The following is a 538688-nucleotide window of genomic DNA, read 5'->3' as shown; positions in this document are numbered from 1 at the left end:
TCTCCTTTCATTTTTGAATTCAGCAACTCCAAAATACCTTAAATGCATTCAAATATCCTCAACAACCACATTCTTATTTTGTTATATGACGATGATATGGAAAACATTTCTGACTAATCTTGTCTCAGAATTTATACTGCATCTTCTCTTCTTTACAGTCTAACACAGTGGTTCCCAAATGTTTTGAATCATGGCGCCCTAGAGTGGCAAAACAATTTTCATGGCCCCCCTAGGTTTAAAGTGGGTGCCGGATGACCTCCCGACAGTTGGAATTCTGACGGTCAGTATACCTACACCAGAATTCCAACTGTTAAATGTCCTACAGTCAGGATGCCCACTTACGGGGACTATTCTCCCTCGTGGGGGTCCATGACCCCCATAGAGGGAAAATAGAACCTCAGCGAGCAACCAAGGCTGCAGCGCAGTGAGCGCTGCCTGCCCGCAAGGGGATTCTATTTGCTCACCCCCCTGTCGGAGCACCGGCAGTCACGATTCCGATGTTGATATACTGACCATCGGAATCCTGACTGTCGGCCCGCTATACCACATTCGCCAAAGTTTACGAGTGAGAAATTCTAGGGAAAAAATCTGCGCATTAGTGCCCTCTAGTGCTCAGACTCTTTAGCTCTGTGCAGCTGCCGGCATAGGGGAGGGGGCAGTGTATATTATAATATTGTGACACAAAGGTATATGTGATATTTGTGAGGAATGTACAGACCTTAATGAGTACAAATCTAATGTTGTACACCACAATCTGGCTATCAGAGGGGCATATTCATACAGTACTGGTATGGTTGAAGCCCGATGCTCCGTATACTTCCTCATGTCCCTGCGATTCAGAGAAGCATCCGCTGGTATATGTGCTGCTTGGAAGGCTGCACGCACTGTTCTTTTTCAGTGTGACCTTTTAATTTCAAAAGAACCCAACGCGTTTCCCCTAGTAATGAGCCAACTTCCTCAGATTGTGGGTGTCGGAATCTCTACGATGTCTGCAAGTTGCAGGCGATAACATTCAGTTTATGCAAATGAGAAAACCAAGTAATAACAAAAGTTTAAAAATGCCTACTCAGAAATACATGGAAATGATTACAGCTGAGGATGGAGGATGGGGTAAAATCAAAAACAATTAAGATTATACACAATTAGTTAAGATTATACACAATTACAGGAGGACTATACAAAAGACTGAGGGATAAAAGAAAAGAGAATGTAGAAGGTTTCCATTCATAACCATAATAATTCAATATTACTGTATTTGACGTTAATTAGAAGGTAATGGCCAGATGCAGTAATAAAGAGCAAAACAAAAAACATGTTTTGAGATAAAGTGATCTACAGATGGAGTGCCACTCATTCTTGCGGGTCCAGAACCCATCATCAGATGGAAGGGGGTGCGCATGAGACGCTCGCATGTCCCTTACCGTCTGAGCCCTCCGCCGCCTCCCGTCGCCTCCTTGCAACTCCCCATCGCTCCCCTGTAGCTCGCCGCACCCCCTAACCCTGCCTGAATCGGAGACGGGCAGGAAAAGCGCTACCCGCCACCTTGTTGATGGGGATACATATGCGTGTGAGACACTCACACGTCCATGTCAGATGGAGCACCTCTCAGCCAGCTCTCGCCAGCGCAGAGAATCTGGCGATTCCCAGCGCAGAATGGGAGGTGCTCCACCTGTATTTCCGCATACGCACAGGGCGATAGCATGCTTAGCGATCTGTGCCAAGCGATCTAGCCCTGCCAATGTGCCTAGATACTTAGTGCATGCACCAAATATCTGATGGTAACACGCAAGGCCGCGCTTCGCCATCCCTATGGGGCATACACAAGGGCGATGTGTGTGTAATATCTAAGCAATCTAGAGAGTCCGCGTGTGTATTTGACTTATATACTGAGCCTCGGAAAGAGATAAAGTGGATGGAACCAATCAGCTCATGACTGCCATGTTTCAGGCTGTGGCAGTCATTTATCAATGAATGATAAAACTCATAGCATATGATAAATGTTGCTCTTAACCGATGTGAGTTTGAATAAAGACAGTTGGGCTTTATAACTAGTTGATAAATGGGCTCCAAAAGTTTGAAAAATGCAACATTATACTATGGACCTTATTCACGTCCATACACTGGCATGCAAATTTGAATGCGAGCATGATGTTTTTGAAATGCGCATTTCTGCCCATGTGCATGCGCCGATTGAATGCGTCCACGGCAAACAGATTGCTTGGAGAAGGGGGGTGTGGGGCGGCAGGCCGGGGAACTCGCCCAAGGAAACTCCCCCTGTTTCATTGGCGTTCCCATGAAAACTCTGTGCGTTCCCCTGGAAATCGATGTGGGCAGGTAGCTGAAATCACTGGATGTCAGCTGCCCGCCCACTTCCTTCAGAATGCCCACACTCATCTAAGGTTGCTCTGAGCAACCTTAGATGTCCGTGTGCTTTCCACATGATTCGATGGTCGGCCGACCATCGAATGATATGGGTGTTTCCCTACAGGCTGCAAATGGACATTTGTGTCAAACATCCATTTGCAGCTGGTGTTGCGAATGGGTGGCGGACTTGCGATTCAACCATAATAACCCCCTATATGTAGATAGCTCCGACAAGCATTACAGAGCCAAGGTACAATGTTGATTATGTATGATTATGTTCTGTATATATTTATTGAGGCTGTGGTTTATGCATCACATGTTTTGTTTCAAACACTGGGCGCCAGGCATCATCTTTCCCCCCAACAAAATTAATTGTTGCACACGGTTGTTAAAGTATAAAGACCGCAATTGAATAGCTTGTTCAGGTTTACATGCTTTAGTTTTCAGTACTGATCATAAAAGCGCATATTTATGGCCCAAACAGATGAGCAGTGTAGAAAATCATTAGTGCATGTGAGGTTCTCTCTTTAAAAAGTTTTGTTAAAAAAAACAAAAAAAAAAACATTTTTCCTTATATTGTTTGTTATTCCTGAGTTTTCGTTTTGGCTCCCAATGATTTGTTTCCAGTATTGAGGCAGAGCAATTTGAAGTATGCTTTAATCAATTCATTTTAATAGACTACTCGGTACGCTTAGTAAATCAAGTTTGGCAATCATATAGTACTAACAAGAACCACATGTTACAAGTATAGTTCACTTGTAATATTAATTTGTGAACTATAGGGAGCTTTCCAGATATTTTACTATTTTTATGAAAAAATGCTGCAAACTATTATATTTAGACTTATATAATACTTAACCATGCAAACTAAGCTCATAGCTATATTAACCCCATTCCTGCGGTCTGCTTAAGCCCAGATTTCTGTGTCTAGATAATATTGGAAATTATTATGTTAATAATAATAATAATAATAATAATAATAATAATAGTGATGATTATTATTATAAATACTAGTATTAGTATTAGTATTAGTACTAGTACTAGTACTAGTATTAGTATCGTTAATAATAATAATTTATTTTTACATAGGGTAGAATTTCTCATTCTATTATTTATCTATTTATTAAATGTTCTGTATACATTTGTTGTAGTCATCCTCAAAGTGTTTCACAAGTATCTTTTAGTAATTATTGTATATTATTTTATTAGCGGAAGGCTATTCAGCTGGAGATTAAAAAATGTACCCTAGAGTGCTTGCATATGTGAATTATTGTATAGTCTCTGTACAGTGCATCTTAATGCTGCTTTCCCACTACCAAACCTGCTTTGACCCGTTTTTTTAAACGGTTCTTTAAACGGGTCAAAGCAGGTTTAACCCCTTTCCCACTGCATGTAGTAAACGGTATATTTCTGGTTAATTACCGTTTTTGTACCTTTCACATGAACCCCTTGTGAAAGCTACAAAACGGTAATTAACTAGTAATATACCCCCCTTCCCCTGGTACCTGCCCTGTGCCCACCCTCCCCTGATACTTACCTGCGTGGGGGATCCGGGCAGCAGGGTTCACGCACTGCTGGGGAGGCATCAGGTCTGGCATGGGCACAGTACTTCGGGTCCCTCTGGATGCTGGTCAGTGGGGACGCTGCGGGGTCCATCCCACATGGGCACGGTGCTGTGGGTGCTGGTGGTGCAGCAGGGTCCATTCGGGGTCCATACGGCGTCGGGGCAGTCCCTGCAGCTGATGGGAACTAATAGTTCCCACTATGCGCATGTCTACTGAGCGCCCTGCATATCAATGAGCCGCTCATTACATATGTGCATATGTAATGAGCGGCTCATTGATATGCACGGTGCTCATTAGATATGCGCATAGTGGGACCCGAAGTACTGTGCCTATGCCGGACCCGATGCCTCCCCAGCAGTGCGTGAACCCCGCTGCCCGGATCCCCCACGCAGGTAAGTATCAGGGGAGGGTGGGCACAGGACAGGTACCAGAGGAGGGGGAAGTAGTGTGGTATTTTAAATACCGTTTAAGAGGCATTCCCACTGCCTTAAAAACTGTATTTAAACGTGTAGGACTCTGCTTTTTAAACGGGTTGAAATACCGGTTAACTTTAACCGGTATTTCAACTCTGGCGCTTTCCCACTGCAGCCTTAAACGGTAAATTGTGGGGGAAAAACGGCAATTTACCGTTTAAGAGCTGTAGTGGGAAAGGGTTAATTAGTGGTGATATATAAATTAACAATAAAATAATACAATTTTAGTACCTTAAATGATTAAAAATACCGCTATTTATTGTATACAGTATATTAATCTGTTATGAGTTGTGTTGTATTCCAGAACAATTAAAGTGACTAGTTAGCTTGTTAATATAAATAATTAGACAGAAGATAATAAGAAAGACAAAATATATATCAAACAAGCAATATAGTAATAAGTAATAAGAAAGACAAAATATACTGTATATCAAACAAGCAATACAGTAATAATGACAACAATGGTGGGTATCCTACGAGCCACGTTCATTTTTTTTGACGAACAAAATGCGAGGATATCAAGACTTTAGCCCAATGGTCAAAATTGGGTTATCCAATTAAAGCCGCCCTCTCCAACAGCCTGGGCACAAACCGGACAATAAGAAATGCAAGCATGAACGTATATGTGCTCATGTAGAAGGCTTATGCCTGTATTGTTTGTAAAACATTTCTAGAAAAGTAAAGTATAAACTGCGAATAGTGGGATCGCATTCAGGACAGCAGGGCGGAGAGGGGCGTGGGGCAGCCCATTACCATATGGGAAGGCCAGCATTTCATGAGCCTTCCCATGGTAATGAGGCCATGACCCAGATGTCAGCTGCCCGCCCATTTCCTCCCGAGGCTGCACGCAGTGGCGGAACTACCGTGGGTGCAGGGAGTGCAGCTGCTATGGGGCCCGGCGGGTGGGGGGGCCCGGGCCCCATAGACAGCAAGCAAGCACTCCCTGCACCGTCAGTGCACTGACCGCCAATATAATACTATCGCCGGCGCCGTCCGCCATTTTAGCCCCACTGTGAGGTGCTCTGGGCTGGCCGGGGGAGAAGTCAGGCAGGGGTGGACGCAGACGAAGTACCCTTTGACCCGCGAGATGAAGCGTCATCATCTCGCGGGTTTTCTGCTGCAGCAGCAGCTGATGCTGCTGCTGGTTATAGCCCCGTGCCCGGCCGCTTGTACTGTGCTGATGAGGGAGAGAGACTCGCGAGATGATGACGTCATCATCTCGCGAGTTTGTGCACGCTGTGCTGCTGCTGCTGCATACTCTGCAAGCCTGGCCGCGCGTATAGGGGAAAGACGCGCGAGATGATGACGTCATCATCATCTCGCGAATCCGGAAGGGTGGACCCTCACCCTCACGTGCCTGCTGAGTGCTGCCTGGACCCACGTGCAAGGAGGACGCTGGCACAAAGGGATCCAGATTCATCATCCGGATCCGGCTGCAGTTGGGAGTGAAAAAGCATCTATTATTTCTGGTGAGCTGGCTGGCATTCATTTTATCATTTATTGCTGCATTTTTCTGCCTACGTGGGTCGCATAATGTGTAATGGTGGACTCTGAGGTGGGTCGCATTATGTGACCCACCTCAGTGCCCACCATTACACATTATGCGACTTGCATAATGTGTAATGGTGGGCACTGAGGTGGGTTGCATAATGTGTAATGGTGGGCACTGAGGTAGGTCGCATTATGTGACCCACCTCAGTGCCCACCATTACACATTATGCGACTTGCATAATGTGTAATGGTGGGCACTGAGGTGGGTTGCATAATGTGTAATGGTGGGCACTGAGGTAGGTCGCATTATGTGACCCACCTCCGTGCCCACCATTACACATTATGCGACTTGCATGATGTGTAATGGTGGGCACTGTGGTGGGCCGCATAATGTGTAATGGGCACTGCGTTATGTTATGGGCATTACTGTGTTTTGCATAATGAGTAATGGCGGGCATTGAGGTGGGTCGCATAATGTGTAGTGGTGGGCACTGAAATGGGTCACATAATGTGTAATGGTGGGCACTTAGATGGGTCGCATAATGTGTAATGGTTACTGCGTTGTGTTGCGTAATGGGCATTACGGTGTGTTGCATAATGTGTAATGGGCGTTGCGGTGTGTCGCATAATGTGTAATGGCGGGCATTGCTATGTGTGACAATTTGTGTGAGGGCCATTACCCCTTGAAACAAAGCACACTTTTTTTTTTTTAAATATCTATTGAAGGGGCACACTGGTACTCTTTGCACATTCTTTTTGAGATTTACAATGTTCAGGAGTGTATACAGTATTTATAGAAAATATTTGTCCATTTACATTGTCCCTGCCCCAGTAGAGTTTACAATCTGTGTAATTCAGCATGAAATTGAGCAATTATTCATAATACATTCATAGATAAAATTCTTATATGAAAGTGAACTATTTCAATGTGCTTTTCTCAGATTCATCAATTGTGAATTTCAAGACTCATTTATTGAAAGAAGAAACAGGCTGTAAGTAAAGAACATTTATAATTATCTTTTTTGAAATGTCACAGCGTGTTTTATAACTATTGAACTCCCAATAATCCATTTCTCAGGATAAATAGGACTGTGGTTGAATTTGGGTTACAGATTTCTTAAATATTCGTATTTATTGCTTTATGTCTGCTAAAATTAAGCTTGCAAGCAGGGCCCTCCTACCTCTGTCTTTGTTCCTACCCACTTTGTTTTATGACTGTTATTTCCAATTGTAAAGCGCTACAGAATATGTTGCGCTATACTAGGGCTTGACAAACTCCAGGCGCCAGATCCCTGCGGCGACCAGATTTTTTTGGAGAGGAAGCAGAATCTAGTCGTTGCCTGATGCGCTTGCTGTAAGAGCCAGACAGAGTTCATCAATCCAGCCGGTGGCTGTATGAGTCTGCAGGTCTGCTGCCAATCTGGAGCCACAGCTCCTGATTGTCAGACCGTGAGTTACGCATGTCTCAGGATCTGGCGCTAGTTTTCAAATTGCCACGGCGGACCTGTCCTGCTCTTAGCCAGGTGGATTTATGATCTCTCTGCTCTGCATTTACTGTTGTCCCCCCATGGCAGCATGTTAAAGCACTGGCAATGCTTAGTTACCCCTGGCACAGCATGTTAAACCCCTGGCAATGAACATTTACCCCTGGCACAGCATGTTTAACCCCTGGCAATGAACATTTACCCCTGGCACAGCATGTTTACCCCCTGGCAATGAACATTTACCCCTGGCACAGCATGTTAACCCCCTGGCAATGAACATTTACCCCTGGCACAGCATGTTAACCCCCTGGCAATGAACATTTACCCCTGGCACAGCATGTTAACCCCCTGGCAATGAACATTTACCCCTGGCACAGCATGTTAACCCCCTGGCAATGAACATTTACCCCTGGCACAGCATGTTAACCCCCTGGCAATGAACATTTACCCCTGGCACAGCATGTTAACCCCCTGGCAATGAACATTTACCCCTGGCACAGCATGTTAACCCCCTGGCACTGAACATTTACCCCTGGCACAGCATGTTAACCCCCTGGCAAAGAGCATGCAACCCTGGCATCAAGCATGAAACTTATAGCAATGAGCACGTAGGTAAGCTGAACATATAAGACATAATATGTAATGGGCATCACGGTTTGTGTTATTATATGTAATGGGCATTATGGCATGTCGTATAATATATGTAATGGGTGTGTGAAGGTAATAGGCATTACTGTGAACATTTTTTAGATAGATACAAATATATATGTATATGTATATATGTATATGCGTACTCTTCTTTTTTCACTTTTCTGTAGAAAACATTTTCATAATGTCAAATTACCAACATCAGAGTGGTGCACAGAAACGTAAAAAGAAAAGGGAAGACAGTTTAAGAATCCAAAAAATTCCTAAAATAAGCACTTTTTTTTCATCTGCTAAAGATACAGTTGAAAAGTCTCAAGTAATTTCTGCTGAGGTTATTTCAGATACTGTTAGCCCCACTGATCCTGAATACCCTCATTCCAGCCAGTCTCCTATGCATGTTCATGACGTATCAAAAGCAGGAGTCAGTGGATGTAGTAGTGTTGCAGAGCTTGTGGAAAGTGAATATAGCACATCCGGACTATCTGAATTAGTGTTCACTGGGGAACAAGCGGCACACTCAACTCCAGAACCAGTGTTCACTGGGGAACAAGCTGGACACCCAACTTCAGAACCAGTGTTCACTGGGGAACAAGCTGGACACCCAACTTCAGAACCAGTGTTCACTGGGGAACAAGCTGAAAAGTCAACTCCTGATGGAATAGATTGTAATACTGTTGCTGAACGTTTTATAACTGATAGGGCTAATTACCCTGTTACAATCATGGACCCCAGTGTTAAGCATTTTATAATTGCCAATGGTCCTTGCAGACCGCCTGGTCCATTTCCAAGAGACAGGCAAAATAGGAGATGCTTCTCGGCACACTTTTATGAAAGAGTCACTAAAACTGGACTTAAACTTCCAGTTACTTGGCTGTGCTACTCCCCAAAATTAAATGCAGTATACTGTGAGCCATGCTGGTTGTTTGGGGATCGTAAAAAGCAAGGTTTTGAACCTGCTTGGGCCAGAGGAATTCGCAAATGGCGCAGCCTGTCCTCAAAAATTCAGGCTCATGAAAACTCAAAAGCTCACATTGACGCCTGCATGGTCTATGACCAATGGAGGAAGAAGGGGACGCTTGATGAAACATCTGAGAATCAAATACGACAAGAACAAAGTTTTTGGCGGAAGGTTCTTCACAGGATTATTAATGTGACCCTAACTATGGCAATGGCTAATTTAGCTTTTAGGGGTCACCGGGAGCAATTAGGCTCCATAAATAATGGTAATTTCCTTTCCATTATAGAGTTGCTTGCGGATTATGATCCTATTCTAAAGGAGCTACTACAGTTACCCCATGGCTCTGTGAAATACCTAAGCCCAAAAATTCAAAACGAAATTATAGCCATCTTGTCAAAGAAGGTACAGAAAGAAATTGTGACCGAAATAAAACAGGCCCAGTTTTATTCGATAATCATGGATACAACTCAGGACATAGCTAAAGTTGACCAGTTGAGCCAGATTATCAGATATGTTTCTATTGACAGAGATGCAAGCCTGAGAGCAACTTCTGTTAACATCAATGAAGTGTTTTTGGGTTTCCATGCTATAAAAGATCAGAGTGCTGCAGGTCTGGAAAAAGAAATAATCGCTTGCATAGAAACCAAGGGACTATCATTAGATAGATGTCGAGGTCAGGGGTATGATGGGGCAGCTACAATGAGTGGCATCTATTCTGGCGTTCAGGCACGAATTTTACAGAAAGAAGAATGTGCCCAGTATGTTCATTGTGCCTCACACAACCTTAATTTGGTTCTACAAGATTCAGTTGCTGGAATCAAAGAAGTAGCAAATTTTTTTGATGTGGTTCAACACGTGTATACCTTCTTTGGGGAAAGCATACAGAGATGGGAAATTTTGTCTACATTTTCTAGTGAATCCTCGCTCTCATTAAAAAAGCTATGTCCTACCCGTTGGTCATCGCGTTATGACTCTCTTCTTGCTTTGCGGTTCCGGTTTGTAGACATCTTGCAAGCATTGTCCAAAATTATTCTACTATCCAAGAAAACAAAGGAAAGAGATGATGCCACAAGTATTAAAAAGAAAATGGAGTCTTTCCAGTTTGTATTTCTGATTGTCCTGCAGACAACAATTTTGAACAGTGTGAATTCAGTATCAAAAATGATTCAGGCCAAAGACATGGATTTGTCCAAAGCATCCCAGCTAATTAAGAATGCTGCGGAGTCACTTTCCACTTTCCGAAGCAATTTTGATATTGCTAAGCAAACCTCAGTCGCTCTTGCAGAAAAGTGGAGGATTCCCACACACTTTGAAAGCAAAAGAGTTGTCAGTGTTAAGCGTCACTTTGATGAGTTGTGTGTGGATGAGAGATTGGCAGATCCTGAGCAGCACTTCAAAGTTACAGTTTTTTATCGTTGTTTAGACATAATAACACAACAGCTCTCAAGCCGATTTCGTGGTCTAAACCTGGTTGTCCAAAACTTTGAAATCATTCAGCCTGCAACACTAGCTTTGACATCAGATGATGACCTATTCAATGCCGCATCAGCTCTTCAATTGAAATACCACAATGATCTATCACCTGACTTTCCTGGTCAGCTCCTTAGCTTCAGATCTGCACTTCAGGAGGACATTTATACATGTTGCTCTGTGAAAGACCTTGCGCATCTCCTGTTGGTTGAAAATGGCGCTCTTTCTTCTACACTACCAGATGTGTGCATAGCATTGCTGCTTTTCCTAACCCTTCCGGTGACCGTAGCAAGTGCAGAAAGATCATTTTCTAAGCTAAAATTCATCAAAAGTTACTTGCGGAGCAGCATGTCAGAAGAAAGACTTTCTGGGCTTGCAGTACTAAGCATTGAAAATGAAAGGGCTAGAAAACTAAACCTGGAAGACATTGTGACACGTTTTGCTGAAGTAAAAGCACGTCGACGTATTTTCTGAGTAATGCTCTTGTATGTGAGTAAAAAGTTAATTGGGAGTTGGAAAGTTTTTTTTCTACAGTTGGGAAAGTTTTACTAACATGTTTCCAGTTGAACTATTCTGACAGTTTTAAGTTAAACTAACACAGTTTTTCAAAAAACAAAGTTAATATACTGGTTTTCATGTACAGTGTGGTCCCATGAATGTGAAACACCCTTATAAAGAGAAAATTAGTAAGGACATATTAATATAGCATCTACACACATATTACAGTTGTTGGCGGAAAAGACTTTAGTGTATTTAACCAGTATGGAGGCCATCTTGAAATAAGCCATTTTGGATGCAACTGTAATCTTTTAATTGGGAAGGTAATCCTGTTATATATATATATATATATATATATATATATATATATATATATATATATATATATATATATAGAGAGTTTTCTTTTTGCAGGTATTTACTTTATTAACAATGCCATTAAAACAAATTAATTTCCTTTTTGTAAGGGTGTTTCCACACTTATGTACCACTCTGTATTTATATTACTTTTACCCCAGGCCTGTTTATAGCTGCTACTGGTAAACAAGTTCCTCCTCTTAAATTTATAGTGAATCATATGTTCGCCAATATTATTAACAGTAATTAGTCTCTGACGTTCTTGGTGGTGCCTTTCTATAAACAAGAGAAAACACAATTATATACGTTTGTGCAGAGGCAGCTGTACACAGGAATGGGGGAAAAGGAAAGCTAAATCTAAGTGCATTTCTAATTGTCATTCTCTTGTTTAGATTACTCCAAGTTCCAGTTTGATGCCAGTGTTTTGTTAATCAGTAAGTATACATTATATTCAACTTCCTTTGAGCTCTTATTCTATTTTAAAGGAAATGTATAATGCTTAGTGTTCATTCTAGCACCCGCTATCTTTGAAAATCCTTGCAGTTCCTCTTTCCTGCCTGGGATGTCGCTGTCTGCTGTGGTGTTACTAGCACAAGTTTGGTTTGCTTATCAGTGCTGATATGCAGACCACACTGCTAGAAACACCACAGCAGACGACACCCCAGGCAGGGAAGAGGAACTGCATGGATTTTCAAAGATAGCGGGTGCTAGAATGAACACAAATGTTTACCATTAAAATAAGTGAAAAGACCAAAATTAATTTGATTGCTTTTCTTTTTTTTTTTTACAGGTTCATTATTATATATTTATGTTACAAGTTTAAAGTGAAGTAATTCTCTGGGAATAAGGATATATATCTGCTCCTGGTTTCAAGTAAGTTTTTAAAAACTGGCATTTTAATGTGTAAGAAGGAATGCATGAACAAAATGCTATAGTGCTTAATTGTGTTTTTTTTTTATTTTATCGCGTTTAGGTTTTCTGTATGAGAGTGAAGTTTCATTACCTTCTATCAAAGCTTTTGGAGTGTTGGGAAATTGCTGATCTCGTAATAGTTTTAGGTGAGTTCCAAATGCCTATATTTTTTTTTATATAGTGCTACGCAGGGCTATTTTTGTGCAGGCTCCAGCAGGAACTGACCCTTATTCTAGTTCACTGTTTCAGACAAAATATTTCTTAGATGGACAAAACCATGTGCACTGCAGGTGAGGCAGGTGTTACTTGTCCAGAGATAATTAGATTTGGGTAGGGTTTTACACCTGCCTCACCTGCAGTGCAAAAGGTTTTGTCCATCTAAGAAATATTTTGTCAGAGTGAACTAGAATAAGGGCCACAGTTCCTGCTGGAGCCTGCACAAAAATAGCCCTGGTGCTACATATACAAAAACATGAAATAAGGTAATTTACTAATGGTTTATTTATGTTTTGCAGAATCTGAATCGGATTCTTCAGTACATCCAACATCTGCATTCTCAAATGTTTTATTTAAATTGTAGTAATTAAATCATTTTCAAAATAAAAAAAAAAATATTATTACGTTGGCTAATGTCATTGAAACATTTTTTTCATATAATATGATGGTAATAACTGACACTGGTAAAGACCCGCGGAGGGGGGCCCCATTATAAATTTTGCTATGGGGCCCACACAGTTCTAGTTACGCCTCTGGCTGCACGCATATGTAAGGTTGCCTCAAAGCAACCTTACGTATGCGTGTGCCTTCCACATCATTCGATGGTCACCAACCATCGAATTATGTGGTTGTTCCCCGCAGCGTGCGAATGGATGTTTATGTTAAATATATAATAATATAGTGCAATGTCAGTCATAACTTCCAATGGAACAGCACCCCTAGTGGCTACAGTAGGTAGTACACTTCTCTGGGTTGTTAACCCTGAAATTTCATAAAACAACATCTGTTTATTTTCCATGTATCTTTATATCTTTTTTTATATATATATCCACATTTACATTAGCATCTGGATACAGTAAAATGCTTATAATGAACTATTGGCAAGTTTTCTAAAGTGACTTGAAATTACAGGGATTATATATTTTGGTTCCTCTTCTTTCCTGAGTATATAGATGAGAAGCTTTTGCTGAAGCCAAAAACAGCTAGAACAAAGATACAACCATATAGGCCAACATCAGAGAAAACAAAGCAACGGCTATAAAAATGTAAATGCCCCCCCCCCCCCACCTCCCCCGCCCCTAAAATCCACTCATAACTAGCCACAGAAATAACAAAATAAATTGCAATGTGCAATAAACAATTGTATATAAAATAAGTACATTCAAGGAACATTTATTCGAGGAACATTTAATCCAAAACGCATTCAGTTGAGCTATTGAGGTGAAATACTTTGATCGGGGGCGTAACTAGATATTCGTAGGCCCCATAGCAAACGTTTTTAAGAGCCCCCTAATGGTGATACATGTATGTAAAACATATTACTTAGACAGTAAAGATGGGCCCCCTTCAGCTCTGAGCCCCATAGCAGCTGCACCCCTTGCACCTATGGTACTTACGCCCTTGACTTTGAGCAACGTTATCCTGCAGCTCTTATAATTTCCAAATCCATTACCCATAGCTGCTACTTCTCCAACATCTTTAGGATGGGATGAGCTCAGGATCCTGGAAGTCAGAATAGAGACAGTGGGATCCCAATAGTAACTGCTGCTATTAGGGTTAGACACAAGGGGTGACATTCTATGGAATGAGAGAAAAGCGCATATATTTTTCGCACACCACATCGCCGCTCTTCGCACTTTCCGAAATCGCATTTTTTTGGCATAATTCGCATATTTAATGGGATGCGCATTAGAGGATAAAAAGTGCGATGTAGTGCGATTTGCGGCGAATTGATGCGAAATTATGTCACTAAAAAGTGCGATTTCTTCCGCCGGTCATGTGCGCATTTTAGACCAACCGGAGTGCGATTTACAAGACTGTCTCCACATGACAAATAACCCCCTAACCTATTGGCCCACCTAGGTCCCCTCCATTCTGCATCACACCCCCTATATAAAGGGGCATTGGCGCCATTTCACTCTTTGATAGGAAGTAAGGAGCATGGAGAGGAGCAGTGGCAGTGTGAGCAGAGGAAGAGGTGTTGGTGGCAGAGTGAGGAGTGGCATAGGGGCCAGTGGCAGAGGGAGCAGTGGCAGTGTGACCAGAGGAAGAGGGGCCAGTGGCAGAGGGAGCAGTGGCAGCAGCCAGGCAAGAGGAGCCAGTGGGAGAGGCAGCAGAGGACTGGTGAGATCGACCTCCATTACAGGGAGTGGCAGCAGTGTGGCAGCCACCATGGCCACTGCAAGGGCAGCCCCAGACCAGGCCCTGGTGGACCAGGCCCAGCAGGAGGAGGTGGAGGATCCGCTGGCATCCCCATCCTGTAGCCAGGACCTTGCCCATACCCCACAGCAGCTGCAGGAGGGCCACATGTCCGAGATGGAGGAAGATGGAGGTGAAGAGGAGGAAGAGGAGGAAGACACTGGCATGGAGGAGGATTTTGACATGCATGTGGAAGATATAGAGGATGAGGAGGAGGGTGAGGCTGGCCACACCAAAAGTGGGAGAAAGGTCCGATTCAGCTATGAGGAGAATATGGCGCTTGTCTGGGCCATCATACCCCTGTATGACCGCTTACTGGGGAAAAACCAGCACAAGACCACCTCACATCGTAAACGTGGTATGTGGAAGGACATCACCCAGGCGGTCAACGCTGTCAGTCACCGCAAGAGGCTAAGCAAAAACGTTAAAAAGCGGTTTAACGACATCAAGCGGCAGCTGAAAAGGAAATGGCCATGGAAATGGAGGAGGCCACCAAGACTGGCGGAGGAAGCCCCACCACAATAACCTACACATCATATGAGGTGAAGCTCCAAAGGCTTGATAATTGACAAAGACACAAAAACAAACTACATGAAACATGAATCAGTGGAATCAATTGAGTCCCTCCAGCGATATGTCGCTGGTGTTACTCCACAGATGTGGGTCAATTAAGGAATGTATATGTCCACTAATGTGGGTCAATTTGGTACACTGATTTTCATAAAAGAAACGCTGGTAGCGAAATGGATTGGTTTATCAAAGTAGGTTACATCCAATAAATTGTATAGTGTGTATGTGTATGGTTCTCAGATGAGATAACACTTTGCTCTAACGGCATCAATTTTTTGTAGCAGGCACAGAGCTCCAAATACTTGTAGACAGACAGGCAATGCAGTGGTAGCCACGTAGAGGAGTGATGATATAAATTATTTTTGATTATAGATGGGTATAAATGAGAAACTCCACGGGAATGCACTCAAATACTGCTGCTGTATCAACCGACTAGTCATAGTCCTAAGTCGACACAGTGAGTGATTTGTGTAGTCAGTCCGTTTGCAGGGAGTTTAATTGTGGGCTATAGAGAATTAGCATCTGCTGTCTCTTCCCCAATAAAAAGGTGCCCTGTTGACACTGTCAGTGCAGGGTCCAGCCGAAATTTAATGGGTGGAGATGAGAGTGCTTGTTGACTTCTATCCCATCAAAGCCAAAGGGACCAATGTGGAATCATTCTACAAAACCACGTTGGAAGACTTTAAGAATCTTTGTCTTTCTAACGATGAGGAAAAAAAGAAAATCCCAAATGGCCCGCATATGCGTTCCACCTGCGCAATTTATTGTTTATATATAGATTTTTTAACACTCGTTTCTTCCTTCTCCGTATGTATTTAACAACATACTAACCACATTACCCAGGCAGAGTCAAATAGAGTTAGGTAAATGTTTACATATGTCCCCATAATGAACTTAAGATCGGACATATGACCTTTTGACCCGGAAACATTAAAATATGTCTTATTGTCTTTTCTTTTAAATTTCTGTATTTGCCATGTATATATTAATGAAATGAGAACACTATATAGTATATACATACTTACCTGTCTCCTGTTCAACACAAATAATAAAATTGTGAATTTTAGAGTTAATTACACTAATTGAATGCCAATTGGCCACCAACCACTGGGGGTATTTATACCACTACCTACCACACCAGAAGGCACCTTTGAAAAAGCCACAAGCTAGTGGCGAAACGCGTCAGGAACAGCCCCTCACCTCTGTGATATTGGATCGCTTTGAATACCATCTTCTGCCATTTGGGAACCTACCTTACTTCCCTCTGGGACCATCCAGGATACAGAACTCCAGGTGAACTCTGCCATTCCCAGCCACCTGTGTATATTCCCCAACAGGACCAACAATTGGGTCCCAAAATCTTCATCATTCACCAAAGTGACCGGGGTGAACAGCCATCCATACCTCCAGGTGAGCCAACAACATCATAGTCACCTGTCTGAGGTCCAGGATCCCCATATAAATGTCACATTTGGAGAACTAACACTCGCCTTCCCCACTTGTGTACTGCTACAACGGTGACTTCCCCCCAAAAAAGTCACACACAGGGGACTCTCATTGCATGAGTACAGAGTGCCTTACAATCTCCCAGAATACCCTTCTAAAGGCCCAGGATAAAGGGACCAATCCGGAATCCCCTTCACTGACCCCTCCAGCGGCAATAAGCAAGATCTCTGCGACATAGTGAGGACCAGTGAACCGGTACCCCACCTACTTCCATCTAGTCCCATTTGGCAGACCATTTATTGGAAAGTGCACTTACCAATTGGACAGACAAAATTGGACATTAGCCCAGGTCCATTCTTCGATCCAACCACAGAGTGAGATCAATTTTACTTATTTTTACCTATTTTTAATATAATTTCATTGTATATTCATGTTGTGTATTGTGTATTAAATGCCATTTTAATTGATTTATAAAGGTATTTTACCATCAATCATAATTGGGTTCATTGTAACTACAGCGCTGCTTCTTTGTATATATTGCCTGCCTACCCAATTGACAGGGATCGACTACCCCTGTACCCCAGCAGCTGCTTGGCAAAGCCACCTCATACACCAAGCGCCCACTCTTTGCTCTCTAGGAGAGCAATATTGTGTTTTTAAGGTATTGGTGGAAGATGCTGTTGTCTCAAATCTGGCCCGTCCGAGGTTGTGGAACTACATATTTCAGGAAGCTGTGGCAGTCATGTTTTGAGCTGTCATGCTTACAGTGTGTCAGGGCATGCTGGGTCATGTAGTTCCACAACAACAGGTGAGCCATAGTTTATTGCACAAAAATCACATACATGTTGTGAATATACTTACAAGGTTTTTTACAGCAAGGGATAGGTCTGCACCACCAACTGTACCCTTGGACTGTGTCTATTGGGCTAAATGTGGGGGCAAAAAGATGTTAGTGATAAATGTAATGTAGGTGAGTTCACTTCCAGCAAAGGTACATGTAGGAATAGAGGGTACATGTGCTTACCAGAAAAGTAGTGCCTGATGATGTCTGTATGCACCAGATTCCCCCTCTGCGTACCCCTCACTACACGAGGTGTGGTAGGTTGGGCTTCCTGCACGACTGCTGCATGATCCTCCTCCACATAGGCTGGTTGGTATAGGGCTATGTTGTGTAACATGCAGCAAGCCTGGACGATCATCACTACTTTTGCAGGGTGGTAAAGCAGCAAACCAGATAACCAACACTCCAAACGTACGCTCCACCACATTGCGAGTTGCAATATGGGCTTCATTATACCGGTGCTGTGGAGGGCCATCGGGGGTGCGCAAAGGTGTCATGAGCCAGGAAAGACACCCATATCCTGAGTCACCTAAACCAAAGAAAGGAAGTTATTGCCTTATATGGTAAGTTATGTGCAGTGGGCAAATAGTATTTACTTGGACAAGAGTAGTAGGCTGGTGAAAATTGAAACACACACACACACATTTCAGCAGGTACAAACACGAATAGAGAGGGTAATATGTAAAAATGTACTTACCAAGTAGCCAGCCCTCTGGCATTTGTTGTTGGGTAAATCGGTTCCAGAGGCCGGAGTGTCTCAGAATATAGGCGTCATGGCAGTTCCCAGGGAAGCCTGCAACCACACTTAGGATTTTCAGATGAGCATCACATACAACCTGCACGTTCAGGGAGTGCCGCCCACGCCTATTGACATAGACGTGGCCCCGCACGTGCGGTGCCCTAATCCCAATGTGTGTGCAGTCTATAGCTCCCAGCATGTGAGGGAATGCTGAGAGTCTATAGAAAGCAACCTTGTGGTCCTGCCACTCTGACTCTGAACTGGGGAATCTGATGTATGTCCGCCACAACTTCTTAAAAGCAAGTAACACTTGAGTCAAATGCTTTGAGAAAGTGGATTGTGATACCCCCAAGGACCATGAGGTCACGGACTGAGTGGAGCCAGTGGCCAAATAGTAGAGGGTACACATTAATTTCTGCAGCCCAGACACTGCATAGTTGCCCCCCCCCAAAAGGGTCCAAATAATCTCTCACCTGCTCATATAAGTTCAACAAGTTATTGCGGTTTAGCCTAAACATCCCCACAACCTGTTGATCCGAGAGGGAGTCCAGGTACAGCCTAGCACGATACATATGTGGGGTACGCACTATTTGGGGTGGTACCTGGTTCTGGTGCGCAGCTTCCTCCCTCCTGCCCAGCTCCTCCAAATGGGCCAAAACCAAAATGAGCAACTCAAATCCACTCTGCACAATCTCCATGTCTCAAACCCTCACAGGTGTCCTTAATGATGTGGGGGTATATGTAGGGTGTTTGTGAGTGAAATTAAGGACACCTGTGATGACATTAACCATGTGTGCACTTGACCAAATTGAGTTCTGGACCAACAGAACCTGGTCTGAAAAAATGGCGATTATTAGACACCTTAAAAGTGCGATTTGCGAAATCCCATTCCATTAAATAAGCGAATTGTATACTTTTCTATTGGAAAACATTTGGATGCGATAAAAGTGCGAATTTTTACAGCACTTTCAGTACGCATGACTTATCGCAAAAAATATGCGATCTAGGGACCTTTTCGCATCACATTAAATATGCGAATTCACGTAAAAATGCGAATTAGCCGTTTTTTGGAGTAAAAATCGCCAAAAAACACAACTCTCATTCCATAGAATGTCACCCTAGGGGTAGGGGTAGGGTAGGATACAGGGGGTGGGGTTACGGATAGGCTGCAAGGTGGGAGGAGCAGTTATGGTTAGTCTTATAGGAGGGGACACACAGGTGAAGGATTGGATGGTATCATGTGGTGCATAGGAATAGATGATTGACCAGAAGATTTAAGTTTAAAGCGAGCAGGTTTAATGAAAGAACTCATATATAAATGACATGGACTAGAATCAAATACTTCTTTGATGAGCAGTCATAGAAATCAAAAATAACAAGGAACAAACTGAGAAGCAAGTCTTTGCATAAATATTGGAATTGGTATTTGAAGATTGGTTGGAAGAATGGTTGGGCGATTGGTTGGACGATTGGTTGATCGATTGGTTGGTCGATTGGTTGATCGATTGGTATAAGATTGGTTGGACGATTGGTTGGTCGATTGGACGATTGGATCCGGATCAGGAAGTGGAACCGGAGGGTACTGTGAAGGTCCAGTGGCTCCCGGGGAATGGAGGTGGATCAACGGACCGGACTACCAGGAAGAGGCTGCGATGAGGTTAGAGGCCAGCAGGGACTACTGACCGACAGGACACAGGGCCTTATTCTAGTTCACTCTTTCTGACAAAATCCTTCTTAGATGGACAAAACCAGATGTTACTTGTGCAGAGAGAATTAGATTTGGGTGGGGTTTTACTTCAAAGTGAGATCTATATTGCAGTGTAAAAATAAATCAGCCAGTATTTACCCTCCACAGAAACAAAATAACTCACCCTAATTCTCTCTGCACATTTATCATCTGCCCCACTGCAGTGCACATGGTTTTGTCCATCTACGAAGGATTTTGTCAGAAAGAGTGAACTAGAATAAGGCCCACAGTGAGCATAGGCACTATCAGGAGTCAGGATCTTCCCAGGGATGTTTACAGCCCAAGAGACTTTTTGCACTGACTCAGGATGGCCGAGGCAGATCCCCTTTATAGCAAGGAGGTTGCTGCCATTGGCCACCTGGACAGAGGAGGAAGGAAAGACCCAGACCTGGCCAATCACTGTTTTGCCCTTTTCCAAGATGGCGGGGCCTACCAACACACAGCCAGACTGCCGTGCCTCCAACTAGCCCCTCAGAGCCAGCATCCTGAACCGCCATGACCTGCTGCTGCCAGACCGCCCCGGGAACCCCACCGGACACATGCCAGCTGGCGGTGGACACGAATGAGTGAGTACTGTGCCCGCTCTGTGCCCGCCGTGTGGCCACACAGCAGCATGTGACAAGACTGTCCCAACCCCAACTGTGAGTTGGGGTTAGGGATAAAATACTTACCTGGATCAATTGGAATTTTCACTGTTTGGATCTCACCGTCAAAATTCTGTCATGATTTCTGTAGCAACCCTTTTGGACAGTGTCCACATCTGCATGTAATTTAAAATCTGAATTTCCAATCCTGTCATACATTTCACCAACCAAGCCTGCCAAGCTGCCAGTCACTCTATGGGTGGTATTCAATCTGAGCCGATATCTCCCACAGGGGGAAAGATTGGCACTCACTTATTCAATGCTGCCACTTCCGATAGAGATGTGCAGGTCCCAATTTACCCGTATTTACCCGGATCTCAAAACGGGATCTTATTGGCTATATGCTGTCACATGTTTTTGCTCTAAAACATGTAACAGCTGGATAGCCAATAAGATCCCGTTTTTAGATCCAGGTAAATACAGGTAAATCCGGACCTGCAAATCTCTGATTTCCAACAGCATTGAAGATTGTCAGTTTCGTCTTTCTTTAAAGACAGAACTGTTTTGTCGGAAAAGGCCATGGATTATCGAATCTACGGTTGTTTTCCGACAATCTGTGGCCGTTTTTGCCGATCCACGGACTTTCCGACACATGACAGTCGGAACATTGAATTCCGACTGTCCCGTTAGTGTCAGAAGCCCGTGAAAAATGCGTGGATTCCGACTGTAATATATATTACTTTTAATTTAAATATTAATAAGGCAAGAAAATTCAAAGGACACATGGCTTGATGATCATGATATACAATTTGTTTTACATAATAAATGTTAATGAAATACAGAACTATAAATTTAGTTCTTTAAAGCCTTTGAGTGCCAAGTGTATTTGTCAAAATTGTTGTGAAAATTGGCAAACATTTTTATTCATCGTAATGACCTATAATGTCTGTGTTATACCCCTTTCAGACAGAAAAATCCCAAAAACCCAGGTATTTCCGGATAAAAAAACCCGGGTACAACTAGGCAGCAAGGGGCTGACCCCCTTTCACACAGGAGCAAAAACCCAGGTATTTCCCGTGTCGACCCCTTTCACACAGAAACCGGATTTATCCTGCAAAACTCTGTGTGTCATAAGAATAGGACAGTTTAAAAGGCACACGGAGATGAGGTCATCAAAAGTGGGTGGTGACTGCTCACTGCATTGCATTAACCATGGCATGACACAAGGATATGATGTAAACAAGTTTTATTGCTTTTATATACTGGAAGGTACATGTTACCTCACATGGCTGTCAGTATATTTGCAATGTTTGAGTACACTGTGGCATCTTTGACTGTCCCAGTCATCTGTTTGCCGATATCCTCCTCCCCTCTCACTGCCAGTAGCTCTCACCTCTTGCTTCTACCAGTGGGCCATGCTATCCTTTTTTCAGCTCCCTAATGACCTCAGAGGCCAGCTCCATTGCCATGCCCTCCCAGCCAATCAGAGAAGCCTATCCTCACAACCAATCAGCCAGCACCCCACCAGGAGAGCCAATCAGTGCCTAACAATGTGTAATAATCCCAAAAACCCGGGTCGTTTCCTTTCAGACAGCCGGCGACCCGGGTTTATGGAATACAGACCCGGGAAAAACCCAGGTAAATACCTGGGTCGAAGTCCCGGAACTTTAGACCCGTGTTGACCCTTTCAGACAGAAGAAAAACCCGGGTCGACACGGCAAGGGCAGGGAAATTCCCGGGTCTTTTTTTCTGTCTGAAAGGGGTATTACCTTACTATGGGCCATCACTAATTAGAGAATTTTCAGTGGACTGCGAGGAGAAAGCCGCCACCCAAGCACAAAGAGAAAACGCCCCTTGATAAATTGCAAGAAAATTGCAAATGGATCTCTAATCGCAATCTATTCACAAATCCATACAAATCCAGAACATCGAAGAAACTTTGCCTTCTTTATAAAGGTAAGTATGCCTGAGGCTTTCACTAATCTGCCACTAAAAATTGGTCAGCGTTGATATTGCAGACCGGTCTCAAAAATGTCTGGTCACACCTGCGTTTTTCGACACACCTAAAAACCTACAGGTTTCACCCTCAAACGTCAGCTTTCTGTCCGTCAACCTCCGGGCGCATAACGTTTCTGATCTCACCACGTAGAGGTGTATCCCGGCACATAATGGGCATGGGGAGAAGGCCCAGTGCCTTCCCATGGATGGAGTTGGATGACAACTTCAGAGAGGGATTGAAAATGGTCTGGGATGCCTAAATAAGTGTTTGGGTTCCTGGCGTGACTTCATGTTGGTTCGAGCCATGGAAAAAATTGACCAAGGGAGCTTGTTCTGGCCCTTTCAGTGGGCAGTTTTAGATTAAAACTTCACAGAGCGGTGGGAATTGGTTTGGGAAGCAAAACCTAAACTAAATCAATCCCTGGGAAGAGTGTCCTGAGTTGCTAAAAGAACGGCAGCAGCAGGAGCAGCTGAGACTCGGCGTTATATGATCTTCCGTTAGTCGTGATTCCAATGGTCATTAGAAGACGTCAGAATCCCAACTGCTGGGAGATCTGCTGACTGCTGGAGCTCGGTGGCTGGCTGCGCTTGCCAAAGGTTCTATTCTCCCTCCAAGCCCCTGTAAATCAGACTTTTAACAGTGGGGATTCCAACGTCGGTCTACTGACCGTCGGAATTCCGACTATAGGGAGGCTATCCCGCGCCCCTGAAACTCCTATACCAAAAATTTACAAAATGCTACAGATACAGAAATACACCAAAGGCTCCCAAAAACACTGAAAAAAAAACCATTGCTGCTCAGAGAAAGTCTGGGGAATATGGCTACAGGCGAAACCCATCCAGGCAATGAAATCACTGGCTTGTTGTATTTTGACATGAGCTTTTTTTAATCCCTGCTGCACTTGTTACAGGTTTAAACAAATCTGGAGAAATCAGTAACTACAGTTGGTATTCCAAAACCAAGAAGGAGATACAAGAGGCACAGACACCGTAAAGGGAAGAGAGTAACTGTCACAAGTCTGATCTTTTTAGTGAAGCATCACTTGCTATTTGTTGGGTACTACTATATAAACAGATGTCACTGCTGTACAAAGTCACATGGTCATCACCGTAGCATGTCATCATCACACAGTCAGCATCAGAGCGTTGATATGGTACAGCCTGCCGACAGGCACTAGGTCAACATGCAGAAATGCAGTGGTTGCTGATAGCTAGGGTTAGCTACCGCTTGAGAGGTTTGGACTGCACGGGTAGTATAAGGTTATGAGATAAGGTAATGTTGTGTACACACAGTGCAATTTTGGCTATTTATTCCTTTATTCCTTAAGATTTTGTCTATACCAATGTGCGGTCCTACGCGGTCGGTATCGCAAATAGGAATAGACTATTTCTATTATAAGATATATAGTTAGGAGGGCCATGCTATATATGCCCCCGTTATCTGATATTAACTATTTGGGATACGGTCGATAGGTCGACAGTGTCTAGGTTGACAGTCAATTGGTGGACCACTTTTGATCAACAGTTCAACAGGCAAAAAGGTTGATACAAGCAAAATGTCAACTTATCAATGGTCGACATGGGGAAAGTTTTACAATTTTTTTTCATGATTTTTTTTTTAAACCGACTTGTTCTTACTTCACCATCCAAGTAGGCAAAGAGGGAAAATGTATGGACTACATCATTTTATTTGTTCTGCATATCTGATCTGGAGATGGTTAGCTTCAGAAAAGTATTCAATAAGGGGAATATAGTATAAACTGTATAACATTAACTGTTAATGTAACATATGTTTTGTCATATGACCAGATATCGGTGGCGTGCGGTGGGGTGAGGCACATCCTTTCCTGTCATACTAACGTATACGCTGGAGTTTTGAGTTTATAAAGTATGCCAAAAATACAAAGAATCTACAAAAGAAATCTTATTTTCATTATTCTAATAATTTTTTATAGTCAAAACTCTGGAGTAAAAAGTTTATGGCAGGTGAGGCAGTGCCTCACCTGGCTATCTTTTCTGCACCTCTCTTATCAAAACTCAGCGAATCTCCAGCAGTATATACTGCTGCACATGTGTATAATGCCAGCTCATGGCTCATAAATTGTGTGCAAATCTGACTCTGGTACTTGCCAGGGCCACCTCATCCATTTACCTCACCGAACGTCCCTGCCAGATATCTGTATAAAGTGCAGTCGCATGCTATTCATGATATATTCTTTAAGAAAGGTGTGGTATGACGTACAACAGTCGGGATTCCTGACCGCCGGTACTCCGACAGGAGTGGGAGTGCAAAGAAGCCCTTTGCTGGCTTGGTGACTCACTGAGCTCGCTATACCTTCTACTCTCCCTGTATGGGGTTCATGAAAGTCCACGAGGGAGAATAGCCCCTGTCAGTCCGGATCCCAACTGTCTGGCATTTGAACAGTTGGGATTCTGATGTCGATATACTGACCGTTAGGATACTGAATGTCGGCACCTCATGCGGCACCCATTTACGAAATACATGGTCAATGAACCCATTTACTTTATGTCGCTCCCTGGAAGTGGCCTTAGTGGCCTTAGTGGACTAAGTGGACTTAGTTAGAGAACACATATATATTTCAGAACTCATCCACAGAATCAATATCGTTGGCTTTTAAATAACTGATTTAAACTTCCAGGGGGAGTAAAGGTGCCCCCTTGGGAGCAGGAGCCCTGCGGCAGACGACTCCATTGCCTCCCAGAGCACTGCCTCTGCTCCTTGGTATAATTTATTTGGAATAAGGACATCCTGAGCCTCAGTATCCAGCGCAAGCACAGACTGCCTGAAACTACAAATCACACTTCATAATTATTCCCCTAAACACTACTAAGTAATTAGCTATTTTTTTTCTCTTGCTGAGTTTAAAATTTGCGATTGAAAAAAAGGAAAAATCCCGAGCACAATGTAATCAGATCCAAATGTTTCAGCAAAGATAATTAAACACAATATTATATGGAAAATTGCCTTCAGCTCTTCTACATTAAAATTCTTTCCCAGTTTTTAACTCATGAATGTTTATTTCCCCCCTTTGCACATTCGCTGCAAGTTCCAGAGCCGGAGATGGTATTAGTGGATGTCAAATAGTTAACAGTCCACATAGTATTAGGACATAAATACATGATGTCATATGACAAATACACAAATACATTAAGAAAATGTAGTTAATGCAGAGCCAACTAGGGCATCGTTGGGAAATCAATAACGAGGTAACATAAGTACGTGACGCTGAGAATATATGTTATTTGCAAGGAGAGTTTATTTTTGCTTCATTTCTGCATGCATGTTTAGTAAAAAGCCTGTTATCGGATATCTGGGGCAGCTAGTGGTTGTAGTTTGCTCTGCCGAAGTAACATGAAAAGCCAGCCGCAAACATCAACAGAAGAGCTCTGATGGCCAAGTTCCGTGGCGCCTAACCCATTGGTGGCAGTAGGTTTCAGATTTGCTCCTACTCCCAACTGCAGGACTTTTATTGTGCTGCATCCATTCTGTGGAATGCTCTCCCATGCACAATAAGACTCTCCTCCAGTCTCCAAACCTACAAGCGTTCCCTGAAAACTCACCTCTTCAGGCAAGCTTACCAAATTCCAGAACTGCCCACATAACTTTCATATACCGTTCCTATCTAATCACATCCCCACTGTACACTCCACACATATCCACTCTCTTTCTTTTTCACATTTTCCATCCTCCTGACCCCTGGCCAAACTGCTGGGTCACCTTATCATACAGCACACCAGGAACCTTTGCATTCTGGTGGAACTAATGCCTATTTCCCTATCGATTGTAAGCTTGCGAGCAGGGCCCTCATACCGTTGACTGTCTGTAAATTCCCAGTTTGTTGTCTAATTGTCTCCTATTGTAAAGCGCAATGGAATATTCTGCGCTATATAAGAAACTGTTAATAAATAATAAATAAGTAAATGATTGCCAGTCCGGGTTATTTTGGTGTAGAGTAATTCAGAATGCATAGATTACTATGAGAAGCTTATCATTTCTTTTTCTATATTGCTCAAACATAAAATAAAAGGTTCGGTATACAGCACTGAAAGAGGGGAGCACTGCACCCTATGCGGTCCCCACTATAAACCTGTGATGTCATGATGTAGCACATAGTGGGGTGGGAAGTCTGGTAAGTAGAGCACTGCCCGCAGTTCCCTAAGGATCAGCACCCTGCAAGCCTTGTTCAATAGCACCACTCACCTGCACCAATGTTATGACATCATTCTTAGCAGCATTTTATTGTATTATATAGATTGTTCTTAGCAGTACCGTTTTTATACTGTTTTAGTTTTCGGGATGTCCTCACTTTTTCTTCTATACATTTACCGTGCCCTTTTCCTGTCTTCTATACTGTTTTACAAGTTAAGATGTGGCTTAAATTGTGATGTAGTTATTAGATTATTTACAGTTGAAGATGTATTGAACCCATGTGTGGCATAAAAGCAGCGCTGTGCCGCTGTCACTTAATTGGAGAGAGAGATAAAGTACTAACAGCTTATGTCATTTCACAGTCTGTATCTGAAAAATGACAGGAGTTGATTGGTTGAAATTTTATTTCTCCCTAGGTAATCTGTCTTATTTATTTATTTATTTATAGGTTTGATACATCTTCTCCTCAGTGCTTTCATCATAAAGACATATGTATTGATTATGTATGGGAAATAACAAAAGTGTTTGGAGACTAGGGGCCTGATTCAAGTTCGCCCTGGGGACCGAATGTGTGGCTCTTTGCCAATGCGCGTGTTTGCACATGTGCAGGGCTGCTGCAACTTTGATATATTCGTATGGGTAGGGGAGGAAGGGGGTGGACGGGGGTAGACATCAGACACAAGTCCTCATGAAAATGCTGGGCATTTCCCTGAGAATGCTGGTCGGCCAATACCTGTTGGAAGCGGGTGGCTGACATCACATGACGTCAGCTCCCGCCCACTCTTCGGCAGAATAAGAAGGAAATGAAAGTCAGACTGACTTTATTTCCAAAGGGGAGAGTTTTCTCTTCCCTTCGGCCGTATGCAGGAGGGGTTGCATCAGTAAGCAGCTCGTTAAGCAGCCGTGCTGTGTGTGCTGTGCTGGAACTCTGGAAGTGTCATCAATGACACTGGCCATAAGGTACAGTTTTTTCATACCAATTGTCATTAAATGCCAACATGTTTACATAAAGCTCTATGTACTAAGTCATAGAGAGAGATAAAGTGGACAGAAATAAATGGGGCTTATTTATCAACAAGTGACAAAACTGTATAAAAATCATTGTGTATGAAAAATTAACCAGCCTATCAGCTTCTAACTGTCTTGTGTAGGAAAATGACAGACTGAAGCTGATTGGCTGTGGCACCATTTATCACAAACTTTAAATATTTACAAAGAGTTTTTATCATTCAAAATGAGTTTTCATTTTGCAGCTTTGAGAGTCCACCAAATGCCGCCCCTTATTTTGCATAAACATCCATTTACAGCTTGGATGCGGCATAGGCAAAGTGGCTCAAATGATGGCAACAACAGCAACAATATATAATATGGTTATTAAAGCTGCCGCTACATCATCCCCAACTGTGTCTATGTCGACTGTGTTGACATTCAGGTAAAAAAAACAGTGAAAAACCCGATGTCAACCTGTCGACCTAGACACTGTCGAAGTAATGACCTGTCGAACTAACGACCTGTCGAACTAATGACCTTTCGACCTAGATGAAGTAGACCAGGCATGTCCAACGTTGGCCCTCCAGATGTTGTGAAACTACACATCCCAGCATGCTTTGCCACAGTTTTGCTATTAGAGAATGCTAAAACTATTGCAAAGCATGCTGGGATGTGTAGTTTCACAACATCTGGAGGGCCAACGTTGGACATGCCTGCTTGTAGACCAAATGACTGCATCCCGTTGCAAAGTGCAAGCAATCACAAGCCATTGCTGACTTTGATCGCAGGAAGACCTTATGCATGTGCACAGCATACCGTGCGCACGCGCGGTCTTACAATCATCGGCAGCGGTGCAAAACCGCAATCAGGCCCTATGTCTCCATGCCCCCGTGTAACCCATTTACACTTTTATTTAAATATACAATAAAAATATATTGGGGGGGGGGGGGGGGGGACCTGAAGATTTGTTGTCAAATACAAATGCTGTAAATTAAACTATGACCAATTTTATAAATGCAGTATTGTTTCAGCTCACAAGATATAAGGGGGGGGGGGGGGGTTGTATCAATCCTTGGACAGAGATAAAGTGAAGTTATTTAACGCAACCAATCATCTAAATGCCATTGATCTTTATAATGACAGTTGGAAGCTGGTTGGTTGCATGGAGAACAATTCTGTTATACTTTCTCTAACTCCCACCATATGATAAAATGGATTATGGACAATAGCGGTACTTTTATTAAACATATGCTGGAAAAATACTTTGGCAAAAGCCGCTACAGGGGGTGGTAACAGACTCGCGAGCTGTACGGGCAATGTAATAATTGCCAATAAACGCTGTAGAAGAAGTGTTTTGGAAGCACAGAAAATCTTGTTCGATTTTGATAATTGCAAAAGAAAGTATAATTATATGTTTTGTGTATTTAATTCATTGGAAAAAAAACCCAAAAGGCTATTTTAGGTTATTTCCATGAGTGTTATTTGGAATGATCTCTGCATGTTCATTCCAGTGTTAATATGTACTTGCAGATTGCTTTCATGTTTTTAATGTATTTTGTAATCTGTATTTATGAACGTATTGACTATTGTTGTCATTTTTCTAATACAGTGAATGTACATTTTATTTTCGTGTAAAGGATCTTAGGTTACTTGTTAGTAAAATAACCTCTGTGCTGTCCAAACAATTACGCACAGATGTATTTTGCATGAATTAACTGTAAACATACCAGCGCCACTCAGAGGCTCCTTACAGCATTTTCCTGGGGTGATTCAGATTGGTTTGCAAAAACAAATTCCTTCTTTAATGGGTGAATTCATGTACAATGCAGGTGGGGCTGATGTAACATGTTAGATTTGGGGGGAATTCTTTTATTTCTGTGCAGGGTAAATACTGGAAGCTTTATTTTTTCACTGCAATATAGATATCAGTTTTAACACACGCCAACCAAATCTAACTCTCTCTGCACATGTTACATCAGCCCCACCTGCAGTGCATATGGCTGAGAATAAAAGACAGAGGCCCTTATTCTGATTGACGCGGACTTTACCGCATACTTTCGGATCGCGTGTTTACGGCGTCTGCGCATGCGTGGAGAACGCAACGCGCATGTGCCACGCTTTGACTCGGTACCAGTTCGGCCAGATCCCGTCCAGAACTGTTCACCGCTATCATTCGGGAAATAGGGGCGTATTATGGGCGTCATGCGGAATGACACATGGGCGTAGTTTCAAAGTGGGCAAAACGGGGCGGAAACATGGGCGGACACGGGGGAGTACACTTATGTTGGGGGGCGTACATTCGGAAACCACTCCGAATGCACGCGATCAAAAAGGGCAGAAATGTGCGGTGTCCACAAGTGTACTATTGCTTTGCGGACACCACTCGTTCATGCGCTAGGCGAACGTACGCCTAATGACTACAACCATTAACACCTGAACCCAATAGAATCTACTCCTTTACTCATTACTCACTAATAGGACGCTTGTCAGTGCTTTAATTGAAACCATTGCTGCTTCAAGGAAACCTTACTAGTCCCCCACATATGCTGTACTTGTCAGACACTTTAAAACTGCTAACAATGGACATGACAGAATATTAATACTAGCAATACACATGTGTATTCGACATGTTCCAAATAAGCAGTTTTTTATGAGGATAGGTAATTGAATAAGTGGGTCATGTGATGTATAGCAGAAGATACTTCATAGTGGGTTGTTTGGCGTAAATACTCCGCTTACGTGCGGTAGCACCGCTTGGCTCCCGTTCGGATGCGGTATTCCCGAGCATACTCTGTAATACTCTGTAATACCGTGCCGAATCGGAGTGTTTCTCCCGCACACGCATGGTTTGTATGTCGTCCGTAAACACGCCCTGTTCTTAAAGAGTGAGTCCGTCCGAATGCGGAGGACACGTGGGCGTTTCTACGGACGATGGCCGCACGCGGCAAAACACCGTGGCGTGCGGACCGCACCGTAAGAATGCGGGAATATCTGCACCGATCAGAATAAGGGCCAGATTGTGGTTGCAGCCATGCGAATATGGGGGAAATCCATTCGCAATCACTCACTATCGAATGGTTCCCCCCCACCCCATTGACTTTTATTTCCATCGCTGTTCACTGAAGACGGGGCTTGAGCTGACATCATCAGTCACCTGCCCCAAGCAGGCATTTTCACACCTGTGTTACCATGGGAACACCCAGCATTTTTTGGGGGGACACCCATAAAACATTGGGCGTTTCCCTGAGGACTGCTTGCAAGGTCAGATGGTTTAAGTAGTAATTGTCTTTCGCACTGACAATGGATTCCTGTTAGGAAAAGTACAGCAGGTGTTTTTAGCTAGACCACTGTTTATAATTTAGTGGGCGGGGCCAGCCATAGCCAGGTTAAGGGGGACACACAGGGGATACTGTACCCTGGGCCCCCCTCTGTCAGGGGCCACTTGGACAGAGCGCAGTGGCATCACTAGTTCTCCTGATTCCTGTCCCAGTGTATAAGTAGTACAGAGGCTGTTATGCTAGGGATGCAGCCACCACTTCCAGTGGCTGCATCCCTAGCATAACAGTGGCTCGTGGACATTTAATAGTGCCCCCTTCTTCCCCAATTAGGGGATGCAGAGATGGCCATAGTAAGGAGAAGAAGAGGCGGTGCTCGTGAGGGCACGTCTGAGGAAGAGGTGAAGGGAGCGCAGTGTTGTAGGAGTCAGAGGGAGCATTGGGAGGGTGTTGAGAGAGGCAGCTGATATAGCCATGTGTGGCATAAAAGCAGCGCTGTGCCGCTGTCACTTAAGCTTCATGGGGCACCGGGGGTCCTGATTAGGAGGCTGACTGAGACAGTGACCCTTCCCAGAGGGTGCTGCCCAGCTCCAAGGAGGAGCCAGATCAAAGCTGTCTCCAATGGAGTCCATCCGCCACTGTGCCTGAACTAGAGCAGAGACTGCAGACAATGGTTTAGGAATTGCTCATGGGTGTGTGAGTGGGTAGTGAATAGCAAACCATTCACAATTCACTTGCAGATTTACACGGGCAGTTTTTTCTTTGTGCCTGGGCGGCGGCTATCTACTTACAGTCAATTGCATCTTTGCAGATTAATGACGAGGGGCGGGATTCTCTAAAATCCGCAGCCCTCTTCGCCCGGCATCGCATTTCTAATGACCGCATATTCTCTAAAATATGTTTTCATTAACGCAAGGGACAGCTCTTGCGGTAAGAGCTGTCCCTTGCGATGCGGCGCCGTTGCTGGACTTCCGGGTCTATGACCCGGGAGTCCGTCTGCGCATGCGCAGACTGACGCGCCGGCCGCAGGGCATGCTGGGAGGGATCCGTGACGGATCCCTCACACACCGCTGCGGTAAGAAGCCCATAGGCTTCTGTGGCGATTCCCTCCGCAGCGGTGACACTGCGAAGGGGGGTTAGAGAATACAGAAATGCGGTAAAAACCCCGATAACGGGGTTTTTACCGCATTTCTGTGATAGAGAATCTCGCCTGAGGTCTGAATCAGGCCCCATTTATTATATTATTAGATGTTTCTATATACATATACAGGTTGAGTACCCCTTATCCGAAATGCTCGGGACCACAAGCATTTTGGTTAAGGGATTTTTTCGAATTTTGGAATAGATTTTTTTTTTCATACCTACCTGATACCCTGGGGGTGCCCCAATGGTCCCACTGTGTCCAGGTGTCCCCCCTGTGTCCACGGCTGCCTTTAGGATCCTCTTCAGCGGCATCTCCGGTCCCATGGGGTGCACTGCTTGAGTGCGTGGGCTCGCGTAATTTCACCCCTGGGACTGGAGATGTCACTGAAGAGGATCCCGGAGCACTTTGGGGGATGAGGTAAGTATGAAAAAAGTAAACAAACAAAAACAAAAAACCTGAAATATTATGAAAAAAACTCAGTTTTCGGACTATTTAGATTTTTGGAAAACACGGATAAGGGAGACCCGACCTGTGTTTGCTTGAGCAACATGTTTCGGTTTTTTTTAATTTACTACAAGAACCAAATCATTTCCCATGTTTCCTGTTTACTATACGCTCAGTGATCAGGAAGACAATTAAGGCTTTTGGCTTTTCCATAATTGGATAAATTATATTTGTTAGCCCCCATGTGCCAGCAAATTGTATTTGATGAAGACATGGAAAGAAATGGCGAATGATGTCCAGTATTGTAATTAACGAACCTAGAACTCAGCTGATACAGGAACGTAGAACTCAGCTGATACAGGAACGTAGAACTCAGCTGATACAGGAACCTAGAACTCAGCTGATACAGGAACCTAGAACTCAGCTGATACAGGAACCTAGAACTCAGCTGATACAGGAACGTAGAACTCAGCTGATACAGGAACCTAGAACTCAGCTGATACAGGAACCTAGAACTCAGCTGATACAGGAACGTAGAACTCAGCTGATACAGGAACGTAGAACTCAGCTGATACAGGAACGTATAACTCAGCTGATACAGGAACCTAGAACTCAGCTGATACAGGAACATAGAACTCAGCTGATACAGGAACGTAGAACTCAGTAATGGGGATCTGAATTTCTCTCACGCTCTCAACTTCAACATGTGCTATAAATTAGGAATTATAAATGAGGAAAACATGGAATAAAGACGTCAAATTTGAATGAACATTTATGGGCACAGAACTGAAGTTTTTATAGAGTTATGGAATTATAGTTGTGGTATTCTTTGTAGCCTGTAACACTCTGTCCTTATTCCCAGTCATAGATTCAGAACACGTCTAAGGAGTCCCCATTGGGTACATGTCACCTGACATTTCCTTGGGGCACAAAGTGCCTGATTCAGATCTGTTTGCTAGGCTGAGTATACTTGCAGCATAGCGAACGTGTCAGCACCGCTTGCCGAACGCCAGTCCCCCCCCCCCTTCGCAGCTCAGGCTGCCTGCATCCCGAGGGAATGTACGAGAACACATCCCGTCGCATGCGGCTGAAAGGGGAGAAAAATCATTTGATGTTTGGCAACCATCTCCCCTTCGGCCATAAATGTCGGTCTGAACTTATTTCCACAGGAGATGGCCAAAAAGGGGGCGGGTGATGACATCATGTGATGTCAGCCGCCCTTCCCGAGCAGGCATCGACCCAACTGCCTTCCCAGCGGGATGCCCAGTATTTTCATGGGGATGCCCATAAGAAGCTGGGTGTTACCCTGCTGCCGACCCCTGCCTGTGCAAACGCCTCGGCACAGAGGGTGTGCCCATGCGCGTATTCTTGCATGCGCAGACCCCACCATCGGAAATGGGGCCAAATTTGGCCATATCTTATTGTGCCCGAATTAGGCCCAAAGTTGCTTTATCTTATCACTTTGAACCCAAATCCTATACATTTGTGGAGTCTGTGCCCCAATAAAAGTTTAGGGAATGTCTTTATATGTGGAAAGAAAAACAAATGCATACTAAGGAAGGGCCAGATGCACTAAGCTTCAAAAGTGATAAAATGGAGAGTGATAAACGGCCAGCCAATCAGCTCCTGCCTGAGTTTCTTAAGATGGTAGACTCAGAGGTATAAATGTCATAAATGAGAAATACAGGAGTACATGGCGTAAAACTGATTTAATACATCCACAGGTAAGTACAATACATCCACACACAAATAAAAGATTTACATCCAACAATACAATAGTAGGGAACCCAGAACAGTAGATAAGTGGGTGGCAATTACCGGCCGATGGAAAGAACTGGCCACAGACATTTCTTAATGGGTGTTATATTCATAATCACCAACCAGCATCCTGAGAAGGGTTGGCATCATTTGGTCTACAGCATGATGGTCGACAGTCGTTAGCTCGACACCATTAGGTCGACATGGGAAATGGTTGACATGGGTCTAGGTTGACATGGGAAAAGGTCAACATGTTTCAAGGTCGAATGGTCATTAGTTCGACAGGTCATTAGTTTGACAGGTCGTTAGTTCGACAGTAAAATACACAATTTTACACCAATTGCGCTAGATGGTTCTAAGCAGCCCACACTTTACAGAGATGGTTTGACTATCCTTCTCAAATAACATATACACCAAAAAATTATAAAATGTCACTGGCGCTCAGAACTGGTTACTTCAACATAATCCAAACACTTCCACTGTAGGAAATAGAGATTGGGACAACCACAAATACATGTAGCTGCCCCTTTAAGAAGCGCAGACCTACTCAGCAAATGAATCACACATTATGATCATAATATGATTATATTTATTAAAAAGAAAGTGGGGAAAAAATTCGTATGAAGCTTCAAATTTTTAAAGTGCACTGAATTACAACAATAATCATAGACAAACAAGACTTACAACACTTAACACAGAGTTCATATAAACTGCTTGCGGCTTTTTGTATGGCTAGCTATATACATAAGAGGCTTTGAATATTTTACAAGTTCCTCCAGAGGCAGTCAAGGGTGTTATAGTTACCAGTTCCGCACTGTTATAAGGTCTGAATGGCTGTACAGATGTTGTATACTGTTCATAGTTGCCTACCCTCCTGCATTCTGCAGGAGACTCCCTGAAATAGCAGCAATCTCCCTCTCTCCCTCATTAGTCTAGCAATCTCCCTCATTTCACCTAGCCCACATTACACTGTCACATTTTTGGGATAAAAAAGGAATTAGAGACAGATATTTACACTGAATCATCAGCGCCATTTCCCAGTAACTCTTACTAACTGCTTTGGGGCTCATCTAAATTTGGATATAAGTAATTTTACAAGATTCCTCTCAAATGCAGCAGTACACACTCACGCTTCTAGGTGCCACGTTCACAATCTCTTTTCACAATCTCTCCTTATATTGAACTAGACACACCCTTTGGGTGGAGCTTGACACGCCCCCTCAATGGGGCGCTGTGCAAAATTCTCCTGCTAACTATAATCTCCCTGAAATTAGTTTTAAAAAGTAGGCAAGTATGATACTGTCAGTCTCTCCACTCCTTTTTACCAGAAATGTACTCCGGACAATTATGCAGGATAGATGCTGCTGTAGTGGGCAGACCTCAGAACGTGTACATCTGACAGCTTGTATGGGACTGTATATCCGCGGGATCAGGTGGAACAAGGCATGAAATACAGGCTGAAAAAACAGTGAAAAACCCCATGTCGACCCTTTGACTGTCGACCTAGACACTGTCGAACTAACGACCTGTCGAACTAATGACCTGTCGAACTAATGACCGTTTGACCTAGAACCATGTCGACCTTTCCCCATGTCGACCTTTTCCCATGTCGACCTAATGGTGTCGACCTAATGACTGTGGACCATCATGCTGTAGACCAAATGATTGCATCCCCCTGAGACAGTGCCCTGGTAGAAAGTACAGTAACAGATGTCTCCCACGTGTCCACTGGAGAGTCTGGGGTAGGCCGATGTGTTTCAACTTTTCCTGGGTATATACAGGGGTGAATTTAGGGGTCAGGCCGCCCCTAGTCACAACATTCCACCCCCCCACCCCCATCATATATGTTATTTCTAAAAGGTGAATTTTTTTGCAACAATCCCTTTTTCTCCCTTCATACTTACTTACTACTTGTTAATTTATAATTGCACGTTGTATTGTTTGTTTACAAATCGATGTTAATTACTGTGTTGGGCCGTCACATACCTCCCGGCTGGAATTATGCATATCCCAATGTACTACATATCATGAGGAAATGATAGAACCATAATCATCCTCATCATATATATATATTATTTCTAGAAGGTGATATTTGGTGACGATCCCTTTTTCTCCATTCATACTTAACCAAAATCAATAAATGAGATACCATTTTAAAGATTATTCTCTGCTTCTGACGAACTGTTAATTTCAAATTGCACATTGTATTGTTTCTTTAAAAATCGAAGTTAACAATTGACTTTTGTCCCTAGAGATATTTCTCTGGATGCATTGATACGGCACGGCTAAGATAATCAGTTTTGCTTGGCTAAACAAAAAATGGCTACAAATGAACCAGTTCTTCTTTCATCCTACTACAAACCACCAACCTCCCTATAAAATGAATCCTATATTAATCGCATGTCATATTTTTGCACGGGCCACATAGTTTTAACATATTCCTTATATTCATTGTTCATTTAACATATTAATTCAGAAGCATATTTATATATAGTGTCCATTTGTGTGTTTCTGAAACACTGCCATCTGTTGGCAGTAGGTGAAACTGGTGAAACTACATCTCTCTCTCACACAAGCACAAACACAGAGGCAATCACAAGGTAGTAGACTAGCTTCCAAAGCATTTGCTTTGAGCGGGCTTACTAGTATATAAATATATATATATATATATATATATATATATATATAATCATACTTCAGTTAAGCTAGCGGCAGCCACCACAGCACAGTAGTATGCACCTCAATTATAATTTTTTATTCTGTAGTGGAGTGGACCCGGCCCGGGGGAGGGAGGGCGTGCCTGGAGGAACAACACACACTGGTCTTGGGCTCTCGGCAATGGGCTCAGCTGACCCCACCCCTGCACACACATTGACACAGCAGCCAATAAGCTATTTATATTCTAATGGGTGCCGGGTCGCAGCTGAGCTGAGCCAGTGAGCCGAGCAGCGCAAGCGGGCCTTCGGAGCAGGACGCGGGACCACAATCAGTCATCTGCAGCATGGCCGAGCGGGCAGCTGTGAGTGTCAAGTGCTGCCTCCCCCGACATGAATCATGGTTTTTTGACCATTCGATTGAATAACAGATATATCATGGTTGGGTCAACGTGTGTGCATACCTCCCAACTGTTCCGAATTTCACGTCAGGGCCAAGCAGTGTCCAAGCAGTGACTGGCCAAAATGGGGGTGTAGCTTTGTGGGAACTCTGTGAGCACATGGCACACCCCCTAGATTCCCCCAAATGTAGACCCGTGCCTGAGGTGCGTGCAAATGTACCTCTTCAGCCATCTCCAAAGTTGGGAAGTATTGGTGTGTATTTGCTAGATGTCTGTGTAAGACATCGTTCAGCTAATATATTGGAGCATTGTGTTGTGTGTACACTTGATGCAGGGGGCTGACATCACAGCAGATGGGCAGGATGGGCAAATTCAAAAGCTTAACCTGCTGCATGACAGTGACTGACATATCAGTGAGTATGTATCTGTCAGGTGTGTACCAGCCTAGTCTATAGGGTGTTGAAATATCGAAACTACTGCCTGACTGAAAGCAAATAACTGGCAGTTAGTTACACATACAAAGGGAGAAGTCTCTTGGCACAGTTACTGAAGTAATAGTTCCAAGAAGCTTTGTCTGCACAAATAATTGCACAATCTCTGTACAAAATCAATAAACTATTTGGACTCAAACACTATTTGTAGCTTCATCAGAGTAAACTAATCGCCAAATTCAACACTACAATAAAATGTAAGCTGATTTTGATCAATTTAATGCTGTACATCATACTAATCCATGTATAATCCCATTACCAACTCCATTTATTTTTAAATTGTAGTTTTCAATCTGACCACCAGATGTCACCCACGCATAAGCAGAAATGCTTTGTATTTCATCTGCAAGAGATCATTAAAGGGTCTATTTTTTAGCTAGAATAATGTGAAAAAGAGTGTTTTCACACCCGTTTTGCATTATTTTAGTATCTGAATGCATTGGGGCAGTGTTTTGTACAAACTGCTGTAAATCATACCTGCCTACATTTCTAATCTCCTCTCTGGAACATTTACAAAACGCTGCAATTCGCAAGTCTGTAAAGAGGGGACAGGGCTAATGCAATTTGCATAATTTTAGCCCCGCCCCTCCCTGGAGGCCCACAAAATCTGTAATTTGTCATTGGGGGAAGGGGGGTTCGGGGGCTACAGGGAGCATATGGGAGACTTGCCCTGGCCATTCTGAAAGGGTAGACAAGTATGCTCTGAATCCTTTTGTTTGCATTTTTTAATAAGCAGATCTTATTTCCCAAACTTATAATAGGAAATGCGATTTGGTTGAATTTATAAAAAAAAAAACCACAGTGAGCCCTGCGATAACAACGCCGGCTTCAGCTGGCAAATCACAGGGCTCACATGCAAATCCTGGCTTCTGCAGAGCTATCTCTGCCCCTTTGACCCCTTTCCCCCTGACATTGGGAAGGCTGGTGCTGGCAGTAGCAGCGATGTTGACAGCACAGCACAGCATAGGTTTACATTTTATGAAAAATAACCTGACAGTGCTGCGGAGACCCATCGTAGGGACAGAGCTTTATACATTTATACATAAACATAAGGGAAGGTAGGGAAAAAGGGGAAAGGGAAGGAAGCGCACAGGATAGAGAAGTATATGGTTAATAGTATGTTGGATTCACAATAATAAGGATTGTTATGAGGATTTCCTCATTACTAGGTAATTAGTGTGGAGGTGCACCCATGAGAGTTATACCCCTTTTACACCGCCGCAAAACCCCGGGTCTTTGGCGGGTCAGACCCGGGTCAGCGGCGGTATAAATGGGACACGCTGTGTCCCTTTACGCGGGACTTCAACACAGGTCCTGACCTGGGTAGAACACTGCCAGGACCTGGGTAGAGGGCGGTGTAAATGGGTACGCCGGGTCATCCGACCCAGCTCCCATTTACATCAATGGGGGACGTGCAACCTGCAGACTGCCGCCTCCACAGGTTGGACGGGGGGGCAAAGACAGCCTGCACTGCTGTCGGCTATACTCTGCAGACAGCAGCAGCGGCAGCAGAGGAGGTGAATAGATGCCTGTGTGCGGCATCCATTCGCCTCCCGAACAACGGCTGGGGGGGGGGGTGCACGGGGGCTGGGGGCAGCCCAGCAGCTTACCTTGGCGAACGGAGTTTCCGGTGTGGATCACCGCAGTCCCGGCGCTTGGGGGTGATGTCATCTCCAAGCGCCGCCTCCGTCTACACTGCGGGTGTGCACCGCAGTGTAAACAGTGTAAATCCCGAAAACGACCCAGCTTGGATCCTTCTTACAAATGCCGGGTAGGATCTGGGATTTTTGGTGTAAAAAGGGTATAAATAGTATATTGGAAAGGGTGTTGGGGCACTCTAAATCGTATTAGTAATTTTTTTAAATTTTTTCAATGTTGGTATAAGTTCTAGTGTGTTCCATTATAGACATGCAGAGACCCCAATTTTGATTATTTAATGAAGGGATGTGTTCCCTCCATGAGTTAAATTAATACTTAACTTTTAATAATTTATTTAAAAGATGAGGTTTCGCACACATTAGTACAAAGAATACATAAATATAAAAAAAATATATATCATGACACACAAATGAATAGATATATGCTGATATTATTTGGCTAATTCAGCAAGTGTTGAAGTCAGACAGTAATGTACATACATTATTCAGTCACTTACAGTGTCATTATTTCTGCAACATTGTTTAAAGTATTCAAAGAGTTCTTTCAGACTGTAAAGATTGTATCAATGTTGCCTTTATGTGAATACAATATTATGTATTACCTTTAAGGAAACATTGAAAGTTACTGCCAGTCACAAAGGCAGTCCCATTGGGAGGTGTTACCTCCCTCCAGGACGGCTTTATGCGGGCTGCCGTGCAAAAACGGCAGATGCGCATGCACAGTACCTATATCGGTACTGTGCACGCGCTGGTCCCGGTGCCTGTAACTTACATTGTACAGGCGCCGGGACCAAGATTGTTTCTATGGGCTGCTGCCCAATCAGCCCATAGAAGTTGGCTGTATGCACGGTACACGTGTGTACTGCGCATGTGCCAGTCCCTGCCTGTGCCTGTGTGCTGTGATGATTGACAGGCGCCGGGACTGGGACGGGAGAAGGCAGCAGCGCCGGCGACAGGGAGAGGGGGGTGCCTGATTCGCGGCACCCCCGCTGCGGCCAGAAGCAGCCCCCCTCCCCCAATAAGGTACGAGCCACCGCTGGTAGCAACACAGGCACCATGTTTTAGTAGGATTCACCGCTGACGTCAGATACATGCCCTCTAAATAGCCATGACATGCCTGCATTTTTACAACCACTCCCACACAGAAACAGAACATCGGTAGCAGGTCACATACCAGGTTAAGCAGCTCAGATCACCGCAATCAAACAGCATGAATACTAGGTGTACCTAGTACACTCTCTCCTTACTCCCAGATCTCTGTTGGTGAAGACAACGCTATGCCACCCCCCTACGCGTTTCGTAACAAGGACTTTATCAGATGCTTTTAAATCAGTAAAAGTAAACTGGTGGTAATTGTTTCATTGGTTATTTAATGCACACCCAAATTCAGCAAACCATGTCCCCAACATTTCCACACCCATTTTTTCATTGCATTTGCTGGTAGAAACGTCTGACCACATGCTTGCTTGAGTCTGCACCCCCCCCCCCCCCCCCAGTATGAAAATTTTCATCCAGTTCCTGGTATCCAACATTTCCTTTTTCTATGCATCAAAATTAAAGTTTCCATCCTCGGTCCGCATTTACCCCCAACAGTTCACCTTTTTCCTGTTTACCTGGCAGGTGCACAGATGTACTCATTAGTACATTTAATTAATTCACTTGAAATTCTGTGCGGAGATCTGGAAAATGTGAACTGTTGGGGGTACTTGAGGACCAAGTACTGAGGTGAAATCCTGCACGGCCAGGGAGCCGTGCCGCACACATTAGTTGTGAATGGACACTATTCGCCGCCCGGCAGGAGCCGGAACGTGTGAAATAGCCCTTAGGGAATAGAATTTTGTCTAAAAGCTAAAATTACCTGTATGTTATTAGTCTAATAATTTGGGGATTTGTAGTTCGATCCTGTGTTCAATTTTCAATTGGAATGTTAGAAAATAGAATGTTAGTTTATATAAAAGATATTGTGCCAATATTACATTTTAAGTTGGATTTGACTTTATATTGAATTTTACATTTAATTTCATCTTTAGCAAATCTCTAAATGCAAAATTTAATGCACAGCCACCCCACACCTGAATATTAGTACATATACACTGTCACAGGTAAGGTTAGTAGTGGACCTGGAAGAGACTGGAGTATGAAGCCCTTACTTGAAGTTCATACGACAAATGTAGCAGGTCTAATAAAGGTTTATTCATACAAAAATATAAGCATGACAAAATAATCAGATTTGGCACTAGTTGGAAACAGACCAATACCATAGTATTTAGAATGTTCTGCGCTGCAAGGTGTGCTGGGAGAATGAGAAAAAATCTAAGATACAGCGTTATGGTTTTTTTCTGAAAAGAATTTATTACGATATATATCTGAATATATATTTAATGAATACAAATATCACACATTGTACATATGAGAATTTTCATGGAATTAACTTGTATAGAAATGTTTTTTAAAAAGATCATTGATAAAACATGATGATAGATATGAATATTCCAGCTAACATTCAATATTGTGGAAGATTAGTTTTGTGTCCAAATCAACACCGGTGGGTATATATTTACCATACAATATTGATATCCTTGTTTGGAGAAGAATTTGCAGAGTCCCTGAGATTACCCAGTGATGGATTCCCAAAACGTCACACAATGGTGGAATAATGCAGTTCTTAAGGTATGGCAATACCTGGCTTGGTGGCTGCAGAGTATAACTCAATGTAGGGAAAAGTGGCGATGTAAACTGGTCCGGATGGAGTCTGGTAAGGAATTCCAAGGATTTTTAGCTGGAGGAGGTGTGAGATGGAATACTCTCCAATATCAAGCTGGAACAGGAATGCTATGGCTCAACGCGTTTCGGCGTGTTCACATGCCTTCATCAGGAGCTCCTGTAGTATGCTATTGATCTGTTGGTATCACATTTTTGAGTAAGAACACCTGCCACACATCCAGCTGATTCCATACCATACAATTTGAATGGTTTCCCATAATCTGGCATTCCCAGTGCTGGAGCCCTTGTTAGGCTTGCCTTTAGCTCCTCCAAAGCCAGCTGGGATCCTCAGTATGCGAGACCCGGTCTGGCTTAGTAGAGGAGACCATTTTTTGCAGTGGTAATGCCAAAATTGAGAAACCAGGGATCCAGTTACGACAGTATAGGAAGGTACGGATTTGCTGCTGGGTCTGTAGCAGTAACATGTTTTGAATCACTTGGATTATGTCATCAGTGAGGTGTCTCAACCCTTGGGTAAGACAGTGTCCCAGATACTTAACCCTGGTTTGGCATAGCTGCAGTTTGTCCTTCGATATCTTATGTCCTGTCTCTGAGAGATACATCAGCAGTTGTCTAGTGTCAGCTACTGATGACAGTAGTGAGTCAGAACATAATAATAAATCATCTACATATTGTATCAATATTGAGCCACTCTTGGGCTGAAAGGACTGTAAGCAATCATGCAAGACCTGGGAGAAGATGCTAGGACTGTCTATGAATCCCTGGGGGAGGCGGGCCCAGGTGTACTGTACTCCTCAGTGTGTAAAAGCAAAAAGGTATTGGCTGTCAGTGTGTAACAGGACAGAAAAGAACGCAGAGCAGAGGTCAATGACAGTGAAATGGGTACAGTAAGGTGGAATTTGCTTCAGGATGACAGCTGGGTTTGGCACTATGGGGAATTGGCTCTCAACTACTTTGTTTAACCCTCTTAAATCCTGCACTAATCTGTAGCCCCTCCCCCCCCTGTTTTTTACAGGGAAGATGGGACTATTGGCCATGCTAGAGGTCCGAACCAGGATTTCCTGTTGTAACAATCGCTTTATCACTGGGTACACTCCCAGCTCAACCTCAGGTTTTAAAGGGTATTGTGGTATTTTGGGCACTATCCTGCCAGCTTTTAAACAGATTTCTACTGGAGCTATGTTTGCCATTAATCCAGTGTCCTGCCCATCTTTAGTCCAAAGGGAACTCAGTATTTGAGCTGTAATTTCAGCTACCTTAGATGGGCTACAATCTATAACAGTAGAGTGCAGCATTAAACTTTGAGGGGTATCCAGCAAATCTTGCACCTTTTGTGCAAAATTCCCCGGAGTATCTACGAATACACCTTCTGGGGTACAGTAAGTGACACAGCCCATTTTACAGAAGTCTTCTTCAACCTCAAATCAAAACTAAGGATAATGACAAAATGAAATGGGCATTCATAACACAATATAATTCTCAACACCAAGCAATCGAGAAGGCATTCAGGAACAACTGGTCCATACTGAAACAAGATCCAGTTTTAGGGAAATATCTACCAGAGAAACCAGTTCGTGTATATCGAAAATCCAACAATATAAAGAATAAGCAGGTACGAAGTCTCTGCCCGACAGATGCCACTCGACAGAGTTATAACCAATCGATAGGCTTCTACAGGTGTGGACTGTGTCTAGGATGTCGGAACATTACTAGTCAAAATCAATCAAAATTTGAGTCAATTGAGATTAATGGACAAAATGCTAAGATAAAAGAGTTCATTACTTGTAATACTGCCAATGTAGTCTATGCCATAAAATGCTCTTGTAACAAATTCTATATTGGAAGTACATCCAGACCCCTAAAAACAAGGATTGGAGAGCATTTGAGAAATATAAGAAGTGGGTTTAGAGACGCATTCCCTTTCAAAAAAGATCATCGATGCTCTACTAACGGGATAACAGGCTTTTGGGGTATTAAACTTCAGAAAGAAATAAGAACTTGTCAAAATTACTAGCTTAAACAGAAATGAAGCTGATTTATAATTTTAAGACAATAGCTCCTATAGGATTGAATCAAGATTTTGAGCTGAAGTGGTTCCTATAATTTTTATATAAAGACTTGCTTTAAAAAAAAAAAATCTCATTATATTCACCATCATTTCAAAGTCACTTTTAAAAAATAGAATTAATTTCCCTCTTTTTTATCGTGTTATATTTTAAATTTTATTAATCATGTATGTTGCTAAACTACAGTCAAAAATGTTGCTGCTAGACAGAAACTTTAATATTTTCAGGACAAGTAAACATCAATAATTATCCGGGAATCAGAACATACAGAAGAACTAAATCTTTGGGAACCATTACATAGTACAGCTTTCCGGGGACAATTGAGAAGTTGGACCCGAAACATGAAATGACTATACAGGAAGTCATCAGAGGAGATGGAACGCAAGTGCGCGGCAGATCGGAGACCGAAACCGTGTACGGAAGATGTTGCCGGAAGCTGTAATACCGGAAGTGACAGCCAGAAGACGCAGCTGGAAGCCACGTGGTCAGAGTGACAGCCGGAAGATGCAGCTGGAAACCACGTGGTCGGAATGGCCTCACAGCGGTGAATTAGTGGCAATATGTATAACACATAACACGCGGCTGAAGGACTGTGATCCAACATATAGTATTCAGCATTAGGATATGGTGGGAATAACCAAACACCCGCCCCAATGACTGTCAATTAGATAGCTATTTAAACCCGGATGACAAAGAGAGAGGATGCACCTTGATAAAGATCCATTGGGGATCGAAACGCGTCGGTGGAGACTCTCTCTGTTTAGATATACCCGTGGAGATCAACTACTGATAGGACGGAAAAACCTGGACTTAAAGTGGACGGTAAAAATGGGGCCCCATTTACCTCGTCCACATATATAACAGCTAAAGTCTCCTGGCTATACCGGTCCTATACAGTTAAGTGGCTCCAGTGTGGTCTTTTCTTCTTTTTTAACACTTACTGTATAAATAAAGGATACTTGTTTTAATTACTACAGTATCCATAGTGTATTATTCCTCTTCATCTTTTATGGGATAACGCCCTACTATTCCTGGGAGGAAGAAACGTGAGGAGAAAGACCCACCCTACAGGTGATCATAATTACAATCCTGAGTGAGTAATTTGTTTAGGGGGATTTACCCCATCGTATATACATCAACTACGGTTCCAGATACACCCTATATGGAGTGATATGTGCTGTTGAAGTAGAGATCCTGTGAGTGTCTCTTAAAGGGGGACAACCCCCAGATTAAAGAGAATCTTGAGGACCTAACACATTAACAGGGGAGTATTAGCCTCTCTTTATTTAAGTGCCCATATTTTATATATTGAGATTATTTTTTTATTTTACACGGTCCATCTAAGGGTGTCCAGGTGGTCCCCTTTATCTCAATATAAATACAGGCAGCTTTACTTGCACAGACAAGTTTAGTCCCATCCCTTTCACTACATTCCCCTAAGGTGTGTGTTGTCCTTGGGGTCAGGGTGGCGCCACATAGTGATCCTTATCAGCGTATCACATGCTGCACTGATACCCTTATGGCGGTATCCTTTGCAGTACTAAGTACTTAAACACACTCAAATGTACCAGGTATTATTCCTGTAAACCCTTCCACCTATTGCGAATAAATTACACAAGACTTGGCTTAAGTACGGAGTAAGGATACAAAGTCCTTCACCGTATGTATTCAGTCCCTAATGGACAAAGGGGTAACAGAATATGAAACAACAACACCATATACAAAATCACTGTACAATACTTTAACAATAACTAAAGAAAAGGGGTAAAAACAGACATAAGCATAATCCGCCACAGTACAACTACATCAATACAAAAGTACAGTTACCGTCTCTCAACATGCGGGCACAACTCGGTCCGAGTATCTGTATTCAGTCCTGAGCACAGTCCAAATAGACCGTCTCTAGCCCGTGCGCAGAAATTTATAGGGTCCAGACAATAAGGTACAGTAAAGTTCTTCATTGGCCAAAAGGTCAGGTTTCGCTTCTCCTGATTGGTGTCCACAGCTTTGTCATCATATGTCCAGGGGTCATGCTGTGCAGCCAGTTTCAGCTGGATCTTTCAGTTAGCCCTTCCTCATGGCAATGTATAACATAAGATATATATTTTGTTCAGAACTTCTGACTGGTAAATGCTGCGCACAAACACCGGAGAACTGTGAGTGAGAGACTGAACACATAGATACTAAAAATGTTGATGGGAGATCGTGTATTACCATTAATACTAATATGTGAAGCTATATTATACCATATAACTATATTTTATTACTTGTAAGTGTGGAGTATGGGTCTATGTGTATTAGTATGGCTGCGTTCAGGGTTCGCACAATTATTCCTACTTGCTCTCTATGAACTATTTACGTAACTATGCAAACCAAAATGGCGTCCATACCATGCTAGTGCGGCGTGGATGCAACACGACTTCGACACCTTACATTTGAACTTGCCTCCTAGTTTATTTAAACTAGTCAGTGACATTATACATATGTATGATCTACATGCCAGGCTTTGCTGCTAATATTGGGCCTTATTCTAGTTCACTCTTTCTGAAAAAATCCTTCTTAGTGGGACAAAACCATGTGCACTACAGGGGGGCAGATGTAAATGCGCAGAGAGAATAAGATTTGGGTGAGTTATTTTGTTTCTGTGCAGGGAAAATACTGGCTGCTTTATTTCTACACTGCAATATAGATCTCACTTTAAGTAAAACCCCACCCAAATCTAATTCTCTCTGCACAAGTAACATCTGCCCCACCTGCAGTGCACATGGTTTTGTCCATCTAAGAAGGATTTTGTCAGAAAGAGTGAACTAGAATAAGGCCCATTGTCACTTGCTTTTATCTGCTATTCTGTGTTCTGACAGTGTAATATTCTCCAATGCAGGTTACGGCCGGTAATGGCAAGAGGGAGAGGGAGAGGGCCCCCATGTCTAAAGTGACCCGGCTTAATTCGGCCCTGCCCGCAAGGTCTGATGAAGAATGGAGCTGAACAGGGGTGAGAGGGAACGGGGTGGAACTGAGTTCCACCACCTCTAATGGTGAGGTGGAACAGTTTAACCTCCACATTGGCCCTGCACAGTAATTCTCACATAAAAGCATTGTAGTTTGCAGGGGGATACCAAAAACCCTACCACTGGCCCTGTCTCTGCCTAATGGGGGTAGGGGAGGTGGTAATTAGGTGGCATAGAGAAATGAGTTCCCCCACCACTTTAAGCCCTGGAGCTGAATTATTTGACATGCGCCCCTGTGCACAGCACAGACAAGTGAGTGGCCGCTGCTGAAACACGCTTTGTGACATACCCACTAGAAACATATAATGTCATGACACTCATAATGATACTGGCAAATATTTCCTACAGCAAACAGTTCTAATTAGCAGAAAACACTGCTTGTCTGACTCAGCTACCATCCAATTCAAAATACGTCTCAGATTTTATTACGTTTAATTTGCTCCTCAAACAACGAAGAGACAATTGTGCTTCCTTTTTATTTACAGCAGGAGACACTGCGAAATAAATCAAGTGTTGTACACACAGGGCTTTTGATGGTATTGACCCTCCTTGTTCCTATGGCAATCTGGCCTGAGAAGAAGATTTGTTTCGCCTTAAGCCTCTCTAAGTAGTGTAATCTTGAAAAATACTTATAAAATGAGCATGCCTAGTGTCATTTGTCACTGTATTCATAAATACGGCACAGGCAAATGGCAATGGAGATATTTGTTGATTTTAGATGATATACCCCATAATTATTGTTTGTATAAAGGTAAGATTATTTGCTTTTGTATTTATCCTGACTAGAAAGCATAAAGGCTTTGAAACGTTGATCATCTTAGCGAGTCCTAGTGTTCTTTTCAAGTCGCCTCAGAGTGTCGCCATCATTGCAGCTTATATTTCCTACCGACAAGTGAGGTAAAGGAGGGCACCTTCCCCTCAGTGTGTATCCCTGTGACTGGGCCGTCATCAGCCAATCAGAGCTCTCAGGCCGGCAGCCAATCAGGAGCTGGCCCACGAGCTTTGATTTGTTGATGCTCTCCTGTCCTCAGAAGAAGGGTAGCAGCAGCAGCCACAGCGGATGGGGACATCAGAGCAACAAAGGTGAGTGCTGGCACTATTGGGGGCATACCTGGCATTATTGGGGTCATACCTGGCACTACTGGGGGAATATCTGACACTACTGGGGACATACCTGGCACTACTAGGGGCATACCTGGCACAGTGGGGGGCATATCTGGCACTGTGGGGGGCATACCTGTTTCTGGCACTGTGGCGGCATACCTGGCACTGTTGGAGCATATGTGTATCTGGCACTATTTGGACATATGTATATCTGGCACTGCACTATTGGGGGCATATGTATATCACAACCCCATTTTCATTGGCCGCAACCCATGTGGCTACACAAATTTTTTGGAGCATGCCTGTGGCACCACAATTGGGCAGGCATTGTTTATCTGGTACTGCTGGGGAGGTCATGTCCCTTTGCCTCTACCTCCAGTGTTGGGAGGTATGTATGTGGCATATTGTACATTGCAGTGTGTGGAATATTGTGTCGGGCATTGCGGTATGTGGCATAATGTGTAAGGGACATTACAGTGTGTGGCATAATCTGTAAAGGGCATTATTTGTTTATTAGGCAGACTTCTTTTAAAAAAAAAAATTGTAGCACGTCGGGTGGTTTATTTTGCCGCGAGTAGCTCACGCCCCAAAAAGGGTTGGAGACCAATGTACTAGAACCTAACGGGAGGTCACATATAACACCATAACTAATCAATGACTAAAAGTGAACATTATCTAAAGCAAAATAGCATTTCAGTTACCAGCCCATCAAAATGATGGAAAAATATAACAGTAATATCAGCGTAGGCTGCTGTGCATTCCCGAATAGATCAACACTTAAATGAGGCACCATCTGACAAGCAAAACACTTGAATTCCCCCAATAGAGGTGCGGATTAGCGTTTGCCTTTTATTATATCGGATATGAAAAACATGCCATTTATAAATAACTGTTCAATTTTGTTGAGTAAATAATTGCATACTCAAAAGGCCAAGAATAAATCTACATAAATCATCACTACGAAGAGTGGACACAAGAGTCTGGCAATAGAAAATAAAGATATCTTGACTTTAGAATATGTTTTGAATGTGCCATTCATCTGCTTACCCAATTTGGGGGGGGGGGGGGGAGGCGATGTACTGAAAAATACCTACAATATGAGAAGGGCAGTGGCATAACTAAAATGTTTGCGCCACTAAAACATGTGTGGCCCCCCCCGTACCCCCTCTTACCCCCTCACCGCTGCATCTGCCGCCATTGGCCCTCGTGTCTGCGTGGTCCGGTCCTGGTGCGTCTCCTGTAACTGTTACATTTAAAATACCCCTCACAAAATGGCGGATAGTTATTTAGGATGCAAGAGGAGGCTACGGCCTCCTCCAGCATCCTTAATAACAGTCTGCTGTGAGGGGACGGCCATTTTGTGAGGGGTATTTATGGCGGCGGCCCCATAAGCAGCAATAGCTTCTGCAGACCCCGCGTGCCCAAACTTACCCAGCACCTCCCGAGCGATAGTTACGCCACTGGAGAAGGGGGAGCATGTAGTTACATCCCCTCTGTGAAACCTTGATTGCATCATGTGGTCCAGGTTTATCGGGGAAATTAGTCTTCCCTCCACATTCACTGTATACCTTGTACTATGCTTAGCAACAGTATTGCCATTGATAGCTGGGACTTTCTTTATCTTATGTATGGAATATTTAGTTCTGGAACATCGCTAATTTGTAAGGTCATTTCCCAGTCCTATCTATGGCACTGCATGCCAGGAAACACTATCTGTAGTCACTTCATTTAGAATTTAGCAATTGAGCAATAGCTGAGTTCCTCTGTGAATATCTAAATTACTAGGGATTTGTTCCAAGTTCACTATGGATTCAACCGACAAAGCAGCTGATTAAGTTGGGACAATTCTTTTTTGAAACTAGCAGTAAATTAGAAATTGGATGAATGAGCTGAAATGAATTAATTAAATCAAATCACTTATCTCTAAAATGCATTTTAAATAACCTAACATACTATTGTCACCCATAGATTTGCGAAAAATACTTTTTTAAAAAGTGTAATTATCATTTACCATTTCCTTGGTATCAAATCAGGATAGGATTCCAAGGAAAGGTCTCTACAAAAGATCGCCCCAACTGGAGAGCTAGCCAAGGTGCTAATCATGCTCTATGTCACTTAGGTCTCCTTCCATGGGTACCACTTCTTCTGTGACCTTGAGACCGCATAAGACAGTTGGCAGTTAATGGTGATTTAACAACATCCCAATTGATATAAAAGAAATAGACACGCTGATGTCACAGTAGCGAACAACTAAAAACTATTCATGTATAAACCTACTATACGAATATATAAATATTTATGTGCCTATTTATTTTGATGTTCTCGGTTTCTTACATTCTAACAATAGTTATCTATATATATTAATAGCAGTAGCATAACTTTTTTGAGTAACATATTTCTATGATGCCATTGTCTGAGCAAGAAAAATGTTTTTCTTAGTAAATGGTGATTTTTTGAATTATCTAGCAAAATGTCTGCCTGCCATTGAATGACTCACCATTGTGCTCTGGAAAATGTGAGAGTTCATTTATTAAGGTGGTCGATCCGCTGTATGAACATTTTCCAGCAGAATTGGCCCAAGATTAAGAATAATTAATTATATAATTTTAAAAAATGGCGATGTGTTTCCCCCCCTATGAGCATAACAGGCTCTGGGCTCTTTAAGCCGGTGCTAGTTACAGTAATACAGGGGAGAAATTACCTGGGGTCCCCCTGTATTTCCAAAACCAGAATTGGGTTCTTGGCCTGGTAACAAAATACAGTGGGCAGAAAAAAATAGAGGTCCCCCATACTTTACCAGCACCTGGCTCCAACAACCTTCAGGGTAATGCTGCAGTCAGGAGAGACTTATATACAAGCTCCCAAGGCTCTGGCAGTACTCTGTGGCTGGTCAGCCCGGGCCAGGTCCTTGGGAGAGTGGGGATCCCCCAATAAAAGGGTCACCCCCCCAGGCCACCCATGGCAGGGCCGAAGCCTTGGGCTATCCTTGATAGCACTAAAAGTGTGAAAAAAAGAAAAATAAAGAATTGGGATGTGCTACAAGTACCAGCAAACTTCCCCGCGTGGCAGCGGGAAGGTGGCGGGGCGGAATTTACTGCGCAAGAGTCCATTTTTTAAGTTTGATTTTTAATCAAAAAATACAATGTGCAATTGTAAATTAACAATTTGTCAGAAGCGGAGAACTTAATCTTTAAAATGGTACCTCGTTTATCGATTTTGGTTAAGTATGAAAGGGGAAAAAAGAGATCGTCACCAAAAACCACCTTCTAGAAATAATATATATGATTACAAAAGTAAATGATAAAAGCAGTATAATAATCATTGTAGTATATTAATATAAATGTGCTAGAGATATCCCACACTAAGAACAGCCACTGTAAAAAAAAAAAAAATGAAATAAAGGTATCATGTTCTACAGATGCCACTAACCTATTGGCTAATGGATATGAGTGCACCCCATGCAAACGGACTTCTTTAGTTCCCTTCTTTAGTTTAATGTACAACCTGCAAGTACAGTAGATTCGCTACCATCAAAAACTTTTGTGACACAGAGATGGTTTTCTTAGCCCATTCAGACGACGTAATTGGATGAAGAGGGTAAAGTAACATAAGCAGGAATATGACATTAAAATGGTGCATTAAAGGTTAATGGAACATGTGAGAAGCATATAGACCCGATGAACCTCTTTGCTCCACTCAGAAAGATGCTGAAACACATATGAAATGCACAAGATGCAAGTGAGTCATCCTGTCTTGAGGCTTTGGCTATGCGCAGGTTGACGGACAGAAAGCATTAAGCTAATGGCAGGTGGTTGAGGGGAGAAGCTCTATCTGAAGTATTTTGGTCATGCTTTACAGCAGACAGACCTTATCAACATTATATATTCCAGTGTACCAGGAAACAAACAAGCACAATCCCTACCATTGCCAGAGACTTTATCTTTTACTTTTCATACAGTGTGTGTGTGTGTGTGTGTGTGTGTGTGTATATATATATATATATATATATATATATATATATATATATATATAACAACTCCAATGAAATAAGGCACTCAGGAAACAACGAAGTCAACTGAATCAAAACAGCGTGTATTGTTAAGCTTTCGGGGTTTGACCCCCTTCCTCAGAACACGACTACAGCACAGAAACACAGTACAAAACTGACATAAATACCTTGGTTCAGCAGATCTCCCGCCCCGAGGCGTCCATTCCCCAGGTGCACGCTGCAGAAGCCGGGACTCAGGCTGATGACGTCATGTATCCAGATCCAGGAAGCGGAGACGTTGCTAAGCAATGCCAGCCGCTTGCGTTGCACTCTAGACTCCATTCCTCACAGCCGGTACTCAGGCCACTGCTGCCGCCCTGACGAACGCCCACCTGGGGGGAGACATATTAAACAAAGCATAATAAAAACGTATTACAGTGGTAGTAGTCATATACATATTACAATACAATGAAATATAATCTAATATAATCACAGAAACGGGACACACAGAACAAACATACAAATAACACATAGCAGAGAAATAGAATCAAGTTAGCGCATTCCAACTGATCTTATCGTTCAGCCCCTTAGGGGCGATGGTATTTAATCAAAAGATCCAGCGAGACTCGGTGATTAACAGGCGTTTTGCCCTATCACCGCCACGCATGGAATCCTTGATGTGATCAATCATAAAATATTTTAAAGAAGAGAGCGGATGCCCCATAGCTTTAAAATGGCGTGCCACAGGCTGATCCACCGACCTGCCAGACTGGGCAAGATCGATGGCCGACCTGTGTAACGCCATTCTAGTACGGAAGGACTGAGTGGTCTGGCCCACATAATACAGGCCACACGGGCACACTAGAACATACACAACGTACTCTGTTCTACAGGTGAGCACATGACGGATCTCGAACTGTTTATCAGTATGGGGATGCTTAAAGTTTTTACATGGCATCAAATACTTGCAAGTAGTGCAATTGTAGCAGCTATAACAGCCCGGGGGTTTGGTGTAGACATTAGGGGGCCTAGGTATATTAAAACCCGTAATGTCAGTGCGCACCAACCTGTTGCGTAGATTGCGACCTCTTTTAAAGGCTGCTAGCGGACGAATGGTTTTAAACCCAGGGAGATCGGGATCATGTTTAACCATAGGCCACAAGGCCTTAGATGCATATTGCAGTATGGGACTTGCCACTGAATACGTGCTGGTCCAAGGCAGTACATTACCAGCATCAGGTTTCCTGGGTTTCAACAGATCTGCACGCGGGATTGACATCACCTGCAATTTCTGCTGGCTCAAAGTAACAGGATCATAACCTCTATTAATAAATTTACCAATGAGGTGATCTAATCTATTAGACAACAAAGATGGATCACTGATGAGCCTCGCCAACCTCATCATCTGGGAGCGGGGCAATCCCCTTTTGAGGGCAGGGGGATGATGGCTCGATGCCAACAGAAAGGTATTTCTACCCACATCCTTATAATACACATCAGTGGTAATTTTGTTGTCAATTAATGAGACTGCTACATCTAGAAATTGAGCACAGCTGTCATTACACGAAAATGTAAACTTAATTGCTGATTCACTGGAGTTAACCTCAGCAACAAGTGACTCAAACAGCTCCCGTCCACCCGTCCACAGGACAAAGATGTCATCTATGTAACGGGTGTACAGGAGCAAGTGTTTGTTCACCTCAGGTCTAAGCAAAAACAAACGATCTTCTTCACGGAACATATAGATGTTAGCATACGAGGGTGCCACCGCCGATCCCATGGCACACCCCCGCAGCTGTAGGTAGTAACTACCATCGAACAAGAAGAAGTTCCTCTCTAGAGTAAGTTGCAATAGCCTGAGAAACAACTGGTGGTCAAAGATCGCGGTATCCAGCTGTTGATTCAGGAAAAGTTGTACTGCTTCCAGACCCCCGACATGGGGTATGGATGTATACAGGGAAGATACATCTAAGCAACACATCAAGGTGCCAGGTGGAACTTCAGAAATGTCCAGTAACAGATTTAAAAAGCTTGTAGAACGATGGTTTGGAGCCTAATAATGGTTGGAGAATATAATCAAGAAGCTGCGATACTGGCTGATAGAGGGAATTTCGAGCAGCAATAATAGGACGGCCCAGTGGATTCCTGGCATCCTTATGTAATTTGGGCAATGTATACAGCACAGGAACCACCGGGGACGCCGTCAAGATCCGATCACGGACTTTAGCAGGTAATAGACCCTCAGATACTGCCGTGGCGAGAATGGTAGAGAGTTCTTTCTGGTATTTTTGGGTAGGATTCCCAGGGAGCTTCCGGTATACAGCAGAATCTGCTAATTGTGAGTAGATTTCTTTCCGATAATCTTCGATATTCTGTATCACGATGGCCCCGCCTTTGTCGGCGGGCCGAATGGTGATGTCCTCATAACTGCACAGCTGTTTGAGGGCCGAAGACTCATCTACAGACAGATTCTTGGTTACCTTACCCGGAGCCGCCACAAAACGATGTATGGAATCATCCAATAATCTTCCAAACGTTTTTATTGACGAGTTGGTCGATATTGGGTCAAATTTCGATCCAGAGTTGTTACGTAGAAACTCATCAAAAACACCAGTAGAAATTTGTGGGGGTTTGGACTGAAAGAACTCTTTTAATCGTAATTTCCTCATCAACTTGTGATGATCACAGCGCCAGTCAAATTCATCCAAAAAGTTAGTTGGTACAAAAGAGAGTCCCATAGAGATCACAGATATTTCAGTAGGTGATAGGGTACGGTTAGATAGGTTAAATATCAGGGTTTCTTGTTCAACACCTGGCGAGGCGGATTTCTTCTTACCTCGCCGATTTTGGCCGCCCCTGCGGGTGGCCTGCCTCTTGGACGCCGACTTTGTCCGATTATTTCCGCGCACATAAAATCCCTAGGGGGTTCCGAATTAGGAATATCACCACTATTGGCCGGCACAACCCGGATTTCGTCCGCAAGTGGGTCGGGATCCTGAATAGAGCCTCCCTGGACCTAATGGTTCTAGTGATCGAGGAATCAGGGCGGGAACTCCAGATTTCCAAGTCTAAAATTGCTGCGTTTCAGACAAGTCATCATGACATCCTGACTAATCCTAATAATGCAGCGAGCTTGAGTAAATTGGAGGAGCAATGTGATAACTACAGGAGAGAGTTACTCAAATTTAAGAGAAATAAGCGGCACACAGTTGATGCCGACTATGATGAAAACAAGGTGTACGGATGGTTAACAGGTGAGCAACAACCTACTCGCTCCGATGGTGGCTACCGTCGACGCAAACCCTGGCAACAAAAATACCGGAACCGGCAGGCCAATATGAATACGGCCAGCGACAGTGAATTCGCGATATCGGAATCCGATGATGCCTCAGATCAACAAAGTGGCCCTTTAGGCCAGGAGGCAGCTTCAAGCCGGCGTCCAAGAGGCAGGCCACCCGCAGGGGCGGCCAAAACCGGCGAGGTAAGAAGAAATCCACCTCGCCAGGTGTTGAACAAGAAACCCTGATATTTAACCTATCTAACCGTACCCTATCACCTACTGAAATATCTGTGATCTCTATGGGACTCTCTTTTGTACCAACTAACTTTTTGGATGAATTTGACTGGCGCTGTGATCATCACAAGTTGATGAGGAAATTACGATTAAAAGAGTTCTTTCAGTCCAAACCCCCACAAATTTCTACTGGTGTTTTTGATGAGTTTCTACGTAACAACTCTGGATCGAAATTTGACCCAATATCGACCAACTCGTCAATAAAAACGTTTGGAAGATTATTGGATGATTCCATACATCGTTTTGTGGCGGCTCCGGGTAAGGTAACCAAGAATCTGTCTGTAGATGAGTCTTCGGCCCTCAAACAGCTGTGCAGTTATGAGGACATCACCATTCGGCCCGCCGACAAAGGCGGGGCCATCGTGATACAGAATATCGAAGATTATCGGAAAGAAATCTACTCACAATTAGCAGATTCTGCTGTATACCGGAAGCTCCCTGGGAATCCTACCCAAAAATACCAGAAAGAACTCTCTACCATTCTCGCCACGGCAGTATCTGAGGGTCTATTACCTGCTAAAGTCCGTGATCGGATCTTGACGGCGTCCCCGGTGGTTCCTGTGCTGTATACATTGCCCAAATTACATAAGGATGCCAGGAATCCACCGGGCCGTCCTATTATTGCTGCTCGAAATTCCCTCTATCAGCCAGTATCGCAGCTTCTTGATTATATTCTCCAACCATTATTAGGCTCCAAACCATCGTTCTACAAGCTTTTTAAATCTGTTACTGGACATTTCTGAAGTTCCACCTGGCACCTTGATGTGTTGCTTAGATGTATCTTCCCTGTATACATCCATACCCCATGTCGGGGGTCTGGAAGCAGTACAACTTTTCCTGAATCAACAGCTGGATACCGCGATCTTTGACCACCAGTTGTTTCTCAGGCTATTGCAACTTACTCTAGAGAGGAACTTCTTCTTGTTCGATGGTAGTTACTACCTACAGCTGCGGGGGTGTGCCATGGGATCGGCGGTGGCACCCTCGTATGCTAACATCTATATGTTCCGTGAAGAAGATCGTTTGTTTTTGCTTAGACCTGAGGTGAACAAACACTTGCTCCTGTACACCCGTTACATAGATGACATCTTTGTCCTGTGGACGGGTGGACGGGAGCTGTTTGAGTCACTTGTTGCTGAGGTTAACTCCAGTGAATCAGCAATTAAGTTTACATTTTCGTGTAATGACAGCTGTGCTCAATTTCTAGATGTAGCAGTCTCATTAATTGACAACAAAATTACCACTGATGTGTATTATAAGGATGTGGGTAGAAATACCTTTCTGTTGGCATCGAGCCATCATCCCCCTGCCCTCAAAAGGGGATTGCCCCGCTCCCAGATGATGAGGTTGGCGAGGCTCATCAGTGATCCATCTTTGTTGTCTAATAGATTAGATCACTTCATTGGTAAATTTATTAATAGAGGTTATGATCCTGTTACTTTGAGCCAGCAGAAATTGCAGGTGATGTCAATCCCGCGTGCAGATCTGTTGAAACCCAGGAAACCTGATGCTGGTAATGTACTGCCTTGGACCAGCACGTATTCAGTGGCAAGTCCCATACTGCAATATGCATCTAAGGCCTTGTGGCCTATGGTTAAACATGATCCCGATCTCCCTGGGTTTAAAACCATTCGCCCGCTAGCAGCCTTTAAAAGAGGTCGCAATCTACGCGACAGGTTGGTGCGCACTGACATTACGGGTTTTAATATACCTAGGCCCCCTAATGTCTACACCAAACCCCCGGGCTGTTATAGCTGCTACAATTGCACTACTTGCAAGTATTTGATGCCATGTAAAAACTTTAAGCATCCCCATACTGATAAACAGTTCGAGATCCGCCATGTGCTCACCTGTAGAACAGAGTACGTTGTGTATGTTCTAGTGTGCCCGTGTGGCCTGTATTATGTGGGCCAGACCACTCAGTCCTTCCGTACTAGAATGGCGTTACACAAGTCGGCCATCGATCTTGCCCAGTCTGGCAGGTCGGAGGATCAGCCTGTGGCACGCCATTTTAAAGCTATGGGGCATCCGCTCTCTTCTTTAAAATATTTTATGATTGATCACATCAAGGATTCCATGCGTGGCGGTGATAGGGCAAAACGCCTGTTAATCACCGAGTCTCGCTGGATCTTTTGATTGAATACCATCGCCCCTAAGGGGCTGAACGATAAGATCAGTTGGAATGCGCTAACTTGATTCTATTTCTCTGCTATGTTTTATTTGTATGTTTGTTCTGTGTGTCCCGTTTCTGTGATTATATTAGATTATATTTCATTGTATTGTAATATGTATATGACTACTACCACTGTAATACGTTTTTATTATGCTTTGTTTAATATGTCTCCCCCCAGGTGGGCGTTCGTCAGGGCGGCAGCAGTGGCCTGAGTACCGGCTGTGAGGAATGGAGTCTAGAGTGCAACGCAAGCGGCTGGCGTTGCTTAGCAACGTCTCCGCTTCCTGGATCTGGATACATGATGTCATCAGCCTGAGTCCCGGCTTCTGCAGCGTGCACCTGGGGAATGGACGCCACGGGGCGGGAGATCTGCTGAACCAAGGTATTTATGTCAGTTTTGTACTGTGTTTCTGTGCTGTAGTCGTGTTCTGAGGAAGGGGGTCAAACCCCGAAAGCTTAACAATACACGCTGTTTTGATTCAGTTGACTTCGTTGTTTCCTGAGTGCCTTATTTCATTGGAGTTGTTACATGAAGATTTGTTTATGGCACCGGGGGCAAGCTATGATCACAGTAACAGAGGTTAATTAAAAATGTGATCATAGCTTTCTCATGCACTAATTCAGGTGCTGTGTTTGGGATTGTCTCACCTTATAAAAGCCATGTTACTTGGCAGTTGAGCATTAACCCAGAGAAAAAACACATGTTCATTTTAGCTATGATGTGTAAGCAGGTGCCAGGTTCCCAAGAAAACCAGTTAGTGTAGGACTTGCAGTGAAATGGGGTCCCTTGGCGATGGGCTGCAAGCTTAAATGCATTGATCAATTCATGAACTAAAACCCCATTATTTATTTATTGATTATTTGAATGTTAAGGTGAGTTAGTTTGTTGTAGTGAGTGCTGGGCCCCCTGTGTTTGTATTTACTAGTGTGTGGTCACAGGCCACCGCACCCCACCCTGGGATGTGGGTGCTGTTTGCACCCCATTCCTAGGATTGGCGAGTGTGTTGGTACTTCTGTATCTATATATTTGGGTTGATTTTTAATTAACCTCTGTTACTGTGATCATAGCTTTCTCATGCACCCTTGATAAGCTCATTTACCTGAAACCTGTGACAGCTGCCCCTTTAATACTAATTCAGGTGCTGTGTTTGGGATTGTCTCACCTTATAAAAGCCATGTTACTTGGCAGTTGAGCATTAACCCAGAGAAAAAACACATGTTCATTTTAGCTATGATGTGTAAGCAGGTGCCAGGTTCCCAAGAAAACCAGTTAGTGTAGGACTTGCAGTGAAATGGGGTCCCTTGGCGATGGGCTGCAAGCTTAAATGCATTGATAAATTCATGAACTAAAACCCCATTATTTATTTATTGATTATTTGAATGTTAAGGTGAGTTAGTTTGTTGTAGTGAGTGCTGGGCCCCCTGTGTTTGTATTTACTAGTGTGTGGTCACAGGCCACCGCACCCCACCCTGGGATGTGGGTGCTGTTTGCACCCCATTCCTAGGATTGGCGAGTGTGTTGGTACTTCTGTATCTATATATTTGGGTTGATTTTTAATTAACCTCTGTTACTGTGATCATAGCTTTCTCATGCACCCTTGATAAGCTCATTTACCTGAAACCTGTGACAGCTGCCCCTTTAATACTAATTCAGGTGCTGTGTTTGGGATTGTCTCACCTTATAAAAGCCATGTTACTTGGCAGTTGAGCATTAACCCAGAGAAAAAACACATGTTCATTTTAGCTATGATGTGTAAGCAGGTGCCAGGTTCCCAAGAAAACCAGTTAGTGTAGGACTTGCAGTGAAATGGGGTCCCTTGGCGATGGGCTGCAAGCTTAAATGCATTGATCAATTCATGAACTAAAAACCCCATTATTTATTTATTGATTATTTGAATGTTAAGGTGAGTTAGTTTGTTGTAGTGAGTGCTGGGCCCCCTGTGTTTATATATATATATATATATATATATATATATATATATATATATATATATATATTATATAATTATTTAAAATTGGAACACATTTCACAATTATTATCTCAATTGGTAGGTAATGTCTCACATTAATTATGGTCTATATATGAAAGTAATTAGCCTTCAGTGTTATTTATATGGCTCTCACTGGACAATGATTCCTCTGTTAGGATTATACCAACATAGAGACCTAAAACCTTCGACCAAAAAAACTAAGGATAATTATAACTTTCATCTTATAAAAAATCTGTTGAGAGGTATGTACCCTAATTTGAGAAGTTAATTCTTCTTTATGAACAAATAGAAATATAATGATATCATATATATATATAAAGAATTTTGTTCCCCCAATTCTGCCTATCCTCTAAGTTTCTAAAAAAAAAAATCAGAAAACATCTTTTTCAGAAAAAATCATCTAAAAATTATTTTATAGTAAATTAATTTTTTCTGTTTTTTCAATGTCTTCTCCTTTCTTCTACTTCCTTCTGTTCCTCCAACCGTAATTTGTCATTTGATTATATATGAATGATATTATTGTATTATTATGGCACTTATTGTTATATTCTACAGTTATAGATCAATTATCGCCCCTGATAAAGTTTCTTGATGAAATGAAACGTGTTGTCTTTGCTACATTTGTGATTGCAAACAACTGTTAAACATTGTGAATTACTCCAGCCACAAGGAGCCGTGTAAAGAAATTGTTTTTTTTAGAGCCGCTCTCTTATGAAAGCGGCTCTATCTCTAGTGCCCAATACATAGAATGCCCAGAGTGGTGCCCGATACACATATTGCCCAGAATAGTGCCCAATACATGCTGTATGACCCCCTTCTTTTATTAAATGTGCAGCCTGCCTCTCCCCTAGTAGTAGTTATCTCCTCTCCTGCAACCAGCGCCTCCTCCCTGCAGCCAGCTCCTCCTCCCGGCAGCCAGCTCCTCCTCCCTGCAGCCAGCCAGCTCCTTCTTCCATGATCTTCCAAGTGTCTGTAGCAGCAGCTTCCGGCTTTGCGATTCTGCCTATTCAGAGCCGCCAATACACTGCATGGGTGGCACGCTGAGCCCGCTGCCTGTCAAATATTTTGACAGGAGCAGGCTGCGGCAACAATCAGCAGTGGTGTCAGAGAGGGCTAGGGTAGTGACTCTCAGGGCCGGTGCCAACCTGCTTTGCATGCTGTGCTGAGCGGGTAGCACCGGCCCTGTGTATGTGGGGCTGTCTGTGTGCGGGCATGCTTATGCAGGTGACAATTGTCACAAATAATGAAGGAGCATTAGCAAGTTAAAATCCCAGTATGGGTAGGATTTTAATTTGCTAATTCACTTTCATTATTTGTGTTTGAATTTTCAGTAATAATAATAAAGTGTTTGCTTACAATTAAAAAAAAAAGTTTTCAATTCATTTTACCAATATACCCTATTTGCGACATAATTATACCAACATGTATTATAAAACAAAAATAATTTATAGTTATGGTATTTACCAATAACAAAATTTTTTAAACCTTTAATCAATTTCATTTAATAATGTTTCTTTTTTTCAGTACAAAACAAAGATGGGAAAAATATAAACCATGTATACAAATACAATTCTATAATACAATATAATTGAATGGACATCACATTTTAGAATTATTACTGTTAAAATACTTCATAGTTCATATATTAGCCTGGAGCACGTGAGACATTTTTGGATGATGGTAAATTGTCGACAGTGCTTAATTGTTAGCATAAATGATGGGAACTACAAACGCTGTCTTCGTATATGAAGAAGAGATAGTACGTAGCTTACATTTGAGCCCATTACGGTACCTTGACATCAGATTTCAGATTTACTTCAAATATCTCAGGGAAGATTGCAGAAAAGTTTGAGAACGATATCCAACAACGTTGTTCCAATGATCAGACAATAGGTCCTCTGGTATACACCTAAATATCTTATCAAGGCTTTTTATATATATAGCTACAAAGAGGATATTTACTGACAATATTGCTGTCTGTGATCCCTAATACAGGCATTATTGTATTAGTGTTAGGAAGAAAACTTGATGCAAGATATAAATGAATAACAGAACAGGTGTAGTACTGTCACTACAGACATAGGGGGTGCAGTCCCATACACGTTATCTTGAAACAGTTGGTGTTGGGGTCACAACAGATATTTGATCAAGTGCGTCACAGTCATCAGTGAAGAAGACCAAGTCCTGCAGAATAGCAGACAAAAGAAAAAAGGCACATAGAACATTACATTTGTACATTTGCACTGTACGATTACATAATGCATATTTAATAAAAGACATGGAACCAGATGTATCAAGCTTCACAAAGTGACCAAACGGAGAATGATAAACAACCAGCCATTCAGCTCCTAACTGTCACGTTACAGACTGGGTTTGAAAATGACAGGTGGGAGCTGATTGGCTGGCAGTTATCACTCTCCACTTTATCACTTTTTGAAGCTGGATACATCTGACCAATGGAGAGGATTATAAGAGATTGAGAATTTTTGCTGAGTTTAAAATGACTGCAATTCTTTGGCTTTTTGCACTTGTTTACTATTTTAAACAATTTTTCAATCGTATCTCTTAGAACTTTACAATTTAGAGCATAATAACTGTGGCGACTTATCTGTAACATTGGTAACATTGAATAAGTTGGGACAACGACTTTGGCCTATTTCTAGTGTCCATTGGTCTATTTGCCTTCTATTACATATGGACCATGAATGGCAACTCATTGGAAAATCAGTGGAACTGTGACAGTTTTACAACATTGTATGCTAACAAGTCACAAATACTGTGTGGCCAGAATATAAGTGGCAGATACACTATATAGGTTCTAGAATGGTCACTATAATGTATTTTTTAGCCTACACATAAGTGTTTACAAGGGTTAAAGTGAGGGGAACGGGGTGGAACTGAGGGGCAAATTTATTAAGCTCGGTGATGTGATAAATTGTCTGTTTTTATCACCGGCCAATCAACTCTTAACTGTGAAGTAACAGGCTAGGTTTGAAAAAGGACAGGTATGAGCTGATTGGCCGGTGATAAAAACCAGTCACTTTATCACTTCACCGAGCTTAATAAATCTGCCCCTCAGTTCCACCACCTCTAATGGTGAGGTGGAACATTTTAACCTCCACATTGGCCCTGCACAGTAATTCTCACAAAAAAGCATTCTAGATTGCAGGGGGATGCCAAAAGCCCTACCACTGGCCCTGTCTCTGCCTAATGGGGGGAGGGGAAGGGGGTAATTAGGTGGCATAGAGAAATGAGTCCCCCCACCACTGCATGACCACTTTAAGCCCTGGGTGTTTATTTACTAAGATAGGAGTTCTAGTTAAGATGGGATGTTGTCCATAGCAATCACTTTCTACTTTTTTAGCACCTTCTAGAAGATAATACAGAGTAGCGCCTCTCTGCCAGCCCACAGAACTGCCAGATTCCCCGAGCTGGCGAACGGTGGCGGAGAGGCGCTGCATCTGACAGGGATGCGCGAGCGTCTCACATGCACATGCGTCCCCTTCACACGGCAGCGGGTGGCAGAATCCCTGCCTGTCTCCGCTCCAGGGAGATGGGCAGGGTAAGGGCGTGCGGGCAGCGGCGGGGAGTCGGCGGAGGGCTACGTCAGAAAGGGGAGCGCGTGGCCCCTTCTGGCAGATGGCGAGCAGCGGCGCTTGGCGATAGAATCGCCAGGAGCAGCTCCAATGAGAGCTGCTCCAGCTGTAGATGATTCTGATTGGTTGCCCATCGCAACATCCCCACTGAAATAGAACTCCCATATTAGTAAATAATTCCCATAATGTTATTTCAGTCTTCACACTATTTACATCGGAAACGGAGTCACGTGAATGCTTTTAGCCAAGTGTCCAAGGTTATAGGGACATGCAAAATTATGTTTCCTGTGTTGTTTGTATTCCTTTATGCTCCAAACTATCCAGCATGGTCTGACAATCACGTCCATGGTAGCCTTAATATTTCTTAGCAGTCTGTCAAAGTCGCTTTACCAAACGGAACAACTTTGCTAACTTCAAGCTCTTTCTTTCTAAAGAATGAAACTACGGTACGCACCCTCTTGCAGACTGAATTCATGATGTTATATAAACTTCTCACTTTCTTCTTTAATGCTGTCACCCTTGGCAACCTTCCACAGTGTGGGGCTGAGATAAACTCACGAAACCTTGTCATGACGCAGGAATTCTGAAACACAGCAATCCACGGCATTACTTGGACAATGCTCTCACCACTTTCTATTGAGAATTAAGTGCTAAATATATAGATTTTTTATGAATTTAAATAACATTGTCAAAATGAAATGACTGCTGTAAGTACATTGAACAAACAAAGGATTAATAGCCTTGGACTTTACTTGCACTGATGGGAAGTGGGTGCCAGGGACAGGTACAGGGTTAAACTGATAAATTAACAAAAAGCTATTGTGGAACTACAAGTCCAAGAAAGCACTGGAAGCCAAGACATGGCCAGTTTTAATGTCAACCACATTGATTTATCACCTTATATATCATGGAGGTCATCAAGCAGTACAGTCAGGTAGTGTGAGTAGCAGCAGGAACAGGCTGATTACATCACTGTATGGGTCAGTGCAGTGGCGTGAGTTTGTCCCAGTTGCCCTGGAGGCAAGATACATATTGGTGTCCCCTGCCCCCCTATACACACACCACCTTATATACAGGGCAGTACACATGGTGTAATGGTTAGCATTACTGCCTCAAAGCACTGAGATCATGGCTTTCATTCCCACCATGGCTCTAACTGTGCAGAGTTTGTATACTCTCCCCATGTTGTGTGGGTTTCCTCTGGGTACTCTGGTTTCCTCCCACAATCCAAAAATATACTGGTAGGCTAATTGGCTCCAAACCAATTAAACCTAGAATGTCTGTGTGTACGTGTACATGTGGTAGGGAATATAGATTGTAAGCTCCACTGGGGCAGGGACTGATGTGAATACTCAAATATTCTCTGTAAAGTGCTGGAGAATATGTGTGCGCTAAATAGGAAACTGTTAATAAATAAATATAAATGTATGCATGTGTGTGTGTATACTGTATATATAGTAAAATCCAGAAAATATTTCTATAACTCTTGTTACATCGCCCCATATTTCTTTACATTATTGTCTATTTTAAACAAACACATTGCTTAGCAGGATTAGAACCTGTGACCTGTCTCATTGGTGGCAGACACCTTACAGATAGAGCTAACTTCATTTAGCTAAACTGTGCATGCTTCCTATGCAGGAGCAGATAGCTCAATCAGTAAAGTATCTGCTTCTATTCTGCCACAGATGCATGTTAAGGTAGTAATTGAAGATAGTGAACTCGCTATGCTCATTCCCTTAGCAACACCAGTTGCATTTAAAGATCCAGGGCCTTATTCTGATCGGTGCGGACTTTTCCGCATTTTTTCGGATGGCGTTTTTTAGCCGTCTGCGCATGCGTGGAGAACGCTACGCGCATGTGCCACGCATGGTCTCCGTACTTGTTCTCACTAATCCCGTACAGAAGTGTGCACCGCATACATTCGGGCAATAGGGGTGTGTTATGGGCGTCATGCGGAATGACACAGGGGCGTAGTTTCAAAGTGGGCTAAACTGGGCGGAAACATGGGCGGACACGGGGGAGTACACATATATTGGTAGGCGTGCATTCGGACAGCACGCCGAATGCACGCGAACAAAAAGGGAAGAAATGTGCGGTGTCCAAAAGGTTACTTTTGCTTTGCGGACACCACTCGGTCATGCGCTATGCAATCGGAACGCCTAATCAGGACGGACGCACCTCAACCAATGTCACCTGAACCCAATACAATCACATACTTTACCCATGACTTGTTAATTACACGCTTCTCACTGCTACAATTGGAAGCATTGCAGCTTAAAGGGAACATTACATGCTGCACTTGTCACACACTTTTACACTGCAAATAATGCACACAACTTAATAATATTAATACTAATACACATGCCACTTCTGCATGTCTAAATTAATACAGACATTTGTGGGGCCAAAATAACATTTATTAAACAAACTTTGGCAAAAATTTAAAATACATAACAAAACAAATGGTACCATACCAGGACAAAAATTACATAATAAAGAATAAATAGCCACAGCAGAATCATTGGGAACACATCAGGTGGCTTCACAGCAAAAGTACAGCACCAACACTTCAAGTACAGCACACTGAAACAGGGCAACAGAGGAACCAAACATGACATTTGAACCGCGGGCAAAAGTGGTGACCCTGGGCACGGATTTGGACACAGGATGCTGAAACACACAGCTCAATGGAAGATTTGGGAAGACATAACGGAGGAGATTAATGGGGACACAAGTTCATTTGCGAGCACGTTTGCCCCTGGCAGGCTCCTTGCCACGTGCAGCAGCTCTTCGACCTCGTCCACGGCCAGAGTCCGATGGTGGCTCATGTGGAGCACGTGCTGGTGAGGGGGTGGATCTTCTTCCCCCTCTGGCAGCAGGGAGTGATGAGGTTGGTAATGCACCCGAAGCGGGTGACATTAGGGCCCTATTGCTGTTAACTAGCTCCACCATAAGTTCATTATGGCGGAGGAGGAGGTCGTTTTGCCGCAGGGCTTGATCAGCCAGCACCTGCAGGCTACCAGCAATAGCTTGGTGGCTGCCAGCCATAGCTTGCTGGCTGGCACTCATAGCCTGCAGGCTCTCAGCAATAATCTGCTGGCTGGTGGTCAAACCCTGCAGCACCTCCTCGGCTCTACGCACCCGCTCGAATGCCGACTCTCCCTGCTGCACAATACTATCCAGCACACGGCCCCACATGGACAATTCAGCCGCGGACAATCGCGGCGGCTGCTGCACGGGCCTGCTACTGGGGCCAGGTGGCACAGACTCCACAACCTCCTCAAGAGAATCTTGACCAAGCGGTGGCGATGCTGTTGAACAAGAAAATTCAAATTACCACACATTCCATGCAACATTTAAAACATCTACTTATGGCCTGGCAAATAATTACCTTCAAGAGTAGAAGCCATCACTTCCGCTGGGGACTCGCTGTCTATAGTGCTCACCCCCCGGACCTCCTCCACTGCAATACAGCACTGGGCCATCTCTTCCAGGGGGTGAGCTCCAGCTTGGATGGCATGGGGCCAGCCCCAGAGGTCTGGCTGTGTTGCCACCGCTCGGTCAATTTCTTCTTGAGGTTGCCTTTGAAGTCGTGCCACCTGCAATCAAAGTGTACATATTAATACATGTAACTCCTCATGTTTGCTGTATCACCCATTGCAATATGATACATAATACAACATGTGCCTACTGACACCAACCTTACATTATATTCATTTTTCATACCAACCCTTAGCAGATACAAAAACATTCACCCTCCAATAACTATCAATTAAATGTCATGGCCAACATGTCTGTGCCTCCAAGCAACGTGAACACCCATTGGCCAACTAGATCTAATATTGAATGTAAACATTACTGGACTTGTACTACTCTAATGTAACACACATGTACTTGCCTCTTCTTAACATGCTCTGCCTGTCGAACTTGTGGAGCCACTGCATTAATCTCCGCCGTTATCTCCTCCCAGATCTTCCATCTCCTTGTGTGTGTCAACTTCACCGCTGGACACTCAATTAAATCACGTGCCCGGGTCACCAGGATGTCAAGCTCCCGCGGTTCAAATGCCATGTTTCGTGTTGTGGGTTCCCGTGTTGCCCCACTGCGGCCACGGGCACTGGCACGGGCACTGCCACTGCCACGGCCACCGGTTGCTGTACCTGAAGTGCTGGGCTGGCTACTCTGTTGGGAAGCCACCTGCTGGGTTCCCAATGATTCTGCTGAGGATGGCCCAGCTGCTGATTGGCCTGATGTTGATGGGCCAGCTCGGTCCTCTGGGTTGAGGGGTACATAGGTGGTGTTGGCCTCCATGCGGGACAACAGATTCTGCACCACCTGCTCTTCCTCTGAGTCTGAGCCTGGCATGTTTGCAACAAGTGTTTGCCTTTCTAGGACCACTTTAAATACTATTTCTGTAATTGGCGTTAATCAGCTGCAAGCTGCGTTCCGTACGGCCGCGTTCCGTACGCCAGCGTCAACCGTGCGGCGCATACGGCCCGCCCCTTGGTGTGGAGAAATATTTCCAGAAAACCTGGCAAACTCAGTAAGTCTGATTTATTTGCTAAATGCAGATTCCAACACCAATGACCAAATACAACTGAGGTCAGACATGACATGTATATTTGAATGTACTTCTGTACTGTGCACTTGTTTGCTATGTAGTACAACTGACACTACCCATTCCATATGTCAATCCAGTCCACCACTTAGCCACAAGTAATCAGTGCTAGCATCCAAATCACATGTGAAAGCACTCCACATTCAGGTTAGATGCTAGCTACTTTTCATTCCACCTCTGTAGTATGGCCCAGTAGAAGGTAAGTGTACACATGGCTGCATGGGCTCATTTTGGGAAAAGGTCTGCCTTCATTATACATTAGCTGTTTGGTACCTTGTTGAGTTAGGTTTAAGTGTCTAGAGATGCACACTATTTCACCTGTTGCTTATACCCATGTTTGTTGAATGTTATAGATTAGATATAATATGTTTCCATCTTATTTTACACTGTTTAGGATGGGTGTGCGATGCAATCGGTTAGCCGTCTGTTCGGGCGCAAACACGCTGTTAGTGTAAAAATGAACAATAAAGTTAATACCAAATATCACTCTGATCAACCAATGACAGCACATGATTGTTAAATTTGTGCCACTCCTAAAATGGCGGCTTATGGCAGAGCAGCACCCTTCTCTGCAGCCGAACTGAGGACACTGGTCTCCGTTATGGAGACCAGGCTGGGCCGTGCTGGCCCGTTTATTACAAATAGGCAGAAACGTTCTGCCTATGCGGTGGCCCGCCGGCGGATATACGCCCGCACCCATGTGCGGCGGACCATCGCACAGCTTGAGCGGCGGTGGTCCGACCTCCGGCGTAGGGAGCCAGAGAGGCTTCAAAGCATAAGGGCCAGCATTGCTAGATGTGAGTATTTCAACAGTAAATGTGGATTTGTACCTGATTGCTTACCTGACATTATTTAATCCACTAAGGTCAGCAGCCTGATCATGAGTTCAACATGCCATACAATATATGAGTGCTACTTCCTGATTGACACCCTGTAATGGTCATAAAATATGTTATTGGGGAGGATTAATGCTTGTGATGCTTACAATGGCCCAAATGTCACAGCATACCTGCCATGTTACAGGCTGTGTTTTGTAAAGGCCACTAAGGAGCTGTTTGCCTGTACAATTATCTGTACTTATAACCTTAGCATTTGTAGCTTCATAAGGCTTAATACAAATGACCCCTAACTGGCACTTTTTTGTTTTTTCACAAACACAGCACGGGAACGAGCAAGACTGGCCCGAGATAACTCAGAGGCTTCCCAGGCCCAGGAGGAGGCGGAGGAAGTAATGGCCGAGGAGGTTGCCATAGAAGAAGGGGTCGCGGAGGAAGTGGAGGAAGAGGAAAGGGAGGAAGTGGAGGAAGAGGAAAGAGAGGAAGAGGAAAGGGAGGAAGTGGAGGAGGAGGAGGAGTGGGCAGCGGAGGTGGTGGCAATGGAGGCCGAGGTGGCTGAAGAGGCGGAGGTGCCACATGACGAGGCCACAGAAGAAGAGGAGGCCTGTGAGGTGGTGCAGGCACCCCAAATTGGTATGTATAGATAAAGTTTCATTATTCCTTTTGTCATCTTCTATTTGCTAGGTAGCACTGGTGATTCAATTATTTTTTTCTATACTATAAAGTGATAAAACAAACTGGGTAGCAACAGACACACTTAGGGGTTAGATAGGGTGGGCAAACCATCCCTTTCATCCTGGACACATATTAATGACACAGGTTGTGCGGATGGCTGTCAGGTCGATTTTAAGTGCCACTGAACCTGTGTAGTTAATCTGTATCCTGGAAGAAAGCCTCATATAGGTGAGTAGAGTTTACTGGTGATTGATCTTTGTAAACTAGATTCAGTATGGCATAAATGGAGTATGGACAGGCGTGGCTTAGACTGGAGTAACAAGTGGTCAGTGCCCCTGGGCCCTCCTCTAGCTAACCACACCCTGCGGTCTGCATGTATGTTTTGCACCATAATTTTGTGTTGATTTGTTCTTAGTAATGCTTTTGAGCATGGGAGTGGGTTATTGCTACAGCTTCCCCTAACTGGCATTATGACAATGATTTCTGGAGCAGACCATCAGCAGCCAAGCCATGCTTGATTGCACAAATGTACTGAGCATTCCTGAGAGTTGTGTAACTCCCCTGCCAGGCTCCATCATATAACAGACACTGAACTTTGTTTGCCGAATTGTGATTGGTGCAGCGCGTGACATGCTTCTCACAGCTTTGTCATGGGTGGGTTTGGATTGAGAAGTAGCAGTATGACTGTGAGGTGTTTGACAGAGTACAGGGTAGAGGGCCAAAATCAGGCTTTCCATGTAGTATGTATGCATGTATGTATAGGTGTATGTCTCATATATATAGTTATATATGTGTATATATAGATATATATATATAAATATATATATATATCTATATATATATATACACACACACCTGTCACAATGCATGTTTCAAATGTTGGTTTGACTATGTTAAATGTATGCATGAATATCATTAGTCATTTTTCATTTTGAATTTCCTCCACAGATGAGCCTGCCCAAGCAGAGGAGGGTCGCCGTGGGGCCCTTCTAAGAATGAGATCCTACATGCGGCTGATTTTGGCCGAAATGGACCGGCTCATAGATGGGCCAAATTAATTTTTTTCACATTTATTTTTTGTTATTTGTATTAATAAATAGTTATTTAAAGTTCAAAGTTGTCCGTGTTTTTTTCTAACATGCAAAAGTATATGTGTAACTTGTTTAAAATCTTTTAAATAAGCTAAATGTAAATAGTGCACATAGATGTATGTTAGGGTCACATGCTGTAAGGGTTAATGTGTGTCATGAATGTAGTAGGAATGTGGGTCAGTATAGATGAGCATTTAATTGATTGAAATTGCTAACAATCCCTTTTTCAGGAGGTTGCCTAATAGCCTAAGTGGGTCATGTGATCGCTGTGTGTACTCAGTACAAAAGTGTTGGATTGTGCGTAAATACTCCGCATCGGGGCGTACGGACAGCTTTCCGTACGTTCTCACGCAGTAAGACCGTGCTTGTGCGGGAAGACCGTGCAAGAATCTGTACGTTTCCCCCGCACGTGCACGGTTTGTATGTCGTCCGTACACACGCCCTGTTCTTACAGAGTGAGTCCGTCCGAATGTGGAGGACACATGGGCGTTTCTACGGACGATGCCCGCACGCTGCCGCACAGCGATGCGTGCGGCCCGCACCGTAAGAATTCGGGAATATCCGCACCGATCAGAATAAGGCCCCCAGTGAGGAAGATACAATGGAAATACCTTGAGATGATGCACAGATATACCTTGGGAGATGACACATAGGCCAGTATTCAATGCTCCCAATTCACCGGGGGGGGGGGGGGTTTCGGCGAATTGGGCTGTTTTCACTCCTTGAAGTGAATCTTTTTCACTGAAAATCTGATTCTCTATATTCAATGTTCACTGTTCGCCGAAAGCAAACAGTGAATGCCGGCCAGTTCTCCATTTCATGCTCGCTAGAATTCGCTGGTGTATTTCAATGGGGTTTTCACTGGGATTCACAGAGAGTGCATTCGAATTGCTTTCTCCTTGATTTTTGCCACGATTCACCGTTTTGCATTCAACACCTTTTTAAGTTGAACAGTAAAGTGATCTTTTAAAATAAAGGTTGTTGTTTTTTTTGGTGTCAAAAAAATCTGAATTTTTTTTTCTGTGAAGGGGTATGCTACTTTTATTCATGTGCTTGAAGCACATGAATGAATATATATATATATATATATATATATATATATATATTTCTCTGTATAACTGGAGCAGGTGTCAATGGAATATGGCATTGCTTGTCCTTTTATACTGAAGATCTCAAAGAATTTAGGTTTTGCAAGAAATCTGTTGCTCTGTTTGTCTATAATGGTGTACATTCTGGTGGCTTTCTCAGATTGCCCTTCTGGGTAGACCTTGACCAGACAAACCTTGGAACAGCATTTGGGATTGCTCTCCTTCCCGCATACTTCCATGCACGATGAGGAAACTGTGGTTGTAGTTCAATTTTGGGCTTGTAGCTCCCGCCATGTTTTGCAATGGGGTTAGGCGCTTTTGAAAGATTTGAGTTCTCCGGAGGTAGAGTAGGATGTATGGCTGTAACGTGTCTGTCGCTATTGCATTCATGGCACTTGATGATAGCTTTACAGTATTTTGCAATGTGGTCTGAAGAGGCACAACACTTGTAACACACTCCAAGCTCCCTTATAGTATCTCTGCGCTCTTGCAAAGTCTTAGCCCTAAGCCCACGACATTCCTTTAGAGGATGAGGCCTTTTGTGGATAGGGCACATACAACTGGAGTCCCTTTCTTTAAGAGCAGGAGCATCTTGCTCGGTGGTGGAGGGCACAGTAAGTGGGACATTAGTCTTTCTGACAGATACTGTTCTCCTTAAGTCTCTATGTTTGGCAGCAGTGTTATCATACCTTGAGGATCATGATGAAGCTGCTGGAATAGGTTCAGTGAAGTCGAAGCTTGGATCATTCTTCTTCTGAGCTTGGTCACTGATAAATCTGGAAAAGTAAGAGAAAGGGGGAAAGGACACTTTGTGTTCCCTTTTGTATCTGGAACCCTGGTCTGCCCATTTTTCCTGCATGCCGTAAGGTAGTTTGGATACCACTGTATTCACGCCATGAGCAGTGTCAAGGTAACTCAGTCCTGTCAGACAAGGATCTAACTTAGCTAGCTCTAATTCTTTTAATAGGTCACATAGATCCTGGAGCTTGCGGCTGTCTTTGCTAGTTATCTTTGGGAAGGCTTGAAGTCTTTTGAATAAGGCACTTTCTATAGCTACAGAACTGCCATAATTATGTTCAAGTCTTTCCCATGCTGCAGCAAGACCTTCCTCTGAGTGGCCGGTATGAACCGCTCTTAATGTCTTGATGCGTTCTGCAGATTCTGGGCCTAACCAGTTGACAAGCAGGTCAAGTTCTTCCTTGGTGGTGAAGTTAAGATCATGGATTACAGCTTCAAAGGTCGATTTCCAGGCTCTATAGTTCTCAGCATAGTCATCAAACTTTGAGAGACTGGTGTTTATAAGCTCCTTGCGTATCATATATCTGGCAAGGTCAGACATGTCTGTTCTCCAATTCCTTGTGGCTGGATAAACTTGTGGTGTCGCTAAACGATGTAACATAGGAATTCAGGTGTGGTGTAGTCACTGGAGAATCTGCTAACTTGTACTTATAAATTACCTTGTCATTGGTAGGTGGCAGCACTTGTTGCTGTGTGGGTATGTCTGTGTTGTAGATTAGGGGTGGCATCGGTATGCGCAACTTAAAAGCTTCTGTTTTGAGAGCTGAATCTTCATGGTAAGCAGGCGGTATAGGTGGTAGTTGCTTTAGCACATAATCAGCAGTGCGGTCTGCTGGGTTTTCCACTTTTCCTGGGATCAGTATCTTGGCCTAATGCTTGTTCCAGGACTTTCAGTTTGGCTAAGGCAGCTGCTTCTTCCTTTTCCATTTGGAGGATATTTGCCTCAGCCGTCATCCGTGCCATTTTTTTCTTACCTCTGCTTCCTTCTTAGCAAAGGAACTTCTTACACAAGCTTCTTCTGCATCTGCACGGATTTCTGGAATGAGACAATCTGGCAGATGAGGATGTAAGTTTGGTTGAAGTCGATCGATGTGACCTAACTTCTTGTAAGTGTGCGATGTGGAATTCTGCTTTATTTTTGGCATCTTGAACTAAAGCATTATTTCCTTGGAGTAGAATCTCTATCTCAGCTAGCTCTGCTGAGGCTTCATCAAAACCAGAATTATCCAGGAATGTGATGTATTTTGTAGACAGTCTCTGGTAGCGATCATAGGCGGTAGATAAGCGATTCAAAACCATGGTTAACTCTGCTGCATCATTGTTAAAGTGTGGGAGAGCTGCTGTGTGGTGTTCCGCTCTTTCCCATAAGTCATCTAAATTCCTCTCTGGTTGTCTCAAAATTCTCTCTCATCTTTTGTGTCGGTTTGGACGCACATGGACGCACGTTTAGGGCGTACATCTTGTTCTTCAGTAAGCTTGAACTCTGCTTCCTGTACATCTGAGTTATCAGAGGCATGATGGACTTGCTTTTGTCCAGCCACAGAGGAATAAACAGAACCTTTTGTGGACATGTTACAACTTGCTCAGAACTGTCTCTTGAAGCTAGAACTGTGCTTTAACTTATAGGTGGAGAGCTGAGTTAGAAAGCACGTGTGGCCATTTGTTCTCATAAGATGGTGGCCAGCTCTAAACTTGCTTGCAGACTATTTGTATACATGCAGATGCCATAGACTTCGGTTTGCTTTGACTATTCTGCCACAGATGCACGTGAAGGTAATCTCTGATAGTTGTGAGTGGCAACGCTTATGCAAACAGTGGAAGATAGTGAACTCACTATGCTCATTCCCTTAGCAACATCAGTTGCATGTAAAGATCCAGTGAGGAAGATACAATGGAAATGCTTCAGGTAATTTATTGCTGTACCTTGAGATGATGCACAGATATACCTTGGGAGATGACATATAGAGGTCAAAGCAAAGTCCTTTCTGCAGCTCAGGGGAACATGTCTGCCCCAGAGAGGCACAGAAACTGGAAGTGAGCTCACAGAAGAGGAGGAGTCACATGACACATACATGGTAATTATTACATCCATAGATAAACTCACAGAAGTTAATATAACAGTGGCCAGTAGATGGTAGCAAAGGATAACAAATACAGAAGAACAATAAATCATGTAACATACAAAATGGTGGATTCAACTTGAGAACCCTAACTAGGGCAGCACAGCTTCTAATGGAGCCAGTCATTCTGGGTGTGACACTTGCAAAATTTATGTTTAGAATAAAGAGTGTGTGACGTTTATTGTCCTGCAAGGAGGGGGAGTCAGCAGTAGTGATATAGACAGATTTCAATTAACTCGCAGGGGAGGAGAGGTGCCCCCTTGGGAGCAGGAGCCCAGTGGCAGATTACTCCATTTCCTCCCAGAGTGACGCCTCTGGTCAGTGGTAAGATCTCATTGGAATCTTTGTGTTCAGCTTTGGAAGTCTTATCTTCAATAATACATTGTTACAATCAGGGCCAGATTTAAGGGCCAAATGGAAGTGGTACTGAAAATGTTTATAGGGCCTATAAGGAAAATGGAACATACTTGCCTACTTTAACCCATTGAGTGCCAATGTTGCAGTGCGCAATCCTTTAAAATATGTAATAAAAATGCCAGCACCACTCACAGCGACTGTTCTTTTAGAATAAATACATACAAATACAGCCGAGTCAATTAATTGAAGTTTAGTTAAATATTGCTCCCAAAAAAAGAGCAGTTGCTGTGAGCAGCGCTGGCATTTTTAATGGATATTTTGAGGTTCTCTCACAACAGCGTTAGCTCTCAAAGGGTTAATAAAAAGGGTTTGCTTGACAATTTTCACACCTAATTTGAAAAATTTATTTGGTATTCAAAGGGTTAAGTCTTTCCTCTCCAGGAGAAGCCAAGAGAGAAGACTCTCTGTTGTATTTTGGGGGGGCGGGGCCGGAGCGTGATGTAATCAAGCCCCGCCCCCATCACAGTAAATACAGCAATTCCTGGCATAATAAATAATGTATTGAATTCACTACTGTGCATCAAACGGTCCATCATAATGGAACAGGTATGCAATATTTTGCTTTCATCCATATAACCTACTATTCTAATGTGGTAATCAGACCAATTTAGTACATTGAGTTAATCCAATGATAAGACAAAGTACACAATATACAGCCACAGGTTAGAAAATACATAATTGTCGAAAGGTAAAAGGTAGACAGTAAGGTCAATAGGTTTTTTTTTTTCTTTTTTTGGTTTTCAGTTTGTATGTTACATCACATGTGAGCACAATCAGTGGAAATGTGTACCCATGCAAAATCAAGTAAAAGTTTGGAAAACCCCCCAAAAAACTCATGTTGACCATTTTTGTGTACTGTTGTTATGTCGACCTTTTGTACCTATTAACATTAAGCCACTGTCGACTTTTCCTCTATTGACCTATTGTACTTGTCGATCTAATGCATATGCAACCATATGGCTTCATCCAGATACAGGTTATTAGGGGAAACTGTGTGTTGTAAATAGGGGAGGGGCTGCAGCTCAGTTCAAAATTTTAATGGAGAGCCACACCCACTGCCACCAACTGCCATTCCAAACTGACTCATTGGCAGTGGGTGCGGCTCCCCTATTTGAATTTTGGATTGTGCTGCAGCCCCTCCTCTGGAGCCACCACTGGTTGTAAACAATAATGAGGAACTTTATATTATCCCCTTACCGACACAGCATGTTTTTGCCTTCCTGACAGAGGCCTTTTTTTCAAATCTGACATGTATCACTTAAGTGGTGATAACTTTTTTTTGCTTTTACTTATCCCAGTGATTTTGAGATTGTTTTCTCGTGACACATTGTACTTTAAATTAGTGGTAAATTTTGGTCGATACAGTTTTTTTTTGTGTGAAAAATAACAAAATGTCGTAAAAAAATTGAACATTTTGCTATTTGCAAAATGTAAAATTTTCTGCTTGTGAGACAAATAATCATACCACTCAAAATAGTTATTAACTAACAAAGACCATATCTAAACTTTATTATTACATCATTATTTCAACTTTCTTTTATTTTTTTTGGACACTAGGGGGCAGCAGAGTCTAAATTTTACACATCACACAGTAAACGCTGCTTTTGGCTGTTCACGTTTGAACAGCCAATCGCAGCGATCGCCCATGGCGGGGGGCATCGCTGCCCCCCCTGGGCAATGAGGGAAGATGTCTGCTGTCAGGGACAGCAGACATCGTCCCTCTGTCACCGCGTCTCTAGACGCGGTGACACTTTGAAGTCATGACGTACATTTACGTCATGTGTCGGGAAGTACATCCCGACCATGACGTAAATGTACGTCAAATGTCAGGAAGGGGTTAAATTATTCTGCAAATATAGCCCTGATAGCAAAACAAAGTTTTTAGCAAATGGACAAAACCATGCTGCACTGTGGGGGGGAAGATGTAACATGTGCAGAGAGAGTAAAGGTGCGTACACACGGGACAATATGATCGCTGGCAATATATTGCTAGCAATATATTGCTCAGCAATCATATTGCCCCGTGTCCCATTTTCATCTGCGACCGGAGATGGTCGCAGATGAAAATTTAAACACTGCTGGGTGAAGAGGCAGGGGATGTCGCTGGTCGGAGGAGCATGTTCCTCCGACCAGCGACCATTCAGGGGCTGAAAACGGGAGCGCGCACCCGGCGATTTATCGCTGGTGCACACTACAATCACTGGCAATATGGTCGCTCAGCGACCATATTCCCAGCGATTTCCGCCCCTATCGCCCCCGTGTGTACACAGCATTAGATTTATGGGGACTTATTTTGTTTCTGTGCAGGGTAAATACTTGCTGCTAAATTTTTAAACTGACATTTAGATTTCAGTTTGAACACCCAGGGCCGGTGCAAGGCACCGGAGCGCCCCAGGCGAGTCGGGGTGGGGGCGCCCCGGTGCCGGGCGGGGGGGGGGGGTCGGGGGTCTGGGGGGGTCTTGGTTGGTACCTGCGTAAAAAAAACTTCTGTCCCCGGCGTCCCTGCTGAGTGCTGGTGTAGGGGTGTCCGTGCCGCCGGGGGAGCCTGCGGCGCTGTTATCGTGTATACGCTTGTCGCGCCCGGCGGGGTCCCTACAGTGCATAGAAAATAACTAGCGCTATGCGCGCGGCGTTATTTTCTATGCTCTGTAGGGACCCCGCCGGGCGCGACAAGCGTATACACGATAACAGCGCCGCAGGCTCCCCCGGCGGCACGGACACCCCTACACCAGCACTCAGCAGGGACGCCGGGGACAGAAGTTTTTTTTACGCAGGTACCACAGTGCAGGGGGTGAGGGGCGAACTGCCGCCCTCCAGGTGCCGGCGCCCTAGGCAAATGCCTAGAGCTGCCTAGTGGTGGCGCCGGCCCTGTGAACACCACATTCTAACTATCTCTGCACATGTTACATCTGCCACACCTGCAGTGCAACATGGTTTTGTCTATTTGCTAAAACAAAAAAAGTGCTTTGCAATCAAGTCTGAATCACCCGTCACCCCCATAGTCACAGAAATCCTATGTGACTTCTGAAGTGCTTATAGGGGCTGCTTCAGAAATGGGAGTAAAGCAAAACAGGGGGAAAAAAAGTAACTTTATACCTTGGCAAAAAAAAACATGCTGCACTGCAGGGTTCAGATGCAACATGTGGATAGAGAATTTTATTGCATACAGTACCTCCCAACATGACCCTCTCCAGGAGGGAGACTGGACTTCCCTCTTGCCATCACCTGTTTTGAACAGGTTATTAAGCAATAAGAAAGGTTTCTCAAGATAGGTAATTAAGAGGGAAGTCTAGGAATAGAGTATTCTGTCCCTCCTGGAGAGGGTCATGTTGGAAGGTATGGAATTAGATTTGGGTGGGGTGTGTCCAAACTCAAATCTGAGTTGCAGTTAACAAATAAAGCTGTCAGCATTTGTGGGGTACTCGCAAAAGCAGCCAAAATGAACACTTTATGCAGCCAGTATATATATGCATATCCTCCAACATGACCTATTGCATTCGGTACACCATGCTCTGCTCCTGGACTTCCCTCTTAATATATGAGTGCCAATTACCTAGTTCCACACAAGTGCTGGCAATCATACATTAAGAGGGAAGTCCAGGAGCAGAGCATTGTGTACCGAATGCAATAGGTCATGTTGGAGGGTATGTATATGGTACATGCCAAAAACATTAATATATTTGCACCCATTGCAGAACAAGTTAGTTTGATGCAGATGCAAATGCATTTTTTTTTTTGCTATGCTGCCAACTCTGAGAGCCAGCCAGCCATAGTAATTTAGTAAAAACTGCTAAATTCACAGAAAAATCAGAAAATTATAATACTTACATGTATGTCCAGGTAAAGTGCGGGAAGAGAGTCCATGCACGGCCCCTGTTTTAAAAATCAAGACAGGTAAGTTGTTATAGTGACAAGGTGGTTGCAATGCTCTCCTATCTGCCTTGTGTCTTCCAGGTACTTACTGCTGGCACAATCCTCTGCAGCGCTTGAAAAGACTCCGTGATTTCCTTGCTCAAAGACACCACTCTAGAATAGCACGTCGGGGGAGCGGAGTTTGTGGCAAGGAAGAATATATTAAGTGCTAAGAAAGTCAGCAAAAGCTTCATTACTGTTCTCAGTTTGTCAGCGAATAGCTGCTAATAGTTCTTTCTGTGGTTGGTAAATCAATGGACACATAACCGGGCAGTCAACACCAATTTATACAAACGGCCGGATCCAGGGGGGAAAAGCTCCAGGCTCTGAGCCAACAGGGGGGGAGATGAATGTTTATGTTTCCAGCAACGTCAGAAACAAGAGTTTCACGGCCTTAACAAAATAATAAAAAAAAAGGTAGAGAGAGGATGAAAACCAAAACACAGATGGGGAAAATGATTTCTGCTGAAAGAAAAGAAATACATTATATTTATTTCCCATCGTAGTTACTGCGCTTTATTGAGCTTGTCAGTTTCATGAACTGTTTTCCTATTCAGTAACAATAAAAAAATTCACTGCTTAAAAATGAAAAATATTGGTTATGAATCCTAAATATACAAATGGAAACATCCCTGTGTCTTTTTTATTATTGTATTGTTAAACCAGTGTATTCCAGTCACAGTAAGCATACTACCCATGTGTACCGATTTTTTCAGGACAATCCAAGTTTTTTTGGGACTAACTTGCTGTTCCACCCGCGGGCAGCAGTGTAACCCGTTGGGGGGTAGTTGTGGGACTACATGCACACAGCATCTATTTAATGGGAGAGAGGGGCAGGAGGGCAGGCCAGCACCTAACAGAGAGTTGGGCATGCCCCCATACTGCCAAAAATTGGGACATGGCTCGCAATGGTGGTATTCACATGAAACCACACCCCTTTACCATTAAACCATGCCCCCTGTCCAGCAGCTCGACGAAACATCCCTTTTTCCAAGGAGGAAATGTTGGGAGGTATGCAATAAGTGGTGTGTTGTCATCATAACATCAGTATTCCCAATGTCGATACCAGGATATTGAAATGGTCTGAATGTCACAAAATGAAGAGACAGACAGCACAGTCCCACAGATAACAATCTGGAGCATGTGCACAAATTAAGCTGGACAGCTTCTAGGGACTGCATCCACTGCAGCCCCCAGATGCCGGTTAGGGCAGCTGTAAAAGCAGGGGAGTGTTTTCAATACGTTGATCCCAATGATAGGCAGCCTCTGTGGGTGGATCTTTTACAATGTGCAACCCAGTTATGAATACACCTGTATACCAACTATGGGGGGTATTCAATGCTGTCTGGATATTTTGGGTAGCTGAAAAATCCAGACATGCCTATTCAATGTGGCGGTTTTCGACTATTTTTTGGGCCGTTTTCTTTCTGACAAAAACATGTGGATCTGCGAGTTTTTCCCGATCCTTGTGTTTTCCAACAGTGACCATTTTTTTTCAACAGTTGAAAAATTGACACTAAGATTAAATTGGTCGAATGTAAATTCAACTGAGAATTGTTGAAAAATGCAGATATCTCTGACTGTCAGAAATATTGGCATAGCTTAAATATCTCCTCTAAGAGATCTGTAAAACTGAACTGTTAGAGGTCCTTGCATACTGCAATTGGAAAGCACTGGGGGTGGCCATGGTACAAATGGTGCTCCCTTAACCCTTTTAGTGCCAAGTGAATTTTGGCAAAATAGGTGTCAAAATTGGCAAGCAAACATTTTTGCTCATAATAACGACCTGTAAAGTTTACCTTATATAGGAAATATAATTTTTTTATACACAACATTTTGTATTTGAATTTATATAACAAATGTGAGCGACGCTGGTAATTTTTAGCGGATATTTGGCACACTTCTCCCAGAGCTGTTGGCACTCAAAGGGTTAAGTTAACTAGAAGCCAAAATGGATTACAAGTTTATATTCTTTTTTTTTGTTTAAAAAATAAAATCTGGTTTGTCATTCAGTAAATGTCTATAAATAGGAAACCTACCTCATAATTACTAAAAAAAAAAACATCAATATAATCTGCTGGGGTTTATTTGGAAACCAGTGTCGTTACTAGAACTTTTGTACCTTCCTGCCCAAAAAATTTCTGGCGCCTACCTTCCATATATTTAATATAATTTTTGTACCTAAATGTTTGTTGCTAGGGGTTTTCTGCTCATTGCCAGGTGTTACATACTTGTTTCTAGGGCTTTCATGCTCATTGCCAGGGGCTACATTCTTGTAACCAGGTGTTTAATGCTAATTTCTTGGGGTTTCTTTTTATTGCCAGTGGTTTTTGTTTGCTACCAGTGGGTTACATGCCCATTGCCAGGGGGTTACATGCTCATTGTCAGGGACAATATATATATTATCCAGGGGCAATATATATATACACTGGTTAAGGATATAGGCTACCTGCTAGGACCTCTAGCATCTATCCATTTGTCCAGTAGGACTTCTAGCATCTATTTCCTCCAAGGTGGCAGCCATTTTTTGGAGGGACATTTTCAGCAGATTTCAAACAGATGGCCAGACCCATTGGAATCTGCAGAGACCATGCACCTCCACATCACCATTACCACAACGCTGTTACCATTCAGATGGACTATGATTCAGAATTGGAACCTGTGCCAAGCTCAACAGTAGCGGAGCAAGGCACCTTGCCCAAAGCATGCTAAGCATTTACACTCATTTGGCTTGTCTGTGGTTAAACATATGAAGTTGGCAGAGGTAACCTAGATTGTAACCTTCTTCATAGTCTAAATTGCTATATAAGAGAATCCCTACTTTTTCTATATCTTAAGCTGATAAATTTAGAATATAAACAGCCTGACAGAGAATAGAACTCTGGGGTGAGATGTCTCTTAATAGTGGGAGCCCGAACCTCACAATTGCCCAACTCCAACCTACTTGTCCAGATCTCTCCATATTTTTTGAGAATCACCTCTGAATAAAGAAGATTGTTCTTTTGCTTTGTTAGTCTGTGATGTCAATGTGGAGGTCAAAAGGAACAAAGCTTAGAATTCCTAGAAGAGCCTCAGAAATTCTGTTTTCAATCTCAGGACCAAACAAAAGTTTTCCAACCCAATGGCAGCTGTACAAAGATGTATTTGTTTCTTTATCTGCATTCCAAGATATCTGCCATAATTCATGATGTGCCACAACAGCGAGCCATGAAATAATTGAATTTAATCTGCTCCTATTTTGATCTGTTCTAGAATCTAAAGGTGTCCACACACTACAGCATTTTTTGGGGCCAATTTGCTGACATTACTACAAATTATTCGCAATCACACTCTGGTGGATCTTTAGGTGCATCTTCTGATCTTCCCTGCCACTTGGGTATTTAGCACTTTGGCAGTCGGGTATTTGGGATTTGGGGCGCTCGGGCGTGTTCGGGCATTTGGGTGCTCAGGTATTTGGGCGCTCAGGTGTGTTCAGGCACTCAGGTATTCAGGCGAGTTAGAGATTTTGGGAGCCAGGGTATTTCGGTGCTCAGGTGTTCAGGTGCTCTTGTGTTTGGGGGTGCCTGGGTATTCAGGCGCACAGTTGCTCCAGCATTTGCAGTTGGGTGCTTGGGCGCATTCAGGCGATCGTTTGTGTTACAGTGCATGGGTGCTGAGATATTTGGGCACATTCGGGCGCTCGGATATTTGGAAGTTGGGCTGCTCAGGCGCACTTGGGTGCATTCGGGTAATCGGGCATGCTCAGGCACTCAGGTGTTCATGTACACTCGGACGCATGGGTATCCAAACGCATAGGTATTTGGAAGCTGGGCAGAGCGTTGGAAACCCGGCTGTTTCTCTTACAGTAGGTCCATCCATCCACGACTCTGCCGTGCGGCCATTTAAAATGACGCGCCGGGTCCGTACAAGTTATAAATATAATTCATTAAAAATGATAGTTTTGCACCTGGACTCACCACCCACAAGTTCCGCCACTTTAGCAAATTCATGATAATACGTATCAAACCCTCCACCCCCACTACATGGTTGGCGCTTCAGCTGCCCCGGAATGTACTACTTATCGCATTTTCTAATAAGTAGAAACTTTTAAGCACAATCTGAGCATGCACTGTACCAAACACATGCATCTTTGCATATCTCTGGGAAATTTTCAGTTGCATGAGCATGGGATGTTAATTTACCGGAAGGTGCGTACACATCTGCAATCCCCAAAGCCACAGCGGAGACCCAGCGGCGTGCAGGCATGGACAAGTGCATACACCGTTGCTGATACCGGCGGGCAACGATGGCGGGAGGGGAGAGCATTCTGCATGGTCATCATTAACAATCCGTCCCGCCCTCTGTGCATGCACAAACGACAAAGGGGGCCGTTAACGACCTGCGTGAGTGCACATCGGCCATCATGTATGGTTCCGGGATAGAGGATCGACCATATTTAGGTCGACAATACCATGGTCCACCACTAATGGTCAACGGCGTCTACTTAGACAACTAAACTTGGTCTATAGATAGATAGTGACGCTAAATCGATGCAACAAGGATTAATGGAAACATGGTCCACAATAGCAAGGTTGACATGATTTTTTTGTGTTGTTTTGCTATTGAATATATGGTTTGCTGCGCTTTATGTCCACTTGGATAATAAAGTAGGAACCAAGTGGCCTGGCACCGAAAAAACACGATGAAACTTGTGTCGGCCTTGCTACTATTTACCGCAGCACTGTCTATCTAGATGCCGTTGACCTCTAGGGGTCAACCATGGTATTGTCAACCTAAACAAGGCCGAGCCGCTGTTCGGACACGGTCATGTACAATACAACGTAGACACTAGGCAATAAAATGAGCAATATCTCCCAGAAGGGCTAAAATGAGAGATATTGCTCATTGTATCGCCCCGTGTGTATGCACCTTTACTGCAGATTTTAAGATTAATGTGCGCCACCTTCTGAGTTTGGAGGCCATCACTGGTGCAGCGCATGCGTATCAGCATCCTGTTTGTGAGCTGCGGATACATTTCAGTATTCCCATGCTCATTTGGAATGTTTTACAAAGAAAATACACTATTCATTATCAAGGAAGAAAAACATACACAGATCAAAATGTATTCCTGTCTGCCATGCATGAAAGCCTGCATTATACTGTGAGAAAAATCTCTGAGAGCCATCATTTTCTGTTGGACCCGTTGCACAGAAACAGAGATGCATTCTTTTAATGTGAAAGGACATTCTGTCTGGAAAGAAATTCCACGCAGACATCTGAAAGCATAGAATCCAGCGCACGCTCGTATTCTCCCCTCAGTAATACAGTAATTATCGTCCTCTCAGACATCGGATCACCGAGCAAAAAGTACAAAAACATACATTAGTATAATAAATAACGCCTACCGAAATCAGGTCAGGACTGCTTTTGGCAACTGCTTAAAGTACCCTTCTGTTTTCTTCTGTGTTGACAAGTCTAAAAATAAAATAAATGCGCCAAGCTGGAAAAACAAGGACTTATAAATGGGTCTTTCTAAAAGAAATGGAGGGAGCATTCATTTTACTTTTCCAAAAACACATATTTTTTAGGTAGAGATGTTTGGGCGAAAGGCCGGGATACAAATCTCAGCAATGTAAGAGTATGACGTGACAGATTTAAGGCAACAGATTTATCAGGAAATTGGATTTTATAGAATGACCTACAATTATTGGGTCAAAATTTTGGAACAGAAAATGTCACTGTCATTCACTGAATGCCGATTCCCACGGGAAAATATCAATCTAATTAATATTTTTTTATATTAATGATAACGGCCTACTTGTTTCACCAGTTAGTTGCAAGTGCCAGGGTCATGGTGATGTGATTTGCTTTTTGTCAGTAAAGCCACACCCCATGCTTTGCAGTGCTGTGATTTGCAGCATCAAAGTGGGTGACCGTGTAGGACATAAGCGCACTTCACCTACTATAGTAGAGGGCCGGCGGCAGAGGGGGTCAAAGGGTTCACCCATACCGGGCCCTGGCCATGGGAGGGTCCTCAAGGTTCTCTGGAATTCTGGGACTGCAAGCATGACTGCGGCAGTGCATTGTCTAGCAATGGTTTAGAAAGGCAGCCTCCTGCCCGACTTCTGTACCTGGAAGGGCCTTGGTACTTCTCCAGCTCCCCACCCTACTGAGTTTAGTGATATCCTGTAATAAAAAAAAAAAACAACAACAACATTCAATATGCAATGTAACAAAAAATATGCTGCATAAGGATGGCGGGGTTAAAGGGGTCCCCAAAATATCTATTACCGTCCCTGAGTAGAGCGAAAGGAAGTATAGACCAGGCGTAGGGTATGTGTGAGGGTATATTAATGTAGGTAGTACAGGCTGGAGTAGGATAGGTGTGATGAGATACTAATGTAGGTAGTATAGGTGGGAGGAGATACTAATGTAGATAGTATAGATGGGAGGAGGGTCGGTGTGAGGGTATATTGATGTATGTAGTATTGGTGGGAATAGGCTGTGAAGATACAATACATTAATGTAGGTAGTGTAGGTGAGGGGAGGGAGGCATGAGGGTACATTATGTAGGTAGTATAGCTGGAAGTAGATTAGGTGTGAGGATACATGAATGTAGGTAGTATAGGTGGGAGGAGGGTAGGCATGATAGTACATTAATGTAAAAAGTATAAGAGGGAGGAAGGTAGGTGTGAGGGTACAATAATGTAGGTAGTATAGGTGGGAAGAGGGTAGGTATGATAGAACATTAATGTAGGTAGTAATAGGTGGGAGGAGCATAGCCATGATGGTACATTAATGTAGGTAGTATAGGTGGGAGTAGGGTAGGTATGAAGGTACGTTACTGTAGCTACTATAGGTTGGAGGGGGGTAGGTGTGATACTACATTAATATAGGTAACATACAGTAGGTGGGAGGAGGATAGCCATGTTGGTACGTTAATATAGGTAGTATTGGTGGGTAGAGCATTTGAGTGCTCCTCAACAGTGACATATTGGGTACACACTAGATGATGAGCCCGATATGTCAGTCCGATCTGCTGGAATGGACGCCATCTTGTCTGGTGTGCGCCCAGCTTTACAGCACAACATAACGGAACGCAGTTACATTGCAGGACTAATTTTGACAATAGTACATAAGCGTAATGCATTGTAACTAATGGCTGTAGGGGCCAGTAATTGTTGATACTGCCTTTTTTAATTAAAATAAAGGAAATATTATTATTATTTTTTTTAATTGGAGGCAAATTGTATAATGTTATCACTGAGTTTAGTTTTTTTGCATTTGTGACCTATTCAGTCTAGAATTTCAATGTCTCTGATACGGTGCTCGCCTTTGATTACATGTAGGTTTTCCAGATTCACAGGGGTTTATTTACTAAGATGGGAGTTCTACTGAAGATAAGAAGTGTTGCTATGGGCAACCATCAGAAATATCTTATTTATTTAGCATCTTCTAGAAGATAATAGATAGAATCTGATTGGCCGGCCATAGCAACATCCCATCTTCATTAGAACTCCCATCTTAGTAAATAAACCCCTCAGCTGAGCTACAGCTGCACCACAGGTCACCATACATTTTTTGATCTACAAGTCCAAACACCATGAACTATTCAAGACTGCCGCAATTATCACTTCCACCACCAGAGGGCAGTATTCCTTAAGATTTCTCTAGTTCATTTTACGTCCAGAGAATGAATTAAATGTTCACTACAATTTAGACAGCATTGCACATCAGTAATGTTGCGTCTCTGATATTGTTTAACTTAGCATTCATGTGCATCATACACGTAACGTTATGCTTTCTAGCAATATCTTTTCTTTTCCATTTAATTTAAAATAATTGAAACTCACATGGGCCAGCATTGAAATATAATTATTTAGGATTTATTAACATTACCTTATATATCGCACACATAGTCTGCAATAATTATTGTTATTGACCATTTTAAATTATGGACCAGCCGAGTATTTATCCAGGACACATTTGTGTATATTAAACTACAATCACAGCAACTGCTTATGCAATAAAACACATTGTCAGGTGTGCATTTTACCATCTGTGCCAGTGATGTGATTGGGTATAGGGCAGATGAGACAATGAGCAAGGTGCATGATACCCAGAGAGATATCAATCAAGCTCTTTATCTGGCAGTTACATGCAACGCACTGAGCAGCTACCTCAAGCTGTTAATATGTTAATACACTCTCTCTAAGATCACAACAGCTGTCCCCTCCTCTCTCTCTCTCTCTCTCTCTCCCTCACCATCTCTCTCTCCCTCTCTCTCCTCTCACCCTGTGCACTGATATGCTATGAGCGCCACATTAATAAGTAGCAGAAGCTATTGCAGTGTGTCATGGGAGAGATGGATCAGCTGCATTGTGTCGTCTGGCTTCAAGCACAACAGAGGATTCCCCTGCCCTAACAGGAGTCTTCTACACCCACCCAGCTGCTGGTTGTAAGACATCCCTGCTCTGAGCGTGAAGAAGAGAACATTACAGGCATGGAAGACAACCTGAACAGTTCATATATTTGATATATATATTTCTTATTCTTCGTTTGTGACCTGGAACCAGGGGTATGAGGGACAAGAAGAAGGGAGACCTGCCTTTGGAGTTGCTTGGGTCTTGTGGTGCAAGATTCTCATTAGTCCTAAAGTGCAATGTGTCTGTGTTGTAAATTGGATTGCCTCTCTCTTACCTGAGATGCTACGTTCACACAGCGGCTATTTCTGTTGGGGATGCTGATAACCTGGTGGATTATTATGGGAGCCAACCACTCGCACAAAACTCCAGTGTTTGATGAGAATGAAGAAGGTAAGGAGCTGTCCGTGGTACCTAGTGCTGAACGGACAGCAGCAATCACGTACGCTCTGCTGGCTGTGTGGTCCCCTTATCTTGTGCATACTTTAATTAACTTTAATACTACTTATCAGGAGACTTGCTGATACTTTCATTCTACCTAATATTGTCCTATCAGGTCACTTAGTATTAATGTGTACTGTGAAGTTCTGTTTGTTTCTGAAGTCCAGACTCTAAACCGAGTTCCTATTTATCACAAAATGAGTTTATATAATGTAAGAATCCATATCAATATTCCTTTATTTTAACTCATTTTGATTTCGTATTAACGCATGTGCCCAGATGGTATGGTAATTATGAATTTGGTGCTTTTAATGCTAAATTAAGACATTCAATGATCTACTATAGATAAGTATCTGAAATTAACATAGTTGACTTGTTTATTTAATGAATTGACTGATTGAATAAATGAATGGATGTAATTAAACCATATAGTCTATGTAACCCTACTAGTATTTCTGAAAGATTATTGTAGTAGGATAGGAATCACATAAGTGTAGAATGTGTAGAGATATATTATGAAGTGATTTCTCTGCATCTCAATCCCAAGGGATTATGGCAAAGGTCAGACAGACATCATACCATCATAGATAAGTGTCTTTAATTAACATAATCTGATTTTAAACTCTAGAAACTCTGTTTCATTCTTCCCTATATAACTTTAAAAGCTATTTTCTTTAGTAAACAAGTTACAGTATATATGCTATCGTCAAAGTTTCATTATTATTATCATTTATTTATATGGTGCCATAAAGGTTCCGCAGCGCCTAACAATACACAAATGAGCAAAAACAGATAACGAATTACAGTACAAGACAATTTAGTACAAATACATGGTAAATATGGATAGTTGCATCAGGGGACTGGACACTGAAGTAATTATAAGGGTGGCAGAGATGTATATATTCTAAGAAAAGTACATGAGGAGAGAGGGCCCTGCCCGTGAGAGCTTACATTCTAAAGGGGAGGGATAGTCAGACTGGGGTGACACAGAAGGGGTAGCAGTGAGCATAAACAGAAGGTTAGGATGAGAGATGGTCGGGTTTTATGTAGGAGGGTGGGAAGATGACAGCTTAGTCTTTGATATTGTAAGTCTAAAAATGTGCTGGGTCATCCAAGAGTAGACAGCAGAGGACAGTTGGAGCTACAAGTGAGGATAGAGGGAGAGAGATCAGGAAAGGAGCAGTAGATTTCAGTATTATCAGCATAGAGATGATATTGGACATCAAGTGAGCAGATGAGCTCACCCAGAGAGGACATGTAGAGATAGAGAAGAAGAGGACCAAGAACAGAATCATGGGGGGCACCTACTGTCAGTGGAAGAGCAGGAGAGGTGGAGTCATTAGAGGTACAGCTGGGCATTTTCAAAACTGACAGTGCAAATACAAGCCTTAACAGTGATAGTCTAAGTTTTTTGCAGATGTCAACATGGTGATATTACGTCTGAATATCCAGATTAAGCAGCCAGAGGTAGTAGGTGGAGTATAAAGTCAACTCACTCAGAGTAGTCCTTTGGTTTTCAGAGTTGTTGTTGTTTTCTGTCCTTCTTCTTCACTTTGGTAGAACACCGGTATAACGCTGCAGTTATGTTTAAGTTATGCTGCACTTTAAAATGACTATGCTCAAAGCCTATACAGCCCACAGCCTATGTAATGATCTTTAAATGCAGAAACAATGCATGTGCTCTCCTTAATTGGATTCTACCCACCTACTCCCCATCCCCCCTACTACAATGATTAGTAATAAAAGGGGCTTACATAAGCACACATGCATTCCATGCATTGTAGTTTAGAAGAAGAGAAGTCTCAATGCAATGCAACATTTCATTTTTTAATCTTTGCCTGATGACGATTAAAAATCGAATTGTTGCATTGAGACTTCTCTGGAGTTCTTCTAAACTACAAAAGACCCGACTGCTGCTGCTACTGCTGATTATTGGCAGTGTGTGTATATATATATATATATATATATATATATATATATATATATATATATATATATATATATATATATATATCAATACACACATATATATATATATATATATATATATATATATATATAAAACAAATATAGGTGCGCTGACACTATTAAGTCCGTTCAGTCCAAGGAAACAAGTTCTTTGGATGTATAATCCACACCAGTCCAAATGAATTTTACTAGGTGCAGCTCCCCTCTGAATGTCCCGATTCCCACGGGACTCCAAACGTAATTTATATAAATTTATATATAAATACACAAACATATATATGTAACCCTACTTCTCTTTCTGAAAGTTTATTGTAGCAAGATAGGAAATACATACACATGGAGCAGCTCCCCCCCCCCACCCTGTGCGCCAGCCACACCTTCCGACAGAAGTGGGCACACACGAGACACTCTGTCAGAGCCCTCCGACGCTCTCTGCCGGCTCCCCGCAGATCCCCACAGCCCCCACTCCCTGCCAATCTCTCTGAAGCGGGCAGGGATGCCGCTCCCTGCCACCTTGCTGACGGGGACGTGTGGGCGTGTGAGCCACTCGCGCGTCCCCCTCAGATGGATCTCTTGTCCACCAGCCTGCGCCAGCTCAGGACATCTGGCGATCCTGCAGGCTGGCTGACAGGCGCTCTATCTGTAAGTTTAGAACGTGTAGAAATATATTATAAAGTGATTTCTCTGCATCACAATCCCCGGGGATTATGGCAAAGGTCAGCCAGGCATCATAATACGGATTACCTGTATCACTGAATGACTGAAACAGCTTATTACTGCAGAATACACGTTCTACAGTAGGTCAAGTCTACACATTAATAAGTGGAGCCTGTGAAATATAATTGAAAGTCTTCTGTATATTATGTTCTCATCAGTGTAGGAAATGTCACCATGGTGCAAAGGGACCTTTACAAAGTGTGAGCACCCAGTAACCTTTTTATTAACCAGTTGTTGCAGACTGATGACAGTATTATATTTTGCATAGTGCTGTAGTGAATGCAGTAAAAAACTATTGTCACCAGTGGTTGGACGGAAGGCTATAGAGGAGAGCAATACTATCTGTCCGGACACAAATACTGATACAGATACATTAGGTGGCAGATACATAAGGTGGCACCTCCAAAGGCTACGAGCATACTTGGCAATTCCAGCATGGTCATCTGTGGGGAGAATACAAAAATGTGACTTTCTTAACTGTCATTTTACAGGCTGTGTTTGAACACAATGAAAGGAGCTAATTGGTTGGTACTCTATCACCATGGAGGGTGGGGGGGATTTAATGTGGCATTCCGACTGTTGGATCACGGGCTGTTTTCTGTTAGTTCGCCTGTAACTTGACAGACGGAATTCCATGTTCTGCCTGTCGAGTGTCGAAAAGTGGGCATGTCGGTAAAAACGGCCGTGGATCACTGGCGTAACTATAAGGCCGCAGCCCCCGCGGTGGCGGGGAGGCGCCGGGGGTCTGCGGGCGCTATTTTTTCTCTGCCAGCTCCCCACTGCTTGTGGGTGCAGCGGGGAGCTGGCAGAGGGGTCCGTGCGGCGCGGAGGTACCTGTATTCAGGGAGAGCCTGGAGGTCCCTGTGCCGCTGAGTATGATGTTGCCGCCGCCGGGGTCCCTGCAGTGAAGTGGAAATAACGCGCTATCTCCGCCGGAGATAGCGCGTTATTTCCACTTCACTGCAGGGACCCCGGCAACATCACACTCAGCGCCGCAGGCGCAGGGACCTTCAGGCTCTCCCTGAATACAGGTACCTCCGCGCCGCACGGACCCCTCTGCCAGCTCCCCAGGGGGGTCTTTTAACGGGGGGCAGCGGCTAAATTGTCCGGGGGGGGGGGGGGGCGGCGAAATTGTCCCGGCGGGGGGGAGCAAAATTTTTCGTTACGCCACTGCCGTGGATTGTTGAGTAACGGCCGTTAATTTGACAATCTACAGCCGTTTGAGACAAAACAGATTCAACTTATTGTTAAAATCCACCTTCAATGCTGTCGGAAATGGCAGCATTGAACAAGCGGCTGCCGCTATTTCCCCTGTCAGAAATAGCGCCCCGGCATTGAATACAAGCTCTACAAGCTATGATAAATCTCCCCCATACTATGATTGCTAAAAATGAGCTTTGATTTGGTGCTGGCCTTACTATACATTTTATAGCATAACGCATAAAGAGGGATGATTGCTAATTACTATTATCTTATAACAACAATTATATTATAACAACAATAACTGAAGTTAATCTACAGAAAACTGATCTAGACTTTACATTTCTTATGGGTGTATTGTTATTATTATTTGTTGTGCATGATGGTAGCCACATCTGGCGCCATTGCTGTTGCTATCTATGGAGACTTTTCCCAGTGTTTCAAGTTTGACTTCAATGGAGTTATGAAAGAGGGTTCTAGTGAAGTTGTCTACACTTTATATATACTGTAACACCCTACAAATTGCCTTTGTGCCGCTTCCTCACTAAAGTCAGTAATTTCTAATGAATTGTTGGTTCGACCCACAACATGGCCCATTTATCAAAGCATGTGTAGGTAACTGGTGTCATTTAAAACAGGGATTACTCCTGGTTTATGCTTCCTGGTCTGTGCACGCTTCCACTGGAGACTCTGCTGTTACTGTGCGAGAGTGGGGTACATAAAGAAGTGTGCCGTCATATATCCGTAAGAACATCTGCCAGAGATATTAAACCTCGCAGGAGAATATAGCACATGAGTAAAAGCTTGGAGCTATCCAGCTAGGAAGTAGTCTCAGCGACATATTGGCAAATCCTATCTATCCTGCAAATGCTGAGAGCAGTTCTGCTGGGAGTGCAGTTAATTATGCTGGTTGGAAGCAAAGCTGGAGCACTGTGTAGGGGAAGATTACTTTGTTGTTTGCTTGATCTCTGACCATATCGCTACTCTAGTCTATGGATGGCAAGCTGGGATCCATAAAGTCTGAGCAAATAGGAGCATAGAGGGAAGATAATAAGCGCTCCCAGGAAATAACACACTTTCAGTGAGCGGTACAGTGGGCTGGAGAACAAAATACTCCTTACGCACATTTGAGTCTCATCTTATGTCGCATTTGTTCTGTAACAGTTTTACATTGTATTAGTTTTTCATATATATATATATTTACGAGTACATAATTAATGTGCTCCGGCTGGAAACTGTGCCTAGCTAGCACTCACCTAATTAAACATGGAGGTCAACGTCTGATTGTGAGATTAAAAATACTCTGCATACACCTGTTAATATGGGAACTCTTCCAAATGCCGACTCTCAGGGCCAGATGTCTCAAGCTTCAAAAAGTGATAAAATTGAGAGTGGGAAATAACAAGCCAATCAGCTGTTACCTGCCATGTTACAGGCTGGGTTTGGGAAATGACAGGTAGGAGCCAATTGGCCGGTTATTTTTCACTCTCACTTTTTGAAACATGATACATCTGGCCCTCAATCCTTTATAATAATATCCCATCCTGCAGTTCTGCAATATAAAATGTCTACTGTTAGCCTTCATCTTCTACATATGCTCTAATCTACCCTTATCTACTCCTGTTATTTGCTCTTACCGAAATGTATTTGTCTTGCAGTAATCACCATGTCGATTTATGAACCAGTATATTCTAAGTTAAAACAGGTGCAACTGAGCATTACACTACAAAAGGTAGAGTTAGCCAGGGTCTAAACCATTGATATTTAGAGCCCAATGGCAGGTGTTTTTGATTGAAACCACCTTTGATTGCTTTGAGACACTGGAGGTGTCAGAGGTGGACAGAGGAGATAAGTCAGGCACAAATGCCTGAAGTTCTTCCATTGTGCATGCATCTAGGAAGATTGGCACATGTATTCTGATGGTCATCATCAATGGAAAGACTGCAGCACAGTTCAAAATTCAATTAGGGGAGCCACACCTACTGCCACCAACTGCCATTCCAAACTGACTTGCTGGCAGTTGCTGTTTCTTCCTGTCACACTAGCAGTGGCACCAGCTGGAGTGTAACGGAGGCTAGGTGCCTTGATGTAAGGTTTTTGCATAAACGATAGAAGGGAGTGATGCAATTGGATAAAAGAAAACCAGTTGTAATAAAGATACTGTAATACATGAGATGAATAGTGGCACAAAGGTAATACTGAAGATATGCGATAACCAAAGTCAATGATATATAAAAGTTATTGTAAAGTTCGTAGTGGGTGGAGCACGAGGTTGATATCTGAAGATGGCTTGAAGTGTAGATTGGATAATAAACGTAAACTTGAATAATCGAACTGAAGAATATACTTGGAAAGATGATTGGATTGATGATTGAAGAATTGAATGAAAGATTGGATGATTGGACGATTGGATGATTGGAATCCGGAAGGAATAATAGCAGGCCTGAATGGCTGTGACCAGGAGGGTTGCAGGTGAAGTGACCGTCAGGAGAGGAAAAGGGTGATCCCCTTTGGGGGGGCTAACCTTGTCCGGACCGTAGAGGCGGCATCAGGGTCCTACAGGTGGATGGTCGAGTACAGCAGGCCAGCAGAAGGATACCTCTTGGAGATACCTGGCAGGCAGCAGCGCTGTCAGCAGGAGGGAGTCAGATGTCTAGGGAAGGACATCATTGTACTGACTGACTCCTAGACCTAGTCAGTCAGTATTTATCAGGAGGGCTGCACTGCAATTGGTTAGAGCTGATTGGCAGTGCAGTCCCATTGGAGAAACCAGATCCCCGCCGCCTAGGGGCGGCGACAGTTCCCAGCCTGCAGAAAGCATGTGCATCAAACTCCAGGCTATGTGTCCAGCAAGGCCCAAACAGGCACAGAGCATCATGGAGCCTCAGAGGTAACCATAGTATGGGAGGCATGGGTAGCAGGCATGGTGGTCGTGACACTTCCCTATTTTGAACTGTGCTGCAGCCTCACCTTTGGAGCTGCCACTGGTCATCACTGTTGGACGCAGATTGGAATTGCATGGAGAATCAAAGAATTCTTAAAGGCTTTCATTGGGGTGACAGGGGGAACGCCATAGGGTTGTTCAGAAGTTCATTGTGCGGTCATTCTCTGCCCTATGTTGTGCCTCAGATTAGATCTGCAGCTGGTGGACATCTCAGTAGACAGCCCATCTGCTGCACGCACCTGTCAATTGTCCCCAAGCATTTGTTTTAGTACATGATTCTGGCAGCGTTTGTGTTCCTTTGCACATGTTATAACCACGTCTCCACTTTCACATGAGCACATCTTAAGCCATCTATGGCAGTGACTCTCACAGTTCACGTTTTCCAGGTCACCCGACAGGTGCACTCATTACTGCCTGACACATTTTAAATGATCTACAGGTTGAGCTAATTATTTCACTTGATTCTGTAAGGAGACCTGCAAAACATGTAGTGTGTGGGGTCCTGAGGACCAACTTTGAGTAACTGATCTATAGTTATCCACCAATGTTAGCTGGTTGAAGACTATTGACAGTGGACACTTCAATGGATATCATTAAACAATGGAAAAATGTCTTTTGTACTCCATTTTCCTATCATTATAAATATCACTTTCACTAACACAAAAAAGAAGAGTAAGGGAGATATTTAAGTCATGTTCCCTAGACATAGAAACATAGAAACATAGAATTTGATGGCAGATAAGAACCACTTGGCCCATCTAGTCTGCCCCTTAAATATAGACATACCGTACAAGCCATTCAAGTGGTTTATTTGTATGTAGGGGGCGCTTATGCCCCAGTCCGACATTGTACAGTGGCAAAAGTGTGAACACTCTTTTTCCCTGGGAGAATAGGCGCCGATTTAGTGGGAACTCCCGGACCTGAGCACCCACTGTAAATGTTAAGCGCCCATCAGGCCCGTCAACACGTCAGACTGCAGACAAGAGTACAGCGCAAGTCCGGAGGGAGCAAGGCGGACAGACGGAAGGGATCGCATGCTGTACAGTCTGTACATGGCAGAGCGCGGTGGGATGTCGGGAGGGAGGGAGCTGACGTCACACCGTGGGCAGAAGTACAGGGCGGAGTGCGGCGGGAGATAAATCACTATATATGCATTCACTATATCAGCAGTGTCTCACAGCCGTGATTGTGCATTTGGTCTGTGATGTACGGTGTAGTCACGTGAGTATTAATACTAAATCCTTTTGGTGGCATTGATTACTTTCAATGCATTTAATGGTGTGTATCGTTACATTGTGCTGTTTTTGTAAAAAGGGGGACACTGCTGCTGTAATGTGTAAAAAAGGGGGACTCTGCTGCCGTAATTTGAATATTGGAGACAACTGTGCTGCGTAATATAAGTTGGTATTATTTTGTGGTCATGCCCCTTCCCCATGAAGCCACTCCACTATATTTTTGGCTTGAGCACCCACCAGCAAAAGCATAAATCGGCACCTATGCCCGGGAGCCATTGACCAGGACGAAAGCCTAATTACGAGGACTGTAAGGCTTTGTTACTGGGAGTGCAGCAAGCTGTACCAACATAGATATAAGACGTTGTAGTCTAATCATAGAGTAGTTTATAACTATGTAAACAAGACCTGAGGAAACTGGACTGACATCTGTCACTCAGAGTCTGGGACCAATGACTACTGTTGGTAACTTGAAATAGAAATCAGTTGCTTGGGACTAATAATAGTCTTTGGTGATTTAGGAGATAGAATTGAATCATGGGGCATGTGTAAGTGTGAATTACTGGTGGAATCAGAAAAGGCGTGGCCCTATGTCTGGTGGAGGGGACCAGGACAGTTCAAGAGACTAGAGAATATAATTACCATTCCGGTCACAATGGTGATGTGACACCTGAAAATATACACTGAATCCTGAAACAACAAATGTATAGCAGCCCATACAACGCTGAGTGCAGGAAGAGCAAGACCCTTAACAGTGACAGTTGTAGGCATTATACAAAGGTGCGGCAGTATGTACAGTATGATCAGAGATGTGCGGACAAGGGGCCCGATTCAGACAAGTCGCTGGTGCCCAGCGATCATGTAAACGTCAACCTGCACATGCTAAATCCTGCCCATGTGCCCATAGGGGGACTCATCATCGAATGGTTTTCCCCTCTGTTCACAGCAAGACTTACACGGCGCTGCGATGGCTGTGGGGAGAAGGAGGCCACTGCTGATGTCACCAGCCCCTCCCCCCCCCAATGGCCAGGCAAAAACTACGTTTTCCAAGGCACTTCCAGAAAATGCCGGCGTTCTGCCCCCAAATGCCCAGCACCTGTCAATCAACTTGCAAACAGCCATCGCTGGCTGTGATCGCAATGACATCTTGTGTATGGACACTGCAGACCATGCTCATGTGTGGTCATTCTATAATCATTCAGGCTGTGAATTCGCAGCCCAGTGTGTGGGTCCGAATCAGGCCCATGGTCACCGTAAATATTTTATTCGGCACTGCTTCTATAGTCAACGATATCAGCAGGACTGGGAAATGATTGATCTGCGGGCCAATCACTGAACGATATCTTTATCACCGTTAACGGGACTTCCACCGAACATGTAGTCACTGACGATACTATCAGATTGGACGGTATGTTCAGATGATCATGGTTATTGTAAATGCTCCAAGGAACAATATACATTAACGATATAGTGGGGACACACTGAACAATGGCACTGATTCTGGTTGACTCCCAAAAGCAAATTCTCTATTTAATGGACAAAACCATGTGCACTGCAGGTGGGGCAGATGTAACATGTGCAGAGACCTGGGGCCACACAGAGTGATTATTGGATACTAGTAAGCCCGATCGAAGCAAATGAAAACTAGGAGGTAGCTAATGTGAGAGAAAGAGATGCAGTTTCACTTGCTGCCAACAGATGGCAGTGTTTGCTGTATGGCAGGGTCACCCAGAGCATGCCCAGCAGAAAAGGGAAACCGAAAATGTATTGTGATTTTTTTTTTAGCAATGGAGGACATGGCGTAACTCTCAGGACCTTTGTGCCCAATTTCAGCCGCAGTCTCTATTGTTAAACAATGTGGATAGAATAAAACATATACTTTTTATACACAGAAAATTGTATTTCTGTTTATCATTAGCCTAGTTCTGAGTCAGTAGCTATTCAGGCAGACAAAATACATTTTATGTGAATAAAAAAGTAATGGCCAACAACTGAAAAACATTATTGATTATGCACCCTGTGTTGTCTCGAAACATCACATAGCCTTAATTGAATAGTGCTGTATGCACTGAATAGCCATTGTATAAGGCATGTATCATGTTTAGTTATTATCAGCATGGAGGAAAAGAAAACACATATTTTCCATTAGAACTTGGAGACACAGACATATTAAAATTAATGACACTACCCACTTCATGAAGTGCGTGGAGGTACTGTTCCATTGTGTATACTATAAAGCAGGGTTTCACACTGAGTTGTTTAATTACTGCAATGTTCTAGATGTGCTTTATCTTCAGCGTGTATTCGGGAAGAATACAAATAGTTCTGGCTGGCGGAGTTCAAATAAACAAATGAATCAAACTAAGCTTTTGTGAATGATTGTTTGATAATGACCAAAATTATTTGTCAAAAAGCAATTTTAGGTTCTTACATAGGAGCCTATACTTGTATTAAAATTACATTAGTTCCAATCAGTGGAAACAAATATAACATCCAGAGCAGGTCCCTAACTAGCCACCTACCTTTCCCAACCACAGCAGGGCAGGAGCTGCTTCAGCAGCCAGACCACATCTCCAACTATCCACCTTCCCTACCCAACCACAGCAGAGCAGAAGCTGCTGTAGCAGCCAGAGTAAGTCTCCAACTATCCACCCTCCCTTCCCAGCCACAGCAGGACAGGAGCTGTTGCAGCAGCCAGAGCAGGTCTCTAATTATACACAGGGCCGTTTCTACAGGCGGACAAGCCGTGCAGCAGCCCGGGGCGCCGCACGGCTTGTCCACCTGTTACACAGCCGGGGCGCCCGGCTGTGTTGGGGAAGAACAGTCTGTATCAGTGACGCTGTCCCGTGCGGCGCGCACCCACCCCTCATCAGCGGCAAGGTTCACCAATCAGGAAGCCAGTTCCTGATGATCATCACTACACTACCTCTCATCTAACTGATGCTGCCAGGGCTAGACGTCACATTCCAGCTAGTGACTAGCCCCGGCGCGAAAGTCGCTATCCCTGTGCTGCTGGTGTTTGGGAGTCTGAGCTGCATGCAAAAGACCATCTCCGGGAGCCAGGCTGCCGCTGCTGTGACTCACTCAGAGGAACAGTCGGAGAGGAGCCTGTCAACCAGAGATGGTCTTTTGCACACAGCTCGGTCTCCCACATAGTGACAGCATTAATGGCCAGCGGCACAACATGAGAGGAGCAGTTGGAGACCCGGCACTGATGAGGTGGACCTCCCCATATGCTGGAGGTACTGTACATAATTATATCTGCCCTGCTCTCTGTCTCCTTTCCTCCCTCCCCAGACCCTTTCTCACTCCTCCCTCCACCTTCTCTCTTTTTCTCCCCCACCTCACCATGTATCTTCTCTCTGACTGTCTCTCTCCTGCTCCCTTCCCACCTGCCTCTCACCTCACCTTTTTCTATCTCCATCGATCTTTCTCTCCTGCTCTTCCCCTCCACACACACTTCCATCCCCTTCCCCTGCGTCTAATCACTCTCTTTCTCCTGTCTGAGGGGTATTGTAGTGACGATTGGGAAGGGGGGGGGGGGGGCAGTTAAGATTTTGCTATGGGGCCCAGAAGTTGCTAGTTACGCCCCTGGATAGTGAGTTGTGCTGCTGGCACTTTGGGGGAATGTGTGGCACTGTGGGGGCATATTTGGCACTGTGGGGGCATATCTGTGGCACTGGGGGCATATTTGGCACTGTGGGGGCATATATATGTGGCATTGTGGGGGCATATCTGGCACTGTATGGGCATATGTGTGTCACTATGGGGGCATATGTGTGTCACTGGGGGCATATGTGTGTCACTGTGGGGGCATATCTGGCACTGGGGACATATCTGTGGCACTGTGGGGGCATAGCTGTCACTGTGGGGGCATATGTGTGGCACTGTGGTGGCACTATGGGGGCATATATATATGTGGCACTGTGGGGGCATATATATGTGGCACTGTGGGGGCATATATATGTGGCACTGTGGGGGCATAGCTGTCACTGTGGGGGCATATATGTGTGGCACTGTGGGGGCATATGTGTGGCACTGTGGGGGCATATTAGTAAACGGCATGAGTTGTGCGGCAGCGGCGTGTGGGGCATAATGTGTAATAGGCATTACGGTGTGTAGAGTATTGTGTAATTGTCATCACGGTGTGCGACATAATGTGTAATTGTCATCACGGTGTGCGACATAATGTGTAATTATAATCACGGTGTGCGACAATGTGTAATTGTCATCACTGTGTGCGGCATCATGTGTAATTGGCATCACGGATAAATAGTGTATAATGATTTAAGTAGCCTGTCATTGTTTGGCCTTGATCTGTGAGGCGTACTAGGTCACTGTGTGGCCTTTATATTTTTATGTCACTGTGTGGCCTTCAGCCGGCCAACTAAAGTGCGGGAGGACAATGACAATTCCTGCGGTAACCAATGTCTGGACATGCAGGTTGCAAAGGTGAGATGTAAGGTAATTGTTTTCCTGCTAGACCACGCCCTTGTATTAAGCCACACCCCTTCTAAAAATAAACCACGCCCCTATTTCGGCGCACGCGCCTCTGGCGCGTGCAATTTATTCTATGTCATGTTAACTTTTTTTTTTTGGGGGGGGGGGGGGCGCAATTTTATTCCTTTGCCCTGGGAGCTAAATTGTCTAGAAACGGCCCTGATTATACATATTCCCTTCCCAACCACAGCAGGGCAGGAGCTGCTGCAGCAGCCAGACCACATCTCCAACTATCCACCTACCCTTGCCAACCACAGCAGGGTTGAAGCTGCGGCAGCAGCCAGAGTAAGTCTCCAACTATCCACCTTCCCTACCCAACCACAGCAGAGCAGAAGCTGCTGTAGCAGCAGGAGTAAGTCTCCAACTATCCACCTACCCTTCCCAACCAGAGCAGGGCAGTTACTGCTGCAGTAGGTACAGAAGATCCCGAAAACCCACAATAAATAAGCAAACAATCAAGAGAAAAATAACTGACTGGGGGTCGATCTCACATGGATTTCACAGTGATATCTACTTTGTTGGTTTCACAGACCACTCTGCCGAAGATTTGGTTATTAATTTAAGTTTGTCAAATGTTTTGTAAAGTGAATATGTTTTTCATTTAATGGACCCTTATAGGCCTTTGAGGGTCCACTTAAGGGAGTTTGTTTATTGTGTTGTATTCTGAAAGTCATAAGCTTTCCAATGACATATCACAATGCATGAAAACAACAGAAATAGCATGGACCATTAAGATATCACCCTTAAGGGCGTGTCCAATTAAAACCCATCTTTGAACTTAGATCGTCCCTTAAGATGATAAGGTAGTGTACAAAGTTTGAAGACGATTAGTTAAAGCATTCAAGAGTTATCGTGGAACTTCCATAAACAAACTAGGGATGAGCGCGTTCCGATCCTAGAGATCCAAACGCACCCAAACTCCGGCGCCATCTTCATACCACATGTGAAATTCAGACAGCACAGATGTGAAACTGAAATCGAAATTGCAGTGTAAAAATAATGCAGCCAGTATTTACCCTGCACAGAAACAAAATAACTCACACAAATCTAACTCTCACTATACATGTTACATTTTGCCCATTTTGAGAATGAGAAATTTGTACTGCGATCAGATCTGAGTAAGGGTCTATGTCCTCTTGGATGGTAAAATATTAAAAGCACCTTTTTTCAAAAAAAGAAAAAAAAGGATTACTTATCCCTGATCGCTGTGGCGCAATTAAGCATCGCCCTGTGATTACTCTGCAGTGAGATAGCCGCTGGCCAGTCTGAGTGACATCCCGCTCCGTGCAAGCCTGCGAATGGCCTGCGCAAATATAACAGTCCTCCAATCAGCCGCAAATCTATCTGCAACTCACTCTCAAATGATTTCCCCACTCTGCGCAGTCTGAACGTAGCCCTGAACCTACTCAGCTGCTGATGTCACAAACACTCCCTTCAAATGCCACCTGCATTTCTCCTGACCCTCCCAAAAAATGATCGTGTGACACCAATAAACGCAGACGACGAGCCGTACACAGTCATTCGATAATCGCCCATGCTGCAAATTCGCAGCCCTTCGATCAGGTCTGAATAACCCCCAGAATCTGTTTCCCCTGTCTGCAGTGTAGAACCTTCGTTTTTCCCCGTAAAAAGAAGCCTGATCATATTCCTAGTAATTACATCTTCCATCTACAGTATGCTTTATATCTAATCCCTTCTGTGGCTGAAAATGATAGCAATTTCCTCTCTCACTGCTGTCCCTGGCTGGTAGCAGGATTTACATTCTGAGTGCTGCTGCATGTGCAGCCTGACAGCCCCAGCCAGCGCTGATCTCAAGCACATGCCAAGCTGATTTGTCAAACTGCTTGCTTAGCTCAGCTAAAGGTTTGCCTCCAGCAATTCCTTTGATACTACATCCTTTGTTTATATACAGTCAGCGTACAGTCTAAACTTAATCGGCAATGTTGCACCATCTCCCCAAGGCCCAGCTCTCCCTATTGATTTTCTTTGTCTGCCAGGGGTGAAACTGAAGGTACCAGCCTGCTCTAATCTACTAAGCACTGAAGGCTGCTCAGGTAGTCCACGTGTTCATCAACGTCAGTCTTCCAAGGTCACCGCAGACCCTACAAGAACATTTTATGGAATAACTTGTGATCTGTTGCTGACAGGTAAAATAATTGAAAGAGAACATGATACTGGTTTGAATAAATTTTTGGGGAAAGGGGTAGTTCTCATTGTATTAGTCCTGGAATAATAATAATATATAAAGTTAGGTTCCATATTAATAAGTTTCCATCTAGTGTAGATATACCATTATTGTCCTTCTGTATTGAACAACCACAAGTGGCCAGGTATTGTCCACCTCCAGAAGCCCCATTTCCCTGACAGCTCGGAACAATTGATAGGCACCATTAGGAAACGACCTTACTGGGAGGTGAAAGTTATTGGATCACAGTTGCTGGATTTAGAACATCCAACAGGTAACAACCAGGGTCAGTAACCAGACAAGTCAGATGTATTACACAAAAGAATGATGGGGATCAAGTCTCTGGAATTGAAGAACTGGAGCTCAATAAAAGGGATATGGTCGAATGGTCGAACTAAGGATGGTCGACATAGGGTGTTTCACTGTTTTTCGAGCTGACATGTGCCGGGAGGCAGTATTTCATGCCCTACTATCCACTAGGGCGGGGTGGGAGAATAAAATAGTGTGCCGAACGTAGGGAGGCACCGATCCCGAAGCAATATTCCAGGCTTCCACTGCTCCACAGTTCCAAACCAAGTCAGACTAAGGATGACCTCATTTCCACCGGATCTCCCCAAGTTGTAATTGGGTCCTGAGTTGGATGACCCAGGTTATTCGTTCTCACTGCTGCTCCCCGAGGCCCTTCCTGTGTAATACCTCGCTCGGTACCCAGGAAGGATGGAAGAAAGAATGATGATAGTTGACACTCCTTTTTAGCAGCAATTGCGATCATTGGCCTCAGCCAAGCGTGGTTAGAAGTGCACAGGTGGGAACCTGAATGGCGACAGAAGAATGTGGCTCCTTGATTGGTGAGCACTCCAATATTGCCTTATCTGGATGCGCCCACAGGATGGTCACTGCTATATGCAAATATGTACAGGTACCAGAAGGAAAAACAATCTAATTGTAATGTGTTCCCCACACTCAGCACTTGGCGGCTTCCTCAGAGAATGTCAGAGTGAATGCAGCAGTTGTTTTTATGTTTATTTTTTATGTGGTCTAAGTACCCACATCCCACTGCAGTTTGAATAGGAAACCCTATCTTGTTATCACTTGTTTGGTTTGACATACTGTGGACTTCTAGCGCATTGCCACCACCCGTTTTTCTCTCTTCTGTTTTGTGATAAGTAGCCACCAAAGCAGGCAGGTGTCGACTGATGATGTGTGAGGGGCAGCAGAAGATGGCTGCCAGACAGCAACATCTGGCTGAAAAACATCAAGCTCAGATGTAGATGCTTAATGAGGAATTGAAGGAGCTGAGAAAAGGTGGGCAGGATCGGGAGAGGCTACCGAATCTCACCCCAGCTGACGACATACAGGCATTCCTTTGTACGTTTCAGCTCATGGCCATGCATTTGGGATGGCTTTCGGAGGAATGGTCTGACAGGCTAGCTCCCTGTTTAACAGGGGAGGCACATAGAGCCTATGTGGGGGATAGCCTGCTGATCTTCGGCCATATGACTGTGGCTGAGGCACACTTCAACCCTGGCCTTTAAAATGTTTGGAGTGACGGTCCCCAGCAAAGCCCAACTGGGCAACTTGGCGTTGATACGAGTGTGTAAAAGGCAGCCAGCATTAATGTACCATTATAATAGTTGTTTGCTTTTTCATGATAAATTTAATTTAGATAAAAAATAACGGACGAATTATAACAAATTAAAACATATACCAATAAAAAAACATGACTGGTGACTGGAGGGCTCTGAGCCTCCCAGTATTCAGCTGGCCAAACCAGCCCAGCTGGCAAGGGACTGGTTGGATCTTGGCCGCACTGGACCAGGCTGTGTGGGTAGGCCCTTCAGGCTGACCCCTAAACATTTGAGGAGCACGCAGTGGTGATCGAGCGGCACCTGAACCTAGTAAAATTGAGTGGGGCCATGTCAGGATTTGTGCAAGTACCAAAGACCAGAACTCAGGTCCCAGTGGTTAAGCCAAAGCCAAAGCCTCCTACGGTGTGCTTTGAATGTGGCGAGCCTGGTCATGTGCAGCAAGACTGGCCAAAACAGGGATAGATTGATGGATTGCAGTGCTGGAAAAGCGGTTCGGATGATGGTCGGCATGGCTGCAGGTGTATCCCAAGCAGAGTCCACCCCTGTTTTAAATGCTGGTGCAGTTGGAAGGCAGGGAGATCTGGGCACTGATATGGGCAGTGAGCTCACCATTGTCGCTGCCTACATGGTTCATCCAGGAGCGTTGTGTATCCATGGTGATGTTGAGGAGTGCCCACGTGTATACTTACCTCTGACTATACAAGGCTGGCCATTAAAGGTGGTAGCTGTGGTGACATCCCATTGCTGCATGAGCTGGTTACATGGCATGACACTGGCAAACAATCAGCCGCTGAGGCGTCTCAGGGGCCAGAGACTACCAAGGCTTGGCATCCTGGAGAGCTACTGAAGCTACTGAACCACCCCAGGAGAATGAGTCGGAGGCCCAATAGAGCCCTGTTGGTGAGAGAATATCATTGCAGGACTTTGGGCAAGATCAATGCTATGACAGCAATCTGGTACACGCTTTTTAGACTCTAAAAGTGGTTAATGGTAGGGTGATTGCTGTTTTACTATCTAGATGGTGTGCCATATTTTGTATTGAGAAATGATTTGCTATATCATGTTGCTACTTTACAGGGGAAGAGTAGTTCAGTTGTCTGTTCCCCGAAAACGTATTTGTGGGGTGGCCATTTATTGGAGGAGAAAACACTCCAACGTATATAGTTATGGTTCTTTTGGCAAGACATCTATTCCTCAGTCAAGAGGAATGCCAGAGGACTGCCGCACGGCCAGAGTGTAGGGCTCCACTGGTACCCCTCCCTATCATTTCCGTGCCTTTTGAATGGATTGGTATGGATTTGATAGGGCCAGTGGAAAAATTTCCTCTAGGGCACCAATATATAATAGTGGTAGTGGAGTATGCCACCAGATACCCAGAGGCTATACCCATGCATAATATGAAATATGGCACTATTGTTAGATAACTACTAACCCTGTATACCCACCGGGGAATACCGAAGAAGGTCTTAATGAACCAAGGTACCACTTTTGTTTCTAAGCTTATGAAGGACTTATTTCCAGTTGTTAAAGGAAGACAGAATTACCACCGCCGTGTAGCACCCACAAACAGATGGCCTGGTAGAAAGGTTTAATCAAACCCTTAAACAAATGATAAAGAGGGCAGTTTCTCAAGAAAAACAAGACTGGGATTTGTTCCTACCTTATATAATGTTTGCGGTCAGAGAGATACCCCAATCCTCTACAGGGTTTAGTCCCTTTGAGCTACTCTATGGGAGTCAGCCCAGAGGAATACTGGATCTATTAAAAGAAGGGTGGGAAGAACAACCTTGTCAGGATCCTAACATAGTTTAATTTGTGTTCCAATTGCATGGCTGTTTAAGGCAGATTACACACTCCTGAACGAACACTTGGAAAGTGCTCAACAACGTCAGAAGTTATGATGTCACCGCAGTCAATCGGTCCTTTAAACTGGAAAAAGAGGTGCTAGTGCTTGTTCCCACTACAGAGAATAAGATGTATACTCAATGGCGAGGCCCTTATGAGATCACAGAAGCAGTGGGAAGGTTTGACAGGATGGTAGAAGAAGGGAGGTCCAAATCTACTATGTAAACCTGTTTAAACCTTGGAATGAAAGTGCCAGTCAGCCCTCATTGGTAGCAAAAAAGTTTTCAGAATGCCAGGTACCCATTAAAGTCACAGTTAGGAGGTTATTCTGATTGACTCGCAAGGCTACGAATTTCATAACGTTGCAAGTCCACCAGACCCGGCCACACGGCCGCATGCATGGCCGCCCGCCCCCCTACCTCGCACACCGCGATCTCCCTGCATGGCCGGAAATGGATGTTTTGTTATGTGCGAGCGCCCGGCAAATAATCTATTCGCCATAGCCGCTTGCACACAGCGGCTGCACATGCATTGACTGTCACAAAAAATCAGATTACAGACTGATTAAATTGGAGTCACCCCCTTATTCCTGGACAGAAACAGGAAGTGGTGGATTTGGTGGGACAGTAACAAGATGTGTTTTCTGTCATTCCGGGAAAGACACAGATCATCCAGCATGATCTTGTGACTCCACCCGGGATGGTCATTAAACATAGACCGTATTGCATACCCGGAGCAAAGTGGGCAGCGCTAAAGCAAGAGGTGGTAGAGATGTTATGCCTAGGGGTTATAGAGGGGTAAACCAGTGAGTGGAATAATCCCATTGTCCTAGTACCTAAGCCTTCGGGTGCTTAAGGATTCTGCAATGACTTCCGTAAATTGAATCAAGTTTCTCACTTTGATTCGTACCCGATGCCCTGGGTTGATCATTTGGTAGAAAATGTAGCCAATAGTCAGCATCTTACCACTCTTGAGATGACAAAAGCATATTGACAGATTCCATTAACAGAAGCTGCTAAGGCAAAAACATCCTTCTCTACCCCAGCGGGCTTATTACAGTATAAAGTGCTCCCATTTGATTTACATGGTGCCCCAGCAACCTTCCAGAGCGCTATGAATGAGTTGCTGTGGCCCCACAGGGAATATGCGGCTGCATATTTAGATGACATTGTTAATTTCAGCTCTGACTGGGAGTCACACCTACCAAAGGTAGAAGCTGTCTTCCAGTCTCTACGGGCACAAAGGTTTACCACCAACCCTGAGAAATGTGCCATTGGTATGGTGAAAGCCAAGTATTTGGGGTACATTGGGGGCAAAGGACGGGTTAAACCTCAGCCTTGTAAGGTAGAAGCAGTGCTCACGTGTAAATACAAATGTAAGTCACAAGTTAGGACATTTTTCAGTCTGGTGGAATGTTATTGAAGGTTCATTCAAGATTTTGCCACTAGAGCGGCAGCGATCCTGCTGTATATACATCCACTCCAGAGATAGTGCCTTTAAAATCCAGTGATACTGCCATTAATTCCAAACCCGTGATACTGTTTTATAATTCCTGTCCAGTGATACTGCCGTTAAAGTCCAGTGATACTGCTGTTAAAGTCCAGTCCAGTGATACTGCTGTATAATTTCAGTCCAGTTAAACTGCTGCATAAGTCCAGTCTAGTGGTACTGCTGCATACGTCCAGTAAAGTGGTACTGCCATTAAGTCCATTGGTGCTGCCATTAAAGTCCAGTGATACTGCTGCATAAATCCAGTCCAGTGGTACTACCATTAAAATTCATTGGTACTGCCATTAAAGTCCAGTCCAGTGATACTGCTATATAATTCCAGTCCAGTGATACTGCTGCATAACTCCAGTCTAGTGATGCTGCCACATAAGTCCAGTCCAGTGGTACTGTCATTAAAGTCCTTTGTTCTGACGTTACAGTCTAAGTCCAGCTGCATAAGTCCAGACCAGTGATACTGCTGTATAATTCCAGTCCAGTGATATTACTACATAAATTCAGTCCAGTGGTACTGCCAATAAAGTGTTAAGTGCTAAGTGTTAAGTGTTTAATTCCAATCCAGAGATGCTGATGTCTAATTCCAGTCCAGCGGTACTGCTGTTAAAGTCCAGTGATACTGCTGTATTATTCCAGTGGTGCTGCCATGTGTTGTATATAATTCCAGGGGTGCTGCCATATGTCATGTATAATTACAGGGGTGCCCCATGTGAGCTGTATAATTCCAGGGGTGCTGTCATGTGTTGTATATAATTCCAAGGGTGCTGCGATATGTTGTGTATAATTCCAGGGGTCCTGCCATGTGTGCTGTAACATGTCAGGGGTGCCACCATCTGTGCCGAAAAATTCCAGGGGTGAGCCAAGTCTTCTGTATAATTCCTTGGGTGAGCCAAGTCTTCTGTATAATTCATGGGGTGCTGCTAAGTCCAGAGGTTATGCTGTGTACCATATCATGCCTGGGGTGATGCTAGGTGTGCCGTATCAGTCCAGGGGTGATGCTATGTGTGCCGTATCAGTCCAGGGGTGATGCTAAGTGTGCCGTATCAGTCCAGGGGTGATGCTAAGTGTGCCGTATCAGTCCAGTGTTTGTGCCACCCACTTGTGTCGCTTAGCATAGTCATCTACATCGTGCAACCTTTTGGCCTAAAAACAACATTGGGGGAAATTTACTAAGATGGGAATAAGACTTCAGATGTGATGTTGCTATGGGCAACCAATTGGAAGCTTCTTCTTATCAGCAACCTCACATGTGGCGCCAAATGTAATAGGGTGAGAGTTTCAGAAAGTGAGAGATTTTGGGAGAGTTTTCCCCTTTTTTTTAAAGCAGCAATCAATTGCACTGCAAAACCAGGTTGATTTTGCCATGTAATTGATTGCTGCTTTAAAAAACATGGAATAGACTGGAAATGAGTGGAAATTAATGTTATTGAGGTTAATAATAGCGTAGTAGCAAAATAAAATAAATAATTCTTTGATTTTAGCGGTTTTTATGTTTAAAAAAATAATAATAATAATAATAATAATAATTACAGATCCAAAACACGAAACACAAAATACGATGCATGGAAGGGTGGTGTTTTGGAACAGATCCAGACCCAAAACATGGCCGGAGATACAGACCCAAAACACGAAACATGAAAAGTGCCCGATGCTCACATATACACAGATACAAGCAATGAAATATATATATAGAAAACATAAGCAATGGTTATGATAATACAAGCAGTAAAATAAACCTACTGTAAAGCACTTGACAAATCCATGAAATTTAGAATGTTGTTTTGTTTTATGAAGGATGGTTTGTTTTTCACATTTATTTCTCATGAAAATAATACAGTGCGATAATATCATCAAACATGAGACTACAAATGTGGTTATTGCTAAGAATTGCATTTAACTGCTTCACATTTCCACTAAAAAATGTATCAGATTAAATATCTATTTCTTTCCGTATTTTCAGAAAACGCTGCACCTGTTGTCGATGTATTTTCGTAACTGAATATCTTATCTTGTTCATTTCTCTTTCAGTTAATTTTGACCACTTTCAAATTCTACGCGCTATTGGAAAAGGGAGTTTCGGAAAGGTAAGACAGTTTCTTTTAGAGGTAATCTATTACGGCAAATGATGTATTTCTCCATCACCTCTTCTCGCTGTCAATATATATCCAGCAAATTCAGAGAGGGTAGACCAGCCACAGGCCAAACAGGTGTGATTAATATTTAGAAGAACAATTCTTGCATTGACGCAGTCAGGAGGGAAACAAAAAGGTCATGAAATTTATTCCGCCAAAATAAAAGATAGGAATCCTCAGTGCAATAATGCAGAAAAGAATAAAGAGAAAATACAGTGTATATCGTTCTTGAAAAGACCGGCCAATTACAGCAGATGAATTATAAATGGTACTCGCTAATAAAAGTGTCAAAATCGCTGCTGTTGTTCCCAGGTCTGTTCCTTAAATAAATTATGCAGATCAAATATAAAACCAAACAAAAAAAAATGTTTCAATTGCAACGGACTGATTCAGGTTTGCTCAATAAGCGGGAAACATTGCAGCTTACCGAGCACCTGAGATGCCGCTTCGCCGAATACCTGACCTCCCCACCCACTGCCGATTCCCCTTGGTACCATGCAACTGGATGTATAATGAAAACACCCCCCCTTGCATGCCTCAGCTGAAGGAGAAATCATTCTAAGGTCACTAACCATCGAATGATGTCTCCTGCCTTCGCAAATAAACGTCAGTCTCAACTGGGATGAAGACGGGGCGGGCTGTGACATCAGCCACTCGCCCCCCGGCAGGCATCGGACCCATGGAAACACACAGTATTTTCACGTGGTCACACCTTAAATGCTGGGCGTTCCCATGGGCGATCCCCGCCCTGCCGCCGTCCACCCCCGTCCCTCCCGCTGCGAACAGCCCGGCGAGTGTGTACCTCACTGTGGCCTTTCACTGACGGGGTTTGCACATGTGCAGTAATGCGCATGCTAACTACTCCTCAAATCTGACCTCTAGAGGCCACTCAAATTCTCCTTTGCGTGCTAAAAGATGTCATGACAGAAAGTGAAAGCAATTTTTGCAGGGACACTGATCTGTTTCAAGAGAGAGGGTGCTGTGAAGACAGAGGGGGTAGGAGCAGATAGGGACTGGAAGTGGGTGGAGAATTTGTAGGCTAAAAACTGTCACAGCTCAAAGTAAAAGTAAAAAGTGTCTCACAGCTCTACTCACAGCTCTTAACTACTAGTACCATATAAAAAGAGAAAAAAATATATAGTGCAGCTTTAAATAGTATTGTTATTTTTGAATTTCAGTGTTAAACAAGTAAGCGGCCTCTAAATCTTATTGGTAAAGATGCTTTCAGCTTGGTGAACCTTTGTTCACTGCCAAAATTAAATCCTCAGTTATTTCCAGGCAAAGTCACATTTGTTTTTCCATACATCCGTACTATAAGAAAATCTTAATTATTTCAAAAAATGCCCAACATTAATGTGAAACACTTACATTTGGTGCAATTACAATACAAAGTAGTGTGGCAGGGACAGCATATTTCCACATGAACATAATGTGGAGGATCTGGTCCAGGTTTTAGAGCAGCGGCAGGAAAACTGATGTGATCAGGGTTGGGCTGATTAGCAGCACCTGTGCTCTCCTGTTAGAAGTGTTTCCAGGGCAGGAGGTCACTGCTCCGGATGTTGGAACAGCTACCCAGGTGATAGGTCGTGAATGTGGGCTATGGTAGGGACCTCTGGAACATACTGAGCAGTTTTTACTATGCTGTGACATCTCTATGCTGCAATGCTGTTACCATCCTTGCCTATGCTGTTTACCTGGTATGCTGTTTACCTGCTACAAAATAAAGACCAAGACTTCATCTTATCCAGTGTAGCAAATTCACAATACATTATAGGGGTATATGCATACCTCCCAACATGACCCATTCCAGGAGGGACAAGATGCTCTGTTCCTGGGCTTCCATGCTGGTGACAGTTGCCGGGCTGCAGCAAATTCAGATAGGGGAGCCTCACCAACTGCCGCCCCATGCACTACAGTCCAGGACTCACTGGCAGGTGTGGCTCCCCTATTTGAAATTTGGACAGTGGTGCAGTCCCACCTCTGCAACTGTCAGTGGCCAGGAAGTCCAGAAGCAGAGCATTTTGTCCCTCCTGGAATGGGTCACGTTGGGAGGTATGCATAAACACTAAAGCTGGGTACACACTGAACAGCAATTTGAAAAGATTTTGCTGATTCTGATGGGTCGGAATGATAAAAATCTAAATGTCGTCCAGTGTGTATGCACAATTTCGCTAATGATGCTCATTCCAGCGCGTCACCAGTGACATCCCCCGTCGTCTGTATATGCAGGATCAGAGGATACAGCTAGAGAGAGACAACAACAGAATTTTAGCATGGCCTCACCTACCCCCCACCCCCAATCACTCATCGAGGCAGTTAGGAGCTGTTTGGCTGATGCATTTTTTCTCCATCCACATTATCTCTTTCCAAGGCTTAATACATCGACCCTAAAATCTTAATTCTACCAGTAGTTTTCAAATAGTGCTTAAATCATGTTAATTGAATAACGTTTATTACGTTAGTCCTACTGTACTGTCTTTAACCACATTTAATGCATTTCACGAGCCACTGCTCGCTTCGTCAGAAAAGTGGTGGTTTGGATAGCTGGAGGGTATTTTAAGCCCTTGTGTTGATTATCTGACCTTTACCCAGATGGAAAGGTAAACTGGAATGAAAACACTTTTAAAAATCACAGTGGATGAATCTATATAAATCAGAGAAGACCTGGTAATTCCTATTTCGGGATTACTCTGCGTCACACTTCATAATTTCAAAGGTCAGATAGACAGAGAAAAATGCTTTAACATATACAACCCGAGTTGTTAATGAAAGTAACAATTCTTTCAAGGGTAAGAATATTAATCATTTCAAATTGTTCGAAAATCAGTTAAATGAAACTAATTATATGCTGGTGCAACATGGGAGACTGTGTTTTTAGCAAATAACATTTCCCAAGGGTAATAAACATGAATAGATAGCAGATTAAATATACTGATAAAAAAATCTAGTGGGTTATAAGAATAAAGAGCAGTTTAATGCGGGGTACACACCAGGACGACCTGCTCACGATGCACATCGCGAGTGGGTCGTCAGTGTTTCTTCCGACCTGCTCACGATGACGCGGGGGGCACAACTCGCTCACGATGTGCACCGTGAGCGGGTCCGATCTGATGGCGACCCGCACCCGGGAGTATGGTTGTTTCCAGATCCTACCTGCTGCAGGTAGGATCTGAATAACGACCGACCGACCCACGGGACCGCGCATTGGATCGGTATAGGTCCACACCAGGACAGAAAAGGCCCAATCACCACACAATCTACATCCAATCGGTCGGAATTGGATATAGATTGATGGGGTCGGACCCTTGTCGTCCTGGTGTGTACCCAGCATAAGAGTCATTAAGCCTGAGATCATGTTCTCTACTCTAGTACAATTTGCAGCAATCTATCAAGTAAAGATTACAGTAGAGTAACCAAGGCATTTGTACTCTAAGCAGTTTAAAAATAAATCCTGCACCCAAGGATTAGTAAGGGCCTTTCTTTTGCCCATACTACCAAACTTGACCTCTGTAATGCCTATGAACAAGATCTTCCTTAAAGGGGACACAGTCACAGCAAACTATGAAAATGTAACTTCCAAAATTAAAGACATTTCTAATAAGGTGATTCAAACTGACATAAAAACAAAGTCAATGAAATTAAATCTGTCCTACAGATGAAGCATTGATTCTATTGCCATCCGCCACCATTTGCCAGCCTGCAGTAGGGGGCTTTCCCACCTCTTAATCGTGTGATCTGGAGTGCGCTGATATATATTCGACACCGGTGGCCGCTGAGACCCGGCAGACTGCCGGCATCGGCTGGCAGGGAGGTAGGGTCGGCGCTGGGTGGGGGCGCGACGGAGGCCATGCTGCGTTGAATAGCATGGTCCGCCTTTCAATCTAGCAGAAATAAACTTGCCTGCACAGCCTATTTCTGCTTTCGATTACAATGCCACAGGGCTGTGCTTCGGGATCAAATCTAGATTGAATGCTGCTTAATTCTGAGCGATTCTGACTAACTTTCTATGAAATTTTGACTATATTGTCAAAATCGAATAGAAAGTTAATCAGAATCTCACAGTGTGTACACAGCAATAGACTACAGTACATAGGGTTTTATGTACTTAGCCTTGGCGAGAGATACAATTGCCAAAGATATGGTACCAGCCAATCAGCTACTAACTGCCATTTTTCAAACATGTCCCGTAGCATGGCTGTTAGGAGATGATTGAATGGTACTTTATCTCTGTGCACTATACTGCTCTCCAAGGCTTAGCACATAGATTTCTGTATCCGATACTTTCTGTAAGGTCGAACCCTTTCATCAAAAATCCAACTTAAATGAAAGACTTACAAAATGTCCTAAACAAATTAGCCCATATATTGGGTATGAGTTTTTAAGTTATGTAAGATTTTTTTTCCTTTACAAAAATTGGTCAGCAACCTTTTAATGTAAGTGAAATGACTTAAGTAATCCAAATATAAATAGAAATAGAGATCTGGTTGGGTATCAATATACATCCCTTATTCATTGGCAAATTATATTCAGGGAAAAATGATATTTTGAATGTTGATGAGTTTTCACATGACGTAAGTCATCTTTCTATGAGAAATATTGATACTTAGAAACATAGAAACATAGAATTTGACGGCAGATAAGAACCACTTGGCCCATCTAGTCTGCTCCTTTTTTAAACATGTTACCTCAAACCATATTTGATCCTTATTTTTTTGTAAGGATATCAATATGCCTATCCCAAGCATGTTTAAATTGTACTACTGTATTTGCCTCTACCACCTCTGATGGGAGGCTATTCCACTTATCTACTACTCTTTCTGTGAAGTAATTCTTCCTCAAATTTCCCCTGAATCTTCCTCCCTCTAGTTTCAGTGCATGTCCTCGTGTTCTGCTGCTCCTCTTCCTGTGAAGAATGTCTCCCACCTGTACCTTGCTAAAACCCTTGATATATTTCTATCATGTCCCCCCTTTCCCTTCTCTGCTCTAAAGTATACATATTAAGATCTTTTAGTCTTTCCTGGTACATTTTGTGATGTAGGCCATGCACCATTTTAGTTGCCCTTCTTTGTACAGTCTCTAATGTATTTATATCCTTCTGGAGATATGGCCTCCAGAACTGAACACAATACTCTAGATGAGGTCGTACCAATGACCTATACAGTGGCATTATTACTTCTTTCTTTCTACTGCTGATACCTCTCCCTATGCAACCAAGCATCTGACTTTCCTTCTTCATTGCTTTGTTACATTGCCTACCTGCCTTTAAGTCCCCTGAAATAGTGACACCTAGATCCCTCTCTTCCTCAGTAGTTTCCATTATAGTGCCATTTATACTATATTGAGTCTTTGGATTTTTGCAACCCAAGTGCATGATTTTGCATTTTTTGGCATTAAACTGTAGTTGCCATGCTCTTGACCTTTCCTCTAATCTACCTAGATCATCAATCATTTGTTTTACCCCTCCTGGTGTGTCTACCCTGTTGCATACCTTTGTATCATCTGCAAAAAGGCACATTTTACCCTCAATTCCATTTGCAATATCACCAATAAAGATATTAAAAAGCACCGGTCCAAGTACAGATCCCTGGGGTACTCCACTTGTAACCTTTCCCTCCTTTGACTGTACTCCGTTTACTACAACTCTCTGTTTTCTGTCCTGCAACCATGCTCTTATCCATTCAACTATCTTAGAATCCAATCCCAAGCTTTCAAGTTTATTTAACAGTCTGCGATGTGGGACACTGTCAAAAGCCTTACTAAAGTCTAGATAAGCTACATCTACAGCCCCACCTTGATCTATTACTTTAGTCACCCAGTCAAAAAAGTCAATAAGATTTGTTTGACATGATCTTCCCCCAGTAAACCCATGCTGTTTTGGATCCTGTAAATTGCTGGTTTTGAGATATTCTACAACTCTTTCTTTTAAGAGTGTTTCCATCAATTTCCCTACTACTGATGTAAGGCTCACTGGTCGATAGTTGCTTACCTCTTCTTTGCTTCCACTTTTGTGCAGTGGGACTACATTCGCTGTTTTCCAGTCCTCTGGGATTACTCCAGTAGCTAGTGACTGGTTGAATAATTCTGTTATTGGTTTTACCAGCTCCCCTTTGAGCTCTTTTAGTATCCTTGGATGTATCCCATCTGGCCCCATTGATTTATTCACTTTCAGTTTTGAGAGTTCTGTGAGGACTTTCTCCTCTGTAAATGTACTTGTCTCTCCCTCAGTTTTCTGACTATACTTGCAACTTAATTGTGGTCCCTTTCCCTCTCTTTCAGCAGTAAATACTGAGCAGAAATAATTATTAATATTATCTGCTATTACATTGTCCCCCTCAAGAAAACTTCCACTCTCTGTCTTTAGTCTTATTATTCCACTTTTTGTTTTTCTCCTTTCACTTATACACCTAAAAAAAGTTTCCCCCCCCTTTACCCACTGATTGGGCCATTTTCTCTTCAGCCTGTGCTTTTGCACATCTGATTACCTTCTTAGCCTCCTTCTGTCTAACAAGATACACCTCTTTGTCCTCATTCTTCTGCGTCTGCTTAAATTTCTTAAAGGCCAACTTTTTTGCTTTCACAATACTTGCTACTTCTTTTGCAAACCACAATGGCTTCCTTTTCTTGTGTTTTTCCTAACTCTTTTGACACAAAGTTCTGTTGCTTTTAGAATTGCACTTTTTAATTTTTCCCACTTATCCTGCACTCCTTCCAAGTTCCTCCACTTTGCCAAAGAATCCCTTACAGAGTTTCCCATCTCTACAAAATCAGCCTTCCTAAAATCTAACACCTTTGTTTTTGTGTGCGATGAGTCAGTCTCTGTCTTTATTTTGAACCATACTTCTTGATGGTCACTGGATCCCAGGTTTTCACCCACATTAATGTCAGATATTCTGTCACCATTTGTAAGTATTAAGTCTAGTATTGCGTCCTTACGAGTGGGCTCCCTCACCAATTGCTGGAGGGATGCTCCTTGCAAGGAATTCAGCATGTCCCTACTTCTGGTGGAACTTGCAACAGGCAGCTCCCAGTTTACATCAGGTAGATTAAAGTCTCCCATGATTATCACCTCTCCTTTTAAAGCCATTTTATTGATGTCCTGCAATAGGCTCTTGTCAAGTTCCTCTTCCTGACCTGGTGGTCTGTAGATCACCCTATACGAAAAATCGCCTTCTCCCCTGTTTCTATGGTCACCCAAAGGGCCTCAGTTTTTTCTTCAATACTTTGTATTAAGGTAGTCTTTATACTTTTTTTTCACATATATTGCAACCCCTCCTCCAATTCTTCCCATTCTGTCCTTCCTAAATAAAGTATATCCTGGTATAGCTATGTCCCAGTCATGATTTTCATTGCACTATGTCTCTGTAATAGCCACAATATCCAGTTCATCCCTTGTCATTATTGCAATTAATTCTGGGATTTTATTTCCTAAGCTTCTAGCATTTGCACACATAGCTCTTAAAGTTGTGTTTGTGCTTCTCCTGCTGCTAGCTATGTTCATCTTTCTGCCTATATCTATTCGGTTTTGATTGGCATTATCTTTTGTTGCAGTGGATAGGCTTCCTGTTCCATTTTCCTGCTGAGACAATACCTCTAGGTTGGGGGGAGCAGATTTCTTCATTTGGTTCACTGCCCCCCTCTGCTAGTTTAAATAGTTGCTTATGAAGCTTCCAAACTTCTCACTTAATATTCTTGTTCCCTTTGAAGATGGGTGCAGGCCATCACTTTTATATAAGGCTCTGTCTTGCCAGGTAGCTTGACTTTGACCTAAATATCCAAATCTCTCCTCATTGCACCAATTCCTTAGCCAAACATTGAAGTTTCTGATTCTCAGAGTTCTATCTTCCCCTTGGTGTACTGGCAATACTTCTGAAAAAGTTACAGTGGTTGCCACCTGTTTTAGAGCAGTTCCTAACTTTCTAAATTCATCTTTTATGGCCATGACTTCAGCATTAACCAGGTCATTTGTGCCTAGGTGGACGATGACATCCACCTCCCCATCTTTTCTTGCTGCCTTTACAATTCTTAGCATGCATTCTTTATCTCTTGGAGCTGTGGCTCCAGGTAAGCACCTTACTTGTTTCTCTACTTGAGTAGCATTTCCCAGATTAACTCCTCTAATGATGGAATCTCCCAAAAGAAGTGCAGTCCTTTTTGGAGGTGAAATTTTCCTGGTCCTACAGTTTGTAGAGGTAGAAGTCCTCATATCTTCCTGTTCTTTATTGCCTATGTTGGTCATACATTCCAACCCTGCAAGAGCAGCATATGAGTTGCAAGAGCAGCATATGTAATATCTGGGCTCCCGTTTTTCTTATGAGACCGCGTCCCGTCGCGGGGCTCGCTGCGCTCGCCACGCTTCGGGCACGGTGGCTCTACTATAAAAAATCAACTCCATGCGTAGTTGGATAGTAGGGGTATGAAAAAATGGGGTGCATTTAACATGGGAGCCCAGATAATACATAAGTACCGAAATATTATGTACAAATTCAAGGAAAAACCATGGGAACCAATTTTATTAATGACAACAAACCCTTCACTGTACATTGAAGAAGACATATTTGTCAATGTGCTTTTTATATGGAAGGATAACTTTAACTCAAAAATACTTGAGAACTGGAGATTTGAGAACAGGTTTGCTGTTTCTGGTTCACTTTACAATATACGGACTACACCTACATATTCCCTTTAATCCCGTCGGACATAACCGATTAAAAGGATGGTTCGGAATCAGTACCCCTGATAAAGTCGTTTTATGACGAAACACGTTAGGTATTTTCCATCTTGAAAGAACTGATCAATGGACATTGTGTCTGATGTATATTTGTCGTCTATGTTTTAATACATTTTAAAAAAATCAATCCACTAAAAAATTGTCTATAAAATGATGGCTACTTCTGAGCGTGCTCTTCATCTATTTCCATTTCTATATTTTGATATATCAAGAATTCTAGCAATTTTAAGTTTTCATCTACAAACAAGCCTTGAAAAGATGATATTTTTACCATCAAAATAGACATTGTGGAAACTCAATACTATGGTACATTATAAAAAGATTCACAACTACTAAATTGCCTTAGATTTATTCAGATTCTGCTATCTGTGATTTTAAAAGTGTTATATTTTAATTGAACTTCCAACCAGGGTAAAGGTCAACCACAAAATCAAGTGAAGTTCTTTAATTATGCTGCAGTGAAAATTTTATAAAGTGGACAGTGACTTGCAAAACATGGTTACATGTTTTAAAAGGAGGATACATCGATTAATTGAAAACTACAGGCTGAAATAGGATTCCATTGTCTGTTTTGATTTGTGATTGTACCCAATTTAAATGTTTTACAATAATGTTGGCAATATTAATACATTTTAAGACTTTTCTTTATAAATTTGTTTTAGAAAGCTGAAAATTGTATTTGTAGTTTTTCCATTTAGGTGGAACTGTTGTTATGGAATGAGGGCTGCAAGGGCCCAGAAATACATTGTTCAAGCTTTATAAAAGCTTTGTTCTCACCTTATGTAGATGAGTACATTAATTACCATTTGATAAGACCCAGTTCTATTAGAATCTGCATTCAATTATTTTGTTTTGTTTTTAAGTCATCAGAGTTTAATTGAGAAATAGAAAAGAGATAATGTTTTTTTTTGTTGTTGTTTACCTATTCTTCAAAGAATATCCTTTATCCATTTTTGGTTTCTCAGGAGGTCGTTAGTGGAGGATCTGTACTGGTAAATTTTCTTCTTAGATTTCGGCAAAAGATTTTCTATCACTGCAATAAGAAAAATGGTTCTACAGCAGAATAATAATAGATAAGCCCATTGGTTATAAAACCTTTAGTAATGAACATCATTTATCATCTACAGTATTTAAACAGCATCACCTTCAGGAAATATACAGACATTATACCTTACTTTCCTGTTCTGGTTCATTGCATCCAAGAGTTCCCTTATCTTGTTGTTTAGTTAATGCAACGCTGTTAACTAATCAATTTAAAAGAGATAATGGGGACTTATGGTGCTTATATAGATTGAAACCAGCAACTTTACTAAGCATGAACGGCAACAGACAAACACTACAGTATGTATCCTGGATATTGAATCCGGTCTGAAAAATATAGATAGCATTTAACATCCGAAGAATTACAGGTGTTGTACTCTGTAGAAGCAAAGCTTTGTTTTAACTTTGCACCAATATATGTGTTAAAATATATTTTTGTTGGTATAAGTAGCCGATTTTACTTTAATTGTTCTTTGCTTTCAGTTTTGTTTTTGTGTTTTTGTTTTTTTACTGGAAAGATTCATGTTGATTTGCAGATTGTAAATTTAAATATTTAAAATATTAAACCTTAGCGATGGTATTCCTAGACGGCCCGTGTGAAAATTTTGCTTGTGAATGGGACAAAAGTAAATTTTTAACCTCGATTTTTTTTAAAAAAACAATACATGTGCAATTCTAAATTAACAATTGGTATGAAGTAGGGAGAAAAAGGGTTTGTCACCAAAAATCTCCTTCTAGAAATAATGTATATGATAAGTGGTTATTACTAAAGTATAAATGAGTGATAGTAATTCTGTAGTCACTAGGTATTATAATGTTTTAAAGTGTTTTCACTGGAGCAAATAGCTCCATGTGTACAGTGTCTGACTGCAATGTGAAAGGTCATGGGTTTAAGTCTACCTGCCCAGCAATGCAACTGACACTAACAGGGGTACTTGCAGCCTACTGACAAAATGCTTCTTTCACCATTGAGAACATTGGCAGGCTGTGGGCCCAGTACATTAGCACCAGTCATTCCACACTGGTGATGGCAGCATTACTGCCTTTGGGAGATGCAGTTAACATCCTGGCTGTCGGGATCCTGGCAGTCAGAATACCATAGCCAGAGGTGGGGGAGGGAGTTTAGGCTGCAGGAAGGAGGGGCTAGGCACTTAGAAGTTGGAGTTAGGGTTAGGCTACGAGGCAGGGTTAGGTTTAATGTGTGTGGGGGGTGGGAGTTTAACCACAAACAGGGAGGGTGAGAGTTGGACTGTGGGGGTTAGGATAGAGCTGTAGCAAGGAAGGGTTATGGTTAGGCTGCGGGTTCAGGGGAAGGTCAACATACTTACTGGACCCCTGTTGGGATTCCCTTCATTGGGATGCCAGCATCTGTATTCTAACCACCAACAGCTGTATGTGTTCTGGGTAACTGATTGAAATGGAGTAACCCCATCTGATTCTCTTCACCTGTTCTTCATTTTTAACTATCTTCCGAACCCTCCATTATTCTACTTCCTTATTCTTCTCTGCTTCAGGCACTGACACTGCATCTTTACACAGCAATGCATACTCTCTTTACTTCTTTAGCTTTTTAAATGCCATTGTGTGGAGATGTAATTACAGATCTCCATGCCCTGGGACAAAGTCTCCCACTTACCCCTCTGTCTATTCGTCTGAAAATCCAGACGACAGTCTGTAAAACTATACTAGTAATGTCTGACACATGAAAGCAGAGGAACAGCATGCTGATTGCAGACAGTTATATATTGATTAGACTGGCGATGACAAACGCAATAAGTGCTGTCCTAGGAGGACTGCCAGATCCAAGCCACAGGAGAGATGGGGACAGTACTAATTGCAGAGCAGTGGGAAGTCAAAGAGGAAAATCAAACAAGAAAATGTGTCATATGCATACTGTGAAGCATTTACGTATCACATTTTCCAGAGGGAAATCCCAGGTGACATTAAACAATAGAATGAATTGTTATTTATTAATGAAACAGGTAACATGTGGACACATAGGGCAACACGTTCAGTTGGAATTTCAGGTAGTATGGGTATAGCCACATAAGGGCTTATGTAGAGGTTCACGTATGCTGATTTTTAGATATTCTAAGCAATCATGATATTTAAGTGGTGTGGATATATATATATATATATATATATATATATATATATATATATATATATACAGTACACAGTGTACATACAATATACAGTACTTAGCTAACAATGCAATGAGAATATATTTGAAAGGTGGATCTTGATTGACCTATATATTTTGGCCAACCTAAAGCAATTCTCCTAACGTAAAACATTTCTTTTTTGAATATTCCCCTCTTAATAGATCTTAAAATGTAATAACTTTTTTATTTGTTGCAAGTATTAAATCAAGAGAAATTCAACTTTGACAGGCTAGGGTAAAAGCTTATAGACACGGGGAGATTTTCCCATATCCTACACGCTGAGTGAGGCAGGCTAGGGGAATCGCCCTTGAGCTTCCCTGTGGCGAGATTGCCCATACATACATACATACATACATACATAGTGATGTGTGTATGGTGATCTGTGCTAACTCAGGGTAAGATGTGTGAAGCAGTGAAAAGGGAGAAGTGATAAAGTGTCTAGTACTTTATCAGCTCATGATTAGCATGCCAGAACATGCAAAAGGCCATCAAAGTTTCTTAAAATGCCCCTTGGATTAATCTGTGCCACCAATTATCATATATTTACATGGTGCAATGACTTGTACTGTAAACACTGGGGGCAGATGTATTAAGTCAGGGGAAGTGATAAAAGGCCCTGTAATAACAAACCAGCCAGTCATCCACTAACTGCCAAGGTACATGCTGGGTTTGAAAAATAACAGTTATGAGCTGATTGGCTGGTGTGTTATCACCAACCACTTTATCACTTCCCCAGGCTTGATACATTTGTCCCAATGTTAGTGAAATATATTATTCTAGCAAATTCTGAATGTTAATTACAGCAAACCTATTAATTAGAAATGAGTTCCAGTTCTACCACTAGGTTGGCTGTTACTACCGTGTTTCCCCGATAATAAGACACTGTTTTATTTGTTTTGGAACACAAAACACGATAGGGATTATAGTCGGGGTAGGGCTTATTTTAATTAACATTGACAGCATGCCCCTCAGTTCTGTTTTTATTAACATCATCCCCCTCAGTCCTGTCCCTCACCTTATACTTTTAGCACAACTGCCACTTTCCTTTTCCTTCCGCGTTTTTCAGCCTTCCCGCCGTCGTCACTCAGTCACTCCGCTCCCGCCTGTGTACCGTACAGACGCCGCTCAGTCTTGGATGGTGCGCGGTGAAGTCACATGTGCAATTGCCTCCGTGGGACCGCTGAGGCTTCGGCGGCACCAAGGTTGCTACTGTAGCAGCAGCATCCATTTCATGCAGGGGGGAGGGGGGGGAGCTGGAAGCATTGCAAGTTAGTGCAGGGACTGGGGGAAATGGAGACTTAGCTAGGGCTTATTTTCAGGGTAGGGCTTATTATAGGGGAAACACGGTAGTTATGTAGTAGCTGTTTGTTTGTTTGCTGTCTGGCTTTATTACCCTCAGATTTACCAATTATTCGGCCTGAGAATAGATCTGAGATTAAGGGGGACATTTACCAAAATGGATTCGTAGAAAAAAGGTGTATTCGTAGGCAGAAATAAACCTTTTTTTTACGAATTTGTATTTTCGGGATTTACAATCCCAAAAATACAACAATTCGTAGTCCTAAAGATGGAACATTCGTATTTGTATTTACAAATACGAATGTCTACACCATCGATAGGATACGACAGAAATCACCATTCAAAAGAATGGTGGTTTCTGATTTACTAAGCAGCCGTACTGATAATACGGCTGATTAGTGGTGTAAAACACCCACGCAAATACGACAGGAAAATAGAACACCATTTTCCTGTCGTATTTGCTTTAAGCCTGCACAGATCAGTCAGATCCGTGCAGGCTTCGGTGTAAAAAAATAGAAAAAAAATTAAATATAAAAAAAAAACGGCGTGGGGTCCCCCCCACAGCCGTAACCAGCACCAGGCTGACGGAGCCTGGAGCCGGTAATTAAAAATCAGGGAACCCGACAAATAGGGGTTCCCCGATTTTTAACAACCAGCCCCAGGCTCCTGCTCTGGGGCTGGTTCCCAAAATACGGGGGACAAAATGAGTAGGGGTCCCCCGTATTTTAAGAACCAGCCCCAGGCAAAACAAGCCAGCAGGGTAATGCCACAGCCGGGGGGGGGAGACTTTTTATGCAAGTCCCCCCGGCCAAAGCATTCATCCCTACCGACCAGTCAGCCTGGCCAGGGGCCCTGGGGGAGTGGGGACCCCCCAATGAAGGGGTCCCCCCCTCCAGGACTTACCTGACCAGGCTGAAGCCTGGTGCTGTCCTCGATGCCCCTGGGCGGTGGGCATCGAGCTGATTATCGTGTAAAAAAAAAGATGAACCTATTGTTTTTTACTGTGGCACTACAAGTGCCAGCAAGCCTCCCCAGCAAGCTGGGACTTGGAGAACCACAAGTCCCAGCCTGCTGGGCATTAAAGGGCCCGCTGGCACTTGTAGTTCCACAGTTAAAAAAATAGTGCACAAAACACACTGACACACTTTTAAAATAAAATTTTATTACATACAAAGCCCACACATACTAATACTTACCTATCTTCTTTCCGTAGGTATCCCTGGTCCTGTGTCGTCGTCTTCTGGTCCTGTGTCATCTTCTTCCTCCATGTCGACCGTCGCTGTCGCCGTCCGGATCCGACGAAATCCATTTGGGAAGCTGTGGAAGGAAACCATACTCACCTGTCCCAGTGCGACGTAGTCCAGGTAAGTGTCTTGGCAAAAAAACAAACCGAACACCCTGAAACCAAGCGGACACGGAGACGCACAGTGTTTACATCGTGCGGCTCCGCCTCCCGAATGCCGCTATTGGCCGCCTTGCGGCCTAGCGGCCAATCAGGAGCCGCTAGGCCACAAGGCGGCCAATAGCGGCATTCGGGAGGCGGAGCCGCACGATGTAAACAAACACCGTGCGTCTCCGTGTCCGCTTGGTTTCAGGGTGTTCGGTTTGTTTTTTTGCCAAGACACTTACCTGGACTACGTCGCACTGGGACAGGTGAGTATGGTTTCCTTCCACAGCTTCCCAAATGGATTTCGTCGGATCCGGACGGCGACAGCGACGGTCGACATGGAGGAAGAAGACGATACAGGACCAGAAGACGACGACACAGGACCAGGGATACCTACGGAAAGAAGATAGGTAAGTATTAGTATGTGTGGGCTTTGTATGTAATAAACTTTTATTTTAAAAGTGTGTCAGTGTGTTTTGTGCACTATTGTGGAACTACAAGTACCTACAACTGTGGAACTACAAGTGCCAGCGGGCCCTTTAATGCCCAGCAGGCTGGGACTTGTGGTTCTCCAAGTCCCAGCTTGCTGGGGAGGCTTGCTGGCACTTGTAGTGCCACAGTAAAAAACAATAGGTTCATCTTTTTTTTTACACGATAATCAGCTCGATGCCCACCGCCCAGGGGCATCGAGGACAGCACCAGGCTTCAGCCTGGTCAGGTAAGTCGTGGAGGGGGGGGACCCCTTCATTGGGGGGGTCCCCACTCCCCCAGGGCCCCTGGCCAGGCTGACTGGTCGGTAGGGATGAATGCTTTGGCCGGGGGGACTTGCATAAAAAGTCTCCCCCCGGCTGTGGCATTACCCTGCTGGCTGGTTTTGCCTGGGGCTGGTTCTTAAAATAGGGGGGACCCCTACTCATTTTGTCCCCCGTATTTTGGGAACCAGCCCCAGAGCAGGAGCCTGGGGCTGGTTGTTAAAAATCAGGGAACCCCTATTTGTCGGGTTCCCTGATTTTTAATTACCGGCCCCGGCTCCTTCAGCCTGGTGCTGGTTACGGCTGTGGGGGGGACCCCACGCTGTTTTTTTTTTTAAATTTATTTATTTTTTCTATTTTTTTTACACCTTGCAGCCTGCACGGATCTGACTGATCCGTGCAGACTGCTAGAAATAATTCGTATTAGCAGCCGTATATACGGCCGCTAATACAAATCATTACACCATCGGAGGGTTACAAAGCAGTCGTATCTGACTGCTTTGTAACTGATCCTCCGGAACATGACTTTGCATACGACTTAAACAGTCGTATGCAGTCGTAGGGAAAATACCAATACGAAAAACTAGGTTTTTCATATTGGTAAATTTCCCCTAAATGAATTTGTCATGATTAATTACCCTGCACATGTGAAGCTCACAGACTCTTCATCTTCCAGGTGTGCATTGTACAGAAGCGGGACTCCAAGAAGATGTACGCCATGAAATACATGAACAAGCAGAAGTGCGTGGAAAGAGACGAGGTGCGGAATGTCTTCAGAGAACTACAGATCATGCAGTGCCTTGAACATCCCTTTCTAGTAAATCTGTGGTAGGTTATCAGCTGCTCCTCTTCAGGTTTCATTTGTATTGCTAAAAGGGTTTATGGGGTCTGTATGTGAAGCAGTGAAAACAGTGGAGAGTTGCCCATGTCAACCAATCAGCTGCTACGTATGATTATGAAGAATGCACTTGATAAATGTTACCTCCAAGCTGATTGGTCCACTTCTCCAACCCTTTTCACTGCTTTAAGAATAGACTTCTGTATGTGGTTGGGATGAAAAAAAAAAACAGTGAAGGCAACTATATGGTTGTACAGCGCTGCAATAAATGTTACTTCAATGATGGTTGGTTGCTATGGGCAACTTCTCTGCTGGTTAACTACTCCAATCTTCACACTGCTTAATACATGTCCTTCATGGTAACCAGAAAGATCACAGACCCATGTCACCACTAATGGTTGACATTGACTAGGTTGAAACCTTGAAGTGGTCGAACTACCCAAAGTCAATCTTGACAAAAGGTTGACACCAGCTTATGGACAACATAGACATAGACATTGTTTCTCATTGTTTTTGTTCTACCTTTTTCATGTTGACCATGTCTATGTCGACCATAAGCTTGTGTCGACCTCTTGTCAAAGTCGACTTGGCTATATCAACCATTTCAAGGTATCAACCATTTATACCGTACCCATGAGGAGACCTGTAGGAGGTCATTATGGGTCATTCAGAGTATAGTCATTGCATTGTCTAAAAGTTATTATCTGTAAGTCAGTTCAAGGTTATGGCGCTGTTCTGCCTTGTATCCCTAAGGAACAGTGGAGTGGATGGTTATATACTGGGAGGTGGAAATGGTCAGTATTGTTTGCGGATAGGGGGCATGGATCCAATGGTGCATAACCTCCTAAATTCAGCCCATTTCAGGCAATATTTACCCCACATCCACCACATGCTGTACCTGAGCATTAACCACACTGCTGCTGGTAGGCAGTGGCGACAAAAGGGAGGGGGGGTGTCATGCGCTAATTGCCTGGGCTTTTTGGAGATGCACACCTGAGGCCCCAGTCCATGCCTCCCCCTCCCCCACTTCCTACCTGTCAGCCGGCAGCAACCTGGTATGGACCTACCATTGCTGTCTGTCAGGGGCTTGGGTGTCCCCATGCTGCAGCCCCCTGTTTGCCCACTACCCGCCCCCTCTGTAAGATGCCTTGGTGACTGTAATAGTTCATAGCTGATTGGTTGGTGGATATCACCAGCCACTTTATCACCACCAAGTTAAATTAATCTGTTTTATTCTGTTTGCCGGGTGCAGGCACCCAACATAGCAGGTGGGGTGGGCGGAGAGGGGCGTTGCGGTGCCAGGCAGCCCCATTACCACATGGGAAGGCCCAGCGTTAAATGGGCATTCCCATGAGAACACTGGGCGTTCTCATGCTAATGAGGCCATGACATGGGTGCGGGGGGCTGGCAGCTGACATCACCGGATGTTAGCTGTCCCCCATTTCCGTCCCAGCCTGCACGCATACTGTATGTAAGTGACTTGAAAGTCACTTTTATATGCGTGCACCTTCTACATTATTCGATGGGGTGTTCCCCGCAGCATGCAAATGGATGTTTATGTTAAACATCCATTCGCAGCCTGTGCGTGGGAACACACGCTGCGAGAAGGGGGGTGGGCAGACCGGCAATCGTCCGGCGAGGTTTGGTGGACTCGAATCAACCAGACTAACCCCCTTAGTCCCTGTTGAAGGTTCTAGTAAAATAACAGTTTAGTGTTGATGAGACTAAATGGATCATCAACCGTCAAGCATCAACCGTCATGCTTCATTTGCATTATGACTTGAGTTTAGTTGCCTATTAAAATACAATATAAATCACACACAGGGAGAGTAAATGATTTCAACAGAAAATATTCTTGGAATAAAAACTATAATAATACATAAATTCCCTGTGAAGGCAAAAAAAAAGAAATTCAATGATACTCTCTAATATTACTTATGCCTTCAGCAACATAGAGTAGTAGTAGTAGTAGTACGTTTATTTATAAGGCGCCACAAAGTGTCCGCAGCGCCGTACATAGCAAACAAAAAAAAAAAAAATTACAAGGTAACGTACAGGGTGTGTAGAAAGATACAGTATAAATAGGGGTATAGCTGGTAGAACTAAAATCAGCATCAGTTCAGAAGTAGGTGTCAAAATAGTCAAGGAGACCGAAGATGAAGTAGAGGAAGGGAAGAACAGGACAGGAGCACAGGTGAGGTAAAGAGGTAGGGTGAGTACGTGAGGAAGGAGGGCCCTGCTCATAAGAGTTAACATACTAAAAATAGGTGGGTGGACGAACGAAATACAATAGGATAAGTAGGAACGGAGGGGAACGGAGGCAGGATAGGAGGATCAAAAGAGGTTAGGAGGAGGGATAGGCTAGTCGAAAAAAGTGGGTTTTGAGGGAGCGCTTGAAGGAGGTAAGGGAATCAGATAGCCTGATGGGTGGCGGGAGGTTGTTCCAGTGCAGGGGGGCAGCGCGAGAGAAATCTTGGACACGGGAGTGGGAGGAGGTGATTAGGTGAGAGGTCAGTCGGCGGTCAGCGATGGAGCGAAGAGGACGGGAGGGAGTGTGGATAGAGATCAGTGAAGAGAGGTAGGGAGCTGTGGAGGAGGAGAGAGCCTTGTAGGTGGTGGTGAGGAGTTTAAAGAGAACTCGGAAAGGAATTGGGAGCCAGTGAAGAGATAAACAGAGGGGGGAGGCGGAGGTAGAGTGGCGGGAGAGGAAGATGAGCCTAGCAGCAGCGTTAAGAATGGATTGGAGAGGTGCGAGGCGGGTGAGAGGTAGCCCAGAGAGAAGGATGTTGCAGTAGTCAAGGCGGGAGATGACAAGAGAGTGAATGAGAATTTTGGTCGCGTCAGTGGAGAGGAATGGTCTGATGCGTGAGATGTTGCGTAGGTGAAAGCGGCAAGACTGTGAGAGAGCACGAATGTGGGGGGTGAAAGAGAGGGAGGAGTCAATGATGACACCGAGGCATCGCGTTTGGTCGGTGGACGTGATCTCGGTTTCACCAATGCTGATGGAGATAGTGGGAGAAGAGGGGATGTTCGGGGGATGGAAGATTAGAAGTTCAGTTTTAGCCATGTTTAGTTTCAGGAAGCGTTGGGTCATCCAGGCTGAGATGGCCGTGAGGCATTCGGAGACCTTGGACAGAAGTGATGGGGATAAGTCGGGGGAGGAGAGATAGATTAGGGTATCATCAGCATAAAGGTGGTAATGAAAACCATAGGAGCTGATGAGGGTGCCCAGAGAGGTGGTGTAGAGGGAGAAGAGGAGAGGGCCAAGGACTGACCCTTGGGGAACACCGACTGGCTGGGGGGTAGTAGGAGAGGAGGAGCTCGGAGTGGAGACGGAGAAGGAGCGATCGGAGAGGTATGAGGTGAACCAGGAGAAGACCGTGCCAGTGATGCCAAAGGAGCGGAGGGTGTTGAGCAGGAGAGGGTGGTCAACAGTGTCAAAGGCAGCCGACAGATCAAGCTGGATGAGGATAGAGAAGAGGCCTTTGGATTTAGCCGATAGTAGATCGTTAGTGACTTTGGTCAGGGCAGTTTCAGTGGAATGTAAAGGGCGGAACCCGGATTGGAGGGGGTCTAGAATGGAGTTAGCAGTAAGGTGGCTTAGGAGACGATTATAGGTCAGACGTTCTAGGAGTTTGGAGGCAAAAGGGAGGAGGGAGATGGGCCTGTAGTTGGATGGAGAGTTGGGGTCCAGATTTGTTTTTTTGAGAATTGGGGAGACAAGAGCGTGTTTGAAGGAGGAAGGGAAGATCCCAGAGGATAGGGAAAGATTAAAGAGGTGAGCCAGGTGAGAGCAGACTGATGGACTGAGACGACGGATAATATTGGAGGGGATAGGATCAAGCGGGCAGGTGGAGGGAGAAGCGGATTGAAGGATAGAGTGGACTTCAGCAGCAGTGGTGGGGTAAAATGAGGACAGGGGTTGGAAGGAGGGGAGTGGAGATGTAGGAGGGGAGGAGGGAGAGGGTGAGGTCATGGCAGCAGTGATGGCAGTCCTGAGAGAGGAGATTTTGGTTGAAAAGTAGGTAGCAAAATCAGCGGCTACGATGGAGGACGGAAGAGCTGGAGGAGGGGGGGAGAGCAAGGAGTTGAAGGTGGCGAAGAGCCTGCGGGGATTGGATGATTGGAAAAGGATGAGGGACTTAAAGTAGGATTCCTTGGCCAGAGCAAGGGCAGAGCTGAAGGAGGAAAGAATGAATTTGAAATGGAGATAATCCGCAAGGGAGCGTGATTTCTTCCAGAAGCGCTCAGCAGTGCGAGAGCACTTTTTAAGGAATCGGGTGATAGGTGAGTGCCACGGTTGGGGGTTGGAGCATCGAAGGGGGATAGAGGAGGGAGGGCAGGCAGAGTCCAATGCCGAAGATAGGGTGTCATTATAGAGGGAGGCAGCGAGGTTCGGGCAGGACATGAGGGCGATTGGGGCGAGAAGAGGACACAGCGTGTTTGAGAAGGCAGCAAGATCAAGTGTGTTGACGTTATGCCGTGAGACAATGCGCTTGGGAGGGGGGGTGGGAGAGGGGGAAGCAGTGAGGGAGAAGGAGATGAGGTGATGGTCAGAAAGAGGAAAAGCTACAAAGAGTACAAACATAACTGAATAACATACAAGTCATCTCCTCCCTATAGAGAGCTGTTCTGTCCTGGGTGTAAGAGAATGCTCAGTGGGGAGGAATGTTCCAACTACAGTACAAGGGACCCAGCTGTTCCTCCTTAATATGAGACAAGTAATCTGTATTTTGTTCATTCAACGATTATGGGGAAAATCGCTCAATGCAAACACACTGCGTGATTTTCGCCCTTCGGAGTGATATTCCTGGGGTTGGACGACTTTCCATAGCAGGACATTATGGGAAGCCATCCATCTCGTCACTCATCTGCTGATAATACACCGCTCATAGCCGTACCACTACATGATCTGCGCTGTAGCCCAGGGTCTGCAGCTGGCGCTGGTAATTGTTGCCCTTATTAGGGTATAAATGGAACTGGAACCTCTGATTGGTCATTAGTGCTTCTCTAACTTACTAATACTCGGTAAGCATAAACCAATGCCCCAAAATGTGCTGACGTAATGCAAGAGAGCAGTGCGCAACTAAATGGATCACAGCAGCAATCTTATTACATTTGTATTCCTCCTGTTACAGGTTCACTTTATCTGCAACAAATGTTCACCTTCTAAATACGATACTGAGACTTTTGATAGACATTGTTAGTTATTGCATTGAAGCTGGAGATGGTCAGGTTTAGGCGAAGTCAGACGGAAGTAATGCTAGTTGACAGTGGAACCCCTCCGGCACACACTATACAGACAAATTGGAGCTCCTGTGGTGTCGTTAAAAGCAAACTATTACCACCGAGGTCAAGTCTGGTACATTTCAAAGTGCCCTAGTTACTTACACAGTGGATACAGACAGTCGGTGTGCTGAACCAGCTGTCCCTAAGACCGTCCTCATTATTACATAGACCTGCCAACCTAGAACATCATTAATAAGTGCCTTGTATTTACATCAGTAGGTTCAAATAGTCTCCCCAATGTATGACTCGACTTTGCAAACCCTGTAATGCCGGTTACAACATTACCTCTTGATGATGCTTCTGCCTGGGGCACGGCCTCCTGTATAACTTTATTAAGAAATGGCCCCTGTGGCTGTAATGCTACCAGTAATATTGTAGTCACTTGCTGATACACAACACCCTCATAATACCTTAGGTCACCTCCCAGTCTCCAACCGGAACCGCTCATGGATCTGAGCAAATGGCAACTCTGCTGTGCAAACATAGGTACTTCTAAACTAGGTCCAATGAGTGCACCAAGTTTTGTAGAGAGGCATTCCTCCCAACTGTCCCGTTTACCGCGGAAAAGTCCTGTTTTTTGGGGACAGTCTCGCATCCCGCCTGGGGCCAGCAGTGTCCTGGGCGGGGGACAGTTGGGAGTCCCTGCTGCCACCCGTTTGTCAGCAGGGAATAGATACTGTGCGTTGTGATACCACACCCCCAAATTTCAGATGCACTGCTGTGCCGCATGTGAAGATCCCGCTGGACCACCAATGAAAGTTGGGAGGTATGGAGAGGCATTTTGTGTGATCCTACCACATTAAAACTAGATATTTAAGATCCATGTTTTTAATTTTGGTTTTGGAAAAACCATCCTAAGGTTTTGCATCAGGGTTTTTTTTTCTTTTAAATTGCTACAAACTGCAGTATTATTAACCTCAATAACATTTCTCCAGTCGTTTCCAATGTATTTTGACCAACTCACAGCTAACAATATTCTTCACCATTATTCAAAGGCTGGCTAAACTAAGGAAACAGAGAAGTAGCACAAACACGTCAGTTATTTCTGTTTAAAGATATGTTACAAATTTGTAATGCAGTAGAGCAATAACCAATACCAATGTCTATGCAAAAAAGTCTGTCACCACTGCCCCCCCAAAAAATACAGCCTATATTGAACAGAAAAGTGGTGCAAGATGGAATTATCCCTTGGCTCTACCAACCACCTTTATGTTGTATATTTGAAAGTTTAACAAACCGAGCACTTCAGCGTGTGTGTATATTTGAAAGGACATGCACAGTTTAACAAACCAATCACTTCAGCATGATTGCATGTGCTGGTTCAAACTGCTGATAGCTGATACTGGACTCTTTTTACAGGATTTTTCCAGTTTTTGATAAATAACATGCATGAATTCCCTGCAAGTGATGTAACAAAAATGTGATAATTTTTTTTGGCATTCAATTGATCTTCTTTTTTAAGGCCTCCCCAGCCTGCCTCCTGCTGTCTCTCCAGCCACCCAGTTTCTCTCTGAATGCCGGCATCCTGTCCGCTGGAATGCTGACTGCATACTGGGTATTCTGCTAAGCAGCCTTGCATGGTCTGAGACCTACAGACGTGTTCTCTTATACAGAACCTCTGTATGTAATGTGGCACGTGACACCAGGCGCAACTGAGAGTAGCACAGTGGTGTAGCATAATGACTTTTTTATTTGCATATTAGGGGTAAATTTACGAAGTTAGCATGAGGTCTATTGAAGATTGGATGTTGCCCTCAGCAACAAATGAGATTGTATATATTATCTTGTAGAAGGTGCTAAATAAATAAGTAGAATCTGATTGGTTGCTAAGGAAAACATCCCACCTTCAATCGGACTCCCCTTATTCTCACCGCAGCAGAACACAACTACAGAGAGTACCAGAGATGCCCGGCTGTGACTATAACCACAAAGGAATTAGTTTTAAAGATGTACAAAATCGGAGACAAAGCACATCCAAACTTGACGTGAAAAAATTCTAAAGCCGCTGCATTGTAGCACCTTTTGTATGAGATTCAGACTTATTGTACACAGATGTACCATTGTCGCACATCAAATTAACCAGTTTGTTGCATCCAACTGTTTAATTTATGTGACTAAAAAGCACATTTGAGTGAAAAAGACACTTGGTGCATCCGCTAGGTGAGAAGGGATCCCAATCCTGTCCCCTATATATAGTATATGTGTCTGAGCACCCGATCCTGTCCCCTCTCTATCAATAGTGTATGATGATAAGTGGATGCTCCAGAGCATGGGCTGTATCACTGTTCAAAATTCAAAAAGAGGAACCCCACCAACTGCCACCCCAACAACTTCCATATATCGCTGTATGGGACTCGCTGGCAGTTGGTGTGCATCCCCTATTTGAATTTTGAACGGGGCTGCAGCGCACCCTCTAGAGCCGCAACTAATGAGGACACATCTGTAGTCTGCACCAGAATCATTCAAGAGGGAGGATGGGGAGGGAAGCAGTATTTGAGGGTCGAATGAGTAAAGCAATAGAAACTCCAGGGCTTAAAGTGGTCTTGGAGAGGTGGTGGAACTCTCCTCTCTAATCCAACTAGGTGGAACACGAGCCAGTGCCCTACCTCCCATACTTTATATAGGGACAGTGGCCTCACAATAGTACCCAAAATTCAAATTATGCCACACAGTAGCACAATCATATTCACATTACACATGTAGTGACTAATTCATATTTCACCACAAAGCAGTGCACCTTATTCATGAAATGACACACAGTAGTGCCACTTATTCAAGTTATACTACACAGTAATATTCCTTATATTTATGCCACACAGTAGTGTTGCTTACAAATAATGAACACAGTAGTATTGCTTACTTATGCATAATGCCCACAGCAGTAGTAACCCTTACACAAAATTTCCACAGTAAGTGCCCTCCAGTAGCTTTCTGTCTTCTCTTCTTTACTTCAGCAGCAATGGGATGGGGAACCATCAAGCCCTCCAGATGTTGTTGAACTACACATCCCAGCATGCCCTGCAACAGTTTTAGTATGGCCAAAAAGAAAAACTATAGCAGGGCATGCTGGGATGTGTAGTTCAACAAAAGCTGGAGGGCGAAGGTTCCCCATCCCTGACATATGCCATGCCAGAAGAAGAAGAAGAAACCGCTGGGACAGGCTTTTCTGGTGCAATCACTGTGCATGGCTGAGGTAGAGGTGGACCTACTATTACATGTGGTGGAACTCTTTAACTCCTGAGAAACTCACAAGCAGGAACATATACATATTATTGCGGGTGGTCAGTGGCTGTTGCTTATCCACTGATAATCAGCATCAGCAAACCTCTTGACTGATAGTGAATACAGAATTTATTTGTTGCTTATATCAGGCACAGGTTAGATAAACTCTGCTAAAGAAAGCATCTAACACATCATAAATCTGAAAGTAGATTTGTTTTTTAAAACATCATAATACCTTGTGTTTCCCGTGACAAGTTTCTTTGTGTGAGCTGTAAGATTACAGGGGTAATTATAAATAGAATACTGTGCTAAGGTGACTGATGCGAAGGAGCAACACTGGCAGGGAAGGTGATACGTCCCTACGGTCATTGACACTATCAGTGACAGGCAGGTGGAGGTGACCCACGGTACAGTAAATGCACTGTATTAGGCGACTCTCTGTATTTTTGGATGTTTGTGAGTTTTTTTCTTCCTACTTTCTTTAAAAAAAAGACTTTGCTACAACTGGAAAATAAAATGTAAACATTTTGGAAGAAACTGAAGATGCCTGCGGTGAAATCTATGAGCACTGGTGCCCCTCTACCCCCATCAATGCTCATAGCAGAATAATGGTCACAACAAAGAACGGATTTCTCCCAGAATGCATTGTAACATTTTCTAATTGCATTAAATCACACTAGCATTATCGTAATGCAATTAGGAAATGTTATTGCTGTTTATCAGATTGTTAATGCTCTCTCTCTGGACATCTTGTCCAATCACAGGCGGCTACTAATTGGCGTGTCGGCGAGCAGTGTTACGCAGATGTTTTATGTCTCTGACATATATGTTCTCTCCTTGCTGTGGATGGGTATGGGTCATCGGGTCGATAAACTTTATGTCGACATGGTTTAGGTCGACACCTGAAATAGGTTGACATACCTAAGGTCAACGGAAGCATTAGGTCGACACTGGCTATGGGTTTTCACTTTTTTGGCCCGAATGTCGACACAATCGACAGGGACGCTGTCTCATGGCTCGCTAAAAAAAGTGAAAAACCTATGTTGACATTTTGACTGTCGACCTAGCCAGTGTCAACCTAATGCTTATGTTGACATTCCAACCATTTCGACGAAGTATTGTTCTTCTCGTCTGATAGTGCCAACCATATAGCTTGTCAGAATGCGTGGCATGCACCAGCTCATGCCACATAGGTGAAGCGTATGGAAAGAGATAAGTGGCATGCTTGGTGTGCCTTGTCCGCACACGTGCCAGCTAGAGCCTAAAGCTGGGTACACATATATACAATTGTTGTGCCGTTCTTCCGTGCTGGGTCGGACAGCCGTTCAATTGTATATGTGTGTACACTGTCCCGTACGAGCGATAAACGGCAAAAAACAGTCTTGTCCGTCCATACTCGGTCGGTCGATGGTTCTTTGCAGTTTAATTTTCATCCGACAGGACGGCCTCATATCGGAACAAAAGTGGTGTGTACGCACGTTCGATCGATATGCTGCCGTCCTTGCGACTATACTGCCAAAGCTGGAACGCCCATGTGGGCGTTCCATAGCTACATGATCTCTCCTACAGATATAGTTACAATATAATAAGTACATTGCATTCAGAACACACACATGAATAAATCATGTGTGGAGGTGACAGGGTTAATGTAGTTCACGGAGCCGCGGCTCCGCTGCTCATGATATATCAGGCTGTCACAACATAAAGGAATTTGAGAGGCACAAGCAGACCGACAATAGCCCTTAAAATGAAGGATAATACAAGGCACAGTTGCTAATATTTCAATATGCATTACATAATGTGACACACACGGATCACCAAACTTCTATAAAGCCGGGTATGCGACTAGTCAGTTTGCGGTAGTCATCCTGCCAAACTGCTATAAAGCCGGGTATGCGAGTATAGTCAGTTTGCGGTAGTCACCCTGTAGTCGCATACCCGGCTTTATAGCAGTTTGGCAGGGTGACTACCGCAAACTGACTAGTCGCATACCCGGCTTTATAGAAATAATGAACTACAATAGTTACACTATAATAAGTACATAGATTCCATTCATGAAGTTGTAATGGCTGGACAAACATGCATATTAGATGTAAATGTGTAGCAGCAAATGATATCAGAAATAAAAAGGGGAGATTTATGAGGTGAATATACTGAACACAGTTTATTTAATCAGTAATAGTGCAATGTTACAATGTTGTCAAAACAAGTCTAGATGGTAACAATTGGAAGCAACACATGTAACAATGTGAGATAAAAGGGTATGTGCACATATAATGTCTGAAAATGGTGAAGAGCAGCCAGATGTGGTGTGGAGCCCCTGGCCAGGGGTCTGTTGGCCGGCTGATCGTAGGGGATGGACAGTAGTGGTGAATTCCCACAAAGTTCTTTAAGGTACCTTGTAAGCACAGTCCAATGGTAATGAATAGGTCCCCCGTCGCAAGGTCGGTCCCTCGACGCCGCTTCCAGTCAAGGCACTGGTGTCCGCGGGTATCTGTGATACTGATGCCGATGATGGCGGATGCACAGGTGTGAGGCTGGATGGCAGTGGCATTGGGTTCCTGTGCTGGTACAGCTGGAGAGGCGCTCTGGGTATCCCTGTGCAGCGTGGTGATGCCGGGGGGTGAGTTGTCAGTGGGGAACGAGACCGTGGTGATGTGGTGCGGAGCCCCTGGCGGCGTGGACTACACAGGTCCCACCACCTAGGTCAACAGGCACCGCCGCCCAGCTCCCCCTCTGTCAGCGCAGCACGCCGCCAGCCTGCACGCGGCCGCCTTACATCCACTCACACAGGGCAGCCAATACAATCAGTGGGGGTCACATCCCTGCGATGTGCGCTGCCGGCTGCATGAACAGTCAGTCAGACCAAGCTGCGCAGAGGGGAGAGTATCCCGCTACGACTACTTCCAGATGGCAGTAGCTCCGGGGGGCAATATTGGGAATGCTTTGCAAATTGGCCAGCATCGCAATCCCCCATTAAAATATATGTGGAGTGCTGGGGAAATGGAGGTTTCTCCCGATACCCGCTGTGTGCGGCCCCTCCGTCACATAGTGCTCGAGCCTGAGTACCGGAGACACAGGGTAGCTCGGGCATGAATGGCAGGCTGTAAGCGGTGGGAAGGCAGAGCGGTACCCGGGCAGCTTACACTATGGTTGCATCAGCCGGCATTCCTCTGTGTCCCTGCATCCGTGCTGCCTACTCCGCTCCCCTGTCGCTGCACCACGGTCACTGGCAGGTGCTCCACGACTATGGGAACCGGGGCAGCGGCGCTCTCACTGTGACATGAAGTCTGAGGTGACTGTGTCCCGACTGTATGGGCGCCTCACAGTGTAAGCTGCCCGGGTACCGTTCTGCCTTCCCACCGCTTACAGCCTTCCATTGATGCCCGAGCTACCCTGCGTCTCCAGTACCCAGGCCACCTCACCGCCACTGCCTGGAGCTGGGACCGGTCACTCACCGCATCCAACCCGGTCCCGGCTGGAACAACCCAGGAACAACACCAGAAGAACAGTACCGGCTGGAGCTCGCTGAGCCTTGAGGACAGAGGTGCACTGCGGCAAACAGGAATTTAGATTAAATAAATATATATCTTGCTAACTGGAGCCTGGACATATATATTTATATATGAGGGAATATAAATAACAGAGCTACCGCAGTTAATGTGAATTTTCCCGACAACGTAGCAGCTGCTGGGGGTTTATTAGGGGAACTTAATCTAAATTCCTGTTAATGTGGCTATTACAAAACAATATGCATTACATAATGTGACACACACGGAGCACCAAACTGCTATAAAGCCGGGTATGCGACTAGTCAGTTTGCGGTAGTCACCCTGCCAAACTGCTATAAAGCCGGGTATGCGACTACAGGGTGACTACCGCAAACTGACTATACTCGCATACCCGGCTTTATAGAAGTTTGGCAGGGTGACTACCGCAAACTGACTAGTCGCATACCCGGCTTTATAGAAGTTTGGTGCTCCGTGTGTGTCACATTATGTAATGCATATTGAAATATTAGCAACTGTGCCTTGTATTATCCTTAGCCATTTTAAGGGCTATTGTCTGTCTGCTTGGGCCTCTCAAATTTAACTGCAGGACCAGACTGGCATTTCTATACAGAAGTTTAGTAGACTTTTGTCACTAAACCCGTCACTTTTGTTTAGGTTCTGTACTCACGCCTCTTTGTTTTGGTATGCCCTTAACCCAGCCCATTATGATAATTTTGTTCATATATATCGTGTCAAAAGCCCAAATCGAGAGAGTGTGTACGGTGGTACAATCTTTTTCTTGCGACTGTTTGGACGGGAGTACATCGGACGTCGCAAGTAAAATTGTACAGGTGTGTACGCGCGTGATCGGCTGTTGTTTGTGGACGGTCCGACGGGAGTACAGTCGGCCAAACGGTTAAAAGAGACATGGATTGTATATATGTGTACCCAGCTTAACTGTATATACGGGAGACTATTGTAAATGCACCAGATGTTCTGCCCAAATATGACTTATTACTGTCCTGGCTGATATATGAGGTCTGAGGATAATATATCTCCAGCTGAACAGCAGATTATACCACAAGTTGAGTGTTATAGGGGAGATCCGGGGAACATTAGAGGCACGGGCTGTAATCCATTGTGTCTCAGACTGCAGCTGACTCTTGGGGGAGATGTATCAAATCTTAAGCTGTGTTCAAACGGGGGCGATATATTGCTGAGTACTATATTGCTCAGTGTCGCTGATGAAAGGAAACCTCTGCCGGGGGAGCCGCAGAGGGAATGAGCTGGTCGCAGGAGCAAGCGCCTGCGACCAAAATGGGGCTAAAAATGGGAGCGCGCATCCATCGATTTATCGCCGGTGCACACTCCAATCGCTGGCAATATGGTCGCTCAGCGACAATATATGGCTGTGATCCCGATCCCTTCCAGTATATACAGTATATGTGTCCGAGCACGCAATACCGTCCCTTATATAAAGTAAATGTGTCTGAGCACCTGATCCTGTCCCTTATATACAGTACATGTGTCCGAGCACCCAATCCCTAAACTCAGTATATGTTTCCGAGCACTCGATCCAGTCCCATATATACAGTACAGTATATGTGGCCACGCACCTGATCCCATCATCTATATACTGTACAGTATAAGTGTCCGATCACCCAATCCTGTCCCCTATATACAGTATATTAACATTACTGCCTCACAGCACTGAGGTGATGGGTTCCACACCCACAATTGTCCTAAGTATGTAGAGATCATGGGTTTCCTCTGGGTATTTACGATTCTGCCCATAATACAAAAACACCCTGGTAGGTTAATTGCCTCCCGACATGGGCCCTTATTCTGATTGATGCGGATATTCCCGAATTCTTACGGTGCGGTCCGCACGCCACGCTGTGCTGCCGCGTGCGGCCATCGTCCGTAGAAACGCCCACGTGTCCTCCGCATTCGGACGGACTCACTCTTTAAGAACAGGGCGTGTTTACGGACGACATACAAACCATGCGTGTGCGGGGGAAACACTCCGATTCTGCACGGTATTACAGAGTATGCACGGGAATCCCGCATCCAAACGGATGGCAAGCGGTGCTTCCGCACGGAAGCGGTGTATTTACGCAAAACTACTCACTATTATGTCTATTCTGCAATACATCACATGACCCACTTATTCAATTACCTATCCTCATAAAAAAATGTTTATTTGGAATTGGAATCAATTAAATGCCAATATATCCTTACAAGCATGCCTAACACATGCATTGCACACATTAACCCTTACAGCAATTGAAGTGCAATGGTTTCAATTAAAGCACTGACAAGCGTCCTATTAGTGAGTAATGAGTAAAGGAGTCGATTGTATTGGGTTCAGGTGTTAATGCTTGTAGTCATTAGGCGTTCCGTTCGCCTACCGCAAGACCGAGTGGTTTCCGCAAAGCAATACTTGACTTATGGACACCGCACATTTCTATCGGTTTTGGTCGCGTGCATTCGGAGTGCTATCCGAATGCACGCCCCCCAACATAAGTGTACTCCCCCGTGTCCGCCCATGTTTCCTCCCAGTTTTTCCCACTTTGAAACTACGCCCATGTCTCATTCCGCATGACGCCCATAATACGCCCATATTTCCAGACTGATTGCGGTGCACAGTTTTGTACGGGATTTGCCCGATCAGGTACGGAGTCAATGCGTGGCACATGCGTGTTGCGTTCTCCACGCATGCGCAGACGCCGTAAAGACGCTATCCGAAAGTATGCGGAAAAGTACGCATCAATCAGAATAAGGGCCATGGTTCTTATCTGCCTTCAAATTCTATGGGGAACCAGTCGATGGTGTGTGATTGCGAATGGAATTGTTAGAATTCACAGGGCTGCAATTCCATTCGAAGCCTTGCACGGAACGGGATTTCACTTTGTTTGGGGCGGCGGCTACATGATCGCTGGGCTCCAAGGATTAGCAGCACAGCGACCAGGTCTAAATTGCCTCCATTGTTGGACATCCCAATTCTAATTCTAGTCCCCAAATGCCTTTAAAGTTTCTTTTTCTCAAAGCAAACTCATTAGGAATGAAAATATATCGCATGATAATGAGTCCTCATCATTTCTTACTAAGTGTGTGTTATTATTATATGGATGGTGAATACAGATGTGTAAATAAGCTTTGCTAGGCACAATCCCTTTCCAGTGTTTGCTTTTAGATTCTGCAAATTTGCAGAAAACTCTGTGATGAATGTAGAAATGTGATTGAATTGATGCGGAGACACGGAGGCTGCAGCGAGTGGTGGATAAATTAAGCATTAAGCTACACAAAGCTCCCTGCCAATGCAACTCGTATTTAGAAGGTTTTGGTTTACAGTGCGTGGAAAAATGAGCGTTTAACAGTCTAATTGCAGGACTTTCTCCTAGAGTAAATTTCATTTTATGTGCACAATAAAGTTGGGGCTAGATGAGGACATGACCAATTAAGAACAATGAGCCCAATTCAGCCCTGCTCGCTAGGCTGCAAGCAGGTTAACACCGACCCATCGAAAGCATGTCTCCACAGGTTCCGGACGGGGTCCCGACAGTCGGGATCCCAACAGTAGCCACCGTGCCGCAGCGTGGTGAGAGCAGCGAGCCCGCGAGGGGCTTTGTTGCGCTGGCCACGCTGTCTGAGACCGGCCAGTCGAGATCCTGACTTTTCATGTTTGCTTTATTTGGGCTAACTTGGTTCATACTTTACCACCAAAGTCGGCATAGAGGTAGATTATCATAGTGTGCCGAGTGCGGTGAGTCACCAAGGATCGCAAACGCAGTTATTGGGTACACTTATACAGTGTCTGTGTCATCATATGCCGACATAGACATAAAAAAATTCTTAAAAACCTGGTGTCGATCTTTTGCTTGTGACAACCTTCTGTTCCTGCCAACCTAGTATGCCGACCTGGTATGTCAACCATTTAAAGGTGTCGACCTAGTCACCGTCAACCATTAGTGGTCCATCTAATTACTGTCGACTTAGACATTGTCAATCCATTATACCATAATAACATAGATTGTGTATTAGGTATCACGGAAGGTTTTATTCCTGTACACGAAGCAGAGTGTAAGCGAACGATTGACTTAAAGGTATCTCACCTTTCAGCTATTGCTGCTCTTTTATCCAATATTTTATTAATAAAAGAACCCTATGGGCTTCCCAAAGCCGCTGGATGTACTCGTTTCTCCACATCGTTCTTAGGAGGAAAATAAAAATGTTCTAAACCCGCCAGTCAGATAATCCAGCACACAACAGACGCACTAATAGGGCGGACTGGGACTAAAAGGGGAGACTTGTAGTTATCAGCAGCAGCCATAAGCTTTCATGATCAGAGACACAGCTTTTTTTTTAATTGTACTTTATCCTACAACTTTGTTGTTTACTTTGTTTCAGTAGCGGAGCTTGTGGGTTGTGGGCCCAGGTGCAAAAATATAACTCCCCCCCCCCCCCCCCCCCCGGTCCCCATCCCCGTCCCAATCACAATATCAGAAATGGTGGGGAAATCTATGCACTAAGGGCCAGGTGATGATTATAATTGATCCGGTACCCCGCGCTTTCGCCCTAGGTACCGATGTACACATATGCAGGGTTTTTTCTGACAACGGCTTTGGCGACTTGCATAGTCGCATTGCATCGCATGGAGCGATGCGACCCAGAGGCATGGGGTGGTGGACTCGGGTAGCGCCCATGGGATTGCGCACGGGATGAGGTGTGCCAGAGGTGGGTGTCATCACAAGACGTCAGCTGCCTGCCCTGTCTTCGTCCCGCTGACCGCATATATAACTCGGTCTCCACAGACTTGTGTGCGACGCTGTCATATATGTGCGAAGGCAGGAGAAATTATTTGATTGTCAGTGACCATCGAATGATGGGGTAGGGGGCGAGCATTCGGCAGGGCAGCATCACAAGGGCTCGGGGAGTGTAAGAATCAGAAAGTGAGATTTTAGGAGAGTTTTCCTTTATTTTTTTTAAAGCGCCAATCATTTACACTGTGGAACCAGGTTGATTTTGCTATGTAATTAATTGCCGCTTTTAAAAAATGGGAACTCTCTCCCAAAATCTCTGGGACCCCTAAGACAGGGAGGCCCAGGGGATACTAACCCCCTGCCGCCGCCACCACCACCACCCCTTAATCTGGCTTGGGGCACACCAACAGTGCAGGTTTTAGTGATATCTAGGCTTACTACAAATCAAAATAGTGGCAAATTTATTAAGCTTGGTGAAGGGATAAAGTGGAAGGTGATTACGCCGCAACCAGTCAGCTCTTAACTGTCATTTTTCCAAACCCAGCCTGTAACTTGACACTGAGGAGCAGATTGGCTGCTGCTTTATCACCATTCCCTTTATCATTTCAACAGTCTTAACAAATCTGCCCCTTAGTTATTTAAAAATCAGCATAAAGGGCCTCATTCTAGTTCATTCTTTCTGACAAAATCCTTCTTAGATGGACAAAACCATGTGCACTGCAGGGGGGCAGATGTAAAATGTGCAGAGAGAATTAGATTTGGGTGAGTTATTTTGTTTCTGTGCAGGGTAAATACTGGCTGCTTTATTTTAACACTGCAATATAGATCTCACTTTGAAGTAAAACCCCACCCAAATCTAATTCTCTCTGCACAAGGTACATCTGCCCCCCTGCAGTGCACATGGTTTTGTCCATCTAAGAAGGATTTTGTCAGAAAGAGTGAACTAGAATAAGGCCCAAAGACACACATTTTGTATCAGGCCCACATTATCTGCCCCTGAAAAGCAACAATACTTTTCTATACTCTACCTATAATAAATTACTTTTTATTTATTTTTCTGCCTTGCCTACTCAATATGCTAGTTCCTTCCCTCATGGTTTATTTATTTTAAATCAGCCAAAAAAAACGGTTTTACCACCTGGGCTTGCAGCAGCCTGTGCCCGCGGGGAGCTCTTCCTGCACGCGGGAACACAGAGGCTGCAGATGTTCTCCTCCGTGATTCCGTCCAATGGCTCTGGGGGAATAAATCACGCTGCACCTATGCATTCTCTGTAATTACGGAGCTATTGTGCTTCCCTGGCGTTCTACCAGATGTTCTGTCTAAAACCATTTTTTATTTGTAACCAGAAAATAGAGATGAGTGAAGGTAAAGGCGTTTGATGCATACAGTATACTGGATTTTGTTAGGATATCCTAAAGAACAAGTTAAGTTACATTTTAGCAATATTTGCAATATATTCATCAAATACAATGTATTATTAATTAAGAAACATGCATGAAACAGAAGACATGTTTGTACGGTATATAAGTCCCGGAGAAGCTCTGAAGATGGCTGGTGAGTATGTACCCCAAATGGATACTACTGGACAGGGGGACCAATGGTGCTCCATGGCAACATAGGTAAGTATTGGATGAATGGGCTCTGTGTGCAATAAAGTTTTACTGTCAGCGTGTGTGTGTATTTAATTAACTATTTGTACTATTTATTATTTATTTATTAACAGTTTCTGATATAGCGCACACATATTCCGCAGCGCTTTACAGAGTATAGTTGAACATTCACATCAGTCCCTGCCCCAGTGGAGCTTACAATCTATATTCCCTACCACATGTACACGCACACACAGACATTCTAGGGTTAATTTTGTTGGAAGCCAATTGACCTACCAGCATATTTCCGGATTGTGGGAGGAAACCGGAGTACCCGGAGTAAACCCACGCAAGCACGGGGAGAATATAGAAGCTCCGCACAGTTAGGGCCATGGTGGGACTTGAACCCATGACCTCAGTGCTGTGAGGCAGTAATGCTAACCATTACACCATCCGTGATGCCCCAACATCTACTGTGGGACTACATGCTGGCTGGTTGGGCCCGGTGCTGGTTCTTGAAATATGGGGGACCCCTACTTATTTTGGCCACCATATTTTGGGAACCAGGACCGGCCCTTGAGCCTGGTGCTGGTTTTGTAAAATCAAGAGAACCCCAACTTGTTTGTTCCTGTGATTTTATGAAACTTTTGAGCCCAGGGCTGGTTATGCTCAGGAGGGGGGACCCCACCCGTTTTTTGTTTTTTTACACAAAATCGCATGTCTGAAAATGCACACATTTTCAAGTCTAAAAATCACACTAAATCGCACCATATTGCACTTTTTTGCCACAAATATACATCTCATTACATATGCAAATTTTATGCAAAAAATGCGATTTTCAAAGGTGTGATTTGGTGCGATTTGTAAACATGACCAAAAATCGCCACCTATTACATTTCGCCCGTTGTGTCCTAAATGAAATAATGAATATCCTGAAGACAGTGGCGGAACTTTTGGGTAGTGATCCCAGGTGCAAAAATATAATTTGGGCCCCCTTGCTCCACCTTAACCCAGGGAGAGGCAGGAGGAGGCACAGTTTGACAGGGAATCACAGTGGGTTACAGGAAGAAGGGCAGCAGTGGGAACCTTCCGCCTCTGCCTGAAGATAACTATTGCGAGGCCTTTGCAGTGGCAAACGCAGAATTTTTCACTCTGCAAGGCATTGGAGTAAGTACAGGAGTCAGGGGAGTGGTAACGGCCCTGAAAATTGGTCTTTTTATATAGATTGGATACTGTATTTAACAGTACAGATGTTCTAAAATATATAGGCTGATTCAAACATTTAAATAAGATAAGTGGCCAGGAAAAGGTTAAACATATCATATTAAATAAATACACAAACATAAATAACCAGTACCGCACTTTCTAAGCTCACAATCTCCCACTTCCTGGTAAGGCTTCCGTTTCTTCCTCCTGGCAGCTGCTCTCTGGTCCATTGCGAAGTTTGAGGGCTCAGAGCCACACATGCAGTAAATGTGGTAGAAGAAGCTGGTACACTAGGCATGTGAAACTCTGTCCGTTAAACTGCATACTGTGTTGGCAGCTCCATTTATCATATTATATACCAGTGCTATTGTTGTCATCATTTAAGTCACTTGCCAAGAGGGGTGGCATTTGCCTATGCCTTCTTAACTTTTATATACTAGACTGGAAATTATAAATCATTTTCAATGCTAATAATGTGAATGATTCAATATATTATAAGGACTATTGAGAGCATACATTTATGAATTTCCCACTGACAACTGTCTGGGTTGTGCTATAATTAGGGTTGGGATTATGTCAGAGAGTAAATCAGCTAATCTGTAGCATGTTTCCTAACACGACAAGTCTACAGTATACTGTATATTGGTACCCCATGACAGATGCATAGAGGTTTCAATAGTGAAATAGTTTTTGTATCCTTTTTAGTCCCTGATACAGTATACTCAGGGCCGGCACCACCACTAGGCAGCTTTAGGCATTTGCCTAGGGTGCCGGCCACTGGAGGGCGGCAGTTTGGAGCAGGTCCCCCCACCTGGATGTAGGTGAGCGCAGGTGAACTCACCCCCCCCCCCCCCCTGGCTATATGTAGCAGGGGGGTCCTTGCGGTCCCTGCAGCGCAAGCCGAGGTCAGAGGGGTCCCTGCGGCGCTATCCGTCGGGGGGGGGGCTATATGCAGCAGGGGGGTCCGCACGGTCTGAGGGGTACCTGCGGCGCCCCCACCGTCCACAGCAACTTACAGTGCCCCGTCGGGTGCCGCCGTCCGCCCAGAAGAGAGGGAGTCACCCGCTGTACCGCCCAGCCGGAGTGAAGTGCTGCCACCCATAATCATGCCTTGCACTGGCCCTGGGTATACTGTACTGGCATTTTGGAATCCAGCATAAAAAAAGAGAGATTTACATTTCCGTCGAGGTGTCTGAGTGATATCTTTGTGACAATCATTAGTGTTGTTCATTTGTAAAGTGTTAACAATCTTCGGCGGTGTATTACAAAACAAATATGTAGAATGCGTGTCAAAGAGATGAAATAAATCAGGATTTTAGAATTGACCCATCAGTGGAGCCTAATGATTCAGTGGCAAATGCAGGATTTCTAGAATGTGGTTTCCACATGCATTCCACACTCTCCCACTCTGCAGAACATTGGAGCAAGAGCGGGAGTCTAATGGCAAGAATTTCCCCGGAACACTGAATACAGCGAGCGGCCGGTGAGTGGGTTAGATGGCGAGGATGACTTGTTTTTTGGCAATCCTTGCCGTAAACAAGCCATCCTCGCCACACAAACCTTCTCGCCGGCAGCACTGAATACCGCCCTTTGTGTGCATTTGTCTCAACCGATCATATTCCACTTATGGTTAAGAAAAGCGGTACAATTATATGTGTACATTTATTTGCCCGGCGTTGTGTCTTCCGTGCTCAGAATATAGTTTACAGGTGTTATATAGGAGCAGAGCTATAACTGTAGCTGCAGTTGTACATCCCTGGCTAACGCTGATGTTTTCAAATCATCTTTAGTAAAACAGTCACAGCCAATGCACAAAAAGCATAAACAAATATAAAAGTAAAACATTTAGTTGTTGGCAGCTACTTCATCAAACCTTCCACACACCATCCAGATACAAGGCTTATTTCTTATAGCGAAGAGATAAGCCAAGCTCCTCTGAGGCTGTTTACAGCGCTTTTATCTAGCAGAGTGTTAGTTCATTATTAATAGAAGGTGATGTTGTTTTACTACATAGCCAGTGCATACAGTTATGGAACTACACCAGAAATCTGATCTATACATGAGAAAATGACATTATTGAAAGGGAATGGGATCATTCGTCAGACTGCATTTAGGTCTACAGTCATTAGGTCGACCCCACTAGGTCGACTGGCAGGAAGGTCGACCTGACTTAAGGTCAACATGGGCCAAGGTCGACATGACTTAAGGTCGAATTTGCATAAAGGTCGACATGAGGAAGGTCGACTGGTCATAAGGTCGACATGGGTTTTTCACTGTTTTTTGATCCGAATGTCAACACAGTCGACATGGACACAGTTGGCAATGAGAATCGGACCCTCGCATCGCTCGCTTCGCTCGCGATGCTTCGGGCACGGTGCCTCGCTGCGCTCGGCACACTATTTTATTCTCCCACTACGCCCTAGTGGATGGTAGGGCATGAAATACCGCCTGTCGGCACATGTCGGCTCAAAAAACAGTGAAAAACCCATGTCGACCTTATGACCAGTCGACCTTCCTCATGTCAACCTTTATGCAAATTCGACCTTAAGTCATGTCGACCTTGGCCCATGTCGACCTTAAGTCAGGTCGACCTTCCTGCCAGTCGACCTAGTGGGGTCGACCTAATGACTGTAGACCTAAGTTCATTCTAATAGATGACCGCATCCCATTGAAAGACATCAGGAAAAATTGGTAGTTATATCTTAGGTAAGAGTTCAAAGAGTAGATTATTATAATAGGTATCTTTTATATGGGGTCGTAAGATTTATACAGCAATACACTTGACATAACATTATTATTTAGTATATAATGCACTCATATTCCACAGAGAATGTCTGCCATTCACATTAGTGCACTCTATAATCTATAGACCTAATTGATACAAATACAAAGTTCCCTCCATTTCCATGGTATGGGTGTGGCCATCTTGGATTCAGTAACAGGATCGCTTTCAGCCAATCACATACTTCCTGTTACTGACAGAACAGACTCTAGCTATTCCCTGTGCAGCTTTCCCTATAAGTATAGTGGGTTGAGACCTGGGAATTCCCCAGTACAATGATGTTTCCAGAGTAAGCTGCATGTGTCCACAGCTCCAGTGAGATTCTGCTATCACTATGTGCACTGACCATTCTGCTGCATGGTCTGGCTTTCTCCAGTGTCCCTGGAGGCTCTTCTCAGTTCCAGCTGAGTTCTGCATTCACTTTCTTCAAAGTAGTCTGTCCACTCCTCAACCATCGATAGTCATCACAGACTTTCATCATTTCCCTGCTACTGATGTGAGACTTAAAGGTTGGGAGTTGTTTGTGTCTTCCTTGCTTCCATTTTTGTGCAGTGGTTCAACATTCACTCTTTTCCAGTCCTCTGGAATTACTCCTATAGTAGTGACTTGTTTAATAATTATTTTAATGGTGCTACCAGCAACTCTTTAAGCTCTTTTAGTATCCTTGAATGTATCCCATTTGGCCCCATTGATTTATGCACTTTTAGTTTTGATAGTTCAGTTAGGACATTCTCCACTGTAAATGTACTTATTTTTGTTTTGAATATCCCTACAACTTAACCATGGCCCCTTACCCTCTTTTTCAGTAGTGAATACTGAGCAAAAATAATATTTGCTATTACATTGTCTCCCACAACAAGACTCCCACTCTATCTTTAGTCTTATTATTCCACGTTTCTCCTTTCACTTATATACCTAAAAAAAAAATGTTTTGCCTCCTTTACCCACTGACTGGGCCATTTTCTCTTCAGCTTGTGCATTTGAACATCTGATTCCTTCTTAGTATGATACCACACTCATCCTTATCTACCAATGTGTACCTGCTTTTTCATCACTAAAACCGGCAAGTAATTGAGCTGTTCATAGTTGTTAGACATCTGCTGATATGTATTGAAACTGTTACATCATCAAACATGTACACACATATTTCCAACAGGTTATGGGCAGGGCACACAAAGTTTAAGTATACAAAACTCAAACTACTAGAGCACCCCCAGCAGAACACAGATTCCATGTATACATGATTTACACCCATAATGGGGATAATCAAGCCAGAAGAGAATAATACAACCTGGAAGTTTACTATGGAAATACAACTAAAGCGTGAGAGATTGTGGATAGTGACAGTAGATTATGGTAACAGTCCAAATCCAGATGATGTAGAGAGAGAGAGCCATGGGTACTATTAGCGTAAGTGTAGAGCAAGGTGTGTATTTCATAACTCATGGAAAGATGTCAGCTAAAGACCTGCAGGCATTGTAACGGGATGGAGGTCTCATGAGAAGAATACATTTATTATGTGTATTGTACAATGCCAAGTTATGTGAATGCAGCAGCATGAGTAACTATATTAACATAATGATAGATGTTTCGGTACTTGTGTAATATCACGGTGCCTGGCTGCGCTACGTTTTCAGCGTAGGCTAAGCTATGTTGTCAGCATAGCCCAACGGCTGCCTAGCGTAGTCAGCATAGTGACTCCGCAGCAACCCTGCGTATTCAGCATACACAGCGCCCCTGCCAGCTCTCCGGGGGGGGGGGGGGGGGGGCAGCTTGTGCTGCCTGTGTCCCTGGGACCCCTTCTACCCCTCACACAGACTCCGGCGCAGGCAGGGAGGCTTCCATCTCCCTGCCTGCCGCCGTCCACCGGCTCCCTGCAGCATGCTTATACCAAGTCTCGTGTACTAATTATGGGCCTTATTTTGGTTCATTCTTTCTGACAAAATCCTTCTTAGATGGACAAAACCATGTGCACTGCAGGTGGGGCAGATGTTACTTGTGCAGAGAGAATTAGATTTAGGTGGGGTTTTACTTCAAAGTAAGATCTATATTGCAGTGTAAAAATAAAGCAGCCAGTATTTACCCTGCACAGAAACAAAATAACTCACAAAAATCTAATTCTCTCTGCACATGTTACATCTGCCCCCCTGCAGTGCACATGGATTTGTCCATCTAAGAAGGATTTTGTCAGAAAGAATGAACTAGAATAAACCCCTATACCTGGTGTATTTGTGTGTTTAAGTACTTAGTACTGAGAAAGGATACCGCTTTACGGACACAGTACCTAAACTGTGAAATTCACTTATTGTCCATCGGTTTGGGATTAATCTGGCAAAAGCCTCCATTTCAAACCCCCACTATCCATGCCAGCCCGAAGCGTGGGGAGCGCACGCGTTACGCGTCCTCCCGACATGTTCATACCCCCACTATCCACTTCCGCGTGGAGTTGATTTTATAAAGTGTGGCATGCGCAGCGAGCCACCGAGCCCAAAGCGTGGCGAGCGCAACGAGCCCTGCGAGGGGACACGGAACACGTGTAAAGTGCGCTCGCCACACTTTATAAAATCAACTGCACGTTGACGAGGATAGTGGGGGTATGAAAAGGTCGCGAAGATGCGTAACGCGTCCCCTCGTGGGACTCGCTGCGCTCGCAACGCTTCGGGCTGGCGTGGATAGTGAGGGTGTTTCAGGAACACATTCACACCTGTCAGGTCAGCCAGGTTTTAAATGGTCAATGGTGCCCACACAATGTAATAAGCGCTGACTGACTACGCTGACTGCGTAACGCTGACTGACAACGCTAACTACGTAAGCTCCGGCTAGGCGCAAACGGGCGTAAACACTACACTACGCTGACTACGCGGCGCTGATTCTGACAGCGCTGCCACACTAACTGCGTAACGGGCGCTGTGCTCATACAGAAGTACCGATGTTTCTAAGCAACTAATATTCATTGGAGTGCATGCAGATGATGAAGAGATTGTTACAGAAATGTTGCATTAACATCTAAGTTTGACTTCCTTCTGGGTATCTGCCTTCAATTGTAATTATGTATGCAGAGAAACACAGAGTCAGTCTGCTTGACCATAGACTCAAGGCCGGATGTATTGATGTGCAAGCATTTTTTCTTTAAAGGGCCAGTTGTTTACAAGAAATTGCTTTGGCTTGTAAGGACTGCCCCATTAAAAACATCCTCTGAGTTCATCTGACTTGCTGCATGGCCAACGGACGCGCAGCACAATACATCAGGCATTTACTCTGGGTGTCGCTGTTCCTCGTTTTTGCCTTGCTACTTTATATGTGTACTCGTTTGCTGAGGACTGTGTGATGGCTCCCTAAACGGGATAAATCCTTTTTCATTTACCTGCAAATAAAAATTAAAACACTATATTATTTAGTACACAAAATTCATCTACCATGTTTTGGTCCTAGTTTAACATGGATTGCCAAATTGGGAAAATGCAATCTGTCCGATTACTGAATGAATGCGCGTGCACAGCTATTTGCAAATATTCTGTGTTCACAATCAGCTTGTATGCAATCACATTTTGATTGACAGGAAGCCATTGTTTAATGAGAGGAAACAGGGCGACATGTAATAGGGTGCGAATTGTGGTAAAAATCACACTTTTTGCCACGAAATTCGCACATTTTGACCTGCCGATTTTTGGTTTTAGAAAATGTTTAAAAATTCAAATTTAAAAAAATAGGGCCTGGGGTTCCTCCTCCTCCTCCTCCTCCTCCTCCTCCTCCTCCTCACAGCAATGTTGCATTAACATCTAAGTTTGACTTCCTTCCAGGTATCTGCCTTCAACTCTAATTATGTATGCAGAGAAACACAGAGTCAGTCTGCTTGATCATAGTCTCAAGGCCGGATGGCATTGATGTGCAAGTACATCGGCCATGTGGGAGCTCGGCCGATTTCCTATTTTTTCTTTAAAGGGCCAGTCATTTACAAGACATTGCTTTGGCTTGTAAAGGACTGCCCCATTAAAAACATCCTCTGAGTTCATCTGGCTTGCTGCATGGCCACCGGACGCGCAGCACCATTCGCAAGCCGCGTACGTACACATGGGCGTTCCAATATGTTAATGGGGCAGCCTGCCACCCAGTGCCCCCGCCCTCCACCCGCAAAGATGGATGTGCACATGCACATGTGCAGAAATGCACAGATCGCAAACATCGGCAGCGAATAAGGTCAATGGTGTTTTGTAGGGTGTGTTTGTCTAAACACTGACATGCCATGGCATTTTTCGGGTGGATCTCTGACATCAGCGATGCCCACTTCCAGGCCTGTGGCTGTTTGAAAATATATATTAAAACCATGTCTAAATGAGCGAATAGGCCAGTCACTGCATCTGAATAACAAAGTCATTACAAGAAAATAGGAAAGATAATAAGGCTGTCTGCAGTATTGTTGCTTAACAGCTGGAAATCCTGATCAACCGTAAGAATAATCATCGTGCGTAAGCACTTAATCATTTCCTTGTGGGAACGGGGATTTCTATGGAGAATGTGTGAATGGGCTCTGCGTTGTGGCTAACATCTCACAGGGACGATAAAGGCTTGTACACGTCAGATGTCTGCAGAAAGTAACGCCCGGGGTACTTTTAATTTGTTACAAAAGTTAAAACAAATTAGAGTGCTTTGATCCTTATGGGCACATAGGGTTATTCAGAGTTGATCCCTCATGTGCGAATTCACAATCTGTTCTATTATCCAATGACTGCGCATGCATCGTAGCGTGCATGCCCGGGCCAACATAGTGATAAAAAAAGTGAAAATATCTAATCGCAATCCCCTCACAACTTGAATGACAGGAAGACGCCATTTTTGGGTGGTAATCGTCCGTTTTCTGAGAGTGACCAAGGCGTATTAAGGGAGGATGTGTAATGTCAGCTCTGGTCTCGATCAGCCTGTCTCTGTTGCAGAGTTGTGGAAAGGTCAAATTCGCTGGTTTGTGAATTGCTTATGGATGCGCAAAAGGGTAGTGCAGTGATTTTCAACCATTTTACCTTACCGTCCTCCCCCCCTCCGTCGGCGCCGGGCAAACTGGAGGGAGGTAGGTTCAGGGGAAATGTTAGAAAGAATTACTTCACAGAAAGGGTAGTGGATAAGTGGAATAGCCTCCCATCAGAGGTGGTAGAGGCTAATGGCCTTATTCTAGTTCACTCTTTCTGACAAAATCCTTCTTGGATGGACAAAACCATGTGCACTGCAGGGGGGCAGATGTAAAATGTGCAGAGAGAATTAGATTTGGGTGAGTTATTTTGTTTCGGTGCAGGGTAAATACTGGCTGCTTTATTTTTACACTGCAATATAGATCTCACTTTGAAGTAAAACCCCACCCAAATCGAACTCTCTCTGCACAAGTTACATCTGCCCCACCTGCAGTGCACATGGTTTTGTCCATCTAAGAAGGAATTTGTCAGAAAGAGTGAACTAGAATAACCCCCTAAGACAGTAGAACAATTTAAACATGTTTGGGATAGGCATATGAATATCCTTACAAAGAAATAAATAGTAAAAAGGGTTGAGTTTACCTGAAGGGTAAAAAAAGGGGCAGACTAGATGGGCCAAATGGTTCTTATGCCGTCAAATTCTATGTTTCTATGTTTCTAACTGTATTATTGTCCATTACTCTGCTTCTTTTACACTTATATTCTATTGATCCTGAATTGCTGTCTTGAATGTCTCTATTTTATAATATCTGAAGACAACTCACACAAACGTTATGTTGCAGGTATTCTTTTCAAGACGAAGAAGACATGTTTATGGTGGTTGATCTGCTGCTGGGGGGAGATCTGCGCTATCATCTGCAGCAGAATGTGCATTTTAATGAGGAGGCTGTGAAACTTTACATTTGCGAAATTTCGCAAGCCCTGGATTATTTGCAAAGACATCACATAATTCACCGGTAAGGCAGCATTCAGAATTTGCTCTTAGGTTCTTTGTTTATCTTGCTTAAAATGTCTAGCTTTCGCTCTTCTCTGATTGTGCTATTTTATCATGTTTTTTTCTGCTCTAAATTGCTTAGAATAGTAATTATAGTTAAAAGGTTTTTCGGATGGGGACAAAATAATTGCAAAATGAAAATGAACACTAATATGATGACAATGATTTGAAGATACGTCTATTGATGAAGAATGTATTATGTGTTTTTGGACTTCACTGTAACATTACGTGCAGACTTTGGACCTTATTCAGGTTCGCATGCAAGCGCAATGTTTATGGAATGCGCATGTGCATTTCTGCAAATGTGCATGTGCCGGGTGCGTGCGTCCACTGCGAACAGGCATGTGGTGGCGGGCCTTGGGGCGTTCCCATGAAAATGCTGGGCGTGCCCATGGAAATCGCCCGGTGACGTGGGCGCGCCAGGGGCGGGTAGCTGACATCACCAGATGTCAGCTGCCCACCCACTTCCTTCAGAACGTGCACGCACATCTAAGGTTGCTCTGAGCAACCTTAGATGTACGTGTGCCGTCCACTTCATTTGATGGTTGCGACCATTGAATGATGTGGGTGTTCCCCTGCAGGCTGCGAATGGATGTTTGTGTGCGAACACACGCTGTGAATGGGTGCTGGACATGACTCCATTCACAAGGTGGGGTTTGGTGGACGTACAAGGTTGCGAATTCACAGCCTTGCGAATCAACCAGAACAACCCCCTTTGTCTCTTTTCTCAGCGTAGATGAAGCACTGCAGTCTCCGTGGGCAGCCCAGCATCTCCCAGAGTGAGGAAAACAGGCGTACGGCTGCAAGGCCATGCCTCCTCCAGCAAGGCCACACGCCTTTTAAGTGGAACGGGGTATTTCACCTGCTTCATGTTTCACCGAGCATAGTGACACACCTGTGATATTGGGTTTTTCTATATTTAGCAAATATGAAACTTTTTTTTTGTTTTTTGCCTGACGACCAACCAAAACATCAAATACTAATCTTGTTCCAACCCAAATCCAAGGCAGGAAGCATGCAGATTTTTGGCCAGAAGGTGAATAAGGGAGGAGCAAAGTGAGCAAAAGCTGAGGAAACATGAGCAGTAGCCCCAAATCACATATTGAAACTGGGTGGCTCATTGTCATTTCTAGACCAAGCCATTGGCGTGTAGAGGTCGGCGCAATCCACGCCACAGCTGGACTTAAGTTAGAAGTATAGTAATATATTAAATAAATAAATGTCCCAGCCCCTATACATAGAAGGTCTTCATAGTTTTGAAAAACTTGTTTGAGGCCCCATGTTCCTCCACATAAATTGAAAAAAAAAAAAACTTTACTTAACTACATCCGGAACCTTAATTGGCAAAAACTGAAATAAATATAAGAAACGGAAGCAGATTCATTTCTATAACCATGATCAGGGCTTAAAGTGGTCCTGGAGAGGTGGTGGAACTCATGTCATCTGACACTGCCCCTGCTCCCCCTATCAGACGGAGCATAATACCGCTTTCAGACCGCAAATGCAGGGTCGCACTGGGCATGCACAAACCCCGAACATTAGTAGTGTCCCTTATACACACATCTGTCTCTGTCACTCCATCAGCTCCATGCCCTGTGTCCCTCCAGCAGCATTGTCTCCTCACTGTGGGGCAGATGTATTAATCTTGGAGAAGAGATAAACTGGAGATAAAGCGGAGAAAAGGTAAAAGGAGATAAAACACAGCCAATCAGCTGTGTTTGAAAAAGACAGTTGGGAGTTGATTGGCTGGTGCTTAATCTCCTTTTACATTTTCTCTGCTTTATCACCAGTTTATCTCTTCTCCAAGCTTAATAAATCTGCCCCTCAGTCCCTTCATCCTCCTCTCGCCTTGTGTTCAGTATGCACAGAGCCTCCTGCTCTTATTGGCTATTCCTCAGTTGACACATGACATCACATACGCTTTTCCGGAAAAAGAAGCCCCCCGGGAAGGGCTTTTCTTTTGAAATTACTATGCAGGGCTAGGGAGGTGGTGGAACTCAGTTACAGGTGGTGCAACTGAGTTCCACCCAGTCCCCCCCCCACACTTTAAGCCCTGACCATGACACAACCAAACCAAGCGAGAAACAGCTTTTTTAATTGTTTTTTACCGGATAGAACCCTATTATTACCCTAGCTGAGATATAAGTTACCTGCCCTAACCTCCGTTGCTAAGTTAAGTTCTAAAAGTAACTTAAACTTGTTGCTATCAGTGGAAATTTACAACAAAGTCACTCTTCTCCTTTACAAAAGATTGTATATTCAAAATTTCTTTCAGCCACTGAGTTTAGGTTACTTTACGTAATTTGGTCTCTCTATAAAGTTCCTCGAAGATGACCTAAAGATAACTTTTTGAGGCAGCCTCTATTCCCAGCAGGAAGGAGTAATGTTATTACCACAGGAAGCTGAACCATGAAATAAATAACCTTCACGCGGCTTAAATGGGGGTTCTCATTTTTGCTTGAAAGAGATGTATAGCCATTGTCCATTTATTCATAGGAGAGACAGCATTATAGATTGAGTGTGTTCTGCAGACTCCCTCTGTGAAAGAATAAGGTGATTATGAAAAATGATTCTTTAAGGAAAGATAAAAATACCCAGCTGTGAATGTAGCAGCGCCATGGAACAAATCCGTGAGATCTTATCTTTGTTTATAAGTGCTTGCGCTGCTATTACATCTCTTGTGGAACAAGTCCTTGGACTGATTATTCAATTAACTTTGTACATTGCTCCCTCATTATACCTGAATTGGGATAAGGCAGAGGCTGATGTTATAAGGTGCATTCGTCTTCAACTCAAGTATCATTACATGAATAAAATCATTTCCTTGTTATGAAAAAGGTACTGGTGGAAATTATAATTGCATACGTAAATGCCTCAGGGATATGCAGGCTATACATAAGCTATGACTGTGTTTGTAACTATCGTGAGTGCAGGGACTCCATAGGGACTAAGCTGCCTACAGGGCCCGCATCCCCTGCACCTATACACACTGAATGTCCCCTAATACAACTGGCCCTGCTCAGGAGCCATACAGGGGGACACAAAGTACTAGTTCCGGAGAGGAGCCAGAGAGGGAAATGCTGCCCAGCCTGTTGCTCTTTGGCTGTAGAGAAGCAGGGGCCTGTGGTGGGTCTAGCAATGTCCCTCATTGAAACCTGTCAGCTGCAGCATGACTGGCATGCTGTCGCATTTGGGAGGCTGACTGGGGGAGGCACCTGGCACCCATCTTCATAATAGGGTCTGTCAGCCACGTTTTCAAGGTGTGATGGGACCAGGGCCTGCTTCATTGGACGTAGACTTACTGGACCTAGGTTCCAGATAAAATGGGCAATCTGAGTAAGCTTCAGTACCTAAAACACTATACCTAAAAACATTCTACCAATGTACGTAAAAAACACTGTAGTGTACCATTGTACCTAAAAACATTGTACCATTGTACCTAAAAACATTGTGAAATGTACCAGTGTACCTAAAACTAGGGATGTGCGGACTCGGATTCCGGAGATCCGAGCCCCCACGGACGTCATCAATCAGAGCACAGGTCCGGCGTCTTCTCCCGCCGAGTACCGGAAGTCGCCGGAAGTGATGCCGGTACTCGGCGGGAGAAGACGCCGGGCATCAAGCCACGTGGAACACAGCCGCAAAACAACAACAAGCGGCTGCCGCAGCATTGGAAGCCCGGCACCCCAGCCTCAAGCAACACAGCCGCAAACACCAACTAGCGGCTGTCCCAGAACTGGATGTTATCTCCATCATAACAACAGCAGGAGATACACCGATCTGGAGTAGAGGTAGGGTCACATAGGGAAAGTAAGCTGGACACACTCTTTTTATCAAACCACCAAATATTCCCCAAAAGGGTGTAAACATTTTATATACTAACCCCTTTGTTTCACAGGTACCACTCAATATCAATACCTCCCCCCCCCCCTTTCTTTTCAACCACCTGCACATTAACTCCTTCCCTTTTTTTGCACCAAGCGCTCTTTAAAATCCTTTTGGCAACTTCATATCTTCCTAGCGCAGTAACCATTACCCCAATCTAAACTGTCCAAATTACTGGTACTGCAGCTCCAACATGAATTCCTATACTTCTATACATCGCCAATTCTGTCCGGAGAGATTAAAGATAGATAACATCTTTTCAAATGATGCAATAATAATCGATAAACCTCCAGAAGAGGAAGGATTTTGCAGCCAATTTCTAAAATTGGAAAAACATTACATCCAAGAGGCCAAACAGTGGGAGATCACCACAATGAAAAAATATTTAGAAAACAACATGATCCCAAGAGGACTAAGAATTCAAAAAACTGCCACATTCATACCATCAATTCCCACATTCTATGAAAAATGGAACAAAATCCTCGATACCTGCTCAGAAAATCTTATGCGATTAATCGTAGAAGACAGAGAGACTTCATTATGTGCCAATAATGAACATATTAAAATATATGAAAAAAGATTTGAAAGTCTACACACAATGCAGGATTTCCAAAACCTGATTAAAATGACAAATGACAAAGTAGCCAAATTAGAAGAAGATATAATAGCACAAAAACAACGAAAATTCAAGAGAGACATAGAGGAAAAAGAAAAATATACCTTACACAAAAATGAAAAAAGAACAAACCAGAACAATAAACAGGAAAGAAATAAAAAGTTCCAATCAGTGAACAAATACACAAGCAATTCCAAACCACCACTCATAAAGAATACTCCATATCAGAAAGAACAAAGAAGATATCAACCATACAATAAAAGTAATTTCATTTATGAAAACACCGCACATATGTCATACCAGCAAGGACAAAGTTCAATCTTACGGGAAGAACAGGATAGCAGAAAAACACTACTAGAAACAATACAGAGAAAGAATTTAGAACAACACCAACCAAAAAAACAAACAAGAAAAAGACAACAACGAGAAACATCTGTAGAAGACGACTCCGATTCAGATACCGATTTTTTAGGGCAGATACATGGAGAGACCAGACCCCCAGAGACAAAAACCATACAATACCACAAGAAACAAAGAAAAACTACAGAAAACGAGGAAAGAGAGGAGGAAAAAGAACAAAACTTAAACCAATAGAAAATCCAACCATCAATGAACAAAAAATCACAATATTCAATCTAACCAACAGAACGCTTACAGACACCCAAACAAAAATTCTACAGAAAGGATTAAAATTCGCGCCAGAAGCAAGAATCAATAAATTTGATCTCTACATGGATGTCCAAAAATATATAAGAAAGCTTTGCATACAATTTTTTTTTACAAACGTTGTCACTGTGCCAACTCTAACCGAACCAGAGTACGAACACACAAACTATAAACCGTCCTCTATATTCAATCCAGCCCACATCAAGGGCCCACACCTCAATACCTTCCAAAAACTATTAGAGAAAGAAATAGAACTCATACCAGAAAATCAAAAACACAGACACAACTTATCAAAAGAAGAAAAAACAGCGTTAAAAGAATTAAAACAAGACAAAAACCTGGTGATTAAACCCGCCGACAAAGGTGGAGGCGTGGTTCTAATGACTTTAGAAATGTACAAGAAAGAAGCAAATAACCTACTGTCAGACATGGACACCTATGAAGTACTGATTCAAGATCCAACAGAAATTTTCGCAAAAGAGCTCTCAGAACATCTAGAAGAAGGCCTAGAAATGAACATCTTAACAAAAAAAGAATTCGATTACATTACATACCAACATTTTACTTTCTACCGAAAGTACATAAAAACCTCACCAACCCGCCAGGAAGACCAATAATCTCAGGTTTAAACTCCATCACTGCAAATCTTTCAAAATACACAGACTTCTTCCTGCAAGAACTTGTCACTCAACAGAAAAGTTATTTAAAGGACACTACAAGCATATTACAAATCTTAGACCAGACTCAATGGAAACAAGAATATATCATGTGCACAGCGGATGTAAAATCCCTATATACGTGCATTGCACATGATATAGGCTGCGAACATACACGTCACTATCTCTCGTCTAATTCGAATCTAAAAAATGCACAGATAAATTTCATTTTGGCAAATATTAATTTCATTCTTTCGCACAACTATTTTTGGCATGACGGTACATTTTACTTGCAGAAACGTGGCACAGCCATGGGGACCTCCCTAGCCCCAAGCTATGCAAACCTATTTGTAGCGAAATGGGAGGACGACAACATCTGGCCCGAAAACGAACAAAGTAAACACCTTGTAAATTGGCACCGCTACATAGACGACGTGTTCTTCATATGGAAGGGCACAGAAGAACAGCTACAACTCTTCATCACATATATTAATTCCAACCAGCTAAACCTCGAATTCACAACCACTTACAGCAAGCAACAAGTAATCTATCTCGACCTTGAAATATTTACAGAAAATGACCAATTCAAAACAAGAACACACATCAAAGAAGTCAGCGGCAATAACATCCTCCCATCCACCAGCAACCACCACAATAAATGGATTTCCAATATCCCAGCAGGTCAGTTCAGAAGAATAAAGAGAAATTGCACAGATGAACACGTATTCCAAGCCCAAAGCCATGAGATGAAAAACAACTTCCTCAAGAAAGGATACAAAGAAGATCTACTAAATAAACAACTGGAGGACACAAAGATTAGACAGGAAAGACCTACTAGCATATAGAAACAAAGAAAAAACTTCAGATAAATACAATTTTGCCTTTTTCACACAATACAACAGCAATGTTAAAACAATAGAAACCATGATTCAGAAACACTGGCATGTACTGAGACTTGACGAAACCCTTCTTCCATTACTACCATCAAAACCAAAAATAATTTACAGAAAAGCAAAAAACATCCAGCAACATCTTGTAAGCAGTTTCACCAGAACAAATCAGGACTCCAACACTACGCAAAGAAAAGGCTTCTACAACTGCCTCGACTGTAAAGCTTGTAAAAACAACAAGAGCTCTACAAAACCAGTAATGGAATTTAAATCTAATCAAACTGGAAAAGAGTACAAAATTAAACAACATCTATCATGCAACACAGAAGGAGCTATTTACTTGTTAGAATGCCAATGCGGCCTACAGTACATAGGACAAACAAAAAGAAGAGCAAAAATCAGGTTTGCGGAACATATATATAACATCCTAAAAGGCTTGACTACCCATAGTGTCTCCAATCATTTTCTTAAGATTCACAATAAAAATCCAGCCGGTCTAAAATGTACAGTGATACAACAAATTTAAAAAAACTGGAGAGGAGGCGATATTGTAAAAAAATTGAAGAAAGCCGAAACAAAATGGATCTATACCATGAGAACCCTGGGACTCAATATTGATATAGAATTAAACGCCTTCCTATGAGTGGTACCTATGAGTGGTATCCAATATAATAATCCCCAACTTTTTAGACCGAATCCTTATATTGTTTTAAATCAAATAAAAGATAACAAACAAGGCCACCAAAAGTAACATGTGCTTCCCACCATTTTTAACAGCACTTCCAGAAATCCATTTCCGTTTTTACCAATAAAGTTTTCCCTATAAAAACCCCACACAGTTGGGACACAGACCATCCTTAAAAAAATGCGCTAGTCGCACGAAACGCATTGGACCGAAGAGACCACACCAGCCTGCTTACCCGACCTGAAACATTCACTCGCAGCCGCGGCATCACTTCCGGCGACTTCCGGTACTCGGCGGGAGAAGACGCCGGGCATCAAGCCACGTGGAACACAGCCGCAAAACAACAACAAGCGGCTGCCGCAGCATTGGAAGCCCGGCACCCCAGCCTCAAGCAACACGGCCGCAAACACCAACTAGCGGCTGTCCCAGAACTGGATGTTATCTCCATCATAACAACAGCAGGAGATACACCGATCTGGAGTAGAGGTAGGGTCACATAGGGAAAGTAAGCTGGACACACTCTTTTTATCAAACCACCAAATATTCCCCAAAAGGGTGTAAACATTTTATATACTAACCCCTTTGTTTCACAGGTACCACTCAATATCAATACCTCCCCCCTTTCTTTTCAACCACCTGCACATTAACTCCTCCCCTTTTTTTGCACCAAGCGCTCTTTAAAATCCTTTTGTGCCCAGTACTGCCGTATCTACCTGTCTTGTGCCCACTGCCTAGTACTGCTGTATCTACCGTCTGGTGCCTAGTACTGCTGTATATTCCGTCTGGTGCCTAGTACTGCCATATCTACCTGTCTTGTGCCCAGTACTGCCGTATCTACCTGTCTTGTGCCCACTGCCTAGTACTGCTGTATCTACCGTCTGGTGCCTAGTACTGCTGTATCTACTGTCTGGTGCCTAGTACTGCCGTATCTACCGTCTGGTGCCCACTGCCATATCTACCTGTCTTGTGCCCACTTCCTAGTACTGCTGTATCTACCGTCTGGTGCCTAGTACTGCCGTATCTACCGCTGTAGTGCCACTCTTACATGAGCCACGTGTTTGTGCCGCACACTTGTGTGGCTTATCATAGTTATCCAGTTACCTCGTGCAACCTTTTGCCCTAAAAACAATATTGTGAGGTGTGAGGTGTTCAGAATAGACTGGAAATAAGTGGAAATGAATGTTCTTGAGGTTAATATAGCGTAGGAGCAAAAAATAAAAAACAAAATTCTGCGATTTTAGCAGTTTTTATGCATTTTTAACAAAAAAATAAGAACCCAAAACCCAAAAAATCCAAACACAAAACACTTAGGTGTTTTGCCAAAACCCATTAGAACCCAAAACCTCAAGGTAATCAGAACCCAAAACCCGAAAAGTGGCCGGTGCACATCCCTACCTAAAATCATGTACTATAATACCTAAAACCATTTTGAACTGCTACAGATGATCACAACAGTGACCCAAAGCTGCATCCTCAGATGAAGCACTCAGATCTTGTAAAAGCATGTCAAAGGCGCCTACAGATGGAGCAGCGCTTATCTATCCTCCATTCGCACTGCAGCGAACCACCTCGGCACACCATTCACCAAGAATGAGACACACATGTGTATGAGACGCTTGCGCTCCCCATTGCTGTGACTGGGGCATGCAAGCATCTCACACGCACATGCGTCCCATTCTCTGAGCTCAGCATGCCTAGGCAGTTCGCTGTGGCACGGAAGGAGGACAGACATAATCGCAACTCCATCTGTATCTTCTACAGACACTTCCTTGTGGCTGCGCACAAACATAAATCATCACCCAGCTCTGCAGAGGATTTACTTTCCCCTGCTTACAATTGATTGCTTTGTGACCTATCTCCTTGTAATAATTATAACATGTAAATTGAAATTTTTTGAACTTCTCTTTATTTTCTTGCAATGCAGTTGTCTCAGTATTAGTTTCTCAGGGTAAATGGTCCTGAAACTCGAACAGATTTGTTATTTGCATAGCAATGCTTCTCTCCGATGACACAGCTAAGAAGTCAAAGTCTGGTGTTACATTCTGAAGCATGACAGTTGCTTTCTCTTCATCACCTATTTTTACAGCTACAGATGCTCACTGCTGAGATAGAGACATCATCCTGTCTAAAGAATAATAAATACTTATGCATTCATGTAACAATAGATGTCTTATGTTTATTCTATTTAATGTGACCTCCATCCTGATATGCCTCTTGCAATTCAGTCCACAAGATGACATTTTACCATGTATTATGGAATATATATGGAATTCTGTTCCATACACAAGCTTGTGGTTACAATGGTTCAACCTTTGCTGTTTCATTTGTATGATGCATTAACCCCTTGAGTGGTGGGATTTGCTGGGGCAGGACAAACCTACCAGGGCAGGTTTGTCCTGCCCCAGAAACACTCACCACTGAAGGGCAGCAACAAGTCCCGACTCTCCTCTCGCTTCCTCCTGTTCCTGACCTCCACCCTCCTGCAATCTTACACCGGAGCTCCCTGCCATTATTTGAACTGCACCAGTGACCAGGTGGCAGGACACACTCAGGGAGGTTCGGGGCGGCTTGGGGAGACTTGGGCACCTGAACTCCCGAGTGCTCGTGAGTCCCCCAAGCCCCCCCGAACCTCGAGCAGGGTCTGCCACCCGGTCACTGATGCAGTGCTAATGGCCGCGGGAGCAGTGGCAGGGGAGCTCAGGCATCCGATCACCTGAGTGCAGAGGTCAGGGGGCAATCGACAGGAGGGGAAGCAACGGGAGGGTGCTGCTAGAGGTGGTGCGCCAGTGGTGCACAGCTGGAGGCACCACTGGCGCACACCTACCGGCTGGTGGTGTGCCTGGAAATTTTCCAAAACAGCCCTCAGCAGTACTGCAGTGGTTAAGCACTCTTGTCTTTTCTTTCCCATAAATGGAAACAAAAGAATGCATGTAGATAATATGACAAAACAACAACAACACAGTTACTTTAACATGTAGAGTATATCTTTACCTCACTGCAGAAAAGAAAAAAAATACTGAAATCACGCTTTGCTTGTTGCCAAGCCGTCCTCCCTTCCCCTCTGCTACAAAGCCGTATAATGGATGTAATTACCTATACAGTGATTACAGTAACTACAATTCCCATGTTTTGTAAAAAACTGGGTCACCCTTTTTGACCTGTATTTTGTTCGGGTGGAATAAATTGCTGTTATTGCTGGTGACTAAAATATAGGCTGATCGGCGATAACATTAAACTGCTCCCCTAATATTGTAGAGGCCCCACTTATGCCACCAAATCAGATCTGACTCATTGAGGCACGAACTCCATAAGACCTGGGAAAGTGTCCTGTGGTATCTGGAGTATCCAGTAGATAGACTCAGGGCCGCCGAGAGGTATGCCGGGCCTCAGTAAATTTTTTGGGGAGTGGCCTAATCGTGAGAGGCATGGCCACCTCCCGTGATTAGGCCACACCTCCAAAATGTTTCGGGGGTGATAAAACACTGTACACAAGTCAAGGGTGGAGTGTTATAGAGTCCCCCTTCAGCAGCAGCACACACCTACAGCATGTGCTGTGCTGACAGCAGGCTCAGCATGAGCTCTCACGCAGTCAGTGAGATGTTCATGCTGAGCCTGCTATGAGCACAGCACAAGTTGTAGGTGTGTGCTGCTGCCCGGGAGGGACAGAGAGGGAAAGGGGGGGGGCTGACCAGGACCCCCGCCGGGCCCCTCCAGCAAGCCCGGGCCCGGGTAATTAGTACCCGCTGCCCCCCCCTCTCAGCAGCCCTGGATAGATCTACAGTGTCTAGGTTGACAATCTATAAGTCGATAACAAAAAGTCGACATTGACAAAGTGTTGACATGCAAAAGGTCAACATTGACAAAAGTTTAACACAAGCAAAAGGTTGACATGAGTTTTTCACATTTTTCCCGTTTTCTGGACTTTTTCATACTTTAACATTTATGTGGACTCCAATTAGGTAAAGTAGCAAGGTTAGTAAAGCCACGCAAGGCTCTGCACTACACTAAATTGCAACATACAGTAGGGTCACAGATTTATCCAGCGCTATGTAGCAATCCTTCCTGAGAGATCTTCTCAGCATATACTCCACATGTGGGAAATATCAAAGAAAATATCTCATAGTGTAACACAGTCAAAATTTATTACAAATAGACATTTCATACTAGACAGTTAAAAAAGCATAATCTTCACTGTCACAACCAGTGAGTGAATAAAAAGACTTTTCACATACGACAGTTACAAAAGCATGTCCTCTGCTCACAGTGTGTCAAAGGGGTAATTACCGAGTCCAGTGGAACTGTTTGGGAGACAGTTCAATCAAGTGTGTACAAGCACAATCCACAGGAGTCAGGATACCGGTTTCTCCTTTCCTCCCTGACGCGCTATTCTGGTTCCTGGATCGGTCCCTTCGTTCTGCTGTGCGGCGGATATTTCAGGTGCGGGCTTCACCACCAACGCGTTTCCTCCCCTTCTGGGGACTTTATCAAGGTGTGTTTTCCTGCCCGCTGTGTCTGACTTTTAAATCCCGTTTGGCCAATCCTACGTCTCCGGCAGCGCGGCTGGATTCCTAAACAACTAGACACTACAAGTCCCATAATCCTCTGCCGCGACTGCCGGTTTCCTGTTGCTGGTACGGTCATGTGATCCCAGCATCCAGGGTTGCTATGGCACCGTAAACACCCGAATGCAATCGTGGTGTTACGTGCTTTTTCACGGCCATAAACGTCCTTTTGTTCATCCCATATCGATGTTTACCAACAGACAAAAGAGATAAATAATGCATCAGTATTATGTAAAAAACGTTTGTTTAAAAAACCATCCGTCACCAGGAATTAAAAACATATCCATCACCCGGAATTTTTTTAAGAAGATTATGCTTTTTTAACTGTCTAGTATGAAATGTCTCTTTGTAATAAATTTTGACTGTGTTACACTATGAGATATTTTCTATGATATTTCCCACATGTGGAGTATATGCTGAGAAGATCTCTCAGGAAGGATTGCTACATAGCGCTGGATAAATCTGTGACCCTACTGTATGTTGCAATTTGGTTTTGGTGGAGGTTTTAAAGGAGAACCTGCTTTTGGGTTGTGTGGACTTGTCTAGCTGCTACAGCGCACTCAGTTTGTCCTGTATACGTATACTTTCTATATGCACTACACTAATTGAGGGTCCATGTCAACAGGTGTCAACGAATATTTTGTCATGTGTTGACCTTTTTTATGTTGACCTTTTGCAAGTCAACCTTTTGGTGTCGAATAATTGACTATCTACCTAGACACTGTAGGCTTTCTGTGCATTCTGTGTGTATCTGGCACCATGGCGTTACCAGCTGATCCTTTAAGTCCTGTAAGTTGTGAGTTGGGATTCCGTGGCTCTGTCATGTTTCTCCAGCACATACCACAGATGCACAATTGTATTGAGATCTGGGGAATATGGAGGCCAAGTCAACACATTGAATTCTTTGTCAATGGTCCTCAAACCATTGCTAAACACCTTGGGCAGGGTGTATTATCTTACTGAAAGAGACCACTACCATCAGGGAATACTGTTGCCACGATGGGGTGTACTTCCTGCGCACACTGGCCACCTCTCAATGGATTAAGTGTTATAGGTGATTGACAGTGGCATAAGTTCATCCCAGTTGCCCAGAGGCAAGATACATATTGTCCCCCCCCCCCCCCCCGACACACACACACACACACACCACCTTATATAAATATATATACACACAGTACAGTATATATGTAGAGAGAGATCCAGAAAATAAATCTTGTTACATGGTACCACAATGACACCTTAAGGCACAATTAAGGTAATTCCAAAACATATATATACTTTAAGATAGTATGGGGTAAATGTGTGAAGCTTGGAGAAGTGGTATCTATCCCCATAAAGAATGTTATGTGCAAGGTGATAATGCACCAGCCAATCAGATCCAAACTGTTAATTTACATATTGGATCTGATTGGCTGGTGCATTATCACTTTGCGTATAACACTCTTTACGGGGATAGATGCCACTTCTCCAAGCTTCATACATTTACCCCAATGTCAGTTGTGGGGTGAATGCTTGGGGTGTGTGCAGTGCCAGATTAAGCCTTCGGGGGGCCCGGGGCACTTTAGACAGGGAGGCCCCCTTGCACTTGTCATTACTGGCTGCAAACTGCATGGGAGAATATTACACTGTCAAAACACAGAGTAAAGGCAGTATAAACTTGGTCAATGGTTAACTGCAGGGCATCATTATCTGTATCTGTAGAGTGCCGACAGTTCTACTCTATATATATATATATATATATATATATATATATATATATATATATATATATATATGTGTGTGTGTGTGGAAAGTGACACTCCTTTGAAATTCACAAAAATGACTACGCAGACGCAATCAGCTCCAACATTTCGGATTTTACTCCGTTTTCAAGGATAGAACCATTTCTTTGAGTGCAGCACCCGGGCACTTGTCATGTGAATCTTGGAGTGGTGATTTATCAAATTCAGTGTCCCGGTGGCAAAATATATGTGGGCAAGACCAAGAGGCCACTGAAAGTGCTAGTACTGGAACACATCTGCTCCATACGAAATGCAATAAAAGACTCAGCTAACTTAAAAAAACTCACTCCCATTACCAGACACTTCATGCGAACGATCCAAAGGGCCTAAAAGTATTTGGCATGAGACAAGTCCAGCTCGGAATTAGAGGAGGAGATCTAGATACTGAACTTCTAAGGAATGAAACCAAAATTATATTCCTAATGGATTGCCTCCAACCGAGAGGCCTCAATGAATATAACAGTTACTTACCTTTCTTATAAACATCATTATTCTTAAACGCGTTCAATCATCTCCATGCAGAGGTGAAAAAACATCACCTCCACCTCATCTAAATTTTACCAATGAAGTGGAGTATATGTATTCCATCAAATAGATCTCCACCCAATCTAACAAATATCAAGCATTAGATATAATACAATTTAGCATATTTCCCCCGATATATACTTACTGTCAGAGACCGGCCGGGCAGCGCTAGCGCTGCTCCGGCGGCCTCTGTACGGCGCGACGTACATGTTGCTAAGCAACATGGACGCGGCCGCGTCATGTTGGTGCGCCGCGGCGTCACCAGGAGATGCCGCCGCGTCACTAGCCCGCATCACTCCCCGGGCGCTCACTCGGCGGCCGGAATCCAGGCACCGCCTCCTCCTCCTCGGCTTCAACGGTTGCCTAGGCGACGGGGGGACGCCAGGCAGCCGTACGGAGGAGGAGGGTTCACACGCTGCCAATAGGAGACATTTCTGAGCTCCGGCAGCCATTTGTCCCAGTCCCTATTTAAACGCAGGGATGGGACTGTTTGGCGCCGGTTATAGCTCTTGCTTCTCAGAGTGTTCCTGGTTCCAGGTCCTGCTGTGATTATCCTGCCTTGTCAGCTCTTCGTCCAGTCTTGGTCCTTACCTCCCCGTGCAGCTCCAGCCGAGTGGATCATCCCATTATCTGCAGTATTCCATCCTCTCAGATAAGTGGGAATTCTCTTACTTTGTGCTGGGTTGTTATTGTCGGTATTGTGTCAGCTTTGTGTATTGTTACACCTGTGTGCCTTGGCACTTCCCAGTTCGGGAGTCAGAGTCATTTATTATTATTGTGTCAGCTTTGTGTATTGTTACACCTGTATGCATAGGCAGCTCCCTGTTTAGGGTTCTGGTCATCTGTCATTATTATATCAGCTGCACTGTGTATTGTTCCACTGGTGTGTTTGGGACTGCACCCTGCCTGGGTTCAGACCCCTAGTAATTCCTGGGTATCCTTTCCTTGGTATACTTTTGTCCAGGCTTCCTGTTATTTCCCTATAGTAGTGGTATCCTTACATCACCCCTTCGGGAGCTGGTCAGTCCTCGCCTCCGGGTTTTAGCTAGGTTTGCCCCTTGTTAATCCTTGACCTTGGCGGCGGCGTTGTCATCCATAAGACCTGGTGGCATCGGGGGCGGAGCCTGACTAACGGGCTCTGCCGAACGCGGCTATTAAAGGTGAAGCCTAGCTAAGCACGCCTCCGCCAATTTCAGTCGGTGACAACGGAGTCAGGGGTGGCGAGGACACCCGGCGACCCTAACATTATAACCGGCCAAACACACTACTCAGGGAGTCCCGGTGATCAGCCATGGACCCTGCCCAACAGGCCGCAACCCACAATTTGGTGGGTCAAATGCACACTATTACCCAAAGATTGCAGGAGCTTACACTCAGGGTTAACACACATGAGGAGAGGGTACATGGGGCCTTATCCTCCGCAAGAAACCCTGAACCAAAGATAAATCTCCCAGATCGCTTCTCTGGGGATCGTCTGCAATTTTATAACTTCAGGGAGGCCTGTAAGCTATATTTTAGGCTCAGACCGCTGTCCTCTGGCTCTGAGGCCCAACGTGTGGGTATTATTATTTCTCTCCTCCAGGGGGATCCTCAGACGTGGGCGTTCGGCCTACCTGCTACAGATGAGGCTCTCTCCTCGGTTAATTCCTTTTTTAAGGCAATGGGGCTATTGTATGACGACCCAGATAGGGCCGCATCTGCTGAAGCTAATCTCCGTGCACTGCGGCAGGGGCCAGGAACTGCCGAGGTTTATTGTACCCATTTTAGGAAATGGGCCATAGATTCAGGCTGGAATGATCCAGCGTTACGTAGTCAGTTTAGGATTGGTCTGGCAGAATATCTCAAGGATGCTCTGGTTCATTACCCCACTCCCACTTCTCTGGATGAGATCATGCAATTGTCCATTCGTGTAGACCGGCGCTTTCGGGAACGCCAAAGAGAAAGAGAGTCGGGGGTGCTCCCCTCATCTGCCTCTGGGGATTCTTCGGAGGTTACCAGAGAAGAACCCATGCAGATAGGAGCAACCCGTCTTTCTACCTCTGAAAAGAATCGCAGGAGGCTCAAGGGTTTATGCCTTTATTGTGGGGGACAGGGTCATCGTGCTTTGGTTTGTCCCTTGAAGGCGGGAAAAGACAGGGCCTAGGTGAATTCGGGGGGATTCACTTGGGCCTATCTCGCTTTAACCCCATAGACTCGATTATCATGCAAGTTACTGTTTCCTTTGGTGGTCAGGTGTTTGAGGTTCCTGCCTTTTTGGATTGCGGCGCGGCCGGTAATTTCATGGATGTTCACTTGGCCAACTCGCTAGGGTTCGATCCCCTTCCCCTTGGGAGCACCCTTTCTGTTTGTGGTCTGGACGGTCTCCCGCTCTCCAATGGCAGTGTTACCTCACACACTCCTCCTGTAAGACTCTCAGTGGGAGCGCTGCATTCTGAGGAGATTTCTTTTTATCTCTTCCAATGTCCCTGGGCTCCATTAGTCTTAGGTTTGCCGTGGTTACGGGAACATAATCCCTGTATAGATTGGGCTTCAGGAGAGATCACTCAATGGGGGTCTTGTTGTATTGATAAATGTCTTTCGTTACCCCTCCGGGTTACTCGCCTGGTCTCTCCTTCGTTACCCCTCTCTTATAGGGATTATTCAGATGTATTTTCCAAAAAAGAGGCTGAAACATTACCTCCACATCGGCCTTTTGACTGCGCCATTGATCTCGTCCCCAAATCTAGACTTCCCAAGGGAAGATTGTATGCCCTTTCGGGTCCAGAATCACAGGCCATGGACCTGTATATCAAAGAGAGTCTCGAAAGGGGTTTTATCCGTCCTTCTAAGTCCCCCGTGGGGGCGGGTTTTTTCTTTGTAGAGAAGAAGGATGGATCATTACGCCCATGTATTGACTACAGAGCTTTAAACAAGATCACCATAAAAAATTCTTACCCATTGCCTCTCATTTCTGTTTTGTTTGATCAGATTCGAGAGGCTATTGTTTTTTCCAAAATTGACTTGCGGGGAGCCTACAATCTCATCAGAATTCGACAGGGAGACGAGTGGAAGACAGCTTTCAATACCCACTCAGGCCACTATGAATATCTGGTGATGCCTTTTGGGTTGGCCAATGCTCCCGCAGTGTTTCAGGATTTTATTAACGAGGTGCTTCGTCCGTTCCTGGGCTTATTTGCAGTTGTATATCTTGATGATATTCTGATTTTTTCTAAAAATCTTTCTGAGCATCGGCAACATGTCCGCATGGTCTTGCAAAAACTGCGGGAGAATCAGTTGTACGCCAAGTTAGAGAAGTGTGAATTCGAAGTTCCTCAGATCTCTTTTCTTGGCTATATTATCTCACCCAAAGGCTTCTCTATGGATCCATGTAAAGTGCAGGCCATCCTGTCTTGGGCTCGGCCTTCCAACCTTAAGGCGGTTCAAAGATTCCTGGGGTTTGCCAATTACTATCGGAAGTTCATTCGGTCCTTTTCTGATATTGTGGCTCCCATCGTCGAGTTGACCCGTAAAGGGTCGGATCCCCAGAATTGGTCCCCGCAGGCCATGGAATCATTCAAGAAGTTAAAGAGTGCTTTTTGTTCAGCTCCCATTCTCCATCACCCTGATCCCAGGAGTCCATTCTTGATAGAGGTCGATGCCTCGGATATAGGGGCTGGGGCGGTCCTCTCTCAGAAGAGTGAATATGACCAAAAAGTTCATCCATGTGCGTACTTTTCTCGCAAATTTTCGGCAGCAGAAAAGAACTATGACGTGGGTAATCGGGAACTTTTGGCCATCAAATGGGCTTTTGAGGAGTGGCGGCATTGGCTGGAAGGAGCGAGGCATACCATAACGGTACTTACGGACCATAAAAACTTGGCCTATATCGAGTCGGCTAAACGTTTGAATCCGCGACAAGCGCGATGGGCCTTGTTTTTTACTAGGTTTCGATTCATCATCACCTTTAGACCTGGTCCTAAGAACACCAAAGCAGATGCGCTTTCCCGGAGTTTTTTAACCACTCAAAGTGGTCAAATGGATGAAACTCCCATAGTTCCGTCCTCGATCATCATGGCAGGATTGACCCAAGATTTGGCTTCTCGTATTCTTGACTCTCAATCCTCAGCTCCTCAGGACACTCCTCAGGATCGTCTTTTTGTGCCCAAGAACCTTCGAGAACGGGTCCTCAGAGATTTTCACTCCAGTAAAGTCACTGGTCATCTAGGAATCACCAAAACCCTGGAACATCTGTCCCGAGCAGTTTGGTGGCCCACCATGAAGCAGGACGTTTCCCACTTCGTTTCCTCTTGCTTCATCTGTGCTCAGCATAAGTCCTCTCGATCTTCTCCTGTGGGTCAACTTCTTCCTTTGTCTATTCCGGAAAAACCTTGGTCCCATATTTCCATGGATTTTATTGTTGACCTTCCCTCATCCGCCCATTTTACTACCATTTGGGTTACGGTAGATAGGTTTAGTAAGATGGCACATTTCATTCCTCTGCCTAAACTCCCCACTGCCAGGGAGTTAGCCCAGTTATTCATTATTCACATCTTCAGGCTTCACGGTCTCCCTGTGGACATAGTGTCGGACAGAGGTTCCCAGTTTGTGGCCCGGTTTTGGAGATGTTTTTGCTCTAGTCTAGGGATACAGGTCAGTCTCTCTTCCGGATATCATCCACAGTCCAATGGACAGACGGAAAGAGTCAACCAAGCTCTAGAGCAATATTTACGTTGCTTTGTGTCTAAATGTCAGACCAATTGGGCAGATCTGGTACCATTGGCCGAATTTTCCTATAATAACGCCTACCATGTGGCGTCTAAGAGCTCGCCTTTTTTATGCAATTTTGGCTTTCATCCCAAATGTAATTCATTCGATATTCCTGGGGAGAAATTTCGTTCTCCCTCCGCTGTGGTGTCTGCTTTAAAAAAGGCTTGGAAGAAAGTCCACCTCGCTCTTAGACAGTCCTCAGCACGGTCTAAAGTCTTTTTTGATAGACACAAGAGACCATGTCGTTTTAAGGTGGGCCAAAGGGTCTGGTTGTCGACTCGTCATATTAAAATTCGCCAGAAATGTCCTAAACTAGGACCTAAATTCATTGGTCCATTCCACATTATCAAACAAATCAATCCAGTAGCCTTCAGGCTACAGTTACCCAGGTCCTTAAGAATCAATAATGTCTTTCACTGTTCTCTGCTCAAACCCGTCTCGCCATCGTCTCACTTTAGGCAGACTTGTAAGCCAGTTATGGTTCAGGGCCATGAAGAGTTTCTGGTCGAACGGGTCTTGGATTCCAAAGTTTCTCGGGGCCAATTAAAATTCCTGGTTCACTGGCAAGGTTTCGGGGCCGAAGAGAGATCTTGGGTGCCCGATAGTTTGCTTCATGCTCCCAGATTAAAGTCTGAATTCTTTAAAAGATTTCCTTCTAAGCCTGGCTGTAAGGGTTCGGTGACCCCTCCTCAAGGGGGGGGTACTGTCAGAGACCGGCCGGGCAGCGCTAGCGCTGCTCCGGCGGCCTCTGTACGGCGCGACGTACATGTTGCTAAGCAACATGGACGCGGCCGCGTCATGTTGGTGCGCCGCGGCGTCACCAGGAGATGCCGCCGCGTCACTAGCCCGCATCACTCCCCGGGCGCTCACTCGGCGGCCGGAATCCAGGCACCGCCTCCTCCTCCTCGGCTTCAACGGTTGCCTAGGCGACGGGGGGACGCCAGGCAGCCGTACGGAGGAGGAGGGTTCACACGCTGCCAATAGGAGACATTTCTGAGCTCCGGCAGCCATTTGTCCCAGTCCCTATTTAAACGCAGGGATGGGACTGTTTGGCGCCGGTTATAGCTCTTGCTTCTCAGAGTGTTCCTGGTTCCAGGTCCTGCTGTGATTATCCTGCCTTGTCAGCTCTTCGTCCAGTCTTGGTCCTTACCTCCCCGTGCAGCTCCAGCCGAGTGGATCATCCCATTATCTGCAGTATTCCATCCTCTCAGATAAGTGGGAATTCTCTTACTTTGTGCTGGGTTGTTATTGTCGGTATTGTGTCAGCTTTGTGTATTGTTACACCTGTGTGCCTTGGCACTTCCCAGTTCGGGAGTCAGAGTCATTTATTATTATTGTGTCAGCTTTGTGTATTGTTACACCTGTATGCATAGGCAGCTCCCTGTTTAGGGTTCTGGTCATCTGTCATTATTATATCAGCTGCACTGTGTATTGTTCCACTGGTGTGTTTGGGACTGCACCCTGCCTGGGTTCAGACCCCTAGTAATTCCTGGGTATCCTTTCCTTGGTATACTTTTGTCCAGGCTTCCTGTTATTTCCCTATAGTAGTGGTATCCTTACATCACCCCTTCGGGAGCTGGTCAGTCCTCGCCTCCGGGTTTTAGCTAGGTTTGCCCCTTGTTAATCCTTGACCTTGGCGGCGGCGTTGTCATCCATAAGACCTGGTGGCATCGGGGGCGGAGCCTGACTAACGGGCTCTGCCGAACGCGGCTATTAAAGGTGAAGCCTAGCTAAGCACGCCTCCGCCAATTTCAGTCGGTGACAACGGAGTCAGGGGTGGCGAGGACACCCGGCGACCCTAACACTTACCCACAATCCAATGTACAAGCAGTAAACCTGCGTAACAAAAATCACTAACGAACTATCAAGAGCGCATATTGACACACAGATGGGCTACTAATGAGAGGCAACGACAAGATATACTTACCTTATACTCACCCTTACATTGCATCATCAATTTATATTGTACCTCATATTGCAATATGACATAATTACAACAATATTTAAAAAAATCACCCCTAAGGGCATATGCACGCTCCAGTGCCAGATTAAGCCTTCTGGGGGCCCGGGGCACTTTAGACAGGGGGGCCCCCTTGCACTTGTCATTACTGGCCACAAACTGCATGGGGGAATATTACACTGTCAAAACACAGAGTAAAGGCAGTATAAACTTGGTCAATGGGTAACTTCAGGGTATATATATATATATATATATATATATATATATATACACACACACACACACACACACACACACACACACACATACACACATACACACATACACACATACATACACACATACACACATACATACATACATACATACATGAAAAGCCTGTGTTTGTCCCTCTGCACCTTACTCTGTAGGAGACCTCACAGTCCCAGTACTGCCTCTGATTAAAAACCCTCCCATGACTAGGCTGCTGCTGCTGTTCTCCATGGGCCTGAGAAGCATGTAATGAGCTCCACCATTCAGAGCTCAGCACAAACGTTTCAGCCTCTGCCCTCTGGTGCAAAGTGTCGTGGGACTTAGTCAACTCCCAGTAATGCACTGCACACTTGTGCAGTCAGTGTGCCTTGGCTCCCAGTGCTCAGCACCATTAATCATTGTCACATTGGCAGATAGCTGAAGCTGCAGCACTACCCCACTCCCATGCATAAAACCTTTAGGTAAAAAAAAAAATGCATGCGAACCACAGGGGGCCCCTAGCTAGAGGGGGGCCCAGGGGCACTGACCCCTTGCGCCTCCATTATAATCCGGCCCTGGGTGTGGGGCTCCATGGATAGCTGCAGCTGGGCTGCTTTGGAGCAACACAATATAGCACTTATTTTAGCACTGTGTAGCACCCCTTTGTTTTTATATACAATGTGTTACATTTTTCACACAATTGTCTTTCACCTCTATAACACTCTAAACACATGCAGTATCTGCTCTTCACTACTGTATTTAACACTTCACTTGCTCCACGAGTGTGATTCACATCTTTCACAACTTAATAGTGTGAAAGACGTACACAATGTTGTTAATTCTCTGCAATAAATCTTCTACATTATCTCCAGTTGGAATTTAATGTTTCACTTTATTGGCCCGTCAATAACTTGTTCGCTAATTGTTATTATAGGTTTTGGGGTTATATATTTATATCAATAATTCCCTGCTGATTAGCTGTTATACTATATCTGAAAAAATACTGCTAATACACTGAAATTATTCACTTATTCTATCAATAGAGTTTAGCTCCCTGATGAATATTGTTGCTAGTACAAATTTGTTCTCAAAATGGGCAAAACCATGTGCACTGCAGGTGGGGCAGATGCAGGGGTTAAAGTGAGGGGGAATTGGGTGGAACTGAGTTCCACCACCTCTAATGGTTGGGGGAACTGAGTTCCACCTCCACCATAGCCCTGAACAGTGATTCCAACAGAAAAACCTGTCCCATCGGCTTCTTCTTCTGTCACGGCGTCCATAATGTAAAGTTAAGATGAACAACTGTGGGCATTATGTGTATAAGGGGAATTACTGTGTGACTTAATATGAATCAAGGGCACTACATGCGGTGTAATGTGTATACGATTGTGCTACCATGTATGGTGGGACCATTATCCCTTTATGGGTGGTAAGGCACAATTCCCTAGCACTGTTCTCGGCTCTGCCTAATGGGGGTAGGGGGCGGTGTTAGGGGAGCGGAGTTCCACCACCTCTCCAGGACCACTTTAAGCCCTGGGCAGATGTAACATGTGCAGAGATTTACATTTGGGTGGTGTGTGTTCAAACTGAATTCTAAATTGCAGTGTAAAAATAATGCAGCCAGTATTTACCCTGCACAGAAACAAAATAACTCCCCCAAATCTAACTCTCTCTGCACATGTTACAACATCCCCACTTGCAGTGCACATGGTTTTGCTCATTTTGGGAACAAATTTGTACTGCGATCAGATCTAAATAAGGACCATTGTCACAAATGGCAATGCCCATTACATATTACGCCACACACCGTAATGCCAATTACATATTATGCTGCACACCATAATGCCCATTACATATTATTTCACACATCGTAATACCTATTACATTTATACAACACACTGTAATGCCTATTACACATTATAACACACTCCATAATGCCTTTTACGCATTGTGCCACACACCGTAATTCCTATTACACATTATGCCACATAACTGCCGCTTATTAAAATGTTCGATGCCAGGATTTGCATGCATGTTGCCATGGGTTTCTTGCTCGATGCAAGGGGTTACATGCTCATTGCCAGGGGTAACGTCTCGTTGCCTGGTTACATACTCCTTGCCAGGGGTTTCATGCTCATTGCCATGGGTGGGGGTTAAATGCAAGTTGCCACGAGGGATACATGCTCCTTGTCATGCTGGTTGCTAGTGGTTTCATGCTCTTTGCCACAGGGGTGAAAATGAAATGCTTGTTGCCAGGGGGAATTACATGCTCATTGCTATGGGGGAATACATGCTTGTTGCCCAGGGGGAGTTTCTTGCTTATTGCCATGGAGGAATACATGCCAGGGGGAGCTACTTGCTTGCTTAATAGCTCACACAGCATCTGAGGGGTGGTAGGGGCGTAGGATGCCCACCACTGCTGTCAACCTAGACATGGCATATCATCTTTTGCTGTATCTGTCTCACATACGAGCTATTGTCATGTTTCTACTTTCCATCACTAAATCTAAACATCCAATAAGGAAATCCTGTAGCTGTACATCCCTGTAGACTACCTGTCCCCGTTTACATCATTAACTATTCATCGGAATGTCTATAACATATGTGAAACTGGTAGTCAAGTTGAATTTACTGAAAATGTATATGTTGCAAGGATTTGGGGGCACAATCAGTGTGATCGCTCACCACCTGCCCTCCCACCCTCCTCTTCCGCAAAGGCAGAAGAGGCTGCACCACCACAGCCCAGCCAGGACACAGATGTCAGGTGGGTATTGGCGGACCCAGAACATCCCCCCTGGCCCCTCTATCAGGTGGGGTCTTGGTAATTAGTACTGTCTCTGTGCTCCTAGATACTTAATATCTTCATGGCACCAGTCGTTTCTATTCTGTGCAATTACAGCTACCAGTTTCAAGGCCGCATTTATCAAACTATATTTGCCGCAAATATTAAGTATCCCTGAAATGTACCAAAGGGGGACTGCAGTAGGAATCTCCGATCCCTGCTGCAATCCCGCCTGATGTATCAACAACGGGCAGCCAAGTTTCGCATCCCTGGGCTACCGCCATTCTGAGATGGCGACAGCCCATCATAGCCTATGGCTATCGGAATGCACTGCTGCCGGGGCAGTGCAGTCAGCAGGGACTCAGCCCTAACCGCGCATGCGAAGACCCTCCAGCTTCCAGCTGAGCGCATCGCAGGGACGGGCTGCTTTCGGAGCCCTGTTCCTGCAAGCAAGGGGATGATACATCCGGCCAAATCGGATTGTAAATGCAATAATTGATAAATGGGCCCCTCAGTCTGGTACACAAGTCCCAGCATGCACTATCTTGCAGATCCAGTCTTTTATCAAACTTAGGGACATATGCACTAAGCTTCAAAAAGTGATAAAATGGAGAGTGATAAACAACCAACCAATCAATAACGGTCATGTTACAGGCTGGATTTGAAAAATGTCATTCAGGGGCTGATTGGTTGGTTGTTTATCACTCTCCAGTTGATCACTTTTTGAAGATTTGTGCATCTGGCCCTCACTCCTGCCTGGATTAGGGTGACCAACTCATCCCTTTAATTCAGGACACATATTAATTACACAGGTTCTGTGGCTGGCTGACTTCAAGACTCCATTTTACCTGGTTTTAATCAGCCACAGACCCTGTGTAATTAATATGTGTCCCGGATGAGTTGGTAACCCTAGCCTGGATCCAGTCTGGTTGTTCCGCCAGTTCTGGTCTGGCTTCAGCTACATTCCGGTTCCATGAGTAATGAAGGGAGTGAGCAGGGTAACGTGGCGCTATCTGGAGGGATCTGCCTGATGGATCTCTCGAGGTGTGTCCCAATTTCACCTCAGGATAAAGACAATAATAGAGGGGGTGTGGAGATCCACTCGTGGGCGCTCCCTGTGGTTCGGGAAGTGAAAAGAGGGGAGAAATAGAGAAGGTTACTTCCTTTGTCTTCCTCTCCTGTGTGGCTATTTTTTCCTGTAAATATTCGTAGGTTGGGATGTTCTTGATTCCAAGTGTGTCTCGGTGATCATAGGAAAAGGGTGAAATAAAACATTGGAGAAATCCACAATGAGAAGTATCCCTGAGGTATAGAATATGTTAATAGAATGTCACTTTGAGCTACGGTGGCGTACCGAACTCACTTGTGACAACAAGGATACAAGTGCATCAAGGTATCTTTGAGTTGATAAAGGGGGTGGCGTACCCGTACTCACGTGGTGGGACGTAAATCGAAGCGCATCAAGGTTTCTTTAAATATCCATTTTTTATTGGACAAGGTTAAAACATCAGGGAAATAAAATGGGAAAGAGGGTATAAAGTGGAAGGTGAGGTGCCTTACCAAGTGATGGTTGGGTGAAGTCAAACCGGATAACATACACCCAAGTTCTCACAGGTTAGCTAGACTCACCTTCACAGCTTTTCTGCCTCCTGGGGGTACACTAGATCTGGGCCGACATGTTTTGAGATAACACTATCTCTTCTTCAGGATCCACATAGTGTTATCTCGAAAGTGATAGGGTAGTGTACCCCCAGGAGGCAGAAAAGCTGTGAAGGTGAGTCTAGCTAACCTGTGAGAACTTGGGTGTATGTTATCCGGTTTGACTTCACCCAACCATCACTTGGTAAGGCACCTCACCTTCCACTTTATACCCTCTTTCCCATTTTATTTCCCTGATGTTTTAACCTTGTCCAATAAAAAATGGATATTTAAAGAAACCTTGATGCGCTTCGATTTACGTCCCACCACGTGAGTACGGGTACGCCACCCCCTTTATCAACTCAAAGATACCTTGATGCACTTGTATCCTTGTTGTCACAAGTGAGTTCGGTACGCCACCATAGATCAAAGTGACATTCTATTAACATATTCTATACCTCAGGGATACTTCTCATTGTGGATTTCTCCAATGTTTTATTTCACCCTTTTCCTATGATCACCGAGACACATTTGGAATCAAGAACATCCCAACCTACGAATATTTACAGGAGAAAATAGCCACACAGGAGAGGAAGACAAAGGGAAGTAACCTTCTCTATTTCTCACATTCCGGTTCCAGTCCAGTCACCTACCGGTTCCAGTCCAACTTTAGTTGCATTTCAGATCCAGCCCAGTTATAGTTACATTCCGGATTTAATACGGCTCCAGTTATAAACGGGTTTAATTCGATCACCACTTGGTTCCAGTCTGGTACTGTTTGTTTCCTGGTTCCGGTTTCTCCCCGGCTCCTGTTTCCAGTACAATAGAGTCACTCCAGTTCTGATCACACATTCAGGCAATCTATGGATAGGTCACCAACATCATTTACATATCCTAGAGAGCAATGCCTAATGTGTAACCTTAGCTCTATGCGCAACAGCTGGATTATAACACCCAACTTCATACAAACAGCCTCAGCATATTGAGAGCAACATTGTAGGTCTAATAACCCATTCAGACATATTGGTTTGTACATAGTTCTAAAAACAGAATTAAGGCTACATACTTGTTTTTGGTGCAAGGATGAAAGCAGGCTAGAATATCACTGATGTAACATGTAACCATATATTAGTATGATGCATGACAATACATTGTTCGACCCATGTACCGTGGTACTCTCCTGTTGGTAGAGTTGGACTGGTTCACAGGTGAAATTCCAGATGGGGTCCAATGCCTGGGCGAACTTAGGTTCTTGGTTTGTTTTCATGGAAAACACCAAATATTATCCCTCCTACCAATCAAAGGTGATGGTCCTGACCTCTTTTTGGGTGGCTGGCCACACCCCTTAACCCCTTCATGACAGAGCCAGTTTGTGCCTTCATGACAGAGCCCTTTTTTTCAAATCTGACATGTCTCACTTAAGTGGGGATAACTTTTTTTTGCTTTTACTTATCCCAGTGATTTTGAGATTGTTTTCTCGTGACACATTGTACTTCAAGTTAGTGGTAAATTTTGGTCGATACAGTCTGTGTTTTTTTGTGAAAAATACCAAAATGTCGTGAAAAAATGGAAAATTTAGCAATTTGCAAAATGTCACATTTTCTGCTTGTGAGACAAATAAACATACCACTCAAAATAGTTAATAACTAACAAAGACCATATGTCTACTTTATGTTGCAATCATTATTTCAACCTCCTTTTCATTTTTTTGGACACTAGGAGGCTTCAAATATGAATAGCAAATTCTCAAATTTTCAAGAAAAATTCAAACACTGATTTTTTTAGGGACCAGGTCAGTTATGATGTGACTTTGAGTGACTTGTATGTGAGACACCCCCATAAATGATGCCATTTCAAAAACTGCACCCCTCACAGTATTCAAAACAGCATTTTGGAAGTTTGTTAACCCTTTAGGTGTTTCACAGGAATTAAAACAAAGTGTAGGTGAAATTTCAAAATTTCATTTTTTTTGCAGATTTGCAATTTTAATACATTTTTCTAAGGAACACAGTAGATTTTACTAGAGAAATGTGACTAAAAATTGATTCCCCCAATTCTTTGGTTTTCATAAATATCCTATATGTGGCCCTAGTGTGCACGGTGACCAAACCACCGGCTTCATAATAGAAGGAGCACCTACTTGATTTTGGAGCCTCCTTTTTATGAGATTATTTTTTAGGCACCATGTAGGTTTCTAGGCACCATAAGATGCTAAAAGTTAGGAACCCCCCCACAAGTGACCCCATTTTGCAAACTACACCCTTCAGGGAATTCATCTAGGGGTATAGTGTACATTTCAAACCCCCAGGGGTTTCACCAATTGTGGTACAACTGGGCAGTGAAAATGAAAAAAATTAATTTTTCATTTTCACAGCTCAGTTGTATCAAAATTGGTGAAACCCCTGGGGGTTTGAAATGTACACTATACCCCTTGATGAATTCCCTGAAGGGTGTAGTTTGCAAAATGGGGTCACTTGTGGGGGGGTTCCACTGTATGGGTGCTTCGGGGGTCATTCAACCAGAATCTGTGCTGCAAAATCCAAATATCACTCCTTCCCTTCTGAGTCCTGCCATGCACCCAACTGGTATTTTTTGGTCACATGTGAGGCATTGCCGTACTCGGGAGAAATTGGGGCACAGATTTTGGGGTGCTTTGTCTCCTTCATTCCTTGTGAAAATGAAAAATTTTGAGCCAGAACTGCATTTTTCTGTAAAAAATTTAATTTTTTACAGAAAAATGCAGTTCTGGCTCAAAATTTTTCAGATTTGAACAGCCAATCACAGCGATCGCCGACCGGGGGAGGCATCCCTGCCCCCCCCGGGCGGCGAGGGGGGATGTCTGCTGTCGGGGACAGCAGACATCGTCCCTCTGTCACTGCGTCTCTAGACGCAGTGACAGTTTGAAGTCATGACGTATATATACGTCATGTGTCAGGAAGTACTTCCCGACCATGACGTATATATACGTCAAATGTCGTGAAGGGGTTAATCTTGTGTCTCCACCACCGTATTCCCTGGTGGACCCTTCAGACCCCAGTCTGACACTGTCGATAGAAGGAAAGGTAATTGAAAAGGAATAATGCATTATTTTACGTAGACTAACAATGCAACATCCAATTTGTATTAATATTTAAATATTGTATTAAATTATAACAATTTTATATTTATTTTTATTATTACTATTGTATTAAAATATGTAGCTATTTCTTCATTTCTAAAGAGATAGGTGGGTAGTCAATCCCCGCCGCTATTTCCGATGGGGGAAATAGGGGCGGGAGCATTGAAGAGGCAGATCGACAGAACGGGCCTGGCTTTAAAAGCTGTCGGGCCCATTTTTGCCAATAACGGACGTGAATTGTTGCGAACACGGCCGAATCTCGACAATCCGCTGTCGTTTACGCAGACACGCCCCCTTTTTGCTGATCGGCAGGTGGGACATTGAATCCCGCCTGACGATATGCTGTCAAGCAAAACGGAAATAGGCCAGGGTCACGGCTGTTGGGACAAATCGACAATTGTGACCCGGGATTGAATAACCCCCTAAAACTTCATTGCATGCAAATACTTTTTTTTTATTATTATTATGGTATGCACAATGAAAGTCTCTGGTTCCATGGAGAATAAGATCTGTACCTGTAGATATCAGATCATAAAATATAAAATATTGCAATTTATTCCTGACTCAGCTGCATGAATACATTATGCCTCTTTTTGCTTAAAGTCACTGAATGCTTTAGAACAGGGGTGGCCAAACCTGTCCTCCAGATCTACCAACGGTGCATGTATATCAGGCAACCTGTGGATCTATAGTAGGAATGAATGCAGCAGGTTTTAAAATGTGACAGTTAGTAATGACTACAGCTGTGCACCAGCTAGGTAACCTGGAAAACGTGGACCGTTGGTAGATCACGAAGACCATTTTGGCAACCCCTGCTTTAGAAAGTGTTTATTTAATAGAAGGTGATAAATCAGGGAGATAATCATTTATATGTGTAATATAATAAAACATCTCCACTATTGTAACTAGAACAGCGACAACCGGTGAATTGTGGCTTCTGACATTTACAATTTAATGAGCTATTTAGAACCACCACAAATGAATGGAAAACATAATCTTGAAATATCCTACTAGACATAATTAGTAGAAATGCAAGCACTAGGACATAACTTAAGGAACGCCACTCAATATGTCACATGTAGTATTGGTAAGCTACAATAAAATGCAAATGTTTAGGGGCAGATTTTTCTCGCAATGGAAAGAGCTAAAATAGAGAATATGCTTGTAATTGTATTTTACTTTAAAACAATCTATGGTTGCTATGGGCATCTACTCCACATTATCTCGTTTTGAAAATGCCCAGCTATACCTCTAATGACTTTACCTCTCTTGCTGTTCCATTGAGAGTAGGTGTCTCTGATTATTTTATTCTTGGCCCTCTTCTTTATCTCTACATGTCCTCCCTGGGTGAACTTATTTGTTCATTCGACTTCCACTATGCTGATAATACTAAAATCTACCCCTCGTTTCCTGATTGCTCTCCTTCCATCCTAACTCATATCTCCAACTGTCTCTCTGCTGTCTACTCTTGGATGACCCAGCGCTTTTTTAGACTTAAAATATCAAACACTAAACTGACCTCTTCCCACCCTCCTGCATAAAACCTGACCATCTCTCATCCTAACCTGTTTATGCTTACCTCTCCCCCTTCTGTGTTACCCCTGTCTGTCTAACCCTCCCCTTTAGAATGTAAGCTCTCACGGGCAGGGCCCTCTCTCCTTATGTGCCTTTCTTAGAATATATAAACCACTGCCACCCTGATAATTGCTTCAGTGTCCTGTCCCCTGATGCAACTATCTGTATTAACCATGTACTTGTCCTAAACTGTCTTGTAATGTAATTTGTAATGTGTTTGCTCATAACTATGCTCTGTAAAGCGCTGTGGAATTTGTATGCGCTATATAAGAAACTGTTAATAAATAAATAAATCTCTCTTCAAGGCTGGAATGAACGAACTAACTAACTAACCTAACTCTAACCTTCCCCTCCCAGCAACTTAACCCAAAGTCCCCCCATTAGTGCCTAAACCTAACCTCCCTGGCTGCCTGCTAGCACCCCCGCATACTTATTGGTTGGGATCTTTGCAGTTCCAGCACCGGTGTTAGGGCGGGTGTTTCCTCCTTGCCGAAGCTTGGAGAGACCCTCGGTAGGCTTTCTTGCTGCTCAGGGTCACCTTCGGGGACCGCAGCTTTCCCCTGATGGAGAAAGCTTTGGTGTGTGGGGAGTGGGTAGCCCATAAGGGTCGTACAGCCCAAAAAACGTGACCAAACTAACGAAAAATGTGAAAAAGTGACAAACGTGAGAGGGGTGAAGAGTGGGGGTGTAAAAAATTGTCCTACCCCAGCTAAAAGGCCCAGGGTAAGGATGTGCAATGCTACCTTAAAGGGAAGTGTGCAGTTCTAGTGCTAAAAACGTGCTGGTGGGGACATCAGTGAATGTTAAGGCACCCCCAAGTTTCCCACGCTACACCTCGGACTCTAAGCAGCCGGCCAGTCAGCGTCTGACCAAGTGTTTCTCTGCTCCACCAGAAGACCCTTTCCAGCACCCGGCATGGGAATGGATACTCACCGGGCTTTTCGACGAATCTCCGCTGCAGAGGCCAAATAGACCAACTGATGGAGAAGAAAACACCTACTCAGTCCCGATGTTTCTCGCCTATCAGGGTTTGAGTTCTAGCCTTGGCTTTTTGCTGTCTCTCCTTCCAGGGTCATTCACTCCCCCGGTACAGAGAGCAATCTATGTGGCCCCAGCAGCTTCCTGGGATTATATACTAGACCCGGCTTTTCGAGTGACTCTCCCTCAGATGCTATAGACCCCCGAACAAGAGCCCCAACTACTCAGACCGATGTTTCTCTCCCCCCCCCCCCCCCATACTAATGGGTCGGCGTGAAATCCCGGCAAGGTGAGGTACTCAACTGAACCTTTCTCTGCATCATAACTGAGGAAAATTGGTGAACCCCAGCATGTGCATGTGTCCAGTCTTTCCCAGTCCAGACCAACTGATAAGAACAGATACTACACTTGATCTTAGCCAAAAGGCTAAGTAGACTTGCTTCACCCCAACGATGCCCCTCCTGGAGGCAGAAATGTCAGCCTCAGCCAGCAGATGTCCCCAACCCTTGCACTATTCCGCGAGACCACCGATGGCGGCACTACCAACTGAGGCTCTAATTGTTAATAATTTATTCATTGAAAAAAACATATCAGGGGGTGTGTGTTAATCCGTGTGTCTACTCACAAATATCAATCATAAATACTGTATTGTAGAGGCTGTAGAGAATCACAGGTGGGTTCTGGGAAATGTCCCCACACCAAGGACAAGGTTTTTCAAAAATCAAATGGAATTTCAGTTCAACTGCTGTTCTACAGAGCACGGATTTTGTCATTCCTGTTCCCTATTGACCATATAACCTAACACCTAAGACTGCCAGTGATATGTGTCGCTGGGATTCTTTATTACATATTATGCACATTTTATATGCATATGGACAGAATTCTGGAAATGTGAAATTAGCAGTAAACTACTGGCATTACATCCACATTCTCATAAAGCAGTAAACTGGCTCGGTGACCTATTTCAATGTTCCGTATTATAAATGAGTGCAATCTGTGTTTCACATCGTGTAATGTTTTTGCATTCGTCTGGCAAACATGTTGCGTGCTGCTTTGAATGCACCGCTGGGGTTATTCCAGCCCCGAGAGACTGTGATAATTTATGTAATTGCTTTACATAGACTCTCAGCTTGACAAAACTATACTCCCACGTCAGTCGCGTGCGCTCGCAAAAATATTCCATTGTTAAAGAATCGAGATGTATTAAACACCACTATTTTCTGACTGTAGAAATAAAGGATTACGCTCCCCATGCATATTAATGCATATTATTAACAACATATTCATTTACACGTTAACTGACATTAACGTCAAACAGACACAATATGGTTCCTTTCTTAGCTCCAGTCTGGTAATTTTAACTAGGTTTCATCGGTTTCTGTAAGGATATTAAATATATTCATTATTATTAATTAACACACACTCCAAACCATTTGTTTCATTATTATTAATTAACACACACTCCAAACCATTTGTTTCATGCAACTAAATGTACAGGAGTATATAGTTGTCAGGAAGAATGGAAATCCCTATTTGCAGTAATAACCTAACGCGTAACCAGAATTATTTGCTGTGGGAAGTTGGTCAAAATATTAATCATGCATTCAGGAATTTCTGGTGTGGGGCAGTGTTACATGGCGGTAGGTAAAACAGAAATATGAAGGTGACTATTTGTAAATGATTCTAGAAAAAAAAATAAGCACAGTAAGCCGGAAATTTCTGTATTACCCCTGCAGACGGTTTAAGTTTTCCCATCACCTGAAATAGAATGTCGAAAATGTCAGAGCACTTTTCTCTTTCACGGTTTTCGGAGATTACAGTAGGAATATAGAGAATGGTTATAGGAGAGATAGGAAACTCATTGTAAAGGCGCCCATACACTTATCCAATTTGGGCTGATTTTGCCCGGTTCCGACGGATCGGGCTGAGAAATCGCCTAAATCGAATGTGTTTGACATCACATCCGGCCCGATGCGTGGTTCCATACGCATCGGGTCGGACCCTACTACAGATTGAACCTGCTACAGTTTCAATCTGTCAGATCGGACCCATCAGCTTTATAGCACCCACAATGTGTTGGTCTGATCTGTGGGTGTGCGCTAGCGCTAAAGCACCACTGGCACACACCTATGTGAAGGGGACAAGCAGCACAAAATGCCCGTGGGCTGTGGATGCAGCGGCGGGGTGGCAGTCTGCATGAATAAAAAGTACCTGGGCAGCGTGGGGTCTGGGCAGCATGAAGCACCTGGGGCTGTGGGTGTAGCGGGCATTCCCCAGTGTCCAGGAAGCGCTGAGTGAGCGGACACTGCGGACAGCAGCAGCAGAATTTGAACATTCAAAAGATAGGCCGGCCTCTGATTGACTGAGAGAGAGAAAGCACTAGAAAAACTAAGGGTTGTCATAGCAATAAGGCTTACTCTATCTGCACCCATACATTACCACATTTTCATTGCGATCAAAAAGATTGGACAATAAAGCTTTAGGTGTATGGTCAGTCTCAGGGGACATCTTGAGGTAAACTTACTAAGGTGGGAGTTCCATTGAAGTTGGGATGTTGCCCATAGCAACCAATCAGATTCTATCAATTATCTTCTAGAAGGTGCTAAATAAATAAGTAGAATCTAATTGGTTGCTATGGGTAACATCCCATCGTAATAGAACTCCCATCTTAGTAAATTTACCCCCTTGAATCTGTTCTCACTTAGGGCCAGATGACTATCAAACTTCACAAAGTGATAAAATGGAGAGTGATAAACAGCCAGCCAATCAGCTCCTACCTGTCATGCTACAGGCTGGGTTTGAAAAATGACAGGTAGTAGCTGATTGGCTGGTTGTTTATCACTCTCCACTTTATCATTTTTGAAGCTTTATACATCTGGCCCTTATATTGATGGGGGTGGGTTAGGGCAAGTCATCACAACTCCCCATTGGGAGTATGCTAGCTCTCCTTTCAAATCATAGGAGACACCTACATAGCTGTAACTGCAAGTGAGGTAATGTTAATGCGAGTCTTATACATTACATGTCTGTACAGAATTATGAATGCATATTACTCTAGTGTCATACAGTGATATTAAACAAAAAACATTGCTATTTATTTCTTACAGGGATATTAAACCAGATAATATCTTGCTGGATGAGCATGGTGAGTAGATACATGTTATCAGATTTGTATATGATTTGTATATAACTTGTATATGATTTGTTATCTGTGGACTGCTCTGTATTCATCATCTTGTTTTTAAATAATTGGTTCCCCAACTGTTTGGCATTAGCATCTTCTGCAATACCCTTAAGCTGGCCATACATCTACAGATCGATTGTCAGATTGGGCTGGTTGGAACAAAAACCTGGTAATGGATGAGAGTAAATGACAGTTGACCATTTGCTTTGAAATGCTGAAAAACTGCCAAAAACTGTCACTCATCCATTACCAGGTTTTTGTTCCAACCATCCCAATCTGACAATCGATCTGTAGATGTATGGCCACCTTTACACACGATTGGTATTGGCCTTGCCCATAAAGTCAATTTCAGGCCACATAGTCAAAACTAAACCACCTAGTCTGACCAAAATCTCACATACACCGTTCAATACCAAATCCTGCCAATCTTTAGATTCTTGCTAAATAAAACTGAATCACTGTCAACAAAAAAGTGCATTCCATATAAAAAAAGCTTATGGGACACAATTACTGTATTTAAGAACACAAGACAGAATATTATTAATTGGTGCATAATGTGAAAAAATGCTTTTTGAATAAAAAATTTGTTGGAAAAATTTCCATATGGAAATATAATTCCCAAATAGTTTTTTTTAAATAAAACATTATTTTGTATACCATGCAGCCTAGGCAAGTCTAAGCGCTATAGGGGGAATTCAATCCTGGATTCCAACTGTCGGAACGTCCCGACAGTTTGAATCACGGGTGGTTTTCATTGTTTTTGATTCGACACTAACTCAACAGTTGGAATTCAATGTTTTGACTGTCGAGTGTCGGAAAGTCTGTAAATTGTCGGAAACGGACGTGGATTGTTGGAAACCGTCAGTGAATTTGTCAATGCGCGCCCATTTCTGACAAATCAGATCGGACTTTAATAAAAGTCGGATATGACACCCCTCAATGCTGTAATTAACATTGAATATGGGAGTGCCGATATTTCCCCTGTTGGGAAATATCGTCGTAGAATGAATACCCTCAATAGGCTGAGCTGAAGTAACGTGCATACTTATTCAAACCAATGACACCCCTGGCAGAAATATCATTCATTCTGAAATATAGCAGAGATATGACATTGAGACAACTGAACAGGCTGCTAGCGGTATACCAATGTTCAGACACCTGACAAATCCTAAAGTAAGTACTGGCCTTAGAGGTAAGGTTAAGCACTACAGGGAGGGTTAGGCTGTGGTAGAGGGGGAAGGTAAGTACTGGCCTTAGAGGTAGGGTTAAGCACTACAGGGAGGGTTAGGCTGTGGTAGAGGGGGAAGGTAAGTACTGGCCTTAGGGTTAGGGTTAAGCACTACAGGGAGGGTTAGGCTGTGGTAGAAGGGAAAGATAAGTAATGGCCTTAAGGTTAGGGTTAAGCACTACAGGGAGGTTTAGGCTATGGTAGAGGGGGGAGGTAGGTACTGGCCTTAGAGTTAAGGTTAAGCACTACAGGGAGGGTTAGGCTGTTGTAGAGGGGGAAGGTAAGTACTGGCCTTAGGGTTAGGGTTAAGCACTACAGGGAGGGTTAGGCTGTGGTAGAGGGGGGAGGTAGGTACTGGTCTTAGGGTTAGAGTTAAGCACTACAGGGAGGGTTAGGCTGTGGTAGAGGGGGAAGGTAAGTACTGGCCTTAGGGTTAGGGTTAAGCACTACAGGGAAGGTTAGGCTGGGGTAGAGGGGAAATATAAGTACTGGCCTTAAGGTTAGGGTTAAGCACTACAGGGAGGGTTAGGCTGCGGTAGACGGGGGAGGTAAGTACTGACCTTAGGGTTAGGGTTAAGCACTACAGGGAGGGTTAGGCTGTGGTAGAGGGGGAAGGTAAGTACTTGCCTTAGGGTTAGGGTTAAGCACTACAGGGAGGGTTAGGCTGTGGTAGAGGGGGAAGGTAAGTACTTGCCTTAGGGTTAGGGTTAAGCACTACAGGGAGGACTAGGCTGCAGTAGTGGGGGGAGGTTAGGTTAAGGTTTCGCCTGTGGGATGGGATGTTAAGAATTAGGCTTTGAGAGGTTAAGGTTAGGCTGCGGTAGGGGTGGGTTAGGTGTACAAATAGTTGTAGGTTAAAAAACATGATCCATTGAGATTCTGACCATTGGGATTTTGAGGTCAGTATACTGGTGTGATTTCCCTCACATATGTATATGAAACATAATTAAGTTATATTAGTTCCATTATTCCTGTAGATGAATCCACCCATGTGATGTGGTTAATATAAACCTAAAGCAGACTCCTTCACCTTTGTCTTGTTCTCTCTTTGTCCATCATTAATGTTTCTTGTATAAGTCCACAATGGGCACTTAGCTATGATCTACTCTATTGACTTTTGTACCTGACCACCTGTTCTCATTCACGATAGCACTTTGCTGATGCTGGACTTCTGTCTCATGTCTGTTCTATGTTTGTTTTATAATCAATAAATATATAGTGCAAAAAAGACGTATGCATAGATCTCAGTTATGGATTAGGGGAAGTCATTTCTGATAAAGAATATACAAAAACTATGAAAGTCCCTAAATATGGCCCTCGCTAGCCAAAATAATTGTAATCTTTTAGAATATTTTGAGCTTTTAAGTGGGCAATAAGGAACGGTAGATTGCTTCTTCTGTGCTGTAAATCTGGAAAGCTGATGGAGAACATGTTAACGCAGGGGGGGGTTTATGGTTGCCCGGAAACCCCCCTCCCCTTAGCAAGTGCCTTTCATTTTAACAACAATAGCTGGTATATGATATGATTAATAGAGCTGCCACCACAGTATGCAGTGTAAGGGACAGAGCAGAGCTGCTGCACATGCCCAGTGTACCAGCTTCTTCTACCACATTTACTGTTATGTGTGGATCTGAGCATCAAACATCGCGCTGGACCAGAGAGCAGCTGCCAGGAGGAAGAGACAGGAGCCTTACCAAGAAGTGGGAGATTGTGAGCTTAGAAAGTGCAGTACTGGTTCAATTATGGTTGTGTATTTATGTATTACATGTTTAACCTTTTCCTGACCTTTTAAAGTAAATGAACCCATTGTTTTTTCTGGATTAGACAAAAATTTAGGCAGCAGAATTTCCTTAGAATTATTTCCGGCCCCCACATCAATTCTGAAAATGACCAAATAATGAAATTAAGCTACAGTCAATATTATTCCCCGCAGGTTAGAGAAAAAGCAATCGTTTCTGATACAGTATCTCTCCGAGCTCTCAATGACAATATCTAGAACGTCTCTTGCACTTACAGATTACATGGGGTAAAGCTTATTTGCAAGATAAGCCTTTTCCTTGCGAAATGCGTCAAAAGCACAATCTGGGAATGAGATCTCGTTGCTTTGTGCTTCAAATGAAAAAGGACAGAAAACTTTACAGACTTCAGGTTTATAAAGTTACATTCTACTGCTGCAATCTCCTTGTGTTTCTTTATGTCCGACACTGGATACTGTACCTTCCACAAATAAATGTGCCATATTTCTCTATTCACATGGGATTTCTGTCAGGGTAGGCATAGATCCTGCGTTCTTTGCATTCTTTAACTTTGAGAATGTAGCATTAGTCTGGAACTTTGAGGAGGTATGCAGATGAGCCAATGTGAAGTCACAATGGCAAATGGGGCACAAGCCAGGCACAGTAGAGGAGAGCGGCATAACCTCATTCATTATACATGTGTGTGAGCAAAGTCTGTCTGCCTTACTTTGACATTTATTTGAAGTATATGTTCAGTCACCAGAAAACAACTCCAATGGGATGTGACTGGAAGAATTTCTCAAGGTTACTCTCTATCACGATCACTGTATCGCTTCCCATCCAGAAATAAACTTCACTAGCTGCTTCAGAATAAATATAATGGGACAGGACCCATGGTGAACAGGCAGTCACTGATTTATTAGGTAGGTTACCAACAATTCAATATAACGGTATATTTATTTATATTTAATAAAAAGGACCAAATAGATTGAGGTTATCTGACACTGGTTATTAGCTACTAGAGATAAACGTCCCTATTAAAATGAGGGCTTTAACCTGGATGCAGTGGGTGTTCAAATTTGCATGTATCGGATAGGCTGCAGCCCCTAGAAAATGTATAGGTCTGCTGTGATATTAGGGGAGGGGCTTCCCCTTGGAAGCGCCCTCTGCTATGGCAGTTCAGACTGACAGTCCCAAGGAGAAAAACACAGTGAATACTTAACTAGGACCACACTTAGTTCCACCGTAGTTCCTGAGTAGAACTATGGAGGTTATTCTGGTTTACAGGCAGCGCTGCAAATTTTGCGTCCAGCCGTCCGCCCCCCTCCCCTTTCTCGCTGTGTTCCCAGCACGGCTGTGAATGGATGTTTTGCATAAACATCCATTTGTAGCCTTGGGTGCGGGAGCCAAATCATTTGATGGTCACTGAGGTGCCTTACTTTTGCATGTTCACTGTACGGGAACATGTTGGGCAGCTGGCATCCGGTAATGTCAGCTGCCCACCACCACCATGTCAGCTGCCCACCACCAGCAGCCACGTCACTGCCTAATTTCCATGGGAACACCCATGAAACGCTGGGCATTCCCATGGGTACGTCCCGTCGCCGCCACCCCATGCCCCCTGCCCACACTGGTGGGTGCGAATAAGACGGCAAACTAGCAGTTCGCCGTGCCCGCTCGAAATGCACATGTGCAGTAGTAAAACATCGGTGTAACCGTGCAATCACGAATAACCTCCTAAATGTAATTGTGTGCTAGAAGTGGCAGACATAGAGGACCTTGTGGGTAGAACTGGTTGGAATCAGAGCATATCTACAGTATGGCCTTGTCTTAAGTGTCTCAATACTTCTATTTGGGTTTTGGGAATATTTATGAGCGGCCTTTGATTTTCCCAACTACTATTAAAGTCTATCAATCAGTGAAGTTGAATCAATTCTAAACTTAATTACTGTAACTTCTGTGAAATTGATGATAAAATCCAGATTACGCAACCAGGTTACTAAACAACTATTTGAGGATTAGTTTACATGTTACTGTGAATATCATCAATCTTACCAATCAATAAAGCGCACCAGATTTCCGATCTACAGGTTGTGCTGTCTCATGGAATAAACACATTGACCCTAGCACAGTTCCGCAAAGAGGATGCAGTGTAAATCCCGGCGGTCAGGATCCCGGCGTTCAAAATCCCGACGCCGGAATCCCGACCGCCGAAATCCCGACCGCCGAAATCCCGACCGCCGAAATCCCGACACTTTCTCCCTCCGTGGGTGTCCACGACACCCCTGGAGGGAGAATAAATTAGTGTGCCGAGCGTAGCGAGGCACCGGGACCGCTGCGTGATGAGCGCAGCGAGCCCGCAGGGGGGGGGGGGGGGGGGGGGCGATCCACGTCCCCCCCTTGTCTGGATTTCGACGGTCGGGATTCCGGCGTCGGCATTTTGAATGCCGGGATCCCGACTGCCGGGATTTAATACTGAATCCCCGCAAAGCAGCATGCATAAAGCTATCGGCACCACAACATTGGCAACAGATTGATGTCGGGGAATATATATCACAGTTTCAAGAGATAAATTGGAGAGAGATATAGTACACCCTTTCACCTCTCGCCCACAGCCTAACCCTAACCCCCCCCCCCTGCAGCCTGAAGCTAAATCCTCCCCTTGTGCCTAAACTTAATTCTCCGCCACCATGTGCAATCCCCCCACCCCCCCCTCAAATTAACGCTAACCCGTATACCTACTTTCGGGATACCAGCAGTCATAATTCTGGCATCACCGGTCTCATCAATGTCAGCATCAGTCTGAATGCCAGCAAATGTAAATTCAATAGGCTTAAAGGGAGTCATCGAAGTACATACACAAATATAGGCCCTAATTCCGGTTCATACGCTCCCCAGCAGGTTCACACAGGGGAGCGATGATTAGCAACTGAGCATACATTTTTATGTGGGGCGGCGGAAGAGGGGTAGCACCCATGGTAATGCCCAGCGTTTCATGTGCAGTCCCCATGAAAACGCTGAGTGGTCCCATGCTAATGCGGGCGTGACGTGAGTGCGGGGGGGAGCGGGCAGCTGATGTCAGCAGACGTCAGCTGCCCGCCCTCTTCCCGTACTGGGGCGCCACAGATCTAAGACACCAGAGAGGTGTCTTAGGTCTGAGAGCGCCACAGAAATCATTCGATGGTCGGTGACCATCGATCGATTTCCCCCCTCCCCCCCCTCCCCTGCATGCAAGGCTGCGATTGGATGTTTATACTAAACATCCATTTGCATGTGTGCGGGGGAATGGTCGTGCGAGGGGGGGGGGGCAGGTGTTTGTGCGGCTTTGCGGGTCAATCAGAATGACCTCCATAGGTTAGACCAAAGACAAATTAATGTCTGCAAAAGGAATTAATGTGCAGCTAAAATGTGAATGTTTTTAAATAATAAGTAAATAGAGGATCCTACCTAGAGCTAGCTGTTCCCTTTATGTGAGCACTAATGTGTCTATTTTGGTATTTTACCGTAACCTTTATTCTAGCATATACATAAGCAGTGTAGGCTCATCCTTATTATCTAGTCCAAAACTTGCAAAAGGTTAACTTTAATGCCTCCAATATATAAAGTACCTATAGAGAAGCTCCATATAACTTCATTTATGTTTTATATCTATAATAAAAGTTTATTTATACTATACAGTATACTATATTTATAAAACTTGTTATTGCTTTAGATTTTTATTTCTCTTTTTTTTTTTTTGTATTCCAGGAGTAACGCCCTCTATCCCCCTTTCTGGATATTGCCAATGCAATATTCTTTCTGGTGTAAAACACTTCATTAAATAGGTTAATGTCATTTTTACACTATCAAGCGGCGTCTTAACACTATTGTGAGACATGAGTACAGGCGGTTGTACACACAAGGTCACTGCAAGGATTCTCAGCACCCTAGGCACAGCTACAGCCTCCTCATGTCCCCTTACCCACTACCCAGCCCTTCCCTCACTTGACTTTTAAATAAATGTAACTCTTACAGTACCTTCTCCTGGATGGCAAGGATGCATAACAGTGTCCAGGGAAAATTACTTTTTGATAAATGGAATACTGTTACCAGCCGCGTAGCTACGTTTTGGGCGCCCCCCCGCCGCCCATTCAAACCCCCCCAATCCCCCGCAGCCTTACCTTTCGCACTGGTCCCGGCGGCTCCGTTCTTCTGCTGAGGACCATCACAAAATGGCCGCCCCCATACAGCAGACAGTTTCAGAGAACTTTGTGCTATATGGGGGCGGCCATTTTGTGGTGGTCCTCAGCAGAAGAATGGAGCCGCCGGGACCAGCGAAATAGGTAAGCCTGCGGGGGATTGGGGGGAGGTGTAACAATAGCACCGCAGCCCCCATATGCACAGCGCCCCCCCCCCCCCCCCCATCCCCGCGGTGGCGGGGGCTGCGGTGCTATAGTTACGCCACTGATTGTTACTCTTACAGTACCTCCTCCTGCCTCGCAGCTTTCAGTGAGATCATTACTTTGCTTCTGTGTGTAAAAGTATAACAAGGAGTTAGCATTTAAAAAAAAATGGGTGAAGATCCCCCTCCTAAGCATAACCAGCCCTACGCTATTTGAGTCGGTGCTGGTTCCAAAAATACAGGAATAATTTGTATTGGAGTTACCCATATTTTTAAAACCTGCACTGGGCGCCACCAGTCAGTAAGATAATGCCACAGACAAAGAGCACAATAGTGGTGCCTGTGGCTGCAGTATTACCCCCCCATTAGTCAGCTATGGCCAGGGTCTATGGGGGAGTGGGAACCCCACCCAATAAAGGGGTCCCCTCTCTAAGGCACCCACCAAGGAGTGATGTACACTTGGTATAGGTGAGTAATATTTTTTTTAAGGGTACAGTACCATATGATTAGCAAAATAGTTATTTTGCCAATTTTTTTTTATGCTAAATCATCAGCCCCATTCTGTTTAAAGAAAACAATTTGTCTGTTTTTATACATGTTGTAGGTTAAAATTGTCACCAAAAAAAAAAACAGTGATAAATGAGGACTTGTTATAGCAGGGGGATGCAGTCAAAATCCCGACAGGGTCAAAATCCCGAATGGGTCAAAATACCGACAAGGACAAAATCCCGACATGGACAAAATCCCGACATTTAAAATCCCAACAGGGTCAAAATCCCTACATTTAAAATCCCGACAGGGTCAAAATCCCGACATATAGAATGTACAAGTGAAACAGTCTACATGACTTTCGGTCGACAGGTGCGAGGTCGACATGGTTTTTTTCACTGTTTTTTGAACTGACATGTGCCGACAGGCGGTATTTCATGCCCTACCATCCACTATGGCGTGGTGGGAGAATAAAATAGTGTACCGAGCGCAGCGAGGCACCGTGCCCGAAGCATTGCGAGCGATGCGAGGGGCTGCGGTTCACTTGCAACTGTGTCCATGTCGACTGTGTCGACATTCGGGTCAAAAAACAGTGAAAAAACACATGTCGACTTCGCACCTGTCGACCGAAAGGTCTGTAGACTGTTTCACCTGTACATTCTATATGTCGGGATTTTGACCCTGTCGGGATTTTGTCCATGTCGGGATTTTGTCCATGTCGGGATTTTGACCCATTCGGGATTTTGACCGTCGGGATTTTATACCAAATCCATAGCAGGTTATAGAGATACAGCTACCTTGTGTTTCATAGGGAAGAAAACAAAGAACAAATATCCACCACTTCCCATCAGTGTTTCTTAGCATCAGCCCTGAGCTCTGGAGAGGCACTAATATCCGCACCTAGCGATTCTTTGTTGCATTGGTTCCATCCTAATAACCATCGCTAGTGTGTCATAGGGTTAAAAATAATTCCTATACTGTAAATTAAACTTGAGAAAGGCCTTGGCGTCCCTCACATAATGGCCTTTACCCACTCAGTGTTCATGAGATATTTACTGGATTGGTTTCATGGTCCTGAATTCCCTACACACTAATCCCTCGAGGAACATGTGCTTGCCTCTTACGCCCCTACTGCCCTTTTACATGTCTCACGCTCTAATCTCCCTTCACCGGTACTTGCTGATGTCTGATTGGCAGATACTTATTTAGCGTGGCTTGCCATCAATAGGAAACTAGGCAGTAGACACAAAATCACTAGGCGTGCTCCATTTTTGGCAAATCCTCATTTTCAACCATAATTGTTAAACTGAGGATTTTTACGATGGAGGGTGAAAGGGATATAAGCAATACGGAACATTTTTGGTCGAGGCCTGGCCTATTGTTTCAGGATTTAGCCACCAGGTTTTCTTTAGCTCATGGGGAATTGTTTATGTATCAAACATGACACTTTGTCCTGTCCATGCTGCCACCAATGATCAAACCTGATACTCCTTTGTTCCTCTGGCCCCTTTAAACTTAAATATATATATATATATATATATATATATAGCACCCTATTACCAGTTGCTTATGATGCTGTGGCCTCTAAATGAGAAATAGATGTTCCTCAGGTTATTTCTGGAAATTCATAACTAAACATATGGAAAAAAACCTTAAGCCTCTGCATTCTCGATCCATACTCCAGGAAGTTCACTTGAAAACAATACACCTGGCAAATATTTCACAACCACAGAGGAAGCACTAAGAGCCATATGACCACTGGTTATGTTTGAAATGCCCAGATCAACCAATCAGATTCTGTCTATCATTTCTCCTATGACTACAAACAGAATGGGAGCTTCAGTAATGGAATCTCAGAAGCACTGGTCTCACCCCGCACTCTGTTCATGAGCTTAATAATAAGCAAATTATTTTTTCAGTCCTCCGCTATCCATTGTGTCAAAGCTTTATCGTGTCTGGCTGCACATTCATGGAATCTGTAATTCAGACCCAGTGATCCTGATGCTCAGCAAAGCATAGATTTCTGAAAATTAGGTATTTGAAAGCAAAACGAATGGTTTGTTATTATACGTGGGGCCAATTTCCCTGACCCCAGGCATTCATGTAGAAGATTCCCTTGCTCTGCCAGGGAAATGCTGAATTTAATGTTTCGCTATATTCTAATGTCTGTCTCCTAACTGACCCTATTTCTCACTGTTCGCTCATGTGTGTACTGCCCTTGATTTACTGTGCCCACTAATGAGGTGTGAAGCTTTGCAGCACGTCTAACGCTTTACCTAAGGTAGACCTGGTCTCCTTAATTTTACGTATGGAAAATATAATAAAGTAGGAACATTGTTATTGTCATACATTGTCATTGTCATACATTGTGTCATTGTAATGGGTCTTAGTGTGCTCGTATGCTACACCCCTCTATATGTCCCAATGGGAGGATAATGGTAGAACAACAATATTCATTCCATGCTCTCTTCTTGTAACAGAGGTGAAAACATTGCCATCCCAATAGATGTGACAGCTATGGGGCTTGGGTTAAAGGTAGCAATGAGGTCTCTGGGTATGGATTGGGCAGATGTATTTGCAGTTAAACCCTGGCTTGTGCTAGCAGGAACTGCAAGATCATAGGGATCTGCAATATGCATGTGTTTCCTGCCCCAATATGTTCAGTAGAGCAGAACAATGAGGAATAGATGAAGAATCATCACTAGCTCCTCCCAAAAATCCCAATGGATGCAGCCAGTTGTGGATTTTTGCTACATTGTCCCCCGTTTGTCACATGGACACCACTTTCTCTCCTGATGTAGTGTTTGGTTCTGGAGGCTTCTGATCTTCAAATATGTTCTCATCTTTGCTGTGGTAAGGAACTCTGTTAATTGACTATTTCTGTCTCCCACTGTTGTTGGAGGCTCTCTGAACATATCACACATTATGGGCAGAAAAAGGGACTCCTACACAGCCCGGGGAATAAATAAATAACACCAACACCCAATAAATAAATTTCCTGACTCAAAGTAGCCTCAACATTACATTTTGAATCTCCACCTTTAATACAGACAACAGATTGCATTGTTAGCTCCTATAATTGCCCTCTGCATGGTCACTGCATTATGTGGTAGCAAATACCAGCCCCATGTATCATAAAAGGGGGAGTTTGAGTGGCCAAGATGGAATTGTAGTATTAGAAAGAAAGAGAAACAGATGGTGACGATTCAAGAATCATAGAGCAAGATGGGGGAAGGAGCAGTAAGGAAGAGGAAAAATAGTAACATGAAGATTGCCATCCTCAGAATGGTATGCAGTCACATGGTTATCATGTCAGCATTTATAGTGCCAGAATGTTGACATTTGAAAAGTTTCCATGTGAAATATCAACAGCCTGAGAATTCCAAGGGCTAGGTTTAGGTGCCATCAAAAAGTTGAAGGTTAGTCTGTGGGGCAGGTTAACAGAGCAGGGGCCCATGTGCAGATTTCGTATGGTCCCCCCCCCCCCCTGTAGACTATGACATTATGCTAGAATCTACTGTGCATAGCCAGGTCTCCAGAAATATGGCACCCGCATTATTTTGGGTGACTAAACAATACTACAAATGCACAGCAAACAGTTTCACTGTGATTTTTGACCGCAGCACCATCGCTAACACCAGAAAGGGAAGTATATAGACATGCAGTGTGGGCCCCTGGAACCGCACACATTGTACATATTGTACCCCTTAATAGAAATGCCATTTACTAATACACTGCTACTTATTCTTCTGCTTCTTTATCCTACAAACCATATGAATCATTTACCCTCGACAAATTATCCATATCTGTCCATGTGCATCCTGCCCTGCATGTGATGAACTTACTTGGAAACCTCAGTCCTACCTCATATAAATATATCCTTGCCTCTTTCAGCTCCAGATACTATGTTGGGATCACTCATCATGTCAATTAAAAATGGCCTACTGTTTTAAGTTTTAGGACCTGGTGTCATCCTAAGTACCAGTGGGAGTGTTAATGGAACAATGGAGGCTGTTATAGACAAAAGACATCTCTAGCATAACTCTAAGGATCTTATGCAATTGTCCAGATGTTTTATAACACTGTAGTGTTAGAAGTCTCCTGAAATAACTATTGTGTTGCTGAGAACTTATATATTTTTTGAATTATTCTTATTTTATTATTATTTCAGGACATGTACACATTACGGATTTTAACATAGCTACAATTGTCAAAGGAACAGAGAAAGCATCATCCATGGCAGGGACAAAGCCTTATATTGGTATGTAAGTGATTTACACATATGTTCTATTGGCTGTTTTCTTAATAAACATGTATTTCATTTGTTAACACATAAATGCTGTGTAAGCAGACAGTTTGTCGCACCAGACGTTCCATGCATTTGTAGATGTGAAAGCAAATATTTAAAATACATAGAAATGATTAAACTGCTTATGATGAAATGTATAGCTTAAAGGTAAAATGCAAAGCAGCTAGTTTCCAAACAGTTAAAACTAAAACCATTGATGTACTGATGTAACAATTATAGGCTGTTTTCACATTTTACTCACCTGGGAAGTCTTGTTAATTCCATTTGAATAAGCCGTGTCATTAGTCTGGCACTCAGTAATTCACTTACTACTAGGGGCCTTTTGTCTGGAAAGTCGCAATGTTATGTTCTATTTACAGAAAACCGATGACAGACACATAATTTGTAGTTCGGTATACAGACAATTAAAACCGCTTTAGTGTCTAGACCAGTGATTTTCAACCTTTTTACCTCGCGGCACACTAACTAAGATGTTAAATTTGCCAAGGCACACCATGAGATCCCCACAGGGCAAAACACATTGGCCCCCAAAGGAAAAAAAAAGAAACCTATTGGCCTCCATATAAAAAACAATCACACTGGTCCCCACAGGTAACATAACATACATTGGCCCTTTAACATGAATGAAGAGACCAGTAAAAAACAGTTGAACTGGTGGTGGCTGTAAACTGGTTTGGGCATCTCTAGATCTGGGGCACACTTGAGAACAGCTCAAGGCACACTAGTGTGCCACGGCACAGTGGTTGAAAAACACTGGTCTAGACAATGCAACAGATTCTGCTGTTGGTGAGGGTTACTCCCGATGAAGACTGTTACTGTGGAATATTAAAGAACTTAAAATAGACTGAATAAGCAGTACTGGGCAAAGAGGTTGTGCAGTTTACCAACATGGTGCAATAAAGGGTGAAAGTTGAAATGGTTGACACCAGAGCATCCGTAGCCAAGGCTAATAGTTTCCTAAATGGCTTCCAAAGACAGATATACAATAATAGATTATTTATGGCAATGTCATATCCATAAGGTATCATGAAACACATTCAGGGAAAGGGGTATAAGATATAAAAATTAAATCAATGTATTTCTAGGTTCGGGACCCAGTCTCGCTACTGCCCAGGCATGGTCATCAGACTGCATGCGTGTGAATAACTAGGAAAATTCTGCCGAATGTACCCATAGGATACTATGCAATAATGTACCCATAGGATACTATTCAATAATGCAACAATGCACGCGCATCCCCTTCCGCCAGCCGCTGGTAGGGGATGCCCGCGCACGAGATTCACGCGCATCCCCTTCAACCGGAGCTCCCCCCGGGTCCCCACCACTTCACTGCCGGGTCCCAAGCCGTTTCAATATCGCTCTGTGATCTCCCCTCACTTTGGACCGGAGATCGGGCACCGTGAAACATTTGAATCTGCCCCTATGGGTTCTGCTTTTCTGATTGTAAATGCTGGACCACAGAAGGTATTTCCATTATCTGCAGCTCTACCAATACACTTATCTGGTTGGCAAGGCTCCCTTCACTTTCTCGAACACCTGGGATGCCCGGTGACACCTCTGTCTGCAGCACTGGTGGCACTGGCACTACTCTACCTCTACATTGCTTCAAGAGAAATGTGAACTTTGTTTATTACAAATTGTACTTTGTAGACTCCAGTCCTGGTCCCCTTTCTGTCTGGGCCCGGTACTGGAGTCCCCGCAGTCCCCCCCTGATGGCTGCCCTTCTGGTTGGTACTTAATATTTGCTGGTATCCTACAAACACACATTTGTGCGTCAAAATTTTTTGATAATAAAGCCCAGAGTTTGTTCCCTGTCCTTTAGCATGGTTCTCAGTGGAATAGCAAAGGACAAAAAAATAAATTCAGTTGTTGCAGCAGTGCGTTAGTCAGGACAGATTGTAGCAGCAGTGTAATGGAGTACAGGAGGTGTCGAAGGATCACTCATGGTTGGCTCATGTGTGTAACATACTATCTCCCAGAAAGAGAACATAAAAATTACAATACTCTTACATTTACTTTACTGTATGCAATAAAAAAATAACGATTTGGAGATTAGTGTCCCTGTAAAATGACTTTTACGCAAAATTACCCTGATACTCCGACTTCTCCAACTGCCCAAAAACTATTTTAAATTAGAGTTACAGTAACTATTTGGTGGAAATAAATGGGTTCGGTCGATATGTCCACTTGCGGTTTATGATTTCAAAACATGTTGTAACATGGAAAACCTTTTTTTAGTTGACTTATTTATAACATCTCAAAACATAAACTTGTCAAGTTAAAATGAGCAAAACAATTAGAGCAAGTACAACTGCATAAAGGGAATAGAAGGATAAGGGAAAGACAGATATCACGAGGCTCTACATAGTGCGGTCTAGGTTATGGGGACAATGACAAATCAGCTGCAGGTGGGAAACCATGTGACAAGTTTGAAAATAATTTGGAATACATTTTTGGTCTATAAGGCACTTAGCTGGCACATAGGGCCTTATTTTGGTTCATTCTTTCTGACAAAATCCTTCTTAGATGGGCAAAACCATGTGCACTGCAGGTAGGGCAGATGTAACATGTGCAGAGAGAATTAGATTTGGGTGGGGTTTTACTTAAAAGTGAGATCTATATTGCAGTGTAAAATTAAAGCAGTCAGTATTTTCCCTGCACAAAAACAAAATTACTCACCCAAATCTAATTCTCTCTGCACATGTTACATCTGCCCCCCCTGCAGTGCACATGGTTTTGTCCATCTAAGAAGGATTTTGTCAGAAAGAATGAACCAAAATAAGGCCCATAGTGTACTATAGGGCACTTTTCTGCTACAGATACACATCATACTTGGCCTACCTGTCCCTCTCCTTCACGGAGAAAATGCTCTGCTCCTGGACTTCCCTGGTAATGTAGGATTGCCATCACCTGTGGTGAGCTGGGTAATTGCTAAGAAAGGTGTTACACCACAGGTGATGGCAATCCTACATTACCAGGAAAGGCCAGGAACAGAGCATTTTCTCCCTCATGGAGAGGTGCAGGCAGGGCAGGACTGGACCAGAAATCGGCCCTGGCATTTTGAGCACACAGGCCCACCTATAGCAGACTGGACCTTTGCTCTGTGAAAAGGGGGCATGGCCTCATGGAAAGGAGGCGTGGCATTACAAAAGGAGGCACTACACATTATGGGACACACCGTAATGCCCATTACACATTATGGGACACACCGTAATGCCCATTACACATTCCCGCACACTCTATTGCCCATTACATATTATGGCACACAATGCCCATGTTATGCCCCCAGTAATGTCCCTTACACATAATTCCCCCAAGTAGTGCACCTTAAACATTGCCCACATAACAGCCCCTCCAGTTGTATTAATATTAATAGCCCCTTGTACTCTAATTAAAATTTCTGCGCCCCTCCCCTTATAATACATACATAGATATTTGTTGATGGCAGGAGTCAGGTTATGTCTGTACACAGCAGAGGCAGCCCGCCAGCTATCAGAAGCAGCACCCTGAGCCCCTGAAGCTGGACCAGCAGGGAAAAGATGCAGTCCAGGACAACAGAGTCATATGCCTGCCCACTGGCTCCGACTCCATCCTAACAGCAGCAGCCGCCGGCAGTGTGCAGGCACACAGGGCTCCCCGTCCCCTTCTCTCATACACAAAAGCAGGGATCTGGCGGCCGCAGCAAACCATGGCGCCAGCCCATCAGCTCCCCCTACATGCGCTGCTCAGACTGCAGCCAATCATCAAATCACAGCAACCATACACAGAAATCACTATACCGCCTGCCCCGCATCCATTACCTGCAGCACAGCGGTCACGTCATGACGTCAATACACAAATGACGTGGCCACCCGGCGTCAGCACAGGAGGCGGTGCTGTAAGCGCTAAATCCTGAACAAATTTGGCCTACAAGGTCATCGGCCCTTCTGGCATTTCTGGGGACAGGTAGGTAAGTATGATACACATACCTTGTGGCTCCATTATGTATCAGATGTATTTGTCATATGGAACTACTGTATGTCAGGCCAGTATATAGTTTTGTGAGCAGAGTATTTAAGTACTTTATTTCAGTTATGTATTTCTGTTGATTTTAGCCTTACTGGCAGGACAATGGGCAGTGGGGCCAATTCAGATGTGCTCGTTTAGGTCCAAATATAGCCCCATCTCCGATGATGGGGGTCTGCGCATGCATATAGGCGTTAATGCATATAGGCGTTGTGCAAATGACTTTACCAAGATTTTTACTCACCGCAGCGTTCACACATTGATTGGCAGCCAGGGGGCGTTCCAGGAAGGACATTTGCTGTTTCATGGGCGTGCCCACAAAAAAGATGGGTGTGCCCAAAGAAACGCTGGGTGGGCCCCATGGAACGCAGGTATTCCTAGGCTGCTAGGGGCAGGTGTATGACGTCTGCGCCTTTTTATATCCCCTCTGACACTTATTGCCATGTATAGGCCATCATGGTATATCGGAGACGTGCTAAGACACTCCTTGATCTCATTCATATCTCAAGACAAAACAAATTCTGGTTGTGGCATTTCTGACATCAAACTTGCAGAGTTCAAACACATTTCCATTAACATTCAATGATAAGAAGACATAAAAATCCCGAATTGCCTAATGTACATAGGCATGTTGCGGAGATTTGACATGTATCATGACGGAATTTTAAAGGAGAACGCATATTAAGAAGACAGTTCAAAACAAATCAAATGATAATGTCACTAGAACAGTTCGAAATTCAGAAACATGTAGAAAATTGTATGACAAAAAGCTACAGATAGATACTGTAGATAGAGTAGATAGATTTTTTTTTTAGCTTTGGATAGTGCTTTTTGATATACAGTAAAATAAAAATGTACATTTGTTAATACCTTCCATGATTCATTCACCACATCTGTTGATATTGTTAAAGGAGTGTGACAGGCAAGCGCGTAACTACCATAGGTGCAGGGGGTGCAGCTGCTATGGCGCCCGTAGCTGAGAGGGGCCCACTTTGCCTGACAAAGTATCATACGCTGTATACATTTTTCAGCATTAGGTGATAAATAGGGGCCCTTACAAACTTTTGCTATGGGGCCCACATGTATCTAGTTATGCCACTGGTGACAGGGGTGCAGTGGTGTGGTGTTCCCTGTTGTCATACAGGTGTAGTCGCTAGCCTATCTGGTTCTCACCCTTTCACCTTTATGCTGTTGGGTAGTGGCCTGTTCAGGTACGCAGGTGGGATACTGATAAGAAGCATGGGGTTTAGAAAAAGGACAAGATGAGTGTCGCAAAAGATAAGATACACCTTGCTGATCTAAGACTCTGCAAAGTGTGGATTTTGGGTGAAAATCATCCCTGATACTTTTGGCCTCAGACCACTCACGCACCAGATGAAGATTTGACCTTGGGGGGGGGGGTCTACTTTCTGCTCAAAAATAAAAAAGAGTCAGGAAAAACAAAGATGTTTCTCACATGCGTTCATCTTAAACTTTGTCTGCTTTCTTCAGTTCCTGTAGACAGTAAACACCACAGCTGTGCAGGGCCTAATGCTTACTCGGGTGTCTCACAACCTGTCTTCATTAAGACAACCTTAAAAAAACTTTTAGAATGCAGAACAGTGAGTGTAGTGCAACACAACCTACTATACAGTTTAACAATACAATAATAGCAGTTATACAACCATACAACAATAGCAGTTATATCAGACAAGACAAGAGCAACACAATACTGCCTCTTCAAACTATTGCCTATGAAGAACTGCCCAGCTCGTCTTCTAGCTAGTAAGAAGCTTAAGATTGTGGTGGGAATTAAACCGTTTAAAGAGAGGCCTAATGGTCCTCCATTTGGGTAAAAACAAGGTGAAAATATAGGGTGAGAGCTACACAGCTTCCCAAACTTATTGTACCATAGATCCTACACAAAATACTCAACTGGGGCTGCTGTCCCGTTTGTTACAGAGCTAAAACCAACAGAGGTGTGGGCCATCAAGCCAGATACATTTTATTGGGAACTCCACCTTACTTCAACCTACAACCTACCTAATACCAAAGGTCACCTACAGTTGGTTCAGGCTGTTAGCTTACCAACTGTACTTGAAGCACGCAGTGGCTCAGGCCAAGGCCTGATTATTCCCATAGGCCTAGTGCCCTATCAAAGTTTTAATGAACACCTACCAATTTAATTTGGAAAAGCTGTAGTGAGGAACTTTTAATAGCTCTTTTACATCTCACCACTAGCAGCACTGTCGGATCCTCAGACATTTTCTGCTTCCTGCCACTGCTTCCATGATCAGCCACCACTGGATCTTCCATGGCTGCCGCCGTCTGATATTATTTCACTAACTTCTGGTATCTTCCACAGCCACTGGAACTTCCTCTCTTCAGGAACTCTCCACTGCGCCCTCTTCACCAATAGACTGTGTGTCCCCACTGTGCATTGTCTAATATAAGATGCTATGAGTGAACAAAGTTATTATGTGAAGAGCCCTGATTGGTTCATTGTGGCTGCTTCCTATTGTCCTATTGGCTACTGATATATGACTCATAATTGGTTCATTACTGGCATCAAATTCTAGATCCCATGACCACTGTATTCCATTGGCTACCAGTTACCTCCTATTAGCTGCAGATCTGCAAACTGTGATTGGGTCACGGCCAGCATCAAGATTAAACTGCCACCTAACTTGAAATGAGATCCACTATTAAGTGGTTTGTTTTGAGTAATTTGCTGGTGTGTGCCTATATAACTCTGCAATAACACCACATGCATACACATCGTTTCGAAAATATATCGCTTTGCTGGCCTTATATCACATTCCATACTGCTGATCCTAAACTTCCTGCATGGAAGATAAATCTATAGCGCTATATTTAAAACCCAGGATCAATAGAGATAATTAAAATAAGAGGATCTTGTCCTCAGATCATGTAATGGAGTTTCAGTTACTGTAAAGGTAAAAAATAAGTTACATAAAAAATTACAGTAGTATGATATTGGAACCAAATATTAAACTTCTCTGTTTATGCATCAAATGTGCATGAATAATTAAAAGGAAGAAAGCATAGGAGGCTGCCACCGGGACCATGGGGCTGATGTGCTGCTCACCCATTTCCTCATCCTCATTATCATCATCATTAAGACGGCTGCCTAGGGATCCGGGGGGGGGGGGGGGCATCACCACGAGTCGCTCTATCACAAAATTAAGGATGTCTATGAGGAAGACATCCTACTTGTGCTTAATGAAGGTGGTGGATGTGTATCTTCTAAAGGTGCATACACAACAGCCAATTTTGCCCAGCGTGTATGCACAGCGATGATGCAGAAAATCGCTGGGCTGATAATTGCTCAAATCATACACAGTGAGCGATTATCGCCTGTACAATCAATTTTTCTGGGGTGGGCGGTTTTTCGATGGCAGGACTCTATGCAAAGCCATCCACCCCACCCAGGGCCGGCTCTACCATTAGGCAGCTTTAGGCAGCTGCCTAGGGCACCAGGCCCTTGGGGGCGCCACCAAGTCTGCCTTTCAAAAATTAAGGATGTCTATGAGGATCCTTGTACTTAATGCAGGTGGCATTAAGTACCTCCATACTTTCCCTTGAGGCATACTTCCCCTCCTCTTTGTAGAGTACCCTTTGTTGAGGGTGGCAAAGAGGGCCTCCAGGGAAAGCAGGGAATTGCCCACCTTCCCAAGGTGGGGCTGGGAGGGCCACCTGATTTTTTGGGAGCCTCCCTGCCATTCCAGAAAGTTTGTCAAATATGCCTTAAGGGGTTGGAAAGTGGGTATTTATTGGTGGTAATATGGGGGAGGGGGGGGGCAGTAACTTTAAGTTTTGCCTAGGGTGCTGTGAAGCCTTACACCAGCCCTGACCCCACCATTCAACTGCTGGTCAGCATATGAGTGGTGGCGGATGGGGAGCATTAATCACCCATCAGCGCTCACTGCTCATTACCGGGCCATACACACTAGTCAAACTTTCACTTGAGGGGATCAAAAGTGAGTATCGGTGGCAGTGTGAAATGTGGGGAGGGGGGAAGTGGGTTGAAATTTTGCCTAGGGTGCCGAGAAGCCTTACACGCTGTGCTAGTTACAGCCCTTTTTTAAAATGTAATTGAATTTCCCTGCAACTTTTTTTCATGTCAATGTCTGTATTTTGTCCAATCGTTTTTTCTTCGCTGGACAAGTTAACAGTGCGATATCATTTGCCTGTATGCTTTCTAGGTTTCTGTGTCACAGGCGCCTGTGCTCGTATTAATGCAATTATCTTGTCTGGTGTGTTTAGTTGCACCTGTTTCTATGCAGTTTGCGATTCATCTATTCATGTATTCATCCATTTTACTTGGTTCATCTTAATTCTTTTCAGGAGAACACGCTTGTCATCTTGAATTTAATGGCGAATCCTCTGAGCAATGTTCCTTATACACAAATGTCCCCCTCCCATGCATGAAATATAGAGCACGTCCTTTACTGGAGTTGCCAGACTGTTCTATGCAGTGATCCTATTTCCATCTGGTATATATACTGTATTATCTAGTTGGTGTGCAGGTGAAGGTTCTAGCACTCTACAGTACAGTGCATGGGACTTTTTGCTCTCAAATCTTTGCATCAACTATGAGACAGGTGACCCATCATTGACTCCTCCCTCTCCTCCTCCCTCTCTTTCACCCCCCACATTCTCACAGTCTTGCCGCTTTCACCTACGCAACATCTCACGCATCAGACCATTCCTCTCCACTGACGCGACCAAAATTCTCATTCACTCTCTTGTCATCTCCCGCCTTGACTACTGCAACATCCTTCTCTCTGGGCTACCTCTCACCCACCTCGCACCTCTCCAATCCATTCTTAACGCTGATGCTATGCTCATCTTCCTCTCCCGCCGCCCTACCTCCGCCTCCCCCCTCTGTCTATCTCTTCACTGGCTCCCCATTCCTTTCCGAGTTCCCTTTAAACTCCTCACCACCACCTACAAGGCTCTCTCCTCCTCCACCGCTCCTTACCTCTCTTCACTGATCTCTATCCACACTCCCTCCCGTCCTCTTCGCTCCATCGCTGACCGCCGACTGACCTCTCACCTAATCACCTCCTCCCACTCCTGTGTCCAAGACTTCTCTCGCGCTGCCCCCCTGCACTGGAACAACCTCCCGCCACCCATCAGGCTTTCTGATTCCCTTACCTCCTTCAAGCGCTCCCTCAAAACCCACTTTTTTCGACTAGCCTATCCCTTCTCCTAACCTCTTTTGATCCTCCTATCCTGCCTCCGTTCCCATCCGTTCCTACTTATCCTATTGTTTTTCGTTCGTCCACCCACCTCCTTTTAGTATGTTAACTCTTATGAGTAGGGTCCTCCTTCCTCACGTACTCACCCTAACTCTTTACCTCACCAGCGCTCCTGTCCTGTTCTTCCCTTCCTCTACTTCATCTTCAGTCTCCTCGACAATTTTGACACCTAATTTTGAACTGATGCTGATTTTAGTTCTACCAGCTATACCCCTATATATACTGTATTTTTCAACACACCCTGTACGTTACCTTGTAACTTGTTTTTTGTTTGCTATGTACGGCGCTGCGGACACCTTGTGGTGCCTTATAAATAAACGTACTACTACGACTACTTTTGTTGTATTAAAGCCCTACTTCACTTATAAGTGCAAATGTCAGATATTATAATTTTTATTTACTGTTTGGACATTTTTTTATTTTGTGTTCTTGTTTCCATATGAAGCAATAGTTCTTCATGACTATGAATCCATGAAGGGTGAGGGGAGTGGCCTCAATTATAATGTTGGCCACAAATATGTTGAGAAGAAGAATGGAGGCAGGAGCTGTATTTCTGGGGAGGTTACGGTATAGCGAATCAAATCTGTCTAGATTGACCATGTTATGGACAACCACCCTTCGTCGAACGCGTCTAGCTAAAGAAGATAGCTGATCACATCTAGATCTACAGTAATGGAAGTTAGAAGCAAGCGTTAGATTGACGGGAGTGTGGTGATGGTGATGGCAAGCGCTGGATGAGAGGGACTCCATTAGACTGGGACGCGCGAGCCTCTCACATGCACGCGCGTCCTAGTCACTCGGCAGCTGGGCAGGGGGAACCCTGCCCATCTCCGCTTCAGGGAGATGGGCATGGTTAGGGGGGTTCGGGGAGGCGGTGGGGACAGGCGACTGGGGAGGTGGCGGATGGCAGCGGGGAGCTCCATCGGAATGGCGACGGATGGCGGGGCCTGGCAGCTGGCAAGGGCTGACTTTTCCTTCGCCAGCCCTCACAAAAAAGAAAAGGGCTCCATCTGTAGGTCGAGGTGGACCCTGTATAAGTGTACAGTGTCCCCTCACATGGTGTGCTGCGCATACCATGCTTCAGGCACGGTACCTTGTCTTGGCTGCTCTGCCTTTCTTTCCCGAGTGACTCTCTATGGACATACTGTAGTCAAGCACTCTTCCTCAAAGGTGGCCATACATCAGAAAGATATTGTACCCAATCATACAATCTCAATTGATTGTAAGATGGATTGTATGCAGATTGTGTGCACATCTTGTGTACACAATCATACAATCTATCAGCAGATGGATTGTATGAATGATTGTATGATGGATTGTATGCAGATTGTGTGCACATCTTGTGTACACAATCATGCAGCAGATGGATTGTATGACTGATTGTATGATGGATTGTGAGTAGATTGTGTGTCCAAAAACCACCAAGGACTGCCGGGGATTTCAAGGGAAATTGTACACAATCATGAGCGCAATCGATCTTAAGATCGATCTTTCTGATGTATGGCCAGCTTTACTCTTCAGCTTTTACTTCTCTTGTACCAAACTCTTCCAGAAATATGAGTTCTAATGTCCCTTACTTCCTCCAAACTCCCTACTAGGGGAGCCAATCCCTGGGGAAATTCCTTTCTAGCCAGAGAAATGGCCTGGGCGGTGCAGCCGGAGCTGGCTGATGTGTTCGGGAACTAGGCGGGCGTTGTATCTGAGAGTGCCGGCGGTGTCACCTGTACAGCATTACCTCTGACCACGTCATGCTGTGCAGAGCCGCAGCGGGTGCTCAGCCACTGCCCGGCATTAGACTGCGCATCCCAAAATCCCAGGATTGGAAACTTCAATCCCGAGATTGAAATCCCAGCAAATTTTGGGCCCAAATCCTGGGATCCCGCCGATCCCGTTCCCAGGATTGGCCACCCTACTCCCCACTCCTGGGGTACAGACTCTCTCAACAAGCTGGGATTGTTGGTTCCAGTGTTCTATACAACAGTTAAAAATAATAGGTAAATAATACAGTAGTCAAAAGAATACATCATTGTAACAGGGCTACTGTGACGAATACTGAAAAATCTATTTTTTTCTTTTCATTTCAGACTCACAAAAAAAGAGGTTTCTTTGTTGTTTCCTCTATTTTTGCTTCGCATACAAAACGTGTGTAGGGTGGAATTGTTGCCAAGTTTTACCGTTTTGTTATTCTGAAAGGTCAAGGTCTGTTTTTGTGCTGTGGGATTTCTTTTCTAGGGCATCTGTATTGATTGAAATCATAAAACTACAATCGCAGCCTTAGAAATTCAAATAACACACTGAGAGGGGAGAGGGAATCATTTGATTTGCAAGTGAAGCTCCTAGTTTCTTGGGAGAAGAATGGTTCGCATTGTTACTGATGCGTGATACGTTTTCCCGAAAACGGCAGCACTCATGAAAAAACATTTTCTAAGCTCAGTTAATGATGTTGAATTGACCTTTATTACTGCTGTCACATTTCAATCTGTAACATATTCTCATCTGATTTAACACACAAAGATTAATGGTTGTGACAAACACCCTGCATCTGCAACAAAGGGTAAGTGGTATATAAGTTCCCTCTACTTGTAAAATAAATGAAACAAAACATTGTATTTTAACTGTGTGTGTTCATGAGGAACCAATTCATTTAAACAATGAATGTTTAATGTAAATAAATAGATTTTTTTTTTTATTCCTATAAATCCTTTAACAAGTGGGATGTAGAAGTGGTTTATTCATCCATCATGGTTACAGCTGCCTGACATCGCTGATATGAAATGTGTAGGTGTATGCTGCAATTGTGCTGCCCACTTAGATTTACACCAGGGTTGCCGACTTTAACATTCTCCTCTCCGGGAGAAGCCCGGAGAGGAGAGTTTCAGCAGCCGCTCAGGGGGCGGGGCTTACGAGTGACATCACTAAGCCCCGCCCCCATACTGTTAAAAGCAGTGAATTCAGGGATCTCCATGGAGGGGGCGGGGCTAAAATGACGCGATTGTGCCGTTTTAGCTCCGCCCCCTCCTCTGAGACCCGAGGATTGCGGCATTTTAATGCCGCGATCCGGGGGTCAGCGGGGGTCCCCCTGAATCCGGGAGGGTTGCCCACCCTTCCGGGGGCCGGGAGGGGGTACCCGATTTTCGGGAGACTCCCGGAAATTCCGGGAGGGTCGGCAACCCTGATTTACACCTAATCAGACCCAAGTAATTAAGGTCCGTACACACTGGGCGATTATGCGGGAAAGCCGCTCAGTGTATACACGAGCGACTTTCCCCCTGCCCGGTGCTGTCAGAAGGGGGGTCAGGGCCAGATTTGCCACTCGGCAGCAGCATCCCGTGCTTTGGCGTCAGCGGGCTGCAGTGCTGCTTGCTCTTGGGGTCTCAGTGCTGCCGGGAACTCAGGGCTATGCAGAGCTCCCCGAGTGTCCGCCTAGGCGCACTAAGTTCTCTGTGCCCCCCAGGGATGGTTCTTCCCCTTGACCGCTGCCCCAGGAGAATGCTATCCAGCCAATCAGTAGTAATTACTCTGCAAGGACAGGCAGATGTTGTACTTTCGGTTTATTGTGGCTGGGCTGCGGAAATTCCATTTACCGTATATATTCGAGTGTAAGCCAACTTTTTGAGCACATTTTTTATGCTGAAAAAGCCCCCCTCGGCGTATACTTGAGTGAAGGTCCCACTTACCTCAATAAGTTTTCCCAGTTTTTTTGTGGTAAAGTTTTGTGCCTCGGCTTATATTCGGGTCGGCTTATACTCGGGTATATACGGTACCATGTTCTGACATCTCCTTTCATATGAGGCAAAGCTATAAAGTACACTTGCCAATGGCGACCATGTTTATCATTGATGTATCTGACAGACTTGCCCTTATATGGTGCTTCCGTACCTGGGAAAGTTGTAAACAGGATGCACTGATGGCATTAATATGAATGGGATTAGGCTGTTACAAATCACTCTGCTTATCAATATTGCATTATATTCAGTATATCTGCTCGGGAACCTCAGGATTGTGTCACAGGTCACTGCCTTCCAGAAGACAACAGCCCGGAGTAATATTATGCACTGTTATTTTTGGCTTTGATTTCCAGCACTTCATACTATACAGTACCTGTCCCCTTCATCTGCTGTATGTCTGTTTGTAAGCACATTTGAAAAGTGAATATAAAATGCACTTTGATCCTAGTCAAACGCATAAGAGAAAATACTCTACTTTCATGCACTTTTGAACATTAGAATCACTGCATAAATATTAATCCTTCTGGAGGTAAAAGAATAACACCGCCAACCTTGCCAACCACACCAGAGACCTGTCAGCTGCTCCATGTAGTTGTCTTGATGTATTTCTGTGGCCAGCAGTGGCGGAGCTTGTGGTTGTGGGCCCAGGTGCAAAAATATAATTCAGGCCCCCCTCCTCCACCCCAATCCAAGTTCACAATATGCAAAATGACAGTGGGTGACAGGGAGAGGAAGAGGGTGGCATAGTAAGGCAGGGGAGGTAGAATGTGACAGGGAGAAAGAGTGAGTGACAGGGGAAGACAATGGTGACAGCTACAAGCACAATGTCTTGCGCAATGCAGATAATGGAGGCATGTACCTTGGTAGAGACCCAGGTCATTCAGGCAGTGGGGCCCACCCTGCTCCCTGAGCCATTCATTCAAAATGTTCTGTGGGAGGGCCTGGGGATTACTCATTGCTGGTTTGGGCATCAGTGGGCCCCTTAGTCCTCAGGAGTCCTGTGCAATGCACCTGCTGCACCAATGGTAGTTCCGCCTGTGGTGGCCAGCAGTCTGTGTGAGCATAAATCTACTCAGGGAGTTCACATTCCTCTTTCTGTGTTGATGTTGTGCGTGTGTGTTACTGACAACTTTCCAAGGCTCCTAGGGGCATCTCTGTTTTCTGGGTGGCTGCTTCAGTTGTGAGGACTACCAAGCCCGCAAGCTGAAAAATCGCAGCTGCATAGGCCGCGTGTATACAAACTCGGAATCAGGCCTGTTGTCCCCTTCATAAAAAAAGCCACTCAAACAAATAATTATACACATTAAACTATATATTATTGTTTTACTGGATTATTTTTAAAATTATGCTAAAATTATATCTAAATATATTTAGTTATGAGTGCATTTATTTATGTACTGTAGACCAGTGGGGGTTTTTACCTATGGGCTGCAGGGCTGCAGCCCTCCCAAGTAAATTCTGCCACTGTCCTCAGTGGCAGTAAGTTCCTATTGGAAGTCCGACCTGCCTGTCAATCAAGGCAGTCCCATTGGTAGGTGTTGCCTCTCTGTGCACAAATGGGGGGCAGCCCCCAAAATGGGTTCTGCACATGCGCAGTACCGCGGGTGGCACTGCGCATTCCCCGGACTCGGGAACCTGATTAAGCCTCCGGGGACTGCTACAAAGACAGCCCATGAAGGCTTGGGCCAGTGCGTGCACAGTATGCAGGGACGGTTCCACCATTAGGCAGCTTTAGGCAGCTGCTTAGGGCGCCGGGATCTGGGGGCGCCACCAAGTCTGCCTATCAAAAAATCAAGGATGTCTATGAGGATCCTTGTTGTACTTAATGCAGGCGGCTGCTATGGAACCTCTAAGACCTCACTTCCATACTTTCCCTTGAGGCATACTTTTCTGCCCCCTTGTACTCTGCTGGTTGCAAAGGGAGACCTCCAGGGAAAGCAAGGGACTTGCCCACCTTCCCAGGGGGCTAGGAGGACCACCTGATTTTTGGGAGCATCCCTGCCATTCCGGAATGTTAGGCATTCCGGAGTGTATGCCTTAATGGGTTGGACAGTGGGTGTTGGTGGCAGTATTGGGGGGGGGGCATCAGTAGGTTGAAGTTTGCCTAGGGTGCTGAGAAGCCTTACACCGGCCCTGGCAGTATGTATGAAGTTGCTGCACATACGCTGGCCCTGTGCAGGGGACCGGCGGCTGGGACCATCAGCAGCGGGGAGCACAGCTGCAGCAGCGGAGGGGGGTGCATCATGGAAGCCCCCCTCCTCCACAAGGGTAAGAGCCACCACTGCTGTAGACCCGCATGATATGATTAGGTAATGCATACTGGGATTTATTTACAGTTTTAATGTAAGAACTGATTATAATTAATAGAAGCCTAATGTGATCATTTCATCAGGCTCACCGTTAGCTTTCTATTGAATTAAAGAACAAAACAAAGCAGCTTGCATACTAATAGCCTGATTCAGACCCGATCGCTCATCTGCAATTTACAAATGAGTGCGAGCAGCTCGCTGCCGCCCAGACAGAGTAAGAACCTGCCCCATGCAAATCTGAGACCAGACAGCGAATATATCGTTTTCCACTATCCAGTCGCACATCCATACTCAATTCATAAACCAGTGGATGATTTTTCCAGTCTGTGCAAATGTGAGTAACTCAGACCCACAACTGCAACATAGACAGACTGTCCGAGGCTGGTGCTGATGTCACACGCTCTAAGGCCTGATTCAGTATGGATGGCATATGCTACGCTACACGCAGCGGCTTAGTGTATGCAATCCTTAGCAATGCAAATGCAGGAGGAGGACGCAGTACTTGTCTCACCACGCCTGGGAAACAAGGGTGGCACACCCCAATTTTGCCAAAGAACCATTTTGCCAACCGCCTCCACCTTCATCCCTTTCTGCGGATGACTCGTCCTGCTAGATTGCATCCAGTATTGGGACTATTTACAGCCGTCCACTGGATTCAATTCCATTGACTGATTTCATTAATAAAATACTTACTTTTATTCAAGTCCAGAACTCCTCCTCATTCAGGTCCCATCTACAGGTATACGCTCTGTACCCTTCACTCAAGCTCTTTGTTTATGCAGATAAACCCCATTAGACCTCCACCCTTTGTCTTTGCTTCAACCCCAATGCCTGTGTCTTCATCAGGTCACATGAAGACCTCCGGAGTGACAAAATGTATCTGTCCTTAACAGTATGCATCAAAGGGACCCCATAAATTATTGTACCTCTGCAGAGTTCACAGCGGTATCCAGATGGAAGGTCGACAAATTAAAGATCAACAGTCAGTAAATCAACAGGTTTAAAAGGTTGCCATAGCAATGGTAGACAAATGATCTTCCATGTTTTTTAACCTTTTTAAGCACTTACAAAATTGTTGGGGTTAGGCTGTGAGAGAAAATGGTTAGGCTGCAGGAGGAGATGGTTAGGGTTAGGCTGCAGGAGGAGATGGTTAGGGTTAGGCTGCAGGTGGAGAGGGTTAGGCTGCGGGAGATGGTTAGGATTAGACTATGTCATTAGGTCAACATGTCATTAGGTCCACATGGGAAAAGGTCGACAGTGAAAAGGGGTTTTTCACTGTTTTTTTTACCTGAATGTCAACACAGTATAAAGTGCACCGGCACACTATTTTATTCTCCCACCACGCCCTAGTGGATGGTAGGGAATGAAATACCGCCTGTCGACACATGTCGGCTCAAAAAACAGTGAAAACCCCCATGTCGACCTTTTCCCATATCGACCTAATGACTGTCTACCATCATGCTGTAGGCCAAATGACCGCATCCCATAGGAACAGATCCCACTGAACTTTCAGCCCATATCATTGGTCATAGTTGTTTGTGGTTTTAATTGTGTTATTATGGGGGACATTTACCAAAATGGATTCGTAGAAAAAAGGTGTATTCGTAGGGAGAAATACACCTTTTTTTTACGAATTTGTATTTTCGGGATTTACAATCCCAAAAATACAACAATTCGTATTCCTAAAGATGGAACATTCGTATTTGTATTTACAAATACGAATGTCCTACACCATCGATAGAATACGACAGAAATCACCATTCAAAAGAATGGTGGTTTCTGATTTACTAAGCAGCCGTACTGATAATACGGCTGCTTAGTGGTGTGAAACACCCACGCAAATACGACAGGAAAATAGAACACCATTTTCCTGTTCTATTTGCTTTAAGCCTGCACGGATCAGTCAGATCCGTGCAGGCTTCAGTGTAAAAAAATAGAAAAATTAAATAAATTAAAAAAAAAACCGGCGTGGGGTCCCCCCCCCCCACAGCCGGAACCAGCACCAGGCTGAAGGAGCCGGGGCCGGTAATTAAAAATCAGGGAACCCGACAAATAGGGGTTCCCCGATTTTTAACAACCAGCCCCAGGCTCCAGGTCCGGGGCTGGTTCCCAAAATACGGGGGACAAAATGACTAGGGGTCCCCCGTATTTCAAGAACCAGCCCCAGGCACAACCAGCCAGCAGGGTAATGTCACAGCCGGGGGACACTTATGATATAAGGTCCCGCGGCCAAAACATTAACCCCCTGACCGGTCAGCCTGGCCAGGGGCCCTGGGGGAGTGGGGACCCCCCCAATGAAGGGTTCCCCCCCCTCCAGGACTTACCTGACCAGGCTGAAGCCTGGTACTGTCCCCGATGCCCCTGGGCGGTGGGCATCGGGCTGATTCAAGTGTAAAAAATAGAATAATCTATTGTTTTTTACTGTGGCACTACAAGTGCCAGCAAGCCTCCCCAGCAAGCTGGGACTTGGAGAACCACAAGTCCCAGCCTGCTGGGCATTAAAGGGCCCGCTGGCACTTGTAGTTCCACAGTTAAAAAAATAGTACACAAAACACACTGACACACATTTAAAATAAAACTTTAATACATACAAAGCCCACACATACTAATACTTACCTATCTTCTTTCCGTAGGTAGCCCTGGTCCTGATGTCCTGTGTCGTCTTCGGGATCCATGTCGATGTCCTTCTTCATGTCGACGTCGCTGTCGGCGATGGCGTCCCCGTCCGGATCCGATGAAATCCATGTGGAAGCTGTGGAAGGAAACCATACTCACCTGTCCCAGCGCGACGTAGTCCAGGTAAGTGTCTTGGCAAAAAAACAAACCGACACCCCGAAACCAGCCGAACAGCTGAGCCGCACGGTACTCTGTGTACATCGTGCGGCTCTGCCTCCCGAATGCTGCTATTGGCCGCCTTGCGGCCTAGCGGCTCCTGATTGGCCGCTAGGCCGCAAGGCGGCCAATAGCGGCATTCGGGGGCGGAGCCACACGATGTACACAAACACCGTGCGGCTCAGCTGTCCGGTCTGGTTTCGGGGTGTCGGTTTGTTTTTTTGCCAAGACCCTTACCTGGACTACGTCGCGCTGGGACAGGTGAGTATGGTTTACTTCCACAGCTTCCTCCATGGATTTCGTCGGACCCGGACACCGGACGCCATCGCTGACAGCGACGTCGACATGAAGAAGGACATCGACATGGATCCCGAAGACGACACAGGACTGGAGGACATCAGGACCAGGGCTACCTACGGGAAGAAGATAGGTAAGTATTAGTATGTGTGGGCTTTGTATGTATTAAAGTTTTATTTTAAATGTGTGTCAGTGTGTTTTGTGTACTATTTTTTTAACTGTGGAACTACAAGTGCCAGCGGGCCCTTTAATGCCCAGCAGGCTGGGACTTGTGATTCTCCAAGTCCCAGCTTGCTGGGGAGGCTTGCTGGCACTTGTAGTGCCACAGTAAAAAACAATAGTTTAATCTTTTTTTTTACACCATAATCAGCCCGATGCCCACCGCCCAGGGGCATCGGGGACAGTACCAGGCTTCAGCCTGGTCAGGTAAGTCCTGGAGGGGGGGGACTCCTTCATTGGGGGGTCCCCACTCCCCCAGGGCCCCTGGCCAGGCTGACCGGTCAGGGGGTTAATGTTTTGGCCGCGGGACCTTATATCATAAGTGTCCCCCGGCTGTGACATTACCCTGCTGGCTGGTTGTGCCTGGGGCTGGTTCTTGAAATACGGGGGACCCCTAGTCATTTTGTCCCCCGTATTTTGGGAACCAGCCCCGGACCTGGAGCCTGGGGCTGGTTGTTAAAAATCGGGGAACCCCTATTTGTCGGGTTCCCTGATTTTTAATTACCGGCCCCGGCTCCTTCAGCCTGGTGCTGGTTACAGCTGTGGGGGGGACCCCACGCCGTTTTTTTTTTTTTATTTATTTAATTTTTCTATTTTTTTTTACACATTGCAGCCTGCACGGATCTGACTGATCCGTGCAGACTGCTAGAAAAATTCGTATTAGCGGCCGTATATATGGCCAGCTAATACGAATCATTACACTATCGGAGGGTTACAAAGCAGTCGTATCTGACTGCTTTGTAATTTCCCCTCCGGAACACGACTTTGCATACGACTTAAACAGTCGTATGCAGCCGTAGGGGAAATACCAATACGAAAAACTAGGTTTTTCATATTGCTAAATTTCCCCCTATATGTTTGTTTACGTGTAATATTAAGGGGGAAATTTACTAATATGAAAAACCTAGTTTTTCATATTAGTATTTTCCCTACGACTGCATACAACTGTTTCAGTCGTATGCAAAGTCGTGTTCCGGAGGTGAAATTACAAAGCAGTCATATACGAATGAATGAATGAATTCTGGCCAATCAGGAGCCGACTTTCCGGGCTCCTGATTGGCCGCTAGGCGGCTCCTGATTGGCCAGAATTCATTCTTAGTCCAGACGCCGAGGAGGAAACATCTCTGCGGCTCTGACAGTCGGGGAGCTGCCGGAGTCGCCCGGCAGCTTGAAAAAGAAGCCAGAAGATGGAAGAAGATGGAAGAATGCCTGGACTACGTCGGACCAAGCCAGAAGAACTTCCATGGAGGACCTGGGTGAGTTGGATTTCCTTCCACAGGTCCACCATGGATTTCTTCGGACCCGGACCTGACGCCGACGCCGACATGAAGATCGACATGGTGAAGAAAGATGACATGATCCGGAACCAGGACAAGGCACCGGATCAAAACTCTGGGACCTACCTACGGGATCAAGATAGGTAAGTATCAGTGTGTGTGTAATGGATGTATTAAACTTTTATTTTTCTTATGTGTCAGTGTGTATTTATTTAACGATTTTTTTTACTGTGGAACTACAAGATCCAGCGGGCCCTTTAATGCCCCGCAGGCTGGGACTTTTGGTTCACCAAGTCCCAGCTTGCAGGGGAGGCTTGCTGGGACTCATAGTTCCACAGTTTAAAACAATAGTTTATTGTTCTATTTTTTACACCAAGATCAGCCCTGGTGGCCACCGCACAGGGCCACCGGGGACAGCACCAGGCTTCAGCCTGGTCAGGTAAGTCCTGGAGGGGGGGGACCCCTTTATTGGGGGGGTCCCTACTCCCCCAGGGCCCCTGGCCAGGCTGACTGGTCAGTAGGGCTGAATGCTTTGGCCGGGGGGACTTGTATAAAAAGTCTCCCCCCGTCTGTGGCATTACCCTGCTGGCTGGTTTGGCCTGGGGCTGGTTCTTAAAATACGGGGGACCCCTAGTCATTTTGTCCCCCGTATTTTGGGAACCAGCCCTGGACCTGGAGCCTGGGGCTGGTTGTTAAAAATCGGGGAACCCCTATTTGTCGGGTTCCCTGATTCTTAATTACCGGCCCCTGCTCTTTCAGCCTGGTGCTGGTTACAGCTGTGGGGGGGACCCCACGCTGTTTTTTTATTTATTTATTTATTTTTTCTATTTTTTTACACTGCAGCCTGCACGGATCTGACTGATCCGTGCAGGCTTAAAGCAAATACGACAGGAACATCAAGGTGTATTTTTCTGTCGTATTTGCGTGCCTGTTTTACACCAATTAGCAGCCGTATTATCAATACGGCTGCTTAGTAAATCAGGAACCACCATTCTTTTGAATGGTGATTCCTGTCGTATCCTATCGATGGTGTAGACATTCGTATTTGTAAATACAAATATGAATGTCCCATCATTAGGAATACGATTTGTTGTATTTACGGGATTGTAAATCCCGAAAATACAAATGTGTAAAAAATAGGTGTATTTCTGCCTACGAATACACCTATTTTTTACGAATCCATTTTGGTAAATTTCCCCCTAAATGTCTATTATATTTTAATTCTTCATTGGTATTTAGCGCTACTTATTGCTTTTTCTTTTTAACCACCTAGGGATCTTCTCCCTCCCTTTTAGTAGCTGCTTGGCGAACCACCCCCTGCCAGCGCCCAATCTGCTACTTATTGTTTTCCTTCCACTATTCTGACAAGGACATCAACATGTCATGCTGATGATTCCTTTAAGCTATATAAATACAAAGATGAAAGCCAGATTCTGACAGGTCTCAGGCACCACATATCGGGTTGGTGCAAACGCAGATTCTAACACTGACAGCTGCAGCATATTGCATAAAATCAATGGCCAGTGTCGGTTCGGATTTCTGATGAACATATGAAACTCCTGCATTAGCCTTATGGATTATTGATTGCATTAGCATAAGGTTTACCCCCTGACAAAAGACAGTGGGGCAGATGTATGATCCGTCGTGTATGATTATTGATTGCATTAGCATAAGGTTTACCCCCTGACAAAAGACAGTGGGGCAGATGTATGATCCGTCGTTATGGGGGAGAAGGGGTATTAGCGCACGTTATGTGCACTGATACCGCTTCTCCCCCATGTATGAAGCGGCCGGGATGCGGTAATGGACAGGGGCGCTATGCGCCCCTGTCCATATCAGCGCTGCTATCAAAATGATAGCAGGCCGAATGTATGAACGGTCCGCATCGCTGACCGTTCCGCACGAAGCCGGGTTTGGCTTCGCCAGCATCAGGCTGGCAAAGCCCTATCTAAACAGCAGGGACAGCGCTGTCCCTGCTGTTAGGTCTGGGCTGCGCTGGGGATCTCGCGTGAACAGCGAGATCCCGCGCATGCCCAGTGCGGCCGGCCGGGGGACAGGAGATAGCGCATCAGTATTAACTGATGCGCTATCTCCAGAAAGGGACATCGCCGAAGGGGGGAGTTAACGCTCCCCCGCTTCGGCAGACAAGATGTTAATACATCTTGTCGATGTCCCTTCCTGCTTCGCCTCGCTATTGAGGCGAAGCAGGAAGTATCATAGCGGCGCGATAAGCGCTGCTATGATACATCTGCCCCAGTATTGGATATAGTACATACACAACTGCCAACTGCCGCAAATAGCTGCTTTATTAATGACAGCACTGGCCACCATGTGAGTTATCACAATACAATTTAAAAGCCATCAAAATGATGGTTTCTGCAATGTACTTACACTTTTAGACAGTTTTTATATTCACTTTAAGCTTTACAAAGGAATAATTTGGTCCATTGAGTGGCCTCTAGGGGTCAGTGGCGGTACTTCACAGAGGTGAGGAGTAGTTAGCCTTTTATATATATATATAGAGAGAGAGAGAGAGAGAGAGAGATAAGATTGTCTGCAGTACAGGATTCTTGTAGATATATAATGGTTCTGCATAAGATATTTGTTGCTACATTAAAGCCATACTTGTCAGCTTTTTGTTTCTTCTCTCTGGGAGAAGCCTGGAGAGGAGACTTTGAGCAGTGCTTCTGGGGGCCTGACTTAACAAGCGCTGCCCCCATCCTTAGAAACAGGGGCGGATTGGGGACTAAAAGTGGCCCTGGAAAATTTCTGAAAGTGGCCTCATGTGGGCGGCGACAAATCAATAAAGGGCGGAGCCAATATTACAGTAGGCGGGATTATTACATCACTATACTTAGATACATTGTTGACAGACAGGAGAGCGCAGAGACCAGGAGACCAGGAGAGCGCAGAGAGAGAGAGAGACCAGGAGAGCGCAGAGAGAGAGACCAGGAGAGCGCAGAGAGAGAGACCAGGAGAGCGCAGAGAGAAAGAGAGAGACCAGGAGAACGCAGAGAGAGAGAGAGACCAGGAGAGCGCAGAGAGAGAGAGAGAGAGAGAGAGAGACCAGGAGAGAGCAGAGAGAGAGAGAGAGACCAGGAGAGTGCAGAGAAAGAGAGAGAGACCAGGAGAGCGCAGAGAAAGAGAGAGAGACCAGGAGAGCGCAGAGAGAGAGAGAGTGAGACCAGGAGAGCGCAGAGAGAGAGAGACACCAGAAGAGTGCAGAGAGAGAGACCAGGAGAGCACAGAGAGAGAGAGAGACCAGGAGAGTGCAGAGAGAGAGAGAGAGACCAGAAGAGCGCAGAAAGAGAGAGAGACCAGAAGAGCGCAGAGAGAGAGACCAGGAGAGCGCAGAGAGAGAGACCAGGAGAGCGCAGAGAGAAAGAGAGAGACCAGGAGAACGCAGAGAGAGAGAGAGACCAGGAGAGTGCAGAGAGAGAGAGAGACCAGGAGAGTGCAGAGAGAGAGAGAGACCAGGAGAGCACAGAGAGAGAGAGAGACCAGGAGAGCACAGAGAGAGAGAGAGACCAGGAGAGTGCAGAGAGAGAGAGACCAGGAGAGTGCAGAGAGAGAGACCAGGAGAGCGCAGAGAGAGACCAGGAGAGCGCAGAGAGAGACCAGGAGAGCGCAGAGAGAGACATGGAGAGCGCAGAGAGAGAAACCAGGAGAGTGCAGAGAGAGACCAGGAGAGCGCAGAGAGAGAGAGTGCAGAGAGAGACCAGGAGAGTGCAGAGAGAGAGACCAGGACAGTGCAGAGAGAGAGGAAAGAGGGTTGAAAATGGTATGTGTGTGTGTCCCCCTCCCCCCATGTACAGAACCAAGCAAACACACACACACACACACACACACACACCCCTTCCTTCTTCACTTTCAATATACAAGGCAAATAGTGTACCTGGCAGCAGGTCAAGATCAGGTGTTTCGATGGCCAGGGCACAGCGGGTACCATAGAGGAGGCTGAAGTGACTGGTCCATCGGTGGAGGCTGAGGTGGCAGGTCCTGTAGAGGAGGCAGAGGCGGCAGGTCCCGTGGTAGTGGCGGCTTGTTCTGTGTGGAGGGAGCAGCAGTGGGTCACGTGGAAAAGACTGAGGCGGTGTGTCCCATGGAAGATGAGGCCGCGAGTCCGGTGGTTGGAGCTGCAGGCAGTAGCAGGCAGGGGCGTAACTAGAACATTCAGGGCCACATAGCAAAATCTTTAAAGGGGCCCCCCATTACAATGCCGCTAAACAGGGCAGGAGAGAGAGTGAGGGGAGTGAGAGACAAAAATGGTATCAGGTGGAGAGAGCGATAGAGGAGTAAGAAAGGGGAAGGGGTGGTTCAGGAAGTGAGAGGGAATTTCATGGAAAAAGGTGGAGAATATAAAGAGAGATGGGGTAGAGAGAGAGAGAGGACATCAAGGAAACAGAGAGGGTGTCAAAGATAGTGGGGGGAGGAGCAAGGGAGAGAGGGAGGGCTCAAGTGCATAAGGGACAGAGAAAGAAAGAGATGGGCACAAGAAAATAAGGGGGGTATTCAATGTGAGGGTCATGACAGTCGAGATTGCTCGACCGCCGTGACCCAGTCCCGTTCTCGTCAGCTTGACCAAGAACCTGCAGGCGGGATTCAATGTCCCGCCTGCCGGGGAGCGAGAAGGGGGCGTGGCCGAGAAGAGGCGAGCTGCAGCCGGCAGCTCGCCACTTGCGGACGTTCTCGGCAGAACAAGCCCGCCGGCTTGTGAAGTCGGGCTTGTTCTGCCGAGAAACCCTGCTCAATGCTGTCAGGGAAGACAGCATTGAATAGGGCCCGACGGGAGATGCTCACTGGAGTTTGAATACCACCCTAAGGCCGAGAGAAGAAGAGCAGGAGAATGAGAGAGTGAGGGACAGAGACAGTGAGATACAAAGTCAGAGAGAGACAGTGTTGAGGAGGGAGAGAGATAGTGTTGGGGAGGGAGAGTAGGAGAGACAGAGAGTCATGAAGAAAGAGAGAGTCAGACAGGGGGCAGGCATAGATGGTTCAACAGAGCACCATATGGAGACACACAGAGTCAGACATGGGGTCTCACATTACTTACATATGCATTGACATTGGTTATAATGTATGGGGAACACAGTGTCAGATTTCCATGGCAAACAGTACCACACCACCCCCCACCCCACGCCAAATAGGTTTTATGGCAGAAAGTGGCCCCAATCCCCTACACCACCCCTTACTTACTGTACCGCTGCTGATGTTGGGTCCTTAGAGCTGCTGACGGCGGGGGCCATGTAGCTGGAGGGTGCTCTCCTTTGTAGTTGCCGGTGGTTTTGTGAATCTGTGGTGCCGCTCATCGCAGTGCCGTTTTAGCTAAGCGCCACGCACTCCTGTTTCGGCCTGTGGGAGGAGCGGTAGGGATGGCCATCGACCATCGATGATTTAAAATTATCGATGGTATGGGGCCGATGTCGAATACTTTTGCCATCGATGTGGGAGTACCAGATAGTGTCCCTACATCGATGGCAAAGGGGAAACAATGTTTCCTTTTTTTTTTTCTCAAGGTGCCTGGATCATGGAGCATAGCTCCGCCCCCCCGACACCTAGACGTCCCGCCCACGAGTACTGATTGTCCCACGGGCCATTCAGTCACATATAATGGCTGACCATCGATAGCTAAAACTATCGATGGTTATCCATCAAATAGTTTGCAACTATCGATGGCTGGGTGCAGAATCGCCATCGATGGCAACCATCGATGGCGTCTGCTTCGATGGCCATCCCTAATGAGCGGTTGCACAGAGAGGCTGTGTATATATCCTGCAGCCGCTGCAGTCCCCTCTGGCGGCAGCGGAGGGGTCCGGAACAGCAGGAAACAAACAGGGCAGTTGCAACTGCCTATCCTCCCAGCAGCTTAAGCCCGGCGCACTCACCTTCCCAGGCGCAGCGGTGGTGGAAAGGGTGCAGGGGCTTCCTTGCTGTGCCTGCGCCCCCCCTCCCCCACCAAAATCGCAGCATCACATCTCGAGCTCCTTCCTCCATCTCGCGCCGGGGCTGTCACTAGAAGAGTAGAAGATGACGTGAGTCCCGGCAGCAGAGATGCTCAGATAGAACTGCGGGCGGGAGGAGGCGGGGCCACTAGCTCTGACTGCGGCCACCCACCTCCAGTGACGCCGCCTGCTGCTGAGTGGCTGAGCAGCCCCTCAGCCCATTTCAATAGTTGTCAGTGTTTGCGGCGCATGCACGGCGGCCTCACTAGTGTTGGCCTCCCGGGAAAGTTCCCGGTAGTTATAATGGCCAATCCGCCCCTGCTTAGAAATGTCACAATTTGCAGCTGTACGTGGAGGGGGAAGGGCTAAAATTATGTGATTTGCATCTTTTTTAGCCCAGTCCCCACTGCATACACCCCGTTATTTAACCAGCAGGGTAGGAGGATGAGGGGGGGGGGGGGGCAGATGCTGGGATCCAGGGGCATGTGGAAGGCTTGCCCACCCTTCTGAGGGGCCAGGAGGGGGACCCAATTTTTGCAGGCCAACACCTCCCCCTGTATAATAATAATAATAATAATAATAATAATAACAACAGACCCCACAGGCTGCTCTCCCTGTATAATGACAGGACACCACAGGCTGCTCCCTCTGTATAATGACAGGGCACCACAGGCTGCTCCCTCTGTATAATGACAGGACACCACAGGCTGCTCCCTCTGTATAATGACAGGACACCACAGGCTGCTCCCTCTGTATAATGACAGGACACCACAGGCTGCTCCCTCTGTATAATAACAGGACACCACAGGCTGCTCCCTCATGTATAATAACAGGACCCCACAGGCTGCTCCCCCTGTATAATAACAGGACCCCACAGGCTTCTCCCCCTGCATAATAACAGGACACCACAGGCTGCTCCCCCTGCATAATAACAGGACCTCACAGGCTGCTCCCCCTGCATAATAACAGGACCCCACAGGCTGCTCCCCCTGTATAATAACAGGACCCCACAGGCTGCTCCCTCTGTATAATGACAGGACACCACAGGCTGCTCCCTCTGTATAATAACAGGACACCACAGGCTGCTCCCTCTGTATAATGACAGGACACCACAGGCTGCTCCCTCTGTATAATAACAGGACACCACAAGCTGCTCCCTCATGTATAATAACAGGACCCCACAGGCTGCTCCCCCTGTATAATAACAGGACCCCACAGGCTTCTCCCCCTGCATAATAACAGGACACCACAGGCTGCTCCCCCTGCATAATAACAGGACCCCACAGGCTGCTCCCCCTGCATAATAACAGGACCCCACAGGCTGCTCCCCCTGTATAATATCAGGACACCACAGGCTGCTGCCCCTGTATAATAACAGGACCCCACAGGCTGCTCCCCCTGCATAATAACAGGACCCCACAGGCTGCTCCCCCTGCATAATAACAGGACCCCACAGGCTGCTCCCCCTGCATAATAACAGGACCCCACAGGCTGCTCCCCCTGTATAATAACAGGACCCCACAGGCTGCTCCCTCTGTATAATGACCGGACACCACAGGCTGCTCCCTCTGTATAATAACAGGACCCCACAGGCTGTTGCCCCTGCATAATAATTCCCCCTGCATAATAACAGGACCCCACAGGCTGCTCCCCCTGTATAATAACAGGACCATACAGGCTGCTCCCCCTGCATAATAACAGGACCCCACAGGATGCTCCCCCTGTATAATAACAGGACCCCACAGGCTGCTCCCTCTGTATAATGAACAGACACCACAGGCTGCTCCCTCTGTATAATAACAGGACCCCACAGGCTGCTCCCCCTGTATAATAACAGGACCACACAGGCTGCTCCCCCTGTATAATAACAGGACCCCACAGGCTGCTCCCCCTGTATAATAACAGGACCCCACAGGCTGCTCCCCCTGTATAATAACAGGACCCCACAGGCTGCTCCCCCTGCATAATAACAGGACCTCACAGGCTGCTCCCCCTGCATAATAACAGGACCCCACAGGCTGCTCCCCCTGTATAATAACAGGACCCCACAGGCGGCTCCCCCTGTGTAAAAATAGGACCCCACAGGCTGCTCCCTTGTATATTAATAGGACCCCACAGGCTGCTCCCCCTGTATAATAACAGGACCCCACAGGCTGCTCCCCCTGTATAATAACAGGACACCACAGGCTGCTCCCTCTGTATAATGACAGGACACCACAGGCTGCTCCCTCTGTATAATAACAGGACCCCACAGGCTGCTCCCCCTGTATAATAACAGGACACCACAGGCTGCTCCCTCTGTATAATAACAGGACCCCACAGGCTGTTCCCCCTGCATAATAACAGGACCCCACAGGCTGCTCCCCCTGTATAATAACAGGACCATACAGGCTGCTCCCCCTGCATAATAACAGGACCCCACAGGCTGCTCCCCCTGTATAATAACAGGACCCCACAGGCTGCTCCCTCTGTATAGTGAACGGACACCACAGGCTGCTCCCTCTGTATAATAACAGGACCCCTCAGGCTGCTCCCCCTGTATAATAACAGGACCACACAGGCTGCTCCCCCTGTATAATAACAGGACCCCACAGGCTGCCCCCCCTGTATAATAAAAGGAACCCCACAGGCTGCTCCCCCTGTATAATAACAGGACCCCACAGGCGGCTCCCCCTGTATAATAACAGGACCCCACAGGCTGCTCCCCCTGTATAATAACAGGACCCCACAGGCGGCTCCCCCTGTGTAAAAATAGGACCCCACAGGCTGCTCCCTTGTATATTAATAGGACCCCACAGGCTGCTCCCCCTGTATAATAACAGGACCCCACAGGCTGCTCCCCCTGTATAATAACAGGACACCACAGGCTGCTCCCTCTGTATAATGACAGGACACCACAGGCTGCTCCCTCTGTATAATAACAGGACCCCACAGGCTGCTCCCCCTGTATAATAACAGGACACCACAGGCTGCTCCCTCTGTATAATAACAGGACCCCACAGGCTGTTCCCCCTGCATAATAACAGGACCCCACAGGCTGCTCCCCCTGTATAATAACAGGACCATACAGGCTGCTCCCCCTGCATAATAACAGGACCCCACAGGCTGCTCCCCCTGTATAATAACAGGACCCCACAGGCTGCTCCCTCTGTATAGTGAACGGACACCACAGGCTGCTCCCTCTGTATAATAACAGGACCCCTCAGGCTGCTCCCCCTGTATAATAACAGGACCACACAGGCTGCTCCCCCTGTATAATAACAGGACCCCACAGGCTGCCCCCCCTGTATAATAAAAGGAACCCCACAGGCTGATCCCCCTGTATAATAACAGGACCCCACAGGCGGCTCCCCCTGTATAATAACAGGACCCCACAGGCTGCTCCCCCTGTATAATAACAGGACCCCACAGGCGGCTCCCCCTGTGTAAAAATAGGACCCCACAGGCTGCTCCCTTGTATATTATTAGGACCCCACAGACTGCTCCAATTGTACAGTCTTACCTGATCGCTGGACACCGGACACCGAGGCGGGCTGCAGTGAAGTAGGTGGACTGCACAGGCCAGAAGTAAGGTGGAACGCACAGCAGCCTGTGATCGACACAGACTAATCCTCGCTAGCCGCCAGCGCCTACAACCATACTACCCCACCCTCTGTACTGGCCACCTGCACTAGACATGTCCTCAGTGCAGGAGGCCGGTGGCCATTTTTCTGTAGACTGTGTCTGACTCCTAACTAACTCAGAAGACAGTGGGCAGTATACAGGGCAGGGATCCCGTTTGCGGTGTGCGGCTCCGGCGTCCTGTCAAGTTTCGGCGCCCGGAGCTCGCGCTCTGCCGGCTCCGCCCTAGCTAGGCCACTGACGAACATACATCTGTACCTTTGTAAGTTTGATTGCTGGAGACAAATCTCAGAGTGACACAGTCCCTTTATTGCTGTGTACACACGGTGCAATATGATTGCTGGCGATATATTGCTAGCAATATATCGCCAGCAATCATATTGCTCAGTGTCTCCTTTTCATCAATGATAAAAAGGAGACACTGCTACAGGGGGGTGCAGAGACGAGACAAAGGCAGGAGGGAGGGAGGGAGAAGCCGCACGGGGCGGGGGGGGGGGGGGGCAGCTTTCATGGTATGGATCGGCCTTCCCCGTGACGTATGCTGGGGGCGGGGTGTATCGGGTACACACTGCCGCCGGGGTTATTGTCATGTTATTACACAGACATGCCCCCCGTACGTTCCGTGCACGCAGCAGCAGCAGCCGCCGCTGTGTATGTGTCACGGGGAAGGGGGGAAGAAGCCGCAGCGCTGATCTCTCCGGCGCTGACATCCTGCTCAGCGCCGGGGGAAGTCGCTGGTCGCAGGAGCATGCGACCATTAGGGAGTGCACACGGGAGCGTGCAGCTGGCGAGTTATCGCCAGCAGCACTCCAAATCCCTGGCAATATGGTCGCTCAGCAACCATATTCCCAGCGATTTCACCCAATATGGCCCCGTGTGTGCACACCTTAAGAGTAGTGTAAATATTATCTTATATAAATCACTATATTTCTATCCCTTTCTATCCTCGGAATAAATGTATCCATCTACGGTCTTGATTTGAAATACTGACCTCTATGCAAGTCAGACCTATAAGATTCACCAGTATCTTCTGAAACCGGTTAGCGAAATACTGAGGCATGAAATTGTCACATAAACCCCAGAGTAAACATTAGGAGCGAGAGGATGCAATACATGCCTGGTAGTACACTCATCTGCTTCGTGTGATTGCCTTATATACAGGCGTGTGACCTTTAACACTATACAAATAATTTAGACACTTTTTTAACTTATCTGTGAACTGAGGTTCTGAATATTTTACATACTGCAACCTCAGCCTGAGCTTCCACCACAATACCAGGCACACTGCAAGTGCTGACAGCCAAGGGGGAATAGTAATGTCCTCTACAAGATCTCAAGATGTTTTTATGTTCTTATTCCACTTTATTGCACTCATTTGCTTCATGTGGTTTCTAATATGGCACAAACATTGAAGTTGCTGCAATTTAAGCACATTTATTTTAATCATACTTACCTACCCTCCCGGAATAGCTGAGAGGGTCCCGAAAATCGTGTGTCCTACCCAGGGCCGGCTCTACCTCTAGGCAACAACTTTAGGCAGATGCCTAGGGTGCCAGGATCTGGGGGGGCGCCACCAAGTCTGTTTATAAAAAAAAATCATTAATGTCTATGAGGATCCTCGTTGTAATTAATGCAGGTGGCTGCTGTGGAACTTCTAACATCTCACTTCTATACTTTCCCTTGAGGCATACTTCCCTACTTTGTTGCACCCTCCTCCTTGTACTCTGTTGTGGGTGGCAAAGGGAGGCCCACAGGGAAAGCAGGGGACTTGCCCACCTTTCCGGGGGGCTCTGAGGCCTCCCTGACATTCCAGAATGTTAGGCAAGTATGCCTTAAGGGGTTGGAAAGTGGGTATTCGTGGCAGTATAGGGCTAGGGGGGGCAGTAGGTTGAAGTTTTGCTAGGGTACTGAGAAGCCTATACCGGCCCTGGATGTACCCCCCTCCCCCCGGAAGGGCAAGCCTTTAGTGGGGCCCCCTCCCTCTGACAGTCCAAGACCGTCATTCTCGGCTCTTTGAGTACCACCCCCTCCCTGAAGATCTGCGAATCACGGCATTTACAAGAAAAGGGGTGAGGCTTAATGATGCAAGCTCCGCCCCCATGGAAAACCTGCAGAGTCTCCTCTCTAGGCTTCTCCCAGAGGGAGACACTTAAAGTAGGCAGGTTTGATTTTAATACTAGTTAAAGGCCCGTCAAAATGACGACTTCTGCAATGTACTTTCACTTTGAGGTGTGACAGTTATTTTACTTTCAGCTGTGACAGTTTTTAGCCCACAAATTCTCCACCCCACAACTAGTCCCTATCTGCTTCTAGGTCCAACCTCTGTCTTCACAGCTCCCTCTCTCCATATCCTGCAAGTTTGAAACAGATCAGTGTCCCTGCAAAAATTGCTTTTACTTTCTGTTAATATTACATCTTTTAGCACACAAAGGATAAATTTGGTCCGTCAAGAGGCCCCTAGTGGTCACTGGCAGTACTTCACCTCATAGAGGTGGGGAGTAGTTAGCCTTTTTTTTATATTTATATAGATAATATGAAAAGTTTAGAGCTTCAGTTCCACTATTCACCTGTATGTTATACCCCATTCTCACTGCCGCAAAAACCTGGGTTTTTTCCAGGGTAAGCAGTAATTTCCCATGTCCTGTCTCAGTGTGAAAGGGTCTTTGTGAAATTTCCGGGTGATATGCCCCGGGAATTAGACACAGGTTTTTTGCAGGGTTTTTCCTAGGTAATACACGGGTGTATGGCAGTGTGAACAGCACAGAGCCGTGTTTTTCACACATGATGCCAAAAAACAAGCTCATTGGGGGATGCAATCATGTGATATGTGACGGCCATCCAATAAAAGCTGTTTTTTTAAACAGCCCATCACAGCAATTTGTACAAATTTCCCATCACCCAATCAAATTCCACACACTTGTTGGAAGGCGGACCATGGAAAGCAGTGTGAAAGGGGCAGACACAGGAAATTCCTGGGTCTGAGGTGCAGTATGAAGGGGGCCTGTTGAGCTGAGATGCAAAAATCCGTCAAGAAAAACCTGGGCTTTTGAAGGGGCGGCAATGAGAACGCAGCATAAGTCATTCCATGTTTTTTTTTTTTTTTTCTCTGTACATTTTATATAAACAGCTTCTTATAATTAACGAGCAATATGTCAGTATTGCCGGAATCCTTCATCATGTAAGTGACAGCCTTTTCTATAGTCATGATGACTGCTGTCACATTGTATGATTCTTATCAGCCAGGTTTGAATAGCAGTCCAAGTGATTGCACATCATGATATGGAAGCCGAGAGGAAATGTACAACGGTGATGTGGCTCAGCTCTCAGTCAAAGGAGGAAACATTGGCCCTTATTCTGGTTCATTCTCAGAGGCAAATTCCTTCTCAAATGGACAAAGCCATGTGCACTGCAGAGGGGAAGATGTAACAGGTGCAGAGAGAATTAGATATGGGTGAGTTATTTTGTTTCTGTGCAGGGAAAATACTGACTGCTTTATTTTTACACTGCAATATAGATCTCACTTTGAAGAAAACCCCACCCAAATCTAATTCTATCTGCATATGTTACGTCTGCCCCACCTGCAGTGCACATGGTTTTGTCCATTTGAGAAGGGATTTGCCTCTGAGAGTGAACCAGAATAAGGCCCATTACCTCAGAGTTTTCAGCAATGTGTTTAATCAGAGCCGAGCCGTAACTAAGGGTGTGCAACCGGTGCCGCTGCACAGAGAACAAGGCTCTGTGAGCGATACTGCTGCTGCCCCCCCACGGATGTACTTCAGGGTATCCATACTTGCCTACCTGACCCTCTACATGAGGGAGATAATGCTCTGTTCCTGGACTTCCCTGGTAATATATAATTGCCATCACCTGTGGTGACACCTTTCTTATCAATTACCTAGCTCCCCACAGGTGATGGCAATCATACATTACCAGGGAAGCCCAGGAACAGAGCATTTTCTCCCTCATGGAGAGGGTCAGGTAGGCAAGTATGAGGGTATCTGGAGTGGCAACCTGCGGTCAGGATTGCTGTGGGTGTTCCTGACAGGCACCCTGCCATCTTTGCAGCCAATTGGAGTATCTGAAGCACGCCCTGGTCAGCGCTGTATCACCGGTGCTGTTGGCCTCGTCCTCTCTGCAAAATGCAATAATGTCATGTCTGCAACGTCGTGATGTCACTAACAAATTCCCAGCATGCAGCTCACAGTATGACTCACTAGTAAGGGGGAGATTTACATCCCTATAGTGGTCTAAATTAAAACAGTTGTTTATGTATACTTCTGGTAGCCAACTCCAGTCCTCGACAGCTACCAACAGTTAATGTTTTCCAGATCTCCTCACAGTGAAGTAATTAGCTCCACCTGTGTATCTTTTAAAATGTGTTAGTGAGTGATGAGTGCACATGTGCAGCAGCTAGGTTGTCTGGAAAATGTGAATTGGGTACTCTTTACCTAGAAGGTAAAGCCACGCTTCGGGCTCGGTGGCTCGCTGCGCTCGCCACACTTTCTATTCTCAACTCCACGCCGACGTGGATAGTGGGGGTATGAAAAGGTCGTAGGACGCGTACCGCCGCCCCTCGCGGCGCTCGCCACGCTTCGGGTTGACGTTGATCGTGGGGTGGCGTTAACAATTGTGGGGGCCATTTCACACTTCAGGGTGCCTATTTGGCCTCTGTGGCCCATTTAACATTGTTTCCTATGGAAAAATCGGGTCAATTGAGACAGTGCAACAGGAAAATCGGGTCAATTGGGACATTTAACATTGTTCCCTATGGGAAATCGCGGGCATCGCGTCGGTCGCATCGCACCCGATTTTTTAGTGCATTCAATGCCCGAGATGGCCGCGATGGGCGCCCTTCTAGGTAAAGAGTACCGTGAATTGTTGGTAGCTCTCGAGAACTGAAGTTGGCTACCACTGATATATACATACAGAGCTAAAGACATTAAGGGCTTTATTCACTAAATATCACTTTTCAGGCATTAAAAATTAATGTTAATCAATGTTAGTTTTCCAAGGCTAAAACTCACATTTACTAACTTTTAAAAAATAATAGTTAAAAATCAACTTTTAGTAAGTGGTTGGGTACTTCTGTACTTTCACGGCGGCAGTTACGTAGTCAGCGTAGCGTCCCTGTCAGAATCAGCATAGTGTTCCCGCGGCCGTTTAAGTAGTTAGCATTGTCTATAGAGAGTGTTTCCGAGGCTGCTTAAGTAGTTAGCGTAGTCAATATAGCGTCCCTGTCAGAATCAGCGTAGTGTTCTTGTGGCCAGCATAGTCAGTGTCCCTGTCAGAATTAGCGTACCGCAGTGCGGCTAGCCGGAGCTTACGTAGTTAGCGTAGTCAGTCAGCGTTACGCAGTTAGTGTGGTCAGTCAGCATTATGCAGGTAGCGTAGTCAGTCAACATTCTATCACCACTAATTTCATTGTGTCAGTTATGGCTGCCGAACCATTAACCATCTTTAACCTGCTGCAGACGGAGGAGTAGTCGGTGGAGTCTTTACAACGCCACTACTTGCTGCCAGAGACACAGACCTGTGTCAACGGGCATCCAATGAGGCTTAATATAAAGGAGTGAATGTGGTTCTGCCACATAAGAAGCTGTGGCAAGAAGGTTAGTCTCCGGGCCGCTCCATGGTCGATCAATGGTTTCAAGGATGTCACCTGACATTTATGATCCTTCTACGCTTCATATTTTCTTGGGCGGAGGAGCTAACAAGCATTACATTTTGTGAGCGCCACCTCATGATTTCCAAAAAACAACCTTATGCGGGAGGCGTGTACCCTTGATTTGATCTCACAGCCCCAACGCCGGATTGGAGGGCCTGGCAAAATAGTTGAGGTGGATGAAAGTTTATTTGTCCAGCGAAAAAATCATGTTGGACGTGTCCTGCCTTAGCAGTGGCTGTTTGGTGGCATATCCCGTGAGACAGGTGAATGTTTTGTGACACCTGTGGCCAGTCGTGAGGCCAGCACCCTGATGTCTGCCATCCAAAAGCATATTGAACCGGGTACCACCTTATACTCTGACTGTTGGCGAGCGTACAGCACTCAACAACTTGAGCAGGCGGAGTACCAACATGCGCGCGTCAACCACCGCTACAATTTCGTGGACCCAGACACAGGGGTTATAAAATCAACTCCACGCCAATGTGAATAGTGGGGGTATGAACAGGTCGGGAGGACACGTAATGCATCTCCTCGCGGGGCACGCTGCGCTACCAACGCTTTGGGTTGGCGTGGATAGTGGGGGTTTGAAAAGGAGGCATTTGCCAGTATGTAACATGGAGCACTGGCAAATACGTCCTTTATTGTGCATTAGACGCACTTCAGTCCCCCTTTGTGAATGAGATGCATGTGCTGCCGAACCCCTAACCCCGTCTCCCTGAAGCGGACACGGGCAAGGGGTGCCTTACCTTGCCGCAAGAATTACTGAGATGCACAAGCTTAAGGCAGATGGAGCGCCACTCCGCCGGTGCCCGCATGATCGCCACTCTGCCGGCTTCCGCCAGCACAGGGGATCTGGCGGTTACCGGCGCTGTATGAGAGGCGCTCTCTAGGAGCAGCTCATGGGGGCAGTACAGTGACTACGCTGCCTAACAGTACGGTGACTGGGGCTGACAGTATGGTGACTAGCGCTGCCGCGGGAACACTACGCTGACTACGCTATCTACTCAGGGCTGCCATGGAGACACTATGCTGGGCTATGCTGACAATGTAGCTTAGGCTGCCGCCGTGAAACTACACAAGTGCCAATGGTTGTTTTAGCCCCTAAAACATAGCATCCATTGAGATCAAATTTCATAAATGGAAAATTACTTATAGTAAATATATCTTACTAGTAAGTCCGCTCAAAGCAAATGCTTCGAAACCTAGGGGGTTATTCTAGTTCACTCTTTCTGACAAAATCCTTCTTACCATGTGCACTGCAGGGGGGCAGATGTGCAGAGAGAATTAGATTTAGGTGAGTTATTTTGTTTCTGTGCAGGGTAAATACTGACTGCTTTATTTTTACACTGCAATATAGATCTCACTTTGTAGTAAAACTCCACCCAAATCTAATTCTCTCTGCCCAAGTAACATCTGCCCCACCTGCAGTGCACATGGTTTTGTCCATCTAAGAAGGATTTTGTCAGACAGAGTGAACTAGAATAAGGCCCCTAGTCTGCTACCTTGTGATTGCCTCTGTGTTTGTGCATGTGTGAGAGAGAAAGAGATGTAGTTTCTCTCACTGCCAACAGATGGCAGTGTTTCTGAGACACACAACTGGACCTAAACATATTAAACTTTGGTGAACAACTTTAGCTTACATTATCTTGAAGACTAACACCTTCTTTGAATTGAAAAGTATATATAGATCTTGATTGTTATACAGTATGTTTTAATAGTACCTGCTAAAACTGCAATTTCTTTACTCACAATGGACTAAGGGCATATGAATGTTACATTTTATCTGTGATGCATGGAATCTTTATCTGTGATACATTGTATCTTTCTCTGTGATGCATTGTATCTTTATCTGTGCTACATTGTATCTTTCTCTGTGATGCATTGTATCTTTATCTGTGATACATTGTATCTTTATCTGTGATACATTGTATCTTTCTCTGTGATGCATTGTATCTTTATCTGTGCTACATTGTATCTTTATCTGCGATGCATGGAAACTTTATCTGTGATACATTGTATCTTTCTCTGTGATACATTGTATCCTTAAATATGTAATATATCCAGTGGCGTAGCTACGTTTTGGGCGTCCCCCCACCGTTAGGGGGGGGGCGCCCCCCACCCCGTCGCCACCCCGCCGACCACCCCTACCCCGCCGCCCCGCCGAGCACCCCTACCCCGCCGCCCATGCAAACCCCCCCTCAATCCCCCGCAGACTTACCAATAGCGCTGGTGCCGGCGGCTCCGTTCTTCTGCTGAGGACCACCAGAAAATGGCCGCCCCCATATAGCAGACAGTTTCAGAGAACTGTGTGCTATATGGGGGCGGCCATTTTCTGGTGGTCCTCAGCAGAAGAACGGAGCCGCCGGGATCAGCGCTATAGGTAAGTCTGCGGGGGATTGAGGGGGGGGGTTAACTATAGCACCGCAGCCCCCGGCGCCCCCACATGCACAGCGCCCCCCCGCGGTGGCGGGGGCTGCGGTGCTATAGTTACGCCGCTGAATATATCTATAAAAGTTACACAATGATATGTAAATTCCTGTTATATTTTTCCTTTAATTAGATATAATAGGATTTACCCTGTAATATTATTTTTGTTCTCCTAACTATGGTCCCGATTCAGACCTGATCGCACGTCTGCAAATTCACATGGCGGACAATTATCAATAAATATAGCACGCGTACGGTTCGCAATATACATGAGGCCGTGCTGCTATGAAATCCTGCTACTATTTCTATACGTGCGCGGTTTGCAAGGTGAGTGAGAGGAAGTCGGCGTCTGGGGGTGGAAACTGGACGTTTAGTGGGAGTACTAAGAAAAACCACAGGCGTGCCAGAAGAAATGCTGGGAGTGTCAGGGAAAGTGCAGGCCTGCCTGACTGTTTTTAGGGGAGGGTGTGTGACATCAGCTCCAGGCCGGATTTGCCTGTATTCTTTACAGACTTCAAGTAAGTCTCTGGTTACTCTGAGCCTGTGATGAGTGGGCCCACAGTGGCGTAACAATAGCCCCGCAGACCCCGCAGTCGTGGGGAGGCGCTGTGTAAGTGTGGGCGCCGGGGGTCTGCGAGGCTATTGTAACGCTGCTGTGCGGCGGCCGGGACGCGCAGATTTACCTGGTTTACCTGTCTGCGCAGCGTTCCCGGCTCCCCTCTTACTCTAGCTTCTGCTGAAATGAAAATGGACCATAGTAAAATGTCCGCCCCCATACAGCAGACAGTTCTCTGAAACTGTCTGCTGTATGGGGGCGGACATTTTGTGATGGTCCGTTTTCAAACCAGCAGCATGGAGCATACCGGCAGAAGCCAGGATGGGAGCCTAGCCGGGACTGAAGCACAGCGGAGGGTAAAGCACGGGGGCATGGGCAGCAGGGAAGGGGAGGGGGGGCGCAATTTTTATAGCTACGCCACTGGGTGCCCAGTGTAACAATGATTCGATAGTGTGCATGTTGCTATGGGTTTTGGACATATGTGCACAGCTGCAATCAGATCTGTAGCCATGCACATACATTTGCACAGTGTGCACATTCATTCACAAGGTGGGATTTTATTCTAGTGGGGCGGCGTCTTAACTGAGTGCTGGCCATGCAAATTTGCGGCCCTGTGATCAGGTCTGAATTACCCCCAATGTTTTAATCTCCGTCTTTTTCTATATGTCACTTCCATGTGGATATTCTTCCATCTGTTTTTAAACCCTTCACTGCCACATCATGTATTGTTGTATATATTCCTATTGTTCTCCTTTGTTGACTGGTTTATCAATTTAGATACACGCTGGTAGATTTACTGAAGCTTCTAAGGGGGGAGTTTACTAAGTTCTGTTTCACATGGGATGTTGCTCTGGGAAACCAATCAGAATCTACTTCTTATTTATTTAGCTAGAAAATAATAGATAGTATCTGATTGGTTGCCCATAGCAACCTCAAATCTGAACTCCTATTTTAGTAAATCCCCCCCCCCCCTTAAAATGAGAAGGTGATTTTGCCCATAGCAACCAATCAAATTCTGCCTTTCATTTTCTAGGATGCAATAGAGATTGGTTGCTATGAGAAACATCACTTATTTTCATTATTTACAATTGGAAACATTGATAAAACAAACTGGGTAGTTAAAGACAGTAGAAAAGGTAGGAGGGCCCTGCTCGCAGATTACAGTCAATAATTATTATTATTTGGTTGGTTAATTAATCCTACTTTGCCAGTGTATTATGGGCAGACAAGATGGGCCAAGTGTTTCTTATCTGCCATCAAATTCTATGGGGGAATGTTGCTATGGGCAACCAATAAGATCATATCTATTATCTTCTAAAAGGTGCTAAATTAATAAGAAGTCATTTTTGATTGGTTGCCCATAGCAACATCCTGTGTGTAATAGAACTCGTACATTTTTCCCTATGTTTTTCTTACAATCATGGAACATTTGGAAGGGCCGGTACTTGTTTCCTAGCACGGCCACAATCGCGGGCATCGTGTGCCTTAACTTTAAGGCACACGATGCCCGCGATGCCCGCAATTTCCTTTGAAAAAAGCAGTACTCGGGTACATCGCGTCGGTCGTGTGCCTTAAGAAGGCACACGACGCGACCGACGCGATGCCCACGATTTCCCCATAGGCTTCAATGTTAAAATATTTTAACATTGAAACTGAGTCCATTTAACATAGGAAAAAATGGGAAAAGGCCGAATAAGGGCCATTTCTCATTGGGTATGGCCCCGTCATGTGTGTAAAAAATAATGGCCCCCCATTGTGGCCGCCACCCCCCACGATTGACGCGAACCCGAAGCGTGGCGAGCGCAGCGAGCCCGCGAGGGGCGGCGGTGTGCGTCCTCCAACCTTTTCATTCCCCTACTATCCACGTCGGCGTGGAGTTGAGAATAGATTAGTGTGGCGAGCGCAGCGAGCCCGAAGCGTGGCGAGCGGACGCTGATACCTGTGAAGCCCGCGAAGGGAAGCAGGGATCTGTGAAGGTATCAGCGTCCGCTCGCCACGCTTCGGGCTCGGTGGCTCGCTGCGCTCGCCACACTAATCTATTCTCAACTCCACGCCGACGTGGATAGTAGGGAAATGAAAAGGTCGGAGGACGCGCAAGGAAACAAGTACCGAAGGGCCCATACACAGGACTGGTAGATGTATTAACTGATGAAATTGGCTATGTCTCCGTCTGTACAATAATATGACAGCAATGTGCTCACTTTGATACCGAGTTATCTATAATACTGTATATATGTATTTTACAATGTTCTAAACTGTAACATTCATGGTATAAATGTAATATTCCAGCTCCAGAAGTATTCCAGTCCTTCATGGAAGCGGGGCCCGGATACTCCTATCCTGTGGACTGGTGGTCATTAGGAATCACAGCGTACGAGCTCCTGAGAGGTTGGGTAAGTGGATTGTTCATCCCCACATCAGATGCGCGATGTCTCCCCTCTATCCCTGTGTCCCTGCACACTGAATGTTGTAAACCACGGCTGCACCATAATATCGATACTGATTAGGTGGAGGTACCTTGCTAGCAAGCGTTCTCTTAGCATTATATGGCTCACATATAATCCTGGGACGTCCTCCCATCCAACCGCAATAATGTGATACATTACATCACTGACACCACCAGAACAGTAAATAAAAGACTGTATACAGTAGTATCCTCCTTGTCTGCTGGTCCCATGTTTGGCTCCATTAGTACCTACACAGCTGCACATATAGACCTAAGTGACGGGCCACACATAGCAACGCAGCGGGTCCCGTTCAGCAGGATCCATTGTGCCGCAAGGAGTCTGCACACAGGCTCCTATCCGGCCACCCACACATTAGCAGTGGGGTATGCTGCGATAGGACAGGATGGTCATGGGACGACAGCATATCAATGCACAGGGTGCCGGTTTTACTTGAAATCCAGTCAGAAGTGGCCGGATCCTGTCAGGGCCGGCGACAGGGGGGGTCAAGGGGGACAAGTGTGACGGGCCCCAGTGATCTGAAGGGCCCCAGAGCTTCCATGCCCCGGCATGACCACTGCCTGTACTAGCTGGCCTGTCAGTGACCCTCGCAGCCCAGCCCTCTACTGTGTGCTATCTGTGTGTGGCTGAGTGTGACTGACTCCCTTTGTGCCACTGCCATCTGTGTGTGTGCCTTGCCACTTGGCGCTCAGAGCCATCTACTCTGTGTGTGCGCACGGCCTGGGGCAGCAGACGCACACCCGTGTAGTCCGCACCTGAATGCAGGCTCTGGAGCAGTGAAAGGTTCAATGAGGCTCATGCAGAAGAGGGTTTTATGGATTTGGGATTAGGTGGGGGCCCCAGAAATATCATTGTACAGGGCCCCAAGATTTCTGCTGCCGGCCCTGGATCCTGTTCTGCGTTTACCGGTTCGCTAGGCTGTGAACATATGCAAATCAGGCCCATTGATACTTGATGACTGGTCTATTTCATTCCGACGTAAAAATACCGGTTTTACTGTATACACAGGGGAGGTCATTCTGGTTGACTCGATGGCCGCCGATCTAAAGCATTCGCAAAACAGAGTCACAGTGATTCGCAGCAGGCTTGTACATGAACAGGGTGAGCAGCTGGCGTCCGGTGATGTCAGCTGCCCACCCCCGGCACCTGCTTCACGGCCGAATTAACATGGGAACGCCCAGCATAATCATGGGGATGCCCATGAAACCCTCAAGACCTGAGCGGGTGATGGCGACGCCCTGTGTGCATCCCCCTTTTAATCTGGCTATGCATCTGCCCTAACTGCAGTGCAGCATGGCTGGCCCAGTTGTGTGTTTTTTTGCTTGCAAATCTGAATCAGGCTCTATATTGGGACACATTTGCTAATACTGTATACATACGCTTATACTGTACAGTATACAGCACATTCGAACAGTATCTATAACAGTGGCTTTATAAATATTAGCATTTTTGATTATAAGCCAATTGTTAGATTAATTGTAAATGAATGTGTATTAGCCGGAACATTGGATTAAATATGCATATTGCCTTTATTAGTGCATGTAATGTGCTTGTTGTATTGTGATTTATGTATTACTGACGCTTCTTCAACAGAACAAAAAACTGTATCTGTGCTTCTGCGGATAACACAGACTTTGACATAAGTTAGTACATGATTAAAGCAAAATAATCCAATGTCAGTAACACTAGCTGATTAGTTTAATGTCCTTGCTTTTGGAATAGTGTCTTCCTTTCTTTTCATTAGTTATAATGAGATTGCAGTATTTGTATATGTGTCCTTTAATTATTATGTGGATAACTGATGCCCCTTTCCCACTGCAGCCTTAAAACGGTATATTGCCGATTTTTGAGGGCAAAATACTGTTTAAGGCTGCAGTGGGAAAGCGCCAGAGTTGAAATACCGTTTAAAGTTAAACGGTATTTCAACCCGTTTTCAAAGCAGAGTCCTACACGGTTAAATAACGTTTAAGAGGCAGTGGGAATGCCTCTTAAACGTTATTTAGCCTCCAGGCAGTCCCAGTGCCTGATGAAACCTAGTAGTTAGCACTTTGTGCATGTGTAATGTGTGCACGTGCATACTAATGAGCCGCTAATTACATATGCGCATATGTAATGAGCGGCTCATTAGTATGCACGTCACGTGCACTCATTACATATGCAAAAAGTGAGAACTACTAGGTCTCATCAGGCACTGGGACTGCCTGTACCCTGCAATGACCCCCGCTGCCTCCCCACTGCCCACAGGTAAGTACAAGGGGAGGGGAGGTGGGGGCACAGGGCAGGTATGGCGGGGTTAGGCACTATTTACACTGGGGTGGGGGGGATTAGGCACTCTTTACACTGGGGGAAGGGGGGGGGTTAGGCACTCTACATTATACACGGTTCACTGCAATGGGAATGGTACTTAAATGGTATTTAAAACGGTAATCTGCTGCAGTGGGAATGCTAATACCGTTTTAAATACCATTTAAGATTACCAGTACTTTAAACTGGTCTGCAGTGGGAAAGCAGCATAACAAATCTTATCCCCTTGTTTATCTTAAGCCCGGTAAACACTACACAATTGGCTCTACCGCCGATATCATTAATGGGATTCGGTATAAAATCCCGACGTTCAAAATCCTGACAGGGTCATAATACCAACAAGGTCAAAATCCCGACATTTAAAATCCCGACAAGGACAAAATCCCGACATTTAAAATCCCGACAAGGTCAAAATACTGACATATAAAATGTGTAGGTGAAACCGTCAACATGACTTTCCGTCGACAGGTCGCGAGTTCGACATGGGTTTTTTCACTGTTTTTTTACCCAAATGTCGACATGGACACAGTTGGAAGTGAACCGCAGCCCCTCGCATCGCTCGCGATGCTTCAGGCACGGTGCCTCGCTGCGCTCGGCACACTATTTTATTCTTCCACCACGCCCTAGTGGATGGTAGGGCATGAAATACCACCTGTCGGCACATGTTGGGTCAAAAAACAGTGAAAAAACCCATCGACCTCGCGACCTGTCAACGGAAAGTCATGTTGACTATTTCACCTGCACATTCTATATGTCGGTATTATAACCTTGTCGGGATTTTAAATGTTGGAATTTTGTCCTTGTCAGGATTTTAAAGGTCGGGATTTTGACCTTGTCGGGATTTTGTCCTTGTCGGTATTATGACCCATTTGGGATTTTGACCCTGTCGGGATTTTGACCGATTTTGACTGCATCCCCATTAATTGTATTGGCAGTAAGCCTGGGTGAACAATATTCTAAATACACACTGAACGATATTGGTAAACAATATCGTCAGTGACATCACCCGGCCCTCACTGACAGCATGTCTTGCTGATGGGACAGACAATGGGGGCAGTCAATGATCCCTTTTTTAGTAGTACAATGATCACTGCTTCCAACATAGTTGGAGAAAGAGCACCACACTCATACAGTGAATTCAAAAGATCTGTCAAGTATGGAATAAAAAAGTCTCCAAACCTTTTATACACTTCTACAGGAATTGAATCCCTTCCAGGAGCTTTAGAAGCCAGAAGGAAGGAGACAGCCACCTTTAACGCCTCCATTGTAAATGGGGCTTCCAATATTTGAGCATCCTCTATAGAGAGAGAAGGTGTAGGGATTTGAACCATATAATCCTGGATTTGTTCACCGGAATAATTATGAAACACAATCAACAATGTTTTTTTCCGAATAACATAATTGGCCCTGAAATACATGAGATAACATTACTACTATACTCCTCTTTAGCCATACATGCTAAATTACTGCCCGCAACCTCCGCCAGGTAGTACTGTTGATGTCTAGAAAATAACGGCTTGCATTTTGATTTACTGTATAAATATTCCGCCGAGTCCCCCTGTGAATCCAACAGCCTCCCCCTATCTATAGGAGATTGGGATAGGGAGTATTTAGCCTCTAATTGTTGGCATTTATATTCTAGACGTTCTGGGACATTTAATTTAGGTTCAAGAGAGTTGGATTTAAGGTGTACGGTAATAGAGGCTAAAACAGGATTATTGGACGAAATTGAAAGAGCTATTACTGTACATACATCTATACTGTACTGCCTGTCTCTGAATGCTCCCTGTCTAGCAATCTCCCAGATGTCGGGCTGGCTGCATGCCAACATAGTGATGATGATGTCATCATTGGTTCAAAGCAGAGCTTCCTCTCCCACTGGCACCTTACCCTCATTATACCATGATAACTAAACAAAGTATCAATAGAGGCAGATCACCACAACCTTGGTACATGTCCCAGAGTGTGGCCAGTAATCATTCACATCACTTATCACTTTTCTCATATTGGGCGAGATTCTCTATTACAGAAATGCGGTAAAAACCCCGTTATCTGGGTTTTTACCGCATTTCTGTATTCTCTAACCCCCCTCCGCAGTGTCACCGCTGCGGAGGGAATCGCCAGCAAAAGCTGGCGGTTCCCTGCAGAAGCCTATGGGATCCCTCCCAGCATGCCCTGCGGCCGGCGCGTCAGTCTGCGCAGTCAGCAACGGCGCCGCATCGCAAGGGACAGCTCTTACCGCAAGAGCTGTCCCTTGCGTTAATGACCGCATATTTTAGAGAATATGCGGTCATTAGAAATGCGGCGGCCGTGGAAGAGGGCTGCGGATTTTAGAGAATCCCGCCCATTGGGCGAGATTCTCTATTACAGAAATGCGGGAAAAACCCTGTTATCGGGGTTTTTACCGCATTTCTGTATTCTCTAACCCCCCTCCGCAGTGTCACCGCTGCGGAGGGAATCGCCAGCAAAAGCTGGCGGTTCCCTGCAGAAGCCTATGGGCTTCTTACCGCAGCGGTGTGTGAGGGATCCGTCACGGATCCCTCCCAGCATGCCCTGCGGCCGGCGCGTCAGTCTGCGCATGCGCAGAGGGACTCCCGGGTCATAGACCCGGAAGTCCAGCAACGGCGCCGCATCGCAAGGGACAGCTCTTACCGCAAGAGCTGTCCCTTGCGTTAATGACCGCATATTTTAGAGACTATGCGGTCATAAGAAATGCGGTGGCCGGCGAAGAGGGCTGCGGATTTTAGAGAATCCCGCCCATTGTGATGAATGTTATATTTATTGAAAGTTGTGGTGACTGCCCTTACTAACACTTTACTGTGTCCCATTTATTTCAGAGGCCTTTTGAAATTCATTCAACTACTCCTATAGATGACATTCTTAACATGTTCAAGATAGAAAGAGTGCATTATTCTTCCACGTGGTGTAAAAACATGGTGGCGTTACTTAAAAAGGTATACTTCTTGCATATGTTATACATACTAAATTTGTGTACTACTAACGCATTGAATTTTTTTTTTTATACTCAGTTGGAAAATTGCAGCTCAACACAGTTTGCATCAGTGATTTATTTTTTTTATATATTTTTTAATTTTCTATAGTATGTTCGGCCAAAGGGCCAGAGGTGCCGTGTCCAACAATGTAGAGTCGAGGATCCTGCTCCATAACAAAGCCTCTCCACTGCTTTTGAAATGTCTTTAAGAGGATCCTGTGCAAGCCCACAGCATGGGCATTGAGCACACGTGCCAAATGCTCAGTTGAGGACTCCGCACTACTCTCTTCCGCAGACAGTTTATTTGGTCTTCAGTTGAGTAGAGTAATGCGGGGTCCTCAACTGAGCATGAGCATTTTGGCACATGTGTTCAGTGCCCATGCTGTGGACTTGCACAGAATCTCTTAAAGACATTTTAAAAGCAGTGGTGAGACCTTTTTATGGAGCAGAACCCTTGACCCTGCATTGCCGAAACCACCACCTTTGGCCCTTTGACTGCACATCTTATAGTTCTGCTCCCGTAACCTTCCATCTGTATCCACAATTGTCCCATTCCCTGAGAATCCTGAGGTTTCCTCCTGGTTCTCCCTGGTGTCATGGGACAAACAGCCCTGTAGACAGGGACTATGTAAAAACCTGACCGGACAAGACCCCGGTCTGCCGAACATCAAAATATGCATTCCGGAGCTTGTAGGGTCAGGTCCGGTGAGCATCCCGTCCTGGGGGTGTCTTGTCCGGGGGGATGCCTGTGTGCCTGTGATAGCTTTCACCAGGGACATGGAGAAGGGGAGATTACAGACTTTCCGTGAGGTCCGGACCGTTCTGGTTTTTTGCTACATGCCCGGACCACACAGGGAGACTTTATTCTCCCCCTCCTCCTCTCCTTGGTGACAGCTGTCACATGAAGCCCCCCCCCCCCCCCCCCCCCCCAGACAGGTACCCCCCGGACCAGACAATACATGCTTTGGAATGACAGAAACTGATGAATGGAGCCTGTCCGTTCCGGCGGTCCGGGGTTCTGTCCAGTCCGGTTTTTACCCATACCCCTGTAGACATCAGTTGCCTGTTGACTTGTCTAGAACTCATCTCTATCGGTTAACAATTAACAACAGATTAATGTGCCTTACAGTCTAATAATGCCAGCAGCATAATGATATGAGTCACCAAAGCAAAGCCACACCGTACTGATAATTCCTGTCAACCGGTAATAAATAGCGAGTTCCTTGCTGAACCCCCCACCGACCTTGCTGTGCATAACATATCCTAAATCATTATGGCATATAAAGAAGTGCACTCAGGTAGGATACATATTTAATTAGCGGTTACATTTGGTGTGGCTGACATGCTTTGAGGAGGAAGATGAGGATATTGCAGTACACTATCTAAAAATCACATTTTCTTTAAAGTTCACAAGGGGATTTGTGCATTTACTTTAACCGAAACCATCACATCTGTTTATATCAGGGCCAACAACTGAGTCTGTTGAATAAAGACTGGAAGTGAAAACAAGCTGGTGGTATATCATCAGTGTTCTATTAATGCTGTCATTTTATATGGCATTTCTCTCTGAAGTGCGTCCTTGAGAATACCTTATATTTTTTAACTGGTACTTGAAAACACACTTTTATGAACCCAACAGAAAATGTTTCCAGATTAACCAGCAGACACTAAATACAGCTGACACTTCTCTCCACAAAGCGACTCGTCCAAATGTTATTGCTAAAGCTATTGCGACAATATGGAAAACATTTTTTTTTAAATGCAGGAAAGTATTTATACAGCACATAAAATTGAAGGGACCGTGGATTACCAGATAGGCATCAGCCAGCTGAACATTTATTTACAGGATATCATTTGTCACATTGTGCTATTAATGGTTTCAATTAACAATACACCGACTTCTGAAGAGTATTATAGATTATGCTGCATACGCTACGGATATTTATCTGTTTACTGTGCATACAGTTTTTTATTGTTTAAACTAGTGTGTGACTTCCTATTGCCTCTCTTCCTCCCTCCCATCATGTCACATGCAGCCCTGTCCTCAGTGACACAATACTCATCTCCTGATCTATATTGTGCTTCTGGGGGACCCTGCTCCTTCCACTATATAACGCTCAGTGTGTGACTTCCTATTGTATCTCTTACTCCCTCCATACTTCCCTCCCATCATGTCACTGCCCCGGCAACATGCAGTCCTGTACTCACTGACACATTACTCATCCCCTGATCTATTCTGTGCTTCTGGGGGACCCTGCTCCTTCCACTATATAACGCTCAGTGTGTGACTTCCTATTGCCTCTCTTCCTCCCTCCCATCATGTCACATGCAGCCCTGTCCTCAGTGACACATTACTCATCTCCTGATCTATACTGTGCTTCTGGGGGACCCGGCTCCTTCCACTATATAACGCTCAGTGTGTGACTTCCTATTGCCTCTCTTCCTCCCTCCATTCTTCCCTCCCATCATGTCACTGCCCCGGCAACATGCAGTCCTGTCCTATCTGACACATTACTCATCCCCTGATCTATTCTATGCTTCTGGAGGACCCTGCTCCTTCCACTATATAACGTTCAGTGTGTGACTTCCTATTGCCTCTCTTCCTCCCTCCATTCTTCTCTCCCATCATGTCCCCGCCCCACCAACATGCAGCCCTGTCCTATCTGACACATTACTCATCTCCTGATCTATACTGTGCTTCTGGGGGACCCTGCACATTGCAGTATTTACTCTCAGTCTGTGACTTTTGCTTCCTGCTGCTTCCATTTCCCTTGTCCCATCATAACAGTGCCCCTGTCATCTGTACACCACCGTAACATGATCACATGAGGGGATAGGTCACTCTACAATACTACTTGGGATTAGATGTGATACAATGTGATCAACCTGAGCTTCATATATCATGGGGTCCTAGACAAGATACTTCTTTGGGGCCCCGCAGCCATCTCCCACCCATCCATGCCAAAATACTTACCCATGCCATTTGACAGCAGCTCCTCCATTACAGTCTGTTTATAGTACATAGCTTAAACTGTACTTTATTTTATATCTATTTTTCCTTATCATATTAAGCATTATGGGAAAGATGGATCAAACTTTTTAAAGAGTGTATAAGTGGACAAATAGAGTTGTTTATAGCATCCAATCAGCTTACACCTATCATTTTATCAAATATTCTTGAGTAAGGTAAGCTGATTGGTTGATAATAGACACCTTCTCAAACTGTCCATTCTCTGGAAGGTTTGATACATTTGCCCTTATGACACATATATACTTACAGCTGCATGCATAATATCTTCCATACAGTATAGTGTTTTGAATCCATTGACCTTTTAAGGTTGAAGGACAAGGGAACTGTAAAAAATGCAATATTGACCAGTTACAGACATGTTCAAGTGAGGGGCTTGGAATAAATATTGACTGTCCTTGGCATTCAGCTCGTATTAATTAGTATTCTGCCAATCACCGGCTGTAACGAACGAAAATATAAAAAGTTGATCATTTATGAAATCCTAATCATATTCTCATGCGTTATGTATGTTAAAAACACATTAATGTTTTAGTTCATTTTTGTTTCATTGCAGCTCCTTACCAAGGACCCAGAGTGCCGGTTTTCCTCTTTATCTGACATTCAGAGTTCTCCTTACCTCGCTGACATAAACTGGGACGCGGTTCTGGAGAAATCGGTTACTCCCAGCTTTGTCCCTAATGTGAGTTTGCATTGATTAGACTATTAAACTATAATTATCCAAACAACAGTTGCAATCATTACCCACATATAAACAAGATGTAAATATTATGCTGTATATGTAATAATCAGAAATTGGATTAATCTAGTCGCTAAACTTTTAGATAAATATTGAAGACAAATGATAAGAAATTGTACATTTTAAAAATATTTCTACTTGATCGCAACCATATACTTTTAACTGTATATTGGATGTTTGGAACCACATTGAAACAAAAGCGAAGTAATACAGTAGGGGAGTTGCTAGTAGATGACATGATGCTTGTGCAGTTAATTGCAGACAAGGCAAACTTATTCCTGCTAATGTAAGAACCAATCTCTGGGCAATATGAAGGGGAGAGGGGCATTGACACAGGGTTGAATGAAATAAAAGGAAAGGTAAAGGAGACCAGGCTTAATGATGTGAGATTTGAGCAAAGTCTGTTATGAGTTTGAGATACTGAATCCAAGGCTGTATGTGGTGGCATTGTAGCTGGCAGACTCATGCTCCAAAAGATGTAATCACTGCAAAGAACATTGATGGGAATAATGCTGAAACTAATGGCAATATGATGGGTATGGCAGTATGCTGGGTCCAGAACTACAGTAGTGGCATTAGGACAGTAGTAGTGCTCCTGAGGTTGTTAATCTGGCCCCTTGCAAGTATGAGATGGTCATATAATGTCAGTAGACCTCTGTGTGTTATGTAAAAATCATGGCTGTAATGGTGATCTTGGTTCTGTGGCTTAGTGGCTACATTAATCTTTTAACTTGAGTCCAAGGCTGAATGTGGTGGACATGAAGATGTTATCATAGGCACAGGGCAGGTATATTTTACAGTAGCCTGTGGTGGACATGAGACTGTGATGCTGGCAGTAGTGAGCTTTTGTACTCCGTCTATGGGCATATTATTTGATATGACCATGAGTTTACAGTGCCGGAGATTAACGAGCAGGACCCTCCGCTCTCATGATTCTCTCCCTGCACTGTCCCTATTAACTGTGTGCTGCTACATACAGTCTCTGACTATAATCCTTCCATTTCTGTGTGTACGTGCACTGGGGTCTACACTGACAGATGTTTTAAGAGCTCTTTGTTAGATTTTTTCCCCTTGTACTTTCTGATTGAACATTTTTATATTGTATTGTTGGTTTGTGTTGTTGTTTTTCCCCCTTATATGATGCTATGAACACTTACTGATAAACAATATACAGATGGGGCAGCTCTCAATGGAGCTGCTCCTGGCGATAGCATCACCAATTGCCAGCCGAAAGAAGGGAGCACGTGCGCACAAGACGCACGCAGGCCCCGTTCCATCATAGCCCTACACCGCCAACCGCCAGTCTCCTGCACCTCCCCGCAGTCCCCAGTAGCTACCCCCACTCCCTGCCTGTCTCCCTGAAGCCTTGCTGATGGGGAGGCGCGAGCATGTGAGGCGCTCACGCGTCCCCGTCAGTAGGTGCTCCTGTCCGCCAGCTTAGGGCATCTGCCGATCCTGCAGGCTGGCTGACAGACTCTCCATCTGTATATACAGTAGGTACTAACCAGCACTTCTGTACCTGTGGTCTGTGAAACACTTAAGCTGGCCATACACTAGTGCGATTTGGCCACTTTTCAACCGATTTTGATGGATCTGGCCAAGAAATTGGATGAAAAGTGGCAAATTGTATGTGTTTGATTCCGATGCGATCCACGGTCCCATGCGCTTCAGATCAGAGGTGCAGCATGTAAGATCTGTCAGATTGTACAGCCTCCGGCAGCGGTGACGGGATTGCATACGATATATCTTATGTGATCCACGGTGTCACCAAACACACAAAATAAACAAATATAGAAACTGGAATGTGATAACTGTGGCAATGTTAAATACAATGTTAACATTTCCTTGGCTTTTTTAGGACTATACATTTTTTCCTTTTTCCAAAGGCATGTAAGCATTTAAATTACATCAATATCCTCCCACCTTCCAATCAAAGCTAGAGGTTGGGTTAACATAGATTATATCATGGGCCCATGCATTGTAGTATTCATGTTGTCTGCAGGCTGTGTCCTAGCCTCTGTGGTGGCAGGAACACCCCTCAAGCAATGGGTCCTCCGGTAGACCCTTCACGACTCAGTCCGACACTGAACAACATCAAAAATGTCACATCTCCAGACATAACCTCACTTTTTTATTTGCAGACCACGTCCCCGGTGTTGCCTTATGAGAAAATTACCACTTAGAAGCAAAGCTGATATGCATTGGCAGTTAATAAGGGGATTATGGAAAGCAGACAAATACAGTTCCGCTCGCTGTTCCAAAATTCTAGTAGAGGATTTAAAAAAGGGAATAACTTGCATTCAGGAAGATAACACGGGGATGTACAATGTCACATATCTCAAGTTCTGTCCCGGTATTAGAAAATTGTACATAAAAGAACAACTTTTCTAATTTATGTTTTGGGTTTAGTGTCTCTTAAAAGCTTTTCTGTGCCTGATAACAAATGACAGGCCGCCATTGTTGACCCTCTTTGTGAGCGGCGCCTAAGCTTGGCGTGACATGTTTATAATTTCCCAGTATGTAAATCTAGCACAAATACTGCCCTGTGGAGAAGCAGGCGTTCAGTTCATGTAGCATAGAATGTCCTCGCTGCGTCCAACTCCCCAGATTTGCCAGAACGTCTTTTACAAACGAATTCATTTCAGGCATAGAATTTTCAGAAGGGAATGATGTCTGTGTCTAGTCACTGTGATGCACAATATCTGAGGCACATGAAATGAGCAGACATCTTGGCAGGGGATGTGTGTTGGCTGTGTCTATGTATTTGATGACGGTGTGCCAGCTGTAGCCCCTGGCAGCCATACCACAGATTTGACAGGGAAAACTTGCATCCCAGACTGATTCTGGAAGGGATTTCGGATAATTGTTAATCTTCTGCACTTAACTTTCTTCCGCTTGCCGGCTACAACAGATCATGCGTTGGGTTGTATTAGACCTCTGGAGGTAAACATGAAGGAGAGGTCACAGCCAAGGATGGCACTGCTGGTACCATGGACTGCAAATTACAACAGTATAACAGGACATGGCTATAAATTCTTTCCAGTGGCTAATGTTGCTCATTGTGGCCAATGTTGGAACTTTTCCTGCCAATATTATGCCATTGGGTGTACACGATGTTTTGGCAAACAGACTAATCACATGTTGGTAATATATCATGTTTTAAACTTTAGAGCCATAATGTGTAATACAGGTTGAGTATCCCTTATCTGAAATACTCGGGACCACGAGCATTTTGGATAAGGAATTTGTTGGTTTTTGAAATAATTTTTTCCCCCATACTTACCTGATCCCCTGGTGGTGCACCGATGGTCCCCCGACGTCCACGGTGTCCACAGCGGCCTTCAGGATCCTCTTTAGCGACATCTCCGGTCCCAAGGGTGAATTGCGGGAGTGCACTGTCGCGCCAGTGATGTCACCGGCGGGACCGCACACTAGCGCAATGCTCCCCTGGGACCGGAGATGCCGCTGAAGAGGATCCCGGGTCCGCCGTGGACATCGGGGTATGAGGTAAGTATGAAAAAAAGGGGTGGGGGGAATAAACAAAAAAAAAAAAAACAGAAATATTCTGAAAAACCACGGTTTTTGGAATATTTCGGTTTTTGGAATACGGGAGGCCCGACCTCTATTAATAATGTGTTGAGATTAATTGATTTTCTCTTTTCCAATACTGTTGTATTTGAGTGTTCATACTTCATCAACGAGTAGCGCCGACATATATCCCCTTCTATCTCTGGGAAAGTTGAGTAGCGGGGTTTGGCACCACACATGATCTGAGTCTATCACATTTGTACAAGTTGGTCCAGCCATGCTATCATCTGTATTTACTTTCATCTAACTACTTTCTCTGGATCCCCTCCTGTGATATCCACCATCCACGTGCCTGGATCGCCGTGCTGCCTTACTGCTACAAATATCATCTGCTGCTTCCTGAAATGTGTGAAATCTATTTTCATTACTTTCATATTGAACTCACCCCTGCCCTCTATACCACTGTTTTGCTATTTCTTGTATTTCCTTCCTGTAACCCCTTACTGTATGCCCTATAGGCTCTACTATGTGTACACCCTGCCAGCAGCAGCCTGCCCTGTGCGCCTCAGATGGCTGCCTCAGACATACCTCCCAACTTTCTTGTCGCTGGACCTGGGACACTGCTTATGCGCGCCGAAAGCGCGCTGGAAATTTCGGAGGGCGTGGCCTAATTTAGGGGGCATGGCCTATACTCGCGGATCTCCCGCGAGGCCACGCCCCCATTTTGCTGCTATGGGGGCATGACCCAGAGGCTCTGTGAGCCTCTAGCCATGCCCCCAGCCCCCTGGCTACAGGAATAGACGCTGTGTGCATGCGCACAGCATTTATTCTCCGCTGCTTAGCAGCCGACAGGGGGGACTCCCAACAGCCCCCCCTCACCGCGGGACACTGCCGCCCGCGGGTGGGACAGCGGGACAGGCCCTAATAATCGGGACTGTCCCGCTAAAATAGGGACTGTTGGGAGGTATGCTCAGATGCATAGGCAGGATGAACTACAAGTTGACCTTTCCTATAGAGAGGGCATTCCTAAATTTGGGCCTCGGAACACACTGTCAGTGCAGGTTTTTGTGATATCCAGGCACAGAGGGTTAAATCAGAACAACTGAGGTACTAACCTGTGCCCTGGCATAGGAGCGTGGCCTGTTGGTGGGGTTCCACACACACACCTCTGTTAATAACATTGCGCTAGTATATCTCCTTAATACTTTTATTGGTAGGCCCAGAACAGTATCTTCCCTGGAGCCACCACACACCTGAATCCTGCCCAGGCAATTGTTGTACAAGCAGAATTGGGTGGGAATGATTTTACACTGTAATTCTTTTACTGTACTACGTACCAAATAATAAAGTATCAATGCTGTAAATTCAATACAAGACGTGATAGCGGCATCTGGCCATGTTTCTGTGAAAGTCTGTGCTGCATCCCTAAATTGGCGGCCAGATTCTTAATTATCTTATGTCAATACTGCTTGGCTTAAACCTCGGTCAGTGATAAACAGTGCAGTAGCAGGGTACTTTGCTAATATCATACCAGCAGCAGCATGCAGCCAGTGTCCGGTATGATGAGACTGGCTGTCTTCTGATGTTAAGCCCACATCGAACTGGAAATTCTATATTTACAATAATAAATATCTGGAGCTGGCGCCAGAGCTTAGAAAGGCAGCGAAAGGCATCCTTGGGTACTATAGGAAGGCATCCAAAATAAATGACATTTTCTTTCACAGCATCTTGAGGTTAAACGGTGAAAAAGCATTTCATTCTGAGAACAAATCACAAGCACCGTGATGGCTAAAATGATTGTTACTCTCTCGCCAAGAAATATGATGAAATAGAAATCCACACTACAGTATACAACATTTAATGGACCAGATGCACTAAGCTTCAAAAGTCATACCTCCCAACTGTCCCGCTTAATGTGGGAACATCCCGGTTTTTGGGGACGTTCCCACGTCTCACCCGGGGCCACCATTGTCCCGTGTGGGGGGGCAGTTGGGAGTTGGGGGTCACCCCCCCCCCTTTCCTCAGACTGCTGTACTAACCTGGAGTTTTACTTCAAAGTAAGATCTATATTGCAATGTAAAAATACAGCAGTCAGTATTTTCCCTGCACAGAAACAAATTAACTCACCCAAATCTAATTCTCTCTGGGTACTTGTATACCTTCACGGCTCCCATCGCATGCCATATGTAGTGGCATGCGATGGGATGCGATGCGATTTTACCGGGTTTTTATTGCATTTGTGATAAAAATCGCATTGCATGCGATGTGATGCGATGTAATTTTTAACTGAAATTATGGACATGTGTTAAAATCATATAAAATGCACCCCAAATGCCATTTTTCACACTGTACCACCGCCACTATCAACGCCAACCCGAAGCGTGGCGAGCGCAGAGAGCCCGCGAGGTGCGGCGGTACGCAGCCTACGACCTTTTCATACCCCCACTATCCACGTCGGCGTGGAGTTGAGAATAGAAAGTGTGGCGAGCCACCGAGCCCCGTGAGGGGACACGGATACCTGTGAAGCCCGCGAGGGGACACGGATACCTGTGAAGGTATCCGCGTCCCCTCGCGGGGCTCGCAGCGCTCGCCACACTTTCTATTCTCAGCTCCACGCCGACGTGGATAGTGGGGGTATGAAAAGGTCGTAGGACGCGTACCGCCGCCCCTCGCGGGCTCGCTGCGCTCGCCACGCTTCGGGTTGGCGTTGATAGTGGGGGTGGTACAGTGTGAAAAATGACATTTGGGGTGCATTTGACATGATTTTAACACATGTCCATAATTTCAGTGAAAAATGACATTGCATCGCATCGCATCGCATGCCATCGCATGCGATGCGATTTTTCCCTGTACGATGCCCATCGTGGGAGCCGTGATACTACACTAGTACCTCTCTCTGCACACGTTACATCTGCCCCCCTGCAGTGCACATGGTTCATACCCTCCAACATCACAGTGTCAAAAATCGGTACAGGGGTATGTGGCCATAGAGAGCGTGGTCACGTGTAAAGGGGGGAGTGGCTAATTCCCCATTTACTATACACTACTTATGTTGACAGGCTAGGGAGAGAAGGCTGGCCAGCTGCTAGAATAAGGGAAGTGGCTGCGAGCCCCAGGGCCAGAGCAGTTACAGATACCCGGCTGTTCGCTATGAATCTCCTGCTCACCACATCAGCAGCAGCATCGCCAGGCCCCGACGTCACCGGCTGAGGAGGGAAGAGCTGCACATACACAGGCACTGGCGGCAGCGTCTGGATACTGCAACTGCGCATGCGTGAATGCGGAAGGGTCTGCGGAGCTGTCATGATGCGACGCCCACTGGCGAGGACCCGCAATGCACCACTGGGAACGGGTGCACTGTGCAGAAGAGGTGTAAGGGCTGGATAAACAGATTCTCTACCCACTGGGACCGATTGCCTGTCTGAACTGAGAAGTAGCTGCCTGAAACCACCACTTTCTTTTAGCCGGTACAGACTGTTAAAAAACGGTACTGTACCGGCAAAATTGGTACAGTTGGCTCCCAACAAAATTAACACTAGTGTGCATGTGTGCGCATGTACATGTGGTACTGCATAACAATTGTGAGCGTCACTGGGGGCAGGACTGATGTGAATGGCCAAGCGCTGCGGAATATGTGAGCGCTATAGAAATAACTGGTAATAATTTTACTGGGCCACTGATTCACTTTCCAAGGGCAGGGCGCCTGCTAATGGCTTGTATTGTATTATTCCAAGGAATGGCAGCAGAAACTGCCCTATACTGCCTTCTGCTACCATTTCAAACTTCAAGTGATAGAAAGAAGAAATAGCTTGTAACACATGTCAGGGTGACAGCATGAAGGATATAGATTGTGCTTATTACAAATGCCTTTAAATGCAAATATAAATGCATTCAAGCATAATTGTCACTGACAAATGGGGAAAGGGAAATTCCTCACCTAGAATCTCCCACAATTCCTTTGGGGGTCGAGCTTTGCGTCTCCGACTCCATGGAACTCGCTTCCCCGCACAGTTTCAGAGATCCCACTGTCGTATTATTCCAGACGGTATCTAGCCGTAAAGAACCTTATGTGCAAGGTGACAAGGTACTCTTTACCTAGAAGGGCGCCCATTGCGGCCATCGCGGGCATCGCATGTACTAAAAAAATCGCATGCGATGCGACCGACGCGATTACCGCGATTTCCCATAGGGAACAATGTTAAATGTCCCAATTGACCCGATTTTCCATAGGGAACAATGTTAAAAGGCCCACAGAGGCCAAATAGGCACCCTGAAGTGTGAAATGGCCCCCCCAATTGTTAACGCCACCCCACGATCAACGTCAACCTGAAGCGTGGCGAGTGCAGCGAGCCCACGAGGGGCGGCGGTACGCGTCCTCCGACCTTTTCATACCCCCACTTTCCACGTCGGCGTGGAGTTGAGAACAGAAAGTGTGGCGAGCGTAGCGAGCCACCCAGCCCGAAGCGTGGCGAGCGGACGCGGACACCTTCACAGGTATACGCGTCCCCTCGTGGGCTTCACAGGTGTCCGCTGCGCTCGCCACGCTTTGGGCTCGGTGGCTCGCTGCGCTCGCCACACTTTCTATTCTCAACTCCACGCCGACGTGGATAGTGGGGGTATGAAAAGGTCGTAGGACGCGTACCGCCGCCGCTCGCCACGCTTTGGGTTGACGTTGATCATGGGGTGGCATTAACAATTGGGGGGGCCATTTCACACTTCAGGGTGCCTATTTGGCCTCTGTGGGCCATTTAACATTGTTCCCTATGGAAAATCGGGTCAATTGGGACATTTAACATTGTTCCCTATGGGAAATCGCGGTAATCGCGTCAGTCGCATCGCATGCGATTTTTTGGTCGCATGCGATGCGACCGACGCAATTTTTTTTTCCTTACGATGCCCACGATCAAAATCGTGGGCGCCCTTCTAGGTAAAGAGTACCGGTGACAATGCTCCCGACAATCAGCTCCTAACTGTCAATGTACAGTACACATTGTAGCTTATTGGCTGGAGCATTATCACCTTGCACGCGGGAGATTGTAGGTGAGGACTTTGTCTTTCCCCGGTTATCAGTGACAATTACAGATGGATCTCCTCATTCAATCCCGAGGCCCACCAGAACGTCCCCTCTGGCGAGTGCTGGTGGAGAGGGACTCCATTAAACTGGGAAGATTTTTTGCATTTTACCTACAGGTACTAGAATCCCTCCAAAAATTATTACTGGCAGTCTCATCCGCTGCTGTCAAAACCATATTACAAGTATGGATTCAAGATACCCCTCCAACGGTAAAAATCTTTAGAGATTAAAAAAATGTATATTCTATATGGACTGGCTTGAAGCCTCTCTTCAAAAAGAAGCCTGCACACAAATATTTGACACTTGGGGGAGCTATATAGAGATTCTACCATTCTCTACTATGGGGGATATTCAATGTCAGGTCACGACTGTCGGGCTGCCCCAACAGCCGTGACCCTGTCCCGTTCCCGGCCCGCTCGACGCTCATTTTGCCGAGCGCCAAGAAGGGGTCGTGGCCACGAGAAGCGTCCGGGAATCAGCGAGCTGTGGCCGGGAGCCCGTCAATTCCTGCCCATTCTGTGCAGAACGAGCCCGACTGCTTGGGAAGACAGCATTGAATAGGGCCCACCGCCATTTCCCCAGTCGGGAATGGTGGTGGGAGATTGAATATCCCCCTATAGCTCAATGTTTTACAAGTATTCTTCTCAATGACACCTCCAATCTCTCTTGAGTAACAATATTTAAATGACCTTGAATAGCAGAGATTGTACTTTATTTTTATTTTTGATCTTTTTGATATGATCATTTTGAAATGTTTGTTTTGACTTTGTAATACATATGTACTGTATTTGTTCTATTGCCACATCTGGAAGCTTTAATAAAATATTATTAAAAAATAAAAAAAGGGCCTTGGTGGTACTTTGGTCCATCAGGAATCGTTCCTTTAAACCCTTTGACCAATCCACCCCTGCCTCATGGTCAACGCCCCTTCAGTGTTGACTGCCAGTATGCAGTACCCAGACACAAACAGCATTTCTTGGTGCAACTTCCTGTAAAATATAGGCATTTGGCATTTGGTGACATCAATAATTGCCAGTGAGTAATATAGCGAACTGTGCTCATTTACTCAACATTGTCATCTGCAATGATTACTTAGCACAAAAAGAAACAGCAGCTCGCACAATATACACAATCCAACACATTTTTACCAACGATCCAGTGTCGCTCAGAACGATCCCAGTGTGTTGGCCCCTTAAGTATACAGAAAGGATATATGGTAAGGTTGACTATCCCCTATCCAAATATCCGTTATCCAAACTATTCCAAAGCCATAGTTTCCAGAATGTACTTTTTTGTTGTTGTTGTTTTTTTGCCAAAAACCTACTGGGGACATTGTAGTAACTGGCACTACTGGGGACATTGTAGTAACTGGCACTACTGGGGACATGATATGTAACTAGCACTACTGGGTACATCTGTAACTGGCACTACTTGGGGCAGGATATGTAACTGGCACTACTGGGGACATCTGTAACTGGCACTACTGGGGACATGATATGTAACTGGCACTACTGGGGACATGATATGTAACTAGCACTACTGGGGACATGATATGTAACTGGCACTACTGGGGACATCTGTAACTGGTACTACTGGGGACATGATATGTAACTGGCACTACTGGGGGCAGGATATGTAACTGGCACTACTGGGGACATCTGTAACTGGCACTACTGGAACCATGATATGTAACTGGCACTACTGGGTACATCTGTAACTGGCACTACTGGGGGCAGGATATGTTGCTGCCACTAAATACGTGCAAGAAAATGATTGCTTGCCATTCAAATTCAGAGTCAAAGTTTGTTTGATGTTTTAAAACCTTGGGGCAGATGTATCATAGCAGCGCTTATCGCGCCGCTATGATACTTCCTGCTTCGCCTCAATAGCGAGGCGAAGCAGGAAGGGACATCGACAAGATGTATTAACATCTTGTCTGCCGAAGCGGGGGGGCGTTAACTCCCCCCTTCGGCGATGTCCCTTTCTGGAGATAGCGCATCAGTTAATACTGATGCGCTATCTCCTGTCCCCCGGCCGGCCGCACTGGGCATGCGCGGGATCTCACAAAAACCGCGAGATCTCCAGCGCAGCCCAAGCCAGACGCAGGGCTAGCGTTGTCCCCATAGTGGGGGATAGGACAACGCTAGCCCTGAGCTGGCGAAGCGGCCGGGGCGAATTAACGCCTTGAAGGCTGTTAATACATCGCCCCGGCCGTTAATCCCTGGGGGGGATTGCAGGGACAGCCCCGCCAAGCGTAACTCGGCGGGCTGTCACTAGCGCACGTTAGGTGCGCTAGTAATACATTAGCAAAATCGTAATCCCCCCCCCAGTTAACCAGCGTTAAGTGCATTTTTGCACTTAACGCTGGTTAATACATCTGCCCCCTAGTTTCATATGTAAATAATAAATATTTGTGTGTATATGTGTTTTATTTGCTCATACAACCTAATTGCAAGATACCTCATTGAAATCTAAAAATATTTCAAAATCCGTTATCCAAAATGCTTCTGGTCTCGAGTATTTTGGATAAGGGATACTCAACCTATAAGAGGAAAGTAATCTTTAGTGAGGAACTCCTATAATGCAACTTTTAATCAATAAATATTGCAATAGGTCATATAAAAAACTTCAAGACAAAATAGTAGACATACAGTAGAAACATAAATCACACACTGTGGAAATAAACGTCTGTCTATCCTACACACAGTGCAAGAATCTATTTATTTATGTATTTGTCAAATACATACAAGAAAACTCTTTCCAAGGCATTTATAAGAATCAACATAAATATATTCCAGTATTCTGTTTATTCATGTGGTAATGGAAAGTAAATGGAGTAATGGGAAATTATAAAGCTCATTAGAGCGAGAGAGAGAGAGAGAGATGCTCACAGAACACCAAATACACTAATTAATGAGACATATTTTTATATAAACAGAATGGATTGAAAGATTTGCAGTCCAGCCTTTTATAATAGGAATAATTGTCTTTCATCTGTTATAGCCATAATTATTTGTCTAAATGCGCATAAGAAAAATAATAACAATATTTGAGCGTGCCCGTCAGTACAAGTAATAGCAGGTCAGCAATCGCAGTAGGTAAATGGATTATAATAAATGTGTTGTTCTATATAGTGTGAGATGAGTCCAGTATTAGGGGGTTATTCTTATTGACTCGATCGGATGCGAATCTGCACCCTTACGAGTCATCCAGAACCTGCCCTGCAAATGGTGGTATGCCCCCCCCCCTCTCAGGTCACTTAGATATGCATGCACATTCGGGAGGAAGTGGGTGGGCAGCTGACCTCCGGCGATGTTGGCTGCCCGCCTCCAGCGCCCACATCACCGGGTGACTACCATAGGAATGCCCAGCGTTTTCATGGAAACACAGATGAAACGCTGGGCATTTCCATGGGCGAGTACCCTGGCATTCTCACACATGATAAACTTTTAAATCCAGTCCCAATAGCTTCACTTATAGTTGCTTTTCCTCTAATGTGTAATGCCATAGTTTGGCTTATTAAAACTGTTGCAGAACATGCTGGTATGTGTAGTTCCAGAACAGTTGCATTGCCACAGATTGCCTGGAAGGTATACAAATCATACTTTTTTGAAAATTAGTTTCAGGGAGATTTTAGCTGCTAGGAGAATGCGCCGTTCCGCTGAGAGAGTGTGTAATGCTCCGCCCAGAGGGCGTGTCTAACTTCACCTATGGGTGTACCTATCACCACTAAGGGGTGTGTCCTGCAGTGGCAGATAAAAACTTGTGTTTTATCCTGGAAGGTGCAGGCACCCAGCAGTGTGGTGGGGGAGGCAGATTAGATCACCGTAGGCACAGGAGCAGGAACAACTGGACTTACCAAGCTCAGTCAGTGTGGTGGGCGGGGCCAACCTCCGGGAAGTAGCAGAGCACAGGCTGTCAGCTTCTCCCAATGCATAGCCACACAGAGAGACTTCCTGTCAGCACCGCACTTCATCCTGGCCACCGCTACCCACAACAACCCCGATGTGGCCGGCTGTGATGTAGTCCCTGTGGGCTCCGCCCCCACCATTTCCAGATGCGCACATGCTATGGAGGGGTCCCAAAAACCAGGAGGATGGAGGGGGTTTGCGGGGCAGTGGGAGGCTCCTGTAAAAATCGGGAGCCTCCCGCTGAATGCGGGAGGGTAGGCAAGTCTCATACAAATGCTACTGTATATTGTAGCTATTAAAATCAGAATCTGCTTTATTTGGCCAGGTATACTTGCGTTTACTAGGAATTAGATTTGGATTGCTGTGCAACAGCCAGGTAGATAACAAGTAAACAGTGACAGTACAGATATACAGATATATATATATAAGACAGGGGACATATTTGGCTGAGCTGCACTACTCCTAGGCAGCCATCAGCGGCTCCATCTTGGTCATAGCTATAATACAGTACATGCTTTATATGATAAATAATATACTGGTCAACTAAATTTCCTCCTCATTTGCCCACAGACTGTAGCACATATGAGCAGTGGAATATGGCCTCAAGTGTTTACAGTCCTGCCCCAACCTTAGCACACAGCAGAATGTATTATAGACAACTATATCTGCAAAAAGCAAACTGACACATAACATGTACTGTACAATGGCATTTCCCTGAAAGGAGAAGCCAAATACAGAACTGTATTGCATGGTCAGAACTTTGCTCCTCTGCAAATCTTCTTGTTCCTCAGTATGAAATGTTGCTGAAACATCGTTTACTTTCAGCTCTGCTGAATCTGAGGGAAAAGTAGAAGCAAATATTCTTTATGGGCCAAACACAGAAATGACAGTTTCTCCAAGTAAAAATTAATTTATGCACTATTGGGGGTGATTCAACAGCTACGTCATTTTGATGAGCTGGTAACAATTTTAATGTACGAAGCATGAATAAAAGTTCTGCAAAACGGTTCTATAAAGAGTAGCAATGGTATAAAATTGTGTTGGGGACTACTAGACCAGCAGTCAGTACACATTCTATTCCAGTATTATTTGGTTTGACAAGACTGCGGAAAATTCTAAACAAAACTTTTCACTGTCTACTATTTACTGCCATCAGTCATCGATGGTGAACAATCATCGATGGTATTGTCCCAATGGATGATGAGTTTACCATTGATGACAGAGATCTCGTGGTTCTGCCAGTGATATGTTGTTTTGTTATCTTGGTACAGTACTGGGGGGTTATAACGTAGCCCTGCCTTCAATTGACAACAAAGCAATGCCTCTTCTTTGATTTGCCTGCTGTTTGAGATTCTCCACATCAGGAACAGCTGTTGATGGGTATAAATTGTTGATGACTGCCCGTTGATGTTTCATGCCGTTAAAATTAACCACTTATGGCACCCTTAATGGTGACCATCAGGGGAGGCTCCAGACGTGGTGACGTAACACGGTTCACAATTGAAATAGGGGAGGCACAGCAACTGCCACCAACTGCCATTCAAACTTACTGGCGTTGGTGTAGCTTCCCTAATTTAATTCTGAACCGGTCTGCAGCTTTACCTCTGGAGCTGCCACTGGTCACCATGGTGACCTGTGATGGTTAATCCACCTATGACTACCCTTACCGGATATCTCATACCAACCATTAAATTAACAGCGTATACTGTGCCCACTGCTCCCTACAAACTCAGCTAGCACTACCAGTTTTACTTACCAGGAGAACAAGGAGTATAAGGCAAGTTACAATAACTTTTGGGACTTCATACAATTCTGTTGAAAATACCGTTCCCCCTCCTAGCAGAGTTCCAAAGGATTTATTACTCTTCTACTACCAGTGAATATTAATGGCTATTAAATGTACTTGATAACAAAAGTCAATTATTAACCTTGATTAGTCCATTTATAGAAAGCTATTACTGTGACAGTGATTGACTGCATAGAATTTTAATATTTATGTATGTTGGTTGTGCATTTGACTTTCTTAAAAGTTTCAATTATCTGCAGTGTTCCCCTGAATTGTTCAGCTGTGCATATAATCCTAAAATGAGGGAGCCCAATTCCCACTTCCCATTCATTGCTTAGAACAATATTTGATCTTCAGATCAATAATATGGTGGAATGTCAATAGTACTTAAGGTCAACAATTACAAACGGTCGACAGGGTTAAATGTTAAATATGACAATGGTCGACATGATTTTACATGATTTTCCAAATTTTGCATTCTTTACTATCTAGGTGGAATACGATCTCAGCCGACAGGTGGAAATATCGGTGATCGCTATTCAATCCTGGCTGTTTTCAGCTTTTTTAAAAAGTTGAATCTGCAGTGTCAAAAATGGCCACTTGATTGTTGAATCTGAGGCCGTTTTCAGAAAGCTGCTGCCGTTTTCGCTGATCCATGGGCTCTCCAACTGTTGGATCTTTTTGTGACAGTCGTAAAATGGACCTGACATTGAATAGGCCAAATTTACAGTTGACCAATTCCCAACGAAAACGGTTGATATGCCTGTCTGTCAGAAATATCGTCCAGCATTGAATACCCCCCCCCCCCCCCCCCCCGCCCCTCTCCCTTTGTTACAGCCCTGGTTCAACTGTACATAAATTTCTTAATGTTTCATTGGTAACTTTTGCCACTTAGTTTTCTTACCAAAATCTTGAAAACTTATTTTAATTGTATTTTATTACAATCTCAGAGATGACTCTTACATAAACATAACATATCAATAAGAGCAAACAGTTTCATTAATCACTATTTAAAGTAAATACAAATTTTTAAAATGATTGTTTCATTTAATTAGCTGACAGAGTATTTGATTGCTTTATACTGGATATCATTAAGTTTGTCAGAGACTTTATTTCAGTCTCCAAACATGATTTACTGTGTATTTGCATTAATGAGAGCTCATTTCATCACATTCTTCTCTGTAAAACTGTTTTCTACAAATCTAAATTAGTTTAATTGCCTGCCTTTACTGCAACATATTATTTATAAATTACCATGCCACGTTACTCTATGTAAAGTAAGAATGCCAATGGAATGCCTAACTCCTATTTTTTTCTATCTAATGATAAATCAAACAGAAAACATACAGTAGATCAGACTTTGTGTAATAATAGAAAAAGACACTTGCAGGTGCAGATCCTGTGTGCCAAGCACCGCTAATACCAATAATAACAATTCTAATAATAATAATAGTAATAATAATAGTTAACTGTACAATTTAACTCAGAGCAAACATTAGATACTTGCCAACATTTTTGGACAAAATATATGAGCCCATTAACTATGTCAAGGTGACCTCATCATCACGTGAGTCCCTAACACTACGGTACAGCGTTCGGAGCACTGGAAACACAAAGTAAGCACAGGTCACACACCCCAAGGCTAATGAGAGGTTAACAAAAACAAAAAAGCAATACCATTTGGCGCTTGGTGTATATATGAAACAATACCATATGTTAAAACCTTTTTAATAAACACTAAATCAAATACATCACATACATAAAAATAATAAATAAAAATATATAATGTAAAAAATTAATAAATAATAAATACAATGACAATAACAATGGAATTAATATGTGCAAATAATAACTAAACTAATTTCTCAATGAATGGGCGCACTCCCAATGCGGTGCAGACTAAAAAAGTCTATGCTTGAAATTCAGTTCCACATTGTAATATAGTTGACTCCATCATCTGAAGCCACTGGGTACCTTTTTAGTGGGTGAGTGGTGGTTACTCACTTGCATAGATTTTGTACAAATGCTCCTTTTCAATAGGATTTTGGTGGCCACCCGATAAAAGAAGAGGTGCAGGTTAGAAACCGTATAAGTTCTGTTACTCACTTATGCACACAGCTAGATGTGGTCGAAAGCTGTGGCTATTAGCTGTACTTTATCAGGGCTCACCATCCGCACTTCAGTGATGTCAATGCGGTGCCTTTATAGCTGCTTGGCGTTATTGCACCCTGGTCTCACCACAGAGCTTAAAGTGTTATACCCCTTTTACACCAAAATCCCGGATCCGAGCCAGTATTTGGAACGCGGTTTTGGTCCGTTTACACTGCAGTGCTGACCCGAAGTGTAAACGGGGTCGGAGCTTGAAGATGACATCATCTCCAAGCGCCGGGCCCCGGCGCAAGGTGAGCTGCTGGGCTGCCCCCAGCCTCTGTGAACCCCCCTGCCCCTGTCCGCAAGGTAAATGGATGCCGCACAGTACAGCAGACAGCAGCAGAGGCTGTGTGCACCCCCCCTCCCAACCTCCATTTTAACCACAGGATACTGCGGTCCGGAGGTTGGGCTTCCCCCATTGCTGTAAACAGGAGCCGGATCAGATGATACCCGTTTACACTGCACACTTCCCAGGTGCACCCTGGTCAGGATCTGGGTAGAAGTCCAGTGTAAAGGGACACAGGTTAACCCCTTTTACATCGACGCTGACCCGGGTCCACACCCAGATTTTTGCGGTGGTGTAAAAGAGGTATTAGTAAGAAGAATAAACTACAGCATGTATTGAGTGTTACATGCGTGAGATGTAATGTTAATAAATGTTATATAAGTAAAAATAATAATAAGGTGCGGAATTAAATATTATAATTGTATTCATTTATTCAGGACTTACCATAATAGTGCCTTTCCAAATACACAGTCTGCAAATGCTAATTACACATTCCCCATTAAAAACACCCAGGGCAGGATGGAAGGGTGACGGACTCTAATACCCCTTTCACATTGCACCTAATTACGGGGTTCATGCTGGTTTCTTGCTGGTTCGACATGGTAATTGGTGCTATGTGAAAGGGGTTACCAGGTCCCGCAAACCGGTAGCAACATGGCATGGTAAAAAAGAAGGGTTCTTAATGGTTCGTTGCCGTGTTGCTTTGCGGTGTGAATGGGTTAATCAGATCGAGCGACCCGTTTCCCGTTCACACCAATGGAGGAGGCAGTGCTTGGAGCAGCACCAGCTCTAAGTGCTGCCTCCTCCCCTGCCCCGATGACGCTCCTCTACTCTGCTGCGCCCCTGGATGACGTCAGTGAACCGGCAATATTGCCGGTTCGCTGAGAGGATGCAAACAGACCAATATGCAGGGTCACTCCGGGTCTGAACCATTTAAAAGTCCCGGTGTGACACTGCATTTTGCGATGTGAAAGGGGTATCAGCCCTTATTTCTATGTATGTAGAGGGGAGGTTAGGATTAGGCACAGGGGAGAGGGTTAGGCTGCGGGAGGGGAGGTTAGGATTAGGCACAGGGGAGGTTAGGCTGCAGGAGATTATAATGGCACCGGAGAGAGGGTTATGGGTAGGCTTTAAATAGATTACAGTTAGGATGTGTACAATACATAAACATGTATTGTGGAATAATCAGTGTGTCTACACATTAATAAAAAAAAATGTGTGTGAAAAAGAGGAGGAATAAGGATAACTAAATCAACCTCCGACTAAGAGAATAGCCTGCCACCCCCCCCCCATCCCCCGTATCCATGCTCCCACACCCTCTCCTTCTCTCTGGCTCTACGCTCCATGCCCCCTCCCTCAAACTCTCTGCATCCCTGGATCTCCGCTCCAACTCTCTACCCCCCCCCCCCCCCCCATGCAGATGGTCAGTCTTATACTCACCCTCCACCTTGCAGGTGTTTCCTAGCACTGTTGTCTGGGTGTCCAGGCACCATGGAGGTGCTGCTTGTCCGGTATTTCCGCCTCCATGCGTCGGACGGGGCGGGGGCTGAACAGCGTGAAGCACCAGGCACCAGAGCCCAAAGAGCTCCTCAGCCTCTTCCTGCAGCTTCCCTAGCAGTGCAGCGAGGGCAGTGGGCGGGCGGCTTATGCCTGATAAATGCACTGAATTTCTGCCTGCTGTCTACCGCAAACCGTGGAAACATATTTATATATATAAAAAAACCTGCTGGGAGAAAAGAGGCAGCTCAAGGGCGCCCTCCAGTGCCAGGCACCCTAGGCAACTGCCTAAAGCTGCCTAGTGGTAGCACTGGCCCTGCACTGTGCACAACGGGAAGTGCGGTGAGGTAAATGGATGAGGTGTCCCTGGCAAGTACCAGAGCCAGATATGCACACAATATATGAGCCACGGGGTACATGTCGGCATTATACACATGTGCAGCAGTATGCACTGCTGGTGATTTGCTGAGTTTTGATAAGAGATTCACAGGAAAGGTAGCCAGGTGAGGCACCGCCTCACCTGCAATAGACTTTTTGTCTCCAGAGTTTTGACTAAAAAATGATTAGCATAATAAAAATTAAGATTTTTTTATATATTCTTTGTATTTTTGACATACTTTATAAATTCAAACCGCCGGCATATACGCTAGCAGGACAGGAAAGTATGACATGTGCCTCACCTGCCTCACCCCACTGCGCACCACTGGTGCATGCCATTAGCCAGCTCGCTCATTGGGCTATCTACAACATAATGGACAATGAGGCTGATTCAGAGACGTCTGCTAGCGCCGTAGCTGCTGGGATTTTTTACACTGCATGTGCAGTGCGACTTACACGCATGCATAGAAGCCAGAAATCGCTCCTCTGCATGATACAACATCTACAGTACATTGCCTCCATCCACCAGAGCATGAAAGGCAGCTCTGTGATCCATTAAATAGTCTGACAGCTTGTTTTCTGGGGCGTCAGAGCTGCAATCCATAGTGTAAGACTTGTGATGTCTTTGCTCAGTAGGTTACAAATTCCCTTGGAAACTGAGAAATCATTTGAATCATTTGAAGAGGGGAATAGATAGCAAGAAAAGAAGGAATCTTTAAATGAAGACATACTCTATCTCACCATGGGCGTAATTCAGACCTGATCGCTGCTGAGCAAATGTGCAGAGCGAACAGGTATTCGCTGTCCCGCTATAACGATTTCCCGCCTTGCGAATTAATGTTCTTTCTGTGCAAATGGATGTGTACGGCTAGCAAAGACTTCTCAGCCGAGCAAAAATCCTTCATTACTGGCTCATCATCAAATGATTATTTCACTGGGCACCAGTCAGCGCAGGCTAGGAGAAGCCAGGACTTACTTGGTGGCTGGGATGAATACAGGCATATCCAGCCTGAAGCTGACGTTGCACGCCTTCCCCAAAACACTTGGTCATTTTTCGAAGCACGCTCGCTGTGCTTGGCACTGGTTACATATTCTTCCTCTATGGAGGTCGTGGACCCGGCACAAGGGAGGACAGGCCCTGTAAGTCCCGACTGTCGGGTTTTAAACAGATGGGATTCTGATGTCGGTGTACAGTCCATCGTAATCCTGACTGTTGGAGCGGATTCTGGGAGCGCTGGTGCTCTCTGAGCAGTAATCCCCTGGAAACAAGAATGTAACCCACTGGCAATGAGCAAGAAACCCCCTGGCAATGAGCATGTAACTACCTGGCAATGAGCATGTAATCACCTGGCAATGAGCAAGAAACCCCCGGTCAATGAGCATATGTAAGCAGTGATCATGAGCAACGAGCAAGTGACCCATGGCAACAAGCATGTTAAGTTATAATTAATGTATGGTGGGGGTGACCACTTCTTTATTAGCCTAGGGCGACTAGAACCCTTAACTGGGCCCTGGCCGGGTCTCTAACTGTGCAAGGGCCAAGACGCATTGTCAGCGAGATACAAACCTAGATGCCATTGTGGTCAAACCATGAAAACTTGCAGCTGGACTATAGGCCTGATTCAGAGTTGATCGCTAATGTGAGAATTTGTAGTGGACTGCAAGGAGTAAGCTGTCGCCCAGACAGAAAGGGTAACCGCCTGCAACATTGGGAGAGAATTGCGAATGGACCAGACACACCCAGAAAACATCAGGTTTCCACCCCCAAATTCAAAGTTAATCAATTAATTTTGAATCAGGCACTATGGCAGGTTTCTCCATCCTAGTATGGCCTCCTACAATAAGCGACTGTGTACAAACCGTCTTTCAAAACGGCTGTAAAACTCCCATAGTACACCCATAAGTTGGACGATCTTTATGTCTCTGCTTAAAAACCTGTCAATGCTCACGAATAGCCATTACATTTTCAATACACTTCTTCCACCATACACCTGAAATTGGACAGACACAACTGGGATGCATGCCAATTAATCTGGTTATACACTGGCCTATATAGAATGGCAGACATATGTTGAGCCTGCAGGTGTGTACCCCTTATATGTCTGTGAACTACGTTGTTCACAGACATGTCAAGTCTTTATCGATGTCCTAAGTGCCCGATCAGTAAGTGTGAACACTTACCTTGAACAGTCACTCAACAGTCAGCATGGCGGCAGGTCTGCTGACGTGTTGGTCAGGTCTGTACCCAGCCTTAGATGCATGAACAGTGACAAAACAATTGCTCCACTATGTCCAACATCAGCAGGCAGTGCATCCTCCACTGAATCCGGCGGCAGTGCATCCACCACTGAATCCGGCGGCAGTGCATCCACCACTGAATCCGGCGGCAGTGCATCTACCACTGAATCCGGCGGCAGTGCATCCACCACTTAATCCGGCGGCAGTGCATCCACCACTGAATCCGGCGGCAGTGCATCCACCACTGAATCCGGCGGCAGTGCATCCTCCACTGAATCCGGCGGCAGTGCATCCACCACTGAATCCGGCGGCAGTGCATCCTCCACTGAATCCGGCGGCAGTGCATCCACCACTGAATCCGGCGGCAGTGCATCCACCACTGAATCCGGCGGCAGTGCATCTACCACTGAATCCGGCGGCAGTGCATCCACCACTGAATCCGGCGGCAGTGCATCCACCACTGAATTCGGCGGCAGTGCATCCACCACTGAATCCGGCGGCAGTGCATCCACCACTGAATCCGGCGGCAGTGCATCCACCACTGAATCCGGCAGCAGTGCATCCACCACTGAATCCGGCGGCAGTGCATCCACCTCTGAATCCGGCGGCAGTGCATACACTACTGAATCCGGTGGAAGTGTGCCTGCCCATTGAGTCCAGTGGCAGTGTGTTGACCACTAAATCTGGCGGCAGTGCGTCCACCGGTGGAAGTGTGTCTGCCCAGTTAGTCCAACGGCAGTGGGTTGATCACTAAATCTGGTGGCAGTGCCTCCACTACTGAATCCGGCAGAAGTGCAACCACATCTGAACCCGGCCCTTGGTCACTGTCTGCATTGAACTAAATACTTTTTATGTCAAATTATATTTAAGAAGTGGAACAGACGGAAATATTACAAAGCTGACTTTATGATCCAATAAAAGAGATGGTACTTCTTTACTTTCACGGCGCCAGCATGGCGCCGCGCGTCAGAGTCCCCTTGCGGGGCTCGCTTCGCTCGCCCACGCTGCGGGCTCGGTGGCTCGCTACGCTCGCCACGCTAATTAAAATCAACTCCATGCCAACATGGATAGTGGAGGTATGAACTATCCATGTTGGCATGGCGTTAACTTAGTTTATTTTACTTAGTTTGTGGCGAGCGTAACCCGGAAGTAGCGTGGCGCCATGCTGGCGCCGTGAAAGTAAAGAAGTACCAAAGAGATTTTTTTACATTTTTATTATTATAGAAAAAGTGAGCCACCAAAAAAAAAAAAATAGACCAGTAATTCCTGAGGGAGAATTTCTAATATCTAATCAAAAATCTTATTTATAGGAAGTATTTCTGAAACCCTTGGGCCACAAATGGTGATACAGTCTCTGTTGTGTAATAATTGAAATATATTGAGAATGAGGTTTGGGAAATCTAGAGATCTAGAAATCTGTAATTGGAGATATATGGTTGGGAGAATTACATCTTTAGTCTAATTTTGATATTCAGAATTATTGATAAAAGAAAAACTAAAATCAGGCATATACTGTATGAATGCACAAACTATAATACTCATCAGAATTTATTTACTGAGATAGAAGTTCTACTTCTTATTTTTTTTTTTTATTATGTTTATTGACATTTTCCAAAACAGACATATAAATGATGACAAGTGAAAGGTTATGTGAGAATATAGAAGTATACATATGCAAGGTAACTACAGTAAAAGATAATACTTAAATTCAAGTCTGGGGACCCCCTCCCGTATCAGCCGCTGCTGGAAAAAGCCTCCGGATCTTTACTGCCTGCTGACGGAGCCGCTGTGCACCCAACCCCTCCTGCCATAGCTCATTTTGGAGTTATCGCTGGGTAAATCGCAACGTTTTCCCCATAGGATAACAGTGGACCGGCTATTGCCCCCACCCCCCTCTCTCCCCATCCCCGGGCATCTCACAAGCTCACGGCTGATCTCATTCGAACCCAAATCGCTGGTCCGTATTGGTCAATTGGTTACGGAGATATTGCGGGTAAACCGATTTTTTTTATTTCTGAAATGTGATTTCATGGTTGTTCATGTTATTGACATATTCATTAATCTAAAAAGAAACCTACAACTATACCTTAATAGCTAACGATGCTGATGTCATTATTAAAGCTCCTGTCCACATCTCCTGATATTACCCAATTCACACTCCTCACAAAACTGCACATTTTCGGGAGATGATGGTCATCCCCTTTTGTGAAGCACCAAATTTACCCAAATTGTGACCATACCGTGATAGCTACGTTGCTCTGCTAGAACCTCAATAATAGGAAACAAGGTCAAGGTCTTTTTTTTAGGGCAGTCAAGCTCCAAGTCTGCAGGCACATCCAAGTGAGGCACCTAGTCTGTGTCAAGATACTCACCTCTCCCCAAGAAGGCTGGGTACTGTATATATGTGGAAACATCAGGTTGCTGGAGATGTATCTGGAGGATGTAAATGACAGCAGTGGTTATGCTGCATCAGTGTCCTTGGTGTGTGAAAGAGACAACACAGGGAATATACAGTAGACTGTAAGCTCCACTGGGGCAGGGACTGATGTGAATGTTCAAATAGTCTCTGTAAAGAGCTGCGGAATAAGTTTGCGCTATATAAGAAACTGGTACTAAATAAATAACAGCAAAGCATTGGTATACGGTATCCTGTAGAGATGAGCGGTTCGGATTCCTCGGAATCCGAACCACTCCGAACATAGGCCCCCGAGCCGTCCGCTTCGCAGCTTACTTAGTAAACAAGAATCAGGACCTATATGTGTTATATAGTAACATTATCTTTTTGATTATTGAGTTTAATCATTTCCGAGTCTCATCCACACACAAGTAACACTCGTTTCTAAAGTAGTGCTAATCATCTACTCTTTATGATTGATGGCAGAAAGGAAGACTGAACTGTGACCCAACATTTGAGTTAGAAGAGATGATCCTTGAGTCAAAACCTCTTCATAAGAAGAAAAAGAGACTGGCCAAAAACAAATCAAGGGAGGCAGCTAAAGAAAGCTGCCCACTGGTAAGTCCTATTTTACTCCAATTATTACTCCATCTTCTGGGACATCACAAGAACACTTTAAGTGGCTACAGTGAAATCATCACTCTACTGTATATGACACAGTCAGCATACATTCCGTTCTGTTTAGTAAATAGGTGTAAGGCATAGTTGTCTACCCTCCTGCATTCTGCAGGAGACTCCCTGAAATAAAAGCAATCTCCCTCTCTCCCTCATTAGTCTACCAATCTCCCTCATGTCACCTAGCCCACATTACACTGTTAAATTTTTGGCGTAAAAAGGAATGAGAGACAGATACATTTACATTGAATCATCAGCGCCATTTCCCAGCACTTTACCAAGTATAGTAGCTCTTACTAACTGCTTTGGGCTCATCTACATTTGGATATAAGTCATTTTATAAGATTCCTCTCAGCTGTAGCAGTACACACCCACGCTTCTAGGTGCCACGTTCACAATCTCTTTTCACAATCTCTCCATATATGGAACTAGACATGCCCTTTGGGTGGAGCATGACATGCTCCCTCAGTGGGGCACTGTGCAAAATTCTATTACCAACTATAATCTCCCTGAAACTAGTTTTCAAAAGTAGGCAAGTATGGTGTAAGGGCACATGTTGTAAAGCCCCACAGTAACCCACTGATCGGACCGAAGCTTGGCAAGTGGTCTTAATTAAGAGGCCGTGTTATACTATATAAGTGAACTTCCACAAGAAGAAAAGCTCCTGACAATGGTGTTTCTCAGACGCCTGTGCTCTACCTCCGTGTAATTGATGGTAATAAACACTCTCTCTGTAGCTGCGGTCTGATGGGTTATAAAACTCAGAGCTCTGTGGCATGGATAGCTATTAGGTGTTACTAGAAAATTACTGTGCCAAAGTATGTATTGATTTTATATTTATTACTTACTGAATTAACAGATCTCAAAGAGACCATTGTACATACTGTACTTGTCATAGCAGATACTTCTAGTTCTGCAGAAAGGTGGCTGCCAGCAAAAATATATTATTATTATATCTATGATCAAATAACATGTTCATATAAGTTACCTAAAAAAGTACTATTTGCATTATAATGGCAGGTGCCTTATTCTATTCGATGTCTAGCACAAAATGGTCACTACTGAATTTTTAGAACGTTCTGACATTGAAACAAAACTGTATGACACAGCTGTTAAATATTATTGTCATTTGTTTAGTTCCTGCAGAAAAGCCTTTTTTTTTATTTGAATAAAAATAATGTTCATGAGACAGAAGTAATGTAACATGTATTTTATAATCAGCCCAGGGCACTAACATTAATACGCAGGGGCCCATAGTGTCAGCACGCCTGTCGGCATTCTGGGAATCCACTTAGTGGATTGTGGGAGAAAGCTGGCAGAGATCATTTTCTTTTCTGCTTCTCTCTGCAGCTTCGGCATGTGAGAACACATAACACCATCTTCAGATGGCCTTATGTTTTTAAGAAGTGTTGCAATACTGTTTGGTTTTTTTTTAGAGCAGAAGCGGCGGAACCCATTATCACCTATGGGTGGTCCTCGATGGCTGCTGTTAATTAACAGCTGAGCCACCAGAGCACATTAACATAGCAGTATATGGGGGCCTTAATGTGTTCGGGCCCTGGGATGGCCACCACTATTATCCCTCCCTTAAACCGGCAATGCACAGACATATTGGGGGTACACACTAGAAACGGTCGACATGAGTTTTTTCACTTTTTTATGTCAGTGTTGATACCTGTCGACGTGGACCCCATTTCGAGTAGTCTGCACGCTTGCCATGCGTCGGGCCTGGTGTCTCGCTCCAATGACGCTTTCTTAGCACAATTTACCGTTCCCAATTGTAGTCCACTTGGATGATAACGTATGAAAAAGACCAAATAATGGGAAAAAAATTGTGGAAAACATGTCAACATTTTCATGTGTCGATAATTGCCATGTCGACAATTTATTTGAGTCTATCTTTTGTCAATGTTGACCTACTGAATGTCGACCTTTTGTCAAGCATTATCAACCTCTGTACTGCAAATGCAGCCAGCTTCTATGGGCTGCTTTGGCATAGAAGTAAAATCACAGTCCCGACGCCTGTACAGTACAGGTGACAGGCACCGGGTCCAGCCCATGAGCAGTACTGACAGTACTGAGCCTGCGCAGCGCACGGATTTTATGAACTGCCATGCAGCAGCCCATTGAGGCAACCCAGAGGGGAAGGAACACCTCCCAATGGGACTGCCTTGGTGACTGGCAGGTCGAACTTCCAATATGGAGTCACTGCCAGTCACAGTGAAGCCAGTGCAGCCTCACAGATTGCATCTGGCCTCACTGCAGTGGTGGATTTTAGCTGGGGGGGGGGGGGGGTAGGGGGGGCTGCAGCACTGTAGCTCATAGGCAAACACCGCTGATTTATGCAGTTATTGAAAAAATATTTATTTGTAACCTTTTTATGTTTTTTTTTCCTGCTTTATCTCTGAAGTATGAAAGTTTTGCTTCCTTTCTGCCATTGTAAATCATAATGCCCATGGCTGTGTGTTGTTGTAATGCCCAATCTCTATTGCAGAATGGACACCTGCAGCAGTGCTTAGACACCGTGAGGAAAGAATTTATCATATACAACAGGGAGAAGTGAGTACATTAATCAAACGCACATAACATGGTGTAAAAGGGAAATTGCTTTGAAGCATTGGAGGTTATTTCTTAGCTGTTACTGGAAATTAATGATTGTGACAAAAAAAAGGGCAGAGGTCTCTGCTGGCAGAATCTGGGCGACTACCTGGTGCCAGTCTATGTATTGATTACTCGGCCTTCTTGCCTGAAACGCTGCAATATTCTATTTCCTTGTGCTCGAAATCCCAATTACTGGGAAGATGTGATGCAAATGCTCCCCAATGGGTGTGCCGGCCGGAATAAGCCTCACACTGAGCAGATGATAGAGCACGTTCTCCGCTGTGACTAATAATCCACACTAATAAATGAGTGTACAGTATATTAGCGATGTCCCTGCCTCTGTGGAATGTGTGTGCTGGGAATTTCTGTTTTCATTAAAGCTACAGTACGTGACATTTTCGGCATCTACACACTTATGGGGATATGTATTCAAAAGAGATAAGATAGTGGATAACATAACACTGGCAGGGATATTTTTCACACCTTCTAATAAGGAAAAGTCACAGTGATGTTCACAACAACCAATCAGAATCTAGTTATTATTTATGTAGTACAGGGTAGAACGTGACAGCTGGAACCTGTTTGGTTTGTAAACATCTGCAATTTTCCTTCCAGGCTGCTTGCAATAAATGGATAGAATCTGATTAGTTGGGATCAGAGCCTTCTCCACCTCTCCTCTATAGAAGCTTTGATGCAGTACATCTCCCCATAAAATGTTACATTAGAATACTATAAAAAATATATATATTTAACCCTGACAACCTGAAGCCAACCAGTAGAGCTGGATCTATAATGGGTGTAAATTTGCAGTGCACACAGCTCCTGGGTCCAGATGGGCCAACATTGCACACCGTGCACCAGTGGCGTAACTATTTAAATTTTGCTCCCCCTGCCAAAATAATTTATGGTGCCCCCCTAATACCTCTTACACATTACACCACACATTCCATAATGCCCCTTACACTTTAAACCATACACTATAATGCCCCTTGCACATTATGCCATATACTGTAATGCCCCTTACACATTATGCCACACACTTTAAAGCACCTTACACTATATGCCATACACTGTGATGCCACTTGCACATTTTGATGGCCATCCCTTTTATTTGATGGGCCAGTCAGTCAAATAAAAGGGATGGCTATCGATAGTTAAAATGAACACACAGCATGCTACCATCGTTGGTCATTTGTACTATCACCATCGATGGCAAACATCAATGGCAATATCGTTGATGGCAATCCCTGTAACTAGGGGCCCCTATGTTGTAATTCCCCTCCCTTGGCCCCTGTATGAGCCATGCCCCTTCTTTCCCTTCTCCCAGCTTGAGTCATGCCCCTATTCCCTGTGTAAGTGAAATCCCCTCTTCCCCCTGTGTAAACCATGCCCCCACCCCCCTTCCCCCAGGGACAGAGTGGCACCCTCCAACCTGCTCTGTCTCCCAGCCGGCACAGATACAGCCTATTGAGCCCTGAGTCTAGGGCACAGAGGGGAGGAGCACAGAGCTGCTGCTGTTCAGCACTTCCCCTCTACTTGGGGACTTTACTATCTAAGCAGTCAGGGGGACAGTCGATGGCAGGGGACCCGGGAGAGCAGCGCTGCACTGCCTGTGAATGCAGCAGCGCAGAGTCTACTTTATTTTTCATACTCCCCCAGGCCCCATTGGCATTGGCTCCTCCAAGCCAATGCCTTGTCTGCCTCACCATTGTTACGTGCACCCATTTTTTTTCCAATACTTAGCTTTCTGGGGTCCCACACCACTGCGAATGACTGTGAAAACTAGGTGGTGTGCAGATCTCCAGAAAAATGGCAGGACACCCATTGTTTTAGCATTTTGGCCACTGCACCATGTTCTCGGAGAACTGCACACCACCTAGTGCTCAGAGTTACTGCCACTGACTGCTGGGGCCCGGATGGTGACTGCACATAAGCCCCCTCCTCTCTTACTTGTATGCCCAATATAAGTATAGTTATGAAATAGAAGCTGCTGCCAACTGATCATTTTTAAGATAATTTTTTTTAAATGTTCTTTAGAAATTGGGTAAGATTGGAAATGACAACATGCGGCCTTTCCAGCTACCGTGGAACTATGCATCCCAGCATGCCATGCCACGGTTTTGCTAGTAGGGTGTGCTTAAACTGTGGCAGTGCAAGCTGAGGTTCCACAGCAGCTGGAGGGCAACATGGTAAATGCCCCTGGTGGGAGTGAGGTGATTGGACAGACACAGGACTTTATCAGCTTAACCCCATGGAAACTGGGAGGTTTATCAAAAATCTAAATAGGACAAGTCTAGATGTTGTCCATAGCAACCAGTAAGATTCTAGCTATTGATTATCTAGTACAGGGCTGCAGGGTTGTCTTAACATTGTCACAGGGCCCTGGGCAGAACATTAACGTTGCCCCCCCCCCCCCCCCCACATACCGATGGGTCCGGAGCTTGTAGCGCTGCGTTATTTGCCGGGCAGGAAGCGCAGCTGATTTTGAAAAGACTGACACTGATTGGCTGAGAGAATTCAGCCAATCAGTGTCTGCCCAGTCTTTTCAAAAACAGCTTCCCAACGGACACCCGGCAAATAGCGCAGCGCTACAAGCTTCCAGCCACCACTGCCCGGACCCCGGTGCCCGCCACTCACTTCCTGCTGCAGCAGCTCATCAGGGCAGTGCCATCTTCCCCATCGGGTTGGGCAACTGCCCATTAAGCCCAGTGGGAAAGACGGCACTGAAGGGGTGTTCAAACCAGTCCAACAAGATCTACCAACAGGTTATGTTTTTCAGACCAACTGTGGATCTGTAAAATGTGTCAGGTAGGAATGAACTCATTCACATGTATATAAATGGGAGTTATTCATGATGGCACCTGTGCACCAGCTAGGTGGTCTGTAAAATATGAACTGTTGGTAGATCTCGAGGACCGGCAACCCCTGATCTATTACAGTACATTCTATGAAATGATAGCTACAATCTACTTGGTTGCTATGGGCAACACTTCCCATTGTCCTCTTAAGAAGATTTGATATATACCCTGGCCCTGATAGTCAATTGCCGGCCCTAGCAGGTCTACTGTTTGGGGAGCCCATTGAGAGGGACGGAATTATTACATAATGCAAGATTTTTTTCTTATGGCTTATATTTTATAGTCACACACTAGTTGCCCTATTATTATGGACCATTATTTTTACCGTGAAATGTTTTTTTCATTCTTGCTGAAATGTTAAATAAAATGAAAACACATATATTTATTTATTAACAGTTTCTTATATATCGCACACATATTACGCAGCGCTGTACAGAGCATAGTTGAACATTCATCAGTCCCTGCCCCAGTGGAGCTTTCAATCGATATTCCCTACCAAATGTACACGCACACACAGACATTCAAGTGTTAATTTGTTGGGATCCAATCAGCCTATCAGTATATTTTTGGATTGTGGGAGGAAATCGGAGTACCGGGAGTAAACCCGCGCAAGTACGGGGAGAATATACAAACTCCACACAGTTAGGGCCATGGTGGGAATCAAACCCATGACCTCAGCGCTGTGAGGCAGTAATGCTAACCATTACACCATCCGTGCTGCCCCAATATATCTGGTATGGTCCAATTTGTACCTGCTTACTTTTACCATTGGGGCAACCCTCAGTGGTCCCCACCTCCTCCTATAGGAATCATTATACTGCACATGGTTTTTTGTATAAAGTACATTAATTTAGTACATTATCACACGCATGCACTAGCAGTATATATACAGTACTATACATATCTATCAAGGGGCCTGGACTATGCACTCTGTAACAGTTAGCCACACCTCTTCTGCAGGTAGCCACACCCCTTCTGAAGACTTGCCACACCACTAAACAAGGGCCCCTATCACTGCATACCTACCGGTGGGCCCTTCATGCTCCAGTCTGACACTGGTGGTGTCTTACTTGGTCCTCCTCTTGGTGGTGTCGACATTGCTCCATAGAGCCAGCATTGAATAATGATCAAATATAGGGAGCCTGTGGTGGACAAAATATGAGCATGCAGGTGGCAAAACTGGGGTATAAGGTTGTCTTTTTCTTGCAAGGCCACAAACCCTTTTTGGCATCTATGAAGCACACAAATTCCTTATTTTTACAATGTCTATGGGGGTGGGGAACATTTTTACATGTTTTCACACTGGGATCCAAATTGCCTACAAATGGCCCTTCTTTACCAAAAAGCCATGGGAGGGGGAGAGGAGTTGAAACTTTTTGTCAGGGGCAACAAAATTTATGGTTTGCCCAGTACTATTTTTCTGGAAAAATAGGTTCAGAAACTCCAGGTGTGGGGGTGGGTCAATAAAATAAAAATAGAAAGCGAGAGAGAGATGTATATATTGTACATCGCAAGGGGCTCCGCCCCCTTTAACCTGTGAATGCCTTTATTGGTTGAAATATGGTTTCATTAGGCAGCTTTAGGCACCGCACGCTGCCGATGAATAGTTGATATACTCAGCTTAGCACTTTCTCTCCCAAAGGGCATGGAGCAGAGTGTTATTAAAAGGCGGCAAAGTAACCAGCACTGCATTGTAGTGATAAGCCGGCATCCCTTCTGTATTGCTGTGTCATCTGTCAGCAACCTGTCCCAGCTTCTGCTATTGACCCCACACCCCCCTAGCACCAGTATATTCCTGGGAATCACCTGAATTCACATGTCAGATGCACCAAACATCTCCCCCCTCCTATCCTCGAGGACCCTGCAGGAAGTGCCGGTCAAAGCGCTGTTGTTGACTGGCTCTTTCCGGTCGCCTAGCAGGTGACTGAGACCACAGGAAGGGGGGGTGCCGGGGAAGGGTTCTGGGGCACCTTGCACCGGCGAACCTTGCACCGGCCCTGACCCCTCTCACTTGCTGCAGGAAGTGCCGGTCAAAGCACTATGACTCTATCCTATCTCCTGCCGCCGCTGAGGAGCAGTAGACCTTAGCCCGGCCGGCGCCTAACAGGTGACTGTGAGACCAAAAGGGGGGGGGGGGTGCGGTGAACCTTGAGCGGGCAGTATTAACTCAGGGTTGCCGACTTTTGAAAGCTCCTCTCCGGGAGAAGCCCGGAGAGGAGACTTTCAGCAGGAGTTCGGGGGTGGGGCTGAATGACGCGATTATGACACTTTAGCCCAGCACCCTCCCCGGAGATCTGCAGATAAGGTAATTTAAACGCTGTGGTGGTGGTGGGGGGGGGGGGCGCAATCAGGGGGGTTCCCGGTGCAGTGAGATGGGGTGTCAGGCTGAGGACCGCCGTGTGCTGTTGTTTGCTGCTCCTCCGGCTGTGTGCAAGGGGGCCACTGGACGTACAGGTGGCAGCAGTCAGTATAGCCCAAACCTGACAATATGTCAAGGTGTGTATACACGGGGGCAATATTAGCTGAAATCACTGGCAATATGGTCGCTGAGCCAGTATTGCCAGTGATTTGAGTACTGCTGGCGATAAATCGCCAGCTGCGCGCTCCCGTGTGTACTCCCTAACGGTCGCTGGTAGCATGCTCCTGCTACCAGCGCCCCCCCGGCGCTGTGCAGGAGGTCAGAGCCGAGGAGATCAGCAGCAGAAGGGCTCCCTCCCCTCTTCCAAGTGACAGCGTCTGCTGCTGCTGCTGCTCCCTCACTCCTCCCTTCGGGTCTCTCACCACCCCCACCCCCCCGCCCCGGGACGCTGCTCCTTCCCTCCTGCCTTCGGGTTTCTCCCATCCCCCCCCCCCCCCCTCGCCCCGTGACTGTAGCAGTGTCTCCTTTTCATCGCCGGCAATCATATCGCCCCGTGTGTACACACCTTTAGTGTATATAACGCTGGGAAGAGGGGGGCGGAGTTCACTACATGACTCCGCCCAGCATTATACACACACACTCTCAGATTTACAGCCCTGGGCTATTATATAAGAGATTTAGAAACAAATGCACTCACAGGTGACTTTAAAATAAAACCTGTCCTAAGGAAAGTACATTTTGGCCCAAACAGGTTCAGGAACCCAGTTCCTGATGGCATCATATTTAATTTTTAATTAGTGGTTCTGGAACGGAATTCCTGCCGGTTTCTGCCTGAAAACAGCACTCATTACAGTACTGTATGCCACTATTTCTAAGTACATACCAAGCTGTTATATGTAAAGATTTCTCCTTGATATGCTGATATTTGCATTCACATGATGTGCATGAATCTCTCTTTTGCTGCTAGAGTGACTTCTACATGAGGCTATTGGTGTCTGCTTGATCCGATATGTATAGTCATTTTCTGCAGGACATAATTACACAGCTGACTATGCTCTGGAAATGAAGAATTAATTTGCAGATTTCTTGGCTCTCATGTCAGTACATCATTTGTTCTACCTCCATGCAAACAAGATTTTGGCATCTTGCAGTCAGCAGGGCATGGCATGCGTCCAAATATAGCATGTTCACTGGAAGGAGACGCATGGTTATTCCTCGCTACTATAAATGCAGCAAAAATAACCACTAATCACTAATGAAATAGTAAATTTACTCTTCATGGCAACGGTCGGATCTCCCTGAGTGTGACTGATCTCTAGGACGGGTTTCTTATTGCCGGAGAAACATAAATCTTCGGGGAATTACTGTCAAGTAAGAAAAAAAAAATCCAGCGCTTGTATTGTCCTCTGTTTATTTTCCTTTAGCACATCTTGGTGGCCTTGTCACTAGCCCACAAAATGGATAAGGTCGAGTCATTAACTGTGATGCTACAAGGAGGTTACAGAACAATGTACAATTGCCGGCATTTATGGATGGCAACTGTTTGGAATATACAGTAAAGAAACAAAAACGGAATAGATACAAAAAAATGTGTAGGGTATTCTGCTCAGATTCATTTTATATTATATACCCAGACTGACATTAATATTTATTTATTTATTTATTTATTTATTACCAGTTTAGTTGAACATTCACATCAGTCCCTGCCCCAGTGGAGCTTACAATCTATATTCCCTACCAGGGGCGGATTGGCCATATAATTCACCGGGGAGTTTCCCGGGAGGCCGGCCACAAGTGAGGCCGATAGCTTTAGGTGGCTCCACCCAGTCATGTGTGGAGCTCCCCCAGCCGGCTAGCAATACCTGAGCTGGGCTGGCTGCCTGGCTGGGCTTCTTCAGCAGTCAGCACGATCGAGTTTGCAAAGGGGGCGTGGCCACGGGGGGTCCGTGATTAGGCCACGCCCCTGCCTTTTCCTGTGCCCAGCACAGAGCAGGCGCCGGACTCGGACTCCCGTTCTGGCTCCTAAGCTGTCTGCTGCTGCTGCTGCACCACCACCTGTCACACTGACAGGCAGGAGCAGAGCTGCAGTGTGACAGTGACCATGGAGGTTCCTTCCACGTGCTGTTGAAGTTCTTCTGCTACAGCAGAAGACATGGCTCCGTCCCCTCCAGCAAGCTCCGCCCCCTCACAGGTTCCGTCGCCTATCTAGCAGCCCACGGCCCCAAGAGCAAAGACAGGATGGGTAAGTTAAGGAATGTTTCTCATCCTTATTAAAAGCTTATTTTTCTTATCTTCCCCTTCTCCAGTCTCTGTACTTATTTGTGCCTTTATCCCAATATGGTCCTTACTCAGGGCGGGATTCTCTAATAACTCCAGCAGCACATCGCCGGCATTCGCAGTTTTAATAATCGCATATGCAGTAACATATGCGATTATTAACACCAAAGCGATGGGCGGTGATGTGCTGCAGGTCCCTCACCCGGCTGGGTGAGGGCTCCGTTTCCTCCTCCCTGCACCCAGAAGCTGTGCAGGGAGAACAAGATCACTGGTCCGGGCATCACAGCAGGAGGCTGCCTGGACACAGGTAAGGGGGGGTGCGTCGCGAATCGGTGGGGGGCGCGCGGGGCAGCGGGGGACGCGATGGTAAGCCCATAGGCTTCCATGGGGTTACGCCATCTAGAACTGGTGTAACCCCCCCGCAGCGAAGCCCCGGCGGTGGGGCTTTGCTGCATAAGAAAATGCCGTAAAAACCCCGAAAACAGGGTTTTTACGGCATTTTTAATTTAGTGAATCTCGCCCTCAGACCTGTTCGCTAGGCTGCGTGTAATTGCAGCTTAGCGAACAGGTCAACAGGGCCCGGCCGAACGCCCGCCCCCCTCCAGCACGTGAACACTTCTCCTCGAATGAGGCTGCACGGACGAAAAATCATTCAGTGGTCACTGACCATTAAATTATTTTTTCTGCTGTTCGTAATGAAAAGTCAGCTTGGACTGACTTTTCATTTACATGCTGTTCCCTGAATTTGGGGTGGGTGCTGATGTCAAGTGATGTCAGCCGCCCGCCCCAAACAGGCATCGCCACCAGCAGCGTAACTACAGCACCGCAGCCCCCGCCGCCGCGGGGGGGCGATGTGCATGTGGGGGCGCCGGGTCTGCGGTGCTATAGTTAAACCCCCCCCCCCCCAATCCCCCACAGACTTACCTATCTCGCTGGTCCCGGCAGCTCCGTTCTTCTGCTGAGGACCACCACAAAATGGCCACCCCCATATAGCACACTGTTCTTTGAAACTGTCTGTTGTATGGGGTCGGCCATTTTCTGGTGGTCCTCAGCAGAAGAATGGAGCCGCCGGGACAAGCGCGATAGGTAAGGCTGTGGGGGATTGAGGGGGGTTTGCATGGGCGGCGGGGCGGGGGGGGGGGTAGGGGTGCTTGGCGGGGCGGCGGCGGGGGGTCTGCGTGTGTAGGGGAATGCCCATAAAATGCTGGGTGTTACCCTGCTGCCGCCCCTTTCCCACCCCTCCTGGCACTCCCAGGGTTTGCACATGTGCATATTCGTGCATGGACAAACTCTGAACACCTGGGACAGGGCTGAATTCGGCACATTACTAATGGGTCAGAATCAGTCCCTATGTGTTCAAGGTGCACTAATATTTAGTTGTTTTAATAGGTAATACTATTGTATTATTATATGTGAGCCTTGTGTGCGCAAGTGGCGCTATCCATGTAGGCATTGTTTGTGTAAGAGGCGCTATTTATGTTGGCATTGTGTGTGTAAGTGAAGCTAGTCCTGTGGGCTTAGTGTGCGTAAGCACGCTAGTACTGTCAGTATTGTGTGTGTATCAACGTTAGACTTGTGGGCATAGTGTGGGGAAGTGGTGCTATTCATGTGGGCATTGTGTGCGTAGGTGGCGCTAGTCCTATGGGCCTTGTTTGCATAGGCGGTGCTAGTCCTGTGAGCATAGGTAGCGCAAGTCTTGTGGGCATTGTGTGTGTAAGCAGCTCTATTCATGTTGGCGTTGTGTGCAATAGCTGTGCCAGTCCTGAGGGAATTGTGTGCATAAGCAGCACTAGTCTCATGGGCATTGTGTGTGTAAGAAGTAATATTCATGTGGGCATTCTGTGCAAGCATCGCTCTTGTGGGCCCTCATCATGACACCACTCTTCAGGCCCCACCCCCGGCATTCCGGACTTGCACATGCGAAGTTTTCATTTTTGGTGGGTTCAGAATATCAGTGGGTGGGGCCATGGTTCACATACTATGCATAATCAGGGAATGCAATACATTCTGGGGCTTGAATGTAGTGAGCAATGACATTTTCAAATTGGCATTGTCCATAGAAGTGTATGGGCTTCTATCACTGACTGTTGTTGTAAGGGATCCAACGAATCCCTGCCAGCATCCCTGGCGGCACACGTGTCACTTAACACATGCGCAGATAGGACTCCAGGTCCAAACCCAGAAGTTCTATTATTGCAAAGGACGCAAGAGCTGCCCTTTGCCAAATTCTTCATGTATATAGCGTTATTAGACACTGTAGTGCATGTGGAGACTGGCGGATAGCATCTCAAGTTGCTTTCTGCATTCCGCCCACTGTCACTGTTGATGCGTGTGTCATCTGCAACATCCTCCATCCTCTTCATCTATACATGCAGGACAACTGAATATATTGCTAGCGAGATACAAGTTCGGAATACAGCATGGCCCCCGCTCCATTCCACTGCCGACCGTCGCATTCAGCATCAGCAAGTGTGTACACGCTATATCGGTAATAATGCACGCTGGTGCTAGTTGTTAGTGATGTCCATCTTCGTTGTCTGTACATGCAGGACGATGGAGGATATTGCTAGAGAGAGCCATTGCAGCATTGCTCACATCCCCCCCTGTTTATAAATGCTACTACCACACCGCTGAGTGTATATAGATGCTAGACACTCCTGTTGGGTGGGAAAATGGGACATGACACACCCCCTCGATAGCGTGCTTTGTGCATAAAATTCTGGTGACCTATACAATCTCCCTGAAACTACTTTTCAAATGTAGGCAAGTATGATGTAGTCAGGGGAACAGGGGGCCTGATTCAGGATTGCTCACTAAGCAGCAATCTTCTGCTGCTTAGCTAGGGTTACCACCCAATGTCCGGCAAAACAGGGGGGCACTCACAGTCCAGCAGGCCGCGGGACGCCAGTACCATCCACTGAGTCCGATGTGGGCCGCGGAGAGTCTCCCAGCTGTGTTGCTGACCGTGACATGCGGGCCGCAGACGGCTCGGGCTTGCTCGGCGCTGCTGCTGAGTGTTCATGTTGATGGCAGCGACGCACAGGCAGCGTGGCTGTGTGCGACATATCGTGCCACCCATGATCAGCCTGTGCGTAGCAGATGCTAGGAGCAAGGGAAATTCAAGCTTGATACAGAGTGGACCGCCGCACTTCAGGATGGCGCCATCGCCGCCCAGCTGGAGACTCAGTGGACTCATCCCTGTGCGGGAGCAGGAGGCAGCACTGCAGGCTTAGTGCAGTTTCCCCCTCATGGTCGGTGCAGGTGCGGCTGCTGGAGGAGGTCAGTGCCGGCTCTGCTGAGCAGGGGGAGAGGATGGCTTCCCCTCATGGTCTGCAGCTGTGGCTGCTGGAGGAGGGAGGTACTGGCTGTGCTGTGTGGGGGAGAGGCCGGAGGCTGACATTTATGGCATCCGGGGGGAGGGTTGTTGCGCTGCGGTGTTGTGGCTGATGGCAGCTGCGGTGCTTGCCCTTTTCTGTAACTGGGTGCATGGGGAGCTGTAGGAACAGAACAGCTCAGGCCCCATAGCAGCTGCACCCACTGCACCTTTGGTAGTTACGCCACTGGATCTGCAGATGTCCCAGACACAACAGGGCTGTGCCACAGTTCTAAATTGCAGCAATAAGGAAGGACTAATGGCCCCTGCACGGTGCAATTTGAGGGCGTTTTCTAATGGGCATGCTGGATAAATCTATAATCGCCGGTCAGTGCCAGTGTTCTCACCGGAGAACACTGGCCCTGACAGATCACTCAGCACACAGCCCTGAGACATCGCTGTGTGCTGAGCGATCTTGTGCTTCAGCATCTCCCCATGTGTAGGCCCTTTAAGAGGGATGCCAGTGCCATTTTAAGTGAAACAAATTCCTTTCACTACAAAAAGGAATTATGACATGTCGGATGGCACATCTGTATATGTATATGAAATATTCAGCCCATGTATATAAAGTATTTTACTTATATACATGGGCTGAATACTTCATATACATAAATATTACATATAATTAAAGTATTTGTATATGAAGTATTCAGCCCTGTCTTCTGCGGTGTCCCTGGCCTAATTGTGTGGGCGGCACTACACCCATGACTGGGTGGAGCCACGTGCAGCTTTCATCCTCAAGTTCGGCAGGTGTCTCTAGGTATACTGATATAGTAATCCCGCCTACTGTAATTCTGGCTCCGCCCATTGTTGATTTGGTGCCATTCACATGAGGCCACTCACCAGAAATTTTCCAGGGCCACTTTTGGTCCCCAATCCGCCCCTGTTCCCTACCACATGAACACGCACACACAGACATTCTAGGGTTAATTTGTTGGGATCCAATTAGACTACCAGTATATTTTTGACTGTGGGAGGAAACCGGAGTACCCGGGGGAAACCCACGCAAGTACGGGGAGAATATACAAACTCTGCACAGTTAGAGCCATGGTGGGAATCTCACCCATGACCTCAGTGCTACCATTACACCATCCATACTGACCCATTAGGAATTATTTGTATTATTATTGCCACCATATCCCCTCCGACCCCAGTGGAGGTTTAGAAGGGTTATGGTCAGTGGCGGAACTTGTGGGTGGTGCACCCAGGCACAGAAATATAAATTTGGGCCCTCCCTCCTCCATTCCAACCCAAGTTCACAATATGCCACACAGCAGTGGGTGGTAGCAGTGGGCCCTCTTAGTCCTCAGGGGCCCTGGTGCAATGCACCTGATTCACCAGTTCCCCAAACCTCATATCGACCTTTCATGTGTTGATTATTGTCATGCCTGCCTACGTAGACACTATCCAGGGCCCTCCTTCCATATCTGGTTCAGCACACAGCCACTCGTAGGGGTAAAATTACTAACATTTGCATTGATTCAGGAGTACATTCCCCGCAGTCAAATGCATCTATGAAAAACACAACGGTACTTGTTTCCTAGCACGGCCACACCGATTAAGATCGGGGTGGTCGTGCTGAAAAAAATCGGGTCGATCGCATCGCATGCGATTTGGTCGCATGCGATGCGATCGACGCGACCGACCGATTTTTGACCCGATTTTTTCATTAAATCCAATGTAAATTGGGTCCCTGGGACCCAATTTTACATTGGATTGAATGAAAAAAATTCCAAACCCCCCCAAATTGAAGCGCGTACACAGCGCCCCACGATAGACGGCAACCCGAAGCGTGGCGAGCGCAGCGAGCCCGCGAGGGGCGGCGGTACGCGTCCTCCGACCTTTTCATGCCCTACTATCCACTAGGGCGTGGAGTGAGAATAGAATAGTGTGGCGAGCGCAGCGAGCCACCGAGCCCGAAGCGTGGCGAGGGGACGCGGATACCTTCACAGGTAATCGCGTCCCTTCGCGGGCTTCACAGGTGTCCGCGTCGCCACGGACACCTGTGAAGCCCGCGAAGGGACGCGTTTACCTGTGAAGGTATCCGCGTCCCCTCCCGGGGCTCGCTGCGCTCGCCACGCTTCGGGCTCGGTGGCTCGCTGCGCTCGCCACACTATTCTATTCTCACTCCACGCCCTAGTGGATAGTAGGGCATGAAAAGGTCGGAGGACGCGTACCGCCGCCCCTCGCGGGCTCGCTGCGCTCGCCACGCTTCGGGTTGCCGTCTATCGTGGGGCGACGACGGGGACATTTATAATGTGAAATGGGTCATATTGACCCATTTCACATTTTTTTACATTTTTACACCATTTCAATGTTAAAATTTTTTTTAACATTGAATCCTATGTAAAAATCGGGTGCATCGCGTCGCATCGCGTCGGGACCAATGTTAATGGTCCCGACCGACGCGATGCCCCCGATATTTTACCGTTCCCGACAAGATTTCAATGTTAAAAATTTTTTTAACATTGAAGTCAATGCAAATATCGGGGGCATCGCGTCGGCCGCGTCGGGACCAATGTTAATGGTCCCGACCGACGCGATGCCCCCGATTTTTGTTTCCTAGCCGGCAAAATGGACCTGATTTCAAAAGAAATCGGGTCCATCGGGGTAATCGTGTCCCTTAATTAAGGGACACGATTACTTAAGATTGTGGCCGTGCTAGGAAACAAGTACCAACACAACAACCCGACAGAGTTTGCTGAGATATCACAGTAGAACACAAATGTAAGAATCAATAGACCATCGTCCAAACTTGGCAGGTCTTTTAATAGGCACTCACAACAACATGGACATTTGCCGTGAATTCGCCCCCCAAAATATGCACTTTTCAAATAGACCACCTTTCAGCTGACATGTTTCTAGAAGCATGCAGGGATCAGTCGGATACTGCGGTCACCCTGTATTTAAAGAACCTGCACTGGGATTTTGGACCGGTTCTGGTTCCAAAATATTCAGGGGAAAGAGTTTTTTTTTTTTAGACAAGCACCGGGCTCCACTAGTCAGTAAGGTAATGCCACAGCCATGGGACACATTTATACCAGTCCCTGTGGCCATAGCATTTACCCCCCAACTAGTCAGCCCTGGCCTAGGTCCCAGGGGGAGTGGGGACCCTCCCAATAGAGGGGTTCCACCTTCCAGATCACCCATGGTCCAGGGCTGAACAAACTACCTCCCATCAGTACCATTAGGGTACACAATAACATGAGCAGTGTAGATAACAGGAAAAGAGCCCAAATTGCAGGTACGTCTCCCAGTGTATGGGGCCTTTACTTTAAAATATTGTTGAAGCTTAAGATGGTGATGTTCTATGCATTCATTTACTTCATTTATTTGAATGTTACTGTACAATATGGAATGGGAATACATACAGATGACCGGCGATAAGAATACCTACGCCGGCATACCAAAGGTGGGAATCTCCGACAGAGCTCAGGTGAGTATAATTACCCTCCCCCCGTCCCCATTACACAATCCTGTAATCAGTGGTAACCATGTTGTGGCTGGCACAGAAGTGTAATTGTGCGTAGGAAAATATTTAATGTATCTCCTGCATTTTTCATTTTTCTGGTTCATAAATTACCTCTATAAAGCGTCCTTTAGTTATGAAACTCAGCTTGTCAGTGTTATTTATTGATTGTCCTAGAAAAAAACTGGAAAACAAGTCGATGACAATCAATACTTGTCAGTCGGTTTCAAATCAGTTCTATTCAGTCATCTGGATCCCAGCAAATACTTTTATCTACATACAAATGTAACCATGCTCGCCGTTGCATCGCCAATTCACCACATGCGACTCCCCGTCACCATGCTTGTGCATCCCAAGGCTCATAGAAACACATTGAGCGGCGATATCGCAGCATGGTGATTCCCCGCCGTGGTTACGAATTTGGCACACCAAACTGGAACAAGCTGTGGCGATCCCGCAACGATGAGCACGGCTACATCTGTAACACAGCAACTGTAGATCCTTTGTTTTTCTTTCCTTTTGGAGATGTTGGTCTCTTCCATAAAGTTAAATGAAACAATGACATCTGATAGCCAAAGTATCTGAAGTTAAAGCATATTTGGGATAACCACTATGTGCACCTAGAAACAACGGCACCTCTAAAACCTGTACTGCACCCAGTGTCTATACTTAATCCTCCACCAACTCTGCTGTATACACCTGGCTCCATTTTCTTGAAGATCGACATCTGTGAATGCACAGTAGAGAAATCACCAGGAAAATGGCACCCATCAGACTCCTGTGCATGCTCAGTGCTCAAGTAGAGTCTCCTCAGCACATGTGACAGCCAGAGAATGGGGTGGCCTGCCCAGTCACTCCACACAGGCCCCTGCCTAAAAAAAAGTTGAATCATTTTGCAATCCCCATCTTCCTACTTCATACCGCACTTTGGACCTTATTCTGGTCCACATGCAACGCTACGATTTTCGCAGCATTGCGTGTGGACTTAATGCCGCCCAAAGGGATGGCCGCCCCCGTCGCACGCCGCAAGTCCCCGCACGGCTGCGAATGGATGATTTGCATAATTATCCATTCGCAACCTTGGGTGCAGAGGAGAAATACCTTCGATGGTCGGCGACCATCGAATGATTTCTCCAGTGCTCGCAGATCTGTGACACCTCTATGGTCTCTCTGATCTGTGAGCACCCTGTGCGGGAAGCGGGCAAGCAGCTGATGTTTTCAGTAACCAATGTAGAATACTTTATTCCATCACTTATATGACTTACTTGCCATGACCGTCCTTACTCTTTCCTTCTAGACTCAAACACCAATCAGAACAAGGTGGACCAGCACCAAATCCAGAGGGCAGAGCACACAGCCAGCCGCACATGAAGGCTCATGATGGAAACCCCACAAATAACAACATTGTAGTACATGGCTGCACAAGAGGCTGCAGCAGCTAGTGGGCACTATGGAAGGAGGCGGACGATAAGGCACTCTCTTTTGCATGCCTACACTCAGAAACATGGACCTCTTCTCCACTTTATGAGTTACTGCAAAGTCCTCAAAGCCTCATCCACAGCTGATCTATGAGACTTTCTACACTGCGCACCAATATTACTTTTGTAAAATGTGATCTACATACAGTATATCAACCAGTAAAAAGGAACAAACTTTAAGAAGTTTTGGAAGAAACTTGAACATGATATTTATCATCAGCAGCCGATTGAGAAATAATTGGGATGATTGCAATGATCACTGTGTATGTTTAGTAAATAAGATATTTGTGGGGAAGTCTGCTAATACTGTTTCATGTAGAGTCCTGTGTAATATGAAGTTCCTTGTGAAATACAACAATAACTAGTTCTTAGCAGAATGTCAACCAAAATTTTTATTTGACAGCTTGATTTAGTAGCCTCACCGAATCTCCGGCCATACAGTGCAGTGATTTACAAATCAAACTCTGGGGCGTATTCAATCTTGGCCAAGTTTTTCACCAGGTGAAAAAAAGTGCAAAGATTTGCCTTTCGGTATTCAATTAAGGGCATTTTCACCCATGTTTGAGTAAATTTTCGCCCATGCCTTTTCACTTTATTTGGGGGGGGGGAAGCGAAATGGCGTGAGTGCAAACGGCTGCAAAAAAATACAAAGAAGGAAACAAATTCGACAAAACTACGTGAATTTGCGTCAAATTTGCCGATACATGTGGTTTTCACCGATGCTGGATTTTTCACCCAGGAAGAAAACAGCACTGGGATTGAATAGAGGTGGATGGAATTTGCCCCCCCCCCCCCCCCCCCCCCCCAAAAAAAATAAATAAAAAAACAGGTGAAAACTGCAGCATTTTCTAGTTCTAATTCTAAGCACTCTACCAGTTTGGTACTAAATTGTAATATTAGGCACTCTATACTGGTGGTACCAATTTCTAATTCTAAGTACTTTATACCGACGGTACCAAATTCTAATTCTAGGCACTCTATACCTGTAGTAGCAATTTCTAATTCTAAGTACTCTATACTGATGGTATCAAATTGTAATTTTAAGCACTCTCTACTGGTGGTACCAAATTCTAAATCTACATACTCTAGTCTAGTCTATACCAGTGATACATAATTATAAAATTCTAAGCACTCAGTAATACAAAACTCAAGCAAAAAAAACGAAATCCTAATTATAATTACCCCATACCAGTGGTACAACATTCATATCTAAATAATAATAATTATAATAGTAACAACAATGCTAATAATAATAATGTTATTTATATAGCAGCTTCCTCCCAATAGACTCTGCGTAAAATTTGTATTTACGAGAGCACAAATTACAATATAATATGATACAAGATTGTAATCCACTCTGTACCACTTTTATGAAATAAGAATTATAACCACCCTGATACAGATTTGGTTTCATTCCAAGCACACCATGTCAGGGATACAACTTTCCCATTCCGAGCTCTCTATACATGTAATATATTTCATATAATTCCATCTTCACATCATGGATTCTCTCCAGTGCTAAGCTTGGCAGGACTGCGTGTAAAATGGTCAGACTTTGCAGCACGTCTCTCCATACTACTGAGTAATGGAGAACATTGCACACAGAAATGAATCTTATCCAGCTAACCTGGTCCTGTGCACTTTAATGTATATATGTTACAAATCTCTGATCTCCGACAATTCAGTGAAAATATATCCAGTGAGTGACTAAACATCTATTAGAAAGTTAATAGTTCCTTAAAATCTCTTTAATGGTTCTCAATAATTTTTGCTTCACAGCTAATTAAAGGTCTGATTCAGAGTTTCAAGCATGGGCGACATCCACATAGCTGAGCTATGTTCTGCGATTGTGCATTTACACCAGGGAAATATTTTATAGCGCATTTGCATAAAGTTGCACGGGGAAGACCACCTAAGGATGAAGCCGCCTTGTGCCCACCTCTGAGTCAGTCACTTAATCATACAAATCTAATTTTGTATCTCCTCTATGGGATAAACCCAAAGAGGGGACACAGCAAGCCACTTCAGTGGTGGGGCCGGGCTGCCACGTCATTAAACCCCACCCTAAAGCTAAATGATGCAATTCTCATCATTAAGTCCCACCCCCTTCCTGCCACTCGCCCCCTTTACCACAATCGCCGTGATTGTGTTGATTTTATCCACATTCTACCTGTTTCAGGAGGAAATGGGTATGCTGTGAGAGCCACCTACCCTTCTGGGGCTGCGGACAGCTACCTAAAAAATCTTGAGTGAACCGCAGCTTCCGGGAGGATAGGCATGTATGCGCTATGTGTCTGTATTTTCAGTGCTATAAAACAAGCAACTAAACAAACTATATCAGGCGTATATGGTTTCACACAAATATTCCAACCTTTGGTTTGCCACCTCTGTCTTGCAACTTTGCCGTAAGTTGCTGGACTGTACAAATTCCACAACATGTGATGTGCACAATACATTTTCCTGTTCTGTATTTGTGATGTTCAATCCATGTGGAGTCCCATACTTTGTAGTATGGCTCTTTTAATGTACAAATTTAAATGTGTGTTTATGTATATGTTTAGATATCAATAATCTCCTACCCCCAGTGGCGTAACTATAAATTTAGCTCCCCTGCCAAAAAATTTGTTGCGTCCCCCCCTCTTTAGTAAAACATGACAATGGTGCAGACTGGTTACCTGGATCACTGTGCGCCGCCATGTGTAGTGCTGCAGCTCCCCAGGAGTGATGTGCGACCATGCGGCGAAACAGGGAGGACATCCCGTCCGCTGACATACTGTAGCCTTCGGTCACCAGCCTCAGCTTTCGAAGAGCGGCAGGGTAATGACACCAGCTGCCTCCAGATGCAGAGGAGGCGAGGAGACTGTGGAGGGGGGGCAGGCTGTCACCTACGGTACGCGGCTACAGTACACAGCCACCGTCGCCTACTACAACTGAGTGACTGTATTTGTAAAGGATAGCAGGTATTTTTCAGTGCGCCCGAGACCGCTTGCTCTCCCAAGCCACAGCTGGGTCTGCCACACCATAGTTACGCCACTGCCTACCCCGCACTTTCAGATCCTGTCTCTCTACTGGTACTGTACTATTACAGGTTAGGAACTGATACTGTGACTTCAGACATTGTTACATGGTTTTCTTACCGTGTCCTCACCCTCGTTTTTCACTATTTCCGATCTACACAATATGTTTACACTTATGTGTGTTTTGATAAGTTTCACCATACAAAGTTTCTCGACTTTATTTGGTCGGGCCCGCATCCCTCATCCCGTGTTTTCATCGTTCCAACTTTTTTAATAAAAAGATAACCTGAATTTCTTAATATAGGCATTACTTTCTTAACCAGCTTTTCTATATTTATTGTATCATTTTGTATCTTTATTTTGTATGAAATCTTTTTATTTCCATATGAAGCTATTTATAAATTATTTTCTCATATTATTATTTTTTATCATAAATTTCATAAACTTTTTTTTTTGTTCCACGATATATATATATTGCCCATATTGGAAGTATAACTTGTGATAAAAATAAAAGCATGCATTTTATTTAAAAGGAAACACATTGGATCCCTGCGGTCTGCACAGATATGTACAAAGGAATAAGCACAATAGTCTTCAGGAAAACACAATCTGAAAGCTTTGGTTAAATAAAATGTTCTTTGCTCAACACTTGTATAATTGTGTATGACTGTGTATTGTGTTTTATGCGTCAAACTATGTCAATGCGTCATGCATACTGTACATTCACGCTATATACAGAGTATATACTGTGTGTGTGTGTATATAGATCTATACAGTATTATTAAATCCTTCAGTATGTTGTCACAGGCAAAATATCAATAAAGAAATGATCCAACGCGTTTCGTCTAGACAGACTTCATCAGGGGAACAGTATTAAAATCTTTCCAAATAAATTGATTTCCAGGACTTTTCCGGTTGAAAAAAGATAAAGTATTTTCTTTCTTTTGGAAAATAGAAGTTTCCTTAATCCTAGCTTCCTCTTAGTTCTCAAAAATATACACTGAATAAGTTTCTAGTGACAATTACACCAATGGTGTTTAGGCTAGCCTTCCCTGTAGGAGACAGTGGTTCTATTGTAAGACTATTGCCGTTACTGATTCTGGATGCACAGACATTCATCTTCATTTTCGGTATTGGTAAACAGCACAACAGGGAAGGACGTCTAAACAGTATTGGTATAATTGGGGACGTTTCTGAATTGCTGTTTTGCCTGGTACAACTTGATGAAGAATCAAATTAAAAATATTGTATGAACATTTCCTGTTGCTTCACTGAATTCTGGATCACCATATATATATATATATATATATATATATATATATATGGACATTATTTATAAAATTTAGGCGCCACACGGTTAGGATGTATAATCCAATAAGGGCACTCACGAGATCACGTCATGAAATTTTATTAGTGGTACATTACCAATTAAAGCACATGTAGGTCTACGTTTCAGCCACTAGGTGGCCCTTTCTTAAGACACAGCCGCAGTTGACGTACACAGAGCTTAAGAGTCAGGAAGCTGTGTGGTAATGTACCACTAATAAAATTTCATGATGTGATCTGGGCGAGTGCCCTTATTGGATTATACATCCCACCTTGCTTTATTATTGGGACATATTGTGTATGAATAGTCAGAAAAAATGCTCAAATGACGCGTTTCCCCGCCTCCGTGGGTACGCGGCGGCTTCTTCAGATAATTAGCTATATAGATTAACCTCACAAATTAACTTTACTAAGATGGGAGTTCTATTAAGGATGGGCTGTTGCTCATAACAACCAATCAGATTCTACTTCTTATTTATTTAGAACATTCTAGATAAGGCAATCCCAACCGCAGTCCTCGATGCATACTACCTCTCAAGTGTCTCTCCAGGCTTGCTCTGCACACCCAGGAGGGTGAATCCTGTTGCACATGTTGTTAACCATCTGTGGCCTGGTCAGCAGCTCACCACGTTATAATGTAGCGCTCCTACAGTGGCGTAACTATTGATTATGCAGCCCCCTGCCGAAAATGTTCCCCAGCCCCCCCCCCCCCTCCAGTAGGGTTAACAACCCTCCCCAGTAGGGTGAACAACCCCCCCCCCCCCCCCAGTAGTGTTAACAGCCCCCACATGCGGCCGCTACCTCCTGCCGCATCTGTCTTGCGGGTCCCGGCTCCTGCTGCTTAGAAAAAAAAGTGACATTCGGAAAATGGCTGCCTCCATACTGCAGACCGTTTTTAAGGTTGCTAGAGGAGGCCGGCTGCCTCTTCTAACATCCTCAAAAACTGTCTTTCGTATGGGGGCAGCCATTTCACGAATGTCACTTTTTTTTTATCAGCGCTGTCCTCCGCCATTCCTGTAACCAAACTTCCTCCATTCTCTGGTATGGGCACAGCCATCTTGGATTCTGTCACATTGCCGTTTCTAGCCAATCCTAGACTTCCTGGTTCTGACATCACAAACTCCAAACAATCCAAGTGCAGCTCTCCCTATATCAGTAATGGGCTGAGCCCTAGGTATTCGCAAGTACAATGATGTTTACAGAGAAGCTCCATGGCTCTACAGCTCCTGTGAGATCCTGCTGTCTCTGTGTGCACTTACTATCCTTCTGCATGGTCTGGCTTCCTCCAGTGTCCCTGGAGTCTCCTCTCAGTTCTGAATTGTTATCTCCAGTCGTCTGTCCTCAGCCATTGATCCTCACCATCGACAGTCAACATCGATATCACAATCAACTGTCACCATCGATAGTCATCATCATTCCCCAACATTGATTGTTTCATCTATATTCTTCATCGTCTGTTATCATCAGTTATTAACATTGCTAACCTTCAATGATTGCTACCATCGTTTGTCAACATCAAGATCAACATCAATTGTTACCATCGATTATCATCTTTTCTTATTCAAGCCATAGACATCAAACATTGTTCCATACCATTGACTGCTAACTTCACAAGCATCGATCTCTAGCGTCGCACTCTAACAGCGTTGATTACATCAATAACTTTTTGTTTGCTTCTGCTGATTTTAAAGTTATTTGCTGTTCATCTATGCTTTTATCTCCTCCAAGTATTACCTGTGCCGAGTCACCTTCAGAGAGTCCATGCTGATATCCTCTACCATTGGTATCCACAGAGAGCAAGTGGCGCTTAAAGTACAGAGACAGTCATTCTAAAAATAAATACATTTATTCTTAGCAATAAAAACATGCAGAAAACCTCCCAGAGGTATCAGAATCACATACAATATAGTACAATAAATTCATAAAACATAAAAGAAATCACTGAAATGGACAGTGTTATCTAATGGCTGACGCCCAATTGTTGGGCACTAACTGGTATTTGTTAGAAATATTTTCCAATGAAATGCGACTGAATACAACACTTCAAGTATAAATCCACATGTCCATTAAGTTTTGGTTAATGTGAGCAATTAATGGGTAAAAACAGCAGTATATACCTTACGGTGTTAATAGTGGATACCTTTTGGATGTTGGTAATGGGGGAAGAGAACCCCAGTCAGTGCGGTACCCCTGTATCTGACTCTGACCGTGCTCCAGGTTGGCCTCTTGAGGGACAAATGGCTAGCATAGCTGATGAAAAGATATGTACCACGCTGCCTGAGTGCTGATCTGCAAAAAGCTGATCTGTGTCCCCTCTTTCGGTGGGGGCCACCGGTCCGTGGTCCCCGACTGCGGTGGCTAACACAAGGTGTCAGCAATGATGGAATTTCCAGACGTGTGGGCCCCATCATTGGCGGCTCTATGGTAACCGCACCATTTGCAGGCTGTTGCTACGGCCAGGTGCGTCTGATGGTTGGCCCTGCTGATGGCAACTGTAGGCTGTCAGCTAGGTTCGTGAGCACTGCAGTCCTTGCGACCAGTATCAGCTGTCAGCGGGGTCCGTGAGTACTGGAGTGCTGGTGGCCCGGGTCAGCAAGATGAGTGTCCCATATGTCTCTGTCCTCAATGGGTGTTTTCTGCTTACTTTGATAGCCAGCTCACAAGTACCATCTGTATCTAGCATCGGTACCCAACATCACCAGGTGTACCCTCCTCTGTGCCTGTGGTGTTAATACTCCAAGTACCCATCCATCAATGGTCATCATTGGACATCAGTGACGACATCCTTCGGCTGTTGCCGAATCCACCTCTTACCGGTTCCATTCCGGCCACAGCTCCACTCGGGCAATCCCGGGTCCAAAGACTCTTACAATTACTACTGTTTCCTCACTCGGGCAATCACGAGTCCAAAGTCTCCTACAGTTATGACCGTTTCCTATTTTTTACACTTTAAGATTCATTTACAGTAATCATCATTGTCTAACTGATGTTAAATAAATATCACCATTCATTTCATTCCCGTTTCCTCCATCATCGGTCACGTCTTCGGGCTCTGGACTCTGCACCCACACCTGAGGTTATCCACTTATGTGGACAAAGCTCCTAAGGAAGCCTACTGTAGCTTCAAATTTACAACAACAAATACCTCAGGCGTGACAGTTCTCTTCCTATTGTTATTCCTTATGTATTTCTGGATGGGATTGAATTATTTGTTTAATTTCTATTTTACCTGTTTCTTCATAAAAATAATAATAATAAAAAAAGCCTGAGATCATATCCCAATGGGTAAACTCCGGTTGGTATAATTCCTATTCATATTAAATGTCAAGAAAACAACTTCAAAATGTGAAATAGAAGAAGGCACAATATAAAAAAATAAATTTTATTTAATTGGAAGTGAGTGTGTAAAGCTGTGTATAATGCAGCAAAGAAAGGACTTGTGGTCCTGATGCAGCGAAGACTTGAAGGATAGAAGATCATTGTGACATCAACAAAATATCGAAAGGAAATCATTGCACTTCAAAGAGAAGGATTCTCACAGCGGGATACAGAAATTCACTGGCGATATATTGCATTCTGTCCCCAAGCAGCATGAATAGGTTCTCCAAATAAATCTCATCCGCGGACAAATTCCATAATATCAAAGTTTAAAGCATAGTGGATGCGCTTTATTACGTTGCTCATACTTCTCCACCACCTACTGTACAGCTTTTAGGAATTGCTTTATGAATGATGGTGCTCAGGCTAAAGATAAGCACATTGGTAGTAATCCAGACATCCATATGCCTTTTCTGTCATTGGGCAAGTAAGGAAAATTACCTGGTGTGTTAATCCTGAAATAGAAAATTAGAAACAGAAAATGGGACTGCAATTCCGTTTGCATAAGGATCTTGTGATTTTTAGCAAAGTGAGCAAAAGGTGGGCTTGCATACATGACTTGAGAAATTAGTCAACTCAGAGTCAAGGCTGGGACAAATGTGTGCTGCTACCTATAGCTTTTATCAGTCGATGGATAGGGGTGGCACTGTCACATGTATACGACTGACTCTGAATAAACAGTGTCTGATTAATCAATAGGCAGATTAGGATGCAGCCTAGGGCACCAAAAGTTTGTAAGGGCCCCCTATTTAGCAATTGATGGTGATAAATGTATGTAAAACATATTACTTAGACAGTAAAGATGGCCCCCCTTCAGCTCTGGGCCCCATAGCAGCTCCACCCTTTGTACCTAAGGTAGTTATGTTTTTGGGGGTGGACTGCACACCCCACATCTAAGCATAATAAAAAAGTTACTTCCATGCTGAGATTTGTAGTGCCACACGGAAAGAAAAGAGAAAACACTTGCACAATCTAAAGAGCACAAGTAATTACAACAATTATAATAAATTCTGCAATTCAACATAGTCAATTGACTGGATCCCTGGATTTGTCCCTATAATTGCCTGGCTTTGAATACCGGGATTGGATTTTCCAATCCAGGGATTTCGGGATTAGACTCCACACGCGCAGTCTAATGCTGGGCAGCATTTGAACACCTGCACAGATGCTGCCCAGGTCCGCCATAGCTCTGCACAGCGTCACATGGTCAGAGGTGACCCTGTGCAGCCCGTCGGCCACACCACCCGCCCATGTGAGCCAATGTGCGGGGCAGACAGTTTTGGGAGGCAGGGCGTTTCTTTTTATTTGGGAGGCCAATCCCGGGATTGCCGAGAATCCCAGGATTGAGCATTTTTCAATCTGAAATCCGGAGACATAAAAGAAATAGTGTGTGTTGATTATCAAATACCTTAAAAGCTAAAACATAAAATACACAAATCTTCCTTCTATAATATACACCAAGTCTTCCCCATGACTGTGTAGTCATGGGATTGATACGAAATCTCGGCAGTCGGAATCCTGACAAAGGGGGGGTGTCGTGGACACTCATAGAGGGACAAAGTGCCGGGATTTCTACCGCCAGGATTCCGACTGCATCCCGTAGTCATCCCGCCTAGATCTTGTTTTCATTATGCTCAGCTGGGTTAATACTGTAACTCGCCCAATCCCAGCCATGCCCTGTGTCACTATCCTCCTTCACAGTACATTCACACTCATAATTGTTCCAATGTCAGGGCCTTTCTTTGGTCCGTTCTAATCAGTCATCCATATACTCAACCGGCAATTTGCTGCACTCAGACATGAATGAGTAATGGGAGCTTATCCGTTTATTGCTGCATCCCTTATGTTTATTTATTTCCCTTTACAAACACCAGAAAAGAGCGAAGAATGCAAAAGCAAAACGGATCGTTCTTACAATTTTATTATTTGTTTGGTCGCCAGTTGCAAAGCTTTGTTCCAGGTCATTAAACTTAATTGTTATTATTATCCTTTATTTATATGGCTCCACAAGGGGTCTGAAGCTCCTTACAAAGTACATAAATAGAATGAACCAAACAAGAAAAAAGTGACTTACAGTAAAGAACATTGTTGAACGCGGACAAGCTTTAGTAATATTGCTGTTGTAGCAGCGGATATAATAGACAACTGAGCAGAGAGGCCATCAAACCCAAAGGTTTGGTGTGGTTGGCGGACGTGGGGTGTATATGGTAAAAAAAGCCATGAGGGAGAAGGCACTAATCGTGACAGCTTTACAGTCTACAGACAAGAGTGACACAGAGGTAGGAGACAATGACATAAGAGTATAAAGTGGTGGCTAGGGATGGGAGCATCAACGTTCGAATAAAGTTTTGAGATCCACTTTTACATTTTGCAAATAGTTGGGAAGTCTGAGGGGGATAGGTAGGGAACAGCATCAGGGCCATTTTTAGAGGGTGACTGGGAGCAGTGCGGCTTATCCCGCTATTGCCTCCGGAGGAGGGGGAGGAGGGATCCGTACTCCTCCAAGTCTCTTTCTGTCCAGAGCAGTGCAGCGAACACAAGTATTGTAGTGGCTTGCCTGCCCTGGACTCCAGGGCAGATGGACAACTAAAATATGTCAGCTGCACACCACCACATCCCGCCCCCTCACCCCACCTCCCACTGGCTAGGCAAATTCGGCCCCCGCCCCAATGGTGAGGGTTTGCACAGACGCAAGCGCATTTTTGAACATGTTCAAACCCCAAACGTGCAAACGTCCACGGCGAGATGCTCACCTGGCAGTTTGCAGAGGGGAAGGAGGGAGGGACAGGGGTGGATGGGGGCAGTCCGGCACTTGGCAAAGGGAAAATGAAGCATTTTATGGGCGTCCCCATGAAAACGATGGGTGTTCCCATGGATACACGGACGGGCCTGGACTAACAGCATATGCTTCCCGACAAATTCAGGGCGGGCACTGATGTTATGGAATGTCAGCCGCCCACCCCAAGCAGGCATGGGCACACCTGCGTATGCAAGAGTACGCTCAGCGTTTCTATGGGCGCGCCCATAAACCGCTGGGAGTTCCCCTGCTTCCGTCCCATGCCCGCCCACTATTGACCGAACAACCCGGCAAGTGTGAAACTTGCCAAAGGCATTTGCTCCGGTGATTTGCACGTGCGCATATTTGCACATGCGCAAACCCCAAACACCGGCCAGGGGAGCGAATCTGGACTTGACCAAGCCGGTCTAAACCCCCTTAAGTCCTGAGTTTTTTTAATACAGGCTGTAAACTGCGGAGCATTTACCAAAATTATTTTCAATAGAGAACTTTCTTCAACAAGCAGGCTTAAAGGTACCGTCAGTAACGAAACAGTGATCACATATATAGGAAACATTAAACACTGGTTTTTTTTTTTTTAAAAAGCCGCCCTGAGCGATGAAACGCGTCAACAGAGACTCCTGAAAGATTTACAGCTGCGCTGCCTCTACCTCCTGGAAGCACAGTTTTTGTGTTTTTGGTTGGAGGTCTGTAAACTCCCCTTTTGGTGGTTGCTAATACACACTTATTGGTACACTATATACACTTATCGCGCAAAAGACACCTTTCCAGATCTGTTTTCTATGTGCCGTACTGCTCTGTGATTTGATAGATGATCACATGGACCCTAAAGATGAAATTATTTTGGAGTCTGTAACTTGTGAAGGTCAGTGAGGATACAGCAGAAAATCGTTCTAGACATGTGAAAAACCCAGCACTGCTTGCCTGTGCCAGATGCTCGTACAGCTATACAAATTTTGCCTAATCTGTTAAAATAATATTTTGGCTCAACAGCATCTCTGTAATATCACCTCTGACTTTTCCAAAAAATGAAGCTGCTGACAAACAGGAGGAAATGTTTGCAGGTAATGTAATTTTTATACCAAGGCTTTCATTATTGCTGAGTGTCTACAGCGTTAGTGCCATCTGTGCTGCTATATAATTTAGTTAACCTGTCTTCTGATGAGATTTGAATGTTCTGTTGAATTAAAATAATGTTTATGATATAAAAATCCCGCTGTCAGATACATCATCATATCTCCGTCACAGATTGTGATTATAAGTACACGGTATAAGTGAAGGAATGTCACATTGTAGAATTGCTTTCAGCGTGAATTTTTCTTTGGTGGTTAATAGTTCCCCTTTAGGTGCAAGTGTTTTGTGGTGGGTTTGACATATTGAATTGTATCATTAGTCCTTGTTGGTCTTCAAATTGCTGCATTGGGGCCACTATGGCGTTATAGGCTGTTGATCTTGTTATTATGCCTCAATGGGGAAATGAGTGGATCTGGGGAGCTAGTCCTACTCTTTCTGGATAGCACCTCAAAAATTCTTGAGTCTTCAGTCTAAAAATGAAGTATTTGGAGTGTCAGATGGGTACATGGAAGTTATAGCTCGCAAGGCACATACAAATGAAATGAGCTGGGAAATACTCCAGCAGGAGGGAGGTTACGGATTTAGGACTGCACTATTCTGTGTCTCATCCTGAATCAGGTTTATTACCAATTACGGACATTAATCAGCCCAAATAAATAAAGTTCATGTTACGCTCTAGACAGAGATGAGTATTGTTATGTAGACACTGGAGGCTTTTGTTGTGATTTAGGATCTTATTCAGGCCCGTTCGCACTCGGTAGAAGCTTTTTGTTTGCGCATGCACTGGGTGCATGCACCCATGGCTAGGGGATGCCAATCCCGGGGCATTTTTTCAATCCCAGAAATTGGGATTGAAAAATGCCCAATCCTGGGATCCCGGGATTGACTTCCCTAATATAGAAATGAGGTAGCCAGGTTAAACCCACCCCGGCCGCCCCGCATATTAACTTACATGTGCAGTGCGGCCAGTGAAGACGGGAGGGAGTTTTGAAGTGTGAGCCGGTGAAGCCGAGAGACGGTGGGCAGGCGAAGCCGTGAGCCGGTGGGCGGGCGCACAGTAAAGACGTGTGCCGGGACGCTGGGTAATGAAAAGGAGGGAGGGCAGCGCGGACGGGGCTGTGCGGCCTGTGCAGCGTGACCTGTGACCTCGTCACGCTGCGCAGAGCCGCACTGCCGGGACGGGAGAAGCCGGGAAGCATCTGAGCACTTGCTCAGACGCTGCCCGGCATTAGACTGCGCATGCTCATTGAAATCCCGGCGTTTTAGGGGCCAAATCCCGGGATCCCGCCGATCCCAATCCCGGGATTGCCCACCCTACCCACGGCAAACAAACTGTTCGGGCTGCCCCATTAGCATATGGAAAAGCCCAGCGTTTCATGGGTTCCCGTTCTGCGACCATCGAAAGATGTGGGAGGTTCCCACTGACATGTGAATGGATGTTTACGTAAAAACATCCATTTGCAGTCATGGCGAGGGAACACACCTTGTGAATGGTGGGACGTCCCACCATTCGCAAGGAATGCGAATTCGCACCCGAGCAAATGAACCGCAATAATCCCCCTTAGTCTTAAGTTTTAGATATACTGGTTATATATTGAGAAGTGTATTTTTATATACCTAGCAATGTATAAAAACAAACAATTAATGGTGGAGGTAATATTCACGTGAGGACGTATGGCCCTGCTGTGACCGAGGTGCACAGTATCAGAACAGAAATGTCTTGGGAATATGATGGGTGTTCCCATGTAGTTACTGGGGGTGGCTTAACGCATTCATGAAGATGGTCTGTGCTATGGGTGTTGCAGGTGTGTTGGTAAAAGTGGTGCGTTTACAGAGGTTAAACCGATGAACCACAAGAGGCCTTACCGGACAGCTGCCACAGGACTGAGACGCAAACTGAGACACCCACTTTCACTGTCCATAGAGGCTGAAATACTGATTGGTGCTATGGTGCGCCTAAACACCAATCAGTATTTCAGCCTCTATGAACAGTAAAAGTGGGCGTCTCAGTTTTGCAAAAGGGATGTGCAGAGGATGCACTTTGAGCAGGCAAGAGACCCTCAATAGCAGCAGCCGCAGAGGCTTGTGCATCCACCTCTGAATCAGCCCCATTGCAAATAGGCCAGAAGTTGGTGAGGAATTATTACAGTTCTTAAATCTATAAATAGTAACATTTCATTGCATACACATGGGAGACTTGCGGCAGACAAGTATTTTGAGTGGTGCTCATTTCTTCAGCCAAAAATGGATCTGAATACAGAAGTACCCTGATCGGATCAGCAATGTAATACTATTTGTGCCCCAGCACAATAGTTGCTTTCTGAATCTGAATGCGTACACTGTATTTATATTTTATACATGTACATTTTTAATGAGATTTTTTCATATTTACATATTGGTTTTATATACAAAGAGAATGTCGGAATGCCAGAGCTTATAAATAGCACACTGCATAAATAGTAAAAAATAAATCATTTTGGTTTATGTTCCTGTACTGCCGTCTCCTTGCATCACACTAGGAAAAAACTGCCTTGGACTTTTTGGAATTGAGGAAGTTTCGCTTCTTCCTGGGCAGACTGAGAGGGGTGGGAGAGGCACTGGGGGCTCTGAAGATGAAGAGTTTCTCTGCGGTATCGGGAAGGTGTAAGGACTCTGTACTTCCCAACTGTCCGGAGCGAATGCCGGTCTGGAGGAGTTTGGAGAGACTGTCCGAGTGTGAAAAGGAGACTCGCTTCACAGGCCGCAGTCTCTTCTTCTTCAGGATGCTGAAAGCCAAGATGACAAGGACATCAATTCAGCGGAATTCATAAAGGTGATTATGGATTAACAGATTGACGGGGCCTAGGACAACACTAGAGGTCGATGGCGTCTAGTTAGACCAGTGGTTCCCAACCCTGGTCCTCAAGTACCCCCAACAGTGCACGTTTTCCAGGTCTCCACACACAATCACAGGTGACATAATTAGCTCCACCTGTGGATCTTTTAAAATGTGTCTGAATAATGAGTGCACCTGCTGGGTGACCTGGAAAACGTGCACTGTTGGGGGGACTTGAGGACCAGGGTTGGGAACCACTGAGTTAGACGACTTGGTCGACCGGGTGTACATAAACAGTGAAGCTGGATCGTCCGGAGCCATGCATCGACCGGAACCTGGTCAACAGTAACAAGGTTGACATAGGTTGTTCGTTTTTTGTTTTTTTTTGGTGCCAAATGTCAGAGGGGTGCTCAAGGACACTGTGTATGGGCATGGTGTCCCCTCGCATGGCTCGCTATGCTTTGGGCACGATGCCTTGCTTGGCACACTATTATATTCCCACTCTATGTCCACTTGGATACTAGAGGAGGAACCAAGTGGACCAGCACCAAAAAAAAATGAAAAACCCGTGTCCACCTTGCTACCGTTGACCAGTTTCCCGTCAATGCTTGCCTCCTGTCGATCCAGCGTCACTGTCTATGTAAACCCGGCCAACCACGTACAGATGTCTAACTAGCCGTCAACCTCTAGTGGTCGACCATGGTATGGTGGACCTCAGCCCCGTCCGAATACCCAAAAAGGTTAGATACTGGCAAACAACAGGAACATGCAGAATCCCTGGGGCCTGTAAGCCAGACTACCCACATTGTCTCATTTCACTAATGTACCTGTGCGATGTTGCAATATATATATATATATATATATACATTCTTCGAGAGCTAGTAGATGTAGATTCACTTGCTGCCAACAGATGGCAGTGTTTCAGAGTCACATGGACACTAGACATACACAAGACCTGCACTCTCACCCTCATATAGAGGTAGCCGCAATATATATGTATGTCTAGTGTCCGTGTGACTCTGAAACACTGCCATCTGTTGGCAGCAAGTGAAACTACATCTACTAGCTTCTGAATCATTTGCCTCGAGCAAGCTTACATATTATGGGTGAAATGTAATAGGATGAGAGATTCATTTACACTGCAAACCCAGTTTGATACTGAAGTGTAAATGATTGCCGCTTTAAAAAAAACTGGAGATTTATGGTGCCCATACACGTTACAATTATTGTATACAATATTGTATACAATATCGCATCTCATCCGATCTGGGTTTTGCGATGACATCAAATGAGATGAGATCTAGTACAAAAAGTATGTGCTGCACATACTTTTTGTACTAGATCTCATCTCATCTGATGTCATCGCAAAACCGAGATCGGATGAGATGCGATATTGTATACAATAATTGTAACGTGTATGGGCACCTTTACAAATCTCTCACTTTATGAATCGCTCCTCCTATTACATTTCACTATATACACACACACACACACACACACACACACACACACACACACACACACACACATAGTATCATATTAAGAAGGGTGGAACAGTATTAGTGTTAACAAGAAACAAAGTCAATGATGTGGACAAGCTCCATCCACTTTCATCAGCGATATAGCAACAACTTAAAACTTACACAATTAAAAACTAATTTACCCAGTGTGGATTTATTAGTTTAATAATGTATTTTTAATGAGGTTAGGTGGGGAGAGTGCTTCATTAAGTACAATAAAAAATCTCTGCTATTAAAGGGAACCGAGTGATCAAGATAACGCAGAGTAAGGAGCAGTTCTCAAAATAAATATAACTGTGCTCCCAATTATTTATACCATTAGTTTTCCTCTCTTTATTGTAATATAGTCCTAATAGCTATAAATCAATGTAATGATGATGAAGGATACTTGTTTCCACTCTGCCTGTAATTGTAGCGCTATGAAGAATATATATTAATATATACGCATACATTTATGCATGCACAGATATTTGCATTCAGTGATGTCTACATCCCCGTAATATATATATACCAACATATGCTTATATTATAAATATCCTAAGCCGCAATCCTCGGCAGCTCAATATAGTTTGACAAAAAATTAAAAAATCAATTGCAACATGTTCATCTAGTATACCGAAAGTACATTGCGTAGCAAAGCGTGTTATGTGCAGACACTTACGAGGTTCTGAAGGGGATTTATTGTAATCAGAAGGTGCTCACAGAATTTCAATGTGATTTGAAGCGGCCCAGGAGGCCAAGATAAGGCAAAATTGCAGCATGGGCCAATTACAGAAGAGAGGTAGAGAGACTGCTAACCGTGTCATTACGTATTCCTGGAATCCTCTGCAGAGGTACTTACACGTACGATGTTACAAGCATATCATGAGGAGGTGTCGAGCTAAACATGTATTCTAATGGCAAACTGAGCACCCTAAACAAGTGGATCTACAGTACTGTAACCGTTCTATAATACCCCTACAATACTGTACTTAACCAAGTACAAAACCAAACACTTAGAGGCCTATTTATTACAATCTGCATTATAATGTGGATGTGAGAAATATTTTCACATGAATATACTAATCTTCTATTGTCTGGAGATGGGTTTCCGATTAGAATTTGCCCTGGTGAAGGCGTCTGATAATGTAACGCTATCACACCGCTTCCCGGTTGGATCCCTGGCAGCAAATGTGCATGAGCAGTGGTTGGGTATACTCTGTAAAAACCTGCAGCCCATAGGCTACCATAGGATAAAGCCATCTGGAAATGGCATTACATTTAGGGGCCAGCTTGGTAAATCTGATGGGACCGCGCCATAATACAATTAGGGGCATGCTTAATATTTGCAAATATGCACCAAAAATGTCTGCGTGCAGCTCAATCTGATGACATGGTAAACGACAGCTATACTCCTGGATGTGACCACTGATGATATTGTTTGGGAAATCGTTCAGTGTACAGTATATGTACTAGATCATTTGTCTGGGATTTCCTGGCAGCTCAAGGGAAATCATGATCGATATTGCATCATTTATAGCATCATGTAATGTGTACCTGGCTTAACGGTTCTTCGCCCCTTAATGTATTATGGTTCATCTGATGCCTAGGTTAGGACATGTGCACTTGATTGCCTATACCTATAGTATAGTTTATCATTAAACACCTGATTTGATGCACATTTCATGGAATTCATTTAAAAATAAATAAATACATTCAAATTCAAAGGTAAATGAGGACACGCCTGCAATACCCACCAATAACTACAGTGTGTGAAGAAGTCCTGATGGCAGGTCAGCATATGTATCTACAAGCATAAAGAGGACTGCTATAGCTGAAAACACATCTGTCACTCCATATGCTCACTGCTGGAATCTAGAACCATCTGTCAGCCTATATAATCACTGTTGGAATCTAGAAACACCTGTCACTCCATATACTCACTGCTGGAATCTAGAACCACCTGTCAGCCTATATACTCACTGCTGGAATCTAGAGCCATCTGTCAGCCTATATACTCACTGCTGGAATCTATAACCACCTGCCAGCCTATATACTCACTGCTGGAATCTAGAGCCATCTGTCAGCCTATATAATCACTGCTGGAATCTAGATCTACCTGTCACTCCATATACTCACTGCTGGAATCTATAACCACCTGCCAGCCTATATACTCACTGCTGGAATCTAGAGACATCTGTCAGCCTATATACTCACTGCTGGAATCTAGAGCCATCTGTCAGCCTATATAATCACTGCTGGAATCTAGAAGCACCTGTCACTCCATATGCTCACTGCTGGAATCTAGAACCATCTGTCAGCCTATATAATCACTGTTGGAATCTAGAAGCACCTGTCAGCCTATATACTCACTGCTGGAATCTAGAGCCATATGTCAGCCTATATAATCACTGCTGGAATCTAGAACCATCTGTCAGCCTATATACTCACTACTGGAATCTAGAGCCATATGTCAGCCTATATAATCACTGCTGGAATCTAGAACCATCTGTCAGCCTATATACTCACTGCTGGAATCTAGAACTATATGTCAGCCTACATACTCACTGCTGGAATCTAGAGCCATCTGTCAGCCTATATACTCACTGCTGGAATCTAGAACCACCTGTCACTCCATATACTCACTGCAGGAATCTAGAGCCATCTGTCAGCCTATATAATCATTGCTGGAATCTAGAACCACCTGCCACTCCATATGCTCACTGCTGGAATCTAGAACCATCTGTCAGCCTATATAATCACTGCTGGAATCTATAACCACCTGTCAGCCTATATACTCACTGCTGGAATCTAGAGCCATCTGTCAGCCTATATACTCACTGCTGGAATCTAGAGCCATCTGTCAGCCTATATAATCACTGCTGGAATCTAGAACCACCTGTCACTCCATATACTCACTGCAGGAATCTAGAGCCATCTGTCAGCCTATATAATCATTGCTGGAATCTAGAACCATCTGCCACTCCATATGCTCACTGCTGGAATCTAGAACCATCTGTCAGCCTATATAATCACTGCTGGAATCTATAACCACCTGTCAGCCTATATACTCACTGCTGGAATCTAGAGCCATCTGTCAGCCTATATACTCACTGCTGGAATCTAGAGCCATCTGTCAGCCTATATAATCATTGCTGGAATCTAGAACCACCTGCCACTCCATATGCTCACTGCTGGAATCTAGAACCATCTGTCAGCCTATATAATCACTGCTGGAATCTATAACCACCTGTCAGCCTATATACTCACTGCTGGAATCTAGAGCCATCTGTCAGCCTATATACTCACTGCTGGAATCTAGAGCCATCTGTCAGCCTATATAATCACTGCTGGAATCTAGAACCACCTGTCACTCCATATACTCACTGCAGGAATCTAGAGCCATCTGTCAGCCTATATAATCACTGCTGGAATCTAGAACCACCTGTCACTCCATATACTCACTGTTGGAATCTATAACCACCTGTCAGCCTATATACTCACTGCTGGAATCTAGAGAGCCATATGTCAGCCTATATAATCACTACTGCAATCTAGAACCACCTGTCAGCCTATATAATCACTGTTGGAATCTATAACCACCTGTCAGCCTATATACTCACTGCTGGAATCTAGAGCCATATGTCAGCCTATATAATCACTGCTGGAATCTTGGCCCTCCAGATGTTGTGAAACTACACATACCAGCATGCTTTGCCACAGTTTTGCTATTAGAGAATGTTAAAACTATTGCAAAGCATGCTGGGATGTGTAGTTTCACGACATCTGGAGGGCCAACGTTGGACATGCCTGGTCTAAACAATCAAGACTGGAATCTAGAACCATCAATTTGTATACTCACTACTGGAAATGAGCATTCTTCGGTCAGTACACTCATTATTAGAATCCAGAACCATCTTTCACCGTAAAACACCAAAATTAACTCATCTCAGACAGACTATATTAATTCTAACAAAAAAGTATGCATATATTTTGGTACTAAAATATAATCAATAAGAAAAAAAGAAATCCAAAAAGACTAAATATAGGTTTCACATCCGCATACAGTATGGAAACTTTTCCGTAAATATCAAATAATGTAGATGCGCAAATATCCTACTGCAAGTGTCGCAGATTTCTAAGACGCAGCCTCGGATCACCATGGCGACCATCTGAGACCAATCCCTAGCAAACAGAGATGCACATAAATCACCGGGTTTGCGTACATCTCGGAATCACAACCTGAGTACATATCACCATGACACACTTGGCTAAATGTATTAGACATGGTTCTATATTAAGTCACCATCCTCACACAGCAATCCCAGAGACCTAGTGCACACATATGAGTTCCAACGTACTGTGCTGATGCATGAAGCCACTGCCAATTAGTCAGCTCCAATGGGTGCTGGCGAAGCGTCATGTGACCCTAGGTAATCTCCGATACATAATGGAATACATACACCACATGTAATTATCTGTCCCTACACATTAGTTCTGATATATTTCATGGTGCAGAGAGCATACATCGATCCAGGGATTGCCCGTGGTCTGATCCATAATCCTTAACAAACGCCTTTTCAAATGTAACCTTTAAAGTATCTATGTACTTAGAAGCTGGTTGTCCTTTAACTCTGTCAATATATGTTAACGGTTTAAAGCCCAGAGAGCAGAGCATAGCTGTATGTAAGATTGCAACCAACAAATAAATTAAGTTTACTTTAAATGTCCTAATAAACATACAATAGTGCAAGCCAGACTGTGTACAATTCTATTCATTAATATCTGTTTTAATTAACGTGACTCACCCATTGTCACGTTAATTAACACAGATATTAATGACCATGACTGGTGCTGTATGTCTTTGCAACCAGAGGTATAGGTGTCATTTAATCTTTCTCAGTACCTGCTCTTGTCAATGCATGTTACATGTGCCTTTTAATTAACAGCAGGCATGTCCAAACTGTGGCCCTCCAGCTGTTGTGAAACTACACATCCCAGCATGCCTTGCCATAGGTTTAGTACTCCCTGATAACAAAACTGTGGCAAGGCATGATGGGACTTGTAGTTTCATAACAGCTGGAGGCATTCATATTGTTTACTGCAAGTCTCTCGTGGGGTATATAATGGGTGTCAATGGTTACATACATTCAGGCACTGCACAGAACAGCAATAAGGTACAAAACTGATACAACTGCTTAAAGGTCCATACACACTGGGCGACTATGCCCAGAGTGTCCAGACAGTGATGATGTCAATCATCGTTGTGGGGAAAGCAGCTCAGTGCATACACACTGAGCGGCTTTCCCCTTGCCCGCCTCCGACGGTGCCCTCACATTGTATACTACCAACTGACACACTCACACAACACCATATGTGGTATATGTCACCAACTGTTGCATCCACACTCTATTGACAATGGCATGTTGTCCATAGCAACCAATCAGATTATATCTATTATTTTCTAGAAGGTAACTAATAAGAAGTAGAATCTGATTGGTTGCTGTGGGCCAACATCCCATCTTCAATAGAACTCCCATCTTAGTAAATTTACCCCTATGCCAGGTTGGGTACAGGAAACTTGCAGTAAGGATCCCAACAGTCAGATACAGATATCGGCATCTCGGTTGCCTAAAATCCCAACAGGGGCGCTGAACTAAACCAACTCAAACCCTCTTGAAAACAGAGTTGTGCTCTCACCGTTGCGGGGGAGGGACAAGGCCAGGATCTCTGTCTGAGGGCAGGTATGTCCAGGCCTATCAGTAGGATCTACAGCGGCCGGCTTGTGCGTCCCCATGGGTCATAAAGCCAGACCATGGTCTTGCAGATGAGTCCCAGAACACAGCATGGACCAGTAATGCAGCAGGAGGTGTGGCGCCCCCTGCTGCACCATATTAGTGCTATATTAGTATATAGTATAGAAGTATATTATTTTATTTACTGAAAATAATGGAACACAACATAATTGTATAACACTGAACTGTGGATGTTACCAGATTACTACATTACTGTATGATCAACCAGGGTGGACATGGTGTGTGCAAGTTCTATTACTGAACACAACTCATTAGTAAATTGTGCTGTTGCTAACGTTCAGCGTTTTCATGTGCTGTAATGACTCAATGAGACTGGTGTCTGCGGAACGCCACTTAGTCCCAGACTAGACTTCTACCTGACAATAACCGCATGCTAATAAACCAGGCAGTACATCCCCGCTGTCTCAATGCTCACCTTCTCTTCTTCCTGGCGGAAATTGTACCTCTCTCATCCTCTGTATTTACTAAACCTTCCCTGATTTGCTTCTCAAGGACCACCCACAGCTCTTGTTGATTCCTGGAGTGGAAAATAAAGACATTGTTATTGTGGATACTCCACCTCCCCCAATGCACAGTTACACATACCTGTCGCGGACCCAGGCACCTATGTGGTCCATTCCCAGCATAGAGAAGGGCACACTTAGCGCCTGACTGAGTCACACACATGTTTGAATGTGACTGCATTAGACATGCTGCTGAGTAATCAACAGAATGATATTGTGAGTATCCACTCAGAGCTCTGCAATTCCAGAATTAACTCAGAGCACTGCAATTCCAGAATTAACTCAGAGCACTGTGATTCCAGAATTAACTCAGAGCTCTGCGATTCCACCACTGAAAGTATCTCATCATGTGACACTTATACCTACCACATTTTGGGCCAGATGCACCCAAGTGTTCTTCCTTTAAGAGGATACAGGCTGGATTTGAAAAATGGCAGTTAGGATCCGGTTGCTTATCACTCTCTGCTTTATCACTTTTTGAAGCTTGATATATCTGGCCTGAAATCTTTAAACTCTGTCCTCTAATTTTTACCATTGCTCCAACTGCTCTGTTGGGTGATACACACCTGCCTGGATGCACCTGAACCTGCGCTTGTGTTATGTGCATTCCCTTGGCAGTCTTGAAGCCATCTCATAACATCTATTGCCAGCAGAAGGCCAAAACAGTTTCACCGTGCTGACCTTATAAAGTGCACTATTATTTGCACTACCCTTAGTACAGGGGTATCCAAGCCGGTCTTCGAGATCTACCAATGGTCAACCTAGCTGGTGCACAGCTGTAGTCATTACTGTCACATGACCCAAATCACCTAGCTGGTGTACAGCTGTAGTCATTACTAACTGTCACATGACCCAAATCACCTAGCTGGTGCACAGCTGTGGTCATTACTGTCACATGACCCAAATCACCTAGCTGGTGCACAGCTGTAGTCATTACTAACTGTCACATGACCCAAATCACCTAGCTGGTGCACAGCTGTGGTCATTACTGTCACATGACCCAAATCACCTAGCTGGTGCACAGCTGTAGTCATTACTAACTGTCACACGACCCAAATCACCTAGCTGGTGCACAGCTGTAGTCATTACTGTCACATGACCCAAATCACCTAGCTGGTGCACAGCTGTAGTCATTACTAACTGTCACATTTTCAAACATGCTGCATTCATTCCTATAGATCCACAGGTTGCCTGAGATACATGAACTGTTGGTAGATCTTGAGGACAGGTTTGGCCTCAAACAATTCTTCTTCATGTCACGAAGGTTTCCTCCTTCTGACGACAATAAAACCTTGTACTGAGACAGACCTACAGGAGAACAAACAAATTGCCATGAAAAAAAACAAAACTTGTTTGATCTTGGCACCTTTTGATCTCATTAATGTGTTTTCAAAGCTTCATAAACAGGGTACATATAATCTCATCAGTAATAAAGTAGATGACAAGTGGAAAATTGCTTTACATGCACACACAATGGCCGCTGGGATGACCTTATCCTGCCTCTCGGGCTCTGTGGTTCCCCAGCAGTCTTTTAGTATTTTGTTAATTACAATTCCAGAGACTATGTTCCAGTTTATTGTTCACTTCAATGTCATTGTGATTTAATCAGACACCGTTTCACATCAGTCCTCTTTCACAAATGTTACAAAATTATTCTGCACATCCTGTTAAAATATTTCTTGATTCAATCCTCAAATAGACCTTGCAAAACTAATCACAGCACGTTGTCCTGAAAGCTAAGCAATGTTTTTTTTTTTGAGTTTGCACCGTTTTAATCATTTTGAACTAATCATATTTACTAAGGAGCATTGAAGAATTGAGTCCAAAAAGAATCTTATAGAAGGTGTAGAACCTGATTGGTTGTTAAAGGCAACATTTCCACTTCTATAAACCTGCACCTTAGGTGCCACTCCAAAAAAATGGAGTTCTCTTATATCCAGACAGTCAGATATCACCCAAGTGTTCTTCCTTTAAGATGATACTTCCTCAGATTTTTGGGTACTTATATGTTAGTTGGGCGCCCACTATAGTTAGTACGCTCATTCCCCCTCTATCCATGTCGGCATGGAGTTGACTATATAGTGTGGCGAGCGAAGCGAGCCACCACGCCCGAAGCACGGCAAATGTAGCGAGCCCCGCGAGGGGACACGTAAAACTAAGCAAATAGATTACTGGGTGCCCAACTAACATATAAGTACCGATTTTTGTGTCTTAGCCAAACGTTTCCTTGTGGAATAATGTTTTTCTTTCTATGAAACTTAAATAAATGAAGTCATCTTCAGGAATGGGTAACATCAACCCATTAAAGTACAGTATACATGAAACCTCAGTCAGTGAGATGGGTCCTTGGTTAGGCCTCCTCTTCACTTATTGCCATAAAAAAAAAAAAACAACAACATATGGTCCGTCTTAGATACTGGCTGCAAACTCCCTCTAGAACTAGAAAAATCCTTCAGGAAAAATGAAATGATTTTACACAAAGTGGCAGTGGAAGGAAGGGTTAGGGTCAGGCACATAGAAAGGGAGGGTGAGGGCCAGGCTGCAGCAGCGGTGGGTTAGGTTTGGGCACTTGGAAGGTGGTTAGGGTTGTACTACAGGAGGAAGTTATGAGTTAGGCACTACAGGAAAAGTAAGGGTTCGGCTACAGGAGGGGAGGTTAGGGTCACACTATGCAAGGGAAAGGTTAGTGTTAAGCACTGATGTCATCACCGACTGATCCAGATGGAGAAGTTAGTCCCGCCAGACAAGGTCCCCACTAGACCACCAGGGATGTTTTGTTGTTCTAATTATGCTGCAATCTTATCATTGTCAAAACACGTTGTCAACACGGTCAATGACGATGCATAGAATGTTTTTGTTTTTAAATCGCCCCACCGGTCCTCTCCTTCCAGCTAAGCCGTGGGCTGTTCATAATCTTCTGGCCTTCAAAAACTTCACAGTCTATTGAGCCAGAGTAGAAGTGTGATTACGTTTATCAGCTCATTTCAATTATTTGCATGCTAACATCTGTCATTCATTTAGTTGTTTAGCAACAGGGGTGGTTAACCTGCCTTCAGCTGATAAAGTGCGCCGAGAGAAATCATTCCATCATCATCGCAAGAGCCACAGGTTGTCTGAAACTCATTGTTCGTACATCTGCTAAACCATATGCCGAAGGTCGCGATCATTAATCACGCGGCTCTCATCACAAATAGACCTCACGCGATATGGGGACCTTAGCTTGTAGAAGAGCCACAAAGACAGGATGAAAGTTGTGAAGTGAGTTCTAGTTTATCTCGCCACAAAAAGGTGTAAAAGGTAAGTAACGCACTTTAAATAAACATCGTAGTCCCACATGTAACCGTTAAAGGAGGAATATAGAGTTAACATCTAGAGGAAAGAACAGGAGAGCAATTATCATTTCTCATTAGGAATTTTAAGTGTTGACATTTTGTTATTAGGCCAAAGGATAGATGTTCCCCCCCTGCCCCACCCCGAAACAATACAGATAAATTGGATTTTCCTTGCAGCAACTGACATGTGCTTACCTCTTCCTCCAGCTGTCAGCTCCATCCTCATTGCTGTCAGTCTCCGTAACACTGTCTGAATATTTATGACCCACCGCATACAGAAGAGAAGAGATTTCACTCTCCGAGTTCGCGGGAAGCAGTAGGCTGAGGATTCGATGCAGCATTCCCTCTGGTACCAGGGATCGTTTGGTCAGATAAGCTGCCAATCGGATATCCTGGAAAAAAATAAATGAATGGCTTGGCATCAAGCAGTCAATGATGGCCAGAATTAACCATCACCATGACATGAGTTAGAAGTGAATGCCAAGAGTTGGAAAAACAAATACTTTACTAATGGCATGATTGCAAATCTGTTCACTCAGGACTTTGTTTAGCAATTTAGATGCATTACACATTTACAATTTACTATTAGCGTAGCGATCTGTAACCAACATTGCAAATACTGTAATATCTTTGTTTCTGTTTGATCTGCTGAATTACTGTACTCTTAATATAACTTTATACTATTCCAATGAGTGGTGCTAGAAGGGGAGATTCAGAGGATTAAAAGTTGGGGTCAATACCGAGGGTCTGGAGCAGTGGAGTGATTTGTGGCCACTGCAGATGCCTCACAGCAACACTGCCCACGGCAGGTGCAGTGAGGATTTACTCACATTGGGATTTTGGTGCATCTGGCCCTAAGTGGTAAAATGGAGAGTGATAAACAGCCAGCCAATCAGCTCCTACCTTCCATGTCACAGATTGTGTTTGAAAAATGTCAGGCAGGAGCTGATTGGTTGGTTGTTTATCACACTCCATTTTATCACTTTTGAAGCTTAGTACATCTGGCCCAAAGCAAGTTACAGGTAGTGACTGTTTGACGGGAGGCAATGGGAGGTGGCTACAGAAATGCAGACATGTGACCACCCTGTGCTTCTTCGCAGTTGGCAGTCTTAGTTAAGACGGACATTCTGAGACACTATAGTTGCCGATGTTGTGTCTTTAGTACGCCAGCGGTGGATCTGAGATGCTTTCAGTGGACATACACAACACAGAGTCCACTTATTTACGCAAGTCCGCTGCATCTGAAACTGAAGTTGCAAATGCAAAATGGGTGAACCTATAAAACCAGGCCCAATGTCTCAGTGTGAGTAGAATAGATTGGGGGAAGGCTCTTGAAAAGAGTTGTATCTTTTTCAGACTAAGGACCAGATGTACTAAGCCTTGAAAAAGTGATCAAGTGGAAAGTGATGAAATATCAGCCAACCAACTCCTGACATTTTTCAAACACAGCCTGTAACATGGCAGTTATATAGCTGATTTTTAGGTACTTGGTAAATAGACCAGTTAAATAGACCAGTTATAACGACATCCACATAACTCTTTCCATAGCTTCGTAACTTGTAATTGTTAATTTCGGGCAATATCAAGCCTTTCAAGATAATACATCTGTACCTGAGGTAGAGTCTGGCTGGACATAGTATGGAACTGATTTGGTGGAGAACGATACAGGAGAATGATAGAGTTGAGATCTAAGAAGGGATGGTGAGATGTGAAAGATGTGTAGCTTTGGGAAAGTAAGTTCAGTCTTGCCATGACATCTCAGAAAGACTAACAGAATTGTCAGTGTGTACGCTGGAGAGAAGATCATTGAACATATTGGTAGCATCTTAAAGGGGAAAAGGACATTGGACACTGCTGCGTAAGCGAAATGCTGTATTCCTGTAGTGGACACGTGTCTGAGAAGGTATGAAATTAATCAAGGCACGGTGTCTTGTCATTAATGCTTGGAAAAAGAAAGGTCCTTGCAGGAGTGCATCTCACACTAGAAGACCACTCTAAACTGCAACCACAGGGGTTGTGTCCCATGCATACCATTGCACATGAGTTCCAAATGGTCACTAAAGTATCGGTTTAGACAAGAACCCTTCATAGGAAGGCCCAAACACTTGGTTATTATGGGAGAGCAGCTTCTCATAAACCTCTAATCACAAAGAAAAATGCAGCCGAGCTCTTAGGAGGGTGTAAAGAATGCAAACACTGGACAGTAAAACAATGGTGGCCTGTGTTATGGTGTACCAACTCACGATTACACTTTTCAGATCAGATGATCGTGTTTGGGTTTGGCGATTGCCATTGTGGCAGTTCGATGGAAACAACAAATGACATTATTAGGGAGACAATGCCACTTTGTGAGCAACACTTGACTGTTATACTCATAAACCTGGATGGACTAGACAGATGAGAGTCCAGATCTTAACCACATTGAGAACAACTGGGACAGGTGCATTCTAGACCAACTTGACCTTCTTCAGGTTGGTCACTGAACTTAAGGCAAAATGGCAGAACATACTACCTGCTGTTGTCCAGGAACTTGGGGACGGGTTGCCAAGAAGGGTTACTGCAGTAATCACCTCACGTGAAGGCCTACAAAGTACGGACCACAATAACATGCCGTTGATCTATTTGTTGTCAGCGTCCAATCACTTTTGTCTACAAAGTGTACTACATTTAGGGGAAGATGTACTAAGCATTGGAGAGTGATAAAGTGGAGAGAGTTAAGGTACCAGCCACACAGCTCCTAACTGTCATGTTGCTTGGTACATCTCCGCCATAGTGGTTTCAAACTTCTGAATCAATCTAGTGTAGTTGTTTGGTGGCTAAACACATGGCCTACTTTTACACTGTATTTTAGTATGTAAAATGTATTTGTCATGGCATAAAGAGGTCGTTTCTTATCCTTAGAACCCTAATGTTTTAGAACTTGTGATTTTCTAATAGAGAGGTGCTATGTATGGAGTACCTGGTTGTATATTCTTAGGGCTGTGTCCATTTGGGCTTTCTCCTCTTGATCTTCCACCAGCGCATACTCCATTTGTTCCCTCTGCATTCTAGAGCAAGCAGAATTAAAATTAAGATGATCCTCAGATTTATTGTCCATTATTGGCCCGTCAGTTTAGTCGACGGTTTGAAATTTCTAAAAAGAAGAATGTGCCTGTTTTTCAGTAACAATGGGGTAGCCAACTCCAGTCCTCGAGAGCTACCAAGAGTTAACATTTTCCAGGTCTCCTCGCAGAATCACAAGTTAAGTAAGTATCTCTAGCTGTGGATCTTTTGTAATTTGTCAGTGAGTAACGAGTGCATCTGTGCCCCAGCTAGGTGGTCTGGAAAACATGAAATGTTGGTAGCTCTCGAGGACTGGAGTTGGCTACCTCTGGGCTAAAGTAAACAGATCAAGTATGACTAATTCATCTTCAATGAGTCATTTCAGCCATAAGTGCAATTATTAAACGTATTACCTGGCAATAATTCATCCAATATCATTTGTATCATTTGTATCATTTGTATCCTCAAGAGCAGAAAGGGAAATTTGTGCAGGTGCTCAACTCTGTCCCCTTCCCCAATGGACTGTGTGTGTGCAAACACCAGCCCGTTACAGTAACACTGGTGTTATGGTCACAGTAGCCACTAAGCATGGATTGTTGTACAAGACAAAATCTGGTACAGGTGTTACCCAAAGCAAGCAATCAGATTCAAGCTATAAGTTATCTAGAGCTGATCCCACCCTATGGAATGCCCTTCCACGCACAATAAGACTCTCCACCAGCCTCCAAACTTTCAAGCGTTCCCTGAAAACTCAGCTCTTCAGGCAAGCCTATAAGACTGTATTTAAGTCCACTCACATAACCCTCTAAGGCACTAATGTATCATATAGCTTTTCTTCTGGACTTGTAACTTGGTGGGACTGCTATGCTATTACTGATGCCTGTCCTTGTGTTTCCCTCCTATATCCCTATAGATTGTAAGCTTGCAGCAGGGCCCTCTAACCTCCAAGTCTGTCTGTTGTTACCCAGTTCTATCACTGTCTACAATTGTAAAGTGAAACGGAATCTGCTGCGCTATATAAGAAACTGTAAATAAATAAATAAATAAATAAATAGTACCTTCTAGGAAATTATGCTGATTTGTTGCTATTGGAAATAACTCCACTTGTCCTTTTTAAAAGGTTTGATAAACCCCCCCTTGTGTGTCAATAGAATTAAATGCATACAAAAATGTCATTTTCACTTAGATTTTGTGTAACATACAGTATGTAAGCATTGTGAATGGTCAAGTCATTTCTATGTAATCCCCATGCTGACTTCTATATGGCTCCTCTTTACCTGTCTCTGTAGAGATTTATTAAGGATTTCCGCCTGTTTAGGGCCTCGCGAAGGGTCGCTGAGACAGGCAAGCTCTCCTCTTCACCAGACACATCCACAACCACCTGGCGTTTATCCTCCTCCTTCATTTTATTGATGACGGTCTCCTTCTGTATCCAGTTTTCCAATTTCCGATCCATCTCTCTTACTTCCTATTTGTGGAGAGAAAAAATTGTATGTTTTTCAAAAATATCTTATATTGAATGTGAAGGAGAACAATGAAACCTCTGCAACTTACATAGACTATACATACACTATTTTAGTGGTTCTCAAACTCAACCGTCAGGACCCTGGACGGCTCACATTATTAAAGGTCACTTAGCAGGGTGCACAGGTGTAGTCATTACTCACTGACACATTTTAAAAGATCCACTAGTAGTGGTAAATCTATCTCTTGTGATTCTTCGAGGAGATCTGGAAAACATGAACTGTGTGCTGAGGAACGAGTTTGAGAACCTATGCACTATTTGATATACAGTGTCACACCTACTGTTTACAAACTCCACTTGTAAGGCCTGGTTCTGATCTGGTCGGTATTGCACAGCTGCAAGCAAACTGTAGCAGTGTCAGAAGGATGTGGTATGGCGCGCCGACAGGGAGATCCCGCCGGTCAGTATCCCGACTGTCGGTGCTCCTTGCGGGCACGGTGGTTCGTTACGCTCGCCACAGGTTCTATTCTCCCTCTATGGGGGCCATGGACCCCCACAAGGGATAATAGACCTGTGAGTCGGGATCCCCCCTGTCGGAGCACCGGCTGTCGAGATTCCAACGTTAGGATCCCCCCTGGCAACCGTGTCAGAAGACGGAGTATCGAATCGCCATCATGACTATCAGTTGTTGCCTTCGGCTTACTCAGATGGACCATCGGAACCACACTGTCGGGCTCAGGAAGTCTGCATTCAACAACGCAGACCCTGAGCTCGGAAAGGCTAAAAAAAAATGAGGGTGCCATTACCGAACTTATTTTATGCTTGCTAACTTACAGTATATTCCACTTCACTGTATTAAAGGGCAACAGATTATGCTGGCGCTATATATATAAATGTGAAAAAATAACTAAGATACTCTACATATGTAGTGTTCATTCTAGCACCCGCTATCTTTGAAAACCCATGCAGTTCCTCTTCCCTACTTAGGGTGTCGCTGTCTGCTGTAGTGCTTCTAGCACAGTGTGGTCTGTACATCAGCACTGATATGCAAACCAGACCTGTGCTAGAAACACCACAACAGAGAGCGACACCCCAGGCAGGGAAGAGGAACTGCATGGGTTTTCAAAGATGGCGGGTGCTAGAATGAACCCTATGTACGTAGAGTATCTTATTTTTTTTTTTCACATTTATTTATATAGCGCCAGCAAGTTTTGGTACACATGCATTTCGGGGAACATGTGCAAAACTATAGCCCCAGATATGGCGATAGGGCCAACTCTAAAGGAAGGATGTAGCGTAAGCCATTAATATCTCTCAAAACATTATATACACTCTTTTTGTGAATTATTATCCACTATTTTAAGGATACTGAAGATGATATCAATTAAATAGTGTGAGAAACTCAGGGGAAATTCTAAAAAGCTTCTAAAAATGAAAACCGGTGATTTTGCCCATATTAACCAATCAGGTTCTGTCTAGCATTTTAAGGATGGAATAGACCAGGCATGTCCAAACTATGGCCCTCCAGCTGTTATGAAACTACACATCCCAGCATGCCTTGCCATACTTTTAGAATTCCCTAATAGAAAAACTGTGGCAAGGCATGATTTGGACATGCATGGAATAGAGAAATAATAGAGAGAGGGGGGTATTTAATTAAGGATTCCGACTGTCGGGACATCCCAACAGGCTTAGCTCGACTGTAAAAACACAGGAAGGGTTGTATAACAACCTAAATGGGCGCTGTGATGGGCTGAGATGTGAAGCAGCTACTAATGAGGGGGATTGAGAGTCCCCCTAGGATAGATAGGAAATGTACAAAAAAATAGTAGCGCTAAATAAAGTAAAAGCAATATCACATTTATTATATAAAATGCACAGATAAAAATGAATGGGTTAATAAAACAAATGCACCAGCACCTATGAATGATAGTTGCCTATGATAAAGCTGCTCCTATATGCAGCGAAACGCGTCAGGCACCTTGCACCAGCTACCTATTGCCAGCCAACTTTGCCAACTCTGCCACCCACCATCTTTTGGGATCCAGACCAGCCGCCACCGGATTGCTACACTCTTCAAACAGACCGTTTATATGGAGTCCTGAGGAAATACCCTCAAAAAAACCATCTGTTGGACTTGCTTCAATGCCATCCTAAGTAAGGATTAAAGAACCACATTTGGGACTACCTGCGGTAAATATCATTTACATCTTACTTGAAGAGATACTCCCCCTTTTCCGGAAACAGGCGACATATATAGGAATGGACCCTATCCCTAGGCAACTATCATTCATAGGTGCTGGTGCATTTGTTTTATTAACCCATTCATTTTTATCTGTGCATTTTATATAATAAATGTGATATTGCTTTTACTTTATTTAGCGCTACTATTTTTTTGTACATTAGCTCGACTGTAACTTGATAGTTGGAATTCAATGTTCCGGCTGACCTGTGTCAGAAAGCGGGCGTGTCGGCAAAAACGGCAGCAAATTCGTCAATTAACGGCCGTTTCCGGCAAGAGTTGTTTTAAAGTCGGATCTGTTTTGTCGCAATCTGCCTTCACTGCTTTGGGAAACGCCACGGCTGCTATATCCGCAAGGCCGAAAGAGTGTCCGTTATTGAATACCGGCCAGAATCTGATATGGGTAACATCACCACTTTTCATTTCTAGAAGCTTTAGTAAAGTTACCCCTCCTTTTGTTATAAAAATAATCAAAACACAAATAATAATGTTTTATAGTTTTCTTATTCCCAGTAGAACCGGAAACCCTGCACAATAAAGCTGAACCGGTTTTAAAAATAAACCAATGAAATACATGAAAAATGTTGTACTTTAATGACAAAAAGAACACAAAACAGAACTTAAAATTGGCCGCAGCTCCTCTGCTGCAACACAAGGATACACTGAGTTTTCAGCTGGGAAATGCATTGATTTACTGGTTTCTGAAATCTTCACTGAAGGAGAAATGGATCAGACATATTTTGCTTTGTGAATCCCATTCCAACTGCGAAATTGGAGACAGTTTGTGAAAGAGACAGTAAATGCACAGAGAGTATTAGCAGCAATGAGAGAGCGAGAGATGGAAGATGGAAAGTCACTTATGCACTGAATGAGCTCTCCGTTTTCATTTCTAGGGCAGAACACAACAGATTGACAACGCAATTGAGATGGGAGGCTGACACGGTACAATCTTGGTGACAGACAGAACAGAGCAGACGGAGACAGGACCTGACACAAGCAAGGAGCAGCCTGCATTGCACATACACACAAGATGCTAGTATAATATCAATTGCTTTCATATAATGGGAGGAGACAGGAATGGATGGATGCCATCAAGGCAACAAGTAATCAAGTTAAACTTTCCGTTTCCTTCTGAAATCTTGGCACCTGTGCATTTTGCATGACTGATTACCCAAAAAACCTGTGCCGGGCTGTAGCTGCTCTATGAAGTCGGACTCATTTACATCCAGAAAAGCCGGAGCTACGGTTGCTCTGAAGCAGACTCCCCGTGTTGCTTCCTATAGCATGCCAAGAATACTAAGTAGTTTTTAGGCCTCATTAATCTTCTTACTATAGATTAGGCTTGGGCAACCTGTGGATCGCCAGGTGCTGAGCGAATACAGACCCAGCATGCCCTATAAGCCTGGCAGTTCCGCAGGCTGCCCGATCCTGGTCTGCATAAATCAGGAACAGGAATTCAGGGAACAGAAACCTATTTAGGGATATTTATAAATCTGGTAACCTGCAAGCTACCTGGAAGAAGGAATTGTGCTCCGCATCCATTCATAGACATATTCAAAGTACAAGCTTAAAAATGAACGTTGTATTGTTTGCTCTATAGGGAATACCAACTTTCTACAGTAACATGTAGACAAGGTTTTGGGAATGTGCCCAAAAGGGCACTGCTGGGAGATACCATCACTGGAGTACTAGGAAAATAGAAAGCATTAAATCTGGCGATCGGTGACAAATCAGAATGAATTTAGGGTTTCAAAAGAATCTATCGCTCTGCAACCTTTATTAGCTCTCCCCATTACTATTTAATAGCAGTGTATGGAGTGGAGTAGAGAAAGTGGAGGGGCCTATATACTAATGCTGATCATACATCAGACCATCTTTCCTCCAACCATCCAACTGACCAACCATTTGACTTGTCTATCCAATTAAAAACACCACTGCACACCTAACCAACTTTTTCTTCAGACCAGCCAACTTGTGATGAATATTTAAAAAAAAATAAAAAGTCAATAAAGCTGGGTCAGTGGTCGCCAACCTTAATTGGGGTGTGAGCTACTTAAGAGAAATTAAACTCCGAAGAGAGACTAAAATAAAAAAATCGAGTAGTTTCTCAAGAGGTCTGCGTACCTATCTGAGCAATTTCCAGCCCTTGGCCCAACATGTTGATCTGACCACCGCCTGCAGCGTGGAGGCTCTTCTGTGTATCCCCTCTCCATCATGCAGTTATTTCCATTTACCTTCCCGCTTACCTCCACTGTAGAGTGTCAGCTGTGCTGCGGTCTCCCACTGGTGGTGGTAATATTTGTGGGTCTCCAGAGACCTGTCTGTTCTAGGACATTGACACTGGATCACTTCCTCCTAACTGTCTCCGCAGTACTGAAGGTAGGTGAGCTACCCAAATTATGTCCGTGAGCTACCGGTAGCTCGCGAGCTACAGGTTGGAGACCACTGAGCTAGGTTATTTTTATTTCAAATCTACAGTTAACTACTGCAATGGCAATCTGGCACTTGTAATTGTAGTATGCATACATCCATATACACACACACCTCAACGTCAAAGAGGTGGAGCACCGCATGGGGGGACATTGGTATAGCAGCTTCCAAGATGTCCACTGGGCCAACTTCTTAGTCTTTCCGCACAGCATACCCTCAGGGTCTTTCCACAGTGGTATGCCCAGATTGCTGATATTCAGCATCCAATATGTTATAGCCAGTGAAGATCTGGTCTTCTCCAAAAGCTGGGCTGTTCCTCAGGCTGATATGGTGACTGGCCGCTGAAGTGACTCAGCATGTCCCATGACAGCCAAAGCCTTGAAGTTCCACAAGCCTCCCTGTATTATAGTAATAGATGGGGAAGCACAATAGGGAGGCTCAGATTATACCTTTATGGTACCCAGCCTGCAGCAAGCACGGACAACTAGTGGTCAGCCGTGTGCACATAAGGACCATGGTGAACGATGCCAACTGCTTTGGGGAAAGGGGGTTGCAAGCTGGCACTTGGGTTTGAAAAATGACAGTTTGCAGTTGATTGGCTATCACCGTATACTTTATCACTCTACCAGGATTAATACATCTGCCCCCAGTGTGTGAGTGTGTGTGAGTTGCAACAACAACCATGGGTGCAGTATGGAGGTGAGCATGATAACTCCGGATGCTAACAGGACGGTGAGGGTGGCGCAATGATCGCAGGTGCTGGTTGGGGTGACCTTAAGTCTGACATGTAGCAGCAGTGATGGACTGCCACTGCTGCTCTTGATCCTCTTCTTTATCTCCGCCACTGATAGGGTTCCCGTAGTTATGGTGAGATGGACCTTGTATTTATCATTTAGCTGGAGGATACTTTCTCCCTACACAAACATGGCTGATTTACCAAACTTTTTGGAACAACTGTTTTTTTTTTAACCTTTTTAGGCATGTAGGAGTGAACGGCTGATTATCGTTTGCCCCTACACACTACCAGATTGTCATTACAACCAGCCAACTAGTTGGCACTTGTATCTGGCACTTGTAATTGTAGTATGCATACATCCATATACACACACACCTCAACGTCAAAGAGGTGGAGCACCGCATACCCTCAGGGTCTTTCCACAGTGGTATGCCCAGATTGCTGATATTCAGCATCCAATATGTTATAGCCAGTGAAGATCTGGTCTTCTCCAAAAGCTGGGCTGTTCCTCAGGCTGATATGGTGACTGGCCGCTGAAGTGACTCAGCATGTCCCATGACAGCCAAGGCCTTGAAGTTCCACAAGCCTCCCTGTATTATAGTAATAGATGGCACTTGTATTTGTAGTATGCATACATCCATATACACACACACCTCAACGTCAAAGAGGTGGAGCACCGCATGGGGGGACATTGGTATAGCAGCTTCCAAGATGCCCACTGGGCCAACTTCTTAGTCTTTCCGCACAGCATACCCTCAGGGTCTTTCCACAGTGGTATGCCCAGATTGCTGATATTCAGCATCCAATATGTTATAGCCAGTGAAGATCTGGTCTTCTCCAAAAGCTGGGCTGTTCCTCAGGCTGATATGGTGACTGGCCGCTGAAGTGACTCAGCATGTCCCATGACAGCCAAGGCCTTGAAGTTCCACAAGCCTCCCTGTATTATAGTAATAGATGGGGAAGCACAATAGGGAGGCTCAGATGATACCTTTATGGTACCCAGCCTGCAGCAAGCACGGACAACTAGTGGTCAGCCGTGTGCACATAAGGACCATGGTGAACGATGCCAACTGCTTTGGGGAAAGGGGGTTGCAAGCTGGCACTTGGGTTTGAAAAATGACAGTTTGCAGTTGATTGGCTATCACCGTATACTTTATCACTCTACCAGGATTAATACATCTGCCCCCAGTGTGTGTGTGTGTGAGTTGCAACAACAACCATGGGTGCAGTAAGGAGGTGAGCATGATAACTCCGGATGCTAACAGGACGGTGAGGGTGGCGCAATGATCGCAGGTGCTGGTTGGGGTGACCGTAAGTCTGACATGTAGCAGCAGTGATGGACTACTGCCACTGCTGCTCTTGATCCTCTTCTTTATCTCCGCCACTGATAGGGTTCCGTAGTTATGGTGAGATGGACCTTGTATTTATCATTTAGCTGGAGGATACTTTCCCCCTACACAAACATGGCTGATTTACCAAACTTTTTGGAACAACTGTTTGTTTTTTTAACCTTTTTAGGCATGTAGGAGTGAACGGCTGATTATCGTTTGCCCCTACACACTACCAGATTGTCATTACAACCAGCCAACTAGTTGGCTGATGTCCACCTGATGTATGGTAACCATCAAATTATTTTTTTGACCCTTCAGTTATAAAAGTCACCCAACTGACTTTTATTGCTGACGGAGATGGAAAAGGGGGCGGGTGCCTCGACCTGCCTGCGTTCTCAGGGGAACGCCCAGCATTTTCATGGGGATGCCCTAAAAACACTTGCACTCGGTTTGACCAGCCCTGATCTAAATAGTATGTAATCTTGTGGAAAAGTTGGCTCACACAGAAAAATATATAAATATATAAAAAATATATATATTTTTTTGCTGTAGATCAGTTTACAATAAAAACTGTTAAACATAAAAAAAAAAATCCAGCCTTGGTCTTCCATTCAAGCTGCCAATCCCATCCCTCTTACCTGATTTAGTGCCTGCAGGAGCGGTTCATACTCTGCCGTGATGGAAGCCTTGCTCTTCTCCTCCTCCAATAACAGAGACTGCAGTTGCAGCAGTGCCGAGTGACTTTCCAGGGCCCGGAGTTTATTACTAACAACCTGGAACTGTATAGAAGCAATATATTCTCCTAATTTATACTCTCTGGCCTTCAGCCGATGTACTCGCTGCAGAAGCAGTTCTCCTCTGGCCTGTCAGATACAAAGAGCATAAAATAATGTTTTAGTTTAAAACTTTTTTGTTTTTCATTAATAATTTTTATTGATGAGTAAGAATCAATCAAACATATATTTCTGATCAAAATGGAAAATTACACAGAGAGTTGCCCCTGAGAATGGAAGGAAAATTAACCCCTTGAATGGTGGGTTTTGCTGGGGCAGGTTTGTCCTGCCCCAGGAAAACACACCACAGGAAGTTGGAAGCCCCCAAAGTCCCCCCTCACCTCCGCAACGTTGGAGCTTCCCTGTCGCGGCTTCCCCCAGCTGCCTGTCACATTCAGTAGTGACGTCGGCGGCAGGCTGGAGGATGTTCGCGGTGGCTAGGGAGGACTCGGGTGCCTGATCACTCTCGAGTCCCCCCAGGCCGCGCCAAACATACCCGAGCCTGCCGCCAACATCACTGCTGCTATAAAATGAGTGGCAGCTGGCGGCATAGCGGCTGGGTCAGGGGAGCTCCGGCGTACGCCGGAGCAAAGATGATGGGGGGGCACTGGAGTGTGCGACGGGGGGCTCTAGAGGTGCTGCACCAGTGGTGCACACCTGGACACCACTGGCGCCCACTTATTCTATATTAGTGGTATGCCCGGAAATTTTCCGGGACAGCCCGCTGCGGCAGCGCAGCCGAGCCCGGAAAATCATCGGGCATACCACCCAAGAGGTTAAAGGATTCTCTAGATTAGGCATGTCCAAACCATGGCCCTTCAGCTGTTGTGAAACTACAAGTCCCGTCATGCTTTGCCACAGTTTTGCTATTAGGGAATGCTTAAACTATGGCAAGGCATGCTGGGATGTGTAGTTGCACAACAGCTGGAGGGCCACAGTTTGGACATGCCTCCTCTAGATAGTTTCATGGTGGAGCGTATCGCCCTGCCTTACAAGTATTACATAATAAAAAGGTAAGTGAATGGGGCCAAAATGACGGACAGGTATGTAATAAGGTGACTAGATTATCCCTTGTTCCATGTATCCAATCAATGGCAATTCTGTAATTATCTGCTATGGACGTATTGTTTAAGGTTCAAAAGATTAACGCCACCAGAGTTCTTGTTTATGTTGGAATTTGAACAATGGTATACGTGGTCTTTTACCTAACCGTGTAAATGTACTAATTTCTTTATTGAGCAGGACTAAATCTTGTATAGTGGGAAGTAATGGGAGCATCTGCACCACATATAATAATCCTTGAAAACTAACAAACGTATAAAGATGGCATCTGCCTATGTATGTTCATTTAAAGGTGGGTCTATTTACTAAACTCTGAATATATTCAAGCAATATTTTAATATTCTAAGGTCACTTTTACTTAAAGGCTAATTCCATCATGAAGTAATTTACAGTTTAAAATAAATCTAATATATCTCCATAAATTCCTAAAATGTTCTTGCTACCTTACTTGCCGACTTTTGAAAACGAGAATCAGGGAAATTACAGTAGTATACACTGTGTAAAGCACAGAGCGCTGTCAAGGGGGCACGTCACACTCTGCTTAAAGGGCGTGTCTAGCTCCACATTTGGGTGTGTCTATGCGTAAAGGGTTTGTTGTTGCAACATTAGTAACAATATATTTTGGGGAGTTTTACAACTGCAATATGAAACTTCTTGTGTGCAACTACATATTTGTTGTGATATTGCTTTTTTTCTCACTCAGCGCAATATACAGGATTAATGTGAAGCCTATGCAATAAAGTCCAAATGCAATTTGACCTTGTGGAAATTCATCCTTAAGCATAGAAAAATGGTTTCGGATTATTACATTTTATTTTGTTGCGAACATTGGACTGTCTGCCACGCAGGAAGTATGTTTAGTTATTGGATGTGCTGTTTCCCAAACCCTTATAGCATTAGCCAAATCATTAAGGACAACAGATACTGGGCGGGATGTTCTAACAACCGCAGCCCAGCTCCGCCCCCCCTTCGCCGCCCATTGCCTGCATAATTATCGCACTGAAACATGTGTTTGTTGTGACACTCTTAAGCTTAAGGCACACTGCAGCTCTGCTTGTTTCAGACGCACTCATAAGAGGCCATGATGGCGGCGTGTGTACTTTTGATATTTTCTCCCCCATGTGGAGATGTGTTTGCAGTTAAGTGGTTTAGCAGAGTTATGTGCCCACCAGCGGAATTATAATTGATCCAAAGCACAAGTCCAGTGATTTAACCAGGCACTGTGGTTTATTGAACAGAGAGTTGTACAGCCATAGGGGGAGATTCTCTAAGAATCTCCGCCCCCCTTCGCCGCCCATCACAATTATAATTATCGCATATGTTCTAACATATGCGATAATTATGGCAAAGAAAAGCTCTTGCGTTAAGAACTAACCTTTGCGGTGAGAGTCAGCGGGTCCCGGCGGCTCCCCCCTCCCTCCCTTACCCGGCGCTGCTGCGCGGGCTCTCCTCCTCCACCCTGCACCCGGAAGAGGATCACAGTGCAGGGAGGAGGTCACAGGTCCGGGCAGCACGGCACTGTGCTGTCCGGACACAGGTGAGGGGGGATGGGGGGGCGGTGTGGGGCAGCGGTTGGTCGCAGTAGAATCATGTAACCCAGCGGGGATGTTTAGAGCATCCCAAAATACGGTAGAACCCCTATAAAACGGGTTTTTTACCGCATTTTTAGTTTACAGAATCTCCCCCACTCTCTTTAAACAAATGTGTTAACTAAAAAAAAGATTATTAGCAAAAATTCTTACTCTATGTCACTCACTAGTAGCAGCAGCAGCACACTATGGATGAGTGCACATCAGCACAGTTAAGACCCTGTGTGTGCTTCTGTCTCTCTCTCTCTCTTCTGTTATGGGTTCCCACAAGGGTTAGATAATGAGGAACTCCTAAGCAGCTACAGGAAATCACAGTGATTACAGCAAATCACTGTCCTTGCAAAGAAACTCTTTAGTGGCACCCCTGGCAGAATTTGAAGAATCTGGGAGGATTAGAAATACATTGCATGGCAGCAGGAGATTTAGGACTGAAGTGGGAGCCCCCTGCAGGAAGTGGAAGGGTAGACAACTATGGAATGGATTCTTATTGAAACATTGCTTACACAGAACTGACACCTCCAGAGAAGGTAACACAAATTCAAGTGGGACAGACTACTATAAATCATAATTACCAGAGGGACCCTTGCAATGATAATGTTGCCAGTATTGAGTCACCATCACTCTGCCTGCATATTGCATTATTATAGGTATTTAACCTTACATGCCATTGCCAGTATTGAGTCACCATCACTCTGCCTGCATATTGCATTCTTATAGGTATTTAACCTTACATGCCATTGCCAGTATTGAGTCACCATCACTCTGCCTGCATATTGCATTCTTATAGGTATTTGTGCAATTGTATTAAGAATTAAAGTGAGTTTGAATGTATTAGTGGCTGGGATGGTATGTAACCTCTTACCATTTGTTTATCTTAGTTTTATTGCTAGTGGGAGAGGGGCTCTGGCTGGGTGGGGTCTTAATCAATTAACTTAGAAACAGCTTTTAGTATTTAGTGAGAATACTAGGCTGACACAGCCTGGCTGACTATTGAAAGCTGACTATTGATATTTTGTCAGCTTTTAAAGTAGGAAGCTTTTTAAGTAGGGAGAAAAAGTTACATAGATTAAAGATTGGACTTATTCTGGACAGAAACTGCCAACCAACTTAACATCTTGATATCAAAGTGATTCAGAAAAACAGAAACTACAGCAACTCAGAAAACCAAGGGACTGCTTTGAGTGAGCTCACTTCATACTCACAACATACTACTCCTGGGTATCTGACTGTTCATCCAGCTTATCACCATTTCTGCAACTGCTAAAACTTTGAATATCACTGTTAATGCTTGTATTTGCACTGTCTGTTTTGAAAATGCCCTGCTGTACCTCTAATGACTTCACCTCTCCTGCTCTTCCATTGATAATAGGTGTCCCCAAAAATTTTATTCTTGGTCCTCTTCTCTATCTCTATATGTCCTTTCTGGGTGAACTTATTTGCTCACTTAACTTCCACTATCACCTCTATGCTGATAATACTAAAATCTCCTGCTCCTTTTCTGATCTCTCTCCTTCCATCCTCACTCATATATCCTACTGTCACTCTGCTATCTACTCCTGGATGACCCAGCGCTTTTTTAGACTTAAAATATCAAAGACTAAGCTGACCTCTTCCCACCCTCCAGCATAAAACCTGACCATCTCTCATCCTAACCTACTGTTTATGCCCACTTCTTTCCCTTCTGTGTCACCCCGTCTGTCTAACCCTCCCCTTTTAGAATGTAAGCTCTCACGGGCAGGGCCCTCTCTCCTCTTGTGCCTTTCTTAGAATATATAAACCTCTGCCACCCTGATGATTGCTTCAGTGTCCTGTCCCCTGATGCAACTATCCATATTTACCATGTACTTGTCCTAAACTGTCTTGTACTGTAATTTTATATGTGTTTTTGTTCCTAATTATGCTTTGTAAAGCGCTGCGGAATTTGTGTGCGCTATATAAGAAACTGTTAATAAATAAAATAAATAAATAAATAATGTCATCTCCATATGGCGCTTATAGAGGCTTACCTCCATTTCTTAAAGCTGTACCATTTTTACCCACCTTAACTAAAAATAATTACTGTTCATGGTGAAAGTATACACGCCCTTTATTATTTAAAAAAAATACACAGGATAGGTTAGTTCTTCTTAGACTGTTTCTGCTTATTTAATTTCTAACAAAACACTATAAACCAGTAACTACATAGACAGTGCATGGCTCAGTGCTCTTTTGTTTAGAATGTAAAATGCATGCATTAAATAAAACATAATTTCAGCTACTGTATACATCTGGGAAATGCCTATTCTAGTCCAAAATTGAATTAAGTGCATCCCTCTCATTACTGCCAACCTTGATTACGTACAATACCATACAAATACATTGATACATAAAAAAGCATAATTCTATGACTACAGAACACCAATTTGCATTGTAATTTATACACAGCAAAAACGATGCTGGCTCTCAATGTACAATTACCTTACAATGAAAGAGATCAACATAGCCTTGTACTGTAAGTGGATTGTGCCAAATGAACAGAACAGAGGAACTGAAGACACCAAGTTACTGAACTGCAGGATATCAAAGAGCACAGGCAGAACGAAACCTGCATTATTTACAGCCACTATCTTGAGAAATGTCAACAATCTGAGAAAAATAAAGATAGGATACCAGGCAAAGATTCGAAGGATGGAAGTAGCAAAACGCGTTGATAATATTGGATCTGCATTCTCACAGCTCCTCTCGGTAACATTTACATGATAGTGGCTTCTGAATATGAATACTGGTCCAAAAAATCAGTCATGAGCTGCGGCACTGTTTCTGTCAATTGCACCTACTCCTGTACACAGGAACGTCGTTAAAAGTAAAATGCGTTATCATTTCTAATGTTATCTTACAATTATAGCACTGAGCATGCCATCGATGTCCCCAACATGGTGAGGACAGGTCCCCTTCTTTAGCTTGCAGGTACGAACTAACATCCATGTATGGTTCTCAGCATTCATAATGTGGCATGGACACAACCTCAAAAGCCACAGTCTTGCCCTCTGTTGTACCAGAGCCCGATATTTCTCATGGATGTCCTCAGGATTATCATTTCATATGTGGCATACAAGATATCTCGAAGAAAATTTATAACGGTGATCATTCGTCTTGTGCTTAGGTGACCATATGTGATCTACTGTACCCGAAACCTAGTAGAATTACATGGTTTACACACCATCAATGCATTTCACCGCCGGTGGGCACCTCAACAATCAGTGCATCTGGAAAGTATTAACTTTTTCCACATTTTGCTATGTTACAGCCTTATTCCAAAATGGAATAAATACATTTTTCCCTCAAAATTTAATACACAATACCATAATGACAAGGTAAAATAAGTTTTTCGGAGATTTTTACAAACTTATTAAATATAAAAAACTAAGAAATCACATGTACATAAGTATTCACAGCCTTTGCCAAGTGTCCCCGTTGGGGTCACCTTGTGGTCAGGCTGAGTTGCCGGTTCCACCATTGAAGCCCATGTTAAATTCATAACATGGGCTTTTATGGAGCCACGCAGAGTCAGTCAATCAGGCCCAGAGCTCCCCCGCAGACTGCTCCTGATTGGCTGAGGGAGTAGCCGGTTACTGACATCACTGGAGATTCCCTCATTCTCGGGGAGGAACTGCAAGTGTCAACACACTTGCAGTCCCTCAGTGCACTGGATTTTTAATTTTTTACACACCAGTGGATTGTCTACATGGAACGAAGAGGATGCGATCTACGCCAGAGAGGATAGCAAGTATAATTTTTTTTTCAAAGGTACCCTATGGATTATCTAACGGAAAAAGAGGAAAGTCCTACGGGGACCCTATAGGTGAGTATGTATGTATGTATATGTAATAAGTATTAAAATACTTTATTACGATGTATATGTGTGTGTTTTATTTATGTATTCATTATTTTCTGGAACTACAAGAACCACCAGTGGTTCTCCAAGTCCCTGCATGTGTTAAATTTTTACTTTTAACTCCATCAGCACGCCACCCACAGACCAGGGGTGGCAGGGACAGCCCCAGGCTACAGCCCATGCCGGGTGTTCCCCTGGAGGGTGGGACCCCTTTATTGGGAGAGAGGTCCCCAACCCCCCCAGGGACCCAGCTCGGGCTGACCAGCCACGGTTATCATGCATTGGCCTGTAGACCTTATGTAAAAAGTGTACCCCGTCTGTGGCATAACACTGCTGGCTGTTTGAGCCCGATGTGGTTTTCCAAATTACGGGGGACCCCACTCCTTTTGTCCCTTGTATTTTGGTAACAGGACTGGGCCAAGACCCTGGTGCTGGTTATAGAAATACAGGGGGACCCCAGCTTTTTCCCCTTGTATTTCTGCAACCACGACTGGGGCTGGTTATAGCAGGGCAGGGGGCCGAACATGTTTTTTTTAAATTATTATTTATTTTTCTACTTTTTTTACACAAAAGAAGCATTGCACGGATATCATACAGGCTTCAGCCAAATACAAAAGAGAAAATGTAGACACTAGAGAGCGCTTCCACATAGATAAGTATCACTGGCGTAACTATAAGGCCGCAGCCCCCGCGGTGGCGGGGAGGCGCCGGGGGTCTGCGGGCGCTATTTTTTCTCTGCCAGCTCCCCACTGCTTGTGGGTGCAGCGGGGAGCTGGCAGGGGGGTCCGTGCGGCGCGGAGGTACCTGTATTCAGGGAGAGCCTGGAGGTCCCTGTGCCACTGAGTATGATGTTGCCGCCGCCGGGGTCCCTGCAGTGAAGTGGAAATAACGCGCTATTTCCACTTCACTGCAGGGACCCCGGCAACATCATACTCAGCACCGCAGGCGCAGGGACCTTCAGGCTCTCCCTGAATACAGGTACCTCCGCGCCGCACGGACCCCCCTGCCAGCTCCCCAGGGGGGTCTTTTAACGGGGGGCAGCGGCTAAATTGTCGGAGGGGGGGGGGGGCAAAATTTTTCGTTACGCCACTGATAAGTATTAAAAGCATAAAAAATGCATATAGATCAGCATAAAATCAAACACAAGCTACACAAAAATGATTGCCTTCAAATGCTACTCAAGTGGAGAATATGATAAATGGATTTTTGCTGTGCCACTAAAATCAATTTAATTAAACAGAACCAATGTCTTTAAATCATCCTTTTAAATGGTGAGCACTATGCTCTACCTCCGTGTTTTAATTATCCAATGCACATAGATTAAATAAGTGGAAAAAAGTCCCAATGTGCAATACAAATTCTCACTAAGACCGTGTCCTGATCCGTTTAGAGCAGGGGTGGCCAAACCGGTCCTCGAGATCTACCAACGGTCCAGGTTTTCCAGGTTACCTAGCTGGTGCACAGCTGTAGTCATTACTAACTGTCACATTTTAAAACATGCTGCATTCTTTCCTACTATAGATCCACAGGTTGCCTGGAAAACATGCACCGTTGGTAGATTTTGAGGACAGGTTTGGCCACCCCTGGTTTAGAGGAACTTTTGGAAGTTGTACAGCCGAAGCAGTTGTATTTAATTCAGCCAAATACGACTGGAAAATGACAGTATTTTCCAGTCGTATTTTCTGCTGAATTACCGGCTGAATTTAGCTGTACGAGTGATACTGAATAAGCACGCCACCATAGAAATCATGGCCATATCCGCCGTGTACTTTCGATGGTGTATTTAGGGATGGCCATCGAACATCGATTATAAGTGCATCCCTCTCATTACTGCCAACCTTGATTACGTACAATACCATACAAATACATTGATACATAAAAAGCATAATTCTATGACTACAGAACACCAATTTGCATTGTAATTTATACACAGCAAAAACGATGCTGGCTCTCAATGTACAATTACCTTACACTGAAAGAGATCAACATAGCCTTGTACTGTAAGTGGATTGTGCCAAATGAACAGAACAGAGGAACTGAAGACACCAAGTTACTTACTGAACTGTAGGATATCAAAGAGCACAGGCAGAACGAAACCTGCATTATTTGCAGCCACTATCTTAAGAAATGTCAACAATCTGAGAAAAATAAAGATAGGATACCAGGCAAAGATTCGAAGGATGGAAGTAGCAAAACGCGTGGATAATATTGGCTCTGCCTTCTCACAGCTCCTCTCAGTAACATTTACATGATAGTGGCTTCTGAATATGAATACTGGTCCAAAAATTCAGTCATGAGCTGCGGCACTGTTTCTGTCAATCGCACCTACTCCTGTACACAGGAACGTCGTTAAAAGTAAAATGCGTTATCATTTCTAATGTTATCTTACAATTATAGCACTGAGCATGCCATTGATGTCCCCAACATGGTGTGGACAGGTCCCCTTCTTTAGCTTGCAGGTACGAACTAACATCCATGTATGGTTCTCAGCATTCATAATGTGGCATGGACACAACCTCAAAAGCCACAGTCTTGCCCTCTGTTGTACCAGAGCCCGATATTTCTCATGGATGTCCTCAGGATTATCATTTCATATGTGGCATACAAGATATCTCGAAGAAAATTTATTACGGTGATCATTCGTCTTGTGCTTAGGTGACCATATGTGATCTACTGTACCCGAAACCTAGTAGAATTACATGGTTTACACACCATCAATGCATTTCACCGCCGGTGGGCACCTCAACAATCAGTGCATCCGGAAAGTATTAACTTTTTCCACATTTTGCTATGTTACAGCCTTATTCCAAAATGGAATAAATCAATTTTTCCCTCAAAATTTAATACACAATACCCAATAATGACAAGTGAAAATAAGTTTTTCGGAGATTTTTACACATTTATTAAATATAAAAAACTAAGAAATCACATGTACATAAGTATTCACAGCCTTTGCCAAGTGTCCCCGTTGGGGTCACCTTGTGGTCAGGCTGAGTTGCCGGTTCCACCATTGAAGCCCATGTTAAATTCATAACATGGGCTTTTATGGAGCCACGCAGAGTCAGTCAATCAGGCCCAGAGCTCCCCCGCAGACTGCTCCTGATTGGCTGAGGGAGTAGCCGGTTACTGACATCACTGGAGATTCCCTCATTCTCGGGGAGGAACTGCAAGTGTCAACACACTTGCAGTCCCTCAGTGCACTGGATTTTTAATTTTTTACACACCAGTGGATTGTCTACATGGAACGAAGAGGATGCGATCTACGCCAGAGAGGATAGCAAGTATAATTTTTTTTTCAAAGGTACCCTATGGATTATCTAACGGAAAAAGAGGAAAGTCCTACGGGGACCCTATAGGTGAGTATGTATGTATGTATATGTAATAAGTATTAAAATACTTTATTACGATGTATATGTGTGTGTTTTATTTATGTATTCATTATTTTCTGGAACTACAAGAACCACCAGTGGTTCTCCAAGTCCCTGCATGTGTTAAATTTTTACTTTTAACTCCATCAGCACGCCACCCACAGACCAGGGGTGGCAGGGACAGCCCCAGGCTACAGCCCATGCCGGGTGTTCCCCTGGAGGGTGGGACCCCTTTATTGGGAGAGAGGTCCCCAACCCCCCCAGGGACCCAGCTCGGGCTGACCAGCCACGGTTATCATGCATTGGCCTGTAGACCTTATGTAAAAAGTGTACCCCGTCTGTGGCATAACACTGCTGGCTTCAGCCAAATACAAAAGAGAAAATGTAGACACTAGAGAGCGCTTCCACATAGATAAGTATCACTGGCGTAACTATAAGGCCGCAGCCCCCGCGGTGGCGGGGAGGCGCCGGGGGTCTGCGGGCGCTATTTTTTCTCTGCCAGCTCCCCACTGCTTGTGGGTGCAGCGGGGAGCTGGCAGGGGGGTCCGTGCGGCGCGGAGGTACCTGTATTCAGGGAGAGCCTGGAGGTCCCTGTGCCGCTGAGTATGATGTTGCCGCCGCCGGGGTCCCTGCAGTGAAGTGGAAATAACGCGCTATCTCCACCGGAGATAGCGCGTTATTTCCACTTCACTGCAGGGACCCCGGCAACATCATACTCAGCACCGCAGGCGCAGGGACCTTCAGGCTCTCCCTGAATACAGGTACCTCCGCGCCGCACGGACCCCCCTGCCAGCTCCCCAGGGGGGTCTTTTAACGGGGGGCAGCGGCTAAATTGTCGGAGGGGGGGGGGCAAAATTTTTCGTTACGCCACTGATAAGTATTAAAAGCATAAAAAATGCATATAGATCAGCATAAAATCAAACACAAGCTACACAAAAATGATTGCCTTCAAATGCTACTCAAGTGGAGAATATGATAAATGGATTTTTGCTGTGCCACTAAAATCAATTTAATTAAACAGAACCAATGTCTTTAAATCATCCTTTTAAATGGTGAGCACTATGCTCTACCTCCGTGTTTTAATTATCCAATGCACATAGATTAAATAAGTGGAAAAAAGTCCCAATGTGCAATACAAATTCTCACTAAGACCGTGTCCTGATCCGTTTAGAGCAGGGGTGGCCAAACCGGTCCTCGAGATCTACCAACGGTCCAGGTTTTCCAGGTTACCTAGCTGGTGCACAGCTGTAGTCATTACTAACTGTCACATTTTAAAACATGCTGCATTCTTTCCTACTATAGATCCACAGGTTGCCTGGAAAACATGCACCGTTGGTAGATTTTGAGGACAGGTTTGGCCACCCCTGGTTTAGAGGAACTTTTGGAAGTTGTACAGCCGAAGCGGTTGTATTTAATTCAGCCAAATACGACTGGAAAATGACAGTATTTTCCAGTCGTATTTTCTGCTGAATTACCGGCTGAATTTAGCTGTACGAGTGATACTGAAAAAGCACGCCACCATAGAAATCATGGCCATATCCGCCGTGTACTTTCGATGGTGTATTTAGGGATGGCCATCGAACATCGATTATTAGAAATCATCGATGGTTTATGGCCGATGTCGAATAGTTTTGCTATCGAGGGGGGAGAACCAGATGGTTTCCCACCATCGAGGTCAAGATTAAACGTGTTTGTGTTTTGACTTTTTCCCCAAGGGGTCAGGACATGGAGCAAAGCTCCGCCCCTGACACCAATGAAGCCCCACCCCCATATTTTGATTGGCTCACAGGCCAAATCAAAGAAAATGGATGACCAACGATATTTTAAAACATCCATGGTCATCTACTGAATAGTAATACACCATCAATGGCCAGTTGCACTTTTGCCAACGATAGCAACCATCGATGGCAAAGGCATCGATGGCCATCCCTAGGTGTATTCATTCCTAAACCAGAATTCGGCTGAGTTTGCCGTATATAATCATTCAGCTGAAGCTAAATTACCAGACAAATTTGACATCGAATGGATACGAATACGTCTATTCCGACCCATTCAATCTCCTTCTCTGCAGCGGCTATCTACGAACAGGGAAATGCAACGTAATGATCCAAGCTGAATTAGGCCCATTATCTGAATACAGAAATCACAGCTGTGATTGCATTAGCATCTGTACCAGACCCAATATGGGGAGTAAAGTTTCCATATGACATTTCACCGCCTAAAAAAACCCCCATTGCTCCAAGCTCTGCACCAAACCAGCCTATGGAGGCAATGTGCACTGAATACTTCCCAAAGGGAATAGAACACACACACACCATTAAATAGGCCATACTGTATCTCTTGAAGAGAGTCTCATTTGCATAAAAACTAGAAAGTGCAAATCAAAAGCAAACATTCATGTAACTGGATAAGTCTTCAATGTCTGATCTGGTCTCGTCTTATTTTAGTTACCTGCTTAATCTTGTCATCTGTAATTTGTGCTTCATAAATTTGGATTTTTTCCTCTATAGATTTCTTCAGAATCTCTGCGACGTTATCCTGAGGATGTTTCGTCGTCTTTGAACTCGACTGGGGGAAAAAAAAAAAAGCAATCTCGTAAGAGATTATTCCACAGGAAGAAAACAGGTTATGTAAATACAACATATTTCTGCTTGATTGGAGAAAGCATCTGGGCTGAAATTACATCCAGGTGCAATTTTTATTTTTCGGCAGTTGTAGAAAATTGCAGGAAAGTAATCCAAGTAATGGAATCTGTTGTAACGCTTCTGTTTAAAGGAGAACGCCAATCGGCTTTTAAGGTTGGTTTCAGATGGATGGGGCCTGGGCAGGCAAGTTGGGTCGCCACCAGTTATCTATTATTTTCTAGAAGGTGCTAAATAAATAAGCAGATTGTGATTGGTTGCCCATAGCAATATTCCATCTTCAATAGAACCCCATCTTAGTAAATAAACCCCTGAATGTGCAGATCTTATAAATTCTGCTCTAGTTTGGTGGACAACTTCCAAAGCAGGTTTAGGGAAACAATTGCAGTAATGTACAGGGTGGAGTTATATCATTTACTGTTGAAGCTCCTTCTCCCATACGTCTTTGCGGAGTTTAGCAAGTTGAACCTGCACTGATTGACTTCCTGCAGCCGGCCTAGACTTAAATATTTGCAGAGTACAGTCCGGGTACTCGCCTGGACTGGACTCTGCAAATTTTGAAGCCTAGGCCGGTTGCAGGTTCAGCATGAACCAGTGCAGGTTCAGCATGCCAAACTCCGCAAAGGCGTATGGGAGAAGGAGCTCCGACAGCTGGACATCCGCAGTGGCCCTCCCCCCAGGAGCAGTGACAACTTCCACCTCTTCACCACGCGCCCTATGGACACTCTTCCATAGGGTGTGTGGGAAAGAGGGGGAAGTTGATGTGTAATAATGTGTGGCATGTTGTGTATAAGGGCATTACAAACGTATGACAATTATAGGCGTGCGCATTGGGAGTGTCTAACACCTCCAATCAGACATCTACCATCATCTATTGGCACTCACTACATCATAAAATCCATAATCTACTGCCTATTTCAGTTTTAATATTCGAATTACTCTGTGTAACGGTACATGCAAATAAAGTCAAATTCATATGGATGACGAAGGTATGTAGTGATATGACAATGGTCTAGTACAATTAACAATGCAAAACACAATTGATTGATGGGCGCTTCTTTTAATGGAATACTGTTCTAAAAAAACAAAAGACTTTGATAAAAGGCATTGCTGGTATTGCTAGTGGAAGGTATTCATAAGGGTTTGCACAGCATTAGGGAGTGCCTGTGCACCCCTAACACTCAATGTGCACACGCCTATGATGACGATGTGTAAGCATTATTGTGTTGTATTATGTGTTTGAAGGCATTGTGCATATAAGGGGTGCTATGGCATTATGTCTATAAGGTGCATGTGTGGCGTAACATGTATAAAAGGCACAACTGTGTGGTGTAATGCGATTAAGGAGTAATACGGAGTGGTGTGGAATGTAAAAAAGGAGCAATATATTTTTGTGATGAAGGAGCAACAATTTGTGGTGAAATGTGAATAAGGAGCAATATCGTGTGTGTAATGTGAACTGCAAAGTTAATAAGGTACACAATCGTCTGAAGGAACGTGAGATATAGGGGGAAATTTACTAAAGGAAATTTGTAAAAAATAGGTGTATTTGTATCCGGAAATACACTTATTTTTGACATTTACTATCCCGAAAATACGGCAATTCGTATTCGTATTGATAGAACATCAATACGAATTGCCATATTTTCGGGATAGTAAATGTCAAAAATAAGTGTATTTCTGGATACAAATACACCTATTTTTTTTACAAATTTTCTTTAGTAAATTCCCCCCATAATGTGAATAAGGAAGCACTACAGTGTGGCATAAACTGAACTGGGGATACTATTGTATGACCACTCCCCTTTCCATTAAGGACACTTCCCATTGTAGGATGCATGCCTTGGGGTGCATTGTCCATATGGGTTCCAATGCTCCTGCTGGCACAGGGCACCAAAATGAGGATTGCTCTGGTGGAATCATTGGTTGTTGCTGGCTGCTGCTGTGATCTGTGCTGCTGGGCGATGGGTGCTTTGCTGGGAGAGGGGTGCTGGGTCAGAGGCCGAACTAGAAGTGAAAAGTGGGCACCAGCAAAAATAATGTAGGGCATCAAATTGGTTAGGGCCAGCGTCGTATATATTTAGTATCATTTCCGAATAATGAATACTTTTTATACAACAAATAAGCAAACAATGTACCAGTGTTCCTTAATTAATATGAAGTAATTAGATCAAAGCCGTGGTGAATCCAACAGACAGCAAACAGTGGGGCAGAAAAATGACAGGTAGGAGCTGATTGGCCGCTGATAAAAACCAGACACCGTGGGTGAGATTTAATAGGATGAGAGATTCAGAAAGTGAGAGATTTGGTAAGAAATCTCCAGGTTTTTTAAAGTGGCAATCATTTACACTGCAAAACCAGTTTGATTTTGCAGTGTAACTGATTGCCGCTTTAAAAAAACTGGAGATTTCTTACCAAATCTCTCACTTTCTGAATCTCTCATCCTATTAAATCTCACCCTTTATCTCTTACTGGGGCAGATTTATCAAGCTTGATGAAGTGATAAAGGAGTCAGACTCCAAAGCACCTGTGATGTCAGTGCAGCTTAGCAGGACACACAGTAATATGCAGACTGCTGGCATTGATCAGATCTTCCAGAATCAGATGCTGAAAAATCCATAAAATAAGCAGATCTGAGGTCCAATTAGCACAACAGAAACAAATGAAATGTCAAGTGCTTATACTACGAATACAGAGGATTAAATAGCCAACGCTGTCACACAACGCTATGTAATCACATTCTTCTCGCTTCTCCAATATCTCAATAAACGCGTGAGTGTCATGGCCTAAGGAACACGGATAAAGGACAGGAAGTCTGTTTGTCGTAGATGGGGAATAAGAGGTCTAGAGGCTACAATAATCCGCTCCCAGACTAGCAGCTGCAATGTAATTCACTTACAAAGCAGAAAACCCAATTACAACAGAATATCGTCTGAGATGTGTTAATGAAAGCTGCATATTTCCATCTGATTAAGAATATAACATTTTACATGCAAGAAAGACAGAATATGATAGAGAAAACCTGAAACACTGACATTCATTGTTCACTAGACATTCTGGTAACAGGTAAATCTTTACTTTGATACTGCAACAGTTCTCTTAGCCTCCGAGTGTTGGATCATTCCAGTGTATCTGCCTGTTGGAGTGGACGTAACGGTGTCTGACTGTGACTTTAGGCCAATGCCGCTACAACACATTGCCCTTGTGTATAGTCAATTGTTTGAAGGTGTATTAAGAGAGGAGGGGCCCCTTTGCAATATCCAACAGGGCACCCTCCTCTCTGTCTTACCTGCAGCCGGGCACTAGTAGACTCCAGAGTGGCGCTAGAGTCTACTGCGGAGGACTTCCTGTACTGTGCATGTGCAAAACTCTAGGGAAATGTCTATTGCACCATTTTCCCTGTGATTTTGTAGGGCTGACATACTGTAATGGAGTCTGGACTCCGGAGAGGTGAGTACTGAAGAAATGGCTACAGCGTGGGCCCTCTAGCTCGGAGGTGTCACTGTGCACTGCACACGCTGCACCCATTATAAATATACGCCACTGGAGATGTTACAGTCTTTAGATGCCCTCGCTGGTCCACCCATTGAAAACTGCACTAGCCCTATAGCAGGTGCAGTTTCTCCATCAGATTATGGCCTACTATGGGTGGGATGTACCAAGGTAAAAATGCAGTACACCCCCGTTTTCCGGGGTTTTACCGCATTTTCAAATGTATTAAGTCCTGGCCGCTGTGTTTGGGTGTCGATACCCTATAGAAGCCTATGGGCTTCTTATCGCTGCCCGTCGCAAACCGCCAACCCCCGACGCAGATACCAACCCCCCACCCCCTGGCTTACCTTCCCAAGAAGCCTGGACCAGGAAGGTAAACTCCTCCTCCCCTAGCAAAACAGCCGGAGGTCCTTCTAGCTGCAGGGGGAGGAGGTGGTGCCGGGGACAGCCTGCTTAGGTTTACCGGCATGGGGGGAGTGAGGAGATCCCAGAGTTGCAGTGCGATGCTAATCACATATGTTAGTCCATATGCGATAGCATCGCTGCGGTGGTGCGCCGATGTTGCGTACACTTGCAGCCTAGTGAACAGGTCAGAGATATGGGAGTATTCATCGCAGTCACAGAGTAAGTATCTAGATACTCCTAGCCTGCGATGACTGGTGCACGGTGGGATAATCATTCGATGGTGAACCTCTAACCAAGGATTTTGGACATTTTTGCTCAGCTGCAAATCCTACGCACATTTATTTGCATAGTCAGCACATTAATTAGCAGGGCGGGATTTCACTCTAGCGGGCGGTGTCTTCCTGCTAATTTGCTCAGCAGTGATCAGGTCTGAATAACCCCCCTATGTCACTAACTCACCTTCTTCTCAATCTCTGATACATTCTGGTCTATTTTGTGCAGCTCGGCTTTCTCCCAGTCGCTCATGTATTTTTGGAGCAGCATTCTGCCCTGGATTTTGGGGAGAGCCAACGTGATATCCATCTGTGAAAAGCTAGAGAGGAACTCCTGATTTATCTTCTGTACGTCATCTTCAGACAGACAAAGAGGTAACAGGAGAATCTTCCTGGAAAACAAAGTCACAAATATTAAATATTAGTGGATTCATCCATTCACCCCAGTGATAGCACTTTAGTAGGTTAAACTGGTGGCCATAGTGTTGTTCTATGGCCCAAACACTCCCATACACCCAAACTGTCGACCAACTGCATGTCAATAGTTTTCATGTGTCAGCCCCCAGTGGAGGTGCTGCTGCACAGTTCAAAATTCAAATAGGGCAGACACACCAACTGCCAGTGAGTCAGTTAGGAATGGCAGTTGTTGTGGCTCCCCTATATGAATTTTAAACTGTGCTACATTCCCTCCCCTGGAGCCGCCACTGGTGTCGACTTAATGAATGATGACCATTTTGTTGTCAACCTATTGATTGTCTAACAAAACACTGTAGAGTAAACTAATTGTGTCCATGTTTTACAGAGACATTATAGGAGTGGCTATTAAATAACGAGTCTGATGCTCTATTTGATGTTTAGTTATATTAAGTACATTTTAACTGCATTCCCCTTCCATATCCACACAACCCGCAATCTCATTTACTAGTAATCAAAGCTGAGGCAGCAGAAGAGCCCCGATGTCTGAGGGGAAGTGTGGCGAGCGCAGCGAGCCACCGAGCCCGAAGTGTGGCGAGCGCAGCGAGCCCCGCGAGGGGACGCGTATACCTGTGAAGTAATGCTCCGGCGAGCACGGCACAGAGTTCTCAGTTTTTCGTTCACTGTGCATTCTCCATTTTTTTCTACCCCTCGCCATGCCTCCTGCTCACCCTATTCAACGTGTCAGCTGCTCGCTGCCCCTGATGGCGAGCACTGACCAATGCGGCGTACGAGGAGTTAATGGCTCCATTTGTACGCAGTGTTCAAATATCACAGATATATGCAGAAATAAAAAGATCCAAAGCAGCTGATGTGTGAAAAGCTGTGTATCTCCTCAAAGTCCAAACGAGATAGAAGAGGTGAATCATGGGTAATAACTGAGGTGACTCATGGGTAGAATAATCAGTGAGAAAAAAAAAATGGATCATGGGGGGAAAAAAATTACCACAAAAATAATAAAAATATATTAATGTGGTGCTTCTAAAGAAAAAAAATTATATACCGGTAGATCCTTCAAATAAGTGAGGCACAAGTGCTGCACTGACTCGCTGTTTGTTATTTTTTTAAATCACGCTGTTTACTATATTTATGTTTACACACAGGTCGCCTAGCAACCCAGCCGAGTTCGCGCATGCCGACTGGCATGCGTCGCTGAACAGTGACATCACTTGACACGGACCAGCAACGGGGGAGGCTGACGACCTGAGCACGGTGCTGGTGGAAGGTATATAGGTATGTGCATTTATGTATTTCTTTGAGCTTGAAAAAGGTCATTAAGGTGACCGAAACGTTGCCCCAGACCGCTGTGTCTGTCTTTCTTTGCAGCAAGTCCCAGGAGTGCCTCCACCGTTTTCGCTATACATTGTGTTTACCCACAGAGGCAGGCACCCGGGCACATTACTCAAACGTTACTGCTTGGTAGTGCTGATCATTACAACTGCAGAAGAAGTAGAGTGCATGCAGTCTGTGTAGAACCCACTGCTTACGTACATGAACAGCAGCTGCTCCCAGTGTCTCAGATTCTTCTGCTCTTTAAGGTTGAGTTTGAATTCGTCATCAAGCTTCCGCATGGTGATCTCCAGAGATGCTCTCGACTCCCCCACCTTGCCACTTTCCTCCTCCTCGAGCTGCTGAGCCAAGAGTGCTGTCTCCCTTTTGTGCTCATCCAGCACTTGTTGCAGATGCAGTCTGGGCACGTTGAGTTTCAGCAGTTCTTGTATAATTACAGCACTTTGGATGTGTCTGAGATCTTCAATTGCCTTCTCGGTCAGGCTGTATTTAATCTCCTTTAATTCGTCTGTGGCATCATTATCGTGCTTCTCGTAGAGCTCGTCAAGCTCCCGGCAATGATTAGCAAACAGCTTTCTCCAGTGCTCCAAATAGGGCTGCACTTCCTTAGCGTTCTTCCCGACCTCCTGCGTGCTTCTCAGCTCTTTCTTCTGTTCTTTCAGCTAAATAAGAGAGAGCAGAGTAAATAAACGTACGGTAGCGCAGCAGGAGGACGTGACCACGCACAAAGTATTACGCCTAGTTAAAGAGGCGCAAAGACAAATGTACAAACACAGTATCACTTTTAGATTTCCAACATTTTAAATGGCTAAAAGGTGCGTCTCGGTACTGAGACCCAATGTTTTTGGGTAGAAGCCACACTTTGCTGACCCAAACTACGCAGCATGACTGACATTGGCATTTGGGGGGGGGGGCTGGTATTGATAGACAGCATTCAGAAAACTACAGGGGTCAATCCCAATATTTCCCTTGCTCCGGCACTGCGATTACACAGGACACATTAGGGTACATCCGATGTCCGATGGTTACACAGTTGATCCGAGGGAGTTGCTCAGCAAAAGCACATTTGTAAAATATCGCACAGCCTCTGCGTTCATTAGCTTTCACCCCTGAATCAGCCCTTATGTACAGTGAAAGCATCCAGATGATCAATAAACATGGTAGATAACATACAAAGAGGTCGGATATAATCTCAGTAGCCAAACAGGCATTCCTGGAAGTCTGACTAAAAATGTTGGGGTATTATGTAAGGGAAACAGCACGATTGGCAGATATGGAAAAATAGCATTCTATATAGTCTTACTGACTAACAGGCTGGTGATGTAGAATTAAATTATAAGCATACTTATTATCCTTTGTTTAGAATTATTTATTTATTTATTTATTAGCAGTTTCTTATATAGCGCACACAGATTCCGCAGCGCTTTACAGAGAATATTTGACCATTCACATCAGTCCCTGCCCCAGTGGAGCTTACAATCTATATTCCCTACCACATGTACACGCACACACAGACATTCTAGGGTAATTTTTTGTTGGGATTTTCAGGCATGTCCAAACTGTGGCCCTCCAGCTGTTGTGAAACTACAAGTCCTATTATGCCTTTCCACAGTTTTGCTATTGGGCAATGCTTAAACGGTACTTGTGTATTATAGCGGCGCCCCCGATGTGCATCGCGCGATGTTTATATCGCGTTGCATCGCATGGCATGCATCGCGTAGCATGCGATGCGACGCAATTTTTGCCCCCTATGCGATGAAAGATTGTATAAGCACCATAAAGGGTGCTTACAATGTGAAATGCACCCCCACGCCACCACCCCCCCCCACTATAAACGTGAACCCGAAGCGTGGCGAGCGCAGCGAGCCCGCAAGGGGCGGCGGTACGCGTCCTCCGACCTTTTCATACCCCCACTATCCACGTCGGCGTGGAGTTGAGAATAGAAAGTGTGGCGAGCGCAGCGAGCCACTGAACCCGAAGCGTGGCGAGCGCAGCGAGCCCCGCGAGAGTACGCGGATACCTTCACAGGTATCAGAGTCCCCTCGCGGGCTTCACAGGTATCCGCTGCGCTCGCCACGCTTCGGGCTCGGTGGCTCGCTGCGCTCGCCACACTTTCTACCATCGTATGCCTTATGGTATGCGATGCGATGGGCGCCGCCAAAATACACAAGTACCGCTTAAACTATGGCAAGGCATGCTGGGATGTGTAGTTTCACAACAGCTGGAGGGCCATAGTTTGGAGATGCCTGGTTTAGATAACACCCATGGGTTACCAGTATATTCTGCCACAGGCCTCTGCATCTAACTGCATATTGATTGACTGACCTACTGTAGTTATCAGATTTGGATGATACCCAGAATAAGATTACCATAATGTATACAGTTCAGGCAGCTGTGTCCAATTACTGTGTTGAAATGTGGGAGCTGGTTTGGGTACAAGTATTATTTGTGGGTGGTAGATGTTCATTCTAGTACATATTTAAAAACACGCAGTTCCTCCTCCCTGCCTGGGGTGTTGCACTTTTCTGGTGCTTTTAGCACATGTCTGGTCTGCATATTACTGCTGACATACACACCACACTGTGCTATAAGCTGCACAGTAGAGAGCGACACCCCAGACAGAGAAGAGGAACTGCATGGGTTTTGAAAGATGCAGGGTGCTAGAATGAACATTAAGGGGGAACATTTACTAAGATGGGTGTTCTATTTCACATGGGATGTTGCTATTGGCAACCAATCAGAATCCACTTCTTATTTATTTGGGTATGGGATAATAGATAGTATCAGATTGGTTGCCCATGGCAACATCCCATGTGAACTAGAAATCTGATCTTAGTAAATTTCCCCCTATGGGTGGTAGAGGTTTGAGAGGACTGGGAGAACCTGTTTTTTTTTTTCTATAGGGCCTAATAATCTGTAGTTACTCTGCAATACCCCATTAACGCTCTTCTGATTCATCTGTCTCCCTGTCACATCTGTATTCTATTTATCCTCATGCAACCTCTCTCTACACTAACAGAATGACAAACCAGACAGAAGCCAACGATAGAATCCCTTACAGTTACTAGATAGACCAGGAAAACAATCTGCTATCAGTAACAGACTTCCACAACAGCTCTCCTAGAACGGCTGCCAGAAACATTACAAACAATGAATCAGATATTTCATCGTAGAACTTCAAATATATAATGGCTACTTTTTTTTTTTTCTCCAAAGGGAGAGATTAGAACAGAAACGCTAAACTAAATTAATAAGTGAATTTTTAGACGTACGGAGAGAAAAAAAAATAGACTTTCCCTGAGCGTTCTCTGTTCCAACACAAATGAGTCACTGTGTGCATAGTTATTCATTAACAGAGCCAAACTGTTAAAATGCAAATTAGTGTTATTTCTCCCTAGAATGAATTCCCCAGAGCTGCAAACAGTAGCAAAACATTTCATGCAAATTACTGAACCCCGATGTGTCCTCTGAGGACAAGAGAATGTAGAAATGAAGAAACGGCATCATGGAACTGACAATGTTGCAGATGCGCGGGATACGCTCGAAGACCATGGCAGCGGAGAACAGGTTATGAGTGTTTAAACGCACAACTCCCTTTTATACTCCATATCCTAACTCTTCGGCCTGGTTCAGAAACATTTGCTACGCTTAATGTAGCACCGAACAATGTGGCTCTCTTCTTGTCTCCTGAGACTCTCTACGTTTGTGGAGAGCTGAAGAATTCGGTAAGCAAGAGAAGTATCGGTGAACCCTGGGGAGAAAGGGGTGACCTGAGTCTTGGGGCAGAGGGAAGCACAAAGGGTAAAGCCACCACTTTCTTGAATGTATTAATTAAATAGGATAGCCAGAATGAATCAGTTTGGTTGATCGCTCCACACTTTCACATCTCCTTTTGGTACTTGTTTCCTAGCACGGCGCCCGTCGTAGGTGATCGCATACCTTAAGTTAAGGTAACTGAAGGTAAGCGATGGACGCGACCGACGCAATATTTGGCTATTTTTAGCCTTTATTGCCGGCAATGAGAAAATCGCGTTGATCGCGTCCGTCACATGACATTATAATGCACGCGATGCGACCAACGCGATATTACATAGGGAGCAATGTTAAATTAGCCGGCTATTACAAAATCGCATTGATCACGTCCATCGCGATTTTACATAGGGAACAATGTTAAATGGGCCAATGGCCCCGAATTTTGATTGTATAGGCACCCTAATGGGTAATGTGTATGTTAAATGCCCCCCCCCCCATTGTTAACGGCACCCCACGATTAATGCCAACCCGAAGCGTGGCGAGCCCGCGAGGGGCGGCGGTACGCGTCCTACGACCTTTTCATACCCCCACTATCCATGTCGGCGTGGAGTTGATTTTACATAGTGTGGCGAGCGCAGCGAGCCACTGAGACCTGAGTGCAGCGAGCCCCGCGAGGGGACGCGTAATACCTGTGAAGTAATGCGCGTCCCCTCGCGGGGCTCGCTGTGCTCGCCATTCAACTCCACACCGACGTGGATAGTGGGGGTATGAAAAGGTCGGAGGACGCGTACCGCCACCCCTCGCTGCGCTCGCCACGCTTCGGGTTGGTGATGATCATGGGGTGGCGTTAACAATGGGGGGGCATTTCACCCATGAGGGTGGGTATACAATGAAAATTGGGGTCTGGGGGGCATTTTACATTGGGCCAATGTAAAATCGGGTCTCAGGGACCATTTTACATTGGTTCCAATGTAAAAAATTGCGTCGATCACATTGCATGCGATTTGGTTGCATGCAATGCGACCAACGCAATTTTTTGGGTCCCGATGGATGCAATTAAAATCGCTGGCGCCGTGCTAGGAAACAAGTACCCTCCTTTTACACCCTTTTGGCCACATACATTAATGATATATTGGGGCAATATTTAAAAATCCCATTTCCCTGAAGCCAACTGAAAATGGTCAGGATTGGCAAACTCAGCAATTTTAACATATTTAATCTCCCCAATTCCCAGATCGATCGCCGATCTGGCATATCCGGTAGGCGGATCGGGTTATTGGGCTTTGTTATGTATGGGGGACATTTTTGGAAGATTTACTAAAGCTTCGAAAAATGAAAAGCAACCAATTACAATTTAGCTATAATTTCTTTACTGCATTGTACAAAAGGATAGACAGAATTGGGGATGGAGAACGATCATTTGGGGGTGGCGACCAAGCATTTTGTGGAAGAGGGCCAGACTGGAGAGGGCCAGTACAATTCTGGGCCCCGCACTATAAAAAGGACATCATATAATTAGAAAAAATCCAAAGAAGAGCAACAAAGCTTATTAGGGGAATGGAGAATTTAAGCTACGAGGAAAGATTAAACAATTTGGGACTATTTGCACTAGAGAAGAGACGTTTAAGGGGGGATATGCTCGACATGTACAAATATATCAGGGGCCAATATAAGGAACTGTCAAACACCCTTTTTTCTACTAGAAAGGAATCTAGGACGCGAGGGCACGAGTTTAGATTAGAAGAAAAAAGATTTTGTTCATCTAGAAGAAAAAAATTCTTTACTGTCAGAGCAGTAAAACTTTGGAACTCTCTTCCTGGAAAATTGGTGTTGGCAGACACTATAAATACGTTTAAAATAAGGTTGGATAAAAATCTATTGGTTAAAAACATCTATGGCTACGAATAAGTAACAATCTGTCTTTAAAATATCAGAACATACTATACAACAAGGGATAAGCTACTATAAACATGGGTTGAACTAGATGGACGCAAGTCTTTATTCAGCCTCACCTACTATGTAACTATGTAACACATATATATCCAGATTGTGCGGGGAAAGAGCTGCTGGGGCTGTGTGACATCACATCCAAAACATGGCTGTCCTGTGCCTTGATTCGCAGCTAGTAGCGAAGCGCTCGCAGTTTAGCGATGTCCCCACTAAATTTAGCAGACACACCGCAGTAAGGGACCCACCGAGAGGGGCGGCCTTGTCCTATGCTGAGCGCCTCCCCATGCAGCCTGCCGCCAAGGGTTGTAGTTTTCTAGTTGCATTATTGTTTACCATTTAAATATTAAAAAGGAGTGATCTGATTAAAAAGAACCAAATGAAATCCTGCGCACCAAGTGAAAATAACACATAAAACAAGACCTAAAAGGCAGGTAAATATAGAATTAGGTCAGTATTTCTATACATGCATTGTGGAATTACCCTCTGTGCAATCTGACGGCTCCGCTTGGAGGTAAGCTTCTGATGCAATTTCCGCTTCTCCTGTTTTAATAAGTTTTCTAACTTCTGTTTCACTTGTAAAACCTCTGTCTGAGATCTTTCCAACAGCAGCTCAGCCTGGCTGTCACTTAAGTGTCCGGCCCTGAAAAAGACATTAATTTAGATCTATCAAACATTAATACAGTACACAGGCGTGCTACGATATCCCTGGGGCTTCATAGCAAAACCACCATGTCATCTGCAGATACGTATTTTAAGACCAGTAAAATCATAACGGAAATGTCCATTGAAAGAAAAAACAGTAGTAAAGACTTACTAGACCTTCCAATGTATGATTTATTAATTTAAAACTGCTTTTGTTCACAAGGATTAGTTTTGTATTCAGCAGACCAAGATTAAATTGTTTATTTTCCGTTTGAGGACAAGTTAATTCCCACAGCTGTGCTTTTTGCGAGAGGCTGAACATAGAATTTTAACCCGGTTCAGTTCTTGCCAAGTCATGTGACCTAAAGAATTCCGGTGGGGTGTGCATAAATAAGACAGATAACATTCTTTATGCAGCCTGTCAGTCCCAACAAAGGTATGTCACCTTGAATCCATCGAAGTGAATGAGAAAATGTAATGTATCTCCCGAAACTACATATGTCTAGAAACAGATATTTTTTGACTCTGTAAAAAAAAAAAAAAAAAACTAAACTACTTTTACCTTTTTTGTCAGTGTGCCCATGCAAATAATATTCAGAAACATTGTTTTACACAGTATGGGCGAGATGTACTAAGCCTTGAAAAGTGATAAAATGGAGAGTGATAAATATCCAACCTATCAGCTACTGGGCGGGATGTATTAAAATACATCGCCGCCCTTCGCCGCGATGCTGCTGCATATGTACTAACATATGCGGCTGGCATCGCGGTGCTGTGACGGAGGCCCCCCGCGATACCTGTACACTGGTGTGTGGGGGGTCTCCGTCACCTCCCTGCCGCCACGCTCTCCCCTCACGCCGGGGACAGCTATGCATGCTGTCCCCGGCACTTCCTCCTCCCCCCTGCAGCCGGAAGGATGTCCGGCTGCTTCACTAGGGGGAGGCAGGGCTTACCTTCCGGGGTCCAGGAGGACCCTTCAGGAAGGTAAGCCAGAGGGGGGGTCGGCGAATCGGCGGGTTTGCGTCGGCGTCAGCGGGCGGCGAAAAGAAGCCCATAGGCTTCTATAGGGTATCGCCACCCAAAGGTGGCGATACCCTTCAGTGCGGTATCATTTTTGATACATTGGAAAATGCGGTAAAACTGGGGTTTTACAGCATTTTCCATTTGATACATCTCGCCCACTATCTTGTCATTTTTCAAAAACAGTCTGTGATATGGCAGGTCAGAGGTGATTGGCCGGTGATTTATCTATCTCCATTGTATCACATTTCAAGCTTAGTACATCTGGCCCTGTGACAATTGTTACTGGATTTGCATATTGATATTTTTTTAAAGTTAAGGTGCTACCATTACAAATTAGTCCACATACACTTTTGCTCAAATGTGCGTGCACCAGAATCTTTTTCACAAAATACAGATGTAGCCATGTTCATCTTTGACGCAATTCTTATGCACATGTATTGCGGCATGCTGCACGGTTCTGCAAACTGCGAATAGCCACACCCGGCGATCGCCAATAGACTTTGAGAACATTCACACGCCAACTCTACATTGCAGGCACACTAGTAACAGCATGGTCGCATCGCTAATGGGACAAAATTGCAATGAAAGGGTCTCTTGAGATTAGTACTCTGCTACAAATCTTACTGTTTGAAATGTATAAAATGTGACATGCATATAAAATGTAATATTAAGAGGCAAATTTTCTAAACAGCTAGATTAAGACCCAATGTGAAGATCATCAGAAGAGCAAGGAGTGGCAGGATGGCAATTGTCCCTGTCCTGGACCCCTAGCATAGGAACATATAAAGTGGAAAGTTTATTAAATTCAGCCAGATCAGTGTGGCTGATGGATCATCATGGGTTTCTCCCTATATCCACACTTTGGCCCTTATTCTGGTTCACTCGCAAAGGCAAATTCCTTCTCAAATGGACAAAACCATGAGCACTGCAGGTGGGGCAGATGTAACATGTGCAGAGAGAATTAGATTTGGGGGGGGGGGGGGTTACTTCAAAGTGAGATCTATATTGCAGTGTAAAAATAAAGCAGTCAGTATTTTCCCTGCACAGAAACAAAATAACTCACCCAAATCTAATTCTCTCTGCACATGTAACATTTGCCCCCCTGCAGTGCACATGGTTTTTTCCATTTGAGAAGGAATTTGCCTTTGCGAATGAACCAGAATAAGGGCCCTTGTGCAGGAAGACACCTCTGCCTTGGAAGAATACCTTAGAGAGAGATAAAGTGACGCTTCCCATATAAACCAATCAGCTTCTATCTGTCATTTTAAAGACTGTGCTAGATAAATGAGAGCTACTGTACAGTAAAAGCAGATTGGTTGCTATGGGCAACTTCTCCACATTATCACACTCTATAGGTGTGTACACATGGTGCGATTTGGTTGCTGAGCAATTTTGGCTTATTATCGCTCAGCGACCATATTGCATAGTGTACCATTTTTTTACGGCAACCAGGGCGCTCCTAGCAATACTGCCCTGAAAACACAGGCGATATGGTCGCTCAGTGACCACTTAGCCAGCAATTCTGGCTAATATCGTCCCGTGTGTACAGGGCTTTAGGTTTGCTTCCCCCCCCCCACTTCTCTCAGGTGAATGGAAATACAGATGGGCACACGTAGGAGCATCCTGCCAGCATTTGCAGCAAGAAGCCCAACTATACCCAATGTTTTTGGCTGCACACTGAGACATGAGTATGCAGTCAGTATGAAGATGTTCACTAGATCGACGGCTATAATGTCTACACCAGAATGTCAACAATGGTAAAATGTTGACATGAATAAATTAGTTAGGCTTAAATTTAGGAGTTACAGTAGGGATACTTCGGAAATGGATTGTCTCTATTGTGAACTCAAGAAATCTGGGTGATTGCCTCACAGGTAAATTGCTGCAAATGGGGCATATCGGTATTGGGGCCAAATGACTTCATTGTCACAGACATAAATCAGTAGGCCCCACCCCTCCTTCAATTCCCATACTATTGCCCCATTGTGCCCACTTTTCTAGGAAGTGGGTGCCCAATCTTCTGGGGGTGCCTCCACGCAGGAACGGGGAGAGTAGGCAAGTGGTGGTCACAGCAAATATTGCCAACATTACTCTTGACAGTATACAAAAATTTCTGAATAGAAGTTGTATCGCGCCCTAGGGATGCTGCTTAGCTGGTTATCCTGGTTTTACCACACCATCAATACTTTGAAGATATAAGAAATTTACAGTATAAACTCCTTTAGCGCCTCCCCAACTACTAAACTACACAACCGGCAATCCTGTCATAGGCTACAGAAAACGAGTGGAGATGTTACCTTAGACACCTTGAAAAAGGGCTAGTTGAGCCCGAATCATGTTGGTGGTGAGTGGAGTGGCACCATAGAAAGCATGGGCTGTACTTTTTTCAGCTGGTATCACTCTTGTCCTTAGCCGGATAAGGTATAGGAGTGATTGGATCCAGGTGGCCTTGGTGCCCGTGTTTTTATGTACTTTTACTTGATCTATCACCACTTTTAAAGAATACTTTTACGGACTGCGGTTTCCTCCCGAATTGATGATTCTGAATGGGGACATCCACATAAAGAAACCTGTTGGGGCATATAGGGCCTCTTCAGGAGGTGAGTGTTAATCCATATGAGGGGTGATTGCTGCTTGTGGTAGAGACAAGTTTTTTTATCCTATGGTAAAGGGCTCAGAGCAGAGGTCAGTATGTAACTTGAAGAGGGACCTGGTTGTTATTACTAAAAGTACCACTTACCTGCTAAAGACACCCCCTATGTGAATATAGGGCCTCTTTATAAGGTAAGTCTGGTAATCAAGAGAGACAAAGTGTCGTCGGGGGAAATATATTGGACTTTCCTGATCTCCAATCATTTTCTGTAGCCAACAACAGAGGCGCTAAAGTAGGGTTATCCATTTCTTATATTACTCTTGGCAGCCCTGGCTACTTTAATAAATCACATTGGGCCAGAAGCACTAAGCTTCAAAAGTGATAAAATCTAGAGTGATAAACAGCCAGCCAATCAGCTCCTACCTGCCATGACACAGACTGTGTTTGAAAAATGTCAGGTGATAGCTGATTGGTTGTGTATCACTCTCCATTTTATCACTTCTGAAGATTAGTGCATCTGGCCCCTTAAGCTTTGTAATCAAGATGTGTCATCAACGGATCCTACAGTATCTGGACAGTCTGGTCTCTCCAAATGTATTAAACCCTGTGCAAACTCTATGGGCATATAAGATCAGATGTACTAAGCCTTGGAGAAAGATACTAGGACAGTAAAGACCTGAATAGTAGGTACTTTATCCCTCTCCAGTGTATCACTCTCCAAGGCTCGGTACACCTCCATCACTGAATGAGAAATCCCACAGCTCCTATTGGCTGCCCTCCCCTGTACTAGTGACTGTGATATTACTTTTGAATACAGTGATGTTACCTTTCCGTCCTGTTAATAAGACTCGCTATTTGTGTTGCTGCGGAGTTCAGTAGACATCGGGAGCGTCCGTCACCTAGCTGCATGGCGTACAACAAGTGCTTCTGTGCTGAAAGTCTTTTATTCATGTGATACTTTTGGGTAGCTTGCAGAACATCCAGAAGATCTTCTGCCTCTTCCTATAAAAACAAACAGGAATGGAGCGATTAGCGAAGAGAGGGCGAAAGTCTCAGCATACGGTTTGCATCACTGTTTCCATCACCTTTACCACTCCATCACCTGCAGAATACATTTGACCTTTAAAAAAACAAAACAAAATTTTTATGGGTCTATTTACTCAGTCCTGAAGAGAGATAAAATGAAGATTTTTTGTCAGTATTCAATGAGAAAAATTCTCCGTGCATGGAGAGAGATTTTTTCTCTCGCCATGCACTCGCCCTGTTCCGGAGGGCTCGCTGCCACTCCTGCTCCCACTATTCAATGTGGTTAAGACTCGCTGCCACTCGCGGCGAGTCTTAACCCCTGCAGCGGACGAGCGTCCGCGGCAGGGAGCTGGCAGGGAGCCGGGGGACGGTGGCAGCCAGGGAGATTAAAGTCTCCCTGGCTGCCCCAGAACATATGTGGAGGGGAGGAGGGCTCCCCGGGACCCAGACAGCACAAGCTGCCCCCCTATAGCCAGCGGGGGACGCAGTATTCACTGCACCCGATCGTGCACATGTAATGATCGGGTGCAGTGAATACATGAATATCTAATGAGCGGCTCGAGAGCTCCGGCCCCCTGCTGGCTGCTCTGTGTGTAAAAAAAATATATATATATTTTTTTTAAATTAAATATATATTCATGTGCTATAAGCACATGAATAAAAATAACATGCCCCTTAACAGAAAAAAAATCCTGATGTTTTGACACCAAAATTAAAAAAAAAACCTTTTAGTTTAAAAGTTCACACAATCCAGTTCTCCATGAAAAGATGGAGAATTGCTACACAGAGAGACACGGCGAAAATCACTTAAAAAGACGGCGAAAATATCACATTGAATAGGGTGGTTCACTTTTGGAGAGCAAAATGCTCCTTCCAACACAAAAATAGCACAAACTCGCCATAAAACACGGCAAATTTTTCTCATTGAATACTGCCCAAAGTACCTGCCCCAACTGCCATATTACAGGCTGTGTTTGAAAAAGGACAGTTAGGGACTGGTTGGTACTTTATCTCTCTCCCAGACTTAGCAAATAGACCTGTTAAATAAAGCACAGAATAAACAGTAAAAAATAGTAATTAAAAGCAGTGTATCTGCATGTACAACCATCAAACTCAGAGGGGTATTCAATGACGGGTCACGACTGTCGGGCTGGCCCGACAGCCGTGACCCTGTCCCGTTCTCGGTCAGCTGGATGCTGATTCTTTAGGTGGGATTCAATGTCACGCCTACCGAGTGCTGGGAAGGGGGCGTGTCCGCAAGAAACGGACAGAAATCGTTCTCGGCAGAACATGCTCGACTGCTTGAGAAGTCGGGCACGTTCTGCCGAGATCCCTGTTCAATGCTGTCGGGGAACACAGCATTGAATAGGGCCCCGCCGCCATTTCCCCCGTCGGGAATGGCGGCGGGAGATTGAATATCCCCCTCAATCTTTATAAGGCCAAGATAGAATACTTGAATTTCCCGCATTCAGACTACGGTTTGACTCTTCGAGGGTGATCGGGATGAGTCTTCATTGAAAGGTTAAAAACAATACAAAGTGAGGTTATTTTAGCCATTTATCGAGTGTAGTTTTAAAGTTGTCCAATCAAATTTAACATTTGAAATCTATTTGTACTCGTCATAACCCTTCCTCCTACCTGGACTTTCAAATAGTCTTTAATGACAGACTTTTGCATAGCTGGTTTATTTTTCATTGAACTGGACACTTGGTCAAAGAAGATCTTGTGCAGTTCAGTCCTGTGAGTGATGGTCAGCTGTCTGTAGCCCCTGGCAAACTGCTCCTCTTGCTTGTACAACAAGATTCTCTTCGTCTCAGCCCGTTCCAGGCCATGGAGCTTGTCAAGGAGGGATCTGTATTCTGTGAAAGACTAGAAGAAATGCGACATGAGGAGAAGTTCTTTGCACCACCGATTCCTCTGCATGTTGACCATTCCCACAACCCTCACACTAAAAATGGACTAGACTGCATGACATGGACTCAAACTGGACAAAGCATTGACACATGGAATTCACCTGCAGGTAAGAACCGTATGGCCCTTCCAGTCGGCCCTTTAGGGTTTGTGTAATAGGGATATTAGAGTTAGGGGTTAGTTTAGGGCTGGGGTAGCCAACCCTAGTCCTCGAGAGCTACCAACAGTGCATGTTTTGCAGGTCTCCTCACAGAATCACAAGTGAGCTAATTAGCTTCATCTGTGTATCTTTTAAAATGTGTCAGTGATTAATGAGTGCAGCTGTGCAGCAGCTAGGTTGTCTGGAATATGTGAACTGTTGGTAGCTCTTGAGGGCTAGGGTTGGCTACCACTGGTTTAGGGGATTGGGTAAGGTTATTAAGGTTGGTTGATAGGACTGGTTTAGGGTTTTAGGGATAAGGTATTAGGATAAATGTTTAGGGTGAGGTTTAGGTTAGGGTGCTCTACATTCCACATTCACCAGGATTGCACCTTATTTGGGGTATGTGCCTGTGGAGTCCACGGAAAAGACCTTCAATAATCATGAAGAAGCATTTGGTTTACGCCAAACATTTTATGCACATTATAATATGCTTTTTAAAAGATGATATTAATTGCCCATTAAAAATCCATTAGATCTACTGTACCTAGCTGCTTAAACCGGCAGCCGCCACTGAGCAGCATCTACAGCAAGGGTTGCCAAACCTGTCCTCAAGATCTACGGATAGGTGCAGGTGTTGGAACGGTCCATACCATTGACTGCTCATATATTGCCCCACACATTGTCATGCTATCCTCCTTCACACATAAATACGGTAAGTAGCATTCGTGCACATAATGGTGCTGATACTGCTTTTCTCATATAATGCCGGTTCCTACATCTACCACAATGATCCCTAGTGGATCTCCACCAGGCAGGTGAGTCAATGCTTTCCCTTTTTAGCAGTTCAGGGTTTCATACATGCTGTCATTATCTGAACCTGCGCCACCACAAACGGTAAAGAGGGTCTGTTCAGATAATGGACCGAGCACATATATTAATAGAGATGTACATTTATCTATCCTCCATGCAATACAAGTTGTGTTATACATTACGCGTGAGTTCTGTGTGACTCGGTTGTGGCAGTAATCATTTTTGCAACCTTTTTGCGTTAAATAGCGTCATTTGCAAATGGACGCAAATAGGAAGCACAAGCAGCTTCTGCTGATTAAAATTATATGTGGCATGTCTATATTTTGTGTGTGACTGTGGCTCTATTCCTGGAAAACTGTGTAACGTAGCACTTTGTATGCAGATTCAGTGGCAGATACAGGGCTGTTTAATGCAAAAGGACTGTACATCTACCCCCAAGAGTCACACAGTAGAAGGAGGCAGAGCGGTGTCCCTCTGAGTATAGAGCAGCAGTGGGAGTCTCTGGAGAGGATTATGCGCCTAATTCAGACAGGATCGTAGGGCAAATTTGTTCTCCAAATGGGCAAAACATGTGCAGAGAGAGTTGGATTTGGATGGGGTGTGTTAAAACTGAAACCTAAATTGCAGTATAAAAATAAAGCAGTCAGTATTTACCCTGCACCGAAACCAAATAACTCACCCAAATCTAACTCTCTGCACGTTACATCTGCCCCACCTGCAATGCAGCATGGTTTTGCCCATTTTAAGTCTGAATTAGTCCCTTTATTATTTGCTATAAGGCCTGACTCATAGTTGTTGTATGTGAACCAGTTAATCGTGGTGGTGATCCATTTCTACGCCCTTGTACTTGGCCATTATATTTCCGATGCCAGTGAGAGGCTTATTTTTTCTTCCGATGCCTCCTGCGACATTAACGTATCAGTCGTATGGTATCGGAACAGCCGCAGGTAAGCTGTACAACTATGAATCAAGCTCATAGTAAAATACGATATCTAATAGTAAAGTTTTGTTTAATTATCCTGACAAAATAAAACTATGTATATGTAAATCCCTGCAGCAGAAAATAAGCCCGACTTACAAAGAACCGATATTACTTTCAGTAACACTGAATCCCGTGAATTAAAATGACATTCTTATCCTCACCTTGAAAACAATAAGAGCAAGAAAATAGGGAGCTTAAAAGATTAGACATTCATGGCATGTGTCGTGTTTAATAACACGGTAGTTTACAAAATCTATTAGTATATCCATTATTCTGCCAGCCCGTGTCGCGGTATATATATCTTCTCTATTAACAAAACTGATTTGCGCGTAAAATGTTACCAGGCCGTTCTCCTGCTGCATTTTTCTGTGTTTACAGCGACCTTTCAAAGTTGAGAAGCCTCAAGGGCCTACTAGACATTTATTCATCTTGTAATATGACAATAAAGAATGATTCACCGCAGAGGTTTTAGATTAGAGTTGCAAGAAGGTGTTCTATGTTCGAAAGTATACTATCAGCAATTATTCAGCTGGGAGCAGGATCTCAGAGATCCATCTCCTGTAGTTCTGGGAGACCAAAAGTGGCATTTCCCAATGACTGTATCAGAGGACCCCCAAGCGAGACCATTTGGGGTGAAAAAAACTAATATTGTGACCACAATTTATGAAACCAATGCATTTTGTATCTACGTGTAGAAAAGGCTGTCGCTTGGCCTTCGTCCTAGTTGACATACCTTTTCCTCCGCGTGCTTCGTGAGCCCCTCCGCTTCATCGCTGGCCTCTTTCTGCCTGCGAAGCTGAAGGTCCATTTGTTTCCTGGTGTCCAAGTTACATTCTGCGGTCAAAGCGACCATCTTCCGCTGATGTTCTTCTTGTATTCTCTTCTCAAGGTCAATCCAGTGGCCGCTCAGGGCAGCGTACAGCTTTCTCTCCTCCAGAGGTGAGAGGCTGGCGTCACTGGCCATCTGTCGCAGCAGTATCCCAGTGACATCTTTGCAGACTTGTATTCGACATACTTCCAAATATGCATCTGCCTGGGTCATATTGCCGATCTCTGAGCTGGGGACACACAAATTAGCATATGCAATGAATGTAACATTTTACAATACCTGGCACAATATTCAAAGCTAAAATGTTAACATTGTACACTAATTATTAGCAAATGCACCATTTTCTTTGTTTATTTTGCTTTGCATCTCCTTTTAATCACACAATTTAAATGTCTCTGTTTCATCATTTATTTGCCTCCCAGCAAAGGGGTTCTTAGATCAATATCATCTGTGCTGAGTTTTACATTCACCCATGTTTGCCTGGGTGTCCTCCCAACAATCCCCAAAACACATACTGGAATTTTAATTGGATCACGACAAAAAAAAAAAAAAAAAGCCTTAGGGGGATATTCAATTGCCGTCGAGCATCTCCCGTGGGGGAGATGCTCGACGGGCCCTATTCAATGCTGTCTTCCCCGACAGCATTGAACAGGGTTTCCTGGCATAACGAGCCCGACAGCTCTAGCTGTCGGGCTCGTTCTGCCGAGAACAGCCGGGAAGTGACGAGCTGCCGGCTGCAGCTCGTCACTTCCCGGCCGCAACTCGCGACCACGCCCCCTTCTCGACCCGCTGCAGGCGGGACATTGAATCCCGCCTGCATGTTCTCGGTCGAGCTGACCGAGAACGGGACTGGGTCACGGCGGGCGAGCAAGCTCGTCTGCTGTGACCCGAAGATTGAATACCCCCCTTAACCCTTTGAGTGCCAAAATATCTGAGCGAGATGCTCAAAAATATCTGCTAAAAAAGCCAGCAACTCTGTGAGAGATGTGAACAATACGAGGGCCAACAGCTCTGTGAGAAATGTGCAAAATACAAGCTAAAAACGCCAGCTTTGCTCACATTTGTTATATAAATTCAAATAAAAAAATGTTGTGTAAAAAAAAGATTACATTTCCAATCGAAGATAAACATTACAGGTCATTATGATGAATAAAAATATTGGCTTGGCCAATTTTCACAACAATTTTGACAAATTCACTTGGCACTCAGGGGTAGATGTATGAAGCAGTGATGAGGGAGGAGAAGCGATAAAGTGCCTGGTACTTTATCACTGGCCAATCAGCTCCTGACTGTTAACTTACAGGCTGGGTTTAAAAAGGGACAGTCAGGAGCTGATTGGCCAGTGATAAAGTACCAGGCACTTTATCACTTCTCCTCCCTTGTCACTGTTTCACACATCTACCCCTCAAAGCCTTAATTTGCAGGTATACAGGTGAAACTCAAAAAAATTTGAATATTGTGCAAAAGTTTATTTGTTTCAGTAACTCAACTTAAAAAGTGAAACTAATATTATATAGACTTACATGCAAATTGAGATATTTCAAGCCTTTATTTACAGCTTATGAAAACCCCAACCCAATATCTCAGAAAATTACATCAAATAAATAAAAAAATTTTTTTTTAAATTTAATATAGAAATGCATATGTACTCCAATACTTGGTTCAGGTCTTTTTTGCATGAATTGCTGCCTCAGCGCGGCGTGGAATGGATGCCATCAGCCTGGCACTGCTGAGGTGTTATGGAAGACCAGGATGCTTCAATTGTGGTCTTCAGCTCTTCTGCATTGTTTGGTCTCATGTCTCTCATCTTTCTCTTGGCAATGCCCCATAGATTCTCTATGGGGTTCAGATCAGGCGAGTTTGCTGGCTAATCCAGCACAGTAATCCCATGGTCACTGAACCAGCTTTTGGTACTTTTGGCAATGTGGGCAGGTGCCAAGTCCTGCTGGAAAATGAAGTCAGCATCTCCATATAGCTTGTCTGCTGAAGGAAGAATGAAGTACTGGACTTCACGCATCTTGGATTGTGTGCCTCTCCATTCTTCCTCCAGGGTCTGGGACTTGGGTTTCCAAATGAGATGAAAAATTTGTTCTCATCAGAAAAGAGGAATCTGGACCACTGAGCAACAGACCAGTTATTTCCTTATTTAGCCCAGGTAAGACGCTTCTGGCATTGTCTGTTGTTCAGGAGCGGCCTGACAAGAGCAATACGACATTTGAAGCCCATGTCCAGGATCCGTCTGTGTGTGGTGGCTCTTGATGCACCAACTCCAGCCTCAGTCCACCCCTTTGAATGGCCACTATTGAATGGCCTTTTCCTGATAATTCTCTCCAAGCTGCGGTCATCCCTGTTACTTGTGCAACTTTTTCTTCCACACTTTTCCCTTCCACTCCTTGTGTGAGGCTTTCCCTCTGGAGGGTGTCAATGATTGGTTTTCTACACAACGGTCAGGTCAGCAGTCTTCCTCATGATTCTACTGAACCATACTGAGAGAGACCATTTAATTAATTAGTTGATTAAAGTGCGACACTTTGAGCCTACGGTATTGAACCTTTTCACAATATTATCATTTTCAGAGATTTTGGATTTGGGCTTTCATAAGCTGTAATCATCAAAATTATAACATATAAAGACGAAATATTTCACTTTGCATGTAATGGAGTCTACATAATATATTTGTTTCACATTTTAAGTTGAATTACTGAAATAAATGAACTTTTGCACGATATTCAAATTTTTCAAGTTTCACCTGTATGTGCTTGTGAAATGGTAATAAAATAACAGGAATCATAAAAAGCGACCACAATGCAATATTGCTCAACAGAGTTTTAGGTTGGACCAGGAATAGACATTGCAAACAGTGGGAGGAACTAGAAGGGGAATGTATGCAACAATATTCTGAGATTTTTCCCTGGCTCCCGCTACTGAATAGACCTCCCATTATCCATCCGACTATTTCCCCAAGACTCTTGTTTTGGAAGAAGACACGATGTGACAAATATTTCTTCGACTTTTGGCCCCCTAACCTCATTCCTTGGCAACCTTGACTTTCTCCCGGGAATGGTCCTCGCACACTACAGACAATGGGCTGTAGACGGGCCTTTTAGGGTAGGTCCGTTAGCTCAACCCTCTGCAAATATGCGAAATTTTTTGAATTCCAATGGCAGGCCCAAATTAGCTTCTGGGGAACTCACATAATTTGAAAGGCTATGTGTAGCCCCTATTGACCCCAGCCACAGGATCTCCTCTCTATATAAACTACTCCAACTCCCTGACGGCCAGAACCTCCTTCCTTTCACCCAGAAGTAGGAACAAGACTTGGGCGTATCCTTAACCCAAAAAGATTGGGAAATTATTTTTCTTAAATCCCATAGAAGTTCTATATGCATTCAAGTAAGGGAAACATAATATAAAGTGTTAATGAGATGGTACATGTGCCCTTCTGTGCTCCATGCTATTATGTCCTCTACATCCCCCTCTTGTTGTAGATGCAGAAATGCTAAAGGCTCTATGCTCCACATTTGGTGGAACTGCCCCATAATTAAAACTTATTGGGCAGATATAATAGCAACCTCACAAGAGATTCTCAATACCCCAGTACCCACTGACCCAGCCTTTTGGTTGATCAACTATTCGACTACGTCATTGTCGAACTATAAGACCTCATTGCTAAGGCACTTCGCTAATGCAGCTCAGGCAGTAATCCCCACTTTGTGGAAGTCCAACAGCCTACCCACGAGGAGATTGTGGTTCTCTAGAATTGACTATTACCAGAATATGGAAGATACACTATTCTCTTCAAAAGATAAAGTAGCGGAATTTACGATAGTCTGGCTTCCCTGGCTGGAGTATAAATCCTCTGAGGCCTACAAAAACTATATGCACTCAGATAATGGGGTTGTCGCAGTCTCACCATAAAGGAACTGCTATTTTGCTCTTAACTATCTTGCTCTCTTGGATGCTGGTCACCATTCCTCACATTTTCGCTCTCCTAGACTTTCTAACCTCTCATACCCCTCTCTTTACCTTTTAGTTTTACATATTGATACTTATCTTTATACTCAGTAATTGTTTAGGCATTTATCCAGTCCAGCAAGATCATTTGTACTTTATTCTAAACCAGACTGGTGTTTTATTTCAATAATGTACACACTTTACTGTTTGGACATTTTGTAATGTTTATTTGATTTCATTCAATAAAAATAGAATACATAAAAAAATCTTGCAAGTGAAAACTACGGCCGTTATTTGATTAGCTGTGTTAAGTGCATGTATGATATATGTAGATGTAATAGGTAACTAATACATCAATTATGAACCATCATAGATACAATGGTTTTCTGCCACCGATGCCGTGTGCAGCCAACCCCCCACCCCCGCACACACACACGTAATTTTTTTATTTCCTTATCCTTGACACTGAAACAGAGAGCTTAGCTCCGCCCCTTGAAGTGATCCGCAGAGCCTTGCTCCCACCTTGGATTGGCCCAGTGTGTAATAGAGCGGGGATGTTCCATTCCATTGAAGTTAACCACCAATAGTACCTCCTAATCGGTCATATGTGGCTGATGTAAATTATATTCATAGTTTATGATCAAATCAATCAAATCAAATTTTATTTGTCACATACAAGTCATACATAGTACAATATGTAGGGAAATGCATATACAACTGTCCTACTTTACGTTAGAACAAGTAGATCGGCTGAGGAAGAGTGTAGAGAGAGATTGTGTGGGGTATATCTAGAAAGAAGGAAGGAAAGTCCCATTACTAGGAGGTCTGGTTGAGGGCTCTAATGGCCCGTGGGAAGAAACTCCTTCTCATTCGCTCTGTGTTTGCCTTCAATGAGCGGTAGCGTTTCCCAGATCGCAATAGGGAGAAGAGTCCATTGTAATCCATTGATCATGAACCATCTTCATATCTGCATATGCGGTTTTGCACTTGCTTTAATTAATTTTACATCCCAGTCATTTTGCAGTCCTATCTACATCAACATCAGTGTTCCTAGTCTCATTAAGGGCGAGATGGACGAAGCCTTAAAAAGTGATAAAGTCCAGCTCCTATGTATCATTTTTCAAACCCAGCCTGTGACATGACAGGTAGGAGCTGATTGGTTGGTGGTTTATCACTCTCCATTTTATCACTTTTCAAGCTTAGTACATCTGGCCCTAAGACAGAGCTTTACTACCTACTGCAACTGACTTATTTCAGATGCAATACACTCTATAGATATCAGAGGTCATCGGAGGAGATCATCCTTACGAGGAGAGAAACGTCCCTGTGGTGTTTTTAGTCCTAGAAAACATCGGGCTGCTGTGATCAATCAGAACTAGTTGCTGAATAGTATTTATGTCTTATCGCACCCTCTCGCTTTATTAATAGATAACCTTCAAAAAGGCTGGACCTCTTTGTGTGGGGAGACAGATTGCCATCTCCGGCACAACATATCAATTCTGTCATCTGACACAGAACATATTAACACACAACATGATAAACAGACGGGAGATTCGGCTGCGGGATCAGACGACATTGTGAACGCGAAGGTAAGCGAGGTCAGTCTGATGAAGTTAGCTGATGTGACTATCATCCTGTAATGTATGCAGCCGGTCCCTGCACAAACAGCATCTCGCAGAATTATACCATAATGTATTCTACAGAGCTGGAGGAACGTAGTCAAGGTGGGCTGCCAGCAGGCAAAGTCCCCAGTTCAAATGAGAGGATAAAAAAAAAAAGACAAAAAAGCAGTACCGCCTGACTAAAGCTATTGTCCCCAGAGCAGATTTCCTTTTACGGAGCTACTAATTGCTAATAATTAAAATCAATCATTTCTATGAGCAAAACAGAGAGGGTGACACACAGGCACTGTAATTGCTCCAGTGGTTATTAAATGACAACAGCGGCATTTTGGACAAGTGACAAACATCCTAAGCGCTTATGAAAAACAATCTCTAATTGAAACAAATAAAATTTGATTAAAGTCTGCGACACAGAGAATTGTAAGCACTCATTGTGACACCACACACTGGTTACAGAATCTGGGACTGAACACTTTTTCCCTGCAACGAGGGCTTCGTTAAGCAGGTGCCTAAGGCGCCAGGATCTGGTGGGGCACAGTTATACATAATGCAAGAGGTGCTTGTTGAACTTTGGGAGTTGGGAAATGAGGATTGGTGGTGGGAGTAGGCTGAAGTTTGGCCTAGGGTACAGAAACCTATACCGGCCCCTGCCACCAACTCATGCCAGCAGTGGTAGGTGGTATCGTGTAGTTTTTATGCAGTAGTCAAGCTATAAATTAAAAATAAAAAAGGTAACATAAAATAGGGAAAATAATTACATACATCTCTAATACTGCGGCTTTCCATTCTTGGGGGTATACAATCCTGGGTCACAACTGTTGGTCCGTCCCGACAGCTGTGACTCTGGCTCATTTTCCCTCGACCACATATCGCTAGGTGGGATTTAATGTTCCACTTGATGATCGGCGAAAAAGGGGTGTGTCCGTGTAAACGGCTGTGGATTGTTAAGATATGACCGTGATTGCGGCAATTCACGGCCGTTCTCGGTAACACGAGCACAACAGCTTTTAAAGTGTATTTTAAAGATCCTCAAAATATCTGCTAAAAATGGGAACGTCGCTGTGAGTGATGCTGGCATTTTTAGCAGATATTTTCAGGATCTCTCACAGAAACGTTGGCACTCAAAATGACTATTTTCAAACTACCACAATAAAACTTCCGCCTTTGACCCAATTACACCTAATTATTTCACTCATCCAATAAGGTCAGACCTACCACTGGACTACACCAGGAGTGGTTGTATTATCAGTAATCCATAAGACGGACGCGCTTGGGAAAAATGTAAGGGAATTATGGGATAGGGCATACTTGCCTACCCTCCCGGAATGGCCGGGAGGGTCCCGTAAATCGGGTCCCCCTCCCGGCCCCCCGGGAAGGTGGGCAAGTCTCCCGCATTGGTACTTCTTTACTTTCACGGCGCCACTAGATAGGACAGATAGGATACTAGATAGGATACGATTTAGTATGCGATTTGACATAAGATATCGCATAAGATATAGGATAAGATTTACTATCCATTTCATTACCCCACTATCCACTAGGGCGTGGAGTTGATTTTATATAGCGTGGCGAGCGCAGCGAGCCCCGCGAGGGGACACGGATGTTGTTTCAAAGCAAGTCCCCAATATCGCATGCCATTTGCATGCAATTCCATAAAATACATTCCGTGTCAGCTCGCCACGCTTCGGGCTCGGTGGCTCGCTGCGCTCGCCACGCTATATAAAATCAACTTCACGCCCCAGTGGATAGTGGGGTAATGAAATGGATAGTAAATCTTATCCTATATCTTATGCGATATCTTATGTCAAATCGCATACAAAATCGTATCCTATCTAGTATCCTATCTGTCCTATCTAGTGGCGCCGTGAAAGTAAAGAAGTACCCCCGCATTTTCCCCACAGCCCTTGCTCCCCCCTTCCCTGCGGTATAAAACTATGATTTGCGTCATTTTAGCCCCTCCCCCATCCATGGACCCGCAAATTGATGCGGCTGTCTGTCATGGGGGCGGGGCTCGGTGATGTCAGCCTCACCCCGCCCCAAAACTAAGCCTCTTCCCGTGACCCTTTCACTCCTCTCCGGGGCTTCTCCCGGAGAGGAGTTTAAAAAAGTCGGCATGTATGGGATAAGGTCAACAACAACGCCGATAAAAGATTGAAGTGGGTCACTTTTCTTAAGCCAGTAACATCTTTATAGGGAAAACAAAAATATGCAACATAAAAACCATTATACTTTCGTCTCTAAAAAAAATGTAAATGAGAAAAAGCATCACCGCCAAAAATGCCTTTAAAATAAACATGATGTTTCCAGTAATAGGAAGTAGCATCTGTTGTCACAATCTTTAAGCTCTTCAAATAACATCAAGCACACAGGCTATCGCGCGCTTCTGTACTGCTCTGAGAAAAAGTTGCAGAACACAAGACGTAACTATTAAAGTTCCTCAAAACAGATGTCTACTATGTTTTTAACACAACAGAAAGGTGCATTTCCGCTCTGAGGAGAGCAAACAGATGCAGGCATTCCGGTGTGGTTTTAGTACTTTCCACCATGGGACTAGCGAAGTTCAGACATTATGCAAATCAGGGATTCTGTGAGGATTACTGAGGAACATGGCAGCCGCAGGCTCGGATCTCACATCCGTGAATATTAACTTACTGACAGCAGTGTTTATTTGATGAAATGAAGTTTCACTATTGATAAACGCTTCAACAAAAATCTATGTCTCCTGAGGGCTAATTATATTTGTGAAATCTGTAGTCTTTGCCGCTTATTGCAGAAGCAAGTAAAAAAAAAAAAAGTGTAATAATACAACAAACACTCACTCATCCAACACTTGAAGCATATTCTCTGGCTCTTCGAAGGCTAGAACGTCAATCAAACGATCAATCGTAGTTGAGTCCTCGGTATCCGCATCAGTGGATTTTCCTTGGGATTTACTTTTTCGCTCGCCATCAATTCGATGCGATTGTCCCTGGGAATGCATGATACAGTAATATGTTAAGGGCGGACAATGCATGCAGCTGGTGGGTTTGGGTTTAAAAACATAGCAGTTGTGTGTTTTGATGCCATAACCGGATTTATATCGAATTAAAATAGCAGTTGTTGGATCAGCTAGATGTAACATCCAACCAGAAGTACTGACACAGCTCAGGACTTGTTATATCATTCCTCTGGGCCAGAGTCAGAGGACGTTGAAGGTGCGCCCTGCTCAGCAAAGTACGGATTAACAGTACTTTGCGTAAGAGCGCGCATGCACAGATCTCTGAAACTCGCCAACTAGTGACTTCCACAGATTAGTGTTTTAGTGTTCGGGTCTGAATAACAGTTCGGGTCTCTATAAACAGCTGAATTTGCTAGCCTTACTTTACTAATAATTCTAAAAAACTCAGGGTCTATGTACTAAGCCTAAGGGGGAGATTCTCTAAGAATCTCCGCCCCCCTTCGCCGCCCATCGCATATTTAATTATCGCATATGCTGTAACATATGCGATAATTAAGGCAAAGGACAGCTCTTGCGTTAAGAGCTGTCCTTTGCGGTGAGAGTCGCCGGGTCCCAGCAGGTCCCGGCGGCTCTCCCCTCCCTCCCACACCCGGCGCTGCTGCTGCTGCGCCGGGCTCTCCTCCTCCCTGCACCCGGAAGAGGATCAGTGCAGGGAGGAGGTCACAGGTCCGGGCAGCACTGCGCTGTGCTGCCCGGACACAGGTGAGGGGGCGATGCGGGGGGTCGGCGTGGGGGGGGGGCGGAGGGTTGCGATAGAAGCCCATTGGCTTCTATGGGGCATCGCCAGATTTTCTGGCAATGCCCCCCCCGCCACGGTAACCCGGTGGGGGATGCTTACAGCATCCCAAAATGCGGTAAAAACCCAGATAACGGGGTTTTTACCGCATTTTTAGCTTAGAGAATCCCGCCCTAAGTGTGGTATGGTGGTACGACAAATCGGGATAACGACTATCAGTATCACGACATCGGAATACCGACTGCCGGTGCTCCGACAGGGGGGCAAGCGCAAAGAAGCCACTTGCGGGCTCACTGCGCTCACCACGCTGCGGACCCCCACAAGAGAGAATAGCCTCTGTTAGTTGTTGGGCATTTAAACAGTCGGGATTCCAATGTCTGAGTACTGACCGTCGGAATCCTGACTATCGTGCAGTCATACGTCACCCACTAAGCCTATGGGAGGGGTATATCAAGTTTTAAAAAGTGATATAATGGCGAATGATAAACAACCAGCCAATCAGCTTCAAACTGCCATGTTACAGGCTGGTTTAAAAAAAGACAGGTACCTGTCATTTTTCAAACCAGCATGTAGCATGGCAGTTTGGAGCCGATTGGCTGGTTGTTTATCACTCTCCACTTTATCACTTTTTGAAGCTTAATAGATCTCTGAGAGAGAGATTTAGTGACTGGAGATAAACTGCCAACCAGCACCTCTCATTTTTAATTAACCACCTGTAATGTGGCAGTTAGGAACTGATTGGCTGGTGCTTTAACTCTGTCCACTTTATCTCTCACCAAGGCTTGGTGCATAAACCCCATATCGGGTGGCCAATGTCAGGATCGGCGGGATCCCAGGATTTTGCCTCAAAATTGCCGGGATTTGAATTCTGGGATTAGCCTGCACATGCACAGTCTAATGCCGGGCAGCGTCTAAGCACTCGCTCAGATGCTGCCCTGCACTGTGCAACGTGACGCTGTCAGAGGTCACACTGTGCAGCCCGCCGGTCGCACCTCCGCTTTCCAGTTATTGCCACTCTCCAGGGGAATCCTGGACCCTCTCGGATGTAAAGCTGCTCCCGGACGCTCTGCGTCTCCCACCAGCCCCGCCCCCAGCAGGACACGCAGCGTGTGTGTGGGGGGAGGGGGAACGGAGTTTTTTTTTTTTTTTTAAAGGGAAGCCAACCCTGGGAATCCTGGGATTGAGCATTTTTCAATCCCGAGCCCCATAGTACATTTCCTTTTCATTTCAATTTGATAGAATGGATCATGTGTATTCATGAATAACAGAAGCCCATTTACATGTCTGCAGTATTCCAAAATGAATCTTACTCCCGTAGAGATGAAAATACTTCAATAGCGAAATGTCAAAAGCAATGAGAATTAATAGGAAATCCTTTTTTCGGAGACCGGGCGATACAGGTCACCCTCCATTGGAGAGAATGGATGACAGTTTTCATATAGCTTCTCTTTACTGTGACCCCTCCGGAATCATTGATCGTTCCAGCTCACATGTACGATCCCTAGACACCTAGTAAATTGTGCTTGTATGAATGTTTAAATAATCAATCCATATTAAATATTATATAACCTCTCCTTTTAGCGTTCCACAAATATTCTGTCCCAGGAAAGCAGAAGTTGTACGGAAACATAAAAAAAGATGGAATTCCTGGGATAAATGGGTTGTGTCACCATAGGAGATTTGTCAGTGCCACAGACACATGAAAATGACACAACGTAGCCATAATTACATGGGTTATTTGGGGATCTATGATATCAGGTTCAAATAACATGGGATCACACTTTTTTTTTTTTTTTTTTAAAGGCTTCCAATAAGAAATATATATAAATGTAATTTGACAAAGTAACATAATCCTAAATAAAATGTTGATTTTTAATACCTTGTCAAGAATCCTGCGCAGACTATGGGGGTATTTAATCTCCCGCAGCCATCTCCCGATGGGGGGAGATAGCTGTGGGGCCCTATTCAATGCGGTCTTCTCCGACAGCATTGAACAGTGGTTCTGGCAGAACGAGCCCGACTTCACAAGCAGTCGGGCTCGTTCTGCAGAGAACGGTCGGGAATTGACGAGCTCCCGGCTGCAGCTCCCGGCCACGCCCCCTTCTCGTCCCACTGTAATATTGCATCCCGCCTGCAAATTCTTGGTCGAGCAGACCGAGAACGGGACAGGGTCACGCCGTGACCCAACACTGAATACCCCCCTATGACTGCCTGATGTCTGGAACCCATGGACATCACCAATTCCTGTGTTATGCTGTTCCGGGCCGTCACTACAGATGTCTTTAATTGTTTTTGGTTCATGGGTCTTTCTGCCTCTAGTATTCTCTACAGCAAGTGAAATGTTTTACAAAGCATATGGTATGATTCGGATCATTCGGCTTTCTAAGTCATACTGTACTTTTGTTCTTCCCATCAATCTGTAACAGGTTGATCATAGTTCCATCTGGCCAAACAAAAAACAGTTCCAGAACTAGGCTTGCTTTTTGGCGGAGGGTAATCTGACCTCTCTATTATTGAGACTTAAGAATAGTTTGCACCTTGTGGTGAACTCATTGTAGTTTCTCATGGGAAGTCTTCTCTTTGTGGTAGACTTGGATATTGATATGCCATCTTCCTGGAGAGAGATCTTCACCTGGATGGTTGTTGTGAAGGAAGGATGGAAGGATCCTGTGAGCATCCACCATTGTTGTATTCCATGACCATCCAGGCCTTGTTATGTTGCTGATCTCACCATTACATTCTTAAATTTTCTCAGAATGTACCAAACTGTTTTGGCCTCTCCAAAGACCCGATCGCACCGCCGCAAACTAGCTTTACGGTCAATTATCGATAGACTGCGTGTGGGTACAACCCGCAATAAGCATATGCAAGGCCGTCCTGCAATGAAAGCCTGATACTTTTTTTGATCACTTGCCATACGCAAGTGATCCATCTGAGCCCACCGACGCCCCCCCTCCCCCCATCGATGCCTGCAGCCTCACGCACCCGCCATCTCCCTGAAGCAGGGACAGGCAGGGATTCTGCTCCCCGCCACCGAGTGACGGGGACGCTCGCGCGTACCTGTCAGTTGGAGCATCTCTCCGACAGCTCTCGACAGTGCAGGGAATCTGGCGATTCCCAGCGCTCCATCTGTAGGTGTTTGGGGGTGGTAACCAGCCGTGATATGGGAGTGCCAAGAAAAAGGCTATTGAACCCATGACCTCAGTACTGTGAGGCAGTAATGCTAGCCAGGATGGTTTTGCCTCGTAAATGAATGCGTCTTTAAAAAACTTCCAAGATCAGCAGGCATCATGCCCCTCCGACCAACTCAGAACCTATTACATATGCCCCAATGTCATTTACTTTAAATATTCTATAAGATAACATTAGTTAAACAAATCCATATTTATAAACAGGAGATCACTGAGTACAATTATATAGGCATTTTATTTTGTAGAATTGATTCAATACATAATTTGGTGAAACTGATTACCAGTTCTTGATTTATTCTGATTACTTCTCGTAATCAATGATCAATCCAGGCAGCTATTATTAAAACGATCAGTAAGAATATTTAGCTCTATAGTGTTCATTCTAGCACCCGCCATATTTGAAAACCCATGCAGTTCCTCCTCCCTGCCTGGGGTGTCGCTGTCTGCTGTGGTGTTTCTAGCACAGGTCTGGTTTGCATATCAGTGCTGATATACAGACCACACTGTGGTAGAAGCACTACAGCAGACAGCGACACCCCAGGCAGGGAAGAGGAACTGCATGGGTTTTCAAATATGGCGGGTGCTAGAATGAACACTACTCTAGTGCCCATATGTGTCAATCTGAGAACAGAATGTTTATGGTACATAGTAGGAGCAAGTCAAGTAAGATCAGATACGTCTGATCACATGAAGAGACCTCTACCCCTTTTACACATGCAGCTATATCCTGGATGGTTGCATGTGAACCTAAAGGCGCTGCCAGGGGTGCTGTGTCAATAGCAGCCACTTGAATGTGGGATAGACTAGATCCCATCTCATCTTATCGCAAAACTGAGATGCGATGAGATGCAATATTGTATACAATAATTGTAACGTGTATGGGCACCTTTATACCGCTTTCACACTGCCAAAATGTTTCAAAAACCGGTATTTTTAAATGGTATTTAAAAACGGGTCTGAGCCTTCACAATGCAGTAGATTACCGTTTTAAATACCGTTTAAGTACCATTCACATCAGTCAACCCGTTTAATCCCCTGAACACGTTTCAAGGCAGAATGCAGGGGACAGCTTATCACAGGTCTGTAATCTGTTGTTTTTTACTAAATACCATTTCAGAGCCATTCACACTGCATAAAAAACGGCTCTGAAACGTGTAGGACTCTGCTTTTTAAACGTGTTGAAATACCGGTTATCTTTAACCAGTAAATCAACTCTGGCGCTTTCCCACGGCAGCCTTAAACGTTTTGAAATGGGGAAAAAAATGGCGATATACCGTTTAACAAGTGCAGTATGAAAGGGGTATTAGAGTATGGCACAAGTACAAAATAAAAGAGAAGTAAATTGAAAAATTAATTAAAAGCAGTTATAACAAATGGACCTGCAATAGAAATCTGGGGCAAAGTCCCGTTGCTGGTGTGCTGCGTTGTACTGGTGCCATACTCTTAACACTTATAGATGTATACTATATGTGTTGTTAATAAATACTATCGTGGAGGTTGGGGGTGTACCTGCGCACTGAGTGTTCCCTGGTCGGGCTAGCTTCAAAGCACTTATGTATAGTCTGACTCAAACTATACTGAAAGTGGTAATCATTGAGAATAATGGGGATTAGTGCTGAGCTTTGCCCTGGTGTACGTGTAATCAGATGTGACTACAGATGCGAGTATAAGTATGGATATAGGTATAAATTATGCCGGACACAGTTATGTAAATTGTTAAAGGAAATGTTTTTACTTGGTAATATCTTATATCCGACAAATAAAATAAAATTAATTATTCATTCAAATAACGGTGGAGTGGTAACAAGTGAAAACTATCGTCTGCAGTGTCGGTCTAAAAGCAGTAGTATTTCTAGACAAAGACAAGCAATTACCCCACCTTGGCAAGACGGGCAGCATGTCCGATGCGCAAGCTTTTTGTGGGGTAATTGCTTGTCTTTGTCTAGAAATACTACTGCTTTTAGACCGACACTGCAGACGATAGTTTTCACTTGTTACCACTCCACCGTTATTTGAATGAATAATTAATTTTATTTTATTTGTCGGATATAAGATATTACCAAGTAAAAACATTTCCTTTTCAATTTACATAACTGTGTCCGGCATCATTTATACCTATATCCATACTTATACTCGCATCTGTAGTCACATCTGATTACACGTACACCAGGGCAAAGCTCAGCACTAATCCCCATTATTCTCAATAAATACTAACGATTTTATTTCATCATCCAAGCGCCGCTTCTTCTGTTTTTAGCTTTGGTTGCATGTGAAACCCATGGGGCAGAGCAAGGAGATACAATAGATGCAGTTGGTTTATTCAATTCATCTAACTTTAGAACAATTTGATCATCAGCTCAGGATTTCTACATGTATGAAAGGAAATAACCCAAAAACTAAAAGGACCCCATACACTGGTTTGATTTGGCCTATTTTCACCCAATGTTTGACATCGGAATTGACCTTATTCACATCGGGTCGGAGTTGAAGGTCGGAAATGCTGCACATACTGTAAGATAAATTGTATGTTTTAGCACCAGTGATGTATCGCATCCAATTTCCCTTGATCTCCCCCGGCAGCTCCCCAAGAGACATTTTACATGCAATAAATCACATACGATTTATTGCATGTAAAAAATGGCACACCAAGTGCCAAGTTGGATGGAAGGACTCCGGAAGAGTTGAAGGGAAAACTGGTCCGACTTCTGCCTCAGACAATTCGGACCAGTGTATGGGGACCTAAAGTCCTAGGTAAATTGAAAAATTAATTAAAAGCAGTTATAACAAATGGACCTGCAATAGAAATCTGGGGCAAAGTCCCGTTGCTGGTGTGCTGCGTTGTACTGGTGGTTGATCCTATTAGGTGCAGATGATTCACAAGTGCAAATCATTACGGCACCAGGCGCACTTTTCAGCAGACAGAATTAGACTAAAAGCGCTCGCACCTCCATACCTCCGGTTGCGAACATGTTTAAGCGAATTCGGAGCAGCAAAAAAAAATTCTAATCTGTGCTTACATTCAGTAGGATGATTTATTTCGAATTTTTTTTTTTTTTTCTGTGGGAAAGACAAATGAATTTGTGAACCAGTGGAGCGGTTTTCGTTATCGTCCAATCAGATTATAGCTATCATTTTACAGAATGTACTAAACAAAAGACAATTACAATCTGATTGGATGGTATGGCCAACACCTCTTCTAGTCATCTCAGGTTGATAAATATACCAGTGATACATGAGCTACTTACTGATAATCTCCCTTTTATCCTTTTGGTGAAGTAAAGAAGAAGAAAAACTGTGCACGTCAATAAAAATGAAACAACGAAGGCTATAACAAATCCAACACCGTGCAGAGCGTGGTCAGGCAGCACCTGGTGGTATGAAGGACACATGTGACACATTAGAGTATTCATGGAGTAATAGCAGTATCACTGCTGACCACACATGTAATAAAAGTATACATTGGAGGAGTCTGTGTTCTTAATGCTGCAACATGGCTGGCAGGAATATCTGCCCATCGCCTCTGTGAATTTGGGATTCATCCTCTGCTTCAAGTATCCATACTATAGTAATAAAAAAGCATTTTTTATGGGTGTTCCTAGCCCCAGCTTACAGGAGAATTAATCATCAGAGCCACAACAAAACAGTTTGGTGTCATATTTTTTTTTTTAAATCAGCATTAAGGTGCCCATACACAGTGCATTGCATCTAGTACAAAAAGCATACAATGTGCTACAGCAGCGTGCTTTTTGTACTAGATACGATGCAATCTAGTACTAAAAGCACGGGCTGCATAAACTTCATGTGCTGTGCAATGGTATGCCCGCGGGAGCATTGCACAGCACCATTGTACCGCGTATGAGCACCTTAACAGAAAAGGGGGGTATCCAATTATCTGCAACAAATTACCATGGCTAATGGATCCCCAGGGGCTATTTAATTAGCCCTAATAGCCAGAACTACTGTGTGCTTGGCCCCCGTCTCTGCCTACTGTGGGCCCGGCCCGAGCCCCTGCCTACTGTGGGCTCGGCACTCGCCACCTATACCTTCTGTGGACTCGGCCCATGCCTAGTGTGGGCCCATCCCCGTCCTTCCTACTGTGTGCTTGGCACCTGCCTCTGCCTACTGTGGGCTCGGCCCTCGCCTCAGCCTACCGTGGGCTTGGCCCCAGCATACTGTGGGTTCGGCCCTGGCCCCTGTCTACTGTGGGCTTGGCACTGGCCCATGCCTACTGTGTTTTTTGTCCCCACCTCGGCCTACTGTGTAATCGGCCCCTGCCTACTGTGGGCTCAGTCACAACCTCTGCCTACTGTATGCTTGTTCCCTGCCTCTGCTTACTGTGGACTCGGCTTCTGCCTACTGTGGAATCGGCCCATGTCCCTGCCCACTGTGGTCTCGGTCACGACCTCTGCCTACTGTATGCTTGTTCCCTGCCTCTGCCTACTGTGGACTAGGCCCCTGACCCTGCCTACTGTGGTCTCAGTCCAGACCTCTGCCTACTGTATGCTTGTTCCCTGCCTCTGCTTCTGTGGACTCAGCCCCTGTCCCTGCCTACTGTGAACTCGGCCCCTGCCTTCTATGGGCTCAGTCCCGCCCTATGCCTACTGTGGGCTCACCCCCTGTCCCTGCCTACTGTGGGCTCAGTCCCGACCTCTGCCTAATGTATGCTTGTTCCCTGTCTCTGCCTACTGTGGACTCGGCCCCTGTCCCTACCTACTGTGGGCTCAACTCCTGCTTACTGTGGGCTCAACTCCTGCTTACTGTGGGCTCAGCCCCTGCCTACTGTGGGCTCAGTCCCTGCCTACTGTGGGCTCAGACTTAACCTCTGCCTACTGTATGTTCGTTCCCTGCCTCTGCCTACTATGTGCTCTAGCCCTGCCTACTGTGTGCTCAGTCCCCATAGCTGCCACATCTAATCCAGACACTCACCTTTCTAGTTACCATTTATAGCTAAGGACCACCCTCAATTTTTTCCGCTAGCCACAGCAATCAGTTTGTGATTGCCACAACTAGTGTGCCCACGCTGTACACGGGCATCTGTGTATACATCAGCTTCCATTAGGATAGTAATGGTGTGTTTGTGACTCTTCACGAGTGGGTGTGAATAATCACTGCCATGATCTGTTTACATGTGTGAACAAATCACAGCAAGGATGAGGAAGGCCACATCTGTATATAGCAAGTTCTATAAAACAATGGCAAGAACCTGACCAGTCGCTATGGGTAACAAACCACTGCTCTTTAGAAGGCTTCCCTCACAGCTTTTAGTATATGTCAGTCAGTAATGAATACACCTGCGCACCAGGTGGGGCTGTAAAACATCAACTGAAGGCCAAGCTGGAGAAACACAGATCTCATGACATTGAAGCTGGAATCACGAGTGACAATAGTGTTTCTATTACACATACAAAAGAACAAGAAAAAAAAAAAAAAAATCCTCAAAAGGATAAATTGACCTATAAGAAGGCAGGAGATGAACTGGAAACGTTGACGCTTAAGAGCCGTGTGGATGGGGTTTGTGTGACCTGAGGAGCTCAGTTGTTAGGAGGGATTTTAACAGCCCAACATGATTTTAAATCCAGACAACCTCTGGATTAATCCGCCTCTCCCGCCACCTCCTTTCCCTCTGTGGAATAGGTTGGTTTTGCTCTGTGCACACAGTACAGTGCGGCGTTACCACCAGACAGCAACATAAAGACTACAAATGATGTCTCTGTAAACATAAGCTCTGGGAAGAACTTCAAAACCAACCACCTCGTGAGGAGTCCCCGCCGAGCGCACAGCGACGGAGAGCGCACCTCGTGTGTGGCGGATCTGAATAAATCTAACAATAAATGTTTTATGGCTAATATAGAAATCTGGACATGTCTGGCATCTCCTACACCTGGGTCGCTGCATAATTGATAGGAACCCATGAATAATAAATCCTCATGCAATAAACAATAAAGGAGCCGCCTGTTCCTATAATCATCAGTAAGGTGAAAACATGTAAATAAATACTGCCGGATGGTTCCCAAGCCTCTATAGGGGACAGTAAGTGCTATAGGGTGGGATGTAGGCCTGATTCGGGAGTTGGCGTGGCGGCAGCAATGATGTCTGTGCACACATCTGAGCTGCACCACATATCAGTCCTGAATTTATACATGTGTCGCAGGACAGATTTAGGCGCACAGTAGCACAGAAGTGTGTTGGACATGTATGGGGCATTCACGGGTGTGGACTCGGAGGTCAGAAGGTAGTTGCTAATAAAATGCACGGAGTTGATGCATGGAATTATCGTTTATGTGGGAAGCTCAGACGCATTGTTGTACACCGGGTTTGGGGGAGTTGTAGCGGCATTAGCATAATGCTGCAGACACGATTGTGGCAAAAGTTGCAGCCGCGAGGGCGCGTCCAAATCGGAATCAGGCTCAGAGTGTACTAGGTACTTAGGGTTTGTTTTTTCCCACGTGGGAGCTGGTATAAAGTCACAGATTGAGCCTAAAGATGCATGGCACAGGCAGGGGTGCTGACAGGTTGCCCGAGCCCCCCATTAAATGGAGGGGGCTTGGTCACATGGTGGGGGGGGGGGGCTCCAGGAAAAATATAAAACGAGAGGAAGAGAGAGGGCAGGCTGCCGCTGCAGCGGTCTCTCTCCCCAGGTCAGCACAAGGCATTGAGCTGGTGAGGCTGTACTATGGCGGCATCCTGTCATCTCTCTCCCCACTGACCACTGAGACAACATAGTTGTTTTTTTGTGTGGTTCTAAAGAAGATCATTCAACTACCCCCTTTGGTTTCATGCGTCTTCGATGACTTGCATCTGCCAGACACTTAAATACAGAAGCTGCAGAGGGCACTACATTCATGGACGGGGAGATCACACCATCTTCTACAGACAGCAGACGTTCTAAGGAGACAGCATTCTAGTGACTGAGACATCATATTTTGTGGCTTATGGCCATTGGGCCACTATACAGCAATAAAATCCTTGAACTAAGACCGGTCATCCCCTCTGTTTTTTCGGCATACCATCTGCCTGGGGGAGTTGATTGGAAGAGGAGTGATAACAGGACTGACTCCACAAAGATACCTTGATAGGTGTATCTTATTTACATCCCTAGTGAGTACGGTGCGCAGTACCCTTGTTCATTCCTGCTACTTTGATTGCCTGATGATTACTCTTGTATTTGAGTGTAAAGATACCTTTATATGTTTGGAGACTCCTGAATTTTCAGTGAGTACGGTATGCATTTGAGCTTATTGACATCCAATTTTGGCACATATCTTTTATCCATCACTGTGGTGAACCTCTAAAGAAACCGCTACACACCTGTCCCACTCCACTGCAGAGTGAGTTTCGGTACGAGTTTCTTCCCTGGGTGCAGGGTACCCCCAGAAGTTTAATAAATTGAGATTGTGTCACTGATACACATTTTTCTTCTTTGTTTATTTTTCACGTGAGAAAAAATCACATCACGGAGCATACAAGTCAAGCGCCTGCACTTTCTTATTTGTTCTGGAGAGTTGGCGAGTGAGGATTACTGGGTGGTCCTCCATTTGAAAGTGAGGCTGCAAGGATCGGTTGCGCCTTGGGACTTTTCTATTTTTCTGTTTTTGTCTCTCCCCACTGCCCGGCTACCTGGCCCCCCAGCAGACCCAGGCCTGGGTAAAAAGTACCCCCCCCCCCCATCTCAACGTCACTGGATTTCTCAGTTCACTGGTAATCGATTAGCTACGTAGGGTTACTGTTCTAGCCCAGCTAAGTCGCCAAGTCCATGGTGTGCTAAACAATGCACAATTTCAGGATGGGTGTGTGTGTGTGTGTGTGTGGATATATCTGTACTCCCAACCTTACACATCGGATCACAAAAACAGGTGTGTCTAGGTACACAATCAATAGGTTGCACCAAAAATGTCAACATGCAAAAATTGTCAACACTGACAAAATGTCAACACAAACAAAATGTTGACATAAAAGTAGACCTATGAATAGGTAGACAGGAGGATTTTTTATTGTGTCAATGTCAACATCTATCCCCAATCAGTGTAGCGCGTATTCTTCCATGGCTCGTTTTTCGAAAAATACCTGTCGACCTTTTGTCAAAGTCAACTTCTTGACTGTTGACCATTTGTCAATGTTGTTCTTTTGGTGTTTATTGAAAATACATAAATAGGTACATAAAAAGGTGTCAGTGTGGGGCAGCAGGCCATAGGGCGGACAGTGTTATTATATGGCAGGGGAAACCTCTGTACCAGATTTCGCTTCATATGGATAATTACACACGAGTATTAGTGTGAACCCCAATACTGAGGCTGTATAGCTTCCTTATTATAAAGTAATTCAGTACATCATATAAGAAATGTAGCAATGTATGGTTTACCTGTGTGACTTCCGTGGCTGTGATATAAAATGGGACCACAACATTAAATGTTGCTGCAGACACCTGAAGCGATAGACAGACAGGATTTAGTAATAAATAACAGAATGTGCATGGGCCAATATTATTTTTATGACCTAATAAGAGTATTACTTTTCCCATCATTTAAGTGAGTTTTACACACACACAGATTCATTGTGGAGAGGTTCCCCAGCCGGAGACCCACTCATCAGAGAGGTTTCCAAGCAGAAATCCCATTACTACACAGGGCGAGATTCAGCAAGCTAAAAATGGCGTAAAAACCCAGTTTTCAGGGGTTTTACTGCATTTTCATATGCAGCAAAGCCCCATTGCTGGCGTAACCCCATGGAAGCCTATGGGCTTCCCTTCGCGTCACACCCCCCAACCCCCCCCCCCCCCCCGCGCCCCCCCGCTGATCTGCGCCACACCCCCCTCACCTGTGTCTGGGCAGCCTCCGATTTCCTCCTGCCTGCACCACTTCTGAGTGCAGGGAGGAGGAACCGGAGCCCTTACAGCTGTGTAAGGGTTCCGGTAGGGAGGGGGGGACCCGGTGCACATCGCCGGGCATCGCTTTTGCGTTAATAATCGCATAGGTTACTGCATATGCGATTATTAACTATGCGAATGCCGGCGATGTGCACCAGGGATTATTGGTGAATCTCGCCCACAGAGAGGTTCCCAGAGGTTTATTTACTAAGATGTGAGTTCTATTGTAGAAGGGATGTTGCTATGGGACAACCAATCAAATGCTATCTATTATCTTCTAGAAAGTGCTAAATAAATTAGAAGTAGATTCTGATTGGTTGTTATGGGCAACATCCCATCTTCGATAGAACTCCCCATCTTAGTAAATAAACCCCCTAATCGGAAGATCCACTCACTCACAGAGAAGTTCCCAATCAGGAGTTCCGCTCCTACACAGAGGTCCCCAATCAGGAGTCCCGCTCCTACACAGCGAGGTTCCCAATCAGGAGTCCCGCTCCTACACGGAGAAGTTCCCAATCAGGAGTCCCGCTCCTACACAGCAAGGTTCCCAATCAGGAGTCCCGCTCCTACACGGAGAAGTTCCCAATCAGGAGTCCCGCTCCTACACAGCGAGGTTCCCAATCAGGAGTCCCGCTCCTACACAGAGAGGTTCCCAATCAGGAGTCCCGCTCCTACACAGAGAGGTTCCCAATCAGGAGTCCCGCTCCTACACAGAGAGGTTCCCAATCAAGAGTCCCGCTCCTACACAGCGAGGTTCCCAATCAGGAGTCCCGCTCCTACACAGCGAGGTTCCCAATCAGGAGTCCCGCTCCTACACGGAGAAGTTCCCAATCAGGAGTCCCGCTCCTACACGGAGAAGTTCCCAATCAGGAGTCCCGCTCCTACACAGCGAGGTTCCCAATCAGGAGTCCCGCTCCTACACAGCGAGGTTCCCAATCAGGAGTCCCACTCCTACACAGCGAGGTTCCCAATCAGGAGTCCCGCTCCTACACAGAGAGGTTCCCAATCAGGAGTCCCGCTCCTACACAGCAAGGTTCCCAATCAGGAGTCCCGCTCCTACACAGCGAGGTTCCCAATCAGGAGTCCCGCTCCTACACAGCGAGGTTCCCAATCAGGAGTCCCGCTCCTACACAGCGAGGTTCCCAATCAGGAGTCCCGCTCCTACACGGAGAAGTTCCCAATCAGGAGTCCCGCTCCTACACAGCGAGGTTCCCAATCAGGAGTCCCGCTCCTACACGGAGAAGTTCCCAATCAGGAGTCCCGCTCCTACACAGCGAGGTTCCCAATCAGGAGTCCCGCTCCTACACGGAGAAGTTCCCAATCAGGAGTCCCGCTCCTACACGGAGAAGTTCCCAATCAGGAGTCCCGCTCCTACACAGCGAGGTTCCCAATCAGGAGTCCCGCTCCTACACAGCGAGGTTCCCAATCAGGAGTCCCGCTCCTACACAGCGAGGTTCCCAATCCGGAGTCCCGCTCCTACACAGCGAGGTTCCCAATCAGGAGTCCCGCTCCTACATAGAGAGGTCCCCAATCAGGAGTCCCGCTCCTACACAGCGAGGTTCCCAATCAGGAGTCCCGCTCCTACACGGAGAAGTTCCCAATCAGGAGTCCCGCTCCTACACAGAGAGGTCCCCAATCAGGAGTCCCGCTCCTACACAGCGAGGTTCCCAATCAGGAGTCCCGCTCCTACATAGAGAGGTCCCCAATCAGGAGTCCCGCTCCTACACAGCGAGGTTCCCAATCAGGAGTCCCGCTCCTACACGGAGAAGTTCCCAATCAGGAGTCCCGCTCCTACACAGCGAGGTTCCCAATCAGGAGTCCCGCTCCTACACGGAGAAGTTCCCAATCAGGAGTCCCGCTCCTACACAGCGAGGTTCCCAATCAGGAGTCCCGCTCCTACACGGAGAAGTTCCCAATCAGGAGTCCCGCTCCTACACGGAGAAGTTCCCAATCAGGAGTCCCGCTCCTACACAGCGAGGTTCCCAATCAGGAGTCCCGCTCCTACACAGCGAGGTTCCCAATCAGGAGTCCCGCTCCTACACAGCGAGGTTCCCAATCAGGAGTCCCGCTCCTACACAGCGAGGTTCCCAATCAGGAGTCCCGCTCCTACATAGAGAGGTCCCCAATCAGGAGTCCCGCTCCTACACAGCGAGGTTCCCAATCAGGAGTCCCGCTCCTACACGGAGAAGTTCCCAATCAGGAGTCCCGCTCCTACACAGAGAGGTCCCCAATCAGGAGTCCCGCTCCTACACAGCGAGGTTCCCAATCAGGAGTCCCGCTCCTACATAGAGAGGTCCCCAATCAGGAGTCCCGCTCCTACACAGCGAGGTTCCCAATCAGGAGTCCCGCTCCTACACGGAGAAGTTCCCAATCAGGAGTCCCGCTCCTACACAGCGAGGTTCCCAATCAGGAGTCCCGCTCCTACACGGAGAAGTTCCCAATCAGGAGTCCCGCTCCTACACAGCGAGGTTCCCAATCAGGAGTCCCGCTCCTACACGGAGAAGTTCCCAATCAGGAGTCCCGCTCCTACACGGAGAAGTTCCCAATCAGGAGTCCCGCTCCTACACAGCGAGGTTCCCAATCAGGAGTCCCGCTCCTACACAGCGAGGTTCCCAATCAGGAGTCCCGCTCCTACACAGCGAGGTTCCCAATCAGGAGTCCCGCTCCTACACAGCGAGGTTCCCAATCAGGAGTCCCGCTCCTACATAGAGAGGTCCCCAATCAGGAGTCCCGCTCCTACACAGCGAGGTTCCCAATCAGGAGTCCCGCTCCTACACGGAGAAGTTCCCAATCAGGAGTCCCGCTCCTACACAGAGAGGTCCCCAATCAGGAGTCCCGCTCCTACACAGCGAGGTTCCCAATCAGGAGTCCCGCTCCTACATAGAGAGGTCCCCAATCAGGAGTCCCGCTCCTACACAGCGAGGTTCCCAATCAGGAGTCCCGCTCCTACACGGAGAAGTTCCCAATCAGGAGTCCCGCTCCTACACAGCGAGGTTCCCAATCAGGAGTCCCGCTCCTACACGGAGAAGTTCCCAATCAGGAGTCCCGCTCCTACACAGCGAGGTTCCCAATCAGGAGTCCCGCTCCTACATAGAGAGGTCCCCAATCAGGAGTCCCGCTCCTACACAGCGAGGTTCCCAATCAGGAGTCCCGCTCCTACACAGAGAGGTTCCCAATCAGGAGTCCCGCTACTGCCCCTATGAACTCCATAGGTATTCCAAAGTGATACCTATGGAGGGTATAAGGTCATTAGGTCAACATGCAGAAAGGTCGACAAGGGTGTAGGTCAACACAAGCATTAAGTCGACATGGGCAAGGTTAACAGTCAAAAGGTCGAAATGGGGTTTTTCACAGTTTTTTGAGCTGACATGTGCCGACAGGCGGTATTGCACGCCCTACCATCCACTAGGGCGTGGTGGGAGAATAACAACTGTGCCGAGTGTAGCGAGGCTCCGTGCCCGAAGCATGGCGAGCCATGCGAGCTGACAGTGCTACGATTCAGTGTCCATGTCGACTGTGTCAACATTTGGGTAAAAAAAAAAAAAAATGTGAAAACCCCCATGTCTTTGGACTGTTGACCTTGCCCATGTCGACCTAGACCCATGTCAACCTTCCTGCATGTTGACCTAATGGTGTTGACCCAATGCATGTCGACCTAAGTGGTCAATACCTAAGTCAATAATTATTGAAGAACTCTACCAGAATATCATACAAATGACTGCAGAATGCTTTTGTCTAAGTGTACTTTACACAACCACCATACAGAAGACAGACTTGTCTGGCTGGCTATTTGATTTAAAGATAAAATCAGCGCTCGTCCTACAGAGAAATAAATTCAGTGACAAAATGTAATTTGCTCTGTATAACACACTAATATCAAGGTCAAATAAGAAGTATTTTTATGGAATATTTGATAATACCCGATGGAGCGCTGCCTGCTAAATGCTGTAGACTTTGTAAGAGTCTGACTTTCTACGCGAGCTCAGGAAAACAGATGGATTGAGTAAAACGTACCTCTGAAGAATTTTGAAAGGTTAACACAGCGGGAAGGGAAAACTTCAGTCCGTTCTCGGCATCCTTTGTGTTTATGGACGCAGCATATGAGACTATAAAGGAGCCTCCAGCTGCAATAGAAACAGAGGATCAGAAGCCATTGAAAAGGCAGATCTGGTAGGAGATAGCTGAAAGCACAGGAGACTGCTAACTAATTAAATACTTCCAACCGCTCGCTTCTTTCTCACACCTAAAAATTCATATAACTAAATGAAAATTACCAGCGCAAGTTCTTGTGAGCAAAGAAGGGTTTGAAGACGATATACCGCAAAAAAAATTGTCAGCCAAGAGTTCTATGCATATTTTCAAAAATAAATCACTTTACCGCTAATCTTTCCAGAAGAACTTCTGCAACAGGGTCTCCTGGCCGACAGAAGCCGCTATTGCTGGATATCGGAGCAGTGAGATTCTTGATTCTCCCAATGTTGGATCATTTTTCCTTGTACGAACTGTGCGGAGTATTGACTAGGGGTCCGACTCTGATCGCATGGTCGATTGATTGAGCTGCCCGCCCCCCCGCCATGAGAACGCCCATGAAAGGCTAGGCATTCCCATATGGTGATGGGCAGCTCACCTCACCTCACCTCACCACCACCCCCCCCCCCCCCCCCCCCCCAATGCAGGCCTTATTGGGGTGGGTCTCTTCCACCAGATCTTAGTCACAGATTAGTGGAAGGAAATAAGATAGTCAATCCCTACAAGTAATGTCAACAAAAGAAAATATAGAAATATTAGCAGCGCTGTTGGTACAGTAACAAAATTAAAAAAGCAGGGTAGTTATTAATGCAAAACTTTACTGAAGAGACCTAAACATGCCACTTAAAATGATTAAAAAAACAAACAAAAATATAAACACTGTATAAGTAGGCTTCCAGCGGCCTTTCATCAGGATACCGAGTGTTACTAGAAAGGGCTCTGTTACCCCCTTGGGGATTTCAACTACATTCTCCTAGCAGTGAAGCACTACCACAACATATGGTAAAGTGCACTTGGATGTGGTATAGGGTTCCGACAGTCGGGATCCCAACTGGCCCGGACTCAGACAGCATGGCGAGCACAACAAAGCCCCTTGCGGGCTCGCCACACAGTGAGAACGGTGGCTCGCAATGCTTGCCACCTATTCTATTCTCCCTATATGGGGGTCTTGGACCTCCACGAGGGAGAATAGCCGGTGGCTGTCGGGAACCCGCCTGTCCGTGTTTTAACAGTCGGGATCCCGACGTCGGGTAAATGACTGTCAGGACCCCGTCCGGCACCCAGTGCACTTACCTGTTCATCCAATAAACTCCCTACAACCTGGATATTCCATCGGGATACGGTCGAATTGTCACATGACATTTGGTCGAATGTCATTATGTCGACACCACTAGGTCGAATGGTCAAAATGTCAACATGGTTTTATGTCGACCTTCCGACTATGTCGACTGCCATTAGGTCGAATGGGGTTAGGTCGAATTGCTCTTTTTGGGTTTTTTTTGTGCCGACATGTGCCGACAGGCGGTGGTTCATGCCCTACCATCCACTAGGGCGTGGTGTGAGAATATAATAGTGTGCCGAGCGCAGCGAGGCACCGTGCCCGAAATATAGCGAGCGAAGCGAGCGATGCGAGGGTCCGATTTACTATGTCAACAGTGTCCATGTCGACACTGTTGACATTTCGGCCAAAAAAACCCCAAAAAGAGCAATTCGACCTAACCCCATTCGACCTAATGGCAGTCGACATAGTCGGAAGGTCGACATAAAACCATGTCGACATTTTGACCATTCGACCTAGTGGTGTCGACATAATGACATTCGACCAAATGTCATTCTGTCAATCGATCCCAACCCATTCCATCACACCTATACCTGCCAGTGAGGCCTACTTATACAGTGTTTTTATTTAGGTTTGTATCTTTAACCCCTTAAGTGGTGGGTTTTTTTTTAGGGAACGCTCCCCACTGGGCGAGTTTTTTATGGTCCGGGCAGCGACGCTGAACTGTTATTCAGCCTCTGCCTGGCCCTGCGCCCCGCTGCCCCGTCCCTGCTCCCGGCTTGTCCTAAGCCAGAGGCGTCAATAGAAAACCCGGAGAGGAGGAGGAGCGGCAGAGGCTCTAAACAGTGGCAATCCCGACAATTTTCCAGACTTGGCACAGTCCGGAAAATTCTCGGGATTGCCACTGAAGGGGTTAATCATTTTAAGTGGCATGTTTATGTCTATTCAGTAAAGTTTTGCATTAATAACTACCCTGCTTTTTAATTTTTTTTACTGTACCAACAGCACTGCTAATATTTCTATATTTTCTTTTGTTGACAGATTAGTGGAAGCCTCAGACTTACTCACATTTGCACAGACAGTAAAGACTCTTCAGTGTTCTAGGATTTGCAAGTTCCAAGCAGTTCAAGGGAAATCGCAATATAATTTCCACGGTCACTACATAAAGGATCTTCGCAGAGGTCACCTATATTCGCAACAGGACCCTGTTGGCCATGTCATCTTTCAATGGGGTGTATTCAATCTGAGATTCCAACTGTCGGAACATCCCAACAGTCAGAGGGCCAGATTCTCTAAGCTTCAAAAGTGATAAAATGGAGAGTGATAAACAGCCAGCCAATCAGCTCCTACCTGCCATGTCACAGACTGTGTTTGAAAAATGTCAGACAGGAGCTGATTGGCTGGCTGTTTATCACTCTCTATTTTATCACTTTTGAAGCTTAGAGAATCTGGCCCATTACCTCAGGGCATTTGAATTCCGACTGTCATGTTGCAGTCGAGAGAAATGAAATGTTCCGGCTGTTGAGTGTCGGAAAGTGTGAAGAATGGCAAAAAGGGGCACAGATTGTCGAAAAATGTCAGAGAATTCGACAATCTGTGGTCATTTAAGTCAAAACATAGTCGACCTATTTTAAGGTCGGATCTATTTAGTCAGAAACTGCTTTCAATAGGTGTCGAAAACGGCAGCATTGAATAAGCGACGGTCTCTATTTCTGCCGGCGGAGATAGCGGCCGGCTTTGTATACCCCCCCAATGTCTTCATGGGTCTTCTCATTACTTTGTGCTCAGTGTGTACCCTATATGTGGCCAGATTAAGGGCATAGGACATGATGGAGGAGTTATTGTGACAAGGGGAGGAGCTGTGATCAGTGCTGTGTGGGTGTGGCCAGTGTGATGTTGGCGTGTCCTCCCCTACACCATCAGCCCCAATGTCTCTCCAAATACATAAATGCATACAAAAAAAAAAAATTGCATCTTTTTTTTTTTTAAAGGAAATAGAAATACAATTTTAATATATAAAGTATGGCCGACCATGTGTCCAGCTGGTGGCGGTCGTCATCACGCCCATTGTTAATCTAACCCTAAACTGAAGTTGTCCTGCAATGCAAATGAGGCAGGAGGCATCATGTTTAAGTAGACGCCTCCTGGCTGCCTCTCAGATACCCTGCTGTGTCTGAAAATGCAGCAATGGATTAACTGCGTGAACATCGCCCATCAGGTTACTCAGGATGTCTGGCAAAATCACCCTGCCGTGGCCAGTGAGGCGGCATCTGAGGATGCAGTGGCTGGCTTCGACGGACCCAGAAAAGGGGGTTGACCTTCCGTCCTATTGTGCAAGGTATCCTGTTGCAGTCACTGAACACCAGCAGCACATCGATATATGGTTTGGGGGCATTGCAAGTGAGATGGCAGCTCCAGATCTGCACATTGAGGTTTACAGTAAACATTGAAGCAGCCACCTTTGAATCAGGCCCTATGCAAACAGTGGATGTCTGTTCATGATTCAAAGTGCTTTTGTATGGTGTACCCCCATGCGTAGCGCTGCGGACCGTTTGTGTCACCTTATAAATCAACTATATATTGTATATTCCCGACACACTACACTTAAAGTTGCCACAACATGTGCAGTCTGTTCTGACGCCCGGTATACGATTATCGCACGAACGGCAATCACGCCATGAATGCATTGTGAATAAAGTAGGCTGATTATGTTGTTATCCCACATTGCAGCCTTTTTTACCTCAGTGATATAGCTGGAATACTTCTGTTATGACTATGTATGAATTTAAGCATTCATTTTGTACAAGGCTGCTCCCCACGCTGCGCGTCAGCCGCTGTCGCACACACCGCTGACGTCTGGCAGCTTTATACTGAACATCAAACACAAATTACGCATCACCTGTGAGAGATTCTTTCCTGAAGCTCTGCGTGCCAGTTCCTGGCTGACTGCTATTGTCACTGACTTCTTCAATGATGAGGCCGGTAATTTTGTCAGAGATATTAATATTAGACAAATTCATTGCTGAGGCGGTATTGTTTGCAACCAGTTGGATGGAGGTGGTTTGCTGCCCTCCCTGGTCATTTTGCTGAAACACAAACAGAAATTATTATTGACTATGTTGTGAAGCCATTTCAGAGAGTTTAACCATGGAGTGAAGTCTACAACTTAGCATATAGCACCGTGGGGGCATCGGATATGGGGCTGAACTATTAATCATTGCCTAAGGACTAATGACGTCACTTAAGAATGAGACACTCTGGTATACTACAAGTGCAAGTAAATGGTTTTTATTTTGTCAGTTTGAAAAAAAAATACAAACATTCTGTAATACCAACAAATTGCAAAACTAATGCTAAGGTACCATAGAAATGTCCTCGTGTGTACGCATCTATACCGTCACCCCTTCTGACACGGGTGCAGATGTACCAAGCCTTGGGGAGTGATAAACTACCAACCAATCCTCTGCTGAAGGTGCCCATACACGTTACAATTATTGTATACAATATCGCATCTCGGCATTGCGATGAGAACAGATGAGATCTAGTACAAAAAGTATGTGCTGCACGTACTTTTTGTACTAGATCTCATCTCATCGCAAAACCGAGATGCGATGAGATGCGATATTGTATACAATATTGTATACAATAATTTTAACGTGTATGGGCACCTTAACTGTAATTTTTCAAAGTCTTAAGGTGACAGTTTGGAGCTGATTGGCTGGTACTTGATTTCTCTTCACTTAAGGCCCGTACACACTGGGCGACTGAGCTGAAAGCAGCTCAAAACAGCATTCAGCTCAAGCCGCCCAGTGTGTATGCCCCGGCAGTGAGCGCTGCTGCGCGCTCCCGCATTATCGCTGGGAAAGAGGTTCATCTGCTGGTAATACCAGCAGATGAGTGGCTTTGAGGATGGCTTTGCATAGCGCCACGCTATGCAAAGCCGTCCTCTCCCCACTGACAGCGCCGGGCAGGGGGAAAGCCGCCCAGTGTGTATGCCCCGGCAGTGAGCGCTGCTGCGCAATCCTGCATTATCGCTGGGAAAGAGGTTCATCTGCTGGTAAGGCTGGTTTCACACACTCCGGCTCCTGCCGGACGGTGAAATCCCGCACGGCCAGGGAGCCGTGCCGCACACATTAGTTGTGAATGGACACTATTGTGTCCATTCACACGGGACGGCCACACCCGACCGCACGGTTGCAGCCGGATCCCGCCACTGGAAGGGACGGCTGCCGGGCTGTGGCCATCCCCTCCATGATAAAGTACTGTGTGCGGCACGGCTCCCTGGCCGTGCGGGATTTCACCGTCCGGCAGAAGCCGGAGTGTGTGAAACCAGCCTCATACCAGCAGATGAGAGGCTTTGAGGATGGCTTTGCATAGCGCCGCGCTATGCAAAGCCATCCTCTCCGCACTGACAGCGCCGGGCAGGGGGAAAGCCGCTCAGTGTGTATGCACTGAGCAACCCCCCCCCCCCCAGCGATGATAACGATCATCGCTGTCTATACACGCAGGGCATAATCGCCCAGTGTGTATGGACCATTAACCACACTCCAAGGCTTAGTAGTACATCCTTACCGTGATTACAGGTGTAATCCTTACTGTGAGGGTAAATGTAAACAGGAACACGTCTGGGGGTGTTTGTATTGTGCAACTGAAACAAATCCCGTACATTCTTTAAAGCTATTAGAGAAAACTAGACTGGAATTTGGCATCAATTCAGCCATTTGGCACAATGGACCTTATTCTGGTCCAAATGCAATGCTGCGAAATTTGCAGCGTTGCATGTGGATGTAAGGCCACCCACACGGCCACCCGTCCCCGCCGCACTCCCCAGCAGGCATGCGAATGGATGCTTAGCATTAACATCTATTCGCAGCTCGTGCACAGGGAAGAAATAATTTGCTGGTCGCCAACTGTGGGCACCCTGTACGGGAAGCAGGGGGCAGCAGACATCCACTGACATCAGCTGACCCCCCCTCCAGGAACCAGGGTCACATTTACATGGGACCGACCAGCGTTTTCATGGTAACGCCCATGAAACGCTGGGCGCTCTCATGGGCGCGATCCCTTGCCGTTGCGCCACGCCCCCACTGGTAGGTGCAAACAGGACGGTGAACTACCAGATGCTCAACATCGCTCCTGTGCACGTACACGCCGGGAGCGTGTAGATTACAACAACCCTCCATATGTACACCAGTCAGAAGCCAGCGATGGATTCATTACATAAGGGTAAAGATTATGGGCTCTGTCTCATACTGCACCAGAAACAGAATAACCATTTGAGCCATTAGCCTATGATATAAAATTACTTTTAGATACAAATACAAATGGTCACATAAAAAAGCCTTAAATCAACAAACACATACAATGTCTGAAGAGTGACAAAGAAACGTGAGAAATTAGCAGTGAAATGTAACAGTGTTACATGGGGCCTTATTCTGGTCTGTGCGTACTTTCCCGCACTCTTTCGGATGGCGTTTTTTAGCCGTCTGCGCATGCGTGGGCAACGCTATGCGCATGTGCCATGCATGGTCTCCGTACTTGTTCTCACTAATACCGTACAGAAATGTGCACCGCATTCACTCGTGAAATATGGGCGTCATTCGGAACTACACAGGGGCGTAGTTTCAAAGTGGGCTAAACTGGGCGTAAACATGGGCGTACACGAGGGAGTGCACTAATTATGGTACGCGTACATTCGGACAGCACACCGAATGCATACGAAGAAAAAGGCAGGAAACCTGCAGTCTTCATAAGCAAGTATTGCTTTGCGGACACCACTCGGTCATGCGCTAGGCATTCGGAACGCCCAATCAGTATGGGTGCACCTCAACCAATGTCAGCTGAACACAATACAATCCACTCCTTTACTCATTAATTACACTCTTGTCATTGCTTCAATTGGAACCATTGCAGCTTAAATGGACCATTACTAAACACACAAATATATGCTGCATTTTTGACACACATTTACACTGCAAGCAATGGACAGAACTTCCTATCACTAATATAAATATACATGTCACTTTTACACCGCATCGGTGCGTAAGGGCAGGTTCCCGTCCGTTCTGACGCGGTAAGACCGTGCATACGCTGTAAGACCGTGCAGAATATGTTTGTGTCCACCGCACACGCAAAGGTTTGGATGTTGTCCGTAAACACGCCCTCTTCTTAAAGAGTGAGTCCGTTCGAATGCGGAGGACCGGTGGGCGTTTCTTCGTACGATGTCCGCACAGCGTGGCGTGCGGACCGCTCCGAAATAATTCGGAAATATACCCACCAACCGGAATAAGGGCCATGGTTACAGATGGAGTAAAGGTAACAACTGGCACTGTGGCAGAATCCGGGAGATGTGCTAACGAGGATGCAGCATAAAGCAGGACAGATGGGGGGGGTTTCAGCTCAACTCACTTTAACCATTGCTGTAAAAGCGTTTAGGCAACCGTTGTTCTCTGCGCTGCTGCTGAGCTACCAAGATCAACTTAAACACACTGAAATGTTCCAAAACACATGGACATTTAAAACTCCAGATGCACAGGTAACGGGGTTAGGGGTCATTGGGTCAAACCAATTTAGGCTGACATGCAGTGAGTCGACCACTGAAAACACATGAAATAGGTTGACATGGCTAAAGTGAACAGGGTTGGAAAGTCAACACAAGCAATGGGAAGGTTGACCTGAGTTTTTTTGCTTTTTTTGTCCCGAATGTCGACATGGACACCGTCAAAGGGTACCACGTCCCCTCGCATGGCTTGCTGCACTCGCCATGCTTCGGGCATATTATTTGATTCTCCCACCACACCGTAGTGGATGGTAGGGTATGAAATAGCGCCTGTTGCCACGTGACGGCTAAAAAAAAAAAAGGAAACTCATGTCGACATTTTGAGTGTCAACCTTCTCTTTGTAGGCCTAACGCTTGTGCCGACCTTCCAATAATCTCGTCCTTGCTACTTGCAACCGGATTTGTTGCATAGGTTATGATCATTTTTGCACAGTATGCTGCTAGAACGATCTAAGAATGAAACAGATGGTACAGTATATCTGGTAATCTGATAATAAAAAGGAGTACAATTATTTAGCATTACCTTGTTCATCAATAAAGCTCAATTAAGACAAACATGAAAATGTAATCAAGGTGAAGGTAAAACACTCAGGGGGAAGTTACTAAAATGAGAATTCTATTTCAAAAGGAATGTTGTGAAATTTACACCAGGCACTCGCTTATTACTCACTAAGATAGCAGCAGCCATTAGAAAAAAAAACATCTTATCCCAATGGATCTCACCAGTCCCTTCCCCTATGTCTTTAGCCCTTCCTAGAATGTCCCACCTATTTATGACGGACTGTACAGAGACGTCACTCCAAAAAGAGAAACGAACTTCAAAGTGTTTTGTTTGCTAAACCTGGCGGGCTGCAATATGTCCGAACCTGATCATCCCCTCTTAGGAACTCTTTCTCAAACACCTCTTCTAGAATCTAGAATAGGTACCTTCTACAATCTAGAATAGGTACCTTCTAGAATCGCTAAGCAACGACCCCCCTTTCTAATTCATAAATATCGTTGTGTGTTTTGCATAGTCTCTACTATGCTTTGTTATGCTGCTGACTGTGTTTATAATGTACCGTCAACTGTTATCAATAGTTTCAAGATTAATAGACTTTACTGTAATGATTGATCGCATTATCTTTGGTCTTGTATTGAAGTTTTTCATGTCAATAAAAACATTGGTACTTGTGTAGTTTCACAGCAGCAGGCTACGCTACGTTTTCAGCATAGGCTAAGCTACGTTGTCGGTGTAACCTAACTGCTGCCTAGCATAGTCAGCGTAGTGTCCCCGTCAGACAGCTAGTCACCGTACTGTCCCCGGCGTCCCTGGCAAGCCTAGTGAGCGCCTTTAACCGCCAGATCCCCTGCGCTGGTGGACGCCAGCGGAGATGGGATCATGCGGGCGCCGGCAGAGAGGCGCTTCGTCTGTCTGAGATGCACGAGTGTCTCAGATGCTTGTGCGTCTCAGTAATTATTGGGGCAGGGTACGGCAACCCTGCCTGTGTCCACTTCAGGGTGACGGACAGGGTTAGGGGTTCGGTAGCGCGTGAGTCTCCTGCACAAAGGGGGGGGGGGGGGGGGGGTGGTGCGCAAGTGTGTCTCGTGCACAATAAAGGATGCATTTGCCAGTGCTCCATGATCCTTACTGGCAAATGCCTCCATTATAAACCCCCACTATCCAAGGGCTGACGTGGATAGTGGGGGTGTTTCAGGAACACATTCACACCTGTCATGTCAGGCAGGTTAAAATGGTCAATAATTCCCACACAATGTAATAAGCGCTGACTGACTACGCTAACTGCGTAATGCTGACTGACTACACTAACTACGTAAGCTCTGGTTAGCCACGAACGGGCGGGAACACGACGCTGATACTGACAGGGATGCTGACTACGCTGGCCGCGGGAACACTACGCTGATTCTGACAGGGACGCTACGCTGACTACGTAACTGCCGCCGTGAAACTACACAAGTACTAAAACATTTTTTTTTTTTTTTAAAGGGATGTTGCGAAGGGCAACCAATCAGATACTATCTATGGTCTTCAAGAATGTGTTAAATAAATAAGAGGTACATTCTGATTGGTTGCCTATAGCAACATCCGATGTGAAATAGAACTCCCATCTTAGTAAATTTCCCCCTCAGTATCAGTAGTGTAAACTAGAAATGTTTATTACTTAAATGCTCATTTCCAGGGATAACATGCTTATTGACAGGAGTTACATACTCGTTTCCAGGGATAACCTGCTCATTGCCAGGGATAACCTGCTCATTGACAGGAGTTACATGCTCGTTGCCAGGAGTACATGCTCGTTGCTCGTAGCCAGCGGCACTACGCTGAATTACGTACAGCGTCCGCAGCGAGTGCCGGAGCAGGGGGACTGAATGCAACTGCCGGGAAGTCACCGTGGATCAACACGGTGCCCAGCCCAGAGGAGGGTAAGTGTAAACCACACCACCCTGCTGCCTCCTGTATTATCATGGTGCCGGCTACGCTGACAACGTAGCTTAGCCTACATTGAAAACGTAGCATAGCCGGGCGCTGTGATAATACAAGTACGGGTAGAACTTCCAATAGGTAGTCAATGCCAGCGCAGTCCCATGCACTGTATCTGGCTTCAACGCTAATGCTGAGCAGGGAGGCGGATATTACTGGGGGGTGGGCTGCAGCCCACAGGTAAAATTTACCACTGGATAGGACTTATAAATACGATTTATATCTACTGCGTTGATGGGATATATATTGCAGTTCATTATGGGAATAAATTCCCTATGATCAAACATAAAAATAATATATATATATATATATATATATATATATATATATATATATATATATATATATATATATATATATATATATATATATATATATATATATATATATATATATATATATATATATATATAATAGAACAAAGTACAGGCGGCACTCGGAGGTCTTGACAAATAGTGTATTAGGGTGATAAAAAGCTGACGTTTCGGAGCAGCGCTCCTTCTTCAATATATATATAAGATAATCCGGCACTCCACTAAAGAAGTAAAAAGGCAGCTTGCTCCGGTGCCTTCCCAGAACCACGCAGGTCCAACACAGGTAAATCAGGCAACAGGCATCACTCGGAGTCTTGAAGTAAATAAAGTGCTTTATTGCATATCAGGTGACCTACACCAGTGTTTCGAGCCCAGTGCTCGTCCTCAGGGTACATAAAGTGCATACAGTCCTTTGCACAGCACTGTATGCACTTTATGTCCGTCCTGACGAAAAGGCTGAGGCCTTGAAACGTTGACGACTATGTACAACTAATTTTTTGCACTAAAAACTTTATTTGCAAAAATCCGGAGAGTGCCACTCATTTTTCCTACAGGTCCGTCCTGGGAGAATACTGCCACTATAATTATTTCTGTGTGGAGGCACCACGGTCTGTGACCAGATATTTGCCGAGAGTGCCAAACAAACCCATATATATATATATATATATATATATATATATATATATATATATATATATATATATATATATATATACACACACACACACACAAATTAGTGTTTTAGTTTTTTTTAGTTCTCAAGGCCAATAACGAGCAGAACATGCTGAGAAATGTGTTTTGACCAACAGATTCAAAAACCAGTGAAACTACTAATCTTAAATGGAATCTTTACCACAAAAAATAAATCTAAAATGTAATACATCTATATATAACCTTCCATCTATTTTAACAGTGTCTGCGCCATGCCCTCTGGCAAAAAGCGAGGATTAGACACACAAGCGAATCACAGCGCACAATTTAAACATAAACCCTCACTAAATATCTAAAGCCTATAACTAACTAATTCTGCCTAGGAATTAAAATCTGTATTGTGCTATTCTCCGAGTCAATCTGGGGAAACAATCCGGTTTAACAGATTTGAGAAAGCTTTGCAATATTAAATCCCGCTTCTCATGGGTGTCACAGAATGGGGAGTAAAGTGGTGGTTCTGCAGTGCTAGTTCATTGTATATTCATAGATTGTGTGTATACATACTGTAGGTTGGGAAATAAGTGTTTTATGCCACAAGCTTCTATTTAAAATCCGCGGAAGCAGCCTTTGTTATCAAGAACAATTTATGGCATAAAAAAGGGCTTGCGGACTTAAAATGTAGATTTTTTAAAGAGCACGAAAAGTCCCTATTACTCATGCAGTATGCCAATGTCTGTATTACCAGCCTTACAAAAGCAGATGTAATCAGCAGTGGATTTATACATAAACTATGTAGGTTCTCCAATCTCCAGGGTTGCATTTCCCCCCTTCTGCAGCAGGTTGCAGTGTAAAGGTCCATACACACTGGGCGATGTTGCCCAGTGTGTATGGACAGTGATGACCGCTGTCATCGGTGGGGGAAAGCCGTTTAGTGCATACACACTGAGCGGCTTTCCTCCTGCCCAGCGCTGTCAGTGGGGGCGGACGGCTTTGCATAGCGCAGCGCTATGGAAAGCCGTCCACAAAGCCGCTCATCTGCTGGCAATACAAGCAGATGAACAGCTTTCCCTGTGATGTGCGGGAGCGCACATCACAGGTCATCGCTGGGCCATACACACTGGGCGGCTTTCAGCTGAAAGCAGCTCAAAACACAAAGTTTGAGCGGCTTGTAGCTCAAAATCGCCCAGTGTGTATGGGCCTTCCGTTCTTAAACGCTGTAGACAAAGCAGTGTGTGTTGGAGAATTTATACACAGGGCTGTAGGGTCTTTTATGACCCAGAAGCTTAAATGACTGCAGAGATAGATATATATATATATATATATATATATATATATATATATATATATATATATATATATATATATATATATATAGATATATAGATATATAGATATATATATATATATATATATATATATATATATATATATATATAGTTATTTTCATATAATAATATAAAAATTATTATATAATATAACATAAAACCTCAACCCTGCCCTTTTCCCAATGACCAAACCTTGGCTAACCCTTTTCCCAGATTACCGTTACCATAACTGAAAATCAGATGTCACAGGCCTAACCAATCAAAAGTCTCAAGATGCCACCTTCTTCAGGTCTATGACCAGCCTTCGGTCAGCAGCCGTAGTACATTCTGTTTAACAGAAGGCCAGGCCTATAAAGTTACTTTTGGCAGGGGCAAAAATAAGCAACACCAAATGCTTATACATAAAATTAGATTTTTTAGACCTATTGATTATGTAATATCTTATGTAATAAAAAGGTCAAATAATTCATAACTCTCATAAAGAGCAATGCCAAGTCTCAGCCAGTGACAGCCAGCTTCACTCGCGGTCAACATGGTTGTTTTCCTGGTTACAAGAATACTTGGTACCAAATTGTTTAGCTGCCCGGAAAGCCATTAAACCAGTGAGGGATAGCCAATGGAGCAATCCTGGAGCTTAGCTGATAGCACTGATCAATAACAGCAATGATTGAATTAATTACCGAACGTCCATTAGCGTAGGAGCTGGGAGAGCCCCATAACAAAACCGCTCTCTCTCAAAACTAAAAGAAATGTTTTACAACAAACCAATTGCAAACAGAAATAATTAAAGCGCAATTGAACATGCTGCGTTATAGAAGAAACTGCTAATAAAAAATACTGGTCATTTAGAATGTTTTTTTTTTTTTCATCAGAGATGCTTTTTATTAGCCTTATCGGAGGGAAGGGATGCTGTGCATTGACAGCAGAAGCAGGCAGATAAGGAGCCGGAACTGACTGCAGCTACTGAGAGTATGGAGTTTGCACTGGGTCAAGAAACTACCCTGTTGGATGTGGCCAATATGAAATAGATGGCACATGGTAGCCTAAATGTTCTTTCTTCCCTTGCCAAACATTTCCCCCCATGTAAGGCACTTACCTTCATTCTGGTGACAATGTGAACATCATAAGTGCCAATCTGTGTATAAACTCACACGCTGCTATGCCTGGACCGTGCCTGCTTGTTCTACAACCTTTGCAAATAGCCCTTCCAGACAAGAATTGTTCTCCGATTGGGCATTGGCCCAGTCCGGACAATTCCTACACCCAAAATCTACAACCCAAAAAAATATAGACGACTGTTTCAGACCAGCTTTCTCTTGGTCCAGCCTCTGACCGTTGAATAATTGGGCTGCACTCGTTTTATAGACATCCGCAGTGCAGAATATTCACTGCAACTCTTTTACTCACCACCCAAATAGTATCTCTTTAAGGGGCAGGTGTATCAATCTTTGGAAAGAGGTGTAGCAGAGTGAGATGAGGCACTAATCAGTTCTTGTCATGCAGCCTGTTTGTACTTTATGGCCCGGATTTCGGCCTGAACGCACAGCAGTGAATGTGCAGCCGCCAGTGATCAAATAAACGCTGTCCCACTAGAAAGAAATCCCGCCTTACAAATGAAGCTTCTCGCCGAGTGAATAAATGTGTATGACTGCTAATGTGCTAACGTTTTCCCTAGTCACGTCTGCGTTTATTCTGGCACATCTGCGTTGTTTCTTACCACCCACAGGCACCAATTTCTGTCAATCACCTTGCGGACGGGTAGGGACGGAAAAAAGTAGCAAGATTTCTTCACTAGCAGGAATTGCGGCCCATACACGTGCCCAATATACTGATAATAGGTCGCTGTGCGAATTTGCACTGAATAGGGCTCCATATCTTTACGTTCTATCTCTCCCCAAGGTTTGATACTTCTCCCCCCTGTGTTTGTTCTGGGTACTGTCCTTACATCTCCGAATGGATGTGATACATACTGTATATGAGAGTAGTTCAGCTGATAAGCTGACCAAAAACCAGGTACTTCCCAGTGGGTGTGGGTCAGTTGGTCACCAGCAAGTTGGTTAGACAGTCATTAGGTCGACATGAATTTAGGTCGACACGGTCATAAGGTCGATATGGGTTAGGTTGACATTCAAAAGGTCGACATGGGGTTTTTTCACTGTTTTTTTTTTTACCTGGATGTTGACACAGTCAACATGGGCACAGCTCGTCATGCTTCGGGCTCGGTGCCTCGCTATGCTCGGCACACTATTTTATTCTCCCACCACACCCTAGTGGATGGTAGTACATGAAATACCGCCTGTTGGGACATGTCGGCTCAAAAAACAGTGAAAAACCCCATGTCGACATTTTGACTGTTGACCTAACCCATGTCGACTTAATGACCCTGTCGGCCTAACCCATGTCGACCTAATGACTGTCTAATAACTTGCTGGTGACCCAATGACCGTATGCCTTCCCAGTTGTACTGTGCTCAATGCACCCATTACACCCATACCACGCCAGGGTACCACCGCATAGAGCAAGCATAAGACTCTAAAAGGAGACTTAATTACTTACAGTTGCACACTTGTAGAATGTAACGCCATTGGACGAAGAAGAAGAAGAGACGTCTCGGGCCTGCGGAAAGCAGAACATGGAAGAAAAGTGAATACCTTTAAACTCGAGACCACATAAAAAATTACCACAGCACAACAAAAAGTCCCCTATTGTAGAACAAAGCAATGGGACACTTATTTATTTACAGTTACTTATAATAGTGCACCAATATTCCGCAGCCCTTTATGTAGTCAGTCACGCCCATTTCAGCCTCAGTAGAGAATACAATCTATATTCCCCATGGACACATGCACAATCAAGGATAACCTACCAGTATATTTTTGGAATGTGGAGCTCCCTGAAGGAAATCCACTCTGAGAACATAAAAACTCCACACAGATTGTTCATGACCCCAGTGCTGTGGGGGGGGGGGGGGGGGGCTGCTAACTACTATTCCAACCATGCTCATAAAAGTCTGTGGACGGATGGACACTTTCTCCCATAAAACAAATTGGAAGAGATGATGAGGAAGGAGAGAGTCAAAGGGCAGTATTCAATGCCCTTTTTCGGCATGTGCAGTGAATCCTGTTTAGGATTCGCTGCGGTCTCCCGATTCAACACCGCAGGGGCTCGCTGCCCCTGACGGCGATTTTTAACCGTTCGCTGCAGTGTGCCGGGGGACAGCTGAAAACAGTCCGATTCGCCGGAAAAAAAACGGTGAGTCGGGAGCATTGAATACTGCCCAATGTCTGACTTGTACGGTGTGATATGTAAGAGTTATAAATAGATAAAAAATAAAAAAAACATAATAAAGACCAGAGACGAGATTTTGATGTTTTGAGTTCTCAATTAGCAGTGCGGGGCTATTAAACACCAATCTACTTCTCAAATATAGACACTAGAACTAGTCTGGCTTTCACAATGTAAGTATTCATGGGTTTACGACAGCGCTGTTCAACTACCCGTAAAAGAAAGCAGTAGAAAATTAGTTATTGATTTTCACTGACGAGAACACAAATGATTTGCTTTGACAAGCGCGCACATTATTTTACCATGGATAAAAGGAACAGAATGACTGCAGGTATCTCTCAACATGTTTTACAAACAGAAGCGGAGTGGCTCTGTGGCGAATAATGGAAGATGGCTCTTAAGGGTCATCCGTAGGGCCTGCCTGTATACAATGGTAATCAGACAGACGGTGCATACATTGCAAGCAGTAGGGACAGAAATAGCCAAGTGTAGCTCCCAGCACACGAGGATTGTACACGAGCCAGGTACTTGTTTTTCCAGAGTGGCGCATTAACCACTTCATCAATTTTCAGTGTCGCAGTCTCATTACACTTCAGGAGGTCATATCTGAGTTTAAGTCAACTGAAGCCCCCAGATCTAAACAATTCTCAAGTGCAGCCGCTACAAAGCTGGTCAGGATGTTCATGAATTCAAAGCCTCCAGTAGCGAAACTCAAACACTGGGAGATGAAGTCGGTTGACTGTCCGTGACCATCACGCATTAGCGCTCGCAAACCGCCAAAGGCAACTTGAATTCAGGCAACTCGTTCCACAGAAACGAAGTGTGTGTTTGTGTGTACACAAGATCATTTGCTTGCACCATTTTTAGAACTACGGGCCCTCAAATTTGGATGGGGGTGTTTAAACTGAAATCTACACTGCAGTGTAAATTTAAAGCGGTCTAACTTCTGTGGCCTACATGCAAAAGCAGCCAGTATTTACCCTGCATAGAAATAATATAAATGTATTTTCTCCAAACCCCCCCCCCCCCCAGCCGGCCGCTCACCCTATTCAACATTCCAGGAGCATCCTCTCTGTCAGAGGACGGCGAGGATGACCCCATACGGCGAGGTTCGCAGCTAATGTAAGGAGCCCGCTGCATTTAGCCGCGAGCCTCGCTGTTTTAGCGGCCGCACACGCTGTATCCAAGTCGCTGTAAAAACCCAGCAAGGTGGAAACAGCGCGTGCAGGGAGGGGGGGGGGGGGGCAGTTGAATACTGACCTGCAAGCTGTGAGACAGCGAGCAGTCAGCACTGCACGCTGTCACAGCTCGCAAAAAGGCATTGAATACTGTCCATAGTGTTCCCGCTAGGCCAGTGGTTCCCAAACTGTGCGACTAGGCTCCTTGGGGTGCCTCGGAGCACTTGAAGGGGGGCCTCGGCTTGGTTGTCCAGAACCAATTCAAATTATTTATGGTCAATAGGCATAACCAGAGCTTGTGGCTTCCAGTTTTAAAATATGTGGATAAACAGAAGTGAATCATGTCCCGCACCACATAACTGGACCTAAGGATGAAATATAAGCACAACTTATTTAATTTAATATTGTTTTCTGAAATTCTCGGTAGCAAACTTTGCATCTAGGGGTGCAGTGACAAATATTCTGAGAATCTAGGGTGCCGTGATGCAAAAAAGTTTGGGAACCACTGCGCTAGGCTGTTTTAGCGGGGCGCTGCGCCCTGCCCGATTTTTAAAGGGCAAAATGCGCCCTGCCCCTCTCGCAGCGCCCCGCTAAAACAGCCTCACGGGGAAGCCCAGCGTCGCCGCAGACGGCGATGCCCGGCGCTTCCCCGGCAGCACAGAGGCTTCGGAGGGCCAGCCCCCTTTGATAACGGCGGCGGCCCGGGCACGCCTCTTTCATGCTGTCGCCGGCCCGGGCACACCCCCAGCTGTGACGTCAGCGTGCCAGGTCCGCCCCCCAGCGCCCTGCCCACTATCACTCCTAGAGTGAACATTAGTCCAAAATTATTGTTTTTTTCCTTTACTGAATCTGTCCCTATAACATTAAAGGACAATTACCAGGTATTATGAATATGAGCAGTATTTGTATAAGTATAATCTCCTTTCCCAATAAGAAGCCCTCAGAGCCGCAATAACAAATTGGGTCCAGATACTTATACCGGATCCCACGTGTTATCATCTAAAAACATTTTATCAGACTCAGGGGTAGATTTATTAAGCTCGGTGAAGTGATGAAGTGTCTGGTTTTTATCACCGGCCAATCAGCACCTACCTGTAATTTTTCAAGCCAAGCCTGTAACTTCACAGTTAGGAGCCGATTGGCCCGTGATAAAAACCAGACACTTTATCACTTCACCGAGCTTAACAAATCTGCCCGTGACTGAGATGAGAAAAGTCATCAGCCTGATGGTCAGCAACATGGAGTCGCGACCCCATGCTTAGAAGGTTGGGACCCACTTTGGGGTCAGGACCCACAGTTTGAGAACAGCTGAATTATAGCATTGAAACGTTGGCAAACTAGCCTGCCTGGATTTGTATTTACTATGAGTACCGCTGTCACCCAGATATGCACGGTAAACCCTAGCCGCGGAGCAGGGATTCATGGAGGGCACAGATTATTTGTTGAAGCATTAAATATACTACGTGTATGGAGTGCCGCTGCATATTATTAAAATAATATATATCTTCTGGATTGGATGCCGTTTACATACTTGTCGCTTCTGTGTCACTGTCGCACGCTTGTACAGTGTCCTTGTCACCCACGAAGGCATCAGGGCAAACAGCGAGTGCGTCCACGTGGTTCCAGGAGCCGCTGAGGTCACAAACAAGTTTGAAATCTCATGTGGTTGATAGGTCTGCTCAGGGCACACATCTAAAACGAATATAAAACATTATAATCATAGCTAAAATACTATTAGAAACTAGACTTAAAAAAAAAAAACCACACGCAAAGCTTTTCCATCATGCAACGTCCCATTGAAATGCCTCAGCTGTGCATGATAAATTAATTATCATACTATAAAGGATACTTGGTGAAAGGATCAATACAGTATGTAGTTGGACAACAAAAAGCCGCAGTTATATAAACACAAACAATGAGACATAATAGGCTTTTTTTGTAAGGCCTAGAGCACTTCTGTGGTTGTCATGCAACGTTGAAGCATAACACACGTGTATATTTACTTTCTGTGAATCCTTCATGTTAAACAAACCCGGAATGTTGGACAGCTTTTATCTACCGCAGCAAATGCTTACTGCAATGTATCACTTCAAACAGACGCTATAGAAACAAAGAATTCCATGTGTTCATGTGACTACAGCATTGTAATGGCAGAGATATTCATTCAGAAACTGATTATAGCAAGCCACAATTCTACCATATCCCGATTAGTCGAGTACTATTGCAGTATATGGATATTTGCAACAGGTGCCGGATGACTGCCCGACAGTCGGGACTCCGCCGGTCAGTACTAGGACATCGGAATCTTGACTGTTTAAATGCCCGGCAATCGGGACCCCGACTGACAGGGCCTATTCAACCAAGCTCCATCGTATCCAAACATGTGGAACAGTAACAACGAGCTCGGACTAACCAGTTGGGACAATTTGGTAAATGGATTCATGATTCTAAAGTAAAAGGCAGGGCAATAGCCGGCAGCTCCAACTTCTCTGTATACCGACCGTCCTCAGCATAAGTGTCACAAAGCCATCGCTGTGTGCTGAGCGATCTGTTAGGGCCAGTGTTCTCCGGTGAGAGCACTGGCCCTGACCGATTAATATCTAGCATGCTGGATATTAATCGCTGGGCAATAGTGATGTGCAGAGCCACGCATCGCTATGGCCCCAACACATGGAGTGATGTACAGGCATTTCCTAAGCGACCATGTCAGATCACTTAGAAAATGCCCCTAAATTGCTACGTCTGTAGGCCCCATGACTACTCTATTTGTTGACAAGATGCGAAGTTTGATTGCCACCTAGATTTATGGATGCTAACTAAGTACACAGAACATTTACAAGACTTCATTGCACTACAAATAAGTAAAAGCTAAAATACAGACTTGATTTAAATTAAGGGTTACATGTAGGATTAGGCTGAACACTAGCTTTGTTATTTTACGAGACTATCCCAGCTTTATCTGGATCTCAGCAGACTGAGCAAATGTCGGCTAGTTATACACTAGGGATATATATACACACACACACACACACACAGGTGCCTGCTCGGGAGTTGGAAGAGAACTCAACCTAGGGTGATGACACTGCGGAGATGGAGGCAGAAGGTAGTCACAGGATGGTAGATATGGATCATATATATCCCCTATATGGTGTCTAATGTACTAATTATATCTATCCATGTACCATGCTATCCAATCTCTCTCTCTCTCTCTCTCTCTCTCTCTCATAGTTAAGCATACATGAAAACAACAGTGTGGGGATACTAGATGTGAATGTTACTCAGTGAATTAACTTAATCAGAAATAGACTCTATACATTGTTAATGTGGTAAATGACTATGCTAGCCGCAAACCTATGGTTTTTAAAGGAATATCTACATAGGTGTTTAGAGGCCCATTTCCAGTAACCATCACTCCCGCATTCTAATGGTAAATTGTGTTTGCTAATCGCTTTTGAAGACTAAAAAGAGGATTAGAAAACCCTTGTGCATTTATGTTAGCACAGCTGAAAACGGGTTTGCTAGTTAAAGAAGCTATAAAATTGGCCTTCCTTTGAGCTAGCTGAGTATATGGAGCAAACATTTGTGGGTTCGATTATACTCTCAAAATGGCCAGAAACAGAACTTTCATGTGAAACTCTACAGCCTATTCTTGTTCTTCGAAATTAAGGTTATTTCATGCGAGAAATTGGCAAGAAACTGAACATTTCCTACAACGGTGTGTACTACTCCCTTCAGAGAACAGCACAAAAAGCTTCTAACCAGAGTAGAAAGAGAAGTGGGAGGCTGAACAAGACGACAACCGAACAAGACGACAAGTACATTAGATTCTCTAGGTTTGAGAAATAGATGACTCACAAGTGCTCAACTGGCAGCTTCATTAAATGGTACCCTCAAAATGCCACTGTGAACATATACAGTGAAGAGGTAACTCCAGGATGCTGGCCTTCTTGGTAGAGTGGCCAATAAAAAAAAAAGATTAATATGGGCAAAAGAACACAGACAATGGACAGAGGAAGATTGGAAAAAAGTGTTATGGACAGACAAATCGAAGTTTGAGGTGTTTGGATCACACAGAAGAACATTTGTGAGACACAGAACAAGTGAACAGATGCAGAAAGAGTACCTGATGCCATCTTTCCATCATGTTGGAGGTAACATGATGGTCTGGGGCTTCATTGGTGCTGGTAAAGTAGGAGCTTTGTACAAGGTAAAAAGGGATTTTGCAAAGCCATGCCTTACACTGTGGACAGCGCTTAATTGTAACCAATATCCTCCTCCAATAGGACAATGACAAATCACACCTCTAAATTATGCAAGAACTATTTAGGGAAGAAGCAGGCAGCTGGTATACTGTCTGCGATGTAGTGGCCAGCGCAGTCACCAGATCTCAACCCCATTGAGCTGTGGGAGCAGCATCACCATATGGTACGCAAGAAGTGCCCATCAAGCCGATCCAATTTGTGGTAGGTACTTCAGGAAGCGTGGGGTGAAATTTCTTCAGATTACCCCAACAGATTAACAACTAGAATGGCAAAGTTCTGCCATGGTGTAATTGCTGCAATAGGAGCACTCTTTGACAAAAGTAAAGTTTGAAGGACAAAATTATTATTTCAAATAAAAACCATTATTTCTTTGGCAATGTCTTCACTATATGTTCTAATCATTTTGTAACTCATTTGATAAATTCCAAAGTCAGTTTTCATGTAAAATACTAATTGGTCTGCGTATACAGTAAATGCTCTTAAGGTGCATACACACTGTACTGTGGTTTTTTGACCAATTTCATTAATTTTGGCCCTTCTGAACGATATTGGTCAAAATATATTTCATTGTGTATGCGAAGAACGACGAATGATGATGCGCATACCCAACAGTTGTTCATCAAGATTGTTCATCAACTGTGCATGCAGCTCAATTTGGATATTAAAAAAAAAAAAGCCTTTAGTCTGTAGATATCTCAGTCGTCTTTCGTCAACATCTTTCGTCCAGGACATTGGATTCAAGGGAAATTGGTCAAAAAACTGTACAGTGTGTATGCACCTTAAGGACCTAATATCCCAACAACTGACTTTTTTTCAAAACCGACTTCATATTTTACCACCCCAGTGGGGATAGAGGGAGAATAGAACAGTAGTGTGCCGAGAGCAGCGAGCCATTTGAGGGGACACGGTACACTTATATGGTGACCATGTATACATATTGATTTTTCATGTTGACATTTTACTTGTGTCATTACTTTTGTCACTGTCAGCCTAATGCATGCCTAACTTGTCAATGTCTAACTTTTGTTTTTGACCTACTGACTAGACCAGGCATAGGCAACCTGTGGCTCTACAGCTGTTGTGAAACTACAAGTCCCTGCATGCCTTGCCACAGTTTTTCTATTGGGGAATGCTAAAACTGTGGCATGGCATGCTGGGACTTGTAGTTTTTACAACAGCTGGAGAGCCACGGGTTGCCTATGCCTGGACTAGACATTGTCTGTGCGCTATATACCACACCGATCAGAAGAGGCTTGGTGATGTTTTAGGCATGATGCGCCTTAGCAGTCATTGAACCCCCTCTGTGATCTTACGTGGTCTTCTGCTTCTTGGCAGAGTTGCTGTTGTGCTGAAATGCTTCCACTTTCAAATAATATCACTGACAGGGGAATATCCAGCAGTATGAAATTTAATGAATCGTCTCACTGCAAAGGTAGCATCCTGTCACAGTACCACACAAAGGTGGTATCCTATGACAGTACCACACAAAAGTGCCATCCAATCACAGCACCACACAAAGGTGCCATCCAATCACAGTACCACACATGAGGTGCCATCCAATCACAGTACCACACAGAGGTGCCATCCAATCACAGTACCACACATGAGGTGCCATCCAATCACAGTACTACACATGAGGTGCCATCCAATCACAGTACCACACTTGAAGTTACTGATCTCTTCAGAACTACACATCTGTATCACAAATGTTTACAATGGAGACAGCATGGCTAGGTGCTTCATTATATACAATAATAGCGTGGCCAAATACTTTTGTCCATATAGTGTACAGTATGTGCAATATCACATAATATTTTGTATTCATTACATAATATATTGTATTAAAAACCACAATCATTCTTGGAGGCTTGAAAATGAATCGTGCCCTCAGTGATACAGTATAAAAACACAATACATGGAGCCATAGAGATTGAGCATATGTCAGTTGTACTCTGTCATTATCTCATCTCTATCTGGCCGCTTGTTCGCCAGCGCAGAAAGCGTCTTACGGAACCTTCAATTACTCTTAACGAAACACAGTTGAGTAATGACTACAAGTGACACACCATAGGAACCGGGAGAGGTGGGATCGCTGCAGTTTAAGAAAATTCAAAAAGTATTCAAACATTTGCGGGTCTTTCAAAGTCAATAACTACAGCGTCTACAACACTACGCTCAATGTGTCCACTCGTGTGTTACTAATGTAGGTCAAACCCCAACAGTCCATAGACTGAAACACGCCCTGATACACAAAGCTGGTCTCTAAGATGCTGCAATGGAAAAGGACTTGTCTAACCAGTATAAATAACAGTCAGCGACTAATTGTCTAACCAGTATAAATAGCCATCAGTGACTCCTTTACTGTACCTGTGTATGTGCGTGCAACCTCTCAAACAAGTCATTAAACAGAGTGTACTGTTCTCATCAGTGTGCGCTTAATTGCTGCAAATATTGACAAGTATGTTTAGTAGTATATACTCTCCGATCTAATTCCAGCCACAGCACGTGGATTAGAGGCAGAGTAAATATACTTTACTTACAAATGGGATTATATTGTATGCATGGCCAGCAAAACGGGTTCAAAATTATTCTGAACCAACAACCTCAGTTCCTGGGGCACTTAACCCCTGTGTGACTGAAGGCAATCGCCCTGGCATGATCAAAAGCAGATCCACCCCTTAACGGCCAGACGTTTGCAATGACGGTAGCAAAGGTATTCGAGATGAGTGAAGCTAAACACCAGGGCCGGATTATAATGGAGGCACAAGGGGTCAGTGCCCCTGGGCACCCCTCTAGCTAGGGGCCCCCTGTGGTTGTCATGTATTTTTTTTTTTAAAAATGTTTAAGTTATGTTTTTTTTTTTTTAGCTAAATGTTTTGTGCATGGGTGGGGTAGTGCTGCAGCTTCACCTATCTGCCAATGTGACAATGATTTATGGTGCTGAGCATCGGGAGCCAAGGCACACTGATTGCACAAGTGTGCAGTGCATTTCTGGGAGTTGACTAAGTCCCATGACACTTTGCACCAGAGGACAGAGGCTGAGAAGTTTGTGCTGAGCTCTGATTGGTGGAGCTCATTACATGCTTCTCAGGTCCATGGAGAACAGCAGCAGCAGCTTAGTCATGGGAGGGTTTTTAATCAGAGGCAGCACTAGGACTGTGAGGTCTCCTCCAGAGTAAGGGGCAGAGGGACAAACACAGGCTTTTCATGTGGTGTGTGTGTGTGTGTATATATATATATATATATATATATATATATATATATATATATATATATATATATATATATATATATATATATATATATATATATATATATCCCATGCAGTTAACCATTGACCAAGTTTATTCTGCCTTTACTCTGTGTTTTGACAGTATAATATTCTCCCATGCAGTGTGCGGCCAGTAATGACAAGTGCAAGGGGGCCCCCCGCTCTAAAGTACCCCGGGCCCCCCAAAGGCTTAATCTGGCACTGCTAAACACACAATAGGCAACATTCCAAATGAACACGACCAATTTGTTTGCTCATCCAGTATGTACCCACTAATTCGTGCAGCTCAATCTGGGGATGTTGCTCGCGATGTTCAGGTATAAACTACAGGAGAGGGATTCAAAGGATCCTTCTTTAAAAAAAAAATTTTGTAGCATATAGGCCCTTATTCTAGTTGAATCAGTCGGATGCGTATTTTCGGACAGAAACCGAGTGTTCTTAGCCCCGCCTTTCGTACGGATCGCTCACACGCCGAGCGTACGGACCGCCAGTGGATTTTTCATGTGAACACCTCCTCCATCTGTGGGAACCTCCCCCAGCATTCGATGGTCGCCGACCATCGAATGCTGGACCGAGTGGTCAGACAGCACCTGACAGGGATATGGGCGGGCAGCTGGCATCCGGCTATGTCATATGTCCGCCCCCCACACGTGCGTCATGGCCGCATTACCATACGTACACCCAGCATTTTCATGGGAACGCCCTTGAAAAGTGGGGCGTACGCATATGGTAAATGAGCCTAAACAGCCCTTCACGCCCCTCTCCACCCCTGTTCGGATTGCTCCGACCGATCGTTTTCTGTACAGAATTCACGCCGTATTCGGACTTGCGCGGCGTTCGCACATGCGCAAACACCAACCATCGGCCGTCCGTCCGCATTTGGAGCCATCCGACTCAACCAGAATAAGGGCCATAGAGCACGGTTCAATGGTATCGTCACCAGGATAAGTTAAAAAAAAAAGTTACATTTTGGTATATTCAGAACTTTTACAGTCCCTATAGAAATGAATTTGGCCTGCCAAAAAGTAATTATTATGAGTATGTGGATGAACTGCTGGTTTGCAAGCAATAATTGATTTCTGCTTCACTGATTTTAAAAGTGAATTTCTAAAGTTGTGCGCCAAGTGATGGGCATCCTAAGGTGTGACAGATACAGCTTGGTAACGAGACCAGATAATGAGGATATTTAATTAATCAAACATTTGGCCGCTACTGAACTTAGTCCAAATATTCAAAACCTGTTGAAGAATCTGCAGCCCTGGAGATCCGGCTCAGTTATTACCAATGTAACTGTAGGAACGAAGATTATTTCTGTCTTGGCTGGAAAGCAGGAAAAGTCTGTGGTTGTAGCTTGGAAAAATATTTTATAGCTTGGAAAAATATTTTATATTGTAGATATTTTTTTTTAATTATATATAATGTAATACATTGTAATGTATTACATTATATATACATATATAGTAATGTCAAATCTCATCCTGTTTCACACACAGCTACTGTGCTGAGCAATACATGGTAAGCTAGCAAATAACGGTACTTATGTATTATCTGGGCTGCCGATTTTTTGATTGTATGCCTTAACTTAAGGCATACAATCAGATGCGATGCGATATCGCATCGCATACGACCATATCGCATGCGATGCGATGACCTGATTTTTCCATAGGATTCAATGTTAAAATGGACTGAGTCCATTTTAACATGGAATTCAATGGGAAAAAGGGGTCCTTTTCATACCCCTACTATCCAAGTGGGCATGGAGTTGGATATAAACCTGTGGCGAGCGCAGCGAGCCACCGAGCCTGAAGCGTGGCGAGCCCCGCGAGGGGACGGTATTCTGTGTCTGCTCGCCACGCTTCGGGCTCGGTGGCTCGCTACGCTCGCCACAGGTTTATATCCAACTCCATGCCCACTTGGATAGTAGGGGTATGAAAAGGACCCCTTTTCCCATTGAATTCCATGTTAAAATGGTCGGATGCGATGCGATGGACCCGATTTCAAAATCGGCAGCCCAGTTAGTACATAAGTACCCAAATAACTAATATTACTTTCATTGGTACTTGTTTCCTGGCAGGGCGCCCATTAAGTAAATTGCTTAGTGGGCTATTCTGCATAGGAAAATCGCATCGCATCGGCCATTTTAGTGCCGTGCGATTTTTTTATGTAATTTATTCACTGCTCTGTATGCCCCAGGGGATCGCATCGCACCTATCGCAAAATCTGAACATGCTCATAAATACTTACGCGCAGTCTCTAAAAATCTCTCCTCTGTGCGAACGTGCAGGGGAGCGAATCATTTAGAATCAGGGCCTATGTTCCCTATCACACTGAAAGACACACATACCACTAAGGGTTCTTTTTATATTATCCCAATTAGCCTACAAGTATGTTTTTGCATGGGAGAAGAAACCGGAAGCCCATTAAGGAAACCTGCCCAAACACAAGAGAACACACAAGCTCCACATATAGACTTGACAGGAACTGGACCCAAGATCACAGCAGTGAGAGGTAGCAATGATAAACATTTCATAACCGGCGCTGCCTCAACTAGCTGCTTGCAGACCAGAGCGCACAACATTCAAGAAAAGTCCTCAAAGGGCAGGATGTTCTAACACACGCTGTCCTGTATCACCCCCCTTCGCCGGCCACCGCATTCTTAATGATCGCATGTGCACTAACATATGCGATCATTAATGCAAGGGACAGCTCTTGCGATAAGAACTGTCCCTTGCGATGAGGTGCCGGCACTGGACTTCCGGGTTTCAGACCCGGGATTCCATCTGCGCATGTGCAGAGCACGGCGCCGGCAGCAGGGCATGCTGGGAGGGATCCGTGACGGATCCCTCACACATCGCTGCGGTAAGAAGCCCATAGACTTCTGCAGGGAAATCGCCAGCTTTTGCTGCGCTGACACTGCGGAGGGGGGACAGAGCATACAGAAATCCGGTAAAAACCCTGATAACGGGGGTTTTACCTCATTTGCTTTAGAGAATCTCCCCCAGGATCGGCAGCTGAACCAATGCTTCTGGAGTGTTAGGGACGGGTATCAGAGGACAGCCAGTCAGTCGGGTCCCCAACGGACAGGGGCTATTCTCCCTTGTGAGGGTCCACGACCTAGATACTATCCTCCCCCCCCCCCCCCCCCACACACACACACATTTGCGCGAATACAAAGCTAAAATAGAAAATAGACATACTGTACCTGTATTGTGTTCAGTTTCGCCTCTCAGCTGTGTGTGACCTGGACTCTATAAGCAGAAAATGTAATAAGAATTGGAAATGTAAGTATGACAAGGGCTAAAAAAACTCCCTTTTTTTAAAACAGAAAGACATCACTTAGAACATGAGGTACTGGAGAACACTAAAAAGGTAAGAGGCTACTATCAGGAATCCAGCAAACCAGGAGCCAGATAGAATCATCCAACACTTTAGTTTTTCATTCAAGCCTGTAGACACACAACTGTCAACTTATGCAAATAAGGAGAAAATAAGATGCTGCGTCAATTTGTATCATCAAATACAGAAACCGCGGCTCTTAACGCAAGAGCTGTCCTTTGCCATAATTATGGCATATGCGATAATTATGTCTTCTGTAGCCGGCGATGTGCAGCGAAGTGCGAGTGCGGACATTAGGGCATCCCGCCCTAGAAATGATGGGCACTAAGGGTGTTATATGCAACTTCTCCAGTCTTTTCAATACTTCATACATCACCCAAAGGGTGTGCGGTCCACAGTCAAAAAGGTTGACCACTATCGGTTGACAGGTAGAAGGTCAACATGTAAATAAGAGTTTTTTTTTTTGTTTTTTTTTAACGGACTTGTTCATACCTGACATCCCAGAGAGTAAAGAGGGAGAATACAGTGTGCCGAGTGTAGCACATCGACCTCTTGACCATTGTCAAACTAATGCCTTTCGACTTTTTATGTGTTGACCTTTGCCTGTCAACCAGTAGTGGTCGACTTTTTGACTGTCGACCTAGACAATGTAAGGGGTTTATCATACTGTAGGTCTGACCAGATGTATCCGAAGTGAATAGAGTGAAAAATTAGCCCAGGGTCAGATCATATATCTGGGAGAGTTCAAGAGATTTGTAGCTTCAGATGGATCTGCGTAGTGGATGGGGGGGCTTCAGTGTTACCGGTATCTCAGTGATGTCACTGGCTCAGCCAATAACATTTCTCTATACATTGTGTACAGACAGTAGATTCACTTGTGTACAGACAGTAGATTAACACTTACAGAGCAGAATTTTATATTACTGACCAATACCCTATTATTACCCCAATATATTAAGGCTGAAAATTGATGGACTTTAATGAATTACTACCTCAAGCTACTTTCCTGAATAACATTCCTTAATTTGCCATTGTGATTGATACCTTGGCTACAGAAGGTCCGGAATCTGAAAGGCAATTACTGCAGATACAAATCTCAGAATACATAATAAAGCTGGCACTGATTGTTATAAGGTTATAGGCGGCAAGAAACTCATACAATAGTAAATCCCAAAGCAAGCCTCATTTCCTGCAGACCTGAAAACCAATTTCACAAGCTTTTAAGTGCCCAAATTAAAGATTAGAATTCAAATTATGAGTATAGAGTTGTCGCGGTGCCAACCAGTCCAGGGATTAATGCTGAGGACCAGTAGAAGAAGTCACGGTGATAGTCGGATTAGTCGCCAAGAGAGCGCCATCTTTAAAGGTTTACTTGTTTGACCATAGAGTGGAGGCTGCAAGGCGAGCCAGTTAACCCTTTGAGTGCCAACATCTCCGTGAGGGATGTGCAACATATCCGCTAAAAATGCCAGCGTGGCTCACATTTCTTATATAAATTCAAATAAAAAATGTTGTGTAAAAAAAAAAAAAAAAGGGATTATGGGTGAAATTTAATAGGATGAGAGAATCAAAAAGTGAGAGATTTGGGGTGACATTCTATGTGTTGCGGTAAAATCTGCATGTTTTTTACCGCACCTAAATCGCACTTTTGAAAATCGCAAGATTGGGCCGTTTTTCGCATATTTAATGAGATGCGAAAAACGGCCCAAATAGTGCGAATAGGTGCGATTTGATGCGATTTCTTTAGTCCTGAAAATGTGCGATTTTCAGGTCTGAAAATCGCACATTTGCAGGAAATCGCAATTTAAAAAAAAACTGCGCGGGGTCCCCCGCCCGAGCATAACCAGCCCCGGGCTCATTGAGCCGGTGCTGGTGACATAAAATCAGGGTCCCCGACAAATAGGGGTCCCCTTGATTTAATGAAACCAGCACCAGGCTCAAGGTCCGGCGCTGGTTCCCAAAATACGGGGGACAAAATGACTAGGGGTCCCCAGCATTTCAAGAACCAGCACCAGACCCAACCAGCCAGCAGGGTAATGCCACAGCCGGGGGACACTTATTATATAAGGTCCCGCGGCCAAAGCATTATCCCCCTGGCTGGTCAGCATGGGCAGGGGTCCTGGGGAAGTGGGGACCCCCCCAAAGAAGGGGTCTCCCCCCTCCAGGACTTACCAGCCCATGCTGAAAGTCCGGGGCTGTCCCCGATGCCCCTGGGCGGTGGGCATCGGGCTGATGAAAAGTGTAAAAAAAGAATAAAAACTTTTTTTTTTTAACTGTTTAACCACTTTTTTCCCACCAGAACCCTGCACAGATCTCAATGATCTGTGCAGGGTTCTGGCTAATTCACCCATCAGAACCTGGTCTGATTTTTGGGCGAATTTTAGACACATTTATACAAATCGCATACCATTAAATATGCGATTTGTATACTTTTCAATATGAAAACATCTGGATGCGATGTGCTGCGAAAAATAGGCATTGCATTTCCAGAATGTCCAATTTGTTGGCCAAAATCGCACTTTTTTCACAGCTCATTAAAAATGCGAAAATGGAAAAACATGCGATTTCGGCCGTTTTTGCAACAACAAAAAAAAACTCATCCTATAGAATGTCACCCTTGGTAAGAAATCTCCAGTTTTTTTTAAAGCGGCAATCATTTACACTGCAAAATCAAACTGGATTCACCTGGTTCACATTCACACTGATGGAGGAGGAAGTGCTTGGAGCATCGTCAGCTCCAAGTGCTGCCTCCTCCCCCCGAATGATGCTCTGCCCCACCCCTGGGTGATGTCAGCAAACCAGCAATATTGCCGGTTCACTGAAAGGGTCCAGAGAGAGCAAAGTGCAGGGTCGCATCGGGAGTGATCCTGGTGCGACCCTGCATTTTGCAATGTGAAAGCGGTATAAGGGGGTATATTAACTAAAACTTCTAAAAATGAAAGTATATGATGTTGCCCATAGCAGCCAATTCAATTTTGTCTGTCATTTCTCTGTTGCATCCTAGAAAATAGAATCCGATTAGTTGCTATGGGCAAAAACATCACCTCTTTTCATTTTTAGAACCTTTAGTAAATTTACCCCGGAGCGTGAGACTTTCTAACCGATGGGGCCAATTCAGACCTGCACGCATTGGTCCTAATTCCGCCCATCTTCCGATGGTTGGCCACTGCGCATTGTCTCTAATCTGATGTGCAGGCCGCGTCTGCGAGAGCCTTCCGCTAATTTTTCTTTTGCCGAGGCACTCACAGCCCGATTGACAGGGGCATTCGGGGGTGGACCCCCGGCGTTTCATGGATGTGCCCACCAAAACAGGGAGGGCCACAGCGAACGAAGGCGTTCTCCTACTTGCTCGGAGTGGGCACCAAACGTTGTGCAACTCGTGGAAATAAAAGAAGCTGCCGAGTGACTCCTGGGGCCAAATATGTAGATCCAAATGTCCATAACACTATGTCCACTTGGATAGTACAGTATGATAAACCACCTGTTTTGGAAGAAAAACTTGAAAAACTCATGTCAACCTATTGTACGTCAACGTTTTGACCATGACCTAAGGTATGTTGACTTTTCATGTGTTGACCAATAGTGATTGACCCATTGACTGTTGACCTGCCGACTGCATCCCAAAATTCTTAGCCTTACAATGTGTCTTCCAAAGTCCTATGTCACTGCCCATCTCGTACAGCCATATGGTGCAAGATGAATGGCACAGATTGGGTGCCGCACTATCACCTAGTTTTGCATTCGTGAATATTTTTAGAAACACATAGGGCCTTATTCTAGTTCACTCTATCTGACAAAATCCAGCCAGTATTTACCCTGCACAGAAACAAAATAACTCACCCAAATCTAATTCTCTCTGCACAGGTTACATCTTCCCCCCCTGCAGTGCACATGGTTTTGTCCATCTAAGAAGGATTTTGTCAGAAAGAGTGAACTAGAATAAGGCCCATAGTGTCATTATTGCACCGCAGCCAATAGACTTATGGTGTACTGGAGAGCAAGAATAGCCCCTTGTGACTTCTAACTGACATTTATTTAAATATAGCACCAGCATATTCTGTTGTGCTTTACAGTTGGGAGTAAAACAAGAAGGGAATAACAGTAAGAAATAGGAGAAGGCTCACAAGCTACAGGGAACAGGCACAATGGTGTCAAAATAGGGGCGGGCTACTGATTACTCAAGCTTGTTGGGTGCCCCTAGGCCAGTGTCTAAGCGGGATAATGGTGCATCTTTACAGTGTTGCATGCACAGGATTTTTGCGTGATGACACCTCCCAGATAAAGCCACACCCCCAGTACCCAGGCCTCCTTCAGCTCTTGGCGGCCCTGTTGATACATGATGATAAATGCTACATATTGCAAATGGTCCAGCCAGATTATACTTCTCAGTGTGGGATCCTGGAGATGTAGAATCAACAGGTATCAAGGAAGAATGTGGTGGCTGGTCACCTCAGGTTTTACGTCACCGGGCAATTTCCATGGTAATGCACAGCGGGTTCATTGAAACACCCATGAAACGCTGGTAAATCACCACATTATGGTGCATGTGTCCAGTTCATGTATTGCTGGTACAAATTGTTGTACATTTATGTATATAGCAAGTGCACATTCTGCAGCACATTACAGAGAGTATTTATCAGTCCCTGCCTCAGTGGACCTCACAATCTATGGAGTAATTCACACGTCGCTCCGCTATAGTGAAATCCCACCTCACAAATTAATGTGTACTCTGTGCGAATTAATGTGTACGCCTAGTGAAGACTTCGAAGCTGGGCGAAAATGACCAAAACCCTCCTTTAGTGGGTTCACCATCTAATGATTTTTCCACTGGGCACCAGTCATCGCAGTCTCTGCCTAGTCAGGGATTTACCATGAATCACCATTGCAACAATCGGTTGCAAATTTGCGATGGTTACAGGCACCAGCCAGGCCGCCTTAGCTGGAGCTTGCTTATGCTGGCTGCAGGATCCGGACATTGGGGTCCAGGACGTCTGTGTTCACTCACGCAGATCCTGCACCCATCATTTATTCAAAGACGCCACAATTTTTCAAAATGGTTCCACGTCTGGGCCCCAAGCAGTGCAATCATTCTGTTAATAGAATATATTCAGGTGTGCGCTGTGCACTTCAGTTATTTTATTGCTGGTAATAAAACAATGTGATAGTCAACCTAAAACACGTCTTCTAGGAAAAGTGTTATGACTATAAAGCACTACAGTCACAGCTACAAAACAAACCTGCAGAAAGCTTCTGTACAGGTTATAATAGACTGGTTCTGTTCCTTCTATTCATACACATACTGTAGCACAGGAGGAAATGCCAGCATCTACCTATGCCAGGCACTGAGCAGCCTCTTACCTGCATCACTATGGTATGACCCACGTCTCTGCCCAGGGACACACAGGGAAGGGTGGCATTGGGTGGTCCTGCATCATCCTGGAGGCCTCTGCAATCCTCTCTGCATTGCCCATATGGAGAACCTTGTATTCCATCCACATAGAATAAGGAAGGTCTGCGTATCATGTAGGGGGCTCTGGTGGGGTTACAAAAAGTCACATATAAAAGCATTAGGAGCAGGGTGGCACCAAGTGGGTAAGCCCCCCTGAGCCAAACTGCCATGCACACATCTGGTCCATCATCCATTGTAGAAGGTGGCAGTGAGTGAGGTGAGACTCAGTGGCCAGTCACTGCCCATCCTAGCACCACTGTCTGGGGGTCTTCATCAGAGAGGGACAGCACTGGGAGTGCACTGAGCCCATTGCACCAATGCACTAAGCAGCGATCACTTCCAGAGGAGGAAGCACTCAGTCAGTGGGGACTCTGCACGCAAAAAGAGGGACTGATTTAGGAATGTGTGACCCCACCTCCCAGCTGAGATTGGTGAGAGCTGCAGCCAGCCCTGCTCCGACCCCTCTCCCCCCCTGTGCATTGTGGGAGTTGTAGTATGAACTTTTCAGCAACAAAGTAACTTCCTTGGAAACTTTTGTCCGGTGCAGGGGGAGCTGTTCCCCTCCAGTGGGGATGCATTATAATCTGGACCTACTACTACAGTATGCATAGGTTTGCATTAGAGAGTATCATGGACGCTGCCTGTATTATATCGAGGGTTTAGGTGGTCTGTAGTCTGCCTCTGCACTGGTGGCCATGGCAAGTGCTGGCTGCGTGTCGGATATCGCGCTGTCCTATACTGTAGCGTCCCTTCAGGTGGTCCCCGGGCTATTGGCCACCGCGGTGGTGCTGGGGGTTGTGCTCGGGGTTGCTGCAGCCGGACTTCTCTCCTGGTATGTGATCCTGCCACTTCTCTCCAGGAAGGTAGGTGTTCTAGACAGTTTTTCCCAGAGTTTTCCATATTCCATCATTACAGTCCAGGTTTTAAGGATATCTATGTTTGAGTCCAGAATGGTGTAATCAAGTTGATTGAGCTACTAAGGAAGACACCTGTGCTCAAACATGAATATCCTTAAAACCTGGTCTGTACTGGCAGAGTTTGGGAAACTTTGGTTTGTTCCTTCAGTGCACAGTCATTAGATGATGCTTGTTTATTTGGACTTGTGTGCCCATTGTTCATGCTATAATCATGTTAGTATAATGAACATATTTATTATTTCTTCCAAACTTTTATTATCATGACATCATCATCTCCTGGGAGCCTCTTCATATACAGGTTGTAAGGGCTGAGTAACCAGGAACGCCATTATTTATCCCTGCAAATGTGTATTAATCTTTATCAGTAAGTAGTCATACAGCGCGCAATGCGGGAGTGTTTTGCCCATTCCTGGTGGTGATTGGTGGCTACAGAAGAGATGGAATGCAGTCACCAGATCAACCCGAATTAGGTTGACCACTGAAGGTCCACAGCTCTTAGGACAACCCCTGAAATAGGTTGAAAGGTCGACAATGGGCATTTTTTTTGTGCCGACAGATGGTATTTCATGCCCTGCCATCCACTATGTGCCCGAAGAATGGCAAGCACAGCGGTACACTTTGACAATGTCTATGTCGACAGTCGACATTTGGGGCAAAAAAGTTATTAACCCATGTCAACCTTTTGGCTGTCAACCTATTGCTTGTGTTGACCCACCAACTCTCTCGACCTTAGCCATGTCAGCTATTTCAGGTGTCGACCTAAGCCCTGTCAATCTTCAGTGGTTTACCCAATGCCTGTGATCTAAATTTTGTCCACACTATGACCCATACCTGAAGAGATAGGAAGATATTGAATCTGAGGGTATGGGTCACTAGGTCGACCAAACTAAGATCGATATACATTGGGTATGTCGACTGAATGTCGACACACGAAAAAGGCTGACCGGGTCAAAAGGTTGATACAAACATTATGTCAACATTGGGAAGGTCGACATGTGGTGGTCAGTTTTTTTTACTTGAATTTTAGCACAGTCGACATAGACAACGAAAAGTGCACTGCATCCCCTCAGATGGTTTGCTGCGCTCGTCATGCTTCGGGCCCTAGTGGATTGTATGACATAAAATACTGCCTGTCGTGAAAAAAAACCATGTCGACATTTTGACTGTCAACCTTCCCAATGTCAACCTAATGTTTGTGTCGACCTTTTGACCCTGTAGACCTTAGGCTTGTCGACCTTTTGACCTTATCAACCTTAGGCACACGCCTTCATTTTTTGACCCAATGTATGACAACCTTAATTGTGTCGACCTAATGACCGTTTCCCAAATCGGATAGGTTATACCAGAGGCAGCCAACCTCAGTCCTCAAATACGGGGTGGACATCTGGTTTTCCAGAGTTTGCCGTATGCAGGTACAACACAATTCCGTAGAATCGTCTGGAAACTGCTGTGCCGCAAGATATGCTGTGGACCTTTTACGTATGTATAGGGATTTGTGGTAAGCCCACAAATTTTATCTTTGATACATCTTGCCCTACATCATGTGCTTTGTGACTGTGGTTGCCATAGCAGTCGCATTAATTATACCTCATTTTTCAAGTGGGACAGTCCTGTGTTTCAGAGAACATCAGTGAATAGATACTATGCATGTGTGTATGGCAGTTTTTCTTGGACCACAGACTGGGGGGGTTGGCCTTGCAAAAATGACATCTCCCATGAGGCAATCCCCCCTAGCAGCTAGTCCAGGTGCCTTGATTTTGGGCACTTTGCGGAAGTCCCTTCTAGCAGATGATTAAAAATGTGAGGTCTGCATTAATATCAATAATAGCACCTGAAAAGAACAAACCATGGAAAATGGGAATTACCAAGATGTCTTCCACAGTGATTTATATTAAAAATCTGTAACCATACGCAAAGTTTCTATATGTGACACATACATGTAAAATGCTACTGTATGCAATGTCAATTTGAGTTAAAAAAATCACCTTTTGAACCATGTCTGTTTATCGAACATTTTTTTCACAAGGCCAGGCCACATCAGCAGAACTGTTATGTGGGGATTTAGCAAATGACTGTAGCGGGAGGATTTCATAGTGAAACTGATCTGTTTAGTTCATGAGAATGGGATAAAACTCCTGTACAAAGACACATGCCTGGAAGTATCGTGCACATTTGCCTGGATGCCTCTGATTGGAGTCCTGGTTACGACAGAATAAAAACCACTGATGCTACAGATGTGTCCTCTTACATCTATCCTCCGAACGTGATATTCAAGCCTTCCAGTTGCAGCATTTTAGTACAGTATGCCAGGCCATGCAGGACACCGTTTAACCACTTGGCGGCGAATGCTACATGGTACATGGAGGAATACTACTACCAAATGCATATGTCCTCTCGCACACAGAAATAAACAGTAGGAATAACTTCCAGTAACTGTAGGGCTTTAGTGAGACAAAAAGGGGATGTGACGTTTTTCCTACACAAATCAGTGATTTTGCAGACTTAAATAAAACCCCAGAAGCTACTTAAAGCTTGGAATCTTTTTGCCTCTCCGTAATTCCTTCAATACTCAATCTTGCCAGTAGCTTGTCAACAGTCTTGCCGCTTTCACCTCCGCAACATCTCGCACATCAGACCACTCCTCCACTGACGCGACCAAAATTCTCATTCACTCTCTTGTCATCTTCCACCTTGACTACTGCAACATCCTTTTTATCCGAGCTACCTCCCGTCCGCGTTTCCCCTCTCCAATCCATTCTTAATGCTGCTGCTAGGCTCATCTTCCTCTCCCGCCGCTCTTCCTCCACCTCCCCCCCCCCCCCCAGAGGCATAACTACGAATTTTGAGCCCCCCCCCGCCGCAAATTTTTTGGGCGCCCCCACTCCCCCTCCCCTCGCCGCCCCCCGCTGCTGTCTCTGCCGGTACCTGCCTGCCGTGCCCGGTGCCGTCACGGTCCCGTCTCTCCCAGCGCTGGCTAGTGGCTGCTATAATGAAAAGTCTCTTAGAAAATGGCTGCCCCTATACTGCAGACAAAAAAACTGTCTGCAGTATGGGGGCAGCCATTTTCTAAGTGTCCGTTTTCATTATAGCAGCAGGAGCCACTAGCCAGCGCTGGGAGAGTCGGCACCGGGCACGGCAGGCAGGTACCGGCAGAGACAGCAGCGGGTAACTATAGCCCCACAGACCCCCGGCGCCCAAACTTTCTCTGCGCCTCCCCGCCACCGCGGGGGCTGCGGAGCTATAGTTACGCCACTGCTCCCCCCTCTGTCTATCTCTTCACTAGCTCCCCTTTTATTTCTGAGTTCTCTTTAAACTCCTCACCACCACCTAGAAGTCTCTCTCCTCCTCCACCGCTCCTTACCTCTCTTCACTGATCTCTATCCACACTCCCTCCCGTCTTCTTCGCTTCACCGCCGACCGCCGCCTGACCTCTCACCTAATCACCTCCTCCCACTCCCGTGTCCAAGACTTCTCTCGCACTGCCCCCCTGCATTGGAACAACCTCCCGCCACCCATCAGGCTTTCTGATTCCCTCTTTCGCTCCTCTTATCCTGCCTACCCTACCCCTCCATCTGTTCCTACTTATCCTATTGTTTTTCATTCCTCCACCCACCTCCTTTTAGTCTGTTAACTCTTATGAGTAGGGCCCTCCTTCCTCACGTACTCACCCTACCTCTACCTCACCAGCGCTCCTGCCCTGTTCTTCCCTTCCTCTACTTCATCTTCAGTCTCCTCGACAATTTCCACACCTACTTCAGAACTGATGCTGATTTTAGTTCTACCAGCTATACCCCTATTTATGCTGTATTTTATCAACACACCCTGTACGTTACCTTGTCATTTGTTTTTTGTTTGCTATGTACGGCGCTGCGGACACTTTCTGGTGCCTTTATAAATAAACAAACTACTACTAGCTTAAATCATGTAAATAATTTGGGATTGTGGAGAACGGCAAGCCTCGTGGCAGCCGTCCAATCACCTGCATTGTAGTGGTTTATTCATTCGGAGTTCTCCGGGATACCCAAGCATGGAACGTGACTAGTACCAGCACGACTGGTTTTATGTTTACATTACTCATTGTTGTAACATCGGTATGTGGTACGCGTAGGTTATGTAACCTGACACTCATGCTATGTATATACATCAGAAACTGATAGTAGGCAACCATCAATGTTCCTGATACAATGCGCATTGAATACCAGGTTTGCGATGATTGACAGATATTGGATGCTGCTTTCCTCCTTTTATGAACATTTTGGCTTTAAAAAACATTGTTTCTTATTGGTGCATATATCTGACATCATTTTTAGAGTCCATTTATCCAAAAATCGCCTGGTGGGGAGCAGTGCTTTTAAAGGACACATCCCAATGAAGAGTGAATAGTAAAGTGACGACTTTTTTTTCCGCTGCTTCTTTTCTTGTGTTTCTCAAAGGGTTGGCTACAAAATCCCGACAGCCGGGATCCTGTCAGTCAAATGACCCACAGTGTAATCCTGAAGGCCAGAATCCCAATGGATCCCGATAAATAAATCCTATCTCTAACCTCTCCATCTACAGCCTAACCACCCTTCCCCTAGTGCAGTGGTTTCCAACCTTGGTCCTCAAGTACCCCCCAACAGTTCACGTTTTCCAGGTCCCCCAGCACGGGCACAGGTGCACTCATTATTCACTGGCACATTTTAAAATATCCACGGGTGGAGCTAATTATTTTACTTGGTGGAGACCTGGAAAATATAAACTGTTAGGGGAATTTGAGGACCAAGGTTGGGAGCCACTGCCGTGTTGCCTTAACCTCTCATGGATTTCTTATGGTGGCAGCAGTTTTCTCCCACAGTACAAAAACATGTGGCTACACCAGTTAGCATCGGAGAAATTGGAGTCTCTGTTATCGCTGATTGTTGTTGCGGGCCTAACTCAGAGAGGTGGGTGCTGTGGCAGCAATGCATGCAACAGTACACTGCATTCAATCTGCACATGCGTCTTGATTGTTACCGCTCTGAAGGCCTGATTCATAAAACCCTGTGGTGTGAGTACAAATACGATGTTTGGGGGTCTGTGCCAGGCCAGGCCAGATCAGATACAAGCAGTTACTACTGCAGTTTCCTATATCAAATATACTTACAAGCTATTGTTTAGGGGTAAACTGGTAACTGTTCTTGCGTGTTGTATTATAATTAGTCACAGGCGGCTTGGTTGGCATCTGACATTTAAATAAACATGTCCCCTGTATAGTCTATAATCCTTTATTGGTTTGCACGCGCTCCCTGTACCATTAAATACATTGTTTCGTCTTTCTTTCTGTCTGCAGTGCTTTCTAGCATAACCATTATGTTCTTTAGATGGAGCTATTTATATTTTGGATATGACTTGATCTCACTTTAGATAGTTCTATCCACAGAGCAATTTTGTGTTCTATTATCCTAAGGCGACCATAATAAAAAATTGAGAAGGAAAAGCAATTATGAAAATAAATTGGCTTCGGTGTGTAATGCGGTACATACCGCTATATGCTTTCTTGGATATACAAATAATATTTTGCAATACAAATAATGAGGCGCTCATAGCTGGACCATTTTAGCGTAATACCTGCAATGAAAGGAGATTGCGTGGGCTTAACGGCATTACTCCGGCAGACAAAGGCCCCCCTTGCAGGTGCTGGACCATAAATGGGCCATTCATTTTTTGAGGGATAGGACATGAGGATTTGAAGCTGCACACATGGAATGCCGTAGCCCAGTGTAGCAGGTTAGGGAGAGATGCACTTACAATTGCCATGTTTTATCCTGTTCATCGCAAATTTTTCGCATTATTTCCACTTTGTTTTTCCACTTCGCCATACGCTCTATTAATTCTGTCTCCACATTTACTTTGTGTTATAGCCCCGATTTTGGTCCTTTTTTTTTTTTTTTTTTTTTTTTGCTGCGCATGTGCCCAATATGTTCCCCCCCATCTCCCCCTTTGTGTCTCTACTTACAGTATATCCCACACTGCTCACCCAGTTCTCCCGTGACAGCAGCCCTGGCTCTCACTCCATCCCCATTTCGGCAGCGGGTTCATGACTGCAGCCCCTGCCCCATACTGCGCTCTCCTCCCAGGTGATGTGTGTGTGTGCGTGCATGCGTGCTTATAGCCGCCCAGCTCTTACTGCTCTGTCTCCAGCTGCTGGATGCTCTGGATCTCGCTGCATCGGGTGCCCCACAGTCGGGATCCCGACAGTCATTTACCCGACGTCGGGATCCCGACTGTTGAAATATCGACGCACGGGTTCCCAACGGCCACCGGCCATTTTCCCTCGTGGGGGTCCACGACCCCCATAGAGGGAGAATAAAATAGGTGGCGAGCGTAGTGATTCACCATGCCCGCAAGGGGCTTCGTTGCGCTTGCCAAGCTGTCTGAGTCTGACGTAAGGCTAATGACTGTCGGGATCCCAACTGTCGGAACCCTGTTCCGCACCCGCTGCATCCTCCCTGTGGCAACTGCTGCTCTAGCCTAGGTGTAAATGAGTTTTCTCCTTTCAGACAATGAAGGCAGTTGGGGTAGGAGAAGGAAGTGAAGGTGCAAAACTAGAACCTTCAAAACAAATAATTAATAAAATACACATACTGTACATATTTTCGCTAGATGAAGAAGCAAGGAGTGTCAGCGCTGGCTATACCAATAAATAGATCAGACGGTTCTCAAAAGTATAACAAATTTAATAATACATTATATACAATAATATAAATGAAAATAAAAATATTAAAAGGTGTGAATCAATAGACTGAATGTCCAATAAATTCTTTAAAAAAGAATATCACCGGGATATTTAGATAAATTTGGCACTTATTAACTGACATGAATGTTACCATCCTGGGTGGTCTGGTTGGTAGATGGATCCAGACTGGTGATTGATTGTGTCCTTTGGTGTCCTATGTTTTCAAGGACTCACGGTTCCCACTTGTACAGATTGCCTCTTGTTTAGCTGGAGAAATTAGGGATCATGCTGTTATCCCAATGCGATAGGTCCAGTAGTGATTGAGGAGTATCCGTGGGTCGATCGGACAGTTCACCAATTAAGCAGAGATGGGGTCAGTAGGCCAGGTTTTGTGCAGCTCAACGCGTTTCCCCGGAAGGTTTGTGCATCCGGCTTCTTCAGGAACCTCCGGGGGGGCTGAAATAGTGCCTAGGTAGACATTGAGAAAAAGTTGACACCTCGATGGTTGACGCATGAAAAGTTCAACCTGAGGGTTTTTTTTTTACATTTTAGCTACTTTTTCGTACTTCATACCGTCCATGTATGCTCCATATGGGAACAGTAAATTGTGCTGAGCGATGTGAGCCATACAAGGGTATGTGGAACTCTAATTAGCGATACGCTCGGGGACATTAACACCACAACCCCTCCCCCCCCCCAAAAAAAATCTCATGTCTCCCTTTTAATGTGTCGACATTTTGTCAATGTTTAACCTTGTGCATTGACAGGCAACCTAGACATCATTGCCTGTGAGCATAAAACCTCCCTCGTTATTGTTACCTTCTTTTTTCCGCTCTGATCCCGGTTAGGGCATCCTGACATCAGGAATCGATGACAGAGATAATACAGAATAGTATAATGCCAGAGGGCCCTGTGAAACCTGCAATATCGTTTATCATGTGACAGCAGCATGTTCATAACCCAGTTTGAAGAGCGGCGTACGGGGGGCCTGAGAGGCTGCGACATGCTGTGGAAATATTAGCAAAGCGGAGGGTTTTGTAGGAATGGTCTCTCGAGGCATCCCACTGTCATATTCATCTGCTAGAGGACAGTAACAGCTCTGCGGTAATAATTCTTTCACATCCCCTATCACCTTGGCAACCATTGTTGTCATTACTGTCAAGTAAAAGTTGCACCTCTCTGATAGATTTCAGTACTTGTGAACTGACCGTGTTGCGTTCGCCAAATAAAGCTTCCATTTCTCCTCCTCACTGTAATTACATGGCCTGCTAATGACATCCTATTCAGGAACTGGGTCTCCAGACTATTGTGTCTGGATAATGGTCTTGATTAGGGGTTTTTTAGGAATTATTATTAACATCACATAGTCTATAAAGATTCACCCGAATGACAAGTATGGGTAAATGAGGTTATACTCCTTTGCACTGTGCAATAAATACATTGTGATCGCTCTGTGTTGCTTGCTACTGTGCTTTGTCTAACAGCAAGACCCTGTTTCATTCATATTCTGGTCTCTAGTATCTGGTTTGGTGAAAGTGATGGCACCACCTGACTGGGAAGGTGCCACCGCCATCCAATCAGATGCCTGATCCTATTTTGCATGGTTCTGATCGGTCTATTTATTTTATGCATAATACTTCAGGCTGCAGTGACTTTTACAAGTGTTTCTTGTGAGTTCACATATACATTAATTTCCAAATATTGAAGTTGGTTTAGAAAATTAGTCGCTAAAAAAGTCCTTATTTTTTTTTCATTCTGTTCTTGGTTAAAAAATGTTGCTTTATATAAGTTCATTATATAGGTGTAGTGTTCATTCTAGCACCCGCCATATTTGAAAACCCATGCAGTTCCTCTTCCATGCCTGGGGTGTCGCTGTCTGCAGTAGTGCTTCTAGCAATGTGGTCTGTATATCAGCACTGATAAGAAAACCAGACCTGTTCTAGAAACACCACAGCAGACAGCGACACCCCAGGCAGGGAAGAGAAACTGCATGGGTTTTCAAATATGGCGGGTGCTAGAATGAACACTATAGGTGTGCTCTGTGCTATTCTTCACATTATGATGAACATTGCAGGATGCCCCGAACAGTGGTCTTACCGGTAGATGACTTTTATAGCATTCCATCCAAATATTCTATCAAAGATGAATGCATAAAAATATTCTTGTAGTAGGATATTACTTAGTGCCTGTGGTGGGGCTAGTTAGCCATATTGCAGGGCCTGCTGCTTCTAGGGGTTGGGTACGGGTATGGGATCCTGACAGTCAGGTTGTCTATGGTCAGAATACTAACACTTTTTAGAAGACAAGCCAAACCTACTCATTACCCTCCATCTAACTCTTTCTATATGCAGCCTAACCAGTGGCGGATCCTAAGATGGGGCTGCAGCACAGTTCACATAGGTGAGCCACACCCACTGCCATTCCGTCAGTTTGGAGTGGTAGTGGGTGTGGCTTCCATGTGGGTCAGGCCACACTGAGCCTGACCCTAAACCGACTTTCCCACAGCCTAACCCTACCCCTAGTGCTTAACACTAATCTCCCCCCACTGTCTAATTGTAGCCTTGAAGAGCATAATTACGTCTTGGGATACTCAATGATGTTGGGAAATCTGGAATGTTGGAATTCTAGCTACATCCCATTTCAGTACTGTAGGTGTCAGTTGCTGTCTTGCCTTGTCCCTGTGCTGAAAAAAGTGGAGTCTGGAGGTGACTCAAAAGGGAACCCGACAAGGCTTTTTGGGGCACACTTATAAACAATTGACAAAATATATGATGCGAATGTAATGATGTCTACATATAAAGATATAACTTTTAATGGTACAACATTTAAGATAAAGGTATGGTTGGTCCCTCCACTTAGAGGGAATAAATCAAAAAAGACCCAAACTAATGGTGGGTTTATGAATACGTACAGCGAAAATTATTTTATGCATCAACTGTTCCTCTTGCAATACAGTATATTAACAAATGGATATTTGTTATCATGGAGGAAAATGACAGTTGTGATGGCGCAGGACACACCTCCCTAGGTGCTGAGAGGATATGAAAGATTGAAGAAGTAAAAGAATGCTGGGGGACAGTAAATATAGAATTAGAATTAGAAAATGGGGTAAGAGGGAAAAGAGGGATAGCAATTAAGCATAACTCTCACCGCGCATTTACCTCTGCTGATATGGTAAGCTACAGCACCGGCTATTCCCTGTTAGTTCCCCAGACAGGTACTGGGCCGGCCCAACACTGTTTAGCTTCTGGGTTCGGGTGGTACCAGGCGATTTCAGTGTGGTATGGCTGTAAATGGAATATTTGAGAGAGTAGCGCTGGTGGGAGTAAGCTGGAGCGTGCTTCTGCTGTTGCTTAACACCTGAGGGTCTCTCCCTGATAACCTGTATGCATTGCAGGGAGGTAGAATCCGGTGATGCCAATGAGAGAGCCACTAAATAAGATGGTAGATAGGAAAGTGGTCGGATGTATTTGTCTAGACCCCACTTCTGCTGTCCACAATCATGCACAGTATAGGATTGCGGATGAGAGGGAGGGGGCAAGGCAATCCTCCCATGAGTAAGAGCGAAAAAAGGAAGAATGTACCCTCGGTCCAATGAAGGATAATGTTCTAGGTGTCAGGAATTAAATGTTCTGATCACCTGGTTCACCCCGGGGTTTGTTTACACACTGTTTATTGAACAGAACAATAACGGTTCGCTCCACAATAGGGTTCTTACAGAGGAGGTTCTGTTTTAGGGGTAGTAGTCACCCTTGAGACAGTCTCCACATCCTGTGACAGTCTCTTCAATTATGCAATAAAGACCATCAGATTAACAGAAAAATTACTGTTATGGGGTTAAATAGCAGACAGTACAGTGATATCACAGGATAGAATAGTTAGGTCTGAGATACGGCAGCAGGCGATATCGAGTCACATATATTGCTTGATCATAGGTAGAGAACATAACAATTAAACATCTTGGAGTGACAATTTTCCTGGCCTGTCAGAAATAACATAAAGCATGCATTAGCAGTAGTGCTGGTAATAGAGCCAGTCAGGTAGGGCTGCCCGTCTGTTGCAGTCAGTGTGGATTTGGAGCTAACCTAATAATTAAACACCAAACTTAGTAATGTTAGGTCAGACAATTGGACCGAGGGAAACCAGGTAATTAGGTCACCCTAAATGAGCAGCACCGCTGTACATGATAAAGACTGTGTCAGTTGACACAACAATGACTCAGGGCTCAGTGCTGTCACAATACAAAGTGCAAGTGCAAGTGTGCTGGGTGGCCAGTACTGCGACTGGTTACTGCTAATGAGAGCGATATCCGTTTGTACAATCCAATGGTAAGTTTAAGTGCTATCAGTGTTAGGCTGCGGGGGATGCCTCAGAGTTTATAAGCCGGCCCGGTATCTGACACTGAAACGGCGTGTCTCCGGTATACAGCCTGATGCGAGGAGGCAGTGAGGGATGTCCCCCTTCGGAGGGGGGAACTAGCAGGCAAAAGCCTGCTTTACCTGTCGGCTGGCGGGCGGGACACGGCGGGTGTAGATGCGGCGTGTCCGGGCTGAAGTAATGTCGAGGGTGTCCTCAGGGGGGTGTGTCCTGCGCGTCAGACACGTGTTTCGCTTGACGCTTGGTCACTGACGCGTGGAGGGGAAGGGGGAAGCCCGTCTAATGACGAAACTTGCGGCCAATCAGTGGGCGCCGCCGCTGATTGACGTTATGCTTTTCCCGCAGCGACTCGCTGACTAACTGTACAGCAACATTACCTGCCATTTCTTATTGGCTGCGCATAACGTCAATCAGCGGCGGCGCCCACTGATTGGCCGCAAGCTCCGTCATTAGACGGGCTTCCCCCTTCCCCTCCACGCGTCAGTGACCAAGCGTCAAGCGAAACACGTGTCTGACGCGCAGGACACACCCCCCTGAGGACACCCTCGACATTACTTCAGCCCGGACACGCCGCATCTACACCCGCCGTGTCCCGCCCGCCAGCCGACAGGTAAAGCAGGCTTTTGCCTGCTAGTTCCCCCCTCCGAAGGGGGACATCCCTCACTGCCTCCTCGCATCAGGCTGTATACCGGAGACACGCCGTTTCAGTGTCAGATACCGGGCCGGCTTATAAACTCTGAGGCATCCCCCGCAGCCTAACACTGATAGCACTTAAACTTACCATTGGATTGTACAAACGGATATCGCTCTCATTAGCAGTAACCAGTCGCAGTACTGGCCACCCAGCACACTTGCACTTGCACTTTGTATTGTGACAGCACTGAGCCCTGAGTCATTGTTGTGTCAACTGACACAGTCTTTATCACGTACAGCGGTGCTGCTCATTTAGGGTGACCTAATTACCTGGTTTCCCTCGGTCCAATTGTCTGACCTAACATTACTGAGTGCTAAGTTTGGTGTTTAATTATTAGGTTAGCTCCAAATCCACACTGACTGCAACAGACGGGCAGCCCTACCTGACTGGCTCTATTACCAGCACTACTGCTAATGCATGCTTTATGTTATTTCTGACAGGCCAGGAAAATTGTCACTCCAAGATGTTTAATTGTTATGTTCTCTACCTATGATCAAGCAATATATGTGACTCGATATCGCCTGCTGCCGTATCTCAGACCTAACTATTCTATCCTGTGATATCACTGTACTGTCTGCTATTTAACCCCATAACAGTAATTTTTCTGTTAATCTGATGGTCTTTATTGCATAATTGAAGAGACTGTCACAGGATGTGGAGACTGTCTCAAGGGTGACTACTACCCCTAAAACAGAACCTCCTCTGTAAGAACCCTATTGTGGAGCGAACCGTTATTGTTCTGTTCAATAAACAGTGTGTAAACAAACCCCGGGGTGAACCAGGTGATCAGAACATTTAATTCCTGACACCTAGAACATTATCCTTCATTGGACCGAGGGTACATTCTTCCTTTTTTCGCTCTTACTCATGGGAGGATTGCCTTGCCCCCTCCCTCTCATCCGCAATCCTATACTGTGCATGATTGTGGACAGCAGAAGTGGGGTCTAGACAAATACATCCGACCACTTTCCTATCTACCATCTTATTTAGTGGCTCTCTCATTGGCATCACCGGATTCTACCTCCCTGCAATGCATACAGGTTATCAGGGAGAGACCCTCAGGTGTTAACCAACAGCAGAAGCACGCTCCAGCTTACTCCCACCAGCGCTACTCTCTCAAATATTCCATTTACAGCCATACCACACTGAAATCGCCTGGTACCACCCGAACCCAGAAGCTAAACAGTGTTGGGCCGGCCCAGTACCTGTCTGGGGAACTAACAGGGAATAGCCGGTGCTGTAGCTTACCATATCAGCAGAGGTAAATGCGGGGTGAGAGTTATGCTTAATTGCTATCCCTCTTTTCCCTCTTACCCCATTTTCTAATTCTAATTCTATATTTACTGTCCCCCAGCATTCTTTTACTTCTTCAATCTTTCATATCCTCTCAGCACCTAGGGAGGTGTGTCCTGCGCCATCACAACTGTCATTTTCCTCCATGATAACAAATATCCATTTGTTAATATACTGTATTGCAAGAGGAACAGTTGATGCATAAAATAATTTTCGCTGTACGTATTCATAAACCCACCATTAGTTTGGGTCTTTTTTGATTTATTCCCTCTAAGTGGAGGGACCAACCATACCTTTATCTTAAATGTTGTACCATTAAAAGTTATATCTTAATATGTAGACATCATTACATTCGCATCATATATTTTGTCAATTGTTTATAAGTGTGCCCCAAAAAGCCTTGTCGGGTTCCCTTTTGAGTCACCTCCAGACTCCACTTTTTTCAGTTCTAACATTGAACTCTTCTTTTGGGAGCACCACCAACCACAGACCACAGCCGTAAAATCCTACAACGGAGCAACGGTGTGTATGTTGGTAATCAGAAATTTATATTTACCAGAAATTTATATTTACCATTTATCTTTACCTGTGCCAATCCAACCCAACCCTACAAGACTTGTCCCTGTGCTGCATTAACCTTTTCATAGAAGTTTTCGGTCAGTCCTGCTATAGTTTGATAATTAATTATTAACAGTTTCTTACTAATAATCCTATCACAATAAAATATTTTGGGCATATTTGAGTACTTCCTCTGAATTCTTGGTAAAGTAGGTTATAGTCCTGCATCTCACCCACCTTCTAGTAAACTTAACAATATGGGAAAGGGGGACACAACCCCTTATCCAACTTCAGCCCCTAAATGTAATAACCGTACTCTAAAGGCAGACTAGATGGGCAAAATGGCTGTTATCTGATATCATATTATCGAATACTTATATAGTGCACACATATTCCACAGTACTTTAGAAAGCATATTTAATTAGTTATTCAATTACCCCTGCTCATTGTCTCACTAATAACCCAAGCTGTGGTCATGATGCTGGTTGTGGAATCCTGACTGCCGCTAGATCACCGGTGCCGGACCTTCAAAATGGATAAGGATGCTGATGCTCAAATCCCAACAGCCGGCATCCTGAACATAAGTATCCTGGGGCAAGTTAGGGTCAGGCCAGGAAAGGGTGTGTTAGGTTTAGGCAGTAGCATTGGGGAAGGTTAGGCTGCAAGCAGGGATGATTAGGGGTGTAGGGGAGGGTTAAGTTACTTACATAACCCCTGGCAGAATTCTCATTATTGTGATTCTAGGGTTGGTCTATTGACCTTTTGATTTTGCGGGCAAAGCAAAATCCCCAAAGACGGGCCTTTTTCTAACGAAAACACTGCAAAAAAAATTTTCCCTGAAAAATACGTACATTTTTTGCAACCAATGTTTATTTGCTCCAAATGAAATATCGGCTTAGTTATTCACAGGAGTCGGTGGAGATTGCAATCTGTACTCCTTTCTATGTGCACACACAAATACACCAGTCCAGTGGTTCCCAACCTCGGTCCTCAAGTACCCTCAAGTCACGTTTTCCACACAGAATATTAATTTTCTCCAACTGTGGATCTCTTAAAATGTGTACACCTGTGCACCTGCTGTGTGACTTGGAAAATGTGAACTGTTAGGGATACTTGAGGGTCAAAGTTGGGACCTCTGATCAAGGGCTACCTTTTTTTTTTTTTGGTACATGTTAATTACCCTACCAGTATGTGTTAAAGGAAGCCTCGGTGGGAATTGAACCCAAGACCTCAGAACTGTGCGGAAGTAATGCTTACCACCTTGCCCCACCTCTTGGTAACCAAGCAATTTGCATCTTTTTTGCAAGGGGAGGGGGCCACATTATGACGCGAGGGATGTATATATTTACTGCGCCATTTACCTTATAAAATATATAATTCATGAGTGGTGTTGAAATTTACATGAACAACTGGGAAGAATATTGTAATCTACGTCCGTCTCCAAAATATATGATGTGAAATGTCATGCAGTGCCCTTACATTGCTTGTTACTATATCCTGATGCTATATATAGACGCAGAATGTATAATGTCACAGCCGGTAGCTCTTTTATATTCTGCTACTGTACCTTCTTAGCATAATTGTCTCTGGTCTGTCTTCTGTAGCTATTATGCCTGATTTATAACTGAGAAGTACATTGAGCTTGTTGTGAACACTCCATGTGGTTTGTAATTGCAGGTGAAGGACTCTGGTGGTGCAAGCTTGAAGAACAAATCCGATCTTAGTCCAGACATACATGACGCATATTCAAAAGCCAAAAAGAAGATCAGAATAAGGGAGTCTAAACTTTTGCCGCTGGATGAAGTAGGCAATGTTCTTCCTATTATACTTAATGTGATGATAAGGGTAGAAGTGTGCGAATTGCATTATACTGTGCTTGCAAATCTAGGAGGTACAGTTATACTTCTTGGTCTATCCCCATAGTGTTACCGTGCATCTGCTCAAAGGGTGTAGTCCACCCCAAGTACTCCGAATAGCTGCTAGTTTACCGCCAGCGATGTATGGTTTTATGTGAAGATACAATGGATATTGCTGAGATGAAGGGCACACTTACAATGCAAAGCCCTAAGCCTGAGACATCAGTAGAAAGTAGAGATGTGCAGGTTCTGATTTACTCTGATTTCAAAGCAGGATCTTATTGGCTATCCCAAATCACATGACAGTTGTTGATAGCCAGTAAGATCCTGCTTCGAAATCAGAGTCTGCACTGGGGCGTGGCCTGACTGGTAATGTGAGCGGGTGCGGGGATTAGGAGCTCCGACAAGATCCTGATATATATCCTGCTCCCCGACCCCTGGACGCTGTATTCTTACCTCCACTGGCTCCGGAGTTGCTCCTGCATCCCCGGTGTCATCTGGGATCCTGCTGTGTGGAGGACGGAGAGTTGTGCAGCTGTTTGGGCCTGAGGTGATCCGGGTCTCCTCTTCCTCAAGTGCGGGCGCCATCTTGGTTTCTCCGACAGCGTTGGCTGAGCTCCTGCAGTACGGCCCCATGGCTTGACAGCGCCGGTGCCCTGTCCGGTGTCCAAGCGGGTGGAGGTGACTGGCGACCCTCCGGTGAATTGTCGTGGATAGCGGGAGCTGTCTCTGTCGGAGCGCGCTGCTTGGCCGGCCGGAGACGCTGACGCCATCTTACTCATCTGGTTCCTGGGCTGAGGTACCTGGCCTGACTTAACCCTGCATAAGTGGAGACCCATAAGCGCCTCTGATTTACTCGAAATTGCCAAGGTGGGATCTATATAGAAGTGAGTTGCTGATCCCTTTTACAGACACTAGCTACTGGCTGAACTATATACTTGTGGACATGAACTGTCTATCTGATTCCATTTGTGCCTTGGAGGATTAATCTTGGTGGCCCTACATTTAATTACACTGCTTCATTTACTGTAACTTTTTAGCGGTGTGCTAGCCACCTCCTGTCTCCCTTAAGACTCCTCCGAGGCGATTGGCTTGGATTTCCCTCCGCTTTGTGAGCCTCCCTGCATTATGGAAATATCGCAAATCCTGCAGGCCATTTCTGCCTCTGAGCGGAGGCTTCTAAACCTGATTAACACTTTGATGGAGGATGTTGCATCTCCGTTTGAAGAGCCTGTTAATGCCCTTGCTGATGGATGCGCTTCAAATAACGCTGATCCCCAGCGGAAAATCCTGTCTCTCCCCGCTGCTCCTGTCCGGCAGGAGAGTAGAGTTGGGGGGGGCTCAACTTATGTTTGATGTTCATGGAGTTCCTATGACTCCCCTGCCTGCTCATGCCATAGACTTTCCTGTGACCCCATTCAAACCGGTGGATTTAGATCTCCCTACACCTGCCTGCCTCATTCACGATATGCTTTATGTACAGGGCCCTGATTTACTTCACCTGCAGGTCACGTTTCTCTGGAATACATATCTGGAACGCTACTTTTACTCCCGAATGATCTGGACAATGACTATATGTTCCTTTTATATCACTCCTGGAACCTGAGGCCTGGCCGGACTAGGGATGCAGAGTCTCTCATATAAGTGGAGATGGAAATGTTTCTTACGTTTCTTGTCCTATAATTTGTTGCGCATTACCTCCATATCCTGCTTGCTATCCCTCTAAGTTTTATGTTCCTCTATGTGCTAATAACGTCTGTAATAAGATTCTGATTTCTGAATGCTTATACTTCGATATTGTTACATACCTATGTCTGTGACTCTACTGATCTCACTAATGTTTACCGTACTGTTATTTATTCCTTACTATATCCGTTTGTGGACTCTGTTGGCCTGTTTCAATTTTAGCTCTGAGACCACTAACCCCGATATATCCTTTATATACTATCCGGTAACTAAGGGGAGGGAGGGGGGGGGGGTTCGGGAGTTAGGTAGGTTAGTATAGTTAGGGGAGCTAGTAGGGTAATTATGGGATCCAAGTACACCTTAGTTGGGGGTGGGTTGTACAGGGTGGGGGGTTTATGGGAGGTTGGTTTTGGGTTTATGAGGGACTTATTTCAATAGTGTTAGTGGGTTAGGTTTCCCGGTAATAGACTTCCATTCTGATGTGTTTCTTACCTGCAGTGTTACAATACCAGCTATGACGCAACTGCGAATACGACTTGTTCTCCTCTATAGGCGAGTGTGCCCGGATGGCGCCTTCGGGCTACTCCAGTATGTCCTTGGAAATGAGTGTATATCCTGTCTTCGCTCTCATATCTTCTAGTGTATGTTTGCAATATGATTCATCACTTTGTGATATTTGCTTTTATGTCTATACATGTCTATATATATATGTCTAGTCGGAAGCCATAAATTTGTATTTTTTTACCATACTTAATGGTGTGTATATTGTGCATAATATGCTGTAACCATAGTAACTAGATTGTGACTGTTGTGTGTTCTTTGATTTTCTAAAGTGCACAAGGAAATACACCTGGTTGTTATGGTTACAGTCATTTAGTTTGTGTCATGTGAGTAAATACACCCCAGGAGTACAGTGACCGTGTAAGATCATATTTATTTTTGAAGATCCTTCGGTACATCAATATACAGTACATGGTACAGCCGGCAACAATTCAATGATTTCTGCAAGCTGTGACAGCGAGCGGTGCTGATTGCTAGCTGTCACAGCTCGCAGGGGTCAGTATTCAACTGACCCCCTGCACACGCCGTTTCCCTGTAGCTAGGTTTTTGTAGAGATCGGGAAACTGCGTGTGCGGCCGCTAAAACAGCGAGGCTCACGGCCAAATGCAGTGGGCTCCCTGCATTAGCTGCGAGCCTTGCTGTTTAGGGGAGGACAGCGAGGATTCCACGGAACATAGAATTGGATGAGCGTCCGTTGCGGGGGTTAAACGGCGAGTACCGCTTGATTTTGTCGATCCCCGCATTGAATATGGCCCATAATATCACACCGAAAATATAATGCTGTGATTAAACAGAAAGTAGAAATTCAAAACCCCACATTTTAAAATTGGAACACAATGATGTATACAGGGAAATTGAAGAAACCAATTAGATATAAGTGCGCAGAAACCCCATTACCCATCTATTTGGTGAGGGTCTAGATCGCAGGATCTCAAACTCGGTCCTCAGGACCCCACACGGTGCATGTCCTGCAGGTCTCCTCACAGAATCACATGTGAAATAATTAGCTCCACCTGGATCTTTTAAAATGTGTCAGTTAGTAATTAATGCACCTGCCGGCTGACCTGGAAAACGAGGACTGTGTGGGGTACTGAAGACCGAGTTTGAGAATCCTTGGTCTAGCAGAACAACTCATTCCAATGAATATCCTCTTCTCAGCCCATTATTAAATTCGGTAAATCTTCATTAGTGCATTAGATGCCAACGATGAGTTGATGCAACCAGCCCTCACAGTGCGAGACTCCGTAGCTGCGAGACTCGGCACTGAGAGGCAATCAATGATTGAGTTGCTATGGGTAAATAGCCCACAAGGTGTCATTTGTTTCCCATCATAGTTCCAGGCTTAAGAAGACTGTTTACTCTATTCAAAGTATGCCCCACAAACAAACACATGCCCCCTTCATCCATCTTCTCCCAGGAGCTATTAGCAGTTGTCTCCGAGACATCATTTATAATGCCTGCTTGGTTACTTAGCGCCACACTCCACAGCCATGAAGGTTCCCATGCTAATTGAGGATGGAGATAAGGATGGGTGGAGGAAATACATTGTTACAGTGCAGTATTTCATTTTTGGGCAAATCAGAACAACATATCCTCTGTACCATGCAGTGTTTACCTGAGATTGTGCAATTTCACTGGTCGTTAACGTTCTCTTCTTTTTGGCTGTGATGCAGTCAGAGGACATCATTAGTGATGCCATACTCATAAATGCAACATGGCCCGGTACATCATTACTTTCCGGACAGGGTCTGTCCGGAAAGTAATGAGACTGATCATTTTTTTACGCCATGGAGAACAGGTGCATTGCAGCGCTGTAGGGGTTGGATGTTTTAGCTACACAGTGGCAGTTTCCTGTGAGACTTTACAGTGTATGGATTGAGCTGTAAACGAAGTGTCCTTTTTGTTTACCTCGGTCAAGGTTCGAGATGGAGCTTACCATCGAGCAATGATTTGTGATCAAGTTTTGTGTTAAACTTGGGGAAATCCAGTACCGAGAAACTTGCCATGCTCCAAAAGGCCTTCAGGGAGGAATCATTGTCCAAGGAGCAAGTTTAAATTCTTTGAGCAGGGCAAAGAAGACGTTAAAGACAAACCACACTGTAGAGGACCTTCAACAAGCCGAAATGAGCAAAATGTGGATAGAGTGTGCAATGTTTTGAACATTGACCATCGTTCGAGTGTTGGAATGGTAGCGGAATGGTTGGGACTTACAAAAATGACTGCAAGAGATTGTGACAAGAATCAGTGATGCAAAAGGTGTGTGCCCCCTTAGTTCCCAAGGTTTTGACTTATGACCAAAAAGACAAGCGTGTAGGCAATTTGCCACGAGTGATAACAGATGGTGAAAGTTGGATCTTTGAGTATGATCAAAAGCCAAAAGTGCAGAGTGGCACACACACCTTTGTTGCCTCGCCCCAAAAAGGGCCACATGAGAAAATCAAAGACCAAATCCATGCTCAAGGTCTTTTTTCGACTTGAAGGGTGTGGTCCACAAGGAATTTCTAACTACCGGCCACACTTTCAACAGGGCATTTTACAAGGGAGTGCTCAATTGCTTGGGAAATCGGGTCTGCAGGAAGATTGCCACTATCATCATGACGATACACCAAATCAGGGAGTTTTGGGACGAGTGGCCTGAAAGGAAACCAATTTTAGACTATAGACAAAGTGGGTGTGGCTTCGACGAGGGTACTCACGGACTTTCCGGTTAATGCCTTCCAGGAGGCATACCAAGCTTGACAGACATGCTGGCAATGGTGTATAACTGCTCAAGGGTCATAGTTTCAAGATTATTCACCCTAATATATCTGAAAGTTCAATCATATTTTTTTTCCGGGTTTAGGGGCGCATTTATCATTGTATTGCGATGCCGGCGTGATAACACCGCCAGGCATCGCATTGCGGTATCATCTGATACCGCTGGGATGTATCAATTTGAGGGCGCAGGGACAGGGCTCCGAAAGGAGCCCGTCCCTGCGAAGCCCTGGCCCGGAAGCCGGGAGGTCTGCGCATGTGCGGTTATGCGCTGCCCCCCGCCGACCCCTGTGACCGCACTGCCCCGCTCGCAGAGCGATCCCGTAGCCATAGGCTACAATGGGCTATCGCCATATCAGAATGGCAATAGCCCAGGGGTGCGATGCTGGGCTGCCCGATGTTGAAACATCGGACAGCTTCGCATCCCCCATAGAAACCTATGGGGGATGCGTCTGGCGGCGCTGCAGGGGGGGATCGCAGCAGGGATCAGAGATCCCTGCTGCGGTCCCCCTTTTAATATGTTTCAGTGATAATATTATAATGATAATATAATATTTGCGGTTAACCCCCGAAAACGGGTGTTTTCGGGGATTTAGCCGTAAATGTTACTTGATAAATGGGCCCCTAAGCCTCATTACTTTCCGGATAGACCCTGTATAATTTTACTGTTTTATCTTTGTTGCAGTGTTAGTTTGAATTCATTTTTATATATATTCTAGCCCTGTATTGTTGTTCAGTGAGCCTTCTATACAATAACGAATTCACATTTTAGAAGCACAATCGCTACCATTAGTGTCCCTATGCTCACTGCATCGTCCACACTTGCACCTTAAATACAGTATCACATAGTGAGTATCGACAATTGACCATGGTCATTTAAAGACGTGTAGGCCCCAATCGGTAGACATTTTGGGGAGTATTCAATCCTTTCCAAATTTCTCCCCAGGCAAAAAAATCCAGCATCTGCGAAAACCATGTCGATCGATGAATTTGATGCAATTCCACGTGTTTTTGGTGAATTCACGGATGTTTTTTTACCTTTTTTATTTCTTTTTTTAGACTGGGTGATTAATGTACTAAAAAATGGTCAAAAGTGGCGAAAAAGCCCATGATTGAATACAAATCATTGCTGTTTTTATTTTTTTCACCTGGAAACCCCCCCCCCCTTATTCGATTCCGAAGAAATCACCTTGCCATACCTATAAATAGAAAGATGTTAAGTGGAATCTACACACAAACATAGTATTTCTGAACATGTGCATGAACATTATAAGCAGGATCACTTACAGCTAGTGCTTGGGTAGTAGTTGCCATGAAAATCCTTTAGGAACAAACCTGAGTTTAGGGACAGATGGGGAAGATGGTGCGAGTTGTCAGACATCACACTGCAGTTGATGGGCCAAGTTTTCTTTAAAGGTGGTCCTCAACCTATTGCTAAAGGAGAGGAAGAGGTAGTCGCTTATTGTAGAGAAGTAACACCTGATGGAGGTATAACACAACCCATTGATAACGGAATCTGCCCCGTTACCTGCTGCCACTGGATTTTCCAGGTCTCTGGTTGACCAGCTCTAGGCACTTTGTACAGGAGACGAGTCTACCTACTACAATATGCAGGCAAATTATTCGCATAGTTTTTATTAGAGATGTGCAGGTTCTGATTTACTCTGATTTCAAAGCAGGATCTTATTGGCTATCAACTGTCAACAACTGTCATGTGATTTGGGATAGCCAATAAGATCCTGCTTTGAAATCAGAGTAAATCAGAACCTGCACATCTCTAGTAGTTGTGCTGAGCTTCAGAAAATGCTTATTCTTACTCCAAGCCTTGCAATCAGCAGACACAATTCCCGGGATAGGCTGGATTATGTGTATAGAAGGCTTGTGTAACACCAGCTAACATACAACCTTAGGTTACCTTTTACATAATGATACTTCATCCAATTATCTTCACATGAGCCCAGTGGTAAGATACATTTCTATAAGGGTTTATAGCAGGCAGCTCCTAATTGTACATTAAATAAAAGGTGTTTCAAAGTACTATAAGATAATGCCACATAAATCTTACACTAATGGTTAGCAAGGGGGATAATCAGACGCATAATAATTAATTGTGGAACAGCTTTCGTCAGTTTAATAACGTTCCGCTCTGTTAAGCTTTATTTGTGTGAATAATTGGATAATGCTTCATGGTTTATTTATCCCCCAATCCCACTGGAGCATTGAGATTTTATGCAAGCGCTAAAAATAATGGCTATTTCTATGCTTTTGTACCCTGTATTTGCTGTACTGTGAGATGCATTTTAGTGGTATAACTGATGGGTGGAATATTTTCACCCAAAGGCTTTTTTTTTTTTTTGCCTCTGCCTGCTATAGACTTTGTAAGCTATGGATACAGTAATGTGGGCAGTACGGATGGTGTAACGGTTACTGCCTCATTACTGCCTCACAGCGCTGAGGTCATGGGTTCGATTCCCACCATGGCCCTAACGGTGTGGAGTTTGTATATTCTCCCCGTACTTGCGTGGGTTACCTCCGGGTACTCCGGTTTCCTCCCACAATCCAAAAATATACTGGTAGGCTAATTGGCTCCCAACAAAGTAACCCTAGAATGAATGTATGTGTGTGTACATGTATTGTATTGTATGTGTACAGTTGTGATTCTTCAGGTACCTCTTTAACATTGGTGGTCAGTGGCGCCTGGTTTTCGGGGGAGAGTATTTACCTAACGCCGCAGGTTACCCGGACTAACCAGGCGCCACTGACCACCAATGTTAAAGAGGTACCTGAAGAATCACAACTGAAAGGACTGTGTACACCCCATAAAAACTCTGTCATTTAACGGGACGCCGTGGTGACACACATTTTTTCCTTTACAGGACATTAATCAGCTTTATCAGATTTGAGCAACAAAACCAACACCCTGGTTACGTTTTTTTTTTTTTTTTTTCAAGATTTACTACTACCTTCATTCATTCATTTATCTGATTTAACCAGGCATTCAGGATCTGTGTTTGTGCAGAGAAAAACAAGCAGAACTGTAGCAATAAGCATTTCAGGAAGCAAGACTCTGTTGAATTACAGAGTTCCTGATCTCCATCACATTTACTGTAATTTTGTTATTTTTGTGTATACATCAAAGTGTTTAACTAATTGAATCATTGTATTGATCAATAGTATCATTTTGCGATCACCAGTAAAGATTTGTTTTATTTAAAGTAAAACCCACCTTTTCCATTCATTTATTCATTTGAGTACAACACCTTTTCAAGCATAAGTAAGGGCAGAGCGCAGCACTAAAACCAAATTGTTCTACAAATCAAACCCAACGGATTAGTCATCCGTGAGTGCGGCAGCTAGCCCTAAGATTCGGTGCGCAGGTACCAACCCCCGACAAGTAAGGGAATATAGATTGTAAGCTCCACTGGGGCAGGGACTGATGTGAACGTTCAAATATTCTCTGTGAAGCGCTGCGGAATATGTGTGCCCTATATAAGAAACTGTTAAGAATTAAATAATAATAATATACTGTGTTTGTTTTTTCCAGGAAGGCGACCAGCTACCAAACAGTGGAGTTGCCGCATTTGCATTAAAAGCCAAGGTTGTTTATCCAATAAACCAAAAGTTTCGGGTAAGGATTTTGGATGTATGCTTGGCCTTTTATCATTGTATACTGAGATAAAGGTGTATTCAGGTGTACTAGATTCCTCCCAGTAGAAACTTGTTAATAGTCTCTGTTTTTGTTTTATTCTAGGACATTTTTAGATGAATTATCTTTATGTGGTCACATGAGGGCCCTATGCACCAAGCTTCAAAAAGTGATAAAGGGGAGAGTGATAAATAACTAACCAATCATCTCCTACCTGTCATTTTTCAAACCCAGCATGTAACATGGCAGTAAAGAGCTGATTGGCTGGTACTTTATCACTCTTTGATGCATGGTGTATCTGGCCCAAAGAACAAATCCACCAAAGCTGGCCATGCAGCTACAGATTTCTTGTCCGATCTGGCTGGTTGGAACAAAAACCTGATAAAGGATGAGTTGACCATTTGCTTCGAAATGCTGGAAAACTGACAAAAACTGTAATTTAGATATCAACAGGTTTTCGTTCCAACCAGCCAGGTCTGGTAGATGTATGACCATCTTTACTCCTTAAGGCCCCCATACACTAGCCGATTTTGGTCAGATTTCAGCCAGATCAGTCGGATCTGGCCGAAATCGGACCAAAATCGGCTAGTTTTGATGTCCCCTCAGATCCGATGCGCGGTCCCGTGCGCATCGGATCTGCGTCGGGTGGTCGGACCTGCTGCACGTCCGACCACCCGACTTGGGACCTAGTGGGGCGGTGGAGGGAGCAGGGGGGGCTGGGGACGCTGCGGGGGACACGTCTGTGTCCCCCGCTGCTGGGGACAGCGTCTGTGCGGCGAGAAGGTAGAGGGAGCAGGGGGGGCTGGAGACGCTGCGGGGGACACAAGCTGCATAGAGCCGGGCAGGGGGAGCCGGCCGGGAGCTGTCAGTAATGAATAAAAAAAAAAGCCCATACAATGAATGGGCGGCCTGTGATTGGCTGAGCGCTCTCTCAGCCAGTCAGCAATTGGCTGAGAGAGCGCTCAGCAGCCAATCACAGGCTGCCCATTCATTGTATGGGCTTTTTTTTTTATTCATTACTGACAGCTCCCGGCCGGCTCCCCCTGCCCGGCTCTATGCAGCCTGTGTCCCCCGCAGCGACTCCAGCCCCCCCTGCTCCCTCTACCTTCTCGCCGCACAGACGCTGTCCCCAGCAGCGGGGGACACAGACGTGTCCCCCGCAGCGTCTCCAGCCCCCCCTGCTCCCTCTACCTTCTCGCCGCACAGACGCTGTCCCCCGCAGCGTCCCCAGCAGCGGGGGACACAGATGTGTCCCCCGCAGCGTCCCCAGCCCCCCTGCTCCCACCAGCTCTCACCTCTTAGCCCCCCCCCCCCCCCCTGCTCCCCGGGTTTTTTACATGTGATAAATCGAGACGATTTATCACATGTAAAAAATGGCACATCAAGTGCCAATCTAATCAAGCTCCCCCAGGGAGCAGCCGGGGAAGCTCAGGGGGAAGTCGGGGGCGACTTGTCCTAAGGACAAGTCGCCCTAGTGTATGGGGGCCATTAGACAATTGAGTATTTGGTGCAATACAGTACATGCTGCTCCACCAGCATAACCAAGTATTCCACAGTGATGTGTGTCACTATGAATACGTAAAAGTGTATATGTCAGTGTTGTTTGTAAATGTGTAAGGCACAGTGGACCGTGACTTAGAGCCTTATTCTAGTTCACTCTTAGAGTCAAATTCCTTTTCAAATGGACAAAACCATCTGTACTGCAGGTGGGGCAGATGTAACTTGTGCAGAGAGAGTTAGACTTGGGTGGGGTTTTTCTTCAAAGTGAGATCTATATTGCAGTGTAAAAATAAAGCAGCCAGTATTTTCCCTGCACAGAAACAAAATAACTCACCCAAATCTAATTCTATCTGCACCTTTTACATCTGCCCCCCTGCAGTGCACATGGTTTTGTCCATCTGAGAAGGAATTTGCCTCTAAGAGTGAACTAGAATAAGGCCCTTAGTAACAAAGGCAAAGACGGCATTCTTGTTGATTTTGATCAATTATAAGTACTCCAAGTGGTAGATCCAGGGGAGCTGAGTGGGAAGAGCTGGTAGCTGGTTCTAATTACCCAGGTCCGGATTTGCTGGAGGGGCTCAGTTAGGGCCCTTGCTTAAATATATCTTCTACATACTTTAGCTCCACAGTACCTTCCAACGTTTTTTTTTATATTCATCGGTCTATACGTTTTACTACAGGTTGAGTATCCCTTATCCGAAATGCTCGGGATCACAAGCATTTTGGATAAGGGATTTTTTCGGATTTTGGAATTTTTTTTTAATATTTACTTGGTCCCCTGGTAGTACCCCGATGGTCCCCCCCGACATCCACGGTGGCATTTAAGATCCTCTTCAGCGGCATCTCTGGTCCCAGGGGTGCATTGTGCAAGTGTGCGCCGGTGACTTCACCGGCGCGCCCGCGCACTCACACAATACGCCCCTGGAACCGGAGATGATCCCGGAGGCCGCCGTGGATGTTGGAGGACGAGGTAAGTATGGAAAAAAAAAATTCGGAAAAATCACGGTTTTCGGATTATTTCGGTTTTTGGAATACACGGATAAGGCAGACCCGACCTGTACTAGAAAATCAATTCAAATTGGAGCAATGTACAGCTGATTTAGGAGAAATGTATGTTCCCCTTTGATGGCATTAGTAGCACATTACCACTAATTGAATGGCCTGCTAGGCCTTCTAGATAGAAGCTCTCTGAAATTAGCAATAATTACAAACGTCAGGTTAACTCTGTTGTGCTCACAAAGGGCGGGATTCACTAATAACCCCCGCTGTACATCGCCGGCATTCGCATTGTTAATAATCACATATGCGATTATTAACGCCAAAGCGAAGACCAGCGTTGTGCAGCGGGTTTTCCCCTCCCTCCCTACACCCTTACCCGCTGTGTGGGTGCTCCTTTCCTCCTCCCTGCACTCGGAAGCTGTGCAGGGAGGAGGAGATCACTGGTCCGGGCAGCACAGCAGGAGGCTGCCCGGACACAGGTGAGGGGGGTGCAGTGCTGATCGACGGGGGGCTTCCATGGGGTTACGCCATCTAGACCTGGCGTAACCCCCTACAGCGAAGCTCCGGCGGTGGGGCTTTGCCGCATATGAAAATACTGTAAAACCCACGAAAATGGTTTTTTTACGGCATTTTCACTTTGGTGAATCTCGCCCAATGTGATGTAAAAACATCTTCTATAAACCAGAGGTCAGACCTATACAACTTCAATAGTGTATGATCTAAAACTGCAATAATCTAACCAGGCAATACGGTATGCAAATACCATAGATGGCTGCAATACAGTCTCAGTTCTAATGAAGGGGAGTGGTTAAAACACAAACGGTCAATCAGAAGACACAACCGGAGGGTAGACTATGTATTCAGAACGAGTCTCTCATCCAGCATTTCCTTCTGTTCATTTATGGCTATCTGACCAGCAAAGTAACCATTGCTTTCCCTGGTTGTGGTTCCAGCCTCTTGCAGATGGAGCATCAAACCCATCATTGCATGAGAACAGCAAGCGCCAGCGGCTGCCTAACCAGATGTTTGAGGACTCGGCGGGGAGCAGCATGGAATCCCTGAGCCAGGCGGAGAAGGAGGAGGGCAGTTCCTCCACCACCATACATTCTACTACAAGCCTGGATAGATTTTACGAGAGAACCTTCCCCAGGGTCAGCAGCTTCCCAGAGGTCCTAATATGTAATAGGTAACACAAAATGATCGTAAAATCAAGTGAATTTTTTATTTTAAATTTAAATGATATAACCTCAAAAAATTGGGGATGCGGTCAGCAGGTAATTACTTACTTTGTCCACAGTGAGTATGGCGATGTCTGGATCACATTACATAACCGTGTAGGCCAGGCACGTCCAACCTATGGCCCTCCAGCTGTTGTTAAACTACAAGTCCCATCATGCCTTGTGAACTTGACAGGCTCATTGTTGACATAGTGAGTGTCGATCTCCTATACCAAACTTGTATTGGTCAGATATGAGCCATGAAGGATAAAGAACATAGGGCCAAATGTATTAAGCCTTAACAAGAGATAGTGGATCGTAAAAAGAGAGATTAAGGGTCTGCTCCTAACTGCCATTTCTCAAACCTCCTAAACAGGACAGGTGGAAGCATTGGCCATAGAAACCAATCAGATTCTATAGCTAGAATCTGATTGGCTATGGGGCATTACCTCCACTTGTCCTATTTAGGAGGTTTGATACACCCTCCCCTCTGGTTGCTGACACACTAGCGTTTCCATGTTTTACCCCTGTGTAACTGTTTTTTTTTAAATGTTTTATAGTCCATGCTAGTAAGTGTGATGTCCGTCAGCACAATATGTGCATTGCACACATCAACTGTACACCCTCTAGTCAGGCATTGTGCATTATTATAATACACATCCCCTGTGGAGCTTCATACTAAAATGTGCTATTTAGGGTCGGAATCTGGGTGATTTAAGGGCGTTGATGGGTGCAAGCTGTTGCCAATCGTCCCAACTTGTCATAATGCCACATCACCCCAAATTGAATCCACTTCATTGCTTTCATAATCCGTTATGAGAACATAATCCAATGACCAGTCCTGAGGCAAACAATGTCCTTTCTGGAGCTGATTCCCCCAATTGAATAGTCAGCACCACGTTTTTCCAAATAGCTTATTGGAGATTCTTAGTATGCCATCACTACAGAGGTGTTTTAGGGGCCCATTTATTAAGTAATATTTGCGGTTAAATCCCCGAAACGGATTAACTGCAAATATTAAATAGCACTGAGATGTATTAAGGGGGACCGCAGCAGGAATCTCCGATCCCTGCTGCAATCCCCCCCCCCCAGTGCGGTCACAGGGGGTCGCGCGGGGGGGGGGCAGCGCATAACCGCGCATGCGCAGACCCCTTGGCTTCCAGGTCAGCGCTTCGCAGGGACGGGCTCCTTTCGGAGCCCTGTCCCAGCGCACAGCTGATAATACATTGGGGCGAAATGATCGCATTTTACAATGCGATCCTGGGCGGTAATATTCCGCCCAGATCGCATTGTAAATGCGATCAATGATAAATGGGGCCCTTAATCATCTGGTACTGCATCTGATGAACCTTATAATCTTTGTTACGCGTTTCACAGGACTGCTGCCCACTTCATCAGACTATTGTTTTCTGAAGATTGTATTTCTGGGAAAAAACTGAATTCTATCCTAGCAGATTGCCAGTGTCTAGCTTTGTCTTGTGCTGGGGATTTTTACCAGAGTTGATACTAACAATTAATTTGGAACCTGCACCAGAAAGGACATTGTTTGCTTCTGGATTGCCTTTCGAGGACGCAAAAAATGCCAAATGTTTGGACCTAATTCCCCAGGTGGATAGAGCACTGATCAGCATATTTCAAAATATACAGTGCTGTCTGTTATATATTCCCATAGGTATTATGGATGTTTGATATAAAGGCCAGCTTAAAAAAATGGTTAGTGTCCAATGGATTTAACAGGGCAACAAGCCAAAAAAAGACTGTCCTTATCCTGGTGTTTCTGGATTAGCCTAGGAGGGTTTGGCAGCGGAACCTCCATGGTGTCTTCCTGCACACAAAGACCTGTTCAGCCAAGGTCCTGCTCTGAACACAGATATAATCTATGCCGGCACTGAAGCGATGGTTCGTAAGGCTAAGGGTTTTCTTGACCAGTTCATCCAAGCAATGATCAAGGACAGAAAACTGGTGTCTTTCAATAACTATCATGGGATTTGGCAGATATAAATCTCTTGGCACGAAAAGAAGCAGGTTACGCGTTTAGGCCCTCATTCAGGTTGACCTGCAAAGCTCTCTATCGGGGAATATGACCATGCAAAAAGAGTCCATCTTAACATACTTTAAATGATGTTACCATGTAAGCAGGCCGTGTGGTATAAAACGGATTTCCTATATAACTCATAATAACATATTCATCGGTGAAACCTTAATCCTGGTGGTCTACCCCACATTTTGGGGTGATTACAGCAGATGCACAGCGGATGTGATAGTGACCATTACAGGATGCTGGGTTTATTGGCGCACAGCAGTAACTGGATAAGCAGGAACACAGCGGTAATTCAGAAACCAGCGGTGGTATCGGGATGTCTGACATCCCGTTTGTAGGTTGAAAGTCAGTCGGTCGACAACATATGGTCGACACAACAAATGGATTTTTTATGATTTTTTTTTTTCATTTATGGTAAATGTGCTTAGGTGTCGACATTAACACAAAAAAGTAGACATTCATGTCAACATTTTCATGTCAACCTTTTGCTTGTGTCGAGCTTGTGCAAGTTGACCTGCTATGCCACGCCCAGGAATTGTACGGTAGCAGTGATAACAAAAAAGTGTAAATGCAGGTATTGGGCGTTGCACCTCAGGAGCACAAGTTCAGAGGTCACTTCCCTCTGCAGACTATGGGTCCTAGTGCCCAGCACGTATGCACAGGGAGGAACCCATGCCAGTACCAGTGCATTTGAAATGCTCATCATGTCTAGTAAACAAGTTGGACACATTTTTGCTATTTTGGTAGTTGTAGATTTGCCTCCTATTTTGTTGCTATAGTCCGATGTTTGTGTCTTTTTTTTTTTTTCTCAGCGCTGACGTTAAATTGTGCCTGTACAGCCTGTGTTTACAAAGCTTGCCTGATTTTGACACTGAACTCAGGCAAGAACAACATATCGTAAGTACAACTGACATTAGTGTTCATCAGATATTCAGTATCGGGATGTCTTGTTTGGCGATTGGTCACTTTTGGGGGAGATTCTCTAAGCTAAAAATGCGGTAAAAACCCCGTTATCAGGGTTTTTACCGCATTTTGGGATGCTGTAAGCATCCCCCGCCGGGTTACCGCGGCGGGGGGCATCGCCTGAAAAATCTGGCGATGCCCCATAGAAGCCAATGGGCTTCTATCGCAACCCTCCGCCGACCCCCCGCCGCCCCGCATCGACCCCTCCCCCCTCACCTGTGTCCAGGCAGCACAGCGCAGTGCTGCCCGGACCTGTGACCTCCTCCCTGCACTGATCCTCTTCCGGGTGCAGGGAGGAGGAGAGCCCGGCGCTGCTGCTGCTGGGTGTGGGAGGGAGGGGAGAGCCGCCGGGACCTGCTGGGACCCGGCGACTCTCACCGCAAAGGACAGCTCTTAACGCAAGAGCTGTCCTTTGCCTTAATTATCGCATATGTTACAGCATATGCGATAATTAAATATGCGAAGGGGGGCGGAGATTCTTAGAGAATCTCCCCCTTAGCCAAGTAACAGGTGACCAGAATCCCGCCCATGAATGAGCGATCTGGTCATAAAAAGATGTACAGCCCTGCATATAGACCAGTGGTTCCCAAACTTTTTTGAATCACGGCACCCTAGAGCATCAAAACATTTTCAAGGCACCCCTAGGCCAAATGCTTCTTATCGAGAAATTCAGAAAATAAATAAAAAAATTAAGTGCATTGTGTTTATATGTCACCATAGGCGTGCGCAGCACATTTTATTAGGGGGTGTACTGTCAAAGCGGTGTGCCTAGCACCACCTATTGGGTATGTCTAACACCGCCATTGGGTCTGTCTAACACCGCCAATCAGGCATGCACTCACTACAATATAAAACGTCTCTCAGTCACACCATTATATCCTGCCTGTTTCAGTTTTAATCTTCTAATTACTATGTTTAACAGTACATGCAAATACAGTCAAAATCATATCTTTATGACCCTTAACACTCAATGTGTGCACACCTATGTATGTCACAGTTATCTGGTGAGGGACAGGATTTGCTTCTGTTTGTCCCCATATATTATAATTGGCAGCCACCAGCACTGGTTTCCCTGGTACATTGACCATAAATAATATGAATTGATCCTGGTCCACCAACCCAAGGCACCCCTGCAAGTGTCCTGAGGCACCAGGGTGCCTAGGCACACAGTTTGGGAACCACTGATATAGGCATTGAGTTCTGTGGCGCAATCCTAGAATAAATACAGCCACTTAATGTTAAGCATTGTGTCAGTCCCATAATGTATATGATACAGTATATTTATTTGAATTTAGATAAAACCAGTTTAGGGATTATTCTAGTGGTTCCTAAATTTTTGCTTCGCTCGCCACGCTTCCGGCTCAGTGGCTCGCTGCGCTCGCCACACTACATAATGTCAACTCCACGCCGACGTGGATAGTGGGGGTATGAAAAAGTCAAAGGACGCATTCCGCCGCCCCTCGCGGTGCTCGCTGCACTCGCCACGCTTCGGGGTGGCGTGGATAATGGGGGGGTGCCTAAAACCTCTTTGTATGTCATACAATCATATTATTATATAGCTAATGTAATGACATCGCACACGTATGCGATTTTGCGGGAGGTGCGATGCGATCCCCTGGGGCACACAGAGCAGTGAATAAATTACATTAAAAAATCGCATCGCATGGCACTAAAATGGCCCATGCAATGCGATGCGATTTCCCTACGCAGAATAGTTCACTAAGCAATTAGCTTAGTGGCCCCGTGCTAGGATATAAAGTACCCAGAATTTTCTTCAAGGCACTCCTATGCCAATTGCTTCTTATTGAAAAATTTAGAAAATAAAATTAAGTAAATTATATTTATATGTCATCCTTAGTAGTAGTAGTAGTAGTAGTACGTTTATTTATAAGGCGCCACAAAGTGTCCGCAGCGCCGTACATAGCAAACAAAAAACAAATTACAAGGTAACGTACAGGGTGTGTTGAAAAATACAGTATAAATAGGGGTATAGCTGGTAGAACTAAAATCAGCATCAGTTCAGAAGTAGGTGTCAAAATTGTCGAGGAGACTGAAGATGAAGTAGAAGAAGGGAAGAACAGGGCAGGAGCGCTGGTGAGGTAAAGAGGTAGGGTGAGTACGTGAGGAAGGAGGGCCCTACTCATAAGAGTTAACATACTAAAAATAGGTGGGTGGACGAACGAAAAACACCAGGATAAGTAGGAACGGAGGCAGGATAGGAGGATCAAAAGAGGTTAGGAGGAGGGATAGGCTAGTCGAAAAAAGTGGGTTTTGAGGGAGCGCTTGAAGGAGGTAAGGGAATCAGAAAGCCTGATGGGTGGTGGGAGGTTGTTCCAGTGCAGGGGGGCAGCGCGAGAGAAGTCTTGGACATGGGAGTGGGAGGAGGTGATTAGGTGAGAGGTCAGCGATGGAGCGAAGAGGACGGGAGGGAGTGTGGATAGAGATCAGTGAAGAGAGGTAAGGAGCGGTGGAGGAGGAGAGAGCCTTGTAGGTGGTGGTGAGGAGTTTAAAGAGAACTCGGAAAGGAATGGGGAGCCAGTGAAGCGATAGACAGAGGGGGGAGGTGCAGGTAGAGCGGCGGGAGAGGAAGATGAGCCTAGCAGCAGGGTTAAGAATGGATTGGAGAGGTGCGAGGCGGGTGAGAGGTAGCCCAGAGAGAAGGATGTTGCAGTAGTCAAGGCGGGAGATGACAAGAGAGTGAATGAGAATTTTGGTCGCGTCAGTGGAGAGGAATGGTCTGATGCGTGAAATGTTGCGGGGGTGAAAGCGGCAAGACTGTGAGAGAGCACGAATGTGGGGGGTGAAAGAGAGGGAGGAGTCAATGATGACACCAAGGCAGCGCGTTTGGTCGGTGGAGGTGAACTCGGTTTCACCAATGCTGATGGAGATAGTGGGAGAAGAGGGGATGTTCGGTGGATGGAAGATTAGAAGTTCAGTTTTAGTCATGTTTAGTTTAAGGAAGCGTTGGGTCATCCACCCTGATCCTTAGGGTCAGTTATGTGGTGAGGGACAGGACCACCAACCCAGGGCACCTCTGCAAGTGTCCTGAGGCACCCTGGGTCACGACACACAGTTTAGGGACCCCTGGATTAATCACATTTTGATTAGGTAGGCTAAAAAACAAAGATGCTATGGCTTTGGAATTGGTCCTGGGTCCGCTCCACTGTAGGAGATGCTCGTTCTCTACTTCTTCGGTCTGGCTGACCACCAGATATCCAGTCTGGTTCAAACCATAACAGCCATTTGCTCTGCACCTAGCACAGAACACAGAATCTTGGGGATGACTGTTTTCTGAACAGTAATCACATTCATTCATAGGCGATATGTTCGTGTATTCAAGGCTTACATTATTATCAAGCTGAACGACCGATTACCATTTCTGTTTTTCTCACAAATTATTTGTTTTGCAAGATGATATTCTAATATGTTTCCCTTTTTCACAATATTTCCTTTTAAAGGGAAAATCTAGTCGATTTACATAACAATGAGCACTCTCGTCTAAGGGCCCACTGAAATCACAAAGTTAAAATGTCACTATGTTCTGTCTATGACCTGCAGAACAGTGCCCCCAAGTGGCTAGTCATGGGATACTCCTCTCATCTATACAACATGGAAGTGTTCTCTTTTCATTCAGGACCAAGAGATTTAAAAACAAAAAAGTAATAAGACTGTAACAATTTCTTGTTAAAGGAACCTTTTTTTTTTTTTTGTTACCTAACCTTGCATCTTCATGTGGCTTTGTCCATAGATGACCCCATGCAAGATATTGTAAAATAAATGACGTTACCTATCAGTCATGTCCTTCTAGCATCAGAAACTATTGTTTATCTCATTGCCCTTTAATTGCAGATAAATATTGGTCAGAAACCAAAATAATAAATGCTGCTATTTACATGAAGGCATCGCTAATGAGCAGGAAAAAAAGAAGTAATTAGTGTATTAAAGGGGGATTTGTATCAAACATTGTGGAGAGACAAAATACCAACCAGTCTGCTTCCATTATTTTTCAAAAACCACAAGTAAGGTGACAAATCGTATTGGTTTTTCTTTCTTTCCTTCTTCCTTTCTCATTCTTTTTCTTTTTTTTTTTTCTTTCTTTCTTTCTCTTTCTTTCTTTTTCTTTCTATTTCTCTTTTTCTCTTTCTGTTTCTTTCTTTCTTTTTCTTTCTTTCTTTCTTTTTGTTTTTTTCTTTCTTTTTGTTTTTTCTTTCTTTCTTTTTCTTTTTATCTTTCTCTTTCTCTTTTTCTTTCTTTCTTTTTCTTTTTTTTCATTCTCTTTCTCTCTCTCTTTTTCTTTCTTTCTTTCTCTTTCTCTTTTTCTTTCTTTTTCTTTCTTTCTTTCTTTCTTTCTTTCTTTCTCCTCTTTCTTTTTTTTCTTTTTCTCTCTCTTTCTCTTTTTCTTTCTCTTTTTCTTTCTCTTTTTCTTTCTCTTTTTCTTTCACTTTCTTTCGTTCTTTCTTTCTCTTTTTCTTTCTCTTTCTTTTTCTTTCACTTTCTTTCGTTCTTTCTTTCGCTTTTGTTTTCTTTCTCTTTCTTTTCCTTTCTTTCTTTTTCTCTTTCTTTTTCTTTCTTCAAAGTTTCCAGGAGGGCACTTACGAGATAAGTAAATTAAAGTAACAAATTATTCATACATTAGTGAATGAATAAACCCTTTTAAACGTTAACATGAAGAAGTCTCTATTAGGCCTAATTTGCATTCCTTGATAAAGCAAAGTGCCATTGTTCTCATTTGGCAGTTATTCTGCCAAGTGTATATATAATGACCTTGTTGCTTTCTCCTGAGCATATGTGTGAAGTTGCCTCTGCTTTATAATGTGTCACTATTTTACTATAGCAATTAATTTTGATCATCACTATAGATGTTACGTTGATGTTTAAAATGGGGGTGAACAATTTGTTTTTATGGGCTAAAGGCCACTGCAGATGTATCTATTATATGAGGCGTAATACTGCTACGCGGCGACCTCTGTGCCCTGCATTACTACAACATTGATTTTTCCTCTCTATAATTTTGCTGTCTAGATGTTTGCTCAGATCCTCCGCATAAACCTGACTGACCTGCTGCTGCAGAAGAAGATAGATAGGGACCTGTGCACTCACATCCTTTCTTCACAGGACGGTGTAAGGATCCAAGTTGCTCTTTTTTTTTTTTTACTTCATGCATGTTTAGACAGAGCATGCTGGCAGTTGTAGTTCAAAAGACGCTCGTAATCACTTGTTTCCAGAGGTCAGTTTCCACTAAGCAGCCATAGTTTTCAGTAGGCATGATGGAGCTTGTAGTCCTTAGCATGACTAGAAATTCTGGTGCAAATCCCCCCCCCCCCCCCTTTTCCTTTCAATACATTTATCATAACTTTTTTTTTTACCTATATGCTGGTTGCCAGGGGTTTCTTATTCATTGCCAGTAGTTTTCTGCTTGTTACCAGTGGGTTACATGCTTGTTGCCACAGATTTACATGCCCATTGCCATTACCGATATATATCGCTGTCCGGAATCTGTAACTTTCGGGTAGCGATATATACTATCCAGTAGGTCCTCTAGCATCTATGCATCTGTCCAGTAGAACTTCTAGCATTTGTCTCCTCTAAGGCGGAGGGACATTTTTGATAGATTCCATATGGACGACCAGACCCATTGGAGACCATGTGCCCCCCCCCCCCAAGCCACCGTTTGAGCTGCAGTGCCACTGTAACACCACTGAATGTAGTAGTACAATGAGGCTGACGTGCGGGGAGGAACTTTCATTGTTGGATTCCATCAACTGGAGGAACGCGAGTACACCAGGGAATTGGGATTGTCTCCGCATACAGTTCTCTCATGCTCTGTTATTACATTGGGCGAGATGCGTGACAGTTAAAAATGCAGCCAAACTACCAAAAATGCAGTTTTTGGAAATTTAGCCGCTGCTACCATATTCACCAAGCTTAATAGAAGCCTGTGGGCTTAGAAGGTGGAGATGTATCAAAGCATGGACCGGTTAACCAGCTGCTGTCATTTTACAGGCTGTGTTTGAATGAAAGTTATGTGCCATATACTAGAGACTAGACTGTGCGGTTGATATAACAAGTGGAGAAGTTGCCCGTAGCAACTAATTAATATATTCTTATTTCATAGAATGTACTTCATCAAAGCAGTTTGGTTGCTATGGGCACCTTCTCCAATGGTCCACGTTTCAACGATTTTTGCTTGCTACATCGGGTTCCAGATGGCCTCCCAGCGGTCATGATTCCAACGGTCATTACACCGATGTCGAAATCCAGACTTACTTACAGTACTTACGCCATTCTCCCTTGTGGTGGTTTTCGACCCCATAGAGGGAGAATAGAATAGATGGCGAGCTTCATTGCGCTAGCCCCCATGTCGGGGTCCCTAGAGATTCCGACATCAGTGTAATGAATGTCTTAATCCTGTCGAGCGGGACGTCACACCACACCCGATAAATCAACTCCAGATTACAGAACATTATCCTTGCCAAACAGACAAAATTACATAAAGTTTCAGTATTCAAATTTAATAAAAGTAACAGTAGTGAATATACAAGCTTAAAAACCTAAAGATCTGAAGGTGGGACACCCGTCAATGTATGTACTGTAAGAGGACATTGCTGCTATTTTCTGTCTGTTTCAGGAGGTGCAGGAATTGGAACAGAAATACCGCTCTGGGGTAGCTGCAAGCAAGTTATCACGTGGGCAAGGTTCAGAGTTCCAGACTATGGAGGACATTGAGAGAAGGGAGAGAGAATACTCCGACCATCTCATGCAAAACGTACGTTCCAAACTAACAACTTGTGTATTATAAATGCCATTAGCCGGCTGGGCACAACGTCCCGGCATTGTAGCTCTGTTGCGACGTAATAGACCTTAGCAATTCCAGCATCTGTCATGGGCAGCCAAGAACTTCCCATTAAGGGAAGGAACTGTTGTGAACAGAGCGATTCAAGATTGGGGAGAACAATAACATAGGAGATTCTGATCACAGATCGTCCTGGCGATATGGACGTGTCATCCTGCACAGATGCTCTGGATTGTCTGCCCTGTGCATGACCAGGAACAGTCACATTCCAGATATAGCAGCTGTAAAGTTTTCTGTCTTTGTATTTTACACTATGCCTACTGTATCTGCAAACTCCGGCCCAGTCCAATATAAGAATTGCTTTATTTCAGTTGGATTATTTTTCTCCTCATATAAATCTTGCTTTATTCTTGTTTATGCCCTAAATAAATCATGATCGCAATGGAACCTCAGGCATTACATTTATGCCTGGTTGAAGTGAAGATCCTACGTATGTGCTACAGTACATCATAGCACTACATGTACAGATTCACAGACTCAGTCACACGCAGTGGGCCTTATTTTGGTTGACACGCTCCCCTGCGTGTTCGCGCAGGGGAGTAATGTTTTGCAACTGAGCATGTGCATAGTCAGTTACGCGCATGAGCAGCCGCTGTGTGCGTGCGGCCACGGCGAATAGACGAATCACCGGACGCTCGCACACAGCGGTGCGGGCGGGGGGGGGAGTGTAATTGCGGGCCGGGAGAGTCGCCCATCTGAACGCTGTGCGGGCGGCGACTGGTGGACTCCTCTGAATATATACCCTTCATCCCTGTTATCTAATGTAATATTCACTAAGTGTGCTGGTGGGCCTAGCCCCTGCCCTGCCCTTGTCCATTCCTTTACTCTTCCGATCACACATCCATACTTCTACCTACCTGGGGCATCTATGTAGAGACCATAAATAAGTCATTTGCACTGTGACGTACGTCACTCATTTATAACATGACACTTCTAATAGTTAATAGTGGCCACTATAACAGTTCAGATAGTCTGCTGTCTGTGTATTGTACCTGCTATATAAGTGTCTGCTATTGTGCGCTTTTCCTGCAGGTAGAAGGTTTCTGGAAGCAGATAGAGAATGTCCATCAGTTACTCCATGACAGAGGGAAATGTTCTCATGATGATGTTGGGAGGACAATGATGAGCCTGATCTCAAAGATGATTGCTGTGGAAAACCTCCTGTGGGATTCCCAGGAGGTGCTGTCAATGGTAATTCCTACCCGCCGCCTTTCAGCACAAAGAGTTATACAAATATTAGGGGCGGATGTAATGTGTACGTCCCTAATATGGTATGTAATGTGTACGTCCCTAATATGGTATGTAATGTGTACGTCCCTAATACGGTATGTAATGTGTACGTCCCTAATACGGTATGTAATGTGTACGTCCCTAATACGGTATGTAATGTGTACGTCCCTAATACGGTATGTAATGTGTACGTCCCTAATACGGTATGTAATGTGTACGTCCCTAATACGGTATGTAATGTGTACGTCCCTAATACGGTATGTAATGTGTACGTCCCTAATACGGTGTGTAATGTGTACGTCCCTAATACGGTGTGTAATGTGTACGTCCCTAATATGGTGTGTAATGTGTACGTCCCTAATATGGTATGTAATGTGTACGTCCCTAATATGGTATGTAATGTGTACGTCCCTAATATGGTATGTAATGTGTACGTCCCTAATACGGTATGTAATGTGTACGTCCCTAATACGGTATGTAATGTGTACGTCCCTAATACGGTATGTAATGTGTACGTCCCTAATACGGTATGTAATGTGTACGTCCCTAATACGGTATGTAATGTGTACGTCCCTAATACGGTGTGTAATGTGTACGTCCCTAATACGGTGTGTAATGTGTACGTCCCTAATATGGTATGTAATGTGTACGTCCCTAATATGGTATGTAATGTGTACGTCCCTAATATGGTATGTAATGTGTACGTCCCTAATATGGTATGTAATGTGTACGTCCCTAATATGGTATGTAATGTGTACGTCCCTAATATGGTATGTAATGTGTACGTCCCTAATATGGTATGTAATGTGTACACTGTTTGGATCACATACAGACGTGTCCTCATACATCTAGCTTCAATACGCCATGCAGCATGAGATGCCTCATGCCTCATACATCTAGCCTTACTATGTCATGCAGCACGAGATGCCTCATACACCTAACCTCAATACCCCATGCAGCTGAGATGCCTCATCCATATAGCCTCAATTCCCCACGCAGCACTTGATGCCTCATCCATCTAGCCTCAATACCCCATTCAGCGCGAGATGCCTCATACATCTAGCCTCAATACACCATGCAGCGTGAGATGCCTCATACATCTAGCCTTAATACCCCACGCAGCACTTGATGCCTCATACATCTAGCCTTAATACCCCACGCAGCACTTGATGCCTCATACATCTAGCCTTAATACCCCACGCAGCACTTGATGCCTCATACATCTAGCCTTAATACCCCACGCAGCGTGAGATGCCTCATACATCTAGTCTCAATACCCCAGCAGCGCGAGATGTCTCATCCATCTAGCCTCAATACCCCACGCAGCGTGAGATGCCTCATACATCTAGCCTCAATACCCCACGCTGCGTGAGATGCCTCATACATCTAGCCTCAATATTTCATGCCGTGCAAGATGCTGGACGGGACACCGGGAACGGATAAATCCGACTGTCGGATTTGGCCACTCATTAAATAGGGCTTGTCGGAACCGTTCTGAAATTGCATGTCGGCATGGATCTGACTTTAATTGAATAGACCAACTAATAAGTGCTACTGTAACAGATGAAATATAAAGTAATAATAATAGTGAGTGCTACAGAATAGAGAAAGCAGCTGGCATTGCTGGTGCCATAGAGTATTCCTAGTCTGGCTCTGATAACATACTGTTGGGGAGATTATATACTAGTGGGGTTGGTGGCAATAGTGTTGCTGCTTTCTGCACTCGTCGGGATTATTGCTTATGTGTCTAATGAAGGCCGGTGTTCCTCTATAGGAAATGCAGGAGAAGATGATCCGCTGGGAGCACATGGCAAAGGTGGTGGATTCCCTGAAGTATCAGATACAGGAGGAAAGCGAATGTCGGCTAAATGCAATCTCCAAAACCCTGGAGCAGTTGACCGTAAAGAAGAAGATAACCGCGCGACAGAAGGAGCGACACCTCACAGAGCTCTTCAAAGCGTTTTGGGAGGAGGTGTCGCGATACAACAAAGGTAAGCAATGTGCATTAATGGACCATGCAAAAGATTAAATATTTCCTTAAGGGCAAATTATTTTTTTATTTTTTGGGGGTTTGTGTTTGACATCATCCTATGTCTAAACATTTACATAGTTATGGTATAGTGTCATTGGAACAAAAAAAAACTCAATTTGTGCAAGATGCAGGTTGCGTGCAGAATTTCACACAGAGGGGGAGAGAGGGCATAGAAACATATTAACATAGAATTTGACGGCAGATAAGAACCATTTGGCCCATCTAGTCAGCCCCTTTTTTTACCCTTCAGGTAAACTCAACCCTTTTTAATCCTTATTTCTTTGTAAGGATATTCATATGCCTATCCCAAGCATGTTTAAATTGTTCTACTGTCTTAGCCTCTACCACCTCTGATGGGAGGCTATTCAACTTATCCACTACCCTTTCTGTGAAATAATTCTTTCTAACATTTCCCCTGAACCTACCTCCCTCCAGTTTCAGTGCATGTCCTCGTGTTTTATTACTTGTTTTCCTTTGAAGAAAATTTCCCACCTGTACTATGTTAAAACCCTTGATATATTTTAAGATTTCTATCATGTCCCCCCTTTCCCTTCTCTGCTCCAAACTATACATGTTAAGATCTTTTAGTCTATCCAGGTAAGTTTTGTGATGTAGGCCATTAACCATTTTAGTTGCCCTTCTTTGTACACTCTCCAATGTATTTATATCCTTCTGAAGATATGGTCTCCAGAACTGGACACAGTATTCCAGAAGAGGTCGTACCAATGACCTATAAAGTGGCATTTATTACGTCTTTTTTTCTGCTACTGATTCCTCTCCCTATGCAACCAAGCATCTGACTAGCCTTCCTCATTGCTTTGTTACATTGCCTCCCTGCCTTTAAGTCACTTGAAATAGTGACTCCTAGATCTCTTTCCTCCTCAGTAGTTTCCATTATAGTACCCTTGATACTATATTGAGCCTTTGGGTTTTTGAGTCCCAAGTGCATAATTTTGCATTTTTTAGCATTAAACTGTAGTTGCCATTCTCTTGACCAATTCTCAAGTTTACTTCGATCATCAGTCATTTGATTTACCCCTCCTGGTGTGTCTACTCTGTTGCATATCTTTGTGTCATCTGCAAAAAGGCATACTTTCCCTTCAATACCATTTGCAATGTCACTAACAAAGATATTAAAGAGCACTGGTCCAAGTACAGATCCCTGGGGTACTCCACTGGTAACATGTCCCTCCATAGAATGCACTCCATTTACTACAACTATCTGTTTCCTATCCTGCAACCAGGTTCTTATCCATTTAATTGTTTTATAATCCAATCCCACACTTTCAAGTTTATTTAGCAGCCTGCGATGTGGGACAGTGTCAAATGCCTTACTAAAGTCTAGATATGCCACATCTATGGCCCCCCCCCCTTCATCTAGTATTTTGGTCACGGAGTCAAAAAAGTCAATGAGACTTGTTTGGCATGATCTCCCTGCAGTAAAACCATGCTGTTTTGGATCCTGTAAGTTGTTTAATTTAAGATATTCCACTATTCTTTCTTTTAATAGTGTTTCCATTATTTTCCCTACTACTGATGTAAGGCTCACTGGTCTGTAGTTACTTGCTTCTTCTTTGCTTCCGCTTTTGTGCAGTGGAACTACATTTGCTTTTCTCCAGTCCTCTGGAACTGCACCTGTATCTAGTGACTGGTTAAATAAATCTGTTAATGGCGCTACCAACACATCTTTTAGTTCTTTTAGTATCCTTGGATGCACTCCGTCTGGCCCCATTGATTTATCCACTTTCAGTCTTGAAAGTTCTGTTAGGACTTTCTCCCTAGTAAATGTACCTCCATCTACCTTATTTTTATGAATGTCCTTGCAACTTAACTGTGGTCCCTTCCCTTCTCCTTCTATAGTGAATACAGAGCAAAAGTAATTATTTAGATGATCTGCAATTGCCTTGTCTCCCTCCACCAAATTCTCAGTGTCTGTCCGCAGTCTTATTATTCCTCCATTTGATTTTCTCCTTTCACTTATATACTTAAAAAAAAGTTTTGTTTCCTTTATCTACTGACTGAGCCATTTTCTCCTCAGCTTGTGCCTTGGCATGCCTGATCACTTTCTTAGCCTCTTTGGGTCTGGCAAGATACACTTCTTTGTCATTATTATTTTGGGCAGGCTGCCGCTGTAGCTGTCTCTCTTCACAGCTCAGCACACAGCACTGGGCAGCATGTGCTGAGCTGGAGAGAGAGGCTGTGCTGCTGCAGCAGCCTGTCCTCTCTCTCCCCGCTGCCTGGCTCCCTGCAACCGGGACCGGGTAAAAAGTAGCCGCCTCTTGACGCCATTGGTGAAACTTACAAAATGTTCTATTTTGGCCCAGGAGATAAGTTGTTCATCTAGATTTGATATATACATTTATAACTGAGCACACAGGGTGTTTTTACTCGGTCCAAACTTTTTCTTACAAATTTGAAAGTAATTGACGGAATTTAGTGTCATTTGACACAAGTTTGGCCAAACCTTTCCTCAAGATCTACCAACAGTCCATGTATCTCAGGCAACCTGTGGATCTATAGTAGGAATGAATGCAGCATGTGTGAACATGTGACAGTTAGTAATGACTACAGCTGTGCCCCAGCTAGGGGATTTGGGTCATGTGACAGTTAGTAATGACTACAGCTGTGCACCAGCTAGGGGATTTGGGTCATGTGACAGTAATGACTACAGCTGTGCACCAGCTAGGGGTTTTGGGTCATGTGACAGTAATGACTACAGCTGTGCACCAGCTAGGTGATTTGGGTCATGTGACAGTTAGTAATGACTACAGCTGTTCTCCAGCTAGGGGATTTGGGTCATGTGACAGTAATGACTACAGCTGTGCACCAGCTAGGTGATCTGGGTCATGTGACAGTTAGTAATGACTACAGCTGTGCACCAGCTAGGTGATTTGGGTCATGTGACAGTAATGACTACAGCTGTACACCAGCTAGGGGACATGTGACAGTAATGACTACAGCTGTGCGCCAGCTAGGTGATTTGGGTCATGTGACAGTTAGTAATGACTACAGCTGTGCACCAGCTAGGGGATTTGGGTCATGTGACCGTTAGTAATGATGACTAAAGCTGTGCACCAGCTAGGTGATTTGGGTCATGTGACAGTAATGACTACAGCTGTGCACCAGCTAGGGGATTTGGGTCATGTGACAGTAATGACTACAGCTGTGCATCAGCTAGGGGATTTGGGTCATGTGACCGTTAGTACTGACTACAGCTGTGCACCAGCTAGGTGATTTGGGTCATGTGACAGTAATGACTACAGCTGTGCACCAGCTAGGGGATTTGGGTCATGTGACAGTAATGACTACAGCTGTGCGCCAGGTAGGGGATTTGGGTCATGTGACCGTTAGTAATGACTACAGCTGTGCACCAGCTAGGTGATTTGGGTCATGTGACAGTAATGACTACAGCTGTGCACCAGCTAGGGGATTTGGGTCATGTGACAGTAATGACTACAGCTGTGCGCCAGGTAGGGGATTTGGGTCATGTGACCGTTAGTAATGACTACAGCTGTGCACCAGCTAGGGGATTTGGGTCATGTAACAGTAATGACTACAGCTGTGCACCGGCAAAGTGATTTGGAAACCGTGAACCTTTGTTAGATCTCGAGGACCGGTTTGGCCACACCTGACGTAGCAAGTGGTGAAGTTTTACACCTATCGCGAGTGAAACACTCTCTTGTTGATGTCTGTGGTTTAGAGAAAAAAAATATTTTCTAAATCATCCTATGCCAAACTGCCCTACATGACTTTTTATACTACTGTAAAGCCTGTTACCTCTCTCTATCATCCACATACTGTGCAAAACACAAAGGAGCGGGCGCAGAGCTGAATGTAATTGCTTCTTTTCTCCAACGCCGTGCCTGGAATGAAGAGCACAAAAAGAGTGCTGACAACAGAAGCATTTAAAGTGTGTGCAGAACTTGTCCGTCTGCCCCTCCCTTCTAGATTGTAAGCTCTCATGAGCAGGGCCCTCTTCCCTCCTCTGACTTTTCTTCTCTCCCATATACCATTAGCAGCAGCAGTGAACCTCAGTGTATACTATATTATGACTATATGTGAACAGCAATGGTTAAGGAGCATACACACTGGGCTTTTTTGCCCATCCTGTATGCACAGAGATGATCGTTAAAATCGCTGAGCGCTTGTTTTTTTCCCCTGCCCAGCGATTTTCACCACTGTGAACGGCTTTCCATAGCAGGACGCTATGGAAAGCCGTTCAGCCTGCTGGTAATACCAGCAAACTATGGCTACCGGTAATGATGCAGGAGCGGACATTAACGCTCACCGCTCATTGCCTGCCCATACACACTGGGCGGCTTTTGATCTTAAATGACAAAACTGAGCTGCTTTCAGCACAAAATCTCCCAGTGTGTATGGGCCTTTAAATACTGTAGCTTTTTGTTTTGTCTGCACTGTTTCTGTTTATATACCATGTAAAGCGCTGCGGGTTCCTTGTGGCGCCATATTTTATAAAGGAGGATAATAAAAGCAGCCACAATCCCACCGGTATACCCTCACTTAACTTTGCCTCATACGAATGCAATGCTACCACACTGTGACAGCCCTTCAGGCATAAGCAGAATGCAACACAACTGACTGGCGTACGACGTAGCATCTGTCATACTTGTGCACACTCCACAGTGTGAGAACAGGAAAAACAGATAAAGGGTTTTTTTCATCACAAACAAATCCCACGTAACAGCTAAAAGTATACAGTTTACCAGCAGTCAGAAAATGGCAGTTATTTGCGCAGACGAAACATGACCATCCTTTTATTTGGTACTTGTGAGTTATCCGGGCTGCCGATTTTTTCATCGCGCCCGAAATCGTGGGCATCGCGTCGGTCGTGGCTGTTATAAGGGGCCGCGACGCGATGCCCGCGATTTCCCATAGACAGTAATGTTAAAAGACACGATGGACCCGATTTCCGACCCGATTTCCCATAGACAGTAATGTTAAAAGACGCGATGGACCCGATTTCCCATAGACAACAATGTTAAAATAAAATGACAATGTGAAATTGGCCAATATGGGCATTTCACATTGGATATGTTTTAAAAAAAATGTTTCATGGCCCCCACCACCGTTAACGCCACCCCGCTATTGACGCGTGGCGAGCGCAGCGGTACGCGTCCTCCGACCTTTTCATACCCCTACTATCCACTAGTGCGTGGAGTGAGAATAGAATAGTGTGGCGAGCGAAGCGAGGGGACGCGGACACCTGTGAAGCCCGCAAGGGCACGCGGATACCTGTGAAGGTATCCGCGGGGCTCGCTGCGCTCGCCACGCTTCGGGCTCGGTGGCTCGCTGCGCTCGCCACACTATTCTATTCTCACTCCACGCCCTAGTGGATTTTTTTCCCTTTGATGCATTCCATAACCGAGATCAGCTCTTGCACGGAACCCAAGGATGTAGGAATGACATACTGTATCCATGTTCCCTGAACTCTAGGCAGATCTGTCATGCTCGCTAAACGAGGCTGAATGCCAGGCTGAGCGCTGGAGGGGCATTCAGTGCACTGACTTCAATTTAGTCGGGGTCAATGTCTTGTTATACATTATGCAGCTGGAAAACATGGACGGTTAACCCTTGCTGTCCCAGTGTCGAATGCCAGTAATGTGTCCCAATCCAGGTATTCCAATATTCAAAATAAAACTTTATCAGTCATGAACGTGAACGTGAGGCCCCTGGCTGGATGGATTGAGACGGTCTCGTCAGACTCCTTTCTGTATGAGAGCTTATACTGTACAGCTGACTTCTTCTAGGTTTCTAATGAAACTTCTGTTGCTAAATATTCCCTTTTTAATTACAGATGCAACACGCCTTGTTGTTTACAGTCTTCCACAGGCTAAGTGGAATTGCTAATTTAAACATGCATAGCTGACTAAGCATGAAGGAGACAGCCCCCAGTCTAATATCAGTCTCGGCAGCATGGAGTCCCATATCATAACTAATTAAAGTGTTTAAATTGGATGGGAATGCTGTCAGAAAAATACATAATAAACATTTCTGTGGTCCGGTGCTCGGAAAACAGCCAAATGCATTTTATATTCCGTATAATGCGCCCTCAGCAATGGAAGGATGTGTAATTAGAGAGACCTCCAGGACTGCCCGCTGCGGAGCATCGAACCCCTGATATCTTGGCGGGAAATCATTTTCTGATCGTTTTTTGCCATCGCGCTTGATGGGACTGGTACATTTCTGCACATAAGGGGCCAGATGCACTAATCTTCAAAAGTGAAGCCAATCAGGTCCTCCCTGCCATGTCACAGACAGTGTGTGTGTGTGTGTGTGTGTGTGTGTGTGTGAAAAATATCAGGCAGGAGCTGATTGGCTGGTGGTTTATCACTCTCCATTTTATCACTTTTCACTCTTAGTGCATCTGGCCCAAGGTGCCTGCAGTGTAATAAGGACGTGTATAATAAGTAATACATTGGATATTTTACATCTGGTTGGATAGCAAATACGTCTGCCTCCCTGGCTTTTAATATTGATGCTAATTGAAATCTAAATCCGCCCCATCCCCAATGGTCGGGGCCTGTGAATGTGAAAACCACCGCAGCGAGCGCCAGAGGTGAACTATTAATTTGTCATGAGGCTTGTTGCCTGATTGACAGGTAGGGGGGGGGGGGGGGGCTTTCCGGGGTGGGCATCATCCGGCGTTTCGTGGGTGTGCACGTAAAACCAGTGCCCGTGCCCATAGAAACACTGGCTGGACCCGTCGGAAGGCAGGCGTGCCCCTGCCTGCTCGGGGTGGGCACAAGACGTCACTTGACATCAACGCCCGCCTCCAATTCGTCGGAAAATGTTCATCTGAAAAGTAAGTTCTGGCTTACTATAAACAACGAACAGAGGAGAAATCTATTGATGGTGAGAAACCTGGAGTCAGGCTTGTTCCCTCAGAAAAGAAGGACCTGGACGTCAGCACATCACCACAACTCGCCACACCCAAACGGTTTCATTTGTAGACTTCGTCAAAATTTACCATTTTTTGGGGATCCCAAAAATGACATGTTTATTAATAGAATTTAGGGTGCTGAAAATGACAATGAAATTGAAAGATTTGTTGCCGTTTTATAGTTATTTACATTTTCAAAACAAATAGGTTAATATACATATGCAACATCAACAATAATAAAAATCATTGGTTTTAATGCCGCTTTCGAGGTGCAATTCACTTGTACGCTATTTCCGGGGCATCGCTGACAAGTGTCCAACAATAGTCTGCTAGCATCGAAGCCTTCCATTTCCCCTGGTATCGCTTCTCCATCTCAGAAATATCCTGGTGATAATGTTGACCGCGTTCATCACTAATGGTGCTGCAGTTAGCTGGGAAAAAATCTACGTGAGAATGAAGAAAATGCATCTTCAAAGAAATATTGCCACCAAGTGTCTGATATGATATGAGGGAATCCTATTTTCAAATATTTTAAAATGGGAAAATGTCTGCAATGCCTGTACAACAGCATTGATCTAAGATTTAGTTCATCGCTAAGGATCTTCAGAACTGGAACTAATGAACAATTTTAAACATCATCTTCGTGTTCAGCGCATAGAAATCAGTAAGAAAAGAGATTCTTATAATCTATTTCAGAGTAAAAAGGTATTGCACTATGAATCGCTCCCATCGGTTTTTCAGACCTTCTCTAGTCCCGTCAGGACCCCCGGACGTTCACAGTGGGGAACGGTGATTTCAAAGGGAATTGGAGATCTACTGTATATATTCAATACACTATAACTTCAGTTGCTCTTTTAAAGAAACCTATCCAGCCCAAGAGCAGGAGAATGCTTGGGTGCTTCTTTTGGGATTCCGATGTTATAGGATGCGCAAGCCCTTAAATAAACATTTGACCACTTTTAAATGTTAGCTAGCTGTTGCTATCTGTTACCCCTTCCATAGACTGCAATGCTAAGCCCCAAAACCCTACTTACCATGTTTTTAGTCCAGCAGTAAACAGGTATGTGTTAAATGCAGCATGTGACACACAACCTGGTGGTGTTAATTAATCAGACAAGGTACCGAAACTACAACTGGTACCATCCCACATCAGGGAGAAGACCGAAAGGTCTATATCGGGGGTGGCCAAACCTGTCCTCAAGATCTACCAACGGTGCATGTTTTCCAGACAACCTGTGGATCTATAGTAGGAATGAATGCAGCATGTTTTAATATGTGACAGTTAGTAATGACTACAGCTGTGCACCAGCTAGGTGATATGGAAAATGTGGACCGTTGGTAGATCTCGAGGACCGGTTTGGCCACCCCTGGTCTATATCATGGGTCTCCAATCAGGACTTCTGCACTTGATGGTGTCTTGCAGTAAAATAAACGTATGTATGAGGTGACCAACTGCACCAAAGTCTACCCCATCTTTCCAGTCCCATTCCTAACACTCGGCTGAATGGGGGGTGGCCAATATGCATGGTTCCGGTACTGGGCACCAGTGCTTTTTGTGCTCATTGTGCCTAAATGGATCGGGCTTAGCTGCACAACGTGCCGTTTGGGACACTTTTCTTACATTTCTGTGTGAGTAAATTATGCTAGCACACCCATCAGCAGAAACAATGGAATAGCGGCTGTCGTCCTGCGTGGGAGTGGCAAAAACACCCAATGATGAACATGGCAGTTGCCATCACATAGATTTTAAACATGAGATTTACATTCTGGTTTGAAGCTCCCATGCACACAGCTTTTCGAGAGAAGACCTCCACCATTCACATCAGCTTAAACATCAGGTTTCAGCCACAATCAAATCCTCATTCTATCATCTAAGGAATATAGCCAGAATCAAGCACTTAATACCCTCAGACCTGCCTAAAGTCATACTTGCATTTATATCATCACACATAGACTACTGCAATGCTCTCTACCTGGGTCTCCCATCCAAAAAATTGCACCGCTTGCAGCTGGTACAAAATGCAGCTGCCAGACTATTAACTAACCAGCCCCGCTCCAGCTATATAACTACCATTCTCTACGCCCTTCACTGGCTACCTGTAAAATGGCGAATCGTTTTCAAGATTGGCTTACTCACTTTCAAGGCCCTACATGACCAGGACCCAAGGTACCTGCAGCAGCTTCTGATTCCTTACTGTCCTATTCGATTACTACGATTCATTGAAGAAGGACTACTAACAGTACCCAGAAGTTCCCTGAATTCATCTGGGGGTCGAGCTTTCAACTTTGTTGCTCCAACTCTATGGAACTCTCTTCCTCGCACAGTGCGAGAAGCCCCCACTGTAGAATCCTTTAAAAAATAGACTAAAGACGTACCTAGTTACTCAAGCACTTTACTGATATCTTCTGTTAAGCTTGTTGTGTCCTATTGGGAGAAAAGTGCTATATTATTATTATTATTATTATTATTATTATTATACACCTGGGGGAATTACTGGGCACATACTATACAAATATCTGGCAGATTATCTGTCCAATCTGGCTGGTTGGAAAGAAAATCTGGTAATGTATGGGAGCAATTGACAATCATCCATTTGCTCTGAAACACTGCAAAACTGTAGTTCAGACAAATTGTTTACATTCATTAATTTAACCAGTTTGTCTGAATGACCATTTTGGCGGTGTCCTCATGAAAATATTATTATATTTAGTCCAAAAGTAAAGTGTCCCTCAAAGAGTTCCTTGCAATCTTGCTCATGGAGGTGAGTCCACCTTGCTTATAGAGTGGAAATGGAGGAACTGACCGTCATGACTTCTTTTCAAGCGTGAAATGTTTGCTGAAGCCTCCAGCTAAACAGTGTTTTACATCCTTTGGAGTCCCTTGTTTGATGCCTTTTAAGAAAAAAAGCAAAAAGACCTGATGTCTTTCCTTTCTGTGAGCAATTAAAGAAGTGCATCTTCAAACATGGGCCCTTATTCTGATCGGTGCGGATATTCCCGCATTCTTACGGAGCGGTCCGCACGCCACGGTGTTTTGCCGCATGCGGCCATCGTCCGTAGAAACGCCCACGTGTCCTCCGCATTCGGACGGACTCACTCTTTAAGAACAGGGCGTGTTTACGGACGACATACAAACCATGCGTGTGCGGGAGAAACACTCCGATTCTGCACGGTATTACAGAGTATTACAGAGTATGCTCGGAAATACCGCATCCGAACGGGAGCCAAGCGGTGCTACCGCCCGTAAGCGGAGTATTTACGCCAAACAACCCACTATGAAGTATCTTCTGCAATACATCACATGACCCACTTATTCAATTACCTATCCTCATAAAAAACAGCTTATTTGGAATTGGAATCAATGTGTGTGGTTTCATGAGTACATGTCTAATACACATGTGTATTGATAGTATTAAGATTCAGTCATGTCCATTGTTAGCAGTTTTTAAGTGTGGGACAAGTACAGCATATGTGGGGGATTACTAAGGTTTCCTTGAAGCAGCAATGGTTTCAATTAAAGCACTGACAAGCGGCCTATTAGTGAGTAATGAGTAAAGGAGTAGATTCTATTGGGTTCAGGTGTTAATGGTTGTAGTCATTAGGCGTACGTTCGCCTACCGCATGAACGAGTGGTGTCCGCAAAGCAATAGTACACTTGTGGACACCGCACATTTCTGCCCTTTTTGCTCGCGTGCATTCGGAGTGGTTTCCGAATGTACGCCCCCCAACATAAGTGTACTCCCCCGTGTCCGCCCATGTTTCCGCCCCGTTTTGCCCACTTTGAAACTACGCCCATGTGTCATTCCGCATGACGCCCATAATACGCCCCTATTTCCCGACTGATAGCGGTGAACAGTTTTGGACGGGATTTGGCCGAACTGGTACCGAGTCAAGGCGTGGCACATGCGCGTAGCGTTCTCCACGCATGCGCAGACGCCGTAAAGACGCGATCCGTAAGTACGCGGTAAAGTCCGCGTCAATCAGAATAAGGGCCTTGGTCTTATAATTTCAGTGGACCTTCCCCTTCCTCTCATTTATGTTCCACTCCTCCATAATTGAGGAGGACATAATAAGAATTGATTTGGAGGATCACACCGAAAAGATAAGAGGACCACAGTGATTGGCTGTGTGAGTATGGTATGCACTTTAAGAGATCTATATCTTTGGTACTATATTTTCGGCTTCCTCACGAGGTGATCCTTTGGAAGTTTTAAAGAAACCACTATAGATTGACTCGTTATTACCCTTGTCTTTGTGAGTAGGGTATGCTCCTTCTATCTATAGTAAACCCTGACCGCACTATTTATATAGATATACGAGTGCTTTTACACCCGTTTAATTTATCTTTCATATTCTAACCACTCTGGTTTGAGGACCACCATCGGTTTAACCGAAGAAGGCTGGACTTAGGGGAGGATGCTTAAAGATACCTTTATGGGAGGATCACGGCGAGTGGCTGTGTGAGTACGGTACGCATATCACAAAAAAAAAGAGATTGTGATCTGGTAATTACCATCTGTCAAATCAACGAGGTGACCCTTAAAAAACTGTAAAGATACCTTTATGCACACATATTTTTCTTTCCATGTGTGAGTGGGGTACGCCCCTTTATTATTGGATCCACAATTTTATACTATCTGTAAATGGTTGAACATTTTTCTTTATAGCTATTTTTTTTATTCAATTTTTATGTGATCCAATTCAAGACCGCAACTATCTGAGAATTGCACCATGAAGCCTGAAAACTGAATCCAGCGCCACCCGCCACTGGTTGTTGTTTATAAACAACCGTTTTGTCTTTTTCCCAGTGTTTGGGAACAACCGGTCCATTGTCATTTGCTCCTATACACAACCAGCCAGATTGGACAGATGATCTGCCAGATAATTGTATAATGCTGGCCATACATCAGGGCGACCTGATCGTATGTGCTTTGAAAGCATGTATGATCTGCTTACGTCCACAATGAGAGCCGACTGATCAGACATGCAGCACTTCTGACCTGAGGGTCAACCTCACGACCCGCGGGACTGGTCGTACAACCTGTCGAGATTGTGCGTTCTGGTCCAATGTTCCCAGGTTCTAAAGGTTCCGAGCTACCAGCTGGTGACTTAAGTCTGTGTTCCATCATATCCTTATAGAGTCATTTTAGTCCATTAAAAGCAAGTCAGAAGATATTCAACTGGTGACATTACTAATTACTAATTTAGCTCTTTTCCAGTCGGAGGCATTTATCTAGCTGACATAACATATGACGGCTCAACTTGGTTTGTTGAAATCCCGGTGACGGCTAGGAGCACGGTTTAATGCACTGCTACTTTCTCTTGGCATCACCGTATCAAGGCGTTGTTCACATCCTGTGCTGTTATCATCGGTACTGGCACATGAAGTCAGCAGCGGTGACAGTATGAAGTTGACTGAAAATGCACTTTCCTTACAGAGAAAATGAGAAGTAAAAAACAAACAAAGCTCAATTTTTTTTTTCTCCTTAAATAGAACCGAAGGTGAATGTACTGTATATGTAACACTTGTTGAAATCCGAAATAATATGAAACCAGCCACTCTATAGTAATGTTGTTTCTCTGCATGGTGTAAATGGATGTTGCCTGCAGTTTCATTGGGATTTGGTTAAGGTTCAGTGCGTTAATCCGATAGCTTTTTCCCTAGAGATATCTCAGAATCTATATTTCATTACATAGCTTTAGCAGAGTTCTAGTGCTGCTTTCTGCTGTGAACTGCAGTGCCTAGTAACAGGGGTCTTAGCGGGTCAGGAGATTAGGGGAACGGCTATTATGTTATTTGCGGCTCATGTAAAAAATCTCGCTGACCGTTATTTTGGAGGTTGGCTTTTCTCCCCGCCACAATTGTACAGAATAAATCTTGTTTTGTACATTTTACGACCGATGAAGGGCATAATATAGAGATGGAAATGTACTGGTCAGCACAGTATTAACTAGCTGGGTGGAAAGAGGTGGGGTAATTGGATAGGGAATAAAGTGGGAGTTCAGTGAATATAAAGTGCTGAAAAAAGGTACATGGCAATAAGGCTGCTGCTACCTTCTTACATACGGACATCAAAGCCGGTCACTTTGCAAAGTTTGTGCAGTTTACACTTCTCTCTTTCACCAGGTGCTTCACAGGTCTGTGTTCGATACCCTGGCCCATTGTTTCCTGTGGTTTTAAATAGCCGCTTGTGGAAACATCTGTGTCAGTGATAGTTCCTATGTAACTGGTAGCTGAACCTGATTTTCTGCCAAAATGCTTTTGTTAACCTAGCTTGCCTGCTGCTAGCTCTGACCCCCACACTGTATACTGACTTGCCTTGTCTGCTGCTAGCCCTGACCCCCACACTGTATACCGACTTGCCTTGTCTGCTGCTAGCCCTGACCCCCACACTGTATACCGACTTGCCTTGTCTGCTGCTAGCCCTGACCCCCACACTGTATACTGACTTGCATTGTCTGCTGCTAGCCCTGACCCCCACACTGTATACTGACTTGCCTTGTCTGCTGCTAGCCCTGACCCCCACAGTGTATACTGACTTGCCTTGTCTGCTGCTAGGCCTGACCCCCACACTGTATACTGACTTGCCTTGTCTGCTGCTAGCCCTGACCCCCACACTGTATACGAACTTGCCTTGTCTGCTGCTAGCCCTGACCCCCACACTGTATACGGACTTGCCTTGTCTGCTGCTAGCCCTGACCCCCACACTGTATACTGACTTGCCTTGTCTGCTGCTAGCCCTGACCCCCACACTGTATACTGACTTGCCTTGTCTGCTGCTAGCCCTGACCCCCCACACTGTATACTGACTTGCCTTGTCTGCTGCTAGCCCTGACCCCCACACTGTATACTGACTTGCCTTGTCTGCTGCTAGCCCTGACCCCCACACTGTATACTGACTTGCCTTGTCTGCTGCTAGCCCTGACCCCCCACACTGTATACTGACTTGCCTTGTCTGCTGCTAGCCCTGACCCCCCACACTGTATACTGACTTGCCTTGTCTGCTACTAGCCCTGACCCCCACACTGTATACTGACTTGCCTTGTCTGCTGCCAGCCTTGACCCAAAATTGTTTTGATCAAGTCAAAGCCAGTTTCAAGTCTTGGCTTTGTTCAGCTGTGACATGGACTCTTTTAGGAGTAATAACCGTCTCATCCACTCAAACAATATAGTCCTTAGTTTACTGGCCATCTATAAAACTCTGCACTCTACCCTACCGTGATAAGCTTTTACTTTTGGATACTGGGTTTGATTCAGGGTTGATCACAAGTGCAACATTTTCTCAAATGGACAAAATCATGCTGCACTGCAGGTGGGGCAGATGTAACGTGCAGAGAGTTAATTTGGGTGAGGTGTGTTCAAACTGAAATTGCAGTGTAAAAATAAAGCATGACAATGGAAGCGATGGTACGTGTTACACTACACCGCATGCTCAACATTGACACACGAAAATGGGAAAAACTCATGTCAGCCTTTTCATGTGTTGACTTTTTCCATGTCGACTTTGTGTATGTTGGCCTTTGGTATCGACCTTTTGACTGTCTGCCTAGACATTGACTATCATTTGATTCATATCCTCTCTGATACGGCAGAACGCCACTCTGTCATCCCTATCAGCAGTAGAAAGAAAGAAGTAATAGTGGGCCAGATGTGTTAAGCCTTAACAGGAGATAAATGCAAGGGTGATAAAGAGAGATAAACGTCCAGCCAATCACCTGCTAACTGCCATGTTACAGGCTGTGTTTGAAAGAAGTCAGTAAGGAGCTGATTGGCTGGACGTTAATCTCTCTTGATCACCCTTGCATTTATCTCTTGTTAAGGCTTAATACATCTGCCCCAATGCCACTGTATAGGTCACTGGTACAACCTCATCTAGAATACTGTCTTCAGTTCTGGAGGACATATCTCCAGAAGGATATAAATACATTAGAGACTGTACAAAGAAGGGCAACTAAAATGGTGCATTAGAAAAAAACATTTGGTATCCCAATTGCACACTAAGTGAAACATAACTACATATTAATCAGATAACACAGAGATTTGGTTGCGTATATCTGCAGATATAGGGCTAAGCCCCCAGGCCGTACGTCAAGGCATCTCTGTCACTGGGGGTCCCTAATACTGGGAATGGGTCTGGTGTGTGGGCCCCCAACATGCCGACACAGGCTGAGTACTCCAGGGCAGCATACAAATGAAAATTAGTAGGGGTTAATAAGAAGCACATAGGTGCTATGTAGGGAAGTGAAGGTGTGATTAAAATACAAAATATATACAATGTGATAGGAAAAAAATAAGTGTTAATAAAGTGTTAGGGTGTGCTAACCTGGAGCAGACCAGCCATATCAACATGAGGGGGACCACACTCCCAAACCCATCCCATTAGCAGTAACATATATGTCTGGGCTTAATAGCCCAGTATAAGGCCACATGATAATGGCATATTGGAGAAGCCAGGGGTAGCTCCAGGTAAGCTGGCTCTCAGATGTTATATAGGGCCTATGGGGCGGTAATGTATCGGCCTCTTTCTTGGAAAATACATCAGCAAATGAAGCATAAGGAGTGGGGAGCAGAGGACTGACCAGACTAGAGACCCTGACAGGAAGGTGAAGACATGAGGTAGTGCATGACCTACCCCACTGCAACAGTTCTCCAGTCTGCCAGTCAAAACGAGGGTTATGCAGTTTTAACCAGGGCAAGCTGAGCACCACCGGGGCCAAGGGACTATGAATAACAAGAAACTCAAATTTTTCAGAGTGGGTAGAGCCTATGCTTAGGTCTAGAGGTACGGTACGATGGGAGATCAGTCCCTTAGGAAGAAGACTACCATCCAAGCCAAAGACGGATAACTCGGATGACAACGGGACTAGTGGAATTGCAAGATCGTGGACAAGCCGGGAATCGATAAAATTCCTGGCCGCCCCGCTATCCACAAAGGCTTGAGACTCCCATCGTTGAACCCCAAGACCCAAACATATTAATAACAAAAGCGAATTATTGGGAGACAACCAAGATTGGCCTAAGAGGATTCCTCCCCTAACCCCTAGGCCTTGACGTTTCCCGGACGCTCTGGGCATTTTCCTACAAGGTGCCCCTTACCCCCGCATTAAAGACACAACCCCAAGGAATGTCGGCGCGCTTTCTCATGATTAGACAAGCGAGACACCCCAATCTGCATTGGTTCCTCAGTATCACCCACTGACTCTCTCCCAACATCAGAAAGAGGACAGGAAGGCAACTCTCGCTCAAGGGGGCCTCTCCCTGATGCGCCTGTCAATATGGATTACCAACTGCATCAAGTCATCCAATGAGGCAGAGGCTGGAAACCTGAACAAGGAAATCCTTGACCTGATCTGCCAGGCCAAGTCGGAATTGGCTCCGCAGTGCAGGGTCATTCCAATTAGTATCCCCAGCAAAGCGACGGAACTCAGAGCAATAAGCTTCCGCAGTGCAGCGACCTTGTCTTAATGCTCTAATGTGCGCCTCTGCGGATGCTGCCTTGTCTGGGTCGTCATAAAGAACCCCCATGGCCGTGAAAAAAGCGTCCACGGTCCTGAGCTCAGGGCTATCTACCCCTAACCCAAAGGCCCAGGTCTGTGGATCTCCTTGGAGCAGGGAGACCACCAGACCAACTTTGTGAGTCTTGGAGCCAGAGGATATGGGATGGAGACGGAAATAAAGTTTACAGCTCTCCCTAAAATTAAAAAACTGCTTCCGATCGCCAGTGAAACGGTCGGGTAAATTCATCTTAGGCTCTTTAACTGGTTGGGGTAAGGCAGGGGCCACTCTTCTAACCTCCTCATGTGTCTCGACCCGCAGGGATAATTCCACCATCTGCTGAGTGAGGAGACAGACCTGGTCAGAGAGCACCTGAGCAGGATTTCCTGCAGCGGAGTCCATGACAGGGGGGGAGAGAGGGAGAAAATAAAAAAATCTAAAGTATCTGACGGACACTACTGTGAAAGAATGAGCCTTGACTGCCTCAAAATCTTCTTGGCCGGTTATAATGTAAGGAACCGAGGACCACCTATCCTGCCCTACCTCCGTTGCCTCGAGCTGGGGTTGGCGGACGTGTGAGTAACTAGGCTTCGCCAATAATAGCCGCGTCCGAAGGAGCCGGTTAGTCCAGCTCCAACCCCGATGCCACCTGGTCTTGAGAGAGACAACACGCCCACCAAGGCCAGAGGAGAGCAAGGAGACAGCTAACTAAGCCCACACAAGGGTAGGGGTCCCCGGAACCCCCAAGGGGTAACAACACCGGGAGATAACTAATGGTTGAACGCAACAATGCGTAACGGTGGTAATAACAAATATAAATAATGGCAACAATGCTCAGAAGATGGTATATAAAGACAATGGCAACAATGCTCAGAAGATGATATATAAAGACAATGGCAACAATGCTCAGAAGATGGTATATAAAGACAATGGCAACAATGCTCGGAAGATGGTATATAAAGACAATGGCAACAATGCTCAGAAGATGGTATATAAAGACACACCAGGAGGAATACGCAGGGTGATCCCCTGACTTATCTGGGAGGTGACGGGACCACAGACAAGGACCTCCAAACTTCTAAGGATGGTGAACTCTAGAAGCAAGGGCTGCCCACGGACACCAGGAACAACTGCAGCACGGAACCAGCAGGACAAGGGAACTTCCCAGCAGGATCCAGGACCAGGAACACGACTTGAGCAAGGACTAACAAGACGCTATAACCTGCGCCTGAGTGTCAGAGATACCGGCTTTTATTCAAATCCGCCGCCCCCGGTGGTGCCATGACGTCAGGTCCGTCCAGCAGAGTCTTCCTCCTGCTCAGACGCCAGCAGCGGAAGTTCGGGGCATTGCCTAGCAACGTCCCCGACGCTTCAGTATGGAGTGCGCCGGAAGAAGATGGCTGCCGTCCCGGCAGCACAGGAGCTGCAGAGGGAGACGGGCGGCGGCGGCGCCCAGGACGGCGACTAACAGTCACTCATTCACAAATCAGTCGCAGCTCTCTTTCGTGGTGGGGGGCGAAAAATTACTGGGTGCAGACTTCATCCTCCTATCCTGATCTTGCATGTTTTACATGACCACAGTAAGCTGTGCGGGGAGAATGTCACAAGTCAGCTGCTCCAATCACATTCAGTCTTATTATTTTCTTTAATACACCCCATGCGTCCATGGCTTCAGCTCTTAATCAGTTGTAGTTGGAGTATGGATGGCCATCGATGATTCAAAATAATTGATGGTCTTAGACTGATGTAGAATGGTTTTGTCATCAATGGGAGAGAACCAGATGGTTCTCCATCAATGGCACAGCATAACCAATTACTTTACCCCAGTTCTGATTGGTCCATGGGCCAATAAATCGAAGATAATGCAATACCATCGAGAATCAAAACATTGATGGTCATCCATTAGATATGATGCTGCCATCGATGACTGACTGCACTATCACCATCGATGGTAACCATCGATGGTGTTGGCACCAATGGTAAACTGGAGCCCCAAGTAACGCTTACAGTTGTGGCTGCATAAAGCTGAAGTTGGGTGTCAGGAACTCAATTAAACAAATTAATTTAATTAACCGCGCCTGGAGACTGCTGCACCATGTGTATCAGAGGTTACCAACCCCTATAGACAATGCAATACAAATCGAAGGTGCACACTGTTGCGCTGTCTCAATCACAAATACAGTAGACTTTTCTGTCTTCTGCCCCTCTTCATTCAACGGGAAACCTTCTCAGAGATGAGGTTCACACGTTTTGTTTTTTTCCCCAAATAAGGAAGACCGGGTCAGTATAAGGTTACCACATATTATAGTATGGTACCAAGGAAGGAACAATAACTGACCAGTCTGCCAGCCCTACTTGCAAATAAAGGTTTCTTTATGGACCACCAAAAAGAAACCTTTATGTGCAAGTAGGGCTGGGCAGACTGGTCAGTTATTGTTCCTTCCTTGGTACCATACTATAATATGTGGTAACCTTATACTGACCCAGTCTTCCTTATTTGGGGAAAAAAACAAAACGTGTGAACCTCATCTCTGAGAAGGTTTCCCGTTGAATGAAGAGGGGCAGAAGACAGAAAAGTCTATTTGTGATTGAGACAGCGCAACGGGGTATCAGGAACTGGTAGGCTTAAGGACTACCTCGTCCCTAATGGTTCTAAACCACAATCTAAAGAATGATCTGATTGCTACAGATGCAATGGGCAACAACAAAGGTATGTTTAGACCAATTTACATAAACTGCATTCACATGTGTTTCAATCTGGATTTTACCTTTTTATTATGATGTGATTTTTTATTTTTTCAGTTTTATTTTTATATTTATTATGATTATTATTATTATTTTCCTTTTCTTACAAAATATTTCCCAATGTAAATGCGTATGGTTTCAGGGGGTATTATTTACGATACATTTTGTGCTCCGTTTTTTTTCTTTCTTTTCTAGATTGCCTTCAGGAGACCAAATCCCTGATAAGGGAACACTTAGAACAGCGCAGGAAGCTCACGGACATTCTTCAGAAAACCCATAGAGAGGAGCATCTCCAATTCTTAGAAAGCGCTAAGGGCGCGGTAGATGCCGATCGCTTTATAAAGGTAAACGCCTTCAAATGCATCCACGATTTGCTGGCTCTTTACGTGATCAGTAAATGTGATTATATATTGATTACCTACCTAGGAATATCATAAGCTACTGGAGAAACAGCGGGAGCTGTATGGCGAGTTGGACGATGAGGAAGACTGTAAATCTATTGACGCTGTAGCTGATCTCTGTAAGGTAATATCACCAGATGATTCGATGTCTCTGGCTTTGTCGCAAAGTAATCATGCCAAATCTATGTAACCACTATAAGCTAACCACTGGTGACAGAATATCTTTCCCTATGCCTTGGAGAGTGATGAAGTAGAGAGGGCTAAAGTACCAGCCAATCGACTACTGGCTGTCATTTTTCAAACACGGTAAAATGGCAGGTAGATTCTGATTGTCTGATACTATCACTCTCTAAAGCTCAACACATCTACTACTATAGTTTATTCAGCACTTAGCCGGATTTGTTCTAGGCTGTGTGGGGGATTGATAGTTGGACGATAACCATGCCTACAGGCGGTTCATCTTGAACTCTTTGCCCTCGGTCAGGATATATGTTGATCATTGTGCTTGCATACCGGGCTGCAGTGAAGAAGCGGGGAAGCAAGCCAGTAAAGAAGATGCCCAATCAGCTTTGAAGTAACATGTATCAAATGCATGCTCTAAAATTATACTTAGCAGCTGATTGGTTGCCATGGGCAACTTCTCCACTGGTAAACTCTTTTCACTGCTTCATCAACATGCCCCTTTATCGGGCTAATGAGCTAACATCCGGAGACATTTTTTGCTAATTAATATATTTTTAGAATTCTACATTTTTAAGCGAACAAACTTTGAAGTCACAAATCGATTAAAGAGACATGGGGTATATTCAATGCCCTTAAGGCGAGCTATGACGGCAAGCAGTGCCGATAGCTCGCCGTCAGTATTCAACGGACCCCCCTTACTTAATAATAATACAAGGCCATCTATGACTGTGCTATCTTTTAATTGCAGCCTGTCTTATAGACTATGCTAGTAGCTGTCTTGGTTATAGCATGCAGTTTATGTTTATGTTTTTTATAGAACGTATATGTTGTGTATAAGTCGTGGTGATCTCGGTAATGTGTGTGTGTTTTTCATCTTTCCAAGGACTTATATACAGGTGCGTCGCAGACATTCGAAAAGTTGGTGAAGAAGCTTTTTCTGCAGACACTTCCGGAAATGACGAATTTGTCTCTAGGAGAGTGCGAAAGCCTCAAGCAGGATCTAAGGCATAATCTGTCCATTGAGCTGGATAAGGCTGAAAATGAAAGGAAGATGAAAATCAAACTCTTCCAGGAGATACTAGTGCAAGAAAAGCAGGTACCTTTCCTGAGTGCATAACGATGAAACTATCGTGTAATAGATTCAAGCGGAGTTATTTCTGCAAAGGTCTAGCGCGTCTACTGGCGTAATAGATATACTCAATAGCTCACTAAGGGCCAGATGCACTAAGCTTCAAAAGTGATAAACTAGAGAGGGATAACCAACCAGCCAATCAGCTCCTACCTGCTTTGTCACAGACTGTGTTTGAAAACTGTCAGGTGGGAGCTGATTGGCTGGTTGTTTATCACTCTCCATTTTATCACTTTTGAAGCTTAGTGCATCTGGCCCTAAAATGGTTTGTTTTGGAACATCGTAAACCTTATTGGAGCCACTCTGGCAGTATGAGAATATCTCATATACAGTCTGGGAACTAAGTTGCAACTTTGTAACCAGTACAGTCATTATAAACTCATGGTTGAATGGAGACTGGAACCATTTGTCTTCTATCTCCTAGACTAGTACATTTGTTGCATTTTTACAGATGGAGCAGTTTTTATTGCAGCATTTAGCAATCACGCTGATTACGGACCTTTTTTCTTTTTAAAAATTGCAGTGATACCATTCTTTGACTTTTGTTACACAGTGCGGCTTGGAATGTGATCTGAAGTCTACTCCACCCACAATGCCATCCCTTAATTTGCTGTGGTCAGGATTGCGGCTGACTTTTGCATTATATGCATGTGGCCTGTCCCAGTTCTAGTGATTTTATTGTGGATTTTCACAAAGTCTATGAGCCATACTGTGCTTCCAGCATGCTCCACCTGCAACAAACCGCTGCTAAAACGGTCTACGCAACGTCGTGACTAGTAACCTATTCAGAGTGCCAGGAGCATGATGCCAGAACAGATTTAAGGGGGTATTCAATCTCCCGCCGCTATTCCCAATGGGGGAAATAGTGGCGGGGCCCTATTCAATGCTGTCTTCCCCGACAGCATTGAACAGGGATCTCGGCAGAACGTGCCCAACTTTACAAGCAGTCGGGCTTGTTCTGCCGAGAACTCCCAGCCCGCAGCTCAACGATTTCCATCTGTTTTTGCGGCCATGCCCCCTTTTAGTCTCTCGGCAGACAGGCCATTGAATCCGCCTGCGGAACCACCATCGAGCCAGCCGAGAACGGGACAGGGTCACGGCTGTCACACGTGATTTATCTGATGCAAATTTGGATGGGTCACTGAGACAATGCAGGGTGGCACCTAGCACACTGGCTAAAGTGTACCTGGGACATTGCAGGTTGGCACCTAGCACTAAGGTTGGCCATCGACCATCGATGATTTGAAATCATTGATGGTTTATGGCCGATGTCGAATACTTTTGCCATCAATGTGGGAGAACCAGATGGTTTCCCTACATCGATCGCAAAGGAGAACCGATGATTTCAGGGTACTTGTTAAGTTTCACGGCGGCAGTTACGTAGTGCTGTATTGCGAATACCAATACAGCACTCTGCTGCCTACGTAAACTACGTAACTGCTTCTGTAGCCCTGAAACTACACAATGGTTAATATCCCCACTATCCACGTCATCCCCCCAATATCCATGTCAGCGTGGAGTTGATGTTATAAAATGTGGATACGCGTCCCCTCGCTGGGCTCAAAATACTTTATAACATCGACTCCACGCCGACGTGGATACTGGGGGTATGACGTGGATAGTGGGGGAAAATGTGTGTGTGTGTGTTGTGCGTTATACTTACCCTCCTCCGGCCCGGCCACCGTGTCCACGTGATCCACTGATGGGTCCCCCTCCTCCGGCAGTCACTCCCCGGCACCATCGTTGGGTCCCCCTCCTCCGGCACTGCCAGCGTACAATGTACGCAATTAGCGTAGTGCCGCTGGTGGAGCAGGGAAGCCATGTGATGCTCCCCCAGCGGCAATGCGCTGTATTACGTACATTGCTGGCACCGGAGGAGGGGGACTGAAAGCTGCTGCCCGTCTCCCGCGGGGATTTGGTAAGTATAAAACCCCCCTGCTCCCTGTGTAGTTTCACGGTGGCGCCTGCTACGTTGTCAGCATAGTGTAGAGCTGCCGCCGTGAAACTAAACAAGTATAGGTAAATTCAACCAAATATCTGATCTGTGTAAATAACAACATTACCTTACCTGTGTGTAGTGAGGCATGTATTTTTTATTCTAAAAGAGATATAGTATCCTGGAATGCCAGAACTGTTTTTGTAAGCCACTTTTATTGCTCTGTATAGCAGGGGGTGGGGACTGAGGGTGTAGATTCCAATTATTGGAAATTGGGAAGAAGGCATTGTTAGAGTATATTAGTTCTCATTGCATACGGCTGTGGCCGGATAGGCTGTGGCCATAGTTTAGCTGTGGCCCTGTATTGAAGTGGACCGTTTTAAAGTGGGAAAACAGAGTCATAACTACGAGCGTTATACCTGCGTTACACCGAAGGAAAAGTGAAGGCAAACTACTACAAATCAACAAAAACACACATGGACTGCATTGATACCTTAAGAGTATGTAATTCATCTCCAATATGCTCTCTTTATTTCTGTGTTATGCAAACTCTTGTATGATTTGAAAAGTTCAGATTTAATGAATTGTTTGTACAGGGCCGTAACTAGGGGGGGGCTGGGGGGGCACGCGCACCGGGCGCTGGAGGCAGGGGGCGCTGGAGGCAGGGGGACGCTGGTGTGACCAGCGGCAGCAGCGGGGAGCTAGCGCCGCAGCCGCTGCCACATCAAAGATGGCCGCCCGCCGCCGCCCCCTCGTCTCCCCGCTCCCCCGCTGGCTGCCCTGCTCCCGTCCCCTCACGTCTCCCCCGCTGTGTATGCGGGAGAGACGTGCTGCTGCGGTGCTGCATATGCTGCTGGACCGCTAGCCAATGGCCGCTCGCGGTCCAGCAGCCACCAGTTGATTGGCTGCTGGACCGCGAACGGCCATTGGCTAGCGGTCCAGCAGCGGGAGTTAGAAATGTTAAAATCATACAGCACAGCAGCAGCACGTCTCTCCCGCGAATACAGCGGGGGAGACGTGAGGGGACGGGCAGGCAGGCACAGGCACACTGACAAGCCTGCCTGCCTGTCTGCCTCCCGCAGGCGGGGGAGGGGGGGGGGGGTTCTATCCCCCTTGGCAACGAGCACACTGGCATTCTATCCCCCTTGGCAACGAGCACACTGGCATTCTATCCCCCTTGGCAACGAGCACACTGGCATTCTATCCCCCTTGGCAACGAGCACACTGGCATTCTATCCCCCTTGGCAACGAGCACACTGGCACAGATCAATCCCCCTCGGCAACGAGCACACTGGCACAGATCAATCCCCCTCGGCAACGAGCACAGAGGCACAGATCAATCCCCCTCGGCAACGAGCACACTGGCACATATCTATCCCCCTTGGCAACGAGCAGAGGCACAGATCTATCCCCCTCGGCAACGAGCACAGAGGCACAGATCTATCCCCCTCGGCAACAAGCAAATTCAGTCCACCTTGGCATCGGCATGAAGCCCCTGGCATTGAGCATATAGGTAAGTGGCACTTATGTGTCAAATGTGTATGGTGTGTTATACAGTATGTCATGGGCATTGCGTCGTGTTATATAGTATGACATGGGCATTGCTTAGTGTTATAAAGTATGACATGGGCATTACGGAGTATTTATTTGTAATGGGCATTGCGGTGTTATATAGTATGTCATGGGCATTGCGTAGTGTTATATAGTATGTAATGGGCATTGCAGTGTTGTATAGTATGTAATGGGCATTACGGTGTGGCTGGGGGCATGGCTAGAGGCTCACAGAGCCTCTGGGTCATGCCCCCATAGCGGCAAAATGGGGGCGTGGCCTCGCGGGGGAGCAGCGATTATAGGCCACACCCCCAAATTAGGCCACGCCCCCCGGAAATTTCGGCGCGCCTCCGGCGCGCAGCATCACTAGGGTGGGGGGGGGGGGCACCAAAAGGCTGCCTTGCCCCGGGCGCCGGAAACCCTAGTTTCGGCCCTGGTTTGTAATTGTTATTACTTGTTTGGTAAAGTTGTTCAGTGAAGTATAGTTTAGTGTTGCATTCTGCCTGATGTCTACTCAAACACAGTGCAAATTATCTCCTTTGACGATTTGGCCATTAGTGTTCAGGTGTAGCCTGACCTGAACAGACTCACTATATTCTTAGAATTAGTGACCTGCAGCTTTTCTGAACAGTAAAAAAATAAAAACAGACATTGAACAACATCATCAAACAGGTAATTTCAACTTTAGATTTCAAATTTGTACTGTATGAACATGGCTAGGAATAACAGATGCACAGGCAAAATTTTTAAAACTATGTGTGCAAATGCTAGAAGCCTAGGAGACAAAATTCCTGATCTAATTGCAATAATGACAAGGGATGACCTAGACATTGTGGCTATCACAGAGACATGGTGGAATGAGAACCATGGCTGGGACGTAGCTATACCAGGATACAATTTATTTAGGAAGGACAGAATGGGAAGAATCGGAGGAGGGGTAGCAATGTATGTAAAGAAAAACATAAATGCTACTTTAATACAAAACATTGAAGAAAAAACTGAGGCCCTTTGGGTGACCATAGAAATGGGGGAGAAGGACTGGGGTCATCTATAGGCCACCAGGCCAGGGGCAGGATTTGGACAGGAGCCTATTGCTTGATGTCACTAAAATGGCTTTAAAGGGAGAAGTCATAATCATGGGAGACTTTAATCTACCTGATGTGAATTGGGAGGAGTCTTTTGCAAGATCATCTACAAGTGGCAAATTTCTAAATTCCCTACAGGGAGCCTCTCTCAAGCAATTGGTGAGGGAGCCTACTCGCAAAGACTCAATATTAGATTTAATACTCACAAATGGTGACAGGATATCAGACATATATGTGGGTGAGAACCTGGGATCCAGTGATCATCAAGCAGTATGGTTTAGTATCAAGGCAGGGTCCAACTCCAGTCACACAAAAACTAAGGTGTTGGATTTTAGGAAGGCTGACTTTGCAAAAATGGGGAGATGTTTAAGCGACTCATTAGCGGATTGGATGAACTTGAAAGGAGTGCAGGAGAGGTGGAGAAAATTAAAAAGTGCAATACTAAAGGCAACGGACCTTTGTATCAAAAGGGTTAAAAAAAGTACCAGGAAAAGGAAGCCAGTGTGGTTTACAAAAGAGGTATCAACTAGTGTAAAAGCAAAAAAGATGGCTTTTAGGACATACAAGCAGACTCAAAATAATAATGACAAAGAAGTGTATCTTGCAAGACGCAAAGAGGCTAAGAAAGTGATCAGACGTGCCAAGGCACAAGCTGAGGAGAAAATGGCTCAGTCGGTAGATAAAGGAAACAAAACTTTTTTTAAGTATATAAGTGAAAGGAGAAAATCAAATGGAGGAATAATAAGACTGCGGACAGACACTGAGAATTTGGTGGAGGGAGACAAGGCAATTGCAGATCATCTAAATAATTACTTTTGCTCTGTATTCACTATAGAAGGAGAAGGGAAGGGACCACAGTTAAGTTGCAAGGACATTCATAAAAATAAGGTAGATGGAGGTACATTTACTAGGGAGAAAGTCCTAACAGAACTTTCAAGACTGAAAGTGGATAAATCAATGGGGCCAGACGGAGTGCATCCAAGGATACTAAAAGAACTAAAAGATGTGTTGGTAGCGCCATTAACAGATTTATTCAACCAGTCACTAGATACAGGTGCAGTTCCAGAGGACTGGAGAAAAGCAAATGTAGTTCCACTGCACAAAAGCGGAAGCAAAGAAGAAGCAAGTAACTACAGACCAGTGAGCCTTACATCAGTAGTAGGGAAAATAATGGAAACACTATTAAAAGAAAGAATAGTGGAATATCTTAAATTAAACAACTTACAGGATCCAAAACAGCATGGTTTTACGGCAGGGAGATCATGCCAAACAAGTCTCATTGACTTTTTTGACCCCGTGACCAAAATACTAGATGAAGGGGGGGCTGTAGATGTGGCATATCTAGACTTTAGTAAGGCATTTGACACTGTCCCACATCGCAGGCTGCTAAATAAACTTGAAAGTGTGGGATTGGATTATAAAACAATTAAATGGATAAGAACCTGGTTGCAGGATAGGAAACAGACAGTTGTCGTAAATGGAGTGCATTCTATGGAGGGACATGTTACCAGTGGAGTACCCCAGGGATCTGTACTTGGACCAGTGCTCTTTAATATCTTTGTTAGTCACATTGCAAATGGTATTGAAGGGAAAGTATGCCTTTTTGCAGATGATACAAAGGTATGCAACAGAGTAGACACACCAGGAGGAGTAAATCAAATGACTGATGATCTAAGTAAACTTGAGAATTGGTCAAGAGAATGGCAACTACAGTTTAATGCTAAAAAATGCAAAATTATGCACTTGGGACTCAAAAACCCAAAGGCTCAATATAGTATCAAGGGTACTATAATGGAAACTACTGAGGAGGAAAGAGATCTAGGAGTCACTATTTCAAGTGACTTAAAGGCAGGGAGGCAATGTAACAAAGCAATGAGGAAGGCTAGTCAGATGCTTGGTTGCATAGGGAGAGGAATCAGTAGCAGAAAAAAAGACGTAATAATGCCACTTTATAGGTCATTGGTACGACCTCATCTGGAATACTGTGTCCAGTTCTGGAGACCATATCTTCAGAAGGATATAAATACATTGGAGAGTGTACAAAGAAGGGCAACTAAAATGGTTCATGGCCTACATCACAAAACTTACCTGGATAGACTAAAAGATCTTAACATGTATAGTTTGGAGCAGAGAAGGGAAAGGGGGGACATGATAGAAATCTTCAAATATATCAAGGGTTTTAACATAGTACAGGTGGGAAATTTTCTTCAAAGGAAAACAAGTAATAAAACACGAGGACATGCACTGAAACTGGAGGGAGGTAGGTTCAGGGGAAATGTTAGAAAGAATTACTTCACAGAAAGGGTAGTGGATAAGTGGAATAGCCTCCCATCAGAGGTGGTAGAGGCTAAGACAGTAGAACAATTTAAACATGCTTGGGATAGGCATATGAATATCCTTACAAAGAAATAAGGATTAAAAAGGGTTGAGTTTACCTGAAGGGTAAAAAAGGGGCAGACTAGATGGGCCAAATGGTTCTTATCTGCCGTCAAATTCTATGTTACCGATTTCTGTTTAGTTTTTTTTCAAGGTGACAGGACACGGTGCATAGCTCCGCCCTCGACACCCAGAAGTCTTACCACCGAGTTTTGATTGGCCCACAGGCCATATAATGGTTGACCATCGATAGCTAAAACTATCGATGGTTATCCATCAAAATGTTTACTACTATCGATGGTTGGGTGCAGAATCACCATCGATGGCAATCGATGGTGTCTACACTATTGGCCATCCCTACTTAGCACACTGGGTACAAAGACACTAACACAGGGTCACCAGGACTCCTTGCTGCCCTCTGTCAGGCAGATAATGGATATGGCTGTGTAATTACAGCAGGGGAGAGGAGGAGAGGGGGTGTCGGGCTCTGCTGCCCACACCTAAGCTGACCTCCAGCAGCAGAGGAGGGGGGTCTGGCTCTGCTGCACGCACTTTAGCTGTCCAGCAGCAGGGGAGAGGGGGGGTCCCGTTCTGCCCACAACCATATTCTGCTGCTTCCTCCCTCCTACCTACTCGTATTGCCGGGCTGTCTCTGTCAGGCAGGGAAGACGGAGCTCAGGCTCTAGAGAAAGATGTACTGTGTGTCACTGTGTTGTTGATGAGACTCTCTGGTGCTGCAGCTGCTCTGTCTGGATCCCGTTGTGCCTGCCCCTTCCAGTGATGTCACCTGTGTTTCTGCTGCTGCGCCGGGGTTGGAGGACAGTCGCACGGGAAGGAGGTAGCAGCACAGCAGGAGGTACACACATGATATATCGGATCTGAAACATGGTGGGTGCTAAAAAGCACCCATGATGGATCAGATACAAATATATTTTATGTTCAGCAGGTCCGACGCCCTGATCCGATCTGATGCGCACGGGACTGCGCATCAGATCAAATCAGATGTCAAACGCATGCGATTTTCGGCCGATTTCACCCGATTTTGGCATTTTGGGCCGATAAATCGGGCAAAATCGCATAGTGTATGGGGGCCTTAAGTTTAATTATAAGAACAGAACTGTTACTTAAGGTCAGCAGCAGCTGGTCAGGGGGTAATCCGTCCCCACAGTGTAAACACTGAGAAAATGATTGTATGTAAAGGTGCCCATGAGATGCGCGTTCCCGTTACACATCTCATCGCACAGCTTCAGAAGTATGTGCCGCACATACTTATTGTACTAGATCTCATCTCATTGCATTGCAAAACCCATGCAATCTAGTCCAAATTGTATACAATAATTGTACCGTGTATGGGCACCTTGAAAGGGTAATTGGCGCTGACCAATGTTCCCTCTAATTTTACGAAGGCTGTGTGCGGCTAAAGATTTTGGCTGTGCAACTTTGGAAGGAAATTTAAATTTTTGTGCGTCACTTATATATAACTAGGAAATGACGTTCAGCATTTGTGTTAACTTTACTTTAAAATGATATTTAAAATTTAAACATTCAAAACACAGCACACAATGTAGTTAATGGGCGAAATACACCTTAATTGAGTCCACAACTGCAAAAAGGGACCACTGCTGCTTTGTGCGCTCTGTTGAAATGTCTGTGCGCACGCTCGTCGAGGTGTGTGCGCGCGCACAGCTTAGAGGGAACACTGGCGCTGACTGAATTATTAGATAAATAAGTTCCGAATACAATAGAATAAAAATAGACCGTTGGATACAATGTATTTATAACAATGTACTGTAATTTGTTGCAATAAATATAAATAAACACTTAAATTCACCAAGTGCTACAGGTAATAAATACATGAATTCATAGAATCACTTCCTAGGCTTGAGGATGGGGGATTGAGTGCTCACTTTGGCCCTTATTCTGGTTCTCTCGCAAAGGAAAATTCCTTCTCAAATGGACAAAATCATGTTTACTGCAGGTGGGGGCAGATGTAACTTGTGCAGAGAGAATTATATTTGGGTGAGTTATTTTGTTTCTCTGCAGGGAAAATACTGACTGCTTTATTTTTACACTGTAATATAGATCTCACTTTGAAGTAAAGCCCAAACCCAAATCTAACTCTCTCTGCACATGTTACATCGGAATGGGATCATTGGGTCGACCACATGTTGGTCATAGTCATTAGGTCGAACTTTATTCACGACTTGGGGAGGTCATACTGTAGTCCAGTTTCACTTAATTAAGAAGCCCAGGAAGTGGTTTAATTCATTTTTTTTGTTAATTCGTGTTTTAATTACCTGTGGCATTTGATGAATTTGAAAACTTTTGTTTTTACAAATTATAATAAATTGTTTGAGATTTGTTATTAAACCATCCAAATTTATTCTATTGTATTCTAAACTTAATTATATAATAATTAGCCAGCGCTTTTTTGCCCCTTGACATACAGTCAGTTTAATTGACTGCATTAACAATGCCCACTTTCAGTGGACAAGAGATTTATGTGGCATTGCACATACATGACACACACACACAGACGTGTGTGTGTGTGTGTGTGTGTGTAAATGTGGGGGTAAATGTGGGGTGAGGGTGGAGTTTAGCTAAATTGTCAGATAGTAATGTTACTGAGATGCATATAAGAGTAATTGAATCATTATGAATTGGATAAAACTATTATATATGGATGGATTGGTGGTAGAAATGGGGTTTTCAAAAGCAATCTTTATTAGAGTATAGGAGATAATTATGTCGAAAGGGACAGTGAGCTGAAAGTAAATATAACGGAAATAATACAATGAATGTATTTAATAAGAGGGTTAAATGGAACAAACTGTGTCCCGAGTACTTTGTATAATGTACAGTCTGACCGGACGCGTTTTGTTACTGTAGCATAGCTTCATCAGGGAATCTTTAGCCATGCTTATACCTGAACACAATGCAGCAAGTAGCTATTCTGTGATTGGATGCAGACTCGATTGAGGGGGTTGTCTGTATCTGGCAAAAGCTTTTCAATGCAAATTAGTGTTTATATTCCAGTGTGCTACTGATGTGACAAAGGAGGCATACAACACTGTATTATGTAGGAGCTGGCAACCCAATTATAATGTTTTTAGAGTAAGGCAACACGGCTGGGATTACACAGTTAGTCACATTGGTATATGAGTCTGTTTCCATGGTGGCCGGCCACTGGAGTGGTATTAAATGAGAGAAATGCATTCGATGCAGATATGGAGGAGGTCACTAGAGAGGAGAATTCCTCCTGTGTACTGTCTAATAGATTTAGCATATAGTGTATGAGTAAGGAATGGGTTACTTGTCACTTATGTTTGCAGTTGGTCCCATCACAAGACAGGTTGTCTTAGTAACAGGGAAAAGAATAAACGGATCACTAATCTCTCAGGATCTGCCAGCACAGTGAGCGGAGTCCATCGTTGGCACAAAAGTCTGACATTTCCTTTGCTATTTTGTTCATCAATTTAAATTTCTCTGGGGTGATTTTGTTTTTGCTTCTATCCCTGCTAACTACTGGATAATAATATTCCTTAGGTAGTGCGGAGTCTCGCTGCAATGACAGGTGTTGGTAAGCAGAAAGGTGCAGACGTCCCCTAGCAGTCCTTAAATAATGTGATTGTCGGGAGGGATGTAATTAATGCTGTCAATTGGTGCTATTACCAGTGACCTGACCTAGGACGGAATACACTTGTAAACGTTCTGTACAAGCCGTAATTCACAGTAATATATTTACCATAAGTAATGTGCATACACTATAGCAACACAGGCCGGTGCACTGGTGCAATTATTACTCACTGACACATTTTAAAGATCCACAGGTGGAGCTTATTATTTCACTTGTGATTCTGTGAGGAGAACGGCAAAAAATGCGCCATGTGGGGTCCTGAGGACCAGGTTTGAGAACCTGTGGTCTAGTGTATCTAATGTTGCTACTGGTTACAGAACATTTACACAGTATGCAAATAGAACGCTCCTTTCTACCGGACTCCCTGTTCCTTCTTTTCAATATTTTAAAACTAATTCAGTATTACTTTCTAACATTGTTCTTGAGTCAATGTTGATTTCTTGGATGGTTGTGTAGGAAAGTACCATTACTTGTATGACTGAATTTTTCAATAAAGTTAGGTTTAAAAAAAAAACTGGACAGTGACATAATGGGAAAGTAACGGTGATGGCCCGGACTCTTCCTTAAGTTATTATGATGGTTAGCCATAACCAACAAGGTAATATGATGGTTGACAGATGAGGAAAACATGGCCAACAGGTTGTATTGTGAAGTACAATGATGTTTGGCAGCTGTGGCATTGTCCGACAGGATGCTTCTTGCGGTAAATTATTGTTTGCCATTAAGGCAATGGTTGTTCTGAATGAATACAATCAGTAGCAGTTGAGGCAATGGATGACCAGCTGTTCTGTGAGGTAATGACATTTTATAATTAAGGATAAGAAGTTACCACTCAAACCTCCCTGTTCACCATTATCTACTTTTTTTTTTCCCGCTGCTACCAAGGGGTCTGGTAAGTTTTTGTTGACATAAAGAAAATAAACTTGGCCATAATGTCAACATTATTGGCATGTCGATGTTGACCACATTGGCATTCATCATTTTGAAATCTTAATTTGACTAGAATGTCATGAAAGAATCCCTGGTTGTTTAGTTGGAACTTACCTGGTTCCCTGGGGTTTGGTGACTCCATTGGTGTCTTTCGTGTCCACCAGTGATGTCATGATGACTTCCAGATAAAGTTCTTCAGGCGAGGAGAACCCGGAGTAAACCCACGCAAGCACGGGGAAAATATACAAACTCCGCACAGTTAGGGCCATGGTGGGGATCGAACCCATTACCTCAGCGCTGTGAGGCAGTAATGCTAACCATCCATGCTGCCCATCACATGCCGACATTTCGCATGTCAACATTGTGAACGTGTCGACATTCTGAAGACACTAACATATAAAATGTCTGCATTTCAACAAGGTTTACATCATCACTGCCAACCTTATTACTACACCACGAGCATGTGTCGATTAAATGTTGACATTTTCCCACAAGCCACTGCATGAATGTGTCTTTCCAACAGCGGGTCAAGTACATTTAGAGTCTCACAGGTACAGTACTCCATTGTGCTCTCTGACTGTATCGGCGTCACCAGTCAGATGCCTGTGGTTCTGATAATGTAACGGATTCTCTGATGTTTTCCCGCCGTGACATTTGCAGCCACAGTGATCTGCATCTCCGTAATTGTGTGAAGAATGGAAATTCCTCGGATGATATCAGGGTAAAGCGCTGGATATCAGAATTCTATGCATAATCTGGCACAGTGTGTGAATATACTTTTGCAGTCATGTGCCACATTGTATCGCATAAAATTTTTTATTCAACAAATAAATGATGCTTGAGCATGCAGGGTAGCTGGTTGGGAATACATTATACTGCTTTATACGTAATTAAAAAAAAGAATGCTACCAAAAAAAAAAAAAAACATTTTGCCTGTATGCAGTAAAGCATATTGTGCCTGGTTCATGTTTATAAGTAAAGCGATAGAACAAACAACTGGACATGTGCAAAGAGATTTCGATTTGAGTGGGTTATATTTTTTTTCTTTGCAGGGTAAATACTGGCTGCTTTTGCATGCATCCCACAAATGTTAGCATTATTTTTTACACCGCAGTTTAGATTTGTATTTGAACACACCGCTCCCTAATCGGTACTTGTGGAGTATCACGGCTCCCATCGTATAGCATCGTATGCCATATGTAGTGGCATACGATGCGATACGATTTTTACCGATCTTTGAGCATTTTTGCTCAAAAATCGTATGCGATCGCATCGGATGCCATACGATGCGATGCGATGGCACCCGATTTTGCACTGAAATGCATCAAAATGCATTGAAATGTGTATTAAACTTGTGAAATGCCCCCAAATGCCATTTTTCATAGTGCACCACCCCCACTATTAATGTCAACCCGAAGCGTGGCGAGCGCAGCGAGCCCGCGAGGGGCGGCGGTACGCGTCCTCCGACCTTTTCATACCCCCACTATCCACGTCGGCGTGGAGTTGAGAATAGAAAGTGTGGCGAGCGCAGCGAGACACCAAGCCCGAAGCGTGGCGAGCGGACGCGGATACCTTCACAGCTATACGCGTCCCCTCGCGGGCTTCACAGGTATCCGCGTCCCCTCGCGGGGCTCGCTGCGCTCGCCACGCTTCGGGCTCGGTGGTTTGCTGCGCTCGCCACACTCTCTATTCTCAAATCCACGCCGACGTGGATAGTGGGGGTATGAAAAGTTCGTAGGACGCGTACCGCCGCCCCTCGCGGGCTCGCTGTGCTCGCCACGCTTCGGGTTGACGTTGATAGTTGGGGTGGTGCACTATGAAAAATGGCATTTGGGGGCATTTCACAAGTTTAATACATATTTCAATGCATTCTGATGCATTTCAGTGCAAAATCGGGTCGCATCGCATCGCATCGTATGCGATTTGATCGTATGAGATGCGATGCGATTTTTAGCATACGATCTGCATACGATGCAGGTTGTGGGAGCCGTGATACTCCACAAGTACCCCCTAATCTAACTCTCTTTCTGCACATGATACATCTGCCCCAGCTGCAGTGCAGCATGGTTTTGCTCAGTCGCTTGCTTATTTTTGCTTTACTTTATAAACTTGAATCAGGCCCGTTCTATTTTATTAAAGCTTTTATTTAGCATTTTCTCAGTGACCGTCTCGTTCAGCAAGTCACAAGGCAGCTGCTCCCCATGGTTTCAAAATAATTTGACATTCCAAACTATGCATATGTTGTACACCGTCATAGTGACAGTACCCTAATCCCACAACAAACCTCGCACCAGATGGCACACTCTCTTACCAGTGACGGCCTTCGCGACTCTGTCCCTTATGTCTTAGAAAGACAAAAAGCAAAAACTTGTAGAAATAGAAATGAATACTCAAATTCCAAACATTATTTTTAAAATATTATTTGTGAATGTTATTCTCATTGCCACTGCCATTATCTTTTTCCATATAATTAGGGGAAGCATTAATTATGATGCACGCACGGATGGTGTAATGGTCAGCATTACTGCCTCACAGCACTGAGGTCATGGGTTCCATTCCCACCATGGCTCTAACTGTGCAGAGTTTGTATATTCTCCCCGTTCTTGCGTGGGCTTCCTCTGAGTGTTCCGGTTTCCTCCCACAATCATAAAATATACTGGTAGGTTAATTGGTTCCCAACAACAATAACCCCAGAACGTCTGTGTGCATGTACATGTGGTAGGGAATATAGATTGTAAGCTCCACCGGGGCAGGGACTGATGAGAGTGTTCAACTATGCTCTGTACAACGCTGCGGAATATGTGTGCATTACATAAATACCTGGGATGATTATAATAATAGCAGTCATATCAGAAGATCTAGCCTCCTTTTATATGAACATTGCCCTTACAGGTGTGTTCTTATACACCTAGTATCTATATGCCATGTTGCGCGAGTAACCCAGTGCGACTGACATGCTCCGAGGTTGTGCATCTTAGCTGGGCCATGTCTTTTACTGCAGAGTAATTTGCTGTCAGCAGGTGATGCATATCGGAGGGTAGGTTGAGAAACCACCAAGGCTGCTTCATCACCATCTTATGTACGTAGATTCCCATCTCTTGCACCCATGTACAAATATTACACATAGTATGGATCAGTGCCCGCAAGCAATGTAGTTTTGTCAGTGCCAGTTTTATATATGTGTGTAATATCATAATATGTCCATTTGGATCGAGAAAGATGATCAGAGCTGACGAGTCGCCCACGACCTAGACTGGCAGTTTGGTGTGACTTCAGCAACAATGTATGAGGACACGTCTGTGCATGCATGTTCCCAAACCCAGCCCCCCGCACATCCCAGAGTTCCCCCAATCATGGAGGAGATGACCGGCTGTGGGTCTGAGTCTAGCTTATAGTTTTTAAAGGCAATACCCTTTAAATATAGCAGTTAGAGGTTACAGTATTTATTTAGCAATTGAGTAAGCCTGCCCTGGTACGTCTGGAACTATTTTTTGATTGTCATTTGCTCCCATACATTTCCAGGTTTTTGTTCCCACCGGACAGATCAGACAGAAAAATCTGTACGTGTGTACGCACCTTAAGTATGATCTTACGTTAGGAGTGGAAAATCTCACCTATTCCAAAAGCTTTCCAAGGAAATGTATGCACCTCTTCACAGAATGTAATATTATTGTTTGTGTAGTGCCTGTGCCCCTCTACTGGTGGTCATAAGTATTGTATGAAGTGTGGCACCACCCCATTTATACAATGCCAGGCTCTATAAATTACTGGTGGTGCAACATTCTCTATAGAATCATCTTGTGCAAATAGATAATTACTTTAGCTGCCTCAGGACTGTAAAATCCTGCAGGTGCGCTGCACAGCGTACAGGTTGAGTATCCCGTATCCGAGTATCCGTTATCCGAATTATTCCGAAAACCATACATTCCAGAAAGTGAATAAAATTTTTTTTTTTTGCTAAAAACTCACTGGGGACATTTGTAACAGCACTACTGGTGACATGATATGTAACTGGCACTATATATGTGCAAGAAAATGACTGCTTGGCATTCAAATTCAATATCTGAGATAGTACACACATTTTGTTTCATGTTTTGAAACCTTGTTTTTTGAACAAATAAAATATATTTGTGTGTATTTTATGTGGTAATAAAATATATTTGTGTGTATTTTATGTGTTTATACAGCATACATGCAAGATACTTCAAAATACATCATTGAAATATTAAAATATTCCGAAATACGGAATAATCCGTTATCCAAAATTCTCCTGGTCCCGAGCATTTTGGATACGGGATACTCAACCTGTATCTGTATTTCCATGGAGACACTGATGGTCCACCAAATCCACTTTAAAGACCACATGTACGGCCCTGCAGCCTACAGAATTCCCATGCATTACCCTTCATTTCAGTAATAACTCAAATTCCACCCCCAAATGTGACCTACGCCCTTCACTTCATTGTATTCATTATTAATTGTAGTATAAAGGAATAATAAGGCAGGCCTCACTACACCCCCTGAGTCACCTTGCATTAAGCAGCGGTGGTCATGTGACCTTAGGCATAGTTCCCCTCTGGGAATAGAGCTCGGCTCACAGCTGGTTCCATTGCACTTTACAATTAGAAATAGGGATAAACCAAACTGGGTAGTTACAGACAGTGAGATGGTAGGAGGGCCCTGCTCGCAAGCTTACACTCTATAGCCCCTTGCCCATTACTGAATCAAGCAAACCTTCTATTTCTAAAATGATTTTAAACGTGTTTTCCTATACAGTGCTGGCAACTACTATATATTGTGTATTTTATTCCTTATGTTCTACAGCTGTGGGCAAAGGAACAAGTACTGTCCTCTGCACTAGAGAAACACATATGTGAGACACAGCAGCAGATTGTCCGTGGGGTCTTATATCGATTGAGCGGTCTCAGTGAAGAGTAAGTGCCACTTGTTCTGTTTTATGTATAGCTGATTTAGAAAGGGGTTGTCACATGTTTAAGTGCCCTGCACCTGGGGTATGGTTAATGTAACCTCTCCTTCTTCCAGACGGATCTCTGGGAACCTAAAGGGTATATGTAGTGTGCGGAGCCTGGCCATATTAAAAGAAGAAACTGTTTTCAAACCTGGCATCTCCCCCTCTTATCCAGGTTTTTCCAAGTGGCCATCGTTTTTCTTTAACTTTTTATTTTATTTTTGTTGGCTTTAGTTGCTGCAGAGGGTGCACAAGGGCAAACACTTAGGGAGTGCTGCCATAGGTTTGCTACTGATGCTGTGAGAGGGTCTGAAGGGGGACTCGGCACTGCAGTTGCAGGGGTACAACTACGCATCCCAGCATACCTTGACACAGTTTTGCTATTGGGGCATGCTAAAACTGGCAGGGCATGCTGGGATGTGTATTTCCTCAGCGATTGGCGGCCATGTTGAATTGCCTTGTTGTTTAGCTCCCATAAGCAGGACACTGTTCAGCAGTTCGGTAGTCTCCCTCCGTGCAGGCCCAAAGGACAGATACTGTAACTGTCCTTCTTCTTCTCCTGCTTCTGTTGGTTGTTTTTGTGCCATTGAAAGTTCTCCCAGTCAGTTCTCTATATTAATTTTGGTACTTCCTTATCTTTGTAACCACCGCTTACGCTACAGAACTTACGTTCTGTCCACGCCACCATCCTTTAGTAAAGTTGTGGCGAGCGAAGCGTGCCACCAAGCCCAAAGTGTGGCGACAATGGCGCGGACAATGGTGCTCCTTACATAGCGGTTAAGTATCGGCTAACTTAACTGGTGTAGTGGTGGCTGCAACGATGAGGAAGTACAGGTTGAGTATCCTGTATCCGGGCATCCATTATCCGAATTATTCCAAAAAACGTGGTTTTTGGAATCATCCGAATTTTTTTTTTTTGTTTGTTTGTTTTACCCCCCTAACCCTCTTTTCATACTTACCAAGTCCCAGGGCGTCCACAGCAGGCCTCCGGCATCTTCTCCAGGGTCTCCAGCGGTCCCAGGAATGCATTGCGCGAGTGCCGGTGACGTCACCGGTGCGCGCGCACACCCGCGCAATGCATTCCTGGGACCGCTGGAGACCCAGAGAAGATGCCGGAGGCCTGCTGTGAACGCCCGGGGACTGCGTGGACGCCGAGGGACCACCGGACACCATCAGGGGACAGGTAAGTATGGCAAAAAAAAAATGTATTCCAAAAACCGAAAAATTCCCCTATCCGGAATGCTCGTGGTCCCGAGCATTTCGGATAGGGGATACTCAACCTGTACCTTAATCTCTTTTAATTACCACATACACAGATACGTGCCTCCCATTCTCCCCACATTTCCTTGCATATTACATCATTCTGCCTGCGCATAGGCCGAAATATTTAAGGATTTACATTATAAAATACATTTCCATGAAGGAAAAGTACAGTGTATCTTTTTTTAGTAGATGTTGTTTTCTTGCGCTGCATAAAATAGGTCTTAGCATGGGCACCAGTGAGCAGATGGCGCTACCTTGGCCTAGGTGACCTGCGCTAAGCTAGCTGCATGAAGCAGGTCACTGTGATATATCACCAGGACAGGTGCAGCTGACTGCTGAGCCACGGTTAACTAGCGCACACAGCTATCCCAGAGACATAACAGAGCAGAGAAACATACAGTTGTCAGTTTACATTTGTAACACGGATTAAAGGACGTTACTGTTTATTGATCGCATACCTTAACTTAAGGTATGCAATGGACATGACCGACACGATTTTAGGGCTATTTTTAGTCTTTTCCCCGACAATGAAAAAATCGCATACGTTAAGTTAAGGTCCCGATGCAACCGACGCGATTTAATATTGAATGCATTGTATTCAATGTTAAATGCCTATGTAAAACATTGGGGCCAATGTAAAATTGGGTCTCAGGGACCATTTAACATTGATTCCAATGTAAAAATCGCGTCGATCGCATCGCATGCGATTTGGTCGCATGCGATGCGTTCAACGCGATTTTTTGGGACCCGATGGATACAATTTCCATCGCTAGCGCCGTGCTAGGAAACAAGTACTGTGTTTTTATTATGAGGTGGTATGTGATGAGTAAGTATGGGAAATAGTACAAATGGTTGCAGACTCTAGAGGGTAAAGTATATAGGGCCTGATTCAGTCATGTGACATCAACCGCCCACCCTGAGCATCGGCCCGCCTGTGTTCCCAGGGAAATGCCCAGAGTTTTCATAGGGACGACCATAAAATGCTGGGTGTTCCCCCACTCTGGCAAAGCCATTCGCTCCTGGGGTTTGCAAATGTACATGCGCAGGCCCCCCCACCATCAGAACGGCCCGAATTCGTCCCTTTACGATCTGATCTGAATTAGGCCCACAGTGCGAGTTTACAGAAGTGGAGATGTTTCCCGTAGCAACCATCCCATTCTAGCTGTTATCTTCTGGCTATACACATGCTGTTTCCACATCCTAGGTGGTGCAGCATCAGCCGGTCAGTGTCAGCCTCCACGCTGTGAGAGAGGAGATCATTGGACAGGTGAATTAACGCTCTCCCTCTTCGGCAATGTCCATAATGATACATGCCGCCATTACAGGAACCCACTTCACCACTCTAAATAGGGGAATTAGGTCCTGGCAGGTTATGTCCCATACAGTAATAAACCTCCTCAATAGAACTGTAAGTTCCAAAGTGAGGACATAATAATATACAGTATATCACTCTACCGCTATATATGTATATATCTGTGCTTGCAGATCCAGCAAACTTGCACTTCAAAGACACAAGTTCATGCTGAGATCCGTCCTGCGCACGCTCTCCCTGCGGAACATCGCCATGGCAACATTAACACAAATGAGAATGTCCAGGAAGATCGTCATTGTCCAGGAGCTGAAGGAGCAGCATGCGTTGAAGACCTGCAGGTGGCATTTACAGGATGAAGATCAGTGGCAAACCCAAAAGGAGATGGTAATCTTGCGCCTTCAGCGAACCGCTTTTTATTTGACCTTTGCACTTAAATTTTCCATAGGGAAATGAGTAACATTTTCTCTTCAGTGTGTTGTTGTATGCAGGCAGTACCAGCTGTGGGGGGCACCCACCTGTTTGCAGGTTAAGGAGTCTGTTTACTAAGCCTGGGGGTGATGCAGCATAAAGTGAACAGAGATAAAGTACCAGCCAACCAGTTCCTAACTGTCATGTCACTGGCTGTGTTTACAAATTGACAGTTAGGAGTCTGTACTTTCATACCCTCCAACATGACCCATTCCATTAGGTACAAAATGCTCTGTTCCTGGACTTCCCTACCAGTGGCAGTTACAGAGGTTGGACTCCAGCACAGACCAAAATTAAAAGAGGGGGGGTCACATCAACTGCCAGTGAGTCCAGGACAGTGATGTTTGGAGTGGCAGTAGGTATGGCTCCCCTTTTTTGAATATTGGACTGTGCTGCAGCCCCAACTCTGCAACTACTGTACCACTGGTAAGGAAGTCCAGAAACAGATCATTTTGTACCTAATGGAATGGGCCATGTTGGAGGGTATGTACTTTATCTCCATCCACATTGTCTCTCTCCAAATCTTAGTACATAGAACCCTAAAGGCCCCCACACACTAGAACGATTTTTTGGACGATTGTCCGATTTCTGACCGATCATCCAATATATCAACTGATTTTTATTGATAATCGGCCGGTTATTGCCAATTATCGATAAAAATCGGCCAATATACCGGACGATCGGTCGGAAATCTGACAATCGGCCAAAAAATTGTTCTAGTGTGTGGGGGCCTTCAGCCTTGGAGAGAGAAACAGTACAATCAGCTGTCCTAACTGCCATTTTTCAAACAAAGCCTGCAACATGTCAATTAGGAGCTGATTGGCTGATATGTTATCTTCATCCACTTTGTTTTGCCACAGCTTAGTACAAAGAACAAATAGTAAATAGATCTTTAACCCTTTTATGTTCAGCACAAATCTTATCAAAAGTATTTGTGACCCATCGTTCACCAGGTCGTTTGTCTCAGTCACTGTGTGTGTGTGAGGCCATGTATCCCTAACCTGCTGGCCTCCATGTTTTTCGCGTTCTGTACCCAATACTGTACATACGTTCTTACTTACTAGGAAATGCATATCTTAGAAGAGGAGAATAAGTTGGATGAGGAAACATGGCAAGCACGCAGGGACTTTCAGCAGCAGCTACTTTTAGACCTGACCGAAGCAAACCACGGAATTCGGCAACATATGGAACGGGCAATCGGACAGGCATTGGTACACCACGCACAGCAAGAAGCCGCAAAGGCCATGTTGGAAGAGAACGGTGACTTTAAGGTATCCGCCTGTGTCTTTCTTTCAATGGGAGCAGTTGAAAGGGGAAATATATTTACTTCCCTGGAAAATGTTGGTTTTGACTATGATGTTGTACTTACAGTTCTATTTAATACCATGGGGGCCACCCCTTCTGTAATTTATATTTTTGTAACGGCCCAGGTGGATGCTGGGAAAAATGGGTATTCCAGGTCTGGGAGAACCGGGCACCAAGGAGCACTATGTCTTTAAGGCAGTGCAGCCTGTAGCTCCTCCCCCTAATACCCCTACCTGTCCTCAGAGACCAGTTTTTTCCTTGGTGCTCTGAGGAACATTTTCCCTTTTCAAGGAGAGGGCTGTTTCAGCCCTTATTCTTTATTTTTTTATGTATTTTTTTATTTTCATTTTTACAAGTCAGTGCAGCAGCAGCGCTGCCACTGACACAGCGGCGCCTCATCCCGGTGACTGACACGCTGACCTGTCGGCTAGCGTTATATCAGTTACCTCCCTGCACTAGGAGGGAGCCGTGGCCTGGAGGGACAGCACACGGGAAGCGCGGTACGCGGCTCACATCGCTGGTGGGGGGTGACGTCACCGGCGGGTCCTGGCAGTGGCACCCGGCTTATGTCGTGGATACCGGTAGACCACCAGGGTTTTTACAAGTATGAGGCTTAGCCTGTATGGTTCCAGGAGGAGAAGGAGTTTGCCTCACTCCTCCGCCCCACCCCCTCGGCTGTGACTTGCTCCCGAGTTTCCCGTCAAGGGAGCTCCTATCCTCCCCCCTCATAGCTTGCGGGGCCATTTTAGCAGCACTGGAAAATATATTTTAAACTCTTTAATTAGTTTCACGGTGGCAGCCTACGCTGGTAACGTAGGTTAGGCTGCCACCGTGAAACTACACAAGTAAGGCAGCTGTTGGGCTACGCTATTAGCTATAAACTACACAAGTACCGCCAACACTGATACTATAGTTGGAAAAGCGCAGCAGAGGCTATTCTTCCTTAGGCAACTGAGGAAGTTCAACATCCCACAGAAGCTTCTGCTCCTCTTCTACTCCGCAATTGTGGAGTCTGTACTGTGCTCCTCAATACTGGTCTGGTACGGCTCCGCCAGCGAGAGAGACAAGTGCAGACTCCAAGAGGTAGTCAGAACTGCGGAGAAGATAATCAGGACAGTCTTCCCTCTGTCCAGGACCTGTACCTGTCCAGAGCAAAAAAGCGGTCAACGAAGATAGTCAAGGACCAACTACATCCTGGCCATGGCTTGTTTAACCTGCTGCCATCAGGCAGATGCTACAGGGCTATTCCCAGCAGGTACAGTGGAAGCCTAAAAAGTTTCTTTCCTCAAGCGGTTCACCTGTTGACACATGAACTCATGAACACCTCACTGTCTAGTCGCACCATAACCCTTTGCACATAATCTAACACAGTGTCCCCTCGGAATAACTTTCTGTATGACTGTACATGTTCCCCCACCTGTTTATACTGTATGCGGTTTACTTGTTACCCACCTGGCTACTGCACAGCAAACGGGAAAACAAATTCTTATATGCAAGTATACCTGGCCAATAAAGCTGATTCTGATTCGGATTGTCTGCTGAAATCTCAACTACTCAAGTACTTTGTTTTTAAATTGGATTTTGAACAATTTTTTTTTACCTTTTATTGAATAATAGGAGCGTTTGGTGGAAGCTGCGGTGGAGAGCGTGTATGTGACCAGCAGCACTGTTAACAAGTTAGTCCAAAGCTATAATCAGAATATAGAACAGATCCTGAAGGACTGTGAAAAGGAGAAGATCAAACGGTTAAAGGCAATTAAAGGTCATTTCCTGCTGTCCTATTGGATGGCTCTGATATTAATACTGCTGTCATATTGCATCTATTGAGCTAGGGGTCATCAAGAGAACATCCAATAGGTGTCATTAGGTATTTTTGGAAGCAACAGATAAGGTGCTCATACACAGAGCAATGTGCACCGTGCGTTTTGGACTAGATGCAATGCGATCTACTGTAGTTCAAAAAGTACGCACACACTTTTTTGTGCTTTTGCGATGCGTGGGAGGATGCATCCCCTTGCAAAGCAGGATCACTCAGTGTATGGGCCCTATACATAATAACCAAACAGTAAAAAAAGGGGCGCACGTCTGGTTGTTTCCCTAAAAGGTGCTGCTCAAATTAAGGGAAAAGTAAGTTCAGTTGTTTCATTTTTGGAAACAACCACTACAAAACTAGAGTGCCGCCTTCCCCATAGGAGTAAAGTCTTGGTAAATGTTAAATTCTTAGGGGCAGATGTACTTTTCCTTGGAGAGAGGTAACAGAGGAGATAAAGTACCATGTCACAGGCTGTATTTCCATTTCATCACTCTCCAAGGCATAGAACATCTGGGGGCCCCAATTTAATGGGTTTTTTTTTCATTGTTCTTTTCAATACACCCCAAATGTCTTGGTTTAATGTTTCTGAAGTGTACTTTTGTCCTGATCCCTACTGGAATGTGTCCCCTTGTCACCAGCACCAGCTAAGGCCTGTGGGTGGTTTCAGTGATCCGCAGCTTGGGGCAGCTCTACGTTTCAAAAATGCAAGTTACACACACAAATTGTAAGACTGGAGCACCAGGGGTATTATTACTGAACTAATTGAGCATCTTCCACTATCTGGATATTCAGTTGGTGCTGAGTTTTTGCCTAGGTGAAAATTCTTCATTTTTTTTTTACATTTTTTAGATCAAATTTCCATTAGACAAATTCATTTAAGGCACCAAATTTTTGACTAGTCGAAAAACATGTGGATCAGTCAACAGTTTTTTTTAGTAATTTTTCACTAATGTGGTTTCAACTCCATCTGCAAAAATGATTAAACGCCGTTCAAAACACACATTATGTATTTATTTATTTACAGTTTCTTACATAGGGCCGCAGATTCCGTTGCGCTTTACAATAGTAGACAGTGATAAAACAAACTGGGTAACAACAGACAGACTTGGAGGTTAGGGGGCCCTGCTGCAAGCTTACTTAATTAAAAAGTAATGGGTCCAATTATTGCTGTTTTAAACAAAACCAGTTGAATACCCCCAACCACCCAACCCCAGTGTAGCAGGATCCTCATTTTTGTTGGTGCACCACCAATTCAGCCTGCAGAAGTAGTACTGGGAAGATGCAATGAATTTGTGTTTAATTTTTCGGGTCTTCTGTAACTAAATGTAAAAATTATCTGGTCATTTCAGACAACGCCGATACCGCAAAATTACAGAGTAACTACAAACTGTCCAGTCCGATAGTCAAAGAGAAGCTCCCAGCGCCGGCATCCAGCTACGCTCTCCATGAGAGGTTTGTTATAGAGTACACCTACGGACATTTGACTGATTTTTAGAGATTCTGGGCCAGATGCACTAAGCTCCAAAAGTGATAAAATGGAGAGTGATAAACAGACATCCAATCAGCTCCCACTTGCCATGTCACAGACTGTGTTTGAAAAAAATGTCAGGATGGAGCTGATTGGCTGGTTGTTTATCACTCTCCATTTTAGAACTTTTGAAGCTTAGTGCATCTGGCCCTCTATCCTCTCTGTGCATATTTTACTTGACCCATGGGTGGCCCCAATGACAGTACAGTTGGTCCATGTATGTTCCTCCCAAACATATATGATAATGATCCAATTGTAACTGTTCTGCTCCCGGTCATTATCAGACATCCTCATTAAACAGTTTTCTTTATTTCTTCCTAGTTTTCAACAGGATGCAGCCGATGGGTCATTTAGGTTGACCACTATTGGTCGACAGTCAAAAGATGTCCATGCATTAGGTCGACGTGGCCAAAAGGTTGACCCAATAGGTTTTTACATTTTTTTTTCATGTGTTTTAGTTTTTCAAAGCATGGCGAGCGAATGCGGTACACTTTTATACAGTTCACATATGGACGTATGTTGACAAAGACTTCAAACAAATTTAGAACATGTGTCGTCCTTTTCCGCGTCGACCTATTGCTTGTGTTGGAATTCCGGGCCGTTTTCGCCAAGCTCAACTGAAACTCCAGCCAGAATTAAATGTCCTGGCTGTCGAGTGTTGAAAGTGGGCATGTCAACAAAAGCCGCGAATTTAGCAATCTGCAGCTGTTTCTGACAAAACCGCCTCCAATGCTATTAAAAATGGCAGCATTGAATAGGCCCCCGGCAGAAAGAGTGGCCAACATTGAATACCCCCATTGTCTTACAAATGCTGTGAATATGGATTGGGCGTTCCTGCGCAATGACTGGGAGGTGGCCATGCAGATTCACCAAGAGAGTGCGTCTCCTGAGCATGTTATACGGTTTCCTCCGGGTACTCCGGTTTCCTCCCACAATCCCAAAATATACTATATAATTGGCCGCCAACAAATTAACCCTAGAATGTCTGTGTGTGCGTGTACATGTGCTAGGGAATATAGATTGTAACCTCCACTGGGGCAGGGACTGATGTGATCAAATATTCTATATAAAGCGCTGAAGAATATGTGTGCTATATAAGAAACAGTTAATAAAAAATATATACCAGGTCTGCTGTACGATTGCAGAATATAAATTTCCTTTTCTCCATGAAATCCTGCTTTTACGCCGCATAGTAACATCAGAGAAATAACATAATGTTACAAGCACAGCCAGCGCATTGATCTCCATCATAAATAGGGCTGTATATATATGTTCTATTCATAACCTACGAAAACAATATTTACAAATTTACAAATGATACTGCGGCTCTCCCACTGACCCGTGCTTTTCTTTCTCCTATACCTTCTTATGTGTGTCTCATCTGTAGAGCGCTAGAAGGAATGTATTACCTCTGTAATGTACCTTGACTAATGGATCCTAGAGCGCTGTGCACAGTAATACATTCTTACTTATCTGTTGTGTGAGCGCTGCGCTGTCTTTCCTAAGTGCTACCGGTGTCATTTAAACCAATTTAGCTGTTGTAAGTAAATCGGAAGGAAAGCAAAGTGTACACTTCTATACTTTTTGATATTTTTGAGAAGTGGTTTGAAATGTCTGTATGTTTATAGAATAGAGCTATGGGCTCTCACTGATATATATCTATAAGATGTTGTTTCGAATTATGGCAGTACGTCATCCATGCTTGCTAATACTGCCCAGGATGCATACTGTTCTCTGGAATTGGTGGAGATAACCCATTCTATTGCGCCTCGGTTGATAACTTGTTATCTGGCCAAACTGCAGTGTACTAAAAAGGGTTGTCACACCTGTAATGGAAAGAGAACAAAGAGAGGGTAAAGAAACTAGTTATGTTGTCACACCTTCATATTTCTTTTATGTGAGAATAGAAGTACTGTAGTTAGCGCGGTGTGCACCCTTTCTTTGTTCTGCATCCTGTTCTCTGCATGTTGCTCTTCTGCCACCACTGTTCATGGCTGTATATTGCGGGTCAGGATGTCAGGGTGTTGGGCCTTTATGACCCTAGATTGTAGCGCTAGATGAGCCGTTTTGCTTCCTACGGTCAATACAGAGAGGAGTTTTACGCTCACTATGAATGCACTGGTCAGGGTCGGTGAAGTGGGGGTGAGGCCATTGTAGGGCAGGAGATGAAGTACCCCAATGAATATGACCTTAAGAAAGGCAATAAGAAAACAGTAACGAGCTCAGCTATTAAGGTGCGTACACACGGGGCGATATATCGCTCAATGTCTCCTTTTCATCAGCGACCATAGATGGTCGCTGATGAAAAGAAACCTCTACCAGGAGAGCCGCAGAGGTAATCAGCTGATCGCAGGAGCAAGCTCCTGCGACCAGCGATTTATAACGGGGCTGAAACCGGGAGCCCGCACGGGCATACTCCCATCACTGGCAATATGGTCGCCAGCGAACCATATTGCCAGCGATATCAGCCCCTATCGCTGCCGTGTGTGCACGGCTTTAGGAGGACAGAAGAGAGAACCTGTTGTTATCTCTTTGAGTGCCAACATCTCTGTGAGAGTTGGGCAAAATATTGTCAAACAATGACAGCGTTGCTCACAATTGTTATATAAATCCAAATAAAAATGTTTTGTAAACAAAAGATGCTATTTCCTATATATAAGGTAACATTACAGGTGATTATGATGAATAAAATGTTTGCTTGGCAATTTTCACACCTATTTTCACAAATTCACTCGACACTCAAAGGGTTAATATCATGACTACTACTGAACTACTGGGTGCTTGGGTTTCTCATACTGCGGGTTTAGTGGTATAGGAGCTGGTTTCCTGTCACAGGATTATTAGTGACCATACAGTGGGTCACTATTGGCATGTTGCTTACACACTACAGTGGGTCACTATTGGCACGTTGCTTACACACTACAGTGGGTCACTATTGGTATGTTGCTTACACACTACAGTGGGTCACTATTGGCATGTTGCTTACACACTACAGTGGGTCACTATTGGCACGTTGCTTACGCACTACAGTGGGTCACTATTGGCATGTTGCTTACATGCTACAGTGGGTCACTATTGGCATGTTGCTTACATGCTACAGTGGGTCACTATTGGCATGTTGCTTACACACTACAGTGGGTCACTATTGGTATGTTGGTAACAAGCTACAGTGGGTCACTATTGGCACGTTGCTTACACACTACAGTGGGTCACTATTGGCATGTTGCTTACACACTACAGTGGGTCACTATTGGCATGTTGCTTACACACTACAGTGGGTCACTATTGGCATGTTGCTTACACACTACAGTGGGTCACTATTGGTATGTTGGTAACAAGCTACAGTGGGTCACTATTGGCACGTTGCCTACACACTACAGTGGGTCACTATTGGCATGTTGCTTACACACTACAGTGGGTCACTATTGGCATGTTGCTTACACACTACAGTGGGTCACTATTGGCATGTTGCTTACACACTACAGTGGGTCACTATTGGCATGTTGCTTACACACTACAGTGGGTCACTATTGGCATGTTGCTTACACACTACAGTGGGTCACTATTGGCATGTTGCTTACATACTACAGTGGGTCACTATTGGTATGTTGCTTACAAGCTACAGTGGGTCACTATTGGCACGTTGCTTACACACTACAGTGGGTCACTATTGGCACGTTGCTTACACACTACAGTGGGTCACTATTGGCATGTTGCTTACACACTACAGTGGGTCACTATTGGCATGTTGCTTACACACTACAGTGGGTCACTATTGGCATGTTGCTTACACACTACAGTGGGTCACTATTGGCACGTTGCTTACGCACTACAGTGGGTCACTATTGGCACGTTGCTTACGCACTACAGTGGGTCACTATTGGCATGTTGCTTACACACTGCAGTGGGTTACTATTGGCATGTTGCTTACACACTACAGTGGGTCACTATTGGCATGTTGCTTACGCACTACAGTGGGTCACTATTGGCATGTTGCTTACGCACTACAGTGGGTCACTATTGGCACGTTGCTTACACACTGCAGTGGGTCACTTTTGGCACATTGCTTACACACTACAGTGGGTCACTATTGGCATGTTGCTTACGCACTACAGTGGGTCACTATTGGCACGTTGCTTACACACTACAGTGGGTCACTATTGGCACGTTGCTTACACACTACAGTGGGTCACTATTGGCACGTTGCTTACACACTACAGTGGGTCACTATTGGCACGTTGCTTACACACTACAGTGGGTCACTATTGGCATGTTGCTTACACACTACAGTGGGTCACTATTGGCATGTTGCTTACACACTACAGTGGGTCACTATTGGCATGTTGCTTACACACTACAGTGGGTCACTATTGGCATGTTGCTTACACACTACAGTGGGTCACTATTGGTATGTTGGTAACAAGCTACAGTGGGTCACTATTGGCACGTTGCCTACACACTACAGTGGGTCACTATTGGCATGTTGCTTACACACTACAGTGGGTCACTATTGGCATGTTGCTTACACACTACAGTGGGTCACTATTGGCATGTTGCTTACACAATACAGTGGGTCACTATTGGCATGTTGCTTACACACTACAGTGGGTCACTATTGGCATGTTGCTTACATACTACAGTGGGTCACTATTGGTATGTTGCTTACAAGCTACAGTGGGTCACTATTGGCACGTTGCTTACACACTACAGTGGGTCACTATTGGCACGTTGCTTACACACTACAGTGGGTCACTATTGGCATGTTGCTTACACACTACAGTGGGTCACTATTGGCATGTTGCTTACACACTACAGTGGGTCACTATTGGCACGTTGCTTACACACTACAGTGGGTCACTATTGGCACGTTGCTTACGCACTACAGTGGGTCACTATTGGCACGTTGCTTACGCACTACAGTGGGTCACTATTGGCATGTTGCTTATGCACTGCAGTGGGTTACTATTGGCATGTTGCTTACACACTACAGTGGGTCACTATTGGCATGTTGCTTACGCACTACAGTGGGTCACTATTGGCATGTTGCTTACGCACTACAGTGGGTCACTATTGGCACGTTGCTTACACACTGCAGTGGGTCACTTTTGGCACGTTGCTTACACACTACAGTGGGTCACTATTGGCATGTTGCTTACGCACTACAGTGGGTCACTATTGGCACGTTGCTTACACACTACAGTGGGTCACTATTGGCACGTTGCTTACACACTACAGTGGGTCACTATTGGCACGTTGCTTACACACTACAGTGGGTCACTATTGGCACGTTGCTTACACACTACAGTGGGTCACTATTGGCATGTTGCTTACGCACTACAGTGGGTCACTATTGGCACGTTGCTTACGCGCTACAGTGGGTCACTATTGGCATGTTGCTTACATGCTACAGTGGGTCACTATTGGCACGTTGCTTACACACTACAGTGGGTCACTATTGGCATGTTGCTTACACACTACAGTGGGTCACTATTGGTATGTTGCTTACACACTACAGTGGGTCACTATTGGCATGTTGCTTACACACTACAGTGGGTCACTATTGGTATGTTGGTAACAAGCTACAGTGGGTCACTATTGGCACGTTGCCTACACACTACAGTGGGTCACTATTGGCATGTTGCTTACACACTACAGTGGGTCACTATTGGCATGTTGCTTACACACTACAGTGGGTCACTATTGGCATGTTGCTTACACACTACAGTGGGTCACTATTGGCACGTTGCTTACACACTACAGTGGGTCACTATTGGCACGTTGCTTACACACTACAGTGGGTCACTATTGGCACGTTGCTTACACACTACAGTGGGTCACTATTGGCACGTTGCTTACGCACTACAGTAGGTCACTATTGGCACATTGCTTACGCACTACAGTGGGTCACTATTGGCATGTTGCTTACATGCTACAGTGGGTCACTATTGGCATGTTGCTTACATGCTACAGTGGGTCACTATTGGCATGTTGCTTACACACTACAGTGGGTCACTATTGGTATGTTGGTAACAAGCTACAGTGGGTCACTATTGGCACGTTGCTTACACACTACAGTGGGTCACTATTGGCATGTTGCTTACACACTACAGTGGGTCACTATTGGCATGTTGCTTACACACTACAGTGGGTCACTATTGGCATGTTGCTTACACACTACAGTGGGTCACTATTGGTAGGTTGGTAACAAGCTACAGTGGGTCACTATTGGCACGTTGCCTACACACTACAGTGGGTCACTATTGGCATGTTGCTTACACACTACAGTGGGTCACTATTGGCATGTTGCTTACACACTACAGTGGGTCACTATTGGCATGTTGCTTACACACTACAGTGGGTCACTATTGGCATGTTGCTTACACACTACAGTGGGTCACTATTGGCATGTTGCTTACACACTACAGTGGGTCACTATTGGCATGTTGCTTACATACTACAGTGGGTCACTATTGGTATGTTGCTTACAAGCTACAGTGGGTCACTATTGGCACGTTGCTTACACGCTACAGTGGGTCACTATTGGCACGTTGCTTACACACTACAGTGGGTCACTATTGGCATGTTGCTTACACACTACAGTGGGTCACTATTGGCATGTTGCTTACACACTACAGTGGGTCACTATTGGCATGTTGCTTACACACTACAGTGGGTCACTATTGGCACGTTGCTTACGCACTACAGTGGGTCACTATTGGTACGTTGCTTACGCACTACAGTGGGTCACTATTGGCATGTTGCTTACACACTGCAGTGGGTTACTATTGGCATGTTGCTTACACACTACAGTGGGTCACTATTGGCATGTTGCTTACGCACTACAGTGGGTCACTATTGGCATGTTGCTTACGCACTACAGTGGGTCACTATTGGCACGTTGCTTACACACTGCAGTGGGTCACTTTTGGCACGTTGCTTACACACTACAGTGGGTCACTATTGGCATGTTGCTTACGCACTACAGTGGGTCACTATTGGCACGTTGCTTACACACTACTGTGGGTCACTATTGGCACGTTGCTTACACACTACAGTGGGTCACTATTGGCACGTTGCTTACACACTACAGTGGGTCACTATTGGCACGTTGCTTACACACTACAGTGGGTCACTATTGGCATGTTGCTTACACACTACAGTGGGTCACTATTGGCACGTTGCTTACGCACTACAGTAGGTCACTATTGGCACATTGCTTACGCACTACAGTGGGTCACTGTTGGCATATTGATTACCCTCTGCACCAAAGCCCCAGTGTACATAGTACATATGGGAAATACAGAAAACTGGGTTTTTACTGTACTTTCCTGTTAGAACATCCTTCCCATATACTTTATAAAATAATCATTGGATGTTTAATATTTTGTAAGCTTGAAACAACAAAATGATTTGTTTCTACAAAAGATGTGTTTTCTTGTTTATTTATTAGTATGATGAAGAATAGACGCCGACCGATCTTATTAGATCCTTTTTATATCGCTTCTTTGCCCTTTATTATGCCATGCATGTTCTTCGATCAATTAAGTCCTTTGGAATATGACTTCTATAACTGGCACAAGAACAACTCTATTGTACACACACTTTACAACAAAACTACACATCATGGAAACCCAGCGACTGTTTATTTCTTGGTAATGATACCAAAACAACCCGTTGAACAGGTTCCATTATGGTTACTCTTTACTTTTAGATTAATTTCCCAACAAAAGCAACTACTGGAGAAGCTCCGAGTATATCAGTGGAATCGCTTGGACTCCCTGAGACAGAAGAAATCTGTCCTACATTTCCTGGAAGGACATCTGGAAAACAAGCTGAAGGTATTGACAATACTGTGAGATCTACATGGGAAGTTCTAGTGGAATAATAAATCTACCCATATCATTGCTTCAGCAGGGTGCTGATATACGCTTGCTGGGCTGTCAGTCATGACAATGAGTCCTAATTATCATCGGATGACCTACCGACAGTTGGGATTCCAACGGTCCATATACAGACATCGGAATCCCGACTGTTAAATGCCCAACAGTCAATATCCCAACTAACAGGGGTTATCCTCCCTCATTGGGGTCCACGACCACCATAGAGGGAGAATAGAACTTGTGGCGAGCGTAGTGAGCCTGCAAGGGGCTTCGATGCACTCGCTTCCCTGTCGAAGTACCAGCAGTTGGGATTCCGATGTCTGTATACTTACCGTTGGAATCCTGACTGTTGGGGCACCATACCACACCCATCATAAGCAGGATTGTTTATTTTCCATTGAAGTCACCAGAGCAGATTCTAATGCTAATGGGGCCCTGTATAACCCCTCCTATATTATATTTAACCAAGCATCTTTATTGCTTTCTGTGCCACTAATTTACAGCCTGTTGAGTTTACTTTGCTCAACTTGTTATCTATTCTCTTTTGTCATATGTTTTGATACTGTATGTTTCTGATATACAGTATATAGTAATGCGGACAGTCTCCAAAAATCTGTTTATTCTCATCCCTTTACTTTTAGTAACCGTACATTTCCTACAGGAAGCCAATTCCTGCATAAAGATCTGTATTGGAACCCTGCACCTGCTCCAGTCACGCTTCTTACTCTTTCCTACATTTCTCTTCCTATTAGGACACAGAGCAAGACTTCATCGCCGAGCTAGCCACCATGGCTAGGATCCGCCTCACGGACAGCAGTTCTCCTGTGAACAGGACCATACATTCCGGTCAGTTACAGTGTGTCAGGTCAGAAGCCGTGTCCAAGAGTAGGTTGTGGTAATTGTCTCTGTTCTGTCTTGTCATTCGTTAGCAAATACAGAATGAAATGGGGTTTTGGGTTTTCATATTTTCCTGAGAATATATATTTTAATATCTACAAAAATATGTAATCAATAAAGTAAAGATATCTTTTGTTATATAAAATTGTGTTTGTGCATCCGCCTGTTTAGTTTCTTATTATTTTCATGTTCTCTATCACTAGAACCCGGCTATAAAGTTCTCCCCGTGAAGAAAATAAAGTGACCATGTCAAGTCCAAAGAAAGGGAAGTGAATGAAGCATGCTACTCAGCCATACAGCTGACCACGGAACAGAGTATTATGTAAACGACCCTACAAAGTGCGCACTAATGGACCCCAATGGACTAATGGTAGACTCGTTCTGGATTGGTCGCCTACTGTTCTCTTGACAGATCTAGGGCAATAAATATGGTCACAAGTTTTTGTGAATTAAAAATTCCCATCAGGTTTCCTGGTGGCATTGCCATTGTGAGTACATATCATATAAAAACAAAAACAGATATTAAGAAGGACATTCTTATGTTCAGCATCTGAGAAACTGGGCAATTATGTATTATAGAAAAGTAGGGCTATTTCCACACCTGGTCCAGGAATTTATGGATGGATGACAACATCACTTTTTATTTTATACTTATTGGCTCTTTAAGAGCAGTTCCTGAACTGAAGCCTGTCGGCTTTCCTGTGCTCACGGGCAGCAGGTAATGAGTCACTTTGACAGTTCATTTGAGTTTCTTTCCAAAACTATTGTGTGAAATGATTGAAAGTAAAGAGCGCTACTATATGTTGCTGCTCCTCCTCCAGGGAAGCTTCTTTGGCTGTATCAAGATTTCCACCAAGGCTACTACTGAGCATGTGCGGAGAAATCCTGACACTGTGTTAGAGAGCCATAGTGGGAGGCACTTATCTCCACTGGAGACCTATGAATACTTGCTGTTTTAGTTGCGGTTCGAGTATCCTGCAGCACTACCAGCTACCTGCGTACATTCCCCCGGCTGGTGAGCTGCATGACACCCCACTCCATTTAAACTCTACTGAAGTCTACTCCAATGATTAAGTTTTTTGTAGTTGTAGGGCACCCGCTGGTGTGTACAGAAACACTGCTACATCCTCACACCTGTAAGCACACCTTTCCAACAGAAATTACCTCAAACTACTACTTTTCTTCAAGTGCTCCGAGTTTCACTAATGAGTACCTGGATTTGCCCACAAGATGGCAGTGTCTGCCATGGGAGGGCACTTAAGCTCAATGTCCACACAATGGAAATCACTAATTTGAGTGTATTGCTGCCCGGAGTTGTAGAGAATTAGGTTTCAGAGTACTTCTCATTTACCGTCCCATAGAGATGAAAAGATAGTTATGCAAGAATTTGCAAATATTGTTGCTGATCTAGTTCTGGAGCATCAAAGATCTGGTTCGACGATGAGCTCTTACACTTTGGCCAAGACCTCATGTGCACAATGAATGCTCTGGGCCTCACAAAAGTCATTCCCTTTGCTACACAAAAAAGGTGGTCACAGTCTAGATCTGGTCTTCCATATTGGATTAGAAGTCTCAGATCTAAAAATAAACTCAGTCACATGGTCAGATTACCACTCAATTTGGTTCTCCGTTGCAACACCATGAAATAGAACCTCGCCCATGGAATTGTCAATTGCAGCAAATCTGGATCTCTCTTCAGTAATGGGGGCCTGTGAAGATCCGTCTTCCCCAGCCTGTACCTATAGCACGTTCTGCTTCATATTTATTGCTGAATTAAGTCATCTTCCTAGGGAGCAGAATACTACACAACTCACATCGCAATTATTTAAATAAAGATCCATAATTTACATATGTGCCCAGCCAGTAGTTTCTCTAGTCTGTATTTGGGTTTATTTTTCTTTGGAACTATTCTGTTATGAAATGTATACTGTGCCCGTGACCTCACGTGAGTGGGAGGAGCCTCCGTGTAACTGGACAGGAAGTCCAATGCATATAGAGTTGTATTAAGAGCTAAGTATTGCGTAGCAACAGAGGTGGTGTTGGCATTTACTTATACTGAACCTTATTAAAATGACATCAGACAGAGAGTGGTATTAGTCTTAATGACCTTTATTGTATAATCCTATGGTAAAAAGTGGTGCTATATTAATTATAATGATAATTTTGTATTATTACTATTTGGAATTAACCTATGTCAAATCATTTGCATGTTATCATATGCCAGAATTCATATCACAACTTGCTTTTGGGTACTAGAATATTTATGTGCGTTCAAAAAAAGTATCTTTTATCTTTGATGTATGTACAGTCGGGCAAAAAAGTATTTAGTCAGCCACCAATTGTGCAAGTTCTCCCACTTAAAAAGATGAGAGAGGCCTGTAATTTTCATCATAGGTATACCTCAACTATGAGAGACAAAATGAGGAAAAAAAATCCAGAAAATGACATTGTCTGATTTTTAAAGAATTTATTTGCAAATTATGGTGGAAAATAAGTATTTGGTCAAAAACAAACAAGCAAGATTTCTTGCTCTCACAGACCTGTAACTTCTTCTGTAAGAGGCTCCTCTGTCCTCCACTCGTTACCTGTATTAATGACACCTGTTTGAACTCTTTATCTATATAAAAGACACCTGTCCAACACTTCAAACAGTCACACTCCAAACTCCACTATGGCCAAGAGCAAAGAGCTGTCAAAGGACACCAGAAACAAAATTGTAGACCTGCACCAGGCTGGGAAGACTGAATCTGCAATAGGTAAGCAGCTTGGTGTGAAGAAATCAACTGTGGGAGCAATTATTAGGAAATGGAAGGCATACAAGACCACTGATAGTCTCCCTCGATCTGGGGCTCCCCGCAAGATCTCACCCCGTGGGGTCAAAATGATCACAAGAACGGTGATCAAAAATCCCAGAACCACACGGGGGGACCTAGTGAATGACCTGCTGAGAGCTGGGACCAAAGTAACAAAGGCTACCATCAGTAACACACTACGCCGCCAGGGACTCAAATCCTGCAGTGCCAGACGTGTCCCCCTGCTAAAGGCAGTACATGTGCAGGCCCGTCTGAAGTTTGCTAGAGAGCATTTGGATGATCCAGAAGAGGATTGGGAGAATGTCATATGGTCAGATGAAACCAAAATAGAACTTTTTGGTAACAACTCTACTCGTCGTGTTTGGAGGAGAAAGAATGCTGAGTTGCATCCAAAGAACACCATACCTACTGTAAAGCATGGGGGTGGAAACATCATGCTTTGGGGCTGTTTTTCTGCAAAGGGAACAGGACGACTGCTCCGTGTAAAGGAAAGAATGAATGGGGCCATGTATCGTCAGATTTTGAGTGAAAACCTCCTTCCATCAGCAAGGGCATTGAAGATGAAACGTGGCTGGGTCTTTCAGCATGACAACGATCCCAAACACACTGCCCGGGTAACAAAGGAGTGGCTTCGTAAGAAGCATTTCAAGGTCCTGGAGTGGCCGAGCCAGTCTCCAGATCTCAACCCCATAGAAAATCTTTGGAGGGAGTTGAAAGTCCGTGTTGCCCAGCGACAGCCCCAAAACATCACTGCTCTAGAGGAGATCTGCATGGAGGAATGGGCCAAAATACCAGCAACAGTTTGTGAAAACCTTGTGAAGACTTGCAGAAAACGTTTGACCTCTGTCATTGCCAACAAAGGGTATATAACAAAGTACTGAGATGAACTTTTGTTATTGACCAAATACTTATTTTCCACCATAATTTGCAAATAAATTCTTTAAAAATCAGACAATGTCATTTTCTGGATTTTTTTTCCTCATTTTGTCTCTCATAGTTGAGGTATACCTATGATGAAAATTACAGGCCTCTCTCATCTTTTTAAGTGGGAGAACTTGCACAATTGGTGGCTGACTAAATACTTTTTTGCCCGACTGTAAATATATTTATTGAAGGTTTTAAATAAAGATATACCAAGAATGTGTGTATTTCTATATCTGAGCATTGGGGATGTGGGTGGGGAGGTAACAGGTTGTGTGTCTCCTAAAATATGCCCATTTTCTCTAAATAAATAAAATAATGATAATAAATAAAATCCCGGAATGAAGGCGGCTCAGCCCCGCTGGCTTCTCTCTCTCTCCATAGAGCGTAGGCTCATATATCGTTCTGGAATCAGAATCCGCTCTGCAGTTCCCTCTCACCCTCGGGCTCCTGTCTGCAGGCACTTTTGCTGTCCTTGATAGTAAGAGACATCCGCCAGGAAGTAGTATGCATAATTTAACCAAACATTCCTGGCATACACATAAGTAGAGTCAAATGATCCCTGGATTTTTTTTTCTATACAGTAGACATTAAATTTTAATTAAAATACTATATATGAGTATGTAAAACATTTCCCATCTTGTAAAGGTTTCAATGACGAAACCTAAAATATTAGGTATTGTGATAAATGCATATTCCCCATAGAATTTCTGTATTTACACAGGCGGATTTCTCAGCAGCGATGCTGTAACCCTTACCAGCAAATTCCAAGTACCCTAGGGAGGGTGCAGAAGCTAGCCCAGACTGCTGAGTCCATTGTGGTACAGCTTGCTATACAGCATGTCAGAGAAACATAGGGATACACTTACTAAGATGGGAGTTCTATTGCAGATGGGATGTTGCCTATAGCAACCATATTCTATTACCTTCTAAATAAATAAGTAGACTCTCATTGGTTGCTACGGGAAACATCCCATCTTCAATAGAACTCCAATCTTTGTAAATGTACCCTATAGAATTTGACAGACGATAAGAACTAGGCCCCTCTAGTCTACCCCCTTTTATTTTAGCCTTTAGGTCAGGCATGTCCAAACCGTGGCCCTCCAGCTGTTGGGAAACTACACATCCCAGCATGCCTTGCCACAGTTTTAGCATTCTCTAATAGCAAAACTGTGGCAAGGCATGATGGGACTTGTAGTTTCACAACAGCTGGAGGGCCATAGTTTGGACATGCCTGCTTTAGGTATAATCTCAACCCTTTTTGATCCTTAGTTTTTGCAAGAACATTCAAATGCCTATCCCAAGCATCTAGCTCTACTGTCCTAGGGGTAAATGTACTAAAGGTTCTAAAAGTGAAAGGTGGGGATATTCACATTAGCTACCAATCAGATGCTAGCTATCATTTCTCTATTGCAACCTAGAAAATGATAGACAGAATCTGATTGGTTGCTATAAGCCACATCCCCACTTTTCACTTTTAGAACCTTTTGGGGCCAGATGTATCAAGCTTCAGAAAGTGATAAAGTGGCGAGTTATAAACAGCCAGCAAATTTAGCTCCTACCTGCTATGTAACAGGCTGGCTTTGGAAAATGACAGGTGGGAGCTGATTTGCTGGCCCTTAAGTAAATTTACGCCTTAGCATCTACCACCTCTGAATAGGTAGATAGGTAGCAGCACTTAAAGCAAATGTTTAACTAGAGCTCTAAGAAATTGCATACACCACGTTGACGAAAGGCGTTCCCAAAATAGAGCACATTTAAAGGTTTTATTTCTTGCAAGAACAAACCAGAGCTTATGATCTTCTGGCCTTTATTTTCTGCACCTAGGAAATACCTTTGCAATATATGTAGTAATCTCTGCTACAAAACAGGAGCAATAGTTAATTTCATGAAAACCAGTATGACACTACAAAATCTGTGCAACAAACCAGCGGCGACATCATTTCCAGAATTCTATCATCTACAGAAAGAGAAGAAAAACACTGAACATTTCATTTTAATCCGATAAGATACTTCCAAAACTTGGTTTTCCGTGATGATAGGACAGTGGTTCTCAAACTCATTGCTCAGGACCCCACACAGTTCGCATTTTCCAGGTCACCCGACAGGTGCACTCATTACTGTCTGACACATTTTAAAAGATCCACAGGGGGAGCTAATTATTTCTCTTGATTCTGTGAGGAGACCTGCAAAACATGCACTGTATGGGGTCCTAAGGACCAAGTTTGAGAACCTGTGTGATAGGAGAATCGGTTGTCTCTTCTTGACAATTTGCCTGCATGGGTTCTTGGATACTCTCTTCACTTTGAACCTCCTTTTGATCCTTGATGCCACCTGTGACTACCTCCACCTGGTCCCCTGTTGGTGTCGGAGACTCTACAGCTCACAATCTGCTCAGTACACTATTTAAACCTCAGTTAGTGACTTGTGGCTTCCTCCCAGTGGCGCACCTAGGGAGATGTTATGATTACCCAGAATCCACCCGCTTGGACTGATTGTTTTTTCTCTGATGCTGCTTTCAGACCGCAAAACTGGCTTTGACCAGGTATTTTAAAATGTTTCTAAATATGGGTCTGCCAGCTAAAACCCCTTTCACATGGCATGTCTTTAAACGGTATTTCAATGCAGTTTTTGTCCTTTCACAACACTGAACCCGTTTTTATTAACCCATAGAAAACAGTGGGTGAAAAAAATCGGTCTAAAACGGGTAGGACCCTGCTTTATTACTGTTTAGAAATACCAGTTCAATAGAACCGGTAAATTCACTCTGCACCTTTCAGACTGCTCAAATTACCGTTTTAAAACGGTAAAAAACCAGCAAAATAACGGGTAAAAAGTGCAGTCTGAAAGGGGCATGAGATGGTTTTGGCAGTGATGGGGACAGGACCAGAAAATTCATGTCATTAGGTTAAAATAGCGTGGTTAGCATCACGTCACTAGGCACCACCTACTCCTATGGTTCCCGGTAGGATTCTCCTTGTTCTGCCCATTTCACAAGGGGTGCAATGGACTACCTGAAAAGAATTATGTCTTCCGCAGGTTCCAGGAAAGTAGTCATGTATGATATCAGCCTTTACTCTACACCAGTGGTGTAAATCTCATGGCCCTCCAGCTGTTGTGGAACTACACATCCCAGCATGCCCGGTCACAGTTTTAGCAATCGATTGTATGAAATCTGTGGCAGGGCATGCTGGGACGTGTAGTCCCACAACAGTTGGAGGGAAATGAGTTTGACACCACTGCTCTACACATACCCATACTTGCCTACTTTTGAAAACTAGTTTCAGGGAGATTATAATTGGCAGCAGAATTTTGCACAGCGCCCCATTTGAGGGGGCGTGTCATGCTCCACTTAAAGGGCGTGTCTAGTTCCATATATGGGGAGATTGTGAAAACAGATTGTGAACGTGGCACTTAGAAGTGTGGGTGTGCACTGCTACATATAAGAGGAATCTTTTAAAATGACTTATATCCAAATGTAGATGAGCCCCAAAGCAGTTAGTAAGAGATACTATACTTGGTAAAGTGCTGGGGAAATGCTGATGATGATTCAATGTAACTGTATCTGTCTCTCATTCATTTTTCCCCAAAAAATGTAACCAGTGTAATGTGGGCTAGGTGAAATGAGGGAGATTACTAGACTAATGAGGGAGAGAGGGAGATTGCTGCTATTTCAGGGAGTTTCCAGCAGAATGCAGGAGGGGAGGTAACTATGATGTAACAGTGTAATGTGGGCTAGGTGAAATGAGGGAGATTGGTAGATTAATGAGGGAGAGAGGGAGATTGCTGCAGAATGCAGGAGGGTAGGCAACTATGCACATACCCCATGTTAAATATATGATACAATTGAAAATAGTATATTCTCAACCTACACACAGCTGATTAGGGCACACGCCCACAGAGAGATAAGTCCAAAAACTACCCAACTCCAAATGTCCCTGATCTATCCCAGGAGTACAGTATTATACATTCTGTTTTGTGTGACCTTATCTTACACAGAGCACATACCACCTGTATATTGCATTTACTCCTTTATAGGTCCACATCACAACCACATGTGTGATATCATGGCCATGGTTATATGATCATATAACCAGTTTATGTAAAAGGATGAAAAACAAAAGGAGGTTTTGCTAGGTGGTAAATCTACTTCTAGATAACCATAAGCTTTGTACTATATCTGCTCTAAAGCAATATTCTTTTTTCCTAGACAATACTGCCCTCTAGTGGACACTTATGTAAACAGCATGCTGTTCTTGTGTTTTTGTTTGGTTAATTTATTTATTTATTTACAGTTTCTTATATAGCGCAGCAGATTCCGTTGCGCTTTACAATAGTAGACAGTGATAAGACAAACTGGGTAACAACAGACAGACTTGGAGGTAGGAGGGCCCTGCTGCAAGCTTACAATCTATAGGGATATAGGGGGGAAACATAAGGACAGGCACCAGTAATAGCATAGCAGTTACAAGTCCAGAAGGGAAGCTATATAATACATAAGTGCCTCGGAGGGTTATGCATGTAGAACTTAAATATGATAGGCTTGCCTGAAGGCTTGCCTGAAGAGGTGAGTTTTCAGGGAACGCTTGAAAGTTTGGAGAATGTGAGGCAAGTAGCCTGGACAGGTTTAGTCTAAAGCCCTGTACACACACATCGATTTGCTTTTGATTCGATGGTCGATTCGATTTTCTATTAGATCTGGCATTAGATCTTTCCATTCGATTTGGCATTAGATCTGTACTTTTGCATTAGATATCGAATTCGATATCCATTCATGGTACATTGTACACATTCAATTTATTAGATTTCCTTGGCTGCACAGTAGATTTTTCTATTCGATTTTGTGAAAACGGGAGCACGCATTGAATCGAATGAATCGATTTCGTTTAGGATTCGATTCGATTTTGCTTCTATAAGCAAAATCGAATCGAAAATCGGGAAAAATCGATGCATGTGTACAGGGCTTTACTCTTGGTAATTATATTTGGTACCTGTGCTTATGTCTGTGACACTTTAATTTGCAAAAATATGTGATTAAAAAATCTGAATTGATTGACCACTTGAATGCAGAATTTTATAATAACTACTGACCAAGACAAACCCAAGCTTTTTATTATTATTTTGTTGTTGTTTTTGTTTTGGTAGTCATAGCGACTCCAGTCATGCCGCTCCATCAACCCCCGCCAGTGCCCATCACCTCCTGTTATCCCCCAGGGATGCACACAGGCAGAGTGGGTGGGAGCTGCAGACTTCCTGCACAGCGTGGCCGGATCGCAGGAGGGTAAGTGCTCTCTCGAGACATTGTCCATGCATTGAACACCGGGGAGCAGGTCACAGCGCTGGCCTGGACACTGCTCCCTGTAGTAGGAACTCCACGAGCCCACCAGGGTAAGGGAGTGCAGGCAGGAGACAGTTCCCTTGGTGGGGAACCTGATCTCCATTTTACACAGACTCCATTATACCAGTGGGGGAAGTCCAGCTTATGGAGAAGAGGCGCTGGCCTACAGTCCCTCCCCCAGCTTTAGGCGCCAGTTCACTGTAGTGCTGCCTGCCTACTAGCTGCAGTTTCACACCTTTACAAAAGAAAGCCTGCCTACAGAAGTTAGTGGAATCTTTAGTACAATTCAGGGTGATTATACCAGTGCCTCCACATCAGCGAGGCCAGGGATATTACTTGACCCTACAAAAATAAACAAAATTATCAGTCCCAAGGCGCAGTCACTCTTCTTCTGCCGGTCCGAAAGGAGGGGTCACCACTCAACCCCGTGTCGGTACAATTGGTAGAGAAAGGGACCAGGGGCGATGAAGAGGTGTCAACACATCCGAATAATATGAAAAAAGATGGTAATAATAGGTTAGGAACAACCTAAGTGATTTAGAGATGTATAGTCACAACAGTCGGGAGAGGGGTCTTCAAATGCATACCCGTACTCACGCTCTAAATTTGAGAATAGTGCTCATAAAGGTTTCTTTTAGCAATTCTAAGGGATTTCACCACAGGTGGATTTTCAATATTGGATGCGTACCGTACTCACAAGTGAATGTTGCTGGTACAGGCGTATCAAGATTTCTTTTTTTGGAAGGGAACCCAGTCTCTTAAATGTAGTAGATATCTATAGATTACTCCATACATAAAGATGAGACAAAGAAGCCCTCATTCAGAAAATGTGTACAATTTTTATTGACAAAAGCAATGGCTGGGAAATACCAGATGGAAACAACACGGTACCTGGTGACTGGGGTATTGGCCTTATACCCCAATCATAACCGCATGTAGAAACCTTGATGCGCGTGTACCAGCAACATTAACTTGTGAGTACGGTACGCATCCAATATTGAAAATCCACCTGTGGTGAAATCCCTTAGAATTGCTAAAAGAAACCTTTATGAGCACTATTCTCAAATTTAGAGCGTGAGTACGGGTATGCATTTGAAGACCCCTCTCCCGACTGTTGTGACTATACATATTATTCGGATGTGTTGACACCTCTTCATCGCCCCTGGTCCCTTTCTCTACCAATATTACTTGACCCTATTCTTGGTGCCCAAACCAAATGGGTCTTACAGGCCCATACTAAACCTAAAATTCTTTAACAAATTTGTGAAGGTGTCAAAAAATCTGCATGGATACTTTGAGAACCATTGTAATTGCAATGGAATGGGGGATTACATGGTATCCTTAGACATCCGGAATGCATATCTTCATATCCCCATTGCTCAGTCACATCAGCTGTTTCTTTGCTTTGTAATAACGCTGCAGCATTACCAGTTTCAGGCCCTTCCATTCGGGTTGACCACGGCACCATGAATCTTCACAAAGATTATGGCGGTAATGACGGCCTCATTGAGGTGTCAGGGGGTCAGAGTGATCCCATACTAGGACGATCTTCTGCTTGTTGCCAGTTCGAGGGAGACACTACTCAATCATCTTCAGCTCACCAAGGTCTTCCTTCAGAGTCCTGGGTGGCTAATAATTTGGAATAAATCTGCTCTGGTTCCGTCCAAGCAGATGTTTCACTTGGGAGCTCTGCTGGACTCCGATGCCCGGAGGTTGATTCTTCCTCTGGACAAGCGCCAGCAGCTGCAGGCCAGGATTTGGTACTTTATTCACCTCCGCAGATTCACATTGCATCCAGCTAAGCAGATTCTCAGCCTGTTGGTGTCGACATTCGACATGGTTGAGTGGGTGCAAATTCAGTCTATCCGTTCCCAAACAATGTGTCTCACCATGGAGGTTCGGTCATCACTGACATGGTGGCTTGATGATGCTCATCTGAGGATGGGCAGACCCTTTTGGATTCCGAAGTGGGTTCTCATCACCATGGAAGCTGGGGAGCCTTAATAGAATCCGGCCCTTGCAAGGCAGGTGGTCTCGGGTGGCATCCAAGCTGCCGATAAACATACTGGAATAAAGGGTCATATTCAATGCACTCCAGTTTGCGCTGGATCTGCTACAGGCAGACCGGTTCAAATTCAGTCAGACAATGCCACCACATAAATCACCAGGGGAGGTACGAAGAGTGTAAAGGCAATGAGGGAAGTATCCAAGATACTCCAGTGGGCCGAGCGCTATGTACCAGCCATCTCAGCGGTGTTCCTCCTGGGAATTCTAAATTGTGAGGCCCGACATTTTAAGTCACCATGACATATACTCGGGAGAATGGTCTCTTCACCCTGAGGTGTTTCTTCTAATAACTGACAGATGGGCCACTCCGGATGTTGATCTTATGGCGTCTCGCTCCAAGAACATGGTGTCGCTGTTCGGTTCCAAAGCCATGGACAGCAAACAGCATACACGGATGTTCTGTCCATACTTTGGATTGTTATCTTCCATACCTCTTTCCACCAGTGTCTCTCCTTCCTTGTGTGCTAAGGAAATTGACACAAGAAGGGGGAAGTCTAATCCTAGTGGCTCCAGCGTGGCCCAGGAGACATTGGTTTGCAGATCTACTTCACCTGTCCGTAGCTCCACCCTTTCGGCTAACACTACGTTGGGATCTATTCAGTCAAGATCCTTGCCTGCATCCGGACCTGAATCGCTTAGCTTTGACAGCGTGGCTCTTGAGACGGCCATCTTAAGAAAGATGGGCTTCTCCAAAAAAGTAGACACGGCTATGATTCAGGCTCGCAAGCCGGCTTCTGTGCGAATCTATTATAGGGTGTGATGCGTTTTTCTTGGTGTAAAGCTAAAGGCCTTCTTACAGAGTGGCCTTGATACGAACTTGCGTTTGGCATCCCTTAGAGTACAGGTCTCTGCCTTTTGGTATGGTTTAAAAGACAAATTGCATCATTACAGGATGTACGTACCTTTTTTCTGGGTATATTCAGGATACAACTGGCGTATACTCCTCTGGCTGCTCTCTGGGATCTGTCGGTGGTTCTTGAAGTCCTGTTTGAACCTCCGTTTGAGCCTTTGTCTTAGGTTGAGCTGAAGTGGTTTACAGCAACGACTACAGCTTAGAAGGTGGTATTCTTGATAGCTATAGCCTCGGCTAGGAGGGTATCAGATTTGCGAGCTTAATCTTTTTGCTCCCCATTCTTGGTGTTCCATCAGGACAGGGCTGACATTGTCCACCAAAGAGAAGTCTTTGTATGTTGTATGGGCTCTTAAGATTTATATACATCGTACTGATTCTATCAGATGGTCGTATTCCTTGTTTGAGCTGTATGGGTTTCACAAAAGGGGATGGCTTGCTCACAAGAAGACTTTGGTTCACTGGATTAGAATGGTCATTGCTCATTCATATAAGAAGGCTGATCTACCTTTATCTACTTTTATCTCCGCAGACTTCACCAGGTCTGTTGGTCCTTCGTGGGCTGCATGTAGTGGCATTTATGCTGAACAGTGCAAGGCGGCAACGTGATCCTCAGTTCATTTGCTTCTGAGGTTCTATGCCTTTGACACTTTCGCTTTCCAAGATGCTGCGTTCAGTTTAAATTTACAGCTTTGAGACATCCCTGATGTTAACCCTGTGGGACCCAGGAACCCTGAAGAAGAAAACTGGAGTTATGGTAACAACTTTCCCTCAGTTTACGCCCTTTCTTTGAGGTCCCTGGGCCCACAGGGCGCCCTCCCTGACATGCCTGATATAAATGGGGCATATGCGACCTTGGTCGTTTCTCCCTTTTCTGTTTGTATGAGTGATTGTGTGCCGTGCCTATAATCTGTCTTCTGTACTTCTCTGCTTCCTGCTGGAACTTGAGTGACCTAGCATGGAGGCAGCGTTATAGGGGAGAGGAGCTAGGCATGATGGGAAGCCTAAATCTTTGGAGAATTGGTGTCCTGTCCTCTAGATCCGCCTACAACCCCGATGTTAACCCTGTGGGCCCAGGAACCTCAAAGAAAGTGAGTTAACCATGGGTCATACTTGCCTACCTGACCATCTCCACAAGGGAGAAAATGCTCAGTTCCTGGACTTCCCTGGTAATGTAGGATTGCCAGCAACTGTGGAAAAAAACACCTTTCTTATCAATTAAATAGCTCCCCACAGGTGCTGGCAATCATACATTACCAGGGAAGTCCAGGAACAGAGTATTGTCTCCCTCATGGAGAGGGTCCGGTAGGCAAGTATGCTGAAGGTAGGTTTTACCATAACTCCCATTTTTGGAACTCGCACAATTTGCCCTCTCTGAAAGTCTGTGATCTCAGATATGGTACACTAACAAATGCACAAAAGAATATTGATAGAGCGGGAGACCTCCAACCACCTTGACAAGTTTCACCTCATACGGGAACCACAAACTACTGTGGCATCACGTCCGGTTTGATGCTCAGAATGCACATCTAGTTCATGAATGCCATCGGCATGCTCCTTTCATGTTTTTGTCTACCATGGAGGCATTGATGGGCAAGGTGCAACAATTTAAGAGGGAATCCAATTTTGTCCATGGTAATTTTTCGGCAACTACAAAAGGTACTTTAATCCTTTTTTTTTTTTTTAAACACACAGGTCTGGGAACTATTCATGTTCCTATGTGTTTTCACAGGTCCAATTGCAAAATAGGGCATTTATCAAAACCCTGATAAATGCCAGTGTCGGGCTGCCCTTTGAGCTAATTGCAGAGCCCCTAGAGATCAAAAAGTCTTTAGTAGATTTCTGCAATCAATTGATTTCCCCCCCACCATTTTTTCAAAGCTCAGATCCCATTATTTCAAATATCCACCTTGCGTTTAGACCAGATACACAGCTGTAAATTTGCTCTTTTTGATTTTTGCCAATTTTAAATTAACGACCCATGTTGGCCAAGCGGAGAAACCAACCAATTTAAGGTTATGCAAGTTCTGCTGCATGTCTGGCCTTGCTGCCAGCTTCCTGCAGACAAGTTCCTCCTACTGTTCTGTTCCCTGTTCCTATAAGCTGCTGCTGACTCTCCTCACCGGCAGACACCTGCTCTATGGTAATAGACCGGATGCTCACCAGATTATGTGCCTATTCTACTATCCAGGTTAGCAACTAAACCGGATAGAAAAACGTTTTACTCTACTCAGTTGCCATCTGGGAAGTGTTCAAATGGGGAAAGTAGATTTCATACTGGATCGTATTAAAATGTAAAGAGTATTAATAAAACCAACAAACCCTTTATATAAATCTCAGAAGTTCAACATGAAGGGTTTGTGGTGCTTCCTGGAGTCAGTTAAAGTTTCTTATATAAAGGCTACTGTTTGGGACACTCTTCAAATCATGTGTATTAAAAATGATACAATTTACCAGCTGCATGCACTACACTACAATATGCATAGTTTGGTGATTTGTAAACACCGATGGCTATATTTGCATGGAAAAGTGACACTGTCAATGGCAGACCTACATTATACAGAAGCTTGAATGGTACTTGTTTAGTTTCATGGCGGCAGCATGGCCGCCCGCTACTTCCGGGTTTGTCGGTCGGCAAACTTTCTAAAATAAAGTCCATGCCAACGTGAATAGGGAGTAGTCTCAAAGTAGTTCTCCAAATGCTTGCAGCAAATAGTATGGGACTGTGGGTTCCCTATCCTCCACCAACTCGTTTCGCTCCATAAAAGAGGCTTGAAAAAGTATTTGCTGCAAGCATTTGGAGAACTACTTTGAGACCGAACCAGCCTTTATTTCAAACCGCATCATCGTCCTTCCCAAAGTTTTGTAGGATTGGTCCATAGTCCAACTAAGCGGACTTCCTATAATCTGGCAGGGGTGTGCTACCCCATAAACAGAACGCCATCCATACCAGGAATAGGACCCCCCCACGCTCACGGTGGTTGTCCCGCTGACGTCATAACAGTGCTGCACGCTTCTGTCAGTCAGCAGACTTCCCCCGGGGGGCGTAAGGACGCCTAAAACAGTTACTATAGAAACCACCTAGGAATAGAACTAATACACACCATAAGAAGTTGCTTCATATTACAATTGCATTATATCAAAATCTGAAAAAAGATCAATAATTAAATTATGCAGCCATCTACAGTAAAGCGGGATGTGTACAAAAAGAAAACATTGATACATATGGTAATAGGCTCATAGTGTTCACAAAAAACATCTAAGAGACAGAAGCTCATTCATTCCCCCTGGGTATACAGTTTGGAGCCTATCAATCCATTGTGCTTCGCGTTGTAACAATATTTTATTGCGATCGCCTCCTCGTATAGAGGGTGGTATCCAATCTATGATTTTACATCTCAGGGAAGCAATGGAATGATTGAACTCCCTGCAGTGTCTGGCCACTGGTTGATCATTGGAGGAGCCTTCTAAGGCTTTTCTGATATTTGATCTATGCAGGGCAAAACGTTCCTTAAACGGACGGATAGTTTTCCCCACATATAGTTTGCCGCAGGGGCATTTTAAATAATATACCACAAAGGAGCTGGTACAGGTCAAAGGGTACCGAATAGAATACTTTTTGCCAGAGTGGGGATGGGTGAACGTATCTCCTATCTCCGTCCGTTTAAGGAACGTTTTGCCCTGCATAGATCAAATATCAGAAAAGCCTTAGAAGGCTCCTCCAATGATCAACCTGGCTCTTCTAAAAAAAAACCCCGCAGGGGTGGCCACCAGAGCCCAGAAAGTCGGCACCCCCGTCCCTGCACCAGACGTGCAGGCCAAAACGAAAGGCAGAGGAAGAAGCAAGACAACTCAGTGAATTTGGTGTTCAACCTCTTAGACAGACATCTCTCTGTACATGAGTTGTCTGTTCTGAACAGAGGTTTAACCTTTGTACCTACGAATGTCACCAACTCCTTTAACAATAAAGTCGACATCTACAAAATCTGTCGACAACTTAGAATAAAAGAACACTTTGCTAACAGTACTACACTAACCGATGATTGCCCAATCCGGGCTAAATCGATGTTTGACCCTATCTCCTTGAATCCATCTATCAAACACTTTGCCAAGGAAATGGATCGGCACATTGCAGTCATGGATAATAAATATACAGGCCACCTAAACCTGTCTCGCTTGGAATACAAAGCTCTAAAAGAACTTAGCAAAGATCAAAGTATTACAATTCGCCCCGCCGACAAAGGTGGGGGCATTGTAGTCCAGAATCTAGATGACTACACCAGAGAAGCCTACAAGCAATTGGAGGACCCAATGGTGTATGAAAAATTGAGCAAAGACCCCACTCCATGTTTCAAATCGGAACTGGATGAAATTCTGATGAAAGCCAGCGATAATAATCTCATCTCTAAAAAAACCTATGACGCTCTGATTTCTGCCTTCCCTAGGATACAGGTGTTTTATTTGATCCCCAAATTGCATAAAGACCCCCTTAATCCGCCAGGGCGACCAATTATCGCCGCAAATGACTCTCTCTACTATGTTGTGTCACAGTTTCTGGACTATTATCTCCAGCCAGTCATACAAATCCAACCAACGTTCCTAAAAGATACGGGCTCCCTGCTGGAGAAATTGAAAGTGATATCCCCATTTGAAGGTACCCTGCTGCTAGCCACTATTGATGTGGTTAGCCTTTATACGACAATACCTCATCAGAGAGGACTGGCTGCGACATTCCAACTACTATCCAACAATCCTGAGTATAAAGGACCAGATATCAAGCTGTTCATGTCTTTTTTAGAACTCATGCTCACCCGCAACTATTTCCTCTTTAATGGGGAGATCTATACACAGAAGCGGGGGTGTGCGATGGGTTCTTGTGTAGATCCTAGCTACGCTAATGCGTATATGTTTAGTGTTGAAAAGTCCGTGTTCTTCTCCAACCCTAACATCGTTAAACATCTGAAGATGTTTTGTCAATATATCGACGATATCTGCATTGTGTGGTCTGGAGACCGGGCAACACTGGAAGATTTTTTATCCAACTTGAACGATAAAGACATGGACACTAAGTTTACCTTTGAACTCAGTGAGACTCAAGTGCACTTCTTAGATGTACTTATTAGCATTGACAATTCAGAAATTAAAACTGCCCTGTATCACAAAAAAGTTGAGAGGAATACATTGTTACAAGGAGGTAGTCACCATCCCCCTGCACTTAAAAAGGGATTACCCTATTCTCAATTTTTGAGAATTTGGCGGATCTGCACTGACCCTAAAATAGCAGAGGTAGAAATGGATTCTCTGATGATAAAATTCTTGCAAAGAGGCTACAGTAAAGTGAGTCTCTTACTGGCTCGAGATAAAATACACTGCCTGTCTCTCACGAGTACAACCACGAACAGGGGGTCAAACAAACAAGAGAATAAAATTATATTCCCTATAAATTTTTCTACCAATTCAGACCAATTGGTTAATAAAGCCAAATCTGTATGGCCTATGGTCAGTGGAGATTCTACTTTGAAAATCTTTAAAGACAAGAGAATTATGCCTGCTTACCGCAGGGGTAAAAATCTCAAACAATGGTTGGTACATAATGATATATCAAATTTTAAAACCATAAAAACACCTGCTCACTTCCTCTCCCGCAAGCCTGGCAACTATCGTTGTCTGGGTTGTATCACCTGTCATGCGTTGGAGATAGGAGATACGTTCACCCATCCCCACTCTGGCAAAAAGTATTCTATTCTGTACCCTTTGACCTGTACCAGCTCCTTTGTGGTATATTATTTAAAATGCCCCTGCGGCAAACTATATGTGGGGAAAACTATCCGTCCGTTTAAGGAACGTTTTGCCATGCATAGATCAAATATCAGAAAAAAAGCCTTAAAAGGCTCCTCCAATGATCAACCAGTGGCCAGACACTGCAGGGAGTTCAATCATTCCATTGCTTCCCTGAGATGTAAAATCATAGATTGGATACCACCCTCTATACGAGGAGGCGATCGCAATAAAATATTGTTACAACGCGAAGCACAATGGATTGATAGGCTCCAAACTGTATACCCAGGGGGAATGAATGAGCTTCTGTCTCTTAGATGTTTTTTGTGAACACTATGAGCCTATTACCATATGTATCAATGTTTTCTTTTTGTACACATCCCGCTTTACTGTAGATGGCTGCATAATTTAATTATTGATCTTTTTTCAGATTTTGATATAATGCAATTGTAATATGAAGCAACTTCTTATGGTGTGTATTCGTTCTATTCCTAGGTGGTTTCTATAGTAACTGTTTTAGGCGTCCTTACGCCCCCGGGGGCAGTCTGCTGACTGACAGAAGCGTGCAGCACTGTTATGACGTCAGCGGGACAACCGCCGTGAGCGGCGTGGACGCACATGGTAGGTGACTGTGTGTCGGGTAAGCTATTTAATGTGTTATTTTCTTCTGTACACTGTATGTCCTGACGAAAGAGGCAATAAATCACCTCAGAAACGTTGACCACACCGGCCATGGTGTAGTGTCTTTATTTCATTGGTTGTGAATTTCCTGAGTGCCGGCCTGGTCATATTCTATGACCCATTGACCGTATATATATATATATATATATATATATATATATATATATATATATATATATATATATATATATAGTATACTTAATTATATTGTAGTAATTGTACTTTGTACTGGTCGTGTGTTAGGCAGGCTGTCAGTCAGTGTAGTGGGGTACACAGGCAGGCTGTCAGTCAGCTTTTCATTGTTATTTTTTTTTTTCATTGTGGTGTGTGGTCACTGTGGTGTGCTGCACTACAATCCAATACCTATATACTACTGTCAGAAGCAGAACAAGTTCTGTGTGTGATTGTTCTGCCTCCACGGTCCACGCAGTGTTATCCAAGGCCAGTCCATAAAAAAAAACAATATAAAATTACATTTTGCTGTTCTTTATTTTTTTGCTGTATACTGCACCACAATAGTACACACCTCAAGTTCCATATGTGTGATTGTTCTGCGTCCAGGCAGCGTTATACAAGCTGGGCATTAAAAATAATTAAAGTTAAAAAATCCAAATCAATTTTTCTCTTCATTATTCAGACTTTGTATGTACTACTGCACCCATAGTATACTGAAAGATAGAAAAATAGGGTGAAATTTAATAGGATGAGAGATTCAGAAAGTGAGAGATTTGGTAAGAAATTTCCAGTTTTTTTAAAGCAGCAATCATGTATACTTCAAATTCAAACTGGTTTTGCAGTGTAAATGATTGCCGCTTTAAAAAAAGGGGAGATTTCTTAGCAAATCTCTCACTTTCTGAATATCTCATCCTTTTAAATTTCCCCCATAGAATTTGACGGCAGATAAGACCCACTTGGCCCATCTAGTCAGCCCCTTTTTTAAACATATTACCTCAAAC

At 44.7% G+C, this 538688-nt stretch overlaps 4 protein-coding genes and 2 pseudogenes across 6 annotated transcripts; 3 read left to right on the top strand and 3 right to left on the bottom strand.

Annotated features, from left to right (window-relative positions):
- Nucleotides 1-61685: 61685 nt before the first annotated feature.
- Nucleotides 61686-89771, bottom strand: CYTL1 (cytokine like 1). 3 transcript variants are annotated; one of them, XM_083155984.1, is made up of 7 exons: nt 89668-89771; nt 85439-85493; nt 84713-84782; nt 79379-79793; nt 79245-79289; nt 64225-64353; nt 61686-62358 (listed from the first exon to the last, which is right to left on the bottom strand). In XM_083155984.1, exons 4-7 carry the CDS (start codon nt 79520-79522, stop codon nt 62278-62280), a joined length of 399 nt encoding a protein of 132 aa, XP_083012110.1. In that variant the 5' UTR covers nt 79523-79793; nt 84713-84782; nt 85439-85493; nt 89668-89771; the 3' UTR covers nt 61686-62277. The 3 variants fall into 3 exon arrangements, with proteins under 3 accessions (XP_083012110.1, XP_083012199.1, XP_083012287.1); XM_083156073.1 differs by having other exon boundaries at nt 79379-79790; XM_083156161.1 differs by lacking the exons at nt 84713-84782; nt 85439-85493; nt 89668-89771 and having other exon boundaries at nt 79379-79863.
- STK32B (serine/threonine kinase 32B) lies at nt 87460-296798 on the top strand. The gene is made up of 12 exons (XM_083155858.1): nt 87460-88123; nt 109883-109938; nt 126035-126186; nt 154283-154456; nt 188896-188933; nt 200978-201067; nt 241547-241650; nt 246864-246980; nt 250603-250728; nt 274516-274647; nt 277199-277263; nt 292939-296798. Exons 1-12 carry the CDS (start codon nt 88048-88050, stop codon nt 293081-293083), a joined length of 1275 nt encoding a protein of 424 aa, XP_083011984.1. The 5' UTR covers nt 87460-88047; the 3' UTR covers nt 293084-296798.
- Nucleotides 296799-306885: 10087 nt separating this feature from the next.
- EVC2 (EvC ciliary complex subunit 2) lies at nt 306886-424053 on the bottom strand. Its single transcript, XM_083155525.1, has 22 exons — nt 423518-424053; nt 418026-418071; nt 408822-408982; nt 405384-405443; nt 394396-394582; nt 390203-390312; nt 385685-385747; nt 380571-380693; nt 373220-373368; nt 364729-365053; nt 361789-362019; nt 359951-360126; nt 355347-355506; nt 349365-349825; nt 347587-347791; nt 343040-343156; nt 330561-330785; nt 322996-323186; nt 321636-321723; nt 318872-319068; nt 315257-315358; nt 306886-307476 (listed from the first exon to the last, which is right to left on the bottom strand). Exons 1-22 carry the CDS (start codon nt 423800-423802, stop codon nt 307227-307229), a joined length of 3912 nt encoding a protein of 1303 aa, XP_083011651.1. The 5' UTR covers nt 423803-424053; the 3' UTR covers nt 306886-307226.
- Nucleotides 424054-424095: 42 nt separating this feature from the next.
- EVC (EvC ciliary complex subunit 1) lies at nt 424096-519781 on the top strand. The gene is made up of 20 exons (XM_083155625.1): nt 424096-424471; nt 439819-439944; nt 448543-448626; nt 452097-452329; nt 455214-455298; nt 460387-460485; nt 461993-462130; nt 463250-463408; nt 465222-465438; nt 484817-484965; nt 485048-485146; nt 486089-486301; nt 502674-502783; nt 505567-505777; nt 506926-507132; nt 508784-508928; nt 510329-510431; nt 518219-518345; nt 519140-519233; nt 519488-519781. The coding sequence occupies exons 1-20, from the start codon at nt 424304-424306 to the stop codon at nt 519526-519528; spliced, it is 2808 nt and encodes a 935-aa protein (XP_083011751.1). The 5' UTR covers nt 424096-424303; the 3' UTR covers nt 519529-519781.
- On the bottom strand, nt 434396-434514 carry LOC146038419 (5S ribosomal RNA; annotated as a pseudogene).
- On the top strand, nt 437418-437536 carry LOC146038408 (5S ribosomal RNA; annotated as a pseudogene).
- Nucleotides 519782-538688: the final 18907 nt, after the last annotated feature.

This window comes from Crinia signifera, chromosome 1 (genome assembly GCF_055691185.1).
Source record: "Crinia signifera chromosome 1, ASM5569118v1, whole genome shotgun sequence".
Taxonomy (NCBI): domain Eukaryota; kingdom Metazoa; phylum Chordata; class Amphibia; order Anura; family Myobatrachidae; genus Crinia; species Crinia signifera.
The sequence above is the reverse complement of the archived record's forward strand: the minus strand, read 5'-3'. Positions and strand labels throughout refer to the sequence as shown.

What these genes read in the sequence shown, in the direction of transcription:
- CYTL1 (XM_083155984.1), bottom strand. Translation starts at nt 79,522, where the DNA reads ATGAAGCTTTTGCTGACTTTCTTAGCACTTAATATATTCTTCCTTGCC. An exon ending in TGCAGAGGATTGTGCCAGCA is followed by an intron (nt 79,290 to 79,378) that starts GTAAGTACCTGG and finishes TTTTTAAAACAG; the next exon opens with GGGCCGTGCATGGACTCTCT. An exon ending in TGAATTCAGTCTGCAAGAGG is followed by an intron (nt 62,359 to 64,224) that starts GTGCGTACCGTA and finishes GCTATTCTGCAG; the next exon opens with GACTTGGTCTTCTTCACTGA.
- STK32B (XM_083155858.1), top strand. Translation starts at nt 88,048, where the DNA reads ATGCTGATAACCTGGTGGATTATTATGGGAGCCAACCACTCGCACAAA. An exon ending in GAAAAGGGAGTTTCGGAAAG is followed by an intron (nt 109,939 to 126,034) that starts GTAAGACAGTTT and finishes TTCATCTTCCAG; the next exon opens with GTGTGCATTGTACAGAAGCG. An exon ending in CTAAAGAAAGCTGCCCACTG is followed by an intron (nt 274,648 to 277,198) that starts GTAAGTCCTATT and finishes TCTCTATTGCAG; the next exon opens with AATGGACACCTGCAGCAGTG.
- EVC2 (XM_083155525.1), bottom strand. Translation starts at nt 423,802, where the DNA reads ATGGATGATGGACCAGATGTGTGCATGGCAGTTTGGCTCAGGGGGGCT. An exon ending in CGAAGCACGCGGAGGAAAAG is followed by an intron (nt 362,020 to 364,728) that starts GTATGTCAACTA and finishes CATTTCTTCTAG; the next exon opens with TCTTTCACAGAATACAGATC. An exon ending in CCCTAAGAATATACAACCAG is followed by an intron (nt 319,069 to 321,635) that starts GTACTCCATACA and finishes ATTTTTTTCCAG; the next exon opens with GATATCCGATTGGCAGCTTA.
- EVC (XM_083155625.1), top strand. Translation starts at nt 424,304, where the DNA reads ATGGCAAGTGCTGGCTGCGTGTCGGATATCGCGCTGTCCTATACTGTA. An exon ending in AACTTTTGCCGCTGGATGAA is followed by an intron (nt 439,945 to 448,542) that starts GTAGGCAATGTT and finishes TGTTTTTTCCAG; the next exon opens with GAAGGCGACCAGCTACCAAA. An exon ending in GAACAGGACCATACATTCCG is followed by an intron (nt 519,234 to 519,487) that starts GTCAGTTACAGT and finishes CTCTATCACTAG; the next exon opens with AACCCGGCTATAAAGTTCTC.